Source organism: Meriones unguiculatus, chromosome 12 (assembly GCF_030254825.1).
Source record: "Meriones unguiculatus strain TT.TT164.6M chromosome 12, Bangor_MerUng_6.1, whole genome shotgun sequence".
NCBI classification, from domain to species: domain Eukaryota; kingdom Metazoa; phylum Chordata; class Mammalia; order Rodentia; family Muridae; genus Meriones; species Meriones unguiculatus.
Window position 1 is genome coordinate 74,448,858 of NC_083360.1, and position 574,503 is coordinate 75,023,360.

Consider the following 574,503-nt stretch of genomic DNA (forward strand, 5'->3'; position numbering starts at 1 on the left):
ATGTCACTGTGAGCTCTGAGAGTTTAAAGACTGGCTGTCATTTCCAGTATGCTTTGTTTTTTGCTTGTCACTGAGTACATGAGCTCTCAGCTTCCCTCTTCAGCCACATTCTATTTGCTGCCATGCCTTCCTGCCACTATGGACTCTAACCCTCTGAAACGGTAAACCCAAACAAACCTTTTCTTAAACAAGCTGTCTTAGTCATTGTGTTTTATGACAGCAACAGAAGAGTCATTAATACAAGATTTAATTTTTCCTGTGCACATAATTTTTTTATTTGTACGTGCCATAAGCTTTACACACATGGAGATTTTGGAGCAATAATATACTGTCAAAAGCAAACAGACAAAAATGACAGTAATCCTGAAAAATTAATCTTGGAAATGAATAAGACAGAGTATGTTTATTTGAGGCAAAAGATTTTTGGCTGTGGTGGTGTACATACATTCCTTCTAGCCTTTGCCATTCTGCAGAAGACTGGGGTTTTTGAGAAGGTATGTGTTCAACTTGGCTCAGTTCAGGAGCTCAGCCCCAGGCTAGCAAAGAACAATCTGATACAACAGCCCTACACACTGACACTAGGAGGACCGGGGTAGCAAAAAAAAAACAAGGCACAGGAAGGAAGGGTAAATAGGTCCAGACAAACCACATTGCCCAGAGTGGCTACTGTGTTCATGTACCTTACATACAGAACCGAACACGAGAGAGATATTTTGTAGTTTGATAAGATACATGAACAAGTGAGTGGACTATTTAACCCTCATATAGCTTTTGGAGCTCTCTAGAGCTCCCTGCTCTGTCCCTTCTTACTTTTCTGATTTCTGCAGTTACTCTAAGTTATATACTCACAGCTAATGATTCAGAGCTTGGAATCACAAATAAGATAGTGTATGATGCATTTGCCTTTCTAGGTCTGGGTTGCTTCACTCTGTATCATTTTCATTCATTTACCTACAAACTCATGATTTCATTTTTCTTTACAGATGAATAGAATTCCGTTGTGTACATGTACATATCTTTGTGCTTTTTATAGCCTCCTTGAAGTCACAGACTTTCCAATGATGGTTCCAGAATGTTTATATTACCTGAGAAAAATACATTTTGTGGTTCTCCATTGATTTCAGGATGGAAGCAATACAATGCATGGATATGATACATCTATGTGCTCCATAGCGACTGGGTAGTAATGGTACCTCCCCTGAGACCACTGTGAAAATAATGGAGAAGGTTTTGCATAACTCTTATACACAGAAAGACACCAGAGGCTCCATTCATAGTCTCAAAAGTGTAGAGAATCAGAAAGAAGAGATCTGCTGAAAGTATCATCTTTACTATTATATTTTACCAAGGCCATGAGTCTGGTGTGTAAAAGATTACTTCTTCTGTTTCTTTGACAGACTAGATATTGGCTGATAAGTGAGCTTCTTACTTCTTTGTTTTCATCTCTGTTATAAATAACAAGCAATTCTCCTTTTGATTTACCTAGATATACATTTTAAAATCAGATATTGCTTTTGTGTCTATGTGAAAAAGACAAAATAGACAAAATGCATTAATTAAGGTATTACTAAGACTTTACATTCTAAATTGTCCACCTCCTCTGGAGGTGATCAGATGCATCATTAACTGAATCACCAAGAGAATTGAGCCTGCTGCTTGTGGTGGTACAGGCCTATAATCCTTTAACTCAGGAGTTAGAGGCAGAAGGATTACTAACAGCTTAATGCAAGATAAATGTAGGGAGTTCCAGACCAGCCAGGGCTACATAGTAAGATGCAGTCTCCAGAAGACAAACAAACACAATATTTAAAAAGAGAGGACCAGGCCTAAGGATGTGGTTCAGTGGTAGAGTATTGGTGTAGCACATACAAGGCTCTGAATCCAATCCTCAGCATTTCCCTGAAAAACATGGAAAAGAAGAACTTGGGGGATGCTGCCTCCTCTCCCTCTCTCTTTCTCCTGCCCCTTTAAATACTTTCTAGAAAAGAGCAGAGGCAGGGTTGCGCAGATAAACAAATTCCATTTTGTCCATGTTGCTGTGTAGAGGGGAGGGAGCCACAGGTGCACTTGTCAGATGCCCCTCAGCAGACACAGCCCTGGGCACACCTACAGCAGCCAGCAGAGCAGCAGGAGAGACAGTCCTTTCAGCAGGAGGTGCACTGGCAGTCTATGCAGGTGCAGAAGCCTGAGCAGGTGCAGCAGCTGCTTGGGAGAAGAGAAAAGACAGCAGTGAGCTGCAGACACAGAGACAGTGGAGGCTCTCTGAAGCCAGCACTCTCTGCTGTACCTGTCCCAGGCCTCACTTCTTCTGTCCCAGGTGGAACACACAGAAGCATGCCATTGGACCTCTCCGCCCTACAGCGGGGATGCAGTTACCATCAGGTGTTTCCTCACAGGTAAAGGAAGCGAGATGCGCCAGCCGCCGTGGGGATGGTGAGGTGGTAATGGACAGAACAAACCACAGCCTGCTCTCTTCTTCCTTGAAATGAAAAAAATTTGAAGGAAGAAAGGTGGGACTGGAAATCAGGCAAGAACCAAAGGAAATAAAGCTGCCTTCCCAGGAGTGGGGGTACATTTTTTTCTTTTTTTTTTTTTTGGTGCATTTCTTAATATATTGTCATACTCTCGTCTTGACAATTGTTATTAGGTGAGTGCTGGTTTGGAAATCTGGATGCTTGTATTACCTTTTTCATTTCACTGGAAGGTTACCAATTGAAGCTTCTCAGAGTAAAACTGAAACTCGTTTTGTTTCTGAAGAGGCTTGTACACAGGTTGTTCACTGAAAGATCAGTGACTGGGTGTCTATTCGTTTTGTATGGAACTATAACCAAGTATAAACAGGCAGGGATGTGGCTGCCTGACCCTGGACATTTCCCATCATAGGGCATTTTCTTATTTAAGTGATATTAAATGCTAACTCGAACTGTTCTGCTTAGACTCCACTAAGTATGGCATTAGGAAAGTTCTGGCAATCTCTTTAAAAAAAATTGTACGAATGCTTTATTTAACAGTTTTGGGTCATCCCGGGGTTAAGCGGTGGATATCTAGAACTCAGCAGCAAGGTCAGCGCAATCTCTGAGACCCTGACTCCAATAGTGTGAGCACATCACCTTAGCGAACAGGGCCTTTGACCTTTCAGATCATAAAGCGCTGCTGTCATCCATAAATTCCACACCTACCTGCTTGCACTGTCCCTGCAAACCAGTTTTGTTCAGCACTTTGGTTACCCTAGCCAGTTTAATGGGCTGCATGCATGTCCATGATGGCAGCAATCTGGTAGAGAGCAAGTTCTGTGACATTGCATTCTTTTTCTTGCTTTGACACAGTATGTGGCTCTAGAACATTTCCTAGTGTTTGACTGTATACTTCTCTTGAATCCCCTCATGTGGCAGTACCCAAGTGTTACATCTTACTTAGGTAACTCAAGGACTCCCGGTGGATGTCCTGCCTGGGGCTCCTATGTCCTGTTTACACTGCTGCTGTGAATACTACGGGGAAAGGATTATTTCCCATGAGCACAAATCATTGGGTATCACCTGTCACTTGCCCTTCAAAGTGCCACAGTGATCTCCAGTCACCACTGTGTCTTCAGGGCATCGCCACTGTTTATTTGCTGTCAAGTCTCAAGTCCAATGTCCTACCTCATGGGATGTATTTTCCAGGAGCTATTCCCTTACTCTGCCCCCACCTCCACCTCCTTAGCAAGGAACTGTTTCAGGTTGTGCAGTGCCTGAGCACCTAAGCCTTATTGATTTCATTCTAGTTACCACATGGATGTAAATTCCTTTGCTTTAAAACATGTGTTCTCAGGAAAAAATTCAAACATTCAAGGCAAACAAGCAATCTCATGAGCTTCTGTGCACTCACCATCCAAATCCACCAACTTCCCAGCCTCTTTCCATTGCTGCTTCTTGTTTCATTTCCATTACTCCCAACTTCCAGCTGTGCTACCTAATGTTTTTTAACATTGGACACATCATGAAACACATAGTGCCAAATAGATGCATTGATGAGATTCAAACATCTCTCAAGATTTTCAGCATTCTCATTGACTGGGAAAGTTTCCTCATGCCCATTCACAGGTTGGCTCACTCACTTTCCCTCCCCAGGTCACTCTAGGTCATTTTCTTTTTCTACATCATAGGTAGTTTTGAATGTGTGCATTCATAACATCACAAAAATGTTGTCCCAGTATGTGAGTTCATCATTTACAAATATACTGTCACAAAGCTTGAGGTCTTCTCTCTCCTGCTTTCTCTCAGTACATTTTCTGAGATTCATTCATGGCTTTGTAATATCTTTTCACCATCCTGTCTCTCTTACCAGTGCAAGATTCACATCTTCCTAGCCCATTGCCAGGGTTGGCCATTGTGAGTGTGCAGTATCCAAGTGGGTACCCTAATAAGAGGAACAGGGACTGTTTCTGATATGAACTCAATGGTGGGCTCTTTGACCTCCTCCCCCCACCCCTGAAGGAGGAGCAGCCCCGCAAGGCCACAGAGGAGGACTTTGCAGCCATTCCTGAAGATAGCTGATAAACCAGTATCAGTTGAAAGGGGAGGAGATTCTCCCCTGTCAGTGGACTTGAAAAGGGGCAGGGAGGAGATGAGGGAGGGAGGGTGGGATTAAGAGGGAAAGAGGGAGCGGGATACAGCAGGGATACAAAGTTAACAAACTGTAAGTAATATTAAAAAAATAAAAATTAAAAAAAAGAATTGTGAGTGTGAAGATTCTATTGCCTTTCTCCAACCAAGATTCATGAAGAAATGGTCATGTCAAAGTAGTTGCTCACCATGTTTTCTACTGTGTGGCATGATCCCACCTGACTATGGAGTCATCCTAGGAATTAATATAAATGCTCATTTAAGACATAATTGGAATTTTGGAGTCAGCCTCTTCTGAGTTTCACTTTCTTCTTAAATTGCCCAATTATGTGAATCAATAAAGTGGGCAATTTGTTTCAACAAATTTGAGTTATATTTTTCTAAGCAACACAAAGAACTATGTATATTCCATAATAACATACCTTCCTAAGTCTTGACATCTTTATTTACAACTCTAGAGGCATTCAAAGTAACCAGAGAGATGGGAGCAATAAATATTTAAGAATATATGGTTCCAAGAGGAATTCTGGTCTTATACGATCCGTAAAAGTCTTAAAATCATTAATTTTTATACTGATAGACCTTAAAACTCAGATGTTACTATTATTTCTGAGTGTACTTGTCATCATTTTATTCCTATATATTGTCATCAAATACTTGACTTTTTAATGAATAAAAAATGAACATGTGCAAAAAGTGAAGTTATTCTTTTCTCTGGAGAACATTTGTTAACAGAATATGTCATGTAAAACGGATAGGGAATTATTTGGGTTGAAGAGGTTATATATTCATGTATGCCTATGTCTGTGTAAGTCTGCTCCTATGTATACGTATGCTTTTGTGAGTCCCTAAGTTTATGTGCTTATGTGCCAATGAATAATTGTATAGATTTCTATGTGCATGATGTGTGAATATGAAGTAGTAATAGAAGACTGTACATATATGGATGTGAGTGTGTGTTCAGGTATACAAGTCGTTGTGTGAGTTCTATCAGTATGTCTGTATGCAGTCCGTATGTCTGTGTGTCTGTGTTTATGTTTTTGTATCACAATTTAATTTGTATTTGTGTGACTGTGTATGTATAAGATTGAGCATGACTTCATATGTGTGTGTCTGTATACTCTTACTGCTATGGTCTATATATGCTTTGAGCCAGACTCCAGAGGATTCATATGCTGGAAGCTTAGTCCCCAGTGTAATGATGTTGACAAGTCGTAGAACCTATAATATGTGGAAGGTAATTATGTCACTGGGCTCTGTGTTCCAGTGGGACTGGTTTCTTTGAGTGAGTTAGGTTTTCAGGAGCAGACTGTTAGGAAGGAAGGTGATCCTGTGTACTTGCTGCCTTCTGCATGTATAGCCATTTCCTTTTCTGCTTCCAGTCGTACTGGGTCACAGCTAGTTCTTTATAAAATACTTAAGGTTTGTTACTTATTTGCATAAATCCTAGTGTGAGAATTGCTGCTTGAAAGTCATACAGTTTCAGAGGGTTCCATAGTAGAGGTCTGTCACATGATTTCTAGTGCTGGAAATAAGCTGCAGGGCCTGCTCTTTGGACTCAGCCTGGTCTCGTGTACATGGCATTAGTAACCTACGTTCTTTCATCTTTGGCTTTTATCCCAAGGTCCTTTCAAGGTCATTGTTTAGAACGGCTGCTGGAACCAGCCACAATGCTATTTTTGCTATCGATAGGATGCTGCTTAAGAGAAAACAAGCAAGTAAGCAATCAAAACAAAAACAAAACAAAACAAAAAACAAAACAAAACAAAACAAAAACCCCAAAAACCTCAAATACCCCCGAAAACTAGAGAGCACTACCCATACAGCCCAACACACGAATTTATGTCTAGCAGAGAGGAGACCCTTTATGGTCTCAATCCCAGCCATGGTCCAGGAAGGACAGGCTCACTCCGTTCCTGGGATATATTAAGGAAGAGCTGGGGCAATGTACCCTATGTATGAGGCCTCCAACCTTTTGCTAAATATTTGTCTGGTACTTAATTTGTTCTTCATAGTGCTTTGGAAGGAAAGACAACCTGGTCTTAAATTTGTCATTCCTTTATACGGCTGGTCCATATGACCAGGTAACACGATCCGGCATCCTCTAGGAGTTTTTTGAATAGTTGAAAAGGCAAAATGAAAACTTGTGGTTCTCCACCTTTCTAATGCTGTGACCCCTTAATACACCTTCTCATGTTGTGGTGACCCAACCACAAAATTACTGCGTTCCTACTTCATTACTACAATTTTGTCACTACTATGAATTCTAATGTAAACATCTCATATGCTACCGCAAAGGGGTCAAGACACACGGGTTGAGAACCTATAGTGAAGAGGAAGCTAAATCCAAATCAAGACCTCCAACAGGGTGCAGGACCAAATAAAGTTGGGGTCAAATCCTGTGGCCTCAGCCTCACCAAGACAGAGTTCTCAGTTGGATGACCAAAATAGATCACTTGTTTACTTTAGGTTATGTGGATAATAGCCCTACACCAGGTCTGTTGAAGAAAGTCACTATTATTACTGAAAAGATGTAGAGTGACGAAACTTTTGGATACAGGGCTGCTAAAGCTGCGTTCCAATTCTCATTCCCTCATCCTAGGAATCTACTTTTAATGAAAACAGCACAGGGGATAGCTCAAGTTGGAATTCTCATTGCCATTGGCATTTAACCCAGGAAAAAAAAAAAGCCAAACAGGTTTTGGACTCTCATGGATAACACAGAGCTTATTGGAAAGCTCAGCTATCAACCAGTCTGTCAACTTCTCAAAGGCAGCGGACCATCAACCGTTTAGATTTATGGTGCCATCTCTACATCAAAGGCTCGGCCACATCACATGTTGTAGGAATGGGTCAGGATGCCTGGCATTTCTCGGAGTGAGCAGAGTCCGCAGAGCTGGAACCTTTTAAACCCAGGGAACAGGAAGACTTTGAAGCTGATTGCGAGACTCAGGACGTGCCTGAAGCGGGAAGGGGCAGGGCTTACAGGTACTGGCCATTCCTGTCACCCGTTTCAAAGGACCAATCAGGACGCGCCTTACAAGGGTTGCTGGATGGGCTGGAACGGAGCGGGCGGAGTCACAGCGTGCTTGGACCGCCCTGCTGGGTGCGGTGCGGCTGTGCGTGGTGGCCTGCTGGCTTGCTAGCTAGAATGTGATTTCATATTGGACAAGTAAGTGACCCTCCCAGGGGCTCTTGCAGGCACGCAGGATCTGGGTCGGCTCCTCCAGAAAAAGCTTTTCCAGCCCGCCAGATGTTTCCCTCCTTCACCTTTGGGCCTCACACCAACAGATCATGGTTAGGCCATTCAGTTTCTTGTGTCTTCTGGGTGAGGAGTCCTGCTCAAGGGAGAGGACAGGCTTTGCTGCATCCCAAAGACTGCCCTACAGACGTCTGGGGGCCTAAGGCCCTATGTCCAGTGTACAGTTAACTAAATAAAGTATTTTTCCTTTCTTTCTCCCAGACTCCCAAACCCCACCCCAATTTGAGGACAATTCTCCAAACATTTTAAGTCTTTGAATTCAAGTTTGGCAATGCTGGTACTGTTTATGGCTTTAGAAGCTGAGCAGCCGGAGATAATGTTTGACTTGTACTTCAGATGGGATAATTTAGTCTGTCTTGTTAAAAGCTGTAGGCCAAGAAGGATATAGGGGGATCTTTCCGTTCTTATGAACTTCATGTCCATTTCAGGGTGGAGGCACGGCCTGTGGGAGAAATCCTCTGTCATCGGTTCTTTCACTGGAACACTGCTTATATCTTAGCTCCAGTTCTTTCTCCTAATTAAAGGGCTAGTAATGGCCAAGGTACTGAAGAGTGATAATCCTTTGATGGAATATGAAGTGTGAGTTCAAAAGGCCCCACTGCATTGTGCTTTTAAGGAACAAACCAGTAAGGAAGAATTAAAGTCTTAGTCTGTGGCTGGATTTGAATGGTAGATTTGTATTTTGTTTCATTTTCTTGCTCTCTTTGAAAGGGTTTCTGGTTTTTTACTGTGAGCCAAGCTACTCTGTCTTCTGGAGTCTCCCTTTAATGCAGCTGTCATGCTGGGTCTTGACTATTTAATGGCTTCAGGCCTGGCTGTATGAGTGGGAGCCCCAGAGGACTGCTACTGCCTATAATGGGGTTTGGGTGTGGAAAATAGAGGGTGGGGAGGGCCTGTGGGTGATGTTTTTTTTGAGGGAGAGTGATGTAGAATTAGGAAGCCAAAGCTTGCACGTGGGAGAAGGCAACAGCCCAGAAGGTGGAGTACTGTGTTTTTGTGAAGGGGCCAGGCTCGCATCCAGGCTGTGATGAATTTTGCTGTGGGCCTTGTCTTCTGGAATTTAGGTCCCCTTTTGTAACTTTTATCTAAAGATCATAGCCAGTTACTAGCTCTTTAATTGCATCAACAGCAATAAACACCAGGTTGAGGCAAAGTCCTGTCTTTAAACTTGAAGCCACGAGGGGCTCTGAAATGGTTATTTTACTGGACTGTATCTCAGAGATGGATCGCTTAACTCCCAGGATGATGGCAGGAAGAGAGGTGTTCTCAGCTGGGGTGGATAATGGCAGTCCTATCGAGGAATAACTGCCATACAATGAACTGTACAGTTTAGATTACATTTGCTGAGATTTTTAAGCGTTCCAGCATCACTGATGATAATGGATATTGATTTGTAATTTTCCTTTCTGGTATTTTCTCAGTTATGTGGTCTGAACTGATTTTGGCCCTAAAGAATGAGCTAGGGGTCATTTTTCATGAGTGTGTGTGTGTGTGTGTGTGTGTGTGTTTCCCCCTCTCTCTAATGGTTAGTAGAACTTGTCAGTGAATCCATCTGGGGCTGAAGTTGTATGTGAAGGGATTACGAATACAAAGCCATTTGATGTCAGGGGACTTGTGCTCCTTAGGCTTCCTTTTGCTGTGATAACCCTGTGAGAAAAACAGGTTCAGGGAGGAAACTCTGGTTTGGTGACAGCAGGGAGAGAAGAGAAACAGAACATACCGCATGAGTGGTTCCGCTCTCTTCCTCCTCTGATCGCAGCGCTGAGCTAGTGCCTGTCACATCCAGAGTTGGTCTTCTCTCTTTGTTAATCCTCTCTGGGAACATTGTCACAGATACACCAGGAGCGTGCATTACTGATTTCCCAGGCACCAATCATAAAATGTTCACATTTCACATTCATCATTGTAGGCCTGTTCAGGTTATGCTTAATTCTGCCTCTCCCAGCCCTGGTGGGGTATGACTAACACAATTTATATATTCAGTATAAATGGCATGTTTTTTTTTTATTTTATTATTTTTATTTTTATTAATTAGTTTTTTCACTTTGTATCCTCCCATCCTCCCCTCCCAATCCCATCCTCCCTCTTCTCCAACCATGTCCATCTCCCAGTCCACTGAAAAGAGAGGTCTTCCTCCCCTTCTCTCTGATCCTAGTCTATCAGGTCTCATCAGGAGTGGCTGCATTGTCTTCTTCTGTGGCCTGGTAAGGCTGCTCCCCCCTCATGGGGAGGTGATCAAAGAGCAGGCCAATCTGTTCATGTCAGAGACAGTCCCTGTCCCCATTGCTATGGAGGCCACTTGGATACTGAACTGCCATGGGCTACCTCTGTGCAGAGGTTCCAGGCCATCTCTGTGAGTGGTCCTTGGCTGGAGTATCAGTTTTAGAAAAGACCCCTGTGTCCAGACTTTTTGGATCTGTTGCTCTCTTTGTGGAGCTCCTGTCCTCTCCAGGTCTTACCATCTCCCACTTCTTTTTTTTTTTTTTTCAATGCAGTTTATTCAGGAACCTTGAACAATCATCTGACCCTGGGGAAAGCCAGCCCACAGCTTAAATAGCCTCTGCGTGCCACGTGGGCAATGCAGATGGGTCCACATACATGGAAGCAAGCCAGATCCTCAGCCTTAGCCAAATGTGGAATTGTTCGTGACAGAGAGCACTCACCATCGGGAAGGTGGAAGGCAGAAACCAGCTCCTTCTTTAAGGCACAGCATTCCGCAGCTCTCTACAGTTCCCCCTTTTTGTTTTAGATGCATCAGGCAAGAGTAGAGGTCTGATCTCTGATATTAGAAATAAATTGGGACTTTGTACTGATGTTCATTTAGGTGTCATCCACCCAAAGAGCATCAGACCTGTCCGATACCTTTTTCTCAGAGGCGGGACCTGGGGCATCAACCCGCATGCAATCAGACATGCTCTTCTCTGGGTCGAAAGCGGCTGGCCCTGAGTGCAGTGCTTAGCCTCGCATCCTGAGCGTAACATTTTAGCTTTTTATGGTAGCCAAACAATCCTCTACAATAAAAGATCTTCCGGAGGTATCTCCATCCCTGATCTTAAGTTGTACTATAGAGTAACAGTTTTAAAAACTGCATGGTACTGGCATAGAAACAGAATGGTGGATCAATGGAACCGAACAGAGGACCCAGAAATAAACCCACACACTTATGGACACCTGATCTTTGATGGTGTCCATATATAAAAAAATGGCATGTTTTATATATGTGTACAGTTTGAAATAATCGCCACAATCAAACTAGCTAACACATGTGCCTTTTGGATATTATTCTTTTTCTTCAGTGAAGAAACACTCTAAGTTCTGATCAATGAACAAATTGCAAGACTATAATGCTGATTTGTCACCAGGTAGTACATTGAATATCCAGGAAAATTTCAGCTCCTAACTGAAAGTTTGTAGTTGCTGACCAACATCTCATATCCCTACGTTCCACCTGCTGGTAACTACCATTTTGTTTTCTGTTTTAATGAGTTTTTCATAAGTATTTCAGGTTCTACATAGTGGTCATGACATCATAGAGTTCCTTTGTTCCTTGTGTCTGCGGGGAATTTTTGTTCCATGCCTTCTGGAGACACCAACCCTCCCCCCCCCCCCACTGATGTTCAGGATTTTTTTTTTTTTTTTTTTTTGTAATTTTCCCCATTTGGAGTCATCTAAGCTCCTGTCAGTAACTTCTTACCCATGCTGTAGAAGTAAGCCCAACAAACCCATTTTCCCTCCCATGGTGAACTTTGATGGAATTGTAGCCTGGTTTGTGGTCAGAGCGGAAGGGGTAGACCCGCCCTCCCAAAGGAAATTTAGTGATAGTGTTTCAGATCACACACACACACACCCACACACACACACACACACTTCTATTTTAGAGGTAATCTTTGCATTGCTTATAAAGCAGAGTGCAGCATGTAAATAGATGCTTATGTGATAAGAGGTGTCTGTCCTGATAAACTTTAACTGTCCGCCTGACATAGCTTAGAGTGATCTGAGAAGACTTTTAATTGAGGAATTAACCACATCAGATTGCTTTCTCTCTCTCCCATTCTCTCTCTCTCTCTCTCTCTCTCTCTCTGTGTGTGTTTGTGTGTGACTGTCTGACTGTTAACTGTAGGAGGGTCCAGCCTACTTTGCACAGCCTGGTCCCTTGGCAGGCCTAAGACAATTAGCTGAGAAAAGCTAGCCAGGGTGCCTGCTGGCAAGTAGCATTCCTCCATGGCTCCTGCTGTACTTTGGTGCTGCATTGAGTTCCTTGGTCAGAGGTAATAATATGCGGGATTTTGAGCCTTCACAGTACTGCTTTGAGTTCTTGCCCTGCCTCTCGGGACTTCCTCAGTGATAGACTAATCTAGAATTGTGAACTGAAAGAAATGGTCTCCTCATCAACATTTGGTCAGGGTATTCGTTACAATAGCACAGATGAAACCGGAACATTGCCATGCTTTATTGCTTAAAAAATGATGAGTAAAAAGGTCCTCATTGATTTCGTACAGACATGATTGTTTTCTAAGAGTTTTGATTTTTGGCTGAATTTATTTGTAGATATGGAAGGCTGATTATATTTGTGTGTGTGTGTGTGTGTGTGTGTGTGTGAGTGTGCATGCTTGGGTTATTGTGAATAAAAGTCAGTGAACGTGAAATGTGTAAACAAGTCTCAAGGTGAGGGTTATATTTCTCTTGGAAGTGTGTTTAGAAGGAAAGGCTGGTGGGTAATGTAGTAGTTCTACATTTAAGTTCTTGAGGAATATCTGCAGGTTTTTTCCAGAATAGTTGTGGGAATTGACCTTTCTATCCTCAATGGACAGAGTTCTATTTTTTTTTTCTTTCACTCCTTCATCAGTTTTTGTTACTGCTTGCTCTTTTGGTGACTACTCTCCTGATAAAGCCAAGACTGCTGCATGCCATGGTTTTCATTTGTGCTTCTCCCAAGATTATTGATGTGAACGTCTTTGTATTCTTTGCAAAAGTGTCTGCTTGAGTTGTTTATTTACTGATTTGTTTTCCTGTTGACTTGCATTAGTTTTTATGTAATTTGAATTTTTACCATTTATCCTGCATATAACTTACAGATGTTTTCTCTTTTTCATTTCTTTCATTTTGTTAATAGTGGAGAAAGTGCTGAATTTGGACTTTTGCTGCTGCTTATATTTGCTTCCGTGGCCTGTGTTTTTGGTGTCCTGATGACCTGGTGCAGTCCCATGCAGGCCCTGTGTTTGCTACTTACTCTCTGTGAGCCACCGTGTGCCAGGGTGAATCATGCTTAGTAGATTCTGTGGGCCATCTTCTCCTGCTGTACTCCACCTACTTTGACTCCTACAGTGTTTCTTCCAGTCCTCCATGGGATTCCCCAGGCTCCAAGGGGTAGAACCCTGAAGAGTTTAGACTCTTTCTATGCATAATGGCTGGGTGTGTCTTTTTGTATCTTTCAAACGATCATTGTCACAGCCACTGTCAGAGAACCATCTTTACTTTTAGGAGTTTTACAGTTGCAAGTCTAGTGTTTTCTCTTTTAATTTATTCTGAGGTGTGTGTGTGTGTGGTGTGGTGTGTGTGTGTGTGTGTGTGTGAGAGAGAGAGAGAGAGAGAGAGACAGAGAGAGAGAGAGAGAAAGAGAGAGGGAGGAAGGGAGGGAAGAAAGGAGGGAGAGATGAACAAATCTAGCTTCCTTCCTTTGTATTTTGTCTACCTAGTTTTCCCAGCATCGTCTATTGAAGAAACTCTTTCCACATTGTGAATCTTTGGTTTGTGATCTTTTTGAAGATTAAGTGACCAATATGTGAGGCTCATTTCAGAACTCTATTGTAATCTGCTGGTTGGGGGATCTGTTTTGACTCAGTCCTATCCTGGTTTCAGTACTATGGCTTTGTAATGTAATTTGAAATCAGGACGTATGGTTGCTTCTGACGTTAGTTACCTTCCATTAGTTTAAATCAATGAGAGGTACTGAGCATCGCATGGATTCTGTGTCCTCTGGCCTTTGTTGAAAGGTTGCTTCAGAATTTGGCATGAATTCTGCCCCAGATCACTGTAGTTTTGTTTGGTTTGCCTCCAGGGCTCACTCTGTGTGTGTGTGTGTGTGTGTGTGTTTTCTTTATATATAAGCACATCTCTTGCTCTTGTAGAGTTCAGTTTTATCTCGGTCATAAATACCTTGAAACTTTAAGAAGAGCCATGTGCTCTCTGTGTTTCTGAGATCTCACTTAAGAGCCAGCAGAAGTAGCCTTGCAGCACAGTCTTCTAGACATACTTACCTTTTAGAAGTCCTGTTCCCAGAAAGCCCACACGGACAAAGATGGCAGAAAGAGCTTTGTTCTTTTCATGCTGGATAGATGCAGATGTTTTTGTTTTGTGTTGTTTTCTGTGGTTCCATGTGAGTTTTAGGACTGTCATTTTTATTTCTCTGGAAAATCTTGCTAGCAGTTTCATAAAGGATTGCATTGAAACTGTAAATTATTTTGGGATAGGATGGGCATCTTACCAATATTACTTCACCCAGCCCAAGAACTTGGTAAGTCTTTATGACTTTCTATTTATTTATTTCTGTAGTTAATTTCACGAAAGGATTTTTTTTGTTTTGTTTTGTTTTTTAATTGAAAATAGATTCTTGTCTCATACCATACATCTTGCCACAGTTTCCCCTCTCTCCACTTCGCTCAGATTCCCTCTCCCCCAGATCCAGCTCCCTCTCTTTTCTCTTCAAAAAAAAAAGCAGGCCTCTCAGAGACCACTGTCAAACAGGACAAAACAAGGAACAAGAAGACAAGGCAAAAGCCCTCATATAATAACTATTATACTGAAGTTACAAATTATTTACTTTTCTTTGTTACAGTTTTAAAGTATTTTGAATTTGACTGCATATTTCCATTGCCCGTGAGTTTTTATTTTAATTGCTTTTCATGTTATTCAGGACGATCCTTTCATTTCAACCTGAAGATTCTGCTTACGTCTCCTTCAGGCACATCTACGAGTGGGTGATATAGTCCAATGGTCAGTTTCCTTGTTTATCTCTTGTTCATTATTAAAGGACAGTTTTCCTGGATTTTTTTTCCAAATGAAAAAAAAAAAAAATAAAAGCAGCACATTGAGTGTATCATTCTGCTTTCTTCCCATCTGCGAAGTTTCTGCTGAGAAATACATTAATATTCCAATGGAGGTTTCTATCTATGTAATTTCTTTTCTGTTGCTACTTTAAAAAATGTATTTTGACAATATAATTGTGTACCTAAGTAGTCCTGTTTGGACTGAACATGTTTGAGGTCTTTGTAGATCTTTAAGACTCATGTACCATACCTGAATATCCACCTTTCTCATAGGATTTGAGAAGTTTTCAGCTATTGTTTATCTATAAAGTAGCATTCTTGCCCCATTTTCTTCTCCTCCAGGAACTTCCACAATCTCTTATATCATTTTGGATGTCAACCTGATGTGATCTAGAATCACCTGGGAAGAAAGTATCAATGAGGGATTACCTAGAGCAGGTTGGTCTGTGGGCATGCCTGAGAGATTTCTTTCTTAATTGGGTTAATTGAGGTGAAAGGTCCACGCCGAGTTTGGGTAGCACCACTGTCAGGGCCAGGCCCGGAATGTCATCCAAGTGGAAAAAGCAGGCGGAGTAGAAGTATGCAGTGTGCCTGCATTCGTTTCTCTCTGCTCTTTGCTGTGAAGTTAGGTGACTGACAGTTTCAGGTTCTGCTGCTTTGACATTCCAGTACTAATGGACTGCAGCCTGGAATGAGAGCTCTATCGACCCTCTTCTTCCCCCAAGTTGCTTTTATCGTGTCTGCAGAAATGAAGCTCCAGCAATCCCAGTGTTGCTCCTTTTGTCTTTATTGTCTAACTTCAGCTCCAGAATTTGTTTTCTTTGACATTGTTTTCTCTGTCTTGTGTTGCTTTTTCTGATTTGTTTACTCTTGTTTTCCTGTAGGTCACAGACTTCCTTAAAACAGTGATTTAATTTCTTTGAATTCATTGTTAAGAATTTCTTCTATCTTAACTCCTTGGTAGCAGTTGATGGGAGCTAGTGTATTTCTTTTGTGCTGTGATAGTTGCTTGGTGTGTATGAGAGCTGGAGATGCTTCTCCGAGTGCCTCCTTGTGGGCCTCATTATTCAAGGAAGCAGTTATCTCGTTTTAGCTTTACTCATTAGCTTTGGGAAACGAAACTCTTTTTTTGATGAGCTGCTCCAGGGATTTTGAGAGTTTGCTATTTTTTATGAATGTTCCTGCTTTCACCCATTTGTTTCCTTTTTGGGAGCTATCCCTAAGATTTGTGTGCCTTCTCTTTTTCCTGCAAAGATGTTTATTTTTCCCCATAATGTTGTCCTGAAACACTTAAGTGTCCATGCTCTCCTTCTCTCGAACCACTGCTTGTGTGTTTGTAAGTTATCTAAAGACTCAAGATGACTGTGCATGGAGGCTGAGGGGGGTGAGTCGTTAGGATCATCTCTGGACCAGAGGGAGAGGATGGCAGCAGCTTGTGACTAGGCCTCCTGATAAGGTACAGCTACTGTGATGTACACAGTATACACGCAGTATATTACAGTAGCTTTGGGTAGTATCCAGCATAGCTGGATCAGCCAGCATCTCACTGTTGCTGCTGCTCTCACTTTAGCCCCCAGGGAAGAATCATGGACCATAGGTTTTTGTTTTTTTTTGTTTTTTTTTTGGACCGTGTATGCTGCTGCTTTGGGAGAATGGGAAGCTGTATTCTTATTCTTTTTAATGCACTTTCACTTAGCGTCTTCCAAAGGTTCTCTCATTTATATCTACTTGTCACAGCCAGTGTGTGTGTGTGCGTGCACGCGGTGACAGAAAGCTAATTTGCTATTGTGTCCTATTGATAGTATTCCATTCTGTTTTTTCTTGAGTGAGGCTTGCTAGTTTTTGTGCCACAAGGGATTTACATGAAGTGACTAATCTGTCAGATTTATTAACATGCTACTTAATGTGCAAAACATTTCCTAACTGTTATTTTAATTCTAATTTTATCTCTCTAATTCTTAGTACTGGCAATACGTACATTTTCTCATGATCATTATGGGTAGAGTTGTATTAATTTTGTTGGACTTCTGAAAATGCCAGCTTTTAGTCAAATTTATTTTCTCTATAATTTTTATTTTAAAAGATTTGGTTTCTTCTCTGCAGCTCCTAGTTTCCTTAGCGGGGAAGCTGAGGATATTTTCTTGAGACTTTCTGATATTGTCATTGGATGCAGTTAAATTAACTTCTAGGTCTGGCATTATTCGCATCCTAAAACTTATATACTATATTTTTATTTGTGTTCATGTAAACATATTGACATTATATAGTTGTGTTCAAGAATTATGCTAATTACTTTCCATATATTTGAGGATTTGTTCTATATTTTTTGATCACTCATCTACAGTTCTGTCATGGTCGTAGACCATCCTTTGTATGACTTGAATTCTTTGGATTTTGAGAGTTATTTTGTGAGAGTTATTTAACCAAAATGGACTATACTCGGAACACCTGATCAGAACACCCAGAATTGGGTAAAGTACTGTTTTTGCCTGTGGACCAGGGCAGGTTGATGGATTCCCATTGTATATCACGTCCTTGCCGAGCTGTCTACTGTTTCTGGCGCCGTCAGTCACTGAGAGTGTAATCATTTACTATATATCTCTTTCCTGTCCCATCAGAGTTTGCTTTATGTATTCTGATACTCTGTGATTAGGTACATAAATTGAACTGTTTGGTTCTCTTGGTGAATCACCCTGTGTTATTTCACAATTTCTCCTAACAGTTTTGGTAGAGAAATCTACTTAGTCATTGTGTGGGTAATATGTATTTTTAAACCTGCTTAGCTGGATGTTAATGGAGGTACTTTGTGTTTCTTTTCATTGCTGTAATATGTCATATCATATTCTACTTCTGGCTTTTCACTTTATGTTTAATTGAGCTTTCAGTAGGCAAATTTAATTAAACTAAATAAATCAACACTGGATAATCTGTTTTTTTAACTGGGATGTTATTTCACTTGATATAATTATTAATGTATTTTTTTATGTTTGATATATATTTACTGTAGTAAATCATTATTATGTTGCTATAAAATGACTAATGGCAATTGACAGTCACAGTTGATGTCAAATGACAGTAGTGTAACAAAAACATGAAGAAATCCCCACTGGAGCAGCTCTTTGTAAACTAGACGAATGGCCAAACAAACACATTGCTTTTCTCAGCACCATTCCCTGAGTCCCTAGCTCACTGGTTTAAGAAATTCACTATTTTCTTTACATAGAAGTTTCCACCCTTGTCTTCTTTTGTCAACTTGTTCCTGTTTAGATAGGTACAAAGAGAGTTATTTGGACCTGGAGATTGAATAAGACTTAACTTTCCTTGCCTTTTATACTGTACTTCTTTTATGTCCATGATCAAAATACACAGCTCCATGGCACATATCTTGCTCTGTCCGTACTCTTACAGAATTAGATTTTCGTTGCAGATAGTTTTTGAATTTCAGCAACTTAGAATGTTCTTTGCATTTCTCACATCTGAGCTTTTAAGCTCTCTTTCTTCTATATTTTTGGTTATACAAAGTATAGGTCTAGCTTTTTTCTCTGATTACTGATTATGTGTGTCAATACTAAGTGGCACTTATTTACTTATTTATTTTTTCGTTTTGGCTTGTTTATTCCTGTTTCTTTGTATGCATGGTCATTTGTGTGTTTTGGCATGAGATGGTGGTACATGCATGGTGTACATGGGTGTACGCAGATATATGTGCCCACGGGTGCTTGTGTGAAGGACAGAAAAGGACATCAGGTGTCCTATTCTATAACTCTGCTTTATTGAGCTTGAAGTTCAATGACCAATAAGCTCTCAGGAGCTATCTGTTTCTGTTCTACAATGCTGGACCTTAAAGATAATAAAACTAAAAACAACCCCCCCCCAAAAAAAAATACACACACCAAAACAAAACAAAACAAAACAAAAAAACCAAAAAACACTAAATCCCAAAAATACCTAGATTGATGCTCATGTCATTCAAACTCATGTCCTCATTGGAAGAAGGAGAAAACAGGAAACAGGACAAGAGCCTACCACAGAGGGCCTCTGAAAGACTGTACTCAGCAGTGGACCAAAGCAGATGCTGAGATTCCTAACCAAATTTTGGGCAGAGTGCAGGGAATCCTATGAAAGAAGGGGTGATAGTGGTACCTAGAGAAGATAGGAGCTCCACAAGAGGATCAACAAAACCAAAATATCTGGGCACAGGGGTCTTTTCTGAGACTGATACTCCAACCAAGGACCATTCATGGATATAACCTAGAACCTCTAGCCCATGGCAGCTCAGTATCCAAGTGGGTTTCCTAGTAAGGGGAACAGGGACTGTCTCTGACATGAAGTCAGTGGTGGGCTCTTTGCCTTCCCTCCCAAGGGGGAGCAGCCTTGCTAGGCCACAGAGGAAGACAATGCAGTCATTCCTAATGAGACCTGATAGGCTGGGGTCAAATGGAAGGGGAGGAGGACCTCCCTATCAGTGGACTTGGAAAGGGGCAGGGAGGAGATGAGGAAGTGTGGAATTGGGAGGGAATGTGGGAGGGGGCTACAGCTGGGATACAAAGTGAATAAACTGTAATTAATATAAAAAATAAAAATGTAATAAAAAAACAAACAAACTCATGTCCTCATACATGTGCAACAAGTCCTTCTGCCAACCGATCTTTCCAGGCGTGTGCATGGTCATTTTTCTTTTTCTAGCAACCACGGTGTGTTTACACTGTTGGTGCTGTTTTTATTCTCTTACTTATTTTTGTAAATACAGTTGAGATTTGTGCAGGGGCGTGTGTGAATTATTTGGAAACAGTTTGACTCTTTGGAGTCTTGTTTAGTGCCTTGTCAGTTGCACCCAGATCAGTATTCTGTACTCTATATTTTGCCCAGCACTCTGTGAGTCACATTTTCTACTTGGTGGATAGGAAAGAATTGGTTATAGCTTTTTGTGAGCCCACTGAATTTTTACTGTCGTGTTCCACCTCTCTGTCTTGGATCTTCTGTGAAGGGCCTTGAGTGCCATTTCTCTGCAGCTCTCTCTTGTACTCCATCCACACATTTCTCTTCTCTTTCTCTTTCTCTTCTCCATGACCCAGCCAACACGAGGGGATACCACTGAGCTGGGATTGCTTCTCATTTCTATGACACACTCTGTACATAGTCCCCAGGCATTCAGCCTGAACAATTGCAGGAATTATCCAGCTTTTTATTTCTAATTTTCCTGTAATAATACTTGTTGCCAGATATCCAGTAATCTGAGACTATTATTATTATTATTATTTTCTTTTTAGAATAACTATAGAGGAGGGAGATATGGTTCTTATAACACTACCTTGGTTGGAAATAGAAGTTGTCAACTAAAAGTCATGAATAAAATATTTAGAAGGGACTATTTGAAGGTACAATAGGGATTTTGGGGTACCAAGGCATTAGTCATAATGGATAACTTTCCCAATATAAGGCCAGGGGAATCACGGGAAAAGAAACATATTAGAAGAAAATATAAGATGCCCTAACATAGATTTGTTTTCAAAAAAGTAACTATGCAAAAGATGAGGCCAGACCGACTACCTGGAGAGATGAACAGTAGAACTGGACCTAAATTAAGTTATCATCCTCTGTGATTAGAAGGAATGAGTGAATAGTGTGTTTTGGAGAAGAAATGGGCTTGATGTATATCAATTAAAAAAAAAAAGAAACATTGTATTTCTTATTGAGACAAAACATACTTTTCTCCAGAAATCTTTATTTGGAAATCCTCATTATCAAGGATAACTCAATGAAGTAGAGTTCAGAGAGAGGGATTTTTATATAGTGCTGTTTGTACGGTCTGGGTTCAGGGAGGACTGGGGAAGGAATGCTTATTTAGGCTGAGTTTATTGCTAGTCCTTGGCCATCTAGATTTGTGGCTGAGCTGCTCTGCAGTTCTCTGCACACAAGGCCAAAAGCTGAGTCACTTGGGTTCTGCTAACTGGCCGTGGGAGAGAGATTAAGACAGGCTGAGGGTCAAAAAGTAGGAAAAGCCTATAAAGTCAAGAATGATTTAGGTAGATCAGTCTCAATTAGTTTACCAGAATTCTGAGCTAGTAGAATTATGTGGCAGCTTTGATGTTAGAAAGAGTCTAATTTACAACCTTAAAAAGTTGCCTTGTGGCATTGGTGGAAAGCATAAATACTTGAAATCCCCTGGGATGTGGAAGGTGCCTCACATCTCCGAAGCATTGTTCGCTGCCCAGGTGCCGTGGGCACCCCAGGGTTGTGGGCCAGATTAGGATTTGGCTAAGGGTAAGTTTTTAACACACTTGGTTACCACATAAAATATTCATAAATATCCAGCCTAAAGATGGAGGTTATCGAAGAACATAAACAAGTTTAGGAAAAACTTAAATGCATATGAATGTAATGATTGAAAAACACAGGAACCATTGCTTTCTGGTGAACTCCTAGGGGAAGAACACGGGACTTGAGGAGGAAATATGTAGAGTAATCCTAACCATCGCGCTGAGTAATGATGTTCCAGTTATGCGCTGCCGTAGGGCTTAGGGCAATATTTTAAAAAAATCATGCAGAAGGTATCACACTGTAAAGGTTTATTTTTTTTATTTTGTTCTTTTTTTTTTTTTTACCATTAACATACATTTTTATGGCAGATGAACATTTTCATTTGGGTCATCTTTTAATTAACTTAGCTTTTTTTTTTTTTTAAAGTTTTCATCAATTACACTTTATTCATTCTGCATCCCCCCATAAGCCCCTCCCTCCTCTCCTCCCAGTCCCACCCTCCCTCCTCCCTCTGCTTGCATGCCACTCCCCAAGTCCACTAATAGGGGAGGTTCTCCTCTCCTTTCTGATCTTAGTCTGTCAGTTCACATCAAAAGTGGCTGCATTGTCCTCTACTATGGCCTGGTAAGGCTGCTCCCCCCCAGGGGGAGGTGATCAAAGAGCAGGCCAATCAGATTATGTCAGAGGCAGTCCCTCTTCACATTACTATGTAACCCAATTGGACTCTGAACTGCCCTGGGCTACATCTGTGCAGGGGTTCTGGGTTATCTCCATGAATAGTCCTTGGTTGGAGTATGAGTCTCTGGGAAGTTCCCTGTGTTCAAATTTTCCTGTTCTGTTGCTCTCCTTGTGGAGACCCTGTCCTCTCCAGCTCTTACTATTTCCCAGTTCTTACCTAAAATTCCGTTCACCTGCCCAACAGTTGCCCATCCGGCTCAGCATCTGCTTTGATAGTCTGAAGGGCAGAGGCTTTCAGAGGCCCTCTGTGGTAGGTTCCTAGGTTGTTTCCTGTTTTCTTCTTCTTCTGATGTCCATCCTCTTTGGCTTTCCGGATGGGGATTGAACATTTTAGTTAGGGTCCTCTCTCTTGCTTAGTTTCTTTAGATGCACAGGTTTTAGTGGATTTGTCCTATGTTGTATGTCTATATGAGTGAGTATATACCATGTGTGTCTTTTTGCTTCTGGGACAACTCACTCAGGATGATCCTTTCCAGATCCCACCATTTACCTGCAAATTTCATGATTTCCTTATTTCTCATTGCTGAGTAATATTCCATTGTGTAGATGTACCACAATTTCTGCATCCAATCTTCAGTTGAGGGGCATCTGGGTTGTTTCCAGCTTCTGGCTATTACAAATAAAGCTGCTACAAACATGGTTGAGCAAATGTCCTTTTTGTGTACTTGAGCGTCTTTTGGATATATGCCCAGGAGTGGTATGGCTGGATCTTGGGGAAGCGCTATTCCTAGTTGTCTGAGAAAGCGCCAGATTGATTTCCAGAGTGGTTGTACAAGTTTACATTCCCACCAGCAGTGGAGAAGGGTTCCCCTTTCTCCACAACCTCTCCAGCATGTGTTGTCACTTGAGTTTTTGATCTTGGCCATTCTCATGGGTGTAAGGTGAAATCTCAGGGTTGTTTTGATTTGCATTTCCCTAATGGCTAGTGAGGTTGAGCATTTCTTTAAGTGCTTCTCTGCCATTCGGTCTTCTGTTCTTTTAAAGGGGGTCTCAATCTTTAGCTCAGGTTAGCTTGGAACTCACTGTATAATACAAGTAGCGCTGAACTCACAGTGATCTTCCTGTTTCAGCCTTTCAGGTCGGCTGGGATGGTAGGTGTGAGCTACCATGCTTGGAAGAATTTGTGTTTTAAGTTGATGATATATGACCAGCATGTTTCTGTAGCTCTTTTTTATTCTTTTTAACAACTATTTGTATATTCTTTTAAAAAACTCCCTTCTCAATAAACGTGTGTTAATTTCTTCTTCTCCTTCTTCTTCTTGCAAGGGTTTTCTTGCATAAAAAGTGTTGTTGGAGTGGACATTTTTGTGTAGCTTTATGATGATCCAGTGATTCATCAATTTTTAGAAGTTAAACTGTTAGGTAAAGGTAGGCTATGAAAGCTGACGGATATTGCCAAGTCATTCTACAGATGATTGCGTGAGTTGCTTTCCTGGGGAAAGTATACCTCTCCATGTTCTAAGCGAAAGTGGGCATTTTCTGAGTTTGAATGTCTGCTAATGTGTTATATTGCAATTCTATCTCAGCATTGCTTTGATTTGTAACCCTTCATTCCTTTGAGGCTGGAGATGCATTTGCTCATTTCTATTCATCTCTCACTGAACCGCCCACTTATTTGTGTTTCAGAAGAGGAAACATGAAGGCCCGAGGCAGCAAACTGGAAGTTTTGCAGCAAAGGGTTAATTTCTGGGAGTAAGGGCTAGAGTGGAGACATGGGAAGGCTTGTGGAGGAGCACCTTCCTAGCTGCATATATATTGGGTAATTTACCCCATGATAGTCTTTGCAGTGGTGTGTTTGAAGAATGGCAGGCTGTTTTAATTTTTCAAATTGAGTATTTGGTTTTCACATAACTGATCCTTTAGAGTCTGAAGTGGTTCTCAACTTTTCTAATGCTGTGACCCTTTAATACAGTTCCTCATGTTGTGGTGACCCCCAACCATAAAATTATTTTCATTGCTACTTCATAACTGTAATTTTGCTATTGTTATGAATTATAATGTAAATATTAGAAATGCAGGATATTTGATATGTGACCCCTGTTAAAGGGTCATTTGACCCCAGAGGGTCATGACCACAGGTTGAGAACTGCTGTTTAATGCTTTTTTTCCTGGGCCTTCAAGCTGCCTGTCCACATTTCATGAACAGGTGAATATAAGAACATACCAAAGACTGCAGTCATCTTAGCTTTTGTCTGAGGCAGGTGTTTTGTTGTGCAGAATGGATTTTGTGGCTTTCCCTGAGGCTGCCTGGGATGTCTGTCTGACATCCTCATTAAGGTTGGTGGTTTCTTCTGCTGTTTTAATTTGAGTGACTTTCTGGGAAAAACTGTGGATTTCAGCCAGAATGCTAATGTCTGTGGCATTACTTTGAAGGACTGGTTAGTTCTGTAGAAAATCATTTTGTAGTTAATTATGTTAGCAAATCAACAGCAGCCTCTTGGAGGGAAAAGTGATAGGGGAGAAGGTGCATATATATTTAAATTATTCATAATTCAGAGAAGGGTGAGGAATTCATTTCCCAGAAAGAAGAGTGTACATGAAAGTAATTCATGTTTGCATATAATTTTCATGTTACAGCTGTAACTTTGTCGTGGGCATATCAGGGATTAAAATAAAATGCCTTTACATTTAGGATAGGATGCTCACTGCACTTTGTGCCAATTCAGACATTTTACACTTCTAGCTAATGAGAGATCTTCAATCCCAAGCCTGTGGTTTTAGTGGACTTGAGTGTCAGTAGGGCTTGCAGAAAGGGAGTTGACCCTTGAGGGAGTCCATGGATACTCATCTGGATGGAGTCTGTCCTTCTCTCCTTTCTTCCTACAGACATTGGCTCCCTGTCGTGGAGTACCACCGTCACAAAGAGGAGTGTGTAATACACAGAATGGTTGCTGTATTACTTGTCTGCTGCTGTGATAAACTGCCATGACCAAAGCAACATACAGAAGGAAGAGTTTATTTTAATCTAATGTTCCAGGGGGAAAGTCCATAATGGTGGAGGAGGATGAGACTAGAGCAGAAAGTTGAGAGACCACATCTTCGGCTCTGAATACAAATCCCAGAGAGTGCCCTGCAAATAGGGTCGGGCAGTAGTTCTTAAAGCCCATCCCAGTGACACACTTTCTTCGGGAAGACTACACTTCCTAAAGGTTCCATAATGTGCCCAAACAGCACCGCTCAGTAGCCACCAAGTGTTCAAATATCTGAGTTTATGGGGGCATTCTTGTTCAAACCACCACCATTGATCACAGTGCTTCTGGAACTCTTTAGAGGAAGAGAATCATTAGTTCTTTTTATTTAAAAAGTTATTTGATTATTTTATGTATTAATATTCTTCCAACCTCATAACTCATTAATTCCCCCTTATTACCATTATACTATCTTGTGCTTATCTATAAACATGAGGAACGAACGCTTATTGAAGTAGAAATTAGTAGGCTGGAGAAGTGGCTAAGGGTGAAGAATAATGGCTACTTTTCCAGAGGACCTTGATTCAGTTCACAGTGCTCACGTAGTGGCTCCCAGTCATTTGTAACTCCAGTCCCAAGGGATTTGATACCTTCTTCTGGCCTCCCTGGGTATCAGGCATGCACATGGTACACAGACGTATATTCCGGCAAAACATTCATATGCAAAAATAATAAGAGAAGGCGGATACAGGCAGTATTTACTAAGCAGAACATGGAAAAGGAGATTCCGATTTCTGGTGACTGTCTGGGAAAGCCTCCTAGTCAAGGTGGATTTGGATCAAGGCAGTTCAAATAGTGTGGGAGGCCACACTGGTAGTAAGAGTTCTTTTCCTGCCGAGACAGACCTCAAGTTAAACATGGACTTTTCTCTACACTGGATTTCAAGGTCTTCAAGAGCTCGATCCTTCAGAATTTCTGCTTCCTCGGTGTGTGAACGGGAGAAGCAGCGTTCACAGTAGTGGAAGTTATAGCCCTTCAGTCCCCTGCAAAGGGAAGGGTAAGGAGGGCAAAAGAAGAGGTCTTATAAATAGGGGAGGGCTTATTGGAAGATGAGTGTTGTGTAGAAAATAAGAGAAGGGTAAAGGAGGGGAGGAAAAGGGGTGGAAAAAACCAAAAAGATGAACAAGGGTTTTACCAAAGAAAGTTTGTTGGTGGAGTTTGGGTTGTCTTCTGATGTGAGGGTTTATTCATGGTTATGTAAGAGCAGAACCATACAATTGACCACAAGCATTTGTGTGTGTGTGTGTGTGTGTGTGGAGAGAGAGAGAGAGAGAGAGAGAGAGAGAGAGAGAGAGAGAGAGACGAACTGTATGGCTTTTTGAAGTTGGTGATTTGGGCTGCCACCTAAGACTGTCTAAACATCCCAGGACTGGCATATCAGTTTTGATTTGTGTGGTTGACACTTCAGGAGGCCAGCATGGGATTTGACTTTCTGCCTTTTGTATTCCTGTTTCGAATTTAAAAGACACGCAAATTCTTATACTGTCTTATTCGTTCTTACTTATATAATGACTTCTGTCCTTTTTCTTTTTTGTCAACTTGACACAGGCTTTATGTCTTACTTACTGTGACGAAGGCAGCTTATGAAAGAAAGCATGTAACTTGTGGCTCACTGTTTGAGAGGTTAGTCCATGACCATCAAGGCAGGGAACATGACAGCAGATAGGTAAGCAGACAAGGCAGACATGATACTGGTGCAATAGCTAAGCTTATATCTTAACTACAAACAAGAGGGAGAAAGAGAGACAGAGACAGAGAGAGCCAGAGAGAGAACCAGAGAGAGGCAGAGACAGAGACATAGCGGGAAAGACAGAGACAGAGAGACAGAGACAACTAACTATAAATGGCTTGGGCTTTTAAACACTCAAAGCACCCTTTCCCTCCCCCCGCCAGTGACACAGATTCTTCAACAAGGCCACGCTTTCTAATCCTTCCCAAACCATTCCACTAACAGGGGACCAAGCATTCAAATATATGAACCTGTGTGGCCATTTCCTTCAAACCACCACAGGAGAGTTATCTGGAAAGATAAACCTCATTTGAGAAAAGGCCTCTATTAGGCAAGTTCATTTTCTTGATTAATGACTGATGTGGAAGGGCCCAGCGCATGGTGGTGGTGCCAACCATGGGCAAGTGGTCTTGAGGTGTTTAAGAAAGCAGGCCGAGCAAGCCGTGAGAAACAATCCAGTAATCATTTGTTCTGCTGTGCTCTCCTCTTCAGTTGCTGCCTCCAGATTCCTGCCTTGAACTTATGGAGTGGCTTACCTTAAGGGACTGAGATCCCGAATATGAAAGCCAAACAAGCCCTTTCCTCCCCAATTCGTTTTTGGTCATGACTGTTATCAAAACAATAGAACCATTAACTGGAATACTTCCTGTTACCTTGTATTTATTATTTTTTTTAAGTGGCTCATTACAAAGCATGAAGATCCTCAAAACGTAAAAAAAAGCACCAAGTTTTCATGAAGTATGAATCACAGCCTCTGGGACAGTAACAATTCTTTGGAGAAAGGCCGAGTGGTGTAGAAAGCAAGAAACCACTTAGCTGCCATATGCAGTCTTACTAGGCACATTAGGTTTTGCTGGAAGTACCTCCTGGGCCTCTTGTATAAGGGACCCAATTGAGAAAATGATCCTTTTGATCATGGTTCATGATCTCATCCTTGAAGGCTGTGCCCACTGTGCAAAGGATATAAACACCCATACCGCAGCAACATAAGACTGCACCATAAAATTCAGGACAATTTGTTTTTCAGTCTCATTTCTCTCATATACTGCCATAGAATAGGCACTGGGGTCTCTTTTTCTCGCTCTCTCTCTCTCCTGTGTGTCTGCATGTGTGTATGTGTGTAATATGAGATTTTATAGATATGATGAGAAGACCTCAAAATAGGTAACGTACATTTTTAATTAAACTTTCATAAAATACTTACAGGGGCTAGAGAGGTGGTTCAACAGTTAAAAGCACTGAACTGTCTGCTCTTCCAGAGGACACGGGTTCAATTCCCAGCATGCACATGGCAGCTTACAACTGTCTATAACTCCAGTTCCAGGGGATCCAGCACCTCAACACCGACCCAGATGCAGGCAAAATACAAATGCACATACAATTAAAAAGAAACTTTGCAAGTAAAAATAATCACAAACCAAAATTTTATTTATGTTAAACACACACACATACAGAAACAATTGTATGTGTGGAAAATGTGTACATGTAGAAAAGAGAACAAGAAAGGCTAAATAACAAATGATAAATTTAAGTAATAGACAAAATTCATTTACAAAGAATATATAAAGATAATAGTTTTTCTACTTCTGACACTGTTGTGGATTTTTAATTTCGGTGGTGGATAAGTGCGTAAAAATGTATCTAATAGGTAATTGGGAAGCTCCATAGCTTCTGTTCCCAATGGCAGCTCCGTGTAGGAGTTCATTGAGATGCACAGACTGGGTCTTGTTAGTTTTTGGTGGTTAATTGTGATAATACATATTACAAGATTGTGAAGTGGGAGGAGATGCTGTTCTGTGAGCTGTAGGAGTCTGGGCACCATTCTGACTTTTTGGGCCCTGGCACCCCTTGGCAATGCTGTATTGTTTATAGCAGATTTTTTTTCTGTGCCCTCCAGTGACATTGATCTCTCTTATTTATAAAGAAATAGTCCTTTTCAAATCCTTTCTATGCTCATCACTTTTCTTAATTTGAACAGTAATCACTTGGAGTCCAGTAGTTCAGAAAAGACGTGTTAAAAGACTTAGCCCAACTTGGTCAGTGGTAGGCACGTTGGGGTTGGGGCATTGCTTTTCTTTCTTCCAGCAGTGGTTTATCCATTCACCATCTTCTTGTTGAGTACCTTGCTTGTGCTAAACTTTCTCTGCATTGTGCATTGGTGATAGAGACATGAGCAAGGAGGAGGGCCCGGCCCTTTGCTCCCCTGTCAAGACACAGCCTTGTATCTCTGTAGGTTAACTTCTGCGCTCCTGCTTGGAGTTTTTCTCCAGAACCTCAGAAACAGTAAGTGTGATGGCTGGTGTTTTCTCATGATGCATGTTATCTGGAAGGGGCTTGAGGATCTACGTGCCAGGGGATTCACAGGCGACGCCCCAGTAGTCACGTACTTTTAGTCTTCACAGTTGGGTGACCAGCTGAGCACTCCAGGATGAGCAAGAGACTTTCAGAGTAGACAAATTGCTTTGCTGGTACATGTTTTTGGTATTATGACTTTGTCTGCCTTGAAAAATGCCATTTTTCTGGTTTCTTTTCTGTGTTGTGGGCTTCTCTTGGGCAGAAAGTCTGGTAGATATATTTGTGGTTAAGGAATATATCTACTTTTCTTTTCCCTTATTCTTCTCCCTTTACCTCCTCCTCCTTCTGGCTGCACTAGACCAGGCCTTTTGTGTAGGTGAGTACTGGATATTACTAATGAGTAAAAGCTTGTACTCCCTTCCAGGAACTTCTCAGTAGCTGCCTGGGGATGAGCTCTCCTTAGTCCCTTCCTTCTCTTTAATGCGGTGGTTCTCAACCTTCCCAATGATGTGACCCTTTAAAATACAGATCCTCTTCTTGGGTGACCCCAACCATAAAATTATTTTTGTTGATATTTCATAACTATAATTTTTCTACTGTTATGAATTGTAATGTAAGTATATGTGTTTTCTGATGGTCTCAGATCACCCCTGTGAAAGGTTCATTCGACCCCGAAGGGCTGAGAATTGCTGCTCTAACTAGTGACTGCAGACTTGACCTGCAGCACACTCACGCTTCCTGTAGGTTTGTACCAGACCACAGGTAAATTTGGATGAAAGATATTTTCTTTAGTTGCACTAATTCCACAGACTTGGGAATCTAAGAAGTACTTGAAGTATTTCTTTTGAGCTAGTATTGGCAACCAGACTACTCTAAAAATATGTTTTTCAAGCTACAAAGCTGAGGAGGAGGGGGCCAGCCATAGAAGATAGCCTTTTACTTTAAGAGGGAAAGAGCTGTTAGCAAACCACCCTTACTTGGTTCTCGATATGCTGATAGAAACCACAAAGAACTTGGTATTGCTGCCGTATGGACTCTTTTCTTCCTGTTCAAAATTTTCTCACCATGTGGGATATACTCACACTTTTCTGTGAATACATTAAGACAGAATTGAACAGTACAGGCCTACCTGTTGCTTGCCTCATCTCCCAGTCTTACCCAAACCTGATTACAGTGTAACCAAATCCTAAATTGCATGAGGCTAGAACACATGAGTTCCCGGCAGAGTCCAAAGATCACTGTTGAATGAGGACACTGAATTCTTTCCCCAATCCTGGGACACACTGTCTGTAGGCTGTCACTGACTAAACTGAGCGTGGTGGAGTGGCTCTTTAAGAAGTAGAATCTAAGGTAAGCTCATCCACTCCCCAGGGATGTGGTGCTGGGAAATAGTCTCATTGTGATTAGGTTATTTAAGGATAAGAAGGGAACACAGGGGCAGCACAATTCCCTAGGGGTTGGTTTTCAGCAGAACATTTGTAGTATTTACCCCGTTCTAGGGATGACTGAAATAGTTTTGCAGAGAGCGGCCCCTCCTTTCCAGGTCTCCCTCCTTTCCTCATGTGGCATTTGAGCAGCTTGCACACTTGCTGAAGAATCAGCTGGGGAAGATGTGACTTCCTATGGTACTTCTAATACTGTTTATGCAGGTCATCATTTAATGAACCATTTAAATATTTATGGCACAGAACAGTCTTTTGATCATAAATAGGGGCCAGGAGTCAATACAGTCCATGCTGGGGACTTTGGAGAACCTGATTTTTGAGGCGTCATAGACTGAGACCTGAGGTACACCTCAGGACTTGTGTGCAGCCCAGCTTGAATTTCTCTTCATTGTTTTTCTTTCTTCTTGCCATCCACAGGCCATGGCCTTCTTTCTCTTTCCTTACTGACCCCTCCACCCCCAACAGCTGCTTTTCTTTTTAGAGTATTCATCTTTGCTTAAAAACAGTGAAATGAAACCTAAGTTCTACTCATCATTCATAAAGCAGGCTTGGAATTGTCTGGACCTAGCCTGGAATCATAGTTCCTCTGTCTCTGCTGTGCCCTACCCAGCGTCCCCTTATCATACCTCAGCTCATCTCCCACTGCTTACTTGACAGGGCTAAGATAAAGATCATGACCTCATGTGGATGATTTTCAGGGCAGAGCTCAAGAAAGACTAGCTTTTGTGGCATTTTGTTGTTATTGAAGAAGTTGTCAAAGGCTTTGATTTCAGTTTTAGCAGAATATTGTAGAAAGCACCTCTGAACTTACTATTGTAGGCTGGGGTTCAAATCCTGGGGCTGGTGTTTGCTGCCTGTGTGCTTTGGGCAGGTTCCTCCTGCTGCTGAGTGACTGAGACATTTACTCACCTCATTGATTGGGTTTCTGTAGTATGATAAGCCTTTGATGGAAACAAGCCACACAGGGGGTGATCCTAACCCCTTCTTCTCAATTAGAAAGAGAATATTTTTCCCTTCAATTAGAAAATGTTATTTCCTAAATTTGAAAAAAGGAATAGTACTTCTCTATTTTTTAGGTTGTGTATCTTTGGGTCCCCATTAAGTTTGGAGTTCAGGACACAGATGACTGTACTTGTATCCAAGGAACAAAGGGCACAGAGTAGGAGGGGCAAGGGATCCAGTTTCAGGGAACCTGAGTGCTTACTGGTTCAGACTTGCTTGATTTCAGGTTCCCGGTGTGGAAACAACTCTTAAAGAGATTAAGACCACAATAGTGGAGAATGCTGGACCTGAATGTTCAGTTAGGATCTATTTCTTAGAAAAACATGAGCTGGGAGTCTTGTGCAAATGCTGCTGGCTCACAGAGGGCTGCAGGCATACGATAGGAGGCCTGGTAATATTTTATGGCAGGTGGAAAAGCCAATGAGAGGCACTCTAGTGTGGAAGGACAGTCTTTGAAGGTGGACAGCCTGGCTTCTGAATTAGCTAACCTCAGCACGGTAGGCAAGAGCCCTTGGACACAGTCCTCAGCAAATCAACGTTTAGTAATGGAAGGCTATCAGAGGGCAGTAGAGCCTATATCTGAAGGGCTTTGAGGTGAGAGGGGATGGCTCACTGTCCTACCTAGTGGCTGTATGAACTGTTGGAGTGTAGTGCTTCAGTCAGCTAGGACTCATCAACAAGCTGGGGTTGGTAATACTTGTTTCGTTTCTTCAGAGGTTCTCAGGATCAGAACAGTGCAAACAGGCTGCTTAGCAGAATGTCAGATACCTAGTAAGCACTGTATCTTTTATCATTCTCTGATGATAGGTTCTTATGGTACCCAGTTCAAGCAGTGGGTCTCAAGCCTTGATGAATTTCTGCTTTGTCCCATGCACTGGCTACAGTATGGACACAAGCGTACTGTTTGAGTTAGCTGTAATGGTTTCTCTATACTTTCTGCACAAGGTGAGGGCTCTCTTGAGGGTAGGTTCTTTTCCTAGATTCAGAATCCAGACCTAGAGCAAGCCCACACCTGGTGAGTGGAAATCATTCTCTGATTTTCTTGAGATTTTTCTTCCTCCTAGAAAGAAGCCAGAGTGCTTCTTTGAGTGAAGCAGAAGTTTTTGTACTTATTTCCTAGTTTCTCTTCAAGGTTGGGTAGTATTAGGAAGCTTTTGTTAAGAGCAGAAACTGTTGGCATTCTTGGGTCTGTGGTGTGATGGTTGTCACCTCTGTGAGCGTGGCAGAACCTAAAATCACCTAGGTGACGAGCATCATCTTCATTGCTTTAGTTGAGGTGAGAAGACTGCCCACCATGAATGAAACCAAGTCCTGTCTGGGTTCCTGGATCATGTAAATGCAGACCTGTTGCTGAGCAAATATGCTTCCATTAACTGCCTGTTTTCCATTTGTGGATTCAGTGTGACCAGGTGGCTCAGGGCACTGCTGCCTTGATTTCCACATCACAGTGATGGTTTGGACCCTTGAGCCAGAATAAACCATTTCTCTCTTAAGATACTTTTGTTTTTTACTACAGCAACAGAGGAGTAGCTAAGGCACATGGGAAGAGCTTCTCACAATGGGGATGGTGGAAGCAAGAAGAAATCCATGGAAAATGAAGTGCCTGCAGCTGGTGGCAAGTGGGTAGAGCAGCCGGCCAGGGCAGTCCGAGAAAAGGCATCCTGTTGTGTTGTCAGTCACCTTGTCCTCAGTGGAGTGCCAGGTGCAAGAACACCGTGACAACTTCATTTCATATACCACAAAAAAAGAAATTCTACCAGTGGATTCTAGGATGCCGTTGACTATAAGATTAACTGTGGTCTCAGGGAAGCTAAATAGGGATTAAAAAAAAAAAAAGAGAAGTTCTCTTAAAAGTGTCAAAATGAGCCAATGAGCCAGGTGTGGTGGTACATGCCTATAATCCCAGCACTTGGAAGGCAGAGGCAGGTGGATCTCTTTGAGTTCAAGGGCAGCCTGGTCTACAATGCAAGTCCAAGGTAGCCAAGGCTAGAAAGCAAACAGTGTCTCAAAAAACCAAAAAAAAAAAAAAAAAAAAACCAAAACACAAAAATCAAAATGTGGCTGTAAACATTTATGAAAATACTTACTTGGTTGACAGAGAGGTTAGAATAAGCCAGCACAGTATGAGGTACAGTGAGGTGTGTGCAGCAGCTGTGGGGGTTAGGCAGGGCACAGGTAGGACAGCTGGTTTACCATGCCTCTGGGAATGCCCCAGGTTCTCCCTTCTAGGTTTCTGTAAGCACCGCTTATGACGCACGCTGTGGATGTCATCTAGTGCATTTCTCTGAAAGGAACCCTGTGAGGTGACGCCTGACTTTGCAGCACAGACTGAGAAATTTAAACAATGAAGGCGGGGCTCTTTTCTCCTCCCTCCCCTTACTGATAAAGGAGCTCATTCAGTAAACCACTATGGAAAACCAGTTATATTCCAGACACTGGAAGGAAGTGGGGGATGCTTCAGTAAATTCTCCCTTTTCAGGTTTAGTTTAATAAGGGAGATAGACATAGAAACATACCACCAAAAACATGGTCCAGAGAGACAATTTAGACACTGTGCTGTACTGGCAGCCTTTGTATGTGTGCACGAACAGCAAGAAGGTCCTCCTTAGAGAGGAAGAGGACAGAATTGTGGAGGGAAGAGCAAGTGATGGGAGGGACCTCTGTCAGGGCAGAACACAAGTATATACTTCCAGGACTGTGAGGATACTTAGAACCCCAGTGGGGAGGGCCAGGGCAATGTTCATTGGGGTTGAGAAGCTCACAGAAGGCCTCACTTGGGGAAGGCCTCAGCTGTCCTAAGAAGGAGTCTAGGAGAGTAATCACTGTGGTGTTCCACCATGGCTCGATCCTGGAAATCTGACTGGGGGTACTAGGAAGTGAGAGGATAGACACACAGATGCAAGCCCAGAAAAGCCAGGACTGGATGGGCCAGGCACATTTTGATGGAGTTACACCACCAAGAGTTTTGATTGTGGAGGTGGAGATTATTGTATACAGTTATAGGAAGAGGCAGGGTTATCGTATATGGTTATAGTGGAAGGCAGGGTTATTATATATAGTTATAGGAGGAGGCTCTGATATTCCCATGTGTTTGCAGTATTGTGGCCTTTGACATGGTTATACCTTGGTCGAGGTTGAACAATACACGTTCACTAAGGAATTCCTTGATTCCCCAAGAAGCACTGACAGAAAGCAGGGATCGGGGTGGGGGTGGGGGCTAACAGCTCAGCCTGTATCTGTTTCATTTAAAATTTTATTTTTATTGGTTACTGGCTTAAAGAGAAGATATCACTGCTGAGTGAATGAAGGAATGGATTTCAAAGCCTGTACTCATGTTTATATGAGTTCCCAAGGGAGGAAAGCCAGGGAGACAGGAGGACCCACCTGCTGAGACTGGAACCCTCTCAGGCTCAGGGAGAGGCAGTGAGCATTATTACTCTTGCTTCCCCATTTTCTTCTTCACCTGCCACAGAGCCAAAAGGGAGCAAACACAGATGGGAAATCATTGTGATTAAGCCAGAAGCTATCGCTTTTACTGACGTTTTGTTTTCTGGTTTTCTTTTTCTTTTTTTATTGGGGTAAACATCCAGGAGGCAGTAACTGAACATCTGCTGGGTGTCTTGCTTTAGAATCCCCAGGGGTGTTGTGGCCAAGGAACCATTTTCTTCCTGAAGTTGAGGTGCAGACTGCTGCTGATGTTTAACAAGTTGGACCACAGGAGCTCTGACCGCCCTGCTGACCAGGGGGCCAGCTGGGCTGTGTCAGTGAAGTTAGTGTCTGGAGGCTGCCCCACGTGAATCTGGAGAGTGAGAGGCCTGGGAGAGTTCTGTGTCATGTGGCTCATCCTGTGAGCAGCCCCAAGGGCCCAGGGATTCCTGAGGGTTCTCTGGTCAGGTTTCCTTGTAACTCATCAGGGGTCTGTCAGGAAAATAGATCATCTAACATACTCTCTCAATCCTGGGTCTCTCCTGGGTCTTCTTCCAATTCCCAGTCAGCTCATGATGGCTGCAGTGTATGTGCTTCCTCTCCAAATCATTATGTCGGGCCTCTGCAGGAAAAAGGAGGGTGCCCAGGGTCGCACAGGTGGGGGGTTCAGGGCCCAGCCACTGCAGTGAAGCACAGTGAACGCCTTTTGTTTCCAGACATTGCTTTTCTTGCCATTGTAATGTGTCATCACCATCATGATGGACATTCGCTTTCAAGAGGGTGTGGACCTAGTGTGAAACAAAACTTACTTGCCTTACAGAGTCTCCCCTGGTCCAGCATCACCACAGAGACTCCCTTGCGCTTGCCTCCTCTCACAGAGAATTATGGAGAGCATGTTGCTGTGTACTCTGCTTGGCACAGGATACCGGCAAGGCTGATTTGTTGCATGGGTAGCTGAGAAATGATGCTTCTTTTGGTTCCAAGGCTGCTGTTGACTCTGGGATTCAAATTCCCAGAGTCAACATCCATCTCTAAAGCTCCATCTCTGTTTCCTACTACTCTCTCATTGTCCCAACTTTGTGGAAGTCCTTATGTAATTAGGTGCTTAATTTCTGACTCCCACGCAGGAGTGGGAGTGCCATGTGTTGGATGTGCCTGTTCTCTGACCACCGCACTCAGTGCCTGTAAAACCTTTGACAGGATACACAAATGATAAACAGTCCCCACGTAGGTAGTCCTTTTATGGCCCGTTTGAGGATGTTTCTTGGCTGTCTGAGCAAGCCTGCCAGTCTTCACATGGCTTTTGTGCTTGTTTGCCATAGGTGGAGGGACCATGATGTCTGGTGGAGACCAGGAGCCAGGTCACTACTACGTGGGCATCGATGTTGGAACAGGCAGTGTCCGTGCAGCTCTGGTGGACCAGAGGGGGGTCCTTCTGGCTTTCGCGGAGCAGCCAATTAAGAAGTGGGAGCCCCAGTTCAACCACCACGAGCAGTCCTCAGAGGACATCTGGGCAGCATGCTGCCTTGTCACAAAGGTAAGAGCCAAACCGTGGCATCTCCTCCTTGTGTACACCCCTCCTGTCCTGCACTTGTGTGTGTGCATGCTTGGTATGCACACTGTATTAGAGCAACCCAGCATGGAGCTGGGTGGTGTAGGCCTTACCTTTGAGAAGCAAACCTTCCTGTTGGGAGGGACAGAGAGCTGAAGTGTGCTGGGCAGACTGCTGCAGCCAGTACATATAGCCAGAGGTGACTATGAGGGCATGGGTGTGGGGAAGACAGGCTAGAGGATGCGGAAGCCTGAGGCGTGGAAACGAGAATTGTGTCTGTATCCTATGCCGGTGTGTCAATACACACTGTAGTTGAACCTGCATGGCTGCCCTGTGGCTAGTATTACTGCTGCCCCCATTTTATTTTCATCCGGGAAGAAATAGAAAGGGGCATGCTAGTCAGCTCACCCCAGCTCAGGTAAGAGTTAGTGGTTAGTGACTGACAGCAGCAGGGCAAAACACTAATGTCTGATTCCTGTTAACAGTGAGTTTTGTATCCTCCCAATTGACACACAAGGGCACTGCATTGTGGGTAGGAAAAAGAACAAGGGTAAGAATAAGGGCAGAAAATTGTGGCATGCCCCGAGGAAGCTGGGCATCTTTGTATGAGCCCCACACAGACTGGGCTTGCTGGTTTAAGGAAGGAGGTGATGCTGGCTGTGACCAGTCTGTATTTGAAGTTTGTGCTGTTAGTATGACTTGATGTTTTGATGATCATTAACAACAGTCATTCTTTTATCTTCCTCCCCACCCCTAAAAGAAGAAAAAAAAATGAAATCCTGAGTTCTGTTCCTTGTCCCTGTTTCTAGTTGAGGTCCTTAAATATTCATGAAGTGCTTGGTAATTTTCTGCTGGACAGTCCCCCATTTTTTTTCTGTATTGATTGGTCTGGTTAAACTTTGATGAGCTCTGGGCAGCTGTTAGTGCCCCAGAGAAAACCGCAGAGAGGTGGCTTGGTCCACCCAAGCACTCTACAGAAATAGAAGAGGGGTCATCTTCTCTTCAGCCTGTTTAATTTTCCTCTTCTCTCCCGGCTCCCAGACCCAGCCTCCATGAAAACCTTCTGCTCTTTGCCCTCAGGTCTCTTTTGTTCTTCTAACGTTCCTGCCATTAAGGAAACTGTCAAGAAGAAAATATTGTTCCCTGATGAAGAGCTCCCTTAAAGCAGGTCTGCTCCAGCACAGCTTGGTTTAATGGCAGACTTTTAATCATCTGCCAGTAGTGGCCAGCTTGTCATTTGTGTCAGCCCTGATAGCCACAGAAGTGCAGGCATTAACGCTCAGCCCTGCCTGTCACTGCAGCAGATCTGCAGAAAGCCTATGGGCCTCAGGCTGTGCCTCTCAGATTATATACAGAGGTGTGGTGGTGTGCCGAAGTGTGATGTGTCTGCTCAGAACCTGTTGTGAGCGGGAGCTTTAAGGAGGAGGGAAGTTTAACACATGAAGTATGCATCCTGCAGTTAAGCTGCCTGGGTGGGTAGCATTGTTTGGCTTGTGATCCTGGACTCGTTACCATTTTGTGCTCCATTTCCTTCTCAATCAAAGAAGGTTAATAAGTCCCCAGCTTGATAAGATTGTTGTGATGATTAAGTGAACTAAAGTATATAAAAGTTTCCAGCAGTGTCAATCATTATTGCCTGTGGTGGTGATAACAAAATGAGTAAAGCTAGGAGAATGGATTGCTGAGACAAAATACTAGACATGCGAGTGTGCAAGGGGATGGCAGCTCTTGGGAATGTTTACCTGCTCCCCAGAGGGTCAGGGCTCCTTCTGTGGAAGTGGCATTGGTCTAGGTCAAGGGCTGGTGTCCCTTCTACGCTGGCTTGTCTTTGCTCCCTCAGTGACTCCAGAAAGCTGAGACCCTGAGAGCAATTGTGAACTTCTTCCCCTCTTTTCTTTTCTCTTTTCCTTTTTTAAAAAAGGAGATTGTGTTTCCCATAGTTGCATTAATAACAACAGAAATAACAGTGATACTGTCAAGGCAGTGATGATGATAGCAGCTTACATTCCTCCTTTAGCAATCATGTTCTAGGTGCTGCGCTCAACACTGTGTGCCCATCTCTTCATTTTGTCCTTGTAACAGTCTTTGTAGACAGTTTCTCTTCTCATGAAGTAGTTTAGAAGAGGTCTTAAGGTGGCTCAGAGGCAGGTCTCAGGCCCAGCCCTCTATCCTAAGGCCCTCCCTGTGACCTCTGCTTGCAGTCAGAGGTGTTGTAGGGTGCTGCTGTGTGGGGCCAGGAGCTCACCTTGTTGGTTTTTGTAAGCACTTGATGATAGTGCCTTTACCTGGCTGTTGCTCATGGGAAAAATGTGGGCCCTTAAAATCGGTATACCTTTGTTGGGCCATTATCCAGAACACCTAAAACATTCGCAAGAAACATGGAAGTTCTAGGAGACACACACAGTCCCTGATCTTTTAATGCACTTTTGGAATCCACAGATGTGTGTCATTCCAAGATGATAAGAACATCACAAGTTTTTAAGATTACTGAATCTCCACTGGGGAAGCGAAGAGAAGCTGACGGAACCATCACGCATCTAGTGGTTGTTTGTTAAATGTTGTTCTTATTTTTATGTCTGCGTTCGTTCATATGTATGATGTGCATGTTCATATGTGTACACATTTGTGTGCAGGCATGCATGTGTGTGCATGTGTGTACAGGTATACATGAGTGTGTGAGCAGGTGTACGTGTGTGCGTTTGCGTGGTGTGCATGCGTGCATGCGCGAGAGAGAGAGAGAGAGAGAGAGAGAGAGAGAGAGAGAGAGAGAGAGAGAGCTGGAAGACAACCTGGATGTCAACTTGGGTTCCAACTTGGGTTCTCATGCGTGTGAGGCAAACACTTTACCAACTGAGCCATTTCCTTCACCCCAGGGAACTTCTATTTTATTTAGTCTGAAAATAATTTATGGAGCATGGACTGTATGCTACCGTGTTTGTCAAACGTAAGAACTTATATAGAGAAACATAATAATTTCTCTGGTCCTAAAGCTGAAATGGCTTAATCTGCATGGGAATAAAACCCCATAAACACATGAAACTAATGAAATGTGATTTTGTTTTAAGTTGGTGCTTGCTGTATGGACAGTAATTTTAATGTCTTACATTTATAGAGCTGTTATCGTATACGAAACACCTTTGTATGAATGTAATTATGCTTACAGTATAAATAGGGGCAGGGCTATTGTTTCCACTTGACAGGTGGAAAGAGAAACTGTGGACCAGAGAGTTGGATGGCTTTTGCAGAGTTCCTAGGTAGTGACAGCCCAGGCTCAGATGGGAGAAGTCTGTGTATTCTCTGCTTCCAGCACCTACTGCCCACATCATTTTCAGAGCTAAATACAGATCTTAGCATCTGTGCAACTTCTCTGATCTAGTCTATTACACCTATAGTGATGGTTTCTGTGTTTAAACTGATTGTTACTCTTGGTCTTCCAACTTTTAGTAGCTCCCCATTTTTCTCTGGATAGAACCCAGAATTTGTAACATGCCTTTATGGCTCTGCAAAGTCTGGCTCCGCCCAGGGTCATTCTTTCTGTGCCCCTGGCTGTCTGTTCCAGCCCCCATTGCTTGTCCCGTGTTCAGACAGAACCACTTGGAGAGAGGCTTTCCTCTCCCTAGAACCTCTTCTTGTCTTTGACTATGCCAGTATCAGAATTTTGCACATGGACAAACGGAGATGAGGTGAAAGGCTGGGGGAAGGAAGATCTTGTGGGAATTGGTGGCAATGGAGGAGACAGAGGGGACCTGAGAATTTCAGCTAGTAGAACATTGGGACCGCTGCCATAAATGGAATTGTCCCAGGACACCACTGTACGCTGCCACACTAGGTCAAATCCAGGTCTGGTTTTTTTTTTTTCCTTTCACTGGCCACTGCGGGAAGTGTTAGAGCATTCTGTCCTGGGGCCTTGCATGTAACATGTCCCATATAAATTGTATTCTTTTCATTGCTGTTCCTGGCCCAGAGCCTTCCCCCTGGCTGAATTCCCACTAAGAACACTGCCCAGATTTGCTTATTCTTGAAAGTTCTTCGACAAGATTACCTTTTTTGAAAACAACCTTCCCCTCCTCTGGCATTCCCGATCCTCTTGACCAATCACCTTTGGGTATATTATATCTACATGCTATCATTTATTTGACTCATTGGCTATTTACCTATGCTAAAATGTAATCTTTTAAAGAGCAAGGAGTGGAGGAAAATATTTTTTTCTCCATTGTTTCTCTAATATCTGCATGAACACAGCTTGACCCAAATGACCATGACTGTGCTTTTTAAGGATCAACTGAATGAATGAGTGACTTGTGTAGGTAATGGGATGATTGGACCCCAGGACATCTGGAATTACATAATTCCATGCATGCCTGTGCAACTGACAAAAACATTCAAACCTATATTTGAAAGAGTACAGTACCAGCCCCATGGACCTCTGCTATGAGCTGGATTCTGTCCACAATGCCCCCCAAACTTTGACCCTTGCTCTAAACAGAATAGAAAACTAGATCAATGCATACCAATTCTCAGTGTATGTGTGTGTTTCTTAAGAATGCCACAGACACACCCAATATGGCGGAGCTTGATCATTTCAGTCACATGCAGAATTGAAGCCATAGTAGGAACAAAAGATGCACAATCCCTTCCCCAAATTCTTATTTCCTGCTCCAGAGCTGCAGGTTGACAGTAGTTAGGCATGGATCAATTACCTAGATGAGGCTGTAGCATATTCCAACCCCGAAAATTCTTTACTTCCAGAATAAGGTGATTTGTCTTCAGCGAGGGAAATCTCTTTTCTGCTGGATTGCTGGAGTGAGTTTACTACGCTTTCTTCTCCCACTAACAGGACTATAAATAAGATTTCATGGGCAAGTCCCAGAGCCCTTGTGATAATGTGTCCCTGTAAGCAGCTCTCTGGGATAGGCTGGGAGGGGAAAGTGGGGGAAGGGGTTGTCCCTTGGTGTGGAGAGGAATGCTTCTAAGGTATGTCCTTATAAGGCTAGCTGTCTCAGTCAGATTTAATGCATAATGCCACCAATTTTTCAATTTCCTGTGAATGGTGCCTCATAGAACTAAAGGGATGGAGATTTTATCACTGAAAAGCTGTGATTTGAACCCAGAGCTCGGTAAGCTTCAGAGGGCATTCATAAAATCAAGGAAACTATTACTTTTGGTCTTAGTAGAACGTTACACCCATTAATCCACGAAAATATTTGAGTCTACAGTTTGCTGTTGCTTCATCTTTGCCTTTGATTTGTATTTGTGTTCATATAGCAGAGAACATGCTCCCTGTTGAGCATAAACATCTTAAATAGACATAGTACAGTGATGAGTAGGTTTCCTGTCTTTACACAGAGGTGCTCTGGTTCTATAGTCCCTCAAGCCCGCAGAGCCTGCCAGAGCCTGCCATCTTCCCCTGTGGGTTTCCCTTATTTCCAGGAAACCAAGACTGAGAAAGATTGAGATTATTACGGAAATGCTCGAGTTCAAACCAAGAAGTGGCTGTCAGACACTGTATCCCGTGCTGCCTGCTTTGGGCTCTCATTGAGTCACCCATATGTTCTCAAACTTGTTCTTTTGATTAACTGCAGGCTCTGGAACATGGATGCGCCCTATCATATGCACCCTGGGCACAGGGGCCAACAGAGCCATACAACAAGGAGATTTTAGGGCTGGCTTGTTCACTGATGGATATCCCGCACACAATATATTAAGTTTTTCTTTTCTTTTTTTTTTTTTTTCAGTTTCATAAGGATTAAATTTAAGGAACTAAATAAAGCATATGGCATAGTAGATGTGTCATATATGACAGCATTTGAGTATTATGTGGCTAATATTGCTTCAAAAATAGAATGCTGTCTTTGTCGGAAAGCCATAGTGACTGTGTGTAGCTCTTTTGTGGTGCATATTAAATACTAAGAAACAGGCTTCTAGATTGTGTCTAGTAGTCCCCAAAGGACAAAGCTCTGCATTTTAAGATGAATTCAAAACTCCAAGTCCATGGAGGCAGGTGAGATGGGTCAGTAGATAAAGTGCCTGCTGTATAAGCGTGGAGGTCTGAATTTAGATCTCCAGATGGCACACACAGAAAAGATGGGCACGGCTGTATGTGCCTGTAACTCCAGCTGTGGGAACTGGGGAGAGAGACAGGGGCCACATAGCCTAGCCAAAATGGCAAACTCCATTCAGGGAGAGACACTGTCTCGACAAATAAGGTGTACAGCAATAGAGGAACATCCCTAATGTTGACCTCTAGGCCCCCATATACTCAAGCATGCACATACCCATCCTACACACACCACATTCACAAACACCCGTGAAATGGGTTTTAAAAATTCAAGTCCAAAGTCTTGTCTTTGGCTCAAGGCAAACTCAGCGGAGTGCATTAATGAAACAAACTAAAAACAAAACAAAAGCAGCCAGCTTCCATTACTTCCAAGATACAGTGCTGTGGCAGACACGAGGAAAACATTCTGATTGCGAAAAGGAGAAATATAAGAGTAACTGGCTTAAAATAAGCAAGTCCCAAGCCCAGCATCATAGATGTTAAAACCAAAAGCTCAAACCTAATGTGGATCTGGACTCTAAGCCTCAGCAAATGTCGTCCTTAAGTTTGCTGCTCATAAGCCATTTCTTCCCCTCCTCCCTCTGGTTTGCTATGCTTGTCATGGGTTGTACATCCCTGGTTCTTTCTATCTTCCTATATCCTTGATGCAGCTCTGCTCTAGGGGTCTGTTAGGTATTCTTTGAGAGGAGATTGAATCTTAGTGCATCTGTGGGCCAGCAGAACCAGCAAGGGCCACCAACCTGGGCCTCTTTGAACCACAGCTCCATTGCCACAGAGTCCTCTGTTGGTGAAAAGAGGGGATTGGGTACTGAGGTAACTATGAGCAACAAGCCCAAGGAGGGTGCACTGAGCATTATCCCTGAAACAGATTTGATGATCTATGTCTTTGAGCTTGTTACAGGAGTGTTGGCACCGAAGGGGTTTGAAATATCCTCTGGCCCTCTACAGTTATCTTGACTGTCTGCAATCTATGTAGTAAGTCTCCCACACTGATGTTTTTTTTTTTTTTTCCATTATTGTGCCTCTAATTAATGTACAGTTGTTTCCTAAAGATGGGCAGTATCATTAACCATTAGGGGAAATACAGGTGAAAATCACCATCAGCTTTTCCCCCGAGTGGCCATATTTTGCATTTGTTCCTGCAATTCTTGAACATTCTACTTTCTCCATGTTTCTTTAATGTTTGACATAGGACCTGAACATTGCTTTGGAGAGACTGCTGTCTTAACAATGTCGAATTTTCTGAGCACGGGTTGCTTCATTAGAGGTACCCTTTGTGTTGTTATCTCAGGGTACAAACCTTGAACTGCTTTTTACACCAAGAATATTTTAAGTATTTGACAGTTTTATGTATGGGCATATCTTCATCATATCCAATCCAGATACCTGCTTCCACTCCACCTGAATCACCCAGATATTTCCTCTTTCCATCTTCATTATTCCTTCCTCCTTTCCTTCCTCTTCCTCATAATCCTCCCAGTCCAGGGAGTGTCATGTGAATGCACATGGGTATAGGGCCACCTCCCAGAGCTGAGAATGAGCATCCCGTGAGCATCCACCCCTCGAAAAAATGGTTCCATATTTTGGACCTGGTAGTAACCAATTGCCAGTTCCTCAGGAATCGGTGGGGCCTCATGGGCTTATCGATAGGCTCCACTTGTACAGGAATCCAAACTGCCGTGACTTCATGAGGGCCGTAGCCATGTCACATCCAAGGACAGTACTCATCCCCATCTCACGTTCCTTCTGCTCCTTCTTCTGGGATGCTCCTGACCCATGGGGGAGTTTGATATAAATCAGACTGACACCCGTGATCTTGAATATTTTTTATGTAGTTATGAATGGGATTTGCTTAATTTTATTTTTGACGTGTTAGTTGCTACTATGTAGAAACACAATTCATTTTTATTTATTAACCTTTAGGTCTGTGGCTCTATTAGATTTGCTTATTAGTTTTAGTAGCTTTTAAAAGATTTTATTTTTAATTGTGTGTGTGTAGGGTGTTGGTAGGCTCACATGAGTGCACATGCCCTTGGAAACCAGAGGCATCAAATCTCTTTAAAGTTAGAGTTACAAGCATTTTTGAGCCACGCCAGTTTACAGGTTCAGAACTGAACTCTGACCCTCTACAACAGCAGCAATTGCTCTTAACCCATCTTCCGAGACCCCCACAGCAGCTTCTTGAAAATGTTTTCAATTTTTTTAGCATGTGAAATAATATCATCCGTAAAGAAATACCTTTAGCTTTTTTTCTACCTGTATGCCTTTAGTTTATTTTTCTTGCCTTATTTCAATGGCCCTGAACACTAGCACAGGCTGGGTAGAAGTGCTAGGTGGAAGGGTCTTTATTTCGTGTCTAACAGGGACAATAATGAATCTTACTATTAGATATGATGTTAGCTCTGAGGTTTTTTTTTTTTGATGTTTTGTTCTTGTTTGTATACATTTCATTCTGCGTTTATTTTTTCATTCATCTTTTTTGTTTGTTTTTTTAGGGTTTCCAGTATTTTGAGATTATAATCTTATGTTTGTGCTGTATTCTGTTAATTTATGTTTTACATTAATTAATGATTATGAAATTACCCTTGCAAATTCTGGGGTAATTGCACATGGCCATTGTGTATATGCCAGTTTTGTGTCTGTAAGATTTGGCTTGCCAGCATTTTGCTAACATTTTTATACTTGTGCTTGCGACAGATACTCTTCTATAGTTATGCTTTTAATGTCTTTCCCATAGATGTCAAGATAGGGCTGCTCTTGGAGGATTTGGTGGACATGCTTTTCCCTTTGCTCTGTTCTAAATGCCTGACACTTGTAAGGGTCCTTTCTTGAATGTTTTATAAACTTTCCCAGAAAAACCACTTAGAACTGGAGTTACATTTTCATTTTCTATCTTTTTTTTAACTTTGATTAATTACACTTTATTCACTTTGTATCCCCCATAACATTTTCTATCTTTTAAATACAAATTTCAATTTTTTAAAAAAATGCTTCTCTATTTACTGTATAACTCTGATCTATTTCCATAGCCTTCAAATGGTTCTGATTGGTGATTTTATCCAGTGTTATATTTTATTTTGATAGGAAGATTTGCTGTCTCTGCCATACTACTATGCCCAGAAATATCTCCTTTATGTCTCTTAGTTTATGTACAGTATTCTATTGTATAAATACAGCATTATTTACTTGATTAAAAAGTAACTTACTGGCTTTTTCATATATTGTTAGCAGTGGTCTAAAGTAGCCATCTTAGAAATGACTCTATTTACTCAAGGTCATGATTTTCTAAGATAGGTTCTCAACAGTGACATTGCTGAGCTAGTAGTTATATTTTCATAGGTACTGTCAAATTACTTCCCAAAATTTGTGCTCAGTAATTACATTGCTATAATAACATTCAAGAAGGGTTCCTTCTAAATTTCTTTTAAAATTTTTATTGGCTTATATTAATTATGGACAACAATGGGTTTCATTGTGACATTTTCATGCATACATGGATATGTTTTGGTCATATCACTCCATCACCCCCCCACCATTGATTCCTTTTCTCTTTCCAACTAGTCCTCTTTCTATTTTTTGATCTTCTGCTCCCTTTTTCCTCTTCCTCTTTCTGTTTGTGATTAAGTGAATTTAATTAACCATTATCTCATCATAGATCTTTTAAGAAGGCGGAGCCACTGCTATATACAACTAACCTTTAACATTTTCACTAATGTAAGAAGCAAAAATTGCTATTTTATTTGCATTGATTAATTGTAGTACAATTGGAAAACTTGATACACTTTGACCTTTGCTTTATATGATTTTCAATTAGATTGCTTGTCTTTTTCTTATTAATTTATAGGATCCTTTAGTATTTTAGTGATACTAAAAGTCTTTTTTTGAATCTGAAAAGACTGTTTTAAAATCTCAGACATTTTTACGACATTGTGAATCAAAGGTTTCAGTTTATTTCATCATAAAATTTCTTTTTCGTTTTTCAGGGCCTTGTGCATTTTATGTAGGCACCTAGCACTGAGCTACATCTTGAACCCAAGTATAAGGTTTCTTAAAAAAAAAACTTTCTAAAAGTTTTACATATATGGGTTCCTGAATAGCTTCATTTACCATGAACATACCTGGTGCCTACAGAAGAGAGAAGAGTGAGTTGGGTCCTCTGAGACTGGAGTTACTGATAGTTATGAGCCACTGTGTGGGTTCTGGGAACTGAACCCAGTGAACAGCAAATGCTCTTAACCCTTGAGCCATCTCTCTAGCTCAAGCCATAAAGTGTTCCATGATGAGAACCTGGGCTCAGATTCCTTTCAGCAGTCATTTCCAGGTCAGCGCATGTCATTTGGGATCACAGCTGTGGGGTTCCACTAGTGGGAACCCCATCCTGACTTTTGGGCACACAGCATTACACAATGAAGAATTATCTTAAATTAAATAGTGATTCTAAACCTTCCTGTGTTAGGCAATTAAAAAATTTTTGCATTCATTTCCTTCTAGTGGTCTTCAAGGGTTAAGAGCCTGTGTTATTATTTATGCTTCTGTTTGCTTGCTTTTAAAACAGAAAGTTGTTCAAGGGATTGATGTACGACGAATCCGAGGACTTGGGTTTGATGCCACGTGTTCTCTGGTTGTCTTGGATAAACATTTTCATCCTTTACCGGTAAACTATGAAGGTAGGCCTGCCCTTGTCTCTTCCTCTTCAGGCTGCTGCAGGACAAAGTCTTATGTTTAGGACTTTGAGAGCCAAGAATCCTAGATTTCAAGGAGTGCATACTGTCTGGTCTGCTAAAATACATATTTTCTTTGTAATTCTGGACATATTTTCAAAAGCTACCATTTCTGAGGTTTATTTCCCTGTTGTTATAAGTAAATGGTATTGGGTTAAATATTTTTGTTAGTCACCCTATAATTATTATGGAGGTATTATCTTACTAGCTATCACAATAAGACACTGACTTCTGCTAGATTTTATAAAAGCCTTAAAACACCTTGGGCTGGGCAGATAATTCCACCAATGCTATCTCAATAACCTCCCCTTCTACCTCCCAGCCCCAATCCAATGCCATTTCTCATAACCATTCTATGCTGTCTTCCGTCCATAGTCTTATAAATACTTGCTTATATTTTTCATCTTGGTGTTTCTTTTCATTTCCGGAGTCCTTTCTCCCAACCCACATATTTCCTTCCATGTGCTCCTCTCTCGTCTCTGCAGGTCTGTGTGTCTCTTTCCCATGATTCTCCTCCAGTCCCCAAAGCCCGGGAACCTTAGTCACACCTACTTTCTTCCATCCTGCCCAGGTGCAGGCCTTTTTTAATTAACCAATCAGGAGTAATGTCTTACGCAGGCATACACAGCAAGAATAGGTATATCTGGGCAGTGACCAGATCTTGAGGGCCAATAATTAGCATCAAAATACAAGAATCAGACCAGCCCCCAACATCTTCCAAACTGTGCATGTGTATGTGTTTGGCTTAGTGTTGCACTTCATAGTTATTAGACAATGAAATTCTCCAACCCATGTCATCTAATGGGGGAAGAGTTTACGTTAGCTCACAGAGCCATGGTGGAGGCAGGGAAGACATGGCCTCAGGAGTTTGAATCAGCTGATGACTTTATGTCTGCCATCGGCAGAAGAGAGCATACACGCTGCGTGTGTAACACGCTGCGCTGCTTCGCTCCCTCTGTCATCCCTCTTATTCACTTCAGGGTCCCCCTTTGAGATGGGGAGTCCTGCTCACATTCAGGGTGGATCTTCCCATGCTAATTAACCCAATTAAAGAAAATCCCTCACTGGCAAGTTCAGAGGCTCCTCTCCCAGCTGATTCTGAATCTTGTCAAGTTGATAATTAACACTAACCATCATAGGCTTTGTATCAATCTTAGTTTCCATGGTATTTCTGGCTGTGCAAAATGTCTGGGTACAGGTGAATGGACAGTTTAACATTTTAGAGATGACATTTGCAGTGGAAGACCACTGCGCCTTATTAAAGCAGCTTATGGGTGCATCTCAGTGTCAGCATCCCACTTCTCATTGTGGACAGACTTGCTAAAGGCACTCTGTTAAAAGCACAGCTCGGTGGCAGCTCCGTGAAGCAAAATGACCGTATTCTACCTAAAATATTAAAATATATCCATCCTTTAACTGCATCCAGCTGACGAAACTTCTCCACAGCTTCTTGACTTCCAACAGGTTACCTTAAGGGTAGATTTTTATCTATGGTGGACTAGATTGTGCTAGAAAATGAAATAAGAATTTTAAAGTTTTTTGTTTTTTTTTTTAAAATTTTTTCTACCTGCAAGGTGGAGTCCAAGACTTGGCTGCTTACTGGAGTGGTTACACAGACGAGGCAGATAACCCTGAAAACCTTTAAAACCAAACCACAGGACCAGCAAGCTGTGCAGCTGTTCTTAGCTGTTAACCAGCACAAGCTAAGTACAACAGTTTAAGAACTGTCAGCATCACTGCAGGATAACAGTGTCAGCATTTGCCTTTTTAAAACATCCTTCTTGCTTTGAAGGGCACCCAGCCAGTTACTTGTTCTTTCTTTCCCTGCAGACACCTCGCTCTCTACCCAAGCCTGATTCGGACTGTCCCCTTAGTGAAGTTTTGGGGACGAAGCGCCCAGTAGGGACAACTGTAGATCGTGAAGGGGGTTTTCACATATACTGTTGTGTGCAACAATAATCTAACATTTAGATGTTTTTGTTCATACTTAATTATTATTACTATTTCTTACTATATGCTTCGAAAACATCTTGAGGGAAGTATTCAAAATTTTAAATGCATGAGTAGGGAGTAAAGATGAACATGTGGCTCTGTAACTCCAGTTCTGCTTTCTGAACTTCCTCAAGTTCCCTTAAACTGTGTCCACTTTCTGGGTTGGTGTTTTGCATTCCATGTTGTTTCTGCTGTGTCTCATTCCTCATTTTCCCTTAATGTGGCTGATCAGTGACCAGGCATTTTCAGAATTAAATAAAGGGGGACTCCTCTCAGCTGCCCTTCTGTGTTCCGGTGGCAGGCACTCTGTCCTGGTAGTCATTGTACTCACAGAAGTTTTCTTCTCAAGCTCTCCTGAGAGGGACAAAGCACGGACACTTTCATTGTGCCTGGCGTGTAGAGGCAATGAAAGACTAAACATACTTTCAGTTGAATCCTTTAAGTGTGACTTTCTTGGAGAACTAATAAACGATCAACTTCCCAGTTTTTTTGTCTATAATGAAAAATGAGTTATAATAAATTTTCAATTTCCGGTGTATTTTTTTCCCCGCTGTAGTAGTGAGTACAGTGGCAGCAGCTGCTGTTCCGTGTTAGCACAGTTGGAAGTTTAACAACAGGTGTTTCTGTTACGTAGTAGTGCCACACGCCACCCATTTAAACAACAGTGATGTTGCCCCTGCCAGGCTCACCCCCTCCCAGCATGCCTGCACACCTGTGCACATTTGGAAGCATTGATGGCTCTGCATAGGATGGAAATGTCATCCCGGTAGTGTCATCCCGGTAGTGCGTGTAGCTTGGTCTGAGAATCAGAGCCTGGAGTACTTCTGTTATACACTATAGCATTTTGCTTCTTAGGAAAGTGCTTTTTGATGTTCTTCTGGGAGGCCTTTGTTTCATTTTCTAGCTTTTCCAAGCTAAGTGAGACTTGAAAATGTTTCCGGTCAGGAAAACCAGTGAGGGATTTCTTTTTTTAAACTTTATAATTTCTTTAGGTATCTTCTTAGGTTGATTACATTTAGTTAAAATTATTTTTAAGATGCAAAAACTAAAATAACAACACAGTAGACTTTCCGATACTCCTTAGGTTGAAAAGAGAAATTTAGCCAAATTTAAAGGTAGGTATCTTTTTAAAAAAAATTCTCTCCGCAGTTCAGGGCTTTCCCACATGACCATCCTAACTGCTGCACATAAGCACATGGGTTTGTGCTACACATATGTCCGTATCTTCAGTGAGGACAGTATGTGTAGGGCTCTACAATCTCTCTGCCAGCACGTTCATTCACGTCAACACATCTAAGTCTTGTGCATTCCCCTTTCCAGTTCACCTGTTCTCCACACAGGTCAGGTGTTCACAGCACACCTCACGGACTGCCCAGCTCCCATCTGGAAATAGTGTCAGCTGTAGGCTATTAGTGGCCAGCGCAAACTCAGGATCATGATCGTTGTGGAGGGTTGTTTTACAGCATCTTCAAGTGAGATGCTATAAGCAAGATGGACAGCACAGAGCTCAGGTGAAACTTAAACACACTAAACACCTGCCATTAGCAAGATACGTAGTTCTGTAGTTATTTCACTATTAAATGTATATGTGCTAAGGGCTGGTGGGTCCCAGTGGTATCACACTGATGATATCCTAGGTGTTCGTGGGACTTTCTCCACATTGGACCCTCGGACGGATGCTTGTTAGTTTTGTCAGCTTGACACAGGCTAGAGTCACTTGGGAAGTAGGAACCTCACCTGAGGCAGTGCCTCCATCAGCTTGGCCTGTAGACATGCCTGTGTGGTAACTTTCTGATTGTTGATCAATGTGGGAGGGCCTAGCTCCCCATGGGCGGTGCCACCCATGGGTAGGTGAATTGGAAGGTATGAGAAAGGTAGCTGAGCAAACCGTGGAGAGCTAGCCAGTAAGCAGCAAAGGTCCATGGTTCCTGCCTTTGTTCCTTCCTGAGTTCTTGACCTGACTTAGTCATTGACTGTGATCAGAGCATGTAAGCTAAACAAATCTTTTCCTTCCCCAGGTTGCTTTTTGTCAAGGTGTTTATCATGGCAACAGAAAGCAAAGTAGAACAAGAGACATCAGCGATGGTTATAGGAAGAGGGCCTGTGCGTTCTGTCATGGATTCTTTGAAGTCAGGAAGACAGGAAAGGGCAGCTAGCTACCCTGGGGTACAATAGGGAGAGTCAGGACATAAGGGATAAAGACTCCTTTTCCAACTGGCTTTCAATTGCTCCTTATGCTTTCCTCCTGGACCAGCCAGGAACTAGGACTAGATAGATATGTGTGCCTTGCTGATCACTGCCTCCTAGTTAACACATGATAGATTTCAGTTAGTCTCTCTTAGGTAAGATATTGGTATCTCCATAGGCTCTGAAGCCAAGGAGCTAAATGGAAGGGAGGGAGTCAGCACTCCCATTCAGAACTCATGTGCTTGCCACTCCACCAAACTGACCAACGAAATGAGAAAAATACCCTGAAATGAACACATTTTTAATTCAGTTGACCAGAAAAATTGGAAGCAGGATGTACATGCCCTGTGTAACTGTAAAATCTATACTCTCAAAACATTTGTCTGTATTTAAAGGTGTCACCTACTTAGACAAGGAATCACCTTGGCCATATCTCATAGCTCTTTTCTTGACAAGAGGGCTGGGAAACGAAAGGAAGAAGTTGTGAGAAGAATGGTAATATAATATAAATAGATGATAATGTAATAATGGCAATGTAATTGGCAGATTTCAGCCAGTTTTAATATTGACGTAAAGTATTATGTATGTGTATGAGAATGTATGTGTGTGTGTCCATGAATACGGGTTTGTGCATATGAATGACTTTTAACCCTGGGGTTGTGGTCAAGAAAAAAGGTTGGAGTCACGATGAACGTTTGAGAGTAGGTTCCTCACAGCCTTGCTGTATACTTTCACTTTAAATTCAATTCATTTTACATTTACTTACCTATTTATTTGATGTACATGTGTGTGTTTGTGTGGGGGGTACTTTTGACACGTGGGAAGGTCAAACGACATCTTGCAAGAGTTGGTTCTCTCCTTCTAGCACGTGGGTTCTGGGGGTTCAAGCTCAGATCATCAGGCTTGGTGGGAAGTGCTTTGAGCCTCTGAGTCATCTCCCCGGCTCCCACTTTGTTCATTTTTGATACATGAATTTACAGTAGAAATTTTGTAGTGCTTTGCTTGGGAATACACTGTTGTCCCCTTGAACTAGAAAGAGAAGACAACATCTCTGTATATCTTTCTCATGTCTTCTAGGGGATTCCTCTCGAAACATTATTATGTGGCTGGACCATCGAGCAGTCAGCCAGGTTCAGAGGATCAATGAGACCAAGCATGATGTCCTCCAGTATGTGGGTGGTGTGATGTCTGTGGAGATGCAGGCCCCAAAGCTCCTGTGGCTGAAGGAGGTGAGTGTGTGGGAGGGCACCAGCAGTTGTGGAGGAGTGGAGGTGTTCCTTCACTGTGGACTAAGAATGCCCTGTCAGGTCTTCAGTGTTATGTCTGTGGAGATGCAGGCCCCAAAGCTCCTGTGGTTGAAGGAGGTGAGTGTGTGGGAGGGTACCAGCAGTTGTGGAGGAGTGGAGGTGTTCCTTCACTGTGGACTAAGAATGCCCTGTCAGGTCTTCAGTGTTTGATTTTACCCAGTCAGCCTGACGAGGCTGAGCCCATCTTCTCGTGTAGGTTCCAGTTAACTGTTCTTCTTCATACACAGATGACAGGCACTCTATGTCATATCTCCTTGAACCCTATAACCCCGTGCAGTAGACTGTTTTCAGATAGCTTTTTTTTTAAAGCCCTGTTTCACCTCAAAGTCAAGTCTCTTCTTTCTGAGTGCTGAGATTATAGGCAAGCATTATCATGCCCAAGTAGTTTTTTTCTTTTTTCTTAACACATTGTCTCCATGTTGTAGATTAGAAAAATTAAGCTCATTAAGAGGAACCACATCACCACAAGTGATGCAATAAATATACAAGAAAGTATACAGGATTTGAACTTGAGACCACTTGACTCCAAAACCAGTTCTCTTAATGTAGTGTTCTCTGCTGAAGTTCAGAGGTTAATTGCCATTCCAATTAGAGAGTGGCAGGGCTGGGACTTACGTCCAGTCCTTCTGACCAGAGCTTTCTTTGTCTCCATGCTCTTAGCCCCAAATTATTCATCTTTGGCATTGTTGACATTCAAGATATCTCTTTCTCATTTTACCTGCCCTTGAGTTTCCCTGCCTTTGAGTGATATGGTGATCTTGGTCAAAGCTCTGGCAGGTGGTTTCCATTTCCAGATGTTAGCACTTCTTTATGAAGTGTGGAAAATGGTGATGTCAGCTTAATGGCTCCCGTCAGAGATGGATGGGTGAGAAAGTTCACCTCCTCTGGGAACCACAGGCACTTGAAACCCCTAGGTGGTCTGCTGCATAGAGAATCCATCAAATGAGCAAGAGTTGGTGTGATTCATTACTGGCTCTGGGTTTCAGGGGGTGCGAGTCATCAGTTATTCGGACTGTATGTGGAGGTGGGTAGAGTAGAGGGATTTGTGAAGGTGTCCCAGCCTTGTGAACAGGAACTCGGCAGCAAGGCAACAGGAGGGCCACGATTATCAAAGCAGGCCGGGCTTGCTATCTGTCTCTCATCCATTTCAATCTGCAGAAAGCCCCCGTGGTTGCTGAGTTTGAAAATGGTCAGGAGTCAAAGATTTTGAAGATCTGATTCTGCCTCTGCCCTCAACAATTGTACACTTTGGGAAGAGTCCTTCTTAGCCCAGGCCTTCCCTCTTTTTTCTTGTATGCAGTGAGAGAGGTGGATCAGACCAGTTTTAATAATCAACTGAAATGGGCTGAAGCACACATCCGCGTACAGAACTGCTGTGTGCTGCCACGCGCTGTGGGTTTCGTAAGCACCAGTTAGCTTAGTACTGACAAGCTCTGCCTGGTGAGGTCAGAGAAGACGTCTGATTCTATCAAACACTTGGTACAGCCAGAGTTAGAAACCTCCAAATTCCAGCTCGTTCCGTCAGGTGCTCGGGACCAGGAGTAAGGGTGACAGTGTGTTTAAAGTTACCTGATCTTAATTGCAAGACAAGGAAGGAATGCGTGGAATGTGTTTGCCTTTGTGGGCACGTAGAAGAAGAGTTGTACTGAGTTCTGCTCAGAACTCAGAGCAGGAAGGTGGTCCTGTGTTTCTATGAGATTCATAGCTGCCCAGAGATCTGCGCCTTTACCACCACATCTTTGAGATAAACAGAAAATAATTAATTTCTAGTCAAGATTGCATTATTTCTCACCCATCCATATCTGATGGGAGCCATAGTAAGCTGATACCACCATTTTCCACACCTCCTAGGAACATGCAGGTATTTATTTTTTATGTGTTCCATTCTAACAGTTCATACAGGCTTCCTCAGACAACCTAGTGGTTTCTAAAATTGAGAGTCGCCATGTTGATCCTGAATTTAGTATGTACACTAGATTGGCACAGCACACTACAGCCCAGAAACTCCTGGACTCACGAAACCCTTATCCTTCAGACTCCAAGGAAGCTGTAACTACAGGCATACACTGCCATGACTGGCTATGTATTACTTTTTAAAATACAATTCCCTTTAAAATGTTTTGAGTAAAGATCAAAACATTGTTTTTCTGTGTATTCATGTATCTGAAAGTGAACCTAAGATTGACAAGGTTTTTGTTTTTCTCTTTGTCTTTTTGTCAGCATGCATGAGATTTCCCACTGAACATCCTTTTGATGTTAACATAATTGTACTCAGAATTAATGGGAATTCTAAAACCAACTTCAGCATCTTCTTAAAGATCTTCTTATAGTGCTTCTGAAACTTAAATGTGTAACTGAGTCACTGGAGGTCTTTTTAGACCATATATGCTGTTTCAGCTGCCCTGGGGCGGTGACCAAAAGAACTGGAGAGTTTCATTTCTTACAGGTCGCTGTGTGATGCAGATGCTGCCAGCCCGCGGATTTATATAGCTGGTCTCAATGTTATGCTTGGCTCTTGAAGAAGAAAAGTATGCATTTATGGGGAGTCAGGAAAGGATACCTTCTTTTTGACTCTTTGATGGGAGATACAGGGATGTTAGACAGCTTTACTGGAGTGGTTCAAGTACATATTCAGATAAGAATGTGAGAGTTGGTGCTTTTAAGTTTATTAAGCTGTCATTTGTCTACTCATTAAATAACTTATTATTATTATTATTATATTACTTTACTTGTGTGTTTGTGTGTGACTACACCATCCAAAGACATATAAATGGAGGTCAGAGGACAATTTTTAGAAGTTATTTTTTGCCTTCTGCCATGTCGGTCCCAGGGAATCAAACTCAGTTGTTAGGTTTGGAAGCAGACGCCTTTTCCCACTGACCAGGTCACTAGATCATTTCTATATGATTGTATTATTCCTTCATTTCTAAGTCCTGACTGAGTTTCTGCTATAATAAGTCAGTAAGTGGTGGAGAGACACCAGAAAAAAAGGGGACAGTAAGAACTAAGTCTTAGCCTGTACAAGCAGAGAGTCTACAGTAGGTGAAGTTTGGGAGAGGCAGTTGGATGGAAACAGCCGTTGCATGAAGACGCTGTAAGCATGGTGATCCAGGGACATGTAAAATGCTCTGGGAGAAAAACATTTTCTTTCTGGAGGCGGATGTTAGGCATGAGCTTCAGTGCACAAGTGGAGGTTTTGTCTTGTAGTTAACGGGAAGGATTTCCTAGACAGATCCTATGATGTACTTTCAGTATGGCACATAAGTCTCAAGGAAAAGATGGGACTTTGGTGAATGTAACTGGGGAAGAGCTTAGGTAAGTAGCCTATTAAGGGCTTAACTTGGTGATGCAGTCTGGTTGTTGGCTATGAAGTAGGAGGGGTATGTCTTAGACAACTTTGGCAGGGATGTAAGGATTGAATAGGGCAAGGAAATGTGTGCATAAGACTGGATCTTCCTTATCATGAAAGCCTCTAGTGGCTCTGCTCCTAGGATAAATAACACCACATGTACCCTGGCCCGGAAGATGGTATATGATGTCATTTATGTCCTTTATTCACTTTAATTCATACACAGGGATCCGGTCAGAGTTCCCCAAACACAGCTGGTTTTTCCCCACTGTACTCCTGGCTAGAGGATGGCAGATTATACTTTTGCTCTCTGCCTGCCTGTTGGACATGCTACTGGGGAACTTGGGAGCTAGGAAAGTGTTTCACATGTTCAAATGTTGAGGAGAAATCAAAAGAATATTTGGTAACACTTGAAAATTAATTGAAGGTTAGGGGCTGTCACCAAAGCTTTACTGGAACACAGCCACAGCCACAGCCAAAGCCACTCATTAATGTATTGTTTGTTGCATCTGTTTTGTTGCACCTGAGCAGCCAAGATGGAAACTGTGTGGCGTGCAAAACAGAAAATACATTTGTCTGGACCTGGGAAGAAAGCATTGACTGGCCCAGTTGGTCTCGAGGGTGCTCTTTCTCTGCCTAGAACAGTATTTTCTGTGTGGCTGTCTCTTCCTCGTCACTAGCTCTCCTCTGTCTGAGTGCTTCCTTGGAAAGAAAGCCTTTCCCTCTGGTCAGAAGGCTCTTACCATTGACAATATTGCTGTTGTGGTTCACATGCATTTCTCATGACGGTTTCTATTGTGTTTGCTTCCTCTGACCATTGTAATCTACAGGTGGATAGAGATCATATCCAATCCATTGTTCACTGCGCTGCCCCTAACCCACATAGATTTTGAATAATTTTAGTGATTTGATATCGTGCTCCAGGTAAGAACTAATGAGAGCAGAGTTAGGCACTGCAGGGTAGAGAGGCAATGAGTCCCGGAAGCTTTAGGTATAACACAGGGCAGTGAGGCTGACAGGGGCTGACCACTGTTTCATAATGCGGCCATTTCTGTGTTCCTTGTCCTTAGCTTGGGATCCCATGTCCCAAGGAGGCAAGTTGAGTTTGGAGTTCAGACATCCCAGGAGTCAAAAGGGATGTACTGGGAAAGATGTAGCTCTTGGGCAAACTCACTGGGATCTGGTCTTGCAATATGGAATTTTAACCATGTTTCTTAAAAGGTCTGCATAATTTAGGTTAAAGTGCATCTCCATAATAAGAATTGTCAGATAAGCAAAATTTGAATTTTTTATAAACCCCAGCAGCCCAGATTTTTCCATTTGGCCTCAATGATTCCAACTCTTATCTTAATGAAGGGTAACTGTAAATTAAGATCTGGCATCCTGGAGCAGCTGGAGTTACCCATGTTTATGAACATGAAATATTGTAGGTAACAAGATGCAGACTGCAGATGATCAGGAGAGGTAACAGCTGATGCTGATGTGGATTCTGACAGCTCTGTGTTAATGAAACATGGGTAGCTGGGCCTTTCTAGGACACCTGGAGAGATGGCAGTTTGACTTTTCAGTCACTTCCTTTTCCTGCCATTGTCCCCAAAGAAGAAAACAAATTATTCAGCTCCTCCCCCCCCCCCCCCCCGCCCAATCCATGTCCCGTGCTTCTTTTTGCCTCAGGATGCACTGAGAAATGAGTCCAGGTCCCAACTTGGGGCCTAACTAGATCTAGTTGTTCTCACACACCTTTTCTGGCCCAGGTAGAGTCCAGTGAGGATCCAGGGTATTGGGGTGTAGAGTGATAATGTAACAGTTGAGTGTATCACAGTAGAAACTGATGGAAAAACAACTCATACTGGGCATCAAACGGATCTTACTTTGTAATTCTAGTGCAGAGGCTCTCAACTTTTCCAATGCTGTAACCCCTTTAATACAGTTCTTCATATTGTGGTGACCCCTAACCACAAAATTATTTTTGTTGCTACTTTGTAACTGCAATTTTGCTATTGTTATGAATCACAATGTGAATATTTGTGTTTTCTGATGTTCTTGGGCGACCCCTGTGAAAGGGTCATTCAATCCCTAAAGGAGTCTTGACCCTTTGAGAAACACCTGGTCTTTTCTGTCTGATAAGAGGTTTGTCAGCCCTTATTGGTGATTTTCCTTGTTTGATTATTCGATCTTTCTTGATGATCTAATAAGCCCTTTATCTTCCAGTTTATTCTGACCATGAAACTTGTTAATTTTTTTTTCAAATACCATCTTTTTTTTCTCTCTCTCTCAATGTCTCAATCATAGACACTATTGTCTTTCTTAGGGTAGCTTAAAATTTCACACGCTGGCCTAGTTCTTCCCACTCCTGTCCAGGTGCTAGAGCTGATACAGATGTTGTAAGTGTTTGAGAGACTCAGCATAGTTCTACAATACTGATAACAAAAAAGTGTCTAGGATTGAAGTGAGACACATTGTATTTAAATCTTTTTCCTACCTCTAACCACTTGTAGGACCCCAGAAAAGCTAAACCAACTTCTTGAAAACACAGAGCACTGGACTGTTATAATGCTGGCCTTGGAGAATTGTTTTAATTTAGTGGGATATTTGGAAAGTGGTTTGTAGTAGATCTTTAAAAAATAGTTTGGGCAGAGTGCAGGGAATCTTATGAAGGAAGGAGGAGATAGAAAGACCTAGAGGGGACTGGAGCTCCACAGGGAGAGCAACAGAGCCAAAAAATCTGGGCACAGGGGTCTTTTCTGAGACTGATACTCCAACCAAGGACCACGCATGGAGATAACCTAGAACATCTGCACAGATGTCACCCATGGCAGCTCAGTCACCAAGTAGGTTTCCTAGTAAGGGGAACAGGGGCTGTGTCTGACATGAACTCAGTGGCTGCCTCTTTGATCATCTCCCCCTGAGGGGGTAGCAGCCTTACTAGGCCACAGAGGAAGACAATGCAGCTAGTCCTGATGAGATCTGATAGGCTAGGGTCAGATGGAAGGGGAGGAGGACCTCCCCTAACAGTGGACTGGGGAAGGGGCATGGGAAGAGAAGAGAGAGGGTAGGATTGGGAGGGGACGAGGGAGGGGGCTACAGCTGGGATACAAGGTGAATAAATTAAAAAATAAAAAAATAGTTTGATTTTTCTGCTATGGTGTTTTTAAGTTTTCTCCTTGGTGGAGATGGGCATTTCAGCTATATGTTATCTACGACTGAGTGAATTCTAAACACTAGAATGTCTTCCTTCCTGGGCTGGCCTTTGTGAGTAGTGAATGCTTTATGACAGTTTTGTTTCCTGCTTAGTTAAAAGCAAAGCACGTGAGACTGTCAGCGACAATCAGGAAGCAGGGAGAGGCCCAGTGATGGTATGATTATCTGCTGTGTGTGATACCTGCTCAAAGACAGCCAAACGTGAGCCCAGGGAAGGCAGGCTGTGAGAATCTTCTCCCTGTTTGCCCTAAATGTCCCTAGTCACTCCAGCCCCTGAACTACCAGTATTTTATTGCACAAAGATCATTTGATTATTGCCACAGCACTGTTGTGGGGGTACGTTTCATTTACCTCATTTTACAGATTAGGAAAGTAAAGTTCGTCAGAGTTAAACAGTTTATGTTACCTGACCAGTATGGAAGCCCACACCGACAGCTTTGCCATGGTTCTTTCCTCCGTTCATATTCTATAGGCACCTGCACCAACCTGTGTAGACATCCAAAAGCAGACTATGCTGCCAGGAAATTAGTCTGATCAGAAGAGAAATATAGGTCAACCAAGATGAGAGAACAGAACCAGGAAGTAATTGCAAATAGTGCCTTGTAAGTATATACAATTTTAGTTATATACTATGTATTTACACTTCCAAGCAGTTTTACTACTGCTAATCCATCTTATCCTCACAATCAGCCTACAAGGTAATATTGTCCTTTATGTATCAGGAAGTACGTACAGAGACTTGAAGTTTGCACCAAGCTTCTCAGCTAGTAAGTGACCACGCTGAGTTGGAACTTTGACATTTTCCATTCAGAACATGGCCTCACTGTCTTTTTTTCCCTCTGTTTCTTCAGCTGTTTTCCTGTCAGGCTATCCATGAACCAGGTCAGGGAAAGACTGTCGGTGGCAGACCTCAGAGGCTCTACAGCGGTTAGCAGCTGGTGGTGGGCTTATACTTTTATTTTACCTCTAGCGAGGGTCTCTAGGTGATAGGAACTGTGCTGAGATTAGGGGATCCCCAGGTAAAAAGAGAAGTGAAGGACCTAGACAGCTTCTGGGATCTAGTTTAGAGAGACAGAAAATGAACAAGGAGGCGCACACGCGTGTGCACATACACATACACACACACACACACACACACACACACACACGGTTTTGTTTTCTTGAGGATGCTGTGGAGGATTTGGCATGGCCAGCCTGGGCTCTTTCAGGTGGTTGCACTGGACCATAAAGATGAGATTCTTAGTAGGGAGCAGTGATTCCTTGTGGGAAGGAACTCACCTCATAACATCGCCTAGGTTAGCATGGTGGGTTGTTTGAACTCATCACGGAGCAGGCTGCGGTGTGCTCAGCAGGAATAGGCCAGAATGTGCATAGCTTTGGAGCCCTGGGCTGAAGTTTGGACTTTAGTCTAAGAGCAGTGGGATATGGTTGATAGGTTTTAAGCCTGAGTGTGACACAATCTGTTTTATGACTTAAAAAAATCATTCTGCCACAATGCTATACTTGGTAGACAGTAAATATTTGTATAATGACAACAAAGTATACACTGTATTATTAAAGAGAAAAGCATTAAAATATTGACTTTGCAGTCTCCCAAATACCTATCTTTGGAGAAAGTATTCATACAAAAAGTGGACTAGTTGTAGAGAAAGAAAACATCACTAGTGGGACACTGCCCTTGGCTGCAGTCCTAGGTTACGGTAATAGCAGTTTCATTCTTTGCTTCTTGGTAATTCCCCATGAAAAAATAGCCTTGTAACCACTGCCAGACTTTCTGGCTGATAACACTTTGTTATCCTCACGGGAATGTTTTTCTTCTTGGACCCATTTTCCTAAATATCACTTAAGAATTTCATGTACACTCCTCTGTAACACACCATCATCATCTCATTGTACAGTCAAGGGAAGTAAGGTTCAAGGTTCACAGGCTTTCATGACATCCCTGAAAGGCACAAACTCTTGGCAGGTTCTCACCAGGCTCAGCCTGCCCATGGTTCTTAGGCTCTAACTACCATCCCTTACTGCTTGCTTTTAAAGTCACTCATTTGTTCCCTCTTGCTTGCTGTAGGATGGCAGTCCACAGACTAAATCAAGCCCCAAGACAGGTATACTTTGGAAAAACAATTTTGAGCATGTCTAGTAGTTACAAATGAAGCAATTTCTCATAAAAACATAGATTTTCTGCAAATCTGGAAAAAAAAAGGAAGCTGACAGTTCCAGGCTCACATGACCATGCCAGAGGATGGCCGATCTGAGAAGGGCCTATCTTGTTAGAGACCTGGCATCCCTCTTCTCACAGAAGTCCCCCCCAGGACTGCTCAACCATTTCCCTTTCCAACCCTCCCCTCCAGGCTTCTGCATTTGAGGTCCCGGCTGTGGGAGCATGTACAAGGACTCCATCCTTGCTTTTCCTGTGACAAATGCTGAGCGCAATAGAAAGATTTTACAGATGGAGCATTCCTCGGTCATTGGCTGTGATTCCATGCCAGATTCTGTCACACCTCTGTGTCTTTACTTAGTCCCCGCCCCCCTTTCTTCCTGGCAATCCTGTAATTCCCCCTCCCCCTCTGCCATATTTGAATGCCTACCGATTGCCTAAGACTCAGATTCAACTTCTCGTGGGAGCCATCCCTGATCTTCTCCATCTAATGTTGACTAGTGTCCGACTCACTTCTTGTGCAGCACGCTCTGTGTTATCTGTACGCTGGTAACTGTCACACTGCACCTGATTTATCCATGTGCTGCCTGGCACCTAGAGCTCTGCTGAGTAGCTCAAGGTCATAATCTGTACTTATATACATGAAGTATGGATGAGTGCATTAAATTATGAATCATGCCATTTTTGATTGCTGGGCATATCCATTCTAAAGTACAGCCCTGCTCCAGGCTCAATCTAAGTTTATTTTCTCTTCACCATTATGGGAAATGAAGATCCTAGGATTGTAGATTCTTCCTATCTGGGCCCAGCCCTTCGCTGAAGACCTGTTAACCAGCTAACCTTCCAAGTGAAGTGAATACAAGTTTTGGGGAGGAGGTTAGGGTTCACTCTGCTATGTCCCTGCACTTTGGCAATGAATGACACCCCCCGTCTAAATTTTTTTCCCATTTTTCTCCAGGAAAAACTAAAACACATCTGCTAATCTAAAGATTTTTCTGTAGGATGCTTGTGCCACAGCTCTGTGCACCGGGACCAACTCCAGCATTTGAAATTTGTATCTGGTAGTATCCATTAGAGATGTCTGCTGTGGATTTTCTGTAGGGTTGTTTGCAGTAAACTGGCATTGGAGAAACTTACAGTGTGGAAGCCAGAAACCTGCACCCTAAGCTCCTTCCCAGATTTGCATATTTGACGACAGAACTAAATAAGTTCTGTCTTAGTTTTGTAGTCCGACAGAATGCCTGAAAAATATACAATAGAAAAAAAAGTGCCCATACGGTCACCTAGCAACATTGAAGATTCCATCTCTTACTGTTTTCATTTTACTTTATAGTTTATGGTAGAGAGTCTGACTTATATTTCTTTTATATATTTATGTATCTTATTTCTTCTTGTTTTTGCTCTAGGATGTGGCCTTGTAAGGTTAAATATTCCAATTTTTCATACTTTGAAGAGAAATATAAAAAGCCTGGACAAACAAACAAAAAACAAATGAAGTAACTTGCCAACAGGTTTGAGGAACAGGGTCTCAAGGAAATTCTTTTGGACTCCGTTTTGTTTTTCTGTAACACTGTATTTCTTCCTCATTTGGTTTGTTGGGTTCTTAGTTCCGTAGAAGGAGCGTCAGATCTTTCCATGCCCATTTTAACTACCTAGTGCCCAGAGTTGAGCCAGTGCTAAGCACTGGAAATACAGCCAATGTTTGCTGAAAGAATCCATGTCTCTTGACTAGGCAGACACTAGACTGGTGACTATAGTACTCAGATCACATTCCCAGCTAGCTTGCTGTCTAGTTTCCTAACAGCTGCACATGCATGTCATTACCTCTAGAGTCAAGAGAAAGATGGCTTGATACCCATGTGGCTTTGGTCGGTTGGTTTTACTGGTCCCACCTCTCACCTTCATAATTCTGCCATGTAAGGATATATTCATTCATTCAGTGATTTGGAACTTTGCTCATTACCTATCCCATACATAGCACTATGCCTAATGGAGATGACAGGAGAAAGCTAGGCTTGTGCTGTACCTCAGGGAGCTCCCACGTCTAGGATCAGGGTCAAGAAGCTGTAAAAGCCATTTTCCCCGAGATTTTATTTTAGTAGAAATTTTACACATAGCAGCAAAGTGGAAACATTTTCAATGAGCACTCAGATCCTACTGTTATTCTGCTTTCCTACAATGTATCTGTACCTGTGTGTATCCATTCACACTTGCTCTTTCTGAGTTGGCTCAGGCATCACACCTATGGAACAGTTTGAAGCATTGAACAGCTTTATAAGATACTGAATAAATTCTGCTTAAGAGGTTGATACTGTTTGACTACAGACAAGAGCAATGCCTGCATGTGGCTTCATTCACCATGTACTGTGTGTCCTATTTAGTCCCTGGGAATATCCAGGGAGGGAAATGGTAATTCTGTCTCTGAAGATGAAGAAGCTAAGGATGGGAAGAATTAGATAAGAAATGAGTTGTGACATGCTAATTTGCTAATGCTGGAATGCAGGCTTGCATTTTTGTATTAATATTTTTCAAGCCTCTCCTATCCCTTATGCAAGAAATTTGATGCTCATGCTAAGCCTCACTCTCTTCCTAGCCTGGGCTTCTAAATGTAAGATTTGAATTTAAACAAGAGTCATAAACGTCAGTTTGTCTCTTGCCTTAATCAGTCAAGGTACTTCTGTGTATTCTATAAATGAGATGTTTACAGAGCCAGTTCTCATTATTTAAACATTTTTTGGATCCTATGTAACACTTCTGTCTAACCTGAAATTTTAAAGTAAATATGAAATATAAAACAAAAAGCTAGTAAAGCTTCAAGTTTTAGATACAAATTTAGAGTTACATTTAGAGAATCATACTTGAGAGTAAGGTCTTACGTTTCCTTCTGCTCTATAAATTCTAGCCCAGAAACTCTTTTTCTGCACCCCAGGACAATGTAGGAATCTCTTAGACACCCTGCTGCTTCTCCTTTACACTCTTCCCAGATATGTGTAGATAAAAAGAATGAGTGACTAGCTCAATTAATCCTTCACCCCTTCTCAGTTCCAGGGCCCTGAAAGCATTCTGCAGCTATGATCTCACTGCTTGTCTCTGGACAGTGAGCTGTGGCTATTTTGCTGGTTGAACTCAGGGACTCGTATAACATCTAATGTATCTTGCAGCCTATGGGGAGGCAATGCCTGGGCACAGACTATGAAGGGAAGTCTGATCTCAGTGGGAAACACTGTGGAGCCCATATCCACAGCCTCCAAGAGAGCTGCTTTGGTGTGGCTTCTGGGATTTGTAGTCTCAGTGGTTCATGTCTTCTGACTCAAAAGGTCATTACGAGCTCCAAAGTCATTACAAGCTCCCAAGTCAGGGCTCTGCTGTACTATCTGGCCTGTTGCTTATTATGACATTACTAAGGGATCTAAACTCTGTGATGGATAGAGCTTTCCCTAGTAACGATATATTAAAGTGTACTGAAACTTACCTAAGTTAAAGCAAAGAATTAGGAGATACAGTCTCAATTTTTACCAAATAATTTATGGGATTCATAGATGTTTATAATTTTATTACTAAATAACCATGTTTTATTATTTTTTTAAATTTTGACTTGGCTACTGATTAGGGAAAAATTTTGTCCACGAACTAGCACCATGATTTCGGCATTTGAGAAGAGCTGGTGCATATGACCTTTGGAGTTCTTCAGTGTTGGCATTTTGTGAACTCCAGAGATATGTGGGGGGAATCAGAGACCATCAGACAGATACCTCTTGCAGTTGTCTTGTTGTGCAGCCATATAGTCTGGCCTTGTCTAGGGGTCAGAGACATACCCAGAGACCCGAGAGAGAGAGAGTGAATCACTGTGTAAGTATTTGTCAAGCACCTCCCTGCTCTGGGAAGCAGCAGCTGGATGATGGTTAGAGGAGGAGGGGCCTGGTGTTCATGGCCAGGATTTGTTTCCAGTCTGTCTTCCCAGTGTCTGCATAATCTAGGCAGCTCATGTATCTGTGGCCCTGAGGTTCCTATTAATGAAATGGATCCCTGGCATATTGTGTATCAGAGGGATATAGCAGATTCTTGATTGCCTGTGACAGTAATGATGATAACAAAACAGTCAATTGTTGGAAGAAAAGTGTTGGGATGCATTTTTGGCATGCTTGTTTCTGGATTCATTTAAGTAATCAACAGCGAAGGGGGATGGGTTCACCTTGTTCACAGGGAAAGCCCTTGACAAAGATTACGCTTAGTCTTTGCAGATAACTTTTAGGAGAGAATGCATCCATGTAATTTTTATTAGATTTAGTGATTTATAAACTTGCTAACACTATATAATAAAAGTTACTGCAATAATGCTTTAATTTTGGTTAGCTTTAGATCATAGAAATTCATTAGTAAGGGATATTCACACATAAATATTCTAAAAAGTTCTGAAGGCCATCTGACAGAAAAGCAGTCACTGGGTATTGCCTTATTTTAGATGATATTAGTATATTCTTGAATGAAACTTTTGTTTTTATAATAAACCCTCATTACAAAAGCTATTCTCTAAACTAAAACCATTGAAAAAACACTCTTTTCATGAATTAATAATAAAATGTACTAGTCAGCTTCCCGTTCCTATGAAAATTCTTGAGAGGCAGCCAGGCATGGTGGCTCACACCTTTAATCACAACAGAGGGGACAGAAGGAGCAGAGGGAGGCAGAGGCAGAAGGATCACTGTGAGTTTGAGGTCATCCTGGTCTTCAAAAGTAAATTCCAGGGTAACCAGAGCTACATAGTGAGACACACACACACACTTTCTTTCTCTGTATGTGTGTGTGTATATGATGTATATATTTTATTTTGGCTCATGCTTTTGGAAGTTTCAACCCACGGTCAAGTGGCCATTGCTTTGGGGGCCTGTGACTTGGAAGCATACCATATAGGGAAAACGGCAGAAAGAAGTATTCACCTCATGGAAGTCAAGAGGCCAAGGAGTAGCTGGAGAGATGGCCCAGTGGCTGAGAGTGTGTACTATTCTGAATTCAGTTCCTGGCACACATGTCAGAGAGCTCACAACGGCCTGGCATTCTGGCTTCAGGGGCAACCCAGTGCTTCCAGCTTCTACAGTCGCCTGCTTGCTGATGCACCCCGTTTCATCATCTATACATAGTTAAAAATAGAGTCGTGGGTTTATATCCTCCTCAGAAGCCAGCCCCTATGCCCTTGCCTTCTTTTATGAGGAGCCACCTCCCAAAGTCTCAACACTTCACAACAGCATCACAGCCTGGTCACCATGCCGTTGCCTTTAGTTTTATGGGCTTTTGTGGGGCACTTACATAAACTACAGCAGAAGTAACCTGCATGCTCTATAGTCAGTACTAGGGGTAGTGGGGATCCCAAATGAGCCACTGTAAAAAAGACTCTGACCTCTTTGAAACAGAGGTTACTGTCTTTTTTTTCAGACGTGGAAGCAAGATGAAGAAAAATCTATTAGCAAACTTCTGGTAGGCTGTTGCCAAAATAACTCTCATACATTTGAACGTGAGCATGTCAGTTCCCATTTGAGCATGAGCCTATTTAAACAGGTGAGACAGAGGCTCTCACCGACTGCAGTCACTGAGCGGTAGAGCTGGGGTTCTGTTTCAAGTTGTATTCAAGTTGCACACAGCTCACCGTCCAAAGGGCTCAGGAACAGGGACGTTACCTAGGGGCCGAGTTGGAGTCAGGTCATAAGTACTAGGGTTAGTGGGATTTGAAGAAATTTGGCTTCGGTGGTATCTGAAGAAATGAGACCTGTAGGGTGAATAAGCCCTGAGTTGGTCAAGGTCGTTGGAGGTCTCTTTATTTTTGAATTTCCTTTTGCAGCATCATGGGGTGGAGTCCATTTGCCCATTAGCCACAGTGAGAGAAAAGCCAGCAGCTGTTTGCCACCCACTTCAGTTCTCTCACTACATGGACGTCAGCCTAAGAAATCCAGTGAGGAGCTTTTAGCACTCTGACGGCTGCAGCTTCCTTTCTGAGCAGGCAGGGTATTCTTCCTATTCCACACATGTTGAGAGTAGGCTAGAGGGTACCCCCAAGAAAAAGAGCAGTGAGTTAGCCCCTCTCATTGGTGGGGGTAGAAGTGAATACAAAATATAGACGTTTCCATCTTTCCTTCTGAGTGGGGTTTGACTCAGAGACAGTGACATCAGACATGACTTCATCCATCCAAAGGAAAGACCGTGTGCAGACTGAGCGCAAGGCGGGCTCCTGCCCTTCACTCCCCATGTTTTGTCTCATTGAGGACATTGTTGTGTTCCCACTGTTTCCCATACGTTTTGCTATTATTGTTCTTCTTCTTCTTTTAAAGTTAATTAATTAATTAATTCGCTTTATCTCTCTATCATAGCCTCCTCCTCCCCTCCTTCTGATCTCACCCTTCCTCCCTCTTTCCCCCTTCACTTCCCCCCACCCCCCATCCCAGCTCATTAAGCCGCTCCAGGGAGGAGTGATCAGAAAACAGGCAACAGAGTCCATGTCAGAGCCAGTCCCCATGCCCATCTCTGTCATTGTTTTTCACTTATTTTTTCCTTGCCATTTTGTTCATATCTCAACCTGTTCTTTCCCTGAACCCAATCCTCCCTGTGTCTTTTTGTGCAATTGCTTTTGTCCCTATTTCGTCTCCTTCTTCTTTTTTTTCTTTATTAACTACACTTTATTCACTTTGTATCCCCCCTGTGGTTCCCTCCCTCCTCCCATCCCAATCCCTCCCTTCCTCCACCCTCTGCATGCATGCCCCTCCCCAAGTCCACTGATAGGGGAGGTCTTCTTTTCCTTCCTTCTGACCCTAGTCAATTAGGTCTCATCAGGAGTGGCTGCATTGTCTTCTTCTGTGGCCTGATAATCCTGCTTCCCCCTCAGGGGGAGGTAATTAAAGAGCAGGCCAATCAGTTCATGTCAGAGACAGTCCCTGTTCCTATTACAATGGAACCCACTTGGATACTGAACTGCCATGGGCTACATCTGTGCAGGGGTCTTATACTATCTCCATGCATAGTTCTTGGTTGGAGTATCAGTCTCAGGAAAGACCCCTGTTTTTGGTTCTGTTGCTCTCCTTGTGGAGTTCCTGTCCTCTCCAGATCTTACTGTTTCCTTCTTCTTTCCTAAGATTCCCTGCACTCTGCCCAAAGGTTGCCCATAAGTCTCAGCATCTGCATTGATAGTCTGCAGGGCAGAGCCTTTCAGAGGTCCTCTGTGTCAGACTCCTGACTTGTTCCCTCTTTTCTCCTTTTTCTGGTGTCCATTCTCTTGCCTTTCTGGATAGGAATTGAGCATTTTAGCAAGAGTCCTCCCTCTTTATTAGTTTCTTTAGGTGTACAGATTTTAGTAGGCTTATCCTATATTATAGGTCTATATGAGTGAGTATATACCATGTGCATCTTTCTGCTTCTGGGATAGCACACTCAGGATGATCTTTTCCTGATCCCACCATTTACCTGCAAATTTCATGATTTCCTTGTTTTTTATTGCTGAGTAACATTCCATTGTGTAGATGTACCACAATTTCTGTATCCATTCCTCCACTGTGGGGCATCTGGGATGTTTCCAGCTTCTGGCTATTACAAATAAGGCTGCTATAAACATAGTTGAGCAAATGTCCTTATTGTGTACTTGAGCCTCTTTTGGGTATATGCCTTGGAGTGGTATAGCTGGATCTTGAGGAAGTGCTATTCCTAGTTGCCTGAGGAAGCACCAGATTGTTTTCCAGAGTGCTTGTACCCTGCACAAAACTAAAGTCCAAGTGGATCAAAGACCTTAATGTAAAACCAGACACACTAAACCGCTTAGAAGAAAAAGTGGGGAAGAGCCTTGAACTCATTGGCACAGGAGACAACTTCCTGAACAGAATACCAACAGCACAGGCTCTAAGAGCAACAATCAATAAATAGGACTCCATGAAACTGAAAAGTTTCTGTAAAGCAAAGGACGCTGTCATCAGAACAAAACAACTGCCTACACATTGGGAAAGGATCTTCACTAACCCTATATCTGACAGAGGACTAATATCCAGTATATATAAAGAACTCAAGAAGTTAAACAGCAATAAATCAAGTAATCCAATTTAAAAATGGAGTACAGAGCTAAAGAGAGAATTCTCAATAGAGGAATATCGAATGGCAGAGAAACACTTAAAGAAATGTTCCATGTCCTTAGTCATAAGGGAAATGCAAATAAAAACGACCCTAAGATTTCACCTTACACCCATCAGAACGGCTAAGATGAGTAACTCATGCTGGAGAGGTTGTGGAGAAAGGAGATCCCTCATCCACTGCTGGTGGGAATGTGAACTCGTCTCCTTCTCTCCTTAATATCCTTTGTTTGTTTTCTCTTTAGATCTTCTGTTTTTACCTGTTTACCTTCTTCTCTGCTTTTTGTCCTCTTGTCAGAAATGTATGTGGGAACTCGTCCTCCTTCCTCTTGACTCTTAACTTCTGGTATCTCCACCAGTTTCTTGCTGTTCCACCTGTCCTAATATTGCATGCTCAGTCACCCTTTCCTCAGGGATGGATGGTGGCTCCCATCCTTTTCTGACTTCTTACTGATTTTAGGAAAAGTCCTTCTGACTGACCCTCTCATAGCTTCTTCTCCTTATTTATGGATGCAGTTGATGAGCCCTTATCGGTGTTGTCTAGGCCCCTGACATGGTCTGTACATCTCTCCATCTCCCCTTTCTCACTTTTTATTTTCCCTTCGTATAGAGATTAGACATTACCTTATATCTATTCCCTTTCCTCTCCTACTCATGGCAGTGTTTTCCTTTATGACCAAACAGATCCTATGCTTTAGAAACCATGTATTTTAGAACTTAAACAGACATCTGGAATATTTCACATGAGAGTCTTTGTTCTTTTCTAGCCAACTTTAGTGTTGTGAGCAAGATTTTGTGATTAAGAACTGGAGAGGTGGTTCATTACTTTAGAGCATTTGCTGCTCTTCCAGTGGACCCGGGTTCAATTTCCAGCACCTACATTGCAGCTCACAACCATCTGTAGCTCTAGCCCCAGGGGATCTTCCATTTTCTGGCCTCTGTAGGCCCTTCCCACACATGGTGCACAGATGTACAAAATACATAAAATAAAAATAAAGGAGAAATTTTAAATTATTTAAAATATTGTAGCCATCTCTAAGCTTCCTCTTCCGTTGTACCTCCCAGCACTGACTTAGTCTACAGAAACAGTCAGCAAGGGTGCGTACCTTGCTCTACTGTCACTTGATAGCTCCTCCCTGGCTTTGACAAACCTACACAGTTACTCTTTGTTTAAATTTTTATGTCTTGTAATGATTAGTGAACATCTTAACAGTATGTGTAAAGGGCTGCTGAGAGACCATGTAAGCAAGTATGTAAACTGCCCCGAACAACGCTTAGTATCCAGGGAGCACTTCTGAAATGATTAATTATTTTGAATGCTAATTCCACCACATTTTTCTATCTTTAGAGTCTGGCTCTCCTTAATCAACCTTGATTCTGCTATTAAGAGGTCTGCTATTTCTGTCAGCCACCTAATGCATATGGGTCTCATGGTCTTCATTCAGAGCAATGTTTAAGTCATGATATTGTAATCTGGGCTCATTCAGTGAGGCTGTACATGATATGTTTTTGCTCATTCTGGGACATACTGAATCAATAACCATCTCCTCCCAAATCCTCGCTCTTCTCAAGTTACATGAGGGCCCCTGTCTCCCTTGCTAGACTCTTAGCTCGTTTTTAGGAAGAGAGTATAATTTATTCACCTGTATCTTTAGAGTTAGCATTAGTATTTTCTCCCAACACTATACTACCAATTAACTTGATTCTGACAGCTTTGGCTGATGCTCAGCCATACACTAGAAGTTCCAGGGGAAAATGTAAGCTAGGACTGTTTCACCTTAGCCACAAAGCCCTTGGAGAGTTTACTGCCTTCTTCAAAGACCTTTGAAAAATCATACAAGATGTATTCCTAGAAGAGATATTTTTCTGTGTGGTGGGATAGCTGTGGAGCCATCATTGGGGGAGATGTTACGACATTGCCATCCACTGCCTTTGTTTGAACAATGAAGTAAGTTATCAGTTGTGGACTTTCTGTATGCCTAGCGGGAAATGATGGTGGAATACCCTAACTCTTGCATAAGTGGACAGGTATATAATCCCAAGGAAGCCCTCACAGAATGCTTAAGAACATCCACCCTTTAAAGGCTGGGGAGGAATAAAGTTTGAGTGGAAGGATCTTTGGGGGAGAAGGGTATCTGAGCTTGATGAGATCTGATTCCTGTTTGTCCTCGGATGTCCTCAGGTCCTCCTGTCTGATGCAGCTCTTCCCCACTGCAGTCGCCCCGTCTCCGTTGGTGCTTGGCAGCCATGTAGCATTGCTGCACTGACCCAAGAACCCATGCCAGGAAGTGAATGAATCCATTTTCCAATTAAAATGAAACTTCTCCAGAAGACCTACTCACCCGGAGAAGGGAAATTTATCTTCCTGGCAGTTGGGCTTGGCTAGAATATGTTTCTGCTTCCGAAACAGAATGAGAAAATCCATTAACTTGAATGGAACAAAAAAAAAAACAAAAAAAAAAAAAAAAAAAGGAAAGAAACTAGGACAGTACTTATTCATTCATGTATCCATTCATTCCTTATTTTCATTTCCACGAACTGTAATATAGTTAGTACATCTATGCTCATTCATTCTTAGTCTTCCATTCAAGTAGCATTACTTATATCTATGCATCATAGACAATGCTAGGTCCTAGGCATCAACTGTAATAAAACCACCATTCTGTCTCTAAGGAGATTCAATGTAATGAGAAGGACAGACAGTGAACAACTCATGGGAAGAACAGGGACTATCGGTATGTTTAGCTTTCATTTCCAACTTGACACAGCCAAGAATCACCTGGGGGGGTTTCCATGAGAGTTGTGCGGGTTTTGCTATGATTATGTCTCTGAGGGGTTGTCTTGATTGTTAATTATGTTGGAATTCCCTACCTTTGAATGTGGGTGCTACCATTTCATGGGCTGGGTCCTGACTGTATAAGTGAAGAAACCTAGCTGAGCGTAAGTAGCAAGGAAGCAAGCAGGGAAGGATATGCTTGCTTCCTTTGACGTCATTATGGATGTGATGTGATGGGTGCTTTCGTTTCAGCCGTGTCCTCCCTAAAATTATGGACTATAACCTGGGATCATAAGTGAAATAAACCCATTCCCTCTGTGTTGAAGTGTTTCTGGATATTTTATCGTAGCAACAGAAATGAAATTAGAATAATAGGCACATGCAGTATTGACCTGCTCGGCTAAAGTGCAGTTTCATGGAGTGTTTAACCCCAGCAGTGATTCCTCAGTGGTGAGTGCATCTGGACACATCTGTATGTGCACATGCATGTATATGCACAGAGTTGGTTTTGTTTCTCTAAAAACCTTTGACTAATACCCAGATGCAAAGACAGAAACCTGTTCATGAATTAGCTGAGAGTTTAAATAGAGAGGATGACAGATTGATAGATAAGCAGAAACAAAATAGATTCTTTGTCCAAGAGACATAAAACCAAGGAGGTGGAAGACTTTTGGGGGAAGATAATGGGTTTTCTGTACTGAAATGTTGGGAGGTGACTGTGACATCAGAAAACAATTCCGAGGAGAGTTGGAGTTGGAGTTGGAGTCTGATTCAGTGTACTTACTTTGAAGTATCTTGGAGTGAAGGAATTGAGATGTGCCCGTGAGTATGTAAACAGTTAAGTGGCTATTGTGAACACCCTTTGGACCATCCATGTTTTAAGATCCACTAAAGAAAGAAGCTCATAAAGGAGACAGGAAAGCAACGAGGAGATTGGCACGAGGGTCCAGCTGGAAATACTGGGTCGATCTCTCATTTCGCATGTGTCCATACCTTCTCCTTTCTTGTCTATTCCAAGACTTTGTTTCCAAAGCCTCTTCATAGTCAGGGCTTCCTTGCTCTTCCATCCTAAGAACACCACCCATAGTTTTGTCATCTAGGTTATAGGCCTCTCTTCTGTCTTGGCATTTCTCCACTAAAGAAAAGAAAAAAATAAAAACAAAACAAAACTTGTGGGGAAGGGGAAGACTGAGTTAGCAGAGGATGGTGTTAAAGATGCCAAATCTGACTTTCTACTCAGCTGTCAAGGGATTGTCATCCCTTTTGGAGCATTAGCTTCATAATCTGGGAAGTGAAGGTTACAATTCTTGTTCCCCTGGCTCATAGAATTATACAGATTATATGAAATCATGAATATCAAGTACCTTGAAGACTATAAAGGTCTATAACAGCACTGAGACTCTTGTTGATTTATATAATTTGTACACTATCCCTTGAGGTAGATGATGGTAGTATGGAATTTGAAGAAATGCTCTTAGAAATCGACTTTGCTAAAGGAGCACAGCTGGCAGGCTGTAAGAACAACAGTCAAACTCAGGGTTGCCAGATGCCCTATTTCTTAGCTCCTACACCACAGCCTTCTCTCCGAGAATACACAGTGGTTTCTTATTCCTGGGCCATATAAGCACGGATGAAACTGTCAGTTACCGGGTAGATGGTAATACTCCTATGCTTAGAAAGTCAACTGTCATGTGGCCAGGAGTTTGCCTCTCTGTACAATGCCTCTAGGGTAGGTGAGGAAGCAGAGGATGCGGATAAATACAGCATGTAAAAATCAATTGTACAGTAGAATATTTCATTTTACAAATCTGTGATAGGACAACCCTTTTTCTAGTTGGGATTATCTGCTCTATAAACTCAGTTCTTTGTTGCTTGGATGTTTCCTTCAGCAGAGCATAGATCTGTAGTCTATTTGATTTTAAGCTCCAAGTAAAGTCTTTTTCCTGTGGGCCGTGTGTTAGCCACCCCAGGCCCAAAACCCCCTCTCTCTTCTGAACCTTGTCTGTGATTACTCATTAGAGACAGATATATGACCACACACAAAATGCTGTGATAAAGTTATGAGGCTGACTCATCAGACTTTGGTATCAGACTCATTACATTATTGTCATACATCATATTTTTAATTGCCTTTCATTTGCACATATCTTTTGCCAGCTCCAGTGTCTAGCTTTAAGTTCCTTACATCTCCGGAAGCTTTTTTCATGTTTTTCCCTTATGAGTTAGATGTGTCCTTTGCCCTCTAGAAGAAGTTTGTCATTTTTAAGACGGATTTGAGCATATGCGTGTGTAATCAGCATAATCAGTTACAGCGAGGAAAGAGAGACTATATCTGAGCTGAGTTTGCATCAAGGTTAGAAGATTGAGAAAGAGAGCAGGGGCACAGGATGGGAGGGCGCTGGGCATGGGGGCGGAGGTAGACAGTCCACACAGAGGCAGCAGCCTAAATAGAGGCAGGGAACCATGAAAGAGCAGAATGTGTTGAGCTTAAATACAAAGTAACAAGGGTAGGGTAAATGTTACTGAGAAGCCTGGAAGATGATCCCAGAAAGAAATCCTAGTGATCATGATGGGTGGCTGGAGCCAGATGGGTACCCGGGAGCTAGACTCAGGACTGAGCATGAGTCCAGGCCATGAGATGCTGTTGGAAGTTTTAACAAAGGAATGGATTGTGAGACCTTAGCTTTTAGAAAGACGGCTGTGCTGCCACAAATCCCAGTGTATTTGCCCGTTTGCCTAGAAGCATTGTTAGTGTTCGCTCCCTGTCTGTGGATGGGAGTCTGAAACATAATAGTTTCTTTTATCCCAGGAAGGTTTTACCTGGACTTCTGACCTGCTGCATGTTTTCTATTGATGGTGACTCTGAGGATTAGGCTTCCCAAAATATTTCACCTCTCTGGGCTGTCAGCCTGTGCTCAAATTTCAAACCTTGAGGATAGAGCCAAGGATAAAGTTTTGTCTCTTCATGGGTAGTTCTAGAAAACATGAACAGTATGAAAACTGTAATTTGCAGGCCGGATTATTTATTGCATGTTAAGTTTGGGAGCTCTAGCGCACACACCCCTTTCATTTACTGGGCACCACAGATAACCCAGATAGACTCTCCTTGCAATTAATAATAAACTAAACCCATTTTTGTTTTCACTTTGCCCCTGCATCCTGGTGCCGTTTCTGTAACTGTCTTGTTCCCTACAATCTTCCTCAGCATCTAGAAAGAGCAGAAACCTCACAGCTTCTAGAGACACTGAAGTGGATTCAGGATGACTCTCCTCTGCCTCAGGCTCTCCTGATTTCCCCTCTTGATTCTTGGGCATAACTGTTCTGCCCCCATCCTCTTCAGAGATCCAAAGCTATGTGAATCTTTGAGTAGTAGCCTCCCAAGAAATGCTGCGGTTTAACGAAATAATAAATGATAGGGGTGAGCTTCTCCCTGATTGCTTTCCAGCCGATGGATTGCTTACCTCAAAGGGCTGTTACTGGAACGCAGAGTCTTCAGTGCCAAGTCATACACCCCAAATCTCTGACGAATCTTTGTTTCCTGAAAAGATTAATTTTTGTTAGGTCCTTGGTATCTGGAGGACAGAATGATTTAACTCTTTCGCCACCTGGGGCTCCTACTTGGAAGCAGATTAAGGTATTAAGTTGGCCTGTGTGGTGGGCCTTGCAGTTTATGCTCTGTAACCTATGGACGGCTTATAAATGAAGGATTGGTTAAGTCCATAGAAGCTAAGTGAGTCATCCAAGATTAAAGTTGGAATCTCTGAAATGTTTTAAGTGTTAAGCTGTAGTTGGTTTCCCTTCATGTAAGGAATGGCTGAAACTTCCTCAGGATACTTCCAAGGGTTTTACACCCATAGCTCTGCTAGGACCCAGGTGGCTGCTGCTATACAATGCAAAAAATGAGCGCTCACCTTAGAGCAGACACGTTGGATGACTCAGGGACAAGCTCATGGAGTCTAACCCTCGGTTCCTACATCCTTAGATGTGAGTATTATTTATTGCCTGTTCCGTTTCCTATTTCCCAGATAATCAAGGGAGACAGAGTATGGGAACATTGTTGTACATTGTGGAGGGTAAAAGATTGTGTCCTGATATAGGTTCAGTAGACACAAGTAGAGAATTAATTCAGTAGTTTTTGGCTGGGAAGGATGAGGGACAAAAACATTTCGCTGCAGAACTACTTAAAAATCCATCTTCATGGGCCAATATGGCAACTGATGGCAAAACCCTTGTAAATCTCATAGCTGTGTGGGAGAATTTTATGGGAACCTCAGAGCCAGCCAGTCTCTCAAGCAATTGTCAGACATCCAGATACATCCCTGTCACCCACACCCTTCCCTCCTCTCTTTGTTGGCCAACCCACAGACTTTGCGTTTGTAGAGAAAGCAGGAGATATGTGTTCATGTCTCTTTCACCATCATGTGCATACTTTTTAAAATTCCTTTTAAGATCTTCAGATTATAATGTAATCACAAAATCCCCCTTTTCTATTTATCCTCCTTCAACCCCCCCCCCATAAATCCTTTCTTGCTTTCTTTCAAATTAATGGCTTTTTTTTCATTAAGTGTTGGTACATATGTGTGTGTGTGTTCCTAAATATATAAATACACACAACCTGTTTAGTCTGTATAATGTTGCTTGTAAAAATACCTGATGCTTTCTGGCATGCTGGTTTTGCTTTCTGGCATGCTGGTTCTGTCTATTCGTTCTATGCAGAAGATGACTGGGGGCTCTGACTTTGACCCACAAGGCTAGTAAGACCTCAAGAGGAAGTGCTCCTGGGTTCCTCATTCCTTCTGTCCTCAGGATATCACAAAAAGCCGTGCAGCTCTGTCAGAGATGTTCTGTTTGGATTTCTCTGTCTGCAGCAGCTCTTGTTATGGCTGCAGGCAGGAGGTTGTCCTGTAGGCCCATTAGTACCCCCATGTAAGACCTAACAGAGCCAGTTGTTTTCTCAGCTCAGGGTGGTTGTTTGGCTTTGACTAGAAGTAGTAGTTGATCTGTAAGTGATCTGGCCTTTGGTGCACGGTGACTGGTCTTGCGTTTTTGGAACTAAGGAAGAAGACTGCCTTTTCTCTGACCACCAACGGCTACAACCACAGAGCACATGGAAATGGGTTTTTGAGACTATCCAAAAGGCATGCTGGTACTTTGACTCACATAATTTCAAAGGCGACTATTTTCTGATTGTGACTTGTTAAGTGTACAGGGTTATACAAGTTCATAGCTGTGTTGGGCATATTTTGTAAATCGTAAGCTTTGCTTTATTTGATGTTAAGATGTATGGATATCTATAGGACCCATTTCTTTCTCAACAGAGGCTTTCAGATAAATGGTAACAGAATGGTTGTAATACTTTGGCTTTTAAGTCTGAACCTTTGATGTCTTTATTGTACTAGAACCCTATACTTGAGACGGCTCTTGGACATAGTTATGTGTGCTGAAACAGAATTGAAAGGGAACAGTAAGTAGGAAAAAAACCCAGAATTTGAGAATAGAAATCTATAAAAGCCAGGTATGTGTCTGTCAAATTGATATAACAACTCCTACCACTTTTGCATTGCTGAAGGAAGGCAAGTCATACAGGAGGAAGCCATTGTAACCTAACAGGCACTCATCACAGAAGAGACAGGGCAGGGAAGCTAAAGCAGTCTACCTAGTAGTTAAGTAGATTTTTTATTGCACCAAACAGGCACAATATGTTTTTTGTTTTTTGTTTTTGTTTTTGTTTTTTTTGAAGCCTGCATCATTCCCTTTAGCTCATTACCCTGAGCTTATGATATTTTTTTCCTTTTTAGTGTCTTGTAACAAAGAATCATTAAAAGCAAGGAGACATAGTAAGTCAAGTGACAGGTAGTCTTTCTTGCTCTGTCTTCTGTTGCCTTTAAATTCTTCACTTCTAGGTGCTTTGCAGAAAGTAACTGCTTCATTATTTCCAAATTCACTCTATATCCAGTTCCATTTACAGGAAGACTTGAATGGCTTCATTTTTGACCTTGATTTTAAAGTCCTGGGAGAAGAAATGTTCCTGACTTAACTAATTCACATGTCTATTGCTGGGTTAATCAGGTGCTTATCATGAGAGGACTATGAGAATGTCCACCCATGAGAATGTCCTCCCAGCAGCTAAAAGTACACCCAGTCTGCAGGAGGAGAGGTATCATGGTGACCAAGGCTGACAAAAACCTTTGACCTCACAGAGCTTCCAGAGCAGGAGAAATAAAGGACATTACCCCAACAATTACGTGTGTGGTATAGAACTAAGTATAATTTTGAGTAGGAAATCCTGCAACTTACGCCATTGGTAGTACATGAGTCCTGGGAAGAAATGGAGTGGTAAGTGAGGGCTGAATTATCCAGGCAGATTTAGTAAAGGAATGAAAAGCCCAGCAGTAAAGAAAAAAGGTCTGGCTATTTAGCAATATGGAGTAAAATAAATGTCTAAAACCATCATCCTTTTAATTTGACTGTGCCCTGGCTTAGACTGGGAGCTTTTTCAGTTGCCTTTGGTACTAGTAGGTATGTGGGGAATTTACATGGCAGGGCACGCTTAGATTCCTTGAGTACTCAGTGCAAGTCCTTCCCAGTGTATAGCTGTTAACTTCTTACTCTGTGTTTGAAGCATATCCTCTCGCCTTTGCCAAGAGGCTGGGTTGTAAGTCCACAGGGTCTGCCTTCACCCTGTCCAGGTTGCAAAAGAGGACAAAAGGAAAATTATGTTCACTTTGGAAGGATCAATAATTGTCAGGTTTTCTTTCCTATACAAATACTACTTTTATACCACACTCCCCCAAGCTCCCTTGAACAGATGTTTTCATGAACATTGTTGGCTCTGTTTTTGTTTTGAAAAATTTGAAACATTTTTGAAAGAGGAGAAGAGTTGGGGAAAAACTCATAATTGATTCTAATATATATTTAATTTGGCAGAACTTGAGAGAGACTTGCTGGGATAAGGCGGGACATTTCTTTGATCTCCCAGACTTCTTATCATGGAAAGCAACAGGTGTCACGGCACGGTATGTTAATTACAAGTTAGATTTTATTTGTGTTCTTCTAATCCCGGGTGTCTCTCTCTCTATTCCTTTCTTAACTCTCTTTGACTGGACATTCTGTTTTTACATCTGCATGTGATTTAGCATACTTGAAACATCTTGAATCTATCTACTGTGTCTACTGAACATGCTCAAGTACCATTGTTTCCTATCTTGCTGGAAACGTGAGTATACGCAGTGAAGACTATTCATTTAAATTGGACACGTTTGAAGGAGACGTTAAAATTCAGAATAGACTCCAACTCCTTCTGAAGGTGCCTTCTGCGTGGCAAGTTAAAGAGAGAAAAAGATGTGGTTCAGAAATTAGGGTAGGAAGCATGTTTTGCAAGGAGGTGGATAGTAACTGAGTGCATGTGTTATGAACTTAAGTCACCTCTTATGGAAATGTATTAGAATTGTCCCAAATGCTGTGGTACCTGTGGTAGAGCAATGGTTACCTCTAAGGAACCTACAGATGTTAAACTATGTTCCATATGAGAGCACTTTTGCAGAATACTTATTGAGTGTGAGGTCGTGGCTGCTGTAGGTGAGTATGAAGAGAGAGCTAGGTGTGAAACCACAGTATGGCAGAGTGATGGTCATTTTGACCTCATCTTCAAAGGGATGTGCAGGAATGATTGGTGACTTGAGAAGGAAAACAGGATCTGGAACAGGCAAGCTCTGAGGACAAGAAGCAGGTGGAGAGGACAGATGAGGCTATTTGAATTGAAACCAATGCTCCCGAATGGATTACTTAGGCAGACATTGTTTCTGAAAGTCAGTACTTTCAGAAGGGCAGATCCTCCTCTGCTTCTATATTTAAGCTCTGGAGGAAAAGAGAACAGTGAAAACTCCTCTTATGCCTGACACACTTGTAGGATTGGGGCCTTTTCTTGGGGTAAATTGGTAAGACTGAGACTTTGGCCCTGGGGCTCCCAGAAAGAGATAATAAAGGATGTGTCCCGAAAGTACTTCCATCTTCATGTCAGCCTCCCCCTGCTGCCCCATAGAAAGTTCCCTCAGAGTGGAGGGTGGCATCTGCATATGATGATGACCTTGGCACTTCCTAGTTCTCACCCTGCTTAGAGAGAAGTCTGGAGAAGCCTGGAGGCCTGGATTTTGCCGGTAGAGAGTTCAGCTATTCACACTGAAGTCCACTGTGGAGGGCAGTTTGTAAAAGAAACCCTCATTCTCAGCATTACTCTTTTGGTTTGGCATTATCTAAAGCTATTTCTGTGAGAGCCTTTCTGTAGTCCTTTTTTTTTTTTTCCTGCTTTTGTGCAGTAATGAACAAAATGCTATATTATTCTGGCCATATATATCTAATGATCAAAACACTGCTATTAAGTTGTGTTTTTGCAGGGCTGAAAAATGAAACTAAAATGGAGGAGCATCTGGGGCCACTGCTTACTACAACCACTGCTGCCTCCTCTTCATCTCTCTCCCTCTCTCTGTCCGTCCCTCCCTCCCTCCCTCTCTTTCTCCTTTTCTTCCTCCCTCTCTTCCTGCCTTCCCAAGTCCCTCCCTCCCTCCCCCTCCTCCCTCCCTCTCCCTCCTCCCTCCCTTCCCTTCCTCCCTCCCTCTCCCTCCTCCCTCCCTTCCCCTCCTCCCTCCCTTCCCCTCCTCCCTCCCTCCCTCCCTTTTTCTTTTCCCTTCTCACACTCCTACCATTATCTCCCCCCACCCCCAGATCTTACTCACCCCCAGAGTTACTCATGGTTCTGACATAGCTTTCAGGGGCTAGCCCTGACTAAGATGAATTCCGTGAAATGACATGCATATGCATACTCTGGTCACACTGGCACATATGCTTCTTTATAGATGAGTGATCTTGGGCATGCCTTGTGTCTTTCTTGAATCTATTAATATCTGTATTTGTCAGTGGGAACCATATCCTCATGCAGGCTTGTAAATGTCCTATTGAAACTATTTTTCCAACTAGCTTTTTTTTTTTTTTTTTTTTTTTTTTTTTTATAACAAGCAGCACACCATTCATTGCATTACTTGTATGGTAAGTGTGTGTACATTTGATGTCTCCATTTGAAGTTGAGTGTTTCCTTGATGGGTCTTCACTTTTATTTGTTGAGACAGTCTCTCCCTAGACTCAGATCCTGTCCAGTTCTGGCTTGTTTTGTTAGTTTTAAAATAATTGGCTGTCTAGTTCCCTCTTTCTGGCACAGTCTTTACATTAAATTCCTGATGCAGTCAGTGCACAGAAGTCCCAGTGGTCTTGCCACATTTGTCTACAGTAAATAAATTGTTTCTCCAGGCCTAGTGCGATTACTCATCTGTGAGTTCTCTTGTCGTGAGTGAGAGTTAGATACTGTGGATAAGTACGAAGCGTGTTCTATTAAAGGCTAAAGCATTTGTCCCATCTCCTAGAACAAGGGAGGTGAGGCCTGAAATGGAATGTGTCAATGCCAAAAGAACTCTGGGCAACAGAGCAGGAACTTGGCACCCAACAAGTCAAGGAGAGGTTTAGATTTGGTGTTCATTTGGCACTTTCATGTGCTTGTTTTGGGTGGCTTTGATGAAGTCAGTGCCAAAAAAGCTAGGGGGTGTTTTTCTTTCTTGTTATTGCAGGCTAACAAAGGACTGAATTTCACCTAGTCTGAAGGCTACAAGCTTGTTTTTGGCAACAACAGTATAAGAAGGTCCCTCTTCCTTCTTCCTTCTTCTCCCTCCTGAAAAGAATTTAATTTTGTTTTTATCCAAGATGCAGAAGCTGCTTACTTTTTTTATTTATCTGAGCCACTGAGAAAATCACTCCTGGACCCATGATTGATTTGTGATTCCTCTCTATACTTTCTGCTGTATTAATGAAAAGAGTTACTGCTACTTTAATAATAACAATAAGAACAGTAACAACAACAACAACAACAACAATAATAATAAATGGGTATCCTTTATCAAGAGCCTTTCTTTTATCTATGGGAAACATATTGACAAATGTTAGCTCTATTGGTACTCAACAGCCATCTGTTAGAGCAGGTGGTATTAGTACTATTTTGCAATTTAAGAATCGAAATTGAATGTGTTAGTAATTTGCCACATTCTAGCCACTGAGTGGGTAACTGTTCAGATTGTGAGAAATGGTTAGTCAGAAATGTGAATAATAAAATTGTTCATAATCAGACAAAACATATTCATATGCATTCATACATTTGTATGTATAGATCCTCTAATGAGATATGAAATGACTTTTGGTAAACGAAATAAAAATAGGGCTTGGATGTATAGCCATCAGTCACTGGACCAATGCACATAACGAAAGAAAACAAACAAAAATGCAAAAGAGACAATAAAACAGTGATTAAAACATAAAAAGCCCAGAATAAAGTGAAAATGTTAATACAGTGACTTGAGTTGATGCCTAAATCTTTATAGAAGCTACATGTTTCTTTATAACTTTGAGTAGATTTGTTTTTAACCTTCCTGGTGTCCAGAATGAAAAGGGAATACAGGAAGTCTGACTGAAGCAACGAACACATGAAGCTGCCTAGAGAGCTGGACTCTTGTCTCACTTAGTGGATATGAGAGAAAAGCTCCCTACATTATTAAAGGTTCATGGTATTCCATAAATTATTCATAAGTATGTTCTATTAATTCAATTATAATTTCAAATAAGCACTTGAAAATAGTTTTAGGTTTACAAGAACATTATGAATATGTACAAAGGGTTCTCAGATTTGCCAGATGCCAAATTTCCTGTAGCTAATATATATTAATATGTGGCATGTTTGTTATAGTTAAGGAACCAGTGTTGACATATTATCATTAACTCTATTCTTTGTTCAAATTTCTTAATATAGTGGTGTTCTTGGAGATGGAAGCAAATGACTACCCTGCCATGTAGGGAACCAACAACAACCCAAAATACAGATAACACCAAATCCAAGTTGGTGAACCACTGAGTTTGCTGCAAGTTACTTACAGGAATGTGCGTGATGGGTTACTTATGGGAGCAGAAATCACGCAATGACAGCTGCATCACAGAAGCTCACTTTAGCATGGGTGTCAGCTCACCAAATCTGTACAGTTTTCAGGCATCTTGACAGGTTGGAGAGTGTCCTTCCAGGCAGTTGAGCTGGTTTCTGCCCCTTCCAGTCAGCTTTGCTGGTACTTAGTATGTCTAATAATGTCTCCTAGCAGCTCTTAGCACTATATATACACTTGGAGAGGGAGGATGCTGTAAGCCTGCTTAGTTTCAGGGACTTCCTGATAACTTCAAGTTGTTTGCTTTATGAGCTTAAGGAGCTTACCTACAGGGTGGAATGTTTGACCTCACTTTGGAACATCCTGCATCCTGAGCTTCCCTATAAGATGGAAGGTTTTATACAGGTGGAAGTTTCTACATAATACCTTAGTTTTTAACCTAATGGCTTTTTGGTTCCACAATATTGTATTATTTGGGCATATCTCTTCAGCTTCCGTCAGCTGTTGTAGTTTCCTAAGACTTTCCTGGTTATGGACGTACTGTATATTGAAGCATGGCGTTACTGTATATTGGGGGTTATTAGAATTTGTTGAATGTTTTTCTCTAGTTGAATGTGGATATTCTGTTTTGTGGAGGTAACGTACCATTGTCATCGCTGTTGATTCTGTTGATCACTGTGTTGGTGCATGCCTCACCTGCTTTGTGTTGCATTGTACTCTTTGGGATGGGTTCATGGTGTACAGTTCATACTTACAGAGTGAAGTATTTTCCTTTAACTTTTGGAAGGCAGAAAAGCTGCATGTAGTATTGTGAATTATTTTGCATTGGGCATTGTCTTTTTCTGTTCACTTATTTTTAACATGAGGCAAAAGAAATGATGATTAGGCTTCTCAGGGATAAGAGAAAGTGTATGTTTCGTTCAGAGATTATGTGCTGCATTTTCTGGGAAATTTGTATACCCCAAGGAAAAACAGGGTTGAATTTTCTGAAAATCTTGAATTTCTTTTCCCTTTTATTTTGTTATTTTTATATACATTTATTTTCTTCTCACTTCTACAAAAATATAAAACTGTAGATTCTCAATAAATAATCTTTCTCTCACTTTAAAGTGATGAAAGTATGGTCTTTAGGTGTGGTGATTCATGCCTATAATCTCAATCTTTTGGAGGCTGGGCCAGGAGGATTGCTGTGAGTTCAAGGCAAGCCTGGGCTACATATTGAGCTCCAGGGCAGTCTATGTTACAGGATGAGATGCTTCCTCAAAGCAATAAGAATAACAGTAACAAAATCCTGTAATCCCTTTTAAAATATCAAGGATTTTCCTAATTTGGTTGGTTCTCTGTGTCTGTGGATAGGGTTAATAAGCAATATTATTGTATTGTTAATTTTCCCTTGATTCTTTGCTTCCCTTGACAGGAGATGGTTGTGGTTGCACTATCGATCTGTAGTCATTTTATAATGTAATTTCGAGCAGCTCAAAGGTGGCAGCATTATTTATTGTCTTATTCCAGGTTTTTTTTTCATTTATTAATACCTTATTTTTGCTATCAGTATCATTTGAAAATAATGCGAGTGTAGTATTCTAATCTAATTAGTGTACCTAGATCTGCCTTGTCAAATTTTTAGGCTTAACATGGGGTTGTAATAATTTGAATCTTGGAGTGTTCCCAAGGCCTGTGTGCTGAAGGCTTGGTCTATGGTCTCTGTGCTGATGGGGAGGGTAGAACCTGTAGGTCATAGAGTTCTGTAAAAGACAAGCCGGCGTCCCTTCCACAGGGAGATGTCAGTGATCTTTTTGCTTATTTGTAGCCATGAGATGAACAGATCCCCGCACTGTGTGCTTCCTCCGTAATGTTTAACAATATCACAGCCGATGGGGATAAACAGTTATGGACTGTAACTTCTGAAACCATGAGCTAACATCAGCCTTTTTCTCTCAAGCCATCACAGGAATCTTCTCTTAATTCGCATGTTCTTATTAAATGTAACCTGATCACCTGAAAGCAAGGTGTTTGGTATTCACCCATGTAACTACAGTTCCATTTAGCACTTAAGACAATTAAAATTAGTTTTCATTGTTTAAGCCCCTTGCAGGTATCCTGCTGTTAAAAGTTTTGAGAACCATTTACTCTTCCTTAAAATTGGGGTTCTGACTGATGCAACAGAGCACAAAGAGCATAGGCTAAGCTATGGAAAGCTACCCTATTTATTACCTTAGAAAATACCCACTTACCTGTAATGTATAAGCCTTTGATATACTGGGTGGACTGTAAATTAATATGATGTTGGGCTAAATGTGTTATTCAGTATTTGCCCTTTGATTATCACAGCAGTATTGTCTAACCTGCTCTCACAATTAATAAGATACAGGCACCTGTTAAATTTTATAATTGCCTTATTTACCTTGGGCTGGGCAGATATTTCACCTACGCTGTCTCAATAACCTCACCATCCATCTCCCAGATTCCATCTAATGTCATCCACCTTAACCATTCCTATCTGGGCTACCTTCCACCCATAATCCCAAGATACTTGCTTATATTTTTTTATCTTGGTGTTTTCTCCATCCATGCCATCCTTGGAGTCCTTCCTCCTGGCACATGTGGTTCCCTCTTCACACTAACCCATCCTCCTGCCTCCTCTCTTCACATCTGTCTGTCTATCCCATGGTTCTCTTGAACCCAAAGCCCAGGAACCTTAGTCACACCTAGCCAATTCTGTCCTGCCAGCGTCTTAGGCCTTTTAATCAACCAGCCAGGAATAATGTTTTAGGCAGGTTTATACAACAAGGATAGGTTCATGCAGGCAGTAACCAGTTCTTGAGGGCCAGTAATTAGCATCAAAATACAAGCATCAGGCCAACCCCCAACAGTAGACAATGAAGCTTAGATGTTCATGATGAATACTACCTACATGTTCAAATGCATGTATGCACACATGGATACTGGGCAGGGTGGAAGACAATGTATACCCATGTAGGATCTTGCTTAGCAGTCTGGATACAGACCTGATCAGATGTCCCCACCAAAAACACTGGAAGCCATTCGTGTGGCCACGCCAAGATATAAGAAATATCATGAGCTCACTGATGTCTAGGCATGCATTATCATCATGTCTTTAACACAGTCGCCTATTTCGGTCTCTGATCTCTCAGTTATCACATATTTTTCCTTATCCTCTTGGAGAAATGTAGGAAGATAGGGAGTGAGGTCACCTGCGCATGCTGGTTCTGTACAGAGGGTACACAGCTTGGGGGAAAATCTCTTCCACTCTAGGGTAAAGGAGACATTTCATGCTGATCTGCTTTTGCTGTTGTGTTGCAGTCCACAATCTTTTCTTGTCCTTCTGACTTCTTTTTGCGTTTGCATATCTGAGATAAGACAATTAAAATAAAAACATTTTAAGCTGTACTTGGCACACAATGTAACTTGTCCATTTCAAGTATATAGTTCAATAGTTTTGGTATATTTATTTTTAGTAATTAATAGTATTCTATGTTAGTCTGTATATAATTTTTCAAATAACTATCTTTAGGTCTGTGCTGTAGTGGTTCTGATTATATTTACAGTGTTGTACAAAACCTCTGTTTCCAGAACTTTTTATCATGCCAAACAAAATTGCTATCTCCTACGACAGCTTTCCCCAGTCCCTGTTAACCTCCAATCGGGTTTCTGTCTGTATGCATCTGCCTGTTCTAGATGTTCTGTGTACAGTATTAGTCCTTTTATGCCTGTATTATTTTTTTAGTGGCATTTTCAAGGTTTATTATATGTTATATGTGCTTGTATTTTCTTCTCTTTTATGACTAGACAATACTATTCAATTTCACACACATATGCAGCATTTGCTCATCCCTTCATCTGTTGGTGAGCATTCTTGGGAATGCTTGCTTGGTTCCCACCTGTTGGCTCCTGAGAATCATGCTGCCGTTGGGGACTTTGTTTCCTGTTGCTCTAATCTGGGACTAGATAAGCTGTAAATAAGAGATTTTCTTTTTCCTGAGACAGGTTTTCTTCCTGTAGCAGTGGCTGTCCTGGACTTGATCTGTAGACCAGGCTGTTCTCAAACTCACAGAGATCCACCTGCCTCTACCTCCCTGAGTGCTGGGATTACAGGCATGCACCACTGTACCTGGCCAAGACAGTGTCTTTTAAATCACAGCACAAGTCATTTGCTCAGCTTCTTGTTGGGACCTCGTGATGTGTCAATTTATTCAAAAGATCCCAAGTGAGAAAGAATGGATGCAGATCCACTGCACAAGATCCTGTTTTCTTGACCTCTACTTCAGTCCCTAGTCTCAGTAGACCTAACCCATTATCAAAGAAGACAACAGTGTGTTGATGAGGGTGCTGCTTCTATGACCAACCTTCCCACCAGCTCCTCCTTCTTAGAGATCTGCCACCTCTCAGTACTCTAAAAATGAGAATCACGCTTGCAGCTCATGAACCTTTGGGACCAGTGATGTCCAGAATGTGACAGTTATTCATAAGAATATATTCAAGTACCTGCTTTTCGTTCTCAGAGGATCATCTAGGAGTAGAAGCTGGTTTGTGTAGAAATTCTGTGTATAGATTTTGAGGAGTTACCTGTCTACCTGCAGCAGAGGGGAGTTCCACTTGCCTCCCAGCACTTATTTTCTCTTCTTTCTAAAAAATAAAATGAATAAATAAAACAAAAGACATTATGATCAGTGTAAAGTGGTTTCTTGTTGTGATTTAATAGTCTTTTTAAATCTTAGTGCTCTCTGGTTGAAAGTAAAATTGACTGAATTTTGTTCATCATAGTAGGTAGGATATTTTGGCTAGACCTTGAAGGGAAAAGCAGTTATTCATGATCTGCTCCATGCTAATGCGTTTTGATTTGCATTGTTTTATAGTTGTATTGAAGGATGATTTCTCAGAACAGTGTTAGATAAAATAGCTCTTCTAAGTTCTAGGAAGAATGATTCAGCCTTCTCCGATCAGCTTATTCTTGAATATAGTTAATAATGCTGAGAAATGACCTATAAATATGAAATTTCCTTTACCTTTAGTTTTGGAAGATAAGGAAGATGTTCCCACCCTTTCTAAAGATTATAACTCTTGTATCTTCACTGATAAGTAATAGAAACAATTAAAAATTAAAAATATCAAAATTATAAAGGTTGTTCCTCTGCTATAAATAAATTCTACAAATCATTAAGGATATTATTATTACTACTATTTTTATTTCACTGTCTTCAACCCTGAATTCATGGTCTAGGATATTTTTGCAGTGTCCATGATGAAAAGATGGCAGGGGCATATAGGCTGTGCCACAGAGCTGAGCTAGCCTTATATAAATGATCTTCTTGGGAGATCCATGTAACACTGTATTTATATAACCATCAATCAACACTTAGGTTCATGGTCAAAACTAGCTAGAGGGAGGCTGTTTTGGGTACGTTTCTACCTCAATAAAATTGGAGTTTTCTTACTACTTAAGGGGGAAAAAAAGACAGTCGCTATTGGACAGGTTAAAAAAGGCAATTACAAAATAAAGTTCCCAGCACCCACGTTGGGTGGCTCACAGCAGTCTATACCTTCAACTTCAGAGGACCCAGTGCCACCTCTGACCTCCATAGTACCAGCACTTATGTGCACAGACCTCCACACACATGGGTGTTCAATATTATTTTAAAGTCTTTTTGAAAACATGAAGTGGAGCCAAATGGTCTTTAGCTCAAACTGTTCACTGATATTATTCACCTGGTTGGCCTTGGGAACACATTTAATCCCCCTTAATCCACTTCCTTTTACTAAAGGGCAAAGCATCAGTTTGATTTACATAGAAAAATACCAATGCCCTGGGTAGAATATCTCACATCATGGTACATGGCACGAGGCACCTCTGTTTGTCCTTAGTTTAGGTCAAGTTTTACTTTAGATAAAATCTGTTTACTTATTTTAATATTATATTAAGGCAAATCCAAACTCAAGTTAAGCAGTTCATATGTAGGAGAAAAGCACACGCCTTTCAGCAATCAAGGTTGTTTGATGCTCTCCTCAAGGCCTTCTGGGTTGGAGGCTTTGCTTTAGATTCTTCAGCGAAGCATTGAATAAGAATAACCCAGTACTTCAGAGCTGTTGGGAGTGCGAAGACATGATTCCTCTGGCTAGACAGTTTAGAGGCTTAAAGTCCAGAAAGATAGAAAACGGACTGTGTTGTGCCAGCCAGGGTCAACAGTGAAGGGCAAATCATGCCTTCTCGTCCATGTCTAAGAAGGTCCTAGTTCTTGGGAACTTCACTTCTACTGCTGTCTACACAGACACTGGCACCGCTTTGTCTCTGTGGGTACATGGTGGCAAGAAGGTCAGTGGTGCTTCTTTGAGTGGTTAGAAGTAGAACAGATCTAGATGGGAAAAAACGGTTAAGTAAACATCCTTATATTTGCCTTGGGGTATAGTCAACCTGTGTGACTGCAGTGCCAGTGAGGTGCACCCTTTTTGAGACCCTGTCGCCTGACAGTGTTCAGTTTCTCTAAGGCTTTTTGCAGGGTTCTCTGTTGTGTATGTCTACACGTACATTTTGTGTGATTGCAAGTTGATAGCCAGCGTGGCAGTGATTTTGCAGCTGAGCAGCCAGATAGCATTTCCTCTACTTAACCCATTGCTTTCTCCTGAGGCCTTGAGTTGTCTTTAAATTTATTTCCATTTGCTGTTTTAATTTGGCAAAGTGGAGCAATTTGTAAATCCCTTATTTACAAATAGGTCTGATGGTATTTTCTCTGTTGACTGTGAACCGTGGACGTGATTCTGAGATCAGAAGTGTTTTGCCCTGAGGGTGAAGCCAGTGGGTGAGGTCAGATGGTCAGTAAGATGTTTGTACTTGACTAGGAGTAGCTTTTCTCGAAACCAGGTCTCACTCAGAATGGATGTCTTTGTCAAATCTTCAGTTAGTTTGTTCCCAGGGTGGACCCCTCTACCATGGTAACTGGACCTTCTGATTGTGTTGTTTTGATTACTTTATTCTGGTGGAGTTCATGTTCATCCAGTTAGAGGTGGCGGCATCTTGCACTGGAATCTATGATAGAGCAAGGCGCTAACAGTGTGCTTGTGTTCATGACGCGACACAGGATGCAGTAGTAAGGTAGATGGGAGCTTGAAGGGCTTGTTTGACACCATGGGGCCTATCCTTGACCTGCAGATGAGACGATCTGGTGGGATGATCCAGGTGCTCCTTGGATTTTTTTCTTAGGGTCTTTCCCTTAGGAATGGCTAGTTAAGGTCTAATCTTAGAGTAAGTTCACAGGGAAGTTCTGAACCTTCTCTTTTTTTTTTCTTCTTTCTCTTCTTCTTAGTTTCTTTTTTAAAATTAATATACCCTCTCTTTGCTGAGTTCATTTTCCTTCTCTCTCAAGGACCTTTGAAGAAAATATTTAAATGTTGTTAAGAAACTGCTGTCAGGGAACCCTTTGTTCTAAAGTAATTTAAAGGATTGCTTTCAGTTTTGTCAATGCATTTTTTTTTTTAAACCTTTATTGTTAAAATGTGCCAAACACTGCATTCATTAATGAAAACCCTCAGGTTTGATTGTTGCCCAGGTCTTACTGCTTTCAGAAGCTGAGTCCTCTCCCCAGGCCTTCTCCACAGTCTTCAGGGCATCCATCCTCCCTTACAGTTTTAAACGTTTCTGGTCCTTATCTGGCAAGGTGGCCTGTCATTTAAAAATGAGCCTGCTCCAAATGCCACTTCCACCTGTTTCTACCCTTTACTTCCTCCCTAACCTTCCATCCTTGCCTCTCAGGAAACAATTCTTTATAAATTGAGCTGGAGATAGTTTCAAAGCAGTGCTTGGACTTTTAATTAGCACTGACAGCCCGTCAGCGTGGGCTTTTGCTCCGCAGTGTCTCTGGAAGTCAGGTTGGTTCGAGTAGGGAGGTGGAGAGGCTCTGAACTAGATGTGTTCTGGCGGCTAGCCCTGCAGACTCAGAGCCCTGAGCCAACCATGAAGTCATTTTTGAATTTAAGGAGTCTTGCTAATCCAAGGCAGTGTCTCTTAATTTGACAAAGGAAAAGCTGCAGGAGAAGCAACACTTACTACGAGTTTTGTGAGCCTGGGTGCTTTTAAGTCTAGATTGTGTTGAGGAAACATGGCCATGTGAACGAATAGGTTTTTTTTTTCCTGCTGTTTACAAATCTCCTATTCCCTTCTCTCTTCTCCTTTCTTCCTCTCTTAGTTGGCCAATTTAGCCCTGCAGTCTGGCCTCTGCAGTGGCTTGATGTGAAATTTGAGAAACATATGTAGTTTTCTATTTCAGGAAAATGATCTCAGGGATTGAATGTGGTTTTTTTTTTTTTTGTTTTTTTTTTTCACTGTTAAGCTCTGATCTTGCCCAGTGTGGTTTTTTTGATGATGGGAAAGAGGCTTCGAAGTGCCTTTTTTTTTTTTTTATCAGAATTTCATGCAATAAAACTTAAGATTGGTTTCTTTACTTTGGCCTCTATCCTCTCCCAGGCCCACGACACAGTGTCATCTGTTCTGTTGAAGTGGGAAGAAACACATTGTTCCCATTACAGTGGTTTCATTGCTGCTTTGCACACACATGAAGGAAAAAACGGCCACTGTTTCAGTGGAGGACCAGGTGTCTGTGCACTGTTTTAAGGAGAGGAAGAGATCCTTTAGGGGAAAGTCTGCCTTTGTTTTGCTTTGGGGAAGAGATAGACTTCTGGCATTTCCATTAGAACCATTCCCTGTGAGCTGTGTCTCTCTCTCCTGAGTGTCTGCAGCAGAATAAGGCGTGGCCCAGCTTCTGAGCAGCACCCCAGCAGGTGATGAGGAAATGCAAATTTTGTTTTAAAGACAGTGTGCTTTTCTGTGTAGGTGTCTAGGGAATGCCTGCTGAGTTAACAGGCGGTAATGTATTGTGATGGAAGAGATCACAGGGCCTTTTAGAGGTGTAGAGGGACCTGTCTGCATTGGACTGGGTGGGCTGAGGGGAAGACAGGAGAGAGCCGGCAAGGCTTATCCCATGGGAAGGGAGCTGCCTCCCGAGATACTGTGCATTTGTCCTGGGTGGTCCTGATGGTGCGCCAAGAAACATGTTCTGGATCACAGAGTTGCTAAGGAACAGAGGCTAGGTCCACACCTAGCAATGCATGGCTTCCCAGCCGTGTTTTATAACGTGGCCTCTTTCTTTCAGGGAAGAAAGGGTGAGGCTTGTAGTTCATTTTTCACTGTATTTTTGTCTTCTTCCTTTGATGTCTTGTAGTGAATTGCCTTTAATCCTAACATCTGCCCCTTTCTTGAAACCCTTTACAAAGGTATAAGGGATTGTTCAGCAGTGGTGGAGGTGGCATCCACTGAAACAAACACAGAGCTTAACAGTCAGGGTTCCTCACCATGTAGAACCATGAGGTACAGACAGCTATTGGTGGGGAAGGTTTGAGGAGTGTCAGCTTGGAGACAGAGAGCATTTCTGTGCAAGAATTTCTGATCTCTGACTAAAGGCACCTATATCCTCAAAGCTAGGGTATGGGTTTTTTTTTTTTTGTTTGTTTGTTTAATTTTGTTTTTATCATTAAAAAGTTTTATTCTTATGATTGGTTTTCTATTCATAATGTGGTATTTCCTTTCCTAAAGCTTCTTCACATACAATCTTCTATTCCTAAAAATTTCTAAATTTGCCTGTGGAAAGCAGTATGAAAACATTCTTCACAGAAGGAAGGAAGTGAAAAAATGGCAAATGACATTCTTTGTGACTTCACATTATAGCAGCTTTGATCACGTGTAGAAAGCTTTTAGTACAACAGGCTGAGGACTGAAGGCAGGCTAGTTGTCTTCATGGCTGTAATTGCAGAGTAAAACTGGTGGTTGGTGCTTGATTTGAGGGTTGGGCATAGAAGCCTAAACCTTTAAGAGGGTGTTGTCACTACAAGGACATCATGATTTACGTTACACGTACTTGAGAGCCAGTGAAGTGGCTTAGTAGGTAAAGGTATTTGCTGTCACGTTTGATCTTGGGAACCTAGGTGATGGAGGGAGAGAACCAACACCTTCCTTCAAGTTGTCCTCTGACCTCCACATGTGTGCCATAGCGATGGTGACCCCCTCCCCCAATAAATAAGTAATGAATGTAATAAAAAATTAAAACCAACTTTATGCATTTATTTTCTGGCCATCTGTGTCAGTCAGATTTCTCTTACTCTAACAAACACCTGAGTTAATTAGTTTATAAAGAGTAAAGGTTTATTTTGGCTCACATGAACAGTTGGTCCGGTCTTTCGGAGTGTAGCAGAGCAGCACATTAGGAGTGTCAGAACAAAATTGTTCATGTCACAGCTGCTATGTGAAAGCGAGACATGAGACTTCCAGTTAGGACCTAGCTTGCAAGAGTTTCCGTCACTGCTCTCTAGTGTCAGTCTGGAGGCAAGCCTGTAAGCACACATGGACCTTTAGGACACGATGAAGTTCCAAACCACAGCACTAGTTTTGATCACTTTGCACATAGCTTCAGATACACTTTTAATTTTTTAAAAAAGTTGATTGTTTTTATAGCACCCAAACTGCCCCGCTTTTATCTCCCTACATGCAACTGAAACATTTCAGACATATCAGACATCCCCCCCCCCAGGCTTGGGCAAGCCCGCCTTTTGTCTTTATACACACTGTTTTTCCACTGAGACGATTAGTTGCCCAATTTTTTACATGGCCACCTGTTAGTCATCCTCTAAAAGCCACTTTAAAAATCAGGTTGTTCCCAAAGCCCTGCAAACTGCACTGGATGGTTAGGGATGCGTCTTATTTTTTGGGTCTTGATAACTCCCCTCCCTCTGCCAGCCCATGTGTTAAGGGCATGATTCCCCAAGAGAAGCACTTTTGAGAGATGGTAGAACCTTTAAAGGGTTGATCCTAGTGGGAGCTCTTCAGGTCATTGGACTTTGTTCTTAGAGGTAATAGTGAGCGAACAATCTATTTTCCTTTTTGCCCTTAAGGCGAGAGGACTTGCTCTGCCATGCATTCCTACCAGGAAAGCCTGCCTTGAAGCAGGCCCAAGGCAGTGGAGCAAGCCAATCTGACAGTCATCTCAACTCTGAGCCAAGATAAATCTTTCCCCTGTGCCCTGAGTATCCCATGCATTTCTCTAAACGACGAAGGGCTGACTGACTGACTCTCCTCTCCATTGTTCTCCTAGTTCTGTCCTCTCTCACCTGCACAGTTCTTGACATATTTCTTCTAGAAGCTCAGAAACTCACTAGATGATTTGTTTACCTTTATTGTTGTCTGTTCAATGTACGGGACACCTGTTAGATGAGCCGAACCAGCAGGTTCCTGAAAGGAGGACCAGGAACAAATAGTTGTGAAATATTTATGAAAATAAGAAAGCATCGTATATATATTATTTGCATGAAGAAATGGGACAGAATGAGCAGAAAACTGTTACATAACAGGGCAAAGTCAGCATGATGAGCAAGCAGTGTTGCACAGAAGGAACAGAGGTTATCTAAATGTGCACAGTGGCCTTGGGACTGATAACTATTGCCCTTCAGCTGAGGAACAGTTGGGTTCTCAGAGTTCAGAGTCACAACACTCCCAAGGCCCTGGCCCTAGGCCATTACTGACCTTGCCATGCTTGCCCTGGTTTTAGACAAGGAGCTATATTCCTGCTCCATGCATTTGTGACTAGAGAAAGCCTTTCATTGGCCTGCCTTCCAGCAGTTAGATGCTGAGAAATTTGGAACGATCACTTAAAAAAAGTTTTTTTTTTTTTTTAATTTCTATACTTAAAAGATACGTTATTCTAGAAAAATCTAAATAGTATATAGGTTACATAAAATTATATTTTGCCATTGGTGGAATTTCCAATTTAAGAAATGCTTTGAAAGGCTGATGCTTTCTCAAGTCTCAAGTCTCATGCTTGAGATGACTCTAGTGTATCTGTTTCTCTGCTTTCAGTCATCTGATCAAGCAGGTCATGTTTGTAAACAACCCTTAGGTATATCTTCCTTGCTGGTCTACAACTTTGTGAGCGCAGGGACTACACAACTCTGTTCCAGATTGCTGCCATAGTATGTTTTGCCGAAGCACAGAGTGTCTATAAAGAATGTAGTTTTATAAAGGGATGTCTCAGGCCCTCACATGGAGCCTCTGGCTCATCAAGAGCACTCTAAAGACACACCATTTGTCCTTTACAGTGGTGTATGTGTTTGTGTGTGTCTGCGTTTCTGTGTGTTTTGTTTCTATGTTTAAAATTTTTTAGTGTAGTTATAAAGTGAGCTATAACATTTTGATTTATCTAAGTATCCTCTGTGATCTTTGTTGCCTGACAATGCATTTTCTGGAAGGCATATTTTTAATCATAGCAATAACCTTAGTACTTTATATTAATACTTACTTGTGCTAATGTCCACTAGGCACAGATATATTTTAGATATATTAATCCCTTCAGTTTCCAACATCCTTATGTTATATAGTATATATAGCTTTACTATTATTATCACTTACATTCTATAGATATGAAAACTCAGGCTCACTGAATCATAGAGGTAGGATTTGAATCCCAGAATTTAGGCTATTTACCATTATGGTAGATGGTGCCTCTGCTTGGTACCCATTAGATTAATGTTTTTTAAACTGATTATGAAAGGAACCAAACAGAAAATAGTTTTCTAAGATAAAGATTTATTATGTAAACAAGAACATGCAGCCCACTGTTCTCTAGTGTAGAACCACCTCAGGCCCTGAGTACCCTGTGAAGATGTGTTAGAAATGTACCTTCTATGTCCTCACCCCTAGCCTATTGAATTAGGAATGCCCAGAACGGAGACAGAATGGTAAACTTTCACAGGTTCCCTGGGGAGCACTGATGTCTGTTAGGTCTTGAGACCCACTGCTTAAAACTCAATTATTTTCTCTGGCAATTTACTTCTTCTGTATTTTTATAAAGAGTTGCACATTGGGAGAACCTTAATGGGCGTTGTGTTACATTTGTGTACTGAAATCTAGCTCTGTGGATGTCTGTGCTCAAGTTTCTTAGACAGTTTGGAAGTTTGGGATCTCTCTGTCTCGAGATGCTGTGCTTTGTATCTTTCATCTGGGCTGATGGCTGTCAGGATCATGGAACTTTTTAAGTATAAACCCTCCTCCACTCACGTCGGCTCTCTTAGGCTCCCCTCCTTGGTACTACAGATATGGCTTGTCACTGCAGGGATAAAAAAGACAAGAAGTAGAAATGCCAGGAAATAGGGAACCAAAGGTGTCCAGGTTATCATGTTTCTCATCGAAGCCGCAGCCCTGTCAACTGTTGGATTGTGTATTTAAGAGACAAGAATTACAGACTTGCAACTGGACTGAGAACCGAGCACAGATTCTTTACCCTTTGAAAGTGACTAAAGGGCAGCAGTCTCTTCACTGTCAAGTGGGGGAACCCTGTACTATTCACAGTGGCATCATGAGACTTTGTCAGACATGTGAGAGTCACAGACATTGTGCTGGTATGTTGGAGGAAAACTAGAAGAGTTAGATTTAGCATCATTGTCAGATAATATTCTAAGAAATGGACTACAGACTTTCCAAGTACTGAGGAATCCAGAGTGTTCCTGAATAGCTCATAGTCCACAAAATGGAATTCTGGGAGATACAGTAGCAGAAAAAAACAGTCTGAGCTCTTTATGTTTCAGATTTGCTTGTTTTCAGAAAGGTGATCTAGCAGTGTCAGAATTTACACTCAAGGCTTTCTGTGTGTTAAAGGGTTAATTGTTAAAAAGTCTAGATCTAATGGCTGGAAATATTGATGACCCTGTCAGAGGGACACGGTATCTGACCTTCTATTGATAAGGATCAATTTTTGCATTGTGTGATATTTGAGTCTGCAAAAACTAACTGTAATTCTACTGCTACTCCATTGCATGAACAATATGGCTGATGATATACGGGATTGAATAGTATGATTTTACTAAACTGAAAGTTGAGTAGTTTCAGATAAAAACACAGCGAGACTTCCTGAATGCTAATATCCACAGAATCAACTCAAGTATTTTGTCATTGCAACAAGTTTGGCCAGAAGGTATTCACAGAACAGAATCAAATCACGGGGAAAAGTAAGTAAGTGAGCACAAATAGACCAAAGTGAAGGCCGTACTGAGCAGACTCTCGTGCTAGAAGAGGGTCTCTGAGGGAGTCATTTAATGGATACTTTCAGGACTGGAAAGTGTGAGGTTCATTGATGTCTGTTTGCTGATGCCACCCCCCTTCAAAGGTTGACATTAATGGTGGCCCATACACCACAAATGGGCAGGGCATTATTCTATGCCTTGCTTAAAAGAGTGCTCAACTTACATAGCTTCCCTTTAATACTTTACTCTTGTCTTTGCTCATTCAGAGAGAGCTTTAGAATCAACTAGTGTAAGCCTCTGACTTCAAAAGGAGCTCATTCATGTTTGACAACAGTTGCATCCATTTCACAGACTCTTTGACCTTTGAATAACATGCCCTGAGGTCAGAGCTGTGAAAACAATCCATGCAGATCAAGGACCTCATACTTTTAAAAGCACATTGAAAGAATGGGGCTTTTCTAGTTTTGTTTTCCCAGGAGTAATTTTTGGGAAAGCCGGCAGCTGCTATAGTCTTAGTGAAATAGAATGTAGGGGAGCGGAGACTGGGCCTCGACTTACAGTGTCATTGCGTACCCTTTCACTGCAAGATGCACACGACGGCCTCAGCCATTCACATCAGCATTTTCCTCCAGCTGCAGTTAATTTTATCTCTTTCTGATTGATCGTGATTATTTCACTATAAAAGTTAAAAAAAAAAAAAGAGTAGTGCCGGGGAGATGGCTCAGCAGTTAAAGCACTTGCTGTGAAAGTAAGGGTTCTAGAGTTTGGATCCCAGAGTCCATATAAATGCCAAGTGGGCACGGGAGCTTGCTTGTAATTCCAGCCCTAGAAAGCTGAGACATCAGGTCAGGCTGGATAGTAAAACTAGCTATATTGGTGGACTCCAAGTTTCGTTAAGAGACCCTGCCTCAAAGAGTAAGGTGGAGAGTAATGAAGGAAATTTCCTGAGTTTTCTTTGGTATGTTTTATGTTGTTCTGATGTCCTTAAATTTTGCAGAAAAAAAAATGTAGAAGTCTGGTTTGATTTAGGCAGGATCTGGCTGGCAAATTAGCATTATAGAATCTACAGTATAATTGCTTCTGTTTCTGTAGAATCATAATGGTAATATCACCCTCCACTTATACAGCCTCATCTTTTTAAGGATGCAAAGCAATATCTTTTTCTGTATGAACTTCTGTTCTCCAAATACATCAGTTCAGCATGAGATGTTGAATGTGGGTTCAAATTGCAGATGTGTTGTCATGAAAGGTACATGAATGTGGTGATGCTGTGGGAATCGTATTATTGGAAGTACCTACGTTTGGGATAAATTGGATGTGTCAGACTTCTAATGCCATTAACTAAGGGGCATCTGTGTCAACATTTTCTTATCTAAACATAAGGGACAATAACAATCAGTGCTTACTAGGGTTATTGTGATGGCTGATTGTGTTAAAACATGAAGAACACTGACATGGCAAGGCTGCCATAAGCTGAACTCACAATGATGCTTTTATCTATATTGTTTTTAACACCAGTCAGATAAGTTTGAGTTGAAATGTCCCGTCTCTTGCTAATTGTGTATTCTCTGACAAAAAAAGGAGCCCATGTAGTGTCAAAGACATAAGTCATTGAATAAATGGGCTCCTTTTTCTGTCTAGTTTCTAGCTTTAGCTTTCTGAGGTAGCTTTTGATATGTCGATTTTATAGATGATCAAGCTGAGGTTTAGAGAAGAAAATTTATCATTGTAACAGAGCTTGAGAGTCAAAGTGATTTGCTAAAGCTCCTGGTTCCTTGCAAAGGCTCCTCAGAATTAGTTTTATTAACTATAACAGGAATAACAGTAGCACCTTGTAATGATTACTAGTTGTCCTGCCACTTGCTGGGCGTTCTTGACACGATATTGTTAAAACCAGTTATATGTCTGTGTAGCAGAAGTCTCCTTTTTTCTATTATTCCTACCTTGTATGCATTGTTAGAGAAGCGAAGGAAATTTTGAAGAAGAGATTCTTGCATTTCCAGAACCTTAAGCTCACACAAATCACCTAGTATAGTACATGCCTGGTTATCTGCGTGGATGTGCACCTTCGTTTTCTCTGTGAGTGTAGGAATGCTAAGTCTGGATGCTTATTAGGAAAACCACACATGTTCAAGTCATGGACTCTAATATAAAAATCTCTTGGCCTCAGAGTTCTGCTTTTCTGTTTCTTCTGAAAGTTGTTAAGGAAACTGGTCCAGCTAAAGCCAAGCATTTACGAATAAATATGTTTGGATTGTAGGGCGGAGTCGTCTTTATACATTCATTTTGGCACTATGAAGCAAGAGCAGTTTTAGGCTGGGGTGTAAAGATGTAATGTATTCCATGCAGTCTCAGCTTGTATTTCTTGCCTTAGCAAATGGAAGCATTTGGGACTTTGGGCTTTGGGACTCCACCCCCTTCTTTTCCTTCTGTAGTCAGATTTTCCATAGAAGTGATCAGCATCCATTTCCTTCGTCGTATTTATTCCTTCATCTTATTTATTCCCTCATCGTATTTATTCATTCCCTAACTCCCTACAATATAAGTCCCACTCTTTTCACCTATCTCAAAGAATATCAATGATTTTTTATTGCAGGTATGTCTTAATATATCCCCTAGGGACATCTGCTCATCTAAAACCACTGCCATTCACTTCACAGACTCAGAGTCTTGAGGGACTGGCATGCTAGAGTATCTGCTCCCTGGACTTAGAGCCTTGAGGGATTGTCCTGCTGAGCCATAGTTTAAAGTCTGCATTTCAGTGAACAAAGAACAAAATATATTTTAGGATCTTTAATTTTCTTTAGTATTTTCCTTTTTTGTGCTTTTCATATTTTTATTATACATATATCAAGTTGTTATCAGCACTTTTTTAATACAATTTTAGAGTTCTTATTCTCCATGAAATAAAAAGTAATAAAGTTGACAGTCTTTTAATTTTTATGTATATTTATAAAATTTGGGGAATTTCTAAGTAGAATCTTTTCTTGGAGGACCCTTGATATAAGTAGAGCATATAACAAAATGTTATATATAATTCTGTTATTTAATTTTATGTAACAAGTATTGGACATAAACTATGATGTAAAGATTAAAATAATAAACCTGAGTTTTTAGTAATACTTGCTTAGTGCCACTTAACTTTTTTCTAAAATTCATATACTCAAAAAAGCTGTGTATGTGTTTTTTTTTTTTCCCTTTTCAGCTCATCTCTCCTTCAAATTTGGCTTAACTCCATCAATTAAATTATTTTTGATTTCTTAATCATTGTAGATAGAAGACACTATCATAGTAGATGTCCTAGTTTACTGCTTCTTATAGTCCTTATGCCCCATTTTTCATGTTGTTCTCCAAGACTTAGACATAGCTGTTTCACTGTAGATATGCCAGTTGGGGCTGGGCATATCCATGGGCAGTTGTTCTCTGCATTTTGGCCAGTTTGGGTTTTCTGTAATATGTTCCATATGCTTCAAAGAGAAGCTTTTGTGATGAGGGCTGAGATGTGTACTTATCTGTGCATGTTAGGACAGTATTTAGACTACAGTTAGAAATCATACCGGTTTAAGAAAGTGGCAGTGATAGGTTCTCCCTTAGGTTCAATTGCTTCACCAGCCATGGGTTTTTAGCTAGGTTTACAGTATCAGCATGAATTTCCTTCTGTTTAGTAGGCCTTTTGATCCAATCAGACTGCTGTTGGTTACACCCAAGATATGAGTGCCACTGTTGTAATTTTTTATTATTTTTTTAGTATATCTTGCCGTTTTTATCATTTTTGTGGTTCCTGTGAAGTCTCAACAATATAGTCACCAAAAGAAAATCTGAAAATGACAATACCAATTGATATGCAGATGTGGAAGGGAGACTCTCACAAGGCCCTACCCGGAGATAACAGCTACAGGCAAGTAATGGCTGCTGAAAGATGAAATCAGTTCCCTAGGGACAAGCTCCCTGATAGGTTATCCAATCCAAAGTGGCCAGGCCTAAACACATACACATTGGAGCAACACTAATACCGAGCATATTGTAGTTGTGAATTTACATGTATATATAAATTGCTATGCAACTATAGTAGTTTTAAAATTAGTAGTATTTTACATTAGAATAATAAATGCATTCTTTAACACGTGAAGCTCTTCTAATTTTTGAAACCCTATTAGATCTCAGTTGCTCACCTATATTTGGAAGTAAATACTGTCTTCATATTACTGGAATTGATATAATGTCTAGATGTGATGGACGCCCTCACTGTCAGGTGGTCTTCAGGATAATTGTCAAAGACAAGACCGACCATGCCATGATGCTTGTGGATAGCTATTATCAAATATTCCTAATTGAATTTTGTTTTAGGAATGTAGAAAATATTGAGAGGTTGAGATGCTAAGTGATTGTCCACAGTCACATAATTGTGGCCAGTAATTGTCCAAGCCACTCAGTGAGTATTCACGGATTAAATGACCTGAGTTTAGAAATGGAGGTAAATACTGGAGTATTAAGTTATGTTTCAGGAGGCTGGGATGGGGGAGCAGGAGGGAGGGTTGTGGGAACCAGCGTGCCAGTGAGGAGGCCCCAAAGTCTGTTTCCATGTGTTCCCATGGCAGCCTATCTTTGTCCTTATCACAGGACATTCTGTTTAGTTTGATGTTTCTGTATGCTTCTCCTTAGACTACAAGCTTCTAGAAGACAGAAATAAATCAATTTCAACAAAACTTTCTTTTCCTCCCTGTGTTGACCTCTCCCTTTCTTACCCACGTCTGTCCTTTCTCATCATGGAACTTAACTACATTCTCTAGGCTGGTCTTGAACTCTGGAACTTAAGAGTACAGTCTCAGCCATTTATCAAGTAGTGGAGAGGCCAGGCATGTCCCATCACATCACACCTGGCAGTCTTTCCTTAATGACCAGCAGCTCTTTATTGCATGCTGAATGACTAGTGAGCAAACTGGATCATCTGTAGGAGTGAACACAGCACATGGGACATAGGACATGGCAGATGGAGCTGTGAATGGGAATGAAGGTGTGAAAATCCACCCTTTGTTTTAGAAATGGTTAGAAATATGATTAGAAAGAACAAGGTAATGCATCACAATCTTGCAAAGGGTTAAGTCAGCCATCTGTGCTGTTGGGCTGATCCTCCATTGTCTTAGTTAGGGTTTCTATTGGTGTGAATAAAATAATAATGATAATAATAATGATAATAATAATAATAATAATAATAATAAACACTGACCCAAACTTTGGAGGAAAGCCCCTATTTTGTCTTACAAGTTGTAGTCATCATCCAGGGAAGTCAGGGCAGGAACCTGGAGGCAGGGACTGATGCAGAGGCCATGGTGGAGTGCTGCTTACTGGCTTGCTCCTTTTGGCTTCCTCAGTCTGCTTTCCTAGGAACACCAGCCTGAGCCTATAGTGAGCTGGTCCCTCCCACATCAATTATCAGTCAAGAAAATGCCCCACAGGCTTGCAGACCAGTCAGACCAATCAGATGGGCCCATTTTCTCATTTGAGCTTCCTTCTTCCCAAAAGACTTGTGTCCAGTTGACAAAATACTAGCAGCACATCTGTGGTGAAAGTTCTGTTGTGTAGTTTTGAACTATGTGTTCTGAATACATGAGGAAAAGGCCTGAATTAAGGATAAAGTGCTGAGAGCTAGTTGGATCTTGAGAAAAAAAATATCATCTTTTTATAGATATATATTCTACCTCTGCTGTTTGTTAGCTGAGTGACAGTGGGTACGCCATTAACTTCATTGTCCTAGCCATTCTGTAGGCATTTTTTGTGGAGTTGCTTAATAAAGTAACTAATATCATTACCTTTTTTTTTTTTTTTTTGTAGGAAAGTTTGAGGAATTTAAGGGATGGCTAACCAAAAGACCTAGCACTCATCAATACTTATTGCCAGACTTCAGGATAAGATTAGTTCTTAGGGAATAGGAGGCAGGTCTCTAAGGGTTTCCTAGCATGTTGGCCACTGAGCTTTTACACAGAGAGCAGGTCTGTGTTTCAGAATGGCTGGTAACTTGGAGCAGAGCCGCGCTAGTGGCTGGGGCTTCAGGCAAGAAGGAATAGCAGTATCCTTCTAGGGGTCAGGTTTGAATGGGAGACACCAGGGTCACAGAAGCCCAAGGAGTAAGGAAGAGGCCTCTTAGTAGAGTTCTAAAGCATAGAGCAAGTCCTGGTGGTTCTACTGGGGAGGGCCGGGCATAGAAATACTCTGACCTTCAACCCTGTACTAGGACACAGACATCATAATCTGGTCCAGATTTCCATGTGCTCCGGAGTCTGCATCTGCTGCTTCTCTCCTGCAGTGTCTTCACGGGGCTTACCTTGCCGAGTGAGGGAAAAAGTAACACATCTTGACAGTCAAGAAATAAAACAAAATAAAAGTTGCCAGTGCACTGAATGCTTCTGGAAGAATGTCAGATGTGGGCTTTTTGGTTTTTGTTTTTATTTTTCGGGGAAGGGATAATGATACTATGCACCTTCATTCTTTCCCTTTTTTTCTCTGAACCATTCCAGGGAAGGTAATATTTGTCTAGACTGACTTGCACAAGACGGAGCTATACTGTGTATGTGCCCAGTGTGCAGATGTCGAGAACCCGTCTGGTTCTCTAAACCTCACACATTTTCTGAGGTCTGCTACGTGTTCTGCTTTTAGGAGACCTGTAAAGAAAGCACATTCCCTCTAGCTGTAGACACCAGAATGCAAGTGGAGAGGTTACTAGAGTCTGCAGTAACAAAGGAAGTAGTAGTCAACGATCCCAGAAGTCACAGAATAAGAGGTGTCTGAGCTACGACTTGAAAAATGATCAAGGCTGTACCAGATGTTAAAGGTGCTCTCTGCCATCATGGCACATGACAGGTGTGGGGATTACAAAGTGGTCTTGCATAGGTCACATGACTGGAGGCGTTTGCAGGAAAGAAGGCAGGGCCTGACATAGTGCACTCAGGCTCTGGCCTTGACGGGTATCAAGACTGTACCTGTAAGCTCTGGCCTACCACTTGAGAGCAATGTAATCTTGTGCAGGTACTTCCATTTTTCTGTCTCTTGGTTTTCTCATAATTATAGGAAATGCCTCGCAAGGTGAATTTGAGAAACAATACAAAGAAAGTTAAGCGGTATTTGGCATAGCAGTAATTAAGTTAAGCGGTATTTGGCATAGCAGTAATTATTAATATTAATCAAGGTATGTCATTCTGTAACTGATAGCTAATGGAGACCTGTATCCAAAATTTTAAAGAAGGTGCATGTTGCTGGGAACCGGATGATTCTGGGACATGTATCCCACTAATAAGTGTTCTTTGGCCATATTCAATAAATTTATTTATTTTTTTCATTTTAGGTTTTAAATTCAGTTCTATTTGCAGGCAGCGTCTGCCTTCCAGATCCTAGCTCAAAGACTACAGACAAATAGAACAGGAAATAACACACAGAATAAACTCTACTGGAGTGGAGAGATACTTGAGCTGTGGAGATGGAGTGCTGGCAGACATATTACTAACACAATCGGGCTCTTGAGTCATCTGGGGGGTGATAGCACCTCAGTGCAGCCATTCAGAGCGGCTGTGCTCGGCTGCCTGGAGCGAAAGGAGTGCAGGAGCCAGGCATTGTCAGTCACCCCAGACCGTGCTGCTGAGGATGGGAGCCAGGTAGATTTGAATGGGTTTCCTGGGAAATTAGGTGAGGAGGAGGAGACCTGCTTTTCAGACACGGGCTACACCAAGTCCATGTATCTGGGTACCATTTCTGCTGCATGCGCTGTCACTGTGCCCCATGTGCACTGTGCATGTAGCCATAGTCCATGCCATCTCCAGCTGACTTATATGTAACGCATGATGGTGACCATATTTGTATAGTGTGGCTGGGAAAGTCACGGAAGCTTGGAACTTCCCATTTCAACCCCATCTTAAAAATGCTTGTTAAACAAAGGATATAATTCATTTTATCAAACTGCTGAGATGTTATGTTGGCCCCTTGAATCAAAGGCATTCCTCAAGTGTTTTCTTTATTACAAGCCTTAAACTTTAATTAGAATTTGATTACAAGATCCCGAAGGCATGAGTGAGAAGAGCAGATGGAACAGCAAAAGCAGCTTAGAGAAGGAGGATTGACTCGTAAGAGTTGCCTGTTAGCAGCACAGAGAGTGAGCAGGAGGCTAAATGATTAGGCTTTTTTGCTACCCCGATGCTTTTCAAGTCTACAAGTGAGTTGTATTCTTGGTTTGGAGGTGAAGAATCTCATAAATTTTGATACTGTTTTGTTTTATTCAGTTGTAGTTACCAGACTAGGACTGCACATAGGAAATGTGTTAGGTAAAATATGGCAGGGTGTTAGGCTTCTTCTAGCCCTTCTTATGGCTTGTTCTACACAGTAGGGACTTAAATCATGGCCAGGCATGAACCAAAGAAGCTTGGCCTTCTCACCAGTGAACATCAAGTGAATGCTGGAGGAGGTTTTCCTAGGGATGAACGGGGAAGGTCTGAGTCTATAAATCCAGACTGAACAGGTCTATGGGAATGTGGGGTGTCCTGGGGTATTCACCTATGAGCCTCTCTGACCTCTGCCTACTGCACGAGCCCTAGATATTTGTCCTGAAAAGCCACTGGCTGTGGGAGCTGTGGAACACTCTGTGCTGTGTGTCCTTTGGTCATACAATAAGGCAAGGCTGTGCCTGTGCTCCTGAGGCTCACTCAGGATGCTCTCCCGCTGGGATAAATGGTTCTTCTTGGTGTTGCTTTTGTTTCTAGTTTTTCTTTTCTTTCAGAAATTTTATATTTAGCATTCCATCTCCTTCTCTTCTTAATTATAAGTTCAGTGAAGAAGACCAGACAATAGAGATAACAAAAAAGGGAGAAGAAATACGCAATAGAACAAAAACCCGTTCAATCCCTGCTAGCAAAAACTTTTAATTTTTTAACATTAGATTGGTACTTGATTGTCAGTATTTATCATCATATTAATCGTAATAATTCACCAACTTGTTTAAATCATGTATAACCTCAGATTCACTTCCTTTGGTGCTTTGTAGTCAGTTAGGGTTTCTATTGCTGTATTAAAACACCATGACTAAAACAACTTGGAGAAGAAAGGGTTGATGTTGGCTTACACTTCCACATCATAGTCCATAACTGAGGGAAATCAGAGCAAGACCTAGAGTCAGGTCTAAATGCTGACATCATGGAGGAGTACTGCTTACTGGTTTACAACTCATAGCTTGCTCAGCCTGCTTTCTTATAGCAATCAGGATCACCAGCCCAGGGCTGACACCACGCACAGTCGTCTGGGCCCTCATGTATTAGTCACTGCTCAAGGAAATGTCCCATAAGCTTGCAGACAGGCTAATCTGGCAGGGGCATTTTCTCAGCTGATATCCTTTCTTCGCAAATGACTCTAGCCTGTGTCAAGTTGATGTAAAACTAACAGCGCAGGTGCAGAGAAAGAACAGTTCTGATTGAGTACATGTTCTCAGCTGAGTACAAGGAGACAGCATGGGCCCCTCCCAGTCCTTACCGCAAGCAGCTGACTATTTTGTATCTAACAGTGCAGGAAGTTGTCATTTTTATGTGTTTGGTGGTGATTTTCACGGTTTAAAGTGAAGTGCTGAAGGGTTGTCTCGTGATTCTGAGTGCAAGGTGGTTGCAGTGTGCCTCATAGGCATAACTATAACAGATAAGCCTCTCTTGGGCAGTTGCTAAGGGGTGATTGGTTTTGAGTTAACCGTTAATAGATCAAGAATATATATTACATGGGTAACAATGTCACAAGAACAGAAAAGAAAGACTGTATGGATCAGTTGATTAAAATGTAAGCAGAGTCTCAAAGAAACCTATTCTTATGATCCCACTAGGAGCCACAGATTGGCATTCCTTGTGCCCTGACTCAGTGTTATTGGGGACTATTGATAAATAGTAAAAGATGTACTGCGTTCTGTTATTCTTGTCTTCTCTCACTATCAGTCTTTACATATATCGTGTGCTCCAGTGTGTGTGTGTTATGCTTATCTGTAACTGTTCTGTCATATAACACACGATTCTGGATTCTGTATCTTATTTTAGAAGTTATCAGTTGTGTTGCCCTTTAGTCAATTTGTTCTTACATCTGTTTGTCATTGTTACCCTGCTATCTGCTGTGTTTCAGGGTTGACTCTTTCTCTGACATTTTGACATCAGTGAGAGATGCAAGGGCCACACAAAGAGCGAGGCCAGCGTCTTTCTGGTCCTCACCATTGGCAGTAGACACAGCCATCTGCTATTCTCCTGCCATCTCTATTCCGTCTTCTGTACTGACCTGGGTGTTGGGCTCCAGACATTTTTCCATGGTCCTTTCAGCTAACATCTCAAAGCAGCTTTCTGCTGTTGCCAATCTCTTCAGCTTCTTCCCCAAGTAAAATGAGATTTAAAGGCCAAAGCAAGACAAGAAATGAAGGGATGGTAGACAGAGTCCTCACCAACAGATTTAAGGAAAGAAGAGATGAGTGGCTCAGACTGAGGCCTGACAGGCATGTGACACCACCATCTAGGCACAGGTTAAGCAACTCCAATGCCACAGATGTTTGGAGAGCAGCCAGCTCTTCTCACCCTGAGCCTGTTTATCTGGAATATGATTCTCCTGAGGAGCTCAGGCACCAAGAGAAAAAAAAATATCCATTTTAGTAATTACTCTGGCAGGGCCCTAACAGGGTCTCCTTCCCAGGAATGTTTTTTTCTCTCTCTTTCTGGTCTCTTTATTCTCCTTTTTACATTAGGACCCTTCCCCCACAGTGTGTGAGGTTCCCGTGGGCTCTGTTGTGTGCTTTCTGAACTTCCTGTGTTGGCACAGACCTTATTAAAAACGTATCTTCCCTGAGCCTTTGCCGTAAACTTCTCCACAAGTGTGGATGAAAGGGATGGCCTTTGGGGCCAAAACACAAGTTTGAAGAACAACTGTACACGTAAAATCGAACATTATTACTTGCCACATGTAAATTGTTTTTGTTTCTTAACTCATGGTGATCCCAGCAAAGCTTCCTTTTTTTTTTCTGACCTTGCTGTGCTTGTCTCTTGTCTGGTACAGGGAACATTTCTTTGTCTTCTTGTAGATACTGGGAAAAGCAGATTGTCCTGGCCTAGCATTCCAAGGGAGGTCAGGTGCGTGTCTAGTGGAGCAAAGCACAGATTCTGTGGCCAGCAGAGTGCTCCTGCCACTTGTGAGTGTCTGGCCTTACGATACTGCTGGTGCTCTGAGACAGGAGGATGCTGCATGGGCATTGGCATTTAGCCAGCTTTTGGGCCCCGGATGGTTCTGCCACCATGGGGAATTCTCTTGCCCTCTTTCTTTCATGCCTGTATTTGGGACTTCACAAAAATATTTCTAAGAAGCCCAGAATAAAATACACTATGTATGACAATATAAACACATCACTTAATCTTTACTTGGAGAATAAACTGAAATGGTACTCAATTTCCCTTTGCTGTTTTTGGAATGCCCTTGTTAAGAGTTTTTGAGCTCGCTACAAAATAGCATTAGTATTTCATGGACATGGAGCTAGTATTATTCAGACCGGAGAACTTGGATACACAGATACACATGCTCATACATTTCCCTCTCCTCTCTGCCCTATATGGGCAAATGTATGTACAGAGGCATACATACATCTGTTCAAAACACGCTCTGGTGGTTTATTTTCTTAATGTTCCTACATCATTTCCTCCCTCTTCCCCTCACCAGAACTGTCTGTCCTTATTGCAGACATAACCACTGGAAAGGAGGCATAAAAACAAATGGCTGGCATGTGGGAACAGTCTGAATTCTTTCAAACTCTTAGACACCTGCTTATACTTGATATTTCAGGCACTCTGAACAGGAACCCAGTTACACTTTGATTCCTGCTTGAAAATATGAGCCTGTTGTTAAGCTCATGAGAGCCACTGCTGGGCATTCTTGAGCTCACGAACTAGCATGGCATGAATCATTTTATCTTGTTTGCAACTTTAGCCAAAACAGCCATCACTGGGCTTTGGTTTTCTTATTTGGCTGCCTTTGTTCTTGTAATTAGATCAATTTCTTTTTCAAATCTCTATTCTCCCCTATCCCTTTACTTTTAATTTCTCATTTGTCTTCCTATTTCCCTCCAGCTCAGACTATATTTAAATCCATCTTAGGAAGCGTCTAAAAGCTAACACATATGCATACACAGGCATGTGCATACACATACATACACAGACAGAGAATAAAAAAGGGTAAAGTAGGGAGGGAGAGACAGAGGGAAGTAGTCAGGGAGGGGGTGGGACAGAGGGAGAGAGAGAGAGAGAGAGAGAGAGAGAGAGAGAGAGAGAGAGAGAGAGAAAACACAGTATTTTTTCTGGGTTGTTAGGAAAGATTAAACGTAAAGTTCCACAAACACTAATGGACAATGTGGGGCCATGTGAAAGGGGGATGTGAATTTTATAAAATAGCAACACTCTCTCACTTGACCCTCATATGGACTGACTTCCTCTGCAAGAGGCCCAGGAGCTGAACTGTAGATAGTTTAGACAGGAAAGGAATGAAGGGATAAATGCTTCCAGGCCCTGAATGATGGAACCTCAGCTACTATCCAGGCTTTCAGGAGAGGAGGAGAGGGGATGGGAAAGGAAGGGAAGGGGAGGGCAGAGGAGGGGTGGAGAAAGTAGAGGAGGGGTGGAGAGAGTAGAGGAGGGGGAGGCTAGAGTAGGGGAGGAGAGGAGAGGAGAGGAGAGGAGAAGAAAGGAGTATATATGCATGGAATATTCTGCTATTGAGAACCCCACGAAGGAGATGATCCTTTCTACTTTAAAGAAGAGATCCTTAAGGTCTAGAACACCATGTCATTACTCATGGGGTGACTAGGATGTGAATCTAGGTGTGATTGCAGAACTTTTCCCATAAACATTCTATCAGCTCCGTCCTCAGTACTTGATCCATCAGTACCAGAACAAAAATATTTGACAAGATGTGGTCTTGTCTATTCTGTTGCAGTCTCATTGCATTTCTTACAGAAGTGGGGTTTCAAGCAGAGGTAAGGCTGACTTCTTGGTTTTAATTTCTTTGGAAGCAAAGGTAGCAACAACAGTGATGTGAATGCAGTATCTGTGAATGTGACACACAGCATCTTATCTTCACTCATTCTTTTTTTCAGGTTGCTTTTATGGCAACTCAATGAATTTTTCTCAAGATTTTCATCTGCATAAGCTCTTATTCTACTCTAAGGGATAATATTCCATTGGCGTCATTGTTTTGTTGTTGCAATTGGCCATAATTCTTCATGTTGACATCTCTGACCTTTTCCACGCCCTCATCTGTGGACACATCTTTGACTCATGGATCCACGGAGCACTGATGCTGCGTTGTGCTTCCCTCTCAGGTCCTGAAGAAAGCATACTCTCACAGCCTTTCCCCGTGTCATTCTATTGCTCACTATCACCTTATTTCTATTTTCCCTAATATGTCGATTAGGCTGCCAGTGAGCCATTACTAAAGTAGAGCAGTTTCCTAGCTCTGAGATGTGTCTGCTCCTGTGATGTTCTGGGTTAATCAGATCTCCCGAGAAGGCTGGCAAAGGAGAGATCTCAGCCTGTGCCACAAGCAGTCCTTTTGGCATAACAACCACAAGGCTGTTGGTTGATGAAACTCTTGGGCTCACGCTGCCTGAATACACATAATGCTTCCCACTGCTCTGTTATGGCTCTGAGATACATTTTCTTATGTGATTTACTGGTGGGGTTGTGGTTTGTCCAGCGGGATGGAAAATCACTTACTGTTCGTGGGATTAGCTTGAAAACAGCTTTGTGTGCCTTTCTTCCTTTTATGCATTTCTCCCCTCTGCGCACCCCCTCCCCATGACTGTGCTCCCTAATACAGTACCGGAACATAAAGCTGCCTGCTCACTGCTCACTTCTGGGGAACCTAGGTGAACATGTACTATGATTAATACTTGTTCTCCATAATCCTTTGGCTGACATAGAATCACATATCCATTAGTTCATCCATTTCAATACAATCAGTCATTTAAAACATTTATTGAATGTGAAGACTACCATCGAAGACCTTGTCTTTACAGACCAAGGGTGTGTGTGTGTGTGTGTGTGTGTGTGTGTGTGTGTCTGGAACAGAAATAATCAAATAGGCAAATGAAAGCAATCCAGCTCTGAAGGAAATACGCTAGGGAGTAGAATAGGAAGTGGGCGGAGTGGAATAACTCTGGGATATTTACCAGTACTGTCTTGAGAGGTAATGCTGGAACAGTGAGGGACCGAAGAGAAGAAACGGGCTGGTGGATACACAATGTCTTTAGAAAGAGGAAGTTCAGGAGCTCTGCAGCAAGAGCCATGGCCTATTTGAAGCAAGGAACAGTAGGATGTTTCCCACAAAGGTAGGAAATCTTATAAAGTATAAGGAAGTGCATTCTGGACTCTTGAGTTTTCCTTAAGTCCAGTAGGCTACTGAGTAGTTTTGGCAAAAGAGCAGCATGACAGAGTTTACCTTTTAATGCGTCATTTTCCTGGGCATGTTGGTCCCACACCTTTAGTATCAACACTCGGGAGGCAAAGTCAGGCAGCTATCTGTGAGTTTAAGACAGTACATGGTCTGCATAGAGAGTTCTAGGACAGCCAGGGCTACCTAGAGAGAGGTACTTTCTCAAAAAAAACAAAAACAAATACACAACAAACACAAACCCCAACAACAACAATAACAAAAATTATGGGGGAAAGTCCATTGGGAGGAAACAGTAGAAACAGGTAAGAGGTAATTGCAGAAGTCAGCTAAGAAGTCATTTTGATACAGATCATAGCACTAAAGATTATGGGAAGTACTTAGGCTTAGATTTAGGATTTTTTTTTTTTTTTTTTTTTTTTTTTTTTTTTTTACCTTAAAGCTGAAACAGTTTACTGATTTGAAGGAGAAGGCTACCAAACACAAATGAAAGATAAATGATTGGAGCCTCAATTCCTTGTCTTCCATGCTACCGCTCATTTGCATCCTTCTGACATATCTTAGAATATCATTCAAAGGTTCATTCTAGAATCTTCCTGTATTAGCTTTCAGAGGCTTCATATCCGAGCTCTATGCCCTCATCATACTTCTAGGACTTGTAGATCAGTAGACTGAACTTCTGTTTTTGTAGAATCTAAGAAGACATCAAATGTGAGGTTCGCTATGAAGGTGCTCACAGTCCTGGCGTGGGGAACCTGGAGGCTTCTGGAATGAGCCCGGTCTGTTCCCAGAATCAGGGTGCTGGGGTCTTCACAATTAGAAACTTAGATTTCTGCCCCGCCCCCAACTATCTTAAGAGTTTTCTATATTGGCTCAACATTTTCTTTAGATCTTTGTGGAGGCCAAATGAAGAAGTCTGTATTCCAGATGTGCCTTTTGGCTTGCAACTTCTTCAGAAATACTCTTTCTGGCATAACTGTATGTGGTTTGGCTTTATTTTTGTAACTTCGGGCTAGCAACTCACAAATAACATTTCTCAGTCTGTTCTTTAAAATCTGACTGGCCATTGCACATTGGCATGGGGCTTTTTCGAGTCATCTTCCACCACCAAGTCTCAGCTTCAAAGTCTACACCAGCTTGCCCTGTTTTGCTTCTTACAACTTAACATTTTACTTCACCTGAGCTGATTCTTGATGTCTGGCAAACTGACCTCTATGTCTTCAGGAGTCTACTATAAATCTCATTTGAATTATTTTGGACAATTTTTAAATGACCCTCTTCCTACCCCAATCTTTATTTTGTTGTTCACCCAGCTTTGGAAGCAATATAACTAAACCTTCATCATTCTGCCTATTTTATAGATATAGAAACTAGATTTGAGGGAAATTTTTAATTTATCGAGTCACATAGCATAAGTGTCCATTTGAACCCAGGCAGTGTTACTGTAAATGCCACACTCCTCATCAGCACAAAATAACAAGGTATCCTTCCAGTGTTATACCTGATTTTAATGACACGTATGTAAGGGAAGGAGGTCTCCCAGAGGAGCACATAGCTCATCTCTTCTCAGGACCTGATTACACAGTGTCAATTTTCAGTTTTAATACTGCTGAGATCCAAAGTGATACCTGTAGAGAACTCCAAGGTGCTTTGAAAGCTTCCCCTCTTGCAGATCATTCTCTCTTCCTTGCGTTAAATACTTCCCTGTTGTGGATATAAACGTGTTTTTGTTTTGGTCCCAGGTGTGGGATGTGGGACTGATTCAGATGGTCCACAGCAGCAGAATATTTGCTTCATGTGGGCTCTGAGAGGAGCTCTTTGCCAGCTGCAGATAGTTTGAATCTGAGGACTCTGGAGAGAGAATAAATGCCACATCCCAGAGAGTGTGAAGACAAGAGAAAGAACAAGGCTGCTCCTTCTTCCCCCTTGCTGTTCTTGGTTGCTGCTCTGCAACAAGAAGTTGAAGATCTCCTGAAACAAAGCTTAGACTGGCTCCAGGGAATCCTGGCCAGCACGAAGCAGCCAAGAAAGAGCGGTGCCCCCTCTCCCACGAACCCTTTTTCTCTCCTACCGAGTGTTGGGGTGTTGGAAGGGATTGGGGTGGAGTAGGGAGAAAAAGAGATAAGAAACGTAAATAAAAGAGTGAAAAGTAAAACAACAAACTAGTGCCAACACTTCTCTTCATGGGTGAAGTCAGCCAAGTCACAGTGACAGGAGTTCACCCTGAGACACTGAACACCATTGACAAATATGGCCAAGTAAGGGAGCTCATGCCTCTAACAGCAAACTGGGCTGACCTCTGCTTACAGAGCCAGGACCTGCTCTGTGCATCCCAAACTTCTGCATGCTGTCCTAGAGGTCATCTCCTGGGGAAGCTGTAGCAGGCAGGCCCAGCTCAAGTAACCTCCAGAGGAGGATTCTGTGGGTTTTCTTCCTCTCTTTTCCTGCCAGTTGGTGGTGTTTGTTTTAATACAGTGCCACAGGCAGCTGTTGTGGGATGAGTTGGCAGTACCTGGTTGACAGCCTGAGCCTGCTGGATTAAGCCATCTATATGAGAGAGAGGCAGGGGGTGGGGAGGGGTTGGGAGGAAGGTCTGTTCCTTGGTACTGAAGGTCTGAGTTCAGTCCAACTAGAAGGCTTTGTGAGAATTCTTGGGAATTTTGACACCAAAAAGTGCAATTGTGGTAGTTAGGAAAGTGTGGACCTTGGAGTCAGACTTTTATGGGTCTGAGTCCATAGGCTCATTTATCTGAGTCTGTTTGTTTGTTTTTAATTTTTAACATGAGGGCAGTAATTCTCCTGTGGGATCTTCGTGAAGGTTAATGAAATAATGCCTGTGGAGCCTTTAGACAAATATCTGGCACACAGTAAACCCTCAATGAATGGTAGTTATTACTGTCATTATTAGAATAGCTCTTTTATTACTTTATTGGCTTATATACTGATTCCTCAGTGAGCTCCAATTGTGGATTCTCCCAAAATAGCCACAAGTTGATGAAACTTTGATCTCTGGTCCAACTGTTGTTAAACTATGCTTAATCAGCATTCCCTGTTGCCTACTTCCAAATTAACTATTCACTAAACAAACACTTTTAGGATATCTTCTATGTGCCGGGGACTGCTTTAACCTCTCCCACATTTAAGAGTGGGCTGTGAGACTTCATTATTTTATTTTCTGTTTCAAACCAAGCCTGTATTATTGTTTTCTCATCTCTTCTTCTGTCATTCTGCTTTTGGGCTGCTAGTCCTGTGACCTAGAGTCTAGAATTATCACATGTATCAAGCTAGCTCTCCTTCTCCAGGTAGAGCCCAGGCTTTTTTTTTTTTTTTTTTTTTGTCTATGCATTGGCTTTTCTGGAGATACTGTGGATATTGTGTAATGTGAGGATAAGGGTGTCTTTGGCCTAATATGGGAAGAGACTGTATGGGCAGCTAAGCAGTCCCTGGTGTGCAGGACAGCCACCCAACCCTGCACCAACAAAAAATGATCAGCTCTGAATGTTGATGATGAGTTGCAAACCCATCCTTCAGTCTGTGAAGATGTAGAGATGCGAGCTTAGAGATGTTCATGGTGCTAAGAGGCATTCTAAGAAAGAACCAGGGGTAGAGTGTTCTTAGGAATTGGAGCTCCAGCCTCTGTAGCCAGGCATTTGATTTTGGTTTGTTGGGAGGAAAGTAAGTAAGATGCAGAAAGCAAGGAGACAGAGCCAGAAGGAGCCATGGATGTGAGAGAATCTAGCCTTGAGACCCAGCTTAAATAGGGAGCTTTATAAGGCTGCCCTTGAGAAATCGCTTTTCCCGCTTGTGAGTATACCAGTGCAGAATCCTCTGGGGTTTCATTCCACAGGAGATGACAAGTAGTTTCTGATGGTCTTCACTCAGACTGTACTTCTCAATTAAAAGATTTCAGGTTTTGCTTTGCTTCCTAGTTGGGTCACCAAACCCTGAATGAGAAAATAAAATTATAAGAAGCATCCTTGGGCCCTTTACAAGGCAGAACTGTCCCGGAATCAAAACAAGCAGGTATATGTGGGTTCTTTTCTCTCATCTCCATCCTCATTGCAAATACCGTGAACCAGACAAATATCTCCCAAGTCTGCCTTAGGGGCAAGATATGAGTCCATTGTGAATATTTCTGAGGGTGAAGAGACCAAAGTGATGGTGACAAAAGAAAATACTTCCCGATGCCCTCGTTCTTAGGGGAAGATGGCCAGCTTGTGATCCCCTGGAAGCTTTCGGGAGGCAGAGTGGCAGTACAAGGGAAGAATCTCTTAGGGGCATGGCAGTTTGAGTTCTCTTTCATCGGCAAGCCGGCAAGCCCTCCCATCCCTGATGTGCCTCTCTGCCCATGTGTGTGTGTGCAGGTGAGCATGTGCAGCCACAGGTGTGAACGTTACCTCGCTTGCTGTTGTTGTCATCCTGATCTCTTCTTGATCCTGCCTCTGGCTGTGTGACTTCTTCTCTTCTCACTTGTTCTCAGCCATCTCCACCTCTGGTTCCTGGAACACCCTAAGAGATTTTTTATGTCTCAGGCTCTTAGAACATAATTTTTAATTGGAATTCTTTTCTTCTAGCTGTTTTTATTAAAAAAAAAAATCTCTGTGACTGGGAGGAGAGGAGGAAGGGCTACAAGTGGTACGTAAAGTGAATAAATAAATGAATAATTTTTAAAAATTATATGGCTTATTCTTAGAGCGTGACATAAAATAATGGAATTGAGATTTGGGGTGCATATTTTACATGCTGCCAAGGACTAAGAATTTAAGAGTTTATAATTTAAAATTTTGAGACTGGTCCTGACCGTTTCTGTGGGACTGTGGGCAGTATTTTTTGTGGTCAGTTCACTCTGTCTTGGCTCTCCCTTAGACTGCTACTGTCTTATTTGCAGAGGGTGGAGGGTGTTTGCCATGCCACTGCCCACCGTTCCCGACTATCGTTCCCTAACTCAGCAGCTCTAAGCCTCAGGAATTTTTATTTCTGTCCGTAATAACTCAAGAAGGATGTCACTGCTATGGTCAAACGCCCTCCCTTCCCCTCTGACTGATAGCTGTGAGGGAGTATAGGAGCTGCGGAATCGCGTGGCCTGGAGGTCTTGCCCTGAGAGAATCCAGAACAAGGGGAGGAAAGGATGGAGGTAGAGGGGCAGTGAGGAGGCTGAGAAAGAAGTTGTGGACCGATGTCTGAAATGATAGCATTATCCCCACAGTATTAAAACATTGTGAGTGCGTTCATAATTTTCTTCTAGCCAGTCTTACCGCCAAAGATTTCTGAGAGAGGCCTCCCTTGAGCCTCTGCCTCATATGATCACCTCTACACCAACATGTTCATGTTGCTATGTTTACTCCTCTCCAGAAACACTTTGTTTGATTGCTTGATTTTTTTTTTTTTTTTTTTTTTTTTTTGTCTGAACCCTTCAAATACAGCCTATGCTTCTTGAGGTCAATGGCCTACATACTTTCTCCCCAGTGCCTAGAAATGTGGTTAAAACTTTAGTTGGAGGTAGGGAGATGGCTGAGTTTGTAAAATACACTTGTTGTTTAAGCATAAGGATTCCAGTACCCATATAAAAAGCCAGGCATGGTGGTAGGCACCTATAATCCTAGCACTGGGGATGCAGAGGGAAGAGGATTTCTTGAGCTTGCTGGCCATCTGGCCTATCTGAATCAGTGAGTTTCAGATTCAATGATAGATTGTGTCTCAAAAAAATACATAAGGTGGGGCCCTGGAGAGATGGCTCAGAGGTGAAGAGCACTGACTGCCCTTCCAGAGGTCCTGAGTTCAATTCCCAGCAATCTCATAGTAGCTCACAATCCTCTATAATGAGATCCAGAGCCCTCTTCTGGCGTGCAGGTGTACATGCAGACAGAACGTTTTATATATATATATATATATATATATATACATATATATTATATATATAATAAATCTTTAAAAAATAAGGTGGAAGACATTAGTCAGTGATCTTTTTTTGCACTTGCACTTTTTGTGCAGGCATTCACATACATACTACATGCACATACAAAACAAATAAGTGAATGATTAAGTAAACGATCAAACCGTTCGTCAGCTCTGGTGACTACTTGTTGAAAGGGTGGATGGAGATGGATGTGGGAGACTTAGCCTTGAGAAAGGGACCATGATTGCTGAGCTCCCTTAGCCAGGCTAAGGCGTGTGGATGCAGGCGTGGTGATTGTTTTCCTGATTATGATTTATTTTCAAAGCTCCTCTTAATTCCAGACATGTAATTGAGAGAGACAAAACCCTTGCAACAGATGGTACCTGCAGCACAACAGTCTTTCTTTTTAAAAGGCCTGCCATCCTCTCCTTGTCTGCTATCAATAAACAAAGTTGTTGTTGTTTTTAAATTCTTCATTTGGAGGAGGGGTAGATTCAATATTCTGAGTCAGTCAAGGAAAGTCTGTAGCCACAGGGACAGCTGGAGAGTCAGGTCCGTGGAGGGTACCCGGGGCAGGTGAGGAGGCGCCTCCCTGTCTGCTAACAGCAGCTGGGTACTAGCACTGCCCTCCCCAAAGACATTCAGCTGACACCAATGCAGGATGGGGTTCTTCCCAGCTGACCGAAGCAGATGCCTGCGGGCAGCAGAGAATCTGCCCATGGCACCAGTGGCAGAAGTGGCACTTATGACTCATGAGGCAGGAGATGGCTGAGGGGCCAGTCAGTTGCCTGGCGTTCCCTTCCTCAGCTGGCCCAATTCTCTTTGCTTCAGATTAGCACTGGATGTCACTTCCTCGCCCTGGGAGCAATTTTCTTTGCTTATGCTCCCAAGAGCAAGGCTGGGCCAGAAATTTGTAAACCTCTACATCTCCCATTAAAGCATTTGAGACACTTCGTTGGTCCCGCCCTTTACCTGTCACAGGAGGAGACCTGTCAAAAAATTTGATTACAAGCAATTTGCTAAGTGGAGCAGCTCCTCTTTGCACTTCAAGGAGGGAAGCAGCACCTTCCATCACTTTGCCAGGATGTATGGGCTGCTCAGAGAGGCAGAGTGGGTGGTGGAAGTGACAGTGTGAGAGGGAGGCTGTTTCTGTTCTTAGGCTGGGATGGTTACTTAGTATCTGAGGTCCCTGGAAAGTCACTTAACCCCAGTGGCCTTTGGCTTTCTCATCTTTAACAAGGGATGCTGGGTGTGGACAAGGGGCCCGCAGATAAATTAGTCAGTTCTGGTGAGTTGTGAATTGCTGTCTGGAGCACAATGGAGGGGAAGGTGAGTAATTCAGCCACTGCTGAGTGAGAAACAGCAGTCAACTATTGATGTTTGCTAAGTGTGGAGATGGGGTGGAATTGTCACACTTGCCAGGTGTAATTCTGCCTCAGTTATGTGTCCATCTGTTGTGAGGTGATTCTAGACTGTGTAATGTTTCTCAGTTATAATAATTTCCCAGGATTCTGTTATGATGGTGAGAAACATACATAATAATTAACTGTTATTATATTTAAGGTTATCTTTTAAAAATCCTTATAGTGGGGCTTAGGAGATAGATGGTGCATCCAGTAGAGTGCTTACTGAACAAGCCTGATGATCTGAGCTCAGGTCTTCCCCACTCGTGTAAAAATCTGGGCATGACGGTGCATGCTCAAGTTTCCCTGCAGTGGGTGGGGATTAGGGGTAGGGAGGGAGCGGGGAAGGACAGCAGTATCTTTGGAGCTCTCTGGCCAGACAGACTAGCCACATCAGTGGTCTGCAGGTTCAGTGAGAGACCCCTTCTCTGAAAATAATGTAGAGAGCAACTGATGCAGACGCCTAATATCAACTTCTGGCTTCCACAACCACAAATACACCACACTCTCTCTCTTTCTTATCCTTCTCTCTCTCTCTCACACACACATACAAGATTCCTTATAGATAGGGGGACTAAGGGTCATAATGACTAAGGATCATTGGTAGTAATTGATAGAGCTGGAGTTCAAGTCTAGGGCTTGGGCTCAAGTCAAGTCTCCACATCCCCATTGCTGAATGACCACACATCCTACTTCCCTATGAAAGCACTCCTTAGTACAGAGTATCACAAAATTCTAGTGTGCATGGTATTGAGTATGGGTGCTCTGGAATCAGAAAAGTGAACCAAAGTTTCATTTGATGCTAATTATTTAAATCTTTAAAGTTTATGCAGTATTCTCAAAAGAATATTAACATATACCGAACGCTGGCGACACTTGGTACACTGTCCAGAATGCTTTACTAGTATCAAGTGACTTAACCTTTACCAGCTATCTTTCAGAAAAAGCTTACATGCATGACCCCAAGGTCATGCAGCTGGGGTTGGGTATTGCGTGGCCCACCTCTGGAGTTCATGGTGGTGGTTGTTGAGATGAGTGAGTCCTTAGTGGAACACATGGCAGCTTTAGATGAGCTTGTGAGTGTAATGTTATTATTAAAAAAGCATGAGTCAACCAATATTCTCTGCGAGAGGTTTATTAGGAGGGAGGGGGGAAGGGGGCAGGACATGGGGAGAGAAAGAAAAGGGAAGGGGTGCCGAGAGAGAGAGAGAGAGAGAGAGAGAGAGAGAGAGAGAGAAAAAAGAGAGTGTAAGAGTGAGAGAGAGTAAGAGAGAGAGTGTAAGAGAGAGACCATGTGTTGGGGTTGGCCCTTTAAGGGGCAAGGTAACCACGCCTTCCAGGTGTGGCCACCTGGCTGGTGACACATGATGACATCATAAGTGGCTGGGTAACCCAGGGTCAGGTTGTGTTGCAAAATACTAACAGTGAGTAAGAAAGGTGAGGTGAAGGTCCCTCTCCTCTGGGTCTGAACTGTCCTACAGAACCTAGTAGACATCGTAGCCAGATCAATAGTGTCAAAAGGGGGTGATCCAACTGCTATTTCAGTGCTTATCTCTGCATGGGTGATTGCTGTTTGACCTGGGAGTGCTGGGCAAGCCTGGGGCCAAAGAGGGGCTGATGCCCAAGGCAGACCATCTTCATTTGTGTGAAAACAAATCAAGTACAGAAGCACAGTCCAGTCATTCCCTGCTCCACTGAATGCGAAAAGTTATGGTGAGGTGACAGGACCAAGTGACCGAGGTACATTTTTGGAGGCCTTGATAATTATAGGTTTTTATTTTGTTTTGTTCTAGTTTTCAACTTAATGGTTAACAAAGATAACTACACATAGAAATTTAAAGTTCACGCCATTACAGAAAGCTTCAAAGACCTGGAATACTGTTTTATTCTTTACTAGTTTACCAGCTTGATTGTGTTTCCTTGGATACGTTTTTGTTTCTCTTGTCAAGTTCATTTGATGCTATTGATTTCTATGAAAACGTATTCTAGGAATCTGATCAAAACAGGCCTGAAAATACAACCTTCAGAATGCACATATCAGGGAATATGGAGTTTGCTTTTCTAAGGCTGAAGTCTTCTGTTGGCAACTTGCTGTCTCATGTCTCTCTGCTCCCCACCCTAACCCCAGCTGCCCTCGATGATTCTCATTTTCTTCTAGTTCTCCTTCAGAGTTATTTTCAGCACACTTATGTGTATACCCATGCATACACAGGCATGCATACAAGCACACAAGACATTTCTGATTGAGCTGACGAATACAGTAACTCAGAATCTGTTCACTGGGCCTCAGGACCCTCTGGTTTGAATCCACATAGCCTGGGAGATCCAGGGCTGTAAGTGAGAGCAGGCGCAGATTTTTGTTGCCTTCTGAACTCAGCCCATAAGTTCTTCCTCTGATTCCTTTCATCCAGCAACATTGCCTGAATTGTTTCCAATAAATTTTAAAGCTGCCGATCCTGTTTCAGAGATGAAGGGAGATTTTTCTCTCCACTGGCTAAATGGCACCCAAATCAAAATACCATTTCCTGCCCCCTTCTCTTTCCTTAAGAAGCAATGAGGAGTAAGCCCCAGGCTGCAAGTGGCTGGGTCTAGTATCTTCAGTTTTTCATGTAAAGAGCTAATTTTCTGGTCCCATTTTAGAAAAAAAGCCAAGAATTAGCTGGCAAAGAATACACCATAATTGGAGAGAAAATAATTACGGTGGCTTTTCTGTCTTGTGATAACTAACTGGAACCACTGCCAATTCTTACAGCACTGTCCACACCCACTTTTATTCAAAACAAAGTATTGCTCCAGGGCCTTGAAAGCAGGATCAAAATATCCTATGTGACATTCTCTGTTGCAAGCTACTTCATACGCTGGCTTTAGATTAATTTCATGTCTTCTTTGTACAGAATCCCAGAGCAGGGAGATGTTTTATATACTTGGAGACATGAATGGCTTCAGCAGGTGTCAGATCTGTTTGTGGGCCCTGCATATAATCTTATTGCTAGGTCAGAGAAGGGCTCTTTCAGGAACTGCATCAAGTCTACATGGAAGATTATTTCTGACAAGGGCCCATTGTCTTCTTAACTTTTATTATTATTATTATTATTATTATTATTATTATTATTATTATTTTGATCCAACTGACTTTCTTCTCCAGTGTGTGAGTGGTCGGGTGGGTGATGGCTGTATAGTGGCATAGGTGAATGATAGATAAGTGGATGTTGATTGGTTGTTTTGAATCTCTTGTTCACAGTAAACATCAGTAGATCTCTTCCATTTAGTGCTGAAAGTTGGCAGGATATAGTTGATTGTATACACAGAGCTCTGAGAGTACAAAAAAATTGCCATGAATTCCTATGCATTGAAATGCCACTGTTCATTGGTGAATTACCAAACTGACCATCAGTCCTGTTAAATGTGAGTCTGATATCATGTAACTATTTGAGATTTTTCAGTAGCATTCCACTTCCTGTAGGAAGTGAGTCCTGTGGCAGCCTGTAGGAAATGAATCATATGACATCCGTGCCCCACTGTGGGGCAGTGGATGTGTTGGCTGGCTGAAAGCCATTGTTAGAAGTTTGCTGCTCTCCAAATCTCCACTCTCACTCCCTGCCATTGCCCTGGGATAAAGGATTAATGGGTGTGTATCTCCCTATCTTTCTCACCTCTATTCTTTGTTCTGCAGTAGTGGTTTTTATTCAGTTGACTTTCTCCTTGGACCTCTTCATTTTTAAATAGGTAGGCTTGTATTACCATAATAGCATTGACATAAGTAAGATTGCATGCCCCTTTTTCTGAGTTTGGCAAAAAACACTTTCCACTCAAGTATCTAGGAATCTCCAGGGTTTGTGTGCTATGTCGCTTTCCATCAGTGTCCACAGGAGACTGGTTTCATGATCAACCTCAGATGCCAGAACCCAAGGATACTCAAATCCCTTATAAAAAGTATCATAGTGTTTGCCAGAAACCTACACATCCTGTGTTTTAAACCATCTCTATATTATATATAGTGCCCAACAAAGCATAAAAAACAATACAAAATTCATTGGTATAATTTTATAAAGAATAATTATAAGGAAGAAGTTCATGTGTGTTAAGTGTTCAAAGAAGACACAGTGGAATTTTTTTTCAAATATTTCTCATTGAGATTGGTTATATCCATGATATGGAACTGTGAATACGGAGGATGTTCATGTTTGCTGTTATTAATGTGATGCTTTTGTCTGCATGACCCCAGCTGGGCTTTCAGCATAGTTTCCCTTAGGTAGCAAGATGGGGGATGGATGAAGAAGGGATGTGCCTTTTCCTAGGGACTACAGCTTAATAAAAAATACATGTTTGGTCTCCGTCCTTGTCTCTGGCATGGAGACCCTAAAATGCTCCATTTCTGGAGTGCTAGATGAGGTCAGATCATCCTTTGTTCTAATATTTGATAATTGCTCCTATTTTGTGATATAGAACTCCTTCATCACTTGGGATGCCCTGGGTGATCGGAGTATTGCTTATTTTACTGAGGCAACAAAGTGTGGCCCTCTGGGTCATTTAGAATGGGTGCTACTCTCCAAGTCTCCAAGAACTTTCAACTCTAACTCCCTACCATATCTTTCTGGAAATGTAGAAACAGTAGCTACTGTGTCGATTTATCATGGTGCATGAGGCCTCCCCCACCCCCAGAAAATCGCTATTGGAGGCAGTTAGAGAAGCTTTGGGGGTGGTGAATGTGTCACAGCTGGAGGAAGTATACTGGAGAGGGAAGGGATGCCCTGTGGCTGTGTCCGTGTCTGTCAGGTTCTTCATTTGTATCTTTTAAAATAACCAGGTAAATGTAAATAAAGTGTTTGGCTGAGTCGGCAGGTTGTGTTGGTTGGCTGTAAGCCATTGTTGTAAGTTGTAAGAACTGTGAAGAATGTTCTGGAAACTGATTTCTAGCTGCTCATTCAGAAGTGTGGAGAGCCAACACCTTCTGTTGACCTCTGAAAGGCGTTAGTCTCAAAGGACTGCACACTTAACCTGTGGACTCTTCCTCACCTGGATGTAGGAACTTTAGAATTGTTATGGGATGTTCAATTGGTGTCTGGAGAGAGAGAGAGAGGATTTCTCTGACAACACCCCTTACAATTTGTTGTCAAAGCGTTATGAGTAGTGAGAATGTTCTTGCTCTTATGAAGCATACTGTGAGAGTCATAAATAGACCTGCTTCCCTGTCCCTGAAGCCTCTCTTCATTCTTGGACCCCAGCTCTGTAGAACCGATCGTAGCAGCAATGGCCACAGTGGACTGGCAGCTGTCACAGCAGTAGGAAGCAGAGCAGAGTCAGTGTTGTAATTCTCCGTTCAGTCCAGGACAATTTCAGGCTGAGAATACTTTTGAACCTCGGGCTGTCTTACTTCAAAGCCTGTCACCAGGGCTGCTACCCAGTCTCGTTGAGTGGTAATTGTTTCATTATGGGGTTCTCTTTCCTACTAGAGTCTGAGTATCCCATGAAAAATGACTTTTCCAGTTAACTGCGCATGTGTGGAGCTCAGCAGGACGGGGGAAAGAGCCAGGAATCAGTAAGCATTTTGGATGTTTGAACTGGCACTATTGACATTGGGGACCTGATATTCTTGGTTCCTGTTCTGCTGTGCATCACAGTTTACTGAGCACATCCTCCTGCTGCTCATTCCCCAGTTCCAGCGAAAAGCAAAGCAAAGTAAAACAAACAAACAAACAAATGAAAACCCTAAAAAATGGCTTCGGATGTCACTAAATGTTCCCCGGGAGGTGAAATCACCCCATAATGATGGTTGGTTAAAATTCAGCAAAAGCATTTCTTTAGGTGTTTCTCTGCCATTTGATATTCTTTTGTTGAGAATTCTGTTTATCTCTGTACCCAAGTTTTAAATTGGATTATTTGGTTGTTGGTAGTTAATTTCTGGAGTTCTTTATATATTGTGGGTATTAGCCTTTTGTCGGATGTAGGGTTGGTGAAGATCTTTTCCCAGTCTTTAGGTTGTCGGTTTTGTTCTGTTGACAGTGTTCTTTGCTTTACAGACGTTTTTAAGTTTCATCAGGTCCCATTTGCTAATTGTTGATCTTAGAGTCTGGGCTATTGGTATTCTGTTTGGGAAGCTGTCTCCTGTGACCCTAGGGAGGATACTGAATTCTCACTCAGAAGGCAAACAGGATAGACACTGGAAGTGACAGAAGAAAGGGAACAGGACTGGAGTCTACAGAGATATCCTCCGAGAGACTACACCCATTGCAGATTGAAGCTAATAGTGTGCCCTCCCCACAGCTCTTGAGAAAAGGTTAGGCACAAGGGTTTTGCTCTTTTGTTGTTTCGGGTACTTTATGTTTTAATCTGTGCTATTGATGAAGGTGTCTGCCATGTCTATATGTAGTTTTCCCTAGAGATTCAGCTAGAAGGGAAAAATGTGTGCCTGAGATAAATCTGCTTTCTCCCTGATGACTGACTGCTTATCCCAGAGCCAAGAAATCTCTGAAGTTAGAGTCTTTCCAGGTATACAGCTAACACTGTTTCACACCAGCCACACTCAGTGACAGTGAGATGCAGATGGTTGTTCAATTATGTTCAGGTCAGAGCTTTTCCATATTTAACATGGACATGTAATCACTGGCGTACCATTTTTCCTCCTCCTCTTCTTCCTCCTTCTCCTTTATTCCCTTTTTCCCCCAGTAAAAGTATTTAAGGACTGATGATAACACTGAGAGGTATAGAGCTCTGCTATTCAGATGTAAGGACCTGGATTCACAAGTACGACAATAAAAGGTATTTGTGACCTAACTTCACTCCCTGCTTCCTCTCTCCATCTGTGTGATGGAGAACTACTCTAGAACCACTCTAGAACCCAGACCTTGACACATGGCATGAGCACTCCAGCACTGAGCTACACCACCATGTTCTTCGCTGATTTCTCTCTAGTTCCACCAACACCTTTTCCCCATATTCTGTTCACATGGTGTTGACTTGTGTTTTCTAAAGAGGGTCTGGCAGAGTAATTGCTGTTGCAAAAGTTAGTGAATAATTTTGGCTGTACAGCTTTTACTCAGTTACTTAGTTTATCAAACTATTTCCCATGACCTACATTGTTGTGAGATAAAATTGCTGACTGTGGTGCCGGGCTCACAGCCTACAGGGCCCCTTCTTTTGATCATCACGGTTGTGCTCTTCCACCTCTTCTAGTCCTCTTCATGTTGGTCCTGTAGCCTCTACTTAGATATCAGTTCCATAAACAATCCCTCCTTGAGCACTCTCACTGTAGAGCTCTGTATTACTTCATGCTTTCTGCACATATGTGCCTGTATTGTACCCACAGGTAAGCACTGCCTGCTCACCCTCACTTTGGGAAGTAGCTATCCGTTTCTTTCCTTCTTTCCCTTCTATGACCAGCACACAACAGGCTTTCAGGTAGACTCAAGCTTAGGTCAACATGTAGTGGCTTTTGTGTCACCAAATCTATTGAATTATTTTTATTTCTTACTGTGAAAAAAATTTAAGTATGCGTAGCAGCAAATGAATGAATGTAGTATGTTCTGTACCTATTGACAGGAAGCACTGTAGGGGAAAAGTCTGAGAAATAATGTATGCTGAACTGATGCTGTAACCTGTTCAGGTGCAGGCACTCCAGAAGAGCACAGTTGGATACACATGTGAATTCCATTGATCTCTCTCAATGACTATTATCGGGTATGCATTTTCATCAATGGTTTTGTGGTTTTAGGATAAATATAAGTAAATACAAATAACTCAAACCTCCTGTATACTAAAGGAGCATAAGGCTAGAGAGAACTAACCCAGGAATAGCAAGAGTATGAATAGTGTCAGGAGGGAAAATCTACCCTTTCTACTCTGCCCCAGAAAGGAATACTGGGATGTTCTGCTGTACCATCCTAAAGCCGACATACTTTAGAGCCATCTTGGCACCATCTCCTTCAGCAGCCTTTCTACTCTGCCCCAGCAAGGAATACTGGGCTCTAGAAGTGATCATTGGATGTGGAGATTTTCCATAAAGCTTCATGTGTGGATTTTTGGACAGGTCTCTGGTAACTAGTTTCTAGATCATACGAGTGTTTAAATGTGGCCAGTTAAAAGGAAGATCTGTGACTAATAATAATAATAATGATAGCTGCTGTTTTGTGAGGACCTGTTTGGGGCCAGTAGCTCTGGTGGGTGGTCCTTCCCAGTAGTCTTTTTATTCCTTACAACATAGTATTATGTTCAGAGTCAATGTCCCCACTGTAAACGTTAGAAATTGGAGAGGCTGAGAGTCGCCCATATCCAGTCAGATTACCAGTGGCCAGGCTGGAGCTGTAGGGCCACCCTTTCCTTCTCAACACACCTTTGATATGGGAGACAGTCGCTCTTTGGACCTACAATTGGCTTTTTCCTTTATTCTATTACTCAACCAAGAATGTCTCACTCACACTGCAACAAGAGCTAGCTTTAAGGTTTAGGAGTATCAGATACAGTTTTATATTTTATTTATTTATTTATTTATTCATACAGAGTACTGTATTTATATCATTTCCACTCCTTCCCTGTCTCACTCTTCCAGTGTTCCACCAACTCCCTCTCAAATTCATGACCTACTCTTATTTGATTATTGTTGTTACACATACATATACAAGTATGTACAAGTGTGCATATGAATAACCATATATGAGTTCATTTAGTGTGAGTTCATTGAGTTCATGTATGTGTGTTTAGAACTGGCCACTTAGGATTAGATCATCTATCAGTGAGCCTCTCCTGGGAGAAAACTGCTCCTCCCTCTCTCAGCAAACATTGATTTCCTAAAGTTCTTAATCTAGGGGTGGGGCCCTGTGAGATTACCCCATTTACATTGGCATGCCAATCGGAATTTTCATTATGTAAGTCTTATTTAGGCAACCATACTATTAAGATTTCATGGATGTTTCCCTGTCAGGTCTAGAAGACACTATTTCTCAGCAGCTGTTCTGGTCCTCTGGCTCTTGCAATCTTTTTGCTCTCTGTCATGATTTTCCCAGAACCTTAGGTTCAAGTATCGTGTTGGGATGTACCGCCTGGGGTTCGGCATTCCACTGTCTCTTACTGTCTGCATGTTGCCCAGTTGTGGATCTCTCCAACAGTTTCCATCTGTTGCAAAAATTAGCTTCTTTAATAAGGGGTGAGAATAAACTTACCTGTACTAGGGCATTAGGGTTAGTATTTAGAATTTTGTTAGAAATTACATTGCTTTAGGAAAATGGCAACAGCAGGTTCTCCTCTGGGGTTTGTGGCCTCTTTAGCCATAAGCAGTTAGCTAGGTTTACAGCCATGAATTTCCTCCAATTTGTTGGTTACCCACTAGACATGAGTGTCACTATTACATTACTGGTAATATCTTACTTGGCTGGACATTGTCATGGTTTAAATAAAGACTTTACTTCTATGGAGGGATGCTGGTTGCTTCTCTCCTGTGGCAGCTTGTATAGCATCTTGAGAAACTATGATAGTCTTCGGAGAGGAGGCTTCTATGTCAGTTCTAACTAGAGTCCTTCAAGTCAACTGAGGGCAATGACAATTGCTTGTATTATTTTGGGAATCTTTTGATCTCTTCTGCCAACAACTCATTGGAAGGTTTCCCATGCTTGATACCAGGATTTTTGTTAGATAGTCTGTGTCTTTTGGTGAAGCATTACCACCTTATGTGTTATAACTCCATATAAACTCTCTGTCTCTGTCTGTCTGTCTGTCTCTCTCTCTCTCTCTGTGGTGTGTGTGTATGTATTTTAAAAGCAAGCTTATAAAATAATGTTTCTCTTATGTCTTTTTCAAATACCTTTAGTCTCGTTTATCTTTCTTTTTCTATATTGCCCTCTCAAGTTAAAGTCCTCCCACGTCTTTCCCATTTCCTCTATCATGGCACATGTGTCCCTACTATATATACCCTATGTGCAGAAATAGCCAGTTTTAAGTTATAGGCACATCACTATATATATATATATTTTAAGTAACCAACATTAGTGTTTCTTTGCTTCTGATTTAGAAAGATTTTCAGTGTCAGATACTTAGAGTGACAACATTTATAAATACTCTCTGAAAGTCACAGTTCATCCTGTTATCTCCTTTTCCTTAGACAAAACCCCCACAACAACAACAACAAACAACACAACAACAAAACCAAAACAACAAAACAAAATAAAGCAAGACAACACACCCACAAACCTATAGGATGCATCATAGTGCATGCCAAGTCAAGGCTTGTGTATACATTTGGTACCTATGAGCTAACTGCTTATAACTTTTCAATATTAATTATTATACTAGGTGAATTAATTATACTATAATGCATTAATTATACTATAATATACTATATTAATTAATTATACTATAGTGCAATTATTCTACTTGAGTGGGAGGATCATTGGACATGAATTTATTTTACCACAGGGATAATTATCTGTTGCTTCACATTTAATATTCACATAGGAGTCACTTGTATTATCCCAAACAGCATTCCAGCACTATTCCTACCTCAATATAAGTAGAATTGTTCATATTAAATGAGGCCATTCTCTGTTCCCAGCATGATTCGGATAGCCATAATCTGTGTCTCTGCTTGTATAATTTATAATGTCAATTAGCTTATGAAGTTTTAATATTTACCTCTTAATCTGTTTCTTCCTTCAGATGCCTCACAGCTCTTGAGAGCCTAAGTGGCTTTGTCCTTTTTGTCTGTTTTACTGCAGTTAGTATCTGTGCTTCACGACGTTTCATATTGCATCTCCCTTTTGTCATAGTGATTTTGGGGCTTGGTCTCCTTGCAGACTGGGAGGTAGATCTAATGTCTGTGAAAAGAAAACCCTGTGAAGATTTTGTGCTTCAGAGTCATTCAGTAGATTTGGCAACATAGTCAGATTGTCTAATGGACTTTTAAAGGATATGTGTACATTTTTATTTAAAGGCCACAAGTTGGGTGCTGTCTGTGAATTAGAAAATCTGAGAAATATTTTCTTCAGATTTGTTCTTTGGTTGAAATTGAAGAGGTTAGCAGTAGATGACATGAACCGTAGAATCTTGGAGCCAGAATAATAAACTAGTAATAAAACACTATAAATCATATGTGTTCTCCAGCCCCCTCTCTTCAAGCTATGCATTTCTGTAGCCAAGGAAAATGATGGTTTCCTTTTTTTTTAAATTCTTTATTAATTACACTTTATTCACTTTGTATCCCCCCTGTGGTTCCTTCCCTCCTCCTGTCCCAATCCCATGCCCCTCCCCAAGTCCACTGATAGGGGAGGTCTTCTTTTTCCTTCCCTCTGATCCTAGCCTATCAGGTCTCATCAGGAGTGGCTGCATTGTCTTCCTCTGTGGCCTGGTAATGCTGCTTCCCCCTCAGGGGGAGGTAATTAAAGAGCAGGCCAATCAGTTCATGTCTGAGACAGTCCCTGTTCCTATTACAATGGAACCCACTTGGAGACAGCTTCCTTTTTATTAGAGAACCACATAGAAGGTCAGCAAGGCCCAGCAAGGAAAGATGCAGGCTTCCAAGGCTGGTGCCCTAAGTTCAGTCTCTGGGACTTAGATGGTAGAAGAAGAAAATCCACTCCCACAAAGTGTTCTCTGACTGTTATGTGTGCCACACTGCACTACCCTACACACACACATGCACACGGGCAAACGCACACATACACACATTGCAATAAAAAGACCTTCCTAGAGAATCTGCCATCTTCCCTCATACAAAGCCACTGTTTTGTAGTCCTGCAGCAACTCCCCCCAGTTACACCATGCAATACCTTATGGTCATTGGTTTCATAAAAGTGAAGAAAAAAATGCTTCAACTAAAACCTCTTTGCTTCCTAAAGTTGCTTATTCTATTATCTCACATGCTTTCCTTCCCCCAAATTCTTCCTTGTGCTTCACATTCCTTTTCGTTTTTGATTTTTGGTCTATTGAACACTATTGGCTCAACTTACTGATCTTTGCCTAAAGTAGCTTGTGCCGTGTATGATTAGTGCAACGCCACTGATTTCGGGTGAGATTCAAATCTCATACCTTTAAAATCAGTCAGTAGAGACGGCTTGTGTGTTGCGGGAATGCCAGGAACCCACGTGAGAGGTGGTGTCCTCTTTTAAACCTACCGTCGCCCATTCACATCGCAGTTTCTCCAGTTGCTTCATTTACGAGATGGTTTGTTTGTTATAAACGGCTTTACAAGGTTCAAAAGAAACAAAAACGGTGCACAAGGGAAATTGAGTCAAATTTGTCCTGTGTATTTTTCCCCTCAGATCTGGTTTATAAATAAGCCTGAAGAGTAGTCTCAATTACAAAACCACATGGTAAGCCTGGGGGAAATTGTAGGAGGAGTGTGGCCCACAGCAAGTGCACTTTTACCTTTTCATATGGCTTCTTACTTAAGAGGCCCCACAAGCTCCTTCCTGTAGGTTATTGGAAAGATATGGAGCAGCCTCCTCTCTAGCTAAGTGTTTTTTATTTATACTCGAGAAGAAACTCTTCTTTGTTGGTGGTTTTGCTTGTTTTTAAAATGAATCATCGCAGAAGGCAGCATTTGTTAATAGGTGTTCAGTGGTGAGCCCCAGTTCAACATGTAGAGCAGACTGTGTGCAGGAATGAAGTGCTATTTATGTCCATGGCAGCAGTTAAAGAAGACATCAGGGACAGCTAGAGATTCTCTGAGCATTTCACATCTGCTCCCCAGCTTTCGGAAGAATCCCAAAATGCTGACTACAGCGCCTGGGCTTCAGGGGTGCAGGATACAGCAGGAGACAGAGTGGACATTTAGTAGTAAGGGCTAATGACAGGAAGCAGTGGCTGCTCAGGGGGACAGGTCAATCAGTCTAGGATCATATTCCAAAGGAATTGACAATTGAAGGTGATGAGAATTATCAAGATTCATACTTTGGGTATTTGCCATATAGTTGGGTATCAAGATTAAGGCGTTGTATCTGGTTAATTTTGGTGTGTGATGTTTATTTGTGAGGATTTTTTTTTTCCTGAGACAGGGTTTCTTGTTGTAGCCCTGGGTGTCCTGGATTCACTTTGTAGACCAGGCTGGCCTTGAACTTACAAAGATCTGCATCCCTCAGTGCTGAGATTACAGGCATGTGCCACCACACACCAGCTTATGTGTAAGTTTTTATATACTAAAGTTTACAAAAGTTACTTTTAAAAGATTTCTCAAGTTTGTGAGAAGGTAAAGGTGATTCTGATATATATAACCAGGTCCATGGTGGTAGAGTTGTTCCAGAGAACCATTTGGAATGATATGCATTCGTTTGGGGGGGGGGCAAGCTGTGTCTGGCTTAGCATTGCTATTGGGCATATTGGGCATGTGTACTACAGCCAATGTTTTTTTGTTTTGTTTTGTTTTGTTTTGTTTCCATTTTTTTCCCCTGACATTTCTTTACTGATGTGCCTAGAACTTCCAGGGAATTGGCATCCTAGTTTTCTAAGCCCCTTTAAAGATTTACATAGATCCTTTTGGAAAACCTCTTTACATTGACTTTTATTTGTTTGTTTTCTGTCTTGTTATGTAGCCCAGGCTGACATGGAACTCACTAGCATCCTGCCTCTGCCACCCGGACACTGAGATTATGTTCTTGCACCAGCACATGTGATCCTACATTGCTTTCTGTGTTTCCTTTTATGTGTTCTTCCCTGCTGTTCTTCTGAGCTATTCAGGGAGAGAGGCTGATTTCTGCAGTGTCCTGCTACATGCCAACAAAAGCATGTTTGGAGTTAATGAATAGAATAAGACATTCTGGGTGGCTTTGGCATGAAGTAGGCCAAGGCAGCAGAATATGAACCCACCATTGATGTCCAAGTCAAAAACATGAACTTTTTAAAAACTCTAGTTTCAGTTCAACTTTCAGTTGTGTTGAAGAAAGCCGAACTGGGTAGCTCAGGCCATTTCATTCAGATTCTAGGTATCAAATGAAAAACATCTCATTTCTCTGTTGCAGCCTTAGTCATGTATTTAAACAAATGTTTTATTTAAAAATTTAATTCCCCATCACTTTCATTCTCAAAGGTAACTAGGTGATGATTTTTATTCTGGTAAAGACAGTGAGGACAGCGTCGGTACTTCCTGTTGGACCTGTGAGCTGTGAGTTCCTGTAGCACTGATCTTGTAATGTGTCTGTGAAACAAGTGCTACAGTTAGCTTGCTTCACCAGTAGGGAGAAGGATCAGAGGACACCTTAGCTACAACAGCCTCACTATCTGACCCACACCGTCCTCTCTGCCCGTGCTAAGCAGCACCTTTCTGTAATGGCGGGAGTGCCGGGCAAGGCTCTTCCATCTCATGTGTGAAGCCAAGAGCAAGATCTGGCTACCCTACTTGAAACATAGCCTCTAAACCTTGACACCTGGTGAACAGCGCTTCCCTCCTTACCGCTCGCTCTTTAGCAACGCTTCCTTGATGTGTGGAGGTGGAGTCGGTTCCTTCTTCAGTTCTTCCTTGTGGGTGCCTCATGTTCTCCCCGGGAAATGGCTCACCAGCTGTGCTGACACTGAGTTCCTAGGAACCTTTGCATAGTTGTTAAGGACTTGGATTTGAAAGTCAGTGAGTGCAAATGCAAGTCCTCTCATATTAGCAGACCCGGGGCTGTTCTCATCCCCCTCACTGATTGCTCAGTCCTAAAGTCAGAGAAGTAATGTCAGCTTATCCTGTGTTGAATGGCCTGTTCTTGGCTCTGGTGTGTTTCTCCTTCCTGAACACCTTAAGTTTTAGCAGGGCGCCTTTCTGTTAGAGATTAGAGAATGCTTCGGTGAACCTGAGGCAGCGTTTTTTTCACTTTATTAGGCTGGGTGTTAGGGGCAGTAGCAAAGCAGTTGACTGGGACATTCAAAACCTTGGCCTCAGTCCCCAGGATATGTGAACATTTACAGATGCACACAGACGAAAGAAGACACAGAGGAGTTAAACAAAGGAAAAGCAAGCAGTCCATCAAAATTAGGATTCCCTTGCTTTCACATGTTTTGTTTTGAAGTGTCTTATAAATGACTTTTCCAGTTAACATGCGTAGACTTGATTACACTTGTGTGTATGCATGTGTGTGTGTGTGTGTGTGTGTGTGTGTGTGTGTGTGTTTGGGCATGTATGTGCTATAGCATGCATGTGGATCAGAGAATAACCTGTAGAAATCGGTTTCTCCTCCACCCTGTGGATTCCGGGGATGGAACTTGGGGTCATCCAGCTTGGCAGTGGGCATCTTTAACCACTAATCCATCTCTCTGGTCTCAAGAGTTGACTTTAATTATCAGAGGAAGGTCTCAACTCCTGCCCCCTCCTTCTAATGAATTCAGGTGAGCTGCTCCGCCTTGCCAAGCCTCTGGCACATGAGGCTATGCTGCTATCTTCTCCAGGTCATTGTGAGCTTTTGCACACAGTGTCTTACACAGGGATTCCGCCCTTCTTTGCCCGTCTCTCGATTTTCACAGTACCCCAAATTAGTACCATTTTCAACCTTTTAAATTTTGGAATATTTTGTTAACAGCTTTTGAGCGTTTGTTTTTGACAGTGAGTTGTCTTTCTCTGAGAGCATGGGAAAACTACCTCAGCATTTTTATTCAGGTCTTTCATGTTGTCCTGGCCACCTTTGAGCTGTTACCAACAAGCCTAAGTGAAAAGGCAACGTGATATTGCCCTGCGCGTGTATTATTTTGGTCTGTCAGGAACCTGTCAGGAAGTGGTGATGAAGGGCAGAGCCAGCAGTAACAAGCCCGAGTTCTGACAACTCTCTAACAGAAGTAGCTGCAATCAGTGCAGCGGCATTTCTTCAGAAAGAAGCCCTTCTTGTCTCTTGGCTGATGTGATTAGTAGTCCAGCCTGAGTCATTATATCTCCCCTTGAGCGATATCTTCAGTGCTGGTAATTCAGTCTTTTGTATGCTGTGAAAAACAGAGCCATCACAGGCCTGTAAAGTACCAGGGGGCTCAGCCAGGAATATCCTGGTAATTTACCCCATCCTTAACTCTAATTATTCTGTTGTTCACTGGCTTGCTCAATTGAGACTCTCCAGGTTCTACATTCCCCAAGCAGAGAACAAAAGCTTTCCCTTGAGAGCGGGGCCTGGCAATGTCAGTGCAGTGAACTGTGGATAAATTATGCAGCACTGTGGCTGGCTTCCTTTTCATAGTCTTGCTAGAGAAATTCCGGAGAATGACCAGGCCCCTGAAACTGGGCGAGTTTATTCTTCTGAGGTTGCCTTGCTCTGGGCGAATCAGGAGAGCAAGAAGTTCCCATTCGTTTTGCTGAGCCTGCTTCAGGTTTAACAAGAACTACAACTGTGTTCAATCTTTGTTTCTGAGTTGCTCCTGGTGTAGGAATGATAATTACAGCAAGTGCCTGCCATTAAGCTTTGCTTCTATTCCTTCATGTTAACTCTCCAACTAGAGTAAGCTGACTGGCCTATCCTTTCTGCTTTCTCAGTTAACTTTACCTTCATGAGGCTGTCACACTACCTACGACCCTCGTGAGGTTCCTCTCAGTTAACCTCACGTTTAAAAAGTATGATGTCTCTGAGAATTTCATACACTGTATTGATCATATTCACCTGCAGCCCCTCTCCTCACTTCTCTCAGATCTTCCTCCACCTCCCTGTCCACCTCAACTTTGTTTCCCTTAAAAAATATAACTCATAATGTCCACTGTGTATTGCCTACATAGTCCTAGGTGTGGGACCATCCACTAAAGAGTTAATGACCTACCAAAGGCCGCAACCTTACAAACAAACAAACAACCCCACTGGACTCTTCTGCTCTCCAGAGGCCATAGTGTCCACATCTCTTCCATTAACAGTTGGACCAATGAACCCTTCACTCCCTAGAAGGGTGACTGGCCTGATTTGTGCAGGCAGCACACATGACATGAGCTCAGGAGTGCAGTGATCCTGTCATTTCCAGAAGATACTGCTGGCTGCAGTCTTCCGGGCCTCTGGCTCTTCCTCTCCCCTCCATTTCTCTTCCTCTCCCTCCCTCTCTCTCCCTCTTCTGCTCCCTCACTTGCTCTTTCTGTTGTCTTACTTGTAGAATACTCCATTGACACTTACTCTCTGCTCTTTGATCAGTTGTGAGTTTGTCTACTATCTACTGTCCGCTGCACAAAGAAATTTCTCCTTTGAGGACTGAGGGCTGCACTCATCTCTAAGGAGAGAGATAGGAATTTAGAGGGAAGTTTGATACTCTGTTCTTTTAGCAGAATAATAGTAGCAGTTTAACCCTGGGACTTGAAAGCTTTCCAACCTTGATTAACCTTACTTTTTGTTGTTGTTTGGTGTTTGTCTTTTTTTTTTTTAATTGTATATGTGCATGTGCTGTTTTGTTGTTTTGCTTTCATTTGATGACATTCCTACAAAACAAATATAACTTGACAGTAGAGCTCTGGGATCTTGGTTGAGAAGGGCTGACTTGCAGAGTCACAAGTCTACTTAGTCCATTTCTGGTCAAGTGCTTTGACCCTTAACTGAGTCTTGTTCCCTGCTCTCTGAGAATTTGCCACTGTCGTGTTTTCTCAGGGTATAGGAAATGCTTTATAGTCCCTCTTCCTGACCTTGTGGACTTTCTGTGTGGGTACTTGTATCACGGTATCCATCTGAGCCTGCTGTCTACTCTCAAGGGCTCTGGAGCTTCTTTCTAAATCTCTTTGAACGTCTGTGCCACTGGAGGTATGGCTGCCTCCATTTCCCCTTGCTTCTGTCTTCTCTGTTACGTGAATTGCTAAGATTTCCGTGGAGCCCATCTCCCTGCTGTGTGGTCCACCTAAATCTCCCTGTAGAAAATCAGGATGCTGTCCTCAGTTTGCTGTTTCCCTCTTGGAACATCAAGGGTAGCTGTGCTGTTACCTTCCTGCTTTTCTTGTTTAGGGCAGAGAGTGAACCTTAGCTTCAATTCTTCCATTTCTTGTTCTTTCTTGCTTCATTGTGAACTTTTATCTTGAAGTAATGTTGTATGTTCTGCAATATGCAGAGATGATTTTTTTCCCTTAAGAAAATAATGTGGTAACATACTCATCTGTCTTCTGTCACTAAAACATCCTTGAACATGGCTCATATGTATTTTTTGCATGTAAAAAAGTAAATTTATTGTATCTTATGTAGACTTTTGTAAGCACGGGCTATGTTTTCTATTTCTTATACTACCAATGTTTGATTTTTTTTTTTTTTACATATTATTTTAGCCTTAGCAATAAAGTAGGGAGCCATCCTTCTGGAGTCTGAAGTATTTGGGAGTGGCCTGTTCAGTGAATGTTAGACTTTCTAGTACAACCATATGGATTTATAAAGTTTTATTGGGATGATTTAAACTATTAACTCAGTTCCTTTAATACTAATAACTACATTATAGTTTTCTAGTGTTTGTTTGGTATTTTTTTTGGTGCCAAATTGTACATTCATCTAAATTTCCATAACTGTATTGTGATGCTCATGTTATCCTTTGCCTTTTTTCTCTTTCTGTTAATGTTTACCTTCTCCATAGTTATAGCTCCTGTTTTTATCAATGATATTTGTTATTTTTATTTCTCATCTGTTTCCTGTCTTTTGCTAACCATGTTTTCACATTAACTGACTGTTTTCATCTCAACTTCATTTTAATCTCTCAGTTTTCATCTATTACTGTTTTTCATGATTTTCTAGTTTTCTAAGTAGGTTGTTAATTTCAAGCCTCTTTTTCCAATGAAACCCATTATTAAATACCACTTATGCCATTCAGTACCTGTATATAAGCCCTTCCTCATGTTCAAATATGTAGAACTGAGTTTGTTTGTTGTACTCATTGTACTTTAATTCTATAGTAGAGGTGATTATAATTATTCTTATGATTTATACATTTCTTCAAATACTGAAAGTACAATAACATAATATTATTGTCTATGTTTTTCATTTCTGTGAGTTATTATTTTTATATATTTTGTGTGTTTGTAAATATGTTGGGTGCACATGTGTGTGAAGGTGGCTCTGTGTGTACGGGCATGAATATTCATATGTGTAAAGACCAGAGATCAACATCATGAACCATTCTTGGTTCTACCCTCCTGAACTTTTTGAAGCAAAGCCTCTTTTGGCTGGAGTTCAGTAACCAGACTGAGCTGCCTGCTGGATGCTGGCAGGCCAGTGGGGCCCCAGGTCTACTATCTGTCTTTGTCTACCCAGTTCCTGAATGATGTTACATTTAAAAATATTTTTTGTGTCAGTGAAATGCCTCGGTGGATAAAACTGTTTGACATGCAATCTTGGCAATCTGAGATTAATCCCTGGAATGCACATAAGGTTAGGAAAAGTTGTCCTTTACATAAGGTGCTGTGGCACACACCCACCCTCACTCCCACCTGAACATCACATACACAGTAGTAATAAGAGTAAATAAGTAGGAGATGCAGAGGTTGCTTTTGTAGAGGGTGCAAGTTCAGATGCTCGCACCTGTGTTGGAGAGCCCACAAGCTCCTATAGCTCCGTGATGTCTGTGGATACCCATATAGACACACAACATCTGCAGAAATACAGATTGATAAAAATAATTCTAAAAAATTTTAACATTTAAAAATTATATCATATTGTTGTAAACATATTTTAGAAAAAAAGAACTATCAGATTGAAAAATATACATTGGAAATGTTTACTTCTAACGCTATTTGATACTTCTCTTTTTAAATTAATTATGACATTGATGCCATTAATTTTTGGTGCAGTCTTGTAGTAACTGACTTTATCCCTCTTATTTTTATTTTAAGTTTATATTGTATCACTCACCTCTTTTTTCTCAATGTGGTTACCTTATCCTCACTGGCTGCATTTCTCCCTTCATTTATTTTTTTTATTTTTATTTTTTTCTTTACCATTCATTTCTTTTTATTTTTATTAATTACAGTATATTCACTGTAGCTCCCTTCCCTCCCAATCCCACTCTCCCTCCCCCTTCTCCACCCATGTCCCTTCCCAAGTCCACTGATGGGGGAGGTCCTCCTCCCCTTCCTTCTCATCCTAGTCTGTTAGGTCTCATCAGGAGTGGCTGCATTGTCTTCCTCTGTGGCCTGGTAAGGCTGCTCCCTGCTTAAGGGAAAGGTGATCAAAGAGCAGGTCAATCAGTTTATGTCAGAGACAGGTCCAGTTCCCATTACTATGGAACCCACTTGGACACTGAGCTGCCATGGGCTACATCTATGCAGGGGTTCTAGGTTATATCCATGAATGATCCTTGGTTGGCATATCAGTCTTAGAAAAGATCCCTGTGACCAGATTTTTCAGTTCTGTTGCTCTCCTTGTGGAGTTCCTGTGCTCTCCAGGTCTTACTATCTCCCCCTTCTTTCATAAGATTTCCTGCTTTCTGCCCAAAGTTTGGCTATAAGTCTCAGCATCTGTTTTGACAATCCGAAGGGTAGAACCTTTCAGAGGCCCTCTGTGGTAGGCTCCTGTCCTGTTCCCTGTTTTTTCCCTCTTCTGATGTCCATCCTCTTTGCTTTTCTGAATGGGGATTGAGCATCTTAGCCAGAGTCCTTCTTCTTGATTAGCTTCTTTAGGTGTACAGATTTTCGTATGTTTATCTTATATTATATGACTAATATCCACTTGTAAGTGAGTATATACCATGTATGTCTTTCTGCTTCTGGGATACCTGACACATTTATGTGATTATAATTTAATTTACAATATTTATCTTCTCCTTTTTTCCTCCTCTAAACCTTCCCATATAACTCTCTACTCTATTGAAATTCATGCCCCCCCCCTTTTTTTTTCAATTACACTTTATTCATTCTGCATCCCCCCATAAGCCCCTCCCTCCACCCCTCCCAATCCCACCCTCCCTCCTCCCTATGCTTGCATGCCACTCCCCAAGTCCACTAATAGGGGAGGTTCTCCTCTCCTTTCTGATCTTAGTCTGTCAGTTCACATCAAAAGTGGCTGCATTGTCCTCTACTATGGCCTGGTAAGGCTGCTCCCCCCCAGAGGGAGGTGATCAAAGAGCAGGCCAATCAGATTATGTCAGAGGCAGTCCCTCTTCACATTACTATGTAACCCAATTGGACTCTGAACTGCCCTGGGCTACATCTGTGCAGGGGTTCTGGGTTATCTCCATGAATAGTCCTTGGTTGGAGTATGAGTCTCTGGGAAGTTCCCTGTGTTCAAATTTTCCTGTTCTGTTGCTCTCCTTGTGGAGACCCTGTCCTCTCCAGCTCTTACTATTTCCCAGTTCTTACCTAAAATTCCATTCACTCTGCCCATCAGGCTCAGCATCTGCTTTGATAGTCTGAAGGGCAGAGGCTTTCAGAGGCCCTCTGTGGTAGGTTCCTAGGTTGTTTCCTGTTTTCTTCTTCTTCTGATGTCCATTCTCTTTGCCTTTCCAGATGGGGATTGAACATTTTATTTAGGGTCCTCTCTCTTGCTTAGTTTCTTTAGATGCACAGGTTTTAGTGGGTTTGTCCTATGTTGTATGTCTATATGAGTGAGTATATACCATGTGTGTCTTTTTGCTTCTGGGACAACTCACTCAGGATGATCCTTTCCAGATCCCACCATTTACCTGCAAATTTCATGATTTCCTTATTTTTCATTGCTGAGTAATATTCCATTGTGTAGATGTACCACAATTTCTGCATCCATTCTTCAGTTGAGGGGCATCTGGGTTGTTTCCAGCTTCTGGCTATTACAAATAAAGCTGCTACAAACATGGTTGAGCAAATGTCCTTTTTGTGTACTTGAGCCTCTTTTGGATATATGCTCAGTAGTGGTATGGCTGGATCTTGAGGAAGCGCTATTCCTAGTTGTCTGAGAAAGCGCCAGATTGATTTCCAGAGTGGTTGTACAAGTTTACATTCCCACCAGCAGTGGAGAAGGGTTCCCCTTTCTCCACAACCTCTCCAGCATGTGTTGTCACTTGAGTTTTTGATCTTGGCCATTCTCATGGGTGTAAGGTGAAATCTCAGATGAAATGGACAATTTTCTTGATCGATTTGACTTACCAAAGCTGAATCAGGACCAGGTAAATCAACTAAATAGTCCTATATCCCCCAAAGAAATAGAAGCGGTCATCAAAAGTCTCCCATCCAAAAAAAGCCCAGGACCAGATGGCTTCAGCGCAGAATTCTACCAGACCTTCAAAGAAGAGCTAACACCAATTCTCTTCAAACTATTCCACAAAATAGAAACAGAAGGAATATTACCAAATTCATTCTATGAAGCCACAGTCACCTTGGTACCTAAACCTCACAAAGACTCAACAAAGAAAGAGAATTTCCGGCCAATCTCCTTTATGAACATTGATGCAAAAATACTTAATAAAATACTTGCAAACCGAATCCAAGAACACATCAAAGATATTATCCACTATGACCAAGTAGGCTTCATCCCAGGTATGCAGGGGTGGTTCAATATACGGAAATCCATCAATGTGATCCACCATATTAACAAACTGAAAGAAAAAAACCACATGATAATCTCCCTAGATGCTGAAAAAGCCTTTGACAAAATCCAACATCCATTCATGTTTAAAGTATTGGAGAGATCAGGGATACAAGGCACATATCTAAACATAGTAAAGGCGATATACAGCAAGCCTATAGCCAACATCAAACTGAACGGAGAGAAACTTAAAGCAATCCCACTGAAATCAGGGACAAGACAAGGCTGCCCACTCTCTCCATATCTCTTCAACATAGTACTGGAAGTCCTTGCTAGAGCAATAAGACAGTTGAAGGAGATCAAGGGGATACAAATTGGAAAGGAAGAAGTCAAATTATCACTATTTGCAGATGATATGATAGTATACGTGAGTGACCCCAAAAACTCTACCAGGGAACTCCTACAGCTGATAAACACCTTCAGCAAAGTGGCTGGATACAAAATTAACTCAAAAAAATCAGTAGCCCTCCTGTATACAAAAGACAAAAGGGCTGAGAAAGAAATTAGGGAAACAACACCCTTCACAATAGCCACAAATGACATAAGGTACCTCGGAGTAACCCTAACCAAGGAAGTCAAAGACTTGTATGAAAAAAATTTCAAATCTCTGAAGAAAGAATTAGAAGAAGATATGAGAAGATGGAAAGATCTCCCATGCTCATGGCTTGGCAAGATTAACATAGTAAAAATGGCCATCTTACCAAAAGCAATCTTACCAAAAGATTCAATGCAATGCCCATCAAATTACCAACACAATTCTTTACAGACCTGGAAAGAAAAAATTCTCAACTTCATCTGGAATAACAAGAAACCCAGAATTGCTAAAACAATCCTCTACAATAAAAGATCTTCCGGAGGTATCTCCATCCCTGATCTTAAGTTGTACTATAGAGCAACAGTTTTAAAAACTGCATGGTACTGGCATAGAAACAGAATGGTGGATCAATGGAACTGAACAGAGGACCCAGAAATAAACCCACACACTTATGGACACCTGATCTTTGACAAAGACGCCAAAACCATACAATGGAAAAAAGATAGCATCTTCAACAAATGGTGCTGGTCCAACTGGATGTCTACATGTAGAAAAATGCAAATAGATCCATACTTATCACCCTGCACAAAACTGAAGTCCAAGTGGATCAAAGACCTCAACATAAAACCAGACACATTAAATCGGCTTGAAAAAAAAGTGGGAAATACCCTAGAACTCATTGGTACAGGGGAAAACTTCCTGAACAGAACACCAACAGCACAGGCTCTAAGAGCAACAGTCAATAAATGGGACCTCATGAAACTGAAAAGCTTCTGCAAAGCAAAGGACACTGTCATCAAAACAAAGCGACCACCTACAGATTGGGAAAGAATCTTCACCAACCCTTTATCTGACAGAGGACTCATATCCAGTATATATAAAGAACTAAAGAAGCTGAAAAGCAGCAAACCAAGTAATCCACTTAAAAAATGGGGAACAGAGCTAAACAGAGAATTCTCTGGAGAGGAATACCGAATGGCAGAGAAGCACTTAAAGAAATGCTCAACCTCACTAGCCATTAGGGAAATGCAAATCAAAACAACCCTGAGATTTCACCTTACACCCATAAGCATGGCCCCCTTTTTTACTAATGCTTATTGCATATGTTTCAGTATATTATATTACTTTTATGTATGTTGGTATGTTGTTCACTAGGGAAGAAAATATTTCCCCTCCCACCTTTCCTCAGTTGCTTATAGTTCTTTGTGTAAGTTTCAGGCCTTGTTGGCTTTTCCTTGTTGACTTTGGCAGGTCTGTTGGTGGTGCTCTTGTTCAGCTCATGTTTGGGCAGTCATGTTGCTGAGAGTTTTATCTGTGTAGCTTATGATGTTACTAGGAGACACAGTTTCATAGCAAACTGCCTGATCCTCTGGCTCTCAGTCTTTCCAACCCCTCTTCTACAATGGTCCCTGAACCTTAGGTGTGGGAGTATTTTGTAGATGTGTTTTTAGAGACTGGGCTCCAAACTTGGCATTTTGATTGGTTTTGCTTTTCTGCAATGGTCTCTGTTTCTACTGAAGAGAAGTTTATTTATTGAAGGGTGAAGACTTCTCTTCTCTATGGGCATAAGTATGTATGCTTATAGATTATTGTTTCAGATTATGTTGGTTTAGTAAATTAATGGTTGTACTTTCTCCTCCAAAACCATGACTTTACTAACAATGAGTAATTAAGTGGGTTTCCAGTATGAGGCATGGTTTTCCTCTTGTTGAGCATGTCTTAAATTCATTCAGAGAGTTGTTGGTTACCACCAGGCTATGTGTAGCACTACTGCAAACTTGGGGTTATTGTACCATGCTGGTTTTCGATGTGGTTCACAGGCATCATTGCTGGGTAGTAGGACTGTTGGTTGCTTCTTTCCTTTGGAAGCTTGCATGATGCTTTCTGTTACCATGAAAGTTAGTCCTCTGGGAGGGGACATTCAGGTCAGTTCCAGCCTTAGGGGTCTCTGAGTCCTATGTTTGAAGTGCTCGGTGCCCTCAGCAATAGGGACTGACAATCCACTTCTGGGGAAAAGTCATAGGAAACAGAAATAAGCAATTTGTTTAGGGTATCTCTTGGACATCCCTGATCAACAGCTCAAAACAGGGCTTTTGGTGTGTGGTGTTGAGGTTTTTGCTATGTGGTCTTTGGCTGTGGAGGGAACACTGTCAGCCCTGTGCTGGTTGGTTACAGCAGCACAGACTAAGACATGCCCCTTAATCAATCTCTGACTTTGAGGCCTTATGTAATTTTTTTTTCAGTTCTAAGCCTTCGCTTGCATTTTACTTATAATACAACATGCCTGCTGTGCCTCCAGAAAACTCCATATTACAAACATAGTTTATATTTTCATCACCCGTTTAGACTAAATATGTTCTCATCTATGCTTGGATATACATATGGATAAGTGTTAGTGTTTAATCACATGCATGCTTACATATGTGCACATAGAAGTATACATACATGGAGAAAAAAATACAATATGAACAACATAAATGTTTATCCTTTATCTTATTCCTCTAGCTTCTGTTCTCTATGCTGACATAGCTACTTCGAACCAGTAGATAATTTGTGTGTTTTCTCAAACATTGTCCTCAGAAAGCACATGTGGGTAGTTTACTTTTAAAAAACCCGTGTATGTTGGAAATGTTTTTCTTCTCCCTTGACAGCTGAATAATATTTTGTCTGGGTGTAAGATTCTTGGATCAGCCTTTCTTAATGATCCCCTGTATATTATCCCCTGTTTTCTTCGTTCCAGGGTGGTAGGTGAGATTTCTTTAGCTTGTTTGGGTCCTTGGTTTTGTAAGCAACTCAGTTTTTCTGTCGTGTGTATAATTTTCTGTTTATTCTTGAAATTCAAGTATTTCCTGGATTTAATGAGAACCTTTCATCTGCAGGCTGAAGTTTCACCTTGGCACAGTATATGAAGAGCTTAGTACCGCACGTGTTTGCTTATAGTATCTTGCTCATCTGTTCTGTCCTTTGTTATTTTTTCCCTAGCTTTTAAAAGTTCCGTCTGGGATTCCCGTAATCCTCATGTTAGGATCCTGCTATACCCCTCCTTGCCGTGCCCCTTCCCTTGATTTTCTCTTTGCTATTGCTGTCTTTCTTCCTTGCTATAAGACGTTCCCTTCATCTGCTATTCAAAGGCCATTGAACTTGTTTCTACCCATGCCAGTGGTTGCTCATCTGTAGAAAACTTCATATTTACTATTATCATCATCAGTGTGTGTGTGTGTGTGTGTGTGTGTGTGTGTGTGTGTGTTGTTTGCATCACTTCTACCTTTATGTGGGTTCTGGGGACCATGCTCAAGCTATCAGGTTTGTATGTCATGTACGTTTACCTGCTGAGCTGTCATGCTAACCTGGACAATTTAAGCTTTAAATTTTATTTTTAAATTACTTTTTTTTTTCTTCTAAGAAAAATTTCTAGTATTTTCCTCCTCATCTCTTGTGGTTTTTATCATCGATACATTTACAAATTGTGTCACTATTTCTTCAGTGGGATCTGCCTCTTTTCAATACTCTAGACATCATCTTTCAGGGGACCTTGCTCTCTTATATGTATCAAAATACCCAACTATAGGCACTGTGTTTTATCTTGTTTTGCATTGTATTTTGATATACTGGTGTATCTATTTTTTTTATATTTGTACCCATTTTAGAGTCCTTTGGCATAAAAAACTCCATAAGAAAGATATTTAAGTCCTGTCCTGACATTTTGGCTGACTGTGAGGAAACTGGCCAGTAGTTAGGTCCCGAGGCAGATTGCCCAGTAAAATACTTTGGGAGTTGTCAAAGACTTGATTTTAGTAGAAGCTTCCGGGCAAGGCACACTATTTATTCCTCCATTAGTACCTTGTCTTTATTCACTGATAAGATAAGGTCCTGACTTCTTCTAAAGAGTCTCTGAGAGCCTGTGACCTCAGATGCATTCTTTAAGCATTGTTGATTTTGTTGCAGTAGTGACATCCCAGTAATCTCTCAATTGACTGTAAAGTCTAAACTCCCATATGCAGGAGGCTGAGGCTGCAAGATGGCCATGAGTTTCAGGCTAGTCTTGGCCATAATCTGAGTTCCAGGCCAACTTGCATAGAAATTGGACAGAAATTCACACACACACACACACACAGAGAGAGAGAGAGAGAGAGAGAGAGAGCGAGAGAGAGAGAGAGAGAGAGAGGGAGAGAGAGAGAGAGAGAGAGAGAGAGAGAGAGAGAGAGAGAGAACTCCTAATTACATTGTAATGAGCTATGTTTTCAGAGGAATCTGTATCCATAAAACTTCCTGCCTCCTAGTTCAGATTTTTTTTCCCAAAGAATATTCTCTGGCTACTGTTTACTGTAGGAAATAGGGGGTTGCTATTCTTTTCCTTATTAAGAAAAATGCATTTGGATTAGTTTACTTGTATTGTGAATTAACAATTGCTCAGCTGCAAACTACCACAAAGTTTCAGTTGTTGAACCCAATGGTCACTTATTTCGCTCATGAGAAGATTATTTCCTTTGGGCTCTGTGGATGGCTCTAATCTCAACCAGACTCTCAGCTGCCTGACCCTAACTGACACATCTAGGGATGCCATCTAAACCTGATTAAGCTGGTCCTTGCTGTCTTTTTATTTCTCTGATAACCCCATGAGCTAGCTCATCATGAATTCTTCATGGAAATGATGAAGGTTCAAGAGAACAAGCTGAAAAAAAAATCTCCATTTAAGCCAGCAACTGGTTTGCAATCATTTCTGAGTCATCCTTTGCCTAAATGCAACCTTGAATCATTACCTCAAAAATAAAAGGAGGAAAGGAGGCCCTTTGAACAATGCAGGGGTAAAAGGATGGTACTCCACTGTCACAGTATAAGACAAAGAGGTAAAGACAGGGGTCCGTGTCAACCTCCCTGAGCCATTTAGATTTACAGTGTCGTACCTGGAACCTTAAAGGAAGGACCATCAGTTTGGCTTTGAAGCCTAAGAAAACTTTTACAGAGGAGCAACAGTGAATTGTATTGTAAGGAAGACTGGGTATTTACCAAATGGACAGAAATGAGGACAGCAGCAATAGTTAATTAAGTTGGAAGGTAGGGCCAACAGAGATATCAGAGTTTCTGAATGTTGATGGGCTGTTGGTCAATGAAGAGTTAGTCCATGTGCTAGGCCAGTGGAAACAATCCCTTGACCTTGTCTCTTGTTCATAGCTTTGTTCTTTCCAATAAACTACCAGAGTCCCCCAAAGGTTGAAATTTCATCTCTTATTCTAGGGGTATGTCAGTCTACCATTTACTTCAGAGCATGCTTAATAATTGGCTCCCACCTCCATCCCCTGGGGGTAAAATGACCTTGCTTAAGTCAAGGGAATGAGTTAGGACACATATATTGTTTGTGCTGATGTAAGCACTCCTTTAATGTTTTTTTTTTTTTTCTCCCACTTAGCACAACCTGGCATGTTCTGCCATATAGGTCATATCAGACAAATATTTCATGATAAATGTCTCTTTCTTGCTTTTACGTTAGACCCTAGTAAATATTACTTCCTCTCTGGAGCTTACCTTGATAATTGCTTTCCCACCACTTAAACACCCACTCCCAACACTGGATCAAATTTTCCCTCTAAAGGTTCTCATATCTCTATGTACTTTCTTTGGAAAACGTAGGGCTAATTGTTATTATAGGATTTTATGTATAATTGTTTGAGTAATGTCTGTCTCCTGAGTTAAACTTTCTGCTTCTGGGAAAGCGAAGGACTAGGTCTTGTGTATACTACTTTGCCACTAAAGCTACCATAGCACCAGGATCATAATAGCCACTAAATACCAAGTGAAGGAATGGTTTTGTATGGCTTAATGTGTTACATCAAGGCTTTTGGTCCATGAAATGAGTTTTGATCATTCTTAAAATGGCATGAATGTGATCCCCTTGGGCTTGCCACATCCATGTGACAATATGAAGAAATATTTTATGTATTTATTATATTTGTATTCATCATGTCTTTATACTTTTTATTATATTTAAAGATAGAAAGTATGCTGACATTTAAAGTAAATCAGGCAGTGTAGTACGCAATTTGTTTGAATACCTTAAAGGAAATATCAAATGATATATAACCTTTCACCTAGAAAATCCACCTGCAGGTATCTACCCCAAAATTTGCAATTATCAGTAATTGTCACAGTCATTTTTCTTTTTTTAATTAAATTTTTATTTTTTTATATTAATTAAAGTTTATTCACTTCGTATCCCAGCTGTAGAATGCTCCCTCATTCCCTCCCAATTCCACTCTCACTCCCTTATCTCCTTCCTGCCCCTCTACAAGTCCACTGATAGGGGAGGTCCTCCACCCCTTCCATCTGACCCTAGCTTATCAGGTCTCATCAGGACTGCCTGCATTGTCTTTCTCTGTGGCCTGGCAAGGCTGCTCTGCCATTAGGGGGAAGTGATCAAATGGATAGCCAGCCACTTTGTTCATGTTCAGAGACAGTCCCTGTTCCCCTTACTAGGGAAAATATTTTTAATGTTGCTATTTTAATAAGTGTGCGTTATGGCTAGACAAACACCTGCATGAGGTAGGTTCTAGTAATACACAGACAAGAAGGACATTTTGTGATGAAAAGGTGTGTCTGTTTTAGTGGGAGAGGTGGAGAGAGAAATAGATACAGCTACAGTGGTCAGTATAAATCAAGGATGTGTCCAGGTAGGCACATGGAGAAGAGGCATTTGGCTCGACATGCTCTACATTTGGGCTTTCTGAAGAGAGACTCTGTGAGCTGACTTATGGCAGATAGCTAGGAATCATATGCATGTTGAGAAGACCATTCCAGGAAGAATAATGAGAAATAAGAGAAAAAGGCTAACTACAGGAGAGTGCCGGTGACTGAGTACTGCACAACAGAGAACGCAGGGGTGAGAATGACCAAGAGCAAAGAGGCAGACACAGACATCTCACAAAGAGGTCATGAAAAAGTTGCTATTACAGGTTTATAACTTTTGCTGTGGACAAAATACGAAGAATAGGTTAAAGAATATAGGTATTGCCTATGCAAAAACAGTTCATTGCATTGTGATAAGTCATGACATAAGATATACTCTGCGGGGATGGGTGGGGATTAGTGGTAGAGTGTTACCTGGCAGGCATGAGGCTCTGAATCTGGTCTCTGACACTGGCAAATAAACATACATACATACATGCATACATGCATACATACATACATGCATACATACATACATACATTTTTAGGTAGGTCAGAAAAGAAGTATTTAACCACAAATTAAAGTTTCATCCTAGGTCAAAGTAAAAGTTTGAGCTATCAGCATGAAGAAGTTGGGAGAGGGCTTTAAGCTACAAGTTGTGGAGTAGAGACAAAGAAAATGCCTCTTTCATAGACATTAGGGTTGTGACATTGAGAAATGAAGCTGAAAGGAAAACACCTTCCAGCATTGAAGTATTGATTTAGATTACAGTGATATATTATTTACTTTATATCAGACATTAAAAGAAACATTTTTATTATAGAAAACTTGGAAGATGTATAAAAGGAGATGACATCGAGACTCTTGTGAATCCATGTCCCTGCTCCAGTGGCCAGTAGCCCAGGCCAGTCCTGCCCATGCATCAATAGCACCATTCATGTCCTTCTCTTATGTTATTTTTTTGAAACAGGCCTCAAGTGCTATGTCATTTCATACACCAATATTTCATATGCACGTCTTCATGATAAAAAGCAATTTGAACATAGCCATACCAATATTACAATTAAACTTGAGAAGTGTACTAAGTTTCATTAAATAATAAATTAGTATTGTAATTTAGAATTCCACATGTGTCAAAAAGTGCAGAGTAAGTGCAAATGTTCACTTACTGTGTGTTTTGGTCAGGCTCCATGTAGAAGGCTGAGTCTGTTTTGAGAGCAGAAGGAGCTAACACTCATTACAAGAGTACACAAAGCCTCTTACTTAAATTGGAACACGTAATCACTGTTTCCTCTGCTGCCACCACACTAATGAAGACACCAGAGAAGGTATTTGGCAAAACACGAAGGGAGGCTCACTTTGTTGGTCTACCTCTCTCCAATTTCTCTAGGTCTCTCTGTTCCTTGGTGTGCAAATGGACGTACTCAGCAGAGAAAGGTTGGGATGACAGCTTCTGGAAGATGATTGGCTTGGAAGATCTCATTGGGGATAATTACAGCAAAATAGGTAAAATAATAGAAAAATCCACAGTGTGGTCATTCATGTGTATGTATGAGGATATTTATGGGGTTTATTTTTGTTTGAATTACATTATAAGAACTCAATCCATTTTTTTTTCAGACTAGGTTTTTCAGAATATGTCAGCTGTGATGGATAAGCCATGTCATTAGGCACTAGTTTTCTGACTTGTTTGAATTGGGTGGAAATACATTTTGTGGAGATCTGTCTTGAAACAGAGAATCCATAGTGGACCTGACGCAGGATGATCATGCACAGAGCAGTCAGGAATGACATCATCAAGGAGGCCTATAGGATCATTTCCAGAAGTAGGAAAATCGCTTCATGAATTTGGTTCAAGGAAAAAACCACAAAAGAAGAATAAGGAAAGAAATAAAATTGAAAGGTCAGAGTTAGACGAATCAAGGACAAGACAGAAAGTAGGATATGAGCCAATGCTTGCTGAGCCATGGACCCCAATTTTATGAGGCTGTAACTAGATGTGGCAGATCTGAGTGGCGGGTAGGTGTTTAACAGGTGCAAGTTTCAGTATCAGGTCAATATAATTACAACATACTAACCTTTACCGTTTAGAGCGTAATTCCAGGGGATAATGGTTATTTCCTATAGTCACTATGTATTATTCTGGTAAGCGATTGCTGTTTAGGTAAGCACTCATACCTGCTTGAATAGAAATCCCTCTTAATTGGTTTAGTGTGCTGGCTATAGCATTGTGACAAGATCTAAAACTGTACTGTATTATGAAAAATACCTCATTTCTCTCTAATGGAAGTAAGTGGCTTTTAGTGCAATTCTGTTGGTCTTCCATTCTGTTGTTCCCAGCCAGTAAAAAGGAAGAATCAAAATAACTTAAGAATTGTGATGGACGTTCTCTTGGAGGCAGTAACCTCACTTCTGATTACCTCTTGTTGCCCAACCCATGTCCAGTATATCCCACTGTGCTACAGAACTGATTGGCTGGGGAGTCATGTGTTTATTTCTGTTCCCACTGAGATGTGAGAATTGTGCTTTTTAAGTTAGTAAGGTAAACAGCAAGTGGTTTGGTGCAGCTTCTGACCTCCTTAGTCAGTTTTTGAAGACCCACTTTTCTCTGGTGGAATCCTCATTATGGCTCAATGAAACAAGGATATGGTAAACAAACATGCAGAATGCAAGTCAGCACTTGCACTGCTAGTCGTGCTGTACAATCTGTGATCTGCTCCACCTCTGCTAGCTAACTGTGGAGAACGGAGCAGAGCCAGGGCTATGAGCACAAGAGAGCCACTGGGGCATCTCAATACTGTGAGCTCAAGAGAGCTGCTGGGCATCTCTGGCTCAGTTGAAATCTTCCGGAGGGTCTGCGCTGGTAGAAAAGGCTTGAGATGAGGGAAGAAAGGAGAAAGCTCATCAACTGCCTTCTAGGCCCCCTGTGGTGATTTATATACATTGCTCTATGTTGTCCTCATAAAACTATTAATTTAATATTCCTGTTCTAGATAGGATGTGAGATTAGGTTCCTTTAACCACTTTCAAAGTTTACCATTGGTGTTAGCATTTCCCTTGTTTCATTCTAGACTGAGGTAACTGAAGTAGTTCTGTATCTGGCCTCTGGTGATGTTAGTCAGTAGAATATTCACCACTCAAAGCCAATCTGAACTAGGCTGGGGCAAGCATGGAAATCTGGGCCAGCATGGGATAAGCTAGACTGTCTGAGGAGAGCGCCTGTAGGAGACAGCGATTCTCATCCCCCTCCCTCCTTCATATCCCACAGGCCTTGTTTCACATAGGTCAACTTGCTTGCAGATGAGGATGAGAGGTTAGTAACATTTGAACACGACCAGAAGCCCCAAATCAGTCAGTATCACAACACTATACTGGAGCACGGACTTTCTCTTCAGTTACGTTAGCCATTTCGAAAATCAGGTTGCCCACTCCCCTTCAAAAAGCTAGTTTCTTCTTGAACATTCCCGTGTCAAATTAAGCACAGTGTGGATTGATGACCACTTTACGTGTCTTGATTCCGTACTAGCCTGTGAACGTGTTTTCACACAGCGTTTCATTGTCTACCCCTGGATATCCCATCCTCACCTGAGGATGCGCCTGCTGTTGTGTTGTGATTACTGTGTGATTGTGAGTGGGTAAATTGGGATGGCTGGTATTAGGAGCTTAAGTGCTGCAGCTTATAAAAGCTGTAGAAGGTTCCTGCTGGGTTCAGTAGCACTTTAGATGTGGATCCACCTTAAACTCTTACTTTTTGATTATGTTGACTTTTTTTCTAATATTATACAGGATACATGTTCAATTAGTATATTAGTTCTGCTAGTAGAGCAATAGTTACAAAAATATTCATTAAAAGGCCATCATGCTGACCTAGTAGAACATTTCCAGAGTAACTTTATTAGATTTTTGCCTATTAAGTTAATGGATTTTTAATAGATGTCAGAAGGAGGCATATCCTGAACTATAATTTGCTGGATAGAAATTAAAACTCAATCATTCGTTAGAATTAATTGTAGGATGGTTCTTTTCATTTTTCTTTCTGGCTACTTGAGCTTGGAGTTTCAGTGTGCGCAGAAAGCATAAGACTTTCTTAAGAGGAGAGTTTGAATTTCAGAAACTTCGTTGGAAGCTCCCTCCAGATTCTTTAGCAGTTCTTGGAACTATGAAAGATGAGTCTCGGAAGTGTTCTGTCAAGTATTAAACACTTCTCATGGCCTCATTGCCCGTCAAGATGTGGGCAATGTAGCACAAAACCTTTTAGCAGATTTGAGCATCGAGTGCCATGTATTTGAGCATTAATACAATTACCATAATTTTCTTCGTGTGGAGCTTTTAGCCAAGTCTTTACCAGCCTTCTTTGGCTCAGCCTGTAAATAAATGCTTTCCCTGAAAATTGAACACCTCAGCAACAGAGAGACTTATGGAGGAATGCTTTTGAAATAAATTATTTATGAAGTATAAGTTAGTGATCAAATGTGATATTATATGGTATATCTCAAGGACAAGGCAAAAATTGCTATTTGGTCATTTTGGTTATGGAATATTGTAGAAGGTAGAGAAAATAATTCTGTGAGTTAATATAATAGAAACTGTATTTAGACTATTGTTTTAACATTGTGACTAACGGAGAAAGCATAGCCCACTCTCTCGGTGCCCCCACTCTTCTCCTCCCCCTCTCTTCCTGGAGTCTTTTTCCCCCTCTCTTTTTTAAATAGGGGATTATCTACCCTTAGTCCAATAAAATGATCTGTGTCAGTAAATTTCGACCTTTCCTTCTAGGCAAATCATTTCTGGGTCACCTATTTAATCCTAAATGTCTACCAAAAGCAGGCAGGAAGGAAGACATCAGCAGGGGGACAGATCCTGAGGAAGAGAGGCCAAGTAGCACCTGTTCTAATCCATTATCCAGGCTCCCTTTCAGCAAATCTCAGTTGCCCTTTTACTTCCTGGGAAAATCGTTTCATTGTATTTACTGGAGTAGGCCATGTCTTGAAAATTATTGAACCAGCATGACTGAATTGTTGAGAGATTATTTGCACTTTAGAATTGTGTTATGTCGAAAGATTCAGTGTACTAGCTTATGGGTCATTCATTATTTGAGATCAGCGATGCCTAGCAGTAAACAAATGCAGGGGCCAAGTGGAGTTGCTGACTCTGAAGTGAGAAACAGGAGAAAAGACAAAGCAAGTGTGAAAAAAGAGACCTGCCTGAGGGAACGGAGGGTGCCATTTTATGAAACTGGTTTTCTTTTCCCAAAGAGACCATATTTTAAGTGCTGTACAACTGTAGGCACCATCACGTGACATAGAGTGAATACTGGTGAAATGCCTGATGGATGAGAGAATACATGTTTGGATGAGGGGCTTGATAACAAATATCTTCCCTTGTCTTTAGTTATTCCGAAAGCTTAATGGAGTCTCCATCAGTTTTTTGAAGTAAATGATACTGTAGGTGACACAGTAGATTTCTTCCACAAAGTCGGTGCTCACAGCCATCTTCAGGAACATCTTAACTTAAGAAGGAACTCCAGGCAGAATAGCTGGAGACAATGCCATTCCTTCAGAGACACTTCCAGGACAGGAACTATTTTAACAACAAACAAGCTTAAGAAGCTTGTAAATTTTATTTTTCCATAGAGTAATGTAAATCCTGCAGCAACTGACACAGCAGTTTAGCTATTTTTGCCCTTTAGGTTCAAATTTTCAAGTAACGACTGTTGATGAATGGCAGGTATATGTTGGAGATGTCAGTGTGTCCTGACTTCAGTGCTCTTTCTGAGTTCTAACTGGAGTGGAACAATTCCAGGTCCCACCCGAGGAACTTGCAGTCTTGGCTTTAGTCAGGGTGAATGACAAAGCTTGTGGGTGGGCCTTTTGCTTTCAGTCTGACCAGATATTAGGCTCCTCATGCTACTGACTCGCCCACCCGCTGGCTGTTGAGGAAGCTGGAACAAAGAGAGAACAGATCTAAGTTCTGTTTTTCTGGTATAAGCATCATTCGATTGATTTGCTTGGTTCATGAGCTGAGAGAGACCACTGGATTGAGCATAGGTAACCTATGAAGAGATCCATAGCAAGCATGCCCCCGTGGGGTATCTAGGGAATAGCCCTACGTGTCTGATACATCCCTAGAGGTGTTGGATGTTTTTGGAGACATGGATCAGAGTTAGTGAGTGGTCGGAAGCCAGCAATAGGTGTGCTTCTATCGGTATTCCTCCAGGTTTCTACTAGCAAAATGAGTCATGGGGATCCTGAATCTATGATGCTGATCCTGGTCATTGGGCTGATAAATCCTTAATCTACTCTCACACAGTGTCTTAGATGTTCCTATCAGAATGGGGTGTGCCACCAAGGACTTGTTTATTTGCTTCTTTAATGGCTTGCTTTTCGTTTTAATATTCATGAGCTATGTGATGTGTGGTCAACTCTCTGTCTTTCAAGGGCTCCTCTCAGCCTGTTGTTGCTACTCCATCTTTGTGATTTGTTATTTTAGGTGAAGTTTGCACTAATATACATTCGGAAGCCTGGAGAGTCTTTGGTCACATCCAGCCTTTCATTTGGTATGTGGGGCCTGTCACACTACTTTTCTCCCATCTCCAGAAGGTGGTCAACAGCTGTCCAAGACTTTGCATTTTTTCCAGTTCCCATTTCATCTTGCTGCACTTTAAAATCACCCTTCTTATTCCTGTCCATCTTATGTAACTATGCCATTCTAAAGAAATGGAAATATCCTCCGAATATTATCCGAACTAGTTTAATCGTCTGTCTTCTGCCTGAGGGAATGTCTTGGAGTCATTTTCTCTGTAATAATAAATGCGTGACACTAGCCAGCAGTTTCTGATTGCCTCACAGGTGTTAGGTGCTAGAGTTAGTATACAAAATGAATATGAAAGGACCCTGGTACATCTGCTTGGAGATCTCTTATCTACTCAGGCAGAGATAGATAATATACAAATCAATGCTATCAATATTTTCAATAAGAGAGATGGCCCAGAAGAGATGGCCCAGCACTTAAGAGTGTGTACTATTCTTACAGAGGACCCAGGATTTCAGTTCCCATTACCCTCATTGACAGCTCAGAACTGCTTGTAAGTATAGCTCTTGGGGGATCCAATACATCTGGCTTCTGAGGCCACTGGTACTCATGTGCATATGTCTCTACAGAGACACACCCGCAAGCATACAATTTAAAATAATTTTTAAAATCTCTAAAAAAAGGATATTTAGTGTGTATTGTGACACCCCTGTCCCTAGTATCGTAGAGAAGCAGTGTAAGACTTGTTGATGTTTGTGATGATACCGAGGATCTCTTCTAATGAGGTGGTACTGGAAAAGAGATTGAAAAATATGAGTTCCCTTTACTAAGAAAAGAAGGAATAGATTTTACAGCAGAAGAAAATGCAGAGACATGGAGGCATGGAAAAATAGGGTGTATTCAAACTGTTGGATGGGGTAAGATAGGGGATAGGGGACTTATACCTTGTGGGACTTCTACCCTTGCTTGAAGATGGGCCACTAGTAAGAGCCTCACATAGTGGGATTTGCTTCATTGCTTTTAAGAGATGATCCAGTTACTGTTTGTGCCAATCTGAAAATAACATGAAAGGCACCAAGGGCCATTGTAGATAGATGTTTGTAGTGTCTGTGAAGATGAGTGTTTGTCTGTGTCCTGCCACCTCCATCATTTCATTTTTGTAATAACATAAAATACCCTCCTTCCTTTTTAGAAATATCCGTTGTGAAGTGTGAACATAAGTGTTACCTCAGATGTCCCAGGGCATGGTTTATGCAGCCGGTAGGAATGTTAGCTGTTATCATTTGTATGTGAATGATTTGTGTGGCACCTGGTGAAGCTTCCCAGCCATCTTCCAACCTTACACTCCCACTCCTGAGGTTCCCAGAAATACCATTTCAGCTATTGTCCCTTCCAGGAACAGTCTCAGAGAGGCAGAAGGACGAGGGAGCAGTGATGACCACATCATGATGTGATAATGGCAAGTAATGGGTTTTAGAAGCTTTCTGGTTCTGTACTGTTCCTCCCTACAGTTTGGCCTCTGGAAGATGATTGGAAACTCTCAGAAGTAAGGTTAACCCTGAGGTTTCCTTCATTCTTCTGAAGACTTCAGTAGATATCAGAGCTGAAAGGAATAATAAGGATCTTATTCTGGTGCCCTCAATTTATAGATAAGAACTGAGCCTCAGAGGTGTAGGATCATTTCTTGGTTTTGCAGCATTTTAGAGACAACTGAAAACAGAAATCAGGCCTATTACATCTCCACTGGCATCACCAAGCTTCTATCCTTATAATTTTCACAATTCTGTGCCAGTTCTCCTATTTGAGGGTTTCAACAGTGTTGTTTATTTAAGGCAATCTTGTTGTTGGCTGAGTGGGAAGAATCACTCAACAAGAATGTAATTCAGGTCAGCTGACACTGGAGGCCATCCTCAGCAATGTCTTGCTTTGCCCAAGCAGCCAGGGACAGTTGAATCTGGGAGCATAATAATCTCTAAAACTGATTGATCGATGTAGACAAATAGGAAAAATTAAGTAACATATTAGTTATTTGCCATGTTAGGGACGCTCCTTATCACCAGATTTAGACTAGCCTGATTTCAATTCTGGTTCTGTCACCTATGAGCCATACAAGCTCTGCCATATGCAACTTGAGCTCTTTGAACTCTGGTATATTGCATAGATTGGTGAGTTTGCAGGTAAATCTCCTGTCACATGGCATTTTTCTGGCAAATGTTGTTATTGTAAGAACTTTCCATTCCTCTGAGCGTGAATGCCTCCATATGACTGGTCAGATGTGCTAAAGATAGTGCTTTGGAATACTTCCCATAATTATTGCCAAAATCTAAACTTGGTGAATGCCTTTTTCTAAACTACTCCTGGGATCACAGAACCTTTTTCCAAGCAGGGTATAAGACAGTTAGACCCTGAGAAGTTACCTTAGTTGGAATTACAGGGCTCTCTACATTCTTCAGTTACATGTGGCTGGTGATTTGTAAACTGGTTTTCGATTGGTTTATCATGAACTGAGGACATATAGCCATATGCAAATTAAAAGTACAAATTATTTTGGTGATAATTAGGGGGGAAATCCATGACTAATGTTCCTAAAATGCTTCAGAACTTTTAAAGAATGTTTTTCTGTGTGTTGTTTATTTTTCCATAAAACTTTGAAAATGAGTTTAGTTTCTGTTTCATATTGGGGGAAATCTAGAAATGATGAACTTTCAAGGGAGAAAGGCTTTAGATCCTGTCCTAGATACAATGCCGACTGGCTGTATAAAATGAACAAGATGCCAACCCTCTCTGAGATTTGGTTTCTTTGTTTGTAATAATACTTGAAGGACTGTGGTGGACAAGGAGGATGTGTGTCAAAATGTGTGACTTTTGGAAAGGACTCAATAAAATAGCCTTTCATCAACCAACACAGCATTAAATAGCATATACAATGCCATAGTACAAATAGGCCCATCACTAGATTGCTGTCAGGCTCAGTCCAGGGAAGAGCACTAACGGGCTTTGATAATTATATTCAAAGGAGGAACACAACAGGAAGTAGGCTCATGCTATGCATGATAAGGTTATATTAATGACAGTAATCTTTCGTTTCCGTCTTAGCTCTAATTCACTGACTTAATGTGATGCACTCATATTCTGAAAACAAATGAAGGGCATGAAGGTTCCTGAGATTGTACATCTAGCATGTGTAAGATTGGAGCATTATAAATCATGACGGTGCCTCTGTGGTAAATACTATAAAAATGGGCCAAGGGGCCGTTGTTCTGCTTAAACTAAGCTGGGCTGCATTTATTGTAAAGAGGATCAAAACAGTGCTTAGACAGAGGGATCAGTGATGAAAGTGAGAGAGAGGCCATGAAAAGGAGGCCATTGTGGCTACACAAGAAAGGTGAAAGGAGACAGTGTATGTGAGGATGCTGAGATCATGATCTAAGAAAAGTAGTTTCATTAAGAAAAATGAATCTTGGTGCCCTAATCCCTCCATTGGAAGACTTTGCTGGTTACAGGATATGGCCATTTCAGTTTCTACATCCTCCATTGCTAGGAGTCTTAGCTAAGGTCACCCTCATAGATTCCTGGGAGTTCCCATTGTCCTAGGTTTCTACCTTGTCCCGGAGAAACCCCTTCCCACACTAATTCCAGTACTCTCTCCCTCCAACCTCCCCCTCACTTGATCCCTCCTGCTCCCCTCCTCAACTCCTCTCCCACCCAGATCCCTCCCTCCATCCATTCCTGATGTCTGTTCTATTTCACCTTCTCAGTGAGCTTTTAAGCAAACCCCTTTGGCCCTTCTTGTTACTTAGCTTTTTGGGGGGTCTATAGATAGTAGCATGGTTATCCTTCACCTTATGGCTTATATCTACTTATAAGTAAGTATAGATCATGTTTGTCTTTCTGAGTCTGGGTTACCTCACTCAGGATGATCTTCTCTACTTCCATTTTGCCTGAAAATTTCATGATGTCATTGTTTTCATAGCTGAGTGATATTCCATTGTGTAAATGTGCCACATTTTCTCTATCTACTCTTGAATGGACTGAGGGTCATCTGGGCTATTTCCAGTATCTGGCTCTTAGGAATAAAGCAGTTATAAACATAGGTGAGCAAGTGTCCTTGCGGCATGATGTAATTCATTTGGGGTATATGTCCAGCAGTGGTATAAACCTTCGACCAACAATTTTTCCTGACTACAAGATGTGCAGGGATAAAGATGGAGCAAAAATTGAGGGAATGGCCAACCAGTGGCTGGCCCAGCTTTAGACTCATGCATGAAAGAGAGAGAGAGAGAGAGCCCACCCCTGGCGCTATTAATAATATTTTGATATACTTGCAGACAGGCACCTAGCATAACTATCATCTGAGAGGCTTCACCAAGCAACTAATGGAAACAAATGCAGACACCCACAGACAAATGTTAGGTGGAGCTTCCACGGTGCCTGTTTAGCTTTCAGCATTGCATGTGACATGCCACCATCACTCTCCTGCCTCAATTTTCTTGGTCATAGAGAAGGTAAGTGGTGACCTTGGAGTCTGAGGTGGCTTACCCTCTGACTCCATGGTTCTTCTCTGGTTTCCCTCACCCTCGTTCGGTGAATTTTGACTTCTACACATTCATGACCTTTTCAGTTTCTCAGCACAGACCAACCTTTCTGGGAATCTGCATCAGAGGGCTGCTGTGGTGAGGTTGTCGGGTCACGGGTTGACTAATGACTTCTTCTAAGACCTGCTGGCAGGCACTGCCTGGCCTTGAACCCTATTGATCCCAGAAGTTTGCCTGTCACCCAGACAGCCTCAGCAGGTCCTGGGAGGTAATGAGTCACAGACCCACCTTCCCTGTGACCCATCTGCTCCTGTGGTGAGCAGAATGACGATGATATCTTTGTGGCATCATAAAACCTAGAAAGACAACATTAAAGTTCTGTTTAATTTTCATACCCTCTTAGCTGTTGAAATGTACACTGTATGGAGGAGGGGAACCAAACAAAACCCCCTATCAGTGTTCTTTCTTGCTCTTACTTCAGAGGCTACTCAAGGGACAAGGTAATGATTTTATGAGGTTTATTAATACTTCATGTTCTGCTCCCCTCCTCCCACCCTTTTCTATCAAGTTCTTTAAACTGAAACAGCACAGCTGCCAGAGGATTGCTAGGAAGCAGAGTCTTTGCGTATCCTGCCTGTTCTGTGATGGGCGCCATGCCCAAGGGTCTGTTGTTGTTGACTCTTGCTCCTGGGAGAAAACAGTGTTTGTTTTTCAGATTTCTCTTGAGGTAACTGTTGTGGGGCCAGACTGGTGTGGCTTTGCAACCTGACCCTGCCACGTACTATCAGACAAGTTACTTAACCTATGAGGGCTCCTAGGGAAAGCAGCTTATCTACCTGCTAACTTCAGTGACCTCACATAAAGGTTTTTAAAGAAATTCAACTAAAATATATTTGCATTGTTTATCCCCCCCCATTCCTTCAGACACAACCTAAATTTATGGATTCTTTTTCTTCAACCTTTGTATAAAAATATGAACAAATCATCATATTAATACAAGCTGCTGAATCCTTTCCATGTTGCATATACATACATACACACATATGTACATACATACACACATACATACGGCCATCTTCATGGCCCTCTGGCTTTTAAAATCTTTCCATCTTCTGTGATGTTTCCTGAGAGAAGCACAAGAGTTGTTCTGTAGGTTTATCAGCTGGGGATAGGTTCCCATGTTGTTCTCTGCATTTTAACAGTTTCGGGTTTCTGTAATGGCCCTCTGCTGTTGGAAAAAGAAGCTTCTTTGATGACAGATGAGTTCTATACTTATCTATGGGGTGTACAGATAAGTGTTTAGAATACAGTTAGGCATTAAACTAGTTTAGCAAAAGAGCAGCTGTACATCCTCTTCTAAGATCCATGGCCTCACAAGCCTTGTGTAGTTGGCTAGGTTTATGAGGCGTGATTTACCTCCTGTTAAGTAGGCGTTGGATCCAATTAGATAGCTGTTGGTTACCACCAAGATATAAATGCCACTCTTGCACTTTTAGGGATAGCTTGTATGCGAGTCATTGGTGTGGTTTACAGGCATCATAGCTGGGTCGGACTTGATTTCTTTCCTCCCTGAGCAGGTTGCGCATCACCTTCTAGTGCTGTGAAAGCAGAAGAGGCCTTCTTAAATGTGTGCTTGATGACATAGATCTTGTCTGCTATGAGAACCCAACTGATCATTAATTTCTCTTAGTTTTTCTTAATAATTGCTTTCATTTTCTCTCTTTTTTCATAGTTTTTACATTTAGCAACTTTCAAAATGCCCCTTGACCTCTTTGCTTCATGGAGTGTGTAAGCAAACCAGAGACCCATTTGTAGTGGACTGTGGGCACTAACAAATTCATCTCTCTTCACTTTGTGTCCATCGTTGGATTCACTGACTATTTAATCTATTTTATCTTATGTTATCTTTGCCTTCTTGTTATAAGCTGCCTAAAGCATCCTTTGTTGCACGTAGCACACAGAAAACAGCTCAGAATATGGATATGCAGTAAGTGTCTGGTGAATAACTGACAAAATAGTAGAGAAAAGCTACACAAGCAGCTGCTCTAGAGGAGAGGCAAGACAAGAAAATTGGAAAGTAATGAGTGTATGCCTTGGAGACAGGAAATAACAATGAGGTGTACAGTATTGGTCTATTCTGGGGAAGCTGGCAAAAATGGAAGTAAGCAGTGTTGCTGGCATTGGACACTGTGGATATGTGTAATCATATTTAGAGAGAGAATAGAAATGAATGTGAGAAAGCTTTGAGGAATTCCAATCCATGAAAGGGAGGGCTGCGTGTGGCTGCAGATATCTGCAAAAGCCATAGACATAGTCAGACCAGGAATTCCTAGAATGGGAGGGAAGGGTCTCCATGGCTGTAAGCAAAGGGAAATGAGGACTGAAAACTCTGTTTTTGCAGTGACTTGGAGCTGTACTCATATGTATATACTCCATAATACTGCAGGCCTCGACATTCATGAGGACTGGTACTCTGATTTAGAGGCAATCTGCTGGTGTCTGATATTGGTCCACTTGCTGTGTTCTTACATGGTGCAAGGCAGAGGGCAAGAGAGAGCAAACCTATTACTCCAAACTGTTTACATATGAGCATTAATGCACTCATGCATTAATCAATATCTCCCAAGAGGCCCACCTTCCATCACTTTTTCTGGATATTAAGTTTGCAACACATCAGTTTTAGTGGCCATACTCAGACTATAGAAGAAACTTTTGTGAAAGCTATTTCATTATAATAGCGGGACAGAAGATAAGGATTGACGAGTAAATAACTAGCTTTTAATGAACATTCACTAGATGCTGTGCCAAGTATGAATTATTACAACAACCTAGTGAGAAATGGAGTGCAGACCCTTTTCTCTTAAAAAAGAAACATGGAACATGAAGAAGTTACCTACCTGAAGTCACACAATTGGCTGGTAATTGGATCAAGGTTCAAGCCAAGATGTTCAGGTCAGGCACACTGTGGAGCAAGGATGCTTAGATAGCACTTTAGAAACTTGGCTGTTAAGAAAGAACTAGAAATGGGATGGTCACTAAGTGAGGATGACTGTTCAAAATAAATGGGGTCCTCCATTGCTTGTTTGACTGACTGAGAGAATCCCTTGACATTGTTTGATTGGTGATGGGGTGTATCTAGCAGTGCTACTGGAATGTGGGCACCAGTGAGAAAAGGGACAATCAGAATTGCAAGGAATCAGAGATGGAAGAAGGAATCACTCTCAGGACAGACACCATATTCAGCTAAGGAAGAAAGCAAACGTGTGACAGTGGAGCAGTGCATGCTGGGAAGCAGGGTTAGTGTTCCCTCACAGAGCTTCCGCTTTCATTGCAAAATGAGAATAAAGGCCTGATAGAGAAGCAAAGGAGTTATGGGGTTGGGAAATAAGGAAGGTGTGCATGGAAGTTCATCCACTCACAGAGCAAGGAGATTAAGAGAACCTGGATACCCAGGGTCCTGATTTTTCTCAGCATTCAGATTGCAAAAAGACAGAAAAAAGCAGTTTTTGTTTTGCTTTGTTCTGTTGTTAGTTATTGGGAACAGTGGCAGTGTGTTCTTGAAGCACTAGGTATCATTTTTCTTTTCAGCCACCGTGTCCAGTTCATTACAAGATGTTATTGTGGGCTGTCCTCCATGAACTCTGACCTCCTGCAAATGATGTCAAGTCTGTTTTTGCTCCATCTCCCACCTTGCCTACTCAATGGGCTTCTGGAGCTTTTTCTTGGTAGGAACTTGCTGCCTGTAGTTCATTCTGCACACAACAGCTACTACAACTTTGGTGACTTTCCGACTTTCTCAAGTCTTTCCATTGCTCTTAGGAATCTCAGAGGTGGTGGGGCTCCACCTAGGCCTGTCACAGTGTCACCACTCCTCTGTCCATTCGCTGAAATCCCCTATTACCACAGTGACTCCCTTGTGGCTCTATGTTCTTGCTTCCAGCTTTGAATCCATGCTCTCTGCAAAAGGTCACGGGTAAGGGCAAAAGTATATGTTAATTGAACCTGTTTCCATTCTCAGGAGGTCATCTTTAACACCCTACCTCATCTTGTATTCATGGCCAGGAATACATTTCCTGAATACCACTATCTCAGTAGGAACCCGAGAAAACATACGGCTCAGAGGTTTCTTTACAGTCTTCAATATGAGAATCATCAAATTAAAGAAAGGGAGGGCAAGATGTGGACTAGATGGGCACCTTGGAGATGATTCGAGTGGAGCAAGCAGGTGGCCTTAGGACACTGCTGTGTGAGTATCAACGTGGAAGGCTCTGGGCACAGTTGCACAGGACAGATTTCAATGGGCTTGATTCAAATTACACTCTCCACTCTACAATGTTAGCACTCCTGACTTTGAATTTATACAACTAAGAGACTAAGATAGTCAACTGAACAGCCTTCTCACTTGGCTGTACTGAGACTTTCCAAGGGGCTTCCAAGGGGTTATATCTCAATCTTGGACATATGAAAAAACACATGTTTTCCCATGGGAACACATATGTGCTGGGATCTGTTTCATGGAGAATATCTTATAAAAATGGATAGAAAAAGAATCTGTTTTATAGGCTCCTTTTTCTGATGTGGAGTCTAGCTTCAGGACTCTGCTAAAGCACTTCTTGGCCAAGGCGGTTGATTTATTTTCCCATACCATCCCCTCCCTACTGTGTAAGTACAAGAAAAACACCGACTCCCATAACCAGATGCCGATCAGGCTCTGCACTCTTGGATATACACTAAACTATTCAGAAAATTCAGGGCCTCTGGGGTATAGACCAAGGCTTCCAGGGATCCAAACAAATGTGTGCATTACGTTGATGACCATGTTTACCGAGATGCTTTTCTTCTGATGGTGTGGGTCTCCCAGGAATCATTTTGCAAAACAGCCTGATGTTAGAACCTCATGTGGGTTTGCCGGGCACTTGTCTATGTGAGGTCTGCAGCCTCTGTGCTCCAAAGCTCTCCCCAGAGGCTACAAACTTGATTCATGGGCAAATGTTCTCACAGTTGAGCATGTTGGTTTGATTGGTTATTCAAGACAGGGTCTTGCCTGGCCTTGAGCTTGCAGTGCTCTTCCTGTATCTGCTTCTCAAGTGCCAGAATTATAGTTGTGCAACATTATACCTAGCTTCCAGCAAGTTCTTACTTTGCAAGCAAAAATAACTGTTTATTTAAGATGCTGGTTATAGATCCATTTATCAAAGAATTACATTTCCTTAAGAATGACAGCTTTTTGCATGTATACAATATACAGATTATATATATAAATAAAACATGTCTATTAAGTATAGCATGTATTTATTTTAAGTGCCAGGAAATGGCATTATTTATTTCATTTTACAGATAAAGAAACTGAAACTCAGTGAGGTGAAACATCACAAAGCCAAAAAGTGCTAAATTTACATATTTAACTACATAACAATTACAAAAATGATTCTGAGAAAAACAACTAAATTTCCTTTGTGGACCTCTGTTTCCTCCTCTCTAAACTGAAGGGACCGGATTTTCTCATCAGTTCTTAAATGTAGGCTGATATCAATAATATCAATACGGACCACTGAGGGGACATCATAAAACTCCTTGCTTGCCTCTTCCGCAAGACGCAGGAGTTCTGGATGGGACCAGAGAAATGACATTTCTCACAAGTTCCCAGATAACACCCATAACCACATCTGGCGATGGCCAGCTCTCAGACTCCTTTCCGCTATTCTCAACAGCGTCATCATCATTTTCATCGTCATCATCGTGAGCAGCAGCAGCAGCAGAAAACCTCTCACTTTTCCAGCCCCCTGGATCGAGGGATCAAAAATACGTCAAAGAATGATGTTACAACTAGTCTGGCCAGATTTGACAGTTCAGGGAAACTCAGTGTGGGGGTTGATGAAATCGTTCCATCCTGCATCAGTGTCCTTGTTGTTTTAGTTGCTATTTGTGGTGTGTAGCATTTGTGAGCATTGCAGATCTCTAGCATCTGCACTGTGGCTGCAATGTTTGGATAGCCTGGAGAAAGTGATCGTCTGCTTACAGTTATTGTCAAAGGAGGCGTGTCTTCTCTGAGACTTGTGCTGATAACTTCAAATCTTACCTAAGGTGGCTTTCCTTCCTGCCATGGTCTTCAGTCATAGAGTTGTTCGGTTTCGACTTTTATTCTTTGCTTTTTGAGTTATATTTTGCTGTTTAGCGTCAGCAAGTGGCATTTCATTAACTTTGGTCAGCCTAAAGATGGCCTTTCCATTCTAGGCAAAACCTTGGCTTTTCTAAAGTTTGCGTTTCATTTTTAGCATGCAAAGGCAGTTTAAATCAAAAGCAGGAGCACACACCCTCATCTACAGCAATTTTCTCACTATTACTCCCATTTCCATGAAATTACAAGTCCTGGGAAGATGAATTCAAATAGTCACCTCCATCTTGAACCTTGCCCCTAGCAATTTGGCTCTTTTAAAGAATAGAAGGTGCAGGGTTCTTAACATGAAAGGATGAAAGGACATATTATAGTGAGAAGGCTAGCACTGCTTTTTAAGTTTTTAATTCAATAATTTTTCAAGAATTTGATACGAGTGTGTACTTGATTATTTCTGATCCTTCCCCTCCTCTAACATCTTCCATGCATGCCACTCCCTCTCAAATTTATTACTTCTTTTTTAGTTATTTTTGTTTAATAAATAAATAATAATAACACGTGCTCTCTTTCTCTCTCTCTTTTTCTTTCTCTCTCTCCTGAATACCTTTAGTGTGCTTAGGGATTATCACATGGAATTAGATAGCCTTTGGGAGCCTATAGGCATATCCCTATACAACGCTGATTCACCATCTCTCAGCAGCCATCAATTCCCTGCGGCTATTCATCTGGCATTGCAGCTTTTTGAAAGTCCGTCCATCCGTGTTGGCATGTCTCGTGTTGTTGTTGTCGTTATACAGGTCGTGTTTAGATGACTGTATTTTTAAGATTTCAAGTCTGCAGCTTCCCTGTCATATATAGAAAAGACTGTCTCACAGAAAATGTCCTGGTCCTCTGTCTCTTATTTTTTTTCTGCCTCCTCTTAAGTGATGTCACTTAGATAATGGGGTTATGTTATAGATGTATCAGTTGGAGTTAGCATCTCAAGGTTTGTTCTCTGCATCTTAATGAGTTGTGTATTTCTGTAATAGTCTCTATCTGCTGCTGTTGCTGCTTCAAAAAGCATCTGTGTTGAAGGGGTAAGACCCATTTGTGGGTATAAAGATAAGTATTTAGAAATTATGCTGGTTTAGGATTCTTGAGTATTCTTTATGTCTAGGTATCACTGTCCAGCATTTTAAATGAGTTATCAGAATAATGTCTCAGCAACCAAAGAGATGTGGGTACTGTTAATATTTATGTTTTATGTGTGAAAACTGAGAGTAAGCAATTGAAACAAATTTTCATAGGTACTTGATGGAGGACAGGCCTGCCCGCCTGGAAGAGCTTATACTATTATAAGAAAATACATCTCCACTCACTGCAGCCCTTACATTTTTCATAGGATGGTCTGACTCATTTGACTTACTAGTTTCTTGAGTCATCCCACTAAGCAGGATCAAATCCAGTGTATCTTGGGCACCTTTTCCCGTGTTCTTTTCCTGCTCTCCTTTCCAGAGGGTTCTATTTGTACCATTGTCTTCCTTCCTTCCGCAGGCTTGCACGGTTACCTCCTCATGCACATCCACTTCTTCTCAATCCAGTAAGCTTGTTAGAGAGTAAGCATGGATGCAGTCAGTAGTTTCCTGTTAGTTAACGGGGATTTTCCTTCACAAATATTAGTTTGTATGAAACTCATCATACATTCTTGTGATTAGAAAATGCATGGGTAAGTGACGGCTGGACAAAAAAAAAATCTTTACCATCTGCATTATTTATAAAGATTTGGTAATAGCACTAACTCAAATTGTTATTAACTCATAACTAATATGAAGGAAATAACATGTTTTCAAATAAAGTTTATTATGATAGTGATGGTTCAATAGAACTTTATTTTGTCAAAGAACTACAAAAACATCTACAAAGTGTTTTGTACGATGGGGACTCAGCTTTTTTCTTGGCAAAACATTCTTCTACTCTTCAAAGAGTTGGTGGTTTCATTTTTTTCAAGCTCCTTGAAATGGTTCAAAAGTCTTGGCTAGCAAACACCTTTTTAAAAAAATCAATTTTCCAATAATTTAGAGTGAATCAGACCTATATAGCTACATTTCCCTTCAGGGGGCTATGCTTTCAAAATGATTAAAGTGAGGCAGCTGTATAGATCCTGAGGAAATGTGCTTGGAAGTGTCCTGTGATTTGTTACGGACCCCAAAGCTTTGATCAAATGAAACAGAACCCTAATCAGCTTTGCAGCTTTGTCACAGGTATGCCAGTGGTGTAGGGATGTTGAGTACCCATTGAGGAGGCTACACTGGGGTCTCCTTTTCTACCCAAACACAAACTTTTAGCTGGACACAGGGCACTTGAAGGTCTGCATTCTCCAGCTTCCCCCACAATTATGTTTTGGCCAGTGAAATGTAGGCAGGCAGGTCCTACAGGTTTCCTTAAGGAGAGGTGTGGCTGCTTCTTTTTCTCCCGTGGTCCTGAGTCAGGTGGCTGAAGATGCAGCAGCTCCTTGGAGTCAGAGAAGGAAAGGTCAAACCCAGGGGTGATGAAATGCTGAGGTTCTTGGAAGTCACCATAGCACGCTTCAATTCTCAGTGGCTGGACTTCCTCTGCACAAATTTATTTCTATTGTTTATTTCTTTTTGAAGACACAATTGCGTGGATTTGTAGCTGCTTTTTACCTTAATAGCTAATAAAAAAGGCAGTTCATCTGGTTTGGGAGAAAGAAATAAATGGGTGTAGTTTGTTTCGCTTCACTTGTTGAATAGTTCCTATACCTCAGGGACGGTCATAGCATTAATAGCTCACATACCTTCCATGCAGTCTTCTTAGGCACCATTATCTCCATTCTACAGATTGTGAAAGAGAGGCACAAAGAGGTTAATTCCATCACCAAGATTTACACATCCAAGTCAAGAGTTGTAGCCAGTGAGTCTAGCTCTGTAAGAGTCACATTGCCTTGTGAAAACAACATGACATTTCAAAAGGAGCTGAACTTAATCCCTTATCTTTATGTACAGATGCATGCTTATCCCTAAGCTTTGTCACTAGGCATCTGAGTGACTTCTGCCTTGAAGTTTTGCTTCTAAAAGGCTGTGATAGTGCTTCAAGTTCTTGTTAGTTACCCGGTACTTGGCAAAATGGTAAGCACACGGGTGTAATATCCTGAAGGATGCCACAGGCTGATTGGTGGGACAGGACCTGGCACATATCAAAAGGCAAGGAACAGCAAGAACTGTCATGTTAGCATGTCCAGAAAAGTGCATGGTATTTGGCATTTGTCTGGAAACCAACAAAAGCTTCTATAAATGTAGTGATGGTACATGATCAACTGTCCTGTAAGCACAAGAAGGAAGTGCTGTGAGTCAAAGGGGGAGGTGCCTTGGGGACTGAAAGACTGAAGAAAACACTGAGTGCTTTCTTCCATGTGTGAAAATTTCACTAACCAGTTTATCCTTAAAAATATCCTTGGAGGCCAGCTCCATGGTGGAAACTGAGAAACTGTCTCCCTTAAGTCCAGCATAGATAATCATTCTAACATAGAAATTATATGTGTGTGTACATACGTGTGTATGCATGTTTGTGTGCATGCATGTATGTCTGTGTACATACTTATTTCTCAATAAATAGCCTTTTTGAAGTCTGGGTTCAGCGAAACAAAATCTAGACCTAATGTAGCTTTCTAGGTATGTACCCTAGAAGTGTCGTGAATATGCTCTGTCATGTGAGTGACACTCTCCGAGGCTGTTCACTACATGAGAACATACACCATGGGCCTATTGGGAATATGTAACAAGAGGGAATAGTCGCACTATTTGGAACAGGCTAACAGGCGATGTGCAGCCCATTCCAGGGCTGAGACTCCCTGAAGGATCCTGAAATCATTTACGTTCATTTTCTTGTCGCTCGGCAGCTCCTCCCCTAAGTCTTCCGTGACATGCACCACTGATCAGGGCGGTGCACCTCTGTGCAAACCACAGCTCTCCTTCATATCCTGCTCTTCCTCACATCTGAGTTTTTGTTTTACTGTTTGCAAGCACAAAATTTGACGCTTCTTTCAGGTTTTTCATTTCACCAGGGCAAGGGCAATGTCCCCCTATCACCCTCTGAGTCCCAGCACCTGAACAGTATTTTCACACAGTGTTCCCAGGCATTTCCATGCCAACGTTAATGTGGCTTTCCACTAGCTTGCTATCTCCAGAACATTACTAAACCCCTTTGATTTCTGTGGCTGTCTGCCAAGGTATATCTTGCAGCATGGCGGAGAGGCAGCCTGCCTACACTGGTTTTTACAGATAATACCACGGCCCTAACTGATCATTATCCTGACACATGATAGCTTAAGACCATCTTGGCTAATCGCCACCTCATTAAAGTTGCATTTCCAGTAGCCCTCACCCTCAATACCCTTTTCTCAGCCTTGGTTTCTATTGCAATAACAACAGCAGCAGAAGCTTCTTGACTTTTTTGTTTATTTGTTGCTTTTTTATATATTAAAAAAAAAAGTGCAAAAGGAGGGGCCACTGAGATGGCTTACGGGGTAGAGCATTTGCTCTGTAATCTTGATAACTTGTAAATTTGAACCCAAGAACCGTGTAAAGATAGAAGCAGAGAAGTCACTCCACAAAGTTGTCCTCTGATCTCCACATGAACTCCATGATACGTGTGTGTCTCCAGGCACATATAGTACACAGCAATAATAATAAATAAAATTCAATTGAAGACTATTGTGAGACAACATTTCTGATCATGCTTTTTCCCTCCCAGATACTCCCCATTTCCCCCACCTACCCAACTCCATACTTTTCCTCTCTCATTAATAAACAGACAAAAATCCAACCAAACCCAAGAAATACACACATACACAGAACTCCTACAAAAACAAAAATGAAAACCAAAATTTATAAGCAAAAGACCAATAAGACAGAACATGCCCAAATAAAGCAAACTGTACTTGCAGAAAAAAAAAATTGCAGTCTTCAGAATTACCATTGATTTCTTTTTATGCTGGCCAGTTAACTGCTCCTGGGTAGGGAACCTAACCTCTGGTTAATATGCCCAGTGAGACTCCATCGGAGAAAACTAACTTTTTTCTTTGTCAGTGGCTATCAGTTGCAGATAGCTTCTTGGTTAGGGTCTGGGAGGCCATGTCTATTTGCTCACCTTAGCACTGGGACCCTGTCTGGCTTGAACCTGCAGGCTCTGTGTATACTATCGTAGTAGTCTCGACGACAAGTTGATATGTGCATCAGTCTGGTGTCTGGAAGCTACTGTTTCCTTGGAGCCATCCATATCCTCTGGCTCTTACCATCTTCTCTGCCTCCTCCTCTGCATAGATCCATGAGCCTTGAGGGGAGGGGTTTGATGAAGACATCTATCTCATTAAGGACTGAGGGCTTCGAAGTTATGTAGTGTCCAGTATCTATGTTAGGTCCCGTTTTCTGCAAGAAGATACTTCTCTGAGGATGGCTAAGTGGGTCACTGATCTATGGGTCTAACTGACTGCCATTAAGAGTCATTTTGTTGTGATGCTAGCAGAATACCATTCTTTCCTCTAGGTCCATGGCATCTAGTCTCAGGTTGCTGGCTACCTAAGCAGTGTCAGGTATGGGTTCCGTCTCCTGGAGCAGGCCTTAAAAGCCAGAGGGGTTGGTTACTCACACAGTGCATGCCACTGTTGCGCCAGAATGCTTTACGTGTCTCTGTTGTTGGTGACAGAGTTTGTAGGAGAGTTGATGACCACCTTCTCCTCTGGTAGCATGCAGAGTACCTTCCAGTGCCACAGATAGTAGTTAGTAGGAGTAAAGACTGTAGTTAGGCACTGGCTTGGCGTCTCCAATTTCAAAGAATCGTGCTTCTTTAGGTGTACAGAGTTTAGTATGATTATCCTATATTACATGTCTCTGACATGGACTCAGGGGCTGACTCTTTGATCACCTCCACCTGAGGGAGGAGCAGCCTTACCAGGCCACAGAGGAAGACAATGAAGCCAGTCCTGATGAGACCTGATAGACTAGGGTCAGATGGAAGGGGAGGAAGACCTACCCTATCAGTGGACTGAGGGAGGGGCATAGGTGAAGAAGAGGGAAGGAGGGTGGGATTGGGAGGGAAGGGAGAAGGGGCTACAGCTGGGATACAAAGTGAATAAACTGTAATTAATAAAAATAAAATAAAGTAAAATAATTGTACAAGTGATGTCTTCAGTAATAGGCCTTTGCCATTGATTTGTGGAGAACAACTAATAGTCTTGATAATAACCTTTTCTGTTTGAGGGTTTTCATCGTGACTCCTTCAGCTAATCACTCAATAAGATATAACCAATTTCCGTTTTTTCCTTGGAGATTTTCATACTGGATATTTCCATTGGTGGTATAAGATATCTAGCTGGGGTATTCTATCCATCATTATTTGGTGACTAAGTAAATAAAAATTAAAAATAAAATTTTAAAAGTCAAAAATTGTAACCAGCTAAAATATCGCAGAAGATAAATTCAAGAAGAGAAACAATACCATCCCTCTAACATTCCCATATTTAGTTCACTTTGCTTTTTTTTCTGTATTAGTTTATTACAGTTGAAGCCCTACTTTATTTTTGTAGCCTGAGGCTTTAAACTAACATTACTGCATTTTCATATTTACATTTTTCCATTCTGATCTTTATTAGCCTAGTTTAATTGCATAAATCTCATACATCAAATAGTCCTAATATATTTTTGTTGTTTTGAGTCAGTGTTTCTACTTAGCTCTCACTACCCTTGAACTTACTATGTAGAATAGGCTGGCCTTGAACTCACAGAGATCCACCTGCCTCTGCTTCCTGAGTGCTGGGATTAAAGGCCTGTACCACCACTACTGGCAGCCTTGTGATATTTTAAAAACTGAAGGTAAAACTGCATTTAATTATCTCTTTAGTATCTAAATGTTATATATACTACAAGTACACATGAAATTATTTACTTAAACATGAAATCTTTACTTATCCTCATTGTCTGTAAACACAGATGGCTAGAGATGGAAATACCAGGTAAAAATACACTTTAAAATAGTTTTAGTTTTGCTTATACCTGATGTATACTTGTGATGTATACTTGTTATAACATACTTAGAAAATAGAAAACAAAAACAAGTCATTTCATGTAGCATTCCCTCAAGAAATGTCCACATTTTTGTGTATTTGCTTTCTGTCTGTTTAATATATGTTCAAATATAAAATGTGTTATACACATATGTCATATATATGTACACACACACTCCCCATAAAAACTCCAAACTTTTAATTTATTACCTAATGTAATGATTTAATAAACAACACTATTCTTGCACTTATTTTTTTCCTGGTTTTTTTGGGGGAGGGGGTTCTTTTATTAAATTTTTTATATTAATCACAGTTTATTTACTTTGTATCCCAGCTGTAGCCCCTCCTTCATCCCCTCCAATCCCAACCTCCCTCCTCATCTCCTCCCTGCCCCTTTCCAAGTCCACTGATAGGGAAGGTCCTCCTCCCCTTCCATCTGACCCTAGCTTATCAGGTCTCATCCGGTCAAAGTCCTCCTCTTTGGCCTAGCAAGGCTGCTCCTCCCTCGGGGGCGGAGGGGGGCGGTGGGGGGATCAGGTCAAAGAGCCAGCCACTGAGTTCAAGTCAGAGACACTCCCTGTTCCCCTTATTAGGGAACCCCCCTTGGTTGCTAAGCTGCCATGGGCTATGTCTGAGCAAGGTATTTCTGTTTCATGTTTCTTTATTTACTTAATTGTGTTTGTAATTATTTCTGTAAAACTGGCGGTTTTTCAAGGTATTTGTGTATGTACCTTTGTCTATAGTTCGTGTGATTTCTTTTTTTAATGATTTATTTTTATATTATCTGTGTGAGTATGTGTTTGATTGTGTGTGCGCTGTGAGCATGCCTGGTACTTACAAGGCCAGGTAAAGGCATCAGATTCCCTGGGACTTGAGTCGAGGATGATTGTAAACTGCCATGTGGGTGTTAGAAACTGAATCTGAGTCCTCTCCAAAACAATAAGTGTGCTTAACTGCTGAGCCATCTCTCTAGTCCCTCATATGATTTATTAAATTGAATTCCAGGTGTGGATTTAAGCAAAGAATGTATAAATGTCTTTAAAGATGTTGTATAATATCAAATTTCTTTCCAGAAATACTCTGTAGGATTAGATAAATTATAAAGCAATAGAAAACAGCATGTAACTGTAATTTTAATTATTCTTTAGCTGTTAACATAATTCAACCTTTCCCCTTGTTATTTATGTATATTTCATTTTACAATGTATTCGTATTCTTAAAAGATAAGAGTGTATGAAGACTCTTGACATGTAGAAATGTATTATGTGAGAAAGGTACAAGAAATATAACTAAAAATGTGAATATTGGAATTTTTGGTTTTCGCCTTCATATTTGGCCACAAGATTCACCATTGAAAACTTCATCATCTATCTGCGTCTGTTACGTCTGCTCATACAGACGTAAGAAGTTGCAGTTTGCACTTTCTGTCTCTGGAGTCAAGGACCATCCTTGTCATTTTTTCAGGGGCCTTATCTTTCTAAGCTCTGCAGCTGTATGAATGGCAATGTATTTGAACGGTAACGATAAATACAGTATTTACAATCCCAGATTGCTGGGGAGCCAGGAACTATACAAACTTCCACTTTTCCACTGTCACTTTTACACAACTATTGTTCACAATCCCATACCATTCCTCTAAGTATATTCTCAGGGAATTGAGAACAGGGGCTCATACAAGTATTTTTCCAGTGATGTTCATTGCATCATTTATACGTTGAAAGACATCCATGGGTCTGCCAATGGGAGATGGATGAACACAAAGTTGTACAGATCTGCAACGAAGCCCTATTCACCCTTCAAAAACAAAGAAATTCTGCAACACACTATAAACTTGGATGAATCTTTGTTATAAGCAACATTATGTAAAATGATATATTCTAGACATAAAAGAAAAAATATTAGATGAATCTACTTAAAAGACTACTGCTACTGTTGTTTCAGTGTATTCCCCCTAAAATTCATGGGCTGCTAGTGTAGTCCCCAGTGTTGTATGGTAATGGAATTTGGAGATGGGACCACTGGGAAATTATGGGAATCTGAGTTCATGAGGGATAGTGGGCCCTGTGCCATTAGAACCTTATAAGAAGTGACCTGTGCTAACACACCTTCTTTGTCTTACACTTTGATAACTTTTGAAATTCTGACACCATAATCTTTAATGTCCCAGCTTCTACAGTGGCGCTAAATAAGCTTTCATTCTTTACTTGTGAATTGCCCAGTCTGTGTCCTTTAGTTAGAGCACAAAACAGTAATAAGACCGTTGTTATGCTATATCAGCCAGCCTTCCCTCATGGTAAGTGTCTGAGATAGCCATCGTATTAAGAGAAAAAGTTCCTTTTGTCTGTCTCTTTGCAATGGGCCTGTGGCAAGGCAAGGCAGCAAAGGCAATTGCGTACACTTGGTACTTGGTGAAGGAAAGATGATTCCCTCCTGCATGGGAAGAGAAGAAGGGGTTCACTGCACACATTACATCCAGTTGTGACTTTAGGGGGAAATAAATGTCCAATTCCCATCCTTGTTTCCTTAGTCTGACATTGCACACGAGGGGACTAAAGTCTTGGTATTGCATGGCACGTTTGAAACCTATCTCACTTCTTTCAGCTTGGCATTTCTCTGTTTCATTTACACTAAGAGCTGCCTTCCATTAACATTTAAATGCATTTTGAATTAGTGTGTCAGACCCTCTGGGAAGTGCTAAATTCAGGCTTGTGTTTATCTAGTTATACATAGCTTGGGTGTGGGGCAGGTGGGCATTTGGGGTAACCTTCCTGAAGATGGTGATCTCCACACTGCCTCATAGTGGATTTAGAGAAGGTAGCCATATGAAGGCTGTCCACAGAGAAAGAACAGCTTTGAGCCCAGACACTGAAAAGAACAGGGCCCATTCATCTGACCTAGACAAGTGTGTTTGTAAGCTTCAAGCAGGAAAAGAAAAGGAAATTGTTAAAGATTTTTTTCCCCCATCTTAGTCTTACCAGTTTTAAACAGGAAGGAGAATAGTGTGGAGAATCTAATGTGGCCCTGTGAGTTGAAGGTTTTATAGGAACTGTTGATTTCTATTATGTGGGAGGCCCACTCCTCTGCCTTGTCTGCTTAACAGGCTCAGCTGTCTGTGTAAACCCATTTCCTCTGACTGCTTCCTACTCCTAGAAGTCCTCTCTAGAAAGGCCAAGCAGAGCCCCACACTTATGCTTCTCCTGTATCAACTGGCTCCTGAAAGCTGGTTCCTCTTATTACCCTTGACTCTGCCAACACAACATATTTTTGTCTTCTTATTGTTTTAGAATATCCTCATACTACCACCCCACTTTCCCCTGCATTTTCTTCTAGACTCACTTAGACATAGCTTGTGCATAATTAGGGGCCATCACATGTCTCTGTGAAGGTAAGCTCATGCATAGCAGAGCTCAGAGGACCAGAGCTCCGCAGACTCCAGAGGTGGGAGCTGAAGGTCCTGTGTGGGAAGAGAGCATCACAGACCTCTTGGCATCCCCTCTTGTGCACCTTCCTATGGCACATAAGACAATAGATTTTCACAAAGCTTAGCTTTGTGTCATTGACATTAGGTGACTAATGAAAGAACCTCTTCCTATTCCCAGTGCCAGAGGTTTTCTGTTATTTTCAATTTTCTAAAAAGGATGTCTTTAATTATTTTAGAAACAAAGGGAAGGAGGATAGAGAGTTGCTAGCTTCAAGTCACTCAACCGGTCAGGGATGAGCCACATGGAGGCTACAGGTGCAAAGCTCATACTTCCCTATGCAGTTCTGTCAAAAGTTCTAATTGCTGAAGTGTGTCTTCTGGGAATTTTTGCTTGCTCTGGTTGATACACAAAGGTTTTGTGGGGTGTTTTAAAAGTACAGGTCCTGGAGGTCCACTTCATGGCTGCTGATGAGAAGTCGGAGCTGAGGCACAGGGATTTGTGTTTTCCAGAACTCTCAGGGGACTTTGTGCCTTAGAAGCAGCTGGAGGCCAGGGATAGGGCTGTAGCTCAGAGGCTTTGTTTCAGTGCTTGCAGGTGGGGCTGAAGCAGGTGTATTTCATAAATTCTCAGGCATGGCAGACGTGGAGTTGTGGCACTTACTGTTATCAAACTAGTCTACTGGAGCAGATGACAAGTGAGGGGCCAAACTAGTGCAAACACAGGAGATCTGGGAAAATGGGTTTAATGCTTTCCCCTTTCCAGCCCTACATTATTTCTGCCCCTCTTTGCTTCCTCTCCCTTTGCTCATGAGGTCTGTTTTGGTTGTTACCAAACATATTTGTTAGGCAATAGGAAGATAGATACGTTGGAGTAGGGTTTGGGCTCAGTCAGCTGGCACCAGCTCCCAGTTTTACTACTGACCAAGCTGTAAACTCTGTTTCTCCAGATGAAGAACTGACCATGTAACAGCTGCCTTTTAGGTATTAATAACTTGCATTTCATTTCTCTTCTCCATTTCTACATATCCAATCAGATGTAAAGTCATCCTCAATCTTTCTAAAAAACATATGTGTATGAGTGTTTTACCTGTATGTATGTCTATGTACCACATGCAGTTCTGGTACCTAAGGAAGCCAGAGACAGGTGTCAGATACCCTGTCTGACTTACAACAAACTCCTTGAGACTCCTGTTTCCCACTGAGGGGGACAGACACAGACCGCGCAGATTCCCTTTCTTTATCTTACAAATCATTCACTGAACTGATTGTTGTCACAAATCACTCGGACCAAAATTGTGTATGAGCCAAACTATAAGACTCTGACCTTCACCTGCACCCTGAACTCTGCCCATTCCTGACACAAACCTAAGCCAGCTCAAAGCCCTTCCTGCAGGGCCATGTATGTGCTAGTCAGCGCTCTCTAAAGATCCAAAGCAGGGGTGATAGGGGTGTGGCAAGGGCAGAAGGGGACTTACTGTGAGAACTCCTCCCACACAGTTCTGGAGGCTAGCAAGCCCCAGGAGCTGCTGGTTTGGGGGCATCCCACATCAAAAGGCCTGAGGAACAAGAGAGCCGGTGTTACAGTTCTAGTATAGTCTCAGCAGACTCAGGGGAAGCACAGGAAGAGCAGTGCTTCAGGTTCGGAGGAGTCAAAACTGCTGACCAGTTGGAAGGCCACCATGCAAGAGATAGAGTCCTTCTCGGGGAAGTGTGAACTAAACCTCCTCAGGTCTTCACTCATTAATTGAACAAGCCCATTTATACTTCGAGTGTGAATATAAGACTCACCCCAAAATACCTCACTGGAGTATTATTTGATCAAAATACCTCACCTCAGAAAATTATTTGGTCAAATATCTAGACATCATGTGACCAACAGAATTTCTCAAATTCTCCCTGACAGGCGGCTAAGTAGTACAATTGGTTCTCACTAGTCAATCATAGAGCTCTCTCACCTCATCTCCTTGCCTTGTTTATTCCTGTCTGTGTGAGTCAGCTTTCTTCTCCACAGAAAACACACCCAAGATAAACCAAAGCAAGAAAGGTTTCATCTGGCTCACAATTTCAGAGAGGTCAGCGCACAGTTGCTTGGCTATGGCTTTGGGGCAAGTGGCAACATAAAGCATTGTGGTAAGGAGAGCATACCACAGCCGCTTACCTCATGACTGTTAGGAGGCCAAGAGAGAGGGGAAGGGGCTGTCATTCTCTTTATGTCTGTACCTGGATAACCTAACTTCCTTCTGTTGGGCCACAACTCTGAAGTGCTGCACAGCCTTCTGACAGCATCAGAGGCTGGTGACAAACATGAGTCTTTGGAGGCCATTGAAGATCCAAACCATAGCATTCCCTGGGAAAGAAAAGTCCCTTTGCCTAACCTTAAGACTTGCAGATTTCATGGTCAGATTGCCCCCTTTCCCTTACCGTATGCTTTGCAATAAAGTCTGGCCTAAGTCTGGATTGCTTTTAAACAGAAAAAAAAAAAAAAAAAAAGAAAAAGCAATATGACATACCTTAGAGTATGATACACCCCTTCCATGTGTGGTGTTCGTGTTATATGCATTTTATATGGGTGTGTGAATACATATGCGTGCACATATACATGTAATAGACAGAGGTCAACAAGTTGTGTCAATCTCTGCCTTGTTTTTTGAGACAGCGTCTCTTTGTCTGAACTGAACTCACCAATCAGCTGGATTGGCTAAAAAAACAGCTTCAAGGTTCTTCTGTTCTCTGCTACCTAGGGCTAAGATTACAGATGTGTACTCTTTTACTCCTAGCTTTTTTTTTTTTAATCTGAATGCTGCTAACCAAAACTAGGTCTTCATGATTGCCCAGCAGTCACCAACTGGAAACAACCCCAAAAGGACCCATAGCTCCTTTCTTCTCTATTCCCCCACCCTGCCTCTCTTTTTTCTGCTTTTTTTTTTAACCTTCTGAAACCTAATAGGGGAGCTTTTTTCACAACCCAAACCATCATTCCTTCTTTAATGCTTCCAGATGGCTGGTCTCGTGTCATAAGTCAGGTTCTAGAATCAAACCTCAGTGTCTTAGCTCCTGAATCTGGATTCTTGGAATCCAAGACCTAATGCAGAGGAGACTGCACACTCTAGGGCTCCAGAAGCCTCCATTTCAGGGCAAAAGGATTCTAGTTGCTGGAGGAAAAGTTTAAAAGCAATATTCATGGTCTTTTTCTTCATATAATTGAGATGCTTTTGAATTCTGATGAAACCTAGGATAAGAAAAAGAAACTACTATCCTGTCAGGAGAACTAAAGAATGCCCTGCTTGGCACGCCTGTCTTTATGTTAATTGTTTATTTACAGCCTGTCTTTTGAAACATGATGGTAGTTACACTCAAGTAAGTTCTGGAACAGCAGCTTCTCTTCCTCCTTGTGTGCTCTGAGCCACCCTTGTCTTATTTATATGTCTGTCCTCTGTTTAAGGCAATCCCATATAGAGCCTGTCGTCTCTCAAATATTGTTTCTGTGCTGTTGAGTTTTGCCAATTAAACTTGACTGAAGAGAGACACGTTGTCATCTTCTTTGCATTGTCTGCCCAGTAAAATGTTGGTTGTCAGGACAACCGCATAGAAAGTAGGTCATTGATAACCACATGAATTCCTTAAACAATCTTGAACAGTGAAAATTCCAGCACATGATCCATGTAAGAGTTAAGGAGAAGAAAATATTCCAGACACACCCTTCCGCTTACAAACTTGGCATTTCTCTGTAAGAATCTGTAAGAATTCTGTAATCTTGGTAAGAATCAGTTGTCACTGGGATTGCTCATTTACTGTGTTGAGTAAATGCTTAGCCCGTGTCAAACAATATGCTAGTCAACCCCTCCCCCAACACACACACATACTACCCTCTTCTGAGCTCTCTCTCTGCATTCTTGATGGAGAACTTCTGGAATGAGCAGTGCTTTGGTCCTCCATAGTCTCAGTACCAGACACTAGAAGCACTCGAGACACACTGCAGGAACAGTGCTCGTGCATCTTGATAATGGCCTTTATGGATGGATCTGATGATGTTTATCTACAAAGAATCTGAGTTTAGAGGGCTGTGCAACCAAAGCCAGATCAAACTGACTGCTGAAATCACACGCTTCATAATAGCGCTCTGGCTCCCTGTCAAAAATGTCAGGAGGACGGCTTTAAGGAGAGTACTTCTAAGATGAAATATATGCTTTTCGAAAACAAAAGCAGAAAGCCTTTTCAGGGGTAAAATAGAAAAAAAAAAAGAAATAATATGTAATTTAGTGTTCATTTAGAATAAGCAATTAATCCTGCCCTCTGGGGGTGAATTTAGTCTAGCTTATTTGCACATGAAAGTACAAGACTGGCTTCCTCTCTATGAAAGCAAGACATCTGGTTGGAAAGTGAAGAATTTGGTCAATTACCTGAATCGTGTTTGGTCTACATGATAGAAAAGCCCAGATGTCTTGAAATCACCAGATGTTTGCCCTTGTGCAGTTACCACCAGCCTGCTGCCTGGCCCTCTCCTGTGAAAGTTGCTGTTTGACATCCATAGAGGCAGCCATGGTTAGGAGGCTGTTATCATCTGTGAACAGCAGTCTAGACTGCTTACCCACACTGCCCCCTGACAAAAATGTTCACTGGGCTAGCCTGAGTCAGTCAATGGGATCACAAAAACAAGCACAGTAATTAAAAGAATATCCTTTATTTTGAGGTAAATCGCTTTCCTGGCTTTTTTGTGATCAAACATTCTGTCCAGTACTGAATTGAGGGTTTAAAACAAACCAAAAGTTAAACCTGAGAAACCTAGGTCTGTCTTTTTAAATGTAATTTTCACTGAACTGTGAAACAACAAACTAGAGCAGTGAAACCCCTATTTCACACCATGTAGTACCTGGAGAAAAATGGCAGCTAAAAACCACACTTTCCTAAATCTGCCTTTTCTTAGGTGTGTGGATTCTCTCCATGGCTGAACCGCTTACATAGCTCTAGAAAGCCATAGTCATCTGATGGTCCAGGGTTTTGTTGACAAAATAACATTTTTTTTAAACTAGCATTTAGTGCTTAAAATAATTTCAAAGAGAACACTTTCTACACTCTTTCTTAAAACATTTCATTCTGAAGACTTAGCACAGAAACATGTGGTAAACCTGAAAATAATGAGAGAAAGACACGTTCCACAACTTTTGAGCTACATTTTGAAGCAACCTTTAATTAAATGCTGGCCAGGACAGTCACAGTGTTCCCAGAAAGTGGCAACAAGTCACATTTTGCAGAGGCTTATAAAGGCGAACCCGGCTTTGTATTTCTGATCAGATCCAATCAGGAACAGGTATATATCCTGACCTACTTCCTGCCTGCATACCTCCCGCCTACATCCGGTCAGGGACAAGCATACATCCTAAAGTATTCCCTGCCTGTGCACCTCCATCTACATGTGATCAGACATATCCAGTGCAGTCCAGTCAGACAAACTTGTTCAGGGGAATGAAAATATAAACAGTGCTCTCCAGCATTTCAGGAAGCGTCTTCCTGGGACAAGGGGCTTTATAGGTTAGAGTCTTTTTTAGTTTTATGGATCTCTTCGACACAGTAATGAAAACTTAAAACATAACTTTGGCTCTCACACATGACCACAAGGAGACAGTTTTCTGTGCTGGCAAACTGAATTCTATTACTGTGAAGTAACACCTTTCATGGTTTCTGCAGCTTGCTCTCATGAGCTCAAAAGTATACATCTTTTCATGCATTATCATCGCAGACCCCTCAAGCTTTTCCGACTCAGCCAGAATGAACTATGTGATCTCTTTGTGCTAGACAGTGTCCAACATCAGGCACAGAGAGTTGTGATAGCTGTAAGTTACTGTACTCGCTGTAAGTGTTTCACACTTGCTGGTCTTCTGTTGTGTGTGTGATGTCAGCAAATGTGCTTCCATGGCATTATTGATGACTTATCATCACCATTCTGGAGGAAAATAGCATTATTTTAGGATTCTTATAAGCGCGGAAGTTTGCAAGGGAAAGAAACCCCCTGCCCCCTGCCCAAGGTCATAAACCCTGAGAGAAGTAAGGCCATGGACTGCATCCAAGCCTGTGTATTACCTAATCTGAACTCCACAAGCTATGCTATCCTGCCTGGCTGGGACAATACCTTTGAAAGAGCTATGCCCTCTGGGCTGTTATCATTGAAACTAGAAAAGTTAGGTGCAAGGAATAAAGTCTTTGTGTATAAAGAACAGAATGATGTAATGCCGGGCACCATACTGTGGGGTTCTAGAGGAAAGAGGGATTAATTAGGATCTACCTGGGGAAGGATTTTTAGGAGGTAGCCTTGGGGCTAGGTAAGAACAAAATAGGTCATCAGCAATTATCTAGAGAATTAGGTCATCATGGGTGTCAGAGCTGATGATTTCAAGCTAAAAGACCACAGCTATGCCCTGAATAGTTCAGAACTACCTCCTACACCTCTGGAATCAATTGAATTTTGCCAGCCGTTCCAGACTCCTTGTGACTTATGGCCCTGGCTTCCTTCTGCATGTTGGGAAAGGAACAGGGTGGCATCCTATGGTAGGAGGTACGGAAAGTGAGGAACGCTGGTGAGTCAGGTGCCCTGTGTTGAGTGTGGACTCTGCTCTTATAACTGCTTATCCCCCAGGGAGCCAGTTTCGTCTCTGGCTTCCTGGTCTCTAATGGCCAGTCTAGGAAAGGAGAACGTAGATAGTTTCAGCATGCTAGAATTTTGTGTCCCTTGTGATTTTTGTTCCTATACACACCCTATCAGTGGTGCCTGGCTTTTCTAGGCTCTATAGTCCATACCTAACCTGTTTCCCAACTTAGTTGGGATAATTTCAGCCTTTAGAGTCAGACATTTGAATCCTGACCCCAACCCAACCTAATACTCAAATGAAGTCCTGTTCTTTTCTCTCCGCAGGTAACTGAACAAATTTTGAAATTGTGTAGTCCTTCTGATTACTTTCTACTAATTCTCTGCATATTTGGACATGTATAGGTGTGCAACTTTCACCCTTTTGTCCAAGTTGATGGGTCTGTGTCTTATGTTGTTTTTTGTTTGTTTGTTTTTCTTAAAAAAAAGTATGAGTTTTGTTAAGTGAACAAAGTAAAAAATAAAGTAATTATAGGCACTTGAGGAGTGAGAGAAAACAGATGTGTAAAGAAATAAAATAGTCTGTGAGCTATTCTCTTTCTACTGGGAGAGGTGGATAGGACCTAACATAGGGAAACAGCATATAAGCGTTATTTAAAAGTGGATTTAAAGTACAGAGTGTGCATATATATTAATACCAAGTGTCGTTCAGAATAAGAAGTCAAGGATCTTAGTATGTATGTATCAAGCCGTGCAAACCATGCAGTTCTTGTAAGACATCTTAACTAACAGATGTAATTCAAAAGTGGTATTAAAAAGGACTAGTACATGTCACAAAGATCTCCTCTATCATGATCCTTGATTCTGGGACAGTGTGTGGCGCACAGCAGAGGTTTATTCACCATTTCTTTAGTGGGTGAAAAAGAATATCATACGGTTTGATGTGAAATCAGTCATGGAAACTGAATTTAATTCCTAGTTACAGTGACATTGATTTCTAGGGGGCCATATCAGAAGCTGTCCTTTAAAAAAATGGCATAAAGGTGCTAGGCTTGGGTTTTTTTAGGAATTCTCTACTTGAGTGAATTGTTCTGGATAAGTGTAACACCAATTGAGGAGAACTACTAGAATCTTTTCAGTCATCCTTTACTGGTTGTACCAGATCTAGAAAATCCCCACAGATGACCTGCCCATGTGATCTGAGTCAGGCTATGCCTTACCATTCTCTGGAATCACCCAAGCATGTGCCATCGCTGTGCGAAGCACCAAACATAACAATTGCCACTGAAGACCTTTTCAACTTCTCTTGCACAGTGCTTGAGAATTGTATGTTCTCACTTTTGTTACCCTCATTTAAATCAGATCTAAAATAGCAGGTTGAGTGTGAAAGAATTCCAGGACTCTCCACTGGCAGGGCAAAGTGTCCTTTAGCAAAGTCTTGCTAAAGGATTGGCCTGTTAGCCTTGCCCAACCGAGCTGGTACTAACATTCCACAGCCAAGCACACGGAAGCAGGGTCGCATGCCACCCACGCCCAAACCTCTCTGACATTTCCGTGGGCCTGGAGCCAAATCTCCCCCTGTGTTTCATCTCCGTTTCAGAATACAAAGGAACACTGAACCTTCTAGTTAATTCAACACCCTCCCCCCTTCCTGGAGAGGGTAACAGTTCTGTTGACCATTATAATGCATCTTCTGTCTCCCAGCAATCCACACAGTCATTAATTTCTTCTGCTGACATCAGGAAAGAGGATTATGTGTGTGTCTGAAACTGTTCCCAGAGTGCTCATTAGTCATAGATAATTGAAAAACTGGTAGGGGAAGGTTTGGTGTAATAGGAGCCCCTGCTTGTGAAGAGGGACTGCAGCCACCCGGTAATTGTAGGCTCCAGCTTTGACCACTCTGGCCAAATCTGTCCATTCAGATGGGAATTCATGGAGCCCAGGAGTCCTCAGGGCCGACTGACGTCCCACAGTGAATGTGTATACACAGCCAGATAAGAGCCTACATGAACTGCCCGTGGGTTTCTTTCCTGTCTTCAGCCAGAGGAACAGGACTCAGAACCGATGCAGAGAGTTTACTTTCATTGCATTTTTATTTAAACTTAAGCTCATTTGGTTTGATGTAAACAGACAAACAAGGTCATGATCTGGAAAAACACAAATGGTTCAAGAAGAGTACCTCATAAAACATACTATCTGTGTTCTTACAGTAATCAGTGTTTTTCTAGAAAATTCTGGAAGTACATGTGCTTAAGTCTTTAGAAGGTTCACAAATGCGGTCATCACATGAGCACAGTCATGGAATTGTCCTCAGCTTATCTTGGACCTTTTTCTAGAGTCATACCTTATTTCTTCCTCCTGCTAAATAGGTGAAATTTCCCTCCTTCCTTCCCTCTTTCCTTCCTTCCTTTCCTCTCTCCCTCCTTCCCTTCTTCCTTCCATCTTTCCCTCCCTCCCCCCCTCCCTCCTTCCCTTCCTTCGTTCCCTCCTTCCTTCCTTCCTTCCTTCCTTCCTTCCTTCCTTCCTTCCTTCCTTCCTTCCTTTCTTTCTTTCTTTCTTTCTTTCTTTCTTTCTTTCTTTCTTTCTTTCTTTCTCTTTCCTTCCTTCTTTCCTTCCTTCCTTCCTTCCTTCCTTCCTTCCTTCCTTCCTTCCTTCCTTCCTTCTTCTCTCTTTCTTTGTTTTCTCCCCCTTTCCCTCCTTCTCCCTTTCTCTTTTTCTTTCTTTCTCATCAAACCAAAAAAGAAACACCTTTAAAACTATTATACAAGAAATGTTTATTCAAAGAAGAACATAAGAGATCATGGGTTAATAAAAAGCACAATTCACACACACACCTACATTGGAATCACATTTTCTGTGTTTTATCTTCTAGAAATGTAATTTCATAAATTCATCTACCAACATTGATATTTGTACAATGAATTCGTGTTCTTCATAATATCTTGTAGACTGCATTTTTCACTTGTTAGGGTATTTCAAAGATAAAATAATGTGTCTTATGCTAGCCTTTCTTCACAGTGTAGGTTTATCTTTTTAAAACCCAAATCTGTGGGTCAAGAGTGGCCAGATCCTCACTGCCTTGCTACCTGCAGCCTTGTGCTGCCTCTCTCATAGGACCCCCCTGTTCTCCACTCCTCCTCATTGCTTATATTGTTAGTAGACTGCATAGTCCTGGCTTGTCTGCGCTCCCTACAGTGAACCACCATTTGTTTTGATGGAGCCACTTCCTGGAACATTCTAATTCTAATATAATAGCATCTATTGTACATTTTTAGAAGTCATGCCAACCGTTGCCCAGGTTGTCTCTACCTACTTCATTCATTCTCTGAGGCATGTAAATAGTCCTCCTCTGCTCTTTAGGCACATCATATGCATTCTATCTGTCTCTTCACGGTTTAGTTTCTTAGCTTCCCATCACCTTAGTTACAGACTTCAGTGTGACTCTTTTAATGTCCTAGGGGCCACTTTCACTTATGTACTAACAGCTAGAACTTGGCAAGGGGCAGGTGAAAATCAACACAAACCACTGTCTAAGCGTTGTTTCTAAGTGGTTTGTGAAACACATGAGTGGGCAGTTTCACGAAGCACAGATGAGATTGCAGATGCTGAGTCAGGACATCTTGATTAGGTCTCAGAAGAGCAAAGCTACAGTTTTTTTTTTAAATTTTATGGTGAATGAAGACTTTTGGGAAACGTTATCAGGTGGCACCTAACAGCCCTAGACTCTCTAAGAAGCATCTGGCTGAGAAAACGTGTATGTAGAAGGGAGATTTCATGAATTCTCACAATACCTAAACAGAGTTCCTTCTTATCTGAGGTCAGACATGAATCTGAAGGCTGTGGCTCCAGTTTAAGGAGAGGTACTCATCATGGTGAACATTAACCATTATTCCTCCATCACTAGCCTCAGAAGGCTGGCTCACTGCTCTGTGCAGAATTCTCTGGGGACAGGGCTTAGACACGTGGTCTGTGTGTTGACTGAGCATGGTTCTCTGCGACAGGGGGAGACTGTCAGTGGATATAGTTCCACAGGCCCTTGGACAGCCAAGTAGAGGATTGTAGGTGAGGGGCACCTGTCAGCCTTTCCTTCTTCACTGAGTCACAGGCCAGGGGCCCTCCAGAAAGCATCTGCAGCAGAGGATACCCAGCTGGCAGCTGACCACTGTCTGCACCCTCAGTCTTTTGAGCTTTTCCTTTCTTGGTAAGGCAATACAAGCCATGGCATCTCCTCCTCCTTCATACTCTATATCGAAGCTACCACCATGATCAGTCATTTCTTGCCCCATAAATCTCTCATGTCTTCTCTGATCCTGTACCCCATTTACTCCTACCTTAACGACTCTTCTCTCTTTGATGACTGAAGAGCTCTACAGCTGTTTTCTTTCCTAATCTCAAGTGTATCCTCTCCTAAAATGTTGCTGGAATGAGCATCTGAAACCACAGATTGAGTCATCACTCTGTTATATCACCTGTTCAGTGGGATCTGCTGTTGTCAGTGCTGAGGCCTAGGCATTGCAGTGTTATTGCAATAATGCCTGTTTCAGGAGTACTTTCTCTTAAACCTTTCATTTACAAAGCATGTTTGAGCAAAATTCACACTTACAGACATTACAGTGCAAGACTGGATGTCAGAGGAGAACCTAAGGCCCACCTCCAACCCTCAAGCTATTTGGCTGCAGGAAATTAACACATCTAGAAACTTCTGTTTCTTGACGCACACCTGTGAGGTGAGGACAGAATGGACACTATCACACCGTTCATAGACATGATTAGCAAAATGAAATGGCAACATTCATGCTGTGTTCTTAGGACAGTGCAGAGAGTGGAAGAGTTTATCCCAGGGGGATGTTTATCAATGTTACCAAATATATGTGGTGACATAATCAAGAGAATGTCCAGTATCTAAAACGTAGCTCCTCCTCATCTTTTGCCCTGGGCATTCTAGACCAGAGGTTAGCCTTCTTCTACCCCTGTGTTTGTGCCTCTGAACCTTGTTTGCTAGACCAGCACGATTCAATTAAACTCTTGTAGGCCTAATAATAAAGGGGGTGGGGAAGTAGGTGAATTAATCCTGATATGTCTTATTAATTTAATATATAATCAATATCATTTCAACATACAATTGGTCTAAAGATTCTTTTTCTTGTGCTTAAGGGTAAAGCCCAGGGGAACCTATCCATACCAGGCAAGCACGATACCACTGAACTATATTCCCCGAGACTGATATAAAAATAATATCGAGATGCTTTACTTTCACTTTTCCAGACTGAATGACTCTTTGGTTAATATTCTGTTTTTCTCACCAAACATACCACAATCCAGATACTAGATTTCTACTGGATTTTTTTTTCTTTCTTAAAAGAATGCTGGAAAAGTAAAATTGCACACCCGGATTATTCCAAGCAATACTTTGCTTTTCGGAATGCAAATTCAATCTGTTTTAAAATTTTAAATGTAAATTAATTAAAGTCAGTATTGAATAAAAAAGATCTAAAACCCACCATTGTGGTACCAGTCTTTTGGGCTGACCTATTTTCACAGTTAGTTACAGTCAGAGGTTTATTATTTAAAATGGATGTAAGCAGGCACTTGGGAGGGCGTTATTTCTAGTTAGACGGGACTTTTGGAGCCATTTGCCATCTACACTGACCTTTTTCTGTGCTGAAATCCTAAGGCGCCTCTGCCCAGCTCTGGAGCTCCCTAAACCATTACAAGTGATGCTTTCACACTCAAAAAGTTTATCAACACATTCAGAGTCCTAGAATCATGAGACGTAAAAGAGATTGCACAATATGATACATATGGTCTAAGCCTTACACAACCGCTGCAGGGCAGAAATATGTATAGAGATGTTTAGAGTGGAAGAGATTCAGTGTCTGTTTAACACCTGACAACAGATAAATCATTTCATTTTCCTCTGCCTCACATGGTTTTATGTGTCTTTATCTCATCTTTCTAACTATGGGGAAAACAAGAACGGCCTTTTACAGCTCCACCATGCCCACACAAAGCTAGACAGTCAATAAATTATTAACTAAAGGCCTGCCTGACTGTAAGAACTCAAGGTCATTTGGAGTATCAGGGTCACTGCATTGCAAAACTCCAAAGAACTGTTTCTGTGCAAGCAGCAGTCTCACAGGATTCCCAAGGTTTCAGCTGGACTATCTCATCCAGCTGGAACCCAAAACCTAAGAAATTCTTTCTTGAAACAAAATATTTCCTTTCCCTATCCTATGATAGGAAGCAACTACAGAGGTCACTTTTCTCTTTCCTTTGGAGTATGTGTTTGCATGCATATCAAAGACATATATACCAAGGTCACTAAATGAGCAAAGGGACATTTCATGGCTGCATGGTTTCTGTCTTTGTGATGTTGAGAAAATGCAGGCAAGGGGGATGGAGCAAAACGTTTCTCTTAAGAAAACCTTTTTCCCTTTAGTGTGTTCCAGACTGATGGGTGTTTATTTTCTCTCACGTCTACCCAGGGAATCTCGTGCTGCCTCCTGGAGCTTCTCTTGGAAGTGGGCTCACACCAGAGGCGGCCAAAGAGCTGGGTCTTCCCTCGGGGATTGCTGTGGCGGCCTCACTCATTGATGCCCATGCAGGAGGACTAGGTAACCTTCTTCTTCCCCACCCAGAACCAGCTCTGTGGGTTCCCAGGCAAACAGAAGGTTGCCAAGAATGCAGGATACTTCTCTGTTTGCACAGCAAAGGTCAATGGCTGATAATTCAAGATGTAATAATGAAAAGCTTTTACATACTAGGCACTTAAATAGAGTTAGAAAACTTTTAATCAAATATAAAATTTATTTATAAACTATTAATTTCTTAATAATTGTCATATAAAAATTGATCTAGATGGGTGTGGCTTACTGAAAATTGGAAAATGTATGTTACTTCCGTGTATAGTGTATAATAGTGAAGTGCTTTCCTTTTCTTCTTTCCTAATGGTACTGCAAAAACCTTTATAAGCATAATATATTTATTTAATAAAATATTGGCTTTTTTCCTAAATCCAATTACTTAATTGAAATCTTGATTTAATTTCCTATATAACTTTTGAGTCTTCAGTTCATGCATTTGTTTATTCATTTTTCAAAAACCCATTTGACTACTTACTGCATTCTGGCATGGTGCTCAAGGATAGCGGATTTGAAACAAAGCCTAGGGCTGTTGTTAGAGCTCAGTGGTAAAGCACCTACCCAGCATACACAGCGCGTGGGATTCAATTCTCAGCACCTCAGATGTAACTGAAATGAAGTAAAACAAATGCAAACTTTCTTCCCAAATTTTAACAGGGAAGTGCAATGAGGCAAGGACTTATAGTGACGTGTGGTGATTCTGTTCTCGTCCTCATCTCTGTAATAGTTTCCTTCTTTTATTTCTTTTTTCTTTTTCTTTTTTGTGAGACATAGTGATTCTCAGAATCTCTCAATTTCACTGTAGTCATATATTTTTCCTAACCTTTACTATAACAGCATTTGTTTCAAATTGTGGCTTGTAATTCCTAAGGCAAATGTACCAAGGCAATGTCAGTGCATGACATTGAATTTTCAGAATAGAATGATATAAAGTAGACCAGAATATGACAGAACACAGCAAACTGTATCTTTTATAGTAAGGGTAAGTAAGTACTGTGTTGTAGACCTAGTTTTCTATTTGTGAGTATATGTATATGTGTTTACCAGGCCATGGCCAAAATGAAACTTTAGGGGAGTGTGAGGACATACCCCTGTAGTTTTACCTACAGAAGAGGTGAGGTAAGGGTTTAGCCAATCATGTGGCATAGTAAGGCATGGCAAGTCTTAACTGCTGATTCACACTTTACTTTAGAGCAGCAGTTCTCAATTTGTGGGCCATGACCTCTTTGGTAGTCAAACTTTTCACAGAGCCACCAAAGACCATTGAAAAAAACCAGATATTTAAATTCCTATTCATAACAGTAGCAAAATTACAACAATGAAACAGAAATGAAAATAATTTTAGGATTGGGGTCACCACAACATGAGGAACTGCATCATAGGGTCAGCATTAGGAAGGCTGAGAACCTTTGGCTTAGAGTCAAGAGCTCTCCCTTTCAAAGACTTGCATAGCTTGTGTTCCCAGATCTCATTCCACTCCATCTCTGTCTTGGCACATGTGTTCTCTGCCTAGAAATGACTCGGTCTATGTTATGCTGCTATAACAGAATAGCTGAGGCCACAGATACCACGAGGATGGATTTGTTCTTAGAGTTCTGGAGGTTCAAGATGAGGAGACTCACAGCTAGTGAAGGTCTGTTTGTGTTAGAAGCTGGAAAGGCAAAGGAACATTCTGTGCATGGAAATGGCAGGAGGCTGCTTTCACTGGGAGTCTTCTCCGTTACTATATACCCCACTTCCACCACACTGAACACCTATGCAGCTCCCACCTGTCAACATTCCCAGTGGGGAGGGTATCATGGATCACAGTCATTTACCACAGTCAGGTAGCGCCCTTCAATATGAAGGTCAGTAAAAGCTTTCTCTTTTGCAGGGCATTCAGTGGAACAGTCAAATTTAGAAATTCTGTTCATTGTGTTTCTTTCCTCACATGTATTTGAAGAAATGGTCACATTTTATTGTAATTTCGTGACTGAACTTATTTCTTTTCAACCAGACTGCGAATGCCTTGAGAACAAGGACATCTTATTCTTTATATCCCATTCCTAGCGGTGAGCCTTGTATTGTGTTTTTATAGATGGCTGACAAATGCATTGAGTAAAGTCACTTTAAACTGTAGAGTGAAGGTTAATCTGTTTCCTGATGTGTGGATTATCAGTGTGAGAGTCCTGTCCCTGTTCATCTTGCTGTTCTCAGGCTCTGATCCAGAGAAAGAAAGAACAACATATGGAATAGTTGGGTGAAACATACGTGGCTCTGACCACAGGCAAGGTTGTTTCTCCCCAGCATTTCCCAGCATGAGTAGTGCTTCTGGGTAGAATGTCACGCTTTGGGCTTTAAAGTGCAAGCCCAGACAGAGCTGGAGGTGTACACAGGCATGGGGTGCTTCTGTCTCACGGTTACCCTGACAGTGTAGATCATCCGTGTGGTGGAGACACCCAGGGAAGCGTTCTTCTGTCTTTTGCAATTGTCCCTGAGGTGACAGTTTCAACCATTTGCCTCACCCAGGTGAGAAACACTTGGCTGGGCCACTGTGTGCTACAGGGAAGAGGGCCTTGTATTGGGCTGCAGGCACTGCGGTTTCTTTGCCAGATTCCCTGTCCTCCCTAAGGACGTGTCAAAACACACCTTCCTTCTGCCCAGGACACTCTGTACTGCCTAAGAGGGGAAACTTCCAGATGACCCCCGTTTATTGCTTAAATACAGAGCTCACTGACAGCAATTTTACCTCCAGAAGCTTTGGCTTACCTCTTCTTTGCTCAAGTTCTCCCACGTTCATGAGTTCCCCAACTACTGAAAGTAAGTTTCTGAAGTGCAAAGAAGAACAAATTTCTGGCTTCTTAAAGGACAGAAGTCAGGTTGACTGTGGATGGCCAGGGAAGGGATTCTCGTTACTATGGGACAGGAAGACTTACTGATAATTCTGGTGAAGTTTTGCCCTTATAGTTTCTTACCTTGCCTCTTTTCCCCATCACCTTGCAGTCAGCTCGGGATTAGGATATCTGGGAAGATAGAGAACAAAAATTCCACTCATTATCCTCCTTGTATCTGTTGTCTTGGGTTGCAGAGAACAGAGGCCTGATAGACATGAAAAGACCGTTTGGCCACAGACGGACTAAAGATGCATATCAAGCATGCGCAGACCTGTCTGCGCTGGGTCTGGACGCTGGAGATTATCAACAGCACAAACCAGACATGTACCATTCCTTCTGGGGGATTTGTGTTGTTCACCCCTGCTCTGTGTTTATGCAGCTTCATAGTATTGGTTTGAGATAGCAGATCTCTGACCAAATCCTTATTCTCTCTAAAACAGGCTAACCCTTCAAAGGGTGCCCTGATTGTCTTCCTCATGTTCTCTAAGAGAATGTGGAATTCAGTACTATAAGCTAGATATGTTCAGTCAGAAATATCCGTAAGAACTGGTTGGATAAACTTGGTGCTAAGAGACCCCAATCTAAGAGCCTAACTTTTTAGGAGGAGTGGGACATTCAGGCCTCTCACAAAGCTGCTCAGACAACCATGGCATGCCCTATGCTGGCCTGACATGAGCAGCTATGGACTTCACATTCTGACCAGGCAGAGGGGACAACTCTCAGCAGAAATAACCCATAGACTCTCATTCCCAGAGATAGCTTGGGAAGATAAAGATCAAAGAGTAACACAACTCGGTTCATGTGTTTTCCAGCTCTGGAAACAGAGGAGGAAGGACTTTGTGAGAATGAAAAATCAAAGATAAAAGAACATTTTGTTCTTAAGGGACTGGTTAGTGAGTTCTCCAGCAGACAGCCAGCAGATAGGAGTAGTTTTTTGTTTGCACTTTGTGGGGGTGGTTCTGGCCAGGACTCCTGCTGCTGGTATTTTTCTAGCTTGTAAAAATAGCATTAACTTTATTCCAGGTCTGTTCTTGGCTCCAGCGCCCCAACTGTCCTACAAGGAAATAACAACCTCATTTCTCTCTCGGGCTCGTTCTTTTTGTAGCTCTTGTCTAACAGACAAACTTCTGACTGACTATCCATCAAAGCTTGAAGCTGCTGTCATCTTCTTAGGGAAGCCTTTTCTGACTCCCAAGCTGCATGAAGCCCTCTTTTGTCTGTCTTCTTGCCGTATCTTATGCTGGCTGGTTTGTATGTATTTCACTGTCATCTCATTGACTCGTGTGTAAGTTCTTGTAGCATACTGTTATTTCATCCTGAGCAGCTAGTGTCACACTTAGTGATGGGGTGAATGAAAGAATGGCATTTCCTCACCAGTACATACTCATCTCAGCTGGGAGGTAGCTGTCCTTGGATGGTAGCTGTATTTGGTTCAGTTCTTCAGGAACAACCATCATGTCCAAGCAATTCCTCAGCTACTCTTAGATGCCTGGAAATCTCCATAATTTCTGTTTGCACTCAGTCTGTTTTGGTCAAAATAAAAATCCTACTTTTTTGCTAGGTTGAATGGATTCTTTTGTGAGATGTTGCATTGGCTTAAGTTGCTCATCTCAGTTGCGCTATTGAAACAAAATAAGGATTTTCTATTTTCTTTCTTTTTTTAATGGCAGAAGAATTCATTTAGCCAGACTTCTGATCCTTGCCTTGCCAGGACAAAGCACAATTTCATCTAGTGATCAAAAAAACAACAACAAAAAAAAAAAAAACATGCCAGTTTCTTATCTCACCATTTTCTGTATCCTGGAAGAGAGGGTGGGCAAGCAGCAGATTTCAGTAATGTGATTTGAGGAGTGTTTATTTATAATTAATATGCACACGTGTATGAGATGTGGTATGTTGATAACAAGCACCGTTAGCCATGACCTTTTATATTTCTAAACTTTCTAATGCAGAAGCACATTTCTGCTCAATCACTCCTCAGAGCAGCCTTGGAGTTTAACTGGGCAGATATGTGAGCTCTCATTTGGCTGTAGGAGAACCTGAGTCTCAGAGCTGAGTTGTGGACCCAAGAACAGACTTTTCCTTGTTATCTCACACATAGTTCAGGAAGCAGCGCTATACATACTTCCCTTCCCTTATATTTTTCAAATGAGACAACAGCAGCCCCCGTGACTGCCTGACTTTGTCAGAAACTACATGGCAGGGCGGAGGTCTGTGATCAAGCCTATCTTGTCAGATTCCACAGCTCACGTTTATCACTGTGAGATGTGGAATTACAGCCGTGTTAATATGTGGTTGGTCTGATTTTGAGTTTGTCTGCCGACTATCTAAATAAGGAACAAATCTTGAGAGAAAAGCCTTCAGTGAGTTATCTACTGATAAGCAGCTTTACCAGCGGATGGATATGGAAGGTGGGTGTAAGAAAGCAGAAGAGTTTTGGGAAATTGCAGCCTAGTAAACAGGAAAGTAAGTATGGTAATTACAGTTATTTGTGCTAAGTGTGGAAGGCTGTGGGAAAACATGAAATGGTCTCAAAATTGAGGCTGGAAATTTCAGAAGGATCCCTGGGCAAGTGATGCCTGGGACTATGCTTACAGTAGGTCATGTCATTATTATGTTTTGGAATGTATTTGTTCAGTCACTTTTGAAAACTTTAATTAAGCTTTATTTCTTTTTTTAATTTAATTTAATTTTATTAATTACACTTTATTCATTTTGTATCCCCCCATAAGCCCCTCCTTCCTCCCCTCCCGATCTCATCCTCCCCTTCCCCTTCATGCATGCCCCTCCCTAAGTCCACTGATAGGGGAGGTCCTCCTCTCCTTCCTTCTGATCTTAGTCTATCAGATCTCATCAGAAGTGGCTGCATTGTCATCTTCTGTGGCCTGGTAAGGCTGCTCCCCCTCAGGGGGAGGTGATCAAAGAGCAGGCCAAACAGATTATGTCAGATGCAGTCCCTCTTCCCATTACTATGGAACCCACTTGGAGAATGAACTGCCATGGGCTACATCTGTGCAGGGGTTCTAGGTTATCTCCATGCCTGGTTCTTGGTTGGAGTATGAGTCTCTGGGAAGACCCCTATGTTCAAATTTTCTGGTTCTGTTGCTCTCCTCGTGGGGTTCCTGTCCTCTTCAGATCTTACTATTTCCCACTTCTTACATAAGATTCCATGCACTTAAGCTTTATTTCTAATAATACATCGATAATATCAGCATCTCTAATAAGAACCAAAATTCTTAGTATTACAGGAGCACTTCCTGCCTGTCTTCTAAGGCTCCAGGACTCTGACTGATTTTTTTTACATATTTTATTTTTCCCTTTTAACAGCAATTTTGTTAGGTAAAGATTAGTTTTCATGTTGTAAGTCACAAAGTAGCACTTCCAGAATCATGTAACTAGTATCTCAGCTAGCTTCGAACCTGAGATTGAGCTTGTAGCTGATACTGTTTTCTTTAGACTAGTGGATCCCGAACAGGGGTGACTTTAGGCACCCGCAGCCCACTTAGCAATAGCTGGAAAGAGTCCTCCCATCTGAGAAGGGGTAACTGCGACTGCTGTGTGGCAAGATGGAGCCAGGGATGTTGCTAGCCGCACTGCATGCTCAGGTCCACCCCCGCAACGTGGACTCTCCCAGCCCTGGACTTTATCAACATTGTGACTGAGAAGCCTTGCTCTGTCTCCAAACACCTACAAGGGTAAGATGTCTCATTATCAGTTTAGCTTACTTCTCTAGTGGCAAGAACTAGCCAAAATAATGGTCTTTCTAATGTAGTACTTTTGAAAGTAATATTCTGATACATAAACCCCTCCAAAAAGTAGTCAGAAGATAAAAAAAGAAATGGAAGTGGAGACTGAGGGTTCAGGACAGGTATGGCTTGCGCAGCACCTGGCCTTCTGGCATGAAGATTCTGGGCATTCAGCCTTCTTTCTGTGTGCGCATCCTTTGTGCCTCTTTCTTTCATGCCAGTGCTTCACTGCTTCGGACACCATCTTCTCCCCACCTACACATTCCTCTCGGTCATCAGCATATAGCCAGAACGTATGACTCCTCCAAGTCTCGATTCAAACAGTGTGAGTTGTCCTCCCGGATATGTTTCTTCTGTATATATTCTGCCCATTTCAGCTTTCCTTGTATACCTGTCATCCAGCACAAGCCCCACTAACAGAGCAGCTATGAAAGGGCCCTGTGAACTTACAAATAGGGATTTCTAAATCTAGGGAGAGGCGCTTTGAAAAATATAAATTCTGAATCTTAATGATGAAGCTGGGAATCTGGCTTTGTGTTCACAATGGAACCCAAGTACAGGGAGCCAAAACTACAGGGACACCCTGGCACTGAGGACATGGGTGAAGAGCAGTAGTGATGCTCAACTGACCTGTAGGCAGATGAGACCAGAGCTGAGTTTCTTAAAGAAGAAGTCTAGACTCTGGGCAAGAACTGGGAGCAGCAGGGAACTCTTTCAAAGGGCACCTAGAAAAGGCAGAAAGTCCACAAGAAATGGAATGGATTCCAACTACTGTTAAAGCTCATGTGCAGTCTGAAAGGAGAAAGGCTGTGCCCGGCCCCGAGCAGATAGAGAATGGAAAACTCAGGGAGTTTCTGGGTCTGATCTGCAGCAGAAGGAGGAATGCCTTAATAGGATTGCAGGCTTTTAAGCTGAGGTTTGATTTAATGAGAGTCACTACTGCGTGAGATCTCAGCAGCTGTAGGAGTGTGGCAGGCACAAAAACAGCATAGGGATACAGGGAGCCCTTAGGGGTGGAAGATTTGGGGATTTCTGTTCCCAGGCTCCAGGGCTTTCTTGGAGACCTACAGAGGACTGGTCTGAGCCAGGCGACAAGTCATACCTGTAGACAGAAAGCTGGGAGAGAGCCAGGCCTCAGGGCTGCAGCCAGCTCCTCCAGCTCACCCCTCTTTGAATCTAGTGCCACATAATTCAGTATGTGCAGCTGTGACCCCACTGTGAAATCGTAATGTTTGCAGTTTGGTACACACACTCCTGTTTGGATAATGAGTGATCACACAGTTTGGGAACAAAAAGGCTACCCAGAGAGTTTCTATACCAAATTCTTTAATTTGCAAATGAGAAAATCCAGGCTCAGAAACACAGTGCATCACCCAAGACTATACTAGAAAATTACTATCAGATCTGAACTGAAAATCTGTGTTCTCGTTCAGCGTGGCAGGGCAGTGAGGGCCCTTCTCCATTATGTAACACCATCTCCAAATGAGGGAAAAAAAGGAGTCCTGGTATGTTATTTCATTCCTTACTGTAGCACCTATGTAATGGCTGGAGTCCATGTCACAGCTGGCCATTAAATAGGTAAATTAGTTTTTCTAAGCTATACATGAATAAAGTCTTTGTTTTGTTGTTAAATAGCTACAAAGCTCCAAGATGTCTCCTGCAAAGCCGTCAATAATCAAAAAACATAGTGACCAGCTTTCTCTGAAGAGCTCAACCTGCTTATTTTTATTCCACCTACAACTTATTGAACACATACTCTGTGCCAAGTGTTTGGTTGGGGCCTTTAACACTCACTATTATTAGCTTGGAACCACTCTGTAAGCTACCATTGTTTTCCGCATTCGGTGCCCAAGGAACTGAAGGTTTATTAACTTGCTCATTGTAATGTTTTAATACATGATACAGTTTGGTCCTGTGCCCAGCCTGTCTGACTCTGGGTCCTGAGACCTTCTCCTCTTTATGTATAGCTTATGAATGCATACATGTCTTGGTGTGTCCATGCCTTTACTTACCTCAGCCTATATTCACAGCAGCTCACACCCGTGTCTCAAACAGGGCAGTCCTCCTAGTTAACTTTCTTTGGAGCTAGTGTATCTCTGGATCCATTTACAAATGAGAAAATTGAGGGCTAAAACAAGGAAGTGGGTTTAATAAAGGCATTCTAAGCACCCTGAGAGCCCATAGGAGGTTCGTTAAACAAGTCTAGAAATAGGGTAGAAGGGATAGTAGTAATAATTTTGTTAGCATTCATACAAGTTTTCTTTGTATAGTATCTTGCCATCTTCAAAGCCCAGCAACAAGGTAGAATTGCTTTCTTTTAGTCGCTGGGGAAATTGATACTTCAGGAAGCAAATGAATTAGCCAAAGCTAGAGGACCAGGAGGGGCTGCATTGCAACAGGCAGCATCTGTGTGCCCAGCCATGTCATCATGTCCATCTTGACCCAATTGACGTTAGTGGAACCCACTGTCAGCAGCACAGCTTTTACCTTGTTACCAGCCCCAGCATCTTGTCTGTTCTTCGGGAGGAACCATATTCAGGAGGCTACAGTTAGCTTCTCACTTAGTATGTGGCTGGATAGACAGCTGGCATTTTCCACTGCTCAGCTTAGCAAAGAAACCAGAAAGAGCATATCACTGCCCTAGCCCAGTTCTGACACCCACATTAGAGGATGGCGCTCTGTTTGGGGCCTGGCCTTCGTGCTGCTGGCTGTTTCTCAGGGCACAGAAGCTCGGCACGTGCTCAACAGCACACTCCTGTTTCCTCTGCATGGCACTTCAGCAGCTGAGTGTGGGAAAGTGCGCCTCTCCGTCTACTGTCCCACAGCAGCCTGCGTGGGACTGCTGCCAGCTTCTTTAGACTCTCGGCAGGCCCGCTTCATTCTCCTGTCTTCAGGTTTCTCTTAACTATGCATTCAGATATGTCAGTGTCTGCATACAGTGTCTGAGTAAAGAGAATTAGCTTTTGAAATTCCCCATCCTGCCTCAGTGCCTTAGAGGAAGCTTAAGGAAGATTGTTGGAATATAAGGAAACCTCTTCAGACTCCAGTCCTGTCTCCTTTCTGTAGTGCTGCTCTTCATGCTCTGTTTTGAAGATTTTTTAAGCCATTGGGAACTACAAGTTCAAAGGTCACACAGCAGAGTCACGAAGGACTCACAACTACCCGAGCGCTGAGTCTGTAGGCAGCTGTTGGGCCCCTAGGAAATCACCTGTGAAGTAGGCACACTGACAGTAGCTACCCTGCGGAGATGTTTAAAGATTAATTGCACATGCAGCCAGGGTAGAAGGCAGAGGTTACACACTGCTCCTCTGGTGGGTGATGAAGGTGTGGGAGAGGAGAGGGAGTGAACTCACTGGCTTGGCTGGAGTACGTTACAGAAAGCATCTCCCAGGATGGAATGTGGGGTCTGCTTGTCAAGAAGCAGGGACAGCATGTGCAAGGGCCTGGAAACACTAAAACGCCTGGTGTAGATGAGGACTGTATCAGCATGGCAAGCTTCCGCTGTGCCTGAGAGGCAAGCAGGATGAACCAGCCTGGAAGACAGCATGAGTGGCACAGCATGAGCTATGCAGCCAAGGCGTGGGGTCATATCCCTTCATTGAGCATAACAGTTCTGTGCCCCTGATCGTCCTATCAGTGGACTGAGAACAGTGCCTCCTGGGCGGGACTGTACAGGTGCCTCTCCTAACACGCCTAGAGGTCTCAGCAGGCTTAGCCACGCCAGTCTGAAAGGTGCACATGGAAAGCTTGGGATTCTGAGCCAAAAAAGTTGGATGTTAAAACAAATCTGAATCAACTCTGTTTCAGTGGCTTCCTCGGTGTTGATTGTGAGGTGAACAATATGTGGAATGTGCCTCATGAAGTGTGCGTTTTTGGAGGTGTAGCTGTGCATTCCGATGCCAGTGACGAGACCGAAAGCAATGGTTAAAGCAGTCAGAAAGATGCCATCTCATTTTAAGCTTGGAGCAAAATGCACTTATGTGGCGTAGAAGATCTGACAGGCTGTGAATGCAGAGGCGACCAGCCCAGCCCATGCTTAGTGCCCGAGAGTGCCTGAGAATGGTGCCTTGCTAGGGTCCTGGGTGTCCCTGTTTCTCACCTCCATCTCCCAGCAGTCCTGTTTCCGGCTACCTTACATGAGAGTGGGCAATGCTGATCCTCACCCACATTCCCACTCATGATCCCACCACTGTCTCTTGGGAAAAGAACTCTCTGTCCCCTTTTCTCCATCCTTTAGTTTCTCACTCTACTATCTCATACTGTTCTTGGAATCTGCACAGAAATGTAGATATGGTTCATGGTTGCTGTTGTGTGAGCTGGTGACTAGCCTTCCAGAGTCTTTAGGGTATCTGGACTCATACTTAATGTTCCCATCTTTATTTGTGGGTGACAGTGACAAATTAGCCCGTCCATGACTTCCCTCTGCCCCCGTCTTACTTAGAAATTACTGTTTACTGGAGACAAAGACTGGAAAATGCCTGAAGGGACAGCAGGAGAAATCGGTTATTTAGATAACTCCCAATTAGTCACAGTAAATGAATTCACAATATGGATAAGAAAGAAAAAAAAAAAAGACAGAGAATATTTTTACTAAAAGTCAGCACGACTCCCAGGCATTTATCTGACTTCTAGCTTTACTTGCTTATTATAGTATTTTCCACACTTGAGTACATGGACATACATGAGTACACCTGTTAATTTTGTATATACCCCCTCCCACAGGTTCAGATGGTAAAAGCTTACTCACTAGAGGGTAGTGCTATTTGAGAAGGCCTAGAAACTTGGTGAGATGGAGCCAAGCTAGAAATAATAGATTCCTGGTTGGGCCCTCTGGGGCATATTATTCCCAGCTGCTTCCTGTCTTGCTTTCTACCTGCTGGCCCACCATGATGATAACTGAGCTGCCTTAGCATGATCCCCCTACAAGGATAGATTAGACCCCATGAAACCACGAGCCAAAATAAATCTATCTTCTTTTTAAGTTGCCAGTGTCACTAATTTTGTCAGAGACAAAAACATAACAAATACAACATTCAAGTAGTTTAAAATACAGGTCAGTGTTTCGCCTTGCATTCTGGTACAGCTTCTGACCAATGGTTGAACTAGGGTCTTGTTACCTACATGTGTCAACCCCCATATGGACAGTCTTTACCTGGGCACCATAAAAGGCAATGAGAAAGGTGGACCCAGCTGCAGTTGATCACCTTAAGGGTTGTGTATGTACCCTGAATGGACAACAGTTATGCCAGGAAATAAGGAGGTTGCACTTTAACAGCTGTGTTTCAGAAGTGGCGTGTGGAGAAGTCTGTTGCACTTACCTGATCTCTGATCTCCCTCAGTGACAGCAAGCCTGGTGGCTATGGTGGGTCTGACTGCAGCTCTGCGAACTACAGATCCAAACAAGCCAAGGTAGCCAAATTACCTGCATTTGATTTTTAAAATGTATGCAAAAGCCTGAAGACTTGGTTTGTTTTCATTTTTATCAAAGCCTCTCATCTCTTATCTTAAGGGGATGTGGCAGGCTGTTGATCCATATTGTTACAGCTTTCCTGGGATGAATTTAGCTAAGGGAGTTAAAAGTGTGTCAGCCCGTGACTCCCCACCATCAAGCCCTGCCATCTCCTACCAGCTTTGTTAATATGAGTGAAAACTTCCCATACCTTCTATAAACAGGGTTCTCACAGCTGAAACTTGTAAAGAAAAACCCACACAACTGGATTCTGTGAAATATATCAAATATTCCCAAATAATAGGACTCTTCAAAGGAGTTCATATATACCATATGCTATCCTGTGATGTAGCATTATTGCCCAGACTAATGCATATGAACCAATAATTCTTTCCACTTGTATATATCTCCATCAGTAAGGATAACACATAGACAATAATATTTAAACACCTAAGTACACAATGACATTCCTGCTGTCTCCTCCACTTGCACTGTGAGCTTCTGGGCAATCGTATGTGTTTATATTCTTCTCTTAAACCCAGTAATGACTGTATATGAATGAATATATACATACATGAATGAGTTTGCTTAGTAACATGCTAAATATTGAACCATTTAAGGTGGCAAATGCAATAATCCAAAAAGTTGAGAGGTGTGTATGTGTGTTTTAATGAATCTTGAAAGGAAGACAGGGAATTTGACACTTACTTAGCACAGATCCATGGGCTGAACAAGAATTACTTAAGATTTTGGGAGTTCATTTTATTCTTCTGGCTCCTGCTGATTGACTAATACTAAGCTAGATATATAAAATTATCTTTCCTTTTTATTTGAAATGTTTTTTCTGTTATTCTTTAGAGAAGATAATAACAGCCTCAAATTTGTCAGAGTGACTCCAAGTCCAGCTTTTATTCCCATCTGTTGTCACTCATCCAGAGAGTGAGTCCCCTTAAAGCAGAGCTCTGATTTCTCAAGTTAAACTAGCAAATGAAAGTGACTTTCAGAAGATAAGAAAATGCCTGCTGCAGGGACTAGATACTATAGGAGCATCCAAGGACCGTTCTTGGGCTTAGCAGTGTATGTAAAGCATGTTTTTTAGCAAGGCGTGTGGCGACTCTGTAAACACAAAGCACCGTGCTGGACATAAAGATGTGAGTATACATGAGTCCGCCTCCTTTACTTCAAGGAAGGGAAAAGTGATTAAAACAGTGGAGTTACTCATTGCTATGGAGATTGTCAAATAAAACTATGTGGGGGGTGTTATGGGGGTCACCCTATAACAATTTATCACACGTGATGAGGACAATGAGACTCCACCTCCATTCACAAAAGCAGTGTTGTATTTGCGCCTAAAGGCGAGTAAGAGAGATGATAAGCTGAGATGGTTCCATCGGGAAGAAGCGTAGGTAAGAAGCAGGGTGAGCACGGGGAATGGGTGGAGGTGGGGCAGCCTGCCCTGCTACCCTGAAGCACAGACCCTTGAGTATTTCACAACAACTGTGCTGTTAACTGTGAGTGTTGATGTGGAAGTGGGGGTGGGGAATACAAGTGAGGAAAATTTTTCTGAGGTGCTCGCATGTAATTTTTTTTTTTTTTTTTTTTTCTTCAATGCAGTTTATTCAGGAACATTGAACAATCCTCGGACCCCGGGGAAAGCCAGCCCACAGCTTAAATAGCCTCTGGGTAGCCAACCCAGGCATGCCACGGGGGCAATGCAGATAGGTCCACATACATGGAAGCAAGCCAGATCCTCGGCCTTAGCCAAATGTGGAGTTGTTCGTGACAGAGAGCACTCACCATCTGGAAGGTGGAAGGCGGAAACCAGCTCCATCTTTAAGGCATAGCATTCCGCAGCTCTCTACAGTTCCCCCTTTTTGTTTTAGACGCATCAGGCAAGAGTAGAGGTCTGATCTCTGATATTAGAAGTAAATTGGGACTTTGTACTGATGTTCATTTAGGTGTCATCCACCCAAAGAGCATCAGACCAGTCCGATACCTTTTTTTCAGAGGCGGGACCTGTGGCATCAACCCGCATGCAATCAGACATGCTCTTCTCTGGGTCCAAAGCGGCTGACCCTGAGTGCAGTGCTTAGCCTCGCATCCTGAGCGTATCATTTTAGCTTTTTATGGTATCCAACCATGCTTGGGGAGAATGTCCTGCTTCAATGGCTGTAAAGGCCTGAATGATCATGGCTGCATCACACTGTTGTGAGACTCTAATCTTGCATATATACCACAGGCAAACCAAGGAGACCAACACCAGAAGGCCTGCTAACACTCCCATGCCCGCCCATTCCTTCAGATGATTCATGGCTGCAGCAATCCATGTTGATAATCCTGTGGCTAGTCCTGCGTCCACTCCGGTAGAATTTACTGTGACAATGGCCGCTCTCAGCTGCTCCATCGTAGTATCGAATTCTCCAGTCCAATTACCTAAAATATAGCTCGACAATTGTTTAGACAGATTTGCAGCGCAGGAAAAATTCTCATGTTGTATGCTAGTGACACAAAGTCCAGCATACTTTCATTGACAGCCAGGTTGAGCGATTTGCCATAGGGTATCAATTTGCTCCTGCAAGAGGTCAATCCTCTGATTGAACACCATCAAGCTTCCTTTTAGTTGAGCATTAATTCCTTTATGTACAACTAAGGCATGAGCTACATTGGCTAAATGATTATTCAGGGTCTGAGCAGTCTGCCCAGTATGACTCATGGCTAATGCCCTGGTGGTAGCTCCAACAGCCGTCAATGAGATGGTAGTAACAATGGTGGCTGTAGTTCCAAGATCCCTTTTCTGTCTGAAGAGAGTCATAGCGTGAGGGGCATCAATGGGCATAGGCACCCAGTGAGGCATGCGAGTAACCAGGGCATACCTAACTTTACTAGCATTCCAGCATTGGGCAAAAAAGCAAGTATCATTACCACAATTACTTGGCTCTATCTGGCTAATAATGAATAAAAATGGGGGATATAGACAAACAGGTGTGGGCTTATAGGAAATATTATGAGAAGCCTTAACCCCTCGTTGGAACATCCTGCATCAGTTCTAGAACTAGCAGTGGTGGTGTCCGAGGTCTGAGTAGGTTCAGGAGACCATTGCCCCCAGGGGCGAGACGTGCTCCATGCCAATTGATTAACTCCATGTTTTCCTCCAATTTTGAAAGTCATTTAAGGTTCTTAAATTACTTTTTTCTTAAATTTTTCATCAATTACACTTTATTCATTCTGCATCCCCCCATAAGCCCCTCCCTCCTCCCATCCCAATCCCACCCTCCCTCCTCCCTCTGCTTGCATGCCACTCCCCAAGTCCACTAATAGGGGAGGTTCTCCTCTCCTTTCTGATCTTAGTCTGTCAGTTCACATCAAAAGTGGCTGTATTGTCCTCTACTGTGGCCTGGTAAGGCTGCTCCCCCCCCCCCCCCAGAGGGAGGTGATCAAAGAGCAGGCCAATCAGATTATGTCAGAGGCAGTCCCTCTTCACATTACTATGTAACCCAATTGGACTCTGAACTGCCCTGGGCTACATCTGTGCAGGGGTTCTAGGTTATCTCCATGAATAGTCCTTGGTTGGAGTATGAGTCTCTGGGAAGTTCCCTGTGTTCAAATTTTCTTGTTCTGTTGCTCTCCTTGTGGAGACCCTGTCCTCTCCAGCTCTTACTATTTCCCAGTTCTTACCTAAAATTCCGTTCACTCTGCCCAACAGTTGCCCATCAGGCTCAGCATCTGCTTTGATAGTCTGAAGGGCAGAGGCTTTCAGAGGCCCTCTGTGGTAGGTTCCTAGGTTGTTTCCTGTTTTCTTCTTCTTCTGATGTCCATCCTCTTTGCCTTTCTGGATGGGGTTTGGACGTTTTAGTTAGGGTCCTCTCTCTTGCTTAGTTTCTTTAGATGCACAGGTTTTAGTGGGTTTGTCCTATGTTGTATGTCTATATGAGTGAGTATATACCATGTGTGTCTTTTTGCTTCTGAGACAACTCACTCAGGATGATCCTTTCCAGATCCCACCATTTACCTGCAAATTTCATGATTTCCTTATTTTTCATTGCTGAGTAATATTCCATTGTGTAGATGTACCACAATTTCTGCATCCATTCTTCAGTTGAGGGGCATCTGGGTTGTTTCCAGCTTCTGGCTATTACAAATAAAGCTGCTACAAACATGGTTGAGCAAATGTCCTTTTTGTGTACTTGAGCCTCTTTTGGATATATGCCCAGTAGTGGTATGGCTGGATCTTGAGGAAGCGCTATTCCTAGTTGTCTGAGAAAGCGCCAGATTGATTTCCAGAGTGGTTGTACAAGTTTACATTCCCACCAGCAGTGGAGAAGGGTTCCCCTTTCTCCACAACCTCTCCAGCATGTGTTGTCACTTGAATTTTTGATCTTGGCCATTCTCATGGGTGTAAGGTGAAATCTCAGGGTTGTTTTGATTTGCATTTCCCTAATGGCTAATGAGGTTGAGCATTTCTTTAAGTGCTTCTCTGCCATTCGGTATTCCTCTACAGAGAATTCTCTGTTTAGCTCTGTTCCCCATTTTTTAATTGGATTACTTGGTTTGCTGCTTTTCAGCTTCTTTAGTTCTTTATATATACTGGATATGAGTCCTCTGTCAGATAAAGGGTTGGTGAAGATTCTTTCCCAATCTGTAGGTGGTCGCTTTGTTTTGATGACGGTGTCCTTTGCTTTACAGAAGCTTTTCAGTTTCATGAGGTCCCATTTATTGACTGTTGCTCTTAGAGCCTGTGCTGTTGGTGTTCTGTTCAGGAAGTTTCCCCCTGTACCAATGAGTTCTAGGGTATTTCCCACTTTTTTTTCAAGCCGATTTAATGTGTCTGGTTTTATGTTGAGGTCTTTGATCCACTTGGACTTCAGTTTTGTGCAGGGTGACAAGTATGGATCTATTTTCATTTTTCTACATGTAGACATCCAGTTAGACCAGCACCATTTGTTGAAGATGCTATCTTTTTTCCATTGTATGGTTTTGGCGTCTTTGTCAAAGATCAGGTGTCCATAAGTGTGTGGGTTTATTTCTGGGTCCTCTGTTCAGTTCCATTGATCCACCATTCTGTTTCTATGCCAGTACCATGCAGTTTTTAAAACTGTTGCTCTATAGTACAACTTAAGATCAGGGATGGAGATACCTCCAGAAGATCTTTTATTGTAGAGGATTGTTTTAGCAATTCTGGGTTTCTTGTTATTCCATATGAAGTTGAGAATTTTCCTTTCCAGGTCTGTAAAGAATTGTGTTGGTAATTTGATGGGCATTGCATTGAATCTGTAGATTGCTTTTGGTAAGATGGCCATTTTTACTATGTTAATCCTACCAAGCCATGAGCATGGGAGATCTTTCCATCTTCTCATATCTTCTTCTAATTCTTTCTTCAGAGAGTTGAAATTTTTTTCATACAAGTCTTTGACTTCCTTGGTTAGGGTTACTCCGAGGTACCTTATGTCATTTGTGGCTATTGTGAAGGGTGTTGTTTCCTTAATTTCTTTCTCAGCCCTTTTGTCTTTTGTATACAGGAGGGCTACTGATTTTTTTGAGTTAATTTTGTATCCTGCCACTTTGCTGAAGGTGTTTATCAGCTGTAGGAGTTCCCTGGTAGAGTTTTTGGGGTCATTCACGTATACTATCATATCATCTGCAAATAGTGATAATTTGACTTCTTCCTTTCCAATTTGTATCCCCTTGATCTCCTTCAACTGTCTTATTGCTCTAGCAAGGACTTCCAACACTATGTTGAAGAGATATGGAGAGAGTGGGCAGCCTTGTCTTGTCCCTGATTTCAGTGGGATTGCTTTAAGTTTCTCTCCATTCAGTTTGATGTTGGCTATAGGCTTGCTGTATATCGCCTTTACTATGTTTAGATATGTGCCTTGTATCCCTGATCTCTCCAATACTTTGAACATGAATGGATGTTGGATTTTGTCAAAGGCTTTTTCAGCATCTAGGGAGATTATCATGTGGTTTTTTTCTTTCAGTTTGTTAATATGGTGGATCACATTGATGGATTTCCGTATATTGAACCACCCCTGCATACCTGGGATGAAGCCTACTTGGTCATAGTGGATAATATCTTTGATGTGTTCTTGGATTCGGTTTGCAAGTATTTTATTAAGTATTTTTGCATCAATGTTCATAAGGGAGATTGGCCGGAAATTCTCTTTCTTTGTTGAGTCTTTGTGAGGTTTAGGTACCAAGGTGACTGTGGCTTCATAGAATGAATTTGGTAATATTCCTTCTGTTTCTATTTTGTGGAATAGTTTGAAGAGAATTGGTGTTAGCTCTTCTTTGAAGGTCTGGTAGAATTCTGCGCTGAAGCCATCTGGTCCTGGGCTTTTTTTGGATGGGAGACTTTTGATGACCGCTTCTATTTCTTTGGGGGATATAGGTCTATTTAGTTGATTTACCTGGTCCTGATTCAGCTTTGGTAAGTCAAATCGATCAAGAAAATTGTCCATTTCATTTAGATTTTCAAATTTTGTGGCATATAGACTTTTGAAGTAAGTCCTAATGATTGTTTGGATTTCCTCAGTGTCTGTAGTTATATCCCCCTTTTCATTTCTGATTTTGTTGATTTGGGTGGTGTCTCTCTGCCTTTTAGTTAGCCTGGCTAAGGGTTTGTCGATCTTGTTGATTTTCTCAAAGAACCAGCTCTTGGTTTCATTGATTCTTTGAATTGTTTTATTTGTTTCCAATTGATTGATTTCAGCCCTGAGTTTGATTATTTCCAGCCGTCTACTCCTTCTTGGTGTGTCTGCTTCTTCTTTTTCTAGGGTTTTTAAGTGAGCCATTAGGGTGCTTGAATGAGCTGTCTCGAATTTCTTTTTGAAGGCACTTAGTGCTATGAACTTTCCTCTTAGCACTGCTTTCATTGTGTCCCACAAGTTCGGGTATGTTGTGTCTTCATTTTCATTGATTTCTAGAAAGACTTTAATTTCTTTCTTTATTTCTTCCCTGACCCAGCTGTCATTTAGTAACAAGTTGTTCAGTTTCCATGTGTGTGTAGGCTTTTTGTTATTTCTGTTATTGTTGAGGTCCAGCTTTATTCCATGGTGATCAGACAAGATACATGGGATTATTTCAATCTTCTTGTATTTGTTGAGGCTTGCTTTGTGACCCACTATGTGGTCTATTTTGGAGAAGGTTCCATGAGGTGCTGAGAAGAAGGTAAATTCTTTTGTGTTTGGGTGTAAAGTTCTGTAAATGTCTGTTAGGTCCATTTGATTCATGACCTCTGTCAGAGACATTGTTTCTTTGTTTAATTTCTGTTTGGTTGACCTGTCCTTTGTTGAGAGTGGGGTGTTGAAGTCTCCCACTATTAATGTGTGTGGATCTATATGTGCTTTAAATTTTATCAATGTTTCTTTCACAAATGTGGGTGCCCTTGTATTTGGGGCATATATGTTCAGGATTGTGATGTCTTCCTGGTGGAATTTTCCCTTGATGAGTATAAAGTGTCCTTCCCCATCTCTTTTGATTAATTTTGGTTGAAAGTCTATTTTATCAGATATTAGAATGGCTACTCCTGCTTGCTTCTTGGTTCCGTTTGCTTGGAAAGTCGTCTTCCAACCCTTTACCCTCAGGTAATGTCTATCTTTGTGTCTTAGGTGTGTTTCTTGTATGCAACAGATTGCTGGGTTTTGTTTACGTATCCATTCTGTTAATCTGTGTCTTTTTATTGGAGAGTTGAGTCCATTGATGTTGAGAGAGATTAATGACCAGTAGCTGTTAGATCTCTTGATTTTGATGTTGGCTGTGGTCATCAGGTTGTGTGCTTGGTTGCTTTTTGTTTTACTGAAGTGAGGTTATTTATTTCCTGTGTTTTCTTGAATGTAGCTAGCTTTCTTGGGTTGTATTTTCCCTTCCAGTGTCTTCTGTAATGCTGGATTTGTTTGTAGGTATTGTTGAAATTTGTTTTTGTCATTGAATATCTTGTTTTCTCCATCTATGAGGACTGAGAGTTTTGCTGGGTATAGTAGCCTGGGCTGACATCTGTGTTCTCTTAGGGTCTGCATGATATCTGTCCAGGCCCTTCTGGCTTTCATAGTCTCTGTTGAAAAGTCAGGTGTGATTCTAATGGGTTTGCCATTATATGTTACTTGGCCTTTTTCCCTTGCAGCTTTTAGTATTTTTTCTTTGTTCTGTATACTTACTGTTTTGATTATTATGTGGCGGGAGGATTTTCTTTTCTGGTCAAATTTGCTGGGTGTTCTGTAGGCCTCATGTATTCTAATTGGCCTCTCCTTTAGCTTGGGGAAATTTTCTTCAATGATTTTGTTGAAAATATTTTCTGGGCCTTGGAGAAGGGAGTCTTCTTTTTCCTCTATACCTATTATTCTTAGGTTTTGTCTTTTCATATTGTCTTGCATTTCTTGGACGGTCTGTGTCAGGAATTTTTCAGATTTAACATTTTCTTTGACAGATACATCGATTTCTTCCATGGTATCTTCTACACCTGAGATTCTTTCTTCCATCTCTTGTAGTCTGTTGGTTATGCTTACCTCTGTAGTTCCTGTTTTCTTCCCTAGATTCTTCCTTTCCATTATTTCTTCCATTTGTGTTTTCTTTAATTTTTCCAATTCTATCTTCAGGTCTTGAGTTGTTTTGTTTACTTCCTTCACCTGTCTGATTGTACTTTCCTGTTTTTCTTTTAGTTCCTTCAACTCTGTTTCTTTCATTTCATTCAGTGTTTTAAGCATTTCCTTTCTAAAGGCCATAAACTGTTTGGCTGCAGCTTCCTCTATTTCTTTACGGATGGCAATATTCTGTTTGAGTTTATCTTCCTCTATGTCTTTACGAATCTTATTTGTTTCCTCTGTTATCATCTTCATGAGCATACTTGTTAGGTCATCTTCTTGGATTTCAGTTATGGTGGGGTGTCCAGGGCTACTTGCCCCTGGGTAACTGGGTTCTGGAGATGCCATATTGCTCTGTCTTTTGTTGCTTGAGCTTTTACGCTGGCCTCTACCCATTGTGTTATCTTAGGAGTTTGGGGTTATTTTCTGGTGGTTCCTGGGGATCCTGTGGTGGAGAGAATCCCCTTTGCAGAAAGCTGGATTTTCCTGAAGGATGTCTTCTCAGCTTTTTGGGTATAGTCCCTGGATGGCTGGTGTTTTTTCAGGAGTTGCTCACCTCAGGGATATAGACCTGAGTGGTAACTGTGGTCTTTGTTAGTCGAGAGGGTTCTCCTCTCACCCAGGGAAGTCCTGAGGGCAGCTGCCCTGTTTCTGGGTTTCTTGTTGCAAATTTAATGATCAGCTGCTGTGACCCAGTTGGACATCAGGCGCGCCTCAACTGTTTGTGCTTGTGTCTGGAGCACAGCTGAGTGCTGGCGCCTCGGCCCCACTAGACTACTAGACTTTTTCTAGGGAAGGATTGGGTGATTTAGATCAGTACAGTTTCCTTCCTTCCTCGTGGATTCTCTGGAGACAGGGACTCCTAGTGTCTTTTTTTGCCCTGGTGCACACTGCTCAGTGTCCGCCAGCTGGCTGGCCACAGAAATTTGCCTGTGCCTGGAGCACAGCTGTGTGATGGCGGCTCAGTCTCTGCCAGCTGTCTGGTGCGCAGAAACTGCCTGTGTCTGCCTTTGTGGCTTTTGGGAGTCTGAGTGGCTCCCTAAGCTGGGTAATTTTCCGGGGACCTTTTCAGGTTGGGGGTGAGCTGAGTGCTCTGAGATCAGACCCGCCGTTTCTATCTCTGGCGGCGAATCAGGCGCGCAGGCAGGCAGGGCTCTGTGCTGGAACCTGGGTCCCCGGCTCTGGCTCCGGGCTGGCTCCTGGGGTGCCCGTGGAACCCGCCCGAGTCTTTTCCAGGGGATGTCTGGGTGACCTAAGGCCGGTCCCAATCGTTTCCTGTACCCTGGGGTTATCTCTCGACTGAAAATTCCAGTCTCTGATAGTGTGGTGCCCAAGGTTCAGTCTGGGACCGTGACCAGAGACACTGGCTTGTGGCTCTGGGCTGGGGCTGGGGCTAGCGGCCGGCAGCCAAGCGTCTGGCGGAACCGGGATCTCTTCCGCGGTTTAGCCGGGTGAGTTAAAAGCTGATTGAATCCCCCACCGTGGGGTATCCTCTCACCTGGGAAACACAATGACTGTGTTTTATGGCCGAGAGTTCTGATTGCTGGTCACTGTGCTGATCCTGCTGTGCTGCTGCTCAGAATGAGAGTCCTCCCGGCGCCGCCATCTTGCCCCTCCTCCGCTCGCATGTAATTTTTAAAGGTTTGGAAATTTTGCTCTTGAGGTAATAGTTTTTAAGTGGAGTCTTGGAAGGCAGGGAGGTCAACAGGCAGGGCACTGAGGAGGAGATACTTAAGGCTGGAATCGGGAAGGTAGAAAGAAGGAAAGAGTGCCGATCTTTAAAAGAGGCTAAAGAGCAGTTATGACCATCATCAGGGTCACGAAGGACTGCAGATACTCTTCTCCACAGCAGGAACAATGGCATGATTAACTTTGACAGAAACAAGCAGAGGCTATGGTGTCTGACAGGCTTAAATTTAGATCTCAGGCCTACTGTTTCCAGTAACGTGACTCCACAGGATGCTTTGTTAAGTTTAGCCTTTTGTGGCTCAGAAGAAGAAGATCAAGGGTCATGCTTTCCTTTCATTCATATATACATATATGTTTTATATGCTAAATTTTCCTGCCCTTAAAACACTGTTATTGGAATAGTGGTAAGCATAAATAAGTACAAAGTGTTTTTATATCTGTTGGAGAAGTCATTGGGCATTTTTTTGTTTCTGATAAGATTACTCTATCCTTCAGTACCTCCGAATCAAAAAAGCTGTGTGAAATTTAAGATACATACACATATAGCTAATACACACACACACACACACACATGCACCCCTCCTATTAGAAAGTTTGAAAAGCTCCTTGGTAAAGGACTTGAGGGGCCAAGACCAGAAAGGAGCCTGGAGCTGAGTTTGACATTTCTAAACTTCTACATTCATCATCTAGTGGCTGGAAATCTATAGTTCAGAGGTTGAGAAACTAAACACCCATCTGGGCAGACTGCAACTGGAAGAAAAAAATCTAAATGTATGGATCAAGAAAAACTACTAGAAATTCAAAGCTTTTAGGTGGGACACAGCAGTACAGGTAGATTAGCCAGCAACATGTCTTAAAGGCTGAAGTCCAACTCTGAAGGGACTCAACACCCAGATTAAAACCTAGCCTTCCTATAGGACAATAAAACAGACAAGCAACTTATATCAAAAGTTTTCATATGCATTATAAGCATTCAATGAAAATAACAAAATACTACAACATATGAGAATTTTCAAAGTTCATACCTAGACAAGAACTATCAGATATTGGCAGTAGTAGCATGGTAAAGCAGACATTGAAATATCTGTAATAACTATGTTCTAGCAATTCAAGAAGGATGTGGAGGGTTCAGCAGGGGCCGAGGACAGTGTGAAGAAATGAGAATTTTGTAAAAGAAGAATTGGGGAACACCTAATAACTGCTGGGAGAGGAAGAATTAGTTCTGCTAGGGATGAGCCCCTGATTGGTTATCCAAAACCAAGTGGTCAGCCCATATATATATATATTCATATACATATATATATATGAAAGTAACATTAAACAGACTCCAAAGTTTGTATTTATGCATCTATGCATATATACATACATTATAATAATAAAAGAGGCTATGAATTTAAGAGGAATAAGAGGGAAGATATGGGGAGGAGTCATGACAGAAGCTAGAGGGGAAAAAGGAAAGGGGTAAATGATATAACTATTTTTTAATTAAAATTTTAAAAACAGAGAATTAAATAGGTAGCAAAAGGAAACACACAATTCATCATATAAAATTAATGAGTAAAAAAATCATAGCTCAGAAAAAAAAGGTTGTCCACATTGCACATAATGTACAGAAAGATTGAAAATACATGAAATAGACAAATATGAAATATAGAGATAGGCAAAACACTGTAACTGCAATATAATTGGACTCCTGAGTGAGAGGATAGAAATAAAATGGAAGCTGTGTTTGAAGAGACAATGACCAAAAAATGTTCCCAACTTGTTTAGTGTTATTACACCTTTGAAAAAGTCTGCTAATGCGATTCCTTATTAAAATGATTATTGCTGAATATCAGTATTTACTATTGATGTATCTTTTAGTTAAGCATCGGTTAGTCCTAAATCGATGTATACCCAAATCACCACACAGAGACTGGGATATATTTAATTAACCTGGAGCACGATACTGGGCAATAGTTACTCCATCCTAAACCTCCCAGCCCACAAGTTTCCTACCACTCAGATTTCACCCATTATACTTGCTCTCAGTCATATCTTAGGTTTGTTCCATTTCTCCACATGGTTCCTCTCCTGCAAATTCTCTGCCCCTACTTTCCTCCCACTCACTTCCTTCTCTTCTCGTCTGGCCAGGATGTCCCTCCCTATTCTCACCATTGCACAGCATTGGGGCTGGTTGTTTAATTGACAATATAGAAAACAAATGGTGGCACGTTTACACAAACTTGAGACAAGTGATGCTTAGAATAAGCATCACAATGCAATCTCTGGATTGAAAGCAGATAGGCTAGAGAAATCAGCATTTGAATGAACAAGGGTACATTCCACAAGAATATAAAACCAACAAATGATAAAATAAAATTCTTTGATACATTAATTGTTGTTTAAATGATATTTTTTATAAAGCTCAGCTTATATTGATGACTTGAATGTCTTGAAAAAGTGAAAACAGAAGTTCTTTATTCTGATTAAGAATATCTAAATTAATTTAAATATGAATTTTACAAAGAAATAAAGCTGACTTCATATACAACAATTATACAGTTATAAAATCAAAAGACTCTACAAATAAATTAAATTTAGCAAGATAGTAAGTTAACAGGATAGCTATTGTAAATGAGCGAACAACTCAATTTTATGTTTAGGAACAGAAACAGCTGCTTAGAAACTAATACAACTTCACAAAAATATCAGATGCAGCCAGACTTTTGGCTACTTTATTGGGTTCTTGTACAGCAACCCTATCCCTTCCAACCCTACAACACTAGAAGGAAAGATCAGAAGGGAAGGGGGCCATATATATTGTTAAACCACTTCTTGCTGAATAGGGATGTCGAGTTCCTTGGGACCAGTTTGATCTTCATCATCAGACTATCTCCAGCAATTATCAATCCAGCAACAGCAACAGCAGCAGCAGCAGGGGGGAGCAGCAGCTGCAGCATCTCTAGGGGCTCTGGCATTTATATGCCCTCTGAAGAGTCCCCAGAATTCCAAATGTAAACTATCTGCAGCTGGCAAAATCATGGTCAGCTGCCTTGCACAGTCTGAAGCAGCCCCACATCCCACACCTGGGTTTAAAACAAAAATATATTCATATAAAAACAAAATTCTTACTACAGTCAAATACCTAGAAGTAACAAAGAGAGCGACATGGATGCAAGAAGCTCTAAAGCATTATTGAGTATGATGATGTCATAAGTAAATATTGGAAGACTGGTGATAAACATGACAGTTCTCTCCAAGTGTTCTGTAGATGCAGTGCAGTGCAGTGCAGTGCACATTATAGTAAATTTGTTTGTAAAGAGCTGGAGATTGGAAGTGATTCCAAATCTTACATGGAAAGAGACAATGATAAGACAACCTTAAAAATAAACATGTAATTGCCAGACCTCAAAGCTTCCACAGAACACTTGAGAATACTGTGATTAGGGAGTCTAGAACCAAATATCCACACATACGCAGTTCCTTTGTTACAGTGCTAGCTGCGACTGGGGGGTGGTATTTAAAGTCAAACAGTGATAATTAGATATCAACATGGAAAAAATAATTTTGTCACCTTATCCACGTCTAACATAAAAATAAATTCCACGTGGATTATATACCTAAATATGACGTGTGAAATAAAAGGAACTAAATAACAGAAGATGATCTTTATGACCCTGACATTGGCAGATACTCCTTAATATGACCCCAGAATAGCACAGCCATAAAAGGAAGGTTTGTGATTTAGGCTTCATTAAAATTATGAATTTTCATTAAAAAAATCAGAAGAATGAAAATGCAGGTCTTACATATTTTCAGTACCCGCAGCACAGGACTTTTATCATGAGTAGGTGAAGAGTTTCTGTAGATCAATAAAACAAGCCTGCTGACTGGCAATGTTTAAATACTGAGTGGCCTGGAGATGGGTCAGTGGTTAAGAGCACTACTTGCTCTTTCCTGAGGTCCTGGGTTCAATCCTCAGCATCACATAGCCACTGAAAACCATCTGTTACTCCATTTCAAGTGAGTGTGACACCATCTTCTGGCCTCTCCAGAGAGCAGACATCCATGGATGCATAAAATTATCTGCAGGTGTGATAGTCATACCTATAAAAAATGATTTTCAAAATTAAGAAATTAATTATACATGCTGGTCTGCCGCCGTAGGTGCTGCAAGTTGACAAACGTATTAGTAGGAGGGTAGGATATGGATGAGGAAACACCCAGGCTAGCATTGGGGGTGATGCCCCCCGACAGCACAGCACATGCTATGGGACCAGTCCAGTTCGGTGTCCAGTAGCAAGTGCTGCATCTTGTCTCCCAACCCAGGTAGACACCTGGGGAGTCTTGCGCCAAAAAACAAAGAAATAGGACTGATTTAGTCGCATTCTAGGTTTACCTTGGGGGACGGGGCTTTAAGGTGGTCAAATGTGATTTCTTAAACCATTAAAAATTTTCTTCATTTGCAAAGGGGATTCTGAACCTAATATCTCCCTTTGTTTATAACTCATGCTTATCAGCCTTGCAAACGCAGTAGTAGATAGAAACATTTATTTCTGTTAAAAATACCAAATTCAGAAAGAGAAACAGCCAAAGGTGAATGAAAAATAATATGAATATGCAGCATGTACCAAAGAGAAATATGGCTCCAGAGGTCATGAACGAAATAGTGTCTCAACACCATCCCTTGGGGTTGCAAAGGATGATTCCTGAAACCGGACTGCTCAACTCACATCCTGTGCCAACGAGTTGCTCTCACTTTGATTGCTTTACCCGTTGGGTATATTGGTTTCATCTCCAAGATAATAACTTCATTTCCATAAAGTATTTGGATCTGTAGCTGGCACAGGTAAATACTACCCAGGTACCAGCTCTGGTAGTGGTGGTTATGATAGTGTCAGTGGTGACATAGTGGTGGCAGTGAAAATGATGCAAGTGGTGGCGGTGAAGGCTGCAGCACAGAAGCTTTTTCTGCACCACTGGGAGTGAGTAGAGGATTGCTGAGATCCTAAGGCCTGAGAGCAGAGTTCCTCAGAAATATTGTCTGCAGACCACTTGCCGTACGAGTCGGCTGCTCCTACAAGAGGCCCAATTTGAGAGTCTCTTGAAGGTACTCTCAGTCTCCCTCTGTAAAGGGATGAAAATCTGAGCCGCTCAGGTGCTGGGAGCTCATAGAAGATAGTAGTTAGACTTCTGAAAGCATTGTTTCCCCGCAGCTGGGCTCAGTAAATGGGTGTGGAGTTGAAGCTCTGCACAGATACAGAGAGATACTCATCAGGGCCTAAGACCCAGCCTGAACCAGGGCCCTTCTGTTAGAACAATGCCTGCTCTCCTTTTCTTTTACTCTTCACTTTTAAATCATCCCCTCTGTCTTACAGATAAGACCAGGCTTCAGAACATCACTTATGCCTAAAAAGAGGCTCAGTGGTAGCATCTAGATGTTTCCCCATCAAACCCAGTGACCCCCTTTGACTGTTCCCCATTCCCTGTGGAGCCAGGCAGGGTGTAGGGCAAGGAAAGATGGGGTAGGTACAGGGGTGGAACCCCCTGGGAGGGTCAAATCTCGGAGTCTGCCTTTTCGCTGCAGCTCTTGAGACATGCCAGTACTTTCCCTTTGGAGACTTTCTATAATTCTCCGTTTCCTCCCTTTTCTGTACTGTTTATTTACCTAAGACTTTATTCCTTTTGAAGCTCTTTCAGCCACATGTCCTTCATTGTGCTCCAACCCGGGGCCTTTTTCCTAGCCAAGCCAACTCAGCTGGTCCACATGTCACTTGATTCCCAGCCCTGCAGCCTGACTCTTTTGGGTAGGGGTCACCTTTCACTCCCACCCCCAGTCTCCTGGGGATAGGGAAATAGGGGTAGAATCAAAATTCAGCTTCAGGATCTGTTTTTCTTTTCAGTGCTTTATTGTCTCAAGCTTGGGGCCAGGCGTGATTAATCAGTCTACGTGTAGTGGAGCCCTTGACACTCTCCAGGGGAACTCCTGGCGTTATAGAAACCTGGCCTGGTTTTGGCTCTTAGACCGAATTCCAAGCTTTGCTCTGTCAATGTTCAACTAACCCCTCTCGAAGCTTCTAACAGAACCGAAATCTATACCAAGGGAGGAGGTACAGTCAGCAGTCAAGGAGAGGAGAGCTAGCCTGCTAATTGCTAATTAGGGTCTTTTTCTTTGATATTTCTGCTCTCTTCTCTTAGCTCATGTGTCCTAAGGAATCTTTCTAAGCCTTCCCATGTCTGCTTGCGGTCCTCCTGAAGTGTCTTGGGGCACTTTGCCAGGACTATTGATTCTGTATTCCACCTCCAGGAAGAGAAATTTCAGACAGTCTTGTATATGAAACCATTTGTTCACCAGCAAGAGAAGTTTTGTGAAAGAAAAACTGTCTTTTCTCCTGAGGAGAAAGTATTAATAGTTCCTGTGTCCCGGGTATAGGTCCATGTGCCTCACACATAGTGACTCTTGGAGCTTGCCCAGGACTGAGGCGAGTACGGAGACATGATGTAGAAGGAAGAAACATATTTTCCTTACCCACCTTGCGCTTGTGTCAGAGGTGCCTGTCACGTAAGACAGATAAGAAGTGCAGATGCTTTACTGAATGTTTTGTGTGATGTGGGAATCTTCATAAGGCCATGAACACCCAAAGAAACAGTTCCCACAGTGCGTTAGGCTAGGTTTTACAAAGAGAAAACTGGAAAGTCTGAGCATGTAGAAAGTATGGCCCAGCAGTGTGGAAACAGGGGCAGCTCAGTGGCCCCTTCAAATGCTTCTCCCTACAGAAAAGGATGTGGCCGACCTCTCAAAGGGAACTTCGCATACAAAGGCCTTAGAACCTGTCTCAAGGTCTGGGTCACAAAATCTAAGGTTTTTGGACCTTCTTCAGGGGAGGAAAAAGTAGAGCTGTTTTTTTTCTATTGTGGGAAGGTTCCTTATAGCACCATCAGCACAAAATATTTAGGACATCAGTGCACCATATATCGAGACCATATATGGTATATTTCCTGTACCACATCGAACACAAATATTGAGAAATGATGTAATAAAGTAGAAGGCAGTGTTCATAGCCTATAGCTAAAAGACCTGAGTCTCAAAGGGGTGAATCTATGTGTAAAAGTTAGCCCAGCAGACTGGGAGTAAAGCTGGAAATCAGGGACTTAACTGACTGACATCAGACCAAGACCAACCAAGTTCTGCAGAATACAGGTCCACCCATGTAATCCAAGTTTTGGTTTCTTTAAAACCTCAGTTGTATTATATAAGCATATTTTTGTTTTAATCCCAAGTGCGAGGTTTTAGTTTGGGCTTTGGTTTCTCCACAGCGAATATTTGCCTCCCACAGGTGTGGTCTTTGCCAGTTGGTAACCGTCTGCCTCGTGCAGTACAGAGGGTGGCATGGTCTAGGACTCGGAAGGATATAAACAGGAGAGCCCAGAAAGAGAAGTGTGGCAGTTTGGAGAGATCAGAGACAGTTTATGGTGGTTTGGAGAGACATGGGAAGAGATACTTCAGGGAGCAGCAGCTTAAAGGAGATAGATGCAGGAGACTGCTGTTTGCGAAAGATATAGTCCCCAAAGAACCCATTGACCCTAAACAGCCAGGAGAAGTAAAGGGTCTGTGCCCCCTCTCCCACTGACCTTCTCTCTCTTTCCTAGGGTTAAAGGGTTGGTTAAAGGGAGGTGGAGGCTTAAGTACCCCAAATAAGAGTTTAAAAATGAATGGACACACCCACCTCACAGGATAACCCAGCAGATTCCTTGAGATGCTCTTCTTTTCACTTGTACCTCGGCTTAGTATCTTTTGCCTGAAAGTCTAACCAAAGTGCCTTTTGTTGGTTTGTTTTCCCATCAAATTCTTCCCTGCTGACTAGACTCCTTCCTACCTCGTTTGCCTGTGGAGGGCCCCTGGCTATCCAGAGAGCTCTAAGGCTTGAAGTCCCTCTCTTGAGACTTGCAGCATTGACAGCTTATTTTGTCAGTACCTCCTGGTATATCTCCCACCACTAGGAAAGTGGAATTTTATAGACTAAAAGAAACAACTTCTGTCTTTAGCTCTCTAGCACTCGATATTGGATGCCTGGCTCATCGTTAGGGATCAACAAGCATTTATGTTAGTCAGTAAGACGTCAACAGACAACTGTACGATTCTGAGCTGCAGTTTTGAGTCAGTTTAAAGACTTAGTAAATGTGGTACTTAGGCCAATTCTCGTATTTTTGGTTTTCTTTATTATTATTATTATTATTATTATTATAAAAAAAGTAATTTTTGTGGGTTAACTTGGGTAGGGTTGGATTTCAACTTGACGCTTCACTGTACATGACCCTGGCAAGTCTTTTATGAAGGTATGGATGATGAGGTACCTGTTGTTTGAATGTCTTGTTGAGGTTAGGAAGAAACCAAACTTTTGCTTTTACTTAAGTAGGGATTTTGCTCATGTTATTCAAGTTTCACATTTCCAAGCTATTACATATTAGCCAGCCTTTGAGATTTGATCTCTCTGGGTAGAGGGAAGGAACAAAGAAATAAGACCCAATTATCTGAGGGTCTGTTCTTTGTTTTCTGTTTCCTGGACCTCCATTAGGCCTTCATATTGGTTTCTTATTAGTTCAAATTATGGATGACTCTGTTGTTAAGACTCTGTTGTTAACGATTAACACAAATGGAATTATAGCTTGAATAATAGTTTGGGTAATTGTGGCTTTGCAGATATCAACACTTTTTTTTAGTTACTCTTACTAATGTTTACAATGGTAGCCTGAATTGTGGCACTATCTCACCTTCCTTATCTCCAGCTCCCTTATTCCACCATGAACTGCATGTGAAGGACAGAAAGCAGATGTTCTGGTCCATCTGCATAAAATGGAGTAAATCTGGCAATGTGTACACCAAGCTAAAGCATGTGTGAGCTGCCATGCTAAGCCCTGTTTCCACCATGGGAAGTATAGAGCTTTGGTGGTAGCAGGAAGAAAGATCAAGGTATGGAGGAAACTATCCAGGCATTTTTACAGACGTAATCTTCATGGAAACATGCAGGCTACTACTGACTACTTTCTTTTTAATCTGACAGTTCAGGAAGCTGACAACATAAGAAGGTTGAGATTTCCCTCATTTTCCAGATTTGAAACCAGGCCATATAATACCAGAGCATCCTTCTTTATCACTATATGCAAGGGGCTCAGATATCTCCTTACTGTCTTCTAGGCCCTGGAGAAGATGAGATATTAGGAGGGGGTGACAGTAGTATCAAGGTGTATGAAATCTCCCTAGAACTTAAATTGGAGAACTTTCTAAAATTTAACATTGTTTTTTGAGAGCTTTATTGCTTCTGTATCACTCCCCCTCCTTCTCCCTCTTCCCTTTTAATTCCTCCCATATCTCCATAACACCAAAATTCATGACTTCCTGTTTATTATTGTTCACATATATTATATAATGTGTATATATATATATATATATATATATATATACATGCATTTGTAAACATGAATATTAAACCTACTGAATCTATTTTGCATTGCTCATGTACTTGAATGCAGGACTCCTTTCAAGTTAGGACTTTCAGTTTAGGACTTAGATTGGGTAAACTGTATAGCATACTTCTTTCAAAGATCAGACAGTGCTTTTGGCACAGGATGGCTTTAGATATCCTTTTAGCTGTGCTGCCTCTCAGCATCTGTTGGTCTCCAGGTAATCCTGTGAGCTTGCTGTAGTGGCATAGTGACAGCACATTTTGAAAGACGCTTTGTTCAACTTTGTCTTCTGAGACTATTGTTGTAAGTAACTGAAAGGAAAGAATTTGGGGGCTTTTTGTTTTTGTTTTTGTAAGCAATATGAATTAGTGTAGAGTGGGACTGGGGGAGCCAGATAGATGTGCTATGCCACCCCCTCTCCTGTCGTAATAGTGGTGACCTTGAGAAAAATTACTTCCAAGTTTTTGTTTTGATGTTGGAATGATGGCTCAGCAGTTAAAAGTACAGGTGGCTTTTTTAGATTACAGAATTTCATATCTTAGCACCCACATCACGCTACTGTCACAGCCCTAACTCTATCTCCAGGGGTCTGTTGCCCTGATTTGGCCTCCGCTCACACCTGCTTGCTTGTGGGATCTCTCTGTCTCTCTCTCCATCTCTCTCTGCCTCTTTCTTGTCTCTCTTCTCTCTCCCTCTCTCATTTAAGAAAGTAAATAAATTTTAAAAGAAAATGTTTCCATTTCTCTGTTTGTAGACCTGTGTGGCAGTAATCATCTCAAGATAATTGCTATGCAATTTCTACTTTCAAAATGGTAGGCACAAAACAATCTTCCAGTAATCAAGAGAATTTTTTTTTGTCCTGAAACAGGGTTTCTCTGTGTAGCCTTGGTTGTCCTGGACTTGCTTTGTAGACCAGGCTGGCCTACAACTCACTCTCCCTCCACTGCCTCCCTACATGCTGGAATTACAAGCATGTGTAATTACAAGCACCTGGCTAAGAAACCTTTTTTTTTTTCTTTTTAACATTTTAAATTTTTAAAAATTTACTATTTATTACAATTTATTCACTTTGTATCCCAACTGTGGCCCCCTTCCTCATCTCCTCCCAATCTCTCCCTTCCTCCCTCTTCTCCTCCTCTGCCCCTCCCCTAGTCCACTGATGGGGGAGGTCCTCCTCCCCTTCTGTTTGACCCTAGCCTATCAGGTCTCATCAGGACTGTCTGCATTGTCTTCCTCTGTGGCCTGGCAAGGCTGCACCCCCTCCTAGGGAGAGGTGATCAGAGAGCCTGCCTCTGAGTTCTTGCCCTTGCTCCCCTGACTAGGGAATCCACTTGGAGACTGACCCTGTGCAGATGCAGCCCATAGACTCAGTCTCCAAGTGAGAAACCTTAATTTTATAAGTGACATTTTTAGCATTTTTTAAAGGGTTAAGGTGTGAGCTTCTGTTAATTGTATATGACAAGTCTCTTCATTTTCATAAAATTTAGAATAGTTGTCCATGATGAATGTGCTATTTCATCTAAAAAGACCTTTAGGAGAATGTGTGTGTGTGTGTGTGTGTGTGTGTGTGTGTATAAACATATCTTTTTTCCACAAGTCATCCATTCATTCAGCAACAACAGAAAAAGATTGTAAACCTCTACATGGTCAAAACTCCACATACAGTTATTATGTGTTAATTAAAGGATAGGTTTCCTGGGTCCCAGCTTGCTTATTACCTAGCAGAGAAAGACAGCTGTGCAGATAAACAAATGGATACAATGATAGAGGCACGGAGTCAGCCATTAGGGCACAAAGGATGTTCTGCCTGACTGGTGTGCTTGGCAGATGCAGTGGGATGTGGTCCAGAAAGGTTTCTGATACTAAAAGGGAGGCTTTGGAATGGGTTCATGGGGAGTCATGCAGGAAAGACTGCTTTAGGCACAGTGAGCAGTACGAAGAAATACTCAATGACAGACATTTCTCATTCAAACCACCAAAGGGTCCATGCTCTAGGATCTGTGAAAAAGCCTGTTCAAAGTCCTGTTTGTTCAGACACTGATAAAGCTCCTGGATTGTATGGCTCCCATTTGATGAGAACCACTGTACTTGTCTTATCTCCGTAGATTTTTTGTAAGTGTGTTTTACTATCAAGATCTTTCGAAATGGAAACTAAGGTTTCATATCTGTATTTCAAAACATTACCCAAAGTCAAACAAGTGGGAATGAAGCCCATGAATTAGGAAATACATCAAACTAAATAACAACGATAACAACAATGACAAAATAATAAGAGAAACAGCAAACATGCATACAGTGTGAAGCATGGGCTACCCTGTACTACCTGATATCATATGAGGATTTAAATTTAACTTAATTAAAATTGAGTAAACCAAAAATCTAGATGTTCGGTTTTGCTAGTAATATTTCAGGTGTTCAGTTTTGACTTGCAGCTATTAACTGCTGACTGGGCAGTTGCAATACAGAACATAATCTTGTTCAAAGACTGTGCTACTGAACAGGACTGACCTAAGCACTTTAAATGTATTAACATGTATGTAACAATCCTATTAGGAAGGTGTTTTCTAACTGTATATATGTGAAAACTGAGGCATAAAATAAAAGATAAGAAAATTAACCAAAGCCACAGGATGAATGAATCTTTAAATCTCCATTATGTCAACCTATTACTTAAGGTTCTATATAGTATAAATATTATTTAAAATAACAGAAATGTATGTCTAGATGTAGGCCAGAGTTAGGTCTTCTGCAGAGAAAATGCCTTTGTTATGACTCTTGCCCTTCAAAGACCTAGCCATTGCCCAGATTTTCCACACAGGAGGCTGGTGGTTCATGTGGAGTGGTCTTTGCAGGAATGCTAACCCTACCTGCCAGCTTAGTTGAACAACTTATTCAATTGAATTTATTAGTCAGCTCATTCCTTCTAATGTCCGAATCATGAGTTGATAAAGTCCCAAGTCATGTTCAAAATGTGTGTTTTTCTTCTTTTGTATAGGGTCTCAAATTGTTATGTCAAGATACTCTTTTAGGGTTCTAGCACCTAAGACTGAGCAACTCAATAAATCCTCATGTGAGCCCCAACTCTGCCTCTGAGCAGCATGCGATGAAACTTATTTCCCATCTCTGAAATTCAGTTCTTTCAACTTGAGCTGGAATAAAGGGTGCAGTGTTGGCGGATGCTTGCAAACTCTAAAGTAGTGTTTTATAGCTATAAAGTGGGACATAATTATAACACGAATGCTAGAACCTGGGTTGTTTTTCTTCCATATAAGCCTATAAAAATTTCAAAGCAGTTGTGGTTTGATAAATTATAGGATAATGGACTCTTAAATCATACCATTTGCAAAGTCTCTTTTTCTGTTTGTAAGTACAGTAGGTGCTCAATGAGTGTCTGTGTAGAAGACTGATGGGGAGGTGCGGGCAGCACACGGAAGTAAAGAAGAAAATTGCCCGTTTTTTAACTTTTCCTTTTAAGTTTTGCTTTTAGGCCTGTTACTTGATACGAATTCATGTCTGAATTTTGAGGATAGAGAGTCAGTAAATGGGGAGTCCCTGAATTAGTTCCTTGAGTCATTAAGCTTATTTTCTTTTTATTTGTTCTCCAGTTAAAAACTGCTGACTGAGCAGTTGCCATCAGACAGGCATTGTGCAAGGTTTGGAGGACACAGTTTAAACTATGACTGTTTTGTTGTTGCTGCTGCTGCTGCTGCTTATTTCTTCAGCTACTGATTCTTTTTGTAAGCAAGCTTTCTGAGGAATTCAGAATAAACTGAAAGTTGTACCTTCTATGAAAGGCCCCAGCATTGCTGAAGGCTGTTCTTGTCAAAAATCTCATCTCATGAGTTTCCTGATGTACACGTGTAACCTGTGGTTTCTCGGCAGATTGTGAAATGTTTGTTCAGAAAGGAGAAAGCCTCTCTCACTCTCACCATCTCTTACTAGTCTCTGCTTGCACATGGACTTCTTGTCTTGGGGGCAGTGGCCCCTCCAAAGTTCTGCATGGCCTTAGGAGGAGAAAATGGCATTCAGATTCATGTGATCTCACAGAGTGCTGCAAATTTGTTGTGTGGTGTGATGCCCCCTCTCTGCCTTCCACTTGACGAGTCCTGGTGGATTCAGAATTTGAACCTTGTGGTTTCTACATGTGAGCTAATCCTTCTGGATTGAAATTCTCCATTCAGGGTTCTCTGTGCCTCATCAGACTGTGAGCAGGGGAATGCATAAAAGTAAGGCAGTACTAGCTTCTTGCAGCCTTTATTAGAGAAATCTGATATTTCAAGTTTTCTAGTATCATGTGGTGGGGGCATCAAGGTACTTGAGAACATTGAACAGGGAAACTGTAAACGTTTTAGATAATCGGGAAAATCCTTTCTGAGAAAGTAACACTGACTTAAGAATAAACAACAGTTAGTGTGGGAGAGGTTTTGAAGAATAGCATTCCAGACAGAGGAAAGAACAGAAGTCTTCAGGTATGAATGAAGAGCATCCTGTTCTGTAGATTGAGAGCAGGGTGGTCCAGAGTTGATGAGATGAACTCAAGCTGTTCTCTCTGTATCCTAGCATCTTCCCTACCTGCTCATCTGGCAGTTCCTTTCATATTGTGGTCCTGCAGATTTGCATGTCTCTGGCTACCACATCATATTTACAGCATGTTGCACACACACAAACACACAAATGTTTCTTGATGGCTGTTTGAGCAAGTGAAGGTGGGGGGAGCTTTCTGTTTCACTAGTCTTACTTGCCCTCCAAGTATCATGAATCCAGAGGAGTTGTGTGAAAAGCCCCTGTTGCTGGGAGGCTTTCTGAAGCATGGCGTTCTTAGAACAGAGACTTGTCTTCCACACTTGTTGCTTTGGAAGGAGTAGAAATAAAAATAGAGACATGGATGTCAAAAAGATTCAGACATCACACTGCTCCTTTGCTTTCGCCTTCCTTAACACTGGGAGACAGTGTGTTTAGCAGGATCCCAGTCAGACGTGCTTGCCTCTTCCCAGTGCTTTGACCTTGGGCATGTCGCTTAACCTCTGAAGATCTCAGTTTTTCCTTCGGCGTCTGTCTATGGCATTAGTTACATCTGCTAGGCCGTGTTCACATGAAATGATCCATGCAACACACAGCATAGAGAATGGTGCTTAATGGACACAGATGTCTCGTGGCTGCTGTTTTTATGTAAATTATTATTATTGGTATTATTCTGACAAGGCTAGATGCCATACATACATGGGTCAGAGTAAAGCAAAAATAGAATATACTGCCTAGTTTGCCCTTGGTTGGCAAATAAGTTTTTGTTGTTGTTTGTTTGTTATTTTATATATATATTTATATTTTTTACTTGAGACTACATGGGATTCTTACTCCTTGTTATGTTTTTTTTTTCTTGTTTTTAGCTTTCTTACACCCCTACCCCCATCTAATTTCTTAAGAGGATTTTGTTTGCTTTTACTTTTTCACAGGAGTGATTGGAGCAGATGTGAGAGGTCACGGCCTTGCCTGTGAGGGACAGCCAGTGACGTCACGGTTGGCTGTCATCTGCGGAACATCATCTTGTCACATGGGGGTAAGTGTGACATGCACAGAGGCAAGGCCACCACATACAGTGGAGGCAGCCCGGGGCAAAAATCTTGAACTACTGGCTCCTTCACCCCTCCATTCTTTCTGTCCTTCTCTTCTCCATCCCAACCCTGACTTAGATTTTGCCATGTCTTTTTCCAGGGGCCAACTTGTTGAAAAAGATGAAAGGGTACTCAGTGAGTGCACTGGGGCCCCAAAGCTGACAAAGCCATCCAGACATCTCTCCTCACAGGGTTGGCTACGTCTCCCCTGCAAATGGGTGTCTGTTTTCTTTGGCCACTGAGCTCTCCCTCCGTCGGTATAAATCCATCTCCCTGGGAGTGTTCTGATGATCTATAGAATTAGGCTGCGTATCATGACTTCAAAAGAACACTGATAAGCAATTTTCACTTTGTTAATTTTTCTCTGTGAATTAGTGGAAAGGCTTTCTCCAAGATTGCAGTAAAATTTAGTGCCTGCCCTAAAATTTATATCTTTTTTAAATGCATGAGTCTGAAAGCATTCCATTTCGATAAGTACCCATTTCTACCATATTTTTATTTAAAAGTCATTACTCTGTTAAACTTAGATGGACGACTCCTTGGATTTTTCCCAGATGAGTAAAATCAGGGAGAAAGCGGAGGAGGAGGAGAATAGCAGAGAATGGAGAGGGAAACAGGGTAGTATCTCTGCAGTGAGGAAGCCAAGCTATTAAATAAGTGAGCTTGTCTTCACAGGTAGATGCTTTGAGTGGATAATGTTGCCTGAAACGTTCTCTTTTGTCCCAGCTACTAAACTCGGGGTGAGGGGGGGAAAGGATAGCATAGGCTTCCCCATAGATGAGATAGACTTATAGTAAGATGTTAGGTCCCAGGGTCCTTGAAGCAGATTCATCCTGAGATCATGCGACTGTGCGTGCATCTGTTCTGTGCTAGGCACTTATTCTCAGCCATGTTCTCTGTACAGAGCTGAGCATGCCAGCCCATTTGGTTCTCAGTCCCGCACGGAGTCCCAGCTTTCTGCACAATATGGAGTGTTCTCACTCCTGGCCCCTAGCATGAGAACGGAGTGAGCGCTTCTCTCTGGCAGTGATGTGTGTAAGGCTAGCTCGTGATTACCAGTCCCCGTTCTTATAGAGCAGGAAGGAAACAGTGACAGACTCAGTTGGGAGCCCATGGTTGCAGAAATCTTCCCAAGGTGACACGTGGGCTGAACTTTAAGGAACTACGTTTTATTTCCTGCTTCTCTGAATTCTAGAATCAGAGAAGCAACGTAGAATCTTTTTGTTTCCTTCTGTTGAAAAATATTTTTTTTAAATATACTATATCCTGATTAAAGTTTCCTCTCCCTCTATTCCTAATTGTTCCTCGCCTCTCCTCCCATCTGGATCAAACCCCTTTCTGTCTCTTATTAGAAAACAAACAGGCTTCTAAGGGATACTAGTGCAATAAAAAATAAAATAAAATAAAATAAAATAAAAAATTAAATTAAATTTAAAAAAAAAAAGCACATCAGCGTAGGATAGTACCAACAAACAGAAGGAAAAGAGCCCAAATCAAGGCACAAGAAACAGAGATAGACACAGAGACCCACTTCTTCACATACTCAGGAATCCCATAAAGAAAAAAAAGACAAACACAAAACTGGAAGCCATAATATATATGTAATGTGTGTGCATGTGTGTTTATTAATGTGATATATATGACTCTGTGTGTGTGTGTGTGTGTGTCTGTGTGTGTGTGTCCTTAGGTGTTTTTAGAAGTCTCACTCCTTTTCAGCAGCCCTGTGCTGGAAGGACAAACCTACAGAAGCTCCTTCCACCAAGTGTGGAACCGCAAGCCAGCTCTCCTTTTCCTTGATATGGGTCTAAGCTGCCAGCTTGTCCTCACTGAAATTATTTAAGCCAACACTATCTTCAGTGGGGCACACCTCATCTACTTCTCAAGTCTGGGTCTCAGACATTTCTCCCCCTGCAGTGCACACTTCTGAGCAGAGGCGTTCCCGGTGGATGAAAGTTGCTGCCTTCAGAGCTTCCCTTAGTCCCACAGTCGCTTCATAGGCTGGTGCTGGCTTTTCCTACTGTCTCCAGGTTTGACAGATTAGAAAAATGAGACAGAAAAGTCTGTGCTTTTCTGGCGGTCACAAGGATGCTCATTTCTGGAACAAAGAACCTAAAGCTTGCTCTGTCTGGCTTCAAAGCTCCTACTTTTCAGTGTGGCGTGATACTCTGTGTTCTTATCCCAGGCCCATTACAGAAGGGAGAGACTGTAGGCTTTCTGCTTTCCAGATACAGGCTGTAAAATCTGCTTGTGTCCTCTTTGGCCCTGTGACCTGCATGAACCACCCAAACTCTAAGCCTTAGATTCTTCGTCCATCACACAAGAGGCAAAGCTGCCTGTACCAGAGAGATTTTGGATAACATACATTTTATCTGAATGTGACACGCACATCATAGAAACTAAAAAAAAAAAAAAAAAAAAAAAAAAAAGTGATGATACTTACAAAAGTGTCCCAGTGATATAAATAGCTCACATGGGACAACTGACAACTGTTGGGGCTTCAACAAATTTGATGGGCAGCTATAGTTGGATACAGTAAATGGTAGTCATGAAATGCCAGTTTATTGTCTTTTGTTAGACTGAAAATATAGTCCTCACCACCACCTTGCTTTGTACTTGCTAGTGGGAAGAAGCCTGTAGGCTAAAGGATTAATCATCAGCTTTAATGCTATGTCAAGAGGGCTAGACTGCGGCCTTGGGTACCTTTGATCTCCCTCAGGTGCTCAGAGCATAGCAAGCAGGCAACAATAACATCTTTGTGAGGTCTAGGAGAGGCACAGGACTGAGGAAACTCTCCCAGCAAAGCTCAAGTACTGCTTTGTTGTGGGTCTGGCAAATAAAACCACCAACCGTCAGGGAGAATTCACCAACAGATCATAGGTACCAAGAGGGCCATGGGTTTATCAAAAGGTTGTTTTAAATGTAACCAAGAGGATTCACTTTCTCCCCGTCTGTCATTTCTGATGTTTCCAGCTCAATGCTTAATTGACACAGAATTCCCTGGTATATTTTGTGCCGACCCAGGTGGCCTCTTTCGGATTCACCACAAAATAACAAATGAATAAATGGATGACCGAATAATTGAGCACTGAAAAGTTTTCAGAAGTCCCTCACCTCCAAGTCCCTGTTACCTCCAGGAATGGGGAGAAAAGGCCCAAGGCAGAACACAAGATGTACTAATCTGCTCTTTGATATTTTAGAAGATACAAGTGTGGGCTGCACATTCATCTTCCTTTTGCATGATTTAATTAACAAGGGGGAACACTGTTCTTTTTTAGCTTTATGAGAGCAGAGCTGCTTCCTCAGACTTAATCACTACCAACTCTTCAGAATGCAGGCTCACGCACAGCAGGGGTCAGCGGGAGGCCAAAAAGTCACAAGGTCAGAGAGAGCTAATCCCTGCCACTGCTCCAGTGCCCCTTTCAGGAGCTGGCAAGTCAGGCAACAGCTTGGCATCGCATTCTCCAGCCAGCTTGTCCAACGGAAAGGGGTATTCTCCAGAAAGGCTTGGTGGAGGCTGGGAAATATGAAGGTTTCTCCATCTCAGAGGAACCTACAGATCAGAAGGCTCTGTCACTGAGTGGACACTGAGTCTCAAAGACAGGGGCTTCTTTGATACCTGCTAAGGGAATTCAGGTAAAATAATTAATTCTGTAGAGCCTCTTTCTTTGTTTCTTAGCCCATTATATGTGGAGAGTGGTTTCTTCCCATAGTAATGTAGAGAATTTAGTCAGGCCACCTTTATGAAGAACTTTACAGAATCCCTGAGATAAAATAGCAGCTGTCATGTTACTGTTTAAGATGATTCCTTAGGGCTAGAGCATAATCCTTGTGGAAATGGCTTAGAACTGAAGATATCACAGCAAAATCCTCTTTAGTTTAACATAGGAAATGCTTTGGGATGTGTGGACGTAAAGATTAGTAAGCATCGTGCCCTGGGCTCATTCAGGGTGGGAAACATAGAGATATAATGGAGTACCTGGGCCAGGTATTTTATAAGAAAAGGAACGTGTTTTGCTAATAGTTCTCGGAGGTTGAGGGTATAATGATGTCCTTGGTTTCGGGTGTAATGATGTCCTTGGTTTCGGTAAGGGGCCCCGTAGTAAGAACACTACATTGTGGATGGCTTTGTGGCGAGTGTGCTGGCCATCTGGAGAGATCATATGGTGAGGCATAAAACCAGAGACAGGGAGCATGCACTCTTGAACTCTCTTCTCTCCTCCCCGGCGACAGACCTCTAGAACATTCCATCTCTGTCCCGTCCCCTCCTTCATCCCCTTCACCATGCCCTCCGACAGAGGGCCTGATCTCCTCCTCATGGCTCTGGAACACACCAAGGAGGACTTAGATTGCCTGTAGTCTGACCTCTACGCTGTTGGGAAAGACAGATGGAGCCCATGGCCCTGGTGAGTGTGTGCTAGACAGAGGAAAGCCTTCCTCAGGCCACACCATGTTGTTAGAGCTGGATAGTGTCACCAATGGGTCAGTGCAGCTGTCTCAAACCATCTGAGGAAAACCCTTCCCCAAAACCCCCCAAAGCAAAGGGCAACTAGGTCTAGCTAAGGGTGCTAAAGGTATGTAACATCTGGCAGGGAGAAGGGAAATGCCCATGAAACCAGAGTGAGGTCTGGGAAAGTAATCTGAGTTTAGTCTCCAGAACCCATGCAAAAATACCAGGCCTAGGGGTTGATCCTAAAATCCAAGCATTGGGAAAGCAGAGACAGGAGGTTCACTGGCCAACCCAGCCTAAACTTATTGGTGAGCTTAGACCAATGGGAGATCCTGTGTCAAAGGAAGTAAGTGCTGTTCCTAAAGATAACTCCAGAAGTTGTACTCTAGTCTTCATACACACAGACATACTTATGCAACAAGTAACACACACACACACACACACACGTAGGTCATACACACATGCATTTTAAAAACCACAGTGATGAGATTCATAGCATGCTTACTGGAATGGTGAGACATGGGTGGCTAGAAGTCACAGACCACTCCTAGGATTGTGACTAGCACAGCTAACATGGAAAACATTTATCAGCTTCCTAAACAATAATACCTGTGGTGTGACCCAGCCATTTTATTCCTATGAAAGCTGGGCTCAACTATCTAGCACCATGATTCAGGAAGCCTATCAGGAACACAACAATCAGGTGAAGGGTCAGAAACGAAAACCTCAGGAGAGTATGTCAGGCATCTAGCCTAATGCTCAATCTCATCAAAAGACTCCAGCTTACCCTAAGGAACTGTTTAAGTAGTAAAGGAAAAAAATAGGATAGCCATATTTTAATTCCCTTCAGATGAGTCCTGAAAATGGGATAGTTGATGTATTTCCCTCTCAAGGACACGAAAAACAGAAGAGGGTTGAAAGTTCTAAAAGACACTCTGGATGCAGTGACAATAACAACAAATACTGATCACATTTTATATATCCTCATCATAACTTCAGGCAGCTGTCAGAGTTATCACCACACTAGGACTGACCCGAGACTCCGTAAGAGAAGCTAACTACCAAGGTTAGACAGCAAGCGAATACCAAGCTAGGTCTGCAGCTCCATCTGTGGGATTCCTGAGCTCCTACTCTGGGCTCTTACTAGAGACAGGAGACAGGCTGGAGGCTGGGTTGGCTCTGCACACAAATGTTCTGTGGGAAAGAGGCAAGATCATGAGGCCTATCTTCGCCAGAGGCTGATGGGAACTGTAAAGTTGGGGCTGGACCATGCTATGCCACAGTGTTCCCTTTGCTTTTCTTGCCAGCCTTCTAAATCACTACTCTTCAGGAGGCCACTAGCATAAAGATAACAATAAAAATAAACAGCATCACTTGTCACCATCCTCCCCTGGGAAGACAGCATTTATAAGACTCTATTTAATCTTCTTTCTCCCCCTGCTGTTTTGTGGTCAAGTTCTAAATCTGGCAATTTGAAAACATGCCGCCAGCTTCCCAAGTCATGAAAATGTTTTTTGTGGAAGAGCATTAAATGAAAAACACATTGATTTATTTTCTTCTTTTCTATTTAGTGTGTTAACGATTCTATGGCTGCTGAGGGGATACATAGCAGTGACGGAAGGGTTTGTGCCTTTCCACTGGTTCAGTGGGTGGAACTTGATGCTGAAGGCAGTCACTTTGGAGTCTGCACTGAGCACTTTACAAGATTCCAAGTACTGAAACATACATGAAGTCACTGGGACACATATGGCTTTAACTCGGGGTTCAGTAATCTGCCTTGTGCCCCTTCTTTTGAAAGTTTTCTTCTTCCACTCAATTGGAGTACACAGGCTTCTGTTGCCCAATTCTACATGTTAAATAAATGTTCACACCTTTCATTTTTGCCGCAAGAACCAACTTGTCTACTTTTCAACTTAGCCAGTGTTTAGTACCCCAGAAGAAATATCATCTGAGAGTTCAGAGATCCAAACAGAAAGTAGATTTTTGAGCATGTGGTTGAAAAGTCCCTTCCTAAAGGAACTGTCAGGGTCTCCCTCTGCCAACAGGAAAAACAGTTCAAGTGGGAAAATTGAGTGGATATTTTGGCTGTAGTCTTAAGGATTTAGTATATATTTACATACAATAACCCAGCCTTAAATTATGAAGAAATGAAAGTCACTGTGATGCTGTTGTGTATTTTTGAACTTCTGGAGAACTAAGTGGAGTAGTATTAGAGAATGGGAAGGATTCAGTACCCATTCATTGTGTCACACTGTAAAACAATGCCAGCTTGTGGTTCATACCACCGTGGGGTCATAGAAAGATAACCCCTTGAACAGTGCATTTCTAGTTAATGTGCTCCTAGCATTATAGTTGATACATAGTAGATGTTCAGTATGTGTTAAGTGAATTCATGAGCAGACACACACAGAAAAATGAAAGGTAGTAACTATAGAGGTTTGTTGAAGAACAGATCACATTTTTCTAGTTTCATGTCTCAAACTGTTGTTGAATGGCTGGCTGTACAGGCATTGGAAGCTATAGCTAGTTCATGGTGAGTGCAGCTTTGCCTTTTCCCCTTGATTAAAGACTCTCTTTACACAACACAGATGCCTAGGTTGGTACTATCCCATGGGCACTGAGCTGTTCAATAATTATATCTTAAAGGAAGTAAAAAAAAAAACATATTAAAGTATCAGACAACTCCAGTTGCCAAAAATCTGTTTGGTTGGGTTTTCAAACAGTGGCTTTGTTTTATTCGGTGCCATGTGAAGAATGAGGACTATAACTGAAAGGATTGTTTTGAATGATGGGTCTCCTGTCTGGATGCTTTCTGCTTTATTGACTCATTTGCCTACCTGAATGGCCCCCAGGTTTTCATGTAACTCCTGGCTATGTGATTTGCTATAATTTCTGAAGACTTAACTAGAGGTTTCTAAAGTTGGTCATAAGCCCCTGAGAAGGAAGGGTAACCCACAAAGGGACCAAGCATGCACTTTGTATAAGAATTTATTTTTCTGTGATATGCAGAATTGCAATCTGACGAGCTCATAAAGAAGGGGCCATGAATACTAAATACAAATGGCTTCACTCTCCCCAGAAATCCCAGCACAATTCTGAATCCTAGCTGAACATAGCAGATCCTGTGGTCTAGTCCCTTTGTAACTTTCATTCATCCCTGGTATCCCACACCTTTAATTCTGTTTTCTACCAGGTATATCCAGTTTTTGTTTTGTTTTGTTTTGTTTTTTTACCAAAATTCATTGGGCCAGATACATTTAAGCATAAAGAACCACTAGTTTTGGGGGGTTTTTGTTTGTTTGTTTGTTTTTAGTTATTGTTACATACTACCAAATAAATTATTATATACCTTTGGTATCTATTAAGCACTCACCCTAGCAAATATAGTCATGATTATATTGTGAGGCCAGTGTTCAGATGAAGGAAATGAAAGTTAGAAAGCTCTGAGATATAGGAAGAAGAAAAACTGAGCTAAAACCATAACACAGGAACTCTAATTTCACAACACTTGTTGGTATTTTCCTAAGAGTTCTTGCACAGCTCCATGAAGGTTTTTTCTCTTCTTGTACCATCCTTAGTTGGCTCTGCAACCCCATGGTCCAGCAGAGCTCAGATATAACATTTCTCATTCCGTGTCTTCACAACAAGCCTGAACCCCTTAAGCAGTTGGGCAATAGTCTACTTCCTTGGGGTATGTGAAAAATTTAACACATGGTTTAAATACCAAAAACCAAAGGCATACGTTAATAAATGATAATTTCTATTTCTAATGAAATGGATAATAAATATCAAATCACAAATTTAATAATGCAAAATCTAGATCTAAAAAAGAAAAAATATTTTTAAAGGGTACCTAGGTTCATGCATTTTATTGTTATTATTTTTGTTGTTGAGACAGTTTCTCACTGTATAGCCCTAGTTAACCTGGAACTTAGTATGTAGTCCAGGTTAGCCTCAAACTCACTGAAGTCTCACCTTTGTTCCCCAAGTGAGCAAAGCTCCAGTGATGAAGAGTGGACATGTTCCTGGTGCTCGTTCACTTACTCTTGTTTGTGGGGTTTCTTCGTATAAAGAAAGACCTTTCTCTCAGTGCTTTTGAGTGTGTGAAATGTTTGCAAACTTCAACGCACAGAATGCAGAGCAGCAGTCAGAACAGGTGATGTTTCTTTCCTTTTATTCCTTTCTTCTTTCCAAAGGAACTGAACAATTTACTCAAATATTCCCCAGCTCATAAGCGGAAGGGTAACCTCTTGAGTGCCCATCTAGGCAAACCCCTGAGCTATTTCCATGCCATCCTTACTTGCTTCTTCCTTGTTTGCTCAGATTTCAGGGCTCCTACAGCTGGTGAGAGTCTGGTTTGTTACAAGAAGGACTCTGGGTTACATGTCACTGTTTGGTACCCTAACTTTTCCACTGAGCTGTAAGCCAGTGCAGCTCAGCTAATGTGTACAAAACAGACCCGAGAAGCTCCAGCCCCAACCATGAGGGCTGATTTAGTAAGGACTTCTGGGAAGCAGTAGATAGGAATCTGTCACTTCGTTTTACTTTTATTTTATTTATTTACTTATTAGTGCCAGGCTAATACCCAGGGCTTTGTGTATGGTCAGCATGTGCTCTACCAGGGAGCCGTGCCACGAGCCACAGAATCTATAATTGTAATGTGTACACAGGCTGTTCTAATGGGAGATTTAAAAAGGCCTGCAGCAAATGTCATCAGAGGACAACTGCATCTTTCCACAACTGTTTTTTTTTTTCTTCAGTCCCTAGCAAAGAAACTTTTACACAGATGAGAGCCTAGATATATGTTAGATGGCTATAAAAGTAAAATAAATGAATACAAAATTAATTAAATATGAATACTATCAAGCTGGAGAGCCCATTCCTGATGGGTTTAGGACACACTACAGGGGTCCCTTACAACTCCATCCTTTCAAAGATGTCCTTTGGTAGGCTTAGGTCCAGCTGTTCTGAGGAGTCATGACAGATTATCTGGTAAAATCTGCTAGCAATTACAGACTGTGGAATTTTTATGTTCTCTTGAATAGCAAGAGGACCTGTTTGTATCTCTCTAAAGACAAACCCAGAAACCAAAGTACAGATGCACCAGGGCATAACAGGAAGCCACAAAGCCCAAGATCTTTCCATGTAAATAAGAAAGCTGCCCTTTACTTTTGAACCCGCCTTGCTGAGTGGAAGACAGTACTTAATCCAGCTTTTTGCCTAGCTCTTCTTTGCGGCTGAGCACAGTTAAAAGACCATGCGACAGGATTCAAAGCACTTAAAAAGTCTTGTTTTGATCAGGACTTCAGCAAGCTTCTTTTGTGTTGGTGAGTGATTTGGGAACCCAGGTGCAGTTTGGACTAAATAACATTAATTGGTGGCTCTTGTTCTCATTGTAGTGATATTCGAAACCTCACTTCCCTTCACAAAGTCATATCAATCCACATACATGCATGCAGCATTTCACATTGATAGACCTCTCTCATATACTCTAGTCCAGCACCTCTGGTCCAGGTGCAAAATAGAGAAACATTGGTAACTAGTAATATACTTTTCTTTGTTACCTCGATGCCCATAATTTCATTTGATCACTCCTATTACACTGGGAAGTAATTAATAGCATACAAGTGATCGTCATTTTTTGTAGATAAGGAAAATGTGATAGAAAAGAAAAAGAACATAGGTTTGTGATTACATAGGCAGACCTGTGTTCAAATATAGAATGCCTTAGCGTCCCAGTGTGCCTTCTTTCGTTCAGCACCTACTGTGAGCCAGGCAGTAGAACCGGAGTCAGTTACATTCCAATGGAAGACATGGACGCCAAGCCAACATCTGGAGATGCATAGTTCTAAACTGGGAGAACTATGCTGCTTCCATACCCTCCGGAGGAAGTATAAATTGCATAATCACGTAAAAAACATTTAAGTATGCATGTGCCCAGCCTTCTACCTATTCCATGATGAAGTAAAAATCCTGGGAAGGTCATTACACATGTGTGCCAATATACATACAGAACCTAGAATCACAGGTTCTATTAGTAGAAAATACATAACTAAACTACTGTGTTCATATGTTGATGTACCGGTCTAAGAAAGAAGCTACAGCAGCATATGATGGAGAAGCGAAATAATCATTAAGTAACATAAAGAAGAAAAGAAAGAAATAGATTCAGAGTTATTACAGCCGTAGAAATTCTAAAAGAACTAAAAACAGATGATACAACTTAGGAATGTGTGCTGGGCCTAGGAAGACAAAGGGATAATTGCCACAGACATTCAAGCCTTGGTGAATTATATTTGTTGAGGGTGCTTGCTATGAAGGCAATAAATCCTTTCAGGAGTGATCTAGTGGACCTGCCAATCTGCTGGTGTAGGACGCAGAAGCACTTATCAGTTTGTAAGATGTCTTATACATTGTATTTCCTCTCCTGTGTACGATATGTGTGCTGTAACCATGCTGACAGAACCCACCATATGGCATAGAGCCATGTGCCTGGTAGTGCTGTGGAGCAGACTTTAAAAGGGCAGCGGTGTTTGAACTGGGGGACTGAATACGTGACTAAGCATAGTCCAGCGGTGAGTGGGAGGGGGGGTGTGGTAGTAGCTGGTAGTGGAGAGAAAATCGTCAGTGCAGCAGCAGATGTCAGGGGACGTTGGAAGCTTTGGTGTAGGGTTGGAGGGCAGGCTGAAATGAGCAAGCTAGAGAAGCAGTGGAGCAGAATGGAGGGGGACTGTGAGCGGCTTGTGAAGGCTTGGGATCAGCTTTGTAAAGACGTTAAGCACAGGGGATGACTGTTGGGCTTGCCAAGCATATACACAGTTGCAGTTTGCAGAGCACATTGAAGAGATGCCTAAGTCAATGCTAAGAGGCTAAGTAGAGGATATTGGGAGTTAGAGTGAGAGGATGTCAAGGTAGTATGTCTGAGCGCATGGTGGGAGACACTTGAGACATGTAGATCCTCACAGTAGCAAAAACAATGAGGTCAGAGAGATTGCAGCGGAGGCAGCTTGGTTAGAGAGGCTGCAGCAGAGGCAGCTTGGTTAGAGAACAGATACAGGAGAGTCACTGTGGTTAGCAAGCGGGTGCAGTAGATGCAGTCTGGTTAGAGAACTTGGTTAGATGCAGCTCTCTAACCAAGTCGGTGTGGTTAGACAGCGGATGCAGTACAGGCTCCTTTGCTGCTGCAGCCCAGCCTCTGTGACCTGACAAAAACAGAAATGAGAGAGGGCAGTGGACTACTTGGCTTTTCCTGGGCAGACTGAACTTACGAGAGACAGAATTTTCTCATAACACTACTTGGTTCTTTTTATGGGAAATTTTACGAGTTTGGCCCTTGCCTCTTAACAAAGATCTTCCCAAGAAGCAGCCATTTAAACACAATTCTACTCTGGTCGTCATTCTACTCTAATGCCTAACCTGAGTTAACGAAGAGGATATGATAGAAGCCCAAATGAGGGAGCCTTTAAGAAAATTATTATGCCTTTTCACTGTAAAAATACCAGGATCAAAAAAGATAAAGTGAAATTCAGAAAGGGTTTTAGAGTGATGGCTGCCAAGGAAGCAAAAGAAGAGCCCATGCTGTGTCTACCAGACATGCCTCTTTGTTCTTTATGGCTACAATCAATAAGGAGCATTTAGTGGGATAATTGGTATGACTTTAATAAGGTTTTTGTATTAGGTCATAGAATTGCACCAGTGCTTTGTTTCTGACCAGATAATTGCATGTGTTTGTATGCAAAAATACCCTGCATTTCTAAATTTTACACTGAAATGTTCATGTAAGAATGAGCTTTATACAAAGCAAATAAATTGTAATAAATAAACTAATTAAATTTTAAAAAAAGAATGAGCCTTATACCTGCAACTCACTCTCAAATGTTATAGAAAAAACTTTTAAAAGTACAGTTTTTATATGTTTGCACCAGTATGTGCCTACACACATACCTGTGTAATATAGACAACATATGTACATTGGGGATATCTGAATGAAGGACATAGAGAAATTCCTTGTACAGTTTTACCCATTTTCTTTTGTGAACTCACTGTTGAATGAAGTGTTTTGAAAAATCAGAAAGGAAAGAAGGGAGAGAGGAAGGTGGAACAAAACAGGAGTAGGAGGGGCTGAGGAAGCCATACGCAGGTCAGGCCTTGCTTACCATAACTGTCTTGGTAAGTTGACGTGTCACTTCTTGTACCCCATTCAAAATTCCATTTGAGAATTTGTTTTAGAATTTACTGCATGGAGTAGTATTATATAATTTTAACAACTCAAGCTTTTTCCCAATAAGAATCATCGTACAACTTATATTTCTCTTATAGGACTGGGAGCAAGAAAGCTAAGGTTGTTAATATAACAAATTGTCACAAACCTCGTGGCTTAAATAAGCATGTATACACACACACACACACATACACTTTATTATTTCTGCAGAGTGCAAATCAAAATCAGTTTCACTCAGCAGAAATCAAGTATTGATAGGGCTGTGCGCCCTCAGAAGTTTTCCTTCGTTGTTCAGTGTTGGTGGCTCATGTGTTCCTTGGCTTGTCACTTTACCACTTGACCTTAGCTTCCACGGCTATCATCTGTTCTTCCTCCCTTCAGCCCCTCTACTAAGATCAGTTATGGCTGTATTTAGGATGCCCCTCCATATTTGTTTAGGAATATCTGCCCCTTTAAGAATCTTAACCACATTTACAAGTCTTATTTTTCCCTTCTTTTAGCTAACAATTATAGGTTAACTCCAGAGGCAGGTGTGGTCTGGCTCACCTGTAAAGGCTTTGGTAAAACAATTTTGTCTCTGCCATTTGGGTTAGGAAAAGTACAGTCTAGCTGAAGACAACAGTGGGAGTTGTTTAGCCTTATAAAGTTTGTCTCTTCCTTTAAATTTATTTGTATTATTTTTACTGATGTGTATATATGTGTGTGACTTGTCAGTGTATGCCACATGTGTGCAGGTGCCTGCAGAGGCCAGAAGAGGGCATTGGATCCCCTGGAGCTGAAGTTACAGAATTTTGTGAACCTTTGGACATGGGTGTTGGGAACCAAACTTGCGTCCTCTGCAAGAGCAATAGGTATTCTTCACAGCTAAACCATCACTCTAGCACTATCTTTCTTCTTCTTGTGGACTTTTGTCTAATTTCTGTGACCTCTGCCATTATTTGACCTATTATTTTCATAAAAGTATTCTTACCTAAGATATACTATGCTTAAAATTTCTTCGGTGATGAGAGATTATATGAAGATTTGTATGTATTTTATGAATTGAAATTATTTCTGTAATGCTTAGAGCAGATGATCAGTAGGCCATGCTTAAACCACACTGAAGGTTCTTCTGGAAAACAGCATTCTGTTGCTGCAGGGCTCTTTCATGTACACTCAACCTCTCTAGGCAAGGCACTGTTGACTCCTTCATCCCCAGTGTCCAGCATAGAACCTGGCACTTAATTAGGCATTTGATATTGAATGAATGAAGGAAGGAAGGGATGGAAGGAAGGAACTTAATAATTACTTGTTGAAAGCTAGGAAATGCTTTTTGCAAAGTAAGCCGAAATCCAGTTCTTTTGTAATACCCTATTCAACAACTTGAGCCAATCATGATACTGTTCATACCTCCATCCAGCATCTGGCATGACCAGCAAGTCATGTGACATGAAGAGATGAATGAATGAGTCAATCAAGCAACACTCTGCTGCCAGCCAGCTATTAGACTTAACTGATAAAGATTCTGAACTCTGTCTGAACTGAAGCCAGGTGGTTAAAGATGATTTAATCAGGAAAGAAATAAAATATTCTCTTTAATGGAATAATTGCTTATTTCATTCTCTCCTTAAACTTGGCCGTTCATCTCATGCTGTAGTCTTAATTTATATGTGTTCACCTGAAGTATTAAAACTGATTATTCTGAATTAAGACTTTGTGCTCATAAATAATTGTATAGTATGTGATAAAAAGGTTCCAGATTCTGGTGTTCATAGGAAAGGGGTTGAATGTAGCAAGCAAGCTTAAGTTGGCCTTCCTAAAGACAGAGTTGGATGCCCAAGAAGGATGCTGGTAGATATTCTTCTGTGGAAATAGGTGAAGAAGGCTAGTTATTATAAAGCAGGCAGTGCAAGAATACCATAATAATTTTCAGTACTTTATGGTGGCTCTAATTTGTGTATGTTCCTTTCTTTTCAAATGGTATTTCATGTAGTATTTCTGTTATAGTACCCAATGTTAGAAAGTTTGGTGCCTATCCCAAGGAGTGTTTAAATTTAAATGAAGTCCCCAAGGTAAGATATGCCAGAATCAGGTGAAAGATGAAAAGTTTGGCCAAGTGAAAACTGAATCTGAGTACCAGCAGGTTTGAAGGACTGGCCTTGGTCCCGTTCCCTTTGACGTAGCCATTGAAGGGTTCGCTTTGTGCTTGAGTTGGTCATAGAATTTAAAAGCCAAGATCAACTCAGCAGGTTTAGTATCTCAATGCATGAAGTGGCAAAGGGTGATGGGAAAGAAGCTGGATAGGTGGCTCAAGTTAAGAGCACTTGTGGCTTTTTGAAGGACCCAATTTCAGCACCCAGAACCCATGTCTGGCAGCTTGAAACTGCTTATACCTCCTGTTCTCAAGGACCCAACACATTCTAGGGCCTCCATAGGAACCTACACAAATACACATATACACACACACTAATTATTAATAATAAATTCTTTATTTTAAAAAGTGATGGGGAAAAGGAAAATTTGGGGGAAATGATGTACAGAATAAGGTAAGGTAGTGAGGGAGCTTCTGAAGAAACTTATTTCAGACCCAGTGTCATTTGTTTCAACTCAGCAAGAGAAGAAAGCACACATACTACCACTCTGTGCAGTTGCTCAGGACCTCTGCAGGGCCAAGGAGGAGCTTACACAGCCTATGACCCCAAAACGGTCAGGCAGCAGGATCAATGGTCATGCCTTATACAGACTCAGATAAACGTCAGCCATAGACTTATAGACTTCTAACTGTAAAGTTGCCAAAATGAGAATATTTCAAATAGAGAACATTATTTCTCTATTCAAAAACCAAACAAAAATAAAATGGCACTTGTTTCAGTACTGTTCAGCAGCCTCCAGAGTCTGCTGTCTGCCTGTTCTTTTGCTCTCAGGAGTGACATTGTACATATCTCCTGCTCCATTGCCCATGACCTGGGACCCTGAGAATCGTGTGACTACATAGTGAATTTTCTTATATTTTGCCTGTATTGAAGCCAGAATATGGTGTCTTATTCATTATGGTGTCCTAAGAATTTAAACCTCTGTTGTGGTACTCACCAGAATGTAATGTCATGGAGGGTGGGGGGATTTGATTGTCAGACATCCCAACTCCATCGAGAAGTTGGACAAGGCCAATATGTTTTCATCTGTTCCCCCCGACGTCTGAAAGGCACTTGGGTACTCAGTGGAATGCTTACGGAAGACCTGCGGAGTGCCTCTGTTCTAGGCAGAGTTGAGTTTAAACATGCTCCGGGTTCTTCTGGTACTTTCCTGCTTCTTATTATGCAGCTGCAACTGTTCTTTTAGAAACCAAGACAGTTGCTTTGCATATAAGATCTCAGTTAATGGCCCTGAAACCCTAGGAGGCAGCTGTTATGTAAAGCCCCCTGGGATGAGTAGGGAGCATCAATTAATACAAATGCCTTGAGTGTAAACATCAGTTATCTTCTTACATCAACCCATTAGAGACACAAATTGAAAACTGAGCTGTCTTTCTGGTCCAGCATAAGAAATGAGACCCAGATTTCTTCCACCCAAACCTACTTCCATCTTCAGCTACTCCCTCCCTCCGTCCTAGAGACACCTTTTTGTTTGCATCTTACCAGGATTAACTAGACTGGTCTGTACTTTGAACTCAGACAGAAATGTGGATTAAATATTTCCTAGTAACATAATAAAGAATAAGAAAGCCAAATACTGAGCACATGGCAAAGCAAGACTGTTCTGAAGCCTAAAGAGATGAAAAAGAACAGTGCATAGTGACTTTCTATTCTACCATGCCTCCATTGTGTTACATAGAACTGTTACTCCTAAGAGGGACCAAGATGTTCTTCTTCTGTACTGTGGGCTAAGGGCACCATCTCCATCTTAGTATCCAGCTTCCCATTCTGAGTTCTTCACATGGAAGGCTGTTCCATCTTGCCAGGGCTCTGTGCTTGGTCACTTTACTATCTCATGAGCCAAGCAGGAAAACAGAAAATGGCTCCTGCTCCTTGCATCTGCCCCTAAGGTGAGAGCCAGGTTCTCAAAATTGCTAGCCCAATGAATGGCAAGTCAGCCTATAGAAAATTCAGAGGGCATTATGAGTTCTCTCAAATTCACAAGTGTGAAAGCCAGACCAGTTCCTTATCTGTGTCGCCTAGTGAATGCAGAAAGAGGGAAAGTCTACAGTCTCCTAAAGTAAGCTTTGCTCATTCATAGACAGTTTTTCTGACAGGGCCCTCACCCTTGCAGGGGTTCCATAACCCTTCCCTGGAAACCTACTTTCCTGGAAATGATAAAGTCTAGGAAGAAGAATGGCTCATTCTACTATTTGAGAGCCCCAGCTACTTTTGATTCCAAGGTTTCTAAATTGCTCAAAGGTGGTCACTTAAAACAGGAAGATGTGAAACTTCAGATTGAATCTCCATCCTGCCACACCACATCTGTGTGGCCACGGGAAGGTGTTGAGCTCCTAGAACCAAGGTCCTTGTTAGCAAACTAGGAAATGCCAGGATCACCACAGAGATTACCAATAAAAATGCATTCGCATGTAATAACTGCTTGGCAAATGGTGGGCTCCCTCTCTCGACTCCCGCTGTGTGCATTTGTTAGGCTTTTTTATTTAAAAAAAAATAGGGGCAATTATCATTGTCGTTGCTTTGCAAACTGAATACAAATTAATAACGTACAGTTTCCATTTAAGCCACCCTCAGCGGACTGTGCAGTACCGTGCCATATATTTTACTGACAGTTGTTTTCTTCTCTTCTCTTTTCTCCTAAGGAAGACCAGATGGGTCCTAGTACTTTCTCATACCCAAAAGACCTACTCCAAGGGTTGAAACCAGGCCTGCTTCCCATCCAGATGATCTATTCATAACAAAAGCTGCCTCCTGGCCATTGCCCACAGCTGAATCCTGTTACTCTGCAGCCAACATTTCATTTGTTTCTGATTGTTCTACAGTGTTTGCATACTTTACATATTAGTAGGGTTTTTTTTCTTTTCTGGAGTACAGACAGGGGTTGAGCACCCCCAGATAAACTTTCTCTCAATGCCCTTTCTCCTTTGAGTCTTCCTGCCTCGGTGTTACAAGCCATATCTTTTTCGTAAGAACTCAAATGTGAAACAACTTAAACAGTTCTTCTTTCAACAGGGAATCACTTAACCTCAAAGCACAGCTGTTGACCTTAGAGAAGAGGGAGGAGCTAACAGGGATTGTTTGATAATGCCCCCTCTGACCCCACACACTCTTTCTGATACAGGATATTCCACAACTATATTGAATTGACAGGGTATATTTCTATTCATGGCTCAGAAGAGCCTAGAGAGAGATAGCTGGTGTCAGTCTGCTCTATCTTTGACTCCTGTTTTTGCCACTGGGGAAAAAAAAATCAAACAAATGGTTTCAGAAGAGAATGACTTTGAGTCAGATTTGGTTAAATCCTGGTTTGGTCTTAGTTATAACACACATTAGGTTGGAACCTGCGAGTTAAATCTCTGAAACTTTTTTTTCTTTCCTATCAAAACTGAGTATGACATACTCGGGCTTGCCTGGGTCTGGAGATAAACATACTGAACCTCGCTCTGGTGTCTCAGCTTTGCTTGGCAAACACTTTTCTTCATAACACTTTGCAATCACAAAGGGAGCTACCACATCTAAATAGCCTTTAGTTCTCCTTGCCTAGCCATTTTGACCTCACCCTCTATGTTAGGCCAGAACTGGAGGAAGAGTTCTAAAGAGCAGAATTCTTCATGTCTAGATTTATATGGTTGCCCTGAACACCTCTGAGCCAAATGTGGAACACAGAGTGAGTTGTTTGAGGGAATATGTCTAAAAGACAATAGCTGGTGTCTGAGCTCAGAGATGGTGACTTTTTAAAAATTTCATTTATTTGGAGGGCAATGTAGTATAATTATATCAATTTCTTCCTCTTTTTCCTTCTACCCCCATATGTCCTTCCTTGCTGTCTTTAAAATTCATAGCCTCTGTTTTCATTAACTGTTGTTTCTCTCTCTCTCTCTCTATATATATATATATACACACACACACACACACACATATATATGCATGTATGTAAGTATACATATGTGTGTGTGTGTGTGCATGTGTGCATGTGTATATGTATACATGCCTGGTACTAGAAACCTAGCCAGCTACCCAGGGCTAGTGAAGTCATGGATCACAGAGACTCTACAACCACCACTTTACTAAACCAGCATAATTCCTAATTGCACCCTAATTCCTTGTATTTGTATCCCTAGATAAGGGGTACCCCTTATATATTACCCCTTATCTTTGTACCCCTCATCCATTATCAAGGAAAAAAAAAAGAAATTGCTCTTTGTAACAATTGGAGGCCATTACTACAGAAAAAAAAAAAAGAAAGAAAGAAAAGATTTAAGGAATTGGAAGCAGAGGCAGGTGGGTTTTATGAACTCAAGACTAGCCTGATCTACTTAGTGAATTCTAGGCCAGCCAAGTCTACAGAGACCTCGTATCATAAAAAGATGCCTTGTAAAAAAATCAAACAAGGTTCTCTTTGCCTTTACACAATATGCTATTAATGGGGAGAAGCCCCCCTATACTCACTCTTGTGAGGTAGATACAGGTAACACCAGAGCCGCCTATGTGGTCCTGCTCTCTCCTCTCTCCAGCTGGTGCAGCCACTGCACATCACTTGAGAATTCTCCTCTAGACAGGACAAGGCCTTAGTTTGCAAGTTAAGCTTTTACATGAATCCCAGTTCATAAATAGGAAGTTTACCTTGAACTGCATGTTGGTGATCTAACACACCTGCAGTTCCCTAAGTCACCGAATGAACCAGGCATCCTACACCAAACAGTGCCACACTTCATCCTTGCGCATTTGTAAGACGGGTCCTTTCTTTCAGATGAAGATCCTAAGAACAAAAAAAATCCCACAGAAAGTTAAAACAGAACACTGAATGCTAGAACAAAATAAGTGAACAGTTATCCCCAGGAGGTGGTGTCTAAAGTCAGACACTGGAATTACAGAAAAAAACAACAACAACAACAACAAAAAAAAAACCATAAGTACAAGAGAAACTGGAACACAGTTTGAAAGTATTCACAGTTTGGTGATCACATGTAAGGATATGTATGACAGAAACACACTGTATTAGAGCACTTCATATGTGGCCAGGGAATAGGCATGTAATCCTTCTCTATTGCCATTTGCTGATCAGTTCCAGCTGGGAGACTGCCCAGGCATCCTTCTACCCTAACCTACAGTTTGCATGAGACAGCTGTTTCTCCTAACAGTTATCTGAAAATAAAAGGGCGTTGGTCTCTCTGTATTTGTGAACCCCAGTACTATGCTCACTCTTGGGAAATTTCATAAAGAGCAGGGCCACCTGGCCACTTGATGTTGAAGCAGCAGGGCTAAGACTCCATCTAGCCAAGACAAAGCCTCTACCTCTTTTCCCTCAGTTCTTTCTCCTTCTCCTGCACTGCCTTCCTTTCTGGATCCGCAGAAGAGCCCCATGACTCTCTACTCACCACAGTGTGTTTGGGCTGTGGAATAGATACATGAAAGATTTTGTTTCTTTAAAGTCACAGCTCAGAGGTTTCAAAGCTGAAAACCAGTCTGAGCTCATGAGAGCCAGATAGGAACTTGTACGCAGGAGGTCACTATGGCTTCTCCTTTGCAGCCAGATGAGACTTGAGTAAACATTTGGACGGCTTCAGAGTTGGCTATTCAGTGTGTCGTGTAAAGCAGCCCTGTGTGTGTGAAGTACCAGTGAATGAGAAACATATGGATTAAATTTCTACTGTGATTACATGTGGGTCTTGAAGTGATAGAGAATGAGGAATGCAGCGCTTAAGGAGTCCAACTTTACAAGTAATTCAGAACATCACAGGCAACATTGCCCCCCCCCCCATCCCAAACCCAAGGACAGTGGGATGACAGACATTTTCACTACATTCCTGCATGCTCACACTGCTAGGCCTGGGAGATCAGTTTGGACAGACTTCATATCTACTTCTTTTTGTTCAGATAAAATAAAGAGATTGGGTTTCTAGGAAGGGCAAACACTTTATTGGAGGATTATAATTCTTTAGAACCCTCTGCACAAAAAACTTTGCAAACTGGGGCTTTATGATCCAGCTTTCACGTGAACGCTATTGGGCATTTTTTCTTATCCTGCCCTGGTGCTTTGGAGCTCATTCAGACCCTGGTATATGCTAGGCAATCATTATACTGTTGAGCTATGCCCTCCTTCAACCATTGGACACATTTTATCGTCTATCACTGCTCTGAATTTCAGGGGCATTGCCATGCTATTGAAATAATAGCCATGTCCTGAATTTGTGTAGTCATTTAATTTGCAGTGTGTTTTAATACATATTTTAAAAAGGCATTCATAGATATGTACACTTACACATATGATAACCTACAGTATAAAAAATGCAGAGTTAAGGGAAGATACAGGCAAGAATACCCCGTGGATTATTAGGGAGGAAATCCGTGCTTGAAGGTGATGGACCACAGGTGATAATATTGACCTGAGTCTGTATTTCTAATTATGCTTATGTGGCTGTGGGTAGCTGTATCCGAGTACAGGTAGAGTTCAGAAGAGAGTGTTGGAATCTTTTAGCTGGATTTACAGGCAGTTTTGAGGCATCCCACCTGTGTGCTAGGAAATAAACTTGTGTCCTCTAAAAGAGAAGGAATTGTTCTTAAACTCTGAGCCATCTCCAAAGCCCCTGTTCTGAGTTTTAAGAGCACGTACAGCCTTTTAGTCTAGAGGAAATTATAAAGAGTCAGAGATGAGAAAGAAGATGGCTCACTTGGGGAAATGTAAAGTTGTTCAATAAATCCAGGGCTTAGTCTACGATAAACTTAAAAATGATAGGGATGAGAATTAGGAAACAATAATATTGGGATTAAGTCAGACAAATAGGGAAAAGCCGGCTTAGAAAGTATTTCATCTGTCATGGATCAATATTAAGTAATAATACAATTTGGGTTTTCTTGCAGAAAGGTCACTTGCTGGAAATATGGAATTTGGGTTGAGTAGGGGTGGAGAGGACAGACGAAGGGAGAAAAATAACTGAGACAGGGAAATCAGTTTAATCACTAACGCAGTGCAAACAGGACGTGGGGGATAATACCAAAGCAGCAGCAGTGGAGAACAGACTGTGCTTGAGAAGAGAGCAGACAGAGGAACAGAATGACCTACTGTGGACAAATGAAAAGTGAGCAAGTCAAGATTGGAATCTTGAGAAAGAGACCAAGAACAAGAATAGCCGGGAAAGAAAGGGTAGCAGATTCTCTTTTGGACAGACCAACTGGACAGGCAAGTCACATAATTAGTGAGGAACCCAGGAGCAGGGTTTGAGTTGAAGGTAAATATGTGTCACTGTACAGCACACAAATTGTCACTCCTCTCACTGGAACGGATATACTCAGGGAGAGGTGGGTCATGAAAGGCACAGGGGAGAAGATCGTAGAGAGGAGGAGGGACTTGGCAAAAAGACAGACTGATCATGGGCCTGAGGCCATTTCAGAACTCTGTGTTTTAGACTCTCTCAAGAAGGAGAAGAATTAAACCATCTGCTGCTTGATGATTTAAGAGCCCCATGTATCACAGCATCATTGTACACACTGTACCACATAGGTCTTGGACTTGTTTCCTGTTGATGATTATCCCCACCTACGGGTGAAGGAACTGAGCCTCAGAAAGACACAGAATCACATGGCCAGCCAGTGGCCTAGTCAGAATTGTCTGTAATTGTTTATCTAGCTCCAAAGCCCATGCTCACATTACACTATCATGCTCACTGCCTTGAAGATAGCAAATGCTTTTATCTTAACTGGTTCCTAGGAGAGACAGGCACACTAGCCGCTCATTATAGTTCAGCCCCAGCAGGGCAAACCAAAAGGTGACCACAAAGAGTCTCTGTTAATACACATTTCTCTAGCTCTTTTTCTATGTGTGTGTATGTGTCTTAATTAGTCATCAGGGACTTGACAGAAATAGATGTATAAATGCTTTTTCTCTGGCAAGACGATAACACCATCCATTTAGAAGAAGAGATGACCATGGAAATACCCAGTCCCACACATGCTAGCTGCTGAGCTCCAAAAATCCCAACCTGGCGGCAGACAGTCCAAGCAAAGCCTCCTGTTCCCTCCCAGGACTGCTGGCGCCTGGAGCCTGCCTCCTGTCCTGCCAGAGGTTTAGGCCAGACCAGCCTCAGGGTGATGGACTGGGAAAGAACAGAGGGAGCTGTGGTAGCTCCCTGCTCCCAGACAGTCACCTCTCCCTCAAAGTTATCAGCAGACATCTGGGCTTTGTCATGGAGGGTAACCCAGCCAATAGGCACATAGCCTGAGATGAAAGTGGACCAGTGACATCCGTGTAACTTTGAGCAGACATGACTAGAGGCAAGAACCCTTGGGATGTGGCTTCTGACCCCAGCCTGCATTTCTGATCCTGTTGGAGTCTGCTTATGTACCCTGTGCATCTTGGGTTGTAATTGTGTTCAGTGTGTTTGATTTGACATACTCACAGAGAAACTGAAAGTCTAGATAAGCATGTTTACTCTCAATTGTTCACCACGCCCAGCCTATCCTGAACCTACAGCTTCCAGTAAACAGTAATCTTCTTGAGAACAGGACTCGGACAGAGCATTACTTTGAAGCCCAGCTTTTCATGTTTTAAACAATAGTCTAATTCAGTATGTACCCAACAAATATTTGCTAAAGTCTTACCCAGATTATGTCTGAGATATAATAGTTTGAGATAGTAGCCATTAAATACAGCCTATAAAGTTAACAGGTTTTTTAAAGACCTTCCAATAATCTTGGTAGCAAAGTAGTTGAGTGACAGAATAAGTAGAAACTTGGAGAAGTCCTAAGGGACAAACTGATGCAGTCCCATAGTCTCCAGGCCACATGAGGGCAAGGTCTATGGAAATATCGCACTGGCGTGTTCCGATTGACCAGCTGGGGCGGAATGACTCAACTTTGTGGAATCTTAGAAAACCTCAAAGAGAAAAGCATCTCTGCTCCAGGCATCTTATAGTGGAGGGTATAGTGTTGAGAGAAGGAAATAGGTGGAGAGTTTCTAACAAGCACACTGAAGTGATCTCTCTTGTAGCTATTTGACCTGCTCGGCTTAAATTTCATTTATGAGCTTAGACGTAGTAATAGAATTATACTTCTCTCAGACTGTCATAAATATTGTTTGATAATATAGTATACAATCAAAAGTTTAGTGGGCATTTTGTATTTTAATATAGAGCACACGATCAGTGTTAACACTGATACTTAATTAATACTAAATTAATGCCCTTGTATCTTCACCTAGGTTGTGCAAGAAAATATTGCCAGTCTTCTAAGTGAGATAAAGAAAGAAAGAAAGAAAGAAAGAAAGAAAGAAAGAAAGAAAGAAAGAAAGGAAGATTTGCCCAGAAAGCTAACGCTATCATTAAATAAATATTACCTGATATTGAATTTTGCTTTAGTGCTCTAGCTCTCTTGAGTTAATTTTGTTTCTTGCTTTGGACACATGACATAATACCAAGCTTTCCAGGTCTCTAACATTTGAAAATACACTGTTTTACTCTCATCTCATTTTCAGTATCATTATTAATAATACTGAGTAAAAGAAGAGCACCTTTGTGGTGGTTTTGAGGTTTGTCTTCTGCTATTCCATCATCACACAGGCCTCAGTTCAAAGAGAACTAACACTGATTTGGGGTTTAACAAGGAGAGTCTGTGTCTTGTAACAAAATTTAACATTTACAAGTATCCTCCTTTCTTTTAGAGGTTAACAATAGTCTTTCCATTTTGAAATCAAGGAGACTAATTTCTCTGGGATTTGGCAGAATGAGGAATATAAGCATGATGAGTCTTTGTCCTGTCATAAATATTGACAGGACAAAGGCCTATGCTCTTGCTTCTGTTTACTACTGCATCAGGGAAAATGTATTAAAAGTCTTTTAGAAATGAAGAGTTTCTAACTCAAGCCAGGCATGTAGTCCATGCTGCAATCCCAGTGTTTGGGAGGCTAAAGCAGGAGGATCCTGACATTTCAGATAGCCAATTACAGGCTGTGAGACTGGGCTATCTTAAGTTACAGGCCAGCTTGAACTAAATAATAATGTGTGTGTGAAATATGTAAATATGGGTATATTTTAAATACACACTCATATATACACACATCCTAACTTGTGTTCAAGACAAAGGAGTACTGCGTACTTTAAGTAAATCTTTTGGCTTGGAGGTCCCCTACTTTCTACCCTCCAAATGTATAGGAAGGATTCAAAGAAACAATGGTAATGTTAGAACAAGATCTTAACTTGTCAGAAGCAAGTATAAAACTTCCAGAGTAGCAGTTCTCAAACTGTGGGTCACAGTCCCTTTGATAAACCTCTGTCATCAAAAGTATTTCCATTATGACTCACAACAATAGCAAAATTACAATTGTGAAGTAGTAACAAAAATAATTTTATGGTTGGGGGTCACCACAACGTGAGGAACTGCGGTCACAGCATTAAGAAGGTGAGAACCATGGTTTTAGAGGATTTTTGATGACCACTTTCTGGTTTCATAATGTTGGACACATGTTATGTAACACTTTCTGCCTCAGTTTACACACATATATAATAGAAATAATGGATGAGTCTTCCTCGGAGTTATAAGAACTGAGTCACTTTTACCAGAGTAAGGCCTGTACCAAGTCCCCAGTCTGACTTGCTGTGTTGTTGCCAGCAGCAGCATTAGGACTGGGAAGGTAGCATCTTGTATGGACACCTGTCAGTGTGGACAATGCACTTCCTTCTCACAGGGCAAGCTCTAAGCCAAGATAGCATTCAGCATAGAAGGAGCTTTTAAAGAAATAGATTTTCAAATATTTATGTTTACTGTGAAGGATTAAAGAACACATAAATACACAAAGGTGTGTTTTCCCGCAAAACAAACTGTAGCTCTTTCCCCTGAGAACACGGGGCTGCATGTGATGGGAAGTACACTTTGTTTCCTTACTTTCCTGGGAATGTCTGAAGCATGTGTTATGCCCAAGGAGAGATCACAGACAGAATCATCCCAAACCATCTCCCAAGACCAATCCAAATAAAGCCTCCATAGGACCATTGTGAGTAGCAGAGCCAGTCTCGCAGTGAAGTCCTGCCTCAGTAGCATAATACCATCTTTAAATTGAGGGTCCAGGGTGGGTGGCAGGGAATGTGTGGGCTAGTACTTACGTTAGCTTGACACAAGTTAGGGTCATCTGGGATGGAAACTTTTTCAAGAAAATAGGATGACTACATAGGATTGGCCTGCAGGTGAGTTTGTAGGGCATTTTATTGATTGGTGATTGTTGTTCGAGTGTCCATCTCACCATCCTTAGGCATGTAGTCCCAGATGATATAAGAAAGCAGTGTGAGCAAACCACGAGAAAAACAGTAAGCAACGATCCTCTGTGACCTCTGTTTCAGCACATGCCTCCAGCTTCCTGTCCTTACTTCCCTTTATGAAAGGGAAATAAATCCTTCCCTCTTCCAAGGGAAGACTTAGGTGTTTTATCATACCAGAGGAAACAAACAAACAAACAAACAAACAAACAAAACACCTCACTAAGGCAGTGCATATCCTTCCTAAGCTACCTGTGGGGGTGGGGGGTGTATCTAAGGGTTTGAGGTCCACACTGTCTTAGACCAAATCCTACCTCAGGCATTTTCCAGGTATTTGACCATACACAAGTTATAGAACCTTTCTGCTCCAGTGCATCAGATGGAATTAAGAGTTCACAAGAAGAGATGATTTGACTTTGGTGAGTGTCTACTCACCATTTGAAACCATGGGTCCTATGTAGCTATGAATATGCAGTTTCTTACCCAAACAAATTCTGTGAGTCTGTTGAGAGCAGGAGTACCTACGGTTAGCATGAAATAAAACTTTCATTGGGAACAGACAGAGTGACAAAACAGAGTGTCAGCTTGTGTGCACTGGCTGTGGCTGGAGTATTTACCATCTCTTTCACAGATAGCACACAGGCATGCCCACCTGAGTGAACACCCCGTGGATTTCCTCTTGGTTCACATGTATCCTCCTCTGAGAGGCTTTCCCTGACCCTAGACTAGATTGGGTCCCTCACTTTTGAACTCTTGGAATTCCTCTCAGCTTCTTTCACTCCCTCCTCACTTTGCAATCCACACTTGTGTGAGAATTTGATTACTGCTTCTCTTGAGGTAAACAATTGTCTCAGTGAAGCATTGTAAAGATTTGAGTTCTTATGACCCAGGGATTTTAGTTCTAAAGGAATTTAAGTCCTGTCCTTACCTAAATGAGTGGCACTCTGGCTTTCTCTTCTTGAAACAGTGTGATTCATGAAAACATGAATGCTGTGATTTTATCATTTTTCTCCAGTACCTGCTCCACATCTGGGCCTCAATAGAATTCAGGAAACATCTGGAGAAACAGTGTAAATGATTATAACCATGCAAACTGAACTTTTTTCTTGTAGAAACTTGTCTCTTCTACACTAAAATTGTTTCTATTTTAGGTATTAACTCTTTCTCTCTCTCTCCATAATGGTCCCCTTACTTGGCAGGTTCTTTCCCTTTCTTCTCTGTGACTTTCTTTGCTTCCTCCACTTTTACACACTGGCATTTCACAAAAGTACTACAATTGCCTGCTACAATAGCATCACAGAATCTTGAACTTGAGAGTACCTCTCACCCATTGGGCTTTGCTCATGGGTAGCCTATTTCCCATTGTCTAGCTAACTCCTGCTAGTCCTTTTATGCTAAGCCTTCTTCTAAGAATCCATCGCCCTACTTCTCCACATGACAAAACCACAATATAGCAAATTAAGGAGAACGTTTATTGTCATAAAGTAGCTCATGTTGTGATCAGCAAGACTTCAACCTAACCTAGGTGATGAAAAACTGACCTTGAGTGGCTTGATCTCATGGAATCATGCTGCCAAGGATGCAAAGCTGGCCTTTTCATTTCATTAAGCCAGGCCAAAAAGGATATAAATTTCTGTCTTGTGCTTTGTTTTGACCAGATCATTTGGAGGAATCAGGACACCTTAGATTTTGGCTTCCTAGTTATGGGTAGATGACCTTATGAAGCTGATCTGTCTTCTTATATAGATGCTAGAGGGGGAGAATGAAGACCAGTTATTCCTGTCACAAAGGGGAAGCTAGTATGGAAGCTTTGTCAGCACCTGTTCAAAGTCATCACTTTTGCTGCATTGACATCTGGATGAATTGATCAATAAGGGTCCTCAGATAGAGCCACATCCATTCTAGGGAGAGAGTGATTTCCCTGCCATTAAGAAAAACAAAAACAAAAAACCTTAATATGAAGCTGACTTCTCTGGTGGCAGAAGCAACAATGATAAGAGAATAAAGCTCCCTCTATCCTTGAGCATCAGTTTTCACACACATTGTTGTTTTGTTTGTTTGTTTGTTCCAGATCAGCAAAGATCCAATTTTTGTACCAGGCGTCTGGGGACCTTATTTCTCAGCCATGATCCCTGGCTTTTGGTTGAATGAAGGTGGTCAGAGTGTGACCGGGAAATTGGTAAGTTGGTACTTTCTTTAGAGGGATGTAAATGTTACTATACCATTTTGTCACATCATCCATATACCCATTAGCTGGAATACTCTGAGGTCAGAAGTCATCACAGAATAATCCTCAGTACCTGTGGTGTGCAGTGTACATTAAATAAATGGATGGGGTCCTGCTTGGGCTGAAGTAGCCAGCCATTTTTTTCACCTGATCATCCCTTGTTCTTTTGTTTGTTTGTTTGTTTGTTTTGTTTTGTTTTGAGATGGCAGTGTTACCTGCTGTCATTCACTCAGTGGTTCCCTGTAATCCTAGGGACAATTCAGGAAACCAATTCAGATAATTTTCTAGGTACTCATAGCCTCTGAGGACTGTCTCCTCTATGCCAACAAGTATACCTGCCATGCAGGCTATATTTTAAGAACTCTTCCTAAACACAAGTTCCCAGTGACTCATACAATTCTATTCCCGTATTCTTGCTTGAGTCTCCCTACCCCTTTCTTAATTACTTATTATCTTGATGATTTACTTGTTATTTAAGATGTAACACTAGCTAACTTAGACTAGGCTCAAGGTCAGCCTCTCTGGGGATAAAAAAAAAAAAACGTGAATAAAGATGAAAACCACCCAGAATTTACTCAAGTGCGTATGTTTGTATGTGCCTGTATGTGTGTATGAGAACAGAATGAGAGTATTTCAGCAATGGTGATAACTATTCTATTTTAGAGTTCTAATCTTCTGTTTTAGAACACTATCAGTTCCTTAAAGCAAGAGCCATTCTTTTTTTTATTGTTTTTTAAAATTCTTTATTAATTACACTTTATTCACTTTGTATCCCCCTGGTGGTTCCCTCCCTCCTCCTGTCCCAATCTCTCCCTTCCTCCACCCTCTGCATGCATGTCCCTTCCCAAGTCCACTGATAGGGGAGGTCTTCTTTTCCTTCCCTCTGATCCTAGTCAATTAGGTCTCATCAGGAGTGGCTGCATTGTCTTCTTCTGTGGCCTGGTAATGCTGCTTCTGGTTCTTCATCCATAGTAGGTTCTTAGTAGAAATGTGCTGAATTATTGGAATTAAGAGGGAAGACAGAAGATCTACAAAAATGGAATGAATGGTGGTAACAAGTTAAGAGGTTTCCTAAGCTAGAAAATTCTTTGTAGTGAAGAGTCATTTGTAGGGAGGAGATAAATGGGAAGCCAGGGAGGGAGTTCACATGAAAAGATGTGAAAGTGAAAAACACATGATGAGTACAGTTAGTCCCAAATTTCTGTGTGGTATAAATTGTAATTTAAAAAATGGCTCACAATAAAAGCAAGAGAACACAGCAGGGACCACATCTCAAGGCACTGGAAACATACTCTCTGGTTTGTTTTCTGTTGCTATGTTTAAACACTGATCAAAAACCATTGCTCATTTCAGTTTGTACTTTCAGGTAACAGTCTGTGGCTAAGGGAAGTCAGATCAGGAACTCAAGGCAGGAACCTGAGGTCATGGAGGGAAGCAGAGAACACGGAGGAGTACTGCTCTCTGGCTTGCACCATTAATCTTTTCCAGACAGCTTTCTCAGACAGCTAACGTCCACCAGCATAAGGAGGCTGATGCCCACAGTGAGACAGGCCCTCTCACATCAATCATCAGTCAAGTCAATCTCTCACTGACATGGCCACAGGTGAATCTGATCAAGGCTACTTTTTTAGGTGATAGTAGGTTGTATCAAGCTGACAGTAAAACTGCTACAATCTATCAACTTGATAAACAAACATATCACTGTTAAATGATAACCTTTCCTTTCTTGTTCCCAAGCTCTGAAGTTAATATCATAATTTAAACAAACAGTCCAACATAAAAGTATCAAAGTCCATGAAGCTGGAGAGCCTGTTCAGTGATTAAGAGCACTGGATCTTTACTGGCTCTGGGGCCCTTGCAGTTTCACTTGGCTAAGAATTAGACCCACATTACTGCAATTAATGCAGAGATCCATTGAAACACAGGTGCTGAGAATAAGTGACAGTTGCATGCTCCACCCTAAACAAAGTATGTTTGCCATCCTGCTTTGGGCACAGTGAACACTGAGAAAGACCAAGTAGAAAGAATGTATGCCAGATGATAGGGAAGAAGGGCTGTCAAAGGCTTCCTTCTGGGCTGTATACAATGGCAATCATTAACTCTCAACAGATGTGGTTGTCTGCATGGGGTCTGTCCACAGATGGAGCCAGGTATAGATGGAGGGAGAGCTCAGGGTGCCCTCACTGCTGAACTATTTGCTACAGATAGTTTTAGGAAAAGGGAAAACCATTGTCTTCAGCTGTGTACTTACTAGTGACCCCATCAGGCTCAATCCAGTAGTGAAACGAATGATAATTGTTATATATCAAAACCAAATGTCATGTATCTGGAAATGGGACAGGTAGGGAAGAGGTAAGGTTGAAGAGAGCAAGAGGGACATAAGATAGCATGGGGAACACAGATTAATTATAATGAATTATATACATATATGAACTTATCAATGAACAAAGTTAATTAATAAATAATTAGGCTCATCATCTGCTTATTTCACACATTTAATTTCACTGATATTTCCTTCTTGTTTGAAAGGCATACATTCCTTTCCCAGCAATGACTGACTATAGTTGAATTTTACAAAGTACACATCAAGCGTTGCTCTGAACTTGCTGATTCGTCAGAATAGATGCACAGAAACTTTTTATTTTGTATAGATGTTTTGCACAGCATGTCACTCTAAGCATTCAATGGGGCTGCCGGTTAAACCACCATCCACTCTTTTCTGTCTTACTTAGAGTTGATTTTTATTAGTGGGGCAGAATCCAGTTGCTGAGCCACTCTTATGTGCCCTAGGCTTTCTGAGACAGTCGTACTCAAGATGGAGGTCATTCATTCACTCATATGCAAGGATTACAAGGCCCTGTCACACTGGGCCAGGCAAGAATGAGCTCACTCCAGTAGTCTATCATCAAATAAAAAAAGGTGGACTTGGAGCTAATAACTATAATTTATGATAGCACCTTAAATCAATGGTAGGAACCTGCAGCCTCCTGGAAAGATGGAGCCTCAGGTTTATTAAGGACCTGTTATATGCCAAATTAAGGCCTGGCATTTCCTCTGGCCTCCACAGTATATGTATACATTCTGTGTTATTTCAGTTTTCCTGGTGAAGAAGGATGAGGCAACTTGATCAAATGCCGCAGTGACATTTAAGTTCAGAGTCACAAATCAGAGCCAATTTGCTGCCACATTTTGCCATGACTGACCCTTAGCTCTTGAGGAGCTACATTTCTGAACATTGCCTTTTCTTGTAGACTTCTTTGAGAAACAGTCACTCTCAGTTATGGTAGCATTCTATCCAAGTATCTCGAAGCAAATGTAGTTGGGAGGTTTTTGTCGTACTGTGAGGTACGCATACATGTATCAGCTGTGGTTGAACAGATGCAGGTGTATCCCCGGCACTTAGCCATCATGCAGTGACATGACTTCATGCATACAGAGATCAACTCTGTAAAAACAATGGCTCCCTCTTCCCTCTTCCTGCACAGCCCCCTAATTGGCTTTTCAACAGTTGTTCTTCCTCTCTCATCCCTCATTAGCTAAAGTGCTTTTTACAGCACAGGTCAAACCCTTGCACTTGAATTGAGTCGAAACTCTTTAGAACGAGTTTACTGCCTGCTACTGTATTTAAGGTACTGATCTGGATGAGAAAATAGCAATGAATCAAATGGCCATTTCTGCCCAATCTGTACCTTTCTGAAGCCTACATTCCAACAGAATGAGATCGATAATGCAAACAAGCAAACACATTTCATTCTCTGTTATACATGTTTTTTTTTAATTAGTATACATTGTGCTTGTGAGTTCAGATGAGCAGTTTGCCATTTTATTTTATTTTCACTACATTTGTGTGTCTGTGCATGTCCAAACATATGTGTGATCATATATGCACATGTACCTGGGGGTGGGGCCTGAGTGCCAAAGTGCACATGTTGAAGCCGAGGGGAATTTTTGGAGCTTCACTTCTTCCACCATGTGGGCTTCAAGGGATTTAATTCAGACTGTCAAACTTGTCAGCAAGCGTCTTTACAGGATGGGCTGTCTCACCAGCCCAGAGTTTACAATTTTAAATGAGGTGCTCAAGTGGCCTTAGAACAAACAATGAGAAAGGAAGGGCAGTTAGCTATTTGGAGATGGGGAAAGAATATATCAAGCCAGGGAATCATCAGCACATGAGGCCTGAGAGTGTGGCTTGCTTAGGTTATTACAGAAACATCACGGAGGCCACATCAATGGAGAATTAGGAATTCCTATCCTTGGCCACTGTAAGGATGTTCTCTGTTATCCAGTGCAAAATAGAAAGTCCCTGGAGAAGGAACAGACCATGAAGTGCTCTGAGTTTTAAGGGTCATCCTGACCCTGGTTTGCTCTGCTGGGCATTAATGATGGGGTGGGAGGATGGAAGCACTGGCCAGAGATGAGCTACGGAAGGAAGTCAGCTGAGATGACCGTGCTGTCAGTGAGCACTCATCATATTTGGGATATGTTCTCACACTAAACCCGACAGAAATGCCTGATGGATTAGATGTGAACTATACATTTAAAAGGCAGGTCCGGGTTTTGGAACAGCATTGCGATCATTGGAGAAGATGGATTAGGTGTCAGGGAGGTGGGTGAGAGTGGGCAGGACTCCCTGCCTGTCTGACTGCAGTGGCTATACCCTTCCAGAGTTGAAACTTTTATGTTTGTGTCACTTAGGAGCTACTATCATTTATAATCTTTAAAGTAAAAAAAAAAAAAAAACACTAGTTATTTAATTCATGACTCCTAATTTTTTCCCTCTCCCTCTATCTAGCCTATCAGTAAGTCATTAGGGTTCTACCTCCCAAGTCTATCTCCAGTCATCGGTTTTTGGCTTACCTATTCTCAGAACTGTCACCAAGACCCTTTGCCTCTGCTCTGCTCGATGGAACATGCATGTGCATGCATTTTACACAGCACAGAGGTATGGTTTCCTTTTCTATCCAGTCTTACAATTACTTGGTTTCACTCCAAGTGAAAGTCTTTAGATTCTTTGTGTTATTGGAAAGACTGGTCTGAATGGATTTAGATTTTCTGTTTTAGTTTTGTTTCCAGTGGTCACTTTTGGTTTTTTGCTTTGCTGTCTTTGATTCCTGCTATCTTGAATTAACTCTCATGTTAAAATTTTTACAATTCTATTTTAAATTCTCTATTGACTTGTGGGGTTTGTAGGTACCTTTTTGCACTATTTTTAAGGGTCATTAATGATTATAACAAACATCCCAAACCTTTCTGGTTTGGACACACCTCAGGTTACTTTACATAAGGTATAAAAAACCGTCATTGCTAGAGTTCGACACACCACCCTCCCAGCTTCGCAGACTCATTTGGTCATTTGTGTGGTATCCACCTATCATCAAAACCCCATTGTTTTCTTTAAATTGTGCATTATTCTGCTCAGATCACCATAACCAGTTACTACAGACTGGGTGCAAAAGAGCAGATATCACTTTTCTTCCTGTTCTGTAGTCTAGAAGTCTTTGATCAAAGTATGACATACTTTGGTTTTGGTAAAGACACTACATGTATAGCAGACATCTGGTATCTCTGCCTCTTCTTAGGCAGACAGCAGCTGTGTTGCTAAAACCCCACTGTTATAACTTTGTTTAACCTTGATTACCTCAATAATAATACCAAGAACATTAGAGATTCAAGCTTCAGTGTTGGGATTTTGGGGTGGGGACAAGTTTATTCCATTATAGTCATACATATTTTAAGGAAATTCTGGCAACTGCAAACATATTTTTTGTATTACCTATGTAATAACAATTTTCATTTCTCTTGCAGAGTTTAAGTGTATGTCTGGTAACTTTTCTTTTTAAACTGAGTGACTTTCTTTGGAATGTCTTATAGTGCAGAGCAACCGACAAAGAAACAGACAAACAAACAAAAAACACTGTCTCTGTAATAATGTACTTTCTTTACTTTGAAGGTATTTCTGTTCAATATAGAAATTAAGGTCAACTGATTCATTTTCCCCCTTTTCAACACCTAAAGTAAATGTTTTCTATTCTGGGGTCATTGTTTCTTCTAAGTTGCCATGGTGTCTACCACTGTTCCCCTTTGGTGATATAACATTTTTCTCTGTATTCTTGGAAGATTTTCTTGTCTTTGGTTTTTGCTTTAATATGCAAAGATGTGGTGCTCTTTATATTCATACTTGAGATTGCAAGTTGATGTTTTTCACTGCATTTACAATAACTTCTACATTTACCTTTTCTGTTCCATTTGTTCTCTTCTATTGTGACTCCTTCTCTAGCTCCCCTCCCCCACACGCAGTACCAACTCTCCCGTTTTTAAGTTCATGACTCCTTTAACTGTCATCTCCACTCCGGCGTTAGGCATGTCTTTCAGATATTATGCTTATCAATACTGATATTCCCATGTCAAAGTTTGTTACCTACTGTTTTCTGTTTCCGTTTTTTTTTTTTTTTTTTTCTCGTCCATATTGGATTGTGGTTGAACTACCTGATTTCAACCTCTTAAATTCCAATTTTCACAGTTGTCATCTCAGGTTCATTTTCTATTAAAAAGCTTTTCATGTGTGTGAGTACTAATTGTCCCCAACACAGCACAAGTTGAGCATTTTCTGATGATAATGTGGACATTGCGATTAATGCTATTATAGAAACACTCTGAAGAATATTGATTGGCTTTTTTGGTATGCTGTTTATATAGTAAACTTTAACTTTTATCTCCCTCTTGATTAGTACATTCTAAAATGTCTGTTGACTATTTAACTATTCAGAGATCGTCCTGGATTAGGTGAGCACTGACGTACAGTGCTGGACTCTCTTTCTATGGACCTCTCCCCCACCTCCCCACCATGTTCTTCTTACCCAGAAGACTACATATTTAATGAAAATGCTAACCATCGTGCATAGTACTGAGAGGGTTCATAGGAGGGAGGGAAGCTGGGTCTGCCATGAGCATCTATGGAGTACCCAGGGATGGAGGAAGAGAGGAAAGACAGCCCACCACAGGTGAGGGAGGAAGGCTGTAGAAGATCTTTGTAGAATCTTGGGAATAGGGGCAGAGAAAAAGTAGAGGTGGTCTGCTACAAAACTGGAGATAAGATTGGCTAATTGAAATTGGAACATGAGAAGGAAAGTGGAGATCTATCGCCTACCTGATTCGCTGACCAACATGGCCAGCGGGTTTCCTGGCAGAGAGAGCCTGCAATGTTGACTACATATCTCTATGGAGATATATACCGAGAATAGAAATTCCATCTCTCTTGCTTTCACTGAACCATTGTGATTATTCACAATGTGCCTGGAATCTCAGTTAACATTGATAGAATCTTTAGACTGTATTTTAATTTTGACATAATGCTTCTCTTTGTACGAAAAAATACTTCTATTTATCTTTGTATCCTGCTTTTAAAATGATAAACAGCACAAAATAACCATATATCAGATGTTACTTTCACAAATAAATGGACTAATTATCAACTAAAAATGCGTAAAACTCCAGCTTACTGATGAAGGAACTAATTGCTTTTAAATTAAATCAGAATTTATCCACTTACTAATAAAAAATGTTTTATATAAATCTAATATTATAGTTGTGAACAAAACATAGTTAGCATTATCTTTCAGTGATGTCCCCTTCCAGGGGACTATTATCTTGAATCCACAGTTCCTTCCAGAAGCATGTTTTCTTTCATTTTTTTTCTCTCTCTCACTCTCTTACTCTCACTTTCTCTTCCCCCCTCTCCCACTCTCTCTCAAACTTTCAGGCATGAATGAACTATTTATATCATTTCTCCCTCCCTTCCCCATCCATCCAAAACTCTTCCTGTGTCTGCCTCTCATGGGAATTAATTATTTATTTTTCTACAAGTATTATTTTCTCTCCTTCTCTCTCTCTCTCTTTCAGACACACACAGACACTCTCAAACCAATCAGCATGGCTTGTGTATACCTGTGTTTAGGACTCACTAATCATAACCGGCTAATCCATTTCTGGGGAAAATTGATTTTCCCTCTCTCATCAGCCACCTTTATTCATATTTTCATGAGAAATTTGAGTGAAGGTGAAGCCAAGGTGTTTGGTTTTTTGTTTTTGTTTGTTTTTTTATTTTGTTGTTGTTTTCTTATGGATAAGTAGACAAGTAAATGTCTGAAATAAATTTGGCCCTTCTGTGGTGCTTCAGCTGCTTTTTGTAGAGCAGAAGCCTGAGGAAATGGGAGCAGAGATAGACCCAGAGATAGACTGTCGGTGTGCTTCTGAGGTCACTGCATGAGGAAGGCAGTCACTCCTGAAGCCTGTTCATTCGTTGAGAAATAACTGCCAATGAGAAAACACATCTTGTTTAGGTGTGTTAAATGAATAGAAAATATGACACAAGTTGTAACGTTGACCATGTGAGCATACTTTGCTGGGCTGTTGGAATGAATGGTTGGTAAATTGACAAATGGGTTAACTTTTTTCTATTTTGCTTCCAAATATGTTCTTCAGTCAAATGCTTTTAAGCCCATTATTTTTCCTTGCCTTTTTTTTTTTTGTAGCCAGTCTTAACTACTTTATGAGTTCTTCTTTCTTTTGCCCTTCTCCACCCCTTTTCTTCTTCCCTTCCAAACCCCTAACAATGGATAAGAGGGAAAAATGATAGAGAGGAGAGGAATAAAATCCCTGAATCAAGTCAGTGTCAGAAAGGGGCCAGTGATAGCCTTAGACCACTTCCTGCTAATTAGGGGCATCAAGCTCTTTGGGGCAAGCTTGATCTTTCACTGTCAGGATATCTAATTTATTCTTGTTGATTTTTTCTTTGCACATGAATATTTAACAACCCACCCCGCCTTGAGAGGCTCTAGCATTTCTATACCCTCTGAAAAGCCTCCAGAATACCAAGCATCACACAATTGTAAAAACTGTCTGCAGCTGGCCAAATCATGGCCCCACTAGAGCACGAGGCAAAGCATAGTCATCTGCTGTGAAGCAGCCCCATATCCGCACACCTGGGATTAAAATAAAAACATATTCCTATAGTTTTGTGCTTTTTAAAAAATCCAAAATTTCAAAATTCTCACTACAATCCTTATTCATCCAAATTCAAGATGTTTTATTTTATCTCTAAGTTAAACATATACCTGCCCTGTGGCCAGGTGTGCCTAGAACAAAGAGATTAAAATATAAAATGTGGTATGTAATGCCAAAAAGAAACATATAACACTGTGTGACCGTATGCTGCCAGCACGGAGGTTCACTCAGCTCATGTTCACTTCACAAATATTTAGGTGCTGTATGGACTGCCTAACCACCTTCTTCACATCCTTATGTCTTCCCATCTTTATGACACTAATAATTACCAAAAGTCTTTATGCTATTACACTTTTGTGTATGTTGGCTATACCTATCACTGTCCTCAGAATCTATGCACATTTCTTAATATATTTGGCATTCAGTAAACACTAAGTAACTGCATTCATAAAAGAACTTCCCTGTCTTTCTGGAAGTTCATTTAAATATTTGTTTTGTGACTCTTAAGTGCTTCCTATAAAAATTAGCGTCAAGTGTAGAGATTTGCCTTATCTGTTAAGATACCAATAGTTTTATCCCAGTTCTCTAGGCTATGCCTTACTACAGTGACCCAAAGTTGGCTATGCCTTACTGCAGTGACCCAAAGTTGGCTATGCCTTACTGCAGTGACCCAAAGTTGGACCCAGAGGAAGGAGGTGGATACCACAAAATTGCATGATTTATTTTTGAAATGATTGTTGTTATTTTGAAACATTTCCACAGAAAAATGGGATTGCCCAACTTCCATTCAACCTAAAAGTTTATTAGGCCATACAGCATAGTAGTTACTATGAGAACTTTAGATGTTGGAGACCACAGTTTGAGACCTAACTGTGGCACTGTGACCTGAGACAAGTCATTGAGCCCCAGTTTTCTCATCTATTTAACAGAAACCAAGCATCATCCTTGGACCTCTGTAAGAAGTAGATGAAATGTATGTGTAATTCTTAGGCTGGAGTTGATGGAGGTAAATGAGTTGATAAATGTTAGGTGATATTGATGCTTCTGTCATCATTATAGCAGACACACTTTTCTTCCTAGGAATCCTGTTGAAAACAAAGCTGATAGTAAAGGAGAATATTTGGGTTCAGAGGTACTTAGTGATTTCAAAGTCTCAATGATGATGAGGAACCAAACCAGAACCTGGACTCTATGTTTCCAGAATATATTTGCTTCCTTTGTTCACAGCCCCAGTTTTTAAGAAAAACACTGAGCCAATTTCCATGGGGCTAAAATACACTGTTCAAGACTGAATGAAAATAATTCCTTCCAAATGGTTGTTTTTGACTCCAGGAGACTGAAGTAAACATTCAGAAGTACACAGATTAGTTAGCAGACAGAGAAAAGTGTTGAGTCGCATTGGTGTTCCCAGGCATATTACATGTTTTGTTTGGAGCCTCCAGGGGGATTAGGAATTAAATCCTAGACATAGTATTCCAGATAACATCTGTACAGTTCAGACATTCCTGCCCTTGCAGAGATGTCCTGCTTTCTCCCGTGACAGTTTGGGGTCGGGGTGGGATCTCTTGGCAGGTCTGGGCACCGCAGCTGTGCTTAGCTGGGACTTGGTCATCATACTCTCTGTCTTTCGCTGTCTCAAAGGCTGCATTAGTAAGGCACAGTAGGCTCTCAGCTGCTTAGAAGTGGCAGGGAGAAATGAAGCCATCCAGAGACAGTTAATCCTTTCAACAACAAAGACCCCTTTGCCCACTTTTCCCAGCCCCCACTCCAGGCCAGTTTTACCTACTAGTACCAGCTCAGCAGTAAGAATACCATCTGCTGCTGCAATTCTTTCTAAATTTTGTATAATGAATTCAAAGGGACTTGCACTAAAAAAGCGACATTTCTGAAAGAATTGATATGTTGGTGTTAATGTCATTTTTTTCGTCCTTAGATTCTCTATGGACAAAGAGTTTAACAAAGCAGATGTGTGTGTGTGTGTGTGTGTGTGTGTGTGTGTGTGTGTGTGTGTATGTCCACTTTAAGGATAAAGACACTATAGATTTGACCAACCTCTTTTGTGTTTTTTAGATAGACCATGTGGTGCAGGGCCATCCTGCCTTTCCTGAACTACAAGCTAAAGCCACAGCCAGGTAACTCCTTCAAATGTTCCCCCTGTAGCTTTTCTATGTGGACGTGTGAGTGACATTCATTTTCAGGAGTTGTATGATTTTCAGAGATTGTGAACAATGCAAATGTTTGGAGGTACTTAAGATGATCATCCAGATGGTTTAGAAAATACATTTGTTAAGTTTGTTTTAGAACGATCTAAGAAAAATCAGAAAAAAACTACTCCCACACACAGATTGTGTGGATGAGCAACCCTGATGGAGATGACCATGCATGGATTTTGGTGTCATCATTTTTTGGGTGTACACCCCAACTTTCCTCCTTTGTAGATGTGCGATATTGCACATGTCATTCAATCTCCTACATCCTGTGTGAAAGTAAGAATATTAACTAATGTGCAGTGGCTTCTGAGGTATATTAAGTAAACCTGAGTGTAAAAGAGTACAAGCAAATCAATGTGTGCTTACTCATTTGTGCAAAAGAACTACAGGAAAATTAGGTTATAAAAGTAACAAGATTGGTTACTCAAAGTGCAAATAGAAAGGGGATGGTAAAAATGGGATTGGGAGCAGGATGGAAAAAGAGAACACCTTTGGATATGTGTTTTTTTATAACTCTTACTCACAGAATGATGGGGAGGCCTCATAGCCCATAACATGATTAGAAGAAGGAAAGGTAGATGCTAGACATATGGTTGATTAGATGCACAGGTCGATAAAAGGTAGATGATGGGTGGGTGGGTGGATGGATGGATGGATGGATGGATGGATGGATGTATAGAGAAAGAGATACATAGATAGATACATAGATAGATAAGCAGGCAGATAGGCAGGAAAACAGACAGCAGGATGTTCACCTTTGATAGAATGGACAAAATGAAAAATAAATAGTAAAACTAGGGGTTCTGTATCACAAAGGAATAGCTAACCTATACTATTAAAATGCAGTAAATGTTGCACTGGAAGCTCAACAGTGTGCTCCCAGGGTATAGAAAGGAGGATGTATTACCAAGCCTTCCCCCAGGTGTCAGGGCAACCCTCATCAGCTGGTATTTTCATTGTCTTAGGCATGGTATAATCTGGAACAAGAATTCCTAACTTCAAATCAGCAGTGAACCTTTGGAATTGTGTACCAGGTTTTGTTGATGATATACTTGTGCATGACTTTCTGTAATTTTAGGTCATAACTTTCATCACACTCTTGAAGGACTCCAATAGTCTAGCATTCATAAACCATTAGCTCCCCACTAAAAAAAAAAAAGGGGGGGGCACTGGATTTGGAGTTCAGATCTGGTCTGGATGCACATACCAAATGTGATGTGCATTACTATGGGATAGGGTTGGGTGATTAGCCTCCTACTCTGAGAACATATTTTGACTTTAGGGAGGTGATTTACCCTTGGGAGGGGTTTCTTTGTGTAACAATCCTAGCTGTCCCTGGAAGTCTGTAGACCAGGCTGGTCTCAAACTCACAGAGATTCTCCTGATTCTGTCTCCCAAGTAATGGGATTAAAGGCAAGAGCCATGACCACCCAAGAGCAAAGGTTTTTAAACTGAATTATAACAATGTCAACTACATTTTATCCACTGATGAAAAAAGTGCAACAGCAGTCATTCCCAGATGCCAGCCTTCAGTAGACTACCTACTTTTTCATGACAGATGTGTGGGATTGCAAGAACCATAGGCTTGGGATTTGAGATATTGGTTCTTAACTCCATTATGATCTCATAAAAAGACAACAACACTAACCTGCTTAATTTACCTACAGGTGCTGTAATATTGACATAGACCTCAGGGATATTGATATATAAATATTTAATGTTCAATATATACTTACTAAATAAGTCGATTTTGCAATGAAACGTAGCATCTAGAATATTATTCTGTTTCAGTTTATGCTGTGAATAGAAAGGGGAGAAAATGTAATTAGCATACAGACCTAGAGCCTGAGCATCAGGCAGTGGTCTAGAAGCAGTAATCCCTAGAATTCAGCCTAGAGGCAGACCTGGAATCCAGTCCCGATAACTGTATAGGATATGCAGCCACCTCCCTGTCTTCTCTTTGAAGCTCAGTTTCTCCAACACTGCCTATACCCTTGTTCTTTGTTTATTTGCTTCTCCTCCTTTGCCCATTCTAGCTTGAACGCTGTCACATTCAACTCCCTGAATGTTTTAACATTAACGTTTCTCGGTGACTTGTGCTTTGCTAACCCCACTGGACACTTTAAAAACTCACTTCTCACTTTCTCCGTGGCATGTGGCATCGGGGATCACTTCTGTCTTCCTTTGTGATCCCTGTCCCTAACAAACCGAGATGTTGTTTATCCTTGTTGTTTATATTTTTGACTCTTCCTCCTTCACAAGTTCATGGGATTCCCCACACCCCCAGCAACATTAGTATTCATCAAACTAGTTCTGTGGTCATATTTTACTCTTTTGCCGTCTTTTCCAAAGTAATCCCAGTTATGCTCTTGACTTCATCTCTTTCTGCATTTTGGTTACTCTCACACATATTTATTGAATTAGTTCTCTTCTACCTCCCTATTACTTTCATCTTATCACACCATATCTATTTGGTACAATAGTTTCATACTTCAGGTCTTAGAATGAAATACATTGTTAAAAGTAAAGCCGACCTTCACAAAGGAGGAAAACCCATAGGTATCCTTGCTGTGACTTTGGGACCTTCTGAAGACACTAAAGCAGATCACCTCCCCTTATAGCTTAGCTTCAGCAAATCCTGTTTGAAATTCTGGGAACAAGTATAGATAAACAAATAAAAGATACATGGATCCTCTTTCTCTACCATAATTCCTTTAGGCCCCATCTCTGAATAGAAATGTCTTTGAGTACTTATAAATTAAGTAAATAAACTGTATGTGCTTATACACGTACCTGGCAAGCATCTTTTTTTAATATAGGTGTATTTCACCCCTTAGATGGAGATTGCTTACCATTGATTGCAACGCCATCTCTTTTTTCTCTCTATCTTGATTTCTATAGAAGCTAAACTAAAAAGTAAAATGTCTCAAAATGAAGTTCTGGTGACGCCAGATCATTGAGTAGATGATGTTGGTATGATATATCAAGGTTGGCACGTGAACCAAGGTTAGATCTGTCAGGTCTAACATATATTATGAACATTAATGATAGACAAGAGAAGAAACAAACAAAATTTGCTTTTATAGAAAGTACATATATATTCACATGTGCATTTACATACAGTATAACAAATGCACAAACATATGTACTTGTTGTCTAAAATTGATAAATTCTGAATGAAAAAATCTAACTGAGGACATGTAAAGCAAAGACTACTGGGGTAGCAGGGAACATTTCTTGCAGTGGTGAATCTTGAGTGGGGCCTAAAAGGAATAAAAAAAAAAAAAAAGAGCATGGCAGAAAAAGCCATGGTGCTATGGGAAGGATTCCTCCCAGCGGAAAGACTAGCAAGTCTCAAGGTCTCATGCAGCAGCCAGCCTGGTGGACTCAGAAACCGCTGTAGCTGGACACAAGTGGGAGGGAGGGTGTCAGATGTGAGATGGAGGCAACCTGTGCCCACACACCATGCCTGTCATCCTAGGGGTCAGTGAAAGGATACTAGATTTTAGTCACATACTTATTTTTGGTTTTGATCTTGGGGTGCTAGACCTTGAACCCCAAGCCACATACTTTCAAAATATACAGTCTGCCACGGAGCAATATTCCATCCCCAGGGTTTGCATTTTTAGGAAGAGGAGACAGGTGACGAGGTTTGTATTTTAAAAAGATTACCCTGGATACTCTTTTGCAAACAGACTACAACATTAATAAGGGTTCCAGATCAAAGAAACCTTAAGAAAATAAGGCCCTAAGGTGTCCTCAGAAAACTCAGAGTGTGCTGGTTGCAGTCTGTTTGGACAGCCTTTGGCAGAGATCATGGTGAGGAGTGTCCCGCTCACTGAACCTATTGATTGCAGGTTCTTCAGGACTGCATTTGTTCTCCAGTTTGTTTGTTTGTTTGTTTTCAACCTGTTTGTCTTTTTAACTATTTTCCGGTATTTCAATTAGGACAACTCAGTTTTCTTTATCACATTGGTTCCTCAAGCCCATAACCCCACTGAGAATCAGTTTCTTCAAGTTCACTGTTCATCTGGTATTACAGGTCTTGATAAAGTTAAAAAGTCCACTGATGAGGATTCTTAAGGATACTGAAATCAGTCCGACTGATTTCACACAAAGCTGCACTGATGAAGGCAGCATTCAACACAGGTGGCTATGGGACTATGAACAATAAAAGGGTCCTGGGCTCAGGAAGGGCTTTGAGATGATAGCAAAGGTGATTCTTAAATGATGATTGCCATGGGTCAGGTAGAGGAGAATATATATTTGAACTAAATTATCCCTAGATGATGACTGGGGTGATAAAAGAAAAACAGTGATGTAAATGAATAAGTAGAGTAGGAAGGTACCAAAAACAGGCCTCTGGAAGACCTTATTTATTTAAGGGACTAGCAGAAGAGGTGATTGAGCTGACAAAGGATTAGGAAATTCAAGATAATAGAGTATTCTAGGGACTGAAGCAGGAGAACAAAGGATGAAGAAAGGGTCAAGTGATGTAAAATGAGTTTCAGTAGAATAGGAAAAGCAAATGCATGAGAAAGAAGGAACTGGAGACTGAGAGCATGTTTGCTCCTTTCTGTGATTTTCTTCTTGTTGTGGTTGTTGTGGTGGTTTTTGGCACACCATGTGTGCTCATTTTTGGCTTGTGAATATGGTCATCATAAACAAAGTAAAAAGGCACCAAATGCAGGTCTCTGGAAGAATTTTCATGTTTAAGGGACTAGCAGAAGAGGGGATCAAGCTGAAGAACGGTTAGAAAAGTCAAAACAATACAGTGTTCTGGACCCGAATGAAGGGAAGAGATGATGAAGGGCAGCCTGAGAACCTGAAGAATGAATGGACTTGGGGTGACAGAGAGCAGTGATTCAGGACACTGCCTACATTTAAGATTGTAAGCAATACAACCTGAAATAAAAGTTTGTAATGGCAAAAGAGAGAACTACTTATTAATGACCCGTCATTTCATAGTGCTCAGGCCCAGTGTTCTGCAAGCTACAGACTATTGAATCCCATTGCAAAAGAGTAGCTTGGACTCAGCAAGTTTTAGTGTACCTGCTCACCAATTAAGTTACTTTATGATTGTTGAAACTATATGTTCTGTATCATCCCCAATGGGGCTCCCTCTGAGACAGGATATATGAGCCTGCCATTTATGAGTGGGAGGAAGAACAATCCAACTGGGATTGTAGTTACTATGCTTGGAAGGGAGCACACTGCCATTTGAAAACGAATTGATAAAACATACAAAATGAAACAAAGTCAAAACCAAAAACAGCATCATGCAAGGTTAAAATTAAGTGAATGATGATGTGCATTAGTTATTTTAATGTCTTCCAAGTGCACTTCATTTTGAATGATATACTCAGATAGCATACATGGTAAGTATAATTGAAAAAGCATGTAGGAGAAGGGCTGAATTCAAAGAATAAATACGCAGCTGCAAGGAGGTTAGGAGTGAGAGGAGTAAGCATTTCCCCCATTCCCCAGGGGTCTCATTAGTGTATGAGTAGCCATATATGTGGAGACTAAATGAATCTCACTGTTTGCAAAGACCCTCGGTAAATGGGACAATGATGAATCAATAGTAATTAGGCATATAGATTCTTATTGACCCAGATGTCTGAAGCCAAACGCCTACTCTGAGATTCCTTGAAAGGCAAATGGGAAGATTTATGGGCATTCACTTCTTTAAAATTAAAAAAAAAAATCTATACGCTAGGAGCAGTGATGCCCTTCCTAAAGGGAGAGTGGCTACAAATAGTACAGACTCTTGGTTTCTGATGAGAATGTTGTTCTTGAGATTTCTGTGTAAATATGGTTCCGGTGGGGCCAGACCAGGCAGAGTTGGGAGATAAAAAGCAAGGATGTGAGCATATGTATATACTCTGTCCTTCCCTTATGTGGATGCCTCATAAGTTTTAGGGTACTTTCCTAAAACTGAAACAGAGTATTCTGCAATGGAAGGGGGGGCATGACAAGAAATATGTGATCCGAGATACAGAAAGCTCGTGGCTTCATCATCGGTCACACAGAAGAGTTTTGTGTGGACTTTGCCCTGTTATTCTGCCATTAAGTATTCCTTCTGTAAAGGATATCAGCCGTGCATTCTCCCTGGACCACAGTGGAAGCTTGCTGCATGCTCCAGGAATGGCAGGTGGTGCCTAAATCATGGTTGAGCTTTTTTCCATGAATACTGTATTTCTCCTGCCAGAAGTAAAGGCATAGACTGCAAATGCCAAGATTGTACAGCAAAGAGCTGACTGGGTAGTACTCTCTTTGCTCTGGTGATATTACAATTTGTGTGCTCGTGTTTGCACACATCAAGCTGTTTTGGTTTTCTACATATTCTGCACTGGAGTTTCATGTGAAATTTTTACTAAAAGAATGTCACTGGACCTGCGTTTATAGCTCAGTGGTAAAGCATTTGGTTAGCATTCACAAGACTCTGAGTTTGATCCCCAGCACTTAAAAAAAAAGAAGAAAAACATAAAGAGTTTTCACTGATACAGATGAAGAGAGAATTTGAAACTATTTTTATGATTCCCTTAGAAACATACAGAGACTTCATGGTATCCGTGGGGACACTCCTGGCATTGCAAAACATGAACTAGAAATCACTTCTTTTACTAAAGCATTTTAAAAATGCAAATCACAAATATTGTCAGAGGTATTCTAATCTCCCTTGGGCACTCCCCATGTTTTTAACCTTAAAGCTGTGGTCCCAAGGACACCACAAAAGTAGGAGAGAGGATGCTGTCTGGTCCATCTCTGGGATCATTGGTTTGGAACTTTGGAAGGCAGCATTTTCCAGAGATCCCCAGATAATGGACTATAGTCTTTGTGGCATGCAGGAAGACTTACCCCAGGGAAGTACATATTGTTATAATGTGTTATGAATAGGGAAGTAGGAGTTCAGAGGGACTAACCCATGCTCCATAGCCATGACAGGTAACAGTATCAGGAGTTAGCACTGCCTGAACTCCAATGCCCATCATCTTTTGACCTGAATGATGCCAGTGACTAAGGGGGTCACACCAACTACACCATTTTTCACATCAGTCAAAATGTAAAATGGAGAAAGCCTACACAACAGCATTTCAAGGTTGTGGTTCAGAATCACATACCTAATTCCGGATTCTAACTGTGTGTATGACACTCGTTCATTGAATCCAGGAGCATGCATTTATCCCTGTTTGCCATTTCATCATTTTCATAATTAGGAAGACAGATTTTTAACAAATCGTTTGCGTCTGTAACATATTATACTGCAGTTTACAGAGTGCTGTATGTTCACATACGGAGTCTTTGATCTTCATAATAACCCTATGAGGTAAGTTGGACAAGTATTGTGAGATGTTTGTACAGATGAGAAAAGGACGGTTCCAGGGCTTGGAATAACTGTCTCATGCTCATGCACCTACCAGGGGTGATGCCAGTGTCTGGCCAGGTCCCTTGACTCTAAGCCTTCCTACCACACATGCTGCCCTGTGTGGTGAGGACAGTGTGATGTGAGAGGGCATGGGATTCATACAAGAGTAGCTGCTTTGCTGATGCTTTTGGGAGCCCATTTGCGTTCCTGGGTCCGATATGGAAGTACAAATGGTTTTCTTCTTTCTGCAGAATAACTTGCTCTTAAACCCTATCCCCTTTTAAAATCAATCCACTTCTCTTCCAGATGCCAGAGTATATATGCGTATTTGAACAGTCACCTGGATCTGATTAAGAAGGCTCAGCCCGTGGGTTTCCTCACTGTTGATTTACATGTTTGGCCAGATTTCCATGGCAACCGGTCTCCCTTAGCAGATCTGACTCTGAAGGGCATGGTAAGTGAAAGCCAGTCCAGGCACTGCACGGAGGTGAAGGCCAGCCAGAGGGTTGCAAAGTTTGGAAGAAACAAAGTGAGGAGAAAGAAAAAGAAGGAACAGTTAAAGAAAACAGGCGAAGAGGAGCTGGCTTTTCTCAGCTGCCTTGTAGTCAGGTTGCTGCTGCTCTCAGGGAAGATCTGTTAACCTTCGTTGTTTCCAAGCCGACTCAGAGCACATTCAAAATAGTATTTTCTGTATTCAACTCCCGTTGCCACTTTTTGCCCTGGTATGGCTGGAAGTCCTGCTTGTGTCATTTTTACATTTGCATTGATTTGTAGTCATGTTCTCCATCTCGGGCTCCAGGCTACCTGGTACCTCAGTGGTAAATAGCACCACCCATGGTCCCACTTGCCATAGCTGTGTTTTGGCTAGCCTATGTGTGAGCCATAGCTATTCAGAGCCTATAGCAAAACTTCAGAATTTCAGGTTTAACTTAGTTAAAAATACAATTAGTAACATATTGGGGGATCAAATCAGCTCTTAAGGGTCTTTAAGTATACTTCAGTATAGAGATTGGAGCCCTCTGGCGAGTCCAGAGGAACTTGATGAGCAAGCTCACACCCTAGTGATGTTATAGTACTTCAGAAGCCGGGCAGGATCTGGGGCCTGTGAGGAGTCTGTCTAGCTATTGAAAACATTGAGAGCCAGGCTTGGAGATGGACAAAACAAGTTGAATATAGAGGGGAATAGTAACTTTCAATTCTAAGGGGGCCAGATAAGAAGCCTTGAATGCCAAGTCTAGGAAGTAGAGTATAAGGAAAGCCAAAATGGGAAGCGAGAATGGAGGCTGTGAGCAAAGAGCACTCATGTTCAGGCCACAGAGTTAACAATGATCAGGCCTCCTGGTTGCAAGAATTTAAGGTCTGTAGTTAGGTTCATCAAGATTGTTTTAAATAGCTGTATGATATCATCACAAAGTTCAGAACCTCATTTTTATCACATCATAGACCACATAATCAACTTCTGTTCATAAAAGAAAATCATGGAGAAACAAGGAAACTGAACATGTCAAGAGTAAGTTTGTCTGGCATCCGTGTCTACGAAATAAAAAGTGAGCTGGGCCTCAGACCTCAGCTGTGGAGACAGAGAACAAGGGTCCAAGGAGGGCGCAGCTGTACTTTTCGCTTTGTGATGGTCAACACTTGCAAACTGATGGGTAGGAAGGAACACAACTTGTACAAGCAAAAAAGAATATGGAAGTCTTAAGACTGACAAATGCTTGGAGCCAAACACAGTAAAAGATACTCAAGATGGTACCTTATCAGTTACAGAGATGGTTCCGAAACAGAGCTAGGTCATGTGGTGAAATGATCATAGCTCTGAAGTGACACATACTAGTGGCACTGCATACATACACAGCTTCAACACCCAGCATGTCAGGCTGCCAGGTACCATGGTTTCTAGTGATTTTTTTTATCTGTTTTTTTTGTTTTGTTTTGTTTTGTTTTTGTTTTTAAATCAAGCCTGGTATCCGAAGACCTAAGAATCACCAGTATTAGAACATTAAAATCTACTTGGCCAGATGCGGAACACTCCGGGAGTCAATGGGGTGTTCTGAGGGTTGCCATTGCATTAGATGAGTAAGGATGTGCTTGGCACAAGGGTCTTCTTGCAGTGAGACACAGGCCCTGTTATATCCGTAAATTCTGGTGCTTGCTTTTATGGGAGTTTTACTGTCCTATAAAGGCACCTCTTTTGTTATTTGATGTTTCCTAACAACACTTTCCCGCTATAACTGTCCTTAGTTGGGCTCAGCACATAACAGCTGTCATTATATGGGGTTGCATCCCAATAGTGCAGGGATAAAAGGGGACCCAGACAAGATGGAAGAAAGGCAATTAGGACTAAATGCCCGACATGCCCTCTCTTCAGTTTAGTTTTAAATAACAGCAGAACAAATCTGCCTTTTGAAATCCTTCTGTAGTTGTGTTCTATCTTCTGCCTGAAATCTGCACTGTCTTTTCCTAACTCATATGCTAGGTAGAACCCACATTTCTGCTGCGTGCTTTATCCTTTTGCCAGTCCTATATCTCAGGCATTCATTCCCAAAACATTTATTCTCCACAATCATTGCAATAAAATACCCAAAGCTTAAGAACTTGAGTTGAAGTCCATAGCATCTACATTAAAAAACAAAAACAAAACAAAAAAAAACAACCTAGGTGTGGCCATAGGCAAGGCTGCAGAACTATAGGGTAGGGAGACTGAGAGATCACAGGAGCCTACTTCCTACCAGCCTAGCTCCAGGTTCGGTGAGACTCTGCCTCAAGGAAGAAGGCAAGGAGTGTTAGAGCACACTTAGGGCGGTATCTTCCTTTGGCCTCTGCGTGCACCTTCAAACCCTGACACACATAGGCCATGCACACTCACACAAATTCAATTAATTAGTGGGCACCAAGCACTGTTACCAATATAAACAGGTGCAATAATTCCTATACTCGTGGAGCGGGTTTAAAGAGGTAGGAAGAAGCGCTCGAGGACATGCGCACGGCAACAGGTATTGTCAGAAGAGGAGTATTGGAAACCACAGGGAGTTTTTGATTTGGGCTCAGAATTTTTTTTTTCCTCTGGGCACGTATTAAGTACTGAGGATACACTTAGTGGTAATTGATGGGTATATCGAGATAATAAAGAGGCCTTTTATTACTCTAGGGAAAAAAATAGCAGATGAACAATTTACAAGTAGCAAATAACCGTGTGTTTTCTGGTTCTGACTATACGGATGATAAGTATTTAATACTACTAACAATGTCCAAACGAATTAAAATATGCTGTGATTTTAGTGTACTTAGTAATGTGTTTGTTATAAACTGTAGCCAGTGTAAGAGTAACTAGACAGGATTCCCAACCTCAGGGTGTTGCTGATGTTGCGGGAAGGCAGGATGAACAGTCCCTCAGCAGGTGGGGTGGAGGTCTCCATGTGTCAGTATCTCGTTTCTTCCTTTGTAGAGCCTGGTAGTTCTGTGGATTTGGAGAAAGGGTTAGTCTCACCTGGGTGGGTACCAGACAGTGGTGATCCACCTCAGTCCTACAAAGATAAGGCTTTGTTCTGTGCTAAACTGGAGTCTGTGTGTAAATAGGAAGGGGCAAATTCACATGCCCAGTGAATGATTCCAACAGTATATTTTGGGAAATTCATATATATGCATCAAGAATATTAAATATATGTATAATTAAGAATAACTTAGGATGAAGGGACAGCTAAATGTAAGAAAAGAGAAATGACCACGACCACAAAAAACTAAAACTGCAACAATGGAACCAAAACTCACTTCAAAAGCAATGAAAGCTGAACGAAAATCAGAGCTGTCATAATACTTGGTGTGTGTTTTAAACTTACTCTATTAGAACAACAAAGTGTGAGTGACTTTTTTGACTTTTTTTGTATGTCAGTCACCTGCACCAAGTGATTGCCTTAGGGTCAAACAGTTATTACAGTCTTTCTTTGTCAGGTGAGGAGGAAGAGTGAGTTTATTAAGGTCAGAGTATCAAGAAGGAATAAAGTGAAGTGTAAATCCTGTTTTGTTGGTTGCTTGGTTGCTTGGTTACTTGGTTGGTGGGGTTTTTTAAAGGGATTCATGGGCCCCCATAAGGGACCTTATGCATAGTGCTGGACTTTGCAAAATGCACTGAGAACAAAAAAAGGGGGAGGGAGTCCACATTGGTACATTAAGATTGATCATACTCAGCCTCATCTTTGCTATGCTGCTTTTGTCATAACCTTGTCTTTCATCCCCCAGTTCCACTGTAACCACGGTCTTTAAGTTAAGCTCTGAACCTGCCTCTTCTTTGTAATGACTGAACCTTCCTTCTCATCCCAGCTGCTCATGTTACAGAAGTACTTTCTCATTCTGGTTGTATGCTTCCCTTCTATTTAAGTACCTACGCTCATAACTAAGAGCAGGACAGGACCTAGCCATCATCCCTTCATGGTTGAGAACATAATTTTCTTTGCCTTCTGGCAACAGTTATCTCCCTGACATGGAGCTAGCTGTTTCGTCTTCCCTTTGAATATACATACAGCCATCCTGTAATGCTCAGCTGAAAGAGAGGTGCTGGAGGCCAGGGGTATGGGTTGGTAATATATCTGGATCAAATGGAGAATAGTTAGAGCTGACTTTATCATTATCTAAAATAAACAGAAGCTTAGTTAATGACAACCTGTGTGAGAACATTAGGGGTTCTATAGTTCATTATAAAATAAAAGAAATTCTTGCATGTGGTTTGAATCTATAATCCCAGAGCTAGGAAATTGGAGTCAGGAGGATCGGAAACACAAGAGCATCTTCAGTTTTTAGGTAGTTGAAGGACAGTTCAAAAGAAGAGAAGAAGGAAGAGGAGGAGGAGAAGAAAAAGCATTGCTTGCTAAAAAATAAAGTTTGATGGACACATGCATACAAGGATAAATGTTACTAAATATCATTCGGAATGATTTCATGTTTTGAGAGGTTGGTTTTGTTATTTATTTGCGCTGTTTTTTTTATTCTGAGTGGAAGTTTAAGTGGCTTTTCATCTCTGAAGATGTAGCTAGAGAGTACATATTTTTAAACTGTACCAGTATTTGCATCTTAAACTGAAAATACATTAGCATGTGACACTCGCAGGTTCATTGTTTGAGTTCTGAAAGTGTAGCTGAAGTGGCCCAGGTGCTATTCCAGGGTCACTGTCAAATGAGAAATGCTTGTCCAACAGCAGGCACACAACCAGTGACTGAATCTATAGTGTCTGCTTAATGGCCCCTGTAGGGATTCTGTATGTGATTGTTGAGCTTTCAACCACAGGCTGTAGATTTGCTTATTAGCCCCAGAACTGGAAAGAACAGCCACTGCTCACCAGCCAGAAAACCAGCTGGAGAAGTTGCAATGCCTCAGTGGGTCACAAGATATGCAATTCCTATGCATTTCATGTGGATCTGAACATGGCTAGTCTCTACCCTTAGATTTTCTTATCAACAACAGGAAATGTTCATCTAGACCCTGCACAATGGCTAGTGCGATAGTTCTTCTGAAAGTCTTTTTCTCCCTATATAGGACTGATTTAGTCCTCAAACTGGTATGACCTCTGTTTAGATGGTAGTAATTGAGGGTGTTTGCTTAAATTATTTTCCTGAAACACTCAGAGCAGTAATGGGCTCTGAGACATAGCAGGCACGAACGCAAAGCAAATATCCAGTGTTGGTTGTACTGTGTTTCCTCCGCTTCAGTTTGGACTATTACACAACCCTGAGCAGAAATTACATTCTAGTTCTCCAGTGAACTGCTCGGTGCCATCAACCATTCCCACTCAGACTGTGGAAAGTTGAGTGCTGGTCCAGGGACTGACTGTTCAGAGTCAGCAAAGGAGCTTTACAGGAGCTTAGCTAGTCCCTGGAGGCTTGGCGAAGTCCCAGAGCCCAGCCAGAGACACTGCAGTAAAGACTTTGATGTCTGTGTTGTCAGGAACTCATTTGAGAATTTGCAGGAATGCAGGAAGAAGCAGTGCCTTGTGCCTTCTTGGGATGGGGCTGGAAGCTCCTGAGCCAATCAAAGTTGTTTGTAAGTGACCCATATTGCTTTAGAACATCCTTACACATGCCTTAACATGCTAACTTTTGTTGTTATTTAACAGTTTTACTTAGATATTTTTATATATTAATTTTACTTACAAAAAATATCAAATCCCATGATTTGATATTAATATCCTCAGTATCATTGAACTTGCTTTCAGATAATCTGTTACTTACTGAAGTGATTAATTTATAGTGGTTTTCAATAGGGCCCATTTCTTAAGAGCCTGATACCCCAGACCCTGTAGCTGGTATTATGTTTGTAGCCCTGCAAGTCTTTACAGTAACCCTTTGAGATGATACAACTTAAACAAATAGAGAATCTGAGGATCCAGCAATGCAAGCAGTTTATCCACTGCAGAAAGTAGAATTGGGATTAGAATGCGTTCAATTCAAATTTGTATCACAAACATCCTTTTTGTATGCAAATACAGTACATCCTTTTTGTATTTGTATTTATATGCATTGGTATTTTGCCTGCTTGTATGTCTGCATGAGGGTGTTGGCGCTAGTTTTTATAGTCTACTTTATTTGCAGCACCTTATGCCTCTACCTCCCTTGCAACCTCCCAACTCTAGGTAAGAGAGAAGGAAGGTTAGAAGGGAAAGGGGACAGGGAAAGGGGACATAGACCTCTTTAGACTTTTGGCTGTTATCAGGTTCTTTGGGAAAAATACCAATCTCAGTTGTCAAGATATCTAACAGCAAACTGCAAAACACACCGGAAAGCACCCTTCTTTCTCCTCTGTCCATCTCCTCAAAGCCCCTTCCTTTTTCAGGGCTCTGGTATTTATACCATCTCAGAGTCCTCAGAATTAAACTAACTCCACCCAGCAAAGACCACACCCCTCTCTGAGCAGCATGAGGCTGTTTATCAGCTCATAAACTAAGGCAGTCCCATATCCCACACTTAAGATTAAAACAAAACATATCTACATAACATAACTGAGCTTTTAAAGAAACCAAAACTTTTACTACATGAGGGCATTGGATCCCCTGGAACTGGAGTTTCAGACAGTTGTAAGCTGCCATGTGGGTACTGGGAATTGAACCCATGTTCTTTTGAAGAACAGCAGTGCTCTTAACTGCTGAACCATCTCTCCAGTCCCCGTAAACATTCTTTAAAATAAAACTTTAAAATAAAATAAAATTTTTTTATTCTTGTGTATACTTAACGGCAAATTAAAGCCAGAGGTAGACTAAGGACGGGCCTTTCCAGTAGTGTGCTTGTCAGAGCCCTGAGGGGCTATCATGTGGAATCTGCTGTAGGGTTCCAGGAGAGAAACACCGGGAAGGACCAACACTCAAAACTGGGATCCAGGTTGACATGGGATTGGAGACAGGATTGACAGGAGCACACAGGGGCCAGAACCTTTGCACAGAGCAGCTTTGGGAACTGGTGCAGGCGCACACCCAAAGGCTTCCCAAGCCTGTGAAGGTGCTCAGCGTCCCGTCATTTATGCAGCGGTGAAGGGAAGAGTGTCAGCCCGTCTTTTCTTCTTACTAGGCGTGTTCACTGGGCCGTGAAGTTAGCAGTGTAGACTCGTCATCTTACAGTCCCACAGTTCACACATCCAAGTTGCCCCTCCCACATGGTTTCCCTGCTCTGGGTTTCCACCTGACCAGAAGCTGAGTCTCCTATTAGAAGGCTCTGGGTAAAATATACTTTCCCTTCCATTCAAATTGTTGCTGAATTTATTTCCAACTGACGACGTTCCTGGGTTCCCGTGGGCAGTCAGGACTCCCGCTCAACTTCTAGAAGCTTCCTGGATTCTTCGGCTCATTGTCTTCTTCCTATCCTCTCAAAGCCAGCAAGACAGAGGCAAATCCATCTCATACTTTGAGATTTCCTGTTTTCATTTCTGCCTCCTGCCCTCTGCCCTCTGCCTTCCTCTTTTTCATCTTTTCACGGGTTCTTCTGCCTTCTTCTTCTTCTGCTTTTCAGTGCCCATGTGATAAATCAGGGTAATCATTCCCCTTTAAGGTCAGCTGTAACTGATTGTATCTGCCAAGTGTCTATAGCTGAGTATGGATTAGTGTTTGCATAACCAGAGGATGGAAATCTTTCTAATTCTTTCTCCCAAGCCATGGTGACACATTTATCTTCATTTTCCAAGTCTGGGTGGATTTTTTTTAATCTTTTTTTTCTTTATTAATTACACTTTATTCACTTTCTATTCCCCCTGTGGTTCTCTCCCTCCTCCCATCCCAATCCCTCCCTTCCTCCACCCTCTGCATGCATGCCCCTCCCCAAGGCCACTGATAGGGGAGGACTTCTTTTCCTTCCTTCTGATCCTAGTCAATTAGGTCTCATCAGGAGTGACTGCATTGTCTTCTTCTGTGGCCTGGTAGTGCTGCTTCCCCCTCAGGGGGAGGTAAGTAAAGAGCGGGCCAATCAGTTCATGTCAGAGACAGTCCCTGTTCCTGTTACAATGGAACCCACTTGAATACTGAACTGCCATGGCTACATCTGTGCAAGGGTCTTAGGCTATCTCCATGCATAGTCCTCGGTTGGAGTATCAGTCTCAGGAAAGGACCCCTGTGCTCATATTTTTTGGTTCTCCTTGTGGAGTTCCTGTCCTCTCCAGATCTTAACTGTTTTCCACTTCTTTCATAAGATTCCCTGCACTCTGCCCAAAGGTTGCCCATAAGTCTCAGCATCTGCATTGATAGTCTGCAGGGCAGAGACTTTCAGGGGCCCTCTGTGTCATGGGTGGATTTTAAGCAGCGTAAAGAATCAGCCAGGACTCCCACCATTACTGGGTCTCCATTCTCTAGTCCCTCTCTTCCCCCAGAAGTCCTCTATAGAGCTTTCTCTGAGATCCCTCACTTCCTTACTGACTGAGGAAACCCCACTGTGTCCCTGAAAGCTTCCAGTTAATCCTCCTGAGTGATGATGCCCTCATCAAGGGACCTAGAACATCTCTTTGTTTTTAACATTTGAGGAATGTTTCCTACAGCACCTTTGTAACTAACATAAGTAATAATTTTTATTCCTTTAACAACTTGCTGTTATTACTATTATACTAAATTACTGGTCTTTATCTGAAACAGACATTTAAATTTTCAATTTTAGACTATTTGAATGTATTTTATGGGATAATTTGGAGATAGTACCGGAGTTCAAATCTGAACTTCATTTAGGTATCAGGAATACTTTACGTATATAGCTTGCAGATAATTTTACATAATATTCATAATTTTCACAAACGAGTTTATGATGTGGAAGCATCTATTTGTGGTTTAATACAAGAGCTCAAGTTTCAGATTTTGGTACAGATCAGTCTCAAGAGTAGGGCTCTTTTTTTTACATACTTACTAATCTAAATTATTTGGGAAACTTCTGAACTAATAATTAATAATGCTAAGGTTTAGAACACTTATCCCTTCAATTTAATGCCAATTTAGAACACAAGAACTTAGGTTCTTGCTAAAGTACGGATTGTCAGCTCGCACCAAAGGTTCAGTAAAACTGAATAGGATCCCAAGAAAAATATGAATGCCAGGATAGTGAAGAGATATGCGCAAGTGTGAACCACGGGCTGAATTGTGCAGTGTTGAAGCTAACATCCGCAGTTAAGCTGAGGGCTCAGCTTCTGTCATTTCCTTTTCTAACACAAATGGAGAGGATGATTTGTAATGTCTGAGGTTTCTCCCAGTCCTTGTAGACACATTCCTCACTGTGATAAACACAGCACTTGTTAGGGACACATTGCTTCTTCACACTCCTAGAAGGCTTGATGCCTTTAGCACGATGGATGCTGGGACTGACCACTGCATACCTTCTGCACTGAGTTCTCCTTCTACTTCACATCCAAGTGTGACTATAGCACATTGAAGGAAATGCTTCATTTCTATGTCACAGGGGCAATCAAACCATCAATACCATTCCAAAGAAGGCATGTGAATATGTATTAATAGTTTCAGAGAAAATATGAATCCTTAATAAATTTTTCTTGTATGTATAGATGACACCATAAGCACTGGGGGAGTATATAGCTTTTACAGACCTAGTACAACTTACCAATAAATAAGGGACGTTTCAGAAGTGATCTCTTCTCTCAAAAGACTAAGGGTTATTTTAGCCCTGCCTTGCAGATGAAAAAAATGAAGTGCAGAGGAGCTACAAATTCATACGTGACTGTACACCCAGTCAGAAGAAATCTGGAAATGTAAACCCAGATGTCTTCCTATAAATCTCCTTATCTTTCTATTCATGCATGCTTACTGTATAGGGGAAAAACAGATTTAGATAGTATTTTGTGCCTGTAATTTAGGAAGTTGGCATGGTTTTAGGCATCATATGCAACTTCAACACATTTCTAAATATTAACTAATTACTTTTCTCTTACTGTTCCCCTTTTACACAAGAGCCAAAAGAAATAAAATGTGCATACTATCACAAGTCTCCCATGGGGCTTCCGCATTCATTCGACTGTCTCGCCTCAGCACTGAAAATTGCCACATACATATTTATAAACTCACCCCTTCCACTTACGCTTCCTTTCAACTTCCTCCTCTCCACAGAACCAGCCAGCCCTCAGCTGAACCGTGTAAGTTCATCTGGCATGTGTGAGCTTTTGAAGCCAGTACAAATGCATACACACACGCACACACCCCCCCCACGGCATCTCTAGCACTCCTGGGCACTCACATTTCACAACAATTTCCTCTAAGGCTTCTTCATCCTCTTGAGTGGTCCACATGGCACACACTCCATAGAAAGTTCCATCTTGGACATCAATTAATTCTGTAATGTGAAAATCTAAAGTGAGGTCCAGTGAGATGGTTCAGTGGGAATGGGTACTTGCTTCCTAGTCTGGCCGCAACATGACCAGAGGAAAAAAATCCAGCTTCTGAAAGTTGTCCTGGGACATACATAGCACACAAACACACATGTGCATAGATAGATGGATCATTCTCTCACTTTGCTGAAGTGAACAAGCTGACTGCATCCACGGCCAGCACTTGGAGAAGAAAGACATCGGCTTCTCCCCTCTCTGAAGATCCAGTAAGAACACTGACACAGAGAGATGTGAAGGGAAGCTTGTGAACCATCTGATTGCATCCACAGCCAGCATCCATTCATCTCTTAATTATCTGGGAAACTAACCTGCTCATATGGTTCTGTTTGATTTTGATGGGATTCCCTTGCAAAAATTATCCCTCAATAGGTACAACATCTGTAGGAGACATATTATTTACCCTGAATAACCCTTGGGTTCTGTTACACTAAGTTCTGACAGCAGCTAAACTCATGGCCATCTAAAGTCAATGGCTGACTATTTATGTTTTTAATTTCTAATAAGCCACAGAAGATACCTATACCATTTTAATCACATAATTTCATGTTAAAAATATCAAATATAATCTCTTGAGAGGTTTGTTTATTTATTTATTTTTAATTTTGGCTTGGATCAATCCAAGGACAAATAATTTTTTGGTGTAGAGGAGGGATATTTTTTCCCAAGTCTGAAGTTTAAACAATTTAGTAAGCATTCCACGATTAGTTCACACACATACACACACAAAAGCGTGGGGGAATTGCTTATGAACTTGTTGTATCCAGAAAGCACATCTGAGCTTGTTTACATTCCTTGGGAACTATGTCTGTCTATGGCAGCCGCTTTGGGCCCCTCATTCTTCTTTCTTCTTTCCTATAGGTCACTGGATTGACACTGTCTCAGGACCTTGATGATCTTGCCATCCTCTACCTGGCCACTGTTCAAGCCATTGCTGTAAGATGCTTTAATGACATTTCAAGAAAACCAAAAAACAGAAACAACAACAGAAAACCTACTCTGTGCTTACAGTATGTTCAAGCCACAAGATCCCTGAGATGAACCCTTGGTTTTGTGGCAGTTTTTTATTTGTTTGTTTGTTTTTTTAATTAGAAGAGAGCTTGGCTTGCCACAAAGAGATGTTTGCCTGTCCAGACAGCAATGATGATAAGAGTTCTCACATGCCTTAATGATAAACTCAAAGAACTGAAAGCCAAAGGAAAATGAAGGTTTTTTTTTCCATCATGCCTGTCAATTGTCTGATGTCTTCTAAATTCAGTACAGGCAAAAGAAACTCCAAGTACATGTGCAGTTAGAAAGCTGCTATCAAGAATGTTTCTTTTAATACAATACATAATATTGTTCACTTTACAAAATAATTCACTAAAAGGTTTCTTAGAAACGTTTTGATTTGGGTTGGTTAGGGATTTACGTGATGGGTTAAAATGATTGAGGCAAGAAGGCTGAGTTTAAATCTGAAATGTGAGACCAAACCCTAGCTGCTCAGACATCCCCTAAGTAATCTTGTGTAGCAGTGCTCCACAGGTGGGCTGCCAGAGAGTTCTAAAACCTTGAGATGACACAAAAGTCAGCATGTGCACCGGTACTAGAGAGCACATTAGCATTTTAGCATCTGAGAGTAGGTCTGTACCCCACAAGTAAGTCAGTGCTTTATTAATCTTGGAAAGAGAAAGGAAACCCTCAGAAAGGAACAAAAGAGCTTACTACTAACTTTGGATTTATACTATTATCATAACTAAACCCACGGTTCATTATTATTATTTAGATTTATTTATATGTCTGTGTCTTTGTATGCCATACATGGGGGAATCAGGAGAAGGCACTGGACTTAGGGGATGTAGTGAAAGGTAATTGTGAGCTGCCCAGTGCGGGTCCTGGGAACTGAACTCATGTCTTCTGCAAGATCAGCGTATGTCCTTGACCACTAAGTCATTATTCCATATTCTTATTCTTCTTATCATTACTATTTCTAAGTAGTGGCGTTCGTGGTGGTGGTGTTGGGAGCACTAGGGATGCTCGGGATTTAACCCAGAGCCTCACCCACTGAGGCAAGCACCCTACCACTGAGCCTATCTCCATCCCTAAACAGTTTTCATTTGCTTGTCAATGCTATAAAGACTTGTGCGATACTCACTATTTTTTCTCTCAACAGCTGTTTTTATACTCTTACTCTTTTAAATAAATGCATATTTATTCATATCACCAACACAAGTGCCCCATTAGGACTCATACTTACCCAGGAGCCACATGTGTCTGGAGAACCACTGCAGAGGCAGATGGAACCTGCCCACTCAGCCACACAGCCCCTGTAGACTATAGACCAGAGTATCTCTCCCTTAAGCAACTCTCCTCTTGCCTTAATACTTTGTACAGTTTGGTGAAACCAATCAAACTGTTTTCTACATTGAAACGACAAGCAAACAGACAAAAGACACAGACAAACAAAAACCCAGACAATTCTGACATCTATCAATGGAGAAAATGAATAGAAGATGAAAACTGAAACATGGCTATCATTAGTAAAATCATACAGTTCACCTCTAAAATGAAGATTGCATGATACTACTAATGAAGAATAGAATTTGGAGATATTTGTTATATCCCAGGTTCTGCACTAAATACCTATGCCGTCATCTGATGTAACCATATAATACTGATATTATGTTCCTCAGTCCACTGACTAGAATCCCAAACCCTTAGTAAATAGTAAATTAATCTGCTCAGTGCCATGAATTATATATGGCAGAACAGTGATGAGAATATATAGTTTATATAGTTTATAAAATAAAACTTAGGTATATTGAGGAAATTAATGTTTGATTTGTGAATATAATTGTATGAAGGGGCTTTTAATGGGCTTAGTCGCTGTCATTGACATGAATACTTCTAGAAAACTAGAGATGCAGGATGCTTACACCTTATGAGCAAATGCTAAGATGTGGGCATGAAGGACAAAGCTAAAGAGGAGAGGCCAGGGATATTGCCCCATAGTGGTAAGGACTGTCACTCTTCAGGGGACCTTCAACTCTGTACTAGGCACTGGAGTGCCTTGTCTGTCCAGGCCTTAAGACTGTAGCCCTGTAAGCCACGGGGCTTGTCTTTATACTTGAGATAGGGATGGGCTCTTTGCCAGGGTCTCACAGCCAGTGCATGCTAGTTGGAATGAGAACCAGTGTCCATCTCAACCCAAGCTCCTGCTCTCTCCGTTGGGTGGTGGTGTGCTTTTCTTTGATCTTTTCATAAAAGCTACATGTGTGAAATAAGTTTTCAGGCATTCCCAGAGCAGCTTTTACTTAACACATCAGAAAGCATCATTCATTTGGCCTGGAATCTTTTTCACAGGGTACTTTTCCTGGTAAGAACATTGCAGCAGGAAGCCCAGGAATGCAAAAGAAGATTAAACTTAATAATGCATGCAGGAGAGGAGGGGGAAAGAGCCAGCTATGTTTTCTCAAATAACCCACATTTGGGAAATCAATCTTACATTTAATGGGCCATACGTCCTTTTAAAGTGATCCTATTTTTTCTGTCTATTGTCTTAATGACCTTTATAATTCCATGCAGGGAAGACATTTTAAGACAGATTTCCTGATAAAGCTTTATTATAGAGTCAATTAAATTTGGGAGGGGTTCCATCTGTTTGAAAAAATATCTGAGTGTACTGATTTTCTAGGCAAAAATGTGCATTTTAATGAAGCATTTTGATAACAGATATTTTTCCATAATGTTCAGCTTGGGAAAAAAATTGTTTCCTTCTTCCTGAATATTGTCTTAGCACCTATTTGTTATTGTAAGTTAAGCAGTCTCTTCTCTATATTAATATCCGTGGTCGGTACTCTGTAGCCATGGGATGAAATTAAAGAGAGACAAGTTAGCTCAGGATTATAGGAAACCCCTCCATGCAATAAAATTCTCTCTTGCCTGGCTTCTTTGAAAGACCTGTCAGCCACTTGGTTTGTCCACGGCTTGTCTGTCTGGAGTTCTCTTTTCAGATTAGACCCTTAAAAAGTACTATTTGCATTTGAAGTCTTTTGATTTGCATTTGGTTCTGTGTCCCCTTGCAATCCCCTAATTTTAATTTAAATTTCTCCATGAAAACATTTTTTCCAGAAAGGTGAGCACAGAAGCATTTTCACACAAAGCCCTTTGGTGAGCATTTCAAGAGGGTTGCTCGTCACACAGCGGAGTCTGGGACACTAAAGGGAAGGCCTCGCAAAGAGCTGCCAGAGTGGGAAATGAGAGACAGGCTGTCACAGCCCTGAAGGGAGTGCCTCTTGTTCAGGTCCTTGCTTTACATTCCCAGTAATGTGCTTCGCAAGGACCCAGTCATAGACCTGCTAATCACACACTGAAAGTGGGGTTAGTTTGTCTTAAAACCAGAGATGACATTGACATGTGCAGCAGACTGAAGAACTCTGTAAGCCCTTCCCTGGGCCTGCAGCTGTGAGCTTATAAGGGACATCCTGGTGTGGCATGCCATGTCTCGGGCCATATCTTTTATTTCATTTCATTTACCATGTTTAGCAATCCACGTTCAACTGAATGAATATGACATTATTTGTCCCATTAGTAAATGAGAATGGAATCATGAGTTGGGTTGGAGAAACAGGTGAACTGCCCATCAGATTAGGTAGGGCCTCTTGACATCAATCAAAGCTCATGCCTTCAGCATGAATCCATGTAGAATCCAGTCTTTAGAATAGTTCATGGTGGCCTAGAACCAGTAGCCCTCCAATAGTCCATGATGGACTTGAGGACATTTACTGACCTTCTGAAGTTATGCCTAGTTCTGTTCTGTGAATGACTTTTTTTCTGGGTTTCATGATTCCCCCCAAAACTAAAGAAAGAACACCTAGAGAGAACGAGGAATACCCACTGGAGAAGGAATCACCATGCTTCATGTTTCATTTTTCAAACATAGTACAATCATAGATATTTTTGAAGGCCCAAGTTTACAAAATTCATATTTTCACCAGATTGTTGGGCAGCTTCAAAAAAATTCTTAGGACTTCTCTGCTTTAATAGTTGCTGGATGCCCTAGTGCTTCATCATTTATTGCAAACCAGTGGGGATGTCATATACTGAGATTACCTTATGATGGGTCCCTCCTTTGAAGGACTCTTATGGCCAGGAAGATGTCCTTGTAGACACCCTTATCAAGGGCTACTTCATTTCCTAGACCCCATCTCCCACGGCCTGATAAGTGGGCAGTACATTCTTCTTGGACTCTGTATACATCAGGAACCAAGTTCCCAATAACACGTGCACTTTCACTAAAAACTATAATACTGGCTCATTTCTATTCTCAGTCCTCAGCTCTCCTTAACAGCTTCAGCATTCATTGAAACTCTAGGGCCTTCCAGATCTTTAGCCGCATGTGTCCTCCGACATCCTCCCCCATCTACCCAGGAATTCACTCCCATTCTTTTACCTACTGCATTTCCTTCTTTCAAAACCCTTTAGTCTCTAAACATTCAAAGACCCCTCTGTCTACTGAAAATATCCTCCTCCTTGTTTTTCTTCTGAGCCACTTCTTAACATATGGCTACATTCTTAATGCCATATCATAGTTCATCTTAAAAAAAAATCCAGTGTCCCCAAATAAGTTAGGAATTTTGAGCGTCTATTTTTTGAACATCCCAAAAAAGTATGGTCACAGCTATTTAAATAGCCAAACCCAAACTATAAATTATATGTTAAGACTGACCGTAATGCCCCTAATGTAGGATCATCTCCTCAAACCATACACACACACACACACACACACACACACACACACACACACATCACATCATGCACACAAACATATACATGTACCAATAATTAATAAAAAGAAAGCTTAAATTTGAAAGAGAGCAAGGAGGCCTATATCAGAAGGTTTGAAGGAAGAAATGTTGTCATATCTTATAATCAGTAAAAAAATGAAATAAAAGCAAAGAAATGAGTTGTATAACTGCCTAGCTGTATTACTCAGTGTTGTATGAATCCTGGGAGAAGCAAGGAGTTTGGAAGCTAGGCAGGTCCAGGGTAGAATTCCCTGTGTCAACCAGGTGTGTGATCACAGGTGACATGAACTTCAAACCTCAAATATCTAGGATAGTCATGCAAAGTTCTGGGTGCCAAATACAAGTGTTCCTGATCCCTTGCTTTCACTGCCATCCTGATGTTTTCTTCTGCTTTCTGCTTTCAGTTTGGGACTCGCTTCATCATGGAAGCCATGGAGGCAGCAGGGCACTCCCTGAGTTCCCTGTTTTTGTGTGGAGGCCTAAGCAAGAACCCCCTTTTTGTGCAGATGCATGCTGATGTTACTGGTAAGCCTCGGCAAGTTGTGGTGTAGAACTTTGGGTTGTGGGCAAAAGGACAAGTTAAAGGCATGCTGAGGGGAGGGGCCATTGATGGTATCTCAAGTTATCAAAGCGACTGCATGATCTGTGTCCTCAGGATGGAGAAAAGGACTCAGATATGTCCAGTTACTGAATAAAACACCAAGGCCAGCGTCTTATTTGAGTACTTCTGAACCAAGCGTTGTGGGGAGTATTGGAGATATAGAAATGAATAAAACCTGACCTTGGTACCGTGGAGCTCAGGGTCTCCTCACAAAGGCAAACAGACAAAATAAACACAGTGTGACAAGAGCTCTGAGTGAGAAAAAGTATAGTGGGTATTTTGCTCAGTTTTGGACTGTGTAGTAAAGGGCAAGAGATTTGGCTGTCTGAAAAAAGGAACATAGATCCCAATTGCTGAGGACAAGGTCAGGCTATAGAATGGGGCTCCAGATGCTGAAATTCCTTCTCAGTGCCTAGGAATCAGGGTGTGATCATAAAATCATGCACTGAGCATCTTGTGATGGGCATAGAGAATAGGGGACAGTGGCATACTGCCTTCTGAGATGATCCCAGGGCTCCAGGAAAGGCACTCTGGGAGTTCACCTGTCAGTGGTACAAACCCCGACCTAGCCTCCTGCCCCTCTGGGCCTGTACCCTCACCATTCTTGCATCTTCTCCCCAAGTGTCTTCTGGAGATTAGTGCTCCCTCCAGTACCCATTGTTGGTACTTAGGTACCAGGTCTAAGCATGGGAAAGGGGAGGGAAATAGGGAAGCATGTCTGCAACATCAACTCCTGCCTGACGTGAGCCCATCTTACCCTGGCATCCACCCCCTGTGTTCCTTACACAGCAGGTAGGCTGGTGTCTGAGCTCATCCTGCTCCAGGCCATGCAGATATGGGACCCAAGTGCCAGGCTTATTGATACCTGTACATAGTTAGATGGAACTAAATAGAATATCTATTATCACCTTATAGATAATAACTAGATTGAGGTACAAGTCACAGGATCGCTTAGAAAAGCATGTACTGTCAAGGGTAGATCTAGCATGTGGGAGCTTTGCTTGCCTTAGCCAAGTGCCTAGTGCAATCACTAATTCTCCCCAACCTCAGAAATTAGAAAGTAGACTGCAGTGCAGTCAAGCAAACGGAGGGCAGGGAAGGTACATTCAGTTGACTTCCCTAAATCAGGCCACCAGGTAGAAACAAGCCCAGATTGTGAGTCTTCTGTTGAGCCAGGTTCTGTCGTCACTCTTTGAGGATGCCCACCCTGTTTCAAGGTTTATAAAACCTGCAGAAGTCAACCATGAAGACTGAAGCAGACAAAATCGAAAGCCAGATCAGCTGGGTCGTATAGATAAGAGACAAACCTGAAATCTCTGTGGTTTTCCACTTCTCAGCCATCAATTAGCCAAAGCCACATCCTACCTGGATGGAGGCAGGAGGATAGAAGCCAGCTTTAGTGAAAGGAATGGGGGTAGGGGGAAGGGCCCTTGAGCACGGTAGCAGGATGTGACCTAGGCACAGCCTGGGCACTAAAGCTCTGGCCTTTGTGAAAATGGGTCATCCTCTAGTACTGTGCCCCTGAGCATCAAAAGCCAGGGAAAACCACTTTGCCACAAGCTCTGCATTGGGAACTGCTGTCCTCCGGGGTGATGAATGGAAAGCTGTTAGTGGCTGTTTGGGTTCAGATTGCAAATTGGACCCTTTGTCTCTTAACTACTGGCCAGTTACAGTTGTGGACAAAGAGACCTTTTCTTTGCCTAAAATTTTTCTCCTCATGAGTGACAAAGGGTGGCAAAGTGCATCTGCCTTCAAATGCCTTGGCTTCTGCTAAACTCATTAATACATCCGATAAAATAGCTGACATTCCAGGCAAAGCCTCCCTCTTCCTGCCTTCACCCAGGGCTCAGAGAAAGGAATGCATTTGTATCTGTCCTATAAAAGAGGCCTGTGGAAAGGTGAAGCAGTGGCTCTGCTTTCCCTGTGCAGAACAATTTAGAACAAAGCAAAAGCATAGTACAAAATTCTCAGATATAATGTGTGGAAAACAAAACAAAACAAAACAGAATGCAGAGCAGAGTAGGGGAAGGAGCAGTAGGCCAGCTCGGTCCCTCTTCCAGAAAACAAGACAAAAACAAAACAAAACAAAAAAACAGCAGTGTTGTCATCTCCCTCATGCAGAATTCTGAGGAAGGAAAGCTCAGGAGCTTGAGGTCCTGGCTCTTGCTCAGCTCCCAGTGAGCGATCCTAGCCTGTTGCTTCACTTCTTCCCTCCAGGCAGCCCCATACCCAAAAGGAGATGACATGGTGGAGACAGGTTAAGATTTTATAAGCAATTTTGGCCAGCTTAGGAAAAGCTGGCTTCATGAAAGCAGGAAATATGGGCTGCCCCATCTTGGGAAAGGAAGTGGGCACCAGAGGCACTTCCTGTCCTCTGACCATTGACTTAGCTATGATTTCCAGAAATAGTTTGCATGTACAAAATACTGTAGGTTTTCCTGAAGACTTGGGACTAAATGTTCCACCTTCTAAATTATACTTTCTTTGTGTGTGTTTTCTCTAGGGTTTCCTTCTTCCTGTCTCACCGTTCCACCTTCATTTCATTCTTTTGTTTTGTTTTTGCTTTTGTTTTTCACACACAAGCCTTCCCTGGGTACCCAGGCTATCAAGTGCTGAACTTGGCTTGGGAATACAAAGAACAAGATGTCTCCAAAAGGTCTTTTACCAGTCAGCAAAGTTTCCATTGTCTTCTGACCAGTGTGTAGGGGAGCAGAATACAGAGCCAGAGGTCAGAGGTGACAGGGCCATACAGAGAAGGGAAGCTTATTCAAACTTGGCCAACTTGAATAAAGGGTTTGTTTACAGAATTATGGAAAACCTAGCAACCAGGAAGACCTCTATAGCTGCTAACCTATTTCTATTCCCTAAGCTTCGGGTTGAGGATCTAGAGGCACCCAGCCTGACATAGGAGCCAAGTTCAGACTCAGCCAGAGGGGAGTTTTTAAATGAGAAAGCAAAGGCATGGAGAGGTTAAATAAGCTATCTAATATTGCACAGCTGTGTCAGTAAGAAACCAAAATTCAAACTCTGGCAACTGAACTCCAGAATATGCTGAACTACAATGTGAGAGCTACTGAGGGGTTTTCTGGGTGTCCCCGGCCTCTACTCTCTAAGGAAGCATCCTGAGACTCATTCTTGTCCATTCGGAAATTGGGAAGTTATGGGTCTGTTGCAGCATAGCTGAAGATAAATGGTGCTCAGAAGGCTATCTTCTATCTAAGAAAAGTTCTAGGTCAATAGGAGGCCTGGGTGGCAACAGATTCACACAGGCACAGTGTAGTATGACTTATGTCTGAGCCACCAATATCCTTCTGTGTGGCCTGGTATCTGACCTTACCCTCAGGATGGCTGATGAGACTTGCCCTTTCTTTTCCCCATAGCTCTACTCCCCAGCTCCCATGAACACCTATTTGAAATCAATGATGAGTCTAAGAGTAGCAGCTGCCATGTCTCTCACAAACCAGGAAACGTGAGCTCCAGCTAAATGCTATGTCCCTAACCTACACAGTGAACCTGTGCAATGAGCTGCATTTCTATTTGGATTTGTTTCCTGGCTGTCTGTAAGAGGGTATGGGGGCAGCTAACCTGACCTGGAGGAGGTCGGTAAGTTAGCAACTGAGCCTGGGAGAGGCAGGAAGAGAGCTGCAGCCTTTGTCTAAAGAAAGTATTTCTGCCTTAACTTTCCAAGTATGATATAAGTGGTTCCTACTTACCTTCACATATTTATCTGTCTTGTGTCCAGCCATTGAGGTAAGCAGGGCTGAAAGAGTTAAAGAGATTGTGAAGGACCCCAAAGGAAAGGAAACAGGGGAGAAGCCAGGCCTGAGCTTTTCTCAGATCCATCACTCCACCTGATGGCTTAGTGGCACAGCTAGAGGCAGGTCCTGTTATAATTCCTCAAGTTCTCTGAGATGTCAGCAAGATCCTCTTTCCTGGGTGTCAGTATGGGAGATGTCAGGAGCTGACCTGAGCTGGATGAGGTAGGCAAATTAACAAGTGAGCCTCCCTAGGAGTCAGGAACAGAGCTGCAGCCTTCGTTTAAAGGAATCTTTTTGCCATAGAACTTTTGTTTGTGGCACTCCCTGTCATCTACTGAATAGAAAATTAAGAGCTATCCTGTGAAAGTAGATGGAAATTTATTCCCATCTTTTAGCTAAAGAAACTGAGGTAAGGGGGGATACAAAATGAATAAAGTGTAAATAAAGTGTAAAGTAATAATAATAAAATAAAAAAAAGAAACTGAGGTAAGGAGAGGTGGGGATCCTAACTTAGGATCACACCATGAAGTGAGTGAAGAAGCTAATGTGTCGGTTATCTTAAGAATCCAGGACAGCATACGAAATCCACACAGATCTTCAGTCTTGGGGACTGGTCATGTAGGTGGCTTCTTTGTGCCTGGTGGATTCCTAGTTACCTTCAAATGCCTATTTTAGTCTTCACGTCCACTGTGTCAGCCACAGGCACAGAGAGGCATTCTCTCATTTAGTTGATGACTGAGGCCTTGCTCTAAATGCCACAGACATGGTAGTAGACAGAAAGGAGCCCTTAGCTTCATGTAATGTCAGTTTTGCAGGGCAGGGAACAAGACAACCTAAATAAGCAAAACACATGGAAAGAAAGTGAGGGGGAAGATACAGGAGCAAGTGAGGGATGCTGAAATAGTCTCATCATTTTAAATGTAATGACCAAGGAAAGCTCAGGTTGTATTTGCACTGTTGTGAAGAGACAGTTACACTGATATCAGGAAGGCCCCTGAAACCTACTCAAGAAGTAGCATGGAAAGCATGTCCATGTGGTAGGTAGGAAAAAAGAGGATAGATGCTAGAAGAGGGCCTTGCCAGACTGTCTAAGGATTGTGGCTTATACCAGGAGGTAGGAAACCCCTGGAGATGATTATATATGAGCCAGAGAACCAGCCCCCCATGACCTATATTCATCACCCCATCTGAGACTTCATTTCAGCCTTCACTCCTCACTAGGCCCAGTAAAGCATGTGATAGAGGGAAGCCAGAGACCTGGGTGCCAAGATCTCACAGGTTGCTAGGTGTGTTATTGCATACCTTGAGGCTCATGGCCAGTGCACCAGCAGGCACAAGGCAGAAAAATCCCCTGGAACCCATAATCCCAAGGACTGAGGCCTTGAGGGAGGTATGAGCTACTGCTGCTTTGACATCAGGTGTTTGACTTCCGGAGGTGCTTTCTGGCTCTCCAGAGCCCTGCTCCTGCTCACTAACCAAGGTGTGGATTTGTCCTGTGCAGGCATTCCTGTGGTCCTGTCACAAGAGGTGGAGTCTGTCCTTGTGGGTGCTGCTATTCTAGGTGCCTGTGCCTCTGGGGACTTCACTTCTGTGCAGGTATGTCAGGATCCATGGGTGGCTGTGGTCCCTCCCCTGTCTGAGGCTGTCTGTCCTCTTGACAGCAACTCACATCTTGCAAAACACGCACAGGATATAATTAGGAAATGATAGGTTGCAGCAGGCGCTGGCAGTCTCTGACGTAGTTACTGTAGCCTCCCTTTGACTTCATGTTTGTGTGAATCGTTCTGCTTTTCTCTCCTGTAAAGAAGCTCCTAAATCATTTAGCCTCAGTTTTCCTTTGGCCAATTTTCTTTTATCAAGAGGAACAGGTAGTGGTCAAAATATTGGTTTTTAATCCTGTACTTAAGAATTTTATTTGCTTATTTCAGCTTCATCACTTTCCAAATACCTTCAAAGCCTCTATCAACAAGAAACACAAAAGAAAGTGTTGGTTTAAAAAAAAATACAAGTTAAAATAAGGAACAAAATATAGGAAGACAGAAAGAGTTAAGTGGTGGTGACTGGGTACACAATTTTGCTCTGAGCTTCCTGGCAGCCAAGACAAAAAAAAAAAAAAAAAGAATGCATGATGGATTGCATAATTCTTATTTTCAAAAAGAGGAAACATCCTACTTTCTGGTAAGACACAAGCTTTTCCTGCTGTGAAATTACAAAAGATGTTGTACATGCTGGAAGTTGTGAAAGGCCCTGAGTATGATACAAAAATCCTAAAAGAAAATGAGTATGAGGTAGAGGCTATGTTGACAGGCTCTGCAGCTAGACTACCTGGGTTCAGATTCTGGCCTCCCTACATATGAGAGCTGAAGACTCAACCATCGACTCTGTACTTGAACTTTCCTAACTCTAATGCTGACCAGTAGCTGGCTTGTGCATTCTTGTGTCAGTGGAGCTGATATAGTCCCCACCACAGCTCTCGTATCCCCATTTTAAAATGAGGAAGTTAACCAATCTTCCTCTCCCCATGGATCCTTTTTTTTTTTTTCTTTTTTCTTTTCTTGTAGGATCTGATGCTTAGAACTTTGGTAGTCAGCTTGGGCTGATGAGGTTTATAGAGAAGATATTAGACACTGGAGAGATATCCTTGACTGCTGAGCCAATCCCGGGAGCAGAACACTAGCTCCTAGCCAAACATGAAACAGCTAGTAAGTGTGGGAGGCAAGTCAAACCCCCAGGTACTGATAATCAGAGAGTTTAATCACTTGTCGACAAGCCCTAAGGTTAAGATGAAGAACCAGGTGTTCTACCAGTACCCCCACTAATGAGAGTTAACTTGCCATGACTGTCTAGGGCAGGAACTGTGCTAAGTTTTTTAGTATAGCTTTCATAATGCTTATAACACCCTTTCATGCCCTGTAAGAGAGACCCAGAACACTTGCAAGAGTTAGACCATTAGAAACTTCTAGAGGCCAAACCCCATTTCTAGTGTCCCTGTTCTCCGGACACAGTTGCGTATACAATGTATCTCCTATTTCGCTTTGGAGGAGGGGTTAATCTGCAGCGATTTGAGCCCTGTTCCCCTTTCTAGCACCGTAAATGTTAGTTTTTTAGTTTATAAAGTAAAGCTGTACCTCAACTTCTGGATGTTTAGAAAAGTTGAGGAAAAAAGATGTTCAGAAGTATGAAACCATCCTTTTCCTGGTGCATTCAATCTTAGTTTGTGGGCCACACTCCCACCTTGCCAGCCCTTTTCTGAAACAGAACTGATAATTCGAGCTCCATGAGGAAAAATTAGAAATTCCAGTTGAGACAAAGGAGAAATATAAAAACACACAGATCTTTTTACCCTAAAAGTACTTTAGCAATTGTAATTAATTAATACACTAGTCTTTTTTCTTTATAATTGGGATCATTGTAAAATGTATTCGTACAATAATTATTGTTTTGTAGTCTTCCCCCACCCCACCTAAGAATATGTAATAAATCTTTTATTCATTTCTTCTGGCTGTATAACTTGCTACCCCATAGTATATAACATAGTTATTCTACCGGACCTCAGCTATGCTGGCTGTTTTAGTGAATGCTTCCAATAACATCTATGTAGCTAATTTTTTATGCATGGTCTAAGCTATCAGAGTCTAAGTATAAAACAGATTATGGAGGTATGTAAAGGTTCAGTCAAAAAGTTCTGCTTAATTTTTAGGATCTTTCATACACAGTAACAATTGATACACTCATCAATATTATCTGAAAATCCTGGGTTCACATTTCTTGTGAATTAAAGCTCCATTTATTTTTCAGGCTCACGAGTCTTATAATCTGATTCATTTCACATATGGTCCTGATAATAGCGTTTTTGCTACTTAGGTATGTGTTTCTAGAGATATGGGATGCTGGGTTCTAATTAGAAAGAATCAGATTTCAGATTAAATTTTCTTAGTATTTATGCTGCCCAGTATGTCAATACTCCTAAAAATTCAACCAAAAAAACTTTGGAATGATAGTTAACAGTTTCAAGAAGAATTAAATTGGGGATGTGATGTTGGTCCTAACACAAGTTAAACTTATTGCCAATAACTAATTATCAATGCTTTCTTATGTTTTTATAAATATCTCTCCCAACCAAAGGAACAGAAACAAATTTGGGATCTGATTAATTATCTATCAGTCTCTTGGTTCCAATCCAGTTTGTAGAATAGCACCCTGGGTGTCAAAGTCAAAATATTTATCTTAAAATTAGAGTTCTATTTTTAAGAATAAAAGACATGTAACATCTGATTCTCCTACTCCCCACAGGCCTGTTATTTTCCATCTGTTACTGTTCCTCGTATTATAGAAACAACCTAGCAGGTGTTAGCAGGGCCCATTGTGCTGAGAAGCACAAGAAAGAAACTGTATAACCTTGCTTGACACACTGGCCACCAGCCCATCTCTCAAAGAGTACCTAGACTTCAAGATGGTAGGCAGTTTAGCTGCCTTTCACAAGCAATACAGTACCTAGAAAATCACTGCTTAGTTGACAAACACAGGAATTAAAGCAGAAGGGTGCCCTGTTTAACTCAGCATGTCATGCTAAGGATTGTTGTCAAGTTTATGTGTTTGCTTTTGATCATAATCTACCTGTTGCCCTTTCTTTTAACATTTTCTTTTTTCTGTTTTTTTCTTTGTTTTACTTATTATTATAATACTTGTTGACTTTTTTTATAGAGATGAACATCAAGGCCTTTACATACAAGGTTGTTTTAGCACATGGGTATTTACAAGATTTAGTTTAATGAAGGCTGGAGAGATGGCTCAAGTGGTTAAGAACATTAGCTGCTCTTGCAGAGAAACCAGGTTTGATTCCCAGAATCCACATGATGGCTGATATCAATCTGAACTTCAGTTTCAGGAACTCTAATATCCTCCTCTAGCCTCTGTAGGAACCAAGTAGGAGCATGGTGCATAGGCAGACATGCAGGCAAACACCCATTAAACTAAAATGGGGGAAAGATTCATCTAATGAATATATTCTACTTTCTCTACAATTTTCATTTTTGAAAATTTAAGAGTCAGGTTTTTATTAAGTTAATCATGGCCAAACATCTATAGAGTCTTTGAAAACATAGGATTATAAAGTTGTGTTACTAAAGTGATGTTCACCTTATTCTTGGACTTGATTTTATTTGAGGCAATATTTGATGCTGTTACAACCTTTGTTCTCTATTTCATTCATACACACATATGCTTATATATTTACATTATATCATAAATATGATTATAGATAAAATATAGACAATATTATAAAAACAAAGGCTTATAAATATAATACCTCAGTCTATCATATGTAGCATAGCTTTCCATAATAAATGTCCTTGTTGGAATAAACCAAAATGAAGTGAATAAGTTAGGGTGCTTTTTTCCTTTATATTAACTAGTATAATCCGACAATAGCAAATCCATACTGTATAGTTTGATACTCACTACAATAAGTAAGTGCACAATCTGAAATCATGAAAGACAAAGTCTTCAGTAAAATCAAGAATAGCATATAAATGGAGACGAGCCCTGACTGCACAAATACATAGACATGTGTGCCCCTGCACACACATACATAGTCACACCCCCATATGTTCACACATGTACCCTACATACCACACACATAAATATATGCCCAAACACACATAAGCCATGCATCACCCCTACTGGAGAAAGGCTTGATTCAGACTCATAGAACATGCAGTCTCGCTGAAATTTATGAGACAGTTCTGATTGCCACTCTAAGAACTGTGCAGAAGAAAACCCATCTCTACAGTTGCATGCTTTGATATTCTACAGTGAACCATTGAGAAAGTATCATTGGTGCAGAAACATGAATGATATATCTTTTTTTGCAAATGTGTTTCAAAGAAACCATGGCATTTAACATTTCACATTGTTCTAGAATATAAAGGAAATTTCCTGCACTCTCTTTAATGTTACAGATGAGGAAAGAGTGCCAAACAAGCTAAGGGACAAGTCAATTGCTAGAAAATTAGTGAAGCCAAAAGCCAAGTCCTATCATAAGTCGGTCACAGTGACTATTCTAGATCAAAGCATGATCACTATTATTTAAAACCTGATATCAAATTAAGTGGCCAGAAATTAGAATTTACATGAATATTGAAATGTCACTATTTTCATCAAGATCTCTATGGATAAAATGGAATGCATTTTCAACTTGGGATAGTTTTAGAGAGTTTTCAAAAGGGAGGGACTACTTATAAAGTTTATGGTGCTACCCTAGTATTGGCAGGTGAAGGTGAGTTAGAAGCCAGAACACAGGGTGGTGTGGAAGTGGTGACCCTAGGAGGAAAGAGCTGTGCTGCTCACCTACCTCCTCTTAGCTGGACCGAGCCAAAAGGCAAGATAGCGCCTTGACATGGTGCATGCCTGTCAGCCCATGCACAACCAGAGCAAGGTGCTGAGAGCCTTCAGGGGTATATGAAGATGTCCAGCAAGGTCTTGTAGGCCAGCCTACTCAGTCCGCTGTATGTTGCTGGATCCGGAATGATCTGGGATAGGGAACTTGGCATCAGACTATGAATTGATACATCACCTACTGTAGTATTTGGTTTGGCTAACATTTTATCGTAGCAAGATGTTCTCAGGGAAAGAATCGGTATGCTGGATTATGCTATGGGGCAGGTTATGTGGTGCATTTGAGGAGAACTGAACCGAGCCTCCTAGCTCTGCAGAGAATGAGAAACCTGCTGGGAGTGTGGAGAAGACTCCCATGCCCCTCATTTTGTATTTCTGCTGTAGCATCTGCCAAAAATAATCAACCTAATGTTTGTATTTATGTGCTTTGAGTTAGGCACTGTGCTAAGGTACTTTAGATGGCTTTTAGTCCTTGCACGATGTTTTTCACTTCCCCGTAGGGCTGAGACTCAGGTTTAGAAACTTAGGTAATGTGCCCTTTTTCCCACAGGTAGCCAGGGGCAGTGAAGCCCAGCTCTGACACAGAAGTGCCCTTCACTATGCCTAGGCTGCCCCAGACTGTAATTAAGATTTTCCAATGTTAACAACAGGGAAACCATGTGGAATTGTAGGAGAGTTGTCTTGAGTGACTGTCATGATCGTTTCCTTGTTATGGGTAACAACAGAGAAATGGTCCCTCAAACAGTAGCACCCCAACTTGTAAGAAACTGGAAGCATAGGCCTTTCTCAGCCCCGCCAACCAGCTGGGAGATGAATTTAATTTGTTTCAATGCGGCTGCTGTCTGTTTCCATGGCTAACCCAGGCGGATGGAAAGGATTCAGGGAGAAAGAATTCATGAGAGGGATATACAGACTTAGAAATGTTATTAATTGGTTGAGTAAGTCAAAACAGGGAAATAAAATATCTGCTCTTTACAAAGTGAAGGCATCTTCCTCCCTTAGCTCATTAAAAATTAAAAGCACTTTTGGCTTAAGTAGGGCAAATTAGTAATTAAGTGCTACATAATCAACCTGGATAAACATAATGTTGAAGGGGAAGCCAAATTAATCATTCCGTTGGTTTGTTTTTTGGCCCATTAATGCACCTTTTCCGCATGTCCTTCCTGTGGTGCCAGGATGCGTGTTCTGCGCCTCCACGGCCGGAGGAAGACTGCGTTGTGTCAGCTGTGCTGACAGATGTCAGTGGAGCAGATCTCAAGAAAGTGTGTGTGCATGTGGGCTTTTATTCAAAGTACTCAGCCAGGTCCTGTGTTGCAGCCTTTAAGGCCCACCCTTTTCCTGACATGTGACAGGAAAAGCCTAGAGGTTAGGAGGATGAGTGAGGTGAAGCCTGTTCCGTGTGCAACACTTTCCAGGCTAGTGAGGGAAGGGAGTAGAATTACAGAGACTATGGGAAAGCCATAACTGAAGTAACTGCAGAGACTATTTGCCTGCCTCAGTCCTTGCTTCTGCTGTTTACTATTCGTGAGTTATTCAATTTCAATTCCTCATGCTTTACACACACACACACACACACACACACACACACACTGGGGGTGGGGAAGAGAGAGACAGCCCTATAACTCATACCATAAGGAGTAGACATGTCCACACATATAAAGCAAAACAACTTTAATTGGTCACTCTGTTTAAATTATAATAATTATACAGTGGGATAATGGATCATCAGAGGAGTGTCCTTACTGTCTTGAGGGCAGGAAAGCTGTCCCAACAAGGTGACATTTGAACATTACATTTTGGAAACTTTGTGACCTGGACCTCTGCACTCAAGGACAAAACAAGTGCTGGAGACCCAGTCATATGGCATTGCAGTAGCTATCTGCCAAGTGTAGGATGGGGTGGGAGGGAGACAAAACTGAGTGCATCGTGGTGACCAGGTAAGAGGAAAGTAAGGGATTCTGAGAGAGGTTGCTCCGTTCCAGGTGATCGCCTTCTGTGGCTTGCCAACCATGTGAGCAAACTTGGTGAGACACATTATTTAATGTCACTGATCCTCAGCTCCTTACTGATAAACATTACGGAATTGCTCCAAATCTAAGAACAAAAGGCTTTTAAGTGCACTGCCTGTTACTCAGAAAAGCACTAATATTATTATTCTCTGGGTTAATTCAACACCCGGAACAAACTCATCCAGAGAGTTTATATATGTTTCGACTTGAGAGCAGGAAATGAAAGCACCAGATTTTGAATGTTAGTGGTAGAATGGGGGTTTAAACTCAGGTGGGCTGCCTCCAGACCCACCAACACATCCCTCACCCTCCACGCTTTGGAAGGTACCAACATATAGATGGCTGTGCCTTGTGCTGGAAATACAGCAGCTGGCCCTGTGGCCCTTCAGTCAGTAGGAAGAAGGACACACTTCTGTTGGGGAGAATGGCAGGGCTGAGTGTACAGCCTTGGTAACAGTAATCCTCCAACAGGTGGGGCAGGTGGGCAGGCGAGGTAGTTAATCATGAGTCACTACCATGGATGTGGTAGCAGTGTAGCCACTTACACTGATCTTGGTGATTTTGCTTAGAGAACAAACAGGTTGTCTATTTGCAGATCACTCATATCCATGTAGCATTTAAAGATTACAGTAAGTGACTAAACACGCTACTAGAATAAAATTCCCAGTCAGAAACTGTCTACAGAGAAGACACTCTAAGTGCTTACATCAGGAGACTCCTTATACTCCCAGCATTTAGGTACCAGGCAGGCTGTGTAAACATGGGGAAGTATTGCTAAGAGACCTTGGAACTCCAGCTGTGGACTCCCGAGGGTCTCAGGGAACATCTGTGGAATCTGACATTTTGTGTCTAACCTGAACTAAGGGTGTTAGTTTGATGAAATAGCACACAGTGAGGGCAGAACAGGGAAGCATTTCAGGTGTTTAATCATGACATTAAGGGTATATGCCATTTTTTTCCTGGTATAAAATTTTAAAAATCACCATTTCTTTAAAAACTAGCTCAGAAATCAGTTTCTCCTTGGGTATTTTATAGAAACAGAATTTATTTGATCCCACCTGGCTGAAAGCCCAGACATGATACTGAAACTTGGGTTCAAGGGTTTGTGGAGTTCCCAGAGTTGTCACTTGGCCTATGGTTTGGTAGATAGGTAGCGTGCCACGTTGCCTGGTCCCTTTCTCGGCCAGTTTTCTAGCAGAGCGGCATCACTGGCTGAGGAGTGCAGGACCTCTGTCCTAAATCTCTTTACCAGCCTGGCATGAGAGGAGTGCTAATGTGAAGCAGGGCATCAATCAAGAAGGGCAGCAGATGCTGAAGTAGATCAGATGTCAGTAAACAGGCCCGCAGGAAGGCCACTGAACTTGGCGCCCTCCAGGCAAACACACACAACGGCCTTCATGTCAGAATGCCGTGTCGTTTCATAAACTGCAGTGAGTGATGTGTTTTCTGTTTTCTTTTTTTTTTTTTTCCAGCTGGACAGCTGCTACTGTTCTACAAAACGTTTATATTTAATGATGATATGTTATACGTTCTAAGTGTTTTTAATCTGTACTTTTAAACAATATATTTAGTTCTCATAGCAGTAATGGCTGCCAGACCCGGAATTATAGCTTTTCAAATATCTTCCCGGTAATTGTAAGGAAATTTTTATTTTTCCCATCTAGTACCCTCTCTTTCTGCTCTGCACAGAATAAGTCATGTAATAAATTGCTTTGTACATAAGAGTACAGACTCTGATATCACACAAAGCTAGACTCAAGTCCCAAGTTCAGATTTCATAACTATGTGTTAGGAAAATCCCTTCACCTTTCTAATCCTGCTCTCTCGCTTCAAAAGCTAAAATCCTACAGTCTATATCTCATGTGGTTGTTGAGAAGATTAAGTGAGATGATATGTTCAGAATAGTTGGCAAAGTCACTGTCCTGAGTCATCCCGCAGTGAAAAGGACAAGTTGATGCGGCATGGAGCTGATAACTATTAGCTGCTCAGTGTTAGTGCTCTACACCTGTCTGCTTGGTTCTACTTGTGATGCTTGCGATCAAACCTAGGCCCTTGAGCCAGGAAAATACTATACCACCAGGTTACTCCTGTAGCCTAGGCGTTGGCCTGTCTGCATGTACTCAGCACGTACTCACCCCAGCCTGCTCTGTTCATTCCACGTTACATATGGCGGGCTCCTCTGCCCCTGGCCTAGCTGATAAGAGAAGCGAATGACTTACTCAGGTTCGCACTTTGTACACAAGCTGGAATGGTTCTGTCGCAAGTTCATGTTCTTTCTACTGAAGAAATCCGACCAGAAACCAGAGTATACCCTTGTGTGATTGACACAGCAGGAACGAGAGGCCTGCCCTCCACAAGGAGTGGGCCTTGAAGGGTAGATGGAAATGTTGAGCCCAGATCAGGCAGCAGAGCAGTATGAAGAGGATCTGTAGAGGTGCCAGTGACAGTGAAGGGCTAGGCTCAGACAGATTGAGTTTCCTCTGGGGAAGGATTCCAAGTCAGCAGTACCAGAGAGAACACTGGGTTTGTAGGGAGCGCAGCTGGCAGGCATTAGGGCTGTCAGAGAAGCCTCATGCTTAAGTAAACAAACAAAAAGTTGTGTACTGATTATCTCTTTAGCAAGCTGAAGTGTAAATTCATCTAACCTATGAGTAAAAACAACAGCAAAGTCTCTTAAGTTTCGGTGAGTTCCTGCAAAAGAAGGGGAGTGCCTTATTTTAAAGGTCCTGGCGGTGTGTTTCACTAGAGCACATCCGTGAACAAGGTGCTGCATGGCAGAACAGCACACACTAAGGATTCAGCGCGGAGAAAGAACCTTCTGAGATGTCATGGAAGGTGTAGAGCCCACCCCACCTCCTCCGTGCTTCCTCATAGCTGCCTGGAACCTTGGTCTAGAGGAGCCAGTGTTTAGAGCAGAGCTGAGGGTGTTGCAAATCTTCCCAGTGCGGCCGGGTCTGTTCTACCTACTGACATGGGCTAGAGTAGGACCTTGGCAGTTCACTGGGATAACCACTGCAGATGCTAGAAGAGAAACTTATAGACAGTCTTGAGCTGGACATTGAAGCCTGTGGTTCTGCTCCTAGGAAACAACAGATCCTTTCCTTTGAGTTCCCATCTCATTGTAGTAGAGTGGGGACCTAGGACTCCGAATTTCCAGGGGATTCTAAAACCGATTAAAGAGGAGAGTCATTCCACATGTACAGCTGATAATTACAGTCATGATTACTGACTGATTTAATGTCCAGACCCATTCCCTGAAGGGCCACTGTTATTGACACTTTGCCAGCAATGGTGCCCTGCAAACACAGTCATTTCTCGGGATCACGGGCAGTAAGAAGTGAGGTTCAGATAAGATTGCAGATGCCCTCACCAGGCTTGGCTAACCATGAAGTGCTGAAACCCACTTCTCTATACTTTACTGAACATGTGCTGACCTTACTGAAGCAAACCTCCAGCTAAAAGTTCCAACCTTAATCGATCCTGTCTAGTCTCTAGAGCGGGATAAGCATGCAATGAGCCAAACTGGAGGTGAAGCTCCATAGGCATGGCTTAGTGCTAGCTAAGAAGGGAAGTACTTATGGCTAGTTATTGTGCACCAACCACTGAGCAACAGTGCCACCGTGGATGGATCCAGCCAGCTTTCCAGTTCACACCAATACCAGCTCTCACACTCCGATTTTTCAGAGAAGCCCCTCATCGTTAGTGTATGCTAGTACCTGAATGACTCCAGTTGGGAACTGGACCAAGAGGTCCCTCTTTGGGCCTTTTATTCCACATCTTTACACTATAAGGATCAGATTCAGGGTTTTCATACATGTCAAGAAGTGGAACCTCTGCAAAGCCAACAAGTAAGGCAAGAGAATGCACCATGCATCTCTCATTCAGCCATCAGTCTTTTTCTTCCTCTGTGCAGACAGCCCCAGAGGGTCCCTGCTAAACAAGAGGACTGAGCCATATTATTAAAAAGGAAATAATAAATGATGACACCTAAAAATGCCAGGGTAAAATAATGACAACATAGATTAGCTATGAAGAAAGGTACGCTGGAGAACTATCACCATGGAGCTGTGTGCCTTCACAGTGGACAAACTGTCTCCCTGTTGAGGAGGTACCTCAGTTTATTCTAACAGTGTCTGGGAACGTATCACAAACAGACTCGCTGTCAGCCCTTGCAGATAGAATTCTTCCCAGGATGCCCTTGGAAGATTGGCCTTCTATCTTGGACTTTGACTTCTCGCTTAACAAACAGGGGAGTCATGCTCTTCTGGAAGGAGCCAGGGAACTGGTCCTTCCCGCCTTACCCCCAACCCTTTGCTGTTTGTTTGGAAGGAGGTTGTTGCAAATCTGTGGCATGACCAGTGTCAGTTCAGTTCCTTCTTAGACTTTGAAGCTTTGAAATGTCTGTACCCAAACCTGTGCTAGAACATCATTTAAGGTTTAATTCCATCCATGTCATTGATAGGGTAACTGGTGGATGCCCCATTTCCTTCATTTTGGGTTTCGACAAAGACCCTTTATATAAGTGCACCAAGAGTATATTATGACCCTATATCCAGTGTCTAATACAGCCAGGCACAGACACTGCATGGGAAATCTTTTTTGATTCATTAAGCAAATACCTCTAGGTATTTAGGTAAGAAAAATCTTATCACATCTACAATTGCATGTACAAGATGGTGAAACAATAAATGTAAATGCAGATTGTATCTTGGGTCAACAGTTATAAAGGAAAAAGAACAGGCTTAATGGAAGAACCAATTAGAATGATTGATAGTGGAATGAAATAAATGAGTTTGACTCTTAACTCTGAACCTGTCTCATTTCATCTCTGAAAATAGTAGTCATCACTATTGTGTTCATTGTCACAACTGTTGCTCCTATTTCTTATGTATACATTGCATTCCAAATCCTATGCTAGTATCCTCACACTGATTATATAAATTTCAAAAACTAACTTTGCCTGTTAGGCCTCCTTATTCTAAATGAAACCAACAAGGCCTAGGAACATACTTCAAGTTGTTCATGAGGAAAGAACTAGTAAGTGTCATAGATGATTCTTGAACCAAAGCTGGTCAGACAGCCTTCTGTTCTGAGAAAGGGGAACCTCTCCTGAGCTCCTAAGTGACCACTACAGCTCCAACCTGGATCCCAGTTTGAGAAGCCCTGAATCATGTTATATGGTAAGAGCCTCATTCCATTAGGTTAAAAGGCAATACAAAAATAGTCACAGCCAAAAAGAAGTTGCTGGAGAGTATGTAGGAAAAAAAGGAAAATGCTTTTGCATTGGTCATCTGATGGTAGCCTTCCAGGAGTAATAAGCCATTGCCATGGCAATAGGAGGTAATTAATGTAGGGTATTGAGTCACTTTAAAAAGCTACATCAACAGAATACCAAGCTGATGCTGTAAACGTCTCTTGCTACAGCTGGTCTGATCATGCTGGAGGCATGTTGGAGAGACCCAGGGTGGAGGGTGGGACAGCCTAAGCTTGGCCTTGGAAGACCGAAGTCTAAGCCCTAGCTGTGCTCTGTTGCCTTGAGCAAGTCAGCTAACAAATGTGAGAGGCAATCCTATTAGGCCAGGGTTACTATAGCAGCTTTCTGGAAGTCCATTCAAAATTCTGTAAAAAAGAGACATGATGGTTTGTAAGCATTGTCAGGAGGTATTATATAGTGAGGGGTATGGATGTGCTCAATAAGCTAGAGTGCTGTTAGCATTATGCAGCCAGGTTTGGAAGCACTCACACTGGAGTTAGGTAAATAGTGCTGCTCTGTGCACATCATCTTAGTACAAAGCCCACGCCTCAAATATTCAGAGCCTCAGCTTCCCAGCAACATTTCCTATTATATATCTGCACAATGCTCTGCCCACTTTATACAATTTGGGGCCTTATTCATCCTCTCTGCACTTCAGTTTACCCCATGGAAAATGGAGATGACACCAGCACTCTCTTAGTAAGGTGGGAGGTGAGGCTTAAATGAATGAGTCCAGAAAGAGCACTGAAAGCCTGCTGCCTGGCAGGCTGCCATAAGTGTTAACAGCAGTGATGCAGAGGAGGAGAGGGACAAGGAAGAGCATTTGAAGTGGCATATGCATGCCAAACTCAACATCTTTGTGGGGCCCTGATGGCAATGCTCACAGTCACCAGATGCTTTGGCCCCTTTTACAGGGCTCAGATCATTCACATATGTACTGTCCTCAGAGGTGTCATCCCTAGAATGTCTTGTTGTCAGGCTCCCCTTGTAGGCCTGCCCTTATCTCTATGCTGTTTTGGGTGGGAAAAGAGAACCAGAACAAGTAATTGATAGAATCAGGAGGAAATTTTACAAAATAAAACAAAAACAAACAACAACGAAGAACAAGTTCCCTACAGGTGATACTATCCCAAACAGTGTGCTCCGATATATTTAAAGACAACACTGGAAAGCACCAGTTTGGGAAATGTTCAAATTAAGTATCTTCCTAGCAAGATTCCATCAAAACCTCAATAGATAAATATGCTTGTGAAACTCCTGGATTGGGCAGACAAGCAGATAAAGTGGCCCCCAAATTTACTTAACCAAAGAATTAGCAGTTCGCTAATCCTTTCTAAGAACCAAAGAGTGTTAGATGCTGTGTAAGCCTGTGATTAAGGTCCTCCAACATGAGAAGAGATACATAAAAGGAACTTACAGATTTCTACTAAGCCTCCCATCAACTTATGTGTTTATTTAAAGGAAAGAACAGCAACTCTGTTTTGGCAGTAACTATGTGCTAGATGGTAGAGAAACAATAACAGGAAAGGGTGAGATAGTCCCTTCCCCCAATCCCCAAGTTCTTTTGAGCATGCTGGGAAGAGAGAAATGCTGGGCAAACTCAGTATAGAAAGCGAGAACAGAGAGCCCTATGCCTGCAAGGGGGCATCTTACTCCATTTCCTGGACCAAGGGAAGTATCCAGGACCACAAATTTTTAATCTGAGACACAAAGAAAGAGTCACAGCTGTTTGGTGTATAGTTTATAACCCACTTGCACAATTGTGGCCTTATTGCAACCTTCCCACACAGATTCAATGCAGTGGTAAAGCAAAGTGCTGAAGACCACTCAGCCCACAGGAAGGCACTGTATAAGGTATTTAATGAATCTAATGTACTTTTTTTTTTAACAGTGAATAAAACTCCTAGTTTACCAAGGAGAAGCTGAGGTTTAAAAAAGTTAAGTGTCTTTCCAAAACCTACAACCTGTAACTATAACAAAACAAGGGCTGCAACTCAGATCCCCAGATTGCAAAGCTGCTTCCCATCATGCCATAGCCCCCCAGGAGCATGGTTGGTCCATGGTAGTTTCAACAAGCTGAGAAGGGTAGAAAAGAAAGACACTGTCAGAGCTTCTTCCTTTTTTTTTTTTAATTTTGTTTTTGTTTTTTGAGCTTTTTGTTTGTTTGTTTTGATTGTTTGGTTGGTTCGGGATTTTTTGTTTTTGTTTTTGTTTGTTTATTTGTTTTGAGACAGAGTCTCCCTGTGTAGATCTGGCTGTCCAGGAACTTACTCTGTAGGCCACAAAGATCCACATGTCTTTGTCTCCCAGGTGCTGAGATTAAAGACATTCATCATCACAATCATTTTAGGGATTCTTCCTCAAACTTTTTTTCTTAAAAAATTGGTTATGCTAAAAAATCATGCTTGATATGGATAATTCTGTGTTGTTGTTTGGCTTTTTAGAAAACTAAAAAAAAAATCACTATATCAGTCTCATAAATGCTCATAAGTCATTTTGAAGTATTATCATCCATGGGGTCTGAGAAATTCAGGGACACTATGTATATAATTTTATAGTCTATGCCAAACCTAAGATGGATGAAGAATGGGAGCCAGAACGTGGCTTTAAATCTACTGGATACAGCTTGGGTTCGTTAGTAAAATCTATGTACTGATATTGAGCAGCAGAAATGGTGGTAAAATCTGAAGCATTGACATCAGCCAGAATGTGGGCAAAGCACAGCTGGCTCCCAGGGTGCTTTTCAGTGCTGTCAGGCAGGCCTAGTTTTTACTAGTCATTTTTTTCCTGATGTATTTTTTTAATGTATAATAAAAATATAAATACCTAGAATCAAACCTGAGTTTTCATGAGACTCTTTGCTCCAAATGAGACCTTGTTTGAAGAAAAGGGTAGTTTTAGTCTGAATTTAGAAAGATAGCCCATTACTTGTGAATTCAGGTAATATCTAGGTATGGAAACGATTTACTCAAGTTTTGTGAAATAATAAGATAATATGTGTGAAAGTACCTCCTTGCATAGAAAGCCCCAGTAAATGCTTCCTTCCTTCAGGGTTCACATGACAAGCAGGTGTCAGAGCCCAGGCCTAATCCTCATGGCATCCAACACTCAGTGTTGCTTCAGAAGCCCCCCTATTCTTGAGTGCCTCCTGTCTCTCCTCTCACTACTTTCTCCAAGTGCACTGAGTGCAGAAGCGACCAGGGGCTCAAAAACAAGCAGAACATCCAGAAGAGGGCTAGTGATGAAGAACACATCCGCGAGAAAGACCTAGTATTGCATTTGGGAAACAGTTATCAGCTAGGGCTGGAAGGTCCTTCAGGAGCCTCCTTTGCAGACAGTAAGTTGAGACCCAGCAAGGGCAACAACTTGAGAGGCAGCAGCCTCATTGCTGGTCAGACCAGGATAAGAACTCATAGATGACATACAGAAGTAAAACTCTACATGATCGTTCATTTCTTCCTGACTTTTTATATTCCATAGAAATGGCGTGGAAGTACCATAGAAGCCCGTGTCCTTTGAAACACATAAAGACAATTATAAATATGAAGGCTTTACGCTGTTTAGGGAAGAAAGTGTTGCAAATGACCACTGTGAAAGGTGGTCAGGGTTGTTTTATTTTATTTTCAATTCAACTGGGGTAAAATGCACATGGTGTAGCATCCAACATCTTAACCTTTCTCCTTTTCAAAACTGTTCCTGTTTCGTGGAATGGGGAATCATCCACACTGCTGCGCAACTGTCAGCGCCATCTGTTTCCAGAACACTTTTCAATGTGTGGAACCAAACTCTGGACACATCAAACAGCAATTCTGCATGGCCCCATCCGCAGCCCCTGACCCTCACTGCTTTCCACAGCTCTAGCCACTTTTTGTGAGCGGCGTTTTTAAGTAGCCTTTGCCTGTTGGTGACTGCCTTATTTCTAGCATAACAGTGTGCTCCAGGTCCATCTATGTTGTACCGTATGTCAGAATTCCCTCCTTCTTCCTTCTGTTCATCTGTGCTCCACCATCTGACTGTCACCAGTGAAGATGTTAGTGAGCTTCTCATTTTAGCCACTTCTTTCTTGTGTCAGAGATTAATAGTCTGGTTATAAAAGTCAGCAGCAGTGGGACATGGAATCTGAGAACTCCGGATCTCCTTCTAGTATCATAGATGACGAACGTAGACAGTGAAGAGAATTTCATGCTGTGCTCTCCACTGGGACACCCATTTCCCTTTAGCTGCTGCCACAAGCCTCTAGCCAGCCTTAGGGAACTTTAGGGTTCCAGGTCAGAGAGGTGAGGTATTGACTTAGACAGCCTTAGTTCTAACCCTGCCTCCATAATGCCTCTGTGAGCTTGGACAGTGTGGCAGTTCTCTGAGGAACAGAATAAAACAAAACCTTCATTTTAGTGATTATCTGTTTTCTTTCTGAGTGGTTGACAATTTTTCTGTAGCTATCTGACTTAAACGTACGTTCCTAAAATAAACAGTAGTATGTGTTTGACTGGGTTGTTCTGAAGCAAGTGTGATGTGTGACATTCTTTTTTTTTTTTTTTTTTTTTTTTTTTTTTTTGATGTGTGACATTCTGATCACTCAGACTATTAAGCAATCTTACCAAGGTTATCAGAATGTACTAACTCACTGAGCTGGTTCTGCAGGCCAGAGATACTGTTTTATTTCTTCTATCAAAAACAGTGACAGGAGCTCCACAAGGAGAGCAACAGATCCAAAAAGTTTGGGCACAGGGGTCTTTTCTGAGACTGATACTCCAGCCAAGGACTACTCATGGAGATGGCCTGGAACCCCTGCACAGAGGTAGCCCATGGCAGTTCAGTATCCAAGTGGGTTCCATAGTAATGGGGACAGGGACTGCCTCTGACATGAACTGATTGGCCTGCTCTTTGATCACTTCCCACTGAGGGGGGAGTAGCCTTACCAGGCCTCAGAAGAAGACAATGCAGCCACTCCTGATGAAACCTGATAGACTAGGATCAGAGGGAAAGGAGGGAGGACCTCCCTTTTCAGTGGACTGGGAGAAGGACACAGGTGGGGAAGAGGGAGGGTAGGGTTGGGAAGGGAGGAGGGAGGGAGCTACAGGGGGCATACAAAGTAAATAACTGTAATTTATATATGTGTGTGTGTATATATATATATATATATATATATACACATATATATATATTGTGAACAGAGATAGGTATGGTAGCATGTGGGAGACTAAGGCCAAAAGATCAGCCTTAGATTCAGAAGGAGTTTGAGGCTAACCTGGGCTATAGAATGAGCCCATGTCTCAAAAATAAAACAAAACAAACAATCAAACAAAAAAAAAAATGTAGGTGGGAGATGAATAACAAACAAACAAAAACATTGTCTATGTCCTTGACTGTTCAGAACAATCCCTCCCTACAAGTTCCCATCCTTTACTGGCTAGTGTTATGCCCAGGAAAGTACAGATTCATTTCTCTCTCTCTCTCTCTCTCTCTCTCCTCTCTGTCTGTCTCTCCTGTCTTTGTTTGATCACTAACAGTTAAGTTTCTCCACTACTACATAATACAAGTACCATTCATTCACCTTAGCTATGATAAAGAATAAAGCTTGGATGCAGAAACCCTCCTTAGAGCTGGGCATCTCTTAAGGCTGGCTACTTGAGAACTCTTTCTCCCTGCTCCTGATCCTCCCCTCTTCATTTCTTTTCATAAACAGGACAGCTGTCCCCAAAGGGATGCATCCATTACCTTTCTCTAGAGCTGAGTTCATTTTCCACTGCATGTTTCTGTTTAAACATAAAGCCTTTTAAAAGGCCCAAGCATACATTGAGCGTGTGTGCTTAATTTTTAATATGTGTGTGCCCACAGCCAAGAGAACAGAGAAGCCTTAAATCAGAGTGAAGCTGGATTGTGCACGTTGTGTGTTTTATGTGGCACTGATTTCTAAATATATTTAACAGCCAGGTATTATTTAATGCATCCCCATTAACCAAGCTGCCAGATCTAAATGAAAACCATGCTTGAATATATTTAATAAAATTATGGCTTTGAGTTAAGTATCAAGCTAATGTTGGCTACATTTATTTTCCTCCTAGCCAGGCCTCCTTTACTCTCTTATGTTTTTATTCTGGAAGCTACTTCTTTTTCCTGTGATGACAGTGTTGATAACAAAGCAACTCATGCTGCAAACTTTCCACATGAATTTCAGCTTAGTGCATAAATGTGAATATTTTAGGAAAGGAGAACAACACAGATTTTCAGTTTTGGTTTTGTTTTTTTAGGGGGAGGGGTTGTGTTTTGTTTTGTTTTGTTTGGGGGATTTTTCTTTAACTGAAAAATGAAATGTCATTTCTTCTTGGGGTTATCCCTTGAGTTAGGAAGGAAATTAATAACTGGCTTAGAGGGATGAACTGTTTCTGAGTTCTGAAAGACAGTGTCTGCTTCTTGAGCTGTTACTGCTCCTGTGCCTTGTATTAAACGTGTTACTGTTTCTTTAGATGGTTGGTTTCTGTTGGTTTTGCAATAGTGACACCCAGTGGCACTCTTGAACATTGCCGGGGCTGCTAAAATGCTCTGTCTTTCTAAAGAAATCCCTTTCTTTCCTCCTCACATGGAAAAAAAAAAAAAAAAAGTCTGGTCCCTTGAGGTTGAAAAAATAATTGAATCTGGGCAAGACAGAAGACTAGTAGGCTTCCTATTTGGGGACAAAGAAGGGAAGGAAAGAAGGACAAGACAGATGTGGGGGTCACACATACTGTCACAGCAGATTTTCAAAGTTATTAGTGAAATACCATTGTATACCCCCGCCATGTGTAACTTTCCCTCTTACTGCAGCAGGGTGTGCACTGTCCAAGCCTTTGCCACAGGCATTCCCTGCAGCCTGCAGAGAAATGGCTACTTTGCTGCTGTTGGAGTCTTCTGCAGCTGTGGTGATTTCTCACTTCTCATATCCCCATTTCCCCCCTCCTATCTTCTAATTTCCTTTATTCATATTTGCCCTGACAAGGTTGTATTTGGAGCTTTTAACCAGTTCATTCTCCCCACCAACATGTTTTCATCTGTTCCAGATTCTGAGCTCTTAACTTGCGTCTCCATGTTTACATGTCTTAAAACTCTTAAATCTTTGATTTAAAAAGTCATAAATGCCTATTACAAACATATTAAAGTTTTCTGACTATATAAACACTTAGAACAATCCCTATAAACTGTTTAGCACTGCCTACTTTGAATTTAAAACGGGGAGCACATGTTTAACATTGTTCGTTGTGGAAATTTCAAGCTTTGTTTTAAAAACAAAAAAAAAAAGTGCCTCTAATGCATGCCGCATACAATTCACAAAGGCTGAAAGCACAAGCACTAGCCCACCATATATGTGCATGCGTTGCTGGGACAGGCAACTGCGTCTGAAGCTGTTTGCCTCCAGGCACCGTTCTACTCACTTTCCATGAAACAACTCAATTTCCATAGCATGGGTCAGGAACTGTTATTACGGTTGTTCCACCCACGTTCATGAAATGCAGGATAAAAGAACAATATCAACAAGCAGGGCCATACAGTTGTCATGAGCGATGGATGCCAAGGGCTGGCATCAGTTTCTTAAGTGTTTTCAAGTCAGTGTCACTGTTCTTAGTCTCACCAGGCAGCTCTGCCTGAGGCTCCTTTATCTCCTTAACTTTGGGTACCAGCCTCCTTTGCCTGGATGCCTTCGGCTATGAGGCTTACATTCCACAGGCCAAGAATCAAGCAGTAGTGACAAACAGTGAGAGAAAAACGAAGCAATGAGAAGAACACAGACGGGCCAGGGAGACAAGGTATGCAAGGCTGACCATCAGAGCAGTGGGAGTCATCATGCTAAGGAAGGGGCCTAGGTCACAGAGAAGGTAAAGGCCCGGTGGTGACAGTAAGTTGAATGAATCCAGGGCAACACAAAAATGATGGGGCATGTTGATGTCAGGAGAGCTCTGTGCTATCTTCTCTCTCTTCCCTTTCAAGGCCCTGACACTATTTTATGCCTCAGAGCCCGACCGATTTCACTGAAATCAAATACATGGTTTAGGATGGTAGAATCCTGTGGTATCATGCAGAGTGGGAATGTTGGGGAAAGCATACAGGGAAGAGAATTGGCCTAAGAAATTGTCCCAGTACAAACTCCCTCCTACCCTTTGAATTGAGAGCAATATGAATATGAGGTTTACTGAAGTCCCCAGCAGACATTTGCATGCTGAGCACCTGATAGCACAGGTGGACCTTGGATCACGTTCTTCTGCAGGCATGGTTCATGGGTCTGCCTCTCTGGACTGAAAACTGGCTCTTCAGTCTCCTTTCTTTCTCGCATCCCCTTATTCATTATATACTTCTGTTCTCTCCAGGTGCAGCCGTCCATGTTAGGCCTATTCTCTTCACAGAGTCAATGCTGGACTGGCAGACTCAGTCATGGTTTGTTCTTTTTCTTTTTTTCTTTTTTAAATCAGATTTGTGTCAGCATTGTAGACAAGAAAACCCATACAACATGTAACTATAGTAGGATGTTAAACTCTTCGTCTTGGAGGTAGAGAAATCATTCCAAAGAGACTGACCATTAAACTAGTACTTAAAATATTTTTAAAAACGGAGGTGAACATGTGTATGTGTACCCAGAGGATGAGGTAGAGGGCTAGGGGGCAGACTTAAACTTCAGAACAGAAGATGCATGAACTGAGAGGCAAGTCCTTTTGTAGATCAGATGCAACTGTGCATAAATAGGGGAGTGACTTACCTCACTTTTGGTGCAGAGGCAGAGGATATGGATGGATGGATAGAGAGATAGAGAGAGAGAGAGATAGAGAGATAGAGATAGAGAGAGAGAAAGAGAGAGAGAGAGAGATAGGAATCTAAAGAAGCTTTGTTAATTCACTGAGAAGCCACTTTCTCCAGCCTTGCCTGTATTTCCCCCTAGGAAGACTCCTGGGGGAACCCATATCCTTTTATAACAGCTGCTTGCCAAGTAAATAATACAGTGTTGTGTTGGGAGGACATAGCAAATATTGATTGTATTCTAGGGATGTCTAGGTTACTGGATCTGGACATGCCCAAAGCCAAATGGCCATTGGACTTGCTTGTCCTTCAATGCTTAAGTAGGAACTACAGGATGAACAGCAGGACCATGTCCCAATGTCAGGGTGATACTTAAATGAGGAAGAGGTCTGGATACCAAAGTGAGAGAGCAGGATTAGGGAGGACTGGTCCAGATTCTAGTTTTCGCTCCCCTGTGAACATGAAGGACAATATGAACCAAACAGTCTGCCACCTGCCTTATGCAGCTGTACCAAGTATTACCCAAAGTTCCTGCCGGCTGTGGACTTTCCACGGATGACAGGGCTGGCTTTCAGTCCTCACCCCTCACCTTTTACGAAGGGTGAGTGCCACTGGGCCTAGAACACCTTGAGAAGCACTCCCACCTCCTCTCAGAGGGCACTGAACTCCTTATGTTTATATCCTTCTCTCGTGTCTCTCAGAAGAGACCATGGGATATCCTGCTCTGTCAGTCCCTGCCCTGTTCCGCTAAGACAGAGTCTCCCACTGAGTATAGAAACTAGGCTGACAGCCATCAAGGCTCAATGATCCTCCTGTCTCGGCCCTCCATTTCCTGCTTTGTAGGTGGATGCTGGGATCTGAACTCAGGCCCTTATGCTTGTGCAGCAAGCATTCTTGCTCCCTGAGCCATCCTCAGTCCCTTGGTTTAGTTTCCTAACCACTATGCCTCTGTTCTGCTTCAGCTATGATACAGCAGTGAACGCTGGTTCTGTGAAAAGCAACGGTAAAGCAGTTAGAGAAAGATCTGGTACTTCATAAATGTAAATAGTGCTGTTGTTTGTCAGGTTTCTGCAACCTTCATTTCACCTTTCTTCACATGCCTCCTGCCCAACTCCTAGGCAGATACTAGAGCGCAAAGGACACATTCCTGTCCTGGAGCTCAGCCTAGGGCCATTTACTAGAAGCTTTCTGAATGACAGGCCCTAGGCCAGCATCACCTTATGGAATCCACACTACAGTCTAAGTCATTATTCCCATTACACAGGGGAGGAAACTGCATCCCGGAGCAGTTGTGTGATCTTCCTGGCATCCCACATTAGTGCATGGCAAAATTACAAGTACGGTTTTACTTTTGCAGGTTCTTTTTCTCTCTCTGTCATCGTTATCCCTCAAAGCTGCCACTGCAGAGCTCTAGAATAAGGAGATCATGATGAATCCATCATGGTGGGGAATTTTCTCTCTACTATCCACTTCCAGCTCTCAGACGGCCCCGCAGTCAGCCTACCTCCCAGAAATCATTGCTCAACCCATCTGAATAGGGTCTGTCTTTAAAAGCAAGGAGGCAGAGAAAAATAATTCGTACTAAAAACAAACTCTGTCATGAGTCATTTGACTTTGCTTTCCCCTAAACACATAGTTTATGTCTTGGGGGAGCTCAGGCTAAAGGAACATCCGATATGTTTCAGGCTGGTGGGAGCCATTCTTTAAAACACTCACATCTAGTGTGTGCCTAGTGGACCCCAAGATTTAAATCAAGTGTATTCTCACAAGGCCTGGCAATTTGTTATCTTGCTATAGTTGTTTTGAAATGTGATTGCATACACATTATTTTCCCAAGATAACAAGAATTGATTTGGTCTTCGGTTCATAAGTTCTCAGGCCATGAGCTAGCCTGTTCAGTACTTCTTCTGAGTGAGAATGTTTTTCTTTTCATTAGAAAGCTGAAGAATGTCAGGAATGCACTTACAGCGTGAAACAGGAGCAACACCGATACTAAGATAAGGGTAGATGACATCGGTTCTCCTAACACACAGGGTCTTCACTGTCTTACACTCATATGTCTTCCTTACCATTTTAGTATACTCACAAGCACACAAGATCATGTGGCAGAGAGTATTCCACCTTCCCCGTTAAAAAGATATATTGAATGCACTGTTGTGTACAGAGCTTTCCTGTGTCCCTTACACAGTGATCATCACCATCTAGAAAGTAATGTAGTCCATATCCTATCAATAGTTACAGGGGCAGTTCCTACTCTTCATTGGAAATGGTAGTATAGGGATCGTCAATGTTATGGTACTCATTATCCAAGTCTGATAATGTATCTGAGGTATACATACAGAAGAGTAGAATTTACAGTGAAAGAGTTGTGCATTTAGTATGATGCTCACTGTGGTCTCAGACCTCCAGAAGGCTATCCTCATTTGCATCTCTGCCATTTTGTGACATTGTCAATCGTTTAGCAGTCTTGCCAAAACTGGGGGGTGGGGGGGAGGCAGAAATACCTCTTATTCTCTCCCTTTGTTCACCTACTTTGTTTGAGATGTTCTGAATATCAGTGAAAGTCTTCATACACTCACATGGGAGAATCTAGCCTTTTATATGGATTTCCTAGAAAGCTTTTCCCTGAGCTCCTCTATGGGTATTCTTTACAATTTTATTGTGAATTGCAGGGCAATTCTGAAAGGTTCCCAGCACATGTGGAACAACAGGATTCCAGTGAGTCCATGCATCTATAATCCCAGAGCCACTGAAGCAACCCAGGCTCGTCTGCTCAGCCCCTTGCTTTGTGGCATTACTTTGATGCTGATACTTTTTTCTCTGTAAAATGGGAGTCATCCTAAATTGAAAGAATTGTTGTGAAATTGGCTATCACTATTTTAAATTTTGCCCTTATTGACTAACAGCTTCCCCACTTGGGTTTTAAATAACAGCTGCTCACTGAAAACTTAAAGATTTTGTAAGCAAATTTCAGAGGTACAGCATGCTTAAAGAGTCTGAGGCAGTTTCTTAATGATGTTCCCTGGTGGGCCAGGGCCTACAGGAAACAAAACACCTACACCATTGCTTAATGCTGGAAAATTCTCTAGGGTGGCCCACCTCTTTTGGAGGGGAGGAGTCAAGGCTCTAATGGATTGCTCCCCTCCACTTGGGTGGGCAGCTCATCCACGAGCTTTCAGAGTGCCTGGACTAACAAAATCTCCTGCTTAGGCAGGTTCTCTTCCTGCTGCTCTTGAAGACACTTTCCTCCTCTTACCCAATCAGTATCCTTCTCAAAGCCAGAAGTGCCAAAGGCTAAGAGTCTACTTCAGTACCAGCTCTATCATTTGTGAGATTTGCTTTAAGAGTCCTAATTTTTCTCTGTCTATAAACTGAGCATGCTATTATGACCTTCCTAAGAAGAAGTGGGCAAAGACCAGCATTTACAAAGTCTGTGGCAGGGGCCACTGAGGAACAGCATATGACTTTTGAATCCCTCCCCTTCTCTCAGCCAATTGGTACTGGACAGCATGCTTATTCCAAACTCAGCTTCTTCTTTGTGAAGAATAAAATAGTCTGTTCCGTGGCATAGTTAGGAAAGTTAAACAACACAATATTTTTATGAAGGGATGGCTGCACTGGTGGTGGTGGTGGTTTTAAAAGGTCGGGAGTGAAATGTAGGAAATACCAATCATCAGATGCAGAGGAGCTTGTGACTTGGAGAAAACTCTGGAATCAGACACTGATTAGAATTCCTGTGACCTTGACCTAATCCTCAGACCTTGTTTTCTCAGGTATAAAAATGGATCGATAAGATAGATTGATAAAGCCTGCAGGCTTGTTATAGATATGAAGTGATCGTTGTTGTTTCTAACAAAATCTACTCTGTTAGATTTGTTAGTCATTTGATTTTACCATTAAAGATTTAGGAGCCAGATGCTGGGGTGAAAGCCTGCTAGCTCAGAGCGGCAAAGAAAGCACCCAGCTGACTTTTCTCCTCAGCTGATGTCCCAAAAGAAGGAATGCTCCTTCTCCATGCCACTTCAAAAAAATCTCACGAACTGAATCTCTCCCTTCTATTTCCTGTGTATCACTCTATCATCCTCCTGACTTCCTCTTCCTCTCTATGTTTTTTTTTTCCTAAGTTCACTCCCTGTCAACTGGTTGCTTGCTCCACCTCTTGACCTATGGTTGATTTTACTTAATTCAAGCAGAAAGCTCTCGATTAAAGATGCGTTGTAGGGCTGAGCCACATCACAACTAGCAACAGGTTTTTCCAGTAAACAACACAATGTGGTTCATCTTGTGATCAAATATCCTCCAGCAGATCATAAATTAGGCAAATATCCAGTGATTAGACAAATTAACTATTACTGTTACCCATATCTCCAATTTACTCATGGGCAGATCCTTGATTGCAGTCAGGGACCTTGGCAGAGGCAATAGAACCAGGGCTAAAATCCCACCCTAGTCTGCATAGATGGCTATGGAGTTGCAGAGCTGTATATTGAAGACTAAGGAAGAGAGATAGATCATGAAGCCAGGTCTCTGGATGACGGGGCCAGAGACATCGACAAAATAAGGATGTCTGTCAAATAATATGATATCTCTTTTATTATTGTTGTTGTTGTTGTTACTAATAATTTATTCATTTTATATCCTGGTTGAAGCACCCTCCCTCAACTTCTCCTGGTCCCACCCTCCCTCCCTCTTCTCCCCATCCCTTTCCCCTAGTCCACTGAAAGAGGGAGTTCTCCTTCCCTACCAAATACCCCTAGCTTATCAGGTCTCATCAGGACTGCTTGGATCTTCTTCTACTGTGGCCTAAGGCCACAGTACCAGGAGGAAATGATCAAAGAGCAGGCAACTGAGTTCATGACAGAGGCAGCCCCTGCTCCCCTTACTCAAGAACCCGCATTGAGTCTGAGCTGCCTATGGGACACATCTGAGCAGGGGGTCTAGGTCCTCTCCATACATGGTCCTTGGTTGGTGCATCAGTCTCTTCAGGAGCCCCTGAGCTCAGATTTTTTTTTTTTTAGCTTTGTTGGTCTTTTTGTGGATCTCCTGTCCCCTTGTGTCCTTCTACACCGCCCCCTCCCCTTCTTCCATAAGACTCCCTGTGCTCTGGCCAAAGTTTGGCTGTGAGTCTCAGCATCTGCATCAATCCCCTGTTGGGTGGAGCCTTTCTGAGGACCCTGTAGAGTAGGCTTCCATCCTGTTCCCTCTCTTCCACCACTTCTGGTGACTCTCCTGTTTGCTATTCTGAATGAGATTTAAGCATCCTCCCTCAGGTCCTCCTTATTGTTTAGCTTCTTTAGGTCTGTAGATGGTTATTCTATATTATACAGCTAATATCCACTTATAAGTGAGTGTATACCATGCATGTCTATCTGGTTCTGGGTTACCTCATTCAGGAAGATCTTTTCTAGTTTCATCCATTTCATGATTTCCTTGTTTTTAATAGCTGAGTAGTATTCCATTGTGTAAATGTGCCACAATTTCTGTATTTGCCATTCCTCCTTTGATGGACATTTAGGTTGTTTCCAGATTCTGACTATTACAGATAAAGCTGCTATGAACATAGTTGAACAAATGTCCTTGTTGAATGGTAGAGCATCTTTTGGGTATATGCTCAGGAGTGGTGTAGATGCATCTTGAGGTAGCACTATTCCCAATTTTCTGAGAAAGTGCCAGATTGATTTCCAAAGTGGTTGTACAAGTTTGCACTTCCACCAACAATGGAGGAAGGTTCCCCTTTCTCCAAAATCTCTCCAGCATATCTCATCTGACTTCTGATGACATCTTACTGAATAAATACTATTTATATTTATCTAGTGAAACTGAGGCATAGTGTGGTTAAGAGTCTTGGCCAAGACTGAAAGTGGAGAAATAGAATCCAGAGCCGGGATCTGCCTCACTCACAGTCCCTAATGCTGTACTATCAATAGTGTCTGTTTCACCTCTGTGGGGAATGACTCAGGAGGGGTGAGGGCGGGGTGAACAGAGGCAACATTAGGGCATAGGTCTGGAGTGTCAGCTTCATGTGAAAATTTGGAAAATGTATCCTGAAAGACAAAAGAGTGTTTTCAGCTGTATTCTGTGTGCCAGCCTGAGGCTAAACCCAAACACAGCCATAAATGGCCCTCTCCAGGATTCTTGTCATAGAAGCTCCCTTGTTCCTTCTGTTTGGAGGGTAATGTTGAACATGCCTCATGAAAACAGCTGGATGTGCCTTCGGCATGGGAGCCATTCATAACCACCCAACTGAAGGGCCTTTGCTGAGGATATAGCCACACCAGCTTTGATCAGGTGATCCGATCCACTATCCTAGAGTCTTGGCAGATGCCCTCAGAGAGGAACTGCATCCAGCCTTGCCTTTCCTACACTGCAGATATCCTGTAGCCATTCCTTTGCAGGGACCCGTCCTAGTTGAGTATGCAAGTCTGAGTTTGCTAAAGAATATATTTCTGTAATTTTCTCTTTTAAAAATATCAATGTTTAACTTGGCGGTGGTGGTGCACTCAGGGAGGCAGAGGCAGGAGGATCTCTGTGAGAATGAGGCCGGCCTTGTCTACATGACAGCCAAGGCTACAAAGAGAAACCCTGTCTTAAAAAAAAAAGAAAAAAAAAAAAAGAAAGAAAAAAAATAAGTGTTTAACAAGTGATCTTAAACAATGCAAACTTTTTTTTTTGTTGTTGTTCCAGAGTAGGAGGTGACATCACTATGATTTTACACAGAAAACTTAAGATTGAAACCCATGCCTCCTGGTTCACTATCTAACACTATTCTGTCACAACGCAGCCTCTCTCACCCTCTAAGGGCACAGCTGGAGTGTGTTAAAACTGGAAGGAGTTTATTGTTTGACCTCCTGCCCTCCACCTCCCCAGCCTGTCTTCCCAACATTTCCCTAGTTCTTTCCACCTGTCAAAACTAGCCACTCCTGGAAGCATGTCCCCTCCTTCCCCACCCCACCCCACCCCACCCCTGGGGAAGCAGGCTACCTCCCAGAACCCCCATTGCTTATAAACAGCTTTTACAGCAGCCTTTCTCCTGCTGCACTGTGCTGCCTCTTAAACAGTGAAGGACTCTAGTGCAGACACAGGCCAGGCTGAGGCCCCACAACATGGCCCTTCCTAGATGAGGCATTGCCTACCCAGACCTCATAGTCTTCTCAGTGGGGACAGTGAGGGGCCACCTGTTACACTTAGAGGTTCTGCTAATATAACCACACTTTGATGTTTATGAGAAGCAGGGAGACACTCCCATCAACATTCACGAATGAGAAGCTTAGAAAGTGGAGCTACTTCCTTAAGCCACAGAGTCAGCTGGAAGTGGGTGGGGGGCAGTTTGAACTTTCGGTTTAAACCTGGATTTATTTGAAAATCCCAATTACTAGCTTTCTCGGCTCACCAAGCTAAAATGTGAAATTAATGTGTGCTCTTGTACCCACACACGTGCACATGGGAAGAGTGCTTTTTGAACTTGAAAGATGACTGTTGGGCTCCAATATGGCTGACGGTGGCACAGGAGCTCCGACAGCCCAGAGCTTAACCTGCGAAGGAAGTAGCTCCCACAGGCCATGGGTTAGGCTGTCAGAAAACTTGCCTTTTACATGGGTGTTTAGGAACTGCCGGCACCTGGCAGAGAGCCATTTATGATGAGAGGAGTGGAAGAGATGATATAGGCCAGGAAGGATCTATCCATTAGGCTGGTAGTTCTCACATACTATGGAATGGCTACTTCAGGTAGAACTTGCTTCGCACCGTGCTGAATCTGTTAACAAGATGAAAATTCAGGTTCCTGTCCAGAGGCAGCAGCAGGGTCTACCACGTACACTCCAGTGCCCATCAGCCTTCGGAGATGAGATTGTTGAGAACCAAGGGCAGCAGCTGGGCATCACTGAACCCCGAGCCCGGGCTCTCTCAACAGTGAACTACAAGGCGGGGATGCCAGTGCAACCCACACTCACTGTCCTAGTCACTAATTTTTTTGAAAATGAAAACAATAAAACAATGTATTTGTTTATAATGAAGCCACGTAAGGATTGTTTAAATTGCTTCCCCCCCCACCTCTGCGTGGGTGTGTTAAAATTGTTTTCTAAAGTAGTATTGAGAGCAATTGTTGAGAGGTTATTTTGCTTATGGTCTCTGTAGGATAAATAAACAGTGATAATTATTTGCATGCCTCCTAACAGTTAGGATGTTTCATTGGTCCAAGGCTAGGGAACTCCTAAACAGCACCCTGCTTGCTTATGAGGGCAGTGCCTTCTCTCAGTAACCAGTGTCAGCCGCTCTTCCACCTAGCATACAGTTAGTAACTGTTGCACGCATTCAGTATGTTGTAGGAAAATCATTGCTTTTTTTTTCCTGCTCTAAATATTGCTAAAGCCTGTCAGAAGAGGCAACATAGAATAGTCATGAAAATCAAAATTCAAAGTCTAAAACATCTTAGTTTTGTAACATTTTTGAGCAAACAAATTCTGATGGAATATATTCTCTTAAACCTCCCAGCCATCCGTAGCTCTTGGAAATAAAGTGAGGGTAAAATTGACTCCCAGATAAACAGTTTGTATCCTATCCCTGATACAGTCGATAAAAGCATCTCTTTTCTTCATAAAGGAGAGAAGGGCTATGAGGGCATTTATGGTCAGCATACAATAGAGACTTTGCATGGAAACTTAACAAATTATTATTTTTAAATTTACTTTTTTATTCACTTTATATCCTTGTTGTAGTCCCTTCTTTTCTCCCTTCCCTTCTCCCCTCCGTTTTTTTTCTCAGAAAAGGGGATCTCTCTTTCCCATCCACCCTAACTCATCAAGTTATATCAGGATTGAGCATATCCTCTTTTCCTGTGGCCTGGCAAGGCAGTCCCTGCCAGGGGGAAGTGATCAAAAGGCTGGCAATGAGTCCATGTCTGAAGCAGTCCCCACTTCCCTTACTAAAGGGCCCACATGAAGCCTAAGTTGCCCATCTGCTACTTCTTTGTAGGGGGCCTAGGTCCAGTTCATGCATGGTCCTTGGTTGATGCTTCAGTCTCAGCAAGTGCCTCTGGGCCCTGGTTGGTTGGCTCTGTTGGTCTTCTTGTAGAGCTCCTATCACCTCCAGGTCCTTTTCTCTTTCCTCCCTCTTTTCTGCAAGACTCCCTATGCATTGCCCAATGTTTGGCTGAGTCTCGTAATCTGTTTTGAGGTAGTAGTGGATAGAGCCACATTTACACAATGGAATACTACTCACTTACTAAAAACAATGAAGTCAAGAAATTTGTAGGCAAATGGATGGAACTAGAAAAGATCATCCTGAATGAGGTAACCCAGACCCAGAAATACACACATGGTATGTGTATTCACTTACAAGTGGATTTTAGCCATATAATACAGGGTAAGCATACTACAGGGTATAGACCCAAAGAAGATAAGTAACATACAGGATTCAAAGGAGGATGTATAAATCTCATCCAGAAGGGGAGATAGAATAGATAGTAGTAGTGGCTGAAGAGAGGGAACAAGATAATTAAGAGGGTAGAGATCAAACCTGGGAAGGGTGAAAAGACAGAAGGTCTGTAGAGAAGAGAAACTGTGGGTTGGGGTATCTCTGTGACAAGCTGGAGACCTAAGTTGGGGTAGGCTCCTGGGAGAATATGAGGAGATTTCAAGCAGAGACTCCTAGTAGCAGAGGCCATAAAGACTGAAGAGGACACCCTCTAACTAGACTAGTCTCCTAGTAGAGGGAGGGGAACACTAACCCAACCACAAAAACTTTAACCCCAATTTTATTCTGCCTACAAGATGTGCAGGGATAAAGATAGAGCAGACAGAGCAGAGACTGAGGGAATGCCCAACTGATGCCTGGCCCAACCAAAGAGAAAGTGCCAACCGCTGACACTATGAATGATACTCTGCTAAGCTTGTAGACAGGAGCCTGATACAGTTGTCTTCTGAGAGGCTCTACTCAGAAGCGCCTTAGAACACATTACCGTTTTTTAAATGTTTAGGACTCAAAGGTGATTCTTCTAGGATTAGAATGCATAGCCACAAAATGATACGCTCAGGATGCGAGGCTAAGCACTGCACTCAGGGTCAGCCGCTTTCGACCCAGAGAAGAGCATGTCTGATTGCATGCGGGTTGACGCCCCAGGTCCCGCCTCTGAGAAAAAGGTATCGGACGGTCTGATGCTCTTTGGGTGGATGACACCTAAATGAACATCTGTACAAAGTCCCAATTTATTTCTATTATCAGAGATCAGACCTCTACTCTTGCCTGATGCGTCTAAAACAAAAAGGGGGAACTGTAGAGAGCTGCGGAATGCTATGCCTTAAAGATGGAGCTGGTTTCCGCCTTCCACCTTCCCGATGGTGAGTGCTCTCTGTCACGAACAACTCCACATTTGGCTAAGGCCGAGGATCTGGCCTGCTTCCATGTATGTGGACCTATCTGCATTGCCCCCGTGGCACGCCTGGGTTGGCTACCCAGAGGCTATTTAAGCTGTGGGCTGGCTTTCCCCGGGGTCCGAGGATTGTTCAATGTTCCTGAATAAACTGCATTGAAAAAAAAAAAAAGAATGCATAGCCACACCGATTAAAGGCCCGGTCTCCCCCTGGAAGCCACTGGTGGCCAAGTAAATCTAGTTGTATCTTTTCTGCTTGAAGCCTAGCTAATCAGGAGCCTGGAGGGTTTCCTAGATCTGAGGGTTAGGGCCTGTGTGGTTGAGAGTTCCAGAGACTCCTAGCCCAGTGTTTTACTCCATGGTATGTCTGTGCACTTGAAGGCCAAGCCAGGCTCTTCCCTCTGGCTTCTACATTACTGCAAATACATCAATGTAGTGGTCCCCTGAATTTGAGAACAGACAGGCACCATGCCTTTTAGGGATTATGACCTAAGTGGTTTTGCTCCAGCATATGTGAAATTTAACAAGACAGACAGCTGATTGCTGTCAAATCCACATACACGAAACGAGCTACCACAGTGCTTTTCAGCTACAGAACCAGAGATTCCTGTCCTAGAAGAGGCTCCTGGTTACATTGCACCTTGGCATGAGAGGAGAGAAAGGAACACAGAGAAAGGAAGAAAAGCAGAGAAATGGAAAGGTAGATGAGTAAGCTTTAAAACATGCAGAATCTGAGTATGTTTTCTCCTGTTCTCCTTTCCTGCCTTCGTTTCTTCTTTCCATGTACGTGCAATCTGAAAAGAAATCCCTGTTACCAGCTTCGGAAGATCAGGTGTCCAACCCTCCTACTGTCCCGAGGGCAGCTTTACATTTCACACCCCGAGGCCTTCAAATAGAAAAGAACTAGGGAAGCCCAAGAGTTCACAGGCCATGCCAGTGACATTTCAGGGTGCCCTCTCATCACCCCCCCCCCACCCTCCCAAGAAAAGCTCTTTCTTTGCCTTCTCACATAACAGCTTGGGATTCTTGTCACCCAACACCCCCACCCCCAATTGCATTTGAACTCACTGGGTTTGTTAAGAGTCGGAGCATGGAGCATTTTTCCATGGTGGAGGAGTTCTGGCATTACCAAGCAGAACTAATGTGGGATTTGGGAAGCCTGCCCTAGTTGTGCAGTTAATTAGAGCTCCCCAAGGGCTGCCTAAGCCACTGGTCTCATGAGAAGCTGAGGTGGGGCCAGGGAGGTCTGTGACTCTGTGCACCCTGAGTGGCAGGAACACGAACCAAACAACTGTCCCTCACCACCTGCAACCTGGAACCCAAGGCAGCAGAATAGCCTGCTTTCATTTGGGTCCCCAGACGATAAAATCAGTTCTCCAATGCCAGTGTTTGAGTCAAGTCCAGACACATTGAGTTCGCCCTGGGTCAATGCAGTGAGGTCTAGGTTCTAATGAGAATGTCAAAGTTGACAAGATTGCAGTGGAAAAGCTAAAGGGTTTCAACTCAAACTGACATGTACTCTAAATCTGACTAGCACTGTCAGAAGATGCCAGAGCTTACAGTATTTGTTCAGTTACCTCTGAGCTTTGGTTTCTTTTTCTCTGTAAAGGTGTGTCCTGATACCGATTTCCCCAACTCATTACAGTAATGGCCACCATTTGTTGTGTAGTTACTGTGTACCGAGCACTATCCTAAGTCAGATGGTTTTTTTCTGTGCCCGACCTTGCTCTGAATAATGACATGGAGACAGCAGGGGCATGATTTTGCCAGCTGAGAATAGTTTATGTTTGCAATTCTGGGAACTCTTGAGAGGGTATAAATGCAACAACCCCAGAGGGCCTTTGGCAGCTGCTGCTCCCCCGCTGCCACTGGTCCTGTTTGCTCCTTGCTGCTTGCTGCCCCTAATCACCAGGAAGTAGTCTAATGACATTGATGCACCATTTCCCTCTAACCTCTTTCTCTCCTGCCTAGTTTTGGGGGATTGAAAGGGATAGAGGTGGTGTTAGAAGATAGGAAAAAGAGCCCAATAAAGTAGCCAAAATTGTGGCTACAGATAAAGTTAAATTGGGATTTGGGGAGCCTGCCCTATTTGTGCAGGTAATTAGATCTCCCAAAGGGCTGCCTAAGCCACTGGTCTCATGAAAAGCTGAGGTGGGGCCAGGGAGGTCTGTGACTCTGTGCACCCTGAGTGGCAGGAGCATGAACCAAACAACTGTCCCTCACCACCCGCAACCTGGAACTAGAAACATTTACCCTCTGGACCTTTATGGAAAAAGCAGTGCTATCCTCTGTTCTAAGGTATCCCAATTTCAAGATCAAAGAAATGAGTCTCAGACATCTTAGGTAACTTGGCTAAGGCTACACAGCTGCTCGTAAAGTAGAGTGGGATTTGAGTTCAGTTGCCTGATACAACTGTGTGCTTTGGTATGGAACATCCATATGTGACATGTGCAGTGTGTGACACGCTTGCTGCTCCATTAGTGATCATGGCATTCCCTATGGTGCTCCCTCCTGGACCCTTCCCTGCTCTCCGCAGTCCCAGTCCTCTGCACCTTAGTCATGTTTCAGCCCAGCAGACCTTTACCAGCCTTCCAGTCCCTCAAGTAGCTTCAGGAGGTCTGACATCACCAACATGTCTATTTTAAAATGAAGCAACTAGTGCGGATCTCAGGGTCCCGGGATCTTTTACACTCTCACACATGCGGGCCTTCCAATGTCACATTGCCAGGAGCTTTTGGAATTGTTGTTTCAGACTGCCAACTAGCATTTTAAAATAAGGTCAGTGGCTATTCAAGACATTATTCCAGGGCGGGCAAGATGGCTTAGCAGATAAAGGTGTCTGCTGCCCAAGCCGAAGAATCTGAGTTGGATCCCCTGATCCCAAGTAAAGGTGGAGGAGAAAAGAATCAACTATTCCAAGTTATCCTCTGCCCTCCATACACACAGATTTGGATGTAAAAGAAGGAAAGAAAAACAGTGAAGATGCAGAATGGAAAGGGGAGTCTCAGAGGGCCCAGCATATCAGTGGAATGTGTAGAAAAGGGTAGTGGATACGCAGTCTGCAGGATTTTGAAAACCAGAGCGATGTTTCTGGGACAGTCAGAGGGGCACTTAGAAGCACTCCTAGTCTAGACTGCTGAACACATACGTTTTACATATCCTGGTCTTGATTGCACCCAAGCACACTATGACTTGCTGAATACGTGTTCTGTCTCCAGGTACTTGGACCTGACTGAGGCGGTGAAGGAATGAAGACAAGACAGACATGCAGGCAGAAAAACTGGGATCAGATGGTCTGAGCTGGGAGATGGGGAAACCTCAGCACCTGGAATTTAAGCATTAACCAGAGGGACAGTGTTATTATGTACAGCTGACAAGGAGGCAGGGTTACTACACACAGATAAACAAGGAGGCAGGGTTTATGGTATACAGCTGGATCAAGGGGAAAGATTTTGCTAATCCCAGTGGGAGAAGTCTCTGTAGGGGAGCAGTCTTCAGGATGTAAACATCCAGGAGGAGAGATGATGGCTATTTTCTCAAAGCACTATCAACATCCACACTTGACTCAGCAGAAGGCTTTCCATGCCTTTGATATGGGTCTGAGGCTTGCTCTGGGATCCTTGACATGGCTGCTTCATGTCAACAACACACATTCACCCTGGACTTAGGGTTTTCTCCCCTCTCTACAGTGAGCAACTTTATAGATAACAAAACTAAGGCATAGGCCGTGGCAGCAAAACATTAGTGGGGAAATTAGAAACAGTCATAGTGCAGAGCATCTATGCTGTTGTTTCTCTTCTGTGCTCATGGTCGGGCCTTTCTAGCATGCCCTTTTAATAAGCCACAGTTGCTGCTTGTGAAGCTGTCATGGTTTGTTTTGATGCTGTTATCTATTATCAGTTTCTCATGGAATCAATAAGCTACAGGCCCTCTATCTTCCGAACCACACTGGCAGCCAAACTGCAGGCAATAGGGAGCCGCAGCATGTGTCTGAGGGGTTGCTTTCAAGAAAGCCATTCTGCCTGCCAAATCCAGATGAGCCACTACCGGTAAAACAGGATAAAGGAAGTAGCATGAATCCAAAAGCCTTATATGAGGCTGTGAAGCAGGCGAGAGATGGGCAGCTGGAGTCTGAGTTTGGAATAGCTAAAGAGGATAAATCAAGAAGAGAGGACTTTGTGTGAGACCGAGGAGCGTGGGACCAAGTAGGCATGAGACCCAGGGCATAAGAACAAGGGACATGAGACCAAGGGCATGAGCAGTGCCACTAGGACCTCAGCACCTAGACAGCCGCACCCAGGGACACAGGGAAGTATGGAGGCTTCTCTCCAGGCAGACTTTATTGCGGCTGGTGGGGAAGTGCAGGGCTATGAGGTGGCTCAGTGGATAAAGACACCTAAGCCTGCCCTGGCAACTCGAGTTCCGGAAGCTACACGGTAGAAGGAGAGAACCATTCTCGCAAGTTGTCCTCTGACTTCCACGTGTGAACTATGACATGTGCATGTAGTTTTTAAAGTTGCTCAGCCAGTAAGGCACTGTGCTGCCACACCTGCCCAGCAGGGATAGGAAGAAGAAACAAGAAAGAAAATAGATGACCTTCACATGCTTCCGCATGCCAGCACTCTCCAGGCTCTCATCAATTCCCATATGTCAGCCTACCCAGTCTTTATAAAAGGCCTGTCTGTTAGGAGGTATGACTGTCTCCTTGTGGACGAGGAAGAGCAACTGGGAAACACGGAAACTAAGCTTTGACTGATGGTACTTCAGCCCCAGAATCTGTGCTGTCAGTTGTCAAACTGCCCCACCCAGGTGGAAAGCAGGATAGAAATTCTGTTTCCAGTTCTACTGATCGTAAGAAGAGGATATGGGATTTGCATCAGAGTAATACATTTTTGGCTGGCATTTGGACCAGGTCTTGACTCTGATCTTAGCTCTCACTCCATCAGATCACACTGCCCCCTGTCGGAGTGTAAGCATTCTACAACCTTAACCCTGCTTATCCAAATCCTAATCACATCGTTTCCACCGATACAAAGCATCTCTGATCTCAGTAGGAGAATGAAAGGGCAGATCAGCCAGGCTCAAGGATGATCATAAAGGTCTTGACCTCCAGACTGTGACCTCCAAGTGAGGCCATCATCTCAGTTTCCTGTTGATCCACGGAGCCTGACATTTCAAGAAGAGGGGTATCTTGCAGTAAATGTTTATTGAACACAGCATGTTTGGGGTAGCAGTTGTGAGCTGTTTCCTTTCACAGTGGTACAGTCAGCATGTCCAAGTCAGCATCTCATTACCCTTGGGATGCTCCTTTGATGGTGATATGACAACGGTGTCACTGTGGGCTTGTCACCCGACCCTTCTCTAAGTTGTGCTTACCAGGAGAAGCATTTTGTGGATAAAGTTAGTCCAAGTCATCCTGTCACCTACACCTTCATACTCTTACCTCCACACGATAAGTCAAGGGCTCCAGCCAAAAAGCTCTTTGCCAAACACTGGCATCACTCACACGATTGGAACCTTTTCATACAGAGCCCAACACACAGCTCCTGGCCATTCCTTGAGTCCTTCATTCTTGCCTTCTGCCCCTGAGAACAGGTTCCCAGCGCCACTCCACAGGTACCCTCTCTGGACACTCTGCTTGGAGGAGAAGAGGACACTCCAGCTCAGTACCCCAGATTCTTTCCTGTGGCCAGCGTATGTGTGTCATCTCCTACAGACTGTACTAGCTCCTTGGCACAGAACTGGACAGCTCAGCTGCCTCTTCAGGGGCCAGGCCTGCCAGCATCACTGGTCCTTCCAGTTCCTGGCCCAGTCGCTTCCAGCTCCATAGGATGTTGAGGTTATTCTGGGAGAAGCAATCTCTCTCACCCTGACTGAGTCATTTAAAAAAGTTAAAAGCATCTTTTCTTTCTTTACAAAAATACACTGAATCTCTTGCACGGAGCAGTTAGGAGAATGGCCTCTGGCATCTGAAGGACCTGGGTTCAAGATCCAGTTCTTCCACTTACTGGTTGTGTCATCTTGGGTGTATTAGTTAGGGTTCTCTAAACAAACAGAACTGATGGAATGTACACACCCACACATTTAAATATAGTATCTTTAGATGGGTCTGGAGAAGTGGCTTAGTGGGTAAGAGCACTTGCTGATACTGCAGAGGGCCTCAGTTCAACTCCCAGCACCCACATGATCACAACTTGTGGAGTTCCAGAAGACAAGATGACCTCTTCTAACCTCTGCAAGCACAGGCTCTGCAACCACACGATGCATGTACATGCAGGAAAACCACTCATGCACATTATTTTTTTAGTTGAATGCATCTTTTATGACTTCCCAGAAATATTTCATTTGGATTATTGGTTATTCAATATACTTTATCGAGGGTACCAGATCCATGCTAAGTGTAAAGAAAGGATGTAGAATTACATCTGGAAAGGAAGCCATGCGTGTTGATCACCACCTAGAAGCCAGGTGCTCTTGGAGGCATTTGGGAAGTGCTATTTAATTTAATCTTGATATGGTTGTCATTTCAGAAATAGAGACATGGTGGTCCAGAGAGTCTAATACACCAAAGATATGATCAGTGATTGAATTTGATCTACTACACTTAAGTAAACTGAGTGTTCTCAGATGAAGTCTTCTCTGTCGAGAGACCCATGTGGCAACAGTGACTTTATGTCCCTCTCTGGTCCATGGGAGTGGTGGTGCGTCCATCTTCATCATTACAGATCTGAGATGTCTTGTACTGACATAGATGCAGGAGACAAGCCTAGAGGAGCGAGATGGTGAGAGATGCCCCAATTATTCAGGGTACTCTCCAACTTTATTTTGAATGAGAAGAAGCGGGAGATGAGAGAGGATGACCAGCAAAGGATCATATTTTGGTTGCTCCAAGCTGTGCTTTGCAAGCATTTTGTTGCTTCTGAAGTCTTAGCTGTGAGCTTACATTTTGGACTTGTGTCTTTAACACCTCTGGCTATTGAAAGCCAAGTGTGTCCTGTCCTGCAGTGGGCTGAGGGCTTGCTCTCTTTTTACTTTGGTGGTTTGAAACTAATTACAGACTGTGGGTTGTACCTATAAATTAAATGAGTGTTTAAGCCAAATAATTTAATAACAAAAAGGAAAAAAAATGAGGAAAATAAATCTTTTTTTTTTTCATTATCTAAAGATTCCAGGCATATAGAGGTGGGGTGTGTGTGTGTGTGTGTGTACGTGTACTGAGTTATATAAAAACCAGCCACAGGCCTTCACTTTTACTTTGTCTAGGAATGATTACATTTTTTTTTTTTTTTTTCAGAAAGGAGACAGCCTGCCCCCAACATGCTCTGTGTAGTCATATTTCCTTGTTGGAGCACTTGTGTGCCTGCCTGGGCAAGTAGGTGTGTCACAAAGGATGACTATCAAAACATTTTTAAAAGCCCCTAGAGCGCTGACAATCCGATCGGAAAAGGAGATTTAGATTCATCTTACTTTTTCATTCCTTCTGCTTCTATGGTGGCCTGAACCCCATCCCCACCACGCCTCACAGCCCAACAGGTCCCTTCTGACTCCAGATCTTCTCCCCTTGCCCAAGGGGAAGCAAGGGGAGAAGATTTTCAGGCCTGTCCTCTTAGGGAGACTGAACACACTCCCCTACCAGGAATCTTCTTGCTCCATATTCTCATGGTCCATACTTGTTGCATTACAGCTCTAGAAACTTGTCATTTTGTCAGAGATGTAGTTTCTTGCCTCCTGCACCAATACCCCACCTGTCTCACCTTTTATTCTCACTTCCACTATCTAACTTAGTCGTCATATATGCCTAAAGCATGTGTGCATATGCACGTGCCACATACACTTCATGTAGCGTAACGTGTAAGTGTACACATGTACATGTGTGTCCTGGGAATCTTTATTTTTGTAGTTTTATGTTTACAAAAGTGAGTAAAGATAATACAGAGACTCCTATAAACAGGTCACCCAGTTTCCCTTATTATTAACATCTTACTGGGAGTGTTATATTAGTTACAGTTAATTATATAAGACCAACACATTAAATAAAGTACATATTACATGTATACTTAAATAAATGTGATTAAATAAAGTAAATATTATACAGTTTTACCCTGTGTACTTTTCAATGCTCTAGGATCCCATTCAATATACTGCATTGTTGCATTTGGGAATCTTAGTTACTCGGGTTTCCTTCATTCTGGTCACATGTTTATAGGATGCATTTCCATTGGGAATTCATTGTATATTGTACCCATGATTCAACTGGAGTTTTGGATTCAGAGAAGAGCCATTTGCATCACATTCTGTCAAGGCATCATGTCAATACAGCCCATCATCCCGGTCACCTGAGTTGTCAGGGTCTTCACTGCAGTAGTATTCTGTTTTCTCTGTTTCCATACAGTGGTGATTGGAAGGAGGTAGCTGGGAACAGCCCAGAGAGTGGCAAGTTGCCCTGCATACCTCATATACTTGACCTTCTTCTACAAGATGTACCTCTTCCCTGAGTTTCCTTATCCACCTATTCACAAAACTTGGAGATACTTGTGCTTTGGATTGTGGTGTGGTGTGGTGTGATGTGATGTGATGTGATGTGATGTGATGTGATGTGATGTGATGTGATGTGATGTGATGTGATGTTGCCCTTATCCCCTTGACATAATTTCATGTTTGTGTTTTAACTTTATGGCACTAATCTAGGATCATCATGTTTGTGTCTACACCAGTCCTAGAATCAGTTCTTTCTCCAAGAAGTGTGGCTTTTACAAATGAGAAGGACATTAGAAACCAAAGTCTGGGCACCAAAGGTGCCCATCACTGTGGTTAGTCATTGGCACCTTCAGCTAACTGTGAAGGAGCATTGTGTTAATAGACCTGTGTAATCCTCTAAGCTAAGCGAGGTATGAGTTCATGCTGATGGTTCTGTGTCTGTTACTATATAGATCATGCTAGCCTCCTTCCTCTACTTAATCTGCAAATTCTCACTCAAGAGTGAGACACAACTCTCTTCTACCCCCATAGATTCACTCAACCTGCCTACGTATTTGGTTATATTCACAAGTAACACTATTTGGACCTGGTGTTCTGTTTTATGAAGTTTTATTGATTATTGGTTCAGTTTCTCTAATAGATATGACTTTATTTACACTATTTGTGTGGATTTTAGTACTTTGTTGTTGTTGTTGTTGTTTTCTTTATTTCAAGAAAACAACCCATTTAATCTAAATGAGAAAAGCTGTGGCCAAGGATTTGTAGACTTAAAATCTCTAGAAGAAAAAAATTTCAGCCATTTTTTGAAGATTCTAAAAGACTAACTGTTTTTAATATATTGATTATGTAGAGTTAGGATGTTACAGATCTAGGGGCAAGTTGGGTTATTTGTAACCCCTCTGAAAGAAATTCATTGCCCACCCCTGTGTCTGACCTAACATCTTTATGACTATCAAAACCTAAAATGTTCCTGGCAGACCACTAGCTCCCACCAATCCTGAAGCTTCATTTTTTTCTCTCTGCTGCTTCTTTTTTTTATTTATTTTTTTACTTTTTTTTTAATTACACTTTACTCACTTTGTATCCCCCCCCCCCCGTGGTTCCCTCCCTCCTCCCATCCCAATCCCTCCCTTCCTCCACCCTCTGCATGCATGCCCCTCCCCAAGTCCACTGATAGGGGAGGACTTCTTTTCCTTCCTTCTGATCCTAGTCAATTAGGTCTCATCAGGAGTGGCTGCATTGTCTTCTTCTGTGGCCTGGTAATGCTGCTTCCCCCTCAGGGGCAGGTAATTAAAGAGCAGGCCAATCAGTTCATGTCAGAGACAGTCCCTGTTCCTATTACAATGGAACCCACTTGAATACTGAACTGCCATGGGCTACATCTGTGCAGGGATCTTAGGTTATCTCTATGCATAGTCCTTGGTTAGAATAGCAGTCTCAGGAAAGGCCCCTGTGCTCAGACTTTTTTGGTTCTGTTGCTCTCCTTATGGAGTTCCTGTCCTCTCCAGATCTAACTGTTTCCCACTTCTTTCCTAAGATTCCCTGCACTCTGCCCAAAGGTTGCCCATAAGTCTCAGTATCTACATTGATAGTCTGCAGGGCAGAGCCTTTCAGAGGTCCTCTGTGTCAGGCTCCTGACTTGTTCCCTCTTTTCTCCTTCTTCTGATGTCCAGCCTCTTAGCTTTTCTGAATAGGAATTGAGCATTTTAGCAAGAGTCCTCCCTCTTGATTAGTTTCTTTAGGTGTAGAGATTTTAGTAGGTTTATCCTATATTATATGTCTATATGAGTGAGTATATACCATGTGCATCTTTCTGCTGAAGCTTCATTTTTAAACTTCTGATGTTAGTAATTCGTGTTATTCTCTGTCTTTTGGTTTTGTGCTGATTTTTGTTTGCTTGTTTGTTTTTCACAGAGTCTCATTTTATAAACCACACTGGCCAGGAACTCATAGAGATCCACCTGCCTCTGCTTCTCCGGTGCTGAGATTAAAGATATGTGCTAGCACACCTTCTGTCTTTATTAGCTTGTCAATTTAACTAATGCATTCAAGAAAGCAGTTCTAGCTGTTGTTGGGTTCCTGATTGCTTTTGTGTGCCCCACTCTTTGCTGTGTGTTTTGGTCCCTGTGATTTCTGCAGTTTGCTATGGACTTATATTACTTTACTTCTTAACTTCCCCAGTAGATACTTCCTTATCTTAGACTACTTTGTTTTAAATGAATACAGTTGACACTCTAAATTTCCCTCTGAAAAGTGCTTTTGCTACAGTCTATGAAACTTACTTTAACTTCTCTTAAGGTTTCTTTTTGATCCATGTGTTATTTAGAAGTATGTTGTTTCGTATTCAAATAGTGAAGGTTTTCTCACCCATCTGTTATTTCTGGTTTAATTATCTTATTATTTGAATGCATACTTTGTATTTCTATCTTTTTAAACTGTGTTTCTCTCATTACTCAGAGGACACCAGCCTTGGTAAAGGCCCCATATGGTCATAGGAAGAATTTGGATCTGCTTTAGACTGTTCTCTTTCAACTGGAGCAAATTGATTGACAGTCATACTCTGGACTTACCTCTTCTCTGTCTCTTAGACAATCAACTGAAGTCTGAAGTTTGAACTGTCATGGTGAATTGGACTCTTCTTCCTTGTGGTTGTCAAGTCCTGTGTCATGTTCTCTGATAGTCTGTGAATACATACACACTAAGGATTGTTTCATGTCTTGGAGAATTTACCATCACCAATTGCCATTTACCATTACGTAATTACCATCACAGAAATCCTTCTTCGTCCCTAGAGTCTTGTGAGTCTGAAATTTATGGAGCTACAATGTCAACCCACCCTGTGGCAAGCAAGGCTAAGTCTTCGGGGCTCAAAGGGTATGCCAAAGACCTGAATTGGGAACCAGGGAGCTCCAGGCTGGAGAGCTGAAGAGCAGTGCAAACAAAGCACCCTCGTTTTTATTATTAAAGCAAGAGACACATGAAGTGATGTTTGCAGATAGTTCAAGTAAACACAAGTACAGCAAGGGAGTACACCTGGTGTTCTATCTTATCACTTTTGGTCATGTGAGAAAAGCCGAGAATATTTTTCCCAGGCCTTTCCCTTTCCCAAGAGATACTGTGGGCATGCCAGGGCAACCCCTTCATGCCATTGCTTTCAAGAGCATTCAGTTATCACAGCTTGTGCAATCCTTTGTTGAGGACCACCCTGTGGGGAGAACATCCTGCCCTATGCCCCATCCACAGTTCACAGCTTTCTTCCATGGGCTATCACACTACTGCAGCTCCACTGTGAATAGCATGCAATACCTTTTCACATCCTTACTTTCAGTCCCCATCAGGCCTTATATTTACACCAGGTTTCTTAGAGGCCTTGATTTTCCCTAATTGACTGTGGGAAGCTCTTAACTAACATATTCATGTCATTAACATTTAAAGAGCTTACTGATACAGACAGATGAATATGTACCTGCAGTGACTCTTTTATATCTGCTGTATGTATTCATTATACTGTCACCCTTTACGAGACAGTGTCTTCTTGTGTGCCCTAAGCTGGCTTCAAGTTTGCAGTCTTCTTGCCCTGACCTATAGAGTATGGGAATTACAGGTGTAAGCCACCAAATCCAGAATGTATGTGTGTGAATGTATGTATGTATGTATGTATGTATGTATGTATACACACATATATGAATATATATAGCCAACATTTAAAAGAATAAATTTAAAATTAAAAAATAAAGCAATGTGGTCAGCTTTCTGAAATAAGTACTCGAGCACCAGTGAGCATGGAGAGAGAAGTCACTGGTGGCTGAAGGCTTCACTGCTGGGTTTAGTTTGTATTCTCATTTTATACTCTTAAGACTACAAGGTGAGGCAGGCAAACAATCAAGAATTTACAGAAGTGTATATGACAGTCAGCAGGTGGATAAAGGCAACGACCCATCATTTCAGCTATTTCTATTTCTATTTCCCAAGTAGCAAATGAAGTCATGTTTGGCAAATTAGCAGTATAAGCAGAGCCTTAAGGAGATTGCTGAATAAATTAATATATAATAATTGGTCTTCTCTACCTTATTCTACTTCAAAAGTAGTGCTAGTGCTATACTGTAGATGCTCATAGGGGCATAGATAGATAAAATGAGTGGCAGCAACTTCACGGCAGGAGGATGGACCCAAGAGTCCTCCCTTAAGTAACTGCACTGTATGTGAGTGACAGAGAGATATGTGGAGCTAGATGTGAATACGGCATGCGTATTGCACATTTTAGAGCAGTTGTTAGCAATATTTTAAGTATGATGAATATTCTAAGAGAGGAGATAAGATGGGATCACATCATATCCAATGAAAATTAGAAGAATCGTAAGGGAAGAGAGAAGTGAGGAATGAGTGCAGTGTGGGCAGGGAGACCTGTGCTTGTAATCTGTGCTGTCCCTGTCGGTGATGGAGATGTCACGTTTACAGATTGTCCTGTTTTTATCTCTCCTCTAGTCGTTGATTTCCTAAGAATTCCTTCATAGATAGTCTGTGTCTTTCTTCACTGTGAGCAGAATTAGAGTCCTGCTGGTTTGATGGGAAAATAATGAGAAGGAAAAAGAAAGTTATTCTATAATATTTTAATATAATCTAAGTGTTGGGGCTGTCAGTCAGTACAGTATGTGCTTGAAATCATGCAGAACACATTCAACATCCAGAATTCACATAAAAAAATTCAGGCATGGTGTATTGTTACATCTCAGGCCTGGGGAGATGGAGACAGGGAGATATTGGAAAGGTCCAGGCCACTTACAGACTGCGGCATTTCCTGAGGAACAGCAACCAAGGCTGACCATTGGTCATTTTACACACACACACACACACACACACACACACACACAAAACTAAATATTCATATGGGCTTGTGTCTCTCCACATACATACACTTTCACTGTGAAAACTAAGGGACCAGGGCTGGAGCACAATTCATCTTTGTAACTAGGTGAAGCTTTGGAAAGTCCTTCTCTTGCAAAGAGGTCTTTTCTCAGGAAACTCCACGGTTTGTTTCCTGATGCTTCCTTTTCCCCTCACTGTGCCAGAGCCAGAGCAGACCATTCTTGGCCTTCACAATGAGAAACTGATAGGTTCTTAGAGGTAAAACCCATGAGAGCGTGCCCTCCCTTACTTAAGTTGTGGCCTTCAGAAGTTTCTCTCACACTCGTCCATATTTAGCCCCCAGTACTTCAGGCTGTCACTGAAATGTCACTGCTGGCCCATGGTTCCAGCAGTTTCTTGTCCTGGCAAGATCTAGCTGTGACTGGATTCTTCTGTCTCCAAGTTTTAGGGTAAGGGTTTGCCCTTTTAACCTCAGTTTTTTACCTAACTCAAAGAAAAATCTGTGATTGGTAGTTTTCTGGCTTCTCCTGTTGTCTGGATTGCATGTGTTGGAGCTACAACTAGGAGTCTCTTTTTATTTTAATTTTTACTGCTGTCCTGACTCCCCGTTATTCAAATGTATGCATTTCCTGATGGGTTTCTGGATTTTCCCTGCTACAGTGTAGACTTCTGGAAGTAGGCCCTGTGTCTGTTATGGTCATGGCTCTGTGACTCAGAGTAGGTGCTGAGTAATCCTGACTACAAGGACTAACTGATACACAGGCATTCACTGAGCACCCTGAGTTCACTAGGCACTGTGCTTGGTGCAGAGGTTCAGGCAAGACAGAAACATGTCTGTAGTTACTACAGGGGCTTGTAGGCTATACATACCCTTAAAACAGAACTAACATGTCACAAGTAAAAGTAGGGAGGCACTGAAAGGTTGAAGACATGAAAACTAACAGAATTGTCAGTGGGGTAAAACACCAGAAAGGAGACTTGTTATGTTGTATAGAATGAGCAGCTCTTAGCTTACATGAAGGGGGCGACCCAGAGAAGGGACCCCGCAGACCTGCTGAACTACAAGTCAGACAATGTAGGAAGTAGTTTACTTTAGCCACCTACTGTAACGCTGTTCCATGCAAGGCATATCACTGTTCATTCATTTCTCATCAGCAAACCCAGCCTTAGATACTTTCAGTGGGCAAAATGCCACTGACGCTGAGCAATGGAGCAAGTCATGTTCTCTCTACTGTGAAGATGAGTCAGGCAGGACTCAGGGGGCTCTAAGGAGCTGAGCACACAGTGACCCTCCTCCATTGTCCCAACCCGCCCCCCTTTGAATGTGCTGCCATTGTTCTACTTCTCTTGTAGACTGTAGCCCCATAAGTAGGAAGATGAAAATCAGGGCTGCTTTGCAAATGCCCACAAAGCCTCTGGGAGGAGTTTCCTCAAAGAAAGCAGGAAAGAAAAATAAATGTGGGCTTCTGCTCTTGAAACCTCAGCTCAGTGAGCCAGGCTTTCCCGGAATGCTGCAGGCCGCTTCAAAGGCCCATTGTGGAAAGCTTCCAGATGTGCATGGAAAGCCTCACAGAGAGCTCCCGAGTAAGGAGACGTTTAGGCCTGGGCTGATGTGATGAGTCCTACCAGGTGGGCTGTATTCTGAGGGAGTCCAGATTCTACCCTGAAAAAGAGATCAAGGGCGGTTACCCCATCCAGATGCCTGAGTCAAGCAGTGTGTCCTCAGTGTTCTTTGCTGGAGGGGGACAGAAAAGCATTCTCTCAAGTGCTTATCTACCTGCATATTGCTGGTGACAGTCTCTTCATTCCTCCAGCATATCTCGGGATGCTGGGAGGGCTTCAGTTTGGAAAAAAAAAAAAAAAAAAAAAAAGGCCAACCATGGGGCAATTAGAGTCCATCCCTACAAAGCCAGGTGCCCCATTTTCCTCTTAGTAGACAGTTGATGTGAGAGGGTTGAAATGTCTGGAGACTCAGTTTCCCCATCTGTAGAGGGCAATGATGAGCCACAAACCATCCTCCCATGAGAAGGAAGGGACTGTTCACACAAAACATATGGCACAGTGCCTGGTCCAGAATGAGGGTGCAGCCTGTTTTCACTTCTCTTCAATCCAGTTGTTCAGGGAGGTGGGTCTAGTCCCATTTGGCCTTTAAATTTTACTTTTGTGGCTCTTTAAATTCTCTCCCTGTGTGTGCATATGCGCTTAGCTAAGTATTTTGAGATCAGTGTATTTACGGGAAAGTCCTCTTGTCTGCAGCTAAAATTAGGCCTCTTGCTCCTCTGTTCACCAGCCCCCATCCTATTTTAACTAATTAAAAGCATTGACACTCAGCAAGGCTTGAGAGAATTTGGGTGAACAGCTGGGCGTTGCTCTCCATGCCAACAGCTGCTGCCTCTCAGGAGGCCAGCAGCAGAGAAGAGTCGGAGCCCAGTGAAGAAAACAAGCAGGGTGCCTTGATGAAGAAGGATCCAAAAATCTGTCCATGGGGGAGCCACCTGTGGAGGGTGCAGCCTGCATCATTGTTCTCTGCCTTCTGCCAAATGAGAAGGGAGTGTAGGAGCTAATGGGAAAGAGGGCAAGCAGGAGAGGAAGGTGTGGGGTACAGTTAGCTCACAGGCAAACCATTGTCACTCCTGCCTAGACCACAGTATCACCCTGCTAAAGTGGAGAAGCCATGCGACAGTTCGCCACCTATCTCCTAAAACATCCTCATTCAGTGCAGACCACAGAATTTAGGGAAAGTGTGAGATTCACCATGTGGTACAAGGTGTCCAGGTGTACCCTGCCCTCGCACCTGGTCATCACTCCAGCTCAGCCTCACTTTGTTTATTCCCTTCACTGCACTGGGCTTTCCTCTCCTGGAACTCAGGTTCCCTGAGTTTAGTCTGGATTTCTTCACCATCCAACTACATCCTGCAGGCCTCCGTGTCTCCTACTCCAGCCTTATAAACCTGCCATGTTCTCCCTGAATGCCCTGTGCTCCCAACAGCCATAGCCTCTGTTTATAAGGGCTTAGTATTTTTCCATGGCCTAGTGTCTTTCCTCTGTAACATATGTTTCTGTGTTCCCATTCCCACCTCAAGAAACTGAAAGATGCCTTTATGGAAAAGTGTGAAGCTAAGAAGCTGTGTTGGGTATCCAGAGGTGGCATTGAAAATGCTCTGTGTGTCTGTTGCTTTAAAAAGAAAGAGGAAGAAAAAAAATCACATCCCAAGTGTCAATGTCAGGTCAGGTAGCACCTACAAGGGAAGGCTCTCCTCTTCCTGAATAATTGGGTTTGCCTCACATGACTAGCTGACATAAGCTTGGCAGCTCCATGAGAGATCTTGCAGCCTTACCCTTACTTCTCTTGATACTTTTCTCACTCTTTTCCACTGAACAGGATGAGGAGAAGCTGAGGCTGTCTCTCCTGGTCACCCCCATGTTCCTGGAAGATGAAGAAAGCAGTTCTATGCAAATAGTCTCACTATCAGGGCTCTCCACAAGTGGGTCATGAACCCAAGACCAGAAACCTGGGATGGCTTTTTTTTCTCTAATCTCTGCTTTTGATCCATCACCAGAGCCTGTGGTCAGCCTTCAGCATACCTCTCATGTCTGGGTATTGTAATAAATACCTCACCCCCTTTCCCTGCACCTCTACACACGGTTCCCACCACGGCGAATATGCCAGGGCACCAGAGGGCAGCAGCTGTGGCTTCTTAGAGCTCCCGGGAGATGTCAGGTTCCCATAGTGCAGTCCTGTCTACCTCCCTGCATTGTCTCCCCAGCACTTGCTCTCACTCTGGCTGCCCTAAGCAGTGTTCCTCTAGTTCCTCCAGACTTGCTTTCAGCCCATACTCTCCAACCTCAGTCTGTTTCCTCCCAGGATAGATACATGCTGTCCACCAGAGCCTGTTAATGCCTGTGCATTCTTAGGATCTCAGTCTAGCCATGACATACATGAGGACCGTGGACATATAGACTCATACAGTAGGAGACATCTGAGGCCCAAGAATGCTGCCGTCCTCCTCTGGATTCTCAGGGCCCCAGAGCAGCCCCTTGGAGGTAGGGGATTTCTGTTACTCCACCTGATGTGTGTTGCTATCCTAAAAGGGGAGAAAGGATCTCAGGAGACAGCTGTGGGTCACCTCTGCTGTGCTGTTCTCCCCCATACTTTCAAGCAGAATGACAAGGGAAGGTTGGTCACAGGAGCAATTCTTATCTCACCCTGGCCTCTCACCTGACAGACGTTTTGGTAACTTGGCAAGCTAATTTGTCCTTTGTAAATAAACTAAGCCAAATGTTCCTGCTCAGGCTGTCAGTAGCCTAACCACTCTGTCAGGCCATATCCCGACACATTCTTCAAGAACCTTTGTTATTTTGAGTTTTAAGGCCTGATGTATAGTAGGGTGGCAAGAACCTCTCAGAGTGATTGGGTGATATTTTTACTTATCAGCCCACTGGGGTAAGGGTTAAGCCACACTCCTTCTTTGGCTGATATCTGGTCCCCACTGAATCCTGTCCAGCCCTCCTCAGTTCCTGAGAATGATCTATACCTCAAAGCTGAATTTCTAGCATTTGCACCAGACAGTGTCTTGGTCATCTAAGAGCATGGCTGCTCTCGCAGCAGAACATCCTGATGATTATGGCATCTTCACCACTGACTCTGCCATACAGCGAGGCCAGCATTTGTGAATGCTTGCATTGTGCACAGCACCAAGCTAGCAATTCCTGCCATCCTTACCAGGCAGACCTTGCTCCCAAGACAAGGTTTAGGAAAATTAAGAAACCTGCCCAGGCTAGTAAAATAGGCAAGTGTCAAGCCAGGTCTCCCTAATGCTGAGCTCAAACCAAGGTGTACTGTAGAGAAGGAATTGAAATGGCTTCATAAAAACAGGAAGTGCAACTCATCCTATAGTGTTCCAGTATCACAGAATGCACAAGATGGGATTCCCCTAGGATAGCTCCCCTGCACATGCCTTTTCTCAGGAGCTGAAGATAGGGACAGCCTGTCCCAGGCCTTAGAACACTGATCTTTGAGACCCAGAACAGAGAGGGATGAGGACAGCAAGCATGGGGAGGGTGGAAAACATACCTAATTCAGAGCATTTACAAGTGAGGAGAAGAGCCAGTCTTGGGGTTTTCTGCTTCTTTCCACAGATCCATTCAAAGCAGATAAACCCCTTCTGTAAGAAAAAAAATTATATATATATATAATATATATTTTTAACATATAAATATATATTATATATATTAAAAAAAAACCCAGCCTCTTTGAGAACATTAATTTTGTCCTCATTTAGAAACCATGCTAAGTTACACTAAAGGTAATGGCATTTTAAAAAATGTTCTCGGGGAAACTCCCAGCTGAACACACAAAGAAGCTGTCCCCAGGGAACAGTGTAAGGATTGTCTGAAGGAACTGACATTGGTGAGATTACAGAAATCATAATATGTGAATAAATGAACATATGGAAGAAATCAACAAAGCTCTCTCCTCCTTCCCATATGTAAACCCGGCCTTCGCCTAAAGTCCTTAAGTAAATGCAGATGTAGCCAAACTAGGCACCAGATGGCAAACAAGAACTGGACCATGAGGTAAAGAAAGCTTTCCATGTTTATTCAAAGATGGGAGAAAGTCATAATCCAGAATTCTGTGGTATTCTTAGAAGGGCAACCTCAGGTCACTTAAGCCTAACCAAGGCACAATATGACCCAAACAACATCAACAGAATTTATAACAACTGTGACTTGCTGTAGAAAAGCCACTACCATCTTACGTGACTGGAATCTGATGTCAGAAGTTGTAAGTTTGGGACATGAAAATGCTACTTAAATAAAAGGAACAGGGGCAGAGGGGCAGGAAAGCAGCAGAGCGGCCTTTGGTCAGTATTCACATGTGCCGGCAGCTTTGATGCTCCTTTAATTTTCTCAGCTATGTACTAGGTATTGGGCAAATTCTATAAGGGTACTTTAAACGGATCAAGGATGTTAGGTCCCTGGGTCCCACCCTGGGATGCCAACCTAGCTATCACTAGTACTTTCTGTGTTTTGCTCACATGCTCAGCTTTGTAGTTCTGTGTTGTTGGAATGTATAACATTTGACAAGGAAGTTAGAACCCTGAAGACTCTCTTCCATGCATAACCCCTAAGTACTCACAATATGCCAAGCCTATGCATATAGCCACAGGCCATGTGCTAAGTATGAAGCTCCACCATAACTCCTCTGCCCTTCCTGCCCAAACCCACAGGACTGGGAGACACTCTTAGCTAGCCAGGTAGTGCCTTGAGATCAAAGCAAACATTCTATGAGGAATGGAGAACATGACTCTCTTTTCATAAACAATGGCCTTCACCTTCCTCACCCTTCGTCACAGCCTGTTCAGTCCAGTGAGCATCAATACTGAAAATGCCCAAGCACACCCTTTGAGTCCTCACTTTTCAGGGTGCATGGAATTTACATATTGCATGAAGAAAGTTCTGGTATTGCTTCACCTTCATGTACAAGCTTAAATGAGCATTAAAGTGCCCTCTCTCTACAATTCAACTAATTCATTGCATGTGGAGCAGAAGGGTAAAATGCTTTCAAGCCAATCAGAACTGTTGCCTGCCTTTACCTCCAACTAAGCCCACTGCCTCAAGAAAGCCATCTCATACTCTGGTACTTAGTGTACTTGCCTCTAAAAGGTCTGAAGTATACCTTGAAGGCTATTCTGAGAATCACTTTGTTTTCACTTCCTCCTACTCGCCTGTCCTGTTTCATGTGTGCATTCTTCCTGAAGGTCTGTCTGTGTCCCCATCACTCTTACTTGATCCTAACTCTGGATGACAGAAGCATATAAAGCTCAAGGCAGACTTCTATAAGACTTCAATCACCAGCACACTGGTTCACTTAGTCCTGTTGTCTAGTTGGGTTTGGCCATTAGGAGGCACTAGCAGAACCCTAGAGAATTTTTCCTTTCCCAGTATCCTCGACAGGGTTACTACAAGTCAGCTGCAGCCTTACTCCCACCTATTACAGAGATGGCCCCATGAAGACAAGTATCTCTGTGTGGTGGGAACCAGTTCTCTCTCCCTTTTTCTTCTTCAGACTAAGGTAAAAAATGGCTCCCTAGTGTGGTCAATCCACAAATTCTTATTTCTTTTCATAATCCATTGTTCACTTCATTTATTTTTCATTCAATTTATTTCATTTTAATGACCCATGTGTGGGGGTATGTATGTGCCATGGCAAGCATGTGAATGTCACAGGACTACTTTCAGGGGTCAGTTTTCTCCTTCTACCATGGGGATCCCAGGGATTGGACTCAGATTGTCAGCCTTGGTGGCAAGTGTTGTTACCTGGCTGAGTCATCTTACCAGTCTCAATGTCTACTTTTTTAACGAACTCTTTCTTAAGATTACTTCAGTCACATCAGTTTCCTGGCAAGAATCTGGTCAATATGCTATGCTAGCTCGATTTCGTGTTTCACACAATGTTTCCATTAAATCATTTAGCTTCCATCCCCATCTTTCCTCTCATAAATGATCTATTTATTCTCTACCACCAGTCACCCTTAAGTAAACATCCATTAGTGAAGCCTTTGCTTTGCTTTGCTTTGATGGGACAATCAATGCTGGTTAGCTGAATCTGAGAAGTTAACAGTGTTTCTTCAGGGTCAGCACACGAAGGCTGTGGTCCAGAAGGCATAGAAGAGGTACATCTTACTGAAAATGGTAATGAAATTGGTAGTGTGTAAGAGTCCCCTAGGTGATACTGTTTTTGAAGGCTTGAAGGGGAATGGAGAGCAGCTGAGTCTTGGCACCAGGAGAGGCCATTGGTCTTGAAGGTGCAGCCTCAGTTACAGTTGAAGGCTGAAGACTGAAGGGGCCATGGGAAACCATGATGCTTGGCACTGTGTGACAGGGTCAGGGTCCTGAAGAGAGCCCAGGAGATGGTAAAGTGCAGTCCAGTTGCAGCAAAAATAAAAGCTGGTTCTTTAAAAAGATTAACAGTATTAACAAGCCTTTAGCTAGGTTAACCAAAGGAAAAAGAGAGAAGACCCAAAACAATACAATTAGAAATTAATGGAGACATTCAGCATATATTGGAAATCCAGAGAACCGTAAGGACATATGTTAAAAATCTACATTCTCCTGACTTGAAAATTAAACTAAAAGAAATGGATGACTTTCTAGATGCACATGACCCTCCAAAGCTAAATCTAGATGAAGTAAATAATTTCAGTAAATCTATAACAACCAATGAGATACAAGCACTAATTTAAAATCTCCCAATTTAAAAATATCTCAGGGCCAAGGGGATTTAGCCCAGAATTCTACTAGACCATACAAGAAGAACTAACACCAACACTTCTCAAATCATTTTGTAAAATAGGAAAGGGGTACTTTCTCATTCTTTTTATGTAGCCAGTATTACCCCAACACCAAACCAGACAAAAACCCAACAACAGCAAGAAAGAAAACTATAGGCTGAGCTCTCTGATGAGAACAGATGAGAAAAATCATCAATAAATTATTTGCAAACTGAGTTTGGGAACACATGAAAAAGATGATCCACCATGATCAAGTTGGCTTTATCCCAGAGATACAGGGATGGTGCCACATGCATAAGTCAATAATCCACCACATAAACAGATTCAAAGGAAGAAACCACATGACCATCTCATTACATTCAAAACAGGCCTTTGACAGACTACAACATCCCTTCATGATGTAAGTTCTGCAGAAACTGTGATACGGGGGACATATCTCAACATAATAAAGGCAATATGCAACAAACGCTCAGCTAAACGCATCATGCCAATCTCAAAGCATTTCCATTAAAATCAGGAACAAGACAAGGACTTTCCAGTTTATATAGTGCTTCAAGTCTTGTTGATTGGTGTTTTGCCTACATATATGTCTGAGTGGGGGTGTTGGATTCCCTGGAACTGGAGTTAGAGTCGTGAGCTGCCATGTAGGTACAGGGAATTGAACCCAGGTCCCCTGAAAGAACAGCCAGTGTTTTTAACTGCTGAGCCACCTCTCCAGCCCCCTTCATCAATGTGTTTGCCTAAACAAGCCCTATATAATGACAACACTAGTTGACATACCGTATACTAGATTTCACTCCCTTTTATTCTCTACTGTAGCACCTGTGGTTCAGCATTAAATGAGGGCAGAGCTTCCTGGTCCCCTAGCACAACACCTGGGGCACAATAATTTACAATACTTGTTTGTTCAATGAAACCAGCACTCTGGCTCAGACTTTCCATTGTGAAGAAGCCGAGATCCAAAGAAATGAGGCATCTTAATCAAATGAGCCCAGACTAAGATTAATACAGGCCTCCTGATTTCTACATCAGTTGATTTCCAGCATGCCATGTGCTTGTCTCTGACATTCTTTCTGGAGGGAAGCAGATTGAATCCCTGTCTTGTGAAAACAAAAACAAGCTCATATTCGTAAACACAGCTGATACTGTTGTTTTCTTCATTTGTTTTATGTGAAATGCCTTGAAAATCCAACCCCAGAATAAATTCTGTTTTTCCAATCCTTGAAGTAATGTAGCTTTTGTTGTCTACAACAATTTTTTTGTTCATTGTTCATCTTCCTTTCCCTCATGACTAAAGGGGTCAGCCGGTATTCTGTGTTGAATGATTCCTACATTTAATTTCTTTTTTGTTGTCATAGCCTTGCCCTGTGACATGTCACAGAGAAGATCAGGAAGTGCTGCCTTTAAATAGTGACACTCAGAAAACAGGACGCTATCCTATATAGAAATGAGAAAGAGATGGCTAATTTAGCTAATATTTAAAGTAAGATGCTACTATTAATCACCTCTGTACATTTTCAATTATACCTTAACAATTCTATGGAAATTTATATTATTTCTATTTTAAAGATGAGTATGTTGAGGTACTAAGCAGTAAATTGCTTAAGCCATTTATTTAGCCAGTAAAGATCCAAGAGTCCAGTCTCAGCAGTATTGAATCCAAAGTCTTGATTGTCTATGAAGAATGCACTGATTTTACACTTAGGAATTACTACAATATACAACTGAGAGCCTAACCTTGTATAGATAGGCCAGTTATATACCATACCATAGATTTACCACCCCTGGGTTGTTCATTCATTTATGAATCCATTTCAGCATCTGTTTATTCTTTCAAAATGCACCATTGCATTATTTATATGAATTGTGATGAATACAGATAGAATAAATGCCCTCTAGCATAGTTCAGTAGAGGAAATAATATAAGTGAAAAGACATCTTTTCTATTGTGTGCTAAATAACAAACTAGAAGGCAACCAGGGGTACTGGGATCATACAGAAAAATCATAAACCAACTTGAAAGGACAGACAGTGGCTTTTTTCTGGACATGCTATCCTTCTTCATTTTCTGTCTCTACTGGACCCCCATTTTATCTCTCTTCTACTAACTTCCCACTTTTCTTCCAGTCTTTCTCTTGATTGGCCTCCCCAACTTCTAGGTCCACATTCATCTTCTTTGCTTATCTTCTTCCTAAGACTGATTTGGAATGAATTCAGGCTTAGCCGGAGGAATTCTAAGACTAGGCCAGATGTCCAGGATCCACTGCCAACAGTATGACCCTGGCTCCAATCCAAAGCTGGGAACTTTGTAGAGCATGATAGAAGAATGGATAAAGGGTGTCTTAGATAATATGGTTGCTCATCTATGTCAACACAGAGCCAGCATCCTGAGCAACTCAGGCCATGTTCACTATGTTAATTGAACATTGAAAATTATGTTTTATTAACTAATTTAACCCTTAACTATTTTATACATGTATATAATACATAGTGATTACCATGACCTCCCAGTCTTTCTTATCTCCTTCCCATCCTTGTCTTCTATCTTTCTTCCATACAAATCTCTTTCTCACATTGCTGTTCCTGTTGTTGTTTTGTGAGCCACTAAGTTTGACTAGGGCTATAAATTTGACCTCTAGATCTATCAATCCATTGGAGCCTAGTGGCCTCAGAACCAAGTACACAACTGAGGTCAATGACTCCCCCTCTTCTAGGTTCTACTAACAATAAGTAGTTAGAAAATAAGGGGATGATTCCATAAATTCTTGATACCTCCATGAATAATTGCAGGCAAATCTTGTGCAGACCCAGTGCAGGTGGCTGCAGGTTCTGCAAGTTCATGTTTGCAATGGTTGTGTTATGCTTATTAGAGGATGACGTTTTGTGCCTGTTCTTCCTGTCTTTCATCTCTTATGTTAGTACTCACTGCTCATCTGAAATGGCCCCTGAACTTTCAAGGGGATAATATAGATATCTTAATTAGAGCTGTCCCCTTCATTATCTTTAATTCCTGACATCTTGGACAGTCTGAAGACTCCACACTCACTGCTGTTCAGTACAAAGAGAACATGGCTGGTGAAGTGAGACAGTTGTTTTGTCTGTGGAAATAAATAGACATTTTCCTGTTTGTTTAAATGGATTGATCAAACAGCCTTCCAAAAATATGTTAAAAGAATTTAATGAAGTTACTATATGGAGTTATATAATGGGGGAGAAAATACACCAACCAGATCTGATATGCTACCAAATAAACCCCTAGTGCCAGTAATGCATTACAACTTTTTGAGCAGAGGAGTCCCATAAATACCCTACCCCCAAACATTACAGGAGATTACCAATGCTGTTGATTACCCTCCACAACCTAATGGTAATATCCTATTGCTGAACATATATGAATATGTTCACGTATATGAACATATACAAATATGGAGAAATCAAGCTGGGTACTCAACTGAAGCTTCAGCTGTATTGGCTAGCATTCAAGTGTTGTACATGCTGTCAGAGGAGAAAAGTAATCATCAATGTCACCTCAGCTATGAACCTTGTGAGCTTTACAAGCAACCTAGTACATTTGCCTAGCCATTTGCCCACTATTACAAATGGAACAAATGTCATAGGAGTAACCAACCACTTTTATTTAATTTAAGGCCCCCTCCATGAGATATAACACATATCTGACATAATGAGGCTAAAAATATACAACTAGGTATTGATGGGCTCTAGAGGAAAGCCTACTACTATCATTCTGTTAAACGAACATAGTAATACAATGACTCCTAATGATGTATTGCTATACCCATAGCATCACTTAACCCTCATCTGAGAAGCTTCTTACAATAGATAATTAACACAGAAACAGACAACTCGACAATGTTTAGAGAGTGAAGGGCTTTGGAGTGGTAAGACGTAAAGAGGATGTCTTCATCATACCCGCCCTCAAGGCTCAGGGATATGTACAAAAGCAGAGGCAGACATAGTGAACAAGTTTAAGGAAGCGGCATTTTCAGATAGAACAAGGCCAATGCAATATGAACTGGCAGAAACTGTGACAGCATGCAAAAGACCTGCACAAGTTTGAGCCAGACAAAATCCCAATGTGGAAAAGGTGAATGTGGACACAAAGTCCTACTCTTGGCCAAGAATCTAAGGAAATATTTGCAATTAATAATTGCTGAAGGAGGGAAAAATCAGTTTTCTTCAGTGGAGTGACACTGAGTGGGTCAACCACACTCCAGGACAGGCCTTATGCTCAAGAATAGCCAACAACAACAACAACAAAAATGGATTCCATATGTTTTTGTACTTTGTTTCAGTCCTGGCTTTAAGATTTATTTATTTTTACTTTATGTGTATGATGTCCTTCAAGACCAAGGACATCAGAATAAGTCACTAGATCTGTGGAACTGGAGTTACAGATGGTTGTGATCTGCCATGTGGGTGCTGGAAATTGAACCTGGGTCCTCGACAAAAGCAGCCAGTGATCTTAACTGCTGAGCCACCTCTTCAGCCCTCTGGTTTTTTTGTGTGTGTGTTTGTTTGTCAGTTCACTTGCTTGTTTTGTTTTAAGAGACAGAAAGAATATGAAATTGATTGGGTACGGGAGAGGGGGAGAATCTGGGAGGATTTGAGGAAAGGAAAAACATGGTCAAAATATATTGTGTGAAATTCTCAAAAAACAAGTAAAACTAAAAACTTCATTATTAGTATGAAGAATTAAATGAAACTGAAAATGTTCAATGGACTGTGCCCTATCCAAGGTTCACAGTTCATGTTCCTTAATAAAGTAGTTAAGAATAGGTCTTAGAACTTCATCTTACATTGGAGGAATAAAATAAGGTGTTTATATAGCACTAGCTATAGTAAATACTTAATAAAGTACTGGCTGCCACCACTAGTGCCATTGTTATTGTGACATGACCATTTTTCTATTTCAGCTCATTGCAATGCTTTATGCCTTCTCAGAAATGTCACCAGGATCATTTCAATTCCAGTAAACAATAAGTGACTAATTGAGCTCGCCTGTTTTGCATATTTAGAGTGTATGATCTTATTGATGCTTTTAGTAAGAAGCCTTAGAAAATCCATAAAAATGAGTCAAGATCATATAAATAGGATCAATAGTTGCTCAATATTCATATTTAGACCCAGTCCCTATCAGCCAGGCCATGTATTAGGACTCTATATCTAAACCTCTTGACAGGGACAGAGCCACCCCCTGTGCTATGTTGACCCATGATTAATCAAGAACGAAACTACATGGTGCCAGTAAATCAGCTGATGTGTGCCCTGTTCGAGTGGGACTAGGGAAGCCTTGGAAATTGTGCCACGGAGAGTCAAGACTAACTTGTCATCTGTGAGTTAATTAAGACAGCGCACACACATACATACCCCAAACTGGTTGCAAAACTGGCAAGATTTTAGAGATAATTTAATCTGGTGCCCTTATCACTCTGCTGATAAGATAAGGCCAAGGAAGGGGAAAGGTCTTATTCAGAGTCATACAGATGGTTGTGATTTTGTTTTGTTTGTTTCAGAAAGTAATGTGAGCAGCTTCTCTATACATCAAGGAACCTGCTTTCCTCTTTATATAAGCACAATGTATTGTCCATGGTTAAATGTGTCTTTGAAAGGGGAAAAGAAAACTTTGAGGGTTTTACAGGGTCTAAGCACCATCACATGAGGGTAACTGTGATGGATTCCGCCTAGACACCTACCTGTTGAGAGTGAGTTCTTCAAGAAATGGGCTCAGTTTTACTCATGACTTGAAGCAAACTTCTAATTCACTAATTTAGGAAAATCATTTGTCATCTCAGAGACTGTGCTTCCTCATTTAAATATAGATAAAATCCCCCCACCCTCCAGAATTTGACAGTCAGATGTGCGGTACCATGCATTAAAAATTCTCTCAGTGGAGCTGAGAGAATAAATGCTCTACTAAAAGCTGGTAGTACATCAGTGAATAATAATGCCAGGAACTCTGTGCTTCTGGTTCTGACCAAAAAAAAAAAAAAAAAAAAAAAAAAGAGCAGAAGTGAAGGGCCTCGTGGAAGGAAGTAAACAATAAGCCAATAAATTAACAATAAAACTTCAGATGACAGTATGTATAAGGTGTGTTATGAAGATAAAAAAGTGTTGATGGTATGATCACTGGTTTTTAGAAGTGAACTGATTCAATTAAGTGTGGCCGCAGACAGTCTTGGAGAAAGTGTATTTGAAGAGGCCCTAAAAGAAAAGGCCAAACAATGAAAGGAGAGGAACAAATTGGGAAGGAGCAATTTTAGCATAGTCAGTCATCAGCAAGAAAGATAGTGTTTCTAGACTGGCTCATGAGGAAAGTAATGAATATGACAATGCTGGAAATAGACACAATCTCCATCTTGAAGGTTTCAGATCCTGAAACTTTCATGGAGTCTGAGTTTTATCAGAAAGCCTTAGGTGTTCATTGCAGGTTTTAAGAGGTGAAGAGATTGTGATGTATGGTCATTGTCTTTGGTTCTTGTACATACGAAAACTTTTAGTTCCTAAAAAGCAAATTCCTTAAACTTTTGGCATCTCCAAAATGATATCTTCTTGAATGCTAATGAGAAGGTTGATTGCTTGAAGACTATAGATGGGTACCCAGGAAGGCCCAAGCATGTTAAAAAGCCCAGAGCTTTCAGCCTGTCCATTGACTTTCCAAGACAGAAGAGTAAGGTTCACTGATGTTCCCATCTAACAAATCCCCAAATGATGGGACTCCTATAGGCCCTGGGTTGATGAGCATATGCAGGTCATGACTGGTACCATGCCCAGAAAGAGCATGGACCCTTGCTGCATTCTGTTTTCTTTCATTTACATCTGCATAGGATTTGTGGAGCTGATAGCATATTAGTAGTAAGTAAACTTTCCTAAGTCCTGTGTACCCATTCTAGCAAACTGGGGAGCCCTGGTTTATAGTTACTCAGAAGTGTAGAGAAACTCAAGGCTTGCAACTAAAGTTGGGGCATCCTTGTGGACTAAGCCATTAGAGTGGGGAGTATGACCCTGACTCTGGGCAGCTAGTGCTGGAATTTAATTGTGTAACATGTTGATGTCCACAGAATTGGAAAATGGATTGGGATAAGGTGGTAGTAGATCCACACATAGGGTGTCCTAAGTTTCATGGGTCAAAACAACCCAGAGACAAAATCTAATTTACTGCATTTGAACATTCAGCACAGTTTGATGGATTGCAGACTCCAACTAAGTATGGGTTTTAGTGCAGTAAATGAATCAAAGACCAGATCTGGCCTGTGAATGCTGCACATTAGCAGAATAACAAAATATGTAAGGCTGTGATGTGCCTCAAATCTCTCACGTAACTACCTTGGCAATGCTATTAGAGACATATTATTACCAACCTTTCAGATAGAAAAATCATGCCTAAAGAAAGCAAGATGTTTGCCTGATTACAGTCCCAGAGAGAGTCCACAGAAAAGTCCAATTGTAATCTCTGGCGAGCTGTTACAGTGTTGTTTAATGACAACACTGCAGTTTCCTCATTCTGGGTGACCATGACCACTGTATAGAGACAAAAGTGAAACCAAGAGACCGATTAAGAATGATGGTCAGAGCTGGGTATGTAATATTCAATCTACTGTGAGTAGATGCTGTTATTCCCATTTTGTAGATGGGAAAACTGAGTTTGGGTTTGCATTTCCATACTCATATGTGGCATTTTTTCTACTAACTGTTCTATTTCCTATAGAATTAGGCATATCCATGACTCCCCTTTTTTAGGTCCAAGAGAACTGGTGAGAAAGGAGTATATTTTAGGTATAATTGAAAAAGTTTTGTTTCAATTTGGTAGACCTTTTAAAATTGAAAAGATAAAATGTAAATATGTGACACATTTAATATAGAGCAATATTTTTACAATCTGAAGATTAAGATACAGTGTAGATAAACTGACATATAGATGCTAAATGTACAGTTCTATGAGGTTTAAAAGATGGGAACGCTTGCGTAATTAAACATGTATAAATGTCCGTGACAGATTCAGTGTATTGGGAATGGTGAATGGAATGCCAGTCTTCGCATCACAGTGGATGCTGAAGACCTCTCCCACTCTGTCATCTCTTCCTGCTGCTCAACTGACATTGCTGTTTTCAGTGCTTTGTGCTGAGAGAGTGCCATCTGCAAGTCAAAAGATGACCATGCCAAACATAAAAACCAATAACATAAACAAAAGAACAATTAGCCATTTCTTAATACTTGCTAGAGGAAAATCACTCTGCTGTTTTTTCTGTTTTTCTATGGAGGGGTCATGTGCTCCTGCCCACACATATTAGCACATGAACTTGTTTTTCCAGTAAAATGAGTCAGAGTTTCCCAAGAAGGCAGATTAATGTATTTCAGAACTATGTGTCAGCATCTCTAGAGAAAGATAGTCCCCAGCATTAGAATCTCTCTCTCTCTCTCTCTCTCTCTCTCTCTCTCTCTCTCTCTCTCACACACACACACACACACGCATATATATACACACTGAACAGACACGTGTACACTCAAAGTGATCACACAATTATCCAGAAGTGGGATTTGAACTCAAGTCCAGAGGACTCAAAGATTAGGTGGCATTCATTATGAGGAGGATGGGGCGGAGTACGAAGCTAAGAACTAACCTAGAGTCAGAACTGGCCTTAAATTCAGGGCTTCATGGCAATCTGGCTGCATGTCTTTGGGCGTGTTTTTCATTCTCTTTTTCTCCCCAACCTCCATTCAGTCCTGTCACTCAAAATGTGGGGTAGGTGATAATGCCTGTATTAGAACGTTTCAAGGAATACAAAGTCACGTGTGTAAAGCAAGTGGCATGGTTCCCAGCCCAGGGTGAGCACCTGGGAAAGGCTGGCTTGAAAGTTGGCAGCTGATGTTACGCACACCAGTGCTTTTGGATCATATCGCCATTCAATCATGAGGAATTCGCACGTATATCTCAGTGTGTGGACATCTGTGTAAAAGCATAGTCTATCATGCTCGTAGACTATTTTGTAAAACAGACAAAGGATAGCTGAAACACACATATTTTGAAATATGCATACCTATCCAGTGTCTAAAGGTCTATTCTCTGTGACTGATAGAATTTTTGTGTGATGTTTTCGGTTGTCAAGAACAAAGCTCCCTGTACAGCCTAGGCTGGACTTAACATTCTGATTCTCCTGCTTCAGCCTCCTGAGTAGTGGGATAACAAGCATGTTTCACACATAAATCTTTACGATTTTTTAAATGTGTGTGTATATATGGTGTGTGTGCATATGTTTTCATGTTTGAATTGTGAAGTTGCACATATATATGCAATGTTGATTATCAGAAATCTTCCTTGATCCCTTGTCATCATATCCATTAAGGCAAGGTCTCGTAACTGGGCCAGAGATTGCTGCTTTGGCTTAATCATCTAGCTTGCCCACTTTTCCAGGGATCCCCTATACCTGTCTTTCCATTCACTGTTTTTTCCACCTGGCAGTTACGTAGATGTTAGGATGGTCGAATGGCAAACATTCTGTTCATTTAACCATCTCTCAGTCCCCTTATTTTTGATGATTTTTAAAAGATTTTATATGTGCTTGTGTTCATATGTCAAACAGTGTTCTTGATAATTTTGATTTTTCTTCTCCAGGGCCTACCTTACCAGAGTAGAGGTTTGTTATTTTTAACCTCATAGTGTAAAAAGATAATATTTAATAAATATATTACCATTTTCTTTTTTTGCTTGAATCTGAGCTATTTACCATTACGTACTCACCATTCACTGAATCTTTTTCAGACATTTGCTTTCTTTTTCTTTTTCTTTTTTTTTTTTTTTTTTTGAGGATTAGTGTATATCAAAATTAGGTCCTAGCTATTAGTCTAGTAATACAGGACATTTAAATGTCAGCATATAGCAAATTCTGAATGTAGTGAACATCGAAGCAAGTACCAGGAAATTATATTAGTGCTGGAGGAAACTTGCATGCAGCCTACATGACTCTTGGTGTTTCGCCTAATGCCAGTCTCTAGCTTAAGTGCAAGGAAACCTTAATTTGTTTGGAGCAAAAATCATGCATATGGCACTTCCAGTATTTTCTTCCAGGATATTTAATGAAGCACCCCAAGTGCTTTCTGAGTGAAGATGTCTCTGAGTGCAGTGTCTCAGCAGACACTGGTTTTTATAGTTTTACAGTGTCTGCTGTGATAGGCATCAACTTTTCGTTCACAGACATTAACTGACCAGTGATGGATGCTGGGATTGTGTTCAGTCTTAGCTCTCGTGTCATACTCCCTGCCTCCTGGAGGCTAGCTCTCTCCAACACCAGGTCTTGATTTGTTCTTTGCCATATATCGTAACTCTAGACAATTCTAGGCTTTCTCTGCAGCTCCAGAGAAATCTAGACCACCTGACAGTCTTCCCCATATCTTAAGGTCTGGGGTCTCCAAAGTAGAGGAGAATATTCGACTCCTGTGATGAATGCCTAAGTTATGTAGGCTGTCTCTGACAGGCCACCCAACAGTACTTGGGTACTTGGGTGTACTGACAGTACTTCCAACAGCTAGCCCGCAGCACATGACAAGCGTTTCCTCTGCCCACTGCAGGCCTGGCCACTGCCAATACTGTCTCCAGAGAAGCAGAAGCAGAGTGCTGACTGGTATCTCAGCCTTGACACAACAGGGAAGGGTCAAGTCCATGAATGAGGCCTTTCATGGCTGGCTACAGGGACCCCATTTTTTTCCTACAGAAGTCCTGCCCTTGCTTTCAGAAGTGACAATCAAATGTGAACTTTCATGGTTTATTAATAGCCCTGCCTTAGAGAGATAGAGAAAAGAAGTGATTAAAATGCTATTTTACAAAATCTTTTATTTTTAAAGAGCGTTCATTGTGTGGGCAAGAAGGAAAAAGAAAAGTCGCTCTATTCATTGTGCTGTCTAGACTCTCAAACAAAGAGGATAGCGTGCTGCAAATTGAGATTGTCCGGCCCCTACATGCTGACAGAAAGTATGAATTTAGAGCTCAACTTCAAATAAGTCCCTTTGAACAGAAATATATTGTGGGGTGACTATATTTAGCATGCCAGCATTTCCATAATGAATTCATATTGTTGTACTGTAGTGATTCCCAGATTTGCCACAGGCAGGAGATTCATGCGTTTTCACTTTTGTGGTAATTATCTGGAGAAATTGGGACTCTCAGCAGTGCTGTTTATGATGACAGCATTGCTGCTCTGGACATTCTCTGTACTTTTCTGGTACCCATAATGTGACCAGCCTTCCAAGACGTGAAGTTGAGCCAGAGCCTTTTGACTGCCTGTGTGTAACCATAACTTAAAATAATGTAATGTAGGCAGAATCTGTGTGATTTGCCTACAGCAGTAAAACCAATATCTGCCACTGTGGGGAAAAAAAATCTGACTAAAGAAAAATAATGATCCACTCTCTTGAGCTTGTTAACAATTTCATATATTTTCATCTGACCTTAATAAAAGTTTGCACATGTAATCTTTATTTAGCAAGTTATGTGAAGCAAAAACTTGTATGGAACACTTCACACAATTCTTTCTTCCTTCCTTTTTTTTTCTCTGAGACAGGTTCTCCACATGTTGGGTTAGCCTCAAATCCCTGGGCATGAGGAATCTGCATTCCTTAGCCCCCACCCCCACATCCCCCAGAAGCTGGGAATACAAGTGCCTGCTATGGCAGCCAGCTACAAAATTCCTGAGACAGATTGAAAACCAGCTTTAGTTTTCACTCATACTGTCCTTTCCACTGTGGAGGGGAGTAGATTTTCCCGTCCTGGCTATGAATTACAGTAGTTACCTAAGCACAAAGTAAGATGGTGATACAAATCTTGTGTGCCTTTACAAATCTTATACCCAGCCAAAACTCAGGAACTCAAATACCGAGGGATATACAATAGTAAATGTGAGCATGTCCCGATTTCTGTGGCTGGGGTGAGGCAACACATAACAGGGTTTCTTCATTCTTCCTTAATCACTTCTTTGCAATTGTTTCTCTTCTTCCTGTGAGGTAGTTGGGGGAGACAGAGCAATCTCATCAATAAGACTCTGGCTCTCTTAGATGTGAGTGGCTAGTTCTTGGTCTCATAAGGCTCAGCTGTAGGTGTTTCTGGACACTCACTATCTCTGAAAACGTTTCACCTACAGTATGAGTTAATGCCCCTGGATCCTAGCAGAGTACTAGTTTTTGTTGTTGTTTGTTTGTTTGTTTGTTTTGTTTTAATAAATCTGATAGTTCATTCCGATGTCCTTAAATGGCCACACTGGACAGGAACTAAACCAACCATGACAGCCTCTCATCCCAGTGCCTGTTAAAGTCTGTAAGGAATGGCCATGCCTTTGAGGGTCTGACAGCAAGACCTCTCTCCTCTTCTCTACACAGAAAAGAATACTGGCTGGCATGTCCCTTCACAGCGTGAGCCACTTATAATCTACTATGTACTATAGCCCCAATGCCAGGCACCTAGTGAAGGAAGCCCCAGTGGTTTGACTTGTCGGGCAATGGCCTTCCTTATAGCTCACCCTGGAAAGAGTCCTGATCAAAGTAAACTAACCTTCCCTGAGAAGCCTGTCTCTGTGTGATCTTCCATACAGGTGAAAAGGCATAGAGACATTCCTGTGTTCTTAGCTACCCATCCACAAACTCCCCACGGTGGGCTGTTTCCAGCTCACTCTGATATCATGTATCTGTCATCGTGGGTCTCAGTAGAGTCTTCTGTTTTAACATTTTTTTTCAAACATATTATCTTTAAGTTGATTCACTCGGCCGACATTCCTGCATGCATCGGATATGCCAGATGCTAAGTTTGGCAGTGAAAATAATGTTAACAGTTCCTTCCTGAAGGAGCTCACAGTCTAGTTGGGAGACTGATATGTTAGCAAAAAAGCATGACACCATGTCATAAAGGCTGGCTAGACGGAAGCATGAGTTGCTGTGTGATCAAATAACTCAGTCCAGGGGGCATGCAGGCAGGGGTGATGACTCAGCAAAATTCTCAGGAGGCTAGGTACTCGACCTAAGTTTTAAGTTGACCCTTTCTCAGAAACAAAATCAGCCCTTTTTAAATCTCTAAGATCTCCGCTGTGAATACGTGTTTCCTTATTTTGAAAACAAACAGAGGTAATGTGAAGAAAAGACTAATGTGAAGAAAAGAACAGAGAATTCCCTGGTGTCTGCCATTTGCTGGACATCTGTTACTGTGGGGAGGAAAATAACTTAAGTACCTTCAATAAGCTTCCTGGATCGCATTCATGAAGGCAATACTGGAGTGTTGTCTCAGGCCCCTGAAAAAGCAGGGCCAGGAGGGACATGCCCTCGCAGAATTTCCCAGCCCGAGGGAGGTAATAAGGGCAGGGTCTTCTCAGAAGCATAGCAGAGGGAAAAGCAAAAACAAAATAGGATAAAGTGGCAAAGGTGGAGGCACCTCTGGCAACCTATGCCACCGTGTTCCACTAAGAAATTATGCCATGCAACAGAGATCCAGTGTTGGAGAGATATTGGGTGGCGGAGAAGGCAAAAGGCCTTCTTGGAGTGGGGACATGAGGGAGAGATGGAAACAGATGGGAAGACAGAATGGACAAGACAGATAGGGAATACGGGAGTGAGAGTAAACTGGAGCTGGAGCAAATGAACAAGATAGGGAATGAGAGAGAGAGAGAGAGAGAGACAGAAAGGCAGAGAGGCAGAGAGTGAACAAGACAGGGAATGAGACAGTGAGACAGAGAGGCAAAGAGAAAGAACAAGACAGGGGGTAAAAGAGAGAGACTGAGAGGGAATGTTTAAAGACAGGGAAAGAGGGACAGAGAGAGATGGGGGTGCTTTTATGCATCACACCTGGTGCACTTGATCGAAGCGGGTGACTTAAGCTGCCACTAGTCCCTGAGGGCAGGCCAGTGGAAATGCCTGATTGCTAACAAAAACCAGAATGAATAGCAAAGTGGACGGTGGGAATGCTAAAACAATCCCAGGAAGTAAAACTGAGTCTCTGAAGGAAAATGTCTTGACATAATCAGAGGTATACAGGGCTCATAAAACATCCCAGAGCAGAGCGGCGCATCAGGAAGATGCCCTCCACAGAAGGACTGCACGCAGCCTCCCTTTGAGTTTTTTCTTGCCTGCTTCACTGGTTAATAATTTTTTTTCATCCATTTAAAAATCTTCCTCCCTCGTTAACGCTGCCATTTCTTTCTGCCATCAGTGTGCTTGCTAATACATCACCTCTTCTCTCCCCGGCACCTTTTTCCTCACCTGCTTATTCAGGGCTGGAAGACCGCAGCATAAGTTCAGAACACCCACACTGTCTTTGGGGAAGAATCCCTAAGAGCAACTTGGCTGGAGTGTGAATAACAGGTTAGCAGACAGGCAAAGCTGTCCACTTTCCTAAGCTTTGAATGGTCTTTGAAATGAGCATGGCGTATATAGAACTTACCATACTGTCTTTTGATCCCAACAAATGTCCTTTCCATTCAGTAGCAAACTCTTTAAGAAATGTCCATATAACCTATTTCTCTGTTGTCCTCCTGTACTGAGTCTTCTCCTTGGCATATAAAAGTGGCTCCATGTGCTTTATGACTATGTTAGGGGCGAAGATTCAGCAGGTCCCAGGCAAAGCCCCGATTCTGCTATAGCTTACCTTTTGGTTAAAGCATACCAGAAGGTAGTTAACAGTATGTAACTGAATTGATCAGTAAGTTGGCAAAGATGGACAAGGGAACTCTTGGATATGCTTTGAAGATGAATAGAGTCTCTCATATACTGTACAGCACGAAGATTTTTCATTCCACCACCTGTTGTTAATATATGAGTGTCACTAGGACAAAGAGCATGTCTCATATTACCTATTACTCCCCAGTACACCGTGAGTAAACATATGACATAAGTTCTGTCTATGACCCCAGAATGACTACAGACTCATTAGATGTTCAATAGCTCTTCTTATGGCAGAGCCTTTTCTGTGGAGGTTGTTTTTGTTTTGTTTCCTGTTTGGGCTGTTCCATAGTTAAGTGTGCTGGATACCAAGGTTGGATTGTCTCTATGCTCTCAAACTTTTTCATGGATCAGAAACCTTGTAAAACTGCCTGAGGAAATCTAGTCCTCCTCTGTGCAGGCACAGAAGGCCTTTGCCTTCTGGGTTGTGTGCCCTAGAGACCTCAATGCACACAGTCATTTATTAAGCCCAGGATGTGTGGTACCAGATGTAACCTAAACTGTTCATTGATTTTTATTCTTAGTGCCAGGGAAAAACAAGTTGCTGGGAGAAAGCATGGTTTAACTGAGGGAATTAAGGGAAGTGCATTATAATTACAAAGTTCCTGCATGTCACAAGCCTGTCTTTGAGGTTTGGGTTTTTTTTGTTTGTTTGTTTTTTCTTTCTTTCTTTCTTTCTTTTTTTTTTTCTTTTTGGTTTGGTTTCTTGAGATTATAATATAATTACAGCATTTCTCCCCTCCCTTTTCTCCCTCAAAACCCTCCTGTATGCTTCTCGTTCTCCTTCAAATTCATGACAACTTTTTTATTAGTTGTTATTGCATGCATATATGTACATACATATATATTTCGAAGTATAACCTGTTGCGTCCATATACGGTTACTTGTATGTTTGTTTTCACAGCTGACAGTTTGGCACTGAACAACCAATTGGTGTGTTCTTTTCTGGGGAAGACCATATTCTCCCTGACTCCCCCTCCCCATCCCCAGCTTTATTCATTTGCCTGTAGTTTTTTGTATAGAGTCGAGACTTCATGGGCTTTTCCCTGTACAATTTGGCATGTTCATTGGTGTCATCCTTGTTCAGTTGACATTTTGGCAGTCATGTTGGTAAGAGTTTAATGGGTATAGCTTCTATGGTACTAGGAGTCACAATCTCATAAACAACTCCCCATCTTACAATCTCCCCAACCCCACATATTTCACAATGTTCCCTGAGCCTCTACAACTCAGCATTTTGATTGGTTATATTTTTCTGTATCAGTCTATTTCTGTTGTAAAGAGAAGTTTCCTTGATGAGGGGTGAAGACTGCAGTTAACTGTGGCTATAAGTGTTTTTAAATTGTTGTTAAGGATTATGCTGGTTTGGTAAGTTAGTTATAGATTCTCCTCCAATAGCCATGATTTCACTAGCACTAAATAGTTAACTAAGTTTCCAGTATGAAGCATGGTTTTCCTCTTGTTGAGCAAGTCTTAAGTCCAATTAGAGAGCTTTTGGTTACCACCAAAATATGTATGCTACTACTGTACCCGGAGGGTTATCATGCCATTCTGGTCATTGATGTGGTTCATAAGTGTCATAGCTGGGTAGGACTCTCTCTCTTTTAAAGCTTGCATGGTTACTTCCAGGTCACAGGTTTCTGGGGCCTGTATGGAAGTGTGTGGGGTTGTCTGCAACAGGGACTTCTTACCTTCTATCTCTGAGAGGTAGCCAAGGACAACAATAAGCTGTCTGTTTTGGGAGTTATTTCAACAGACCTGACCAACAACTCAAATGAGGGCTTATCATGTCTGGTATTGACCTTTTTTGTTAGGTGGTCTTTGGCTCTTGGAAGGAACACCATCAATCCAGATGACATGAGATGGATACACACACACACACACACACACACACACACACACACACACCTTTATTCTTATTTTACTCACTTCTCTGTTTACTGCCCTCCTTCTCTCTAAAGAGCCACCTTTCCCATTTCTCTGGCCAGCTTGCTTATATCCTGCTGTTCCTCTCTCTGTTGCTCCCTAACTCCCTTATCCTGGCAATGGTCTGTTTTACTTTCCTAGTTTCTGTAGTTTTTACAGGCTCTGCCCTCACATCTGAAGATTTGGAAGCTAGAAGCCTCCAGTGAGAGAGAACATGGGGCATTTGTCTTCCTGGGTCTTAGTTACCCCACTCAATGTGGCCTCTTCTGGTTATATCCATTTCCTTAAAAGTTCATGATCTTGTTCTTTACTCAGCTTTCTGTGTTGTTTCCATCTACCAGGACGCAATGGCAAGAATGAGCAAAGTGGGGAAAGTTGTGCTCCCGAGACATGAGGACAAAAAGTAAGTTTGCATCTCTGTATGAAGCTGCTAGAGAGGGGACTGGAGAATAAGACTTAGAGAGTAAGAGCACTGGCTGCTCTTCCAAAGGTCCTGAGTTCAACTCCCAACAACCACATGGTGGCCCACAACCATCTATAATGAGATCTGGTGCCCTCTTCTGGAGTGTAGGCATACATGCCGGAAGAACACTGTATGCATAATAAATAATTTTTTTAAAAAAAGCTGCTAGAGAATGAGAGCATGAAAGGAGGTGCAACTGTTCATCTGAGATGGACATGGGATCTGGAATTGACCTTGAATCAACCCTGCATTCCTTTCGCTCAGCACAGTGGTTCTCAACCTCTCTAAATCTATGGCCTTTAATACAGTTCCTCATATTGTGCTGACCCAACTATAAAATTATTTTTATTTCTACTTCATAACTGTAATATTGCTACTGTTGTGAATTATGGGAGATGGTTGTCAATGGGGTCACAACCCACAGGGTGAGAACCACCTGCCTAGAGGTTGCCCGAAATTCCTCCTAAGGAGAGAACTTTGGTTTCCCAAGATACAGAGTTAGGCTGGCTAGAGCTTAGGTCACACGCAAGCTTCCAAACTCTCAGACCAATATCTTCGCCCTCAATCGTAGGAAGGAAATCTGTTTTGCTCTGTTCTAAAGTATGGGAATCTTTTATATTCACATAGAAGGATCAGGTGGCATTTCCTACCCTTTGTATATTTCTTGGCACAGAAAGCTAGAAAATGCCCCACGCTTAAATATGGAGTCAGCAAAATATTTATTTATTTATTTACCCATTTATCCATTTATTCCTTTATTTATCCATTTACTTATTTATTGAGTCTTTTCTATATTTAAATCATATACTGAGCTCTGGGCAGGATGGAGAGAGCAATGAGACACTACCTGATTTATACACAGAGATGATTTCAAATCACATGAATGAATCCTTCCATAGAACTACCAGCAGGTAGCAACATAACCCAAAGAAGAAATACACAGGACCCTACAGGGATAGAGGAAAGCTTTTGGGAGAAGACTGAGTCTTGGCTAACTTTAAATGTTTGAAAGAAATTTCCAGACAGGCCAAGGCAGAGAAAAACGTATGCAAAGGACCAGCTTTCATACTGAGATCACCATAAACAACTCATAATTTCAGAACACAAAGATGAGGTAAGGAAGTGACACAGGTGAAGGTCATCTCATAAAGCTCATGGGGTCACACTGGAGATCTTTCTACTGTCAGAACTGAGTTGTAAGCAGTGATGAGACCTGCTCAAATGGAGATTTTGGAAAGTTCACTCATACAAGATCGATTCTTGAGAGCTAAGGCTAGAAGTCAGGAGGCTTCATTAAAGGCTCTTGGATGAACCCACATTAGCAATTGGGGTCACTATGAAGTCATTTGTAATGAGTCTGAAGATGAAGGAACCAGTAATAGAGGAGAGCACTTGAGGGACCTAAAGGGAAATCTTCCCATGTCACCGAACAGACAAAGATCCGAACTTTAGAGTTTGAAATACCCACCAAAGGAGCAATCTAGTTTCATTTCTTCTTTGTCTCAAAGTGGAGTCAGGCTGCTAACGCCCCTGTGTATAAACCCCTCTCTGCCCAGCTTGGGGAGAGATGTTGGTCTCATTTCTAGGAAGTTTACCCTGGATAAACAGCTGGATAAGGTAAAGCCATTGATATGGCTGTCTGCCAGAGACACTGGTGTGTGGAAATTGCAAGAGGGATTAAAATGTTCATCCTTGTACGTGGCCACCTTTGGTTTTCACCTGTGTCTAGTCACACCACAAGTATTTATTTAAGCCTGGGGAACTCAAGCCGGAACACTAGGATTCCCTTCCCAGTGACTGCAGTGTGTCCGCTTGAGGGCGCCTGTAATAGCTGCTTATTTGAAATGAGAAACAGATTATTCCTCTTCATCTCTTTCGTGACCCTCTGAAGACTTTTCAGAGAAGTGTTTTTAAGTTCTTTCGGTAAAATCCAAGTGTTTTTCTTTGAAAAGACTCTGGCATCTTGACCACAGCGGGCAAGCTTTCGGCGAAGCGGAACAGCAGTGCTGTGCCGCCATCTGCAGGCATCACAAAGATTGCAACCAGAAAGCCAGAGCCCATTTCCTCTTCCTTCCCGTTGGTTTCAAATTTCATTAACTTTTAAGAAAGCTAGGGTCGAATGTCAGTCTCAGAAAAGACCCTGTGCCCAGATATATTTGGTCCTTGTGGAGCTCCTATCCTTTCTGTATCAGACTAACTCCCCTTCTTTCTTATGATTTCCTGTACTCTGCCAAAGGTTTGGTCATGAGTCTTTGCTTTGAAAACACTGCTAGTTAGACCATGTATGGATATAACCTAGAACCTCCAGTCAGATGTAGCCTGTGGTAGCTCAGTAACCAATTGGTTTCCCAAAGTGAGGGGAACAAGGACTATTTCTAACAGGAACTCAATGACTGGCTCTTTGGCCTCCCCACCCCCCAAGGGAGGAGCAGTCCTGTTAGGCCACAGAGGAGGGCTTTGCAGCCAGTCCTGAAGATACCTGACAAAACAGGATCAGATGAATGGGGAGGAGGTCCCCCCCATCAGTGGACTTGGAAAGGGGCACATTGGAGATGAGGGAGGGAAGGAGGGGCTGGGAGGGAATGAGGGATTGGGACACGGCTGGGATACAGAGTTAATAAAATGTGACTGATAAGAAAAAATAAAATTAAAAAAAAAAAAAGAAAGCTAGGGTCAGATAGAAAGGGAGGAGGTCCTCCCCTATCAGGGGACTAGGGAAAGGGTATAGGAGGAGAAGAGGGAGGGTGGGTGGGACTGGGAGGAAATGAGGGAGGGGGCTGCAGTGGGGATGCAAAGTTTATAAATTGTAATAAATAAAGATATAAATAAAATTAAATTTGAAAAATTTTAAAAAAAGAATGTTTTCTTGGCCCAGAGGCACACAAAAGAATTGCTCAAGAAGAGGAGAATTTAGAAGATAACTCAGCTGGCAAGTTGTGTGTAAACTTAATGTCTAATTAAATAACTATAGTTTAATAAGCAAATGTTTATGAGGATTCCAAATTATTTAGCCTTAAAAGGGTGAATCTTGGGTTCGTGTTAAGTGAAAAAGACATTTGCAAGAAGACAAATGGTAGGGGATAAATGAATCCAGTGAGAAGAGTTCAGGAAAGGTGTTGCTCTCAAACCTTCAAGTGTGTGAGACAGGCTGCTTCTAAAAGTTTTGAGATTCCAAAGTGAGAAATTGGTCACATCTCCACAGAAGAGTGGCACAACCTAAGCCACTCAGGCCTGGTTCACAGCCAACCATAGTTCAAACAGGGCTCACCGGAGGAGTCAGATGGAGTAGGCAGGTGAGCAAGGTCACTACCAGACAGCTGAGGGTAGGGCCAGCTGCAGGGAGATGTTGGTCTCATTTCTAGAAGGTTTACCCCTAGGCAAACAGTGGGATAAGGTAAAGCCATTGATATGGCTGTCTGCCAGAGACACTGGTGTGTGGAAATTGCAAGAGGGATTAAAATGTTCATTCTTGTACCTGGCCAGACTGTGGTTTTCACCTATGCCTAGTCACGCCAGAAGTATTTATTTAAGCTTGGAATCAGAAGGGATCTACACTAAGCCTGAGCCTTTCAGCGCTGCGGAGGCTCAGAAGTCATTCCTTCCTGAGTTCCAGCTCTGTTACGCTTTAAGCTACAACACTTCAGACATGCCTTGCTGATAAAATGCTGCATCTCAGACAGGCAGCTAGTGGAACTTCATGCCATTGACACATAAAAGATAGGAAGCATACTAACCCCTTATTCAGGGATGCAGCACTTGGGAGGTTTCAGCCTGACCGTGACACATACATTCCCATCCTTCTAAATAAGAGGGGACGCCATATGATGGCTTTGTTTTGAGAATGTTTAACATGTTCCTTTTTGTGCCCCCACAGATATTATGACAAGAAATATCAAGTGTTTCTGAGGATGGTTGAGCACCAGAAGGAATATTCAGCAATCATGAATGGAACCTGAACAGCGTTTGTGGGTGCCAGTCCATAAGGACTCCATGTCGTTCATTAGGGGTCTTTGTGTTCATCCTATGCTCAATGACCTTTAGGTACATTTTAGCATTCCTTTCTTATCTTGTAATAAAAACTTCCACATGCGCAAGCATAACAGGAGTCTCCCATGTCTGTGTCCAGAGGCTGCAGTTATTTGCTTGCCATTTTGTAGCTCACTTCCCTGGTAGCAGTGGCTTCTTATTAGAGCATGGAATCTCTTGTAAGAACAGACCTTGGGGAATGATTCAGTCATGGGAAGACTTGTTCATTCTTTCCTTGTCAGCTAATCAGACTTACACTACTTTATGTGGAATAACCTAATGCTTATTCTGTGTACTTTATGGCGTTGGCTCCTTCTATACTTCAGGGGAGGTAACTTTATTTAATTTCAGAATCATTGTTTTGCAGCCATCATAGTAAAGATAGGGATGGACAGGAGTCATCCGTGGATCCTGGAGGAAAATTAACATTCACTGCTCACTGGTTCCGCTAAGCACTTTGGTTGTGCGGGTGTCCTCGTACATTAAATGCTCTGAATAAATCCTACGCTCCCAGTTGTAAGACATAAATAACCCAAACACCCCCAGTCATCTCCCCTCCAATACACACACTGTCATGGCCAAACCCTCACTTGTGTCGAGGTCATTTAATTAAACTCTCTCTCTTCTCAGTTTCATGAACCGTTACTTCCACGTCTCCCACTGCTTTCTCTCTGCCTCCCTTCAACGCCTTCCCCTAGCCAGTCCCTCTTGCCTGTGATAACCTAGTTACCAGTTCCCAATCCCCCACTACTGGCCACGTGTCCCCAGCCTTAACTGGGCAGCTGTGGCCAGCAGTGCTTTGGGCCATTCTGTCCTCACAGCTCAAGAGTTTTAGACCAACTTTCAGCTCTCTATAGATTCCACAGCCCAATCTCTGCTTACCACCAACGACAGCTCACTCCTATGGCCCAAGCCTCTCTCCAGAACCAGCGCGCCTTAAATCTTTTAACAGCACAGAAAGGGGAAACTTGTCTGTTCCTCCAAGGAGAATGCTGCTACTCCATCAACAAATTGGGGGTGATAGAGGAAATGCTTATAATCTAACCTGCCTTTCTGAGGACCTGCTGAAAGGAACTCTCTCTTTGATCACAGCTCCATAAGCTGGTTCCAGTACCTCCCAAATGAATTGGATCTGGCCCTTCACCTGACCCCTTATCATCATTGTTGTTCTATTCATTTTTGCCCTTTTAGTCCTTGACTGCCTTTCTCCTTTGTTATCCAAATAAATTTTACAAATCAATAACCAAATTTTTAATCAGCTCCTCCTCAGGCATTACCAACCTCTTGCCACCAAAAATGACATCGTTTCCTCATCTGGCCTATGAACATCTCGTCTGGGCATGTGGACAGTTCCCTGATGGCCTCTGGGAGGACTCTTGGCATCTGCAAATGCCCTTCCATGAGCCAGGTGGCTTGCATGAAGCAATCTCCAGTCTATGGTTTCCGGGAACCTTTCAGCTCCTATATCCAGAGCTTATTGAATTTGTTCTTTCCTTCTGGGCCTCTTACTTTTTCTACTTCCTCCCCTGCCAGAACCACTTTCAATTCCGTTAGATTAATGACTCCCTTTTCCTTGATCTTTGCCCTGAAATCAGCAAGAAGCAACCAGAGAGGATGACAGGTACTTACTCAATACTTAACAACCCAATGACAAAACAGAAAGGTGGGACTGAAGGGCTCTGGCAGGCCAAACCCCAGCAAACATGGGCCCACACAGGGCAAACATGACCCTGACAGGTGGTGCTTTTTACCTCCCCCACCTTGCTAAACTGTCAGATTCCATTCCTAAAGCTAGCCACCAAGGTCTATTCACTTATATGACCACTGATCATTCCTGACACTGATTACCAAGGTCCAGCTATCAAACTATCAAGGTCCAGGAATCAAAATTCATTATTTTTGACTAACCCAATTAAAGTAGCCATTCAGAATTTATTACCTTGTCCTAGCTCATTTTAACACAGACCTCCCCCCCCCACGCCTTTTAAATTTAACAGCCTCCTGTGGTGGCACTTGTCTTTAATCACAGCATTTGGGATGTAGAAGCAGGTGGATCTCTGTGAGTTCCAGGCCAGCCTGGTCTACATAGCAAGTTCAGGACAGCCAGAACTTTGTTACACAGAGAAACAATGTTTTGAAAAACGAATAAATAAATACATGATAGATCATAAATAGATAGATCAAAAAACCAATAAATAGATACATGATAGACAGACAGATAGATAGATAGATAGATAGATAGATAGATAGATAGATTTAACACTTTCCTATTTGCTACTGTTTCTGCCCACCTTGTCTCTGCCTTGCTCAATACAGGATCTCTTTGCATTTGATTTGTGCTTAGAAATTGGTGTTTGGGTGTGGTCTGTGCCTATTCCTGGGTCCAGAGTGGAGTGCTCTGCAATATGCAGGTCCCTTCAGTCATGGTGTTTATTGCAGCAATAGAAAGCAAACTAGAACTGATAGTGGTATCAGAAATGGGTGGAGTATAAGGGAAGATTGTGCATTTGGAACTTTGGGCTGGAAAAGCCACTGAGTGCTCGGAACGTAAGCCCTATCCTGAGGGGGCTTGAAAAATAAAAATACTGAGAACAATGCAGGTACTGGAGGCCTTGCTTGTGGATTTTCAGAAAGAAGCAAAGACTCTATCAGGGCCATTTTTATTATTTTTTTTAAGTAAGAATCTGTGCTCCTGTGGCCTGGCAAGGCTGTACCCCGCACCTCAGGGAGAGGTAATCAGAGAGCCTGTCACTGAGTTCATTCCAGAGACAGCCCCTGCTTCCCTTACTAGGGACCCCACTTGGATACTGAGCTGCCATGGGCTACATCTGAGCCAGGGTTTTATGTCCACTCCATGCATTGTCCTTGGTTGAGGTATCAGTCTCTGCAGGGCTCCCAGCCTCTGTTGGTCTCCTGTGGGAGCTCCTCTCCCCTCCAGTTCTTTCTATCTCCCCCTTCTCTCATAAAAGACCATGCCCTCTGCCCAAAGTTTAACCATTAGTTTCCACAGAGGAAGACAAAGCAACCAGTCCTGATGAGACCTGATAAACTGGGGTCAAGTAGAAGGAGAGGAAGACCTCCCCTATCTGTGGACTAGGGGAGGGGCATAGGGGGAGTGGAGGGTAAGACTATGAGGAGATGAGGGAGGGGGCCACAGCCAGGATACAAATTGAATAAATTGTAATAAATGATAATAAAAATATAATAAGTATTAAATAATAACATAATTTAAAAAATAAAAGAATCTATTCTTCCGGTCACCCGAGGCTTAAAGAAACAGCTATGATTAACAAAAGACCAGACTACTTAAAACTAAGCCTTTGCTTTACTGGAGCAGTAGATGCTGATCAGCTGGAGCTGAGAAATGGAGCTGTAAACATGGAAGGAGCAGCATCATTGATGTGATGTCTTCAGGGACTATTTCCTCAGAGTCAGTACACAGGAGCTGTGGACCAGAGGAGGCCAAGGCTGTACCCCATGCTGGCAGCGCTGAACTTTGTAATGTGTAAAAGTCTCCTATGTGGTACTGGATTTGAAGGCATGAAGGGGTCATGGGACACAGCTGAGGCTTGGTACTGTAAGAGGCCAGGAGAGTCTAGAAAGTGTAACCTTAATTGCAGTGGAAACCTCAGGATTAGACAGGTCACAGAGGGAGAGTGGGGCTTCACTTCCTACCTTAAGTTCCTGCCATGATGGACTGTGATCAGAATGTGTATGCCAAAGAAACCATTTTCTCTCCAAGCTGCTTGTGGCCATCATGTTTTTATCACAGCAACAGAAAGCAAACTAAGACAAAAGTATGTGAGTCGGATGACAGGAGTACATACACAACATAGCTTGATTGCCAGGGACATGCCTCTCTCGTTGCAGTATTATACTCTGAGTTGAAAAGGTCAGTTCTATAGTAGTAATCCTTGGTATCCAAGTGCACAGAGATTATAGGTGTAGCCCAGGATGAAGGTGGATGTGTGAATATTCATAACCAGACAAGAAGCTCCAGCCAAACCTTGGAATATGGGACTGGGGAACACCCCAGAAGAGAAATAGGATAGAGCAGTATCTAGGCACAATATGAGGACCCAAATTAAATATGCTCTAGCTGGCAGAGCTGATGGGCTCTGACTAAGGCATTGGGGCATGCCCAAGCCAGCCCCCACAAAATACCAGTGAGTGGTGTCCGTCAGTTGTTAGGAAAGGCAGAAACAGAAGAATGCAGTCTTTTTCCTGTTTATTTCCTCAGTCCTTACTACCACATCTTGAGGTTCGCAGCATTAACCTGGTGATCCAGCAGAGGAGATGATGGTCAGAAAACAAAAAATAAAACAAGCCAACCAAACAACCAGGCAACAACAAAAAACCCCGAACAGCTGCTGCAGTCACTTAGGAGGTGTGGGAATAGGATCCGAATCCATGTCTGTCCAGGTGCAAAGCCTTGGATGGCACCCTGTTGTACCCTTATCCACAGCTTGCCCTGTGCTGTGATGACCATTCTAACTGCTCAGACCTGAACTTGGCATCTCACTGCTTTGTAGGAAAAGAAAAATACCGCTGAGACAAGGAACACAACACGCCCAGGTAACCTTCAACATCTCAAAAATCAAGGAGCAGTTTAACAGAAGAGGCTGGGCCCTTAGCCCTTAGCCATTGGACAAGTTAGCCTAAAGGAGGGTGCCCCTGTCAGTGACTCTTTCTACTATATACCTCCCCAGGTGGGCAAGGAGTTGGCAAGTTTCCTGTTGCACTATGTTTAAAACCCCTTAGGTAGTACCTTGCAAGGTGTTCGGCATTCTGTTAATAGTGTCTCTACATGAATTTTCTGTACCTCTTGGCTAAGCTAATCTGCAAGGAAATCATTGTGGTTATCAAGATAATATCTTGGGAAAATATAAATGTCCATAAATCTTTATTTATAACTGCGTACAGATAACAAGATTTTAATTATTCTAAGCTAATAGAAGGGTTAATTCAGTGAATACATATGCTTAGCTTTTATGAGTTAAGAATTACAGCACAGCCACAGTGGTTCTTGGGATTCTTGTTTTGTTGACTACTGGGCGTTTTTCTTTCAAGTCAATGCAGTTTTGCTGAACAAATCATTTTCCTAAGGAGCATACTGCACGTCTTTAATTGGGACCATAAATACTCACCATATATGAACAATATAAATGTGGCATTTAAAGGAGACAAAGAGAACTAAGGCTGGAGGAGGGTGGAGAAGCAAAGATGGGGATGGTGGAGTAGTGTCACTTGCTGCAGAGGTACATAACCCAGAGCTGATCAGCTGGGGTCCACATGAGGCACCTAGAAAGGACACACACTCTCAGAGATACCTGGGCTGGGAAGTTGCTCTTTATGCTGAGAACACAGTGATTTTACCAGCTGAATAGAGGAACCAAATTCTCAAGGGGAGCAGTAAAATGTCATTAAGATGTCTCTGGAAATTCCCAGCTAGGAGGAGGTGGCAACTCAGCCATGTTGGGTGTAATATTTAGGCTTGAATTGTGAGCTAAGCTGCTATTTCTTTCTAGCCCAGTATCACCATATCCTTCTGCTTTGCTCCTCTATTCCTTGGTTAATGGCCTGTGAGTTCCTTGGGGGAGACAGGCTTTCTTAAAATCTGAGTTCCCTGCACCTGAACAGGCCCTGATATTTAAAGGATACTAAATAGATTTACCAATACAAACCAAGATATTCTTCAACAGAATCTAGCAGAACAAAACATCTCCAGGATCTCTGACATTTAGGTCAAACTAGGTATGCATTTATATATGTTAATTTAAGAAACATATATTAAGAAATATATGTTAATTAAAGTGTCTTAATCACTGAGTGTTATAAAACCTTTACCTCATGTCTAGTGACTTTTAGGTTTTTTATTATAAACATATGCACACCATGTCACCACACACACACACACACACACACACACACACACACATACACACGCCCCTGAATGATCAAGTTACTTCATTTTGCTTTCTGGCTCAAACATAGAAAGCATTTGCCAGTGCCCAGGGTTACTGCAGACTATCACCTGCACAGAATCCAATGGGACACCAACTGTATCCTGGTCCAAAAATATCCAGGCCTGCAGTACAAATAATTTTAGAATTCAAGACATACGTACAAATCATTGCCACCAAAGAATTTCAAATGAAGGACATTATCACTAAACAAGAGGCTCATGTCAGGGCCGAGCTATGTAATGTAATCACTTAAGCTGGGCTCTCCGCTGGATTACAGAGGAGCCTTTGGGCTGTCTCAACCTTGACTGGTCCTGACAGTAGGAGGAGGGAGTCTTGAGAATACAAAGCTTTTTTCCTTCTGTGATCTCTAAAGGGGGAACTTCTGTTTGAAAATTCTATTAAATTTGTAACCCTAAAATCATTTAAACAAAAACTAAGACTCTTGCTAATAAACTTAGGAACCGCAGTTTAGTGCTGTCACCCATTAATTTTGTGACCAAAGGTTATTCCATTATGCCCAGGAAACCATTTAAAACGTTGTATCCTATGAGAACAAATGTTTCTAAAGACCCAATTTGTATTTGTGTAAGTTTTGCTATAACCTATACTTGAAATTTTACCCACTAAAAATTAAAAGTGTCTTCCTACTCCCTATCATTATTCATAGCTTAAATCCAATTTTTTTTCTATTTATTAATGTTTGTTACCTGGCACAATCATAACCTTGCTCAGTGACACCTTTTCTTTGTGAATTTCTCTACCAGCTCCATTTCATTGCATTCGTGGTCCTCCCCCGTGCCCCACAGCGAGTGGGTGATACAGGTCCTACAGAGCAGAATCCCATTCTGTTAAGAGAAAAAACATCACCTGGAGTTTCAGAGCCAGCCCAGGGTGCCACAGATGCAGGGCCATCCCATTGCTTCTCCCTGCATAAGTTCAGTTAGCTTGTCTGTGGGACGGAGGCTGATTCATTAGTTGGCTAATGGCTCCCTCTTCCGCACTCCCCTTGTTAGCCTGTAGAAATACCCCGGAGACCCCTTCGGCCATTCTTTGGTTGATCAAAGGACTGTGCTATTTCTACTTGCATGCAGAAGTAAGTCAAGAGTTGGATATCCTTGAGTTGCATAGCCATGAGTCCTACTTTCAGTCTCTGTGTTGTATTTACAAAACTGGAGATAAGAAAAGCTGCCTCATTGTTCATAGGAGGGTTCAGTGGATACAGGTGCCAAGTGCCAGGTGCCTGGTTAAAGCAGTACAACAAATAGCAGTTTAGTCTTAGACTTGTAGCTTCCAGTCGTGTTGCACACCTTTATACTGGTTTTTGCAGGTATAATGTCTCACATTAGATTGAGTTCTTATGTATCAAGAGTGCTGGAGTGGTCCCTCACAGTCAATCATGAGACCAGCAAGTTCGGATTCAGGAGAAGGGGCACATATAAAAAAAACAAACTGGGAACCACAGGGCTTCAAGCTCAGTGTCTACTGAGCATTGCATCCCAGTTGATGGCTGCTATAAGCAACCCAGTCACCAGAAAGGCATGTTTATTAGGAACAGCTCATGCAGAAACCATGAAGTCTAGAGCAGGGCAACCCTGCCCTGTTCAGCTCTGTAAAACTGCAAGCAAGAAGTCCTTTCATTCACCAATGCAGTTCCACCCTCTTCCAGAGGTAACTCAAGCCAAGGCAGGCACCACAGTCTCTCTGTTACTGTGCGCAGAGCACCTGGGCCTCGCCAGCTCATACCTTCTTCCCTAAAATACTAACATGCTTTCATAACCTGGCTTGATTTCTTGAAATTGCCACACCAATCTTATACTAGGGTGGCTCATCTGCATAGTAACAAAGCCACCTCACTCTTCAGTAGGCATAATAAGCTCAGGCCTCATAGACCTGTTCTTTCACCACCTACTTGACCACTTCTTTCGGAATTGACTTCTGAGCCATCTCCATGGGTAGGACTGATGAAATTCTCTTTCCCTTTAGTCTGACTTGAAAACCACCTCACTCACCTGACCCCCAACTCAAGTAAAGACATGAAAAGGCTTCTTTTCCTTAACCCAATATTTGATGTGGAAATATCTGACTTACTCTCTAATCTCCCCGTGGCAATCAACTTTTGGAAAGGCTACTTAGATGGAACTCTGGTTCTTTATCTAGCTCTCATCAAACTCTCTCCCTAAAGTCATTTCAACTCCATTACTCTTTAGTCAACAATTTGGGCCTTGCATTTATCCCAAGGAGACTTCTCAAAAAGAATGCAAGAGCACACAAGCATAATTTCTGACTAGAAATATCTACTGTAGTACAGTCTCCCTGATGGAAGATGAGCACTGGACTTCCTGTCCCTCTGCTTCATTCTTGGTCCTCTGTATGACTGGGGCTCAATGCTTACAGAATCTGGACCAAGTCTGATTGCCATCATTGGGTATCTCCAGAGCAATCTTGCCCTATACCACAAGCTGATGATGTACCAGATGAGGATTCTCCCTCATGCCAAGTGCCACAAAGGGGGTGACTCTGAGTCCAACTCCCATTAATCCAAAATGAGCATGGAGCCTTAGACTTCGCCTCTGTCACTGAAACCTCTGAGGTTTTAAGTTTGTCTCTTACCTCAGCACCATCTACCCTATCAAAACTGGTCCACTTTGTAACTGGCATATCTCTGATGACTGACAGGTATCCTGACCCAAATCAAGCCTAAATTTGCCAGAAGCAGAACAGCTGCCTCCATCTTGCTGGTGGCAAGTCATCCAACTAAGTTGAAATCTGTTCTGACCTGTGAAGAAATCCTACTTCTCTGTGATTTCATTTTGAGCCCTCAGTACCAATGAGAGTCTATGCCAGCTCCTCCCAACCAGGCCTCTCACAGGGTAATTCTTGAGGTATAACTTCCAAAGTGTAGGCTCTACTGTTCCCACAGGTGCCCCGTGGGGAACATATTGTGCCACAAGTATTCATGTTCATATTTCAGGCCTACCCTTCTTTCAGGCACATCATAGACTTCCTGGTGTTTGTGCCAGGAACATGTGGCTAGCCTTGGTGTCACCTGCCCTTTTAGTCGAGAGATTTATAAGGAAATTCTCGGATGTTATAAAGTCTGCAGGAAGTAACTGTACATACAATGGTGACATTGTCACAAGGTGGTTGAAAATCTTTTAAGGCTGCAATCCTAGAATGAATTACTCTCTTGCCAGCTCACTGTCCCTATAATCCTTTTGCATTTGTACAAAAATTTTCTTAAAAAAATGTTTCTCATACCATATGTTAAGCACAACTTTTGTTTCTGAGTCTACAAATTATACAAACAACTACTTATGAGTAAATGCCCTGCAGGCAAGCCTTGTTCTAAACCAATTTCCCTTTTGGACTTTACTACAAACTTAAACCATGATTATTATTGCCATCCCTTTTATAGAAGAAGATAATGAAGCAGAGAGAACTTAAATAATTCAAGGTTACAAGGAATGTCTTGCCAAAGTTCTCAATCATAGTTTTGGCTTGATCATGAGGGAGTAGCACCACATGACAGTTTTTAGGAGGTATGACCTTGTTTGAGGAAGTGTGTCACTGGGTGTGGGCTTTGGGGTTTCAAATTTTCAAGCCAGTCTCGGTGTTTCTCTCTTCCTGCTGCCTTTGGATCCAGATGTAGACCTCTCAGCTACTCTCCAGCGCCATGTCTGCTACATTATGGCAATAAAGTAAACCTGTCAGTAGCTATAAGTGAGACCCAATTAAATGCCTTCCTTAATAACAGTTGCCATGGTCATGGTGTCTCTTCACAGCAATACAGCATTGACTAAGACAAATAATAACTACCTTTCTGGAATGTAAATTACACGTAAAGATTTCATCATCTCAGTCTGCCCTCATAGCCCTGGGAGTAAATAACACCTCTGCCCTGGAGGTGAGGAAACCAAGATTCCAAGGCATTAAATAATTTGTACATTGCACATGACTGTAAGTGGCACTATACTACCTCATCTAAATGTCAAGTTACTTTAGAGTTAGGTGCAGCTGATTCTCTTTAATTCGTGACAGGCAACAGAGCATGCCTATCTACTACAGCATGGTGGTTTCTGTTACCCTGTGACCAGAAGAGAGAAGCTGAGGCCTCATGAATTAGAAAACAAAACATAGAATGCATGAGCGCTGTCAGCACGGAACCCCTTCCCTCCTCTCGCTCATCGAAAAGGCTTGGAAAGTGAGACTTCCCACTGGAGGGAGCTATAGTCTTAACTCTAAACTCTAGGTACACACTGTCCTTGTAGAACAGGGGTTAGCAAACGTCCCAGAAAGGGCCATATGGTAAAAATGATCGGCTTTGTGTATCACAAGTTCTCTGCCACTGCTGTTCAGCACTAACATGCCATTGTTTCAAGGAAGCAGTCACAGACAACATGGGAATGAAGAGACCCGGCTACTCCCATTAAAAGCCAGGAAGAGACAGCATAAGGTCTCTGTCACTACTGCTCAACAGCATTGTTTCAAGGAAGCAGTCACGGACAGTGTGTGAGTGAGGGGCCCTGGCTATCCCCATTAAAGCCAGGAAAAGACAATTGTTTTTTTTTTTTCCTTCCTACTACTGATTGGAACACCTTCCTTGCATCATATTCCACAGATCTGCCATTGCATCAACAAATTCACTTATTGGTCCTCCTTCTATTATGAATATATAAAGCTTCCTGAGTCTTCTTCAAGAAATCTTCTTAACTCAAACTGATTCCTAAATGCAATCTCAGCAGAACCCCCAAACAAGAACAAAAACAACGACAAAAATCCCCACTTTACATTATTAATTCACGCACTGGACGATGATGTTGACTAGGAGTGACATCAGTGAGAATAAACCCTCACTTACTCCACATATATTAAGTCCCTGATTCTCAACTTTATTTCCCTTACATATGAGAAAACTGAAGCTTAAGAAATGTCTAAGTTCCTAAGTGGCAGAGCCAAGAGTCCAACAAGCACCCTGTTATGTCAAACAGGCATCACTGCTCTGTGAAAGGAGATGCAGTAGTGTTCAGCACACAGATCGCCCCTGCTGGTTGGAGTTGCCTTTCAGTGGGAAGACACTTTTAACCTTTCATTTCACCAGCACTCTACTTTTTCAGAAGAGTTTCGAGTAGTACAAGTTTTCCCCACAGAGTTGTTCCCTCAGCTTGCTTCTCCCAAAGCCGCCATCTCTCACAATCATAAATGTATCAATACTAAAAAAATTAGCATTGGCACAATATTGCCAATCAGACTGCACATGCAAAGAGTTTTCCAGTGTTTTGATGTTCTAGCATGCAATCTGGGCACACTGTACTGAAGTACTGCATGGGGTTCTCTGTGACAATTTCTTAGACATCCTTTGTTTTCTATGACCTTGAGCCTTTAAAAAAATTACTGACCAGGTACTTTACAAAAAGCACCACAGTTTGGTTATGTCTGCTATGGCTCCAGAATTACATTGGTGTGATGGTTTTTAAACTAACAGCAGAGAGAAGCTCTATTCTCATCTTGTTTCATGGGGACAAAATCTGTTTATTTGAGGCACTGCTGCTGATGTTAATGGTGACCATTTAGTCAGTGTAGTGTCTGGTAGATTTCTCTGCACAAAGTGACTCTTTTGCCATTTTTATATTTCATTAATTAGAAGTGAGTTCTAAGTCCAGATCACACAGGATGGTAATTAAGCTGTACTCCCTGGAGAAGGAGTAAGTACACTCGATTCTAATTGCAGTTTCAGTGAAATCATAGTGTGGATTATTTAGGTGGTACGGTTATTGTGCATTTTGCCCTTTGAATTGTTTTGACTTTAGCCATTGGGCACTTTTGTATGTTGGCTATTGTGTCTTGTTCATGTGTGTTCTGTTTATATTGTTTGCCTACTTGTTTGAGAAATGTTGAGAGCTCAGGTTGTGCTCTACATCATTCAGGCTCACCCTCAACTTTAAATCATAATCCCCAACCAGGCATTATAAGTATGAATCACTATGTCTCTATTTTAGAGACCTATGCTTTCTCTTATTACAAGATGCTACAAGCTCATCTCTGCTTGCCTACAACAGCCCTAGAGCCAGTCGTTTCTGTCAACAGCCAAAGAGCCCTGGTAGTTTCACTGACAAATGGTATTTGGAATCGAGACCTAGATGCCAGGGTGTTTTAGGTCCTCACAGGAAAGCAAATAAAAATATGTACTTAATATACTAGCCTATGTATAAACACATATAACATTAAATAAATAAATGCATTAAATTATTTTCATTAAGGAAAATAACAACGCTTTAATTTAATAGCTAATATAGGCAAATATAACTGTTATATCAAAGCAGTCTTTGCTACAGAAGGAATATTAATGATAAAATCTACTGAGCAGTTAGGAATCATCCAGGTGAAAAGGCAGAGAGACCCTTTCAGGTGGAAGGAACGTCACTGAAGAAGCACCATAAGGAGAGAAGAAAATTGACTGCAAAGAAGCAAACACAAGAGCATGCTTGAAAGCTATGAAACAAAATTCACTGTCATGGATGCAGAAATATGCCACCGAGGAGGTTTTGATTTTGTAAAAGGGAACATTCTTCTTTATACAGAAATGAGGGCTCATGTCTTTACACAAAAATGGGGTTCCCCTAGCTCCTTAGTATCTGTCACTCTCCCACTTACAAACTTTTTTAATCTCATATAAACCTACAGGAATTAGTACAGCATCCTGTATCACTCTGGAGCATACTAACGTTTTTTTCTTAACAGTCTCTGCATCTCCCCCAGGGCAGATCAGTAAAGAGGACTCACTTGAGATACTTCAGTTGTTGTGAAGTGTGCTATCATTTGCATTATTTTCTCATCCACTCAGTCCTTGGAGGAGCATCGCTAAATAAAATACCTTACAAACTCTGGTCTCTCCTAGACACTGAAAATGTTGCCCTCTTTTGCTAACTTACAAAAAGCCTCAGAGCCACATTTTATTGCCTACTATTCATGGTAACCATACATTCTTGATAAAATAATTTCCCAAATAAAGAAGTCAACAAGATGGCTGCCTAGAAATACCTATGTGCTTTTTAAAATTTTCAACAAAGGACGAGGACAATGAATGTGTAAGAACTAGAAAGCAAGAGTGTGAGTAAGGAAGAATTGCTTCACTGGGTACTCAAGGCAGTGGTGGGGACTTGGTTGAGGCATTACAGAGCACAGAGATGTATGACAGTCTGGTCAATAAAAGAACTGAGCACACAACCATCCCTTCTCTCAAGATCACCATGAACTAAGAGGTAGTTCAGTTGTCAGTGAAATAGTACATTGGAGACCCAAGAAAGTATTCAGAATCACAGACACTGGAGGTATCCTCTACTGTAGATTTCTGTAGCCCTTGCAGACCCTGACATCAGTGTGCAGAGTTTTCTGGTTAGCACATCACAGTATCATTCTGGAAAAAAGTGCAGCACTTTTTTGTATGCACTTTCATTCAGGCTCTTATTTTGAATCCTCTTCTATCCTCCACAGACCTAGGAATCACCTGAGGCTTGCAGATGTCCATAGAAAGTAATTGCACAGTCTTGCCAATATTCCACTGTCCCTAAATCAGTCTGGTGGCCTCTCTACCCATCCTTGAACCTAGAAAGCAGAAATCCAGCCCTTCCCATATACCTTCAGCCCAGGAATTAGCCATCCCTCAGAAGCTCAGCCCACAGAGACCCCAAGAATCCCAAGTCTCTCTGAGTCAGTCATTGGGGGAACTAGCTAGTTAAAACGGCTGCTGTAATAATTTCCTGTATTAATTCATTTAGAATGAGAAATTTATTTTTCTACACTACCCCATAAAATTGATATGGGGAGATGATCATCTTAATGAACAAATACTAGTGTAGTATTTGTGGAAAGTGGGCTAATAGGACACCTGTAAATGTACACAATAATCTATCAATCAGCAATTCAGCAATAAGAGCACTCCAGGTATAGCAAAGAGAATCAGCCTCAATAATGTGGAGAGCAATCAAGGAAGACACCCAGCTTAACCTTAGACCTACACACACACACACACACACACACACACACACACACACACGAACACAGACAAGGACATACATATGCAAACATGCACACATATCACACATGCATGCACATGCAAAAATTATTCTCAATAAATGATGCATCAATTATGAAAGTAAAGGGAAATATAAAGAATGAAAAATAAAAGTGTAAATAAAACTTAGCAAAACCCATGAGATTCTGCAAAAGAAGAGATGCAATAAATGTTTAAATCACAAACTAGAAAGATTTCCAATTAATGACATACCATTGCAACTCAATGAACTAGGGGGAAAATAAAAGAATAAACAACCCAAAATTAGTAAAAGGGAAAAAATAACAAAGATTGGATGATACTAAAAAATAATCAATGACAGAAATAGTGGCTTTTAAACGATAAAATTTATAAATTTTTAGCTATAATAACCCAGAAAAAAATAAAATAAATAAAATCAGATTTGACAAAGGAGAGACTATCTCTGCCCTCATTATTTTTTAATGTCAACTTTACACAATCCAGTGACCTGGGAAAAGAGAGGCTGGATTGAAGAATTGCTTTCATCAGAATGGCCTGGGGCTGAGTCCCTGAGAAATTGTCTAGATTGATGACTGTCTAGATTGATGGATGATTAATGGAGGAGTACCTATCCTACTACTGTGCTCAGCACCATCCCTAATCACATGGACCTTGGCTGTACAAGAAAACCATCTGACCATGATCCAGCAAGCATCATTCCTCCACGGTTTGGTTTTAGATCCTGCTTAAGCTTCTCCCCTGACTCCCTCAGTGATGGACTGTAAGTGTAAGCCAAATAAACCCTTTACTCCCCACATTGATTTTGGTCAGAGAGTTCTATCACAGCAACAGAAATCAAACTAGAACAAATTATTAGAATCTCCCTAACTTGGAAAACTGAAAAGAAAAGAACCAACTTCTGGACATATATAACCTATCAAATTGAACCACTAAATCCATAGAAAACATCACTTTTCAAACAAGCAATAAAATGAATTGAACGTGGAATTAAAAACCTTCCAACAACAACAGAAAAGCCCAGCTACATGATGAAAAAAAAAAAGCCCACTACCTCATTTCTTTTGTTCTCCTCCTCACCAATCAGAGAGAGCCACCCCAATCCTTTCTGGAAGATAGACACTCCCCTTTCTTCTTTTCCAGTGCGAAAGCCCTTGAAGTGGCCTTGTGCCAGTCAATCATCCATTGCTGTCTTTGCCTGATCCAGAGGCAGCCCACTTACCCTTCCCTGGTAAATAAAGCTCCTTTGTGCTGAGAATTTGGGTGTGTTTTGTTCTGACTTCAAGGTCCCTTTAGGAACTAACCCCAGTTCTCAAATGATTCTAAAGGATTGGCATGCAAAATTCTCAAAAAAATACTAACAAAGTCAGGAGCACAAGCACGTAGAACTCACTGTAAATCATGATCATGTGGGAAATTCCTCCAAAGGATGCACGGGTTGTTCAACACAAGCAAACAGGTGCTTGTAATACATCACATCAAAATAATAAAGGACAGAAACCACATTATTATCTCAGAATTAGAAGATAACCCTCAGAAATTAGGAATTACAGGGAGTAATTTGATCTCCTTTCTTTCCTGTTTCCGTGATTCTACATTGGGAAGGGCCAGAATCTGAACATTGTGTAAATTTCCATTTCACTATCACAGCATACAATGTACCTGATGCATACACTGTCAGAGTCTACTAAATTCAAGTATCCAGGTTGTCAGCTTGAGCAAGGAATTCATCATGATCCTGAGAGAAATTTATTGACTTCATGCACCAGGTCTGCACAACAGTAGTAGGTGGGGGATGATTTTGTTAAAGAACACCGTAATGACAGCCTTCATCCAGTTTAGATATTAGCCACACAGTAGCAAGCCATTTTAAATATATATGCAAGTTTTGTTAATTTTTTAAAGCTTAATTTGTGAGTTATAAAGTAATACACATAAAACCATCTACAAATATTCACAAAACTAAAAAATTACTATCACTACTAATATTTTGATTATGACGATGATCTTTGCCATCTCTCTGTGTAGCCCAGGCTGGCCTCCAATTCATGTCTCTGACTTCAAAGTGCTATGGTTATAGCTAGGTGTCACCATACTTGGTCCATTATAATCTAATAGGCAAACCTTTTAAGATAGTCTGTTAAGAATTACAATAAAGGCTCGCCTAAATAAATTTCACTCTCTTCTCACTTTCTTCTGTATACTATAAAGTACTGTTTCAGGAGGAAATGACACCATGGATTTATAAAACTATAGCTTTTATAGGACTAGTAATACTAATAAAGCCAAAGAGCCCTTTATCTCAGATGGTAAAACAAAGAATCAACACAAAAGTGGAGGTATCCTTTGAGCCTGTTTTAAGAAAATAAAGGTTAATTATTTGCATTGGGTATATGTATACATTAGCATACAGCTATTTGCCTTTTTCTTATGCACATGAAATTTGAGAGGCAGTCAGATGAAAATGATGCTTGTCACATGAAAGAATTTGCACAGAAGGCTTTTAAGGGTGTCCTTTATTAAACATGGAAGCCACTCTCCACAGGGTATTTAATATTAAAGATCCTGAGATTAAGTTATGGGTTCTGTTGCACTAAATTTAGTAAATGGGTTTCAACTCCCTTGTCAACACTAATTAATTGGTAGTGGTTTCTGGGAGCACTTAGTTGAAAAGGAATGGGATGTAATTTACTTTTCTTGCAGCTGTGATAAGATACTTAAGGAAGCAACTTAAGGGAATTGGAGCTTGCTGTGTCTTACAGTTGAAGAGCCACATACAGTCCATAATGGCTACAAAAGTGAGGCTGTCACATTGCATCCACAGTCAAGAAGCAAAAAGGAGAAAGCTTACATTCCACTTGCTTTCTCTTTTTTGTTCAGCATAGAACCTCAGAGCACGGGATGGTGGCTCAGAACAACAGGTGCGTTTTCAGTGACAGGGTCTTAAGTAGGAAGTGACCAGGAGATGAGAAGATAAAAAAGACAAAATCTGAGGTCAGGAGGTCTTGCATAAGTTATGTCTTATGCCAAACAAATTTATTAAGAAGTATAGCATCTATACTATTTGCAAGGGGAGTTAGATCTAAGGTCAGCAGAAAGCTAAATCAAGCAATGTTGGCAATAAGAAAACAGTATACCTTAGACACAGCTGCCTTAGGACTGATAACCACAGCACTTCAGGGGAGAATGTTGAGTTCCCAGAAACCAAAACCCATAACTCCTTTGAGATCTAGATGCAAGTCCCAAACTAGACCCTGCCAAGTCTGTCCCTTGACAAGGACAAAGAACCCTGTTCTCATCAGGGCCTCTAAGAAAGTTTTGAGTTGGTCTGGCTCCCAGGAAAATGGTATCAGTTCCACTAGTTGGGTCTTCCGACCTTAGGTAACTTCATCTAGAAACTTTCTCACAAATATTCCCAGTTATTTGTTTCCTAGGTAATTCTAGGCCCTGACAAGTTTATAATCAGCATTAACCATCACAACTGTAAAGACAAAAGTAAACTCATTGCAAAGATCATTGATATCTATGTTTAGGGTGGAGCCGAGGGGTTAACAAATGCTGGCAGTGACCCATTGGCTTTGGATTTGGGAAAGAGGGATTACACATAGACCTGAGGCTATAAATCTAATCATTGATTCATCTATTTATCTCATTATTCAAAAAGGAAGGAAAGTGTAAGCATGTGAAACGATAAATAAGACACAGTCCAGAAATAAAATGATAATGCAAGATCACTTGTACATGCGAGTGATAAAGTCCCACACACCTGAAAGTTCACTCTAAATTTCATGCTACATAAATGAGAAGCTAATGGTATAATGAATTATCTACGAGATTCAGAGTGTGTAAAATACAAGCAGGTCATATAAGTAAGACAGGACACAACATTTTGATATAAAAAAATAGAAGTGAAGCTAGAAAACATGGGTGTTAATTCTAGTCCACCAAAAGAATCGTCATTTACTTTTCTGGAGTGAATTTAAAATGACTATTTCAATGCTTTCATTTGGCAAAGTTGGGAGAAAATATTGTGATAAAGCTTTTATCTTATTTGCCCCCAAAAGGTCACTAAGGCCAATGTGTGTTTCCTAGAATCACATGAAGCCTGCTAATAGGTGTGTAGTTCACCAGGGGATGATGTGAGGTCTTGATTTCCTTGTTCTATGATTTGCCAGTCATGAAGTGAACATACATGTTCCACCACACGCTCCCACAGTGATATGCTTCCTTGCAAAGCAAGAGAGCCAAAGAAGTGTGGGGCTAAAACCCTTTAAAACTGTGAGCCTGAAATAACTCTCTTCTCTTAATTAGTGATTTATATCAGGTGTTTGTTACAGTGACAGAAAGCTGGCTGGCACATGCTGTTTCTCGAGTATTTCTAAGATTGAATGGTGACGTCTCGATCCTTCACCTCTTGGCCCTGCTCCACATCTTGGGAAGTCAACATTGAAAACTGCAAGACTATCCTGCTTGGTTTCATTCCTTAGACTTAACTTAGACTTGTTAAGTTCTACAAACAAGAAGTCACTTCTGTAAGGGCTTGTTGTCAAGCTGGTACCTAACTAGAGCCTTCACTTTAACAGAATAGTGTTCACAGTACTGGAAAGTATTCTGCATGCTACCAGAGGAGAGAAATAAACACCAACCCAGCAATAAACCCTGTGTTCTACAATGCCTGCAAGACCAGAGGTGCAATAATGGCACAAAGCTTATGACAATAACCAACAAATATTGGACAGAGATTAAGGCCTAGTCCATGAGATGGAACTCATGCCTGATACTATCCAGGTGGGCAGATAGATAGGCAATGGGCCTAGAGGAAAACCAAGTACTTTTTTTCTGCTGAAGAAAAGTAGGAAAAAAAGTAACTTCTAATGACATTCTGGTGTACCCATAGATCAGTGTGTCACTCAGCCACCATCAGGGAAGCTTCTTCTTGCAGTAGATGGAAACTAATACAGAGACCCACAACTGGACAATATGCACAGAGTGAGAGACTTTGGAACACTTAGTTCTAAATGGATGTTTTCATCAAACTCCTCTCAGGGCTCAGGGAGCTATGCAAATGTAGAGGCAGAAAGAATGTAAAAGTCAGAGGGGGGATGGATAATACCAAACAGGGTCCCAGTGCTGAAAAGAAACTGGACACAAGCTCTAATCCCTTACCAGGAAGCTATGTATAAATGGCAAACACATGCAAAGGAAAAACCAACTTTTCCAATGGAATCTCACTGGATATATAACACTTAAGTGTAGGCCCAAAGTCTAGGAGTAGGTGACCAACACAAAGTGAACTCAATAGTGTTTTTGTAGATTTGGTTTTTGTCTCATATTGCTTTGTTTGGGAATATTTTTTTAATCTTACTGGTCTTTCAACAGAATATTATGGTTTCTGATTTTGTGTTTTTATGGGTTTTCGGTGTGTGTGCATGCATGTTGTAACATTGTGCTTTCTTTTTTTTTATTATGATTTTTTTTTATTTGCCTGTTTGTTTTCTTTAAAAAATGGGAGAATGAAAACGTGGAGTTTGATGGGTGAAGATGTGGGTAGAATCTGGGTGGGGATAATGGTGATAAAACATATTCAGAATATATTGTATGAAAAAATATTTTCAATAGGAAAGCCATCTCCCTCCACTACTTCAATGCCAAGGTCCTCACTATAGCTTCTCGCCCTTCTGACTACAGTGCACATAGGCTGCCTTCTATGGGCCCGGCTCACCCCACCTTGAAGAACACGGTTTTCTCTAGTTTCTAAAGAGGTCAACCCTTGGAGCCTTAGGGTGCTGTTGGGAGCTGCTGGTCTACTAGCTTACTTTGACATTTAGATCTCAGGAGAAAGACTGCTTTCACGATGGCCTTCACTGCAGTCAGTGATAAATTTCCAAGTCTTTCTTTTGTTTGAGACAGCAGGTGGGATGTCTTGTCAAAGTCACACCTTTTGCTTGACTTCCTTGTGAATTTATTCATTGTGCTGAGGTGCTTTGCTCTGCCTTAAAAGGAGTCCGGAATAAAGCAAGGCATCTAGCTTCCACTAGAGCCTCTTGGAAAGGTCCCTGTGTTGTGTGTTGGTTTATTAATTTCAATCTTCACTCCCAACTCCAGAACCATTCGACTCAGCTGGTGGACTCCAGCAGGGTGGCTTGCTACTTTTGTCAACTTAATTCATATTTCTATACACGATACTTTTATTCCAATTTGCATCAGAGCCCAACCTTAGGGATGCATTCTCTGTGTTACCAGGGCCCTTACTGACATAATGAATGCTTGTTTCAGAAGCAAGGAACTGGTACTATTTGGCTTTTTCTTCTAGGACAGCACAGAGTCAAGCATTTTTATGGGAGAGTTTTAATGCTAATGAAAAGAATGAGACAGATAAAAGAACCTGAGACACAGCGCTCAGCTGCTTTCCATTCCCGCTTCCTCACTCTCCCAACTTAGCATGCAAACAGAAGAGAGACTATGTTGTGTCCTTTGCCTGAACACGAACAAACATGCTGGCATTTGTGAGAAATGTAAAATACTATTTAGGTCCGGATGAAATCTAAAGATAGCACAGCAAGGAATAAGTATGTAGTTTTTGTTTGGCCCCATTTTATGTACTGTGGTATGGGGTTGAAGTGAGCAGGGTTAAGTACAGTTCACACACACTGTAATGGTTAAGTCATTGTCAACTGGACTAGGTGCAGAATCACCTAGAAAACACCTGTGCTTATCACTGAAGGGGTTTTCCAGAGAGGATTAGCTGAGGCCCTAGGCTGAATAAAAAGGAAATGAGTGGCGCACCAGTGTTTGTCTCACTCTCTGCCTCCCAGCTGGAGACACAGTGGGGCCATTTGCTTCATAGGAATGTTTACACCACCATGGCAACACTGCTCTTCTTGCAGTGATGGACTGTTTCTCTCAAACTGTGAGCCAACATAAACCTTTCTTCTACATGTTGCTTTTGCAAGTTGTTACAGAACTAGAAAAGTAACACACATACATACCTAACCATTTCTGAAACGATTAATAAATTTCAAATATTCCATTAAAAAGGAGTATGTTAACTCTCTTACACACATACACACACACTCCAATTTAATAATGATTAAGCAGCTGGAATTAGTGACACAGGTCTCGAATTCCAGCTACTTGATGAGATTAAGTCTTGCTTGAGCTATACGAAGTAAGTTCAAAGCCACTCTGGGGAAACTTAATGAAACTGTATCTCAAAAGAAGAAGAGGAAAGGGTTGGGATACTTGAGCTCAGTTGTAGAATACATTCATGAAGCCATTGGTTTAATCCTAGCACCACTGAAGAATGCCTCAAGTTCACAGGGTGCTGTCTTTTGGCTTTGGAATGTCCCTCAAAGGCAAGTGTCCATTTTTGTTCTATTGGGAGGTAGCGGAAATTTTAAGAGATGGTGCTGAATAAGAGAATTTAGACACTTGGGGGCATATTCTTAAAAGTGATCATTCTGGTTTGTTCCTTCTCCTCTAGTCTTGCCATGAGTTGGAAAGGCTGCATTCTACCATGCATTGCTGAATCACCAGATATCAAAAAAGCATAATCAGAGGCCAATCAGAGGCTGAAACCTACAAGACTAAAAGGAAGCAACTCATGAGCTGATCATCTCACGAACCTATTTCAGCAAAGGAATGCTTAGAGCAATGGGTAGCCAACAAATCCTGCTGTTGGTCCTGAAGTTACGTCACTTAGATAATTTTCCCACTTTCCCACATGAGAATATTCTAGATGTGATATGGGTCAGGAGAGGCCCTTGTTCTCAAATCCTTTCAACAGTAAAGGCTTCTTTGCTCCCCTTTGTTGCAAGTACTTTTCCAGGACACTAGATGTGCACTGAGATCTTTTGTGCACAAGTTTTTCTCATAATCAAACATAAAATAACCACAGGGTAGGGGAGAATATAAGACTTGTAAGGTACAGTGTTCTGTCCCTGCCCTCCGCTTCCAATTTCATCCTGCTTTGATTTTTTTTTTAAAGTGTAGATTGCTCTTCTACTACAAACTTAACCAATGAAATAAAGGAGCAAAGACTAAAAATGTAATAATGAAGTTTTAATTGCTTTCAATTTTGACATGATCAGCTTGATTATTTTTTATGTTCAGTCAAAGGTTTTGTATTCCAGAGGGAGCTTTTCTTGAAATTGTTCGTATGTCCCAGATGTGACCTACTTTCATTCTGGGAAATGACTACTGAGTGTACCACAAGCAAGTAAAGCAGGCATGGCTATTCAGGAGCTATTTATGGGGCATGCTTATAGGAACCAAATATGCAAACCCAGCTGGCCACTGAAACCTTTACTGATCTTGTACTACACTGAGTGATATTTCAGGCTCCCAAATTGCAAAAACAAAGACCAAGAACTAATGCTTGAGTAATTCTTGAACTTGTTTAAAAGAAAGACAATAAAACAGCCACAAGGTATAAGAATCAAATGCAAAAAAGCTAAAACCAGAGCAAACTTTGATCAATATTAGAAGCTGGAGAAAGGCTGAGAAGCACTCCATTCAATGTAGACATTTGTTTTGTCCAAAGAGAGTTCAGGGAAGGGTCACAGAGGAAGTGCAATTAGAGCAAACTGAAGTTTAATTACAGTATCAGATTAATTTAATTACAGTGTTGGATAGTGGTTTGTTATACTGGGACAAATTGAAGACTGACACACAATTCACAAAAGAAAAGCGATGGAATCAGCCAAGATGCCTATCAACAGAAGAGTGGATAAAGAAAGTGGCACATGAATACATGATGGAGCATTATTAATGATCCATTGAAAGAGAAAATGGATGGAACTGAAGACTACTGTGTCAAGTGAAACAGGTCAGACTCATAATAAGTCTTAGTTGTTTTATTTCATCTGTGGAATAATAATAACAAGGCATGAAGAGGAATACTAGGGGATGATAGAGGTAACTGTGGTAAAAGGAGATAACTATGATCAAAGCATCTCATACACATGCATGAAAATGTTGCAGTGAAACACTTTTTGGTGTACTTAATATACTAATAAAAGTTTAAATTAGGAGGTGGGGAGATGGCTAAGTGGTTAAGACTGCTCACTGCTCTTGCAGACGACCCAAGTTTGGTTCCCAGCAGCCACTTTGGGTAGCTCACATCCAACTGGAACTCCAGTTCCAGATTATCCAATACCCTCCTTTTGCCTACAAGATACCTGCACTCATGTGTACACACACACACACACACAATCTTTTTAAATGGTTAAATTAAACAGAAACTTTTCAATTCAGTTATTGATAAACGTTCTAGTTGTTTCACTGAAGAAAAAGGACAATGTAGGAAAAACATTGGACATAAAATAAAAGTAGTTAATATCTGTTATCTATCTTTGTATCCTTTAAAATATAAAATTCCCGGGATGTTATTTCACCCTTTTGCTTATTTTAAAGTGAGCAGTCTAGTGGTGTTTGTTGCATTCATGATGCTTTGTAACCACTGCCATTATCTAATTCTAGATATCTAATTCTATGGTTGTAATGGATACTTTTTGTTGTCAACTTGACTATACCTGGAATTAACTAAAACACAAGTAGGTGTGCACACCTGTGAGGAGTTTTCTTCGTGTGATTCTTTTGAGGTAGAAAACCCATCCTAAATCTGGTCACAGCAGAAAGGACATGGAAGAAGGCAACTTTTGTTTTTCTGTCTGCTGCTTCTCACTCTCACTGGCCAGTTCATCTATTCTGACTTATTCCTTCCGAATGGAAGGAAGGAAAACGAACAATTTCAAGAAACGTTCTCTCTGATATAGAAAACCCTTGAGTAAACATAAAATGTAATCAAGCTGATGATGTCGAAAATTGAAAGCAATTAAAACTTCATCATTAAATTTTTGGGTTTTGCCCCTTTATTTTGAAGAACCTATGTTTTTGGAATTCTGATGCAGATTGAAAACTGGCAGTTTGCTAAGACCTCCCGGAACTCTAGCAGAAGATGTGGATTGCTGACACATCCAGTCTTGTGTACAGAACAACTGTACCAACTTGGGGCTTTCTGTTGGGAAATAGCTAGCTGGAAGGTGTTTTGGGGGTTGGTTTGATGCTTGTATTTTGATGCTAATTACTGGCCCTCAAGATCTGATTACTTCCCCCAAACACTTATCCTTGTTGTGTAAATCTGCTTCAGATATTATTCCTGATTGGTTAATAATAAAAGCCTGTACCTGGGCAAGGCTGGAGGAAGGGCGGACAAATGGGAAGAAAAAAGGAAGGAGGATGCCACGGTGAGTTAGCGAGAAGGAACCACATAGGCTAGGAGAAAGGACTCCAAGGATGATGTAGACGAAGAAAGTGACCTAGATAAAGGATAAGCAATTATTTATAGAATTATGGATGGGAGATGGGCCAAATAGGAATGGTTAAGGCAGATAGCATTGGATGGGGGCTGGGAGGTGGATGGTGAGGTTATTGAGACAGCATAGGTGAAATATCTGCCCAGCCCCAGGTAAATGAGGTGATTATAAAATATAACCAGTATCTGTATCTGTGTTTTATTATGATAGATTAAATAATACCACTGTGATAATCATTGGATTAATAATAAATATTTAGCCCATTAATATTTTTATTGCAACAACAAAGGTGCTATATTTTTACCTATATTTACTTGCCTTTCTATGCAAACATTTGTTCTTATATACACATATGTGTGTGTATATACAGTTATGTGTATTAAAAATATTATATGTATTAAAATATATATGCCCATTAAAAAAGCTATCACTTGCCTGTTCCCATTTCATCCCTTCCCCTAGGACCTGGGAACCACTGAATTCCTTTTTCTATCTATGCCTATTTTGTACACTTGACACAAATTTACCACATAATAGTTAACGTAATGTTTTCAAAATGTCCATGTGGAGGGATGAATCAGTACTTCATTATTATGTTTGTATTTACTACATTTTATTCATCCATCGCTGGGAATTAGATTGCTTCCACATTCCCCAACTCTGAACAGCACTAAGTGTGAATCTGCAAAGTTTCCGTCTGGACATCTGTTTTTGATTCTCTTATGAACACACACTACTCCAACTGGAGATGCTGCATTCTAGGTTAACTCTGTCTTAATGTTCTGAGGAGCCACTAAGCTATATGCCTGTATCTGTATCCACTGAGACTATAGCAATTAAAATAAAGAAAATATTTTATATATAAATATTAAAATTTTAGGAGTAGGACAGTTCTTTAATTAAAGTGGCCAATTTTGCTTTACAGAAAAAAAAGTGTTATGTTTATGAGAAAACCTAGGTAAAAATAATAATTTAAGTAGTGAAGTATGCTTTAAATATCAGTACTTGAGAGGCAGAGTCAAGCAGATCTCCGAGTTTAAGGCCAAATTGGTCTACATGTTGAGGTCCAGGCCAGCCAGATATTCCTTAAAAGGAAACCCAGCTTAAAAACCAACCAACAGACAAACCGAACAAAACGGTATCAAAAGATTAATGTATTCAAGGTTTCTGAATCAATTGTGCCAACTGATCATCTTCATTCAGCAGATTCAGGTAGCAATTTCATTCATTTGGACAAGACAGCTTTGCTTGCAAAACCATGCTGAACCAAAAGAACACTGACTATTTGAAGAAACATGTCAGTAACAACAGGAAATCCAGAGTCAGTCAACAAAGGATGTTACAAAATAGTCTGTAAAAATCTGATCTCACCTCCCTTAGAATCCTCTTCACAAAATTTAAGAAAAATTTTTTGGATAACTGCAGCTTATGAACATGGGGACCTCTTTGAGCATCAGGGTGCTTGTTTGTATATAAAAGTAGAAGATATCAGATGGTTGAGCTGATATGATGGGTGATCTTAGCTGACAAGCAATTTGGCATCTGTGAAGCACTTAGATAGGGCACAGTGCCTCCTTCTTTCATACATCTTTCCTATTATTATTATTATTTACAGCTTCAGGACCATGTTAATACACCTCAGGTAGTGAACTGTAGTTTGGACTAAGCCTTGTTGAGGTTTAGCCTCCATCTCTTTTTCTTTTTGTCTTGTGTTTTCACTCCTTCCTCCTTCTCCACCCCTCTGCCCCGGTTGTTTTGCTTTGTTTTCAGGACAGCTGGGAAATATTTCCAGTTCACATTGTGGCTTTAAAAATTCAGCTAAACAGTATCAAATGTTCATTAGCCATAACTGGGTTTCTGGTTATCTTCTGCAACTCACAACAAATAAACACATCTCATGTCTTCATGTCACACATCTTCACAGGCACTTCTGCCCCCGTTGTTCTTACAGCCCAACTCATTCTTGTGCACAAGGAACTGTTTTCTCTTGTGCCCTTAAATGTTTTCATGAATTCCTTCCTTTTAGCACGTTGGTATTTTAAAATATATATTATATGTAATGGACAATGAACAAGATATCTCCCTGTAGGCAAGTTTCACTTTAATATATTTTTAATTCATCTACACAGAGAGTTCAGAATATCACATTTTAGCTACAATCATGTCAAATATAATTTTCTCTTATAAATTAAAATATAAACAGTATTTCTAACACTGCAATGACAGTCTTTTTCAAAATTTATGCTTTTGTTAAGCCTGTTTAATATGCCCTGAGAACATGTCTTTAACTTTGTTTCATTTATTTTAAGTTATAGTCTTTGTTAACTATCAATTTTAACAGTCTTGGAAACGATAGGCAGTAGCCTGATTAGTCATCCTACATATAAAGCTAGATTATTCTGGCTTTTTATAGACAAGCATCTGTGGATTAAGTGATTATGAATTATGTGCCACTGTTTGGTAGCTGTTTTGAAAACCTGCTTACTAGGATTAGAAGGAATTTTGTGCATAAAAATAGGTCACCAATAAGAAGCATGTACCATTTCTCCTAGCCAAGTATAAAATGGTGACATATTTTATGAATCAATTAGGTAAATATACACATGAAGTATAATACTTAAATATTTATAAATTTTTATATGAATTACATTATCAGTACATTTTACCAAATGCCTCTATTTACCTGTTGTTTTCAAATATTTGAAAAATTCCACATATGTATTTTTTCTCACTTGAGTTGTTTGGAAAAAAATACAATAGTCATTCAACTGTACTAAAATTAAGCATTTTAGTAAATGAAATAATTATATTTTATCTCATTCACTAAATATTAGTCTTTTCCCTGCAAATTTAAAACAGGATTGGAAAGATTACAATGTTTTATAATTTACCTTTTTGTTATTTTATTGTCTTAGGGGTGGTCAGTCTAATATTCTCTAAAATATCATTTACGTACTTATTTCACCCAATGTGAAACCGTGGCTTTGGCTACAATCCAAGCTTGCTTTGGTGTCTTCTCAATCTAAGAACTGAGGATGTCAACACTCTTCTTCTATGACCATTTTAATTTTGCATTTAGGGTAATTTACTGGCATAGTTATGGTCACTTACCCCGCCATTTCTTAAGAGTCTGAGAGATGGGCACTCCTGCTCATACCCAAAATGACTGTGGAGGTCCAGCTGTGCTGAGAACACTGGGATTTCCCTGGATGGCTCCACGGCTCCACACTTGGAAGTGCTACCAGGAGCCAGTCAACAGCAGCAGCATTATTTTAAATCCCACAGGCTGCGAGGCCACCTTTCCAGGACAGCCCAACCCACTAAACTGATCCATCTTTATTTAAACACAGGACAACTTAGAAGGGCAATTCTAGCTGAGGCTGGACCAGATGTAGCCTTCACTGGAACTGTATCACAGCCTGCTTCTTTTTCTGCCAAAATCCATGTGGTTTCTTTCTCAAAATTGTTAGTCGAAAACATTCAATAGATCTGCATGATAATCTCAGAGTCTATTTTCTAGAAAACACTACCTTAAAAAGAAAGCTGTAACCAAGTACCCTGATGTTGATCTTTTCCCATATATTGCAGTTTTGAACCTCTTGCTCCTAAGATGGTCATCCTCCAGTAGCTGCCTCTACCAGGTACTTTGAGTTTGTACTTGGCTTGAAATTTGAATGGAAATCTTAGAACTCTTTTTGGGCAGTCCAATAAACCAGGCATGATATCATGGTAAGCACTGAGCTAAAATGCTTGAAAAGGCAGCTGTCCTGTGATATACTGTCCCTTCTAGATCCCCAATGTACACTGGTTTCACTGTAGGCAACCATTCCCATCAGTGTGAGTAAATGGGCATTAACCCTTTCCTGGCTAGAGTGAACCACATCCTCAATTGCCCTTTTCCAGACCCAACTCAATATTCAACCCTGACTAAAAATATCGCTGGCAAGGAAGTTTGTCCCAGTTTTCCCAGACTGTCACCACTTAATATATACATGAATTCTGTTCAAGACTGTCCCAATGGTGATAAGTAAATCTCAATGATGGACTGAATAAATAGGGTGAGTCAGGATTTTCATCAGGGACCCGTGTCTTTGATTTACCTTGACTCTGTAGTCTCAACAAATTGGCTGATTGAGGCATACTATACTTTCCTGGCAAAGGTTTGGGTATACATACCAATCTAAACAATCAGATGACTGCCCTAAAATTTGAATCTTGAATATATTGACTATCAAAAATAGTGAGCAACCATTTTACTAAGCCATTCCACTTAGAGTGTCATAAAATGATTCCCTCATTCTTTTTTTACTACTGAGATTCAAGGAGCTACCTTCCCATGGATGGACTTTCCAGTTCTGAATTGATGAATGTCCCATTTTATTCCAGCAACATTAAAAATATGCCCCCAATTCACACTGAAAATTTTCAGAATAATATAGAAACATAGTGGCATTTTCCTACTTCACAGAGACTAAAATTGAGACCATGAAATTAAGTAGCTTACTGAATAATGCTCAGGCAATAAGAAAAGGTGTCAAGTCTCCATCTCACAAAAGTCTGGGTGCACTTTTAAACAATTCTCTTTTCAATTACTTCCTGTACAGACATGCAGGTGAATATGCGTAGTTATAAGGTTACTGTGTAAACTGAATGCTGATTTCTGTACCCCGCCTCCATATCTGGTTGCAATCCTTGTTCCGAGAATCTGTCTCAGTGTTATGTAAACACTGCTCCCCCAACTGTCCCATGATATGCCAATAAAGCAGCATACAATCAGCCACTGAGCAGGGGAGAGAATAGAGATGGACTTCCTGCCAGCCAGGGAAGGAGGAGACAGAAGAGGAAGGAAGGAAATCTGCCATGGGTAGAGGTCCTAGAGACATAGGGAAGGAGCTGGAGCAGAGAAAGCTACAAAGCACAAGTTTCTCTGAGATATACTCTGGGAGAAAACCAGATTAGTGCGGAGGGTTAAAAAATAGAGTCAATACAGCTCAGGATTGTGTTGTGAAACTTGTTAAAATAGTATAATAGGGTTTCAATTATTTGTGTGATTGCTAGATCAAGAGAGAAACAGAGAAACACAGTTTTATAAAAATAATTTAACAAATGGGTGTGTATGTTCGTGTAAGTTGAGTGCCTACCATAGCTTGAAAGAATTTCTAATAATTTTTGGTGGATGCTGTGCCAGAGAAGCTGCAGTGGGCAGGTGAGCTTCCTGGAGATGGCCCACCGTTTTGCATGGTGGTGATGGAATGTACCTTGGAGACCCTTGAGGCTTTGTCTCTGCTGCTGCTGTGCAGTCTCATGTTTGTCATTGCTGTATTCTCCCTATCTCTCATGGTGTGAATGGGTGTGGGGAATCCCTCACTGCCTAGAGTCTGCTGTGATTCTTTCCTGGGTGACAGCCTACTCATTTGGATAATTTTCTTGCAGATCAGTATCAAGATGAACTTTATTTTATCTAAATATTGTTTAGATAAATTAATGATTTCTACAGAAGTCCTGATTTGATTTAAATAGTTAGTTCTAGAAAGTTAGGTTAAGATGCTTTTGTCAGTGGTTTTTGACGTACAAAATCTTGAGGAACAATCTGAAGTTCAGAAAAGCACACTCTTAATAGTTGAGCTGGGAACTTTTTGAGGTTAGGGGGCAAGAACAATAGCCCAAATTACCACTGGCTGATGTGACTCTCTTGTTGAAGCTGGGCTGGTGATGATTAATTTATTGTACCCATTTTGACCTCAGCTTCCTGATATGATTCAATAAAAATTGTTAATGAGTAGATGTGCACCTTGAGGATTTAAAGTACAAATGGCTGATTGTCTTTTATATAAAGCTTTAGATGTATAATTCTTTTAAGATTTTTAATACCATTACTTTTTAAGATAATTCTTTCCTTCTAACCAAAAAATTGCAGCCTGCCAGTAAAGAAAGACTTAAAAAAAAAATCACCTTGCTTGCTTACACTTTGTTAATCTGTAACAAGCTGCTTATTTACAAATGTATGTGGGTTCTTAAGAATAATTTGTTTTTCACAGTCGTTTCTCATCCATAATATGTAAAACAAATGATCATGTGAGGCTATTTAGAAACATTTTTTTCTACATATACTCATTGTAATCATTCACTTGAAGAAAAATAGAATGTAACCACATTGCAGTTTTGTAGTGCTTGAAAGATTTTGCTGGAATATATAAACTGTGGGATAAAAAAACAAAATAAAATGGTAGGAGCCTGTAGAATTTGCTCCATCCACCAGATGTGTGTATGTATTTATGGAAAGTTGGAGCTTGCTTGCTGAAGCTTTGCTCCTTCCACCCAATGTGTATATATCTGGTCTGACTGTATGTCTGTCTGTATGGATATATGTGTGAAGTTGTTGAAGATTTGGAACTTGCTCACTGAAGCTTGTCTTGCTTCATCCATCTGGTGTGTGTGTATGGTCTCTTTACTCCTTCTAACCTTTTCCGTAGTCACTGGCTACCATACAGCCCATGCTAGGAGCCATCAGCTCTGGCCCTCTGCCAGTTACAATCAATTCCAGCCTACACTTAGCATCATTAGTGGGAGCCCCGTTAGTAACAATCAGTTCCAGCCTGGAGAATCAAGTTTTTTTACTCTCAGAGAAGAGTCTGCTGGATGACCAGTCGCCAGGAGTCTTTAGCTCTAGCCCCTGCTGATGCTACTCCCTGCCTCAGTTTACCCTGTGGTGGTGAAGCTGGCCTTCGACAAACTTTGAACTTTATATACTTATTCTGAAAATAACGTCACTGTAGGAAACTTTAAAAGCATTAAGCAAATGGATGTTAAAACTCAATTATTCTAGCATCTGGACATGCTAAATTATCACTATTAACATTTTGATCTACACTTTTTAGCCTTTTTTCTTTCCACTCTTACCTCTCTCTCACTCCTTTTTTTTTTTGTCTCTCTCTCACATGGATATATGCATACACAATACAGGAACAAGCAGGGATTTTTGTACATAATGAATGTTCAAATTCAATTATCATATTTTATTTAAATAATTATAGTTCAAAATACATTAATAGAAAGACATATGATGCTAATTGCTCCTTTTGTAAATTTATTACTGCCTGTTCAGAATGTTAAGTATCACTGCAATCTGATTATTTTCTTAGAATTGATTCTGAAATTGAAACTACATCTTTAAAAATTTCATAATTTTTGAAACGTTACATTCTTTTTCAGTAAGATTGTGCCAATTTATAGTTTTACAATCAGTGTTTTAAAATTAGCTTTATTCAACTGTACAAACTTGGACATTAACTTAAAAAATTAATGCCAAGATGATAACTTGAAATAAAAGTTTATGCTGTATTAGGTGTTTCTTCTGTTGTTCTATCATAAACTACTATATGCTAACTACAGAAAGATAAAAGCACACAGATTATAATTATTTCACATATAAACATAATAGTTTAATATATACATATTAAATACATACATAATATTTATAAGGTTGAGGTCTTATGGGTGACTCTTTTACATCTAAAATCATATCAATGTAAATTAATTACACTATATTTATTGTGAAAACTTTTCTATTATTAAATAGAAATAGTATTAAATATTCTCTATTATTTTTATTAGATGTAACTCTTCTATAATATTCTTGCGTATTAGATGAGCAGTTAATCAATACTTCTCATTAATCAATATTGCACTTATAATTGACCAATATTTGTAGTTGATTTGCAATATGTGTCAGTTGAGTCTGTGACTGAATTTGTGATTTCACAAATGGAATTATTCCAGAATTGGAATTATGGGTTTACATGATATAGATATTTTAAAGTTCCTTGGACTTGGAAAGATGGCTCAGAGTTAAGGGTAATTGCTGTTCTTGCAGAGGACCAGAGTTCTCTTCCTAGCACCTCCAGTAGGCTACTCAAAACTGCCTGAAACTCCAGCTCCAAGAGATCTGATGCCCTCTTCTGGCCTTCAAGGGAACCTGCACACATGTTACAGATACACAGGAACAAAGTTCAATAAATTTGAGAGCAACAAGGGGTGAGGGGCCTGAGGGAAGCAGACTCACAATTACAGACTCTTCAATTCTTACAGCCTGTAGTTTTCATGAAGTTACCTTACGGTTTATAGTGTCCAGAATATTAAGCAACTCAAGTCACTTAACCAAAATTCCAAGATGGCATCAGGGATGTCAGGATACGCCCTCGCTGTATTTTTTAAAATGAGACTGACTTATATTAGGGAAGTTATAATTCATCATCCAACAGTTTTATTCAGTGTAAATCACAGAGGTTTAAACGAACCAGGTGCTTCTTAATGCAGAGTATGGCTTGATGGATTAATGAATAAGCGAAGAGGTGAGAACCAAGAGCAAGAATAAGACTGTTTTAGCCCCTTCCAATAACGACACGAGCCATCACACTGTCCTGCCACCCACATCCTCAGGGAACACAGATTTTTCAACGCCCAAAGACGGATACCACCTACGTTTTTTGAACGCTATTTCATTTTCCATCCGAAAACGGTTTTCCCTTTGGCCCCATTTAAAATGAATTCAGCCACAACCTGCGATCCTCTGAGCGCTTCTTTGACTTGAGCAGCCTGAAGGTCTGTCTCTCTGTTTTTCTTTAGGAAACGCATTCCTTGGTCCTGTCTTCTTCCCAGCGAATGTCTAGGAAGAACTGGTTCCTCCTTCCTCTAGGGCTTTCAATCCGTGGGGACACCCGTGGGATGCGAGGAGACGCTGGACGCTGAGCGCCGCTCTGCAGGTGTGCACTCCGAGCCTCCCACCACAACTACCCTCGGGCCGCCCCAGCCCGCGCAGGCGCGCTTTCCTTCCCCCGCCAGCCCCGCCCTCGCTGCACCTGCCAGGTCACAAACCTCCGCCCACCCACTCCTACTCCTCCTGGCCGCCCGAGCCTGCCCCTCTTTGATTGGCCGAGGGCCCCCTGAAGAGCGTCCAATCAGCAGCCATTCTGGGCGACCTATTCGCGCTCCTCCCGCCCCTTCGGCCTCGCGGGCTCCCAGCTTCTTTGTGACTGGCGCTCGCAGGGGTCAGTCAGCGGTGTTGAGCCCCCCGGAGGGCGGGGCCGGCTCAGGTGCCGCGGCGCGGGACGGACGCGGTGGGCGAGGGGGCGGCCGCGCGGCGACGTCGGCGGCGTGAGGCTTCGCGCGTGAGCGGCGCGGGCGCCGGGCCTGAGCGCCGAGCTCCGTGGGCGGGCCGCGCAGGTCGTTGACGCGGGGCCGGGCGGGCGGAGGCGCGTTCGTCGCCGGGAGCTCGACGCCGAGGTTCTCAGACCATGGAGGACCCGCAGCCGCTGCCGCAGCCCGAGCTACCGCTGTGCGACAGCCTCATCATCTGGGTGAGTGGGGTTCGGCGCTCGCCGGCGGGGCGGGCGGAGACCTCCCGCTGCGGCGGACACCTGCCCCGCAGCCTGCCCGTCCGAGATCGGGCGCTCTCCCCAGCCGCAGCGCCCCGCCGCGCACAGGTGGCCAGGAGGCGCCGGCCACCTCGGTCCCCACGTTACCGTCCCCGTGGGCCCACACAGCGACCAGGGTATAGGCACCGCTTAAGACAGATGGCCAAACTGCTCTTGACATGGGAGCCCCCCCCCCTTTTTTTCCTCTGCCTCCTCTTCCCTTTTTTCTACCCTTTCGTTTTTTTTAATTTAAATTTTATATTAGTTTATTTACTTTACATCCCGAGGGTGCCCAGTCCTCCTAATCCCCTTCCCCCCTCACTTTTCCTCCTTCCCCCTTCTCCTCTTCCTCACCCCCCAAAAAAGGGGAGCCCCCTCTTCCGGGATCAGCCCTCCCCAGAACATCAAGTCACATCAGGACTGCCCACAACTTCATCTCCTGAGGCCAGGCAAGGCAGCCCTGCCAGGGGGAAATTGTTCCAAAAGCAGGCAATAGAGTCCATGTTAGAAACAGCCCTCCTGCACTCGCCTGGCGCCCATATGAAGACCAAGCCACCCGTCGGCAACATGTGTGCAGGGGTCCTAGGTCCAGATCTTGCATGCTCCTTAGTTGATGTCCCCTTTCATTTTTAAAGTAGAAAAACAATTAAGCCTTTTGTTGTTGTTTATACTTGATCCATGTGCAGGATTTATTAGCGAAGACTTGACAGACTGCACTAGTATTGCAGTCAGCAAAATGGTTTCTAACCTGTTGAAATTGCCTAGCTATGACAGAACCAACATCCAGGCGTACTTCCCAACCCTGTATTGTGCTGGGATAATACTTGATGCCCTACAAACTGCTGTTGGTGACTCTGTGCTCACCCCGGTTGTGTAGGTGTGTGAAGAGCAGTCTATCTGATTGGGGGTGTAAGTAGACTGGATGAGGATTACATCCTTCCAGAGATCGCCTAGCCATCTCCTAATACCAGCAAATCCAAAGGACAAATGGGAAAGATCTTTGTGAGTGCTTGAAATTCTAAGTAACCTCTGCACGTTGGACTTAAATAACATGTTTTAAGTAGAATGCCAGGAGTTAGGATTTCAGAGTTTGAAAGCACTTAGCTCATTGTCAAACTGCATGTTACTTAAATTATTATTTAGGTGTAGATAGTCTATTTAAGATTGTCAGGAAAGAAGGCAGTATTACTTTTAATGATCTGCTTTGTTTAAAAACAAATGGCTAATGATAGGGTTGTGTAATTTTGTCCTCTGATCTTCTAACTGAAATGGTAAACTGGGTTCTTTATGATGTCACTTACTTCCTTGTGAGATCACATGAAATACAAGATTTTCTTAAACCGTACTGCAGTATTTCTAAATGTTATGACTGTGTACATTTGTAAAACAGTATTTTTTTTTTAACTTTCTGCTCTGTGCTAGGCTCTCTAGGAATCAGTTTAACTAGCAGAGCTGTGTGTAATTACAACAGAAGGCAAAGTTCCCCAAGATCTGAAAAAATAGGAACCAGATAAGAATTCACAGACAGCAGAGGGCAGTGGGTTAGCAGGTGGTAATTGGCTCCTGCAGCATTCTCCGAGGCTGCTGTGCACCAGAGGAAATGGAATGACTGACAAACTGTTACTGGGTCTAGTTAGGCTACAGCTGCAGCATTCTTCCCTACATTGGCCAGCTTGATAATGGTGAGTAAAGCTGTTCTAATTCTTCTTAGGAAGCTTCATCAATACTCACTTAGCTTTACTTGGAACTGAATCTTGGTTTTCAGGCATAAGACCACCTGCTTATTTTTGGGTCTGCCTGTAAACCCTGTTCCTTCTAACTCTTCTAGGGTATTGTTCTATCTTTTTCTTTTTGCTGCTTCTGCTGCCCACCCCTCAATTTAAGGAGGGATCCCCACAAGTGCTCTACCAACAGAGCTGTATCTTCAACCTCCTTTTAACTTAAGTCAAGATAGTATCTAAGCTGCTTTGGTTAGCCATGGTGGGCTGACAGGCCTTGGACTTGTGATTGTTTTTCTACCTCCCAAGCACCTGGAATTGCAGACTTGTGCCAAAAGACTGCTACTTTTAGCAGTGTTCTATTAGCTGTTTCCTTTATATGCTTATACTTACTTAAATATTTTACTACTTTATAATAAATTAATTTTTATTAATTATAATTTATTCATTTTTAATAAAGTTTTTATTTTTATATATTAGTTACAGTTTATTCATTGTGTATCCCAGCTGTAGCCCCCTTCCTCATTTCCCTCCCCATCCCACTCTCCCTCCCTAATTTCCTCCCATGCTCCTCTCCACTGATATAGGAGGTCCTCCTTCCCTTATATCTGACCCTAGCCTATCAAGTCTGATCAGGACTGTTTGCATTGTCCTTCCCTGTAGCCTGGCAAGGCTGCTCTCCCCTCAGTGGGAGGTGATCAAAGAGCCAGCCACTGAGTTCATGTCAGAGACAGTCCCTGTTCCCCTTATTAGGGAACCCACTTGGATACTGAGCTGCCATGGGCTATATCTGTGCAGGGGTTCTAGGTAATCTCCATGAATGGTCCTTGGTTGGACTGTCAGTCTCAGAAAAAAACCCCTGTGCCCAGAGTTTTTTGGTTCTGTTGCTCTCCTTGTGGAGCTCCTGTCCCCTCCAGGTCTTTCATCTCCCCCATCTTTCCTAAGATTCCCTGCACTCTGCCCAAAGTTTGGTTATGAGTCTCAGCATCTGCTTTAATACCCTGCTAGGTAGAGTCTTTTAGAGGCCCTCTGTGGTAGGCTCCTGTCCTGTTCCCTTTTTCTCCCTCTTCCGATGTCCATCTCGTTTGCCTTTCAGAACACAGGTCCTCCTCCTTGCTGAGCTTCTTTAGGTGTATAGATTTTTGTTGTGTTTATCCTGTGTTATATGTCTAATATCCACTTATAGTGAGTATATGCCATGTGTGTCTTTCTGCTTCTTGGATACCTCACTCAGGATGATCTTTTCTAGTTCCCACCATTTGCCTGCAACTTTCATGATTTCCTTGTTTTTAATTGCTGAGTAGTATTCCATTGTGTACCACAATTGTGTACCACAATTTCTGTATCCATTCCTCACCTGAGGGGCATCTGCGTTGTTTTCAGCTTCTGGCTATTACAAATTAAGCTACTACAAACATGGTTGAGCAAATGTCCTTGTTGTACACTTGAGCATATTTTGGATATATGTATAGGAGTGGTATTGTAGTTGGATCTTGAGGTAACACTATTCCCAATTTTCTTATAAAGTGCTAGATTGATTTCCAAAATGGTTGTACAAATTTACATTCCAACCAGCAATGGAGGAGGGTTTCCCTTTCTTCCTATCCTCTCCAGCATGTGTTGTCAGTTGATCTTGTCATTTTTGATCTTGGCCATTCAAATGGGTGTAAGGTAAAAATCTCAGGATTGTTTTGATTTGCATTTCCTTGATGACTAAAGATGTTGAACATTTCTTTAAGTGTTTCTCTGCCATTCAATCCTCAATTGAGAATTCTCTGTTTAGCTCTGTAATCTAATTTTTTAATTAGATTAAAAAATTATTTCTTTTTAACTTCTTTAGTTCTTTATATAGTCTGGATATTAGCCCTCTATCAGATACCTCCATCAGGTTGGTGGAGATTATTTCCCAATCTGTAGGCTGTCAGTTTGTTCTGATTACAGTGTCCTTTGCATTACAGAAGATTTTCAGTTTCATGATTTATTGGTTGTTGATCTTAGAGCCTGTGCAATTGGTGTTCTGTTCAGGAAATTGTCTCCTGTGCCAATGAATTCAAAACTCTTCCCCACTTTTTCTTCTGAAAGATTTAGTGTGTCTGGTTTTATGTAGAGGTCTTTGATCCATTTGGAATTTAGTTTTGTGCACAGTGATAAATATGGATCTATTTGCATTTTTCTACATGTAAACTATCCAGTTAGACCAGCACCATTTGTTGAAGATGCTGTCTTTTTTCCATTGTTTGGTTTTGGCTTCTTTATAAAAAAATCAAAGGTATGTGGATTTATTTCTGGGTCTTCTAATTGATTCTATTGATCCACTATTCTGTTTCTATGCTAGTACCATGCAGTTTTTATTACTATTGCTCTGTAGTTACAGCTTGAGATCTGGGATGGAGATACCTTCAGATGATCTGTTTTTTACAGGATCGTTTTGGCAATTCTGTTTTGTTGTTGTTTTTCCATATTAAGTTGAGAATTTTTCTTTCAAGGTCTGTAAAGAATTGTGTTGGTATTTTGATGGGAATTTCATTGAATCTGTAGATTGCTTTTGGCAGGCTCGCCATTTTCACTGTTAATTCTACTGATCCATGCACATGGGAGATCTTTTCATCTTCTGATATCTTCTTCAGTTTCTTTCTTCTGAGACTTGCAGTTTTTTTTTCAAACAGGTCTTTCACTTGCTTAGTTAGAGTCACACCAAGGTACTTTATGTTATTAGTGGCTATTGTGAAAGGTGTAGTTTCCCTAATTTCTTTCTTGGTCCTTTTGTCATTTTTATACAGGATGGCTACTGATTTTTCTTGAGTTAATTTTGTATCCAGCCCCTTTGCTGAAGGTGTTTATCAGCTGAAGGAGTTCTCTGGTTGAATTTTTGGTGTCACTCTTATATTATCATATCATCTGCAAATAGTAATAGTTTGACTTCTTCCTTTCTGATTTGTATCCCCTTGATCTCCTTTAGTTGACTTATTGCTTTAACTAGGACTTCAAGTACTTTGTTGAAGAGATGCGGAGAGCGTGGACAGCCTTGCCTTGTCTCTAGTTCAGTTGATTGATTTACATTTCTTTGCATTTAGTTCAATGTTGGCTATAGGCTTGCTGTATATTGCCTTTACTGTGTTTAGGTATGTGCCTTGTATCCTTGATCTCTTTAAACATTAATGGGTGCTGGATTTTGTCAAATGCTTTTTCGGCATCTAAGAAGATGATCATGTGGTTTTTCTCCTTCAGTTTGTTTATATGGTGGATTACATTGATGGATTTCCATATATTGAACCACTCTGCCTGCCTGGGATGAAGCCTTACTTGGTCATGGTGGATAATATCTTTGATGTGTTCTTGGATTTGGTTTGCAAGTATATTATTGAGGATTTTTGCATCAATGATCGTAATAGAGATAGGTCTGAAGTTTTTTTTTTGTTGTTGTTGTTGGGTCTTTGTGTGGTTTAGGTATCAAGGTGACTGTGGCTTCATAGAATGAGTTTGGTAATGTTCTTTCTGTTTCTGTTTTGAGGGACAGTTTGAAGAGAATTGGAGTTAGCTCTTCTTTGAAGCTCTGGTAGAATTCTGTGCTGAAACCATCTGGCCCAGGCCTTTTTTTGGAAGGCAGACTGTTGATGACTGCTTCCATTTCCTTAGGGGATATAGGACTATTTAATCTATTTACCTAATCTTGATTTAGTTTTGGTAGATGGACTCAATCAAGAAAATTATCCATTTCATTTTGCTTTTCAAATTTCATGGCATATATGCTTTTGTAGTATGACCTAATGATTGTTTGGATTTTCTCAGTGTCTGTCATTATGTCCCCTTTTTCTCATTCTGCTGATTTGGATAGTTTCTCTATGCCTTTTATTTGGTTTGGCTAAGGGTTTGACTATCATGTTGATTTTTCTCAAAAGAACCAGCTCTTGGTTTCATTGATTTTTTTTTTTTTTTTGGAATTGTTTTCTTTGTTTCTAATTCATAGATTTTAGCTCTGAGTTTGATTAATTTCAATCATCTACTCCTCCTCGATGTGTGTTTCTTTTTTTTTTTCCCCTAGGGCTTTTATGTGTGCTATTAAGTTGATTTATGAGATATCTCAAACTTTTTTTCTGGAGGCATTTAGTGCTATGAACTTTGCTCTTAGCGCTGCTTTCATTGTGTCCCATTGATTTGAGTATGTTGTATCTTCATTTTCATTGAATTTTAGGAAGTCTGTGATTTCTTTTTTCATTTCTTCCTTGACCAAGCTGTCATTGAGTAGAGAGTTTTTTAGTTTCCATGTTTATATCGGCTTCTTGTTTTTTCTGTTTTTATAGAGGTCTAGTTTTAGGCCATGGTGGTCTGATAGGATACAAGGGATTACTTCAATCTTCTTATATCTGTTGAGGCTTACTTTGTAACCAACTATATGGTCTATTTTGGAGAAGGTTCTGTGAGGTGGTGAAAAGAGGTTACACTCTTTTGAGTTTGGGTGAAAAGTTCTGTAAACATCTTTTGGGTCCATTTGATTTAGGACCTTTGTAAGTGTAATTATTTAGCTTCTGTCCAGATGATCTGTTCCTTAGTGAGAGTGGGATGTTTAAGCTCCCCACTATTAAGGTGTTGGGATCGATGTGTAATTTAAACTTTAATAGTGTTCCATTTACAAGTGCTGGTGCTCTTGTATTTGAGGCATAGATGTTCAGGATTGTGATGTCCTGGTGGATTTTTCCTTTGATGAGAATGAAATGCCCCTCCTCATCTTTCTTGATAAATTTTGGTTGAAAGTTTATTTTATTAGATATTAGGATAGCTACTTGTTTTCTGGGTCTGTTTCGTTGAAAAATATTTTTCCAGTCCTTTACTCTGAGGTAGTGTTTATCTTTGTTGCAGAGATGTATTTCTTGGATGCAGCAGAATGTTGGATCCTGTTTCTGCAAACATTTTGTTAGTCTGTGTCTTTTTATTGGAGAGTTGGGCCCATTGGTGTTGATAGAAAAAAAGTGACTAGTGAATATAAGTTTCTTTTATTGTGGAGTTGGTGGTGGTGTTACTGTGTTTCTATGCTTGTTTTCTTTTAATTTTTTGTTACAAAGTTATCTATATCCTGTGTTTTCTTGCCAGTAGTTGATTATGTTAGATTGGAATTTTCCTTCTAGTTATCTTCTATTTGGCTGAGTTGCCGTGTAGATATTGCTTAAGTTTAGTTTTGTCATGGAATATTTTGTTTTCTCCATCTATGTTGATTGAAAGGTTTGCTGGGTATAGTAGTCCGGGTTGGCATCTGTGGTCTCTTAGAGTCTGCATGACATCTGCGCAGGCCCTTCTGGCTTTCATACTTTTTGTTGAGAAGTCTATTGTGATTCTGGTCGTTCTACCTTTATATGTTAATTGGCCTTTTTCCTTTGCTGCTTTTAACATTTTTTCTTTGTTCAATAGATTTAGTATTTTGATTATTACGTGACATGAGGAGTTTCTGGTCTAGTGTTTAGTGTTCTGTAGCCTTTTGTTTGCTTATGGACATCTCTTTAAGTTAGGAAAATTTTCTTCAGTGATTTTCTGGAAAATATTTCCTGGACCTTGGAGTCTGGAATCTTCTTTTTGTCTATTCCTAGTATTCTTAGATTTTGTCTTTTCATGGTGTCCTTGATTTCTTGGATGTTTTGTGTTTGGAACTTTTCCAATTTTACTTTTTCTTGTGAGAGATGTATCAGTTTCTGCAAATGTACCTTCACCAGAGATTCTGTCTTCAATCTCTTGTACTCTATTGGTGATGCTTAGCTTTATGGTTCCTGATCTTTTCTCCAAGTTCTCCAGCTCCAGGGTTTCCTCTGTGTTTTCTTCATTGATTCTAAATCTGTTTTCATGTCTTGCACCTTTTCCTTCATATGTTTGAATGTGGATTCCTGTCTTTCCATGATGTACTCTATTTTATATTAATTTCCTCTCTATATGCCTCTTCTACATGTGTCTCTATTTGTTTGGCTGTATTTGCCTGTATTTCTTTGAGAGCTTTGCTAGTTTTCTCTTTATGTGCCTCTAATAACTGGATAAGCATAGATTTGAAGTAATTTTCCTGTGTTTCCAATGAATTGAAATAGCCATTGATTTTTTTTTTTTTTGAAGCCATGATGGCCAGATTTTTGTTCTATGTGTGCTTATCCTGACCTCTAACCATCTGTTTATCCATATCCTTTGCTGTTTGTTTTTGGAGTCTGTACTTCAGACTGGGTCCATCTGTCTTTGGTGTCTGGAGTATTCTTCAGAAGGATGAGAGAGTACCATCAGTTCGAGAGTGGATGTTGGTTTTTCAGCTGTAGCTAAGGGAGGAAGGTTGCAGGCACATGTGTGTAAGCCTGGGAGTATGTGGAAGTGTGCCTTGAAGGACAGGATGCTAGACAGTATAGATGCCTGCAAGGGTGGCGCTTAAGTGCAGGAGGGGCTGCTGATGCCGTTCACGGGTGCAGTGTGCATGTGCAAATTCCCTGAATCCCTCAGTGGCCCTCAGGCCTGTCGTACTGTCCTCCTGGTATTCAGATCTGTCTGGGCTTTAGGAATTGTTTGCCTGGACTTCACCGGGAGACCCACAGAACAGGGGCTTCAATGTTGAGATTGCTGTCCCAAGGATCCCTATGTTGCCCAGAGCGGGGCATTGGGTAGAAGGGATCAGATGTCTAGCTGCTAGTGTGGAAGAACCCTGGATCTGGGGCTCTGCATGTACTCAGTTGAAGGCCCACTCACTTGCTTGCAGGCCTAATTAGAATGCACAGGGTCTTCCCCTGTTCTAGTCTTAGATTTGGGCCTGCAGGGGCAAAGGAAAGTGTAGGAGATAAGTTAGCTCAGTGGTGTCCACTGTTTGTCTGCTGGGCAGGGAGACCCTTAGTTTGGCTATGTGCCTCTGCAGTCTCAGTCACTGAGCATGGAGCCTCCTGCTTGGGGCAGCTGCTGCCTGCCACAGCCTCAGACCTGGGAGGCCTGTACTGCTGCTGCCTCTGCTGTATCAGTTACTGAGCTAGGCTGGGTCTTGCTTGGGGCAACCTGCAGCCTCTGCCGAGCAGGGTGGCCCATGCTTGGGGCAAGGGGAAGTGCAGGGGAGGTCGTCTCAGGCCCTGGAGAGTCCACGGGTGGCCTGGATCCAAACTGGCCCAGCTCATGGGGTTGTACCTCTTACCCAGTAAGCCTTAATATGGATATTCTGGCTTCAGCTGCCCCCCTACTCACCAATTTTGAAGTTTCGGATCCTGTGCCCCTCAGACATAGTGTATGCTGTTAACCGCCATCTTGGACTGGATCTTTTACTATTTTTAAAATAGAAGTCATCACTCTAGTTACTCCATATAGTGTTTTCTCTCTCCCAGTAAAGTTTCAAAAACTACCCCTCACCTTTACACTTAGTTTCCATTCACTCATCAGTGCATTGCATTTGTATTTCTTTTCTTTAAGACTTATCATTCATATCAGTTTGGCAAATCTAGTAAGTCTATCATGTAACATTGTCACTCCTTTTGTGACTTGAGAATTTCCTCCATTTTGTATTTTAAGAATTTTGTTCATACTTGAAAATTTCTTTGCCAGTCATACAATAATTGGTCTTTGTAGAGGTGTCTCAAGGTCAAAAACCTCTGTGCCCAGCATGCTGCATTTGATTTCATGTTTCTTAGAGAACTTGTGCTTTTAAACACACACACACACATTTATACAGAAGACATTGTATCTTCTATCCCCTCCACATAGAAATATTCTTTTTGCTGGTTTCCTTTCACCATTTAGGTGTTGCATCTGATATTGCCTTTCAGATTAGATTGTTCTACAACAGCCCTTCTAAACCTATTTGTTACCCCCTTATCCTGTTTGGACTTGCTTACTGCTTTCTGTCATATCAATAGCATTTAATGATTTCTGAAATTATGTAGTAGTTTGCTGCTTGGCTGACTCTGACCTCTAAGAATGGTATTCCACCATTAACGTTGGTTTAGACTTGGTCCTGAATTTTTAGTTACATCTTGGTTTCAAGGAGTAGAAACCATAGGGAATGAGTTCCAAACCCAGAGAGAAGTTACTAGTGCTAATCAATATACATGATCTCTTTTGGCTATAGCATAAAAGGAAGTGGTAGATGACAAACATTTGTCAGGGTTTTGTTTTGTTTTTTTTCCCGGCTCTTAATAAGTTCTCAAATATGCTAAGTTATTTTGTATTTGAGAAGAATTAGCCGAATTTATAAGATTGAAACTCAAAAAGTTACAATGGGGTCCAAATCACGAAGGTGAGAAGATGGTTGGAAGTAGGGCTGCTTTTTATACCAGGAGTAGGTCTTACCAGAAGCAGAAATACCAAGAGAAGCTGGCTAGGTTTAAGGTGGCTCTTCTGGTAACTCTGTAAGAGTTAGATTTTATGATTTGGATGTCTCTTTTAAATAGTTTTTAAAATGTACTGCTATTTAGAAAATACAAGGTCAAAGAAAAAATAGAATAATTTACATCAGAGAAGGAATATATAAAGTTTGGAGAGATGTTTTCAAATTTTATTCCAAGTTTTAATGTTGTGACGTTTGTTGTTTTTTTTGTTTTTTTTTTTCCTTATTGCCTTTGAATTCAACTTTTACCAATAGAATAGGGTATTGGGACAAATTTTAATGATTCATTTTTTTTCACTATAACTTAAAAGGTTAAAGAAAGAATAAAAGCAAATATATGTGCAATCTGAGAAAATAAATGGTCATATTATATTTTGAGATTTTTAATTTTTTTTATGTATGTGAGTATATCTGTGCACATGCGTGCTACATGCATGCCTAGCACCCAAGAGAGCCAGAAATGGGCATTATATTCTTTTAGATTGGAGTTAAAAAGGTGGTTGTGAGCTACAATGTGGGTGTTAGGAATTGAACTCAGGTCCTCTAGAAGACCAGCCAGTGCTTCTTATACTGTCAGTCCCATTTGAAAAGATTTTTGTCCTTGGCTATAAAGCCTTTCAGTTTACCCGAGTGAAATTACATTCTCTCTTACCTATTCCTTTGCAGTTATTTTAAGAGAAGTTGATATTGCTTTATACAGTACAAAGAGGCAACTCTATTTTTTATATACACTTTGTGTATTTGTCTACAGTACTTTTTCAGACTTCTTAAATTATGTTCAGTTATTGCACATGTGGAGATGGGACAACTTGAGGAGGCTTCTTTTCCATCTGAGTTCCAAGAATTGAGCTCTTGTCAAGTTTGGTAACAAGTGATTTTTTCTGCTGAGCTATCTTACTGACTCCTATCAGGATTGTTCTTCCTAATATTCTGAAATTGATCTTTTTCATTGGTTTGTTTCTTTTCATTATCATTTATTACAATGTGTTCAATTTGTTTCCCGGCTGTGGCCCCCTCCCTCATCTCCTCCCATTCTTCCTCCCTCTTCTCCTCTCTATGCCCCTCCCCTAGTCTACTAATTGGGGAGGTCCTCCTTCCCTCTTATTTGACTGGTTGCATTGCCTTCCTCTGTGGCCTGACAAGGCTGCAGCCCTCAAGGGGAGATGATCAGAGAGCCTGCCACTGAGTTCATGCCAGAGAAAGAAAGCCCCTGCTCCCCTTACTAAGGAACCCCACCTGGAGACTGAGTCTATGGCCTACATCTGAGTTGGGGTTTTAGGTCCTCTCCATGCATTGTCCTTGGTTGGGGTATCATTATCTTCAGGAACTCCAGGGCTCAGCCTTTTCTTTTTTTCTTTTCTTTTTTTCTGGTCTCCTTTTGGAGTTCCTGTTTCCTCCAGGTATATTCCCCTTCTTTCATAAAATTCCATACATTCTGCCCAAAGTTTGGCTATGAGTCTCTGACCCTGCTTCGATACCTCTGAAATTGACCTTTTAAATACACTAATCATACCCACTTTATAAAACATTGATATCTCTTTAAGTTACAAATGCAAAGTTAATGTGTAAATAGAATATGTTGGCAAATGAAATCTGCAATGTTTTGCTCAACAATCAATAAATGGGACGTCATGAAACTGAAAGCTTCCATTACACAAAAGAAAGTGTCATTAGAACAAAACGACAGCCTATGGACTGGGGAAGGATCTTCACCAACCCCATATTTGACAGCGGATAATATCTAAAGAACTAAAGAAATTAAAAAGCAACAAATCAAGTAATCCAATTAAAAAATTGGGTACAGAGGTAAACAGAGAATTCTCTGTAGAGGAATATCAAATGTCAGAGAAACACTTAAAGAAATTCTCAACATCCTTAGTCGTCAGGGAAATGCAAATCAAAATGACCCTAAGATTTCACCTTACACCCATCAGAATGGCTAAGGTCAAAAACTCAAATGACAACACATGCTGGAGAAAGGGGAATCCTCCTCCATTGCTGATGGGAATGTAAACTTGTACAACCACTTTGCAAATCAATCTGGCGCTTTTCAGACAGTTACACATAGTGCTACCTCAAGATCCAGCTATACAACTCCTAGGCATCTATCAAAAAAACATTTAATTATACAACAAGAACATTTGCTCAACCATGTTTGTAGCAGCTTAATTTGTAATAGCCAGAATCTGGAAACAATGCAGATGTCCTTCAGTTGAGGAATGGATACAGAAATCGTGATACATTTACACAATGGAATACTACTCAGCAATTAAAAACAAGGAAATCATGAAAGTTGCAGGCAAATGGTGGGAACTAGAAAAGATCATCCTGAGTGAGGTATCCAAGAAGCAGAAAGACACACATGGTATATACTCACTAGTAAGTGGATATTAGACATATAATATAGGATAAACATACTGAACTTTCTACACCTGGGGGGATCCAGGATGGCGGTGACATCTGAGGCGCAAAGGATCTGAAACTCTAAAATTGGTGAGTGGAGAGGCTGCTGAACCCATAATGACAACATTGAGGCTTTCAAGGAGAAAGGGGACTAACTGAACTGAGACCATTTAGATTCCAGTCACTGGTGGAATCCTCCATGGATTTCTCCTGGGGTTCAATCCCCAGGCACTTCTCATTATCCACCTCCCTACTCCCTTTTTGGCGGAGGTGAAGGTGGTCTGCAGTGTCTGCCACAGAGCACAGTACCCGCCTGCAATGCCAGCTGCTCCTAGCAAAGAAACCCCAGCTCAGGATCTGGGAAAGAGAATACATACCCCCTACCCGGTCTCCCTTGGGACCGGCTGCCATAATCCTTCCCTGGCAGAGGTGAAGGCTATGGAGGCATCGTGCAGAGTCTGCCACGGAGCACAGTGTACGGCCCCCAGTGTCAGCGGCTCCTAGCACAGCACACAGTGCTGGTGGACACTAAGATCTGCAGCTGCAGCACCACTGAGCTGACTATTAGCCTAAATCTGCAATTGCCCCTGCAGGATCAAATTGAAGAGTAGAGAACAAGGGAAACCCTTGTGCTTTCTGACTGGTCCTGCTAGAGTGAGTGCGCCTTTAAGTGTGTGCTTGCAGAGGCCCATATTTGGGGACCCTCTATGCAAGGAGCCAGACAACAGATCTCTACCACTAACACCCCTATTTTGGGCAGCATAGGGATTCTTGGGACAGCTTTCTCAACAATGAGGGCCCCTGCTCTGTGGGTCTCCAGGCAAACAATTCCTGGAGCCCAGACAGATCTACATACCTTTGGCCTTAGGCCACTAAGTTAGTCAGGGACTCTGCGCCTGTTCATTTCGCCAGCTAACAGTGCCTGGGAATAGCACTAGTGTCACATTCCTCACTTAGGTACAGCTGAAACACCAACGCACACTCTCAAACCAGTGGACCTCTCTCATCTTCCTGAAAAACAGTCCAGAAACCAGAAAAAGACCGACCCAGTTTGAAGTACAGACTCTTGGAACAAACAGTGAAGGTTACAAATAGGCAGATGGCCAGAGGCTGGCGAAAGAACACACTCAACAAAAAATCATGACATCATAGCTTCACCAGCAACCCCCCAAATCAATGGATATTTCAATTTATCGGAAACACAAGAAAATGACTTTAAAACTATGTTTATTGAGTTGTTAGAGGTTATAAAGAGGAAATGAACAAATTTCTCAGAGAAATAGCCACACAAATAGAGGCACATAAAGAGGAAACAAACAGCTCTCTCAAAGAAATAGCCACACAAGTAGAGGCAAATAAAGAGGAAACAAAGCTCTCAAAGGAATAACCATACAAATGGAGGCAAATAAAGAGGAAACGAACGAAGATCTCAAAGAAATACAGCCAAATACAGCCAAACAAATAGAGACACAAGTAGAGGCATAGAGAGAGCAAATTAATATAAAATGGAGTACATCATGGAAAGACAGGAATCCACATTCAAACAGATGAAGGAAAAGGTGCAAGACATGAAAACAGATTTAGAATCAGTGAAGAAAGCACAGAGGAAACCCTGGAGCTGGAGAACTTGGAGAAAAGATCAGGAACCACAAAGCTAAGCATCACCAATAGAGTACAAGAGATTGAAGACAGAATCTCTGGTGAAGGTACATTTGCAGAAACTGATACATCTCTCACAAGAAAAAGTAAAACTGGAAAAGTTCCAAACACAAAACATCCAAGAAATCAAGGATACCATGAAAAGACAAAATCTAAGAATACTAGGAATAGACAAAAAAGAAGATTCCAGACTCCAAGGTCCAGAAAATATTTTCCAGAAAATCATAGAAGAAAATTTTCCTAACTTAAAGAGATGTCCATAAGCACACAAAAGGCCTACATAACACCAAATAGACTAGACCAGAAAAGAAACTCCTCACGTCACATCATTGTCCAAACACTAAATCTACAGAACAAAGAAAAAAATATTAAAAGTAGCAAGGGAAAAGGTCTAGTAACATATAATAGAAGACCTATCATAATCACACCAGATTTCTTAATAGAAATTCTGAAAGCCAGAAGGGCCTGGGGAGATGTCATGGAGAGTTTAATGGACCACAGATGCCAACCCAGACTACCATACCCAGCAAAGCTTTCAATCAACATAGATTGAGAAAACACAATATTCCATGACAAAACCAAATTTAAACAATATTTACACAGCAACTCAGCCAAATAGAAGATACTAGAAGGAAAATTCCAACCCAACAAAAACAACTACATCCAAGAAAACAAGATATAGATGACTACACAACAAAAAAAAATCAAAAGAATTCAAGCATAGAAACACAGTAACACCACCAACCACACAACAAAAGAAATTAACATTCATTGATAAGTATCTATCAACATCAGTGGGCTCAACTCTCCAATAAAAAGACACAGACTAACAAAATGTTTGCAGAAACAGGCTCCAACATCCTGCTGCATTCCAGAAACACACCTCTGCAACAAAGATAAGCATTACCTCAGAGTAAAGGGTTGGAAAAATATTTTTCAAGCAAATGGACTCAGAAAACAGGCTGGGCTAGCTATCCTAATATCTAATAAAATAGACTTTCAACCAGAATTTATCAAAAAAGATGAGGAGGGGCACTTCATTCTCATCAAAGGAAAAATCCACCAAGAGGATATCACAATTCTGAACATCTATGCCCCAAATACAAGAGCGCCTACATTTGTAAGTGAAAAATTATGAAAGCTTAAATCACACATCGATCCTAACACCTTAATAGTGGGAGACTTAAACACCCCACTCTCAAGGGACAGATCATTTAGACAGAAGACAAATAGGGAAATAAAGGTACTTGCAGAGATCCTAAATCAAATGGACTTAATATTTGTCTACAGAACTTTTCACCCAAACTCAAAAAAGTATATCTTCTTTTTAGCACCTCATGGAACCTTCTCCAAAATAGACCATATAGTCACAAAGCAAGCCTCAACAGATACAAGAATATTGGAATAATCCCCTGTCTATCTGACCACCATGGACTAAAACTGGACTTCAACAACAATGGAAATAGCAAAAAGCCTACATGCACATGGAAACTGAACGAGTTAAGGAAGAAATAAAGAAGAAAATGAAAGACTTCCCAATGACAATGAACATACAACATACACAAATGTATGGGACACAATGAAAGCAGTTCTCAGAGGAAAATTCAAAGCACTAAGTGCCTTTAAGAAGAAATTTGTAGCATCTCATATAAGCAACTTAATGGCTGAACTGAAAGACCAAGGGAAAAAAAGAACCGGGTACACCCAAGAGGAACAGATGGCTGTAAATAATCAAACTTAGGGCTGAAATCAATAAATTAGAATCAAATAAAACTATTGAAAGAATCAGTGAAACCAAGAGCTGGTTCTTTGAGAAAATAAACAAGATAGACAAACCCTTAGCCAAACTAACTGAAAGGCAGAGAAAAAACTATCCAAATCAGCAAAATAAAAAATGAAAAGGGAGAGATGATGACAGACACCGAGGAAATCCAAACAATTGTTAGGTCATACTACAAAAGCATATATGTCAAAAAATTTGAAAATCTGAACGAAATGGAAAATTTTCTTGATAGATTCCATTTACCAAAATTAAGTCAAGATCAGGTAAATAGATTAAATATTCCCAAAGCCTCTAAGGAAACAGAAGCAGTCATCAACAGTCTGCCTTCCAAAAAAAGGCCTGGGCTAGATGGTTTTCAGCACAGAATTCTACCTGAGCTTCAAAGAAGAGCTAACTCCAATTCTCTTCAAACTATTCCACAAAATAGAAACAGAAGGAACATTACCAGACTCATTCTATGACGCCACAGTCACCTTGATACCTAAACTACACAAAGACCCAAGAAAAAAAGAAAACTTCAGACCTATCTCTGTTATGAACATTGATGCAAAAATACTCAATAGAATACTTGCAAACTGAATCCAAGAACACATCAAAGATATCATCCACCGTGACCAAGTGGGCTTCATCCCAGGCATGCAGGGGTGGTTCAATATAGGAAAATCCATCAATGTAATCCACGATATAAACAAACTGAAGGAGAAAAACCCACATGATCATCTCCTTAGATGCCGAAAAAGCATCTGACAAAATCCAGATTCCATTAATGCTTACAGTCTTGGAGAGATCAGGAATACAAGGTACATACCTAAATATAGTAAAGACAATATACAACAAGCCTATAGCCAACATCAAACTCAATGGAGAGAAACTTAAATCAGTCCCACTGAAATCAGGGACAAGGCGAGGCTTGGCCACTTTCTCCATATCTTTTCAACATAGTATTGGAGCTCTATGTAGAGCAATAAGACAAACTAAGGAAGATCAAGGGGATACAAATCAGAAAGGAAGAAGTCAAAGTATCAGTATTTGCAGATGATATGATAGTATACCTGAACGACCCTAAAAATTCAACCAGAGAACTCCTACAGCTGATGAACACCTTCAACAAAGTGGCTGGATACAAAATCAACTCAAAAAAATTCAGAAACCCTCATTTATACCAAAGACAAAAGGGTCCATAAAGAAATTAAGGAAACTACACCTTTCACAATAGACACTATAAAGTACCTTGGAGTGACTCTACCCAAGCAAGTGAAAGACCTGTTTGAAAAAAAAAAAAAAAAAAAAAAAAACTTCAAGTCTCTGAAGAAAGAAATAGATGATGATATTAGAAGGTGAAAAGATCTCCCATGCTCATGGATCAGTAGAATTAACATAGTGAAAATGGTGAGCCTGCCAAAAGCAATCTATAGAATCAATGCAATTTCTATCAAAATACCAACTCAATTCTTTACAGACCTTGAAAGAAAAATTCTCAACTTCATATGGAAAACAAAAAAACCCAGAATTGCCAAAACGATCCTGTACAAAACAGATGATCTGGAGATATCACTATCCCTGATCTCAAGCTGTACTATCTCAAGCAGAGCAATAGTAAGAAAAACAGAGCCAAACAGTTAAAAAGCAGCAAATCAAGTAATCCAATTAAAAAATGGAGTACAGAGCTAAACAGTAAATTCTCTGTAGAGGAATATTGAATAGAGAAACACTTAAAGAAATGCTCAACGTCCTTAGCTATCAGGGAGATGCAAAACAAAACAACCCTGAGATTTCACCTTACACCCATCAGAATGGCTAAGGTCAAAAACTCAAGTGACAACACATGCTGGAGAGGATGTGGAGAAGGGGAACCCTCCTCCATTGCTGTTAGGAATGTAAACTTGTACAACTACTTTGGAAATCAATCTGGTGATTTTTTCAGACTGTTAGGAATACAGCTTCCTCAAGATCCAGCTATACCACTCCTTGGCATATATCCAAAATTTGCTCAAGTACACAACAAGGACATTTGCTCAACCATGTTAATAGCAGCTTGGCCAGAATCTGGAACAATGCAGATGTCCCTCAGTTGAGGAATGGATACAGAAATTGTGTTGCATTTACACAATGGAATACTACTCAGCAATTAAAAACAAGGCAATCATGACATTTACAGGCAAATGGTGGGAACTAGAAAAGATCATCCTGAGTGAGGTATCCCCGAAGCAGAAAAACACACATGGTGTATACTCACTTATAAGTGGATATTAGACACAAATGTCTACATCTAAAGAAACAAGCAAGAAGGAGGACCCTGGGTACCATGATCAATCCTCACTCAAAAAGACAAACAGGATGGACATTGGACGAAGGATAAAACAGGAAACAGGACAGGAGCCTACCACAAAGGGCCTCTGAAAGACTCTGCCCAGCAGTGTATCAAAGCAGATTCTGAGATGCATAACCAAACTTTGGGCAGAGTGCTGGTAATCTTATGAAAGTAGGGGCAGTTAGCAAGACCTGGAGAGGACAGGAGCTCCACAAGGAGAGCGACAGTACCAAAATATCTGGGCACAAATGTTCTTTTCTGAGACTGATAGTCCAACCAAGGACCATTCATGGATATTACCTAGAACCCCTGTTCAGGGGTCCAAGTGGGTTCCATAGTAATTGGAACAGGGACTGTCTTAGACATAAACTGATTGGCCTACTCTTTGACCACCTCCCCCTGAGGGGGGTGGGGACAGCATTGCCAGGCCACAGAGGAGGACAGTGCAGCCAGTCCTGATGAGACCTGATAAACTTGGGTCACTCTGCTATCAGTGGACTTGGAGAGGGGCATGAGAGAAGAGGGACGGTGTGGTTGGGAGGGAATAAAGGAGGGGGGCTACAGCTGGGACACAAAGCAAATAAACTGAAATAAAATAAAAAAATTTGTACACCTAAAGAAGCTAATCAAGAAGAAGGACCCTGGGTAAGATGCTTAATCCTCACTCAGAACTTGGAAAGAGGGTGGATTTCAGAAGAGGTGTAAAACAGGGAACAGGACAAGGGAGTACCACAGAGCGGCTCTGAAAAAACTCTCCCTGCATAGTCTCAAAGCAGATGCTGAGACTCATAGCCAAACCTTGGGCTGAGGGCAGGGAATCATGAAAGAAGGGGGAGATAGAAATACCTGGAGGGTCAGGAGCTCCGCAAGGATAACAACAGAACCAAAATACCTGGGCACAGGGGTCTTTTCTGAGACTGATAGTACAACCAACGACTATTCATGGATATAACCTAGAACTCCTGCTGAGATGCAGCCCATAGCAGCTCAGTATCCAAGTGGGTTTCCTAATAATGGGAACAGGGTCTGTCTCTGACTTAAACTGATTGGCCTGCTCTTTGATCACCTCTGCTTCATGGGGGTGCAGCCTTACCAGGCCACAGAGGAAGACAATACAGCCACTCCTGATGAGACCTAATAGACTAGGATCAGATGGAAGGGGAGGAGGACCTCCCCTAACAGTGGACTGGGGCAGGGACATGGGGGGAGACCAGAGGGTGGAATTGGGAGGGAAAGAGGGAGAGAGCTACAGCTTGGTTTCAAAGGGAATAAATTGTAATTAATAAAAATAATATATTGATATAAAAATCAAATAAAAAAATAAAGGCGCCCTTTGTACTGCGGTTTCTTTTCCTTCCCCACCTAGTTGCGAAGTTCTTGTTTCACATCTCATTCAGTCCATTCAACCTGTATCCGTACTGCCCATTTTATAAAAAAAGATGGTTGCAGGAAGTAGCACATACCTACTCTGTGTCTCTAGTGGATTTTTCTCTTTCTTACTGTAACTCCTTAGTGATTTTTTCATTTCTGTAAAGCCAACATGTACAAAACCACTTTAAATTTTCTGACTTAGTTTGGCTGGAGATTTGAACATATGTATCATTGCCCTTCAGGAAAACTTAGTTTGTCCAAGTTGTTCTACTAGCCATTTAACACATACAACCACAAAGCAGATACCTGATCTAATCATGTTCCCTCCTTTATTTAGTGTTCCCAACCATCTTCTTTGGAAGAAACTTTCTCAGTTTCATATTACATAAACAATTCTGTTATGGATCAAATGTAGTCTAATCTGTTTGTCACAGTCCTTCAGAATTCTGACTCCTGCCTGTCTCTCCAGTTCCCTTGGTTGACAGTTTTTTCTCATCCTCCTTTTTGCTGACAATCCAGTGATAATGTTTGCTTCTTAAAAATACCATCTTTTCTTTTTTATCTTGTGATAAAAATATTCATATTTCCTGATGCTTCCTTCCTATGGCCCTTGATTTCAAAGTTTTTCTGTTTAACCTTCAAGACCTCTTGTCCAGGAACTTTCTACAAGAAGACTTTCCTAAATTACAAATTTTAATTGCATTATTTGACTCTTTTCTCTTATTGTTTGTTTTTGTTTGAGTAATTGTTTGCACATGTGCTGTGGCTGGAGCATGGAGGTCAGAGAACAACTTGCAGGAATTGGTTCTATACTTATACCATGTGGGTTTTGGAGAGTGAGATTGAACACAGGCCATCACATGTATCAGTAGGTGCCGTTAACCAGGGAGCCATCTCCTCAGCCTCATGAATGTTTTTAAGATCAAGGTTTGAAATGTTAGCAATAGCTGAAGACATCCTAGATTGAAACAACTGTCTGTGCTCTATGGTTAATTGTTAGATAATCCTCATTTCTATCAGAGCGCTTTTATAAGGTTTAAGTAGTTTTAGACTTATACTTCTAGCTTTTATTTTCCTATCACGTAACTTCAGTGATTTGAACTTATTAATGTTCAGTTATCTCAAAGTTTTCTCTGATGTCCTCTTTACTGTACATATGTCTGAGTTTGTATTATTCAGAAATGCTGAATACCTCATGAGAGCAATACTGTGTTTTTTTATATTAGGCTTGATTTTATATAATAATGTATTTTTATACAAATTCTACACAGCCATAAAATATAGTTTTATATCTGTATTTAAACAAAAAAATCAGTTTAGTTGCTTTCTATTTATTCTGTATTGTAAGGATAATGTAGTAGTAAGGTGATTTTTGTCTCATTTTAGCTGCAAACATTCAAGACTGCCTCACCTTGTCAAGATGTCAAACAGCTTACTAATGGAGTGACCATGGCACAAGTTCTTCATCAAATGTGAGTAGTGATGAAAGTATTCATTAGAATGTAAACCCAGTAGCAGTTGAAACACTTGTATAAAAGTGATTGAAATCTCATCTTATCCAGTTGACATAGTCATACATGGAACCAGGGCATCCTTTCAGCTAGGGAACAAGAGCATTTTACAACCTCATGCCTCCTTGCTTGTTTATAAAGATGCATATAAACCAAATAATTGATAGATTCATATATCATTTAAGAGAAAATGGCTAAATGAATGATAAACTTGTCTGCATTTCCTACAGATGCAGATTGACTCTTTACATGGAGATTCTTAGATACTATTAATACAGAAAATTCTGCATTCGGAAAAAGAATTGCATTAAAAATCTAATATTAAAATAATAGTAATTTATTAGTCCACCAGTAATCATGGTAAGTGAATGGACTTTGAAGTTATAAAGCATGGTCAAGACTTTAGTAGTGAAGATTCTGATCTCAGGTTTATGATTTTGCATTTTGAAAATTATCTAATTTAATATGTACATTTTATATTAACTCAACATGTTAACATATTTTTTGTCATTGAAAAATACTGTACTTTATAGTATTAAACGTCTTATTTATATCTTGTTTAAAACCATCTACTTGGCCAAAGCCATGCAATCACAATATGGTACTTCTTGATTTGAGGATGTGATCGATCACTGCTTAATGATGGAATGTGTATCTTGCTGCTTTCATTGAGATACTTTTTAGTTAGTATGAATAAAAAACATCTATCCATCCATTTACAGTGCTTTCTTCACATTCATCCACCCCTAAACCTGCCCTATTTTTTTCCCGTTTTTTTTGTGTTGTTGTTTGGTTTCTTTGTTTTTGTTTTCTTTTTTACACCAAGTTTCATTCTTCATTTTTAACTAGACTTGCTAGAGTGGTCTGGAATTTACTGTGTAGTCCAGGCTGCCCTCAAACTTAAGAGCTGTCCTCCTGCTTCATCATCTAGACTGCTAACATACTTGGCCAAAAACATCGTTTCTGTTTGTATTGATGAGCTTTAATGGCTTTATGCTGTAGGGCCTTTTCTTAGTGTGTTGTTTGTGGCTGTTTTATCTCCTAGAATCTCCAGTGCTGTTTGGAGTAGCACCAGGTGCATTTTATCTAAATGCACCTAAATCTTCATCAACAGCTTTAACATCTTTGCTCTCTTTCTCTGTGTCTCTGCACGTTTCTCTCTTTACTTGTGTGTGTGTGTGTGTGTGTGTGTTTGTGTTATTGTCTTCTAATTGTTTTTATTTTACAGGGAAAATAAAATAGTTTAGCTAAGGTTTCTTAAGGTTTCTTCATTAAATAAATGACCAGTGACCTAAATTAGGTCCAAGCCAGTCTGTCTTCCTTTCTCCATCAACAGTACCCAACTAGTTTCATTTGCCTGTCTTAATGTATTTCTTGATATTTTAGTCTCCTTTTCATCTAAGGAACCTTCATTTTGTTTTTTTTTCTCTTTGACAAGCCGTTTATTAACTTTTGTATCAGTATGAATATCTTTTATTTTACCCTAGAATGCTAGGATTCAGGGAGGTGTAAAATGGCAATGGTAAATTTCGGTATCTGGTCTCCCATAAGTACCTGCTGCTCTACTCCTGATTCTATTAGGAGTAGTGTCTGCATTTTGGGCAGTAAGACATCCAAGAACACATTTTTTCTTATTTGGTCAGAGTATTATAATTCCAATAAAAAGGCTGATTCCATTATATTTATTTGACTGTTTCAAAGCACTGTATTTGGTAACATAATAAATTGTACTGTTGATTCATATCAAATCCCATAAAACTTATTAAATGTGAGAAGATAAATTCTGCTTTTTAAAGAAAAGGCAGCATTTTTAGACAATCATTTTTGCTTATGAGGCAGGTAGGCTTCTATATAAAAAGATCTTAAACAGTTGTTTAAGTTATAAGATTAGTCATGGGAGCCATGTACTTAGTGATGGGTTCTGTAGTTCCTTTTCTTTAGCTTGCATATGTAGTATGTGCATATCTTTTAAACATTCATATGGAAGGTTCAACTGTGAGAAAAAACAAACAAAAAACAAACAAAACAAACAAAAAACACTTGGGGAAAATACACCCGTAGCTGTGTTAATTCTCTAGGGCTGCTGTAAGAGTGCCACAGGCTGTGTAGCTTAACACAACATAACTTCATTCTCTTACAGTTCTTGTAGTTTGAAGACTTAAGCTGTTAAATGGGCTGACCTCACTCCAGAGCTTCAGGGAGAGAGGATCTTTCTTTCCTTTTTCAGTTTCTGGTAGTCCTGGGTATTTGTAGCGTCACTGTGCCTTTGTTCGGCTTTCCTGTGTTTGCACCTATGTCTGTTCCATTTTAAGGGCACTAGTATTAATGGAGCCATTCTAAGTCAGTGTGATCTCTTCCTACCCTGATTGATTCTGTGAAGACACTGTTCCTAAATAAGGTCACATTTGTAGGCATTGTGGTAAAAGGAACATATCTTTTTGGGAAATGTGGTTCTTTCTACATAATACTACCAAGAATATATTCCACTTTCCCAGAAGATAGGCATAGCTTTGTCACTGACCAGCTTTACAGTATTTGCTTGTTTTTATTGTATTTGACTGGATGTCTTTTGCAAAGAGGAGTGTGGTACAGCATTGAAATAGTCAGGCTTTAGTCATCACATATTCATTTTTTTTTTCGTTTTGTAGGTATTTGAGCAGATAGCTGACATCAGAGTACTTACTAACTATATTGTGATAGGTCCAATCATATATACACACAGATATATTATTTGTGTGTGTGATTGTCCATTTGCATGCTTATGGAACCAAAGATTGGTGTCAAGTATCTTCCTCGATCATTCTTTACCTTATTTTCTGGAACAGGCTAATCTGTGACATGGAGCTCACCATTTTGGCTAGGCTAGTTGGCAGTAAGTTCCCAGGATCCACACATCTTTGCCCCATCCCACCCCGTCTCTGGGTTACTGCTGCACTCAACTTTTATATGCGAGCTGCAGGTCTGAACTCAATACACATGCTTATGCACTGAGCCATCTTCCTAGCCCTCATTTGAGATTGTTGTTTTGTTTCTATAAACTGGGTATTATTACTTTTATGTCCAGTGTATCCCTGAGGACTGAGGGTATAAAGAGCTAACAGTCTTTTTTGGAAGCCAAGCAGTGAAGCTGGGATTTGTATTAGTTTAGTTTGACTCCAAAAACAGTGTTTTCACTCAGCAGTAACAATAGAAAGCCAGAACCTTGAGTCCTTCTGATAGATTTTTCAAGAATAGTCTAGGGGCATTGATCCTCCAGTTAGCTGCTTAAATTCTTGAAGACATATTCTGGAAAGAATTAAACAAAATAATATGATAATTTTTGCTTAGTTTTATTAGAAAATAAACAGACTGAATTTTTCTTCACTAGCCCTGCTTTCAGTTATTTGTGCCTTTTATTTCCTCTAGTAGTTATTTCTCTAAGAGTCAATAAGTAATCTTCATATTGGTTTTGCTCAGTACCTTAGACAGGTTTTCAAGTACTCTAGATTATAGTCTGTTAATGTGCTTTGTATATGTAGCATGTTTAAAACCTTGTTAAATTAATAACATTTTTGTATAATGGTTATTTGTCTTGATCTTCAGTATAAACATTAGGACCTTATTTCTCATGAAAATAAGTTTTCTTTAGTGTTTGGGGTTTGGCATGTACCAGTGTATTTGAGGCAAATTGCTTTGCCTTTTTCTTTTGTTCCTTAAACAGGGAGACTGAACATAGCATATCCTTTGCCAGGGTACTATGATATTTAAATGAAGTAACACCTCACACAGAGTTAGTGCCTCATACATAGTAGACACTTCAGAGTACTGGATTTCTTTGTACTTCTTCAGGATTGGTAATTTATATCATCTACTAACAATGCCTAATGCTAAATGTTTAGTGTTTGTTAAATTGCAGTTGTTAATGACTTAAAGAGCTTAAATAGGAAAAAAAAATTCAAGTTATAATTTTTAGAATCACCAAAAGATGAGTAGCTTCATTTAAATTATTGCTAATCTCACTATGGATAGATTTTAAACTGTAAATAAATTAAATAATTAAGTTGCTATAAAACATTTTAAAGTTTAGTCTTTATATTTTTGTTTTAGTGACGTAGCTTGGTTCAATGATTCTTGGTTAAGCCGAATTAAAGATGATGTCGGAGACAACTGGAGAATAAAGGTATGCAGGAATAGGGTGGGGGTACATGATGCAGGAATAGTGACATGGTGCTCAACTCCATATTTTTAGTTAACACATGCTGTGCTAGTCAGTTTTTGTCAACACGATACAAACTAGAGTTACCTTGGAGAATAGAAGCATGATTGAAGAAGAAATGCTTCCATCTGATTGGCCTGTGGGCATGTCGGGTTGTCGTTTTCTTGATTGTTGATTGATGTGAGAAAGCCCAGCAGTGCTACCCCTGGGCAGGAGGTCCTGGGAGGTTTCCGAAAGCAGGCTGAATGAATGTACCTGAAAGCACTTCATTAATCAGCTATCCTCCAAGGTTGCTGCCTTGGCTGCTGCTTGAGTTCTTGCCCTGACTTCTTTTAGTGATTGACTGTGATCAGGACTTGTAAGCCAAATAAGCCCTTTCCTCCCCAATTTGCTTTTGGCCATTGTGTTACCACAGCAACAAGAAAGTAACTAGGACATCTAAGTTTATGCATAGATAAATACCATCGTATAAATACAGAGTTGTCTGTCAACCAAGAGCATATTTTTGGTCTCTATCCTCACCCAGTGACTGGCCTCTGATGACTATACATTTGCTTTGGGTCACTAGAATTCTATATAAATGAAACCAAACACTATGAATTGTGTCAGTAGACTTCTTCATTTATTCAGTGTAATGATTTTGATATTCATCTGTGTTGCCTGTATTAAAATTATGTCTTTATTGTTTTGTGTTTTAGTGATATACCATATCACTGTTCACATGATGGAATTTTTGAATTATTTCTAGGTTAGGCTATGGTAATGAACTTCACACATGAATCTTTGCTTAGACAATTTCTTTGGGAGAAATTCCTTGGTGGAATTGCTGAATTGTATACATAATATGTTTAGTGTTATAAGAATCTAGAAAAATAATTTTGTTTTTAAAACCATTTTGTTTGCTGTTAGTTTCTTTGTGTCTTGTGGGGGCTTTTGTTTCATTAAGGAAACAAATTTTTCATTTTTTGTTTCAAAAAAACAAACATTTTCATTGTTTCATTTGTGTCATAGTTCTTAACAGTGCTACTGTAGTATGATGCTAATGAACAAATATATATATATATATATAATCTTTTAAAATTAGTTATTTTGTATAAGTGTTTTGTCTGCATGTATGTCTTGGTTACATGTGCATGCCTTGTATATGCAGAAATGAGAAGAGAGCATTCAGTCCCCTGGACTTGGAGCTACAACTGCTTGTGAGCTGTCATATTGATGCTGGGAATTAAACCCTGGTCTTCTGGAAGAGCAGGCAGTGTTCTTAAGCACTGAGTCTTTTCTTCAGCCTATGTATATGATCTATAAATGGTGTCTTACCATTTCTTCTGAAACTGAATTTTTTTTCATTTTCCCTTAATAACATCTAGCTTATTATTTTTCAGTTTCATATTTTGAAAATCGTTTATTTAATTGATTTCCTCATTGACTTTTTCTGTTTTTTATTTACATGTGCTTTTCTTTATCTTGCTTCTTGAACAGGTTTAGATAATATTAGACTTGTTTTCTCTCCTAGTAGTAAATACTGCCTTATTCATTCCATACATTATAAAATATTTTTTTATTATTGTATATATGCTGTGTGTATGGAAGTGTGCACATGCTACATTGTGTGTGTTGGGGTCAGAGAACAAATTTCTAAAGTGTCATCTTCCGTCGCATGGTTCTTCCAAGATGGGTTCTTGGGATAAACATCAGGCCTACATGGTATGCCAGCAAGCTTGTCATCTCCTGAGCTCTCTCCAGGCCACATCCTGTATACATTTTGATACACTGTGTGTTTATTTTCATTTAACCCAAAATGTTTGGTAATTTTACACATGAATGTGCTTTGACATGTGGGAAAATTAGAAGTAGCTAATTCAAAGTCTAAATACCTATTATTTGTAGATTTTTGTTTTAATTCCAGTTTTGCAAATAAGTAAAAATATCACACACCAAAATTAGGCAGACCCAGTCTGTACAATATATGTACCTAGAAGCTATGAAGCTTCACATTAAATTTTATATTTTCAACTTATTTATATATTTATTCACTTACCTACTACCGGAAACGAAAATCCAAAAGAGAATTACAACTAGAAAAGCAATAAGTTTAGTATCTTCTTTCATAACTTGTTTTTTACCTGCATTTGGTGGGTTTTTTGTTCATAAATTTTTTTAAAAAAATAAACCCTTTGTCCTAGGAATATACCTGCAGTTAGAATATTGTATGTTTACAGTGATTTACTTTCTCATTTATATTGTGTCTTAGTGAATGATCCAAGTGCAACTGAAAACAATATATATTTTCATTTATTCACAAAAATTATGTTGTGCAAAACTTGTTGACAGTGCAGTATTTCATGTATATTCTGTTTATTTTTCTGATCAACTACATAGGGAGTCATCGTAAGTCTCTAGTGATGATTCTGATGTTTCTTTTCAGTTCTGATACTCTTTATTTCATACACGTATTTTGAATTTCTATTATTAGTTTTATTACACATATTTCTTTCTTGGTGAGGAGTTTGATAATGTTTTGCTATTTTTACTGGATATGTGATTCTTACCTTTTTGTATGTCCTTAATTATTAACATGAAACATTGATTTCCTCTTTTTGTTCTACTTTAGGCTAGTAACCTAAAGAAGGTCCTCCATGGAATTATAAGTTACTACCATGAGGTACAAGAAACATCTGATTTTAAACAAATGCCATTTGCATGACTTTTTAGCATTGTATTGTAATGAAATTCATAATTGTAATAATTATATTGTCATTTGCAGAGCACTCATAACTTCTAAAAATGGGGAAGTTTAAGGATTAAATGCAATGGATTTCCAAAGGGGGGAAAAAAGAAAGAAGATAGCTTTCATTTTGATACTCTAAATTTGCACAGATAGAATTTGTAGCATAATAATTGGTAGCCTTTGAACTGATTTTGTTAGTAAAGAACTTCTTTCTATTTTTAAACATTACAGAAAAAAATTTGAAAGTTTCTTGGAAAAGTTTTAATACTGCTATGAGAATTTTCAATGTGTTTCATGCCCAGAGTCCTTAGAAACTTAGTAAGTTTCAAGAAAATAAAGGCCAGAAAAAGTCAAAACCATTGGCTTTTTTATTTATTTGCAGAAGTGCACTGGTTTATGCTGTGAATCTAAGTGATACATACTATCACAGACTTTCTTCAGATAGTCTGGCTTCTCCTTCAGGTTGTCTATGTAATTTTGCATGTATTAGTCTTTTGTTCTAACATAATCCTTTTTACTGCTTCCCAAGATAAGCATTTCTGGTATCGTAATGTAGCCTGGGTCCTCCATAACAAATCCTTGTTTTTCTGATATGAGGTCAAATAAACATCAACCACAATTGACCAGGATATTGAGAATTGACCAGAATATTATTGACTTGGTTTTAGTCAATATTACTGGCTTGTGATTTCTTAATTTGTGGAATTATTTTGAATTAATTTTTAAAATAATAATGCAAATTCTTTTTAGCCTATGTAAATGAGTAATCCAATTTATTATTTTAATTCTTCAGTTTCTGGGGCAGCAGATTTCTGAAGAACTTATCCCTGATTTAAACCAAATAAGTGAGTGTTCAGATCCTGTGGAACTTGGGAGGTTGCTTCAGCTTATTCTAGGCTGTGCAGTCAACTGTGAAAAGAAGCAAGGTGAGTGAGATCTAGTCACTTGAGGTTCCCATTTTCTAGAAACAATCTACATTGCTAGCTCTCAGTGCTGACATTAACAGGAAGGTGTTATCTTCCTGCTGTGTGGCTGAATCACTCTGCAGTATATACTAGATCTAAGTTCTAGACTCCCTGTCATTAGCAATGAATGTGGCAGCTCTTGGCTAACTGTATTCTGGTGGTTGGTGGCTAAATTAAGCATGTTTGAAACTGATGTTTCAACTGTTAAAACAGTTCAAAAATCTGGACATATTGGGTTGACAGTAAGATACAATTTTAGGTTCATTTAATTTTTTAAATTTTTATTTCTATATTAATTATAATTTATTCACTTTGTATCCCAGCTGTAGCCCCCTCTCTCCTACCCTCCCAATCCCATCTGTCCTCCCTCATTTCCTCCCATGCCCCTCTCCTAAGTCCATGGATAGGGGAGGTCCTCCTCCCCTTCCATCTGACCCTAGCTTATCTGTCTCATCCGAACTGGCTGCATTGTCCTCCTCTGTGGCCTGGCAAGGCTGCTCCCCTGGTTCATTTACTTTTTAATAAAAAAATATTCAGCTCATAAATTATAATCCAAACTTTTTCAAATAGTTGCTGCTCTGTTTAGAACAAAACTGTCTACCTTTTTCTTTTGAGAAGTGGGACAGTGATATTAATGGAATTGGTACATTACACTAATATAATATATTATATCAGCAATTACATTAATATATATAAGTAATCTTATGTGCTTCTGAGCACAAGTGTCATAAAAGTAAACTGAGTAGACTGAGTCTACTTTCCAGTGGGAACTTGAATCAGTTCAAGTGGGAACAGCTTTGACACTGTTTCTGTGTGTTTTGCCCAAAGCTTGCTCTTACTCTATCTCCTTTAGGAAATCATCTGCATGTTCAAGAAAAGGATACCAGACAAGTAAATTCAATAAGACCAAGCTCAAGAAAATATAAAGTAACAAGAAATTAACTATAGTTTATAAAATACACATACACACCCATACAATTTTCCTATTCCCGCGTTTGCCATACAGTAACTACCTTTTCACAGGACAAGTGATCGCTTTTTTTATATTAGTGTCAGGGACATTAAAGATCTTTATTTTTTGGTTTGTTTGTTTCTTTTTTTTTTTTTTTTGTAATGATAAAGAATTTTTACGCATTCAGGTTAAAATGCCCTAGTTGTAATAATTTGAAAAGGAATAGTTTAGGTTTAAATCTAAATATTTTGTTACTGTTGTTCTTTTATTTGAATTAATACTTTTCTTCTGTTTTGGTTTCTGGTTAGTTATAACATTTCTGCCTAATTTATGTTTCCATAAATTATGTTTCAAAAATATTCATTTTTGGAGACATAACATTTTGCTTTGATTCTATTTCATTTTAGTGTTATTTAATTTCTTGTATTGCATTCTACCATTTTCTTGTGAGTGCACCATGCTTATATTATAAGCCATAATTGACCGTTTAAGCTATAATTTCCCCAGTGTTAATGATTTTGTTGTACCCTGAAAATTTTAATATACTATCTCATTCATAATTTACCCTAAATTCTTGTCTTCATATTTTTAAAAGGAAATTGAGTCACTAGATTTGCAAGTGATAGTTTAATAAGCAGTACACGTAAAGAAACAGTTTAACTTTCAAAATATTTGTCTGGGTTAAAAATTAGGTTTGACTAGTTAAATAAAAACTACTAGTAGGATGAGGGTGTAGTTTAGTAGTAGAACTCCCATTTATCATATGCAAAGCCCTGGATTCCATCCTCAGAACTGCAGATGGAATCAAAGTAAAAAGAAAAACAGTTCACAAGAAATGAACCCCTAAATTCAAGGTTATAAAACAACTTCTGTATTTTTGTACTTTAAAATGAGATTGGCTTGACTATTAAGAATACTCTTCTCAAAGGGAAAGGCAATTTTCATGTAGATTTCAGCAGACTTGAAGCATCCAGCATATTAAAGGAAATCATTAAGTCTTTGGTACATTGTTCAGTTAATTATTTTTCTCCTTAGTATTTAGTGGTCAAGTGCATAACCTTTCAGACTCTTAGCATCACAAAGGAAAGGGAGATTTAGAGGACCTGTCGGGAGCCTCCAAAAGAATCAGGAAATGTAAAAGTATTGGATGCGTTTGAGGGCTGTGGTTGGGTCACAATCATGCTAGTTGAAGTGGACTAAGTCGGCTGGTATCTGAGGCATTCTCTGAGTAAGATCATTTCTTGTTGGGGTGAATTGCCTTCGCTTACTGTATATGTTTATGGAAAGGTTTAGATCTGTGAGAATTAATGGATGCTGAGCAGATACTGCAGAAAGCTGCATGTGTACCTATGAATGCGAATGGTACACAAAATTTCTGGATCTAAAATTGGATAGTTATTATCAATTGTCTTAATATTTCTTGCAGTATTTTTATTTTACTTTAAAAACCCAAAGGGGAACTGGAGAGATGGCTTGTGGTTAAGAACACTGGCTGCTCTTGGAGAGGTCTTAAGTTCAATTCCCAGTAACCACATGGTGGCTTACAACCATCTATAATGGGATCTGATTCCCTCTACTAACTTCAGGTGTATATGCAGACAGCATTCATATAAATAAATAAACCTTCAAAAGAAAATAATAGAAAAAAAGGTTTTTTATTTGGCTAAAAATTTTACATTACTAAGGTAAGTATTTTCATCTTTTAATGGACTTATTAGTGAATTAGTGTACTTGCATGAAGGATCATTTATGCTTACTTAATTTTCACACTTTGATTATTATATAGAACAGATTTTATGACATTTAATTTTTTAAATTACAGAACATATTAAAAATATAATGACCCTGGAAGAATCTGTTCAACATGTGGTCATGACTGCAATTCAGGAGGTAAGTGATACCACGCTCACGTAAGTGTGAAGACCCAAGTGATGTAAGGCTACATGTAACTTTCTAACAATTAAAAATATGGTTGAAAGCCTTTAAGTTCAGTTTTAGGGCCCATAATTCTAAGTTGATAATTAGTATTTCAAAATACCAAACTCAGACTCTGATGAGATTGTATGCTCTAGCACGGAGCTAAATCCCCAGACCCTTAAAGTATTTTTCACTAATAAGAACAAAGTAGTCAACTCTACTGCATGTGGGACTTCCCACTTCTCTTCTTATAAGCTAGAACTGTCTTCCTGACACTCTTGTGTATCTATCACATACATTTAGAACTTTAGACTTGTGAAAACTTAGATTTTGGAGCCAAATAACCTGAATTTAGGACTATGATTATATCATACATAATAGAAAGGATATCAGATTCTTGGGATACAGTATTGGCTCTTAATGCCAGTTATAAATCTTGGGTGAAAAGTATTAGTATATGAGATATGAGTTATTTTTTTTAGGAAGACCAGTGCACTCTAGCCCTAGCTATTACAGGAGGGTCACAAACTTGAAACCAGCTTCGTCTACCTCATAAGACCCCTGATAGGAAAAGCAAAAAATAAAAGAAATGAATATGTCTCCTAAAACTTGGATTTTAATTTATTTTTAATATTTTCACTAACATACTTGAAGGTTCTTATTTGGTTTTATCTCTAATAAATTTTTTATCTGATTAATGTTCTAAGAGTCATTAAATTAAAGCAAGCTAAGTTAAATATAAATCAGTTTACTTTCAAGTAAATAGATTATCATAAACATTGTACTACTGTATTTACCTTGGCTATTTTCGCTCTTCTAGTTGATGAGTAAAGAAATAGTGAACTCTCCTGCAAGTGACACTGTTGGAGACTTAGAGCAGCAGGTAAGATTTCATTGTGTGAGAAGACGGTTGACAAAGGTGACATGATTCCTCTACCAGTTATTTTAAAAGGTTTAAAAAAATCATTTTTGTTTATTTCTGTGAAACTGAATCTGATTTGCTATAAGATCACACTTGGGTACTAATATGTATTTCGTTCCTTTTATGTCCATTCTGATTTTTTTTCATTAAAAAATTATTATTTGCTTTACATCCTTATCACAGCCCCCTTCCCTCCTTTCCTCCCAATCCCACCCTCATACCCCTCTCTCTTTCCCCTTCTCTGAGAAGGGAAGACACTCCCCCCCACGGGTACCAACCTCTCCTGACACATCAAGTTTCAGCAAGACTAGTTGCATCCTCTTCCACTGAGGACAGAGAAAGCAGTTCAGCTAGGAGAAAGGGATTCAAAGTGAGTCAACAGAGTCAGCGACAGTCCCCTCTCCCACTCCAACTGTTATGGGACCCAAATGATGACCAAGCTGCACATCTGCTACATATGTGTAAGAGCCTAGGTCCAGCCCATGCATGCTCTTTGGTTGGTGGTTCAGACTCTCTGAACTCCATAGGCCCAGGGTAGTTTACTCTGAAGGAGTCCTTGACTCCTGACTTTGTTTCCATCAGCTGCTGGATGAAGCCTCTCAGAGGACAGTTATGGTAGGCTCCTGCATACAAGCATAGTGTAGCACAGTATCATTAATAGTGACAGGGTTGGCTCTCTCCCATGGGATGGGTCTCAAGTTAGGCCAGTCGTTGGCTGGCCATCCCCTCAATCTCTGCCCCATCTTTATTCCTGCACATCTTGTAGGCAGGACAAATTTTGGATGAAAGATTTTTGTTTTTGGATGGGTTGGTGTCCTCCTTCTACTGGAAGTCAACCAGACTATAGGAAGTGGGCACTTCTGCCTTAATATCGCCCTCTATTAGAAGACTCAGCTATGGTCACCCCCATAGACTCCTAGGAGCCTTCATTTTTTCAGGACTCCGGTTCATTCCAGAGACGTCCCCCCACTGATTTCCCCCTCTCTTTCAGCCCTTTCCTACCCATACTGGGTCCCCATTCTGTTCCCCTCCTCACCTTTTCTCCAGCCCACTTCCCTCCCTTTATTCTCCTCCTATGTCTATTTAATTTCCCCTTCTAATTGAGATTTAAGCATTCTCCTTGGGTGCTCCTTGTTACTTAGCTTTCTTTGGGTGTATGGGTTGTTGCATGGTTATCCTGTTCTTTATGGCTAATATTTATGTGTAAGTGAGTACATACCATGCATGTCTTTCTGCATCTGGGCTACCTCATTCAAGATGATGTTTTCTAGTTCCATCCATTTGCCCTCAAATTTCATGATGACATTATTTTGAATAGCTGAGTAATATTCCATTGTGTAAATGTACCACATTTTCTTTATCCAGTCTTTTGTTGAGAGACATCTAGGTTGTTTCCAGTTTCTGGCTATTAAGAGTAAAGCTGCTATGAACATAGTTGAGCAAATGCCCTTATGGTATGGTGGAACATCTTTTGGGTATATGCTCAGGAGTGGTATAACTGGATCTTGAGGTAGAACTATTTCCAGTTTTCTGAGAAACTGCCAACTTGATGTTCAAAGTGCTTGTACACGTTTTTACTCCGCCAGTAATGGGGAAGTGTCCCCTTTCCTCCACTTCCTCGCCAGCATGTGCTGTCACTTGAGTTTTTGATCTTAGCCATTTTGATGAGTATCAGATGGAATCTCAGAGATGTTTTGATTTGATAACTAAAGATGTTGAACATTTGTTTAAGTGCTTCCCAGCCATTCAAGATTCCTCTGTTGAGAATTCTGCTTACTTCTGTACCCCATTTTAATTGGGTTATTTGGTTTGTTGGTGTTTAGTTTCTTGAGTTCCTTATATATTTTGGATATTAGCCTTCCTTCAGATGTAGGGTTGGTGAAGATCTTTTACCAGTTTGTTGGCTGCCATTTTGTTCTATTGACAGTGTCCTTTTCCTTGAAGAAAAAGCTTTTCAGTTTCATGAGGTTCCATTTATTGTTGATCTTAGTGCCTGAGCTATTGGTATTCTATTCAGGAAGTTGTCTCTGTACCCACTCTTTTCAAGGCTCTTCCTTACCTCTCTTCTAACAGATATAGTGTGTCCATTTTTTATGTTGAGGTCTTCGATCCACTGGGACTTGAATTTTGTGCAAGGTGATAAATATGGATCTATTTGCATTCTTCTACATTCCAATGTCCAGTTAAACCAGCACTGTTTGTTGAAGATGTTTTCAGTTTTCCATTGTATGGTTTTGGCATGTTTGTCAAAAATCGGGTATCTGTAGGTATGTGATTTTATTTCTGGGTCTTTGGTTCAATTTCATTGATCAACCTGTCTTTTTCTGCCAATTCTATGTAGTTTTTATTACTATGGCTCTGTAGTACAGCTTTAAATCAGGGATGGTGATAATTTCAGAAGTTTATTTATGTACACAGTTGTTCAGGAGGTCCTGGGGTTTTTGTTTGTTTGCTTGTTTTTTTTTATATACAGTTGAGTAGCTTGCTTTCAAGGTCTGTAAAGAATTGTGTTGGAAACTTGAAGGAAATTGCATTGAATCAGTGGATTGCTTTTGGTAAGTTGGCTGGCTGTTTTTACTATGTTAATCCTACTGATCCGTGAGCATGGGATATCTTTCTGTCCTCTGATATTGTCTTCAATTTCTTTCTTCAGAGACTTGAAGTTCTTGTCATACAAGTCTTTAACTTGCTTCATTATAGTTACACCAAAATGTGTTATATTATTTGTGGTTATTGTAATGGGTGTTGTTTCCCCAATTTCTTTCTCAGCCTATTTTTCATTTATAGAATGGAGGGCTACTGAATTTTTTTCTTTTTTAATTTTGTATCCAACCACTTTCCTGAAGGTGTTTATCAGCTGTAGGAGTTCCCTGGCAGAATTGTTGGGGTCACTATTTTTATTGTAATATCATCTGAAAATAGTGATACTTTTGACCTCTTCCTTTCCAGTTTGTATTTCCTTTGATCTCCTTTAGTTGTCTTATTGCTCTAGCTAGAACTTCAAGTACTATATTGATATAGAGAGAGTAGGCAGCCTTTTCTTATCCCTGATTTTAGTGGAATTGCTTTAAGTTTCTCTCCATTTAATTTGATGTTGGCTATAGACTTGCTGTATATTGCCTTTATTATGTTTAGGTATGCTCCTGTATGCCTGATTTTTCAAAGACTTTTAACATGAAGGGGTGTTGGATTTTGTCAAAGGCTTTCCAGCATCTAATGAGATGATAATGTGTTTTTTTTTTTTTCCTTTTCACTTTGTTTATCTTGGTGGAGTACATGCAGGATGAACCACCTGAATGCCTGGAATGAAGCCTACTTAATCATGTGGATGATGTTTTTGATGTGTTCTTGGATTTGGTTTATGCATAGTTTGTTGTTTTTATTTTTTATTTTTTGTATCTATGTTTATAGAAAAAAAATTGCTCTGAAATTGTCTTTCTTCGTTGAGTCTTTGTGTAGTATAGGTGTCAGGGTGACTGTGATCTCATAGAATGTGTTTGACAATGTTCCTTCTGTTCCTATTTTCTGAAACATTTTGAGGAGTATAGTATTAGCTTTTTGGAAGTCTGGTAGAATTCTGTGCTAAAACTATCTAGCCCTGGACTCCTTTTGTTTGTTTGTTTGTTTGTTTGTTTGGGAGGACTTTTAATGATTGCTTCTATTTCCTTATAGATCTATTTAAATTGTTTACCTGATCTTAATTTAACTTTGGCAAATGGTACCTATCAGGAAAATTGTCCATTTTGTTTTCAATTTTGTGGAATATAGGTTTTTGAAGTAAAACCTAATGCTTCTTTGAATTTGTTAATTTGGATACTGTCTGTCTGCCTTTTAGGTATTTTGGCTAAGGGTTTGTCTATCTTGTTGATTTTCTCAAAGAACAAGCTCTTAGTTTTGTTGATTCTTTGTATTATGCTCTTTGTTACTAAGTTACTGATTTCAACCCTGAGTTTGATTATTTCATGCCATTTACTCCTCTTGGGTGTGTTTGCTTCTTTTTGTTCCAGAGCTTTCAGGTATGCTGTTAAATTGGGTATAAGAACTCCCTGATTTCTTTATGAAGACACCCAGTACTATGAATTTTCTTTTTAACGATGCTTTCATTTTGTCCCATGAGTTTTGGGTATGTTGTGCCTTCATTTTCATTGAATTCTAGGAGGGAAGTCTTCTAGTATTTTTCTTTATTTCTTCCCTGACCGGTAGTCATTGAGTAGAGAATTGTTCAGTATGCATGAGTTTATAGGCTTTCTGTTGTTTCTGAAATCCAGCTTTAATCCATGGTGATCTGGTAAGATTCAAGAGATCATTTCAATTTTCTTATATCTGTTGAGGCTTGCTTTTTGACCCTCAGTTTTGGAAAATGTTCCCTGAGGTGTTGAAAAGAAGGTATATTCTTTCATGTTTGGATGAAATGGTCTCTCAGATAAATTTTACTCATAACATTGGTTAATTTCATTATGTCTCTCTTTAGTTTCTGTCTTGATGTGTCCATTGGTGAGAGAGGGTTGTTGGAGTATCCTACTATTGATATATGGGTTTCCATGTCTGATTTAAGCTTAGTTTATTTTACAAATGTAGGTGCCTTTGGATTTGAGGCATAGATATTCAGAATTGAGGTTCCACCTTGGTGGATTTTTCCTTTGAGGAGTATGACATGTTCTTTCTCATCTCTTTTGATTAATTTTGGATGAAAGTATTTTATTAGATATTAGAATAACTACTCCAACTTGTTTCTTGGGGGTCTGTTTCCTTGGGAAACCTTTTTATATTCCTTTACTCTGAGGTAATGTCTATCTTTGTTGTTGAGGTATGTATCTTTTTATTTTTATATTTTATTGTGTATCTTTTTATTGGGGAAATCAATCCATTGATGTTGAGAGAAATTAATTACCAATGATTGCTAATTCCTGTTATTTTGATGTTGATGGTGGTAGTGCATGCATGAGTGTGTATATGCATGTGTGTGGTGTCTGTGTGTCGTGTATCTGAGTGCGTGCATGCACTTTCTTTTGGTTTTGTATCAGGAACTTTTTAGATTTAACATTTTCTTTGACTGACTGAGGTATCAATTTCTTCATTCGTATCTTCTATACCTGAGATTCTTCCATCTCTTGTATTCTGTTGGTGATGGTTGTATCTATAGTTCCTTTCCTTTTCCTTAGGTTTTCTGTATTCAGGATTCTTTTAGTGTTTTGTTTTCATTATTGCATCTGTTTCTATTTTCAGGTCTTGAACAGTTTTATCCATTTCTTTCCCGTGTTTGATTTTATTTTCCTTTATTTCTTTAAGGGATTTATTAATTTTCTCTTTATAAGCATCTATTATCTTCAAAAGATTGGAAGTAAGGTTAACTTCGTATGCTTCATCTATGTTAGGACATCCAGAGCTTGCTGTAGTAATGATAGCTGGACTGTGGTGGCTCCATATTGCTCTGGCTCTTGTTGATTGTGTTCTTACAATAGCCTTTAGACATCTGTTGTCCCTGGTACTGGCTGGCCAACTGGATGGTTTTTGGGTCAGTAGGCCTCCTTGGGAAGGCAGTAAGAGATGTGCCTAGGCCAACGTAGCTCAGGGGACAGTGCACAGCTCACTGCTGGCTGTATCCCAGAAGGACCTGACAGGGAATTGGTGTTGGGGTTGGGAGCTAACCTGGATGTTCCTGGGGTCAGAAGGCCCTCCTTGGGATGGTAGGCAAAGAGGTATCCTGGTAAATGGGGTTCACAGGATATAGTGCATTTCAGTGATGTTGTCTATGCCCCAAAGGACCATGTGGGCAGAGAATTTAAGTCAAAGTGTCTAACCTAGTTGTTCTTTGGACTGGCAGGCCTCCTCAGGAAGGCAGTCAGAGCTATGGCCCTAATGTCTAATTCCTAACGAATTTAAGAAATGATAGATTGTGTTTTCTATGATCATGTTCAAGAGTCAGTGCTACTAAATATTCCACCTGATCCTTGATGTGGCCCATTCTACTTGGTTGTCTCATTAAGCAGTAGATAATTTTTAAAAATCTGCAAAATTTTTATTATGCTTTCAATACTGATAAACACAGATAACACACACATTCACAATTTTTATCGCTTTTGTCTGGGACTGGAGAAGTAGCTCAAAGACTCAGGAGTCTGTGACAGCACTTTCTACTAGAAAAAGGGCCCCCCTCTTCCTGTGTCTAACCTGATCTAGGTGGTCAATGGAAAGAGTAAAAGAAAAGGCCAAATGCATTTCTAGGTGTTCGGCTTCAACCCACCCCCTCCAGGGGAGTAATATTAGGAATCTTAAAGAGTTTCAAATTTTATTTTTGATAAATTTGTTTAACTATAAGCATACTGGTTTTTTTTTATTTAGTTTTATTTGTATATTTACTTATTACAATCTATTCATGTAGTATCCCTTCTGTAGCCTCCTCCCTTGTCTCCTCCAGTCCTACCCACCCTCCCTCTTCTCCTCCTTTGCCCATTCCCTAGTCCCCTGATAAGGGAGGACTGCCTCCCCTTCTATCTGACCCTAGCTTATCAGGTCTCATCGAAAGATGGCTGCATCATCTTCCTCTGTGGCCTGGCAAGGCTGCATCCCTGGGGTAGGGGGGAGGTGATCAAAGAGCCGGCCACTGAGTTCATGTCAGAGACATGCTCTGTACCCCTTACTAGGAGAATCACTTGAAAACTGAGCAGCCAATGGGCTTCCTATGAGCAGTGGGTCAAGCATACTTTTTTTTTTTTACTTTCTTTTTTTTTTTTACATTTTATTAACTCTGTATCCCAGCCGTGTCCCCATCCCTCATTCCCTCCCAGTCCCTCCCTCCCTCCCTCATCTCCACCGTGCCCCTTTCCAAGTCCACTGATAGGGGGGACCTCCTCCCCATTCATCTGATCCTGTTTTATCAGGTATCTTCAGGACTGGCTGCAAAGCCCTCCTCTGTGTACTAACAGGACTGCTCCTCCCTTTGGGGGTGGGGAGACCAAAGAGCCAGTCATTGAGTTCCTGTTAGAAATAGTCCCTGTTCCCCTCACTTTGGGAAACCAATTGGTTACTGAGCTACCACAGGCTACATCTGAGTAGAGGTTCTAGGTTATATCCATACATGGTCCTTGGTTGAATGTCAGTCTCAGAAAAGACCCTGTGCCCAGATATATTTGGTCCTTGTGGAGCTCCTATCCTTTCCCCATCAGACTAACTCCCCTTCTTTCTTATGATTCCCTGTACTCTGCCAAAGGTTTGGTCATGAGTCTTTGCTTTGAAAACACTGCTAGTTAGAGTCTTTCAGATGCGCTCAGTAGACTCCTGTCATACGTTCAATGCACATCCCATCTGTCTTTCTAAATGAGGATTGATCATCTTACCCCATGTCCGCTCAATTGATTATCTTTTTTAGGTGTATAGATTTCATTATGTTTATCATATCTTATAGGTCTATATAAGTGAGTATATCCCATGTTTGTCTTTCTCCTTCTGGGATATTTCACTCAGAATGATCTTTTCTAGATCCCACCATTTGCCTGCAAATTTCATGATTTCCTCCTTTTTGATTGCTGAGTAGTATTCCATTGTATAAAAATACCACAATTTCTGTACCCATTCCACCGTTGATGGACATCTGGGTTGTTTCCAGGTTCTGGCTATTACAAATAGAGCTGCTATAAACATGGTTGAGCAAGTGTCCTTTTTGTGTACTTGAACAAACTTTGGGTATATACCTAGCAGTGGTATAGCTGGGTCTGGAGGAAGCACTATTCCTAGTTGTCTTAGAAAGCGCCAGATAGCTTTCCAGAGTGGTTGTACCAGTTTACATTCCCACCAGCAGTGGAGGAGGGTTCCCCTTTCTCCACAACCTCTCCAGCATGTGTTATCGCTTGAGTTTTTCTCAAGCATACTTTTTTAAAACATATTTTCTGTAATGAAATTTAAAAATACAATGTCTAATAAACTTTAAGTTATGTCCTAAAATTTTCATAAAATTTAGTTTTTGCTGGACTTTATCTTAAACTATTAGTAAGATTATATATCACACCAAGGCAATCAATGAAGGCTCATTAGTTAAAAGGTGAAATTTAGACATGATTTCTAGTATCACTGTATATATGTTGACAGAAGGATTCATTGTTTTAAGTTGCTAAAACATGGTCTTTTGGGAATGATGTTTTCTCTTTCAGCTTAAAAGGACTTTAGAAGAGCTTCAGGAGGCCATAGCAGAAAAGGAAGAGCTAAAGCAGAGGTGTCAGGAACTGGATATGCAGGTATGAACAGAGAAACCCGAGTAGAGAAGAGTTCTCTTCAATTTAAATAACTAAAACTAGTAAAGTGTTTTGAAGGTTGATTTTCATTTCCTGGAAGAGACATCAAAATGATCCTTCAACATTCAATTGGGAGTTTCATAAATACTTGTCTCCATTCAAAAATTGTTGGCTTTATTATTCTTTGAGAATATCATTATACTAATTGGAGAATTTCATGATGAAGATTCAGTTTTGTATGTTATAAAAATGGAAAATTTAATGTATTGTTTCTATAATAATTTTTGAATATTAAATGAAGCAATTTAATGTTATGCTTAGTAATTAATTCATGACCCTCTAATAGAGTGTATATTCTCTCAGATTCAACTACGTGTGTGTGTGTGTGTGTGTGTGTGTGTGTTTGTCTGTTCTCATTGTCATATATATGTCGTATGTAATTACTGTATTAAAGAAACGTGGCATGTTCAAGCATTGGGGCCCACTGAGTAAAGACATAGTTCAGGTATTGCACAACTTCTGGCCTGCAGCTTTAGCCATGTGCTCCAACGATGGAACTTGGATGTATTTGTTAATGAGATCGACAAAATAGGGCCATGGAAGGATTTCATTTATCAAGTAAGAAAGTATGTCTCATCTTACTTGTATAAAAAATAACCTTAATATTTGTCAGTCAACTAGAAAAATAAGCATAGAAGTATGTGTGTTTGTTTATGTGTGTGCTTTGTGTGTGTGTGTGTGTGTGTGTGTGTGTCTGTCTTTCTGTCTGTGTACGTATGCATATGTATGTGTGCATTTTGCATTGCTGCGTATTGAAATCAGGGTCCTGTAAGTGCAGTCTGTGCTGCTGAGATACTGACCTGTACTCCTAGCGGTTTTTAATGTTGATAGTGAAGGCTCTTTTTTTATTCATTTGTTGAATGATGGTGAAAGAGGGCAATGTTTCTGAATCAAGGTGATTATGATAATAAATCAGGATTAAAATGTTAACACTGCAAAAAAAAAAAAAAAGTAAAGTACATGCAATCGCCTAAGTGATTAGAACAGCTTGTTTTGTACCATGATACAAACTCATGTCAGTTAATAAAATCAGAAAGACAGATGACTCTGGAGGAAACACTTGAAAAGCCATCCAGCAGTGTGCCTCCCTGCTTTCTCAAGTGCGGTGTTTCTTCTTAAAACAAAATTAAAATAATCAGAAGAGAGCTTGTGATAACTTTCTAATCAGAATACAGCATCACTGGTATAGTAATTAGCAGTTGTGGTAGATCAATGGGGCCATTGCTGTTTAAGTGCTGCTGTGGCCTCTGGTGGTGCTGCCTACTCTATCTGAGCATAAGGCTAGTGGTATGTCATTATTATGTCAATTATCTTATTATGTTTGTGCAGATAGCCCCATATCTCAAATGTTCAGAGGAGCAGTCCTTGACCTGTATTCTTTCATTGTGTCTCAGTCTGACCCTATGGTGTTTATATCAGAATAAGTCTGTTACATAAATCCTTACATTTCCATTTTCACAGTCATGATCTTTTTATTGTACAATCACTTAGAATTTGTGACAGGTAGGTAGTCACTGAACTATGTGACAAGTGTGGCTGAATAAGTTGACTTTTGAACAGAAAGTTGTTTTTTTGTTGTTGTTATTCACCTAGTGTCATGTTCTCAGCCTATCTGTATATCTCATTTGCATGTGTTACAAAGCAAACTGAAGGCACATTTCATTTTTACAGTTAGATTCATGCATTTGATAGTTACAAAACAGGAATTGGTTCAGGAACTGCACTGATGGAAGACTGGGAGCTTCCAGTGAAGGAGTAGGTTAGAGCCCTGGAGGCTGTAGATGGCTCCGTAGGTAAAGCCTGAAGACCTGAGCTCAATCCTTGGAGCCTATGCAAAGGTAAAAGAAGGGAACTGATTCCAAAGGTGGCCTCTAAACCTCTGGACTCAGGGAATGCCCATCCATAATGTATGTATGTATGTGTGTATGTATGTATGTACATATAAACATACATTTTTTTCTACTATGAACCTAAAATGATAGCTTAGGTTGAGAAAAATAACCACATTCTGAAAATTAGCCTACACCTCAAATTGTATCTACTTTAAATTTAGATTTAGAAACATTGAATTTATTTATTGATCTATTACTCCTATCCTCAGAATTCTTGTTTGATCTATTATTCTTGTTTGATCTATTACTCCTATCCTCAGAATTATAGTGTTGGAGGAATCCTTGAAAATAATCTCATCTGCTAGTTAAACTGTTTGATTCCTCAGTCAGAATTAGAATCGAGAACTCCTACCTCCTCAGAGGCTGTTTTGCTATTGATGTTTGTTTCTCAGGTCACTGCACTTCAGGATGAGAAGAATTCACTGGTCTCTGAAAACGAGATGATGAATGAAAAGCTTGACCAGTTGGATGACTCTTTTGACGATCCAAATACAATGGTTGCGAGGAAGTATTTTCATGCACAGCTACAACTGGAACAATTACAAGAAGAAAACTATAGGTAGTATTTTTAGTAGATATTATTGTTTTATTAAACTAATATCTAAAGTGTCGTAATCAACAGGTGATGATTGAGAATTAGACATGCTTAGAATATTGACTAAAATACTCTAACAAAACTAACAAATGGAGTAAGTGGTCCCTTCTGCAAAGGGTTCAGTCAGGTAAACCAAGTAGAATATGCACAATAAATCAAAAGCATTCAGCGGTATAAGCTATATATTGACCAGAGGCAATAAGAGTTTGGGCAGGGGTCACAGAGGCCTTGGAAAGAGTGCCTATAGAAGTAAATTGTAAATGAAAGGATGCAGATCTTAAGCTAAAAAGATGCTAACATTTTGTTCTTTAAAATACACATACTAAAACCAATAGCCCTAAAGAAGCTAAACACTAAGGAGGACCCTAAGGAAGATGCTTAATCTTCATTCAGAAGGCAACAGGATTGACATCAGAAGCCAGAGAAGACAGGGAACAGGGCAGGAACCTATCACAGGGGGCCTCTGAAAGACTACCCAGCAGGGTATCAAAGCAGATGATTAGACTCACAGCCAAACCTTGGACAAGAGTACAGGGGATCTTATGGAACAGGGAAGAAATAGGAAGATAAAAGACCTGGTTGGGACAGGAGCTCCCCAAGGAGACCAACAGAACCAAAAAATCCGTGCCCAGGGGCCACTGCAGAGACTGCTCCAGCCAAGGACCAGGCATGGAGAGGACCTAGACCCCTTGTTCAGATGTAGCCCATAGGCAGCTCAGTCTTGATGTGAGTTACCTCAGTAAAGGGAGCAGGAGCTGTCTCTGACATGGACTCAGTGGCTGGCTCTTTGATTACCTCTCCCTGGGGGGGGGGGGGGTGCAGCCTTGCCAGACCACAGAAGTAGACCTGATAGGCTAGGGTCAGATAGTAGAGGAGGAGGACCTCTCCTATCAGTGGACTAGGAGAGGGACATGGAGGGGGGGTGGAAGAGGGAGAGAGGGTGGAACTGGGAAGAAATTGAGGGAGGGTGTTACAGCTAGTATACAAAGTGAATAAATTGTAATAAATAAACAACTAGGGCTAGAGAGATGGCTCAGGGGTTAAGAGCACTGGCTTTTCTTCCAAAGGTCATGAGTTCAATTCCTAGCAACTACATGGTGGGTTGTAACCATCTGTAATGAGGTCTGGTGCCCTCTTCTGGCTTGTAGGCACACATGCAAGCAGCATACAGTGTATGTATATATATATAATCTTTTAAAAAAACATTTGTTGAAATAAACAGCCAAAGTTCTGATCTTTAGTAAATCTTGGTTGTTTCTGATGCGGAATTCCTCTGAGATGAATGCTGAGCCTTGTGCCAAGACCTAGAGAACAAGTGTTTTAATTGTACTTCACATATATTTCCATATCATTTCAAACTTGTAAAATAAAATTGTCAGGATATATGGAACTCCTTCCTGTGTGCTTTTTACAGTTGTTTCAGGCTTTCTCTCTTTCTCTCTCCCTCCCTCCCTCCCTTCCTTCCTTCCTTCTTTCCTTCCTTCCTTCCTTCCTTCCTTCCTTCCTTCCTTCCTTCTTTCCTTCCTTCCTTCTTCCTTCCTCTCTTTATTTCTTTTAAAAAAAACCCTTTCTCTGTTTAGCGCAGACAGTATTCATGTAGGTATTCATATTTTTAGCGAGATGCAGATTTTTTAGCTCCTTTAAGCTACAACATGTGTTTACTAAAAGTAGCATAATGTTGATAATTAGGAGATTTTTTTTTCACTGACATGATGTTCCGATGTTCCTATTTCAACCACAGAGCATTTTCAAATGCAATTAGTTGTCTCAATTTCCTTATAACTTTTCCCTATTCAAAATTGAATGCAGAATATTTCATTAGCTGATTAATGCTAAGTCTGTGGCTGTCCTCTTTATTTTGATGCTCTGCTTTGGTCAAGTCAATGTTTGTGTCTTTAATATGTAGTCTTTCTTTTGATTATTTTCTTTTTGATATAGCAGTATGCCCTAGGCTGATTGTCCTTAATTTTTCTTTTTTTAACTTTCATTTGTCTTTTTATATTAATTACAGTTTATTCACTTTGTATCCCAGCTGTAGCCCCCTCCAATCCCACCCTTCCTCCCTCATCTCCTCTCATTCCCCTCTCCAAGTCCACTGATAGGGGAGGTCCTTCTCCCTGTCCATCTGACCCTATCCTATCAAGTTTCATCAGGACTGGCTGAACCGTCTTCCTCTGTGGCCTGGTAAGGCTGCTCCCCTGTCAGGGGTAGGTGATCAAAGAACCAGCCACTGAGTTCATGTCAGAGACAGTCTGTGTTCCCCTTACTATGGTACCCACGTGGAGACTGAGCTGCCATGGGCTACATCTGTGCAGGGGTTCTAGGTTAGCTCCCTTAATTTTTCATAATCTGCTAAGAAGCAATATTTACTTTACATGTTGTATAGATAATTATTTTTTAATATATATATTTTTTCTTTATCTTTGCCAATTTAAAATTTCTTTTAGAGCCAGATATAAATAAGAGGCACAGTGAAAACTCAGAATTATTTACCTTTCATTTGTGTTTCAATATTAACAGCCAAGAGTTACCTTTTACTTTTGTTTTCCTCGTCTGAAGGTGGAATTTAACTATGTTACAATAACTTCATATCTCAGTATAAAGAAAAAGGATGGAAAGTGTATTAAAATTGTTTTTCTTATTTCAAGACTTGAAGCTGCAAAAGATGATTACCGTGTTCACTGTGAGGAACTTGAAAAGCAGCTGATTGAATTTCAGCACAGGAATGATGAGCTGACGAGCCTTGCTGAGGAAACCAGAGCCCTGAAAGATGAGATAGATGTTCTTAGGTATGGCCTGACTGCCATAGTTGTGCTACTTTTAAGTTATTGTTTAGATAATTGGAATGATTTCCAGTCTTACTAGAACTTTTAATATCATCCCTGTGTATTGATCAGTGATTACTTTATTACTTCTGGTCATCATCTCTGCTCATTAATTAGAACTATGGTTTAAAGGTGTAATGTTAAGTTTTTAAGGACAGCTTCACATTAGAACCCATAAACCCAAAATGATATTTCCCTTGAATTTTATAAATGATACATTTTGGAAAATTAACTGGAGGTAAGAATTATGTTTCTCTTAGGAAGGGTTGTCCGAGATATAAAATGTATGCTTAGTGTCCTGTCTATGAGGACAGCTTGTAGGAGTTGGCTCTTTTCCGCACTGTGGGTTCTTGTAACTAAACTCGGGTGTTAGCCTAGAGGGAACCACATTCAGCTACTGGGCCTTAGGTAGGCCTCTGTTGCTGTTTTTATGTGACTTCTTTTTTCTGTTGTAATATCCATTTGAAAAGAAATCATTAAAGCTATTAATTTGGACCTATGTGTTCTATTAAAGTGATTTGATGTTTCAGTTAATTTTTGCTTTAGCCCAGTTGCTCAGGTAAATGCAATTCTAAAGAAAAGTGCTTTGCCAGATAAAGCTATCAAGTGAATCAACTCTGTGAGCATATTGAATAGTTATAACTTTGCCAAACAATACACACAGTTTTTCTGAGAACTGTAGATAGCTCATAATTATTTATTCATGCATTTTGGTACATTGTGCTAAAAGTCTGTATCAAATTTGAAGTATTTTTATATTTGATGACTTTATCACAAAAATAATAAACTTGAAATGGTTTTAGACCTATGTCTTTTAGTGTTTAGAAGATTCATTTTACAGTCCAAAAAAAGTATGCATACATGTTTTATTATTGTAGGGCCACCTCAGACAAAGCAGATAAACTGGAGTCAACAGTGGAAGTGTATCGTCAGAAGCTGCAAGATCTAAATGACCTCCGCAAGCAGGTGAAATCTCTACAGGAGACAAACATGATGTATATGCACAACACTGTGAGCTTAGAGGAGGAGCTGAAGAAGGCCAATGCAGTGCGTGCACAGCTAGAGACCTATAAGCGCCAGGTGAGGGGTGTCTGAATATCTAATTGGTAAAATTACAAGTTTAATGTAATTCATTTGCTTTTTTTAGAGTGATGCAGAAGTTAAGCACCAAGTGTATAGTTCTGTGCTCCTGGTGAATTTCTTCTTTCTGCAATTTTAGTTTAAAGAATGATTAAATAATCTGACATTTCTGCATCCTTCACATTTTTAACTGCTTTCTGATCGCTTCAGGTTTTCTTGTTGAGCTTTTATCGGTTGTCAGTGTTCTGGGACTCGGACAAATGCCAAGACAGTAGTAGAGAATATAGCTCTACCCTCAGATACCTTGTTGCGCCATTTGTTAAACAACCTAGAGAGATAGTAAACTAAAGCCTGCTTTTAACATTTAACGTAATATGTTGAATTTTATGTAATTCTTATTTTGATATTCTATTCTTCTAAATACTTAGGATTAGACATTAATATTAGACATTTTATTTCCAATCAACTTTTCATGTATTCAACCCTGAAAATTTTTGAGTATCATGAACTATTTCCTTTACTTTTTTTTTTTCTTGCCCAAAGGTTCAGGACCTTCACACTAAGCTTTCCTCTGAATCCAAAAGGGCAGATACACTAGCATTTGAAATGAAGCGGCTTGAAGAAAAACATGAAGCTTTACTCAAGGAAAAAGAGGTGATCAAAAATGTTTGATGAGAAATGTATCATTTTTTTAAAGTTTTGAATTGCCATTAACTCTAATCCTTAACCTGTAACCACTAATCTGAACCCTAGTGGCATATTATATTTAGTATTTTTTCTGAGTTCTTGCCAGTTCTTTTCTGTCATTTTGGTTTATTGTAGTTACGGTTATTTTAGCTATCCTGCTGAATGTGAAGTGGTATGTTAATTTTTACTAGCATTTCTGTACTGACTAAAGACATTGACCAAGTATGTGTACCTTATGGCTGTTTGCTTGTATAGTACTTTTTATCGAAGGGCTCTTAACAATCCTTCCCATGTTTTACTTCAATCGTTTCTTTATTATGTAAGGATTTGTTTTTAATGTATTGTGGATATTAAGTATAGTGACAATTTTAGAATCTTGGTTTCTTTAGAAAACAGAAATATAAGAAATACGTTTTTGTTTTAATCTCAGGCATAGGGATATGGGGCTGCTTTGGACGTTCCACAGCAGCTGACTAGGATTTGCCTCGTGCTTTAATAGAGTCATGGTTTTGCCAGCTGCAGTGGTTTTACCAGCTGCAGATAGTTTCTGTGATTGTGTAATATTTGGAATTCTGGGAACTTTTTTTTCCTAGGGCCCTGAGAGGCATGGTTGGTGGTTGTCAGTCATTCAGGGGATTGGATGAGGTTTGTTAGTAGTCATGCTCAAAGAAGAAACAAAGTAAAGAAATTAAATTCAAGGATCTCTCTCTATCCCCTCTAGCCTCCTTTCTCTCTTATATAGGGTTAGGGACAGAAAACTTGGGGATAAAGGGTGGGAATAAGAAGAACCCACAAAGTAGCAAAGACCAGCTACAGTTAAGTCCTTTCTTAGATAACTAATTTTTAGATGTTTTCTCTGATTCTCTATGTTGTCTTTTCATGTTCATAGTGGTCTTGTTTGTAGCAGACATTTTCCATTTTCATCAAGTCACAGTATCTGTTTTTCTTCTGATTATGATTTACTTATTTACTTTTCTTTCACAGGTTTTGTAGTTTGGTTCTTATATGTAGTTCATGCTCTATTTCCTATATGATGTGAGGTAGTGACCAACTTACTTAATTATTTGTAGGCTACTGTCTGCTGTCCCAGGGTCATTTGTTTAAAAGACTTTTCCTCATTGATACTGTCTTGTTATAGGTCAGTGAAGTATGAAACTGCTATGGTGCACTCATGTCATAGGATATGTAACAGAAAGAGCAAAGCCTAAACATAGGACTGTATTAATAATAGTGTAACCACATTGGCACATTGGTCACAACAGTGCAAGGTATTAGTAATATAGAAAGTGGTAGGGTAAGAGAGATCAGGGAATGCAGAGGAACTTGGGGTGGGTTTTTCTATTCAATTTTCCAGTAAGTCTAAACACACCCCCACCCTACAAATAGTCTACTGCTTAAAAAAAAAAAACAAAAAACCTATTTGACCAGAAACATAAGAGCATATATCTTGCCTTTCAGTTCTCTTAGACTGATCTGTATGTCTAGTTCCTGTGCTAGCATCCCACTGTCAGGCGTGGCTGTTGTAACTTTTTAGTTGAGTTTTAAAATTTAAAATTTGAGTTCTGGGCAGGCTAGATGGCTTAGTGGATAAAAGTTGCTGTGTCAAAACTGAGAACCTGAATTTGATCTCTGGACCCCATTTGGTGGAAGGAACTTGCACACGCATGTATGTGTGCATGTGCTCTCTCACACACACACAGTTGCTGACTACTGGTTGTTAAGGGGGTTATAACTGCTGATAAAACAATTTTTTTTGTAGCGACTAATAGAACAGCGAGACACTCTGAAAGAGACAAATGAAGAGCTGCGGTGCTCACAGGCACAGCAAGATCACCTAAGCCAAGCTGGTGAGTCGAATAGATTTAAGTTTGTTTTTCTGATGGTTGAAATATTACTGACACACTCATCGATTTTCATTGCTTAGATGTATCTGCTACAAAAAGTTACGAAAACCTTGCTGCTGAGATCATGCCAGTGGAATACAGGTAAATTTGCACTCATTGATAATCAATACCTGATAGTACAAATACCAGTTCTTTTTTGGCTATCTTTTTTTTTACATTTGCTTGTCTACTAAAGCTTCAATAAATGCTTCATTATTTAGTAAAAGTTTGTGATCATTTAACTGAAAACAACTTTAACTTTTTGCTCCAGCAATTTAAAAAATTATCAGATGTAAAATTTTATAAACTGGCAGAGTAACAGTTTAGTTTTTAATGACCATATCATGTATTGTATTAAAATAATTATTCTGTTTTTTTTAATTCAGAAAACTCTTAATATATGACAAATTAAAGTGAGTAGAGTTGTCAGAGACAGTGGAAAAATTAAACAAAATACAAATGTAGGCAATCTCCCTCAGTCTATCTTTTATCCTGGTTGTTGATGGTGGTTTACGTTTAGGCATTTTATCTGCCCACTTGTAAAATAGACTCTTGGTTTTGGCAAGAGTCAGGTTTTATTTATAAAAACCCAGATTATCCGTTGTTCAGTTTTATTAAGATATACTTCATCTACTTAAAAACATAGTTTGCTGTTGATGCCGTTCATAGACTTGTCACTGTGACACTGAGGCCATCACCATTGTCTGATTTTAGAATGTTTGTCATTACACCAAGAGACCTCACCCAGTAGCAGTTATTCCCCATTCCTGCCACCACCCCCCCCAGACCTCACCTCTAGACGATCAACACCAGTTGCTTTTTATTAATATTTTTTATACAAGGAATCTTATAGTAGGTAAACTTTTGGGAATGTATACCTTTTTTTCCAGAATAATTTAGACAAATAATAATGAAACTCAACTGCATTGAAAAAAAAAATAATGAAACTCTCTTTGGCACATTTAACTTAATAGACAGGTAGTTGTTGCTACAACAATTTAGAAATACAGCTGAAGCAGAATACCACAAACAATGTTCTAAATTTGTTACTTGACTTCTATTAGGTCGTAAGATCATGTGCTTTGTTATTTAAAAAAATGCCTAAAATTCATATGACGAAAGTTTCTTTATTGTAGAAGTTTAGTAATTCATTTCAAGTTATAAAAGTATAAGACAAAAAAAATTAATAAGCCTCTGAGGAGTTTTATAAAATGAGAATTTTTTTATTTGTTGTTGACTCAATCATTATTCTAAAATCAGCTTTTCAAAGGTGTAGAGCTTAATTTTTAGAGTGATGCTGTTGTCATTTAAAACACATTTCATTTGTTGAAAGTAGTTGCTTTGGGAGCGTGAGATTTAGAAAAGGGAGAAAGTATAAGTTCCTATTTAATATGATAATGAAATTTGCATTGCATCTCAATATAAAAAGTATATTATAATCTTTATATAAATCATTAATAAAATTTAAAAATATTTAAAGTATCATATGTATACTGTATTTACACCCTTTCCTGTCTCACTTCTTATTCATTACCTCTCTTTAGTTATCATTGTTATATATGTTTAAACAAATAAATCTTAACTGCTGAGGCCATTTAGTGTTGCTGATATGTGTGTTTTGGTGCCTGACCACTTGGAATTGAGTAAACAGTTACAGGCTCATTTCTGGAGAAGATTGATTCTCTCTCTGCAGCCTTTAATTGCCTGTATAATCTTTCCCTATCCAACTGGTGCTGTCATTGTTCAGGTCTTGTTTAGACAGTCAAAACTTTGAAATTTCATGCATGCAGCTTCCTTTACATATATAAAAGTAAATTTCCCAGCAGATATGTCCTGGTCCTCTGGCTCTTGAGATCGTCCCACCACCTTTTCTACAATATTTCCTGAGACTTAACATGCAGATTGTGCTGTGTGTAAGAGTTGGGGCTGAGCGCCCCACAGGCAGTTGTTCTCAGCATTGTGTCAAGTTCTGGCTTCCTGTAAGGGCAAGAGGCACACTTATCTGTGGATATAGGGATAGGTTCAACATGACACATTTTTATAACATTAACTGATTTAATAACAATATTGAGAATATTTTCTTATTAGTGTACATTAATTTTTTAAATTTATTTTTTTATTAATTATAGTTTATTCACTTGATATCCCAGCTGTAGTCCCCTCATTCTCTCCCAGTCCCACCCTTCCTTCCCCTTCTCCACCCATGGCCCTCCCCAAGTACACTGATAGGAGTGGTCCTCCTCCCCTTCCCTCTGATCCTAGCCTATCAGGTCTCATCAGGACTGGCTGCATTGTCTTCCCCTGTGGCCTGGTAAGGCTGCTGTCCCCTCAGGGGGAGGTGATCAGAGAGCCAGCCACTGAGTTCATGTCAGAGACAGGTGACACATTTTTTAATCCCAGTGCTTTGGAGGCAGGGGCAGGAAGGTCTCTTGAGTTTCGGGGCCAATCAGAGCTACATAGTGAAACCCTGCCTGAAAGAAAAAAGAAAAAGAATGCAGCTCTAAGATCATGCTCATTTTGGGATGTGGTGGTAGTAGAATCTGTCGAGTGGGCTTCAAGTCAAATTAGCAAGATAGAAGTGCCAGTATTACACCTTTCAGGCTGTCTTGCCGGGGTGGTCACTGTGGTTCAATAGCACCACACTGGGCAAGAATACTGATTACGTTTCTTTCTTGGTACCTTTGAGTACTGTAGAATTAGCCTTCATGAAGACTTCTGGGTCAGATCCTGCTGAATTTCCCTTAAGCTCAAAGTGCCTGGTGTCCTTCACAATAGGGACCTACTTTCAACCTTCGAGAGGCAACAGAGTGCAACTGCAGCGGCCTATACTGTTGTAGATAAACACAAAATTATCCTCCCACCTGAAAAGATCTTTAGTGTATTTATCCCTCCTCTCTCTCTCTATGTTTCTCTCTGTGTGTCTGTCTTTTTCTGTCAGTCTCTCTCAGTATTGTGCTATTCTATTCCTCCCAACTTACTTCTCTCCCCGTTTTCTCCATTTACTCCATTATAGCACCTATAGCCTGCCATCCCCCTCTCTAGAGTTTGTGCCTTCCACAGTCTCTTTACTTTCCAAATGTCTGTGGTTACTCCAGGTTGATACTCACTCCTGGAGATTCAGAGCTGGGAACCACAATTAAGACAAATAGAGCATTTGTATGTCTAGATCTGTGTTACCTCAGCATATTTCCGACTCTTTACCTGCTAATTTTATGATGACATTTTTCTTTACAGCTGAATAATTTCATAAAGTGAAAAATAAACTACTTCTTGGCATATGCCCCAAGGACTGAATATCACAATAGCTAAGAAATAAAAGCAACTAAAATGTCCTTCAGCTGGTGAATAGATAATGACATATATACAAGAGGTTTTTTTTTTAAAGAAAAAATATGTAGAGACTACTGATCATAAGAATGTATTTAAAAATTTTGATTAGCCAGTCATATTGTTTAGGTATCATTGGTGAAGCTTTCCTGTCATCTCTAGGAGATACAATCTCACAGCAGACCTTTTGGTCCTCTTTTTTTTCTTTCTTTCTTTCTTTTTTTTTTTAATTAATCACAGTTTATTTACTTTGTATCCCAGCTATAGCCCTCTTCTTTATTCCCTCCCAATCCTACCCTCCCTCCCTGCCGCTTTCCAAGTCCACTGATAGGGTAGGTCCTCCTTCCCTTCCATCTGACCCTAGCTTATCAGGTATCTTCAGGACTGGCTACCACGTCTTCCTCTGTGGCCTAGGTAAAGGAGCTAGTCATTGAGTTCATGAAACCAGAGAGTTGGTGGTGGGGAAATCAGCATTTGAATTAACATTTCCCCCTTTAAGTCCAATAAAAGGCTCCTTTTCTTTCAGTAGAACAATAATTATGAAATTATGAAAACTGTTAGGTAAGATCTACACGTGCAATGTCTAGTCCATGTGTATTTAGCACATAGAGAGGGTATCTTAGGAGAAAGTGTCTGATTATCCTATCTATATTGATAAGTTTAAAGTTCTATACCTAAATTAACTTTTATCCTTATTGGTATTACCTATATAAAAAGATTCTTAATTTCTCACAACTTAATCTTAAATGTGATACTGTAAATATTTGGTTTTCAGCCCCATCAGAGACTTGAGAAGGAATAAAATTAGTTATGAGAGTAAATAGGAAGTGCATGTTAGCAGCTTCCAAAAAATAAAAAATTGACAGAGATAGTTTGCTGCTGAACAGTTAGTCACCCATAACTCTCTATAACGTTGGAGCATCATCTTCAGCCTTCTGGCTCAGAATATTTTGACAGACATATACAAGAAGCAGGAACTATTTAGGACTTGCTTACCCTGTCTTGGCAGAGTTCGGTAGTCAACTTGTCCTGCATTTAAGCTTGCCTATTTTAGGCAGAATTTGTCTGTTGTGAAGCGAGGGTATTTTCTTACCTGAGTGGCTTGTTTGCCACATTTGAAGCCATCTCCATATGGAGGTTCTTCGATGCTCATTATCTTCTTTCAGGTAGGCGGGGTGCTGCCAGGAAATGACTTGTCTCATTGTCAAAGAATCTTTAAAATAATAATATTTTAAATGTCATATTCTGTAGGTCTCTGAAGTTTTTGAAGACTACCTATCTTTATGTAATCGCTTTGTAAACAAAATCATATCTATCTGTTAAACCTATAATGTATACTCCTGTGATAAATTAGACTAGTGTCTGACATGACTATGAGTTGAATAACTAATAATTAACTTGCATACCTAATATCCTAACCACCTTTTAGTAATAGTTTAAAAGTATTAGAAGTAACCTTTACTTTCTATCAAGATACTGAAGCTTATACCAATGTATTAAAAATACTTATTTTTGCATCAATATGCAAAATCCTATACCAAAGTTAAAATTAACCTTATTTGGGAATAACAAAAAAACCTTAAGTTGAGTAGATTCAATAATCTACCCTTTTTATATTTCTATAAAATATCCCTGTATATTCCTTGTTTTACTTTGAATAAGACCGTTAATAATAAACATCTCCCAATGACAAAAAAATTTCGTAGCTATAGCAAACAACCAAAAAACATACCCAACCCCCTTTAAAGGAAATTGGACGCCGGTCTCATGAGTTTCTTCTAGCTGACATTGTGGACATGTAGAAATCCTGTAGGGGGCCCAAATAAAAACGGTTAATTAAGCAAGCAATAACATTTGTGGTCCAGTAACATTTGAATGTTGAGAAGTTTCAGGATTAATAAAAGTCCTTTTTGGAACAGTCTAAAATGCTGGACCAGTCGTTGGGCGCCATTTGTTGTAGGAGTTATTGATATTTACTATTGTTTTATCTTCTTGTAACGCTGCTGTTAATCCTCAGCAGCTATATAACCAAATCAACACACAGAGACTGGGTTTTTAGTTAACCTAGAACAAAATGCTGGGCAATATTTACTCCCTCCTAAACCTCCAAGCCCTCAGTTTCCTAACATTTAGATTTCCCATATTATACTTGCTTTTTGTGAAATCTTAGTTCTGGTTCATGCTCCACGTCCTCCAAGATCTCTCCTCCAGCTCTGCTTCTGCTCTCCTCCTCGAGCTGCTCCTCCTCCTTCCTGTTCTCTAGGTCCTCCCCTCTTTCCTGTCCTCTGGTTCCTCCCATTGCACAACATTGTATCTAGTTGCTTTATTTGTGTCCTGTTTACACAAGAGTTGAGACAGGATGCTTATAGTGAGTATCACAATGCAATATCCAGATTGAAACCAGAGAGTTGGGGGTGGGGAAATCAGCATTTGAATTAACAAGGGTAAGTCATATACATTTTAAAAGAACATTACACCAACAGCAGGGGTAAGAACATTACACCAACAGCAGGGGTTCTAGGTTATATCCATATATGGTCCTTGGATGGAGAAACAGTCTCATAGAGGACCCAGTGCCCTGATGTATTTTGTCGTTGTGGAGCTCCTGTCTCTCTCAGTCATAGTAACGCCCACTTTTATCTTATGATTCCCAGCACCCTGCCAAAGGTTTGGTTATGAGTCTCTGCATCTGTTTTGATACACTGCTAGATAGAGTCTTTCAGAGGCCCTCTGTGGTAGGTTCCTGTCCTGTTACTTGTTTTCTCCTACTTCCCATGTCCATCCCATTTGTCTCTCTAAGTGAGGATTGATCATCTTTCTTGTTTATTTTCTTTAGGGGCACATATTTTAGTGTGTTTATCCTATTTGATAGGTCTATATAAGTGAGTATGTACTATGAGTGTCTTTCTGCTCCTGGGATACCTCACTCAGGATGATCTTTTCTAGTTCCCACCATTTGCCTGCAAATTTCATGATTTCCTTGTTTTTAATTGCTGAGTAGTATTCCATTGTGTAAAAGTACCACAATTTCTGTATCCAATTTCTGTATTCTTCTGTTGATGGACATCTGGGTTATTTCCAGTCTGGGTATTACGAAAAAAGCTGCTACAAACATGGTTGAGCAAAGGTCTGTGCACTGGCTATCTGAATGGAATACTATAGCCAACCTTTCCTAGGTGAGCACTGTATGGCTTATGAATTAAATATGAAGATGGAAGCTCCCATTCTAGATTTGTGCATAAATGTACATTATTCTACTTCATATGCTAATTTTGTTTTCTCCATTAAAAAAAGTTTGATAAGGGAAAAAATTTAGGTAAACTGTTTTTCTATGTTTAATTGTATAATCCTAAGATTATACTACTTTTCCTGAAGTGCTTAAATTTAAAAGTGAAGCTATATTTGGTCAGGATTCGCATAACTGTTTAATGGTATATCTCATGGTTCTTTACTGTTAACCTTCAACAGTTTTACTTTTGATGTATGACCTTGAAGAACATAAAACATTTAAAACTTTCAAAGTTTCGATCATATTTTAAAAGTGGAGCTATTGATTAGATGTGAATTCCTTTAAAATAATATGGTAGTTCCAGTGAACAGTTTAGCGGGCTAAGGTGTTCGCTACCACCCCTGTCTACTTGATTTTTTCCCTTGATCCACATTTTGAAGGAGCGAACTGATTTCACAAGTTGACTTCTGACCTTTTCATGGATACTGTGGAATAAATATACTTACTTACACACAGAAAATAAGTAAATGTAGCAACAATTTAAAAAGAATGTTGTGAATTAACTGAAAAACAAAATTACTTTTTAACATTAGAGAGGTGTTCATTCGACTCCAGCATGAAAACAAAATGCTTCGCCTGCAGCAGGAAGGGACAGAGAATGAACGCATCGAGCATTTGGAAGAGCAGCTGGAACAGAAACACCGGAAGATGAATGAGCTGGAAACCGAACAAAGGTGACTATTGCGTTAGATGTCATGGGACCTGATTATGTAAAAGTGGGAAACAGTGCTAGGTCGGAATAAATCGCCAAGCAGATGTTTCTCACCACTGTAATACTTATTCCATGAGTCAAGGGGTTTAGTTCAGTGATAATATCACAAAGTATATGAATGATGTGTTCACCTTAATAGTCATGGTTAGCCAGGCTATTCTTGAATTTCACTAAATATTCTTACAATTGAAAGAAAACAAATGAGTAAATAATGGTTTGACAGCTTCTACAGTTGAGTGTATGCATAGGGCACAGATTGTATAGTCCAGTTTTAAAATATTTTTTCTAAATTTTTATTTATTATTTGTTACAATTTATTCACTTTGTATCCTGGCTGTAGACCCCTCCCCTTCTCCTCCCAGTCCCACCCTCCTTCTTCTCCTCCTCCTTTGCCCCTCCCCTAGTCGACTGATAGGGGAGATCTTCCTCCCCTTCTATCTGACCCCCTAGCCTATCAGGTCTTATCAGCACTTTCTGCATTGTCTTCCTCTCTGGCCTGGCAAGGCTGCACCCTCCAGGGGGAGGTGATCAGAGAGCCAGCCACTAAGTTCATGTCATAGACAGTCCCTATTCCCCTTACTAGGGAACTCACTTGGAAACTGAGCTGCCTGACCCCAGGGGTCTAGGTCCTCTCCATGCATGGTCCTTGGTTGGAATACCAGTCTCTGCTGGACCCCGTGGACCCAGGTTTTTTGGGTCTGTCTTGGTCTCCTTGTGGAGTGCCTGTCCTCTCCAGGTATTTCTCTCCCTTCTTCCATAAGACTCTCTGCACTCTGCCCAAAGTTTATGAGTCTCGGCATCTGCTTCTAGATGCTCCAGGAGTGCAATTGGTTAGTGCGCGGTACTTACAGAACAATTTTTAAAATTCTTAAGTTTTATTTAATTTCAATAATGTTATACGAAGCAACGCCTAACACAGATCAAAACCTACATTTTTAAGTAGAATAAAATGTTTTACTAATGTTTATATTGGTGAGCCAAAATTTCTCATAAAATTCACTTATATTTAAAAAATATTGGTCATTTTTCAATCTTGGACATAGAAATAGCATTTAGTGGTAGAATACAAACAATGCAATATTTAAAACATAGGCTTTTTTGTGTGGTCAATTAGAATTCCTCCTCTGCCTAACTCAGTAACTGTTTCTTAAATTCAGGTTACTTAAATTGAGACTGTGTTCGGCTGTAGCCATAGGGAGAATCTGAGTAATGTGTTTGCCTCAGATAGTGTGCTTCCCTGGCCCCACTAGTCCTTAAAATCTTGCATAATCATAAACAAGCATATAAAAATACTTACATCTGTCTTTTACAAATTTTCTGTTAGAATCTTCCATAATAACCTTCCTTCTATGCTTTATGTCAGAAACTGAAGCATAGGCTTCCCACATCTGCGCAGGCAAGCAAACATTTTCCTGCTGAGCTATTTCACCACCATCATAAGTAATAGTTACACATAAGCACTTTGGGGACAGGTTTAGTTAAATCCTCACTGTGTATTAGTACTTGTGATTATTTTTCTTATATTAATATTTTTTTATTTTTAAATAATTTTATACATTCACTTGTATCCCAGCTGTAGCCCACTCCTTCTTTCCCTCCCAATCCTCCCCTCCCTCCCTCCCTCATCTCTTCCCTGCTCCCTTCCATGTCCACTGAGAGGAGGTGGCCTCCTCTCCTGTCTGGCCCTAATTTATCAGGTATCTTCAGGATGGTTGCAATGTCCTTATCTGTGGCCTAGCAAGGCTGCTCCTCCCTTGGGGGTGGGGGGAGGGGGAGCTCATGAGTTCATGTCAGAAACAATTCCTGTCCCCCTTACTAGGGAACCCACTTGGATACTGAGCTACCATGGGCTATGTCTGAGCAGGGGTTGTAGGTTATATCCATGCATGGTCCTTGGTTGGATAAACAGTCTCATAGAAGACCCCTGTGCCCAGATATATTTGGTCCTTGTGGAGCTCCCCGTCCCCTCTCTTTTCCATAGATACGGACATGAAGATAGAGAGGGTCAGAAACTTACTGAAGTTAAATAGACAGCTTATAAGCTCACTATGCTTCTGTTGACCTGATGGCTGAGTGTCTTCTAACTTACCTCACTAAGAGATGATACTGGTACTCACTGTAGAGATAAGGTGTAGCTTAATTTGCTCATCTAGCTTTTACCAGATCTTAAAGAGACCCCTGGGGTTTCAGACACTTGAACCTTGTGTTCTGTGAGTAAAATAGGATACATTTGACCTTTCTGAAGAGAGACTTGACTGTTGCTAACAGTAAACATGCTACCTTTCAGCTTTTAATGAACTGATAAAGAATGATTAGACATGTGACTACATTCAGCATGTGAAAATATATACTTTAAGAGAGGAGTTCTTTTTAAGTTGTTTCCTCAGAAATAACATCCTGTTCAACCTATTGTACTTGTAACAAATAATCACCTTGCACTTATTTCTGCTACCGTTTCCATTAAATGCTGGAATGGATTTTTATAGATCCCTATATGCTTGGACTTTAAATGTGAGTAGATAAATGACAACTCATGTCACACTAGGTTGAGCAAAGAGCGCATTAGAGAACTACAACAGCAAATTGAGGACCTCCAGAAGTCGTTACAAGAACAGGGCTCCAAGCCTGAAGGTGAAAGTGTGAGTAACAGAGTCCATAACTTGCTCTCTGTTTATTCTCTGAGAGTTTCTGCCATCCACTTATCTGTATTTGAAATGCCACCCTTCTCAATTAAGGGTACCTTTAAATACCGTATATATCTGCATAACAGATGCAGTGATTTTTTATTTTTTATTTTTGTCAACTAGAGGTCTAATAGGGGTTATTCATATAAATCATCAGGTGATTTCTGTCCTGCTCAGCTCAGCATCTATACTTAAGTTCTTTCTAAGTCTTGACTTAAGAGAATGATACACTTTGAAACCTAACAGATCTTTTGGAATTTCACCAAGATTGGCCTGAAAAAAAGCAAAATGTGAATAATATTCAGAAATGAAAAAGCTTTCTAATAGGAAAATAGAGAACAAAAACAAGTGATTTCAACTAATAGTCATCCAAGAAACTATAACACGTGTGAAGGACATTGACACAGTTTTGAAGATGCCATCCCTGTTGCTTCCCCTCTTACATACCATCTCAAAGCCTTTCAGACAATGTGGGCTGAAGTAAGACTTGAAAAAAATGTAGATTTAATATGAATTTTGACATATCTAGCAGTTATTCTGTACTTTACTCATATATGTTGGAAGAAAAGAATTGAGAGAGAGGTAGCTGATTAAAAGAAAAGAGACTTGAATGTGTTAGCAGATGCCAGTTGATAGAAAATGGTGGTGGGGGAAGAAACTGCAAAGTAAGGAGAGATGGAAAGGCATACTGAAAGGGCTGCATTTTCTTTCTGTCTTTTGCATACTTTATATGGTTTTCTCTTTCTTCCCTGGGGACTTGGAACATAGAAGTCATCTTATGCATGGTGGCATCTCATATGCGCATATATACGGTATTGTACCCTCTTTAATACAGATCTCGCTATGCCGCATTAGGGAATACTTTTAAGATGGCACCTATACAGGGGACTACATTTTGGGTTGCAGTGTTTTAAAGATTTATTCCTTTATCTTTTGTTTTTAATTCATTGATGTCCACATTTATCATATTGTGTATTTTAAACTTTGCAGGTACTTTGTAAATGCAGAACTGCTGTTAAGATTTTGAGTATTACTTTTAAAAGAGGAAACTTGATATTTTAAATTTGTTTTTGACAAAAAATCCAGTTGCCCCATTTTAATGTTGATATGAAAGTACTTTCATTTACAGTGATAAAGTTTTATAAGATAAACAGTAAAATCTGAATTTTTCAGTAGTTGTTAATTTAGGTACTGAAATGTTTGATACTCCTCAATATATCACATCCAGCTTGAATTTGCTATTTTTAAGTTCAAGTTTAATTTTTACTGTATTCAAAAACAAGCAGAATTTTCCTTTGTTACTGTTTTTTTTTTTACTTCATTTCCTATTCTTATTTCCTTTACCTTTTGATATAAAAATTATACCTAAAATCTTAGGTTTTAGAAATTGTGCTATTACAAGTATGGGTTTTGAAGACTATTACTATTTTTATATTACATACCTTTAAAAGAGGTGAAGAGACTTAGATGTTTGGACAGTTTACGCATCGCAAATGAGTCATCTTAACAGAAAATATTTTTAATTTTATAGTCCAGCAAACTAAAGCAGAAGTTGGAAGCTCATATGTAAGTAAAACTGATGTTTGATTTCAAAGGGGAAGGGTTATAGAAGCTTCTGGAAAATGTCCTTTTCTGACTTGCTAAATGAATGCACAGGCTCTGATATTGTCAGCCTACTTCATCACTACTACCGAAATCAAAAGAAAACATGTTCAACTGCTCATGCCTGGCAGCCAGCCCTACGCCTCATTTTTAAAATACCATGTAACATATTTAACCAAGTAGCCATTTACCACCTTGATGATGTGCTGCTTAGCCTATAAAGCACTTCCTTCCACTTGCACAGGAAGTGGAGTTGCTGATGGAAAAGACAAAGGGTTTTGGAATGCAACACATGTCAGGTGCATTAACATCCTCACAGCAATGTCTGTAGTTAGCCAAACACATTCCCATTTCACTATGGGAAACTTAACTGTCAGATTCTTGTTCCAAGTCCTAGCATTACTGTGGAGAAGAATAGTTTTGATCCTTAGGTCTGTTTGACACCAAGCTTCATGCTGTCTCCACTATTCAGGGAAAAACTAACAGAAGTCCATGAAGAATTACAGAAGAAACAGGAGCTCATTGAAGACCTTCAACCAGATATAAGTCAAAATGGTAAGTGTTTGTTAAAATGTGGATCAGACTTCTCAGGATCTGCCCTTTTAGGGAAGGAGATAAAAAAATAGGTTTATCTTTACACAGGATGTAGTTATGCACATTGCATAAGAACCATACTAATTTTTAATGCTAAGTTCATTCGCATATGATATAATTTTAAAGCAAAAACAATTTAATAAGATGAACTGATTGATATAAAGGAGTATCAAACATTATAAATTCTAGGCAAGTTAATACTATAGAACTGAGTAAAATAATTTCAGGATGGATTAAAATAAACTTCAAAACAAAAGTAGTATCTTATTTCCTTTTATGTGAACAATGTACTTTGTTTCTGTAATGCTTGCTGAAAAGGACAGAAGTAGCTAGGTTATAGACAGTGGTTGAGGATACATTACTTGTAGTTCAGAAGTTTTAAATAAGAATTAAATTAAAAAAAAGGAAATTAAAGGCTTTTTTGGAAGCTTTTTTATCAGTCATTGGAAAATAAGTTTGATAAATACAATTTTTGTGTGTTAAAAAGTCAAGTGTTTTAAATATGTTTTAATTGGTTTGATTTTATTCTCATAAATAGTCCAAAAGATCACCGAACTTGAAGCTGCTCTTCAGAAGAAAGATGAAGACATGAAAGCGATGGAAGAGAGATATAAAATGTACTTAGAGAAGGCCAGAAATGTGAGTGACACACCTACTCAGTCGAATCCCTTGTGCCTCCTGTTGTAGTCATTCCTAGTTCTGATTATACTACAGGTCTATGTCTGAATCTAGTCAGTTTGTTGTCCTCTGCCTTGTGCCTTGCCTGTCAGGTTTCCGGAAGCTTCTATGTGATTCCTGTATACTCAGTTTCTCTCTAACTTAATGTCAGGTAAATGTGACCTTAGGGACAGCTTCAACATCAGTAGTAGTGACCGTAGTAAAAAAAAAAGGGGGGGTGCTCTGTTACAAGGTCTTTTACTTCAGAAAACGAACCCCAACATATGTGCTAGGGTCTCAGCACATGGGTTGAGAATAAGGTTTACCAGAATTCTAGTTAGCAAAACAAATGAAATTGTTAACCTTTTGTAGAGACAGTCTCTTGGAATGTACCCAGTTAGCTTAATTTTATACTATATCCTGATGTTAACCAGACTAAATTCTTTCTGTTCCTTAAAATATACTTTAACTCAGATCAGTGAAGTGTTGTTTTCATAGTCTTATTTTCAGATAAATATTCCCTCAGAATGTTAATACATTCTTTCTATTTAATAAATTAAGGGATTTCATGGTGGTGCAACTTTGAAATAATAGTAACATATTTATTTGTCTTAATGTTTACATTCTATATGTTTGCCAGCTAAGATGTCAGTGTGAGCTGTAGCATAAGTTGAACCCCATATATCAAGGCTTCACATGTTGGATATTTCCTTCCTAATTGGAGTGTATCTAGTCAGAAGTGGGAGGGGCTCTGCAATGCAGGCATTTAGTCTTAACACTAAACATCTTAGTGTTTCCTTAACTTTGTCAAACTATTGAAGGAGAGACAATATAAACTGAAGAGGAAACAGGTAATAGGTCAGTCCTGGAAACAGCAAAACTCAGTGGCAGAGCTCACAGGTGGCCACAGTGAGCATCTAAGAAGACTCAAGGATATAACATAGCTATGTTTCAGAAATAAAAAGCAAATAGATATGATAAACATGCAAGACATGTTTGATTTCCAGCACCCACCCAGTAGTTCATAAAAGCTAACCAAACAAACCTCAGTGCTTAAAGTTTAACAAAAAGTCTTAAGTAGCTTTCATTGAATAAGTACAAGAGTAATTTGGTTTGGTTTGGTGTTGTCCTCTCCCCTCCATTTTTTTTTTTTTTTTTGTTATTGTTGTTTTTCTTTTAAGTTGTAAAGAAATTTCTAATGGCTTTATGGATAAATCTGTTACAGTCTTTTATAAAACATGTTCTTACGTGTTTGACACTTATAAAGACAAAGTGGACATAAGTTTTTTGTTGTTGTTGTTGTTTTTTTTAATGCAGGTAATAAAAACTTTAGATCCCAAATTAAATCCAGCATCAGCAGAAATAATGTTACTTAGGAAGCAGCTGGCGGAAAAGGAAAGAAGAATTGAGATACTAGAGGTAAAGCCTCCACACCCCCTCACTCCCTCGTCCCTCCGTGGAGTCCTGGGAATTAACTGCTGTGGTATTTGCCAGCATTATCAGGTTTCATAAAACCTTTATTAATCATGATGTGATCCTGCCATCTAATTCAGTTCTTCGCTTTTAATTTTTTTTCTTACACATTGTACAATTTTGTTAGATTCCTTAATTGCCTTAGTAGTTTCTTTTAATATGCTTTACAGCACTACTATTTTCCGCTCAGTGGGAAGAGACACTGCTCATTTTGAAAGGGATATGTACTCCTTTACACCATGTTAACTGTAGTGGCCATGCTGAGCTGTGTTTTCTGGCCTCCCATAACCTATGATTGATTGTTTGTTTGTTTTTCACATAACTAGAACATAGTCTGTTCATATATCTTGGACCTTGTATGGTTTCCCTCAAAGTCATTATGACCTGTGATGGAATTTTGTTCACTGGAAACTTTTATCATCTTCTCTTTTCTGCATCCAGAATGTATATACCAGGCTGATGTGTGCCTCTTCTCATCATTTGTCCAGACAATGCCATGTGTGTAAAGTGTACAGGGAAAGTGCATGTCTGAAAAAAAAAGTATTTTTTTAAAGTTTTAACTAAAATGTCCAATTTTTTTCCTCTATAAAGTGTTTCCGATAATTACACAAAGGACACTCTCACCATGTTTGAGTTCAAGTTCACTGAAGTTTTCTTGCTTTGCACAACAGAATTATGCTTTATATTTTTAATTTTTATTATATGTTGAGGTTTCTTGATGAAGTATTCTGTCTTGTTTTCTTTATGCCCAGCACTAAATATTTTTTTAAATCAGAGGCCGGGCTTGCAGCTTTATTGGTTGCCTATCTTAGTCTTCATCTCTCGTTTGATTTTTGGCCTCAATTTATACAAAATAATAAGACCTGACTGGATAGTCTTTAAAATATTAGTTTTTCAAGTGTGTTGGCCATTCCCTTTACAAAGGAAGCCAGTGCACACCATTGCTAATATTCAGAGTATTTTCCAAAATGAGTAATTCCAAGTGGTACCTCTCACTAAAGGATTCTGAGGGAAAAATCTCGATTCACTCACAACATATGGGTGCTTAATTTTTGCTTATTCATTCCTTGTGCATAAGAAGAAAGAGAAGTTGAGTTGTGGGGGCTGTGTTCCAGGTATTTGGCCCTGCATACTTTGTGTACTGTAAGCATGTTTCTCGGGAAGTCAGAGGCATTAAGCATTAGGTATTTTTTATGTGTGTCATCTATTTCTGGTGGTCATGAGAATAGAGAACTGACTATATTAGAATAATAAAAGCCCTCCAGTCTGTACAGTGGTGCACGTGCAGAGTTACAGTGTGTCTTATAACCAAGCTGCCAAGAATGAAGAGGAGAGTTGTGCTGAGGAGCCCAGCGCTCTGCTGCATCTTTTCTCCTTAGTTTTGACTCCTGCATGTACAAATGTCAGCACCATGTTGACATTTCAGGCAGTTGTTTTTGTGTCCAGTCACAGGATTCGATCACTATGGTTGTGCACGTGTGTAAGTTGCTGTTCCTAAGTAACATTTCTAAAATGAACATTACTCACAGTTGTCTTTTGTAAAGATGCTTTGTGTTCTGCGTAACTACTCCTTTCTTTTTACCAATTTGTGCATCTTACCAAGGCATTTTTTCTATTCTCCCAGCAGTGAGATCGTAAAGAAATGATTTTGTTTTCAGTAATTTGGGGCAATTTCTGATATTTTAATTGTCTTAATCATTATTTCCTTTTTCAGAGTGAATGTAAAGTAGCAAAATTCAGGGATTATGAGGAAAAACTCATTGTTTCTGCCTGGTATAACAAGGTGTGTTGAGTTTCAGTGGTGAGTGGGTTTAAGCCCTGTTGATCACTTCCTTGACCAGAATAATAGAAAGAAATGTTTTATATCAATGAAATACAGTTGTGTTATAAGGTCTGGTGATGGAATGACTCCTTCCCTCATCAGAAAACCAGTAGCCCAAACCAGAGTGTAGCATTTTATCCAGCTGCCATCTTTTAGCTCTGTTTATCTGGTCTCTTCTGTGTGATGTGTCTGTTCGCAGTTAGTACAGTGACGGTTCCAGCACACACACAAAATTGCTATGGAGTTTTTTTTCTGGCATGCTGTTTTAGGCTACTGTTTCAATGATGTAAAATTTAGTACATTAAAAGACACTGGATTTTGTGCCCTCTTGCTAGTGTTGTCAGACAAAGAAGAATCGGCTTTTGAATCTTTAATTTTTTTTCTCAGCCGATCAGGAAACCATTATCCTGCTAGGATTGCTGTAATTCTACATTTTCCTTGTTATTTATTTATCTGCTTTTTCATTCAGAGCCTGGCATATCAGAAACTGGGCATGGAAAATCGGCTGGTGAGTGGTGCTGGTGCTTGCAAAGACAGCGGTGTGAGTGCTCCTGCTCGGTCCTTCTTAGCACAGCAGCGGCATATCACCAACACCCGAAGAAGCCTCTCTGTGAAAGTTCCGGCTGCAGCATCTGACTAGTCTGCAAAGCAAACATGAACAGAAGTGCCTCAAACTCTTTTGTACCCCAAGAAACTGCCAGATGGAAAAAACAAAGGTTAAAATGCTTGGTAGCAGCTAGTTTTGTTTTGATTTTGAGACAGGGTCTCATATACCCTATGCTGGCATTTAATTTAAAGTGTATTCAGAGATGACTTTGAGCATATCAACAGTCCTTCCCTCACTTTCTGCATGCTGGGATTAAGAGTTGTATACTACCATACTGGGTTTATATATTGCCGGGGATCAAATTCAGGTGCTCTACCAACTGAGCTACATTCTCAACCTTGGTATCAACTATATTTAAATCAAAATATATCAAAATAACATTTTCAGTTTACGCTGAAAACAAAATACAGAATCAGTTTTGTATCTGAGCAGCACAATTGAGTAGTTGGGAGTGTGGTGAAGAAAATATTTGTCTTGAGATGGCATCATGTATGGGAAAGCAAACACATACTTATGTTTTTAGTTGTAAGAGAAAGTCAGTTAATTTGGAAAAATTAATCAGTAGTTTGTCATTTAATAATATGTCTAGATTTGTTTTATGGAAAGCAGTCTCCGGTTAGGCACGTAGAAGACTCTGCAAGATGAATTCTTTGATATGTACAAAGCAAAGCTTTCCTCTGCTCACTAGTTCTGCCCTCTGGAGGATGCTTTGTCATGCTGTGGAAGCTATGATACTTGGAAGACTTTACTCTTGGATTGACTTTGCCCTGTAAAAGTGACTCATTAGATGCTTGCAGTTTCTCTGAGTTGTATCTCAGTTTAAACATGTACTTCTGTGAATGAAGACTGTGGAGGGCTTTACTGAATGTTAAGGTGGGAAATAAACTGATATTTGTAGAGGTGCCTTTCTGTGGAAAGCAGGCTAGGATACATTTTGAAATAGCCACATGCTCTAAAGGGCGACATTATTGTGAACTTTCCTTTCTAAGAAGTGGTGTATCATGTATAATTTGCTTTTTTATTGAAAGAAACATAGTGATGAAAGTTTCTGCTTACCTCTAAGAAGTATCTGGAGCTGTATTTGTGGCATTCATTTCATTTCTGCCCACGGTTTGTTTTTTCCTGAGCTCTTACTTTCTAATTTGGGTCGCTTTTTAAAGTCAAAACTTTGGACTATTAGTTGTTAAATCAGTATTGCTTAATGTAGCCACAAGTGGGTCACTCTTGTGTCAGTCACATTTTCCACACTTATTAGCCACATGTTTCCATCATTTTTTAAATTTCTTGTGCAGTGTGTCACACTATCTTGGTTTTTGGTAACTTGAAAAAATTCTTTTATCCTTAGACTACAAAAGTAAGAAGTGTTGCATCCATTTCAGATCTAGAGTGGATTCAGATGGGAACAAGAGTGCAGCAAACTCAAATGTTGCAGCATTGTGTCTACCCTGAACATTAGCAGGCTTTCCATGTACGAGCCAACTTAAGGGCTGCATGGTCCTTGTTGGATCAGCTCCTCACCTCTGCCCTCACAGCATGAAAGAAGGGATATGTACTTTGTAAACACAATGGCTGTGGTGGTGGTTGAGTGAGCCAGACTGAGCTGGCAGGCTATAGAGCTGTGGTCTGCATTTTATTCCTACTTCTGCGTATGAGTATTGTTCTATTTGCAGTGTTAACTCATTTAGATAACTGCCTTTAAATCCTTGCCCAGTAATGTTTTAACAATTTAAAATACAAGACTTACACAGTGATTTGGGGTCTTTGAGATTAGTAGTATCTGCCAGGATATTTTGTTTTATCAGGGTCCCTTCTGTTGACTACCTCTTAGATTTTGATGATTCTTTGTGTGTTTTACACAGTTTGTTTGCATATTTGTATGTTCTTATGGTGTTTGCTTGCCTGTTTCTTCTAGTAAAATGAAACTTTGAAAATACCTAGCATGCTATTTAAAATTTTCTAAAATAATGGCATTTTGGGTATATTTTTGTCAGTGAAGACATTAATGTTAGTGTTTGTATTTACTTATATTGAGGTTTTACAAGTTCCTTTTCAATGGAACTTACTGTAAAATATCAATTTATGTTTCCAGTGCAATTGCTCATAAATTCTTAAGTAATTCATGTAGCATAAATAAGGACATAAGGATAGATTCTTGTTTTAATTTTAGAAAAAAAGCAGATTTTCTGATTTTTCTAGTTTTAAGTAGAATTTTGAATGTTTGATACGTGTTTATATAAAACTAGTGTAAAGTTCTATATAATAGAGATTAAATCACAGAAATTCAGGCACGATCATGGTGAGATTCTTCCTTTGTGTGGTTTATGCAGTGAGACTGGCATCCTGCCAGGTAGAAAGCATACGTGTTTCATCTGGAGCCATAATTTCTACAAGCATGTTGCAAGGGAACATTGGAATTGACAAAATATTTAAGTCCCAGTGACTATAAAGTTAGAAACGATCTTGAATTTCCAGTGGTTGTCTTTAGGGTGATACTTCTTTTTTCTTTTGGATATAATTATGACAGTGATGTTTATCTTGGGATTAATTTAGTGCTTTGAGAAATATTTGAAGTTTATTCTATTTTTTCAATGATTAAGACTAAGGATTTAGTCTAAGTTTAAAATGTCTTGCCTAGCAATCTTTAGCTGATTATTCCTTACCAATTTCTGGTCTTTAATGACTGGATGTTAAACACAACCACATGTACTTCTGTGTAATGGTACATCCGCCTTTTGGGAGTAATGGTGGTTTAGGCCAGCATACTATCATTTTGTGCAAAAATGAATACATGGCTTGTAATACAGTCTTACTGTGATTCTGTTTGTTGCACAGAAGTAGTTTGGACATTTTTAAAGCACAAATCGTCAGAGGAAATAGTGTGTAATTATTAAACTTGAAGTTTTGGTGTAGTGTTTAGTTTGTAAAAAGGTCCTGTCTATTTTCTATGGCAAATGCTATCACACTTGAAAAATAGAAGAAGCAATACTTGATTTATTTTTGTAAGTATTTAGAATATTATTTTAAAAAATAATTGTCAATATTATTGTGAAATGTTTTAAGTAAATAAACTTCTGCTTCTGTATCAGTTCTTTGTGGTGTTTTTAGTGGCTACAAATGCATGTTTATTTCCCATTTGAGTAAAGGATAAGCACGCTTAGAATGGTACACAAAATTGCATGAATTCAAGTTGTGTGTGTGTAAACACCATACTTAAAAGTGATTTTTTTTATCTTCTTTGTTTCTAGTTTCACCACCAGAATGTAGATATCTATTTTTTAATGTGGAATCCAGAACATTTCTAGGCATATAATTTCAGGTTTATTGAGGGCTACTTATTTATTTACGATAAATAGAAAGTTCTTGGATTAAAGGTGTGTGATAGGGCTCAACCACACCAAACAAGAAACAGGGTTTTACAGTTCACAGTTGTGGGGTTCACAGTGGGATAAAATATCCTGCAGCAATAGTTTCCTTAACATAATTCTTTCATTAATAATTTATTGCATTACTTTGGTGTTGGAGGCTGGTCTGATGCTGGCCCCACCTATCTTTGTTTTAGTAAACCTAAGACATTATGCCTGATTGGTTAATTGAAGGCCTATATCTCTGCAGGGCAGAATGGGGTAGGCATGGCCAAGGTTCCCAAGTTTGAGGACAGGGAATCACAGGAAACAGAAGGACAGGACGGGAGGAGGACAAAAATGTAACAATCACACAACCATTCAGATTTTTCAGATATAAAGAGACCGGGATAAGAGACAAAGTAAAAGACCTGCCTCACTTTAGGCAAATGCCCAGGATAGCACCCAAACTTTATTTGAGGACTCAACTTCTCAAGTGTAGAATACTGTGGTGACCTAACTAAGAGAAAATTATTTTGTTTCTAATTCAGTAAGAACGATGTCTTAATCAGTATGGTGCCACTGACTACACTGTGTAAGTATAGATTCCAGTCACTTCAGGTTGTTTTGGGAGTTGCAGTTTGTAGACCAGTTAACTGACTAGAACTCCTATGATCATGGAGACATTAAAAGTTACAGACCCAAAGCCAAGGTTAGTTTTATTTATGCTTAGTCCTCTATGTAGCTATTATCAGGTGTAAAACTTACAAAATGTATTAGCAAACCAGTAACTTCCACCAGCCCAAAAGCTAAGAATGTCCTGAGATCTTGAAGAGAGTTTCCCCCACTTTATGCTGCCAGCTCCTTGATGCCCCCATCAGTGTTTTTGGAAAATATATTTTGTGACTGCCTGTACCTACAAAAGTACATTCAAGTAATTTCACAGTAGAATGTTCCTGAGCCTTGGTCCAAATACTGTCTTACTGCTTTTTAGAGCACTCATTTTGGTGTCTCACATAGACCTGTAAAGCCGTGCTCATTTCTCGTCACCTACTTCTGCCTAGTGATAATTAACATCTTTAACCTTACTGGTTCTTTCTTCTGCCAGTTGATAAGTACTGCAAAGTCCTTCTAGTAAATTTAAACCTGTTTCTTCCACTATGACAGTCTCTGGGTATCTGCTTTGAAAGCAGTCTCCTTACTGTGATTTTCCATTAAAAGAAAAAAAAAAAACAATATTCTAGCATTGACTCCTTTCCTGTTTTTATTTATATTAAAAAAAAATGTTCAGATTGTTTTAAGACTTTGGTAATTTTCAGAATCCTGGAGATGTTGATTATTTTTGATAATGTTCCTGTTTTTGGAAGGTGAGAACTTTGGGAATTTACGTGACAGGTTTTTTTTTCCTAGAAATGAACTAGCTTTATTGTCAACTGGTTTATTAAAAATGACCAAGGTAATTAATTCAAAGAGAGAAATGATAATATTTCCAACACATGGTCTAAGAATAATTACATTTGGGCTGTGAAAAGTTAGATGACTTTAGGTTTCTGCTTCACATCAAACCAATATAACTCAAAATTAGAATTATATATAAGTAAAGTATAAAACTTTGAGAAAAAGAGAAAATACTACCTTTGATTAGGTGAACTATTACCGACATTTAAAAACATGTTTAAATAAAAATGCTGCTAAAATTGATTTCATAAGCATTCATGTCCAGTAAATCAAGGCATTGAAAAGAGCCTTAGCTTTGGAGAGAGATTTGTAAAAACATGTTAAAAATATATGTATTTACAATAAAAATATTGTACCTCAAATATTAAGTCCCTTAATATTTTTATTTTTTGAAATTATAGTAACATCATTTCCTCCCATGCACACCTCCACCACCCTTAAAATCATGGTCTCTGTTTCTTTAGCTGTTACAGATATACATATATATTCCTAAATATATAAATACTGCCTGCTCATTCTGCATGATGTAACTTATACATATATGATCTCAAGGCTAACTACTGTGTATTGGGTAACCAATTAGAGAGAACTGTATCCTGGGGAAGACCATCTTTCCCTCTCCTTCATTGCCCAGAGTTCTTTGCCTAGGGTTGAGGACCCATGAGTTTTCTTCATTCCATGCTCTGTCCATTTTTTTTTCCTCATCATTGTTCAAGCCTTCCTTAGGCATCCAGGTAGATGAGATTTCGTGGGAATAGCCTCTGGTATTTGTAGAATTACAGCCGCTGCAGCATGGTAGCCTTTTAAAAGAGTTTGCCATTATCTCTAGTCCATAGGGAACACAAAACCTTGTAATGAAAAACATTGAGCTGCCTGAGAGAAAAATGTCTACGTTTCTCAGTGGCACAAACACATGGAATTACAGGGATATGATGAATATATTTTGACCAAGTACTGTGTTTCTTTGAGGTCTGTCTTTGGTCTTTACAGTCATGGCAGGAGCAGGTAGGAGGTTAGGCATCAGTATAACAGCCCTGAAATCCCAGTGCCTAACAACAAAGCATTTATTTTGGACATTGTATGTCCATCTTGTAGAAGCTATGACTTTGTTTCATGTCTGTGTCACACTGCGGAGATCAGGCTGACAGGCAGAGAAGAAAATATGTTGAACTGAGATCAGGCACTCAAGGGTAACTCCTGTAACTTTCCTTCATCATCTTGAGCAATCCAGGCATGTGGCCATTCCTGACTTTATCAGGTTGTTATGTAAAATAATACCAGAAGAAAAGACTTACAAAGAAAGGTCACCTAGCTGTGGGATAGTGGCTCCCTTCACCAAGCGTGGTCTTTAGAGCTGATCCTTCTTCCGTCTTTCAGGTGGGCAGGGAATACTTCACAAGCAGAAAGTAACTGACAGACCCGGGATAGGCCAGTTTGAGCCACAGCCTAGTTATCTGGCTCCCAAGGAGACTCCCTGGATCTTTTAATGTAGTTCAGTGTGCACGAGAGTGTGGTGACGTTTTGGTACTTGACAGAATTGGACAAAGAGAAGCTTCTGTTCTGACCTTAGTAGCTTACCGTGCGCATTACTCATGACTCAGTGCCAGCTCTTGAAGGCACTGTTTGCAACTGGCCCTTTCTTCTCAGTTTAATGCAACTATTTCAGAAGAAAAGTTCTTGGTTTGCCAGAGCAGAACAGCTCATGGTGAGTGCACAAGAACACAGCGTGACCCAGAAAGCACCAGTATCCATGGGGGCAGCTGCCAGCTTTTAAAACAAGCACAGAGGATAACGCAGAGGATAGATATGAAGCAGGGAGCCAGCGGGGAGCTAGAACATAGAGATATTCACAAAGCCGTGTTCCTCCATTGTTCCTGAAGGATGGTAATGAAATTAACAAGAGGAGAAAAAAAGGCTATAAAATGTAGCAACCTCAGTGACTGGTAAGCCATAGTCTGTGGTTCTAACCTGTGACTGCAGTCCAAGAAAGGAGGCAGGTGAGTGTAGTTTCAGGGGGGGAAACATGAAGAAATAAGCTCACAGGAAGGATTTCAGTTGATTGAAAAACATCAGACTAACAAGATGCATGACATACTGCTGAGAGTGAAGATAGGGGAAGAAATGTCAAGGGGAGACATGGCACCCCAGTAGGAATGACAGTGAACATCTAGGCTCACATTGGTAATCACTGATGCCAATCATGATGGCTCTAATGCCACTGTTGTATTCCCTAAGTGATCATATTATTCCAAAATTCACTACAGCACACTCTACAGTCCGTGCCACTATTTTTCATATGTAATTAAAAAACTGAGCAGTGTTTTTCTGTGTGTGTGTGTGTGTGTGTGTGTGTGTATGTGAATGTGTGTCCTTTGTATGTTTTCTTAAGCTATAGGATTCTTCAGTTTTGTCCCTCCTGTTCAGTTTAACTGGTCCTAATTATGCTTCCCCAGGCAATTGAATTTTATTATTCCCCTCTAATAGAAAGCGATGATGAGAATAAAGCAGGTCTAATCTCTCCTGGGTTCACATAATGGGCACTGTGATTTCATTGTTACTCCAGTCAAAGACTGTAATAATTTCCCTCCCCTTAAATTGTGTTTGGCCTATGGAACCTTGTAAAGGCCACCAGAATGCAGAGGAAGTCATGGGTAATGGTCTCTAGTCAGCTCCTCACCAGGCCTGTGTACTTTTGTTCTTCTTGGTATATTTTCACTGCCATTAGAATTCCCCAATGCTTTGCTAGAGAAGGAAAAATAGTGTGCTAACTTACTGCTCCCATAAGGCAGGTTAACCAAGAAGAGCCAACCTGATGGCCTGACCTGAAAATGTTTGAGTAATCATGGGTTCTTGCCATGTAATATAGTCTGTGGTGATTGTTATACAGCAAGATTCTAGCTAATACAAAGGATATGAACTCAGTGAATCTGAGTGGAAGTGCCTATAACTGGGGATGTAAATAAAAAACCTTGGGCCCTGTTCTGCCAATTCTGTAAGCATGTGATCTTGAGTAGCAAAGAACTCCCTTCTTAGATGGAGTTCTATTTTACTATTTTAAAAAAGATGCATTTATTTAATGTATTGGGTGCTTTTGACAGCATGTATGTCTGCACACCAGATCCTGTTATATTGTGAGCTGCCGTTAGGAATTGAACTCAGGACCCCTGGAAGAACCCACAGTGTTCTTAACCACTCAGCCATCTCCAGCCCTGCAGGAGTTTTCTTATGGGATGAAAGTAAACACTAATTTATTTTCTCCCTAATTACTAATAAGTACAATTCTGTGGTGGTTGTCTGAGATAATTTGCCTGCTAATGAAGTCTGTAATTAAGAGCAAGTAATGGCATTCCTAATAATACAGCACCAGTGAGTCTCTGTGTGTCGCCACGTTTGTTTTCCAGCCGGCACAGATGGGGAACAGTTTAAACAGGGTGAGACGTGAAGCTCCAATGGGAAGAGGTTTTTGCATTATGAAGGAGAAGGCGTGGACATGGGCAGAAATGGGCACAGAGAAGCATCTTCCCGTGGAAGATGGGGATGGGGATCTACTTACATTCTGCTCACCACAGTCTGAGGAAACAGCGCACACTCACTCATGTGGAATGTACCAAAGCCCTATTTCTAGGCGTTCTGGGTCTGACTCAAGAACCAAGAATAGTTTAGAACAAGTGAAATACATAACAGATTTTGTGTTATGATTCAAAACTTTTCATTCCTATTTTATAAACAGACTGCACAGATTCCCTGCGTCTTGTCAGCTTTCCTATTAAAGGGAGTTGTGAACAGTGATCAAGGGGACAGACAAGCCCAGGTGAAAAGACAAAGAATTCTGAACCGTCCTCTGTCAGACACACACAGGGAAGCCCCGTATTCCACAGTGTGGCTTCTGTGCAGCATTTAGTCACCTTCTGGTGACAGTGATAGCAAACACCAGCTTCAGTGAGAAGATCTGGTGGGCTCTGAGGTCAGCTCCATCTCATGTTCTGTTAACATTGCTTTCATGCTCTCAGGTTGATTATTAGATATATAATATCTTGAAACAGACTTGTGGAAATAAACTGCAAAATTATTTGAAAAACATGGGGATCATATATATACATATATATATATATATATATATATATATATATATATATGCCAATATCTGGAATACATGGGGACACTGAGTTATTTACTTCACAAAACTGGTCAATCTTCAATAACTGGCTGAAGAAAGACAGAATCCAGAATCATCACTGCATCACCTTGCCTGCCTTCCACCATATGCAGAAACATAGATTAACTAGATTTTTAAAGGGGATTATAATTTAAAGAATTAGTTGAAGGAGTATTTATAAGACAGGGGTCAATCCATTATTAAAAGTATTGTCAAGATACCCACTGCTAGAAGTAGATAGCCCCTCTGTCATGCCTCCTCCCCATTCCTTTATTAAAACTCAGCTCTATATCCCTGTAAAGATTTCTTTAAAAGAACTTTGAATGCTTAAAGATATATATTTTATTTATTTAATCATTTTACAGCCTGTTCCCAGGCCCTTCCCTTCTCTCTTCTCAGTCCCACCCTCATGTCCCTCTCCCCCCCATTCTACCTTCTCCTCCTCAGAGGAGTTGCCAATCCACCCACTCAAGTCACAGCAGGACTAATAGCATCATCTCCCTCTGAGGCCTGAGAAGGCAGCCCAATTAGGGGAAAGGGATCCAGAGGCAGGCAACAGAGTCAAAGACAGCCCCTATTCCATTGTTAGAGGACCCAGATCTTGACCAAGCTGTATATCTGCTACATATGTGTAGGGGGTCTAGGTTCAGCTGCTTGGTTGGTGGTTCAGTCTCTATGAGCCCCTATGGGTCCAGGGTAGCTTACTCTATAGGTATTCTTGTGATGTCCTTGACCCCCCCCCCCAGCTCCATCTTTCCTCCCACTCTTCTACACAACTGCTCCAGCTCAGCTTATTGTTTGGCTGTGGGAATCTATATCTGTTTCCATCAGCTGCTGGGGAAGCCTCTTGAAAGACAGCTATGCTAGTCTCTTGTCTGGAATCATAGCATAATATCATTAATAATGTCACAGCTTGGCGCTCCCCCATGGGGTGGGTCTCAACTTGGACCAGTCATTGGTTGGCCATCCCCTCCATTTCTGCTCTGTCTTTATCCCTGTACTTCTTGTAAGCAAGACAAATTTGGAGTTGAAAGTTTTATGGGTGGGTTGGTATCTCCCTTCCTCCACTGGAAGTCCCACCTCGCTATAGGAGGGCAACTTCAGGATCTTTAACCCCCACTGTAAGGAGTCTCAGCTGGAGTCACCCCCATTGACTCTCAGGAGCCTCCCTTGTTCCAGAGGTGTTCCCCCATCGATTTCCATTCTCTCTCCTGGTCCTCTCCCTAATACTCTGCTCTCCTCACACCTGATCCCCATCCCTATTCCCCTCACCACCTCATCTCCCACCATTTCTCTCCATTCTCCTATTGCAGATGCCTATTTTTTTTTTTCCTGGGTGAGATTCAAGCATACTTCTTTGGGCCCTCCTTGGCTTCTTTGGGCCTGTGGATTGTAGGATGGCTATCCTGTACTTTGTGGCTAATATTCACTTATAAGTGAGTACATACCATGCATGTCTTTCTGGGTCTGGATTACCTTGCTCAAGATGATATTTTGAGTCTCCTCCATTTACCTGCAAATTTCATGAAGCCATTGTTTTTAATGGCTGAGTATTCCATTATGTAAATGTACCACACTTTATCCATTCTTCAATTGAGGGACATATTGGTTGTTTCCAGTTTCTGAATAAAGCTGCTATGAATAGAGTTGAGCAAATGTCTTTGTGATATAGTGGAGTGTCTTTTGGGCATCTGCCCCAGGAGTGGTATAGCTAGGTCTTGAAGTAGATCTATTCCCAATGTTCTGAGAAACTTTCAAATTGATTTACACTGTGGTTGTCCAAGTTTGCACTCCCACCAGCAATGGAGAACTGTTCACCCTGCTCCACATCCTTGCCAGCATGTGTTGTCACTTAAGTTTTTTATCTCAGCTGTTCTCATAGGTGTAATATGGAATCCCAGTTGTTTTGATTTGCATCTCCAGATGAGTAAGTATGTTGAACAGTTCTTTTTTTAATTAATTTATTTTTTATTAGTTACAGTTTAGTCACTTAGTATCTCAACTGTAGTCCCCTCCCTCGTCCATTCCCTCTTCTCCTCCCATGCCCTCCCCCAGTCCACTGACAGAGGAGATCTTCCTCCCCTTCCATCTATCCTAATCTATTAGGTCTCATCAGGAGTGGCTGCATTGTCTTCCTCTGTGGCCTGGTAAGGCTGCACCCCCCTCGGGGGAGGTGATCAAAGAGTAGGCCAATGAATTCATGTCAGAGACAGTCCCTGTTCCCCTAACTAGGAAGCCCACTTGGACACTGAGATGCCATGGGCTACATCTGTGCAGGAGTTCTAGGTTATCTCCATGAATGGTCCTTGGTTGGAGTATCGGTCTCAGAAAAGATCCCTATGCCCAGATTTTTTTTCTCCTTGTGGAGCTCCTGTCCCCTCCAGGTCTTTATATCTCCCCCTTCTTTCATAAGATTCCCTGCACTCAGCCCAAAGTTTTGGCTATGAGTCTCAGCATCTGCTTTGATATTCTGTTGGGTAGAGTCTTTCAGAGGCCCTCTGTGGTAGGCTCCTGTCCTGTTCCCCTGTTTTCTTCCTCTTCGATGTCTATCCTGTTTTCCTTTCTGGTGAGGATTGATCATCTTACCCAGGGTCCTCCTTCTTGATTAGCTTCTTTAGATATAAAGATTTTAGTATATTTATCCTATCTTATATGTCTAATACCCACTTATAAGTGAGTATATACCATGTGTATCTTTCTGCTTCTGGGATAACTCACAAAGGATGATCTTTTCTAATTCCCACCATTTGCCTGCAAATTTCATGATTTCTTTGTTTTTAATTGCTGAGTAGTATTCCATTGTGTAAATGTGCCACAATTTCTGTATCCATTCTTCAGTTGAGGGACATCTGGGTTGTTTCCAGCTTCTGGCTACTACAAATAAAGCTGCTATGAATATGGTTGAGCAAATATCCTTGTGTACTTGAATGTCTTTAGGATTTATGCCTAAGGGTGGTACAGCTGGATCTTGAGGTAACGTTATTGTTAAATGTCTGAGAAAGCGCCAGATTGATTTCCAAAGTGGTTGTACAAGTTTACTTTTCCGCTAGCAATGGAAGAGGGTTTCCCTTTCTCCACATTCTCTCTAGCATATGTTGCTGTCACTTGCGTTTTTCATCTTAGCCATTCTGAAGGTATAAGGTGAAATCTCACGGTCATTTGATTTGCATTTCCCTGATAACTAAGAATGTTGAGCATTTCTTTTAAGTTTTTCTCTGCCTTTTGATATTCCTCTATGGAGAATTCTCTGTACTCCATTTTTAGTTGAGTTATTTGGTTTGTTGGTGTTTAAGTTTTTCAGTTCTTTATATATTCTGGATATTAGTGTTTTACTGTAGGATTGGTGAAGATCTTTTCCCATACTATAGGCTGTCATTCTGTTCTATAAACAGTGTCCTTTGCCTTGAAGAAACTTTTCAGTCTCGTGAAGTCCCATTAATTAATTGTTGATGTTAGAGCCTAAGCTGTAGATGTTCTGTTCAGAAAGTTGTCACCTCTACCAGTGAGCTCAAGACTAGTCTCCATTTTTCTCTTCTATTAGATTTAGTGTGTCTGGTTTATGTTGAGCTCTTTGACCTACCTGGAGTTGACTTTTGTGCAGGGTGATAAATATGGATCTATTTGTGTTCTTCTACATGCAGATCCAGTTAGACCAGAAGCATTTGTTGAAGATGCTTTCTTTTTCCCATTGTATGGTTTTGGCTTCTTTGTCAAAATCAGGTATCTGCATGTGTGTGGGTTTATTTCTGAGTCTTCTATTCAATTCCACTGATCAACCTGTTTGCTTTAATACAAACACCATGCAGTAATAATACTGCTCTGTAGCACAGCTTGAAATTAGGGATGGTGATACCTCCAGAAATTCTTTTATTGTACAGAATTATTTTAGTTATCCTGGGTTTTTTATTTTTCCATATGATGTTGATGATTACTCTTTCAAAGCCTGTAAAGAATTGTGTTGGAATTTTAATGAGAATTGCATTGAATATGGAAATTGCTTTTGGTAAGATAGCCATTTTTAATGTTAATCGAACCGATCCATGAGCATGGGAGATCTTTCAATCTTCTGTTATCTTTTTCAATTTCTTTCTTCAAAGACTTGAGGTTCTTGTCGTACAAGTCTTTCACTTGCCTGGTTAGAGTTACCCTAAAATATTTTATATTATTTGTGGCTATTATGAATGGTGTTTTTTAAAATTCCTTTCTCAGTCTATTTATTGTTTGTATACAGGAGGGCTAATGATTTTTTTTAAGCTAACTTTGTATCCAGCCACTTTGCTGAAGGTGTTTATCAGCTGTAGGAGTTCTTAGGTAGAATTTTTAGGGTCACATTTGTATACTATAATATCATCTGCATACAGTCATGTTTTGACTCCTTCCTTTCCAATTTGTATCCACTTGATATTGTTCAATTTTCTTATTGCTCTAGCTAGAACTTCAAGTACTATATTGAATAGATACAGAGACAGTAGGCATTCTTGTCTCTGATTTTAGTGGAATTGCTTAAAATTTCTCTCCATTTATCTTGATGTTGTCTATTGGCTTGCTGTATATTTCCTTTATTGTACTTAGGTACATGCCTTGTATCACTGATCTATCCAAGACTTAGAACATGAAGGAATGTTGGATTTTTCAAAGATTTTTCAACATCTAAAGAGATAATCATGTGGGTTTTTTTCTTTCAGTTTGCTTTTATGATGGATCACAGTGAAGTATTTTTGTATGTTAAACTATCCCTGCATCCCTAGGATGAAGCCTACTTTATCATGGTGGATAATGGTTTTGAGGTGTATTTGGATTCAGTTTGTGAGGTTTTTTTTTCATATTTTTGTATCTATACACAACAGAGGTTTTCGTTATTGTGTGGTTTAGGTAATAGGGTGACTGTGGCCTCATAAAATTATATTTGGCATGTTTCTTCTGTTTCTATTTTGGGGAATAATTTGAGGAGTATTGGTATTAGGTCTTTTTTCAAAGTCTGGTAGAATTTAGCACTTAAACCATCTGGCCCACAGGCTTTTTTTTTCCCCTGAGGCTTTTAATGACTGTTTCTATTTCCTTAAGGGCTATAGGTCTATTTAAATTGTTTACCTGATGTTGATTTAATATTAAAGTGGTGTCTATCAAGAAAATTGTCCATTTGGTTTAAGTTTTCCAATTTTGTGGAGTGCAGGCTTTTGAAGTAAGACCTAATCATTTTTTGGCTTTCCTCGGGGTCTGTTGTTATATCTGATTTTGTTAATTTGGGTATAGTCTCTGCCTTTTGGTTAGTTTGGTTAAGGGATTGTTTATTTTGTTGATCTTCTCAAAGAACCAACTCTTGGTTTGGTTGATTCTTTTTTATTTTCATTTTTAATTTTATTTTTATTTTATTAATTACTGATTATTCACTTTGTATCCCAGCTGTAGCTTTCTCTCCCATCCCCTCCCATTCCCACCCTTTCAGAGACCCTCTGTGGTAGGCTCTTGTCCTGTTCCTTTTTAATCCCTCTTCCAATGTTTGTCTGGGATACCTTTCTGAATGAAGATTGAACATCTTACCCAGGATATTTCTTCTTGATTAGCTTCCTTAGGTGTACAGATTTTAGTATGATTATCCTATATTATATGTCTAATATCCACTTATAAGTGAGTATATACCATGTGTGTCTTTCTGCTTCTGGGATACATCACTCAGGATGGTCTTTTCCAGTTCCCACTATTTGCCTGCAAATTTCATGATTTCCTTATTTTTAATTGCTGAGTAGCATCCATTGTGTAAATGTACCACAATATTTCTGTGATCATTCCTCAGTTGAGGGACATCTCCCTGTGGGGTGTGAGCTAGCTCATCAGGTAAAGATTTGTGCTGCCCAGCCTGAAAACCTGATTTCAATCTCAAGAACCCAAATTATGGCAGTAACAAGTTTTCCTCTGATCTTACATATGAAGAGGGACACAGAAACTTATGCACACATGCACAAACACAATAGTTGGGTAAATGTATTTTTAAATCGCTGTTGTTCTAGAACATCTGTTCTAGAAGTCAGTCTTAATCCATAACTCAGTAGGTTTTATACATTTTGAAAATAGTACCTTCTGGTAGAAACGTGTTCTAAATATGTAAAACTTGTAAACATGAATCTACAAAATAAATATGTTTTGTATAAATAAAGAACTAAGGGTTGGGCATGGGAAATGACTAAGTCATTAAAGTGATTGCCACACAAGTTTCAAGGTTTTAGGTGGATTCCTGAAACCTATGTAAATATGCCAGGTGTTGTAACTTGTACCTGTTACAGCCACACTGGGGAGGTTGCCAGCCAGCCTTGTTTACTTTGTGAATTCCACACCGTGGAAAGAGCATGAAGTAAAAAGAGGTGACCAATACAGAAAGAAGGTTATCCTCTGGTCTCTCTCTCTCTCTCCACACACACACACACACACACACACACACACACACACACCCGACACACTCTCATGCTAACATATTCACAAGAAAGTGTTAAGAATGTTTTTGTTTTTTGTTTTGTTTTAACAACTATATCCTTACTGCATTGGAAGCAATTTCATTACTATGTGAGAAACATTCTCATTGTCTCCATTCTGTTTTCATCTTAGAGCAAAAATATTTGAGTTAAATCTACCAAACTGATTTTGTAAATTATGAATAAAGTGTTACCCAAAATATGTTTCATGTCAGGAAAAATGATTGTATTCCCCTATTGATAAGCTCTTAGTGTACCTAGAGGAACAATAACAACTGGAGAAACCATGGTCTGAAGGGAAGTATAAACAATGTGCTGAGCACTCTATGGTAGTTTGAGTAACAATGGCACCCACAGGCTCCTAAGTTTGAATGCCTGGTGGTGGTGGAGCACACACCTTTAATCCCAGCGCTCGAGAGGCAGAGGCAGAGGCAGGTTTATCTCTGTGAGTTTGAGGCTAGCATGGTCTACAAAGTGAGTTCTAGAACAGTTAGGGCTACACACAGAGCAACACTGTTTAAAAAAAAATACAAACAAATCAAAAAACCAAAACCCAAACCAACCAAATAACAACAAAACAAAACAAAAAAATGAAGGTATGATAACATGACTTAGAGGCAAGAATAAGGACAGAGCCAAAAGAGGGCATATGATTAATACAACCAGAGCATCATGCAGGGTAGTCAGGGATAAGACTAGACAGGGAGAGAAGGGCACGTTACAAAATATTAGGTATTATGAGGGCCTCAGGCCAAATGGCAGCAAATCCTTAACTTCTAATCTAGTCAATAATCTCAAGTTAATGATCTGCCATACTTTTAAAGCATTGCTCAGACTTCTTTATTACCATAGGATATATGTAATGATCTACAAAGATGACTGTATATTTACCCCTGGAAACTGTGTATGTTACTTGATAAAACAAAACTGACCCTGCAGTTGTGATTAATTCAAGAAGGGAGGCCTGTCTTGAGTCATCCTTATAAGCGGCCCATAAAGGGTCAGAACCAAAGAAATATCAAAATAGAAGCAAAGAGCAGAGAGGTAAGAAATGCTATGGTTTTAATACAAAAACAGAGGAAAGAAACTTGGACAGTCCTCTAGAAACTTGGAGAGTCACAGGAATGGAGTGTCTAGAGTCCCCCAAAGAAGCTTGCCTGACAAACAGTTATATAGAATCATCAAGAACTGTGAGACAACAAATCTTTGCTATGGTAAACCCCTAAGCTCATGGTAATTTCTGCACAATCAATTGGAAGTTATTTTACACCATTCTTTCTGTAAAAAGACAGAGACAAAAGAAAGCATCAATGATGACTCTTGGCTTATCAGGGTTCCAGTCTTTGTGGTGACTGTCAGCTATATCAGAAACATTTCATTTGTCCCCAGGTAACTTAACATTGTTTGGTGTCATCCAGGAACATGTTTTATTACCCACGAAAAGATGTTGTATTAAGGAGACGAAGACATTCATGGAGAAACTGTGGAATCACTCTTTATCCATCAAGACAGTCTTGACTTTTCCTCTTCATCTCCTACAGCTGAACTGTGAGAACATCTGGATGGTTGTTTTCCTTCGCATCCACTGGTAGGTAATTCAACACTCTCATGCAAAATATACCAGCTGCAGGCCAGAAAGAAAAGGAAAGAGAGAGACAGAGAGACAGAGGGGCAGACAGGTAGACAGACAGACAGACAGACAGAGAGAGGAGAGAGAGAAAAGAGAGAGGGGAGCATTTTAGACCACCTAACATGCCTGAGTTATATAATAAACCCAGCAGAGTGACAGAGAGAAAAGGGCTGAGGGGTAGGTGGGGGAGAAGACCAATAAGCCACGAAGCAGTTTTATTGCATGGTTTCTGTTTCAGTTTCTGTAAGATGGAGTTTCTGGCTTCCCTCAATGGGAGACTGAGATCTAGAAGTGGGAACTGAAATAGCCCCCTTCCCCCACTGAGTTGCCTTGCTTGTGGTCTTTAATACAGCATTAGCAAGCAAACCAGAACTGGTGATGGATGTGAGAAAAGGATGTCATTTATATATGTGAAAACAACATATATCCAATATTTTACACAATTCTTACATGCTCATAAGATTTTCTTTAAATGGGGGTATTGGTGATTATGAGAAAACAGAATTTAAAGACACAGTGTAGTGCATTAGTTTTCGGAGAAGTGATTTAGAAAGTAATAGATTTTGGGGACTGAGAGGAGAGGTGGTAGGTTCTGGAGAGAAGCGTTTAGACACACTGACCCTCAGGTGGAAGCTTTACTGAAGGAGTTATTAATGTCACAACAGCATGGTTGCACTCTGATAAAAGCCTCAGACCTGTCAAGCAGTCATTTTTTTTTAATTATTTTTATGAGATGGGGTATCACTATTGGGCTCTGTTTGGTTTAGAACTCTCTCTATATAGCAGGTTGATCCCGAACTCACAGAGATCTGCCTGACTTTTCTGAGTGCTATTTAAATAAAGGTATTGGACACCATACATGGCCTAAAGAGTGTGCATTCTTGCAGGTTTCTCAGGAGGGTGGAGGTTCCATTCTAGGAGGCAGACAGTGAACAAGCCTATACTGTGTCACATATTCAGATTGCCTTTGATTCAGGACAGCAGGAGATGCTGGAGGATTTGACTTTTTGTGAGAGGTGTGGAAGAAGAGGGTGCAGGCCTCATTCCCCTGTAGTGGTACTTTTTTCAAGAACAGAGATCAGGTGATATGTTGGTGGCCTGACTTATGAGGCTGCAGTTTCTATGATTTAACATCCCTAGGTTTATTAATACTGGACTTTGGGTCACAGTCTGTGACTTAAGCAACCAGGTCTGGTGACTTGCCCTTCACAAGCCATCTAAAATAGTCAAATTAAGAGTAAAAAGCAGAAAAAGGAGATGTATTTGATGTTGCTACTTTTGAAAGAGAAACAGAGAAATCTAGTGACACCTCACAAATCCATGTCCAAGGTCTTGAAACAAGTACAGGCTTAATGGTCCCTGTACACCAATACCCCACTATTGCATCTCTTGTGAAACCGTCTGACAGTTATACATTTCTTCCCAAATAAAAATAGCCAAGGCTTTAGACTTTCTATTCTTACAGCACAAAATTCCTAGAGGGAATTCTGATTTCTTGGGGCTCATTGTTAGAAGCTTGATAGCCAATATAAAGGCTACAAGTATCTCCTCAGAATATATTTATCCCTGCCAGACATATCACATTTTATTTCTATAATAAATAAATGTGGATGACTTTATAGGAAAATATAGGGCGTGGGCATGATGGGTATTGATTTCAAATCCAGGTACTTCTCAGCTGGAGCATTGCTGGCTTAAGGAAATATTTTCATTTTGTACTCACTGGTCAGTTGACGTTTCTCGGATCAGACACTGCTTTCTTACATTCACACATCAAGAGGACATTGTTTATATGACTCCATGTAGCCTGTTGGAGGGTCTTCTGGATAAACCAGGTCTAATGATAGAACAGGGACTATAAATATGCCAATCAAATTTTGTTATTAGTTATGAAGCAAGAGGTCCAGAATGAGTTTGAAAGACATTTTGAATTGGATTTGTTGAATTATGGAAGAAATAAGCTTTATATATTTATTTAGAAGAGAAGGTTGAGGGTAAATACAAAAGTGTCAGAAGAGGCGCCGTCAGAGAAAGCAGTGCCCATAAGACTCAGGTTTCCTTTTCGGCTCTGAGAATACTTTGGGTGTTTTGCTATGTTAAAGGAAGTCGTGGAAGAGGTAATTATTTGGCTTACAGTTACCCTTTGTTCCTCCAACAAGCCAGATTTGGCCACCTTTTCTCAATATGCCAATTAGCAGCCAAATGAATAGAGAAAAATCAGAGAAAAGATTTATGCCTTCCCGCCGAGGGACATGCGGATCTGCGGCATCTGCTTGGAGCCCACACGTCTGCTCCCACAGTAAAGCATTTTGGGTAATCATCCAAAAGTTGAATGATCTTAAGGAAGTAGTTGAACTTCCAGGTCGCCCTGTCTTCCCTGGGCATCACGGCCATGCGTCAGGGATTGCCACGTCTAAAGACGTCACTCCACTGAGGTGTGCTGATGGGCAAGCACACCCCGATGCGCAAGGCCATCAGGGGCCACCTGGAGAACAACCCAGCTCTGGAGAAACTGCTGCCTCACATTTGGGGGAATGTGGGCTTTGTGTTCGCCAAGGAGGACCTCATTGAGATAAGGGATATGCTGCTCGAGCTGGTGACGTCGCCCCTGTGAGGTCACTGTGCAGCTCAGAACACTGGTCCGGGACCTGAGAAGACCTCGTTCTTCCAGGCTTTGGGCATCACCACTAAAATCTCCGGAGGCACCACTGAAATTCTGAGCGATGTGCAGCTGATTAAAACTGGAGACAAGTGGGAGCCAGTGAGGCCACGCTGCTGAACATCTCCCCCTTCTCCTTCGGGCTGATCATCCAGCAGGTGTTTAACAATGGCAGCATCTATAACCCGGAAGTGCTTGACATCACAGAGCAGACTGCACACTCACTTCCTAGAGGGTGTCCGGAATGTTGCCAGCGTTTGTCTGCAAATTGGTTACCCCACTGTTGCCTCAGTGCCGCACTCTATCATCAGTTGATACAGGCGGGTCCTGGCATTGTCTGTGGAGACTGACTACACCTTCCCATTTGCTGAGAAGGTTCAGGCCTTCTTGGCTGATCCATCTGCATTTACAGCTGCTGCCCTTGTGGCTGCAGCCACCACTGCTGTTCCTAATGCTGCTGCGGCTCCAGCCAAGGCTGAAGCCAAGGAAGAGTCAGATGAGGATATGGGATTTGGTCTCTTTGATTAATCACCTCCCAAAACAGTTGAGCTAGTTTATTTTGAAAAACATAGAAATAGAAGCTTACGTATCTTAAAAACAAAGAAAAAGAAAAAGAAAAAGAAGATTTATGCAACTTATCCACACTGTGAAAAAGAACAAAGAGATCCTGCAAGCCAAAGTCTGTCTTTGTGGCCTATCTTGAGCTTTCTTTCCTTCCTTGGGTGTGAAGGATTTCCTCACATCTCATTCCTATGCTTGGTGCATGGTGCTTGGTGCTTGGTGTCTGCTTACCTGGCCCTGATTTCAGCATGGATTCTGTTGGTTTAGTCAGAGCAGATGTTTCCTTTTGATAATTTTGCACTTAACAATTCCCTCACACTATTCCTCTATAAATCCCTAAGAGTCTTCCCAGGCTGTATTTGGAATTGAGCATAGTTCAATATCAAGTTGTATTTTTTAATTTCTCTGGAATAAAATCTGTTAAGTACTTTCAGCACCTTTTTGGGTTGCTTTGATAGGAGAACAAGGCTGTTCTTGTAAGAATAAGCCACTAAACAGTAATTATTCATAAACTTTGCATAAGCTCCTGCCACCTGATTCCTGCATGGTTTTAATTCCTGCCTTGCTTTTCTCTTTGGACTGTGACTCAGGAAATGTAAGCCAAATAAACATTTTCCTCTTCAGGTTGCCTTTGGTCATGGCATTTCATCACAGAAGCAGCCTGACTAAGACAGAAATTCATATCAAGAGTGGGGTGTTGCTGTGGCAGGCTTGATGGTGTTTTGAGGGAGGATTGTGGAAGTATTTTGGAACTTTGGGATAGAAAAAGAGATTGAGTGTTGAGAGCTCAGTGGGCTGTTCTATAAAAGCTTGGACAATAATGCTGAGAGTAGTACAGATGATGGAGGCCTGACTTGTGAAGTTCAGAGGGAAGTTTAAAAACTTTGTTAGGGCCCTCACTATTTAGAATTTAGAATCTGGTGTCTAATCTTCTGGGGCTGAAGGATCAACCTTTTAAAAGAAGAGACCAATACCACTGAAATGAAACCTGTGTTTTGCTGGGACAATCTAAGTTGGTCTGCTGAAGCTGAGAAATTAAAAGTGGTTAAGAAGGGACCATGGAGGTGAAATCATCTGCGGAGCATTTCCTTATAGTCAGAGCACAAATGCTGTGCTTCAGAGGTGGCCCAGGTTGTACCTTATGTTGGCAGCCCGACTTGGTAAGCTTCTCCCAGGTTACTGGCTTTGAAGGCCAGAAGGGATCATGGAGAGCAGCTGAGCCCTGGAACTGTAAGGTGCCAGGAGAGATCACTGGTGAAAGTGCAGGCTTAGTAGCAGTTGAGGGACCAGGATTAAAAAAGCCATGCTGAATGTTTGGTGGTGAGTCTCAGTATATGTTTCAAGCCATTGCTAGGTGGAGCCTGTAAGAGGACAACTCTGGTAGGCTCCTGTCTGCAAACATATCAGAGTATCATTAATAGTGATAAGGGTTGGCTCTCTTTCACGGGTTGAGTCTTAGGGTTGGGCCCTACATTGGTTGGACATTTCCTCAATCTCTGCTCTACCTGTTTTATCCTTGTCCCTGCAGGTCTTGTAGGTAGGGTAAGTTTTGGATTGTGGTTTTTGTGGGTAAGTTGGTGATCTCCTCAATCTACTAGGAGTTTTGTCTAGAAAAAGGGTATCCTCTTCAGTCTCCATGGCCCATGCTACTAGTAGTCTTAGCTTAGGGAGTCTACTGGAAAAGAGGGGAGAAAGATAAATGGACCTAGAAGTCACAAAAGCTCCAGAAGAAGACCATCGGAGTCTATCAACCAGGGCCCAGGGCAGCCAAGGGAGTCTGAAGCACCAACCAAGGACAATGCACAGTCTACACCTAGGTCCCCTACTTAAAAGGGTCCCCTCTTAGGCCTCAAATAAGTCTAGTAGTTAGGGGAGTGGAGGATATCTCTGACATGGACTATGTTGCCTGATTTTTCATTACTTTCCCCTGATGGCACTGCCCTATCAGGCCACAAGGGAGAAAGATGAACTCAGTTCTCATGTGGATAGATGAGGTGGGGTGTCTGGGTTGAGGGGCTCCCCTCTTCTGAGGAATAGGAAAGGAGGAAAGTGGGAGAAGGGTAGGATTAGGAGGAGAGGAGAGAGGGGTCTATGACAGAAATGTAAATTGAATTGATTAACAAAAAGAAGAATTACAAATGTAGAAACAGTCCCCCCCCACACACACAAAAGAGCCATGAGGAGATTTTGAAGCTTGGCAGCATGAAGCAAGCTCATGAGAGGCTATTGGCCAAATGCACACCAGTTGCAGTAGGAGGCCCAAGCAGAGTGGAGATGCCAATGCCATGGGATGATCACCAAGAACAGCAGTGGCTGTGGACTGGAGGCAACCTAAGCCTAGAAGATAAGCTTTGTGTGCTATGGATGTACAAGCTCTTTCAAGGAGCCCAGAAGACTGTGAGTGGATTCCAGACATTGGACCCTGGGTTATTTACACACTTGTATTTTGATTTTTCTTTGTTCAGATTGAGATTGTACCCTGGTTCTTCCCTCTTGAAGTAAAAAGGTGCTAATTTTTCATTTTACAGGAACCTACCATTGAGAGACATTGAAAATTTAAAGATATTTTGGATTTTAGAAGAGGGTTTGGAATTTTAAAGAGATGACTTTTAAAGTATTTGAATTTGCAAAGGCTGTGGGGCTTTTTATGTTTGTAAATGTTTTATGTTGTGATGTTGATAAAATGTGTGATCTTGGGGATAAACAGGAAAGAAAAGATTGTAGCTTAAATGTTTTATGTTAGTGTGTTGAGAAGTTTTTATGTCAACTTGAGACAGCTAGAGTCATATGAGAGGGGGGAACCATAATTTGAGAAAATGCCTCCGTCAGATCAGGTTGTAGGTAAGCTGGAAAGGAATTTTCTTAATTAGTAATTAATGAGGGAGGGTCCAGCCCATTGTGGGCAGTGTCACCCCTGTGCTAGTAGTCCTGGGTTCTACAGGAAATCTGGCTGAGCAAGCCATGAGGAGCAAGCTAGTACAATGCTCCTTTGCATCAGCTATTGGCTCTAGGTTTTTTTTGCCAGTGTCAGTTCTTGTCTTATTTTCCTTCAATAGACAGTGACTCTGGGCATGTGGCCAAATAAACGTTTTCCTCCTTGTGTTAGTGTTCTATTGCTACGAAGAGATACCGTGATAACTCTTATAAAGGAACACTTTTAATTGGGGGCTTTCTTGAAGTTTCACAGGGTTAGTCTGTTATTATCATGCCGGGGAAGGTGGTGTCAGCCAGGAACTCCTGCGTGGTGCTGGAGGAGTAGCTGAGAGCTTTACATCCTGATCCATGGGCAGAGAGAGATGCATACACTGGGCCTGACCCACCCACAGTGACACATTTCCTCCAACAAGACCATAGTTATTCCGGTGAAGTACAGCTAATCCTTCTCAAAAGCGTTCCACTTACTGGTGACTAAGCATTCACAGGGTCATAGTCCCAAATGTCATGGCGTTTCATCACAGCAGTGATAACCCTTGGGAGGGCTGTTAACATTGCTTTAGGGAACTGAGAAGGCTCGCAGCTTCTCTCTTAGGCCTGCACAAACAGTAAACAGTTGCTGGGGCTGGAAATGGGCGACTCTTCAGTTGTATAGCTGCCTGTGAATTAAGCAGGGGACTTGGTTCAGATGCCTTTGACTCATCTATGCTCTTTTCATAGCCCCAGTAAAAGTACTGCCTTACCGAGCTGGACTTCCTGTGGTTTATTTGTTCCCCTTGTCTTGTTTCCTTATGGAGTCCTAAGACAGGAAGAGCACTACCCAGTAAAATTTCTCAGTTCTGAATTTTATCCTTTCCATCAGATGGCATAGTATCTTCTCTCACACCCCATTTTATTTTTATTTTTTAAACTAAAAGTGGGTATTGATGTTTTGCCTGAACATCTGTGTGCTATGTGTGTGACTGGTGGAGACAAGGAAAGGTTGTCAGATTCCTGGGAACCAGTGTTTATAAATGGTTGTAGTTGGTTGATAGGAGTCAGACCTGGGTTCCCTGGAAGAGCAGCAAGTGCTTTCAATCTCTGGGCCATCTTTCTAACCCCTTGTACCTCATTTTAAAGGAAGAAAACAGGATTATAGGTTTAAATGGCTTCATGAAGTCACATGACCCATGTTGCTGTCCACAAGCCCTTCATCCTGATATTTTTTTCACTTTCCTCTCTGATCCTTACCATAAAATTTGGATTCGCAGGCTTGGGTTTAAACAAGGGACAAAGATTGGACATTCTGGTCCTTTCTCTTCTGACTAAACTGCTTCCTCTCCCAGGAAGCCATCTTTGCTACTTAGTTACTAAGCCAAATAATACCTCTTATCCATCCTCAACATCCCTCCTCCACCCCCAGTACATTCTGTCCAGCTTTTTAGAGGCAGATATAATTCCTTATGACTCAGGGCATTTTGCATCCTTATACTTCTCTGTTTTAAGTCCCTCAGTATCCTGCTTGGTTTTCAGTGTTCACTGGAGCACACCCACTCCTATGCCTCTTTGTGGCAGGGTGTTGATTGAAGATTCACCCTCTGAGATGCTTTTTAATAAAACAACTTCCTTTCCGGTGGTGACTTGTACTTTGCTTATCAGGCAAAAATAAAGATGGGAAGGATTACTAGCGTACCATGGATATGGGAAGGAGTACCGGAACATCCAGAATCAGTGAGGAATAATGGCTGTAAATTGCAATTGCAAAATCTTTGTATAATTTTTGAATTGGGGTGGGAGAGACTCCCATTATATAATTTTCTGTGAACATTGGAGAAAACAACAACAACAAAAGAAGACATGTATCGTGCATGCATGGATAGACATTTCCTTTAGGAGTCATTAGCTACTATTTCCAATATTTCTGACTTATTGTGCTAGCATAATACTTGTCCCTGTAAATAAAACTAGCTAGGATGTTGAGATCAGGCTGGTCCTGCTCTCAGTTACTCCACACCCTGTGACTTGCCTGACACCTTTCATTTTGCAAGTAAGTTTTTGATCCATTTTGAGCATAGATGTCAATGTGCACCTGTGTGAACATATGAACAAGACCAACTGTCTGTCACCACTCATGGAACAATGACTGATAAATGACTTATCCTGGACTGTAGAAAAAAAAAACACCCTACAAATTTATTGGATTGAACTGGGACTATTAGGGCACATGAGTATATTTGAATCATATCAGGAAACGTGTTTTCACTTTGTGTACACAGGCATGCTTTTTGCCCAAGCAAACTTTTGTCTCATCTTGGGCATGAAGACCTCTAATTTTAAGAAGAGCCTTGTGTTCTCTTTAGTTTTAGAGATTCCTCTTTTAGCTAGGAAAATGACCTCACACCACAGCCTTCCAGACAGTTGTATGTCAGAAGTTCTGTTCCCAGAAGGCTTTTCCATAAGCTACGAGATGGAGGCAAGATCTCTGTACCATTTTCAAATGAACCAATTTAATATCCAGAAGCAAATGAACATTTATGAAGTAGACAGGAAGAAAATTGAAGGTACAATTTTATGACGTGGCCATTTCCATGCTGTTTTTATCCCATCATTTTGTGTTTACAAGCACTTTTTTTTTAATAATTTATTTTATTTTGTGTGCATTAGTGTGAAGGTGTCAGATCCCTTGGAATTGGTGGTATAGACAGTTGTTAGCTGCCATATGGGTGCTGAGAATTGAACCCGGGTCCTTTGGAAGAGCAGACAGTGCTCTTAACCACTGAGCCATCTCTCCAGCCCCTACAAGCACTTTCTTTACAGGAGGAAGCATCATTCTCTTTGCAATTCGCAGATGAAAAGCTTTATCATTGAGCACATAAGTGATCAAGCTACCACCAATCTGGAGGCCACAGCAGTCCAGGGTACGGATCTGCTGACCTTAGCCTAGTCCTCCCATCTCTCCTCAGTCACCTTTCTCTCCCTGCATATATGAGCAGCCCCAATGGCTCAGTGCATTCCTCAGTTCTTCATGCTCTCCTTCCTCTTTCCTTCTCTGACATCACAGTCTAGGGACAGCGCAGATGCGGTGGCTGACTGGGGAAATAGTGATGCCAAATCTGAACTTCAGGCTCAGCTTCTCATTGGCTGGAGGCTTGAAGGTAAATTTTTGCAGAAGGGCAGTGAAGAAAATAAAGAGCTCAGACCTGGCCAATTGTTCTCCAAGGCAAGCTCGCTTTCCTGCAGGAGATAAAACAGAAGATGAGATACTTTCACAGCTAGAATTGATGCTTGCAGACATTGGAGTATTCAGTTTCCTCCTGCAAATCCTGAAAGGTCTCTGCTCTGTGTGTCTAGCTCTTTATTGATGTGTCACAATGACTGAATGTAGATCACAGGTCAAATGTCTTTCTGTGGGATGACAGAAGGGAGAGGCCTGAGGCCTGGCTGAGCGACTAGTCCCAAGGCTTTTCAAATTCATTTGACAAGCATAAATGATAGACCACACAATGGCTAGGCAGCAAAGTGATGGAGGGTTATATAATCCTTATGAGAAAGAGCTAGCTAATGCTTAAGGTTATTTACTACTCTACCAGAGGACTGTGGTTCAAATCTCACCACCTACATCACGAGACTCATGGAAACCTGCACTTCAGGTTCAAGAGACTCAACGCCCCCTTCTGGCCTCCATGGGCACTATCTCTCACATACATGTATATACATATGTAGAGACACATACCCACATATGAAAATAAAATAAAACAAAGGGTAGAAAAATGAAAGAAGATTCCAAAACATAAGCAGGAGTCAGAGGTGAGTTCCTAATATGAAAGTCAGGGACATTCAGGCTGCCCTTGCAAGGGATCTAGTTAGTTCATTGGGTTTCTACATCCATAACTGACAACTGGAAACAGAATTATGTTTGGCATCTTTGCATTCATTTTGTCTCCTGTTTTAGACATTGAGTCATATTCCTGCTCAACTTTACAGACAGGCGCGCCTGTCGTTTAATAAGCGCACATCTAAACCTGGCTATAATCCCATCCAAGGACGAAGATGCCAAGGCAAAAGGATGTAGGGTATGGTGATCAAATAGGCAGTGATCCTCCTACAGAGCCCTGGAGTGTCACCCAGAAGTCTTCAGTCATTCCGTTGCAACTTCTGGGAGCAGCAATACCCAGCATGAGAATTCTGACCTCTAAGCAAGAGCTGCTATCTCACAGAGGCCAAACTGCTTAGCTTCCGTTCTAGAATCTCTGCCCTGACAGGTCCACACCCTGCAAACAAACAAACAAACCCAAAAAGTGGAGACTGCTCCTCACTGCCTCCATGAGCAGTGGAGATTTGCTTAGCAATGCAGATTGCTCCTACCCCTATGAGTGGCTGTTTTCAGAACACCAATGTTCTGTGTGAGCAGAACTGAGACAATGATCAGTTAGATTTAGTGTGACAAAGCTTACGGTGGTCTGGGTACTCATGATTCTTGTCTACTTTCTTTAATAATATCAGGGCTCATGTGCACAAGCCTGAAGACATGCCAAAGAGCTCCTCTTCCCTGCATTATCAAAGATATACAAAATTAACTGTCTGTCTTTCTTTATCATATTTTGTTTAACTTCTGGAGAAAACTTCGGTGTGACTACCTCGTGCTCCAAATCATGGATTTTCTGGCTTAGGATTCTGGTTATATATTGCCCTCAGTCATAGGGACCTTTATGATATACGGGTTAACAGATCCACTAGGCTTCAAGCTGTGCCATGATGCCCTTGATGTCACAAGCTAGACTTCTCTCTGGTGTCTCTCTTGTCCTCCTCATGTTGACATGATTCCTCAACCTCTGCGAAACTTCAAGTTTTTGGCTTTTTAAAAAGATTATAAAAAGCATTTTCCTAAGTATCTCCTTATCTTCCTCTGGGCAGATGGGGCCATGGGCATCTGCCACGGGAGTTTGCCACTGATGTTATACTGTGTTCTCATCTGACCTCTCTGCGGGCAACTGGTTTTCAGATTTTATTGTTGGGGAATATTTGACGACAGTACTGTCTACCTTGTTTTTCTCTTCAGTTTTTATAAGTGAAAATATTTTGAGACTGTTCATCTGCATGTTTCCATTGGTGTTTCTCTTCCAAATTTTGTATCTGGGTGCCAAACTGTGACATTAGAAATTCTACCACATTTCTCATTTATATATTGCTATTCTTTAAAAAAAATTAATTTTTATTGTATGCGTGAGGTGTGGGTGTTTTGTCTGCATGTATGTCCTTGCACCACATCTGAGTAGTACCCGCTGAGGCCAGAAGAGGACATCAGATCCCCTGATACTGAGACTTCAGATGGTTGTAAGTTGCTGTGAGGGTACTAGAATTTGGATCTCGGTCCTCTGGAAGAGCAGCCAATATCTCTTAACCGCTTAGCCACCTCTTCAGGTCCTGTGTTGACATTCCAATGCTCCTGACCGCCTCTCTATGTAAACACTCAGGAATATCAGTAAATATTGCAACCCATTATTAACCAGTACTTGTTTTAAAGCCCCAAACATTCCTGAGTTGGCCATTCAAAGTGGCATTTTTTTCTGATTTTTGGATAACAGTGTGTTTCATACTTACAGTTTTCCTTCTCCAGAACTGAATTTTGTAATTTTCAAGAACTCCTGGCTTTTTTTCATCGAATAATAATATGCAGAATGTAATACAAAAGACCTGGTCATGAGGTAAGCCAAATAAACAGACTGTATAGTCATGGAGTGACAGTTCCCAGCTTGGACTCATCAGGCCTTTGTGCTTCTGTTCTGTCTCTAGCATCCAGGATAAGATGTAAAGAAAGGTATCCGAGATTATCTAGGCCACTGACATCACATGGAATACTGTGAGCAGCATTGGGTTTTTACTAATTAATACAGTTAGTGATTGCTTGTTACACAGCAAGATGCTAATTGATAGATAGGACATGAACTTGATAATCCTTAAAAAAATGAGTGGGCTCATAACTGTGGCAGCAAGTTTCAATCTGGCTATAATGCAAGAGAACTAAACTACAAGTGAAAACATAAGCCTTGGACACTGTTGGGTTAATTCTTGGGGCATGTGGTTTTGAATAAGAAAGAACTCTCTTTTAGCTATCCTTGTTTGGAGTTGGCTTAAGGGAAGAAAATAAACACTGATTATTAATAAAATATATTGCTGTGGTGATTATTTGACACAATTGGCCGGCTTATGAGGTCCGTAATTTAGAGTAAGTAATAACATTCTTGATAACATTATCAATGAGTCTCTCTATGCTGCCACTTTTGTTTACAACTGTTGCAGATGGGAGAACAGTTTAAGTGGATGAGGCATACGGCCCCTATGGAGAAAGGATTTTTCACTATAGTTGAAGAGAAGGCATGGACATGGGCAGCAATGGACCTGGAGAAACACCTTCCTGTGAAAGCCATGGGTGGGGGACCAATCTGCTCACATTCTTCTCACCACAGTTCCAGGAATTATCACACAAAGCATTTATTCAAAATGAAAGAAAGGTCATATTTCATGGATCTGATTCATTAGCTTAGAATAGTTAGAATAAGTGAAATATGTAAGTGAGATTTTGTACTATAATTCACAACTTCTCAGTTTTTTATAAACAGGAAGACTGGTCAGAGTCCCTGCGTCCTATTAGTTTTTCTATTAACTTGAGTTGTGAACAGTGAAAAAAGGCACAGACAAGCCAGGGTGGAAAGACAAAGAGGTCAGAACCAGTCTCTTCCAGACACATCCAGGGCAGCCTAGCACTGAGAAACACTGACTCTGGATCTACACTTTCAAGAGGGCAAACTCAGCTTTTCCTTCCTGAGCCTCAGTGTTGTGACAAGTGACTCTGCCTTAGGTAACCAAGCAAACCTGTCAAGCATTCCTGTGTGGCTTCTGTGTAGCATTTAGTCGCCTTCTGGAGGCAGTGTTGTGAAACACAAGCTTCAGCATGAGAAAATCTGGTGGACACTGAGCTCCAGGTAGAGCATATTTGCCTAGGCCCTTAATCTTTGCCATGCTAATTCCCACCGGAAATGCTTTAGTGGGACACATGCTCCAAGGAGCAGCTTTGCTTCATTTTCTATCCTATTACTGTCATGCTCTCAGGTTGGATGTTTGACTGATAATATATGCTTAGAACATATTTGTGGAATTAAGGAATTGCAAAATTACCTGAAAAAAAAATGCAACATATATAAGCCAATATTTAGAAGATACCAGAACATTTGGTTACTGATTGCACAATAATACTGCTACTACAGTCTTTAGTAACTTGCCTGGTGAAAAACACCAGGGAGAAAGAATCATCACTGCTTTCATTCCCTTTCCTGTTTATAGGTGGTGTAGCAGATGCAAGAACTAATTACAATTAACAAAGGGAATTTTAATTTAAAAAGATAAGACCTATTTGGGGACAGAAGGGAATTTCAATTTAAAAAGACCAGGCCTGTTTATAGGGCAGAAGCCAGTTCACTTAAGTAAATGACAGCTAAATCTATTTAACAAAGTAAAACCTGTTAAAACTCAGCTGACTTCCCTGGAAGGAGGCAGCCCTGTAAAAGAACATGTGGCGGTCAAAATGCTTACAATGGCAAGTGCTCAGCTTTGCTGGTCAGCAAGAGGCAGGCAGGGGTTGGATCTCTGTTGTCAGTGTTGTAGAAAACAGAACAAGAGGAACTGAAATCTCCATCAGAAGGAAGGGGGATTTACAATGTATGAGTGGGGATGCTGGGCTGAAACCAACCTCAAATGGAGTCAGACTGGGCATGCTGGTCTGTGAAGACCCCTGGAAGGAGGGAAGGGATGAGATGGACCTCTCAACTGTCTCCTGTTCATCACAACTCACCCATTGAGAACGGCAGGAAAGCTTCTCTCTTCTTAAACTGTCCATTCTCCAAAAAGTGCTCTGGATTGAAGACATCTGGGGTTGCCCACTCTTTGGGGTCCATGTGCAGTGCAGTAAAATTGGTCAGGACCATGGACCCCTAGGGAAAATAACAAAGACTCAATGTTTGGAACAGATACGCACAGAGGGCTGGTGGATATTAAATTCCCAGACTTGAGCCTACTTACTTTCGGCAAGTGGAATCCGGCCAGTGTGGTGTCAACTGCCACTTCCCTGGGAACATTCAAGGGGATGATGTTGCCCATTCTCTGCACCTCGTGGATGACAGCATTAGTGTAGGGCATGGTGTCCCGGTCAGCCAGGCTGGGCAATCTTCCTTGGCCAATCACTCTGTCAATCTCAGCCTGTACTTTTTCTTCAAGGAAATGGGAGACTCTGTTAAGTTTTAAAATTTCAATGCTTTCCTTTAAAGATCTACAAATTGTCTTCAAAACTTACTTTCTTTTTATTTCATCTAGCTTCCTGACTGTAAGGAAGTTTTCTCCCCCACCCCACCCCCACCAAAGAGCTTGATTTAAAAAACTACAAACTATAACTTCCTTCAAGCCTACATCATAAGGATTTATTTCCACATATTCTGAACTGAATATCCAGGATCACCATAGCTCATTGCATCTATTCAGATTTTTAGAAATAATTACTTTTTACTGAATAAATTATCAACAATATACTTCTATTTTTTTCTGCTTGTAGAATTTTGAATTCTCAGATCAGGACATCAATAGATTTCTTATCTGGCAAGGACCAATATCCTTTCTCATAGTTAGAAAAGCTTTCTTGTATCCTCATGCCAGAAAGTGGGAAGAACCTCCCTGGTTCCTCCTTTTTAAAAACACATTCTCTTCATAATGGCTAATCACCTCTTACCATCATGCCACCAATGATTAAGTTCCAATGAATTTATAGGAAGAACATGAACTTGAGACACAGCACACCTGCAGACTTATTTCTCAAGGAGATATGTCATCATGGGCAGTGGATTTCTAGGGAAGCATTTCTAGGGAACATGGATGGAGAAGCTACTGAAATTCTGAGCTTCAGTTTCCTCATTTGATCATTGAGAATAAATCGTCCTTATCAAAACAGTATTTTGAGATTTATATGAACTGATATAATAATAATAATAATAATACATGATAGATATTTCCTCTCAATATCTTTGCCACATTTTTTTTTGAGTGTAGAAATTCAGCTGTTTGTATGTTTTTCTGGCTAAAATTGTCATTTCGCAGATTCCTTAAAGAGGAAATGTGACCAAGTTTTGCAAATAAAACAAAAATAGATGTGATATTTCAGCATTGGAACAAGACTTGTAGAGACATTGTCTGGTTCCTTCCCCAGTTCCCTTCCTGCAGGTGCAAAGGGAGCCACTGATGAGAGCCACTTTAGAAGCTGACAATCCTCCTCACCTGCGCTCAATACAGCTATAAGCTGAAAAGGATTTAGAACTCTAGGTAATTATTATGGTCCAGCCTGGCTCTTTCTCCTGAGAGAGATACATAAATATCTAACATTGGTACTACTGTACACATAAAACGTTATTTGGAAATAAAATTCACATAATGTAAATCAAATCAGAACTATGATGATTTTGAGATAGAGCAAATCTTTGTCCATAATCACCTGGGGTTTTTTAACACTCTTGCCTCAGTCTCTGTCCCACATTAAGGATGTAGGCCACTAACCATAGCTCTTCCTATCATTTTTAGGTGTGCAGGAAAAAATAATATTTAATATATCTATATATATGGCTGTAAAAGTAATAGCAGGGACATTTATTTCATCTTGCAAAATAAACTGTCTTCACAAGTTTTGGTTTATTCCTCTTGTAGTCTATCTATGTCCACAAATTTAACTATTCTAGAGAACTTGTATAGTTGAATACACAGGATTTTTGTCTCCTATATTCATGCATGCATCAGGATATTTTTCCTTAGGGCTGAATTTCTGTACTGAACTTTACTCATGGTCCACGAGTGTCCTATATGTTTCCTTCTGTTGACTGCTGTTAATACTACAAAATGACCATGAATTAAATTTCTATCAATTAATATACCGATGGCGAGATGGGTTAGCACATATGTACAAACCTGATGATATGTGATTTGGCTCAGGAGCCTACATGATAGGAAAGACCAACTTCCAGAATTATTTTTGATCTATATAAGTACATATGGAAAGAGAAGCATGCAAGTGTACACATACACACGTAAAATAAATAAATACATTTTAAAAGCTTTTAGAAATTTACTGAGATCTTGGAATCTTTGTTTCAGGAGGCAAGCCTGAATCATAACTCAATAGGCTTTAAGGTTTGTTAAAAATGTACTCTTAGCAAGAAAGGCATTTTAAGTAGTAACCCAGATTGATATACATAATAGAGATACAATCATATATATATATATATGCGCACACACTCATATATATCTTAGTAAATTTATTGCCATGCAAGCATAAGAACGTGAGCTGGAATCACAGAACAAACTTAAGATGTGACAGTCCGTACTTATTTGTTATCCTAGCACTTGTGAGGCAGAGGCAGGCAGATCCCTGCACTGGCAGAAAGGTGCATATCACAAGACATCAGCTACTGGAACAAAGAATTAGGACAGTACTCCAACTGGGTAAGATTGCTAAAAAGGAAGGAGGGCATGGGTGATCATCGTTGTTTGGTAATGTCATTCTTGTTGGAACCTACCACAATGTAAAGTGACATTTCTCTCTTCTCCTAAACTTCAACATTCTTGAGGGTACAGGCTCTCTGATATCTGCACTCTCGGAGCCATCATGACCCTAACAGAACATGTACAGGATGTGCCCTTCCCTAGGGTACATTGCCTCACGTCTCTTTTCACTCCTTCACGCTCCCCTTCTCCTCATCCCCTTCTCCCTTGGTTACATGCTGTCACCATGTGCTCACCTTGCACTTCCGGGTAGAGGGCCATGTAGAGCATTGCCCAGCGCAGGGTCGTGGATGTTGTCTCTGTTCCCGCAAGGAATAGATCCAGAGTGCTGCAGATGAGGGTTTCTTCATTGAAACTTGTAGTAGTCTTGTCTGGGTGCTGGAAAAGACAGCGTGTATTTGTTTATTCAGAGGATTTGTCATTGTCTTACAACCCTGGTCCTCACCCTGAGGAATGAACTGGATCTAGTCATTCAGAATGGTGCTCCCTTTGATCCTCAAGTGCTGGAAGCTCTCGGCTAGATGAAAATCAAAGCAGTCATTTTCTTATTATTAAACATTTGGGAAAGTTTTTGTACAGTAGGAAGAGAATGTTCTAAAAAAGCTTATTTGGCTTCTAGTGTTTGCCATATCACCAAATATCTGCATGGCCTAGGGCACTTACTTTGTATTCTTCTATGTTAGTGTACATAATGAGAACAACACATGCATCTTAACACACCATTGTCACTTGTGGGGAATGCAACAGGCTCAAAGCCAGTGTTTGGTGACTTTGTTGATACCAGAAGGATTAATATTAATTATATGTGTTCACTGATCCTCCAACCTGTATCATTTTGCAGTTAGAACTCCACTGATTCTGTCAATCATTCCTTATGACCCAACATCACCTTTACTCACTTCCTCCAGAAGTATCAGTTTGTTAATACTGCTCTCACTGTCGGGTGGATCATATCTGTACTGCATATGGTAAATTATTTGCCTTCTCATCTGAGCATGAAACATTGCTTGTACCAATATTAGGCCAGGAAGATAAAATAACAGAGAAGATGGAAAGATAAATAGATAAATCTTTACCAGGGCAGAAGAGGAGCTCATAATCCAATGATTCGAAGCTTCTATGATAGATTCGGTGATATGTATTAGCTAGAGGTCTACTGGGATCAAGGGCTTATGTTTTTACAGTATATGTCTTGAATTCAAGATTGTCCTCCACAGGCAAGTGTTTTAAATACTTGGTTCCCTGCACTGATAGTATTTGGGACATTCTCAGAAATAGGAATAGAGCATCTAGCTGAAGGACCTAGGTGCCCATGGGAAGAAAGGGTAACTCTTACAGTTACACAAATCCCATGGTTACTTCCTTGTTTCTGCTTTCTGATCCACTGTGATGTGAAAGCCTATGCCGTGCCCTTCTGCCCCATGAACTCAGCTGCTTTGCCATTCACCATGACAGACTGAAATCTGAAACTTGGCCAGCACATAGTTTTGCTCTATTAAGTTGTTGCTGTCACACATTGTTGTCAGAGGGATGCCAAGTTAACTAATATGTCCACTCAGAGTCTTCTTGCCTTTGTCTATTATTGCGTAGTGCTGAGCCGAAGAAAAGACAGATTCCTCATCTAGATATGGAAGTTACACTTACCACTTACTTAGCTGAAGTTTGTCTGTGACAGTGAGGTCCAGACTGGGGAGGTTAACCAACCTTGGCCCCACTCATAACAAAATGAAGTTCTGGAATTTAACTGCTACTTTTATTTTTGTGCATATCTTCTTCACATACAGGAAGAAGCCAAAGGAAGGGAATGAAGAGAGGAACTGAAGCCAAAAGGTAGCAAACCCTTTATTTAGAAAGACCTCAACAATCCCAAGGTTATACTACCATGTCTACTTCCAAGCGTGTGTTAAGTAATGATCTACAAAGATGTTCATATTTCCATCCTTGTAACCATGGCATGTTACCTGTTACCTGTAGATACGATTAATTTCAGGAAAGGTTATCCTTACAAGAGGAGCCTACAGAGTTATAACCAGCGAAATCAGATGTAAAGGGATCAGAAAGAAAAGAAGATGTTGCAATCTTGGCATTGAAGTTGAGGCAAGGAGCCTCAGGAACAAACATCAATGTGGGAGATACAAGGTGATGAAATTTTTATTGTCCCCCAAAACTGCTTTCTTGGCAGACAGGATTACAGGGACTATGTTGAATTGCGAGAGAATGACTGAGTATGCGCTAGGTAAAACCCAACCATTGTGCTAACCTGCTGCTGAATCAGTTGGAATCTGTTCTCCAGCACTATTTTAGTAAGAAGATACAGGGCAACATTTTCCTCACCTTTGTCATTTCATCGAGGAAAGCATCAATGAAGTCTCTCGGCTCATCAGGGTTCCAGTCTTTGCGATGATTGTCGATTATGTCAGAAATATACGATTTTAGGTCTTTCCAGGTAGCCAACAGTGTTTGGTGTTGTCCTGGGAGATATTTTATTATCCATGGGAAGATGTTGTAGAGCTGATTAGGGAGAAGAAGAAGCTCATGGAGACACCAGAAAGTCACTTTCTATGATTCAAGACCATCTTGACTTTGCATGTTCATTTTCTACAGTGGAACTATGAGAACATCTGGATGGCTGTTTTTCTTCACACCTACTGACAGGCATTTCAACCCTCCCATGCAAAATGTACCATTCCCGGACCACTTCTCACTGGTCCAAGTGTTTCCCACTCTAGGACACACACTGTAGTTATTTCAGTTTTTTAGAACATTCAGTAGCTGTTCCAATTCTGATCCTAGTGCCATCAAAGATACTGAAGGGCCGAAGGATGAAGGTGGCAAGGAAGTAAGACCAGGCTGAAACGCACATAAAGCATATAGCTCCACATGCAGTGGCTACAAATTGACCTTATCAACCTAAATTTACCCCGGAGTTTGATAATTCTGAGTCTGAGACCATGGGCTGGGAGCTAACCTGTTGTTCAGGAACTCTGACCTGAACAACAGCCAGGGCTGTATATGACACCTACAGGGGCATTCCTGCAGTTTGGTGCTCAGTACTCAGCGGATCTTGAATGTGTGAAGGCAGGTCCTCTTGCTTTCCCCAGTCGCCACAGTTGGTCTAACTCCCAGCAGAGAGTCTCACCAGGTGACATAATTAATCTAGGAAGGCTTGATCTTGTGAGTGGAGGCCTGATCACAAAATGCAAAGACAAATATGGCCAGCAGAGGGCCCCCCTGTTACAGTTTTGATGCCTCCTCCCCTTTAAAAAAACCTCTTATACTCTTCTCTCTCATAACATTTCTCTTCACTCCCTCATTATTAACTCTTGTTTCATCTCTTTTCTCTCTTTCCTAGTCTCCTTCTTTTATTTTACTTATTTACTGTTTCTACACTTGCCTTAAATAATTTCATCTTCATTGAAAACTGAACAGTAGCCTTCAGACTATCATTTCAACAGTGACATGTTAGTGAACGATTACTGATTTTAAGTGGATTTTTAAAATATCTATAGAATTTAATATTGCTTCTGAAGCAGTTTTTTTTCACTCACAAAGTGACACTAGCCTCAAGAACAGGCTGCTCAATAAGAAGGTCATTTCAATGAATCCAGAAAGCTATTCCAACCAAGATGCAGAAATTAAAGCAAAGAAATCCAAGAAAAAAAAGGCAAGATGACACCTGTAAAACTCATAATTCAGTTCAAAGACCCTGAAATATGTTAAATGTTGGGTGAAGTTTTTCTGATCAAAGTGTTTTCTGATCAAAATGATCAGAGGCTGAAATGGGGATACAAACAGGTAGAGGAGTTCAGTTTAAACTCATAAGTGAAAGTTGGCCGAGTGGAGGAAACAAGAAAAAGGAGGAGAAAGGTAGCATAAAGATGAAAAATTGGCAGAATAGGTGAAATAACAGAAGGAAATTGAAAAAAAACAAAGAAATAAAAATGTTGGGAATTTAAAAGTTGAATCAAAAATGAAAAAACAAAACAAAAAACAAACAAAAAAGCCAAAACCACAGTGGAAAACACCAACAACAGTCTCCACCAAAGAGCAGATCTGGAAGGGAGAGCACTGCTGATGAAACCCTACATTCCAACAGCAGTAATTAAAATTGAAGTAATGTCCATGCTCAAAATGAACAAGAACTATGACATATTCAAGAGACCAAGCCCAGGAGTTTGCAGGATTTTACTTCAGAAGCTGGGCTAAAAAGGAAAGGGATGGTCAATTCAATGAAATCACACCAGAAATCCCAAGTCAAAGAAACAAAAAGACATTCAAATACAAGAGGCATTTAGATCCCCAAATAAATATGGCCAGATAAGAACATCTCTTGGTAAATGAAAACTATAAAGGAAAGAAACAATTTTAAAGTTTTAAGGGGTCCATCCTTGGGGATGGCTCTGCAGGCAAACATGCTTGATGCACAAGCCTGACACCCCACGGTTAAGCATTGGATCTCACAGCTAAAGAGTAGAATTGATTCTCAAAAGTCTCCTTTGACTTCACGCTCATTGCCATGCCACACGCTCCTGTGCATGCATGTGTGTGCACACATCTGTACTTAAATTTTAGAAATTAACTTCGAATAGAAATGGTCCCACTGATACGTGAAGACTGAAACAGGAGACTAACATCAGATTTCTCACCAGCAACCCTCAAAGCCTCGAAATCTGGGAATGATAGAATTCAAACTAGGAAAAGTCATAACTACAGAAAGTTTATAACTAAAGAAAATTCATGTGTTGCACATTTAGTGGGTCTGTTTTAAAATTGGTGAGGACTAAGGAACACTGTCAAAACAAATATAGAGTAAATCAAGTTATTAACACCAAGAAAGCATGGAAGAAGATACTTAAAAGAGTGCTACACACAGAAGAGGAAGAAAGATGACTCTCAATTATGAGAGCTCAGAAAACAGGGAAGAGCTGAATAAACAAGGGCTAGGAAGGAATACATCATGTCTAACACAGCAGACAAACAAATGCTTAATATTAACTGAAGGAAAGCAAAAACCAAACCAGGAAAAAAAAACCTGACAAAATTGTCATAACTAGTAACATCTGTCCATAATAACCTTACATGCTTATGGTCTAAACTCATCAATAAATAGATACAGACGGATTAGATGAAAAACTAGATTCCACACAGTATTACCTCCAAGAAACACACATTACTGAAAAGATACCCACAGACTAAGAGCCCAGGATTACAAACAGTCCATGAAGCAGACACTGAAAACAAGGTGGACTTTCTATTCTGATGTTAAAGCAAAACTTATCTAGAATAAATACTGAGGCCACTACATAATCATAAAAGGAACACATTTTTAATTCGTACAATTGAAAATACTTATGCACCAAAATGTGAGGCTTTCAGTTTCATAAGAGAAGCAACGATGAATGTTCAGACAAATCTTCATACGACAATTATGGTGATGTGTGCATCACCATGCCTGCAGAGGTCATTCCAAGTTAAAACCAACAGAAAAACTTCAGAGCTCAACTGTCCCATAGACAGCACATGGAACTTTCTCTAGAATAAAGACCCACCTCTTACCAAATACAAAAGAATGAAATAATCTATTATATCCAAATACCCATGGTGTAATAAAACTAAATCTCAATAGCAAGACACACTACAGAAACTACACAAATACACAGAGACTGAAAAATAGATTCTTGAATAGACAGTGGCTCACTGAAAAAAAAAAAAAACATGGAGAAAATTGCCAAGCTTCTAGAATCAAATGAGGATGAAAGCTCAGCCTACCAGACCATTTGAGAGACAGCTAAAACAATTCTAAGAGGAACTTTCTATAGGAATAAACATAGGGGCCTGGAGTCCACCAACATGGGGATAAAGACTGAACCATGAAAAGCTACATGTTATGGTATTACAATATCGACAGTTTCAAGTGAACAGGCATGTAAACAGTGGAACCAGTTTTTAATGTTTACATGAAAATATGAGAATAATGAGTGGATGTAGCCACAAGAATACTTGAGGTATTCACAAAAGTGTTATTAATAGCAACCTTAACTGAGAAACAACTAAATGTCTAAACATTGAGAAAAGTTAACGAACAATGACAAAGGGTTAATCAAGAGGAGCATACAAACAGGATAGCCAGAAAGTATATGCATGGGAGCTTTGAAGGGACAGGCCTAGGACAAATAAAGGCAAAAGCAACAAGAATATTTTCATCCACTAAAAAAGAGCACCATTTAGACACAAATGGGTATCATGTAAGTGTTGCTTCTTCGTTAGAATATTAGAAACATTTTGTAGTACATAGTAAATTTTCTTACCTAAAACTTCCAAATCAACACATAAATTTGAAATAAATTTGTGTCAAACTTAATTTCAAAACATATTTTAGCTTCAAAAGGTCCTGGAAACAAAAAGAAAGACCCTACCTGTACTTGAATCAACCCCAATCAATCCAGAATGCTTACATTGACCATTACTGAGGAACCCAAATACATGGCATCATCCAGTAACTTCAGCAGCTTCTGAAACTGACTGTCATCGTACTCAAATCGTTCCCCAAAGGTGATGGAGCAAATGATGTTGGAAACTGCATTGTTGATATTGAAGTGAGGGTCAAAAGGCTGTCCTGAAGGTGCATAAAAAAAGTTACATCTTTCATAGATACTGGTTGTTAATGCCATATGACAGAGAAACACACACAATAGAGAACCAAGTGAGAAGCCTTGGCCAGAACATACTACATGGATGGGGTCTCTCATGCATCAAGGACTGTGCTAATGCCTGGGAAGTCGGACTGACTACCAGGCTTTGGGTTCAGCACTGTGTTTAGTGAGCCATTTGTATGCTTAGCTGCAGGACTCCTGGGTCATGGCTAGATGTTCACTGTTCAATACTCAGTGTTCTGCACAGTGCAGGTCCAGGACGAGCACTCAGACACTTAGTAGGAATCTGTGAAGTGGATGAAAGGGTCACACAGCCCCCTGTACCTGGCCTGTGAAATGCTCACCTCCCTCCTCTCCCATGACCTCCACAAGGTGGTGGGCCTCCTCCTGTATGCGCTGTTCTAAGCTCTTCTTTCCTAACCCAAAGTTCCTCAGAGTCATCAGGGCAAACCTTCTTTGCTCCTTCCATATCCGGCCACTGGAAAAGATCAATCCTGGGAAGAAGAGATTGAGAATTTGGCATTGTGATTTTGTTTTACAATTATCTCATAAACCTTATGGGTATATCTGCAATGGAAAGGAGAAAGGCCATTTAGGGACTTGACAGTTGTCTAGAGAGAATATCATAAAGCAAGGAACATAATGGGTAGCATTTCTGGGTAGCTTACAATATCACACAGTTTAGTAAGCCCTTCAAGTAAAGCTTTCAAGGTAACATGGTTACTAGGTAGCTAACCAGGTGATCAATCTCAAGTCTCCCCCGAAACAAAACACCTATGCTTTATGTTGAATGGGTCCATTTTTTTTTTTTTGATTAGTAGAAATTTTGTAAGAAGGAAGCAAACTGAAGCCATTTTGAATAAAACTTCCATTTTGAATAGGGATCAAATAAACTTAAAGTTCCCAAGACCTCCCTGGTTGGTATCCTGGTTGGCAAGTTGAGACACAAATGCTAGGCAAATCAATCCATCACAGTTGAATAACTCAAACAATGGAAACAGAATATGGGAACAGACATGTTCCTTTTAGAAAGTCTTCTATCCCCTAATCCTGATTGGTGAGAAAATGTAACTGTAACTTGGCATAGATGTTTGTAGTTTTCAAGTTTAAAAGCTCTGTACTATTTAGGGAGTAGGGGGCAGTTCAGCTCCTGAGTCTGTTCTGATTGATTGATTGATCACTAGTGACTTGATTACAAAATGTTTTGTCATGTGCCTTGACTTGGCCTATGAGTTGAGTTGGATCTAAGTGAACTGCACAACAATATGAGTCTTGTTATCTACGTTAAGCTGAATGCCAGGAACCACTCCTGGGACCGTAATCTGTATGAGTTGGGGTTCTCTAAATCAATGGTTCTCAACCTTCCTAATGCTGTGACCCTTTAACTTAGTTCCTCATGTAGTGACACCCAACCAAAAAATTATTTCCATTGTTACCTTATAACTGTAATTTTGTTACTACTGTTATTAATCATACTATAAATATTTGATATTTCTGATGAGCTTAGGTGACTCCTCTGAAAAAGTCATTCCACCCTCAAGGAAGTTGCGACCCACAGGTTGAGAACCATTGCTCTAAAGGACAAGAACTGATAGAATGAATCTAGATATATTAAAGAGGGATTTATTAGACAACGTTAGTTAGACTATCTCCTGATGAGAATGCCAATAGTGCTATGATTGTTCAGTCTATGAGGCTGGATGTCTCAGTCTTCACTATAGATTGGAATTCTAAAGAAGTAGGTTCAGATACCTGTTCTAATGCCGAAGTCTAGAGAAGCCAGAGAACACAGCAAATGTCACCTGCCAAAAACCAAGGTATTTCTGTGCAAGTCTGCTGTAGCAAGTACAGAATAAGAAAATAATCTTTTTGCATTTATATATTTATCTATCATCTATCTATCTAATACCAAAATTAAGAAAATGCCTCCATAAGACAGGGCTGTAGGCAAGCCGTGGAGCATTGTCTTAATTAGTGTTTGGTATGGGAGGGCCCAGCCAAGAAGAAAGGTGCCATACCTGGGCCAGTGGCCCTGGGCTCTATAAGAAAGAAGTCTACACAAGTAATGAGGGGCAAGCCAGTAAGCAGTATTTCTCCATGGCCATTGCATGGGCTCCTGATTTCAGGTTCTTGTCCTATTTGACTTCCCGTCATGACTTCTATTGATGTTGAAGAATAATATGGAAGCATAAACTCAATAAACATTTTTATCTCAAGTTTTTTTTTGTCACAGTATTTCATCATAGCAATAGCAATAGTAATCCTGAGGCGTTTATCTAGCACTATGCTTCTCAGAGTGGACGACACAGTGAGTTGATGTAGAATCAATTAATGGATTCTTTCAAAGAAAGCAGGAAACAAGCTAGGAACCTGCCACAGAGGGCCTCTGAAAGGCTATGCCCTGCAGACTATCAAAGCAGACACTTAAACTTTATGGCCAACTATTGGGCAGAGTGCGTAAGAAGTGGGAAATAGTAGGTTATGGAGAGGACAGGAACCCCACAAGGAGAGCAACAGAACCAGAAGATATGAACACAGGGGTCTTCCCAGAGACCCTTACTCCAACCAAGTACCAGGCATGGAGATAACCTAGAACCCCTGTGCAGATGTAATCCATGGCAGTTTAGTGTCTAAGGGGGTTACATAGTAATGAGAAGAGGGACTGCCTCTGACATTAACTGGTTGCCTGCTCTTTGATCACCTCCCCCTGAGGGAAGAGCAGCCTTACCAGGCGACAGAAGATGACAATGCAGCCACTCCTGATGAGACCTGATAGACTAAGATCAGAAGGAAGGAGAGGAGGACCTCCCTTATCAGTGGACTTGGGGAGGGGCATGCATGAAGAAGGGGGAGGGAGGGTGGGATCGGGAGGGGAGGAGGGAGGGACTTATGGGGGGATACAAAGTGAATAAAGTGTAAAAAAAATAAAAAAAATAAAAAAGAAAGGAGTTTCTCTTTGCCACCAACCCCCCAAAAAAAACAAAAACAAAGAGTAATTAGTATCTAAAAACTGTTTTATTAGATTAATAAATTTCACATTCTGTTGTCAACTTTATTTGATGATAATATAAAGTATACCATGTCTAGGAGCCAAGAGGTCCTCATGATATTAACAATGTATAAGGAGCTATAAGGAAGATACAGAAGAAAAGAGAAGCTGACTGACATCCGTTTCCCTTGGCTTGAAGGCTGGAGTGGAAAAACGAAGTGAGAACCCAGGGTGTCTGGTGGAAGCTCTGGGTGCTATGGTTACTTGCCATCAAGGCATCTAGAGTTGCTCTTTCAAAACAGGTAGTTTTTCCCAGTCTCTACTGGGACACACTATAAGTCATCTGATGGGTGCTTTCATCCAAGAAACGTGGCATCCAGCTCCCATTAAAAATAGCCTTTCATGAAGGGATTGGTTTATGGGAGTGTTGGATAACTAAGGCATATATGTGTCTTCATATTTCACTAAAATTATAATACATATCTTACAACACACAAAAGACTTACCATTTCCATTAAAGATATGTTTTTGTAGCGGTAATATAGGGCGATTTATAAGGTTTTCATCCAGGTTAGTAAAGGCTTCTTTGATTAAAGGCAGGCTGCTTATAAGCACTGAAGACATGACTCCAAAATCCAGACTGATAACATTCCCATACTTCTTCACAAACTGAAAAGGATTTCAATATTTAGAGATGAATGTACTTAATATCTCTGTATCCATGGATGGCAGTCATGTGTGTAGCCAATGCAAGTTATACTGACAGGTTCTTATTTCCCTGGATATATCTTGGTTTGTGAAAATGTTTTTGATTTTTCCTCTGCTACTATACTAAACTCAAACTCACTTCAAGAATGGAATTTACCTTATACAAATTCACTAACATGAACTGATATGAGGGGAGGGTATATCTACCATGCACACCCAGAAGAAGGCTTGAGGACATAAGTTTCAATAAATAGGCAGATTCTCTAACTGAAGCACCAGAGCACAGCAAATGCCACCTGCCAAAGACCGAAGTATTTCTGTGCAAGTCTGATGTAGCAAGCACAGAATTAGAAAAAAAAAATCTTCACATTTATATATTTATTTATTTATCATCTATGTGTCTATGTATCTATCATCTATCTAATGTGTGTTTGTGTCTGTGTGTGTGAGAGGCAGAGAGCGAGAGAGAGACAGACAGAGAGAGAGAGAGAGAGAGAAGGGGTGGTTGTTGCATGTGCAGAGGTCAGAGGACAACTACTTTTGGGAGCCTGTTCTCCCCTCCCGCCATGTGGGTCCAGGTGACTGAGTTCAGATGCCCATGTTTGGCAGCAGCTGCCTTTACCCACTGAATTAACTCTCTGGCTTACAAGTGTGGAAGTCACAGGAAATAATATCTGTTGATGGTTTGTTTGCATAAATAATCATGCTAACACAAGGAACAGCAACATAACTGTGGCTATTTAAATATTAGACTATGATTTAGAAGATGGCTCTAGTAACGGAAATATCAAAGAAATAGAGGGGCAGAGCCTGGAGATAGGGCTGATGGGCTTATTCCGTATATAGGTACAAAATCCTGCTCGATGTTAAAAAAATCTGGCTGCATTCTCAGACATACTTTTAAAGATGAATAAAAGAAAAAGAAAGAGAATGAAATGAGTGTCAGCTCTGCAGGCAGTTCCGATGAGACTTGATAGGCTAAGATCAAGTGGTAGGCACGGAGGATCCCTCTTTCTGTGAACTAGGGAAGGGGGATAAGGAGGAAGAGTGAGAGAGAGTGGTTCTGGGAGAAGATGAGGGAGGAGGCTACAATCGAGATGTAAAAGTGAATAAAGTATAAAAAAATAAATTTATATATTTAAAAATAAAGAAATAAATATTTTAAATAAAAATGCAAAAAAAGAGAGAGAAGTGAGTATCAACTCATATAAGACAGTGGTTTAGAATTTAATAAGTAAGTTTATCCATACAAGGATCCTAAAAGGTATGTTCCATTGTACATTGGGGTCCCATTGTTAGAGCAGGCTTGAAGTACCTACTAATATCTAACTTGTGTATCTCATGCCCTTTGAAATCTGATAAATTTCTTCTTGTTTAAGTAATAATTCTACTACAGAGGAAGCTAAGAAACTATGACATGGAAGAAGTATAGTTTGCACCTTCCTAACGAGAAGCCCAGCTTCTTCACTGTCCTCATTCTACTTTAAATGACGTCCTTTTAATTGATTTAAGATGCCTTATCCCTTTACTCAAGTAGACTCCTGTTAAACATTCCTCCAAAGCACAGCACAATAGATGGCATCATTTTATCAAAGATGAGGCCCAGAGCTGCCCATCAATCTAGATTTCATAAGATATCACAATTAATTACCAGGATCCACAGGATTCATTTGACCATAGACTGTCCTGTATTGTGCCTGTCATGCTAAAGCATTTGTTTAGTGCCCATTGAGTGAATGTGTCTATGGACAAATATCTCTAGTAAGTTATTAAACGCCATTTTATTCTACTTAGAATATATGTAAACAATAAATACTGAGTCAAATCACGTAGTGATCAAGTTCTTCTTTTGTCATTATCTCACTAAACAACACAGGAAAATCAGGCCACTCCTTTCCTCAGCCGCTTTACTCGGTAGAAAATGGAATGCTAGCAGATGAAGCTGATGAAGCTAATGCGACTCCATGAGTACCTACCGTGGAATCTGAACGAAGGGCAACACAAGAGGCAAAGGAAAGGCTCAGCTTGTGGGAACTGTTTCCTAACAGCAAGAATTAAAATTTAAGTACGCCTAAATTGTACCATTTAACTTTGTTTGCACTCTGACATCAATTTGCAAACCGATAGAAAATATAAAACATTGGGATGAAAAAAATTACTTGAGTAGGACGGTGTCCCTAGTCTCAGTTTCATGATGAGCTATTGCTGTGATACCAGACACATCAGTCAAGCTCCATGGTCACATAAGACATCAAAGATCCAGTACTTCAACCCAGACAAAACCAAATAAAAACATGCTTTTTAAAAAAAATTATTCTTACAATTTATGACAGCATTTGCCAGAAGCAAAAGTCACACCAAATTTTGTGCGCTTTTGCTACAAGCGAGGGAAAGCGAGTCTCAACAGGCCAGAGGCCTTTTTAACTTTCTGCTTCTGTGTTCTGGGCTCATATACCATGAAGAGGGTTCAAAAGCCGCTTTTGAACAAGGAGCTGTGGTGATGGGGTTCATGGATGCCATCTTGTCACTTGTTCTACCTCTGTGTCTCTCCTGGGCTGAGTCTGTGAGCTTAATTTGTGACTCCTACAGCTGAACTGCTCTGAAGAGAATCCCCCAAGAAGCCTGCGAGAACTCGGGTTCCTACCCTTCTTTTGCAGTAATGAGGACATACCTTCCCTAGGGGATAATTATGAGAAGACAGCTGGCATTGACCTTCCTGTAGTGAAGTGTGGCTATGCTAGACTGATGGGGCCCCGCAGGCAGTTTGTAACTGTCTTCCTTCTTACCAACCCACGCTGTTGAGACTGAGGGGTCAGGGTAGTGGGGACAACACCTCAGACAGCTGTATCATAGAAGGGAGACAGGGCATCCTCTGCTTTGGTAGTCTTAAGTGGAAAACAGTGTTAGAACGTCTCATAAGCTTCTTGTTCGTATTGCATAGCACAGAGCAGCTGCTGGGAAGATGGTAAGAGAGAGATAATGGAAGAATGAAGATGAATAAAAAGGCAATTACTTGAAAGTATCCAAGAAGCTCATGGGAAGACAGGAAACAAACAAATGAAGGAATGAAAAACCGAGCAAAACGGGCAAAACAATAAAATATTGGATTTAACTGCTTACATATAACTAGTAAACAAGTATACAAAATTTAAAAACAAACAGACCACGCTTCCAATGGTCTGTGGCCTCGGGAAGTGAATTTCTTAAAGGAGCATATTTAGAAGCTAACTTTTCTGCCTGGGGTTAGCAAGTGCCTTAGAGCCCAGCCCAATAGGGCCCTTGTTCCCGGAAGACCCAGATCCAGCCGCATAGGATTAGGGCCGGTAAAGCCAGAAACCTTCACCCCTTCCTACCCGCTGAACTGCAAGATGTGGCTCCTGAAAGTCCAACTGGAAAAAGCAGCCCACGAAGGGCAGGCGAGGCGGCCCTGGAGGGTAGTTCTTGGGGCGCCGGCTTTTGAGGTAATCAGCCAGGAACAGGAAGGTGACAGCAGCCAGCAACAGAGTTCGGAGATGGAGCGCTGCCCAGATCGTGGCCACCAGGGAGCCCGCTGCTGCCAGCATGGCTGGTACCTGAGCAGGCTTTTCAGAGGATTGAGAGTCTGAGCTGAGGTTTATGGCTCCTATCCTTCCTTGCAAGGCTCTGGGCTAAATCTATTCCAGTCTCCACCCCCGACCCCTAGCCACACCCCTTCATTTCCCTCTAAGGCCCTAGGACCCAGATAGCACAGACACCCTGGCCCACCCTCTCTGAGCAAAGGTCTAAGCCTCTCCTTCCTGTTAGCACAGGACACTCCCTGATCCCCTGGAACCTCTCTACTCTGCCAACAACCCCTGCCTCCCCTTTTCCCCTTCCTAGTGAGCTGGGCCACAGAAATTACAGGGAGGTTTTGGCATGAACTTGTCTCAGTTGGCGAACATTGACTATAACATAGAATCAAACGGAGGAAACACCTTGGGATACAAATAAACTCTTAGTCCCTTAAAAACAAACAAACAAACAAACAAACAGACAAACAAACAAAAAAACCCACAAAGATATCTTGGAACAATGATAGGGATGAAAAAAAAAAAAAAAACCCCAAACGAAAACAACAACAAAAAATAATTGGAAAGCCTTAAGGAAAGATCTTTGTGCCTGTTGTAGAGAGCCAGGCTACTGAAATGAGTGTCAAAATAAAACAAAACAAGCAAAAGCTCGCAAAACAACAACAACAACAACAACAAAACAAAAGCTTGTAAACTCAGAGATCTCTAAAGTTGTAAATTTTGATTCCAGTATAAGACCCCTATCCTACCAATGAAGAAGCAACACTCTTGATAAGTACTGGTTTGTCCCAAACTCATGTGCAATTAATGACACTCACTCTATTACCACCAGCTCACGTATTCAGTAATGTCGTTTCATGAGAACAATTCATAGTTTTCAGTGCTGGAGTTAAAAGATGCTTTCCTTTTTATCCAGGTGAAGTCAGAATCACAACCTTTGTTTGCATTTAAGTGGCAGGACAGACTAAGAACCCAAACCCCAGTTCTATTGACAGTACTGCCTTAGGGTTAAAGAATTTCCCCATGATCTCCTGAGAGGCTAGGCCAAGATTTAAAAGGCTTGGGTTGAAAGAGGTTGTGTTGTTATACTATGACTATAGTTTGCCAATTACTGGAAACATTTAGAAGATGTTCAGCCAATATTCTAGTACAGAAGGCATGAATGTGCAGTTTGGGAAATTCTTGAAAGTTGTCCTTGAATCTGGAAACAGAAGTCTTACTGAGGACAAGAAAAAATCCTCCTGATAACTCCCTAGGGACAGACAGGAGAATTTCTATCTCCAAGTAACTATGAGAGAAGATTAACTCTATATACGAAAGGAAAGAGAAGATTAATTGAAAGAAATACTGCATGATGCAGTTCTCACGGGGTCACCATGCCTGTTGGGGTGGGAAAGTGTGGTGCTATAACTGCTTAGGGCCACCCATAATACTGTAAGAAGCCCACACTTGTGCTTTGTAAGAAAGCCCAGTTGGTCTCAACAGCTGGGTTTTGGTGGAATTGTAGTCTTGTCTGTTGTTGGTGGCCGGCTGGGATGAAGAGGCATTTGTTTGTCTCCCCAAGAAAAGGTAACCCTACAGGATATTATTGTGAAACTTTTACAGGACGATAAAGTATTCCCTAGGCCAATTCTCTAGAGTGTATTACTCCACACCAGATGGTAACTCTCTTTGGGATGTTACCAGGGAAACTGGGGTACCCACAAACTAGTAAACAAATTAAACCTCAATGATGGCAATAATCTGTGAGGAGAAAGAGCTGCATTTTGGAAGAGCAGCCATTGTGTCCTCAAAGCTAGTTCATCCCTCTAACAGTAGGGGTATTTAGACAATCTTCTAGACCAGAACTGAGGCAAATATCAAGGACTTATGAGGCTGATAGATGGAACAATAACAAAGAAGATGCCATACATTTGAGAGAGGAGACACAGGAAGAGTTGAACAGGAAGAAAGTAGCAGAAGAAATGATGTAAACACAGTACTTGTGCAAGGAACTCTAATAAAATCCAGTAAAATGAAGGAAAAATACAATACAAAGAAACATAGAAAGAAAAGGATGGTGTTCTTGTAAAGATAAAGACTGTTGGAAAACAATTAGCCAAATTAACAACAACAACAACAACGAAACACTTAACAGACCCGCACATGCCATTTTAATAGTTTTTAAGAACTTTAGCCTACCCATGTTTATATACAGTATGTATTTATCAAGCCATTTAATAAAATAATCCAAACGCATTTATAAGTATAAACTTGTACATTTTAATTGGGCATCTTATATATATCTTATGATTTTAGTATTCAATCCAACTAAATAAAAAAATTGAAGTGGTCACAAGTTTTGTCACTTAGTTTTCCTGTGGGACAAAAAATGTGGAAATAATTATCATAGACAGACAAGACATAATTATGTGCAATCTAGTTGTGCCCAGTAGAACTACATTGAATGCTTATGTATCATTATCTCCTTATGATATGAGTAAGGCTGAGCAAAAAATCCAAAAGGTCAAGTTTATCATGTGGACTTAAGGCAACATCCTTTTTTTAAATCTTTATAGCTGACTATCTGTGAGTTAAACGTCATTACAGATAAAGCTACCACTCTCAATGTTAATTTAGGTCAAAAACATTTACTCTTTTACTTGTAGTGGGGCTAAACTCCATTTCTCATGCTTGCTTGTGTATTTCTAAACGAAAGGAGGGAAAATAAATAGACATGGCATCATAGGCCAGCTAGCAGCTACTTGCCTCATAGCAGTCTCCCCTGTCTCTTATCCTGGACTACACACAGATGATCTGTTCCATATTTACCTGGCTTTTGGTCATCACTAAGGCTTATGTGGCTACTTTTCCCGCTAGACTTCCCTAGTGTCCTGTAGATCAGAACTGATTCCATCCACTGTTAATCTAGGGAATTTAGGCTTTGTCTCTAAGATGCTAAGATGCTAACGCTCATCTAGTATGAAGTCAAAAGACAGCTGGGCTTTCAGCTTCTCCGGAAATTAAAATGCATTGAATCTAAATTCACCTATCTTGGCCTTAAAAGTTGCAGGAGTAAGCTCCTTCCTCAGAACATTGTGTGTGTGTGTGTGTGGCGGGGGGGGGGGGGGTGATAGGAGAGCTGTCAGAGTGCCATTTCTAAGCAATTATCTTTACAAAAATCTTATCCTCATCTGGAGGGTTGAGATCAGGGGAGAGGGGCTCCCTTTTTCTGAAGGGAGAGCAAGAGGGGGAGGGGGAAGGAGGAAAAGAGAGAACTGGGAGGAGAGGAGGGAGGGTGCAACCTTGGGATGTAAAATAGATAAACTGAAATTTTAAAAAAGAGATAAAAATCTTGACATAAAACAGAGAAGACATGGAGGGAAGGGAAGGAGCAGAAAGTCACTTGAATAATTTAAGGGAGACATAACTATTCCTAATGTGATTCGAATCCAGAATGTGCTGCTTTTTCAAGCAGCCCCTTCTGTCTCAGGATGCTCTCCTGCAGGCTAGAAAGTGGCTTAGGACATTTGGGAGAATAACTTTAACGATGATGCTCCCTAGAAAAGTCACATATTACTTCATCTATGCAGGAATAGGGTTTGGATGAGTTTAGAGTATTTCTACATTTGATGGCAGTTGTACTTTTCAACACTCAGTGGGAACCTAAGGTCCCGTGTAAGCCATGTGCGGCAAGAAAGATAAAGATAAGCTGAATGATGATCGGGCAACATCACCAACAATGCTTCAAGGTGAATTCTGACATGAGATCCTAGAAACCTTAGTAGGTACAGAGTCACAGCTGCACATGGTCATCTACAACAGCCTAGAGAACTCCTCAGAGAGAAACTAGCGTTTCCAAATGGAGCTTCCGGGATGTCCTCCTCTTGTTTTTATCTTAAACTAGGCCATAGGTATCTTCTCTTTAGAAAAGGATTTTTCTCTGCTTGGGGTAAAGAATGATGAGGCAAGGTCAGGGGATAGATAATAGGTGAGGTATAAATCTAAAATAGTTATATTTCTTTGACTGTTGACCAAATCAAGGGAGACCTGAGCCACAGGAAGTATTCACCAAAATCTACCTGAAGAGATAATACTGGTTCTTTGGATACAGGGGATCCATGCTGGTACCTGGCTCTTCCAGTGGAAAATGGTTTATTTTTTAGAAGTGGCCCACATTTGGGTACCAAAACTGTTGACATAAAACACAAAATTTACCTCAAAGGAGTAGGATGTGGTTTATTCTGGACATAAGAATGAGTATCCCAAGGCCCAGGAACACAGATTCAGTTTACCCTAAATTCCATGTGCCAGTGTGTTAACAATTTCATGAAGTGGTATAGTAATAACAGAACGAAGGAAATCATAAATCATGGGGCTCTTCAAATACATTGAAGAACACCTCAGAAACATCTCCTAGAGGCTTAGAGGCTATTACTACCTGATGACAATCTCAGTCTTTCGGTTGGTGCAAGTCTGTGGTCTGTTAAATTAACACATTTCAAAGGTTTCACTTTCGGTTATATAAAAAGGTAGATTACGACTATTAAAGTTTCTAAAGATAGCTCAAGATAGTGTGTATCTGGCCCTGGGCCTGCAGCACTTCAACCTCTCCACAGTTATTACAGTTCTAATCAGTTAAACAGCCTTGCAGAAGATACAGAGAGGAAATTTCTTTATAGGAACATTCCTTAACACGCACACTGAGGAAGTCTCGATTGTCATTCGTGTAACTGTAGGAAATACTGTTGTTTTCCTATCTTGGTATGCCTAGGGAGAATTACAGTAGATTAGGTCTTGTAAACTCTGAAGGATTTCTAAAACAGAATGGGGGAAAACAACCCTCCTCCCCAGAGATCCTAAACGAACAACACTCTAGTCACTTTATTTCTGCATTTTTCTGAAAATGATGATAGTTTCTCCTCTCCCATATCCTTCCAAATCTCCCCACCTCTTCACCTACTTGACTCCATGACTTTTTTCCTGTCTTAAGAAAAGAGACAAATATAAAAAGCAAACAAACCAGAATTGTTTTAAAAAAAATAGAAAAAAGTACAAGAAACACACACACTCCCTAAAACAACCTACACACGAAATCAGAAACCATAATAATATACAAGGAAAAGACCAATAAAACAAAGCAAAGTAAAAAGCATTATAAGAGGAAAAGTTCTAGAAAAACAACATTGAGCTCATTTTGTGTTGGGTCTCTACTGCCGGGCATGGAACCTGTTCTTAAGAGTGATTTATATACCCAATGAGACTGCATTGAAGAAAACTTATTTTTCCTCACAAGTGATTGAAATGACCACTTATAAGCAAGTATTTTTAAGGTAATTTGGGGGATTAATAGTGACTCGGAGGTTAAGAGCATTTAGGATTTTTACAGAGAACCAGCAACTCCTAACCAATCAGAGCCTCAGTTCAAAAGGATCAGGGAATTAACTTCCATAGATGGACCTGAGGGTGAAGGCTAAATTTGTCTGGCATAGATCAGTGTCACCAACTGGACCAGCAATGGTGGCCGAGAAAACCTGAATGGAGGGTTGCACAATGGTATAAACACCTGGATATTGAGCAAGGCAGAGTCCACTCTCCAGCTGGCGATGGTACCTCACCTCTCAACTCTTAGACTGTATGCAGATCAGGAGTCCCCAAGGGTGCTCCCAGACAGCTAGCATATGAAGAAGCATGCAGGACAGAAATATCATCACAATATGGCAGGTTGAAAATATTTGGACACTATCGGTGTCTGTGGTGGTTTAAATGAGAAAAATCCCCCTAGGCTTACATATTTAAACACCTGGTCTCTGCTGATGGTTGTGACTGGAGAAGTTATGAAACCTTTATGAGGTAGAGGCTTGATGGGAAAGGAGTGTCTCTGGGAATGGGCTTTGAGTGTTTATAGCCTTGGCCCACTTCAGTTTTACATTTCTCTTTGCTTCCTTTATGTTGATGGAACTATGATTTCTCAGTTTTCTTGCTCTGGTCTCTGCTGCCAGGTCTCTCCTGCAATACTGGACTGTCTCTCTGTACATGTAGATGAAACAAACTCCTTCATCATTAAGTTGCCTTTGGTCATGAAGTTCTATTACTGCAAGGGGAAGTAACTAATATTTATACTTGGACTGTTCTTTTGTTAAGCAGGACATGCATTTCAGTTTAGAGAAGTATGGAAGATACTGGATCTTGCAGCTAGCCAAATGACTCATTACTGTACCAGAGCTTAATAAGCCATTCTAGTAGGAGCTTAGAAGACAGCAGTATTGAGTATGATAGACTGTGGGGGTGTTGCGCATGTCATTTCTGTGGTTTCAAGGGGAAGCAAGGTCTGTAACCACAACTGGGCTAGAGGCCATTTGTGTGATAGTTTATCAAAGAATATGGCTGCCATCTGTCCTTGTCATAAGAACTCGTGTGAAGCTAAATTTGAAAGCATGGGTTACTCTGAAAAAAATTCAAAAGAGCACAATATTGAGTCTGTGGCATGTTTATTGCTGACAACTCTAATGGAGGTCAACATTGAAAAGGAGGAAGTAGGCCAGAAATAAGTACAAAATCTAGTTGGGAGAGCAGAAGAACATTAATGGTAAAGTCAATGCCTGTACTGAAAGGAAGGCTGCAATAGTTAAGAAGGTTAGTGGTCTGACAGAGAGGCCTGTTGCTCTGCATTGAAACAATGGGAAGACTGCACAAGAGCAATACCCCACCTAGGAAGCACCAACCTGTGAAGGGAGAAAGCCTAAGGGGTTGCTTGTACCCAAAAGGCAACTGCTTCAATATTGGAAGGCTGGTGTTAATCTTAAGTAAATAATTCTAGCCATAATAACATCAGAAAAAAAACTTGTCCCTTTGAATAGCAGTGCATCAAAGCAAGGAAGAAAAAAAATTAAAGAAACTAGACAATAGAAAAGATCTCTTCATGTTCACGAACTAGAATAATTCGTAATTTGAAATTGATTATATTACCAAAATCAACGTATGGGATTTTCTTGAAAATCACAATGCTATTCATATGGATATAGAAAGAATTACAAAATCCTATGGAAGCACAAAAGGCTCCAGTAAGGCAAACCAGTATCCAACAGAAGAACACTTGCTGAAGGATCATAGTACAATTGTACTAGTGAGCTGGTGTAACAAAATAGTCAAGGTATTGGCACAAAAATACATACGTAGGACATAGAATAGAACAGAGGACCCAGAAGTAAATCCATACTGCTACAGAAAAATGATAGTATGTACTCCAATATGCTAGGGCTAGGCACCCCTTCTGGATAAGCCAGCTAAACCAGCCAATTAATGACACAAATAGAAAATAAGAAACTTAATTAATGTGGTCACAACTAAAAGAAGAACAAATAGATCTAGCTTATTCCTCCCCCATGGCTATTATTGATGTCCTGAAATGACACTAAAGTTTAGATATAAGTCAAGAGATATGGCAAAGTAAGCATCTACCTAAGATGTAGTCCCATCCATCATTGTCTCAGATCCAAGTCTCTCAGTAAGTTCAACTGACAAGTTGTAAATCTCTCTCCAGGAGACAAGAGCCTACTCCAGGAGGTAAATTTCTCACCTGGCAAATGTCAGAATTGTCTTATGTAGCAGGAGATTCCTGGGGGTAATTCTAATGTCATGGGGCTCATGGTTTCAATTGTCGGATAGCCAGAGAGAGAGGCCTATTTTGAATATATTTGTTACTGTTATACATGCTGGTGGCATGTACAACAAAAGAGATAAGAAACCAGTGAAGGGCCAGCCTATAGAATAAGAAAAAAAAGTCTTTGTCTGCCATTCATTTAGTCAGCAATTGATGACCAGACTATAGAAGTACTAACAAATAAACAACCCAATAAATTGGGCAAAAACTGAACAGATGTGTCTCAGAAGAAGAAATACAAATGCTTCATAACTACATGAAAAAGTTCAACATGTTTAGTATCAGGGAATACAAATGACAACTCTGTTGAGATGCCATCTCACCCAAGTCAGAATGTCTATCATCTCTAAACCAAGAGTAACCTCTGCTGGTAAAAAAACTGTTACTGAATTTCTCAGCACTGGAGCCTCAGGCTCTGGCAGCCTTACAAATCTAGACTTAGTCACCTATCCTCAATAGGACAATTAATCAGACATGTAGAAAGAGGAGATGTATGCAATGTAACCACGCTGAGAAGAGGAGTAAAGAGGTCCAGTGATTATCCAAGTCCACCTTTGGTCCTAACCTCAGGTGGAGAGTTTAAATGGAAGACAAGAAGTGCTACGCAGGCCTGGTCAAGGTTTAATACCCACTATCATTAAGTATAATTGTCTGGGTCCCAGTCTCTCCTGGTGAAAAGCTCCAGGCTCCTACAAGGTATCTGAGAAGGTGTCAGCATGTAAGTTCCCCTTCTGGCCCCACCAGTCTTCATCCTTTTTCTTTTCCCAGCATGACTTTCCTAGGGAAACGCCAATTGTCCTTGGGAACAATTCTTGCAATAGTTTAATAGCCAATCTAATGGTGGAAACAGTTGTTTCTTTAGATGATCTTTATTCTTGCCACCAGAAGTTATAGAAACTTCAAGTATTTTTAGTGATAATGAATGTAAACAACTAATCCACTCTATTTGGACATAAGTATAGGAGATAAAAAAAAAAAAAAAACACCTAAAAATAGAACGTCCATGTAATTTTGCTATCCCATTCCTGGGCATTCACCCAGAGGAATCTTGATCAGCATGTAATAAAGATAACACCATTTCCATTTTTTTTTTTTATTGAAGCACAAATCACTAAGATATTACACTAACTATCCTGAGCAGATGTAGACAAAGGCCTATTCACTTCAGACAGGGCATCAATCAAAGGACAGAGTACTGCTCTAGCAATGCTCAACTTGTCAAATCAATGTGTTTATTGGGCTTAATCACAGAGCACAGGGGAACTGCATCTTACACTGAGCTGTCTACAAGGCTGATCATCTGATAAAATTGCCACCGAAAATGGAAAAGTCCGAGGGTCGCAAGTCCACAGACCAATTACAATTTATCACACAATTTCCTTAGCTCCATTAATAGCCATTCCTTATTCATTTGTTCTTCTGCAGCCAACACAGGTTTGTCCAGATGAATCTTGCCTGATTATGCATTGGGAAGAGGAGTTGACAAGAGACACAGTTTTTACTTTAAGAGTATGTTTAGAGATAGAACACTTGATTTTGAAGGAACACCTGACTTTTTTTTTTTAATTGAGGAGATATTGAATTAATAGTCCCTAAGCAATCAGCTGCAGAGCTTCTCAGAGCCCTTGATATACTAACGTGGCCCCTTTCAGTTTCTCTCTCTCTGAAGAGACTATAATCGGCACACAGTGTGACGTGTAGATACTAAGAAACTGGTACGGCGTAGACTCCAGCCAGTGAGAATGGACCTCAACCATCACTACTGGTTCCACTGTACCCTCCACCTGTTGTCCCACAGAGCTGGTGATAAATGTTCTGGCCATCAGGGTACAGGAGAAGGGCAGCTCTGTTAGTGGCTCCTCTCGAAGGTCACAGTGAAGGGGTCCCAGGGGCCCTAGTGCTGCTCTCCGTGGGCCCTCTTCCAGCCTTCCTCTTTTCGACCGGGGCTCTGCTCCATTCAGCTGTACATTCTCCCATCCTCTCCCGTGGCTACAGTCCGTTCAGAAAGCATTTCTGCAGCAAGCACAACTGTGGCCTGCACTTCCTGAGCTGTTCGCGGCAGGGGGCAGCATCTGGGCTTTTAATCAGGTTTTCTTTGCTTGTTTTGTTTTGTTTTTTGGTCTTGTTGTTCTACTTCTCCTCCTCCTCCTCTCTCTCTTTCTTTTTTTCCCTAGTTCAAGATGATCCCATGCTTGTTGGAGTTTAGGCTTTTATTTCTGTTTTTCTGTTTGTATCTGTGAGGCAGAGCACCTCGGAGCCAGATCTCAAAGCAGAATAAGGTTTCTTCCTTCCCAATAGCATCACCCTGGGAGGGTTAGATTTCAGAAGACACGGAGAGGGCAAAGTGGGGCCAGAAAACAAGTTCCTGCGAGCAGGGGCTACAGCAAGTCACAGAAAGGAAGCTGTGGGAACGCCCGCCCAGTGACAGCAGGGGACATGGAGGCCACAGTCCCCACGCCCTTCCGGTTCCCTCCCCCTTGCCTGCCCACACCCGGGCCCCACTCATCCCCCCTCTTCCCCTTGGAGCTGCCTCCCGGCCCGCACAGCCAGTGACAGGCGACTGGAGCAGGAGCGATGCTCCCTTCTGAAGATTGTTTTTAAAGATTATAGAGTAAAGAGTGTGTGGTAGTTGACACTCACGGTAAAGGAGGAGAAAAACTAATGGAAGTATTTGTTTGACACGGGTATAATTTGAGAAAAAATCCCTGACTAGCTTGGTGCTGAGGACCCTCTTTTGAAAGCCTATGCCCACAGTCTGCCTGTCTCCAAATGGAAGCACATAATCTGAAACCTTAATGAGTGCTACAGAAAGATAATACTGTGACTGATGTTTTCCGCTAGAGGGCACTGTTTAACTCCCAGTCTGATACTAGGTCAGGCTCCAGTGCAGGAAAACAGCATTTATTCTTTTAAGGTTTGGTTCAAGTTCATACCGTCTAGGGGTGTCTTGTTACTCCTCTGTGTGACCAAAGGAACATATATTGGAACATCTTCCCTATCTTCTTTTATAATAGACCCGACAGAAATGAAGATAATCTGAAAAGACACCCATGTCTCTCATGATGGGAAAAGGAAAAAGTTCCTAGCCAGAGGAGAAACTTGTCTGTTGGATACAGATTTTACGCAATTCTAAAAACCTGTCAGATCGTTTAAGAGGACGAGACTAAAGTGCTGTGTCAGTGATGGGCAGGACCAGACTGACTGAAACAGCCTATGTGCACATGTCCTTGGCTCGCCAGTGAAACTTTAATCTCACTAAAAGACTCTGAAGATGACTTAGGAGAGTTTCTGGATCTCTTCGTTATGGTCACATGAAGTAAATATCCCTTTTTTTTGTTCCCCACCTTTAATTTAGCTTGTTTTGTTGGCTTGTTTAGGAAGAATGTTCAGGCCAGACTCGGAGCACAGGGAGTGACCCACAAGTTCAATAACACTTTGTCTTTCAGTCCATAGCACCCTCTGAATAGTTCCCCTCATCCATCCTTCCCTCATGAGCAAAAGGAGAAGCCTGTGGAGTAATCTCTCTTATTGAGAGAGAACTAAATTCCTCCTTATATTTTGTCATCCCTCATTAGTGATAATGACTTTAATAACTTGAAACTTTGATGGGTCTTCCTGCATTTTGTGTGGTTAATCTTAGCTAGCCTGTGCAGAACTCACCACCCTAAAACAAACAAACAAACAAACAAACAAAAAACATACCTCTGGAGAGAATTTGACCCTCATGTATCTGGTCAAATTGGGTGGTCAGCAAGCTTCTAGTGATTATATGAGTCAGGGAGGGTTCTTGTGGGCTAAGCGTCAGGTAAGTGCCTTAAATGTCAAGAGGCACCATTTCTTCTCCTAGTCCGTGTGAAGAGTAGAATAGGTGTAGACTAGGGGCATGAATCCTTTCACCAGGTGAGAGACTTTCATGTGTTTGCAGCATCTCTGGAATGACAAGGTTTAGGGGCACACAATGAATCAAAGCCGCATGTCGCAAGAAGTCTGTGAAAGTCTTGTCTTGGAGTGGTGGGTAAGTTCTTCTCTCTAGAAGACACTGCACTATTCTTGATTGTGTGAGAAAGCTGTGAGAGTCTATGAGCATGCCATTATGATATTTCCCACCTTTTGTTTTGGTGCTCAGCTCCTAAATTGATCCTTCAGTCTTGGATGAACTCACAGGGACAAAGGCTGTATACCAGGAAAAGACCTCTGGAGTACCTTGCCCTGACTTCCCAGTTCCTGGTCTCAGGAAGCCATCTTTGTTACGTAGTTACTAGGCTAGCTTTACCTCAGGTCTAGAGCTCTGTCTCATTCAAGAAACCAATTTGTATTCAGCCAGACATGTTACCTTCTTAATTCCAAGACCTTGAAGGTATTATCTTATTTTAAATGTTCACTGAAGCACGGTAGGTCTATGTCTGTAGGAGAGTAATGTTGAGAAGATTCACATCTTGAGATATGTTTGTGCCCAAGGGATAGAGCAGAAGAGAAGTACAACAGTGTCCATAATAAGTGAGGAATGATGCTAATAGATTGCATTCAAACGATGTTTGTATAATTCTTGAATGGAAAAAAGAGACTTATTCTTTATAGGATATCCAATGAACTTAGAAAAAAGGAGGCATTTTATAGGTGGAAATTTCTATTAGGATTCACAGTAATTTTCTTCCGAAGAAGATTCTGGTTCATTGAAGTTACATGACACTTTTTTCTAGGTCCCATGGCTTTCTGGCGTCAAGTTGAGGTCCCAATATATATTTTTTTAATTTTTTGATTATTTTATTGGGGTTCTATTTATTGGAGTTCCCTTTCAATTCCCTCCCCCAACACTAGGTAAAAGAGAAAGAAAGGGGGAAAGGGGCAGCATATATCTCTTTAGTCTACTTCCTCCTGTTTAGGGATGTAGTTCCTTAAGGCAAGTCTAATCTTCATAGTCAGGACATTCAGCGGTCCAGCAAACCAGCAATTGCAAATGCAGCAGCAGGATGCACCAGCCACCACAGACCCTCTTGAGGTGCTGGCATTTATACCTTCTCACACGATGTCAGAATTAAACTGTCTGCAGCTGGCATAAATCACATCCCTGCTAGAGCACAAGACAATCATGGTTAATGGCTGTGGACAAACTGAAGCAGCCCATATGCCACACCTGGGATTTAAAAAAAAAATAAAATTCACATAACATAACTGGGTTAAAAAAAAAACAAAAACAAAAACCTGTTACTACATTCTTCCCTGGAAAGGAGCAAACAAAAAATATACACAGTCATTCCTTGCATTAGTTTTCTCAAATTTGTCTCATGGCAACTCTGTTGATTAGGGTTTTTTGTTTGTTTGTTTGTCAAACACAACCTAGGGGCGTCTGGGAAAAAGAAGCCTCAGTTGAGATAATGCCCCCATCAAGTTTGTCTGTAGATAAGCCTGTGGACATTTTCTTGATTACAGTGATTGATGTGGAAGGACCCAGTCCATCAGGGTGCAGGGTGTACCACCCCTGAGCAGGTGGTTCTGAGCTGTATTAGAAATCAGGCTGAGCAAGTCAGTCAGTAGTGTTTCTCTGAGGCTTCTGTTTGAGTGCCCGTCTGTAGTTTCCTTTCGTGATGGACTACCACTGTCAGCTGAAATAAACCCTTTACAAGTTTCTTTTGGTCATGGTGTTTATCACAGCAATAAAAAGCAAACTAGTGGAGGACTAAGTTACAAAGTGCAGGGAAAGGGAGGCTCCAATATTTTTATATTTATTATATTTAGTGGATTGCGATTAGGTTGTGCACTGATCTCATACTCCATATCATGTAAAGCAATTTTTTTTTCCTTTTGGTGTTTGTTGTTCATTTCATTCACAAGGGTTTAAACTCTATTTTGAAGGTGAAGGATGACTTTGATGGTGCACACGAACAATACCATCCATCTGTCACTACCCAAACATTTTGTATGTAAAAAGAATGTCACACTGTGAATTTGTTGAGGTGAATTGGCACTAAGGGGGCTCATGGCATATTAAAATCATATCAGGAAAATTAGGTCAAAGAACATATTGGACAAACCAGACCAAGGAAAGGGTGTACTTTCATCACCTGGATACCAGCAGTGGGATGGTGGTAGCCATATTGACCTGTCATTGGCCTAGTATGTGCATTGTGAACAAAATCTCTTTCCTGAACACCAACAGCACAGGCTCTAAGAGCAGCAATCAATAAATGAGACCTAATGAAACTGAAAAGCTTCTGTAAATAAAATGACAGCCTACAGACTGGGAAGGAATCTTCACCAACCCTATATCAGACAGAGGACTGATATCCAGCATATATAAAGAACTAAAGAAGTTAAAAAGCAATAAATCAAGTAATCCAATTAAAAAATGGGGTATGGAGCTAAACAGAGAATTCTCTGTAGAGGAATTTAGAATGGCAGAGAAACACTTAAAGAGATGTTCAACATCCTTAGCCATCAGGGAGATGCAAATCAAAACCACCCTGAGATTTCAAATTACACCCATCAGAATGGCTAAGATGAATAACTCAAGTGACAACACATGCTGGAGAGGTTGTGGAGAAAGGGGAATCCTCCTCCATTGCTGGTAGGAATGTAAACTGGTACAACCACTTTGGAAGTCAATCTGGCGCTTTCTCAGACAATTAGGAATAGTGGTTCCTCAAGATCCAGCTAGGCATATACCCAAAATTTGCTCAAGTACACAACAAGGACATTTGCTCAACCATGTTTGTAGCAGCTTTATTTGTAATAGCCAGAACCTGGAAACAACCCAGATGTCCATCAATGGAGGAATGGATACAGAAATTGTGGTATTTTTACACAATGGAATACTACTCACCAATCAAAAATGAGGAAATCATGAAATTTGCAGGCAAATAGTGGGAATTAGAAAAGATCACTCTGAGTGAGGTATTCCAGAAGGAGAAAGACACACATGGTATATACTCACTCATATAGTCCTAAAAGATATGATAAACACAATGAAATCTATACACCTAAAGAAGATAAACAAGAAAGAGGACCCGTGGTAAGATGATCAATCCTCACTTAGAAAGACAAATGGAATGTGCATTGGAAGTAGGAGAAAACAAGTAACAGGACAGGAGCCTACCGCAGAGGACCCCTGAAAGACTCTACCTAGCAGTATATCAAAGCAGATACTAAGACTCATAACCAAACCTTCGGCAGAGTGCAGGGAATCATATGAAGGAAGGGGGAGTTTGTATGAAGTGGAAAGAATATGAGCTCGAAATATATGAATATTTGGACCAATATTTGAATATGAAGACCAAATATATCTGGACACAGGGGTCTTTTCTGAGACTGACACTTCACCAAGGACCATGTATGGATATAACCTAGAACCTTTGCTCGGATGAAACCGTGGTAGCTCAGTAACCAACTGGTTTCCCATAGTAAGGGGAACAGGGACTATTTCTGACAGGAACTCAATAGTAGGCTCTTTGACCTCCCCACCTTGGAAGGGAGGAGCAGTCCTGCTAGGCCACAGAGGAGGAATTTGCAGCTAGTTTTGAAGATACCCGATAAAACAGGGTCAGATGAAAGGGGAGGAAGTCCTCCCCAATCAGTGGACTTGGAAAGGGGCAGGGAGGAGATGAGGAAGGGAGGGTTTGGGAGGGAATGAGGGAACGGGATACAGCTGGGATACAGAGTTAATAAAATGTAACTAATAATAAAAAATAAATAAAGTATATATAAATATATATTTTTTATTTTATATATATATATATATATATTTAAAAAAGAAGCTGTATCTGCAAAGACTGGTTGACCCATTAGAAGTTCAGTACTTTCAAGAAAGGTTGGAATGTTACAGGTCCAAGGCACCTGAGGTCTATACAGAAACTTCCCCCATCTTCCTGTACATACTTCTCTGATGTACCCACCAATGTATTTTAAACTTGCCTTGATCCATAACTTTTTGTTCTGTAAAACTATAAAACTGCTTTAGTGTTGGAACATGGAATTTGTGGTAACCTGAACCCGTATTGCTGGGCCATGATCACTCAAAATGGATCCAGAATAAACTACCTCTTATTCCATTTAAGATGAGAGTCGTGTATACAACTAGATCAACAGCATCACAATTGCTCTCTTTGTACCATTTCCAAATGAACCATTTCTACAGGCCAGAAGTAACTGCATGTTTACAAAAGGAGGGCTGAAGAGACTTGAAGGCACACCTTTTGCCATGTGAATTATAAGTTAAATAGGATTTTTAATGCAGGTTAAAATGGAAATAATAGTTACTCACTTTAGCGATTCTAATGAGTTCATAAATGACATAACCAGGGCCAACTTGGGGGTCCAGCAAGCAGGAATTTGATTTGATTTCCTTACTCTAATTCCTCCTATCTTTCCTCAGCTGTCTTCATCCTGTTTCCTCCCGTGTGTGTAGGCATCAGTGGCTTTAAAGTGCATGTCGTTTCTTCTCTCCCTTTTCTTTCCTTCTCCAGCATCACTGTCTAGGGACAGCACAGATGCAGTGACTGACTGGGGAAAGGGTAAGGCCCATTCTGAAGTTCGTACTCAGCTTCTCATTGACTGGGGGCTTGAAGGTGAATTTTTGCATAAGAGCAGTGAAGAAAATGAACAGCTCAGACCTGGCCAGTTGTTCTCCCAGGCAGGCTCTCTTTCCTGTGGGACAAAAACAGAAGATGAGTCACTTCCTCAGCTGACTTTGGTGCATCTTAGGGCTGGTGTCCCCAGTTTCCTACTGCAACTGCTGAGCTGACCCTGGAACTTGTGACCAGCTGATTATTGCCAGCAACTTTGTGATTTGGCCATTAGAGCCCCATTCAATCCGGCATTACCGACATTTGGCACAACAGTATATCTCAGATGTGTGTTTTCATTTTGTCAGCATGGAAAATTGTCATTGCCCTAGGTATCCTGTTTCCTTGCATTGAATATTGATATGCAGAAGTAAGACCTGGACAGGAGGCGTTCTCACAAGTCTGGGAGCCATTGCTCCAGGACACCTCATACCATACACACATGCCCACTGAGTATTCATCCAAGTGTTTGCATACATGTATTTGTGTCTATATTTATTGTTGTGTCCATCTTCTTGTCAGTCTCTCTATTGAATATCTGGGTTCACCTGGGTGATCTCTGATGAGCCAGGGCAACCCCATCACCCCACTGTTCCTTTCCTCTGTGACCGTCCTCATCAAGTGTCCCCATGGCACTGCACCACTGCATCCAATCTCTAGCCCATCTTTAAGCCTTTCTGTGTGAGGACGTGTTTGTGCATACGTGTGCTCATCAAGTGCACACATGTGTGTACATGTGTGTGGATGCCAGAGGACAGCCATGGGTGTTGATCCCTGAGTGCCATGTCCCCCACCATTTACAGGTAGGGCCCTAACTCTTCAGAACTTGTCAAGTCAGTCTGACAACTGAGGCCCAAGAGGCTCTCCCTTCATGTGCTAAGATTATAAACACATGCCCTCATGCTCCAAGTTTTTGATGTGAGTTCAAATTATGTTCTATGCTCCCAAGGCAAGTACTTTACCAAGTGAGATGTTCACTCTGCCGACAAGTCTTTTCTTTCTTTCAAAATAATGCTTTTCTTGGCTGAAGAAAGATTTTAAAAAGTCAAGAAAAAGACATTTGTGAAAAGAACAGCAAAAATGCCCAGATGTGCATTCAGACAAAGCTATTTATTAATATTTGAACATATTTTCTACATGGGATTTCCAACATGATTATAGTAGCAAGAATGATAGCATGCACCAGTCTCTGCAGGCTAATGTATAAGAAGCTGCATTGGTTTTCAGTGAAATTAAACATTCTGCAATTCTGATGGATGTATGTTTCCACTACATTGTCTGACTAGTACACGTCGTTGGGACAATAAAATGAAAGCAGACCTGAAGAGGTGCACGGTAAATGTAAATGTCTTAGGATGATGCCAGCATCTTCCTTTATAGCTGTGTTTTTCACTATTGTATTCCAGTTATCTCTGTTATTCTCATGCTCCTCCTGTTAACCTGTCATAAATAACATGGCTTGCAGCTCATTAAAAAATAAGGATTTTCCTGTAAGAATCCACATACCATGATATGCAGAGTTAGCACCCAGAGTTGATGGTGTAACCTGTCTACAACCTTCTCTATGACTGTCGTGATGCTAAGCCTTCCTTATTTGACAATTACATGAAATAGTCTGTTTCTTCCTGTGCATGGGTGGGCAGGTGGAAACTTGTTCAGCATGGAACACGTTGAAGACGCTTGGCCTGTGTGATGGGTAATCTTGCTTACCAGGTGGTTTAGGTAAGAATGGCCCTCATAGGCTCCTATATTTGAATGCTTAATTACCAGAGAGTGATGGCTAGGAAACTGAGGTCTATCTTTTAAGTCCTTTCAGAAATGATTGTCCTGCAGCTCGTTGAAGTGAGAAGAAAGACCCGTCCTGAGCACGCATGGTAGCATCCTTTTGGGCAGCACTTGTCACCTGGCAAGGCTGCCTCTTCCCGAGCCTGTGATTGTGTTGCTGTGTTTGCTCAAGACCCACCCACTCCGCCTTCTTTAGTCTGTGAACCTGGGATCTCTCCAACTCTGCAGGAGACTTTTAGGCTTTCAGGTACAGGCTGCACTATACGTTCCTCTTATCTCAAGGATTGCAGGAATGTTTTTTGGACTGGGGAGCACTGGAAACCCACTCCTCTTACTCTCCAACTAGCTGAAGGACATTTTGTCATTATACACCGATGACTGTGTAAATAAAAAGAGTAATATTCACACATGTTGTTGACAGCGTCTGTTCCTTGACCATCCTGACCAATGTTGGTGTTAGAGCTCATGCTAGAGAAGAATTTTTTTTTCTGTTTTATCATTTTGTACCCTGCCTCTTTTCTCATTTCTCTCCACTAATGGCACAAGTCATGGTGGAAAGTGTCACTCTTAAGCAAATGGTCCTGGGTGTTATAAGAAAGCAGGCTGAGTAAGTCATGGGAACTAGCCAGTGAACCTAGTGCCTCAGTGGTTTGTGTGTTAGTTTCCGTCTCCAGTTCCTGTTTTGAGTTCCCAGCTTGCTTTCCTTCAGTGATGGACTGTAAACTGGAATTACAAGCTAAATAAACCCTTTCTTCTTCAGGTTACTTTTTGGCTATGGTTTTTTAACAGAGCAATGGATACAAACTAAGACAGAGGATTTCAAGGAATAAGTAATTCTGGAATAACTGGTAAGGTAAAACGTACACTTTAAGCTCCCAGCCCCAAACCCTGAGAGAGCACAAGCTGTACCCTTCACTAATGTGTCTCTTATTGTATCGGTAGAGGGCACATCTCTTCAAACATGCACTTTCACCGCTCATATCTGGTCTTTCTATGGAGAATGCAGTCATTCAACTGGGAACTCCAATAACACCACAATGTTCACCTAGCCTATGTGAATTGAATATGTGTAGTTTAGTTGAATATGTGTAGTTGAATATGTGGTAGGTAATCAAGTAGGTGTGCGTCTAAGGTAGGTTTTTAGAGCCATGACCTTAATGGAATATCCACAATCTGGTAGCATCCTGTCCTTGCTTTCTGGCAACCAAGATGTGACCATGGTCTTCAGCCATACACATTTAACAAATGCTCTTTGTCATTTGATGGATGCAAGTGCAGGACCCATGGCCAGCTGACCACAAACTAAGACCACTGAAACTATGAGCCAAACAAAAAATTACTCTTAAGAAGTTGAGAAGAAGAGGGAAGGAGAGTAGGCTGGGAGGGGGGATACAGATGGGATACAAAGTAAATAAACTGTAATTAGTAAATTAAAAGATTAAAATTAAAAAAGACAAAAAGAAGAAGTTGTTCATCTCAGATATTGTATGAAGGAGGGTAAGCTAACAAACACAGCCTGGGCTAAAGGCTACTGGGACCTCTTCCCTTTCCCCCATAACAGAAAAATGACCTACTGAGTAAATTAAGAGGGCTGATACAGGCTATCAACAATGGTCTTCACCATCCCTGCTTTTATGTTCTATGACACCACTTGTAAATTTTAAAAAAATTCCTATTTTATATATTACTCATCCTAATATAGTTATATCAATAGCTATGAAGCTATCTGTTAATTTTTGACTCTATTACAGGAAGGCATAAATCAGGACAACATGTGAACATATGACTTTGTTGTCTATCTTCTGTGATAACATAGGAATAATAATACTATTTTATCTTTTTCAAGTGAAGAGAAGCTATTTAATGTAACAGCTCCAGGGAAGTTGTCTTTAGAAAGTTCTAGAAATGGTAAAGGAAAGCAGCTACATGCAAAGATACGACTGTATATAAAATCCAGACTTCTGTTTTGTTAACCCAACAGGTTTTCAGGTTTGCCCCTTCTGGTCCCCATTGGGCATCTCCAAGTAACTGAATTCCATTCACCTCTGTCAAGAAGAAATGCTAGAGCAAAACAGCTGACTGCTCTTACCCCGGTATTTGGTAATTTGGTATTTGCACTGGGACTTCACAAATATTCCAAAGACTGTAGGACTTACTGTCCTCCAGATCTAGGGCTGGTCTTTTTTTTAATTAAAATATTTTGTTTTTAATTTTATTAATTACAGTTTATTCCCTTTGTAGCCTACCTGTAGATCCCTCCCTCTTCTACACCCAATCCCACCCTCCTTCCCTCATCTCCACCCATGCCCCTTCCCCAGTCCACTGATAGGGGAAGTCCTCTACCCTCTCCATCTGATCCTGGTCTATCAGGCCTCATCAGGAGTGGCTGCATTGCCTTCCTCTGTGGCCTGGTAAGGCTGTACTTCCCTGAGGGGGAGGTGATCAAAGAGCAGGCCAATTAGTTTATGTCAGAGACAGTCCCTTGTCCCATTACTAGGGAACCCACTTGAAGACCAAGCTGCTATGGGTTACATCTGTGCAGGGGTTCTAGGTTATCTCCATTCGTAGTTCTTGGTTGGTGTACCAGTCTCAGAAAACACCTCTGTGTCCAGATTTTTTGGTCTGTTGCTCTCCTTGTGGAGCTCCTGTCCCCTCCAGGTCTTTCTATCTCCCTCTTCTTTCATAAAATTCCCTGTACTCTGCCCAAAGTTTGGCTATGAGTGTCAGCATTTGCTTTGACACTCCTCAGGGTAGAGACTTTCAGAGGCCCTCTCTTGTAGGCTCCTGTCCTGTTCCCTGTTTTCCCCCCTCTTCTGATGTCCATGTCCATTTGCTTTTCTGAATGAAGATTGAGCATCTTACCCAGAGTCCTCCTTCTTGATTAGCTTTTTTTTAAAAAATTCTTTATTAATTACACTTTATTCACTTTGTATCCCCCCTGTGGTTCCCTACCTCCTCCTGTCCCAATCCCTACCTTCCTCCTCCCTTTGCATGCATGCCCCTCCCCAAGTCCACTGATAGGGGAGGTCTTCTTTTGAAGGAGGTCTTCTTCTGATCCTAGTCAATTAGGTCTCATCAGGAGTGGCTGCATTGTCTTCTTCTGTGGCCTTTAGGTGTACAGATTTTAGTATTTTTATCCTATATTATATGTCCAATATCCACTTATGAGTGAGTATATACCCTGTGTGTCTTTCTGCCTTTTAGTTAGTTTGGCTAAGGGTTTGTCTATCTTGTTGATTTTCTCAATGAATCAGTTCTTGGTTTCAGTGATTCTTTGAATTGTTTTATTTGTTTCTAATTTATTGATTTCAGCCCTGAGTTTGACTATTTCCAGCCAACTACTCCTTTTTGGTGTGTCTGCTTTTTTTTCCCTAAGGCTTTTAGGTGAGCCATTAAGTTGCTTGCATGAGATGTTTTGAATTTCTCCTTAAAGCACTTAGTGATATAAACTTTCCTCTTAGCACTGCTTTCATTGTGTCCCATAAGTTTGGGTATGTTGTGTCTTCATTTTCATTGAATTCTGGAAGACTTCTAAATTTCTTTTATTTCTTCCTTGATCCAGCTGTCATTGAGTAGTGAGTTTTTCAGTTTCCATGTGTGTGTAGGCTTTTTGCTATTTCTGTTGTTGTTGAGGTACAGCTTTAGTCCATGGTGGTCAAACAGACTTTCAACCAAGATTAATAAAAAGACATGGAGAAGGACACTTCATACTCATCAAGGGAAAATTCTACCAGGAAATCACAATCCTGAACATCTATGACCCAAATACAAGGGCACACACATTTGAAAAAAAAGTTAATAAAACTTAAACCACACATAGATCCCCACTCATTAATAGTGGGGAACTTCAACACTCTGCTCTCAACAAAGGATAGGTCAACAAAACAGAAATTAAACAAAGAAACAATATCTCTAAGAGAGGTCATGAATCAAATGGACCTAACAGACAATTGCAGAACCTTTCACCCAAACACAAAAGACTTTACCTTCTTCTCAGCACCTCATGGAACCTTCTCCAAAATAGACCATATAGTTGGTCACAAAGCAAGCCTCAACAGATACAAGAATATTGAAATAATCCCTTGTATCCTATCTGATCATCATGGACTAAAGCATGAACCTAAGTGTGGTTCTAGTGACAATTCCAAGTGTAGCTATTACCAGGCCTGTGTGCTTTCACTCTGTCTTGAGGGATCATTAGCAACACCACTTGAATGGCCAGGATATAAAGTATGTTAGGTTAACCAAGATTAGCTAGGCCACTGATATGACCTGGAAACCTCTGTAGGTAATATGTTTTTAAAAAATTAAACAATATAATTTTGAACACTTTTTATGCAGCAAGATTCTAACTAACACATAGGACATGATCTCATGAAATCAAAGTGTAAGGCCCTCTTACTTGGAGGTCAGGTATCATGTATATGTAATAGAGAAAGAAGCAAAATAGGAATGAAAACTTAAGCCTGATGTTTTCTATCCACCAATTGTTTAGGTACATGGTCTTGAATAAGGAAGAGCTCTCCGCTTAAGTGGAGTATACTTGTAAGATTAAGTAGATACTAATCTTTCTTTCCTATTAGGTTGCTAACAACTCCATTACCTTGGTGATTGTCTGAGGTAAGTTGTCTGCTAATGAACCATCTAATAGGGAGTAATATAATTGTCAGTAGTAAAGACTAGTGAGTCTTTCTGTCCAGCATTTTTTATGTTATAGTTGATATGAATAGGCATTTTAAGTAAAATGAGACATGAAGCCACTATGGGGAAAAGATTTAGCAATATGAAAAGAATAGATCTCTGCAGGCTTCACTTGGCCTAGAGAATCATCTTCCTTTGAAAGCCATTGTAAAATACTAACATTTCTTTCACTGCAGCATTAGGAAACAACACAAAAATCACTTATATGGAATGTAAAAAGAGTCATATTTCTAGACTTTCAGTATCTGAATCAATAACTAAGAATAATTAGAATAAACAAAATCCATTGCTGAGATTTTAGCTGTAATTCAAATCTTTTAATTTTTTTTTTTTTTTTTTTTGTGAACAGGAAGACTGGACAGATGTTCTGTATTCTGTCAGCTTACCTATTAAGGTGAATTGTGAAAAGTCAACAAAGGTGACCTGGGAGCACAGGCAAAGGCCAAGAGAACAAAATTAGTTCAAGCCAGGGAAGCCCAGAATTTCTTAGTGTGGTTTCTGTGAAGCATTTAGCCACCGTCTGATGACAGTGTTAGGAAACGCACAAGCTACAGTGTGAGAAAGTCTGGTGGACACTGAGCTCTAGTTACAGCACATTCACCAAGTCTGTTTTCACGTCTGTGCATTGCTCACTGATCCCAACTTGAAAGGCTGCAGTGGGACATGTGCTCTAAGGGGCAGCTCTGCCTCATCTTCTACCACACTGCTCTCTTGCTCTCGTGTGTGTGTTTGACATAATATATGCTCAGTATACATTTATGGGACTAAGAGTCTACAAAATTACTTGTAAATATATGCATAATGCATAGAAGCCAGTACCTGTAATAGAGTAGGACAGTTTGTTACTGGTTCAACAATTGTAAGACTACAAGTATTTGTTCATAATTGGCTGGAGGGAAAATACAAGAAAGAGGGTCATCATTTCATTCCTTTGCCTAAATATCAGGTTACAGAGCACAAATATGGCTAACTAGATTTTTAAAAGCATGCTTAAAATCATAAAAGACAAATGACTTATTTGTTCAAGGAGATCTTGTATAGGACAGAACCCAATCCATGTATGCAAATGACAGTTACAATTACTGTTTGATATTCCCACTGTAGTGAGTAGGTAGGCACTTTCCCATGCCTCTTCCCATCACATTACAAACCTGAGATATTTACCTTCGAAGGATCATCACCAAAAATAAGCTGAATATTTAAAGACTTTGAAAAGATGGTGGTGTATTCAGATTTCATGATCTCTGTTTCGAATGCTGTGGAAAGCAAAACAGTGGAAGCCAAAATTTCTATCAGAGGAAAGGGAGAGCTTGAGAAGATAGGAGGGGTGAGGAGCAGTGTTAGGTCCAGAGAACACTGAGATGCCAACAACAACAACTTGGAGCAGCACTGGTTTGAGCTGTATGGAGATGTTCAAATTAAAGTGGAGATCTCTAGGCAGAAGAGAAGGAGAGGAATGAGGTAGGATTCTGGCTTGTTTCCTTCTCATTACCACTTACCCACTGAGAATGGTAGAAAAGATTCTCTCTTCTTAAACATTCCATTCTCCAAAAAATGCTCTGGATTGAAAGTTTCTGGAGTGTCCCACTCTTTGGGGTCCCTGTGCAGAGCAGTCAAATTGGTCAGGACCATGGTACCCTAAGAAGAAAGAAAAGTATTAAGGGTTGGTGCATAGAGCAGACCCAGACAAGCCACGGGGGTTCCCAACATCTCATTCGTGTCCATACCCTCAGCTCCCCACGAAATACCATCTTTAGTTCAGCTCAATAATGGATTGTGTGTTATTAGAATATTCCATGGCTGTTAGACTTCTCTTTATTACAAAATGCTGGTCTGTGGGAAGAGGTCAGCATGTGATAATGAGAATACATGTGAACATCCATGGGAAGATAATGGGGCATCTTGTAAATAACCATCAACACAGCTGCTTTCTACAGCGAGGATTATGGAAGGTCTGCAAAAGACAATGTTGGGTCTTCCATCCCTGCTTCTCTCTTCTCAGGCCTCAGTACTGAGCTTCTGAGCCCAGTCCATCAACAGGATAGAAACAAATCAAGCATGCAGAGCAAGCAATCTGTCAGGCTTACTGTCGTGAAGCCTGGACTATCCAGAATGTGCCTTTACAGCATATGACTCACGCGCCCATTCTATCACCTGAACCATTTTCTCATTCTCTCCAATTTGTCATGTCTGTTACTTTTTCCCACAGCCACCTTAGTGCAGGCTGCCCCCTTGTTCTCTTTGAGTCGCGTCTGCTCCACAGCTGTACTCTAGAGCAACAGTAATAAAAACTGCACGGTACTGGCATAGAAACAGAATGGTGGATCAATGGAACTGAATAGAAGACCTAGAAATAAATGCACACACTTATGGACACCTGGTTTTTGACAAAGATGCCAAAACCATACAATGAAAAAAAGATAGCATCTTCTCTTTCTTCTATTTCTGTTAATCTTAGTTTCTTCTTTTCATGATATCATTGATTTCATGGATGTTTTGTGTCAGGAATTTTTTTTTTATTTAATATTTTCTTTGATGGATGCATCAGTTTCTTCCATTGTGTCTTTTACACCTGAGATTCTTTCCTCCATCTCTTGTATTCTGTTGTTGGTGCATACCTCTGTAGTTCTTCTTTTCTTCCCTAAGTTCTCTCGCCAAGATTTCTTCAGTTTGTGTTTTCTTTGCTGGTTTCATTTCTATCTTCGGATCTTAAACTGTTTTATTGATTTCCTTCACCTGTTTGTATTTTCCTGCCTTTCATTAAACGATTTGTTCAGTTCCTTCACCTGTTTGTTTGAACTTTTCTGTATTTCTTTCAGTGATCTAAGTATTTCCTTTGTAAAGGCCTCAATTTCTTTGACTGTATCATCTTGTATTTCTTTATGGATTTTACTCGTTTCTTTCATTATTATCTTTATGAGCATAGATTTAAGGTCATCTTCTTTTTCAGTTGTGTCAGGATATTCAGGGCTGCTTTGCTTGAGATAACTGGTTTCAGGGGAGGCCGTATTGTTTTGGCTTGTGCTGATTATTGGTTTTATGCTGAACTTTACCCATCTGGTTATTTCTGGTGTATACTGTTAGATCCCGTTGCCCACTGGATGCCGGAAGAGCCCTGGGAAAGAAGCTGGACGTTCCAGAGGAGCCCTTCTTAAAGTGGTGAGCATGATCTCAGACTGGCGGGTGGGTCTCAGGGAATTGCTGGTGGGTCTCCTGAGATGTTTCGTTCTGGGGACCAAGTGGATTCATCAGGAAATCAGGGATCCTCCTTTCACTAAGGGATGTCCTGGAGTTAGCTGCCCCACTACTAACTTTCTTGCTCTGAGGTTAGTGAGCCCAGGCACTGTGCTCAGACACTGTACTTTCTGGGTGCAGCCATTTTAGAGAGCCTGTAAGCTCAGAAGTCCTGTTGGTCTCTTTCGGGACATGAGTTGAACCTTGCATCAGTGTCTGGTGTTGCTTTCATGAGGCCTGTGGTTGGGGCTGTGTTCCCCGGGGTGGTAAGACGAAACCTTGAATTTGGAGCTGAGTGCGCCTAGTACCAGAAGGTATCCTCTCCATGGGACAGTGAGAGTGGTCACTTGAGTTTGGATCCTGGGGTCGTTGGTGTTTGAAGATGTCCACAGGAAGGGGAGAGTGGACCCCAAGTTTGGAGCCACTTGACCCCGGTACCAAAAGGCATCCACTCCAGAGGACAGTGAGAATAGGTGCCTGAGATTGGAGCCCCTGATACCGAGAAGGTGTCTGCTGGACGGTGAGAGTGGTTGCCCAGGTTTGGAGTCTTATCTCTGGTACCGGAAGGTATCCACAGAGGGTGGGACTGGGTGAGTTGCCCTGGGCTGTGGCTGTGTCAGGCAAAAGCCAGCCTGGGAACTTTTCCGGGGGTGAGCTGGGTAGCCTGAAGTTGGACTCTTAGTTTCCCCGTGGGATCTCCTCTCATCTGAGAAACACAGATGTTGGCTATGGGAGTCCACAGTATGGTCTGTAGGTCGTTCTGCTCTCACTGCTAAGCTGCCGTTCAGAGTCTGTGTGGTTGGTGCCGCCATCTTGGATCGTTTCTGTTCACCACTCTTAATCTGTTAACATCCTCTATTTTTCTGACTTACTTTTTTTTTATATCAAACACAGGGAAATTCCACATGCTGGTATATGCTGAGCCTCCAGCTGCACTTGTAACAGCGGTTCATGTGCCTGTAATTTTTCCTTAGTTAAGGGTCATTGATCTCCCCATATAGGCTTGTCCGCCAACCATTTTAATGGTAGGGCTGTTGGTATGTCAGCAGTCTCCTCCTGCCTCCCTTAGTAAATCTGGAAATTCAATTCCTGTAATTTCCCTGTATGGACAATCGGCATAGCCTGCGGTTGTTTTCTGATGACATATATCTCATACCTTCTCCAGGAGCATGTCATTTCATCCCTAATTTCATCATGAACTGTCTCTAGGGCTGCAGGAATATTCTGAGTGCCCTTTTGTAGTAAAATATCCCTTCACCGTAAATTCATTGTATGTCAGCTACATAAGTTCTTAATCTTCCTATTTGGCCTTTCTTTCAGTCTCACACATTTAACCCAACACACATTTTGCTTTATCTGAGATGATGTCCCAATTCCTAAATAATTGTATATAAATCCTTTGAAGTGACCATTCTGAATTCCAATATTTTCGGGAAATGATAGCTACATCAGCTTCTGTATCCAGCAAACCTTCTATTTCAACACTATTTATTTATAATTTTAATTTTGACCTCTATTCATTAACCATTGTTTGCCAGAATACACGTTTTCTAGTACTCCCAAGCCCTCCTGTTTTTCTACTGGAGTGACTTTGCTTTTGATGTAGGGAACCAGTAGCTGCTGAGCTACCCTAGCACATGTCTAGGGTAATTTGCATGTCTCTCTCTTTTACATAGGTTATACTTTTAATTTATCCTTTGAAACCCCCATTTATAATTCTTGATGTACAATGAATCCTTGCGAAGCCAATCCACTCCTTCTCCAAGATCATCCCTACTGTCCTCGAGGGCAAAAGATGATAAACTCCAGTAGTTATTTTGTGACACTGAATTTTTTGCAGATAGGATAAGAGGTACACCTGTGCCCAAGCCTAGAACAGCACTCCCTACTATAGTGTGTGTGAACAGCAATACTTAGTTGTGGTTTTTCTTTCTGCTTGTTATTTCCTGATGACAGGAGGGAAATAGCTCATAGTTTATGCTGCAGAGCCTTGAGCTGGTCCCCCAAAGCCTCTTCCTGATTATACAAAGTCACCTTGGGCCTACACTCATTGGCCCAGTGGTATCCCTTGCCACAATGCCTGCATACCCCAGGAATCCTAAGTGTTCTTTCTATTTGATATTTAGGAACACCATTGTTCCTAAGAAAGGCTCATTCACTTTTCTGGAAGAAAGTAGCATATTTTTCACAATGAATACACAGGCCATTTTGAGATCTGAGCCCTTTAGCAACTTGGTCATAGTTTCTTTTCAAATGACCAAATTTACTGCAATTAAAGCACCAGGCATTTTGATATCGGAGATCTTTAGCAATAGCTTGTCTTATGATATTAGCATCGTACTTATGAGATCCAATATCAGTTGTGTCCCTTATCTACTCATCCATTGATGCTCCCTGTACCTTTAACAGACTAATGACTTTTATATTTGGTATTCTCAAATGTAAGGGGCTCTATCTTCCTCTGGTCAGGGCCTGGTGCAGCTTTATTTGTAGCTGAAATCAATCTTTGCAAAATGTAGAGACTTGTATAATCCTAGCTATTTAGAGACTTACGTAGTATTTAGAGACTTTTATAATCTTATTAAATGAGGTGGACCTTTCACTGGACTCCTCAACTTTGCCCCAAGCTCTTAAAGCCACTAAGCAATGTTATTCTACAACGGGGCCATCAAATCAAATCTGTTCTTATAGATCAGAGTTCCACTTTTCACTCGGCAACTGATCTTTGACAATATTCATTCCCCTTGCTCTATTCACTGTTCAGTATTTGCAGCTTCTTCCCTCCACTATGTTAACCATCGTGACTGCTGACCGGCCCCTAGCACAGCTGTTACCAACCCCTTCTAGTCTTGGGGAATAATTCTATTTTGAGTAACCAAGTTACTTAAAATTGTTTTACATAAAGTGAGTATATTCCATAGGAAACCATAGCCTCTTTAAACACATCTCAACCCTATCATTTCATCATAAACATGAGCCATATCATTAGCAGGCATGTGCCGCATGATTACTGTGAAAACCTATAGAGATTTTGCAATCCCAGGCCACCTTTCCTGTATCTCTGGCAGCACAGTTGGTTCAAGATTAACTCTTCCTTTTGAAAGGGCTATTTCAGCTTTTCTTTGATTCTGTTGCCCTGCATAGCAGCCCCTCCCCTCCCCCACTGCACACCTAGTTTCTTGCCCCATGCAGGGGCTGTAGAGATTGGAAAATGAGTGTTTGGTGTTAGATGGGCCTTCTAGCACAGTTTGTTTCCCTCGTGGGATAACTCCTGTTACCTTGGAGAGTCACTTGGTCTGAGCCTTTTATTACCCCTTTTCTGGTGCTACTCGCTTTCAAGTGCTTCCATCTACAGCTACATTTTCCCAGCTGTACAGCCAACTCTGCAACCCTTTCAGAAACAAGAGAATAGAGTTACCCTTTTTGTTTTCCCATTTCAGCCATTTCTGTTTCTTAGATCCCTCCATTTCCACTCACGATTTTTTTCCATTTGCTCAGCCATTTCCCTAATCTTTTTTTTTTTGAAACAGAATATTGGAAGAAGAAAAAGAAAAAAAGAAAAAAAAACAAAAACAAAACCAAAACAAAAAAAAATTGCCTCCCGGAGCAGAGCTGAGAATGGCCTACCAGTAGCACCAACAATAAACTTTTGGTTGATGTCTTGAAACAAGATATCCATCCTTATTTCTTTTGCCATTTCTTCTATGTCATTAGAAATCAGATTTCCCGTTCTGCCTAGCCACATGTCTGGGCGCCACTTGTATCTGGACTTTGGCTACACTATGGGTGCCTTTTTCTACCACACTTCTCCATACTTATTCTACCCTTCCAACTCCCCCAAAATAGGTAGGAAAGAAAGAAGGCTAGAAGGGAAAGGGGACATCAATATTGTTTGACTACTTCTTGGTGATTAAAGCGAGTGAGTTCCTCAGAGCAAGTTCGATTTTTGCAATCAGAATGTCTAATTTCTCCTTCTCCTCCTTTTGTACATGACCGTTTGGCAAACTACAATAAACTGCAACAACAATCAGCAGCAACAATAATAGGGGCAGCATCAGTAGCAACCCCTTTCAGTGCTCTAGCATTTACACACACTCTGAAGAGTTCCCAGAATTCCAAATATAAATCATCTGCAGCTGGCAAAATCATGCCCCTGACAATGAAAAAAAAATCATAGTGAACTGCTGTGGGCAATCTGGAGAAGCCCCCATATCCCAAAAGTTGGGCTGAAACAAAAACATATTCCTGTAACATTTCTGGGTGAACCAAAATTCTCACTACAGGTGTGTAAAAAATAAAAATTATAAAAAAAATTATTTGGAGTGGAAATCTCTACATGTATGACCTCTCTTCCTGTAAGGACTCCACATGATCCTGTGCAGTGCGTTTCACTGCATCATACCAGTGTAGAAGTTAACACTATGGGAAAGTAACAATTTTTTTTTGTAGAGTCGCACCGTAGGCAGAGCTGCATCCACTTCAGGAGCTAAGTCCAGGTGAAGTCATAGCTCTTTGCCTCCCTCGCATATTATGCAGTTAGATCTTCAGTGTCTAGAACCACTCTTGACATTGATGATCCATGTCAGAAGACATGTTGAAGTGGTCTGCTCTCTGGGGTTAAATGCAGGACTGCATGTGTTCCTAGGGTAGATTCTTAAGATCTCAACTTTAAAGACTCTCCTAGAGAATACATTTTAAGGATCTTACCACAGAGGCTATGTCTGGTAGTTAATCTTGATTCTGGACTCTGATAATTGATAATCGTCTAGGAGATTACAACTGAATACTACTGATAGTAAGTGTGAGGATATTTTCAGAGACCATTATCTAATGGCAGTAGACTTTTTCCGTGTGGCATCATCCTCCATGCTGAAGAACTGAGCGGAAATATAAAGGGTGGGGAGGTAGTCTGCTGCAGGCTTCCCTTCTGCTTCTTGGCCACTGTCATGAAGACTAATCTGCTCTGCCTACCCCTTGTTACCATGCTGAATTGCAACGTTGGGCATTTATTTTGTGACTGCCAAGAAATGTCTGATTTTGTTCAATATACAGTATACAGAAAGTATGTAAAGGATGATAATTGTGCCTTGAACAGAAAGAGTGTGATATGGTCCTGAGAGCTCTCTGCAGAATTCCTGAGTAGATCCTAAGCTGAGGTCTGCATATGATCTGTGAACAGAAGGAATGTAGGAGGGATCCATGAAGAAAAGTATAAGGGAGATCTTTCAATGTTTAACATAGTAAGTACTAGGCAGTACAAACAGTGAGAACAGGTTTAGTTTCAGATCCCAACTCTTTTGACATAGTAGAGAGACCTTAAGTGAGCTTATTTTTACAAAGTCTCAGTGTTTTAATGTATGAAATGGACATCAATACTGACAGGAATTCAATGGCAGGCTCTTTGACTTCCCCACCCCCAAGGGAGGAACAGTCCTGCTAGGCCACAGAGGAGGACTTTGCAGCCAGCCCTGAAGATACCTGATAAAACAGGGCCAGACGAGAGGGGAGGAGGTCCTTCCCAATCCATGGACTTGGAAAGGGGCAGGGAGAAGCTGAGGGAGGAATGTGGGATTAGGAGGGAATAAGGGAGCAGGATACAGCTGGGATACAGAGGTAATAAAATGTAACTAATAATAATAAACAATAAAAAAAGAAAAAAAGAAAAGGGGATTAAGGCATTTTGAAACAAACACCTTTAGCATGTTTACTTGGCAGCTATCTACTTTTTCTCTTCTTTTCTTATAATTAATATTTTACTTTGGACTGGTTTTCTTTGTGAGATAGAAAGTTATAAACTATAGTAAAGTTATAAACTTGGAAAACCATGTCAGAGCACACATATGGCAATAAAAAAAGAATACCGAGTCCTGTGAGTCCACATTAGCACAGGAACATGCAAGGATGTAATTAGCAAATAAATCCAACTTTGATTGAAAAAAAATTCACCAAGGAAACGTCTTTTCTCTATTCCTCACAGTACATGTAAATATCATTTACAGACATTGGAAAAAGGCTTACATTTTGTTATAAATAATATTTAATGTGTGTGTGTGTGTTATTTTTATTTTTATGTTTGGGTTCTTCATATAGTGCCATGGTTGGACTGGAGGTGAGAAGCTGAGAGTGCCAAGTTACCTTTGACAGGTGGTACCCAGCCAATGTGCTATCAGCGGTTACTTCTCTGGGAACATTCAAGGGGATGATGTTGCCCATCCTTAGCACCTCATGGATGACAGCATTGGTGTAGGGCATGGACTCTCGGTCGTCTGTGCTTGGCTGCTTGTCATGGCCAATCACTCTATCAATCTCAGCCTGTACTTTCTCTGCAAGAAAACAGGGGGCTCTGTTAGCTTCAGTGTTTAGGGCTTTCTCCCGAAGACAGAGAAGCTGTCTCCAAGACTTTATCTTTTCACAGTTCACCCAGTGTTCTGTTTACAAAGGAACACCATGTTCCTCATCTTCTCCAAAATCTGTTTTGAAAAATTGTCAACTCTGTAATTTTCCTTGTACTTATATCATAACCATAGCTCTCCATGTATCCTGAACTGAATAGCTGTGATCAATATGGCTAAGCTCATAGAAGTACCCATTCAGGCTTCTGTAAATAGGTTCTCCTCACTTAATGGTTTAGAAAAAGTAGAAGCTTGAGGGTCTGGGATATCTACAATCCAGGCATCAGGAGACTTCTTATCTGATGAGGATTAATGTTTTGTTTCTAGATGGCAAAGCTTCTATGTGTCTTAGTATCCTAAGAAGAAGGGACTCTCTTTGCCATATATATTATATATAATATATATAAGAAATATATTAGAATATATTTTAAAGAAACATTTAGAAGATTTTCCGTTTTTCGCTTTGTATGTGCTTGCATGTTTCCAAATGAAAGAGTGAAGTGCACAGGTCAACTTGTTGCAGTCAGTCGTGTTTTGTTGCCATCTGTGTTACAGGGATTGAGCTCAGGCCATCAGGCTTGCAGTCAGTGCCCTTACCAGTTGAACCATCTCAGTGGCCTGTCTGGTATCCCTTGTGAACTAATTCAGTTCACAAGGCCAAGTACCTCCTAACACCACTCCACCTGTAACTGGATTTCACAACATGAGTTTACAGAGAAAATACAAACTTTCAGTGAACTGAATATCTGTAGATTGTGATTTCTTAAGGAGATATATCAGAGTGGAACATACATTTCAAATTCCTAGTGAACTCTTTTGCTGCTGAAGCTACTGACATTCTTTGAGGCTCAGCATATTCTTTGCCATTGTATGCTGGATGTATATAAACCTGCTTTTTGGATTTACAGGGTGTCCCAGTTAAGAAATTGCATTGAGTCTCAGAAGAGACTTTGGATTTTTGAATAGTATTGAGGCTGTTAAAGGCTATGGGGCTTGTAAAGTTAGACTAAATGCAATTTGGACCATAACATACCATGAGCCTGTAGAGACTAAGGCTCAAATGAAAAGGATTAAATGAGAAATGTAGAGCATATGCTGTAGCATTTAATCACTTTGTCCTAGTTAATGGTGCTGTTTGGGCATCCCTGGAACCTTTAGGAAGCAGCGCTTTGCTGGAGGAAGCTTGTGAATGAGGGTTTCTGTCCTTGTCCTACTTAAAGTTTTGTCTTTGCTTTGTGTTTGCAGTTGAGACCTGATGTCTCAGCTTTATGCTCATGCTACCCACTGCATACTTCCTGCAGAGTTACAGATTCTGTCCAAATAACCCTCCAGTGTATAAATTAATTTTAGTTATAGTATTATATCACAGAAACAAAAATGTAGGTAGCACATGAACACATACATCTTTTGCATCAATAAAGAAAAAAGGTTGAACATGAAAGAAATCTCAGTAAATAAAGTGATAGCTATGCAAGTATGAGTTTGATCCCTAGAATTCATGTAAAAAAATCCAGGTATGGTGACATGTGATTCTAATCCCACTGTAAAGGGGAGGCAGAGTTAGGCAGATGCTTTTGCCCCTGTCCCCCGGCCAGACAGTCTTGTCTACTTGGTGAGTTCCAGACCAGTGAAAGGCCCTGTCTCAAACAGTGAATGGAGCCTAAGAAGTGACCAATTTGTCTTGACTACATGGGAGACATTGTGGTCACTACTCTTATTTTTAGCTTAGGGCAAAAATAATTGGCTTGAACATGCTACAGTGACTTGATGCTTCACTCATGTACAAAAGTTTGAAAAAATATTTTTTGAAATAAAAAGTGTTACTTCCCATCTGATACAATCTTCAGTAATCTTGAGGAATAAAAGTGATGGGCTGGGTCACTATTTTTGAGGGCCTGAAAGTCTCCGTGGAGACAGAAACAATGTGCAAAGCCCTTTAATGGGGCACGTTGCAGCATCTCCCAAGGAAGAGCACAGCAGCAATTTCCCAGGCAGTATTTCTTAGAAGAATTGAAAATATTTTATGGGAAAGTATTTCAGAAAATGTGTCTGAAAGCTGAAGAAGTTGGGATAGTGCATTCTTGGTAGATGAAAAGCCCAAGACTGTATTTAGAGAAAAGATTAAAGCAATGCCAATGAAGAAAATGTAATGGAGGAAGGTACCATGCAGAATGATTGAGAGTGGAGAGCAGAGTTAACATCAGCAGGTTGCCAAGAATCAAGAGGTGTCTGGATGTTATCCAGGAGAAAATGAGAAGGAACTGCTGAAAAGAAAGGATGGACTTAGTCGATTTTCATGGGACAGTGTTATCCTTTGAAGGAACCTACCACAACGACAGCCTACTTGTCTATTTCCCCCTGGAGTTGAAGATTCTACAAAGCATAGACTATAATGTCTGAACCCACAACTCATCACAATTCTAAAAGGACATATGAAGACCATGCCCTTTCCCCAGAACATCTCGTTTCACAGTTGTTCTATGTCTTCCTCTTCTCCATTCTAGCTTCTGGTTCAATCTAAGCCACAACTTTCAGAAGCACCATATTGCCTTGTCTAGTGCATTCAGCACTTGCTCACCTTGCACTTCTGGGTTTACAGTCATGTAGAGCAGAGCCCAGCGCAGCGTGTTAGATGTTGTCTCTGTTCCAGCAAAGAAGAGATCCAGAGTGCTGCAGATGAGGTTTTCTTCATTGAAACTTGTCGTAGCCTTGTCAGGATACTAAAGAAGACAATGTGTAATTTTTTGTTGTTATTGTTAGGTGATTTGTGATTATCTCAAGAACTGGAAAACAAATTTAGAAAGAATACTTCTAAATGATATTCCCCTTGACCACATTGGGTAGTGTTGTTCTCCTTCAAGTGTGAGGTTGATCCAAAGCCCTTGAGTGGAGAGGAACCAATAGAATTATTTTCTTATAACTATAGTTTTGAAAAAAGCTTTTGATAAAATGGGAAATAATTGGATACAAAGGAGCATTTGCTTTCATGTATCAGTTACATCACGAGGTCACAGCATGGTCTACAGTGCTCAATTTACATTTCTCTGATTCCATTTTATAGAGTGAGAGAAATACTTGTAAGGGTTAATCTTGGTTGTCAACTTGATTATATCTGGAATGAACTAAACTCCAAGTTATTGGATACAACTGAGAAAGATTTTCTTAATTAAATCATTTAAAGTAGAAGGCACTTCTTTGATTCAAAATTTTAAAGTACAAAGGTCCATCTTAAATCTGGGCAACACCTTCGGGCAGCAGCCTCTCCAGATGATATGAAAGAATAAAGTTTTTGTTCATCCCCTACTTGCCTATATTGTCACTGGCAAGTCAGCTCCTTCACTGGCCTCAAAGCCTACTTCTTCAGGATTCTGACATATGATGAAGATCAGCTGAGACATCCAGTTCATGGACTGAACAACTACAGGATTCTTGGACTTTGTATTGTTAGACAGCCATTTTTGGACTATCTGGAGCACAGCTTCTAATTCATACATATATATGTATATATGTATATGTATATGTATATGGGATTTTTTGAATGGCTTTCAGTTCTATCCATTTAGAAATATCTGAATAATACAAAACACATCTTAGTCATTGTGAATTATGTGAAATGAAATGGGATGATGAAATAAAAGAGAAAGTGGGCAGGCATTATACCACTATACACTTGATCAGAGGAGGAACCTGGAATCCAGTGAGTCAAAGAGCCTATGACAGATGTGGAAATATGGACTATCAATAGGCCATACTGAGATTATAGCAGGAGAGTTAACATTATACTATGAATCTGAAACGTCTCCTGCTGGCTCATGTTTGGCATGCTTGGTTCCTAGTTGGTGAGACTTATTTGGGGGTTCAGGAGAATTAGGAGGTGACGTTTATTGGAGGGTCCATCACCAGGGAAGAAACACAAAGGTGTAACAGTGCCCTGGACTCTGTCTCTGCTTCTGACTCCTGGTACATAATGATGTGCAGGTGCTACCACACTCTTTTGCATCAGATGCTAAGCTGCTCTGCTATTCCTTCTCTGGAATGATGGATTAAACTCCTGAAATTCTGAACCAAAACAAATCTTCAATCTCACATTGTTTTTGTTGAGTATTGTCATTATAAGCGTAAGTAACACATACTTGCAACTGGCTACTTTCCATCCTTTATATCATTGGAGAGTCTTGATATGGGGTCAAACGAAGGCAGAGGTCCAACCCAGACCTTGGAGTTAAACTCCAGTATTCAGTTAAATTTGGTGTGGATTGAGATGGGAAAGGGGACTGGCTTTCGACCAATTCATGTAAAACTAGAGCTCTGAAGTTTAATTGCTACCTTTGTGGATAGTTCCTTCAGGTAAGGGTGAAGGGTAAGGAGGGGCATATAGTTACATTATCTACTATTTTTAGAACTTCATGCCAAATAGAAGTAAATCTTTTCTTCTAGTGGTATTCCTGGTATACTGCATTATGCATTTATAAAATGTTATTCCCTAGTTATATTCCCACAGTGTGTTAATCAGCGATCTACAAAGATGCCCACATCTTTATTTTACAAGCCATGCATGTTACTGATAAGCTAAAATTGACTTTGCAGGTATGATTAATTTGAGAGAGGAATATTAGCATGAATTATTCTTAGTAGACGGGAGCTTGACCAGAGCATGAGAATCAGAAAAAGGAGATGTAAAGATGGAAGCAGATGATAAGAGGTGAAAGGTTCTACAAGCCTGGCACTGACAATGAAGGAAGGAGCCATAGCAAAGGATATCAGTGTCTTCTGAGGGCTTGGAGCATCACGGTGTGGAGTCTCCACAATCCTCAGAAGAAGTTGATCTTTTACACAGGCATAAGGATTTATCTAGTAATGAATTTGTGCAATGGTATGTGCTTAAGTGTATGACAGCATGATGCAAGATCAACTGGAAACTTTCAAACCACCATAAAAGACCCAGACATCATCTTCCTCACCTTTGTCATTTCTGTAAGAAAAGCATCAATGTAGTCTCTCGGCTCAACAGGATTCCAATCTTTCCTGTGACTGTCTATCATTCGGGAAACAAACAATTTCAGTTTTTCCCAGTTTCTGAAAACTGTTTGGTGTGGTCCAGGAAGATGTGTAATTATGGATGGAAAGACATTGTAGAGCTTATAAAGAAAAAAAATAAGAACATATTAGAGAACCAAACCATGGATTAACTTTTTCACATTTTAAAACAATACTGTCCTTCCATTGTTTCTTTAGTAGATCTTTGGGGTGATCTTGGTTTCTTGTCTTCCTCTCACCACTGAACATACAGCTGTTTCAGCTGTGCCATCCAACATATATGAAGCAACAGGGCACTTTTAATGAGCCCAGCTCCTTGCTCACTGGTCTACATCATTATCTCTCCTATCTGAATGGTGGCATACTAGTCAATATTTTTTTTTTTCTGAATCCACTGTTAATTCCTCCTCAGATCATTTAGTAAATAGTTTCTAGAACACATAACAATGTGATTACATGGCTTCACTCCTTGACTCGCAATCCCCAACAGCCATCCACTACAATCAAAGTTGAACATTGTGCTTTGTACCTTTAAGACCTACAGAGAAGAAACCCTTCAAATCTTCATCATTATCCACGTTCCTCTACACAGTTCAGCCTTGATGGCTTCTATGGTCACAGTGAATGCATTTCTCTTTCAGGTTTATGCAGACGGTATTCACTGTGAATAGATAGCATCTCTGAAACCAGCATGAGCCTCATCTTTCACTTCATGAAAATAATACTCAAAAGTCAAGTTATCGGAGCTTTGCTAACTTGATTATGGTCAAAGTGATAGGCATCTTTTCACTTTCTTTCTAATTCTTTATAAGGATTTATTTTCTCTCAGGGAAATTATCACTGTGCAGGTAGCTGAAGGCTCATGTGTGTTCGTGTCCTGAACATGATTTAATTTCTACGTGGTAAGATGGCAATCATTATTGAATTAAAATTAATGGTGAATAAAGTACCTGATATAATTTGTCATGACAAGAATATTCATTACCACTCTTTACCACCTGCTTGTTTCGTTCCATCAATCTTCGCCCACCACATACACACACTTAGAAGTTGTCTGGGCACTCATTTACTCCATGGACTTCCTAGGCTCTGCTTACTAGGAGAAAGCAACGGAGCTGCTGGATTTGGAACTACCACAAGAGTGAAGACAACCACACAATATAATGTGGGCAATAAGCTCAACTGATCTCACTCTTTATTCTCCTTTTTGTACCAATTATTCATGTTAAACAATCTCTCAGTTTTCATCTAAGGGCATTCCTGAACTTGCTAATAAAGTGCAAGTTTGTGGGGGTAGCACAAGTGAGAATTTCACATTTGGGTGCATCATAGACAAGACAATCAACAGAAACAGAACATGTTAAAGAGAAACCATGAAATTTTTTTTTAAATTTTATTTTTCTTATTAGTTACATTTTGTTAACTCTGTATCCCAGCTGTATCCTGCTCCCTCATTCCCTCCCCAATCCCACCCTCCCTCTCTCATCTCCTCCCTGCCCCTTTCCAAGTCCACTGATAGGGGAGGACCTCCTCCCCTTTTATATGACTCTGTTTTTTCAGGTATCTTCAGGACTGGCTGCAAAGTTCTCCTCTGTGGCCTAACAGTACTGCTCCTCCCTTGGGAGGTGGGGAGGTCAAAGAGCCTACCATTGAGTTTCTGTTAGAAATAGTCCTTTTTCCTCTTACTATAGAAAACCAATTGGTTACTGAGCTATCACGGGTCACAACCGAGCAGAGGTTCTAGGTTGTATCCACTCATGGTCTTTGGTTGAGTGTCCATCTCAGAAAAGACCCTGTGCCCAGTTATGTTTGGTCCTTGTGGAGCTCCTATCCTTTCCACATCAAACTCTTCTTCTTTCATATGATTCCCTGTACTCTGCCGAAGGTTTGGTCGTAGCAGCTTTATTTGTAATAGCCAGAACCTTGAAACAACCCAGATGTCCATCAATGGAGGAATGGGTACGGAAATTGTGGTATTTTTACACAATGGAATACTACTCAGCAATCAAAAAAGAGGAAATCATGAAATTTTCAGGCAAATGGTGGGATCTAGAAAAGATCATTCTGAGTAAAGTATCCCAGAAGGAGAAAGAAAAACATGGAATATATTCGCTTATATAGACCTTCAAGATATGATAAACATAATGAAATCTATACACCTAAAGAAGATAATCAAGAAAGCGGACACGGGGTATGATGATCAGTCCTCATTTAGAAAGACAAATGGGATATGCATTGAACGAATGACAGGAGTCTACCACAGAAGGCATCTGAAAGACTCTACCTAGCAGTGTTTCATAGCAGATACTAAGACTCATAACCATGAACTTTTAAAGGACAAGTAAGTGAGTTTCAGCTTCATTCTCTTGAGCCATTGTGTACCCAACATATGGTCAAGCTAAAACCTTTGCAACTCTTACCTCCATATACTCCAGAAGAATATGAAGTGTAATACAGAAGCACAGGAAACATGAAAGGACAACTTGTAAGGAAGCAATAAAAATCAATTCTGAACAAGTTTGTTCAGAACCCAAACATACTAAAATCAAGTTAAGTGCTACATGAAAAATTCAAGAGTTTTTTTTTTTTAATAGAAATAAGCAGTGGGTTGGTTGTGGCACACACGTTTAATCCCAGCACTCAGGGAGGCAGAGAGAGGCAGATCTCTGTGAGTTCGAGGCCAGCCTTGTCTACAAGGCAAGTCCAGAATACCAAAGGTTAAAGAAAAACCCTGTCTCCAAAAACAAAAACCAAAACCAAAAAAAAAAGTCAGTAAATCAAAATGCACACAAATCAGCAAATGAATTCAATACAGACCTAGCCAAGAAAGTTATTAAGGTTAAAAAAAAGAGTCATCAAAATCAAGGAGAAAATCAGTAAGATGGTTGAAAAGGTCAGTAACATGGATGACACAAGCAACAAGAAATTGAGGTTCTGAGGAAAACAAACAAACAAACAAACAAACAAACAAAAAACCAAATGGAAATGGCTAGGTCTGTATTGAATTCATTTGCTGATTTGTGTGCATTTTGATTCAATTTTACAATAAGGACATCTGTGCAACCATATTCACAGCAGCTTTATTTGTAATAGCCAGAAGCTGAAAACAACCCAGATGTCCCTCAACAGAGGAATGGATACTGAAATTGGAGTACATTTACACAATGGAATTCTACTCAGCTATTAAAAACAAGGAAATCATGAAGTTTGCAGGCTAATGGTGGGAACTAGGAAAGCTTACTCTGAGTGAGGTATACCAGAAACAGAAAGACACACATGGTACATAGCCACTTATAAGTGGTTATTAGACACAACATAGGATGAACATACCAAAATCTGTACACCTAAAGAAGCTAAGCAAGAAGGAGGATCCTGGGTAAGATGATCAATCCTCATTCAGAAAGGCAATTGGACATGGACATTGGATGAGGGAGAAAACAAGGAATAGGACAGGAGCCTACCACAGAGTAACTCTGAAAGACTCTCCCCAGCAGGGTATTGATCTAGATGCTGAGACTCATAGCAAAATTTTGGGCAGAGTTCAGGGAATCTTATGAAAGCGGGAGATAGAAAGACCTGGAGGGGGCAGGAGCTCCACAAGGAGAACAAGCATATCAAAAAATATGAGAAAAGGGATCTTTTCTGAAATTGATACTCCAACCAAGGACGAAGAATGGAGATAACCTAGAACCCCTGAGCAGATGTAGCTCATGGCAGCTCAGTTTCCAAGTGGGTTTCCTAGTAATGGGAACAGAGACTGTCTCTGACACAAACTCATTGACTGTCTCTTTGATCTCCTCCCCTGAGGGGAGAGCAGCCTTACCAGGTGACAGAGGAAGACAATGTAGCCAGTCCTGATGAGACCTGTTAGGCTAGGGTCAGAGTGAAGGGAGGAGGACCTCCCCTGTCAGTTGACTTGGGGAGGTGTATGGGAAGAGGTGAGGGAGGGAGGGTGGAATTGGGAGGGAATGAGGGAGGGGGCTATGGCTGGGATACAAAGTGAATAAATTGTATTTAACAAAAATGAATTAATTAAAAAAAAGAAAAATTATATTTTAACATTGATAATGGGGAACTGAGAAGGCTCAGCAGATAAGAGCACAGACTGCTGTTTGAAAGGATCTATTTTTGATTTCTAGTAAAAAATTGTGGCTCACAACCATCTCTAAATTCAATTTCAGAGGATCCAAAGCCAGTTTTTGGCCCTAAGGATATTGCACACATTAGAGTACCTCTCATACACATAAAAATTGAATAAATCTTACATTTTTAATTGATGGAAAAATAGGACTATTTTAAGCCATGCAGAAACTAATGCAATTAAATTTCACCATGCCAGCAATGGATAAAGTTCTTAAAGCAACATTATACATAGAAGACGTACAAAGTAATGTCAATCATGAGACATGTGGAGAAAAAATTTCCTAAAAGTAGTTGAACTTCTGAAATTTATGAATGAGTCTGTTGTGATTAACAAAATTAACAAGCAAAGCTGTGGTAGTAATAGAGAAAAATGAAGAATAAATATTATTTCAACCAACTAGAAAAACTTTCAAAATTATAAGAATCAGCGAGGATTCCTCCATAGTTGTCTTTAATGTCAATGGCTCCAACACAACAACAACAACCACAACACATAGATGATGTGGATGAAGTGGTTGAAGAAACCTAGACTAACACTGTACTATTTCAAAGGAACACACCTTACTGGCAAGGACACCCACAGACTGAGTGTTATCAGAGAGAACATATACAGTCCTCCAATCAAAAGAGTATTAAAAAAAACATACAGGTACAACGATTTTGTTATCTTTAAAAGTAGGTTTAAAATCCAAACTAGTTGAAAGGGACTTTTAAAATGGCATTGTAAATTAATAAGGGGAACAATCACTCAATAAGGGCAATCTTAACTAAATATGACTCAGATCAAATTCAGGGTTGCCAGTTTTATAGAATCAACAATAATGGACACAAAATGCCAGAGAAGTCCTTATGTAATAATAAAGGGTGATCTCAGTAAACTGCTCTCATATCTTGCTGGCTCCTCCACAGTAAAAATCAAGAGAAGGGAACGGTTAATTTATACTGTATATCAAGCGGTCTTAAGAGATAGCTAGATGGCATTCCTTCCAACAGAAACACACAGTTATAATGTTTTCTGATACAGAACACATTCTACAACACAAATGAGGTCTTACAAGATACAAAAGAGTCAAAACTATTCCTGGGTTGAACAACAAAAATAGCTGTAGACATAGGTAAAAGACCCCAACCCTGCACAAAGCACTACAGAAAACTAAAGGATGCTGAGAATGAGAGAAACAGTTTTCTCAAGGAAGAGCTCACCTATTTGTTATCCAACACCAAATGAGCATCCTTGGAAAGATACATAAAATTACTATTTTACAGATTGAGCATGTTGTGTTATGTATTTAGGGATATATATGTTTATCCATATACTTAGGAAATAATGATTAACGGCCATTTGAGGCTGTGAATTTTCACAGAGACCATGGAGAGGATACTTGGAAGTGTCTGGAAGAAGGAAAGAGAAGGAGGAATTGATATAATTATATTAAAATTGTAAAAAATGTGGTAAAGAATTTTTATAAAAGCACACTAAAAATCCACCTAAGTGGATATGTTCACTTCATCACTGGCACCAAAATATTCATGGCTTTATTATTCTTAACACACTCAACCTAGCACAACTCAAATACCCAACAACAGAGTAAATGACATCCCTTTCAGACACTGCACTGTGTAGAAAGAGGAATCTTAAAACAAGTTGTTGAGCTAGAACATACACTCAGAAGGCGACTTTGAGGGAGGAAGGGAGGAGCATAGAAACAATCCTAATCACTCATAACACTGTTATTAGTTTTTCTAAAAACATTGTTACTTGGTTTTTCTAAAACCATTGTTATTTGTTTTTAGAAAATGTGTATGTACTAGCATAAATATTAATTAGTTAATATAAATGTTAGAAATGTTTTCCATATGCTATGTTCTTACATCATAAATAGGTTTGTAGCACATTTAATTTTTTAATAATATTTTTCATTTTTTTATATTAATCACAGATTATATGCATTGTATCCCAGTCATAGCCCTATCCCTCGTTCCCTCCCAATACCACCATCCCTCCCTCATCTCCTTCCTGCCCCTTTCCAAGTCCACTGATAGGGGAGGACCTCCTCCCCTTCCATCTGACCCTAGCTTATCAGGTCTCTTCAGGACTGGCTGCAATGTCCTCTTCTGTGGCCTAGCAAGGCTGCTCCTTCCTCGGGGAAGGGGAGGTTGAAGAGCCAGCCATTGAATTCATGTCAGAAATAGTTCCTGTTCCCCTTACTGCGGTACCCACTTGGATAGTGAGCTACCATGGGGTATATCCGAGCAGGGGTTCTAGGTTATTTCCATACATGGTCCTTGGTTGGAGAAACAGTCTCATAAAAGACCCCTATGCCTTCATATATTTGGTATTTGTGGCACTCCTGTCCTCTCCAGGTCTTACTAACTCCTTCATATTTCATATGATTCCCTGCATTCTGCTGAAGGATTGGTTATGAGTCTTAATATCTGCTTTGATACACTGCTAGGTAGAGTCTTTCAGAGGCCCTCTATGGTAGCTCTTGTTACTTGTTTTCTCCTACATCCAATGTCCATCCCATTTGTCTTTCTAAGTGAAGATTGATCATCTTACCCCAGGTCCTATTTCTTGTTTATCTTATTTAGGTGTATAGATTTCAGTAAGCACATTCAATTTTTAAGACTCAGCCTCAAAAATTTCCCAAAACAAAAAGAAAAAACTATCTGTTTTTAAAGAAGTCTTAATTCATTTTTTTTCCAAAATATGTAAAGGCAGAGAGCTTACCAGGCACAACATTGATGTCTCCAAACATGTGGCCTCATCTAATAACCTCAGCAGCTCCTGAAACTGACCATCCTCATACTCAAAGCGTTCCCCAAAAGTGATGGAGCAAATGATATTGGAAACTGCATTGTTGATCTTGAAATGAGGGTCAAAAGGATGTCCTGGAGGAGGGGAGAGGAGGAGTGAGGAGTCTTTAAAACACTTTTTCTTTCTTTCTTTCTTTCTTTCTTTCTTTCTTTCTTTCTTTCTTTCTTTCTCTCTCTCTCTCTCTCTCTCTCTTTCTTTCTTTCTTTCTTTCTTTTGTTCTTTCTTTTTTTCATGAAGCTTCTACTCTGTGTGACGTGACATAAAGTATTCACAGTAGAAGACACTGTGAAAAGATCTGGCCATAGCCTCCTACATGGAGCCTGGCAGGATTCAAGGACTTTGTTCAATATCTGGGAAGTAACATAGGTAGTCATGTTTTAAGTTCAGCTCTATGCTTAGTGACCCATTTGTGTGTTTAGCTGCCAAACTTCTGGGCCAGAGTCATGCCTAGGTGTTCATCATTCAACCTTCAGTGCTCAACCTTCAGTGCTCAGCACACTGAAGGCCAAGGACAAGCTTTAGACAACTAATAAAAATCTGTTCAGTGAATGAAATGGCCAGAGTTTCCTGCACCACGCTGTGGAACGTTCACCTTTCTCCTCTCCCATGGCCTCCACGAGACAGTGGGCTTCCTCCTGTATGCGCTGCTCTAAGCTCTTCTTCCCCAATCCGAAGTTCTTGAGTGTCATCAATGCGAACCGTCTTTGCTCCTTCCATGTCTGTCCATTGGACATGATCAATCCTAGAAAGCAGAGATTGAGCGTTATTACATTGTTGCTTACCGTTATCCAAAAAGCTGTATTAAGCATGTGTACAGATGAAAAGACAGCCCAGTATGGGAACTGATAGCTATTGAGAGACAACCCTGATATAAGTGGCTAACTTGTTCTCTTGACTTGCAAGATACTTTAGTAAATACTTCTTATGTATTATATAATTTCATACTGGCAGAAACTCTACATGTTTGTTACCAACTAAGAAGATGTCCATTTCAGTTGGTAAAATATTGAGACATGATAATAAATTGCAAAATAAGCTTTGAAAAGCAACAAGTTGATCGGCACCCAGCTGTTCAAATTCAAGCTTCTCTGGTTCGTTCATTAGTATACATGTAAATCTAATTATGTACCAGAAAGACACTCATGATAGACAAAGCACACATTTCTAAGGAATTAAAAAATAATTATAAGAGAGGTTCTAGTAAAGACATATTTTTAAAAAATGACAAAATGACTTAAGAAGTTAAGAAGGATGAATGTTCTTCATACACAATACAGACACATACCTATATATGTATATGTTTATACATAGATATATGTATATACATATATGCATATATATGTGTATATATAAGTATGTATATATGGGGGGCTGCATTGGGGGTAAGTGCTGTTGGGCTCACATTTCAGGGAAGATACAATGTCATGCTTCTGTCCATTTTTTATCTTTCAGGACAATGTTCAACTCTTTAAACACAGCTCCTGGCCTGCACCTCATATATGCTTTCATCAATTCAGTCATTTTTTTTTCCTGAAACTCTTTTTTTCCATTCTTGATCCTTCAGTTACAGAACTTCCTCTCACTTCTTCACCAGAAATTTCCTATAACTTTTCTTTTATTTTTCTATTAAATCCTGAAACATTAGAGTTCTTTAAGTTTAGGTTTAAAACCTCCATTCTATACTATATTTTATTTCAGGTAATCTAACAAATTCCTATAATGTACATAACCTCTCTTGATGATAACTGTAGTTTTGTCCCAGAGGGTACACATCACTGAGTCATGCAGGTGACTGTCATTTTTGTCACTTTCAGAAATTTAGACTCAGTCCATGTATGACAGAAGTCACTATTATATTCCTGAAACTCCCAAATAGAAGTCAACACCTCCAATCACCTTGTCTGTGGTCATTGTTCCTCTTTGCATCAACTCCTGCCCCACCTCTGATAGTCTCCTAAGACCTCTGTTTTTGAGATAACTGAGTCATATGCCATGGTTGCTTCTCTCTTGAGTGACTTCAGTCCACGGAGTTTTAATGTTACCACCCCAGTCTAACCTACTGCAATTTTTTTGTCACCTTGAATGTTCAAACTCCTTCTTTTATAACTTACAATGACAATATCTTTGCTCTCATTCCTCTGTTCTCTAGCTGGCATCCCTGTTGAGTCTCAGCATTGCAGTGTTTGATCTTCTTCTCTGTCTAATACCATTCAAGAGCTTCTCTTGCAGCTATGATGAAAATTAAGACCTGGGATCTTTAGTGCCAAGATCAGCATTTTATGTCCACTTAAATATGCCCTTAAATAATATATTTGCCACACTGGATATCTTGCAGTTTCTTAAGACTCCTGCCTGCTTTCATCTAGGAAATGTGGCATCCAGTTGACTTTAAACATAACATTTCATTAAAGGTTTGGTTTACAGGGATGTTGTAAAATTACAGACATAAAGGTACTTTAGCATATCATACACACTTCTTATATTGTACTAGAAACTTAATTTTAACTTCACCTTTTTCTATGTTGAAAATTCCATAGATGTGCAATACAATTTAGTCATCTCCTTTTTCTACTCTCTCCCTCCAGCTATTGCTAGAACCTTTCCAATTATGTGTCCTATTTTCCATCCAAACTTACACAGAGTTTTTGTTTGTTTGTTTGTTTTTAAATAACCCACTGAAGTCAATAGTGCCTCCAATTAAACTTACCACTGTTATTAAAGACACGTTCTCTGATAGGTGTAATGGGGCGTTTCAAAAAGTTTTGTTCCATGTGAGTGAAAACTTCTTTGATTAAGGGCAGTCCAGTTATGACCACTGCGGGGATGTTACCAAAATCCAGGCTAATTATGTTTCCATACTTCTTCACAAACTGAAAGACATTTCAATAGTCACAGCTGAGTGTGTCTGTGTCAGTGTGTCACAGGATGGCAGACATGTGCGTGTTTAAACAGACACATGTTGAGATGTCTATGTGTTAATGTGAATGGAGAGATGCACCTTTATCTGGGGAAGTGTTTCTGAAAATATTTTTTCCTTCTGTGGACTAAATTAAAATTCCATTAAAAATGAATTCACAATCAGCCTGAATGCCTGTAATTCCAGCACTCAGGGAGGCAGAAGCAGGAGGGTCTCTGTGGGTTTGAGGCCAGCCTGCTCTACATAGCAAGTCCAGGACAACCAATGCTATATAGAGAAACCCTGTCTCGAACCACCTCCATCCTCTCCAAAAAAAGAACTTATAAAAAAAGTTATTGATATAGGTGAGTATGAATTGAGTGGGCATCTATTGTGGACTCCTAAAAGAATGTACAAGAATGTAAGTTTTGACAATTAAGGAAGGTCTCTAGTGAAGCATCCCTGAGGGATTGAGTTGACAAAGTACAATCTGACCATGTGGGTTCTTAAGAAAAATTTTCTTTTCCCAGCTGTTCTGGGTATATCCAGTTGGAGGAATAAGGTGGTTATATGGGTACCTTCTGGGTCATCATTCATCAAAGTTTCTTGCTTGACAATTCCCCTTCTCCAACTACTAGTACATATAGAAATGAAATAGTGGAGGACCAGAGCGGCAATACAGAGCAACTGGAATTATCAAGGGAGCTTGTGGTACATAGAAGCCTTTGCATCCTGGGTATTCAGCCTTCAGATAATTACCCCATTGTGAGAAGGAAAAATATTAATCTTGTTTACACCGTTGTATTTGGGGTGCTTTGTAACAAGTAAGTAGTAATGCATGCAATACATAATTAACATACCACTTCAGACTGATGAGACTTTCCCTTGTTTAAAGCATGTTCCAGGGCTGAAGTGATGGTTAAAAGAACTTCTTGCTCTTACTGAGGACCACCGTTTGGTTCCTGGCACCCATACTGGTTGGCTCACAATTGCTTGTAACTCCATTTCCAGGGGATCTAACAGAGTCTTCTTCTGGCCTCTGCAGGTATGTGCTCATACAGACATACACACATACAGACATACACACATTCATAAATAAAAAGAAAATGAATATTTAGGAAAAATGTTCTTAAAATTATTCAGTAAGGTGCAATAACGAAACTTTGGAATTTGTGTGGTGGGTGGGAAACACAGTTTCCACATACTCAACAAGAAGGCCAGCTTCATCTCTGTCACTGTGTCTTAACTCATGCCAGCTCCTCCATTTAGAATGACTTATAGTTCTACTCCACTAGGTACTTGTTAAACATTCCTTTTAGGGCAGCCCTATTTAGGCCATCCTTCTACCAAAGGCTATTCACAGAACTTCTCAACCATTGTGATCTGATCTGATGCCACACTTGGTGAACAGATTCTACATACAATCATCTTGCATTGTGCCTGTGATGGTGTGTATTTAATGAATGTTTATTCACTAAATAAGTCCATGAATAAACAGCCACTAATTATGTCATGAAGAGGGAGGCAGGAAGGGCAGAGAATAAGCATTGAGTCAAATAATTTTGGGTTCAAGCCCTTCTTTGCCATTACCCTGGTAAACAACAAAGGGAAGCCAGATTCCTGTTTTCCTCAACTAGTTGCTCAGTGGAAAGTGGAAATGCTATAAAGAGCAGCTGCCATGTGTGCCTGTCATGGAGCCTGAATGAAGAGGAAGATGAGAACCAGAGGGAAGGCCACCAGACTGTGAGGACTGTTTACCAATGGCAAGAATCCAAACAACTACAAGTAAATTAAACCATTTATCCACTTGTTTGTGTCCAGAAATCTCAAAATGTAAACTCATATAAAGTACAAAATAAATGGATGAAAAATAACTCAACTGCAAAGAAGAGCTCAGGCCCAGTTTCATCATGAACCATTGCTGTGACATTAGGCATTTCCCCAAGGCCTGTAATCACATCTAATATAGCACCAAAAGAAAGATATAGGTCAATATTTTTAGGAAACTATGGTTCAAGTAAGCAGTTACTTAATCATGTTAATCACAACAGTAGTGGGCAGAAGGTAAACACCCATCAGAGTTTTCAGTCTTTAGCCAAAGCCATAAAAAAGTGCAGTCCAGTAGGACAAGATGTCTGCCTTCTTGCCTCTATGTCTTTGAGTTAAACACCATAAAACAATGTGAACTTCTCCAACGCTTCAATAGGTTGCAGTAGTGAGGTTCAGGGGCAGAGCTCTATTACTCACTCTGCCTTGGTATCACATTTGGGTTGAGTCCCTGAGCAAAACAATGGGCTACACAGCCACACTGTTACAAAGACAGTTTGCAAAGGAGCCTGCGGTGGGACACTGGTCTTCTATCCTCTCTTATGATAACAAAAGTGTTTCCTCCTCAGAGAAAAGATGAAGGTAGATGTCTCCGACTCTGTGTCCCCTTATTCTGATGGTGCTCTCATTTGCAGCTATCCTCATTCTCAGCAGACTGTGCAGATAGCACTGTCAGGTGAATTCCTGTGGGAGTGGGCAATCACACACAGAGACAACCAGGATTCACACTATTGACTCTAGATAACCTTAATTTATGTTTGAATCACCACTCAAAAAAGTGGCTATTCAGATCCCTTAGAGGCTACCTGTGCAAGTAAAATTACTCACCTTAAAACAGGAACATCTCAAGTCTATTGATGTGACACAGCCTGAGATTAGTAAAATAAAATATTTTAAAGCAAATGTCACAAATTTTAAAAACTGTGGGCATGTCTCAACAAAGAAATGAAAAATACAGAGAGGAAGCAAAGGGAAAAGCGAGGACAGAAAGCTGCAGTGGTGTGAGTGCAAGTCTGCACAGAAGAGCTCAGCAGAGAAGTGATGTGAGAACACCCATAGGCTCTGCAGGGCTGAGAAGCAGCCACCCTGCACAGTGCAGAGAAAGCAGATGGTGAAGAGCAAGGCCCAGAACCAGAGATGCACAGCTGGGCCTCAGTGTCCACCAAACACAGGAAAGGGAAAGCAGAGGTAAGAAAATTCTTGGTGAGTGGTGGAAACTTCCTAGTCCGGCAAAATACAGACTTACCACGAAGTAGCCAAAAGCATTAAGCCACAAGTGAAGGAAACCACCAATATCAGCATGAAAACTAGAAACCCAGATAATAGCTTGAAAGCTGAGTGAAAATAGTTTAGTAATTACGGTGATACCAGAATGAAGTTGGGGGCAGGATCTAAAAACATTAAGTGCAGCAGATTGTCAACCTTGTGTCCTAAAATCTGGGGAAAGTGAGCATGAGAATGAAGGGGACAGGCATTCTGAGTGGGGCAAAGCTAAGAAGTTTCCTTCTGCTGCTGTCTGCTCTGAAAGAACCTGGGAAGAATGGGCCTGAGGGCAGAAAGGAAACTGTGAACTTGAAGAGTCAGAAAACAGACAGAGCTATGGGAGGAGGAGTAAGGAACAAAGGCCTCAGACTCTTCTGCCTTTGATTTCCAGCTGCACAGGACACTGCTGTGTCTGATGTGGTTCTCAGTGTGAGTGAAGACAACACCGGAGACAGCTGTGTCATGGAGGGGGATAGGGGTCAGTCACTTTTGTAGTCGATTTGTTTCATGTGCGAAATGGTGTTGGCAGAGTCAAGAGTCTCATAAGCTCCTTGAGCAATTTCATAACAGAACAGGCTCTGACAGGATGATAAGAGAGATGTAATGAAAGAATGAGAATGGATAAAATCGCAACTACTAGGAAAGTGTCCAAGAAACACACAGGGAAGTGATAACAGAAGAATAAAGAAACAGAAATACAAACAGAAAACAATACAGTTAAGGAGTAAAAATCCTCATATAAGAATAAGTATACAAAATGGTCTGTGTTTCCTCAGCTAATGGTAAGAGATCAGAATAATAAATGATGAACCAAGAAGTTGAAACAATAATTTAAAAAACTCGACCCAAGTATACTCTGTCTAGGCACCGAAAAATCTACAGATAAAAAGGGACATTACAATGGAATATGGTCATTGCGCCAAAAAACACCCGGTGACCTCAAATGTGTACAAACCACACCACACCACACACATACACAACACACATACAGTGAGAGAGACAGAGACAGAGACAGAGAGAGCGAGAGAGACATGCCTGCAGGCATGCAGACACTCACGCACCCACACTGCACGAAAGGGTGGAAGGAAGGAGAGAGAGCTGAGGACAAACAGGCAAACTCCAGGAGGAGCTGGACACTCAGTGCACTTTTCTCTAGAGCTGATGAAGTCAGTAAGCAAGCAGTCAGCAAGGATGTGGAAACACTAAGCAAGTATCAATAAGAGAGAACTGATGTACAAAATTCTGATCAAGGGAACAGTTCCTTTGGTTTTATGGATGAGTGTTTAACATACTAAGCTAATGGGCACTTGCTTACACATTTCTTAAAGCAGCAGAGCTTATTTATCAAGATGAACTATTCTGCCATCCTCAACCACTAACAACTGAAACCCTACACAGTGTGTTGTCTGACCATAATGGACTAACAATGGAAATGGTTCATACAAGGATGATTAAAACATCGCGTCTCTTAAATGAGGACACAGATTAGAAACTAGCTCTACCGGCTGGGCTACCGGGCAGCCATCATCAGCCGGGTACTCCAGTCCCCAGTGCCAGAATTCCTGTTCCTGCCGCTCAGGATTGGGTCATGGCACAGCCAGAAACCCTTTCTTACCTGCTGGATTACCAGATGAGACTTCTGTAAATCCATCTGGAACAAGTTGCCCACAAAAGGCAGGCTCCAGGGTCCTGGTGGATGATTCCTGGGTCGCCGGTTTTTGAGGAAATCGGCCAAGAACAGGAAAGTGACTGCAGCCAGGAGCAGAATCCAGAGGTGGAGAGCTGCCCAGATAGCAGCCGCCAGGGATCTTGCGGTGGAAAACATGGTGAGGGTCCAAGCGGGGTCTGGTCCCTGCGTCGCCACGAGATGCTGACAGTCCCGACAGCCCCTCTGCTAAGTTCCACTCTGTTCCTTGCGGACCCCGCTTCTTTCTGTTTTACCAGAACTCCTGTCCTCTGCTTTGTTCACACCATCCCTTATTGGCCCCTCCCCATCTCTCTGCCCTGCTTGGGAGCCTATTACACCCAGCAGGGCAGCAATGGATGTAGCTGGAGGCTTCCACAGAGCTCTCTGCTCCCCTGCACTTCACCTTATTTTCTCTGGGCTCCGCCCTCCTAAACCTTGCCAAGGTGTGCTCTGCTCCGCCCCTTCCCCCAAGTCTTGCTTACCTGCAGATGCTTTGTTTTCACCTCTGTGTCAGGCAAGGTATTCCCAGAACTCACACTAAATGCAGTTTAGAAGGATTGATGAAGAGTGGTTGCTTCTTCAGAAATTCTTTTCTCCGAAGCCATTATGTGGCTCTGGGATCCTGTGACTTGCATCCCAGAAGGCTTCTGGTTTGTAAACAAGCTTTCCCCATGGCTGGCAAGCACACACACACACACACACACACACACACACACACACACACACACACACACGGGTGCCTATGTCCCTTTGTTAGATTTTAGGGACTGAGAAAAACGGTGGTAGGTGTTTGGGAGAGTCCCTGAGACTGTTTTCAGGTGAGTTTCATTAGGAGAATATCAGTGCCACCCACAGCATGGCCTGATTCTCAAGAGAGAGCTGTCAGTACACCCTAACAAAGAGTGAAGTCTAAATAGAAGGAGGGGAGGAGGACCTCCCCTATCAGTGGACTAGGGGAGGGACACAGGAGAAGATGGAGGGAGGGTGGGACTGGGAGAAGACGAGGGAGGGGGCCACAGCCTCCTCAGTGTAAGAAGTACAATTATTACATTGTAATAAAAAACAATAAAAAATAATAAAAACTGTGTCAGAAGAAGTTGGAAGTCTCACATCAGGAGGCAACCTAATTAAAAAGTGGCCTATGTTACATGTCTAAGGTCACTGGCAACAGGAGGAGGCCACTTACTGCCTTTGTGAGAGCTGTGAGAAGAGAGGCTTCGAGGTCTCAGCAAGTGATCCCACTTTTATTTATTGGTTATTGAGACAGGGTCTCTGGTTATCCTGGAACTATGTTGACCAGTTTGGCCTCAAACCCATAGGGCCCCACCTGCTTCTGCCTCCCCAGTGCTGAGATTTAAGGTGTGCAGCACACACAGGCTGCTGGTCTCACCTTCTCAAAGCAGCAGCTTCTCAGAGGAGAGAGACTGTGTGTGGGTGTGGGGTGAGGGGAGCGGGCAGATTTGTGAGTCTATAGCACCTGTCAATTGACAGAGAGAAGGCACCATTGGGAAGGTTATGCAGTAATTCCCTCCCCATGAAGTCCGCTCTGCAGTCAGGAAGGTAAGGAAAGGTGTTCAGAGCTGTGCCTGTTTTTAAAACCTTGTTTTCTGATATCCATTCTCGGGCTGGGAACACTAATGCTAATGTATTTGTGTGTTTATAGCCCCATTTCCCAAGTCCATCAAGACTAGACCATGTGCTCTGAAATGGGAAAGCCGTGCAGCTTTTCATGCTCCTCACTGATATCTGATGTATAATATATTATTGAAAAGTCAGTGAATATTGATTGAATATATTGTCATGAAGCTTGATTTCAATGTCCTGTTGCATCCATTTTTACCAAGTAGAAGATTTCTATCATTTGGCTTCCACAGTTAGAGAGATATCACGACTCTATGTGGGTATTAGGGAAGCAGTGCAATTTTACAAAATAAGAGCTCATCAGCTGCAGCATAAAAGATGGGAAAAGATTTTACCAACTCCACATCTGGTAGAGGGCTAATATTCAAAATATATAAAGAACACTTAACATATTTGATGTCTAAAAGCCAAATAACCCAATTAAAAAAAATGGAGTGCAGGGCTAAACAGAGAAGTCTCTATAGAGGAAACAGAAATAGCTGAGAAGTACCTAAGGAAAGGTTCAACATCCTTAGCCATCAGGGAAATGCAAATCAAAATGACTTTGAGATTCTATCTCATACCTGTCAGAATGGCTAAGATCAATAATAGCAATGACAGCTCATGCTAGTGAGGATATAGAGCACTTCTCCATTGCTGATGGAAGTGTGAATTTGTACAGTCTCTCTGGACATTCGTATGGGAGTTTGTCAGAATGATGAGAATCAATTTGCCTCAATACCCAGCTGTAAAACACTCTTGTTCATATACCTAACCACAGAGACACTTGCTCAACCATGTTCATTGCTGTTCTATTCATAATAGCCAGAAGTTGGAAACAACCTAGATATTTCTCAACAGAAAAAAAAGTGAATATAATGTGGTATTTTTACACAATGGAGTATTATCAGCTCTTTTTTGGGGGGGAAAGAAAGTTAAAATTATTTTAATTTTTATTAATTATAGTTTATTCACTTTGTATTCCACCTGTTGCTCTCTCCCTCAGCTCCTCCCAGTCCCACCCTTCCTCACTCTTCTCCACCCATAAGGCTCCCCCCTCCACTGATAGGGGAAGTCTTTCTCCTCTTCCATTTGATCCTAATCTACCAGGTCTCACCAGGAGTGGCTGCATTGTCTTCTTCTGTGGCCTGGTAAGGCTGCACTCCCCTGAGGGGGAGGTGATCAAAGAGCAGGCCAATCAGTTTATAGAAAATTCCTTTCTTAATGCACACATACTGGTTTGAAACTGTACTTCAGAAACTGAGTTCACATAAAGGAAAGCATCTGAGGTTAAATGAGCTGAGTGGTGGACGTTATCCTGAGCAGTAGGGGCCCGTTGTCAGTTTTCTGAGGGTGTTATCAGCTCTTTTTTAAACGAATGACACCATAAAATTTGCAGACAAATGGATGAAAAATTCATCTTGAGTGAGGTAATACAAACCCAGAATATAAACACACACACACACACACACACACACACACAGTATATATTTGCTTATATCTGGATATCAGCCATTAAATAAATGATACCTCAGCTATGATAACTCAGCTATGTTTCATAGACCCAGAGAGGTTAGGTATAGAAGAAGGAAATGGGGGAGGGGACATATAAATCTCCTTGAAAGGGAGAAATAGAATACATTTTTATAGGTGGATTGTAGACAACAGAGGTAGAGTAACAAGAACAGGAGGATCAGGTGGGAAGGAGGAAGAGAGATGGGATTAAAGGAGGAAATGAGGAGAAAGACAGCTGGAAATGAAGGACATCTGAGTGGACATATAGAAACCTAGTGCAGTTTAAACTTTCTATAATATATGAAGATGGACCTAGTTAAGTCTCCAAATAATGAGTGACAGAATTGCAACTGGCCATTTCTTATCACCCAATGGGGAAAGGGATCCAAAGTCAGGTAATAGAGTCAGAAAGAGTTTCTTCTCCAGTTGTTAAAGGAACCACAAGCAACCAAGCTGTACACCAGTTCCCTATGTGTAGGGGGTCTAGCCCCCCCATGCTTACTTGTTGGTTGGTGGTTTAGTCTCTAGGAGGCCCTATGGGTCCAGGTTAGTTGATTCTGTAGGTTTTCTTGTGGTGTCCTTGACATTTCTGGCTCCTTTATTCCTTCCTCCCCTCTTCCACAAGATTCCCCAAGCTCTGCCTAATGCTTGGTTGTGTGTCTCTGCATCTGTTTCCATCAGTTGCCAGGTAAAGCCTTTCAGAGGACAGTTGTGCTATGCTCCTGTCTGCATGTATAGCAGAGTATCATTAATAGTGTCAGGGGCTGGTTTTCTCTCACGGAATGGGTCTCAAATAGGGCCATTCATTGATTGGCCATTTCCTCAATTTCTGCTCCATGTTTATATCTGCACCTCTTGTAGGCAGCACAAATTTTGGGTTGAAGGTTTTGTGGATGGTGTGCCCTTCCCTACATTGAAAGTCTTTCAGGTTATAGGAGGTGATGATTTCCAGTTCTATATCACCTGTAGCTAAGATTCTTAGCTAGGGTTTTGCCTATCTGCGACCACATATTACCTAACCC

At 41.1% G+C, this 574,503-nt stretch overlaps 4 protein-coding genes and 1 pseudogene across 39 annotated transcripts; 3 read left to right on the forward strand and 2 right to left on the reverse strand.

The window, feature by feature from the left end:
- The first annotated feature begins 7,652 nt into the window (after positions 1–7,652).
- Fggy (FGGY carbohydrate kinase domain containing) lies at positions 7,653–370,244 on the forward strand. 20 transcript variants are annotated; one of them, XM_060365880.1, is made up of 19 exons: positions 7,712–7,776; positions 14,780–14,859; positions 36,100–36,314; positions 46,943–47,054; positions 52,365–52,516; positions 79,105–79,193; positions 149,903–150,018; positions 189,237–189,365; positions 226,623–226,726; positions 254,896–255,003; positions 259,844–259,993; positions 266,125–266,186; positions 273,940–274,087; positions 285,337–285,411; positions 290,666–290,786; positions 296,122–296,216; positions 316,619–316,685; positions 366,023–366,084; positions 370,019–370,105. In XM_060365880.1, exons 3-18 carry the CDS (start codon positions 36,111–36,113, stop codon positions 366,073–366,075), a joined length of 1,785 nt encoding a protein of 594 aa, XP_060221863.1. In that variant the 5' UTR covers positions 7,712–7,776; positions 14,780–14,859; positions 36,100–36,110; the 3' UTR covers positions 366,076–366,084; positions 370,019–370,105. The 20 variants fall into 20 exon arrangements, with proteins under 20 accessions (XP_060221862.1, XP_060221879.1, XP_060221868.1 ...); XM_060365881.1 differs by lacking the exon at positions 316,619–316,685 and adding an exon at positions 369,020–369,080 and having other exon boundaries at positions 7,714–7,776; positions 370,019–370,244; XM_060365877.1 differs by lacking the exon at positions 316,619–316,685 and having other exon boundaries at positions 7,709–7,776; positions 370,019–370,244.
- Positions 370,245–403,624: 33,380 nt separating this feature from the next.
- On the forward strand, positions 403,625–473,772 carry Hook1 (hook microtubule tethering protein 1). 3 transcript variants are annotated; one of them, XM_060365899.1, is made up of 23 exons: positions 403,626–403,858; positions 404,793–404,917; positions 424,867–424,952; positions 429,078–429,150; positions 431,798–431,848; positions 432,708–432,840; positions 435,654–435,721; positions 436,569–436,631; positions 444,818–444,901; positions 447,243–447,409; positions 450,094–450,234; positions 451,149–451,350; positions 451,894–452,004; positions 453,797–453,884; positions 453,962–454,022; positions 461,070–461,210; positions 463,794–463,887; positions 465,464–465,498; positions 466,007–466,089; positions 466,667–466,767; positions 468,103–468,204; positions 469,973–470,041; positions 470,550–473,772. In XM_060365899.1, exons 2-23 carry the CDS (start codon positions 404,903–404,905, stop codon positions 470,718–470,720), a joined length of 2,139 nt encoding a protein of 712 aa, XP_060221882.1. In that variant the 5' UTR covers positions 403,626–403,858; positions 404,793–404,902; the 3' UTR covers positions 470,721–473,772. The 3 variants fall into 3 exon arrangements, with proteins under 3 accessions (XP_021512341.1, XP_060221882.1, XP_021512340.1); XM_021656665.2 differs by lacking the exon at positions 404,793–404,917; XM_021656666.2 differs by lacking the exons at positions 404,793–404,917; positions 469,973–470,041 and having other exon boundaries at positions 403,625–403,858.
- A 16,219-nt stretch (positions 473,773–489,991) lies between these two features.
- Positions 489,992–490,926, forward strand: LOC110560673 (large ribosomal subunit protein uL10-like; annotated as a pseudogene).
- A 5,431-nt stretch (positions 490,927–496,357) lies between these two features.
- On the reverse strand, positions 496,358–518,470 carry LOC110560670 (cytochrome P450 2J3-like). Of its 4 annotated transcripts, none has more exons than XM_021656663.2 (9): positions 518,169–518,470; positions 514,614–514,776; positions 511,463–511,612; positions 510,921–511,081; positions 506,800–506,976; positions 504,702–504,843; positions 501,949–502,136; positions 501,722–501,860; positions 496,358–497,106 (listed from the first exon to the last, which is right to left on the reverse strand). In XM_021656663.2, the coding sequence occupies exons 1-9, from the start codon at positions 518,376–518,378 to the stop codon at positions 496,928–496,930; spliced, it is 1,509 nt and encodes a 502-aa protein (XP_021512338.1). In that variant the 5' UTR covers positions 518,379–518,470; the 3' UTR covers positions 496,358–496,927. The 4 variants fall into 4 exon arrangements, with proteins under 4 accessions (XP_021512338.1, XP_060221883.1, XP_060221884.1 ...); XM_060365900.1 differs by lacking the exon at positions 518,169–518,470 and adding an exon at positions 516,792–516,812; XM_060365901.1 differs by lacking the exons at positions 514,614–514,776; positions 518,169–518,470 and adding an exon at positions 512,871–512,886.
- A 10,441-nt stretch (positions 518,471–528,911) lies between these two features.
- LOC110560675 (cytochrome P450 2J4-like) lies at positions 528,912–570,959 on the reverse strand. 12 transcript variants are annotated; one of them, XR_009585157.1, is made up of 11 exons: positions 570,275–570,748; positions 565,381–565,543; positions 563,266–563,415; positions 562,587–562,747; positions 555,637–555,813; positions 553,254–553,395; positions 550,419–550,606; positions 542,549–542,687; positions 542,214–542,305; positions 534,263–534,645; positions 528,912–529,935 (listed from the first exon to the last, which is right to left on the reverse strand). XR_009585157.1 is itself a non-coding variant. In XM_060365908.1 (11 exons), exons 2-11 carry the CDS (start codon positions 570,308–570,310, stop codon positions 534,538–534,540), a joined length of 1,356 nt encoding a protein of 451 aa, XP_060221891.1. In that variant the 5' UTR covers positions 570,311–570,467; positions 570,829–570,959; the 3' UTR covers positions 532,684–534,537. The 12 variants fall into 12 exon arrangements, 11 of the variants coding, with proteins under 11 accessions (XP_060221891.1, XP_060221885.1, XP_060221893.1 ...); XM_060365908.1 differs by lacking the exon at positions 528,912–529,935 and adding an exon at positions 570,829–570,959 and having other exon boundaries at positions 532,684–534,645; positions 570,275–570,467; XM_060365906.1 differs by lacking the exon at positions 528,912–529,935 and adding an exon at positions 535,526–535,587 and having other exon boundaries at positions 534,518–534,645.
- Positions 570,960–574,503: the final 3,544 nt, after the last annotated feature.

Coding starts and splice junctions, on each gene's coding strand:
- Fggy (XM_060365879.1), top strand. CDS start 36,111: ATGATGTCTGGTGGAGACCAGGAGCCAGGTCACTACTACGTGGGCATC. Junction 255,004..259,843: donor AGAGTGTGACCGGGAAATTG/GTAAGTTGGTAC, acceptor CCCTCTATCTAG/CCTATCAGTAAGTCATTAGG. Junction 274,088..285,336: donor ATCTGACTCTGAAGGGCATG/GTAAGTGAAAGC, acceptor TCTTTCCTATAG/GTCACTGGATTGACACTGTC.
- LOC110560670 (XM_021656663.2), bottom strand. CDS start 518,378: ATGCTGGCAGCAGCGGGCTCCCTGGTGGCCACGATCTGGGCAGCGCTC. Junction 501,861..501,948: donor CCGGATTCCACTTGCCGAAA/GTAAGTAGGCTC, acceptor TATTTTCCCTAG/GGGTCCATGGTCCTGACCAA. Junction 497,107..501,721: donor TTTCCTGCCGTTCTCAATGG/GTGAGTTGTGAT, acceptor TATCTCCTGCAG/GAAAGCGAGCTTGCCTTGGA.
- Hook1 (XM_021656665.2), top strand. CDS start 403,796: ATGGAGGACCCGCAGCCGCTGCCGCAGCCCGAGCTACCGCTGTGCGAC. Junction 435,722..436,568: donor TCATGACTGCAATTCAGGAG/GTAAGTGATACC, acceptor TCGCTCTTCTAG/TTGATGAGTAAAGAAATAGT. Junction 465,499..466,006: donor CAGAAGTTGGAAGCTCATAT/GTAAGTAAAACT, acceptor TCCACTATTCAG/GGAAAAACTAACAGAAGTCC.
- LOC110560675 (XM_060365902.1), bottom strand. CDS start 570,484: ATGTTTTCCACCGCAAGATCCCTGGCGGCTGCTATCTGGGCAGCTCTC. Junction 555,814..562,586: donor AGACATCAATGTTGTGCCTG/GTAAGCTCTCTG, acceptor TTTCTTTATAAG/CTCTACAATGTCTTTCCATC. Junction 553,396..555,636: donor TTCTTACAGAAATGACAAAG/GTGAGGAAGATG, acceptor TGTCTTCTTTAG/TATCCTGACAAGGCTACGAC.